A 558,868-nucleotide genomic window follows, 5' to 3' on the forward strand; every position below is an offset into this window, starting at 1 on the left:
ATTCTGAACAGGCCTAGTGAGATACTGCAAAGCTGTTCCATAGACACGAGTCTGCACTGTGGCAGTGAGTTGTACCTTCTTCTATGCACACAAAGAGTACTGAGGACCTCTGTAATGTAAATAGCAAACAGTCTTCTTCTGGGTAGGCTGCTCAGGTAAAGGGCCATAATATCTGTTCTATGAATGGATGGCAATGGAAATTAATCAGTGACTCAAGAGTTTTATTTATTTGCCAGAGCTCTGTTCCACATATAGAAAAACAAATCTTCATTTAACGCTTCAACCAGTTCTCAAAAATTGTAACAATTTTTCTGAGGTTGTTTGTATAAATACATGTGCAAATGAAATAATTATGTCTCCTCTCTTAAAAAAAAAACATTTTATTAAAAAAAACCCAACAACTTGCAACCAGTTTTCACTACCAACAACCCTGAACGTTTCACAAAATCGCTCTTGAAAATAATTCACTACTCCTACAGCACAGGCAATATTACCAGAAGCTCTTATACTTCCAAACCTCAATTAAATCCATAAAATGAGAGGGGGAGGAAATAAATAAATTAACAGAAGATATGGACATGTGGTAGTGAGGAAAAATTCTACATTTCCCAGCTGAGAATGCCTGGGGAAATCATTTCTAGTGTTGGGAAACACAGAAATTACTTTTTAATAAAGTTATAAATAAATAACTTTTTCGGAGAGTTAATCAGAAATGGATTTAGAAATAATCTTTGATGGACTTTGCTTTGTCAAAGAGAAATTCTATCAAATTCAGTACTGCTGTTAGACAGAAAGCTTCAGTGTGATTGTAGCAGTGGCCATCAAGGGTTGGTGCCCTTTCGCCCAGATGGGATTGGAGGCAGAACAGGTTTGGAGTTGGTGAGCTGAGGCACATGGGAAGAACCGATCTTGGCTTTGCTGTATTTTCTCTGAAGATTGTCACTATGAAGTTCAGTCTCTGCAGAAATTATAAATAAATAAGTGAAGAAACTTAAGAGGCATTGATTTTAATGAAAAGTCAGAATTTACCACAAAGTGCACCTACAGCTGAAAATCCTGTGTATAGTAGGGGAGAAAGTCTGCTATATTCAGAGCAATTCTAAGTCATGTAAACAGAGGAGTAACTTTATGCCAAAGCAGCCATTATTTTGAATTTCTCTTTAAGTTCACTGCTGCATTAAGTATGTTGTCTCTGCACCATGGTGATGCTGTCACATCAGAACATTGCTTTTTGTGTCATGATCACAGAGGCACAAAGGCTGCCCTATCACCCAAATAAAGCTAATATAGAATCATAAAATTGTTTGAGATGGAAGAGACCTTTAAAGGCCACCTAGTCCAACTGCTCTGCAATGAACAGGAACATCTACAGCTGCATCAGGTGCTCAGAGCCTGCTCCAGCCTGACCTTGGTTATCTCCAGAGATGGGGCATCTACCACCTCTCTGGGCAACTTGTTCTAGTGCCTCACCACCCTTACTGTAGAAAACTTCTTCCTTATGTCCAATCTAAATCTCCCTTCTTTTAGCTTGAAACCATTTCCCTTTGTTCTGTCAGAACAGACTTTACTAAGAAGTCTGTCCTCTTCTTTCTCAGAGGCCCCTTTTAGATACTGAAAGGCTGCTTTCAGGTCTCCCTGGAGCATTCCCTTCTCCAGGATGAACAGCCCCAGTGCCCTTAGCCTGTCCTCATAGGGGATGTGATCCATCCCTAGGATAATTTTTGTGGCCCTCCTCTGGACACATCCCAACAGATCCATGTCACTGCTGTACTGAGGACTCCTGATACCTGTACTATCTGAAGGATAGTTAGACTAAATGACCTTTAAAGGTCCCTTCCACCTGAAACAAATTCTATGATTCTATGATCATTATAGTAAGCATGAGCAAGACTGTTACTTTGGAATAAGTTTCAAACCTTTCAATCTCTCCGCTCCATTTTCAGCTCCCCTTGGACCTTGATGCTGAGCTTCGACAGCTTCAGGAAGATGAGCAGGGGGAAGAGGGCTCCGAAAGGGCAAAGCTTCAGCAGCAGGTGCACCAGTTGAGTTTAGAAATAGTCTGCTAGCAGGACCAAATCCTCTGCAGCTAAGAAAATGATTTATGTTTTAAAATAGTGATTAAAAAAGCATATACACCAAGTCTGGTACTATTAGTGATGTCACAATCACACAACTCAACCCGAAGTCAGAAATAAATGCCATCAGTTACATAAAGATTTTTCACTCATTATAGTTCTCTTAAAACTTCCAGCGCTTGCAAATACAACTACTCTCTCTCCCCATTTTCATTTATCAATTTAACTAATTAATCACACAAAGAGGTGTTACAAAGAGGTTCATGTCACACAGTGAATCAACTTCAGAGAATCACAGAGTTTAAAGTGGAAAGGACCTCTGGATCTATCTAGTCCAATTCCCCTGCTCAAGCATGGCCAACTAGAGCAGGTTGTCCAAGACCATGGCCAGGTGGCTTTTGAATACCAGATCTGAGATCAGAACTCACAGAATCACAGAATGGCCAGGGTTGGAAGGGACCTCAAGGATCATGAAGCTCCAACCCTCCCTGACACAGGTAGGGCCACCAACTTCCACATTTAATACTAGACCAGGCTGCCCAGGGCCCCATCCAACCTGGCCTTGAACACCTCCAGGGATGGGGCATCCACAACCCCTCTGGGCAGCCTGTTTCAGAACCTCACCACTCTCTCTGTAAAGTATTTCCCCCTGACATCCAAAGAACTCAAGGCTCCTTATTTGGAGTCTGACAGTGATAGGATAGGGGTTATGGTTTTAAACTAAAAGAGGTGATATTTAAGTCAGATGTTAGAAGGAAATGCTTAGAGGGTGGTGAGGAACTGGAGCAGGTTCACTAGGGAAGCTCTAGGCCAGGTTGGATGGAGCCCTGGGCAGCTTGATCTGGTGAGGGGCAGCCAGGATCCTTTCCAACCCAATCATTCTATGAGTCTATGATTACTAAATCTGCAGACAATGGCTTCTTTTGGTAAGTAAAATATTGCCTGGAAAAGAAGCAGTTCTGTAGTACTCCAGTGACAACCTGGATCACAAGCAGCCATTTACCAATGAGCTACACCCAAGGCACCTCTGACCTATTAGGCATCTTATAGAAAAACTAACCCAAAACAAAGTCTGAGGGGTCTGAGACCCTCAGACTAAATGAGTAAATGTGACAAAGATAATGACCAGACTGGAGCTTATTCTGATATAGGCTTTCCATTTCATATCTAGGTTCATATCTATATAATATCAATTTACTTGAAGAAAAGTGAAAGGCCCTGATTGATATAGAGAGATCAATAACTTCTCTTTAATGTAAAACCATAGCATATTTCTGGAGGAATGCCTAAGACATTTGATAATGTCTGTCTTCATATGTTTTCCATACTGCTTTTCTAAGCACTGTTCTGATCTGCAAGGTCAAACTGATGCATAGGTTTAATGAATCTGTGAGGAAGCTCTAAGATTATCCACCCTGACCTTACTGATAGTACAGGCCAAAAGAATTTCACCCTCTAATTCTTGCAAGATGCATTATACCCTGTGAGAATACTGTGATTACAGCATTCCAAGGAATAGAGAGAGAATTTCTGTGGTATTTTAATAAAACTATGCAGTAAGAAGAAGGGATCAAGAATAATGAGATTAAAAAGTGTGTTACTCCCATAAGAAACAGGTAATTATCTTCTAACTAGAGGTAGTGTAGAAGTCTATGTTGTTTTTCTACTGCCTTCAAGGTAAAGGAATATTACATTCTGTAATGAACTGAGTGTTTGTGTCGTCTATTGAGGCCTAATTGAATCCAAGGATGCTCACCAAACACTGAATGCTATGGCCCTGTGCTCAACCCTAGCTGTAATCCCATTTTAGCTGCCCATAATATTCATCAGACGTAACTGTGGGAAGGAAAAGAAATTATAAGCAGTGAATCCAGCTTCACTATAAAAACAGCTTGGACAATTCAACAACATCAAAATCCAGCATACTTAGTGTTGAAGAAACATTGTCACTGCTCTTCTCCCTAGCTGTTCCTTTCTAAAAGAGCATAAGACAAGATAAATCCTGGGAAGTAATTTTTCTACCACTTGGCAGGAGATGAGTTCTGGGTGTAGCAGTAAGGCAGTCAACCCATGTTCCCCTCAAAATAATACAGATAGGTTAATGATAAGAACCCTACCAATGCAGCACTACAGCAGAAATCTCTGTATGTAGCTTGTAAGCAAGCAACTCACAAAAGAAAAACCAAATTACCAATATGATTGTCCTGTATTGGTTGTAATTATGATTTCTCTGTGAGGAAATAGTGTTTTTGATGTAGCATCTTCTTCCACGCAGGGAAGTAGTGTAAATTATAATGACAGCTGCAGTCTTCTTGCAAGTGTAACACATGTTTACTTGTGGCAGCAGACGAGCACATTTGTCTTAGGATACTCAATAATTCTGACTAAGGAGTTATATTATGTTAGCTCTGACAGCAGCTGTAACAAAACTAATACAGGGGAAGACTGGGTGCTTCACTAAATGCCTCACTATTATTTCAGTCTTAGCCAAGCAGTGAAACCCTGGCACGAGGCTTTACTGTAATGCTCATTTCCTTGTTTAGTTGCATAGAGTTTAGCAAAAGGCTTCTCTAGTACAAATATCATGAGAAATGATTAAGGTTTCTTGGAATGCTACTCAGAATAAGAAAGCTATCAAAAAATAAGTGGAGAAATTACAGCTTAAAATATGCTAATAATCTGTGTCTAGACCTTCCCCAGCACAGAAAACTACCACATGTGCAGTAGGAATGTGCCCTAACTTTAAGCTTTTACCTCTAGCTATATTTTCCCATTATTTAAATGGAAAGGAAATGAATTTTTAAAAAAGGACCCGAATACCCCATGGAATAATGAGATAAATGGAGTCTGTGTGCACTAAACACAGATTATATTAGTAATGAGTAGAAGACTAAAACCCTGGACTGCTACACATTCTGTTTAGATTATGCTTGCACTGGACTGCCAAACCCCAACATACATCATTGCATATGTTGGCACAATATTTCAATTGACAGATATTCTTCTTTTGATTGTGTTTTGAGATAGCTCCTTACTAAATACATAGTTCAGTTATAGGTGAGGTTCTGTCTCTTCTCTCAAACTTACAGATTAAGGTATGGTAACAGGTTAAGAAGTTTCCACTCACCAGCTCACTAACTCCACTCTGTATTTCACTCCTCATCTCTTCTCCTCACCTTGCTATGCTGTAACCAGATCATTTAATTGCTGGCTTATACAGTAGCCTCACAAGCACCTCTATTGGTACAGGTGAATACCCCTCTAGAATGAGAAGTAATGGCCTTAAGCAGTGCCAGGGGAGGTTCAGTTGGAAATTAGGAAAAAATTATTCTCAGAAAGAGTGTTGAGGCATTGGAAGGCTGCCCAGGGAGGTGGAGAACTCACTGTCCCTGGAGGTGTTCAAGAAACATGAGATGTGGCACTGAGGGACATGGTTAGTTGGCATGACGGGTTGATGGTTGGACTTGATGATCTTAGAGGTCTTTCCCAACCTTAATGACTCTGTGGTCCTATTTGCAGTCCCAGCACCCTAGGGTTTGTGTTTATGGAGCATCATAAGGGACATCATATAATCCTACTAAGAAAGATCTCAGCATTGAGAAATAAAGCAACAAAATTGGGACCTGGACACAGTTGTCCAACAAGATGTCAGACTAATCTGCAGATCCTGATCCTGGCAAACAATATTTGCTTTATTGCCTGTGCCTGGAAGTCAAAACATTCATGATCTTACCCCTTGCTGTTTTTTTTAATTTTACTCTTTCTTCCATTCCAAATGTGAAAAGCATAACATTGGGAAAAAGCAAAAGAAAAGATTAAACCACCTCAATATTCAGACAAGTAAAATCACTACAGGTTTTACTGCAGTACTTCAGAAGGGGGGGATTATTTCTGTCAGTATTTCAAATGCATCTACACAGAAGCATTTCCATCAACCATTCCTATTAGAAAATTTATTCCAAACTTTCCTTATTTCCCTTGCAAAAGAATTTGACAACATGACTCTGTACAGTTTTGCAGCAGGCCTTGATGCATGCACAGAAAATGAATCAGATTAGCAGTTTGCATTTTCCCTCCTCACAGTTGTTTTTCCACTCCATTATTAACAGTGCTAAATGAAAACACTGTTAAAGTCAAAACACCAAAATGTGGTGGAGTGGAAAGACATATTTATTCCCATATGCGAAGGGTGAGACCTTTACAACTCATCATAGCTTCACACTCATTTGAGTTACAGGTCTTGCCACTTACTGGTAAGGACAGATGATGCATAACCCCTTTGCAACCTATTATGCACTCAGTTTCTCTCATATGCTCACTATGTTCCCCTTCAGCACACTCCACTGTAGCACAAATACTCAGGACAAATGAATCTGCAGAGGCCTATGGTTTCAACCTCTTTACAGCATGCTAATTAACTACTTGTAATTACAGTGGCAGGTAGTACATCACATAGAGGGAACTGGCAACCTCCCTAGGATATAAAAGGAACACAGATCTTTTTTTTTTTTCAACAGTAAGTTTATCTAAGAATTCTGCTTCAGTAGATCAAGAACAAAGTGAATGGGTTGAAATCTTACAGAGATATTAGCATTTCCCATTGCTCTGACATATGTGAAAAGCTGTCTAATGTGTGTTTTGGTTTTGTTATTTAATGCAGTGATTTGTTCACTTAAATAGTTGGAACATACATGGTATGGGTGGTGTTTTAATACATCAGGAAAGGTAGCTTGGTTTGTATGGAGTGAGAATAAGGTATCAGCTATGGGATTCAACCCATGATCTAATTCCAGCTTTCCAACAGCCATACAGCATAGACATCAGCTCACAGTTACAGCTTTTAGATGAGCTTTGTGTAGGTTCATAAGAGTGAGGAGAGCTCATTTTAAAGTGGCCCAGGGCATGGCCACAAGTACACACCCATTTCCATGGGGGTTCTGGCATGTTGCACTGCACTGTGTGGCATCCGGCTGCTTCTGTGTATCCCATCTGGGCATGAGATTACAACAGATGGTCAGGAGAGGGGAAAAAAGGCTTATTCAGAATTCTGCATAGAAAAGCTGCAGTGTCACTCGCTCTGATAGTTGGCAGCCAGAGCTCAGACATTCTTATGGAACAGGACAATGAGAACGAGTCACAGCTGTCTTGGCAGGATGGCAATGCAGACTTGCAGAACCAGTCAGCAAAATATAGCTTCCTTCATAGCAGGATGCCTGAAAGACAATGTAGATGTAGCCTTTTCAAATCTTTTTTCCTGCTCTCTCTCTACAAGCTTTACACGAGATAGGAGTTGTTTCCTTTTCATACCTTGGAGCCTGTTTAGCTGTGGAACATATAAATGAGGATGCTGATCACTCATTGGATGAGATATGCCACATAGCAACAATGACTGAGTAAGGAAAGGCAAAGGTACTACAGAGGACCTTGCAGGGTCTCCTGTCATCATCAATGAGATAAGAATTTGAAGACTGTGCTATTACACAGAGCACACCTCCCAAATGGTGTTCAGTGTTAACTATGATAATCCTCTAAAAAGGATAAGAAATAATTCTGATAGCAATATCTGACAATTTGTCTAAAAAAAATAGTTGTCACTGAAGTTCTTCTTCTCTATACCTGGGCCAAGTTTCATTCAGTATCGTTTCCCCTTCAAATATCCTGTTAATTGAAAGGTCTGGAAATTCTCTCTCTTTTTATGAATTATGGTGTCTAAATGAAACCATTCCTGTGAATGACAAGACTTGTATACTGTACATTTAGTAAGGCTGTTGTAACAGATGAGACAACTGCATTAGCTTGGACAGTAGTTTTACATCTTATGTACTGCAGCATTAACCTTCACTCTACTCAGTGGCAGTCTCAGAAATGGAACTCACCTGCTTTCTGTGTTAATCAGGGGGAAGCTGTGGGCTTGGGTGACACTCTTTCCATCTGAGACCAGAGAACTCCGTGTTGTTGGCTCCAGCAATTGTTGCTGGGAGCTGCCTGGTACAGGAGTGATTCCAAGGTCCCTGGAAAAAAAACACAAAAAGAAAATAGAGGGCTTGTTATAGGCTTTTATATACTGTGACAGAATAGCTAGTGCTTAGCTAGCTCATAAGATGTGTCTGGATAAAGGGCAGTAGAAGAGAAGCAGGAATAAGCAGTTGAGATAGTAGTCCAGGTTCTGCTTAAAGCCAAGGGAGAGGAACAGTCACATTCATGGTGATTGCAGTATTGACATCACTTCGTTTATAGACTTGAACCATAGAATTGTTTGAGTTGGAAGGGACCTTTAAAGATCATTTAGCCCAGCTGCCCTGCATTGCAGAGGGATACCTAGTCAGGGACACTGTAGAACTAAGACCAAGCACAAGCAGCACTGAAGATTGCCAGAAATAAGACATTCTCAATGAAATGCTGAATTTAAAATTACACTTCTTAGGAGATTCCATACATATACTCTACTAGAGCCATCCCACTGACACAGGTTAACAACCCTCAGAAGGAATCAATTTATTTCTAAGGGCTAAGAGCCCATTTAACTTCTGCACATGCTCATTTTCTGCTTTCCCTAGGAAGCTTGTTAAGAGCATTTTTAACTGCAGTAGCAACTGCTGAATGCTTGTTCCATGGGAGGAATGAGGTTTCAGAGAACCAGTGGAAAAGACCACTAAGATCATCTAGTCTGACCATCAGCCAATCCCCACCATGCCCCCTAACCACGTCCCTCAGTGCACCATCTCCATGCTTCTTGAATACCTCCAGGGATGATGACTCATATCTTCACAATTCCAAATTTTAAATTTATTTAAATCTTCCCATGCTTCAAGCTTTTGTTTCATTGTCCATCCATTGCTGGTTAGCAATGGTGCTTGTTCATTATTGGCTCAGATAAAAATCAGAACCAAATTTATGGAAAAAATTTGATTCCTCTAAGTCCCCAGAGCTACTGAGTGCTCTCAGAAATCAATATGTGTACATCAGCATAATGGAAATAAAAATTAAAAAGAAATTAAGAAATTCTTGTAACAAAGAACTCTGGTCAATGGAGGGTAGAAAATTAATGCAGAAGTCTGAAGGCTTCTTAAAATTAAAATTCAAGGCCATGCCTCTAAGGACTGGGTCCCCACAATAATAAGGTCTCTACTACCTGGAGTAATGCTTGGTATTCACAACCTATGATCAACTCTGAGAAGCTACATCTCAGCTGAAAAATAAATTTAAACTAATCTATAAGACAGTTAAGGAACACATGCATTTTTAAAGGTGAAATGGATGTTTTTCCACTACCTACCTGGGTGCCAAATGTCTTCTTCACATTTGGTCTTGAGTTTTGTTCTGTTGTTGGAGGTATTTAAAGACTTAGTGTAGCTCTAATTGCACTAGTATGCTTCAGATCAAATGAAAAAAGGAAAATGAGTGAGATAATTTAAATAGCTCCCATGTAGTTCATACCCATATAGTTCTGCCCTAGTTTTGTCACTAGCATGGGTATAAAAGCAAAACTGAAAAGTGAAATTATATTGAAGAAGCTAGCCAGACAACAGGGTCTGCAAGACATGTATGCTACGTGCATGCAAATCTTATGCTCATAGCAAGCAAATCCAGCCTAAAGAGAGTGCCAACCACAGGTGGACCATGCACTTTTGCTCTTCCAGTTCTGGCAGGGAGCTCTGTTGAGACTGTGAAGTGTATGAATCTCCTCCAACTCAGAAACGTGAGTTCACAGGTTATAAATTTTCCTCTCGGAGATGTCTGCTCTTGCTTACTTCAGTTCTTTCAGCAACATTCCAAGAAAATCAACAAGTTAATCATTAGACAAAGGTCTGATCTGAAAAAGACTTCAACCCAACTCCTTATTTATTACCCTCAGACACAGAGACAGTGAAATTATTCAGATCAAGCCACGAAACATTGCCCTTACATTGTATCAGGCAATGAGACATCAGAATGACTTTAATTACACACAGCCACAGGCAGAAAAAAAGAAGCTAGGTTTTCAGTAATTTAGATTTAAGAATCCAAATTTATGTAGATAACCCTGTGGGGTTGCAATAAATAAAGCAGGATGGATGCTTGTGTGATACCACTTTTAAAATTTTTTAATGCATGCTTCGGAAAATTGAGCAATATATATCAGTCTGGATTAAAATGTGCAATGGAGAGATTAAGCATTAAAGAATCTTTTAATATTTACTGATATATGAGAAATTCAAAACATTTAGTACCTTAAGAACTTTTTTTGCATCTATCGCTCTTGGCACCAGTTTGATATATCTCACAGGATTTAGATTCACTCCTAGCTGAAGTAAGGTTTTCATTCTCTGCAGCAGCACTGCTCAGAAGCAAGCTGAGATGCTTCTGTCCTCCACCACTCTGGGTCCACAGCTACTCACTCACTTTCCCAGTCTGCTGTCAGCATCACACCAGCATAATTAATTCTTCTGCAAGTGAGTGAAATGGATTAGGAGACTGAACAAAAACAAAACAAAAATAACAAAATCCACCAAAACTCACCACCCTTTTTGGCTTTGCAAAACCTATGGCAGCAAGTTTCCTACATCTAGGCTGCCCAGAGAGGTTGTGGATGCTCCGTTCCTGGAGGTGTTCAAGGTCAGGTTGGATGGGGTTCTGGGTAGCCTGATCTAGTATTAAATGTGGAGGCTGGTGGCCCTGTCTGAGGCAGGGGGTTTGGAGATTCATGATCCTTGAGGTCCCTTCCAACCCAGGCCATTCTGTGATTCTGTGATTAAGACTCATCTGCTAAAAGCCTCTGTAAGGTCAGAGATGTTACCAGTGAAAGAAATCATTTTTACACAAACAGCAGATTAGGCAGACAGATATTATGCACTGCTGCTGACAATGGAAATAAAGAAAAGGTGTCTCATATTCTAAAAAAAAAAAATAAAATTATTTAGGACAACGCTGATGAGATTTCAAGCAAAAATAGCAAGAGTTTTTCAAAACCAGATTTCAAACAGCATGACTTCTGTCCTATTTACATAGCCGAGTAAAAAGAGAAAGAAAAACCTCCAAATGAAATAGCTTAAAATAAGTATTTTTCCATTAGAGAGAAAAACCTGATGAGTATTAAAGACAAGGTGGATCATGACATAATAATGAAATGAGATGTCTAACCTGAATGCCCATCACAATTTGACTGCATTAAAGGATTGGTGCCCATTTTTAGTATCCTATGCTGAAACAGTAAAATGGTGTGCCTCAGACATGCTTTTGACTTTTATTTGCCTACACTTCTAAGGACGTTTGACATTCTTTGGTCAATTTTGAGAGTTAATTAACAAATTAGAGAGAACTTAAGTAACATTACTGAATTTACTAAGCGCAGGCTTGCAGAGAAAGGTGAAAGGACATGGATTTGAAGGGTGGACTATCAGGAGAATAAACAATTGGTTGAATGGTTGCAGCCAGAGGGATTTGGTCAATGGTTTGATGTTCAGGTGGAGTCAGTGATGAGTGATGTCCTCCAGGGGTCCATCTTGGGAACAGCGCTCTTCAAGACCCTTATCAATGACATCAGTGATGGAATTGAGTGTACCCTCAGCAAGTTTCTGATGACACCATGTTGAGTGGTGCAGCTGACACAACAGAAGGAAGGGATGGAATCCAGAGTGGCCTGAAGAGGCTTGAAAAGTGGGCCCCATGAGAACATAATGAGCTCTAACTAGGCCATACACACAGCGTTGGGTTGAGGCAATCCCGGATATGTCTACAGATTGGAAAAAGAATTCATTGCAAGCAGCCCTGATGAGAAGGACTGGGAGTTCTAATGGACAAAAAAGCTGGACATGAGCCAGCAGTGTGCTCTAGAAGCCTGGAAGGCCAACTGCATCAAAAGAGGGGAGGCAGCAGGGTGAGGAGGTGATTGGCTCCTTCTACTCTGTCCTTGTGAGGCCCCATCTGGAGTACTGCATCCAGGTCTGGGTCTCTCAGTACAAGAGGAATGCAGACCTTCTGGACTGGGGCCAGAGGAGGGCCATGAAAATGATCAAAGGACTCCACTACCTAATTGTTATGTTCCAGGAATCAGATTCTCTCTCAGAATTTAAATCATTTTATAACATTCATATTAATGGCATTTCTTGACTTCTTGCATGGAATGGTGCGTTGTCTACTCTTGCCTCCAATTCTGCTGAGTGCACCTATCCCTTGAGGCCTGGTAATTGCAAATACTGATTGGGAGTGACAGGATTTTCTCTCACCTGCCTGACAGCTCTGCTGAAACAGCTTCACATTTAACTCCTCAACCAGCTTCCTTGGAATGGCTATTATGGAATAAAGGCTGCAAAGAGCAACAGACACAAGAGAACAGTTCACACTGCCACACTAAGTCAAAACCAAAACATCCAGCATAAGGGAACACTGATTTCCATTTTTCTTCTCAGTACAACATATTTTAAATGAATGAGTGGAAAGAAAAGTCTTCCTTCAGCTACTTAAAAAAACTTTTCTTTAAGATTTAGAAAACGTTTCATAATTATGCATCTCTGGTGTAAGCTTCTGCCATTGTTTTTTTTCTAAAGATAGTTTAACCCAGTGATTTGTTTCTTTCCTTTTTAAAGAATCAATCTTCAGTCTTCATTACTGGAAAGTTTGTATGTATAATTAGTGACTGCATTTGTACAGAACTGAAACACTGTTCTGTTCATTTTGATAGATGCTGATATAGAGGCTCATGTGCTACTTTTAAATGTCAACAATGTGATGAGCCTTTTCACAACAGGTAGGAGAAACAAGCAAAAAAGAATCCAAAATAGGAAGATTTGCAATGGTATTTACCAGGGAAAGGCAGAGATCCCACAAAAGACCAACCTAAGAAAGTAAGTACACTAAGATTTACAGACTTAACACTATTTTGCAGGCTTGTGACTATGAGAAGAAAAGGCAGAAGAGACAGTAAAGTATCCCTCTTCATTAAAAGACCCAGAAAATGGAGTCAGCTTCCAGAAATTCTGCTTTAAACAGAAGTATGCATAGAAATGCACTGCAAAGAACCTTGTGCTGAGCAAGGTCCAGCACTAATCACCAGAAGCACTAAAAACATCTTGGAGACTGTGCACTGCCAGAAGCAGCCTTTCAGTATCTAAATGGAAGCTATGAGAAAGAAGGGGATAGAGTCTTTAGCAGGGTCTGTTGTGACAGAACAAAGGGAAATGGTTTCAAGCTTTAAGAGGGGAGATTTAGGCTAGATATAAGGAAAAAGTCTTTTACAGTGAGGGTGGTGAGGCACTGGAACAGGTTGTCCAGAGTGGTGGTGGATGCCCTTTCTCTGGAGACATCCAAGGAGTAGAGCTGGAGTAGGCTCTGAGCACCTGATCTAGCTGTAGATGTCTCTGTTCATTGCAGGGAAGCTGGACTAGATGAGTTCAAAAGGATCCCTTCCAACTCAAACGATTCTGTGGTTCTACATTACCTTTGAAACAGCTGGACATATGCACTAGGAGCCTTTCCTGACAGAGCCTGACGTGCAGCAGCATGACGTCTTTGGAGAGAAGCTTCTTCCTAATAAAGAAATACAACCAACTTCACACAGGAACTTAGAAGTATATAGAGTAACTTAATTGGTTGTGATATTCTTCTCTTTTGTTAAGTTTCTAAAGTGTATGCATTTATTCTGGGAAAATAGAGTTTCACTATAAGTAACAAGATGCTAAGTATAATTCACCAATCTATACAAAGCAAATTTTGGTCTGAAATCTTGCAGGCATTGAATAATGGAGATATTCATCTCCAGTGAAGCCCTATTTCTTCATATAGCATTCAAAATGTGTGAGGACATAGCAGGAAGGAGTATCTGCAGAGAACTACTTTTGATGCATGTCTACTTCACAGTATAACAGAGCTGGGATAATTCAAGCTATGCTCTTGTTTTAAGCTTATTTTCACCAGCAAGGGGTTGAACACAGAAAAAAACCTGCTTCTGCTACAACTTAAATACACCAGCTTTCTCTCATTGCTCCAACAATAATGAAAACCTGTGTTTCTTTCTATATAGACTAATAACCAATATTTCCCTCTCAGAGCTGGAATTAACCGACTGAAATATGCATAGGTAAAATGATTCCATACAATGAACACATTACTATCTTAGCAGAAAAACATGGTCTCGAGTTTTAAGGGTGTGTTAATTAACATGTGCTGTGCACAAGTGTAATTTCTCAGGCCAGACAAACGCCGAACGACAGCGTGCTTAAAAAATGAAATGTAAATCTCAGAGCAAAGTTATTACATCCTGCTTTGTTATCAACTGATAGCTATCGATAGTTATCAATTTAATAGCTAAATCACGTCTGTAAAGAGGTGTTTTTTATGGTATGAGGAATGAAAAAGAATAGAGTTGATCTGCTAACAGCTCACATGATGACTACTGTGAATTCCTGCACTTTCTTTCACTACTTACGATAAATAAGGGTCTGTTTAAAAGCTCACTGAGTTTGAGTTATGTTTTGCTTTCTTTTGGTAAAGATGCAGCTCCATTCCTGTTTTTGTTGGTGCAGATTACAGGCACAGATTCCTTGATGTTCATCCCTTATATAGTTAATTGCAGCTACATGAAATTGGTGCAGGTTTGGCATGCTCACAAGGGAGAATGCTGTAGGGAATCAGATCTGCTGTCTTTCTCTGAGCAGCAGACTCTGCTTCTTAATTTGCTCATGGACAACTTACATCCATAATTTCTTCGTATTTTTTTATTTTCTCATTCTACATGATGGGAGTGGAATGTAGTTACTGCAGTGACAGCAAATTATTTCAGTGCTTAAAGTTAAAAAAACAAAAAAGCATAGTCTCAAATGTAACAGTTTAGACAAAATTTTACTTTAAAGCCACAGACATATTTATATTCTTCTCATTAAATATAGTCCAAGAGGCACCTGTGTTTCACCTTGAATGTTTTACTACATTCACACTTCAGCTGATGCTATAAAGCTTCCTCTGCACATAAAAATGTATTTGAAACTTAGCATAGTAAATAACTAAAAGTTATTACCAGCATTGAACAAGGAGACTAATAAGAAAGAGAGCCTTGCAGCCACGAAGTAAGTAGAACCCACATTAAATGATAGCCTCCTTCATCATAAACCACTTCTCCCTGACTTGACAAAATGTAAACTTTCAAGATAATATAAAAAAAAAGATGAAATAAAAAGTGAGAGAAATAAATTGCTGGGGCAGGAGAGCTGTCAGAGAGCCACCAAGGTAAGAAAAATTCTGCTTTCTGTCTCACCTTAAACTAGCAAACCTTACGTGAAAGAAACATGAAAACGAACAACACTTGTGACAGTTTTTGAATTCTGCAAGGCTTGAACAGAAGCATTTCATTTCAGAAAATTGGAAGATAGGAGGTTCCTTATTTATTTATGTCAGCCATTTTACCATCGTACCCTTCCCCACACTCAAGAGAGCCTTTTTTAAAGCCTGGGAAGCCCAGGAGGGGGTCTTCTACTTTGCTCCATCTAGAACAGTAATTCTATACATCAGAAGTAGTTATAAATATAGAGATAGTGGCAAAATTGTGCAGCAAGTCATGCCTGCCAAGCCATCATTCATCATAATGACATCATAAACCTGGAATGAAACAAAGTTTAAAGCTTTCATTTTTCTTTTTCTCTTTCTCCTGTCATTGTCATATAAAAAGAGCTTTACACACATCTGCTTCATAGTCCCAGCTCCCCCACTGCCTGCAAGGAGAATGAATGCCTTTAGGGAAAACACTATTGAGAAGAAGGAAAAAAAAAAAAAAGAGATGAAGCCAAAGTTGCAAGAGGTTATTTGAAATCCAAGCACACTGTTGGATCTGTTGATTGAAAAAGTAAAAGCAGGTGAAAAATATGCTTAAATTTGATCTCTGGCAGTCATTACTAGCACTCACTCTGAGACACTTGGCTGAATGAGTTTTTCCACTGCCACAGGATGGCATTCATAAGTAATCTTCATTGTCCTATTAACTGCATCTAACTGTTTGCTCTGAACAGGAAAGTTTCAATGTTGTGTTACAGAACTGAGAGAGATGATACTCAGTTCCCTTACATCAGGGCACAACTGGATGAAACCATTATGATAAATGGTTTTATTTTGGTGTGAAATTGAGCAGATAAGTTAGCCTTACTTGCCTTACTCACCTGCCTCGAACTGTAGGTAACTTGTAAATGGTTGGAATGAAAGATAACCAAAGAACAGAACTTAATTCTTTTCTGGAGACAGAAAAGTCTGATGTACAAATAGGTTTGTTTTTTTTTTTTTCCATATAAGTTATTTCTATCCTAAGACTAGAACAAATGCTACTTACCACAGCGCTCAGTTGTGCAGTAAGTTTGTCCAAAGTGCCTCCTGAATAATTTTTGGCAGAAGAGTCCAAGAATTCATTGATAGTTGAAGACTGAGTACTACCAGTCACTCCTCTGCTGGGTGACAATCTTTGCTCTTGCAAGAAACGTATCCTTGAACCTAATATGGAAAAGACACTTCTCAAACAATAAAATTACGAACTGCACTTTGCTTACAGCAGTCAGAAAGAACCTGGACATTTGTAGCTATGAACTGGCTTTCAGTACCATTTTGGATTTACAAATGATAACTGAGAAGGTTACAAAGGATGTAAACCACTCCAAGCTAACTAAAATCCACTTACTTAGGAATTTTTACTTTCTTAGAGTGGTCGGAATGTGACAGGGAGCTAGAATAGGACATCTTTTCATAGAATCATAGGATGGCTTGGGTTGGAAGTGACCCCAGGGATCATCAGATTCCAACCCTCTGCCACAGGCAGGACCACCAACCTCTAGAGCTGGTACTAGATCAGGCTGCCCAAGGCCCCATCCAACCTGGCCTTGAACACCTCCAGGGATGGGGCATCCACAACCTCTCTGGGCAGCCTGTTCCAGCACCTCACCACTCTCTCTATGAAGAACTTCCCTCTGACATCCAAATTTTCTTCTGTTACTTCTCTAAAGTTTAAAAAACAAGAAATCCAACGACTTGTAATGCCGCTGTACTGCGAGAAATCAAACAAAAATGTAAGTTGAAAATACGGGTATCTCCTTCATTTTCAATTTTTTTTTGAATTTGAGAAATCTGTAAGCTAGAATGGATGGATGGATGGAAGGTAGATGTCCCGTTCCTGAAGACATTCAAGGTCAGGCTGGACAGGGTGCTGAGCAACCTGATCCAGCTGTAGGTGCCCTTGTTCATTGCAGGGGAGCTGGACGAGATTGTCTTTAAGGGTCCCTTCCAATTCAAACAATTCTATGACTTATTCTGTCCATAAAATATCTAAATATTAAACTCAATCATGGAAAAATATCTAATATTGATACATGGCACGTTTTGCAGAAATTCAATCATTTCTTACTGTAAATTCAATCATTTAATCTTACTGTATTGTGTGTCATATCATATATTATCACACACAATTGGGACAGATGAGAGTCAAAGAGATATCCAATCCATCTGCATGTTCATATATTAAATATGGTTACTTTTCTTACTATATGCACCTATTAAAAAAAAGTTTCAACAGTCATCAGATGTCTTTCAGCTCAGCCATTAAATATATACAGCTGGTTTGTAGCTGCCAGGAGTTCTGGTGTTAAGAATAGAGGAGACAAGACCTGAGATTGGTAGGCTCTGTTTCACTCACAGTAAATCACTCATTTTGACACTGAGTAAGTGGTAGAGTCTAACCTTCAGAAGCACAGAGCTTCACAATGCAAAAAATTCTGTGGGCTTGCTGGTGCCCAGCATCACAAATAATCAGTCTTTAACGTAAATGTTCCTTTACTCACTTGTAAAATACAAATAGTAACACATACTCTACAGGACTGCTGTGAGAAATAATTAATAGTTGTATAATACCAAGTTCTGTGGATGAAAGCTGCTAATGCAAGTACAAAACATTACCAGTTCTACACTGTATTAAATTTCTCCTATGAAAAGTTTCTAAAAAGAACTTATCTATTTTCTCCCAGTATTTTCACTTTGCATATGAGCAAAGGATCTTGCACAGCAGTTCATTAAAAAGAGAATTAACAACCTATCATAATCTCACACAACCAATCTTCCCCCTGCTTCTATCTTACTAAAAATGTCCATTTAAAGACAACCTTGAGGCAAGTTTTTAAAAATAAATTATTTCACACAGTCTATAAGAAAAGATGATCGCTAGAAACAGGATAGTTAAATTCATTTAAACACCTATAAATGAAGCTCCAAATGAATTTAATGGTGCATAGTAAATTTAAAAGTTGCTTTATGGACAGTAGAATTACCAAAATGTAGCACTGTTAATGAAGTTTCTGTAACTAGTGACAAGCCACTCACAGAAAGAACTCAGAACCTCTGAGGAATACAGAGACCTTTAAAGAAACCTCAGCTATGTACACATATATCTTCAAAAATACCGTGATTACATACAAATCTTTTGTCTTTATACCTTTTCCTTTTTTTCCTGATAATCTAGTTAGGGCTTGGTGGGTTTTATTGCCTCTCAGGACACATCTCCAGTGGTTTTAAGATAAATAAGTACCAAGACTATAGGCAGTAATGCAAGGAATTCCTCCCTCTGACTTCTTGACAAACAAATATGCAAGCTCTAGAAATAAAAATAAAATCTATATAGATTAAGATTAAATAAGATTCTTCAGAAAATATGCCCACTGTTATAGCACTGGGACACCACAATATGCACAGGAGCTTTTCCTTTCCCCCCTGGGAAATCAGTATTTATTAATTCTTTCAGGATACAAAATTACTTGAAATGATGAACTGATGAATTTTGCACTATCCTTCATTAACATTTTCAAACGTTTTTGCCCTATTTCATCTACTTTTATTTGCAGCCTTCCGAGCTACACAGAAGGTCATGAATATTGGCTCTATGTAACTTCAGAAACTAATTACTCTCTTGTTGCAATGGATCTAACCAAGAGAGCCATAAACCACAGAGGTTCTTAGAGGTAAGGGTTCACATAAATGAGCTTGTTGTTAGCCTCTGTTATCGCAGCAGTAAGATGTTGCACATCTCCTTCTTATTTCTTTTTCTCCCATGCTTTAGAGACTGTATTCTGCTTTTATCTCAGCTGGTAATGTGTCCTGTTTGGAATAAATACACGAGTAGAGCTGGGTTCTCATAAGCTAATCTTAGGACTTCTCTCTGAAAAGAGCAGTCCTTTCTTCTTCTAGAAGCACTCATGAAGCTCTTCTCCCCTACCCTTCTCTCTTGAGCCAACCCTATTGCTACACTATGAGGTAGATCAAGGAATTCATCTGTCTGAAAGTCAGGTGTGTTCTTTTCTGGGTTAGTTTTTGGAGGAATTACATGTGACTGCACTATCAGAGGAATGAGAGCAAGAGAGGACTAGAAATGCACAGGCAGGAGAGATAAATTGAGCAGAACTGCTTTTTGCAGCAGCATGTGTTTGGGTTAGCCTGAAGTGATCAAGAGGCTTCATCTTCAGTTAAACAAGTAGTTAAAGGGTTCTTTTAAACACAGTGCCAATCATCTGGGTTTATGCTGCAGTGGGTAACCCCAAAAGCACTTGGAGTGAATTTTTAAGATGCCTTCACTCATCTTACTATCCTGGTTTTCATATATCTCTTCATGCTTCTGGCTATCCTGAGGGAGAGAGAAAACTAAGCTTTCAATGCCATGCCCTTTTCTTGTTGTTTGAGTTTGATAGGCACAAAGCTCTCAGCCAGGGACACATATCCAGCTTGTGATTCATCTGGAATGAATGGGAGATCCTCAGCCCAAAAGCATCCTCAGAAGAGTCTGGTAACTCTACTTTCTGCATATTATTGCCTCAGGGCACACAGCAGTGTAAAATACCAAGAAAGATCTCCATTAAAGATTTACATCCCAGGGAGGAAACAGCCCAGGAGACCCATTACAGAGAAACACACAAAGCTTTCAGAGGCGAGCGGTCTCACAGGTTGCATCATTCACAGATTTTAATTCTCATAATAAATAAGCAGGAATACTCTACTGATAAAAGCAGAAGTAGCATGTGCCCAGACACAGTACCTGTTCCTGCTTTGCTATTCATGTTTTGACTGCTATCAGAAACTGCAGGTGGCTCCAGACTCAGGTATGCCTTTATCAGGAAACTCAGCTCTGCAAATGCCTCATCCAATTCGTCTGCAGAAAGGGATAAGCATTTGGTGAAAAAACAAGCTTCCATCAGAACGAAGTCACAAAGCACAGAAAATGTAATCTTAACTCATGTGTTCTTAACTCATCCAGCTCATCTCTGAAAAATCTTCCTCTTCATAAGCAGCACATTCAAGCAAATAATCTGGAATTTGCTCTAAGTTTCTACACTCTATTCTACAGTTTCGTTTACTGTATTTTAGGGTTTTTTTTTTTTTTTTTTTTTGATGCTTTATTTTAACTCTAAGCTCCATAAACTCTTGACAATGACTACAGATAGTGTTTTTGTTACCACTATGATATAAATATTTCACCATCACTGTGATGAACTGAAAAGTGACCTCAACAAAAGGGCACACGCTGAATGAATTAGAGAAAGATTCCTCTCCACCTTCTGCTGCCCTCAATCCCTTACTATCAAGTAGCAAACATTGGTTTTAATGAAATATTGACCACTCATGTGTTGCCTGTCTCAGGCTGGAAGACTTGAACAAGTTACTAATTAGAAGAGTCCGACAAGGAAAATCATTGCAGCAGCCTCTCCTTTATAGTAAGATGCATATCAGCCGTCAATTCAACACTTGAAAAAGTCTATCTGGTCCAGAGATAATTAGATCTGTTAGGTCAAAAGCTCCTCTGACCTCTACTCAGAAACTAACAGACAATTAACATAAATCACTGAACATCTGTTTGACATTCTTACGGGAGACAACTCTCAGTATTGCTGAGTTCAATTATTTGGTTTCCTTTCTAGATGGGCTTGAGACAACTTGGACACAGAATAATTCACTCCTGACAAACCTCCAGAGCGTTTGGATTCCCGGGACAAAAATGAACACAGCAAATCAGTGATGGGATCCACCTGTTGTTGTAACAGTCCATTTCCTGCTGTTACATGAGAAGTCAGGTTTAAAGTGTAAAAGAGATTAACTCACCTGTGCTGATTACCGCATCAAAGTATCCTGGAATATCCTCACTTATTCTGATGTACATGTCTACTCTGGATACTGCTTCTTCTATCTCTGGCCTGCTGAATAATCCTGTCCTTCGTAGATGTCCCTCATATTTTACTTTGTTCATGGGTACCAACAGGATATATCTGGGTTTAAAGTAGGTGGTTTTCAAGCTACGCACACCCTTTAGAATGAAACAGAAAAGCACAATGTTTTGTTCCCGAAACTGAGCGTCCATTGAATTTATACCTGAGCTGAGGACAACTCTATTTATCACAAAGCACTGTAAAAGCAGTTCTGGTAACCTGAATCCAAGATCTCAAGATCTGGAATCCAGCTTGACAAAAGAAGTAAGTTCCAGGTGAAGTGCCACGATGTCTACATGTGAAAAGTGTTAAAAAATAGTACTACTTTATTCTAAACACACTTTTAAAGGAATCTCTTCAGTCAAATTCTTACAGCGATTTAAAGCATTATACTTCATCATACTTCTGATTTAGGTACCAATCCTGAACTTTCAACAGCTCTCATTTGCACCAACTCATTAATATTGAATAATCTTTTCTTTCTCCTTCTACATAAATAAAACAGAATACTGTAACCATGGAGCCCTATAATATGGTATAACCACTGCTTGTAACACTGAGTTTGGCTTGTCCTGCTCCCTCTGGACATCTCTTGACTTACCCTTATCTTTGTTTTACTTGGCTCAGCTGTGACAGCAATTTCTTTTGTTGACCAGGTGTGGTATCTATCTGATTTGTTTTCTCTTAGTGTAGTAAAACCATATTTTTATCTAGATAGCAGTAACAAGCAATTGTTCCAGGTACTATGGGATGTTTATGACTGAACAGAATAATGTAGAGTAGATAAATAAAGGCCTAGTACAATAGCAGAGACCTGAAGAAGCTGAGACAGGACACAGTGTAAAGGAGTACAAACACAGGACAATAACAGATGGGGCAAAGGCCTGACAGTACAGATCTCACAGCAATAAACACACCAGTAACAGTCATTAAAAAAAAATGCAGATCTGGAGGTGGACAACACAGGTTAAAAGGGAGACAAGAAAAAATAGTATCTTGCATACATAATAGGAATCCTATATAACCCAGAGCTGCAGACCGATGACAAAAGAGAAAGCTGTAAATGTGTGCTACCAAAAACATAAAGAAGTTCTCAAGAGGATCTCAGGAAGAAAAAGAAACTGCTAACATGAATATTCTCCCAGCAAAGGACTCAAATGTTGACAACTCATTTTAAAAACCCCCTACTAGCAACATCAAAGGCAAAACACCTTTCCCTTTTTAGGGCCAAAATTCTTCAGAGATTACAAAAAAATAGCAAAGGATTGTTTTGAACATTTTGGAAAAACACCAGTATCAAGGACTGCCAACAATCATTCTATTGCATGGTGATGAACAAATTGTCTCGAGAGCATCCACATTACTGCACTATAGAAAGTGCAGGGAAGCTTACTTTTTTTCTTTGAGGCATTCTTCTTTGCTAAAGTGGGCAGGAATAGAGAGAAACTAATATGACAAAACTGAACGCTGTTGTTCCATCAGAACTGAGAGCCACATGCTTAAAGCTGGGGTTTCCCATAATAATTCAATAGTCAAATATAAGCAAAATTATACAACAAGCAATAACTGGCTGAACATTTACTGGTTTTTAATTTGCTCAGCATGTTAGGTACAGAACTGTACTTTGATTCATTCAAAAAAAATTCAGAGAATAATTCTGTGGAAAATCCTGTTAATTTTGGTGAAAAGTGGAAGGGAGAATTTGGGGCACAAATCTCAGCATCTGGCTATGCGGCCACCTACAAACAGCTATGCTATTGTAAATTTTCAGAGATGACAGCAGAAAGCACCCCTACATTCAAGCCTAGGAACATCCTCCACATCTCAAGCTGCACCGTGAGTTATGTCTCTTTCTAATCAGGAAGTAATGTAGCAAACAATTTACATTACCACAAACTTCATTAGAATAGGAAGGTGGCCCATCAGGGATGGACAGGGAAGAGAAATAAAGAAGAGATATAGAAAGTTCCTGGTGTGCCCAATAAGTTTACTACATGGAGACTATAGGTTGAGTGACTGTCTAATGTGAAACAAGAAAAAGTGACCTTAAGATAAAGAATGAGAAAATGCAGAAGTTGAAACTGTTTGAAAGCAAGGAAATACTCAGAAAATTAGAAAAAAATAACTTGAGTTTCCTGAGGTTCTATAGGAGAATCATAGAATCATAGAATGGCCTGGGTTGAAAAGGACCACAATGATCACCCAGTTTCAACCCCCTGCTATGTGCAGGGTTGCCAATCACCAAACCAGGCTGCCCAGAGCTACATCCAGCCTGGCCTTGAATGCCTCCAAGAATGGGGCATCCACAACCTCCTTGGGCAACCTGTTCCAGTGTGTCACCACCCTCTGGGTGAAAAACTTCCTCCTAATATCTAACCTAAATCTCCTCTGTCTCAGTTTAAAACCATTCCCCCTTGTCCTATCACTATCCACCCCCACAAACAGCCATTCCCCCTACTGTTTATATGCTACCTTCCAGTATTGGAAGGCCACAATGACACCTTCCTGGAGCCTTCTCTTCTCCAAGCCAAACAAGCCCAGTTCCCTCAATCTTTCTTCATAGGAGAGGTGCTCCAGCCCTCATCTTAGTGGCCCTCCTCTGGACCATTCTAAGAGCTCCACGTCCTTCCTGTACTGAAGTCAAGAAAGGCCAAAGGGCTACTGAGTTAAAGATGCCCATCCATTTAAAGTTTCTTCAGTTAACAGCATGGGGTTATGGAGAAGACATAACTAAAGTTTACCTCATTTCCTCTGACTCCACATCCTGGATCTATAAAATGCAAAGGAGTATGATCTTAGGGAGGAGACAAGGTATACAAGGTGGAATCACTATCCAGTTCAAGAAAAGGGTAGATGCCACACCAAGGGACACAGCTTATTGGTTGATGGTTGGACTAGATGACCTTTATAGTCCTTTCCAACCTTAATGACCCTGTGATTCTACTTACAGTTCTGGGAGCATAATGAAACATGTGAGCCACTCTGCCACAAAGCCCTCAGCTGGAACATGCAGCTCCTCTGTTACTATCCAGATATTCACGGCTGCACAAGCAAATGAAAAGCACTGCAAATGTGCTTTCTCCAATGCATAGTGTGTGTCAGAATTGCAGCAGCTTCACTAACTGTAAGTGTGGACTCAGCGAGATGTAAATGTTAAAATCTGCGTCAGTCTCCTTTATCAGTAAAAGATATAGTGTAGATTAAAGGGAATGAACAGCTCTAAATTTTTAGTCTCAGCCTATGGACCATAATTAAAATTTCTTTTAATAGTGCTAAATCACTTTTGTTATGAGCCTGGCAGAAGATAATGGAGTTGGATAATTTCTATTCAGGTACATAACTCACCATTATTGTTTCTCATCTGCTAGAAGAGTCCACAGTGATACAAGTGCACATTATAACTATGTGACCTCAAAACTTCAGTGACAAAGGAGTTTCTTAGCTGTCCACAACAACAACTTCAGTAATATCCAGGAGTGCAGTAGTAACTATGAACTTGTAACTATCCCTTAGAGGTAGAGCTAAGCCCTACAAACACAGTGAAACACAGAAACACTCAGTATCATGTTTTGAGCACACTGTAGAGTCTCTTGCTCTGGAAGCTCATGTAGATAGATGCAGCTTTGGATTTTAGAAGGAAATGAAGCCTGCCTTTCCTCTTTGTTTCCTCAACCCTTGCCTAGTATACCACCAAAGGTAATGAAATGTTCTTAATTAGAGAACGAGATAAAATGTTGTTATCTGGGGATTCCAATAGATAGGAAACAAAGTCACAACAATGTGCCAAAACCTAACACAGCAAGACTTTTGAGACTCTGCCATCTGTGCATGTACACCTGACAAATCTCAAAGAAGGTAAAATCCCTTACAGAGATTTCATCTTTTAACAGTTCTGCTCCAAATATTGCCACCTCATCAGGAAAGGAGAAGCATGGCGTTGTTTTAGGGAATGTGCAGCTCTGGACCAGTCCCACTCTAAGCTTGGGAGAGGTGGAAAGAATATGGATGAAAAGTTGAGGATACCATAATGGAAATACCAATAACATGGAGGGGAGATAAGGTGACTGAAGATGGGACAAATTGATTAAGAAATTTCAAGATGACAGCCATGGGATGCACATGACTAAATGTGGGTATCTGTAAAGGAAATGTTAGGTATTGTTTCATGCATAGACAATGGAGAGCTACTTGATGCAAGCAGAGGAATTAAAGATACCATTCATTCAACCCAAAGAGTGCATCTCCAGTGACACTAATGAAGCCCAAAGAAGTCATTGAAATCCATCCACAGCAGGCCTGGCGTAAGGCCTTAGAATGCCTCTAAAGTCACTAAGTTGATAGGTCTAGGCTGCTGAAACAAACCTCAGTCAAAATGCACGAACTCCTCCCTGCAGCAGTTCTCACAAAATTATTTATTCAAAAATGTTTAAGCAAGATCAATTCTTACCTCTAGTTCTAAATGAATACATGTTGCAAGACCCTCTCTGGCAATTGAATCCACAGTGTCTCTTCCAAGTCCATAGCAATAGCCACTGTATTTAAAGGTTACTATAAACTTCCCCTGAAATTCAAAACAGTGAGTACAATGACAAAGGAAGTGTTTTAATGAAAACCACTTTCTTAAAGGAGCATAATTACTGTGAATTTCTTAGCTTGCTTTACCAACAGATTTTCTCCCTGACTAAATCATCAATGATAATAAGGCCAGTGGGAACACAACATTTGCAGAGAAGAGCACATAGCTGGCCTGCAGGGTATGGGCTTGTACATTGTTCATGGATAATAAAACACCAGAGCCTTGAAAACAAGCTGCTGACAGGTTACAGATTTCATTGGTTATTCATTCGCTCTGTAAAAAAGCAGGATCTAAAACAAAGGGGCATCCTTCTTTTTGACAATACATCAAACCATATGGCTATGCCATATAAAATAGAAGATACCAAAGAAAAGAGGACAGAAACAATCCTGCAAGGAGAATGCATAATTGGCCAAGAAATTTCAAAGTCAATACCTAACAACTGAAAATTTGGTTTCCAGCAGTATGTCTAAAGAAATGTAAACAAAACTGCTTGGTTACTGAGAGTTACTATTAAGAACCATTAAAATCAGTCACTTAAGACTTTGTTGGCTCCCTTGCTTGTACATGTACAAATAATGAGCTTTGTTGTGGCTTTTCAAGCCAAAATTTTATTGCAGGCAGCAAAAGACATCAGAAACACTAGCTGGAGGCACAATGCCTTTAGGGGGAATTTGCTAATATTCAAAAGACTGCATTCCTTGCAGGGTTACTGGAAAATTTACAGGGGAAATGACAGATATTTCATGAATTTATGTTTCTTGTACCCGCACTAGATACTTGTACATGCAAATAAGATTATTTCTACTTTATAATGCTATTTAAAGATTCCTACTGACCATCAGGCCTACTGAATAGCTTCTATGTATGCATACAGAAGAAAAGACAACATAAATATACAATGAACTTTTGGTTGTTTTATATGAGCTTTCATATTCATTCGCATAACCGTGAATGATGACTTGGATGGAAAAGTGAACTCTGTAGCAAACAGTCCTGCCAGAATGCTAGTGAGATACTCACCGCTTTCAACATTTTGTCAAATGCTTCTTGAGAAACAAAATGATAATCAAGTCTGTTTTCTTCACCAAAGTAAGCTGCCCTGGTGGTGTGACAGGGACTGGAAGATAAATAGTGTAATAAAGAAATAACCTGTTTTCAATCACAGAAGCAGCCATGGGATAGGAAGGGGGGAAGAAAGGAAGAGTTCTACAAATCATTTTATTTTTAAGAAGAGAAGAAATATGAGAAATATAAAGAGGTGCAAATCATACCACTAATGCAGCATGTTTGAAAGATTAACTCATAAATACACACAAAAAAGTTTAAATGTAACATTACATTTTGGCTATAAATCCCCTCCAACCCAGGATAGCCAGAGCTGAAGCTGTCATAGCACCCTGTAATAGAGAAACGATGAAACCATTTTTTTCCCAGTTATGTCAGCTTGTGAATGATATAAAGTAGAATCCTGAATACAGAAAAAGAGACCAGGAGTTAGGCTGAACTGTGAGGTTAAGAAAGAGATACAAAAACCAATCTTTAAATAGTGCCCTAATATCAAGAGGCGATACAGTCCTGGAACTAGGGAGATAAGTGGGACACAAGGCAAGAAAAGTAATTGCCTGTCACCATGTAAGGATAATGGGATAAGCTTCAGAAATGGGAACTTAACTACCAGAAAAAAAAAACAAACAACAAAACACTAAAACAAAACCAGTCCAAAAAGCCCCAGCTAAGTCAATACAAGTAGCAGTTTTGGATTAAGCTTGGATTAATAGCAGCTTTGCTATTCAGTGGCTCATGTTCTTAGGAAATGATATTTTGCTAATGGTTTCTGGTTTGATTTTGTTTTTAATTTTCACATAGTTGGATAACAGGAATAAAAGCATGACATGGAATTCACACTGACAGCATTTTCCCCTTAACTACTGTTGGACTGTTTTGGAAAGCATGGCAGAAAACATACCATGCTAGTATACCACCTACTGGGTTCACCCACGTTGCCACATTTCTGGAGAAGATTAGATTAAAAGATTTCCAAGAGACAGGGAGAGGTAATTTAGAGATTAGAGCTGGAAATGATAGAAAACAGAACCAGAAGCCACTTCATACCAAGTCAGTATTGTCTGGAGCATGGACCAAGGACTCAACTCTTGCTTTTCTAGCCTAGGATTTGCCCAGAGCATTGCTATTCTGAGTCGTTAATTTTCTTTCTTTCTTTTCTTTTTACATCAGGAAGCAATGGCAAATGAGAACAGTGTGCTACACATGGAGTCTGTAAAATAGCACTTCAAAGGCCTGATTTTTTCTTAAGATACTATGAACGCATCCAGCTTTAAAGGTCAATCCTGAGCACAAGCCAGATGGTTTGAGGGTCTAATTTACTTTATTTTTTGAAACACTTTTAAACATTACAACCCTTTTTAATTGCAAAGCCATGTTTACATTCAAACTGCTAGAGTATCTTGCATGAAATGCATTTTTAATGAGTGGAATGTTTGAAATTTAAAAGAGTAAGCCATAAAATTGCTTAAATCTCCACTGAATAATTAAAATACAACTTTGCTTTATGGTTGCAATTATCTGCTCTGTTAAGATTCTGTCTCTATTCCTCTTTTTTCCCCCCCTCGTGCATAAAACTTTTAGGAAATAAAATAGTATAAACAGTATAAAAACAATGCTCTAAAAAAAAAAACAACAAAACAAAAACCAAAGCAAAACAAACTCAACACACAGCGCTTAGAAAATTTCAATTGACATTCAATTAGTTTGTAATTTCCCATCTCATCTTTCAAAACATAGCAGTTTTTTTAAGGTAAGGAAAATACATTTTTCCAGTTGCATAACCCTCTCAGGTCTTTTCTTAAAATGTCCTTTTGATTTGCCTATTTATAGCCATGTGCTGGATTGGGTCATTAATCTGAGCACAGTGCAGGTATGTAAGGTTCTTCATTGTGGAGTGCTGTGTTAGCCAAGAAAGCCATACCAGATATTGAGGGACATGGTTTAGTGGGCATGGTGGTGATGGGTTGGTGGTTGGACTGGATGACCTGTTTTCCAACCTCAGTGATTTTATATTATCACATCAACATGCAGATTGTGATTCCACAATCCTGTGAAACTGAGAAACATTTCTCAAATATTCACATGCCCATGGTCCCTTTCTTATAACTTATGCTCAGTACCCAGGACAGCATGAATATGGATCCAAGATGTTGTGGCAAATACCATATATACGAAACTATGGCCAAGGTATGATTTAAAAAAATGAACAGATAAAATTGTGTGATTATAAAAACAACAAACAATTGAGAAAGAGTGATAAAATAGAGGAGAGACAGTATAACCCACATACAAGGTTTCAGATCAGTGCCATATAGCACGTGGATCTATAAGAGGATCTCTGGAAATTAGCTACCAAGAATAATGAGGTGAGTAGACAAAAGGAACTGCTTGTACCAGCTAGTTTTAGGTGCCAGACAGTGGTGATTTGACTTAGCCACAATTCCTATCTATGGGCACTGAATATAGGTATGTGATTCACAAAAGCTGAATCGCCCCTGGAAAGAGCTGGTTTCTCTCCACTAAATACACAAGGAGCCCAAGGCAGAAAGGATCCTAATTCAGGCCTTTCAGAGTGGGAGAATTACTCCTCCCAGCAGGTGATGAAGGCTGAAAAGTGCCATTTACTTTGATAGCACTACTTGCAAGATAATAAACTGGTCCAGCAATTGCACTTGCTTCTTGCCTAGCTTCTGGATGCAGCGTGCACATGCATGCTAATGTGTTTACATGCAGGTACGTTATAAAAATTTAAGAGAAATGGATACATATCTAAACAGATGTTTAGACTGAAGGGCATGTGTGAGAGTAGATAGAACAGATCAATAAACAGAGCATAAATGACACTTTTTTGTTTGCTTCCTTGCCGTTCACCTTTGAAAAGAACAAGATAATTTAAATGGCATTTCTTTTAAAGAAAGTATTTGATGACTTCAGGCAATTAAGCACTACGAAGAGATAAAATGCACAGCTACTAACATTTATTGGTTGTATTTAACTTTTAACTTCTTTTGGAAAAAAAAAACCAATAAAAAAACCCAGCAATTTAAGTCTTGATCTCTGTGTTCTTTTAACCTCAAGGAGTGAACTTACCCATATCTGAAGAAATTATTGAACAGTCTGCAGATCCTATGAGTAAGCTCTCTCTTCCCACAGGCGAGAGGACCAACCAATACCAGCATGGGGTAGGGAGCATCGAGACTAGGTAGAGTGCTACAAGAAAGGAAAACAAGGAGGCATTAGGTTACTTAGAAATAAAGTCTTCACAACATTGCATAAAGCCCCTGCAGAGATTTCATCATCATTTCCACTAATTTCCCCTATCTATCACGCTATTCACATTGTTCACAGCATAGATTAAGATCAGGAAAAGTGTGTGCTCAGTTTAATACACTCTAGACATAAAAACAGAACAGAATGCCACAATAAAGACCCCTAGGTCTCTTTTGCTGAGGGTATAATATTATGTGTACAATATCTTTCCTGATTTACAGTCTTTTTGAAGTTGCCTCTGCAGTTATGGCATTGCTGGGTTTTGTTCAAGAGTTTTCCAATTCTATTGCAGGGATGGTAATATTTTAATGATCGGGACAATGGGCATGGAGTGAACCCCAACTCAGTCCTACAAATCTGTATGTACTCCTGCATATATTCTTGCTCACCTTGCCAGATGAAGGTAGTAATTTGTGAAGAGCTCTTCAGTTCAGTACAATGAGAGACACTAAGAAACTTAAACTCCACCGAACACAAATAACACTACAATGAAAGAAATCAAATAGTTGCAAAACACAAAGCCTTTGCTTTGGCTTCATTTTCTCCATGCTGTGCAGATGGTTTGATTCTTGAATTTCCTCTTCCAGCTTTAAATACTGGAATAAATGGCATTTCTGCATTTCTGGAAGTCTAGCAATTTAGGCATATAAAAATAGAATGTAACTTTGAACTCTCATTTTTAAATCTCAGTTGGGCTGTAAGATCATGCCACTTGATAACACGTCAAAAATAGCTGAAATAATGTCAGAAACACACATTTTTAACTAATGAATAGCTTTAAAACAACTTCAATTTTAAAGGAAGAAAACCACCTCTGTGCACTAGGATTACATTTAATGTGATTTACAGCAGGTGAGCATAAATTCCTGAAAACAGATTCCTTTCTTTTAACTCTTCCCTTGCACATGACAAGATCCACAAGAAGTAATGATGCCCATCAAACACAAGCAGGGGGAGAAATATAAATAAATAAATAAGTAAAATCACAGTAATAGCTTTACATCTATTTAGGTTCAACAAAACAACTCCATCTTCTACCAGATTATACGGACGTAATGGGACTGAATGTTTGAGAAGCACTGAGATAATAATGTAATTCAGTCTCCTAATTCTCCAGTGAAGTAGATAAATACTACCCTCATAGAAGACATAGCACACACACACACACCCCTAATAAATTGTCTGGCTTGAGGCTGTATATATGTGGGGTTACTAAATTGTAAAATGAAGCAAGACCCTGGTCCAGTGCTCCATTTACTGGACTATTTTCAAGCAAGAGAGCAGCAGCACCATTTGGAGACCTAAGGTTGTTTTGGTTTTGTTTATAAATGTACTGTGACATTTACAAAAATTAGACAACATTAACACAATAAGCTTATTAGCAGAATCATAGAATAATTTTGAGTTGGAATGGATCTTTAAAGGTCATCTAGCCCAACTTCCCTGCAAGGAGCAGGGATATCTACAGCAAGTTCAGGGTGCTCAGAGCCTATTTACTTGGGATTGTCATTCTCTTTGAATAAATTCCCACTGCTAGAATAGAGGAACATATCTTCACATTCCTTGGATTTATTGTTTCATTGGAAGAACGTGGAGAGCATTTCCAAAATACTATCTGTCATTACATCACCACTTACCTATTCTCAGAAGTTTTGGTTTTGCTAAATTGTAAAAGCAGGATCTGGTAAGGAGTTCTTGGTTTATTTAATGTTCATCTTTCAACTTTCTTTAGCGAGTAGAGCAATACACTGCTGTGAACGATTAATAGATTTCAAGGCCAGAAGGGACTCATGATCATCTAGGCAGGTCCCCTTCATCATACTGGCTCCCCAAGTCAGTTCTTGTTTCAAGCCTGACGCTGAGGGTTCTGTCAGAGCATATTTTAATTAAAACGTTCCAGTTGTGAAGATTTCTTGGTACCCATGGTAAAATGTTCCAATGGTTAATTACATTCATTGTTAAAAATAATCCTGCCCTCTTTTTTCTCTGAATAAATTTATCCTCAAAAGCCAGATAGTAAGTCTCATCATGTGCTCGCCCAATAGACTGAAGAGCCCTCTGTTATTAAATTTCCACTCCCCCCACAGCAGTTATAACTATGTCAAGCCACCTTTTTAAATGTCACATGCATTTAGAGTCAGGGAAAAAAATATACATAATATTGTTCAGTGGTCTGTTACTATGTAATTAAAGATAGCATCAGGAGGCACACAGAGAGGGAATGGCATAAGTAACTTATGCTAATATTTTCTGACTGGAGTAAGTAACAGTATAACCTCTTCCTTTGATTTCAGGCTTTATTTTTAATAGAAATATTACTAAAAACAGAATTAATTATAAACTCATCTAACAAGATAGATGCAAATGAACTACACCAATCTTGTTCCAGTAAGCAGTTTATAGCGTGGAAGACAGCAACGTATCATCATTAGGAAGATTTCATTAATGACTGTGTTGTGTATTTTCCAGCTGAGCATAGGCAAACACTCGAAGCATCATTAACAATTTTGGTCACTACCATAAATATTGCTTTGCTTATTTATGTGTTTGTGTACACGATGCCTCTGACAGAGTTGTTCCTTTCTAACAAGGAAGATACACAGGCACAATCCAATAAACAAATATTTAAATAAGGCCTATGTCTGCATTGGAAGAAATCCATGCCTTTAGGTAAAACTACTCTTTTTGGTTTGGTTGGTTGGCTTTTCTTTATTTTTTTAATAGGCTGATACAAATTCTCAGAGCTATCATCACCACAGGGATAGTTCCTATCTGTCATCATCAAGCCCAGAAATAAAACCAGCTTTGCAATACAGACATCTAAAAATGTAAATTAAGTCACTGAATCATGGATCTTGAATCATGTTACTTAGCTGTGAATTAAGATGCCCATAATGGTGCTGAGACAGGATGTTGGGCACAAACTGATTTCAACACCCACTGTAGCTGATAAAATAACAAACCTCTTATATGTCATTGTATCTTCTACCAGCGTACGTCAAAGCACTTTCCAAACTTATCAAGCAACTATCATAATTCATCTACAGAGCAGCAAAGTAAGCTGATTTCCATTTTCTAAATGAGAAATAAGATAGAGGAGTGAAGTCACCTGGCACGACAATGGCAATGTCAGAAAAAGAACACTGATTTGCTTCTCCCTTCTGTTCTTTAAATGGCAGGCAGCATCATCTCCTCCCACAGGCAGAAGTTGGACTTCCTTAAGTACAAACTTGAAAATTTTGCCTTATAAATATAAAAACATGCCCCAAAGCCACAAAATAAAGCCATTTTGCTCACGCCAGTATGCCAGTAGCGTGAAGAGGAATAAGCAGAACAGGAAGAAATGTTTTACAGCTCTCTTCTCCCTCTAGAGACTTTCAAATTACCTTTTAGAAATAGAAATTTTACATCTCTCATTTATGGTGCAAATGGCCATCTGTTTCAACAGATTGTTTAAAAGAAATGGAGTTGTGGACAATCTGTCTCAGACTTCAGAGGTGAATGACTAACTTCATTTCATAATCCATTTCAACCAAACAAGATCTGCCTAATTTGCAGACTGCTAACAGAATACGATGGAACATGTCCTCTTCATTAGATTAATTTAAAGGTGGGAGAGGGACAGAAAAATGTCCCTCTAAATATGCCAACATATTCTCCTTTACATGAGTGCCACCCTCAGGAGCAGATGTGAAGTGGAGGTAAGCTTACCTGTCAAAGATTCTCTGGGGCTGCAGCATGCTATACATAAGCTGAGTCATATGATCTTTAGCAGCAACAACTTCTGGAGGAGGGTCATATTGATTCACAGCATCAACCTGTCTCCAGAGTTTAGGGACAAAAGAAAGAAGAAGGGCAGTGATGTAATTGTTTCCAACTGCAGTACGTTTCTAAGATCACTATGAATAATGAGGGCTTCATATTTTTGAGGGTCAGTCTTTGCGTTTGGCTTGTCTACAAGCACTCTGCTACATAAATGTTTTGGGGAGATTTAAACACAGTCTGATAGATGGATGGAAGGTAGCCAGAAGTAGCTCACCATCATTAATATATTCAACCTTTTACTGGAAAGAAAACAGGATGCTACATAAGACACAAGGTAATTCTGCTTAGGTTTTAATTATCCATTAATTTGCATCCTCTCAGTGCTGGTGGAAGATGCCAAATTAAAATCCTTGGGGACTGAAGCCATTCATTTATTTGTTAGAAGAGGAACAGAATGGGTATTAACAAAGTAAGCAAACTGCAGTTTTCTCCTGACAAAGCATTTCTGCCTTTTCTGGGAGGAAGAGCATTGAAACTACAAGGACTCTCCCTATTTATTCTACTGAGGGTATTGACCTCTAATGGGCCATATTTACTTTATTTATTTTTTTGTTATTAATGCTTGCTTCTCCTATAATAACCTGAGGAAAGGATTTTTGAAGTAACTTCAACCACACAAAAGTTGCGTGCTAGTCTCAATCAGTCATCTAGGCTTACTTTTACAGTCCATAAAGAAAGAAAGATTTCTTGAATAGATGTGTGTAGAAGGAAAGCAGATTGTCACATGAGACAAAGAATAAGATCAACATTTCTGGTATCATCCATTCATATTCATGATAGCAAGAGGCTGGCATTAAACAAGAGTCTTGATCCCTTATGTTTATGCAGCTGAAGTTAGGAGTGACGAATTTCCTGTAAGGATCCTTTATACATTTTTTTTTAAGAATGCTTCCCTTAAATCCAACACCAATATGCAACTGTTAATCCTAGCAGTTCTAGCTATAGCAGCACTAGAAGAAAAGGTTTATATTACAATAGAAAGTTACTGTAAGCAGTCTGAGGATTTGTCTGAGGGAAGAAGATTTTACAGAGAAAGCTGTATTGAGTAGACCTGGAAACAAGTATCATTATAACATCCAGAACACATTATAAAAGAACACATTATAACCACAGCTGCTAAGAAAATATTTTGCCCAGAAAGGCTGTGGATGCTCCATCCCTGGAGGTGTTCAAGGCCAGGTTGGATGGGGCCCTGGGCAGCCTGGTCTACTATTAGATATGGAGGTTGGTGGCCCTGCCTGCACTGGGGGAGGTTGGAGCTTCATGATCCTTGGGGTCCCTTCCAACCCAAGCCATTTCATGATTCTATGACTCTGTTTCTCCACAAAACAAAGCTTTTAGCTAAGTTTTGCATTTTCATTTACATGCAAGTGCTCCATATCTGGATTTGGAAGCAAAAGTCTCCGAATTTGTAGTCTCTCATGTAGTCTGAAATATGGGAGACCCATCAAACTCAAAAGACAAAAAAAACTATATTTCCATGCACAGTTGCTCAGGTTTTTTGTTTGTTTGTTTGTTTGTTTGTATTTGCATTCTTTATTTAGAAAAAATTCAGAATGATACACTTACATACCTTTTCTTCCGCTGAAATATTCTTGAGATCCAGTTCTGTTAGTTGTTGCAACATGAAAATCACCAAGAGCCAATAATCTGTTTGTTCCTGAAGAAAAAAGTACCTAGATTCATCAATCTAATATTTAATATCTATCAGCTGAAATTAAATTAGTTTTAATACAATGTGATATAAAAAGACAGCTGGAGACCCCAAAGCATTATCTATTCTAGGACTACATAATCATCTATGTCTAATACTTCCAACCTTAGAAGGACTGTAGGAACTTTAAAAGAGAACTTGCATTATATAAGCATTTATAACAATGAATTTAAGTCTGGGACGATAAAAACGAATAATTAAAATTCAAATAAAAAGTTGACACCAATAACCAAAACTCAAATGGCTGTCTTAAGATGACTGTTGTTCATGCAAACTATTAAAATAGGAATTTAAAGGAATAGGATCAGAATCTGCTTAAGAGCAGGTCATACAAACAGAAAAAGGCTTTCAGTACATAGAGGGGGCCTGGGACAGCCTATTTCAAAAGAAGAGTCAAAGAAAAGTTGAGCTGTGTAAGAAGATAGAGAGGATGTGTTTTCAGTCATTTTTTCAGTTTAACTAGCCTACTCTACTTTTAATTGGTAATAAATTAATCTTCCCCCAGTCAAGACTGTTTTGCCTGTGGTCATAATTGGTGAGTTATCTCCCTGTCCTTATTCTGAATCATGAGTGTTTTCATCTTACTTTCTCCCCATCTTGCTGAGAAGGGGAAGTGAGAGCATGGTTTGGTGAGCAACTGGAGGCCAACCAAGGTCAATTCAGCACCAATTCAAGCAATCTAGAAGTCACAAAAGTCAGGAAAGATTCATCTTGGATTACTCAGGACAAGTTACAAATGCAGAGTCAAAGTCAGTATATCTGACATTTTGTGAATCATAAAATCATTAAGGTTGAAAAAGACCTCTAAGATCAGCTAGTCCAACTGTCCACATATTACCACCATGCCCACTAAACCACGTCACCCAGTGCCACATCTACACATTTCTTGAAAACCTGAATAAAACAGATGTTTAATTCATTAGTCGAGGAATATTAAGGGAGTCATAAATGAGAACTGAGTAAATCCTAAAGATGAAAAGATGATAGAAATTCAAGATATTTGAAAAGGGCTACTATTAACTTCCTTGGAGCTTTTCCCATGAACAAGACTGTACATTCAAAGCAAACAAAAGTGGGATCTTCTACCAAAAAAAACTCATTGCATACTATGAATACGAAAGTATTAAAAAATGGAATTGATCAAATTCATGGATTTATTGTGTGGATATGAAACATGATTCATATATAGCTTTGGCTAGGAAGTTCCCAAAGAAAGGTGGGTAAACATGCTGGCAGAACAACTGCTCATCACTACTTTGTTTCTTATCCTCATTCCCTGAGATGACCTGGCTACTCTCAGCAACAGAAAAGGAATCTAAATGGAATCTAGTGTGATGCAAAACAGCAGCTCTAGGTTCATATTTTTGCCCTCATTTTTACTTTCTTCTTACCTGCACAGGATTTTTCAAAAGATTTAAAGCCCTGAGGAGAGGCAGATCTTGAATACATTCGAGTTCACTCAGCTCAGCAATCTAATTAGCAACAAAAACAGAACATAAATTAGCAGCAACAGAGTCAATGATAACTATGGGAAAAAAAAAAAAGTTTTTAATTCCAGTTTCTAAAATCTGGAAATAAAGAAGTCATTATACTCACAAACTGGGTATACATGTTAACTGCATTCAATAAGGCATTTTCAGCCACTAAAGGCAGACAACTTGGATGTTAGCTGGAGAAGCAATATAACACAGTAATTTCGAACCACCTGCGTTTTTCCTGTTCTTTCAAACGTCAAGCCATAACACATTTAACTTTTATGTGGCTGATGTGCTTAAGTGAGGCAATTCTGCAGTTATATTTGCGCTTCACGACTAGCGAAAATAATTCCTTCTAAGGAGATTTTCTTTTCACTGAAGCTCAAGTTAGAACACCCTATCTAACTTGCAGCACTTAACTGAAAAGCATCAGCATACTTATTCTTACCTCTATTTATGTCCAGAGGGTAATGCATCATGCATCCCACTTAGCGTTTCATCTATCCACAAAGAAAACCTTGGTTGGCTGCACTCAGCCATATCCATTAAGCTTTAGAAGTTATATGGGACTGACCAAAGCTTGTGTGCCCAAAGTGAAGTCACGCCAGTGGCACCCAGTGAATAGTTGTAATGCTATCAGTTAAAACAAAGTGGGTAAAAAGGAATTCCTACTGATTCATTTTAGCCATCGGTAAATTAATTAGCTCAGATCACCAACTTCACAATTTCACTTTATAATCAGTGGAAAAAGACAGTTTCAGAGGACATGACCCATGCAAGTCTGGGATGAATGGATTCTAAAGAGACTAATTTTCCTTCAAATGCTGGAAGACTGAACCATCCCCATGTGTTAGTTAGCTTATGTGAGGTTTCTAAAAATATAAATCTCAACCACACCCTATTCAATATTCCTTCTGAGATAACAAGCCCCCTGCAGAACAATTTTTACTAGGTTGCCATTTGAGTGGATTTCCCAGATAGGTCAGAAAACCCAACAGTCTATAACTGAAAACCCCTAAATATATATGAGTTATGTGTGGGTTATATATGGGGGACCCAGCATAAGAAAGACATGGAGCTCTTGGAATGGTCCAGAGGAGGGCCACTAAGATTATCAGAGGGCTGGAGCACTTCTCCTAAGAAAAATGATTGAGAGAACTGGGCTTGTTTAGCTTGGAGAAGAGAAGGCTCCAGGAAGGTATCATTGTGGCCTTCCAATACTGGAAGGGAGCATATAAACAGTAGGGGGAATGGCTGTTTACGAGTGTGGATAGTGATAGGACAAGGGGGAATGGTTTTAAACTGAGACAGAGGAGGTTTAGGTTAGATATTAGGAGGAAGTTTTTCACACAGAGGGTGGTGACACACTGGAACAGGTTGCCCAAGGAGGTTGTGGATGCCCCATCCCTGGAGGCATTCAAGGCCAGGCCGGATGTGGCTCTGGGCAGCCTGGTCTGGTGGTGGGCAACCCTGCACATAGCAGGAGGGTTGAAACTAGATGATCATTGTGGTCCTTTTCAACCCAGGCCATTCTATGACTTTATGATATATGTGAGAGCTACATACTGCAGATAAACCTACTGTCCTCATCGGCCCAACTGAAAGCATGTGGGATTACTCCAGAGGGACAATTCCACCTTGTGGATGCAGAAGAGAAATACAACAATGAGCATTCTGTCCTATGTCCGCTGACTGGCCCTACAGATCTGCAGAATATCATGTCCACCCAGCTCTCCAGAGACACCAAGCAGCTGGCATCCTACTCTCACCACAGATGCAGGCAGACCAACCTAATTTTACCTTGGAACAATGAGTTCCAGCGAGAACCCTTAACACAGCTTTTTTAGACAGATAAAACTTGAGGCTAAAGCAATTGTGCCAATATTCTCTTGAAATTATTCTGCAGAAAGAAATGTTCAAAAATGGTGACTCATTAAACAGCTTCAACAACATCATTAACAGAGGTAGATTTTGATGAGGCAAAATTAATAGCTCCTACGTGCCGTGAAGAACAGTAGAATCTATACGAGGCAATGGAAGTGGTGTTATTAATACTAATAACAACTACACCATTAAATAGTTTCCTGTCTTGTGTAATTTCAAACACTGATGCACCTTGAAATGTCAACCTGAACACATCATGAGAAAAAGAATTCATAGCGTATTGTACTCCTCTACTCTTATAAATGTATCTTGCGTGGGGAAAAATTACAGAAAATGTTCAGTTCCTGGTTTATACTGTTATTTCTCATTTTCTTCATTTTATTTTCCACATGCAGATCTGTCTTTGATGTCAGAATGATTCATGAATTGACAGTCTTTTCAGTTAGAGACTCTGGGAACTCAATATCAAAAGGATTAGGAATATGTAACTTGGGTTTCAAAATTCAAATACAAATGAGTTGGATTGTATCATCGTACTCCCTGTGAAAATCCTGCTGCAGAACAGAACACAATTTACAGCAGAGTACATGCAGTTCTGCCTTACAGAAACTTACCACTTGAGAGCTCAGAAGAATCTGTGGTCATAAAATTGGGCTGATATTAGCAAACCCTCCTGACTGTAGGAAAGCTGTGAGGTAAGTAAAGATCCTCAAGAATAATCAAACTGAAAAAAAAACACCAATACTCACCTCTATCATATCTACTCAAGGGAATTCTGTTAGTTCTTTATGTACACGAGCACTAAATATGACAGAAGTGATCCTTATATAACAATAAGCCTGGAGATGTCAAATAAAGCCTGAGGAATACACTACTAATCAACATGTGAAACAATACTGGAGCTAAACACCAAAGGAAAAATGGCATCTTTTCTAATATTCCTTTCTTGCAGTATTGTAAGATTCATTGTTTGACGTTTCAAGGGACTGGATTTAAAGAGAAACAAAAAAGGATGCATTCTCAGAAAAAGTTGAGATTAATATTAAATATGTTACCTTGTTATCCTCTAGATTGATCACCTCTAGTAGATCATGTCCCTCCAAGCCTTCAAGAGTAGCTATTTTATTGCTAGAAAGATCCAGCTTCCATAGAGTTTTCAAGCTATCCAAGCCGGTTATCTTCTCAAGCAGGTTCGAGCTCTAAGAATACAGGAAAACATATGAAGTCTGATAAAGTTCTACAGATGGGAAACAACATCTCTGAGGAAGAACAGTGTTCACTTTATTATTGAGAATCCTATTACAAACAGGCCTTTCATGCATTGGCCCCATCATGAGATGACATACTGCAGCTTTCCATACTCCTCAAGGAAAAAAGAACTACCTTCTGATTAACTTATCTTCTGCTCACCTTGAATAACAGCAAGAGACAACAACAGTATAAAAAGAGCTCTAGCATTCTTTTCGAGATCATACTGCCTAGAGAATACACTTGCCACTATCAAACTCAAATTTAGAAAATAGATGTACACATAAAAAAATAGAATACATACAATATACATACATAAAATTTCCCTCTATAATTACGTTTATATTTACATTTATGATTAGAGAATAAATAATGAAAGTATTAAGGTAGAACAAAACAGTACTGTCTTCTTTGGTCTACAGGCAATCTATAAAATCTTTTTAGGATACATAAGTTCATTAATACGTATAAAGTGAAGACAGACTATTTGCTGTCAGTGACAGCATACCCAGAAATGTTCCAAAAAATACCCCAAACTACCTCTACTGTAAGTTTACCTGGACAGGAAATTACCCAAGCTTTTGAGAACTCAAGCAATTATCATTGTTTTACATTGCTTCCAAACAAGTTACAAGGTAGAACAACTATATTAATCACGGGACACCAGATGGCTTCATTTCTCAGGACCCCACAAATCATACTCTCATTCCTGCTATGAACTCTAAACAGATACAACATGTAGGATTCTCCACTCATCTCTGTCTCAGTGGTTACATGTACCCAGATGGCCTCTCAACATGATTCTCTCCGTATAACCTTGCAAGTTATATTTTTCCATCAGCATCACCTTGTGCTGAAACCTTAGAAGCCTCATATTCTATTTATAAATATTTAGGAACTGTTGAAATAAATAAGCCAGCTGACTCTAATGTTAATCCAGTTGTCTGTCCTTGACATTTTTCCTGACTTTTAAATCTTTAATTAGGTTATTAATAGCATGGAGGCTCTCTCTTCCTGTACGTTGTTAGACCTCCTTAATAAGATAAAGCTCAGAGTTCTAGTTGCAAAATGCTATGCAAGAGGTACACATAAAATTCTGTGAACAAAAGAGGTTTCTGTAGAGGTCCTTTCTTGCTAAGCATAAAATTCCTAAGAGTCCAGTTCATTAGAGTTGCACTTGTTATTTTTTGCAAGCTTAAGCAGAACAGAGGCTTTTTTGCAATAGTTAGGCAGTATTTACAGTTTCTGAAGTCTTTCTTCCAAACTTCAGACCTTTACTACTCTTTCAACCTGAAAGCTCAATGGAAAAAAGAAAGGGAATCTGAATCAATGGGTAGAGATGGGAAAAAAAAAAAAGAGGAACTGCATCTTATTCTAATTAGTAAAAGAAAACACTATGCTAAAATCTGTTTATTTACATAATTTTCACAACTATCTACTTTGCTAATTAAAAAAGACAAGCAGTTGGATAAATAATTGTATCAGCATGTAAGAACCCAAACTGAAGAACGCGTTCATATTAATAAGCCTTAGCTGTTAACATGATCTCCAAAGCATTTTACAGAACAGATAACCATTACTAACAGAATTATTATTAGGCCTTTTAACAGATGAGGAAATCAAGGTACACAATGGCTAAGCAAGTTAGTATACAGAAGAGTTATTTAGAGAAAAGATTTTCCTGTCAGCTTAGATTTTCATATTCTTATAGATCATTTCAAAACTTCTAGACAAGATTTTGCCAATCTTTTCCACTAAAAATTTGAAAAAAAAAATAGTATTATTGCCACTGAAGGTATTAGATAGAAATATAAATCCATTAAAAATATACTGCTGAATGATTTTTGAATATATTATTCAAAATATACAACTGCCCACTTATGAATGCGAATGCCTGTACCAAAGCAGCAAAAAGTATGAGGGACAATCAAGCAGTGATGGGCACAGATCTTACTTCTGCTCTTCTACATGAATTACTACAGCACACACATAAAAAAATCTTGAAAATTTTAAAAGGATTGAAAAAGAATTCTATACTTGAATAAAGGATTCATTCGCTTTACCTAAAATATTTATGTAGGTGCTTAACACTAATGTAGCAGATATGAACATATTTCTATGTATAGCTTTTTCATACTCAGTTTTAAATTACTATTTTAAAGTACTATTACAAAGTAAAACCTATTAAGATGTAGACTTGTATTTTTATAGCAATTGCATTAAAAGTAGTTTTTGCTTGTACTTTGCAGCTCCTATACTGATAGCCCTCCTTACTATGCATCTTGAAATAGTTTAGAAGAAATGGTTGGTGTTAACATTTTACTGATGTGGAACTGAGGAATACTGGGATAAATACCTTCCCAAGACTCTAAAAAGGGCCAGATGCACTCAAACAAGTGTAGGCATTGACAGATAGAGATCTACAATGGGTTAGTTAATCCTCAGCAATCTTTATAACCAACAGAGAGGAAGAGATGCTTCCAAGGACTGATGCATCTTGCATTAAGAGAGATGTCATCCATTGAGGATGAAGATAATGCAGTAGTTTAGATGTCCATTTCTCTCCACTGATTTTTGAGGCAGCAGAGAACAAACTCTGATGCAGTGATCTACACTGCAGAAATCTGTAACCAGATGAGATAAATCCCACTAAAAATCTAAAATATGCCCTACAAAGGTTGTATTGCAAATATACCCTGGAACAGGTTGCCCAAGGAGGTTGTGGATGTCCCATCCCTGGAGGCATTCAAGGTCAGGCTGGATGTGGCTCTGAGCAGCATGCTCTGGTGGTTGGCGACCCTGCATATAGCAGGGGGGTTGAAACTGGATGATCGTTGTGGTCCTTTTCAACCCAGGCCATTCTATCATTCTATGATGACTCTATGATACCCTGATACCTTCATGCAAAATTAGCAACGTAAGACTTTCAGTCGCATTCCAAAATCCTTAAAAATAAATCCAAGATCCTTTAATAACTGACCATATTTGCATACTAAACTTGTTTTCTAAAGTCCTCCATTTTCTCTTGTGTCCTAGCTCACTGCCATCACAAACACAGCTTTGAGGAAAAGTATCTCTGAAGGTAACCAGTGATAGGACAAGAAGCAATGGTTTAAGTTGTGCCAAGTGAGGTTCAGTTGAATATTAGGAAAAAATTCTCAAAAAGAGTGGTGAAGTATTGGAACAGGCTGCCCAAGGAGGTGATGGAGCCATCATTTCTGGAGGTGTTCAAGAAATGTGAAGATGTGGCACTAAAGGCCACGCTCTAGTGGACATGGTGAGGATGGGCTGACAGTTGGAGTAGTCTTTGAAAATTTGTTTTATAATTACCTTCACTTTCATTATGGCCTTAATATATTGATAAAGATTGACAGCAAAACAATAAGAAATACTTTCTTACCAGATTGAGTATTCTGATAGGTAAGTTCTCAAGGCCACTGATTGCAGTGAGTTTATTGTGTGACAAACTAAGGTGAGTCAGGCTATGACACTTCTCCAGTCCTCTTATCTCCTCTATGCTATTAACTTGGTAAAGGATTTGGAATTCAAGGAAAATAACTGGATGCAAAAATCATGGCAATAGTTGGTGGTCACATTACTCACTGGGATTGAAGTTTGTGGTATGGGGAGCTGGACATCAAATGCTTCATGCTCAAGAGTTTAATATCCTATCTGCTCACGCCCAGGCCTGCTCTGAAGTGTACTGCCTTCTTGTTTGAATGATACAACTTTCTGTGGAACTGCAGAATAAGTGACTTAATTTACCCTCCTCTCCTTTTTTTGTGGGTAAGTGTCCAACGTGGAACTATTTATATGAAAAACAAGTGACATAACCAAGCAAAATAGCCAGAACAAGCAGGACACGGAGAAATGCCTTTAGGCAATCTCAGAAGAAAACATTTTTTAATTGATTCAAGATAATGAACTCTGCCTGCAAAAACAGATGAGTTCTCACTCTTATCAGGCAGTGGACAAGTTATCTGGATTTTTTTCTTCTAACTCTGAATGATATTGTAAATCTAAATGAAATGTAAGCTTAGACAGTGCCAACATAATCCTTTTTAATAACCATAACCTTACACTGTTTCTTTTTCTTAGCCACCATCTTATATGAGGACTTAATTATATCCTATCTCTAAGTTCTGCACTCACAGGCTGAGGTAGGAAAGGAGAAGAAATGAGCTGGTAAGCTGAGAAGTACCTTTTCAAAGGACCTCACTTGGCTGTCTCCTACGCTTAGGAAAGAAATGAGAACCATGCACAAGCACTGATAGCTGACAGATATTCATTGATGCAAATACAGCATGGGACTGCTTCTCTTTCAAGCAAGGAGGAAAAGCTTTAGTGAGCAAAGAATTAAGGTCGATATGAAGGAGAGCAACAAATCATTCACTGCCAGTAAACACAAGCACCAGCCTGTTTTGAGACAAACAGGTTTAAGCCATAAGCATCAATATGAGGCAGCAAATTGCTCAGCACTAAGAACTAATATAATCAGTTTTCTAACAGCCCACTAAAATGCCTTGTCAGCTATTATCGTCCAAGCTGTCTCCTCTCTGGTTTGGGCAGCTTCCTCCTTGAAAACTCATTTATACTCCTGTCAGGTGTGCTTCTATGTGCACCTGTCAGAAAGAAAGTTACAACGACCTTACCAGTTGCATTAGAATTCATTTAAATATGGTAAGAAATGCTTAGTTGCTGTCAAAAAGGAAATGCATGCCAAACATTTCCATGACTGCACGATATTTATTATTATTTTTTTTTCCCATTTATGATTACAAAGAACAGCTTGTTTTGTCTGCCATGTCTTCCGTGAGGAATGCCTGACATGGGTTAGGAACAGTGTCACTTTACTGTTCTAAATTCTGTCCTTATTTGCCACTGTTTCTGAGAGTCCCATTATAATCGTACACATGAAACAGCTTTTCTTTCCATTACATCGGCAATAGTGCAAATGAAGAAACTGAAGACAATATTCTGTAGCATTCCAACCAAATGAAGAAATACTGATTCAGATCCATAATATAAAAATCTGTTCTTTTTCCCTTTTCATTTTTGTCATGTACATATATTTTTTGCGCTATGATGGAAAATTAGAATTGCAAAGGAATAGCATCTCAATGCCTTTTTCTGACAAGAATTATGTCACCTGCACACCTTGTAAAATGTGTGAATAAGGTAACCTGAAAACCCTGCAAATGCTTTATCTGTTCCTACATTAAAAAGACATTGTATTAATACTGTAAGGTAATGGGCTGCTTTAAGGACAAGAGACAGAGAAAAAAAAAAAACTGCAACAGCCTGCTGACTTCTCCTTTTCAGAGAGCAGAACATCAAGATGTAACTTATGAAGCAAAGAGGAAAGGGTTGCAAGGCAAGGCTTCCAGAAGCAACTGGAAATGAGGCTACACTGTGAAGCTCCAGAAGAGTTTTCAGAGAAGCATATATAATCTATACAGAGACTAAGAGCACTATGAACAACCTTAGAAAAGTAAACAGTCGAGAAATTCTATCTGCAGATTTATACTTATCTGATCTCTGCCACAATAGTGTTTTTAGTCATGCAAAATAGGAACCAGTGACACTGTAGCATGTGTGGTTTCTCTGTCCCTGGAGGTGTTCAAGGCCAGGTTGGATGGGGCCCAGGGCAGCCTGGTCTGGTATTAAATGCGGAGGTTAGTGGCCCTGCCTGTGGCAGGGGAGTTGAAGATTCATGATCCTTGAGGTCCCTTCCATGCAATTCTGTGATTCTGTGTAGCAGAATACTCTGCCTCTGTGTGTGTATACAACAATATACTCCAGGAAATTTCCTCACACTTAAAGATTCTCTTCACTAGCACTAAACAGCCTTGTTCTCCATAGAGCCTCCATAGGCCCTCAGTAATAGTAGCTAAGTCTAAGATTAAATAACACACAACTTTTTCACTTAAGGGATCATAGTGTTCCAGGCTGATTTCCTATTAACTTCTCTTATTTAAAAACAGTGGGGTTATTTATTAGCTCTGCTATGTGAAGGCAGCATGACATGTCACGTTTTCAGTATAACAAGATGCAAAGTTGAAGATTTTCTGTGTTCCTCTGGAAGGCTAACTTTACATACATATACAAACACCTTTAACTCATTAAATCAAACTTAGTAAATTCAGATCAGTATCACAATCAGAATTACAATGCTTAAGCTTCCTTCTAAAGAAAAGCATGACATGAAGGAAAAAATACAAAGAACAACTTGAAGCAAGAAGTTGTTCATAAAGCAAACAAACAACATTTCTTCCACTCAGATCTCCATAAAGGATACAGTCCAGCAAGAGTTTAGTTAGTGACTGGTATGCTGACAAATCTTGCATTTTAGGTATTTGATTGTGTGAAAAGTCTACTTCCTAAAGAGAAAGGAAGACAAAATTAGTTTTCTTTTTTCACCATTTATAGATGTCTTGTGAAATTAAATGGCTGTTATATTAAACTTGTGATCAATTATACAGAAGTTAGAAGAACATCAACATTAATACTGGAATCTAAGCAGGAAGGCTCATTTTTACAAGAAGGAATTCAAAACTACTTTTTTTCAAACAAACTTACCATTAGTGGTCCTGCAATTATGCATATGTATTAAAAATACACCTTCCCATGGAATGCTGAGGTTCAGAAGGTGTAAGAAAATAAAAGACTGAAACATACAATGTAAAACACCCAGACATTTGGAAAATATACTAAAATGTCAAATGAAGTATCAGAGAAGAACAAGGAAAGCTTCTTCACACATCCAAATACAATGTCTAAAGATGATTTAAAAACCCATTCTGAATTGAACCTATAAAATGCATCTATTTGCAACTTACCTTGAGATTTTTCGGTGGCTTAAAATCAAAATATGTAGTCAATTTGTTGTTGGAAGCATTCAGTTCTAGTAAATAAGGCATCTGACTGACACAAGAAAGATCTAATAACAAAACAAATGCCAAATGCTTTACATGAATGCATAGGTAAATGCAGATGTCATCATGGCAGAATGTGATAATTATGTTCAATAGCAACTGAAAATCAGCTTGTGATTACACATTCAGAAAGCAGTGTTTGAAATGCAGAAGTCAGATACATTAATGCCTTGTACTAGAAAAAAAAAGATGATTACTAAACATCAAAGAACAAATATTCAAATTCCACATAAAATCTCCATTAGGAAACATATTTGTATGTAAGCCATAATATAGTTCTGTATTCTAATTCCCTTTAAAGTAACAGAGAGACTACTTCTGTCCTAACTTATTAATTATTGGAGAAATGTATTTGAGTCATTACTGATAATTAAATGACGAGTGCTACAAAAAAGTACATGCTCTGCTCAGACCTAGGCTTGCTTTTACTAACAGTCTGTCCGTAAAACAGAGAAGTGCTGCCCTACCAAAGTGCTGCTATGACACAACTCAGCACCTCAACTGAAATGAAGTTGAAAGCGATATTGTAATCGGCTGCTACTACAGCTCATTTGTTTTCATGTTAAATTAAAAAGATGAGTTGGGTGGTATAAGGCAAAGGAAAGGAGCAGAAGATAACGGGTTTTACTTCAGTCTGCATTAGTTATCTCTCTAAATACAGTGTACTATTGTTCTTTGGTCAGCAATGGAAAACCTTGAGGAAGGATAGTCCAAGGCTTGCAAAACTGTACCAGCCATAATTTTACACACTGTGACATTTGTATGTGCAAAGTCTCAACCTTAATCTTGTACTGACATGCTTGCTTGCATTTTAGTTGTGGATAATAAACTGGACAATAATCTCCATGTTCCCACTGATAAGCATATGCTGGTGCAGCAGTCTGAACAGTCCATACATCATCCATGACAAGATCGAGCCATTGCCTCAGTCTGTAGAGCCAGCATAGTTATGCCATTAAAATGTAGACCAAGGTTTGTGATATTAAGCCTACATGGTACGCTGCATTTCTTATCTTAAATGATTTCACAACCCAAGAATTTACTAGTGTATTTAGTACATACCATTAATTTTATTATATGAAAGTTCCAACTTCTGTAGGTGAACGTATCTGGAGAGAATGTTAATGTTGCTCAACTCACGACCCTGGAAAAATAAAGCAAAGAGACTCTAGTAACGAACTGTATAACCTCACCCTTCTCTCTCAACAGATGTGAAGTATCAGAAGACATTGAAGACATCCCCCAAGGTCCCTCTAGCTGGATTTCTGAACAGAACAGCAGAAAGCAAACCATGTTAGACCAGTAGACCAGCCATTAATGGAGACAATGTCAAAAGAATACTTTAGAACACAACCATGACACAGCTGCAGCTAGGAAAAGTGCCACAGAAGCAAGGCTCCACAAAAAGATGCCTACAGCAAGAAATATTCAAGGCAACCATTTTAACTTTCTGTCCAGAAGACACTGAATGTACTTTTCTTAAACACTCAGCATGTTCTTCTGTTTTTTTTTCTCTAGCTGATTAAAGAATGAAGATATATTTCCACACCAGAAAAGGGAGTATGGAAAAACGTTACTACTGCTGCAGCTAAGTGAAAAGAACAGTCCTGATGTGGCAATTGTGAGTAGAAGCTGTGTTGTGTCTTATCAAGTGTCCCAGGTATGGGAAATTGATGGGTATAGACAATTTTATTTCTTAAAATTATTTTACCAGGCCAACTATGTGCTGTTATAAAGAAGAAACCTTTGAGTGGAAAAACACTTTACAATGATGCTCTTCACTTATACTTACTGAAAGTGACAGATTAAGATAAACGTATTCAGTACCAGGTGCTGAGCGCCCCAGCTTGTGGAGACCCTCAGCCACAGTGTCTTCATCCAACATTCCTTCCAAACGCTCCTATAAAACACCAGGAAGGAGGGAAAGGAAGAGGAATGGGTTTAGGAGAGATTTATGAAAGAAAATTCCAATCTACAGAATCTAAGAGCTGCAACTGGGAACAGTTTAATATAAGACCTCAATCAAATGCTGCTTTAAGTGCTCCATCACCTTGTTTAGGCACTACACATTAGGAAGAATGATGAATAGAGCCCTCAAAACTGATAAATAGAAACATGTTACATGCTAACTCCAGACATTGAAAGAGATTCACAGTCAATCTTTCCAATGCTTTTTTTTGTTGTTGTTGTTGAGATTTTTTTTTAACCTTCTGATTTATAGGCTCAGCATTAAGGAGGGCCTGTTTTCAGAGATGTCGAGCCATGAAACTCACATTGATTATGGATGTTAACATCTCAGCAAATCAGCACTAACATAACCCTTGTGTTGTACCCCAATACATGCATTATTGGAGGCCCTTTACATTTGTTCAGCATGAGCAGCTAGTGCTACTCTTCAGAGAACACTCTTTGCCAAAGAGGCTACTTGACAGATGGCACTAATGAACCACTGCGTAGATTTAATGAGAAAATAAGCCAATGGCTTGTGAAATTCCTATGAGCCAAGAAAAGTCACGCAATGATCCCTTATCTACAGACAAGGATAAATAATGTTTCCAATGGCAATCATCTAAATCATAGCACCTATATGTTCTTATCTACAGACAAGGATAAATAATGTTTCCAATGGCAATCATTTAAATTATTACACCTATATGTTATAGCAATGGTGACTGCAGAGATATTTTCTTGACTGTTGTAGCAGTGGACGTGAAAGCCCAGCCAAGAAGGTAGATCCGGGAGCTTATTTAACCTCAGGGCTGGGGGTACATACAAGAAAGGGGCTTAATTTGCTGATTCATATTCATTGGATTAATTAATTAATCCATATTTTAGTTTGTCTTAGTCTTCATAGGAGGAGAGGTGGGGGGCAATACAGAACTCTCCTGGATACAGTAGGGATGGAAGGGACCCTAACAAAAAAAGGGAAGCACCAAAGCATCCTTTTCTCACAGAATCACAGAATCACAGAATGACCTGGGTTGGAGGGGACCTCAAGGATCATGTAGTTCCAACCCCCCTGCCTAGCAGGGCCACCAAACATACACCTTTACTAGTTCAGGTTGCCCAGAGCCTCGTCCAACCTGGTCTTGAACACCTCCAAGGACGGGGCATCCACAACATCCCTGGGCAGCCTGTTCCAGGACCTAACCACCCTCCTAGTAAAAAACTTCCCCCTAACATCCAACCTAAATCTTCCCTCTTTTAACTTAAAACCATTTCCCCGTGTCCTGCTATTATCAGCCCTTATGAAGAGTTTACTCCCCTCCTGGGAGTAAGTTCCCTTCAGATATTGAAAGGCTGCAATGAGGTCGCCCCGCAACCTTCTCTTCTCCAGGCTGAACAAACCCAACTCCCTCAGCCTGTCCTCATAGGGGAGGTGCTCCAGCCCCCTGATCATCTTCGTGGCCCTCCTCTGGACCCTTTCCAAAATCTCCATGTCTTTTTTGTACTGAGGGCCCTCATCACCTCCCTGCTTTCCCCCCCACAACTACCCTGAGAGATGAGGAGGGAAAAGGGACACCCCTATAGGAACACCCTAAAGAGCTGGGGAAGCTCTGAGCTGAACCTCTGTGGGCTGCAAATCCTTGAGCTCATCCTCTTTCTCCTCCTCTTCATCGTCTTGTTGAGGAGGGCTGTGCTGCAGGCCAGGCCCCTGGGAACGCCCCTGGGAGAAGTCGTGCTGGAGGTCAGGAGAAGGAACGGGCAGCTCTTCTCCTTGCTTCTCCTCGATCCCCGCCATGACCTGTGAGAAAGCAGCAGAGAGGCAGAGAAAGCTGCGTTATCGGCGCTTCGCACCAGAGCTCAGCCCTCAGCTCAGGCCGCCGCCATCTTGTTTACTCTCTCGTTGTCATGGAGACGGGAAAAGCACCGCCTTCCCCCCCCATTCGCGCCATCCCGACAGCCAGCCAATCAGAAAGCGGCAGTTGGAGCGGTGCACGCTGGGAGTCGTAGTTCTCTGCGCGCAGCTCGCCCGTAGGGGACAGGCGTGCCGCAGAGCATCCTGGGAGTTGTAGTCTGTCTCAGAAGTGCTCTCCTCAGCCGCCCTCCTCACACAGCTGTTTTCTCACGGTTCCAACTCTTTCTCCGTTTGTGTATTGACCCATGGGGAGAATGCTGCTCCTCATGGTAAAAATATTTAATGTGGGAAACAATGAATTCGTGCTGATTGCAGTGGCTCTTCAACGTGGGCCATGGCAGCCAGCTGACAGTCCTGAAATTCAGCTTTTCATTGCCACATAATTGCCTTCTCCACCTGTGTTCATTAAAGGACACCCATCTTTGATTTCAATTGTTGTTGTTTTTAAAAAAAAAAAAGAGAGAGAGAAAAAAAAAGGATATAAAACCTCCTTCTGGACACCATCCACTGACTTTTATCTCTGTGCTTCAGGGAAACATTATGATAACTGCAATAAAGCTACCCCAAATTGCCTTCCTTCATTATCTCGCTGGCCATAAATGTTAAAACCCTTAATGAGATTTACTCGTTTTCCACTAAGCGCAGTGTGCCTCATCCCAGAGCCCTCTGGGCACAGTGGCTGCCCTGCAAAGGCTCTTCTCCAGATAGGGCATGGCTGGGGCTGTGTTCAGAGGATGGCAGCAAAGGCACAGGATGGACAGCTTGTGGAAAGATGGAAAATCCTGAAGGGGAAGGCTGAGTCCTGTTGGGAGGCTTTTGGAATCATAATGCCATAGAATTGATTGAGTTGGAAGGGACCTTGAAACGTCATCTAGTCCAACTCTCCTGCAATGAGCAGGAGGGTCTGTCACAACAGACCCTGCTAAGGAGTTGGTCCCCTTCTTTTTCCCAGCACCCCCTTTAGATATTGAAAGGTCACTATCAGGTCTCCCCAGAGCCTCCTCTTCTCCAAGCTGATCAGCCACAGCTCTCTCAGCCTGGGGAAGTGTTCTATCCCTTGGATCATTTTTTGTGGCCCTGCTCCAGCAGGTCTATGTCTCTCCTGTACTGAAGATTCCACATCCAGATGCATTACTCCAGGTGAGATCTCACCAGCACAAAGTAGAGGGGCAGGATCACCTCCCTCACCCTGCTGGCCATGCTTCTTTTGATGCCAGAGCTTCAAAGCCAAGCAGGAGCTGCTTGATGAGAGCAGGCTTCCTAGAGAGGTGGTTGATGTGCCATGTCTGTCAGTGTTCAAGAGGTATTTGGGTTATGCCCTTAATAATATGCTTTAACTTTTGGTTAGCCTTGAAGTGGTCAGACAGTTGGACTTGGTGATCTTTTAGGTTGGTTCCAACTATCCCATCCCTATCCCTATCCTATTACTGTACTGTACTGTACTCTACTCTACTCTACTCTAGTCACACCCAGGGCTGCAAACAGTATGGGAGGGCTGACATCATTTGGCCAACCAGTGTTCTCTGGCTTCCCACTGCCTTCCCCATTCAACAAGCACAGGTGAACCATCAGCCAACACACAGTCAGCAAACACTGAGCATGTACAAATATCTGCTCTCTGCAAACCTGAAACATCACTTACATGGAGCTTTACATTGCACAAGGCTTGTGAGCTTTCTGGCTGTAAAATACTGCTGCAGTGAAATAGGACAGTTTTGCTACCTCTTTCAACTGTCATGGAGGTTTTTTTATCGTGCCTCCCATATTTTAAAACAGAGGGCAATTGGGTCACCCCCAAGAGAGGAGGTGCACCCTTTAACCCAATTGAGTTGCAGAAACATTTATCTTTCAGTGGGGCTTGTTCAAAGGACTTTAAAAGGGCTTCAAGCTATCTACAAGCTGGGCAAGCTTTGTGCTATGGAAAATCTATGAAGTTTTAGATAGAGAAACTGCAGAGTACCTCTTTTTCCAGATGACAGCTTTGGCAGTCTGACATCCAACAACCACAAAAAGAGGAGCACGTTGCCAGCTAAGCCGGATCTCTACTGCATCCATAAGCACCTACAGCAGCAGAAACACCCATAGGGATGTGTGCGGGGACTGAGAAAATCACTGCAGCCAATACAAAGCACAGTAACATGAGCTGTGGCTGGGCTTAAATCTGTTTACATGCATGTACATTCAATACCTCACTCCAAATACTTCTTTATTCCTTAGATTGCACAGGCAGGTTAACATTAGAAGAGCGGTGGGCTGATGGGAGGTGAGAAGGCAGCTGAGTTGCTTGGATTAGTGTGCAGTAGGTTTGCAGGAAAGATACTTGCCTGAGCTCCAAGCTCTCCAAGAGGCGAAGGCAACAATGTAATCAAATTCCAACTAGCTGGACAGCTGGTCCATGTAAGATGGGAGTGGAGATTTCATGTGAACAGATTATAAAAAAAGGGCAGGTCCAAACAAAGTTTAGATGGGCTAAGCCATAGAGCTTGGAGCAGTGCCAGCAGGGCTAATGAGTTCTCTGCATGGAAGTCTCCCAGAGTTTATTTCCTACCATCTGGAAAATGCTTGCCCTTCCATTGGGATTTGCGATGATTCAGACAGGAGTAAGGGTTATTAAAACCTCAGAACCATGCTTGTCCTCCCTCCTTGTCCCCTCCCCACCCCATCTGTTTGGCTTGGTGAGGCAGGGACCAGCTGCTGGCTCATGAGCTCCGAGTTGAAACGGCTTCTTTAAGACCCTGCTCCATGGAGGATGGCAATGGGAGTGAAATGAGCCTTATGTATTTTGGGCCAGAGACAGATTGTTCCTGAATGGGGCTATTAAAAAGAAAAAGAAACAGATTTGAAAATGCCTAGGTGGTAAAGGTAGTTTCGGTGGATGCAGAAAATGTGTGGGATGATGGAAAATGTCACCCTTCCTGTGTTGCACCCTGAGTCCAGCACAGCATGTCCAGCCAGGAGATTACCTTAGATATGATGTGTTCTCCTTCCCTAGCACCTAAGACAAAAACTGAGTTTTTCCTACAGAAATTACATTGAACAAACTGCACATGAAAAGCTTATAGTGGCCAAACACTGTCTGCTCATCTTCTGCTGGGAGCAACATCTATTTTTATGCTGTGGATTTGTGCCCAGTTCTGAAGATCTGTGCATTTCCCTCTGCTTCTTCTTCATCCCCCTATGTTTCCAGGTGCTGCCATCACTTTTTAGCTTCAGCTTGCCCATGGTTCTTGGTAGGTACCATTTCTCTGTCGAGGTTTGGTGTCCCCACACCCACAATATTAGCCTGGCCTTCTGGCTTGCTTAGTTATTGCACACCTGGAAGGCTAGGATGGACAGGAACCATTGAAGAAACCATTTGCTGACAGTTAGTTGATACCTCTGTGGGTAGCAGTTCAATCTAAGGGACTCTGCAAGAACGTGTGGGGTTTGATTTGGGGCTGATGCCCTCAAAGTCATCAGGTGAGTTGCCATCTCTGTGTTTCAGCCCTTCTTATTCAGCCTTCCCTTCCTCCATGTTCTGCACACAGCATGGGTGAGCCTTCCATGATAGCTGTGTGCACAAAGATGTCTCAAGGTCCCCACCATCCAACCTGTGCATTCAGTAATTGGGAAGGACTCTCCTGATGGGATGACAAAAAGGACTGTCTCTATTTGCCCAGTGCTTTGGGGGTATCCTACTGATGTTCGAGGAGTCATTAAAAACGAGAGCTGTTCAAAGAATGTCCTTCTATCATCAGCTGGGAAAGAACTAATCATGCAGATGAGAGACTTTACAGTTCCCTTAAATGCCTGGGCTTCTCTTCTGAGTGATTAATGAGCAACAGCTCAGTGCGTAGGCTCAGTTATTCATAGCCTCATCTGACATGATCCTGTTCTTCATGTGAGAAGGGGGATTTCTGGATGCACCAAGGAGAGATAAATCTTCTAGACTGATATTCAACCACGGAATAAGAACAGATGAGGGTAAGACAAAGGGCAACACACATCATGGCCAGCCTGGCCCAGTGAAGATCAACATTTTGAAGTGGCCACAGTACTAAAAACATGTTTAAAGAGCCCTCATTGCATTCAACTTCACAAGCTTAAAACTCAAGGTAGGGATAGTAGTAGTTCAGATAGGTGAGAAGTGCCCCCAGTTCTGCTAATGATGGAGAACTCATTTATTTGCTGATGCCAGTTGGCCTGTTAGTGCCCAAAGGGGCTGATGTGGCAAAAAAGGGTGGGAGATATTCCCTAGACATCCAGTCTTATGTTGCTGCTTTTCAGATGTTGTGTGGCTGCGGCGTGAATTGTTCCCCAAGTTCTCCCAGCTCTGGAACAGCAAACGCTGAACTGAACATGTGAAAAAAATCCAAAATTTAAGCTTTCAATCCACAGTTATTATCCTAATAAAACCTTCCCAGTATCGACAGAGGGAACATTTAATACTCAGAAGTGTTAACTGCAAACGCTGGCCTTAAACACATTGATTTACAATTCAATTATAAAAACAATCAGCTCCCAAATACATGCCACATGCAAAGCAGATTTATAGGGAGCCCTGGCACTCCGATAGCACTTTGCAGTCACAAAAAACCCATGCAAACTCTCTTGGTGATTCACTGTTAAGTACTAGGCAATAAAAGGACCCAGCTGGATGAACGGGGAAAGGGGAAACCTGAAATGCTGCCAAGGTGCTCCTGAGCAGGGAGAGAAGCAAGGTGTAAAGCAGGCACTGTGCATGCCACTGAGATCCAACTTCAGCCAACTTTGCAGGCGCAGCTTTTCATGGTGATGATGGGGCACAGCTTTGGAAGCCCTCAACACCAGTGGGTGCAATTCAGGCTGCTTCTTATTTCTCTTTCCTTTTCCCCAGGCCTGCTTTTGCCTCTCTAGTTTTCAGAGCCATGGCGATAGCCAAGTGCACACTGAATTGTAGCAGCAGAGTGATTTGTCTGCGCCAAATCTATTTCATGCTGCAATTCCATAGAGGAAATAACAAACACTGGAGTCCGAGGCCCTAACAGTCCAATTTTCTCCACTGATTGCCGCTGTGCCTAAGCCTAACAGAGTAAATAATGAACACTGATGCAATGAACTTCCCAATAAATCGCTCCTGATGAATTTCAGACAGGTCACCCAAAAGCAAATTTAATGATTATATGCTGGCTGCAGCCACCTCTTTTTTTTTTTTTTTTTTTTTTTCCTGGCTCAGTTGTTAGCTTCAATCAGCAAATGAAGGAACAGAAAATAAAGTAAAATGCCTCATTTCTGAGCACGCTTCCCATTTGAAGAAAAAAGGTAAAATGTGAACTGCAGGGCACGTACAGCTTGGGTAGACAAGACGGATTTGCCCAGCAATGAGAGCAGGGCTGATACCCTAGGGACTATGGCCTGAAGAGCATCATTTGACTTCCCTGCATCTCAGCTTCCTTTTGAGTTTATCATCCATCACAGCTGTTTTGAGTACAAACTCTTCAGGGCACAACATACCCTGCGATGCACGCATACGCAGCAGTGGACATCCAGCCTTGCCTGAGGCTGAAGTTGCTGCTGTGATATAATTGATATGGGTCACTGGGTATTTAAAGTGCAGTGGGGAAAAAAAAAAATGAAGCCTATGTAATAAATTCCTGAAATGAGAGCACAGTCAGCTTTGGGGCTGAGGTCTGTAGCGATGAATGAGGCTTGGGCAGCACAGTGTGTTCTTGCTATGGGAATTAATCCCCAAGACTAAGGATCAGTATATAAGCAGCCACTGCTCATTTGTGTGGTTTCTCCATAGCCCAGCTCAGGAAAGTGTCTCTCTTTCCCCCTACAAAAAGTTCCCCAGTTGCCTAAGAGCAATAGGACTGACATTACTGCAATGCTAATTTCCTCTTGGCAGCTCTCCCCTGCTCTCTGTCTGAATGCCCTCCCCTTTATTGCCATGTACCACATTGAAAAAGAAATTTGCAATTATGACTCATGCTAATAAAACAAAAGCGCAGCCAATAAAAGGCAAGAAGAGAGACTTCGTAGAACGACTGCTCAGGAAACCTTTCCAGTAGCACCGTCTCTCAGTGCTGCACTCATCACATCTATGGCAGCTTATGAGGTTGAAGGGACCCACACCATAATATCTCTGGCCCCTTTGTAAATGTTTAGTAATATATATGCACAGGAATGTGCATGTGCACATCCATATAGTTGTATATGCACCTGTTGATCAGACACCTTTATATTCTCTTGAATCAAGAGGCTGCCAAGAGGGAGGAGGTACTTGGGAGAGGACGAGCTGGTGACTGGTACACAACCATGGCAGGAACAGGAGCAATTTACTTTACTTTGTATGTCTGGCACAGGCTTCAAAACAGCATGATAATTAAAACCCAGTAAAGATTACGAGGCTGTAAAGGGGAAATTGTGAAACCCTCATGAACTTTTACAGCTCCCATGAAAATATTTCATTTTGTGGTCTGGAGGAGTATTTCCTTGTCTCTTTAAGCACCAAAGGGCCACATTCATATAACAATTACTTTCTAAGGGCTGGTGGAGCTGATAGTGTTTCACACTGCATTACAAACAACATCCCTAGGCATTGTCCATAAAACATTGTGTCTTGCAGGGTTACATGAGGACTGTAAAACCACTGTAGGCAAGAACTGGTGCAGAGAACAGAACAGGAAATGACACCTGTGGTCTGCTCAGAAAGTACAAGACTGACGATGGATCCTTCCTTCAAGCCAGAAGGGTATGTCACCCTATATACTTGTGCACAGAATTACAGAATGATTAAGAATGGAAAAGATCACTAAATAATCAAGTCCAACCACCAAACCATCCCCACCATACTCCAAGGCATGTTGCTAAGATGAAGGGGGTTCCTGTGGTCTTTGCACGGTTTCCAATACCTTCACAGTTTGTTCCCTTTGGGAGCCCATCATTTGCCCTGAATGTGTTACAAATGCCCTCTTCAAATTTGCATGAGTACATTCCACATGTTGAGAGAAATAGTTACCAGAGGACAACGTGCTGAAAGAATGCAGGCAAAGTAATGTGAGAAAGTTTCCCAAGGGCTCAGAGACTTGTGCTTGTCTTGAATTTGCAAGAACTAGTAAATTCATAATCACAGAATGGCCTGGGTTGAAAAGGACCGTAATGATCATCTAGTTTCAACCCCCTTGCTATGTCCAGGGTCACCAACCAGCACCAGACCAGGCTGCCAAGAGACAACCAGAGCCTGCCAAATCTGCACCATACCACAAGCACACATACACTTCATCAAGGAGACTGTACGACTTGGACAGTACCCAAGAATAGAATCATAGACTCATAGAATTGTATGAGTTACAAGGGACCTTTAAAAGCCAACTGGTTCAATTCTCCTGCAATGATCAAGAACATCTACAGCCTGATCACGTCGCTCATAGCCTGCTCCAGCCTGAGCATGAGTATCTTCAGGGAGGGGGCATCCAACCACATCTCTAGGCAACCTGTTCCAGGTATGTGGTGGCTGCTATATGGAAATGATGAGTTATAGAGACATCTGATGAGACAACATGTTCTCAAGAGCCTTTCCAAACACCTATTTAGAAACCAGTGGTGTGTGAGTACCACCCTTGGGTTTGGAGCCCAACTGTGGCTCCAGATGGGCATGAACATGTGTGGACCATGCAAGAAGGTAAGCCAACATGTTGTATGAATAGTTACTTGCTTACTAAACCAGTTTGACTCTACCCACAATAACAGCTTAATGAACACAAGATGTTCCCAAAAGATCTTCCCCCCACTTACTCAATTCTGTATTAGTGAGAGAGACTGCAACAAATGCCAACATGGAACTCAGACCCTGTACAAGGGGACTTCTTTGTTCCAGGCAGGTTTGGTGCCAAAAGAACCCCCCTTATTGCTCATCTTGTTCAGGTGTGTTGTAGCAAGAGGGTTGTTGCTGTGCCATCCCTGCTATCTGGAAACATATGTGGTGTAATTACCTCAATTGCAAAACATTTTTGTTTCTTGATCCCATGATCTAGGTAAGTCTCAGCATGTCACTGCCTCTTCTCTCTTCATAGTCATGCCATGCTGTTCTTGCACCTTGCAGTCCAACAAATTCCTTCTCACACCTCAAGACAGTGAACAGACCTGACCCAGGACTTGGTATTTACTGCTTGTGGTGGTGTGATGGACAGTGTGATGTGTAGTTCAAAGAAAAATCTTTTAAATAATTTACTTTGGAAGAATACAGACTGGTACGTTTGAAATTTTCTTCTTTTCATATGTCATGGCATCTACCAGCACAGCTGCTCAGTGGGTAGAAAATGTGGACTTGAAAGCTTGAGATCAGCCATGTAAAGATGAGGCAGTCTCAGATTATTAAGCAATTAGAGACAAATGGAATCCAAAATAGTTTGACTCTAGGCCACAACAGCCTAGCCTGAATTCAGAGCTCCACACCTACCTCAAAGGGTCTGAAATCTATCTTATATTTACCGTGCAGCTTCTTTTCCATCCTCTCATGTCCGGATGCATAACAGGATCCTTTCTTGCATCCTCTCTGCAGCACATCTTGGATGCCACAGTTAGTGAACACAGAGCCCATGTGTAATCCCAGGAAGATCCCACATCATCATGCATGACCACGGTGGCTGCTCTCCACTCTTACTCATGCAAATTCCTCATGGAAAGGAATGACCTCTGGAATTTAATGGCCAAGACTGACGTGAAAAACTGAGTTTATGAAAAAAATGAGAACAGAAATCAAAGGATTCTTAACAATTGGAACTACTGGGTTCCACTTTTAACACAGAGGTTGTGAAACTTCTTGCCCAGTTAGACTGTGGCAGCTGGGAATTAGATTGATTGATTCAGAAGACCATTTCTTGGAGGACACCGTATGACTTTGGACCTGGAAGAGAATCTTTGCAATAACACAAAAGTTCTTAAAAAAACAAAGCACCAGAGCCTTTGAGGAGTCCTCAAATATCTTTTAATTCTGAAGTTTCAAGACAGATGCATGAGAAGTTACACAGCTCAGAGAGAACCTATCTCAGAATGCGAAACCCAGCTGGGTTTGCCATTCACCTGACAAATACAAGTGCAGTGCATCCTTGGTTTGGAAAGCTGACATAAACTTATCAGCCCCGGTGAATAAGGAATCTTTTATCAGGCAGGTACAAATGGCCAAGGCAGGACAGAATGGTGTTGTGAGCTCTTCTCATTCTGCAGAGCTGGAATGTGCCCTCCTCCTGCCCTTGTTGATCATTCAGTGCTGAGCTACTGTGTGTCCTTCCAGCACATCAAATGGTGATTAGAAAATATCTTCTGAGCTGGGCATACTCTAAAGATATATTCAGAAAAAGAGAATTAAGTTCAGCTATTACCTTTATATTGTCAATTTTCTCCTACATTCACTATCATCCAGTGCAGTATGAGCTGCAGAAACTGATGCCATATGGCTCTGTGATAATGAAAAAGTAGAAGTGGAAACAAATGGTCCCACGTTACCTCCCATTACGAGAATTGGCTTATTACTATCTGTAGGAATAAGCAACTAGATCTCTTTGCAGTGGAAACAGCAGAAAACTAAATGCATCTATGACTGTCACTGCAAAAAGTACTGGCAGAGCTGAAACAGGCTTCCCATGCAGCAACACTGTTGGAACAGCTTCAAAATCATCACGATCCCACATGTTACCAACAAATAATGTCATGGTGCTTTTTACTTCAGTGTGGTCTGAACTTTCACTGACAGCTCTGGCCTCAGCCAGTGTGAAATCTCTTTTTCCATCCTGCCTTATATCCCAATGCAAAGCAGCAGCGACAGAGCAAAGCCAAACACCCCACCTAAATCTCCACCAGAATGCCTGTTCCTCCTGCAGTGCAACCACTACTGAAAGAACACATTAAGGAAGCATTACATATTACACATCAACCCCTACCAAAGAAAACCCCCAAACCAAATTTTAAATTGCATTTCCTTTCTCGCTAGCAGTCACCCAGAAGATACATTCTTTTGCCATAAATTATAACAGAAACATAGAAATCTGAACTTGCAACCTGACAGCCCCTGTTGCTCACTGTGGCTGAGCAGATTAAACAGTAGTGATTTTCTTGTCCTTGGTGGCCTGTTTGATAGCAGCCTGCTCACAAATGATCTCCTTCAGCCTCTGCAACCTCATGTTCTGTGTGGTTTGGTCTCCCACACCCGTCTGGCTCCGGTGCAGTAAGTTCAGGGCATAGATGTATTCCAGCTCTGTGTACTTCACACCTTGATCCACTACCAGGTTTAAGAGCTCATCTGCTGTGTTGTAGAGCATCTCATAGTACTGCCTGGAAAGCAAGCAAACAACCATCTGGTGAGTATTTATATTTGATGCTCCAGACCTTTAATTCTATAGGATATCATCAGTGATTATTTTTTATTCAGCACTGCCATGAGCTGAGAAGGTTGCATCAGGTGCTGGACAAGCAGAACACAAAGGCATTCCTATTTAACACAAAGTTAATACAAAGTGCAGAAGTACATGGGAGCAAACCTCCTACTCTCCCTGCTCCTAACTCTCTTCCATACACAAAACACAAATTAGGGGGAATGAGGGATCTTCTTTGCTAGTTGTTACCTTCAGCTAAGATGCCACACATCCATGCTCTGTGTCTCAGTTTCCCCATCTGTACCAAGGTGAAAGATCTCTTGCAGGTCTGTGGTCTAGATAATACCAATAGAAAAGCATCCTGTCCAGGGGAAGCCATGCAAACATAATGCTTTACAAAGCTCCTTTAGGCAGAGGGGGTCCCAAACCTGGGCAGACCCTTCAAACTCAGGAATAAGGGGAAGGTTCTCCTTTATGACTCCACAGTAGTAAGATCCAGGGAGCAGTGAATCTCAGCTGTGGGTTTTGGTCTGTTTGGGGTATCAAAACAAGAAAAAAAAAAGAAGTGGTGCATGGATAGGTAGTACTCCTTTTTCTAGAGGAACTGGTAAACTGTATAACTTGCACAGATGTAACAGACCCCTATAAAGAAATAAGGATCTGAAAAGCTTAGGGAAGAAGTAAAAATATCCCTTTCTTGCATCATGTTGCAGCAAGGATTGTTTCAACCAAACACTGTAACTTCCAGCACTTGCATGACTCCCCTGTGCTTCTGCAGGAGAAGGCTGCAGTCTAATCCTTATGACTTGGTAGGATCAATTATTTAAAACCCAAGAGAAAGGGCTCCAGGAAAAGTTATCACCTCGTTCCCTCTCTCTGCTCTTTGACTGCATTAAAATAATCGGGGCAAACATGGCAAAAATGCATATTAAATTCCTTGTTCTTTACTTTGCAGGCTCTCAGGTCTGGTTTAGCTGTGCTTTTGCAGAGCATGCAGCTTGCCAGCAGACTGCAAATCACTGCAGCAATGACTGGAACTGGCTGTAACAAAACCCTGTGTTTGCAGCTTCATGCCTGGTTGTGTGGCCAAGGCTCCTGGGCTTCAGAGCTCTGTATTTTCATCCCCTCTGTCTCCTTCTAGACATTGCCTGCTGCTGTGAGATGAGACTTTGCTCCTGTGCCTGGAAGTCTGCAGCAACATCACTGCTATCATAGACCAGGTGGGATGAAGGGCTTGCACCTAGAGGAAAGGGACTTCAAAACCACCAATTCCAAGAACAAGGACTGATAGGATTAGTGTTCTGTGATCAGAGAAGAAGGAAGTGTGCTTGTGCAAGTGGAAGTACACACAGAAAGCACAAGAAGCAAATAAAAAAATTGTTTATTCTGGCGATAAACAATAATCTGAAAAATGAATCAAGCACTTAGGCTCCACACAAATGAGATACAGAGTACAAAATCCTGAAACTGAAGGAGGATGAGTTTTCCAGCATCACCAACAGTTCCAGGGGACACTGAGCTGTGCTCTGATACAAGGACACATGGCTCTCCTTAGAAGCAAGGGAAAATTGGGCAGGCTAACTTTTGATTCTTGAGAACACAAGATATTCCGTGATTCTGTATAAGACATTCTTTGATTTCTCTTGGAAAAGAAAGGGGAACCATGCAAGTTGCTTAAGAATAGCATCAGTAAGAGCTGGTCAGCAGCAATTTTGGTCAAAGGGATTCCTCAAATCCCCCTAACTTGAGAGAAGGATTCCAGACTGTACATCTCTAAAGGCAGGTGGATATGTAAGGACGGGAGATACCTTGAACATCCTTCTATCAGCTGCTATTTGCAGATGGCATTTGGGTAATCCCTACAAGTTACAGACTCATCAGCTCTTGTGATGCTGATAATGGCTAACGAGGCCAGTGCTTCAGAGAATGACTGAAAATACCTGGTTCAGGTAGTTCAGGTAAGAAGCATTCTGCAAGGCTGGTTTCGTCCCTTGGAAAGCCATGGCATCAAATTTTATCTCTTGACAGAACAATAACAAAAGCCACTAAACTCTGGGACTGCACTTCTTAATTCTGGATTCAGAAGGCAGGAGACAAAACCAATCCTCACCTCCAGTCACTGGAACAGATGAAGCATAGTTAAATAGATTTATCTGGGATGCCGTAGAAAGGCCAAAGAGTCCAAATTTGAGCAGCAGTAGCTACCAGCGGGCTCTACAGCATCATTCTGGCATTCTGGTGTGCTCACTCAGTGAAGCAGAGTGCCCAGAAGCTGCTGTGAGCCTCAATGTGTTAAAAAGATTAAGCTATTTATAAAGCTATTTCAATACATAGGGAGAAATCTACTCTTAGGTTAACTCTGAGGGTATTGGCAATATCACAAGTACAGTTATATACACAAAGTATAGGGGAAAAAAAAAACAGTACAGCTGCCAAAGTAAACAGTGAGATTTAGGAAACACTGATCACCTTCAGATATTTTAAGCTGAACAGATGTGAAATGAAATTTTGCTTTTGCCAGTTCTGGTGGGATTTTGGGAAAAACACCAGAGAGCGAATGTTGGCTGGGGCAATCTCTCTGAGATGGAAGGCTCTGCTTAAAGCATGGAACTCTTGGTCTTCCTAAAAGAAGAACCTAAAAGAATAAGACATCCCTCTTACTTCTACCTCCCCGTAGCCATATTCTCAGAGACACATGAACTGTCGCACCTGGAATATTATTTCCCCATCAGGCAAATTTTAAACTCTGAGAATGTCCAACAAGAATGCAATTATACAGAGAAAAAACTGGAGGCTGGAGCTGTGCTACCAGTTTTGCTCTCATGTGCTAAAACAGTTTCCAGTTCCTGCAAGATAAGTCCTTCAGAATGCTTCAGAGCATCCTCTGGTTCTTCAGCGTGGCTCTGTGATGGTGAAGGGTAGGGGAGGTTCAGGTTGGATATTAGGAAAAACTTCTCCGAAAGAATGGTGAGGCAATGGAACAGCTGTCCAGGGAGGGGGTGGAGTCATCATCCTCGGAGGTGTTCAAGAAATGTAGAGATGTGGCACTGAGGGACATGGTTTAGTGGGCCATATTGGTGGTAGGTGGACAGTTGGACTAGATAATCTTAGAGGTCTTTTCCAACCTTATTGATTCTATGATTCTATGACTGGTCAAGGTGTCAGTGGGTATCTGGGTGACCAATACCATTTATAGCCTCTCCTGAGATGCTAAAGCTGCTCTGTCTGCAGCACCATTAGTCAATGCAAACCCTGTCTTTACTCTGTGTCCTTACAACTGCTTTTCTTCTTAGCCTGTCCCAAATCCTGGGTTACTGCAGATGAATTCTATACCTAATAAACACAGGACTCATCTGTCACTCTGTTCAGGATCAGATTATTTTTTAATTAAAAATTTCCTGCAAAATGAAAAAAAAAAAAAAAAGAGTAAGCGAGACAGTACGAGTGAGCAAAAGGTATGCATTTTTAATTGGGAGCAATTAAAAAACTGCCGCTTTGGCATGGCATTGCCTTTGGCCAAACCTTATTTGCATGAGTAATTATTCACTCCATTACGAAGTCTGCTCAACTTTGCCTCCCTTGTCTTTGAAAGTATTAATAAATATTGATCAGACACACTCCTGTTTGCCTTTGCCCAAGCAGCTCTGATGGACTCATCTTCTGATGTTATCAAATAATGAAATATGAAAGAGTGAGTGGGATGAGCCTCTTGTTCTGTGATTTTTTATTTAGGCTCTTCATTTTACTTTCAGAAGTGTATTTGTCCCTGCCATTATAAATGCTCTTTTGATTATCAAGAGGAGGTTGTGAAAAGCAAGTTAGTAAGGGATGGGGGAAATAAATGGATGACAGGTGAGGGAGATCTCTATTCAGTGAAATGCTGGTAGATGGCTCTGGTTTTTAAAGTTGAGATTTAAAGCCAGGAAGAAGAATTAATATTTATCAAAAGTTGATTCTATCATCTGACAAATGGGTTAATAAATAATAATAGCAGATTAAAATACCTAACTGGAAAATGAATTTAGTTTCCCAAGCCTTCTGTTGGCTTCCATGTGAGCACAGCTAAACACGTGTAAGATGATTTATCCTAAACTGCCCATGCATTTGGGCATCAAGATCCACTGAGCAGTCTGATACTTGGGTTAAGAAGAGAACAGAGCTGATATCAGGAATCTTTACCCAGCTCAGTCAGGAACGTGGCTGATGGGAACAAAGTCACCTGGATGACTCAGCTCATCAGGGAAATCTTATTTGTTTGCTTACTTGCATCGTTAGTATTTATTTGCCTTATGCTGAAAAGTGTAGATAGGGCTTGTTGAGTTCATCCCTAAGGCAAATGCATAAATGTAGCACAAACTGTTTCAGAGTGTCTTGTTCTGGATGCCATCTTCAAGCAATTTGAAGGAAAGATTATTAGTAGTCAACATGGACGCACCAAGGGAAAATCATTCCCTACCAACCTGGTAGACTTCTGTGATGTCATCACTGATGGGGGAGAACAGTGGATGTTGTGCACCTTGACTTCAGCAAGGCTTCTGACACTGTTGCCCACAGCATCCTTGTAATGAAGCTTGGTAAATGCAGGCTAGATGAGATAGATGCAAACTAACTCAGCAGCACAGACATAAGCAGCACAGAGTACAGTCAGAGGCCTGTAACTAGTGATGTTACCCAGGGGTTGGATTTTAATCACTGATCTGGATGAAGGGATAGAATCCCACCTCAGCAAGTTTCCTAATCACAGAATCACTAAGGTTGGAAAAGACCTATAAGATCATCCAGTCCAACCATCCACCTATCACCAATGGTTCTCGCTAAACCATATCCCTCAACACAACATCCAAACGTTCCTTGAACACCTCCAGGGAAGGGGATTCCACCACCTCCCTGGGCAGATATGATATAATGATATAAAGCTGGGAGTTGGTCACAGTGGAACCTGATCATGTTCAACAAGAGCAAGTGTAGAGTCCTTCACCTGGGAGAAATAACAGCATGCATCTCTAAAGTTAAGGGGTTGACCTGTTGGAAAGGAGCTCTGCAGGGAAGAACCTAAGAATCCTGGTGGACAACAGATGGGCCATGAGCCAGCAGTGTGCCCTTTTGTCCAAAAAGGCCAATAGCAGTTTGGGGTGCATTCAATAAAGTGTGGCCAGCAGGATGAGGGAGGTTCTCCTTTCCCTCTACTACGCCCTCGTGAGGCCACAACTGGAGTCCTGTATCCAGTTCTGTGCTCCTCAGTTCAAGAATGACAGAGTACTGCCAGAAGAGTCCACTGAAGGTCTACAAAGATTACAAGGGGCCTGGAGGAACATCTCTCTTAGGAGGAAAGGCTGAGAGATCTGGGGCTGAAGTTTGAGAGGGAATCTTGTCAGTGCTTGTAAATATCTAAAGGGCTGAGGTCAAATGGATGGGGCCAAGCTCTTTTTAGTGGTGAGCAGCTACACTTCAAGGAGCAACAGGAAAAAACTGGAATACAGGAAGTTCCATACAAACACGAGGAAGAACTTACTTACTGTGAGTGTGACAACCCAGGCACAAGCTGTCCAGAGAGGTTATGGAGTCTCCTTCTCTGAAGGTATTCAAAACATGCCTGGATGCCTTCCTGTGCGACCTACTTGAGAGAACCTGGTTTGGCAGAGAAGGCTGGACTAGATGATCTCCAGAGGTTCCTTCCAATCCCTACAATTCTTTGATTCTATGATCTCTCCTGATTTCTCCTAATTTCCTCTGGAAGTGCCGACAATTGCTGTTCTACAGAGGGAAGGAGACATCCGTTTGCCTCCAAGACTTCAGTTCTTTAGGATCACAGAATCAGAGAATGGCTTGGGTTGAAAGGGACCTCAAGGATCATCAAGTTCCAACTCCTCTTCCACAAGCAAGGCTTCCTGTGGGCAGGATGGTGAACACTTAGCTAAAGCCTCCTTTATATTCAGCCTCAGGGTTGATGGTTGTGTTTTGAGATGAGGAGTGAAGGACTGTGGAAGGTATCCAAAGATAAAGAGAAAATGCCCTCACTGCCCAATCCAAAGCTCAAAGACTGCTGTACCCTTTCTGCTGACTTAGGAGGCCCAGGTAGATCTAACTTCATATGAACATCTTCGTATTAACAACAAATAAATGAAGACATATCACAGATGGAAATGGTTCCCAGATCAAACAAAAAACATCTCACGGGCAAATCAAAATTGCTATAGAATCAGAGAATCATTAAAGTTAGAAAAGACCTCTAAGATCACCTAGTCCAACTGTTCACCTAGCACCAATATTGCCCTCTAAACCATGCCCTTAAGTACCTCATCTCCACATTTCTTGAATACCTCCAAGAATGGTGACTCCAGCAGCTCCCTGGCCAGCCTATTACAAAATTTTCCTTTTCTTTCTGTTAAATATCAGCTTTAAAACAAAACATCAACTTGCCTAAAAGGAATCCATTTTGCAAAGATGCACTTTTAGTATATTTATCAAATAAGATGGCAGCTTGAACTCTTTTCTTGGAGAAAGGGAAAAAAATAAAGAGGCTCTCTCATTAAGAAAAAACCTCTGAAAAAGCAATCAGGTTGAGACAAGATCCTCTGAGGATTATTAATACCATTCTCCATTTAAATGCTAATGCTAACCTATAACCCAAGGCCTGCACACAAAAAAGTTTTTCAAAAGATGGCCAGGTGAATTCAGAATTAAATTCTGATTTCCCTGAGAACGACTTGATCTCTTCTTAAGAAAAGGACCTTCAGATGAACAGTGTGATGTTTCAGAATAGAGAATCTTACTTTCATTATTCACTCATTATACAGCTGGGTGCCTACTCCGTAATGATGTGGACAGAAACAGATTCAGAAGGGGATAACTTGAATCTGGGTGCTGACTTACCCAAAGGGAACAAGAAAAAGTGTTCTGTGCTTTATCTCTTGCACTTTTGGGGGATTAGGGAGTCACTTTTATAATATTCTAACAAGAAATCTAGTAAGAAAGTAAAAAAGGTTAAGTATGAAGCACTTACAGACTAAATCTATACACACACACACACACAAACCCACCCACAAGACAGAACAATGAGTATGTACTTGAAAAGGAAAAAATGACCAAAGCAGTAATGAAGTCACTTCATTTTGATAAAAGCAGATCTCAATAGAACTATTACATTCACATATATGGAGGAGGTGAGTGAGTGCAAAAAGGGAAGGCGCAGAAAGAAATGAGGTAACTTCGGTTCATGTAATACAGAAGACACAGAGTTTTGGGTCTGAGTTGAATGAGAAGAGATGCCCATGGGGGATGGAGCTGATGGTTACTTGGGCACCAGAGATGGGTCAGGAGGGATAAGCAGCAGCACGTTAGATTTTGCAAAGCGAGTTCTCAAAAGCTACAATACCAGACAATAGAAAATAGACATAAATCTGCAATTACTGTAATTTCTACACCTCATGAAGGCTGCAATGATGTTTGCATAGAATTGTAGAGTCATTAAGGTTGGAAAAAAACACTAAGATCATCTAGTCCAACTGCCCACCCACCTCCATCATGACCACTAACCAAGTCCCTCAGTGCCACATCTGCCCTTCTCTTGAACACCTCCAGGGACGGCGACTCCACCACCCCCCTGGGCAGCCTGTTCCAATGTCCCACCGCTTTTTCTGCGAAGAAAAGTTTCCAAATATGCAACCTGGGCCACCCCTGGCACAACCTGAGACCATTATTTCTTGTCCTATTGCTGTTACCTGGGTAAAGAGGCCAAACCCCACCTTGCTACAACCTCCTTTCAGGGAGTTGCAGAGGTCACCCAGTGATCAGCATTTTAAAACAAGAGGCTGCAAGCATGGATGCTGGGTCTTCAATCATTTTGGGAGCTTATGACAACAAAATAGGAGTTGCTGCTGGAAGGCACCTACTACATATATCCATTCCCTAAACACTGCCTACCTTAAACCATGCTCTTCAGTGCATGTCATAGCCCTAAAACATAGGAGAGAATATCATTACAAACTCAGGACGCTATTCCACAGATGAATGCATATCCTGTTTGTCATTTTTTAAAGATTTCCTTCTTGATTTTTAATTAATCTGGACCAGTTCTGGGCACGACAACAGTAATGTCCATTTTCTGCCTCCTGAAGAACCCAGAGAACTTATGGGGAATTCAGATGGGTTTAATTGTCCACATTGAAGATGTCATTGCTGTGCTAGTCACAGAGTTTGAAAAAGACCACAAAGAACATTTAGTCCAGCCATCTAGTCAACCTCAGCTCATCTGACAGCCATGTAAATACATGGGCATCTCTCACGTCAGCTTAGGGTGAACTATGGCCAAGAAGGACATATTTGTATCATGGGCTGTAGAGGGAACCTAGAATGAGGCTAGACCAGCCAAAAATGTATGTGTGGTGCTGTTACCTGCACCTTATTGAGGAGCACCATGGACAGCCTCATGCACAGCCTCTTGGAAGCCCAAAAGGAGATGTTCCATCGCCATGCACCATGACTTGGGCAGGAGGCCACGAGCTGTGTTCCTACAGCAGCAGAACATTAAGAACATTAAGAGCACTTAAAAAGTCAAAATATGCAAGTGCCCAAGATGTGAAATGGTTTGCAATCGAAAAATAAAACACGAGAGAAAGAAATAAAGGTGAATTGATAGCACAATGGTTCTTCATGTGGTATCTCTGCAAATCGCAGCCCTTAATAAAGGCACAAATCAGGGCTGTGATGTAAAGATATGCATTATCCAACTATTTCTTTTGTTGTTGTTAATATTTGCTTCGCATTTCCTTCTTCCCACAGTTTGTCCCTCATGCCTTGGGGCTCCATGCCCTGTTGGGGACACGTGGCATATGGGGATCTCTGCATCAGATGGCATCATCGTGGATGGGAACGCAAGCCTGGATCATTTACAAACCATTCCCTGAAAGATAGCAGCCACCCTCACACTGTGCAGGAATACACAGTAATTACACGGCTTTTTCAAAGGAAGGATAAATCCATTAAAAGCCATTAAATGATATTTTTCAAAAACAATGTCTAAGACACTCCTTGTAGCTCCATCCTGGCTGCTACAAGGAAGGACGGAATTTCTCACTCTCCAAATGGAACTTTATAGGGTATTAAATAAGCACCCTCAGCACTTATCTAAATCTTTAATTAGTTCTATAATATACTGATGATATCAAGGCTAATTAAATTTATACAGATAAAGAGCAATGAAATTCTAACCAAGTGAGCTGGAAAGTACATATTAAATAGTAAATTTAATGGTTCAAGCAGATAAATGCAATTTTAAATAAAAAAAATTAAATTCAATTTGCATGTTGTATTAAAATTGATTTTGAGTGTGCAAATGATTGGAAAAAATCTTTTTAATATATCAGTAAAGGTGCTAATCCGGCCTGTTCAAATATCAGTTATTAATGCCAGCATTTGCAAATAAGCTACACACATTTGCATTTTTACTGCATATAGTAAAAAGAAAAAAAAAATTATCTATACCATATGCCAGTTTATAAAGAATATTAAACAATTTTTCCCCTTGCCTCATGCATAAATGAGAGGAGATGTGGAAATGAATGTAGCCCTAAAGAAGAGAGTGTCAGCAGTTCGATGGAAACTACTGCAAAGATTGCTCCAGTCAGCAAAAAATAATACAATTTTAGCTACCCTTTGGGAACAACCATTACTGTGAGGAAAAAAAATAACCAACAAAAAAACAACCAAACCCAACAACCAGTTTTATTTAGGATCAAGTGGCTTGGAACCAGATAAAAAAAACCCCAATGTTGTAATGGGGGAGATGTTCAGTGGTGCATGCTTGCTGATTTTTAATATAAAGGGGAATGTTTGGTAGTTACCGATGGGTGAAGGACACATCTGCTTGCTAGGCAGAACAGGATTTAACACGTAAACTGTGAGGTCCACCAAGCCAATATCTGCCTGTAGTAGGCTGAGGTTGACTTCAAAGGAGGTTTGAATCACTTGCTGGGGTGAAGCAAATTGCTAAAAATCCTTGAAAACTCCCGTTTACGTTTTTTTTTCTTGCCATCTTTGTTCATTTGGTTTGAATGCTGTAGAAGCTTCAAGAGTTAGGAAATAGAGCTTTTATGGCTAAGCTGATGTAAAAATCAGTATGTTATCATTTGCTTGTTGAACACGTTGATGCTTCCCATGCAAGAGTCCTTTTTTTCGGATTCACTTGCCCCATAGCACTCCCTTGTTATCTCCTGGTAGCACCATCCATTATCTTGTGCAAGTCTAGAAACCTCTGTGATTGAGGAAGCACAGATGAACAGAATCATAGAAACCTTAAACTCAGAAAAGACTACTCAGATCATCCAGCCCAACCACCAACCCATCCTTACCAGGTCCACTAAACCACGTGTCTCAGTGCCACATCTACCTTTTCATGAACACCTCCAGGGAGGGAGACTCCACCACCTCCCTGGGCAGCCTGTTCCAATGCCTCACCACTCTTTCTAAGCTTTATAAATATCCAGTGTATGGATTGCCACCTGCCCAACACTGGGCAAGATCTATCCAAACAAACAGGATAATAAAACCATGCAGCCTCAAACCCTACCCATGGGATCATCAGCAAGAAGTTACCACCACCATGACCTAAGGGGATTGAGGGCAATGACCTCCCCCCTATGAATGGAACAAAGAATGGCATGAGGCCAGTTCATTCTGCACAAAGTACAGTTATACTGAGTTGAACTGCAATATGGAGGTTAGCTATTATAAAGAAACCAGGCAACCAACGTGGATTTAATGCCAGATTTTTAGATGGTCAAAACCTGTGGACTTTATCTATATGTCTCCTCAGTGAAGGAATTCAAGCTTAAAGGCTTCAGCATTCTTCTCCAAGCCTTGTTTGTTGGCCACTGCCCACATGAACATCTCATCACACTTAATATGCCAGTTCTCAATAATTCTGACGCTTGGAAAGCTTCAGATTTGCAGGTTGGATGTTCTTATGGCAGCTGTTACTCATTTGCTCTAGCAGCAATATTTTTGGTTTAAATTGTTTCTCCTTCTCTAACATGCCTAGGGCAAAAGAGGGGAAAGTCACAGCCTCTCTAAGGCACTGTAGTGGGCAAAGCAAGAAAGTAACTTTCAATTACTACTTTTTAAGTCTGCTGCAACTGAAAGGAAGAACATTTGCTTACCCCAGAGCGAGTATGGATGCTGCTGTGTGGAGCACAACTGTGGCCTCTCCTGCCTGTTCTTGGTGAAATTTTACCTTCAACAATCTCAACAAGATCCACACCAGGATATTTTTTGCTAGGCAGCACAAGCCCCTTAGCATGTATGATGAAGCCATCATCAAGGCAATGCCAGTGCAAAGTAAAACCCATAACCACAGCTGTGGTTTCTCCAGTCTCCAGTGTATGGGAAAAAAAAAACCCAGGTCTGCTTGTCTTTGCTTACCACTCTTTAGGTACAAGCTGCAAAAGTCATGACCTCACTGCAAAAGGATGATGGCTCCATGGAAACAGTTGGTCCCTATAGAGTGAAGAGAGAATCCCAGCACTGTTTCTAAAGTGATGGAGTAGCTCACAGCCATTAAAACTAGAGAAATCACTCTGAATAATTAATTTTATCTCCTTGCTGAAATGCATCTTCTCACTGTGCAAAACCCTGACAGTATCGAAAGAACTCTGCTATGAACACTGGACCTGTAATTTTTTGTATTAATTCATTAATTTTCTCTTTCAATTCAATCTGTGTATCTCAAAGCACTTAAATACCATTTACAGCACATCTCTGTTTTATGAAAAGATTGCTTTACGGTTGAGAAAATGATGGTCTGTTGACATTAAGGGGTCAGGCTGAAGCCCTTCATGCATGCAACGGGCTGGATATCATAGGATAAGAGAATCATTAAAGTTGGAAAAGACCTCTAAGATCATCCAGTCCAACCATCAACCCCTCCCCACCATGCCCACTAACCATGTCCCTCAGTGCCACATCTCCATGTTTCTCGAACACCTCCAAAGATGATAATTCCACCATTTCCCAGGGCAGCCTCTTCTACCACTCTTCCCAACAGTACATTTTTTCTGAATATCCAACCTTGTACAACCCAGTAAAAGCCATCTCCATGCTGGTAACCTCCCAGCAGGGCCAGCTGCACCACGAGTCTCAACCTTTGAATGTCCTCCAAAGACAAAAAGCGCCTTTTCCTGGTGATGCTGAGAATCTGCCCATTTGCATGCTACAAGTGAAGGCAGAACAAATCTCAAGCAGCGTGCCAAGCAGTTAACAGATTGCAAAAAACCACAATCATTTACCAAGTTGCGTTGGGCTTAAGAAAACAACCGAGAACACGAAGACACTGAATCTTATTATAAAATGATGCATTTTACATATTGCTTCTTCATAATACAAGCTGTTCCTCATGAAAGCCTGGAACTTGCTATTATTTGCACCTCTTTTCTTTTTCTCTCCGTTTTTGCACAAAAAAGCAACACAATGTGGAATCCATCTTTAATGTATGGCTTCTGTATGCACTGGAGGGACTCACTTCATCTTTAGAAGTCAATGCACTTATATGACACTTAGTGGGCAATATTGGTGGGTGGTGAACGGTTGGATTAAGTGATCTTAGAGGTCTTTTTCAACCATAATGATTCTAAGAGTCCATGACATGACATGCCATCTGAATTTTATATCCTGTATGTAATATTTGATCTCAAATCTGGAATACAAATTGTAAAATACAAGGCAAGATTTACAGCCTTCAATAAAATCCAAGTAAGAGATGACACACTGCAGATCATTTCCTGAAAGTGATACATATTCATGTATGCTGGCATCATAAGTATAGATTCAAACACAGTGGTCTGGATGTAATTATTTTAATATCTTGCTAAAATACAAGAATTAAGACTTTCAGTCTTCAAGTGAGTGCATGGATTTCTCTTGGTTATCAAGCCCAGGTTCATTACAGGACAGATTTAATTGCTGCATCAGAGTTTGTGTGTTGATACTCTGCATCTGATGTGTGAAAGTTCAGGGATGCCAATCAGGCACAGTGCAGATGCCACTCTGCAAAACGTTCTCAGACAGTCTCCATCTGTCAGATATGGTAATAGTTGCACTCAATCAATAATTCACCTCCTTAACTCTGTGTTTCCTGCATTTGAGTCAGAATTTTTAATGTCAGCCTCACCACAGGACCTTCCTTGGGCATACAAGAACTGCCTGATCTGCATTCCCCTGTGGTTTTCTGTGCCCTGGAGTCAGTCACCTTTTGCAGCTGAAAAACCATCTCTTAGTTTACTCAGTTCTTTCCTGATTTAGCTGTAAAAATCACAGCTTCCCTTTGCAGTCAGCATTTTCGTCTCATAGGTTGGAAGCCAGGGGGTGGTTAGGACAATCAAACTAAAATCCAGCTCACACAGACCACAGCTTATCTGGAAAAGCTCATGATACACACTAAGGTGGCAGAATGCAAAAAAAAGGATGCTACTGTATGAACTTGAAGAGTTCAGAGATGACTGGAGCTGATCTTCCATGATCCAAAGCTTGCAGCAAGGCAACTTGTCCTCATATGAGGCAACTTCAAGCCTGTAAGAATATGATTAGAGCCCAAAGCCAGGAGATGACCTCATTGGTAGTCTCTGTGGCTTCTTTGTGTACTGATCAGTGGTCCCTTGCTCTATAGAAAGGCACTGTAGAACCCATAGGAAATCAACTGGAGGCGAGAATATTCCCTAGCAGGAAGACAAATTACCAACCTAATCATCAGTGCTTTGGTATTGCTGAGAAAGGAAAGTTCCCAATGTAATCAAAGACCTTTGCATCAACCCTAGCTCTCAGCATCTCAAATGTGGAACAGTCTTTGAAATCTTGCTGGCCAACTCAGATTTGGAATGTGACACAGGAAAAGAAACCCCAGTGATACTGTGTGACACTGGCTGTGTAGGAAACATCACCCAGAATGGTCTGCAGATCCCTGGGCCTAAATGATCCTCATCCTTTGGATGGCAACACAAGGAGCATAGACAACCTAAGATCCTTGAGTTTCAGGCTGAGTATTAGGAAAAACTTTTCCAAAAGAGTGGTCAGGCACTGGAACAGGATGCCCAGGGAGGTGGTGAAATCACTGTCTCTTGAGAGGTTCAAGAAATGTGTAGATATGGTACTGGGAACCTGGTTAGGGGGCAATATTGGTGGCAGGTGGACAGTTGGGCTTGATGATCTTAGAGGTCTTTTCCAACCTTTATGATTCTGTGGTTCTATGTGTTCAATCCTAAAGCAGTTGAGTGTGACTGCCATGCCTAGAGCACATGACAAGGTGAGCACATGTACTTGTACAAGCATATTTCATAGAATTATTTCATTTTTCATAGGATCATAGAATGGTCTCAGTTGGATACTGGAACATGTTGGCACAGTGTTGTTGGTCACAGGGATCCTAGGGTCTGCTCATCCCTGCAGGATAAGATAAGCACCCAGGGAGTTGCCACATAATGAGGTTCTACCAAAAGTCCATCTCCTGGTGTCCCAACTCTGTCTGTAGCCAATAGCACCTGCCCAGAGAGGAGCAGGTCAGACAGTGATCAGAGAATCACAGAATCATTAAGGTTGTAAAAGACCTCTAAGATAACAGTCCAACCATCAATCCATCCCTGCCATGCCCACTAACCATGTCCCTCAGTGCCACATCTCCCCTTTTCTTGAACACCTCCATGGATGATGACTCCACCACCTCCCTGGGCAGCCTGTTCCAATGCCTCACCACTCTTTCTAAGGAGAAATATTTTTCTAATAACCAACCTGAATATATAACAGTAATGATTCCCTGGATCACTTTCCCAGTCACTGAGGACTCACTGAGTCAGAGAGATGCCTCCAAGATACTTGGAGAAATGCTCTTACTTCTATAGGCACGAGCTCATTTCTTGGACTTCCTGGTCATGGAGAGATTTCCATACATAACTTAAAGGAGATGGAAACTTGTCTGGGTCTGCAGTGTGACTTCTATACTGCACCCTTCCATTCAGATGTCTTGCTCCTCCCTAACCCCATCAGTATGGCATGACTCGATGCGGCACTTTGCTCATTTTCCCTCTTGCAAGAATTGGCCTTGTGCCACTGCCACCCCCTGCTCCTTTGTCCTCACTCATGCGACTCTGAAAACCACCCTTTCCACAACTGGCCATTTCTGCACCGTTTTCTTCCCCTATCAGCCATGCCCTGCCAACTGGTACAGCTTCCAGGTGAAGCATTTCTGATTCCTGGGTGCCAGCAGGTACACTCTGCTCCCTGGCTCAATCTAAGAGAGAAACCCCTGAAAAAGATATGATTCAGTGCATGGAAAAGTGATGAATGGCAATTCTTAAAAATGTATCACGCTGCACCAATATCTGTGGCTTCTGAGCAGATTACCGGGTATGAAGCACTGCAGTTTCTAATGAGATCTGACTGACAGGGTAAACCAATCTGCTACTTAAAGACTCGCGTGTGTCTTTCTATCTGTGGGGCTTGTGTTAGAAAGAAGCAGCCTACTGTGAAAAAAGCAGGACATTTTTTCTAATTGCTTCCATTTGCAGGCTGGAGGTAGGCAATAGAGATGCATTTCAAGCTGACAATCCAATATTTACCTTTATATCAGCTGCAGACAAATGTCTGGGAAGACTGTTCTTTCCATACTGATGGTCTTCCCTTTCCTTGCCTTTTTTGGAGGGGGGGGGCTCACACAAACTTCTCTTCTTATGATATCTCTCCTTTCTTTAATAGCTGTTTGCTGTGCATTTACGTGGAAAGTCCCCCAAAGGGTAATGATGCCTGCAGCACAAGTGCACACCTGCAGAACCTGCCTTTAAGGATGGCAGTTTCTAAAAGCTAATTTTGGAGCAGTATCTGTGAGGGCTCAGACATGGGGTTCACATTCATGTGTGCTCACAGGGATAAGCACTCCCGTGGGATGACTCTGAAGGTTTCTTCAAATTTGATCTGCAGCCTGGAGCGAAATTTTGACCTCTTTTAAACAGTGTCATAGAATAGAATCATCACTGAATCATAGAATGGCCTCATAAACAGCTGTTCCCCCTCCTGTTTGTATGCTCCCTTCAAGTCCTGGAAGGCCACAATGAGGTTTTCCCAGAGCCTTCTCTTCTCCGAGCTAAGCAAGCCCAGCTTTACAAGCCCACTCCTCCATTTCAGCCATTCTGTTTGTGTCTTGAATTAAAAACCAGCATGTGTTTGCTCTGCAGGGGAGCTGTGCCACTCCACGCAGCACGCACATCGGTGAGAGCCGCACCAGCTGAATGACAGCCATCTGCCACCAACGTGTGAGTCAGGACAAGAGGCATTGCCAGGCAGTATCAGGGATGTGCCACAGAGATGCAGGAATGGAGAAATGCTGCGGTCCTCAACAAGGGATGGAAGAGAAGTTGTGGATGCCTCATCGGCCTTGCAGGTGCTCAAGATCAGGCTGGATGGTGTCCTGGGCAACCAAATCTGGTGTGTGGCAACTAACCTATGGCAAGGGGGATTGGAACTTGATGATCTTTAAGGTCCCTGTCAACCTAAGCCATTTTTTGATTCTATGGCATCGCTTTCTATTTTGGCACCCTTCTATGATCAGCTAGTCCAACTGTTCATCTACCACCAATACTGCCCACTAAAGCATGTCCATAATGTACCACATCTCCACAGTTCTTGAATGCTTCCAGGGATGGTGACTCGGACACTTCCCTGGGCAACCTGTTCCAATGCCCAACCATTCTTTCATAGAATTTTTTCCTAAAATTCAACCTGAATCTCCTCTGATGCAACTTAAGGCCATCACCTCTTGTCCTGTCACTGTTACCTGGGAGAAGCTGACCCCCACCTCGCCACAACCTCCTTTCAGGAGTTGTAGAGGGCAATAAGGTCTCCTCTGATCCTCCTCTTCTCCAGGTTGAGCAATCACAGTTCCCTCAGCTGCTCCTCATAGGACTGTGCTCCAGACACCTCACAGCTTTGCTGTCCTTCTCTTGACGTGTTCCAGGGGCTCGATGTCTTTCTTGTAGTGAGAGGCCCTAAACTTGAAGTACATGAGGTGCAGCCTCACCATTGCTGAGTACAGACGAACGACCTCCTGGTCTGCTGACTGCAATCTTTCTGATACAAGCCAGGATGCCATTGGCCTTCTTGGCCACCTGGGCACACTGCTGGCTCACGTTCAGCTGAGCAACCAACACCCACTGATCCTTTTTCTCTGCACAGTCTTTCAGCCACTCTGTAGCATTGCCTGGGGTTGTTGTGATCAAAGTATAGGACCCAAAGTTGGCCTAGTTGAATTTCAGGCCGCTGATCTCAGCCCACTGAACCAGCTTGTCCAGATCCCTTCTGCAGGGCTTTCCTACCCTCCGACAGATCTACACTTTCCCCAACTTGGTGCCATTTGGAAACTTTCTGAGGGTGCGCTCCATTTCCTCATTCATGTTCATCAATAAAGATATTAAACAGGATGGGACCCAATACCAACCCCTAGGGAACCCCACTCTGGTTGCCAGCTGGGCTTAACTCCATTCACCACCACTCTCTGGGCCTGGCCATCCAGCCAGTTCTTTACCCAGCAAAGGGTGTACATGTCCAAGGCACGAACTGCAGCTTCTCCAAGAGAATACTGTGGGAGACAGTGCCAAAGGCTTTGTACTGCAGGCCTGGGTAAACAAAACGACCCAGTTCCAGTTGGCCAGTCAAAATTTCCTGAACTTACATTAAGTGGCTGCAGTTCTACACGTAACTGGTCAGTATTTCCAGGGAGACCAAAGTCACTAAAGGTAAAAAGTAACAAGAAAAACTTCAACAAAGAAAAATCCTTTCCCTTTAATTACCATTAGCAATGCAGCATGACAGAAAGAGATAAACACACATGCACCTACACAAATAAGGAGCTTGGGAACATAAAGTAATTACTTTGATTTTTTTTTTTTTTCTTTTCCCAGCGACATTCAAAACTTATTAGTCTCAAGAAACCACATATCAGCAAAAGACTGTCACCTCAGGGATAAATGAGGAATTTGTAATTCATTTCCAGGAGAATATATCCTGATGCTGTTAATGCAGAATGGGAACGGGCCGTAGCCAAGCCTAAGAGCCAAAAACACTTCTTAAAAATGTTTATTCTCATCTTCCTGAGCTTGTGTCCCTGGAAATGTGAATGCAGGCTTTGGCTGGCTGAGAAGTTCACCTCCATTGATTGTTTCACTAACACACCAAGAACCAAGTGGAGAAAGTCAATGAAGTCTCTCTGTTTTTTCAGTCCATTTCCAGTGTAGGAAAATTGAATTAATCTCTTTACTTGGAGCAACTCAAACAACCACATGAAAATCATTACGGAGGCCGCTAAAACCTCTATCTTTAAAGGTTACAGCGCGAAGATTAAAAGCACCTCCGGGAAAAAGCGAAATGGCTGATCAAAATTCAATGTTGAGTCAACAGCGGAAACCCTGGCCAGGACAGTTGCCTTCCAGCACGCAATGGGTATTTTAAGATGCTCCTGCTATATGGAGCAATACCAGCAAAGAGAGGATGTGATGTGATTTCGCACATCACGACGTTTGGACATTGGGGATGTAGGAAGTGCCAAACAATTTCAGACCCCTTAATCCCTTTAATAGGGGGCTGCTACCTGGTGTAAATCCTCCCAAGGGTGCTTAGGGATTGATGTGCACATCTGCAAAGTCACCTCCCAGCCCAGGCAGCTGCTGAGGTGGCCCTGCATCTCGTTTCATAGAATCATAGAATCACTAAGGTTGCAAAAGACCTACAGGATCATCCAGTCAAACCATTCAATTGGTTTAAAGCAGTTTAGAGCACCCTAAAGGGGCTCACTTCTCACCACTCACTGTAAGGGACTGAGGGTAACCAGCTCTGTTAGAGACATGACTGTGGTGGATCTTTAGCTAAAGAGCAAGTATTTACCAGCTCAGTGGGTCAATGTCTGTATCTGAAAGTTTAGGCTTGGATGCCTTGCTGGAAAAGAGTGTGTATTCTTTGGATTTCTTGGGCCTCTTTTTCTGCAAAATGCCTGGTGTTTTAATTACAAAGCTAGCAAAATCCCTTCCTTGAGGAATTCATAATCCATGCAGCCACCAAAGGTAGGGGAGGGACATGCTGTCATTAATCGGTGGTTCCAGCCACTTTCTTTCCATCTTCATGTGCTCAAGTGCTCTCATTATGCAAAAATTACTTAAGGACAAGCAGGAGAAATGTCATCCCCCAAGAGTCAGGTCCTTTGCTTCTGAACAGCTGGCAAATCACCATCTTGGACTTTTTTTCTAATGGGAAGAAAGAGCAGCAGGCAAGGCATTTCCCATATAAACACAGTGAATAAGAAATCTGCTGCTCAGCAAACTTGAGAACAAAAGTTGTCCATCCTCAGGCTGGAGTGAGGCCAAAGATGGGGAGGGAAGAGTAATAATGCCTTCTGCACACGGATGTGTGTATTCCACCTGCTGCATCTCTGGTGCTACCTACAGCAATTCTCTTATTCACACCTGATATCTTAACCTAATTTAAGGCAAAGTTCCATTTTCAGGAACATTATCATTTCAGAGCATTACACCTCATTTCTTTGTTTGCTTCCTCTCCTTCAATTGTGCTAGCACAGCTCTTTGCAAGGCCTGCTGTGAACCAGACCGGGGAGCTGATCGTGGTAAAAATGAGGAAAAAATGATGTAAAAGCAAACTATATCCCTTCTCCCCCCAAGCTGGATCATATCCCCTCTCTAATTTACTGTGTTGCATCGGTGCTTGCTATGCTGACATAACTAAAAGAATGGGAAGAGGAAGATGGCATCATGGAGCAATATGCAATCACCACCCACAATGTACGTGTTTTGCAGAGGTAATAAAACTGAATGTTTCTCAGAGGTAGTTTTTGAGATGAGACAGAGAAAGCACCAAGTGCTGTTCTGGAGAGGAATACTCTGAACAAACCAAAGGTGTTTGGATCCAATTTCATCTGGTGTCCATCAGGATGCTATGAGGTGGGAAGACCATAGGATCATTAAGGTTGGAAAAGACCTCATTCAGTCCAACTTCAACCCATCCCCACCACGACCACAAAACCACATCCCTCACTGTCACATCTCCACATTTCTTGAATGCCTCCAGTCTGGTGATTTCACCACCTCCCTGAGCACAGGTCTGCTTTTGAGGCAATATCTGCAGGTGATGGCTGTGAATCTGCAAAATAAGTGCATTTCCTGGCCTTGGCAAGGCTTCCTTTCCCAAAATGATGAACCTGGACAGAAAGAAATGGCTTCTGAGCCCTGCGAGGCTGTGGGATTCAGAGTATGAGTTCACAATGCTGTGGTGAGATGACCTGAAAACTACTGAAATACTTCAAGATGCGCTGCCTTTCCTGGACATCTCAGTATCACGACCCAGTGTTCAAAAGAAAAAATTGTCCAAACTCTTTTCTTAAACACTGATGGATGTAAAGCTTAAACCTGAACTTCATCAAACTCTTCATCTGAGGAAAAGATAGTCATTTGGTTCCTGGCCGTACAAGGAGATGGGGCACAAGATTGAAACACCTGATTTTGACACAGATGTGCCGTGTAGAAATATTTGACTCACAATGAACAGGGACCCATTTGTGATCTCCAGTCTTCTTCCAGTCTTGAGCTGACACTTTATTGCAAATCTATTGTATTGCAGAGTCAGAAACTCCCAAGAAGTACCTCTGTAAAATGTCATGAAGGCATAAATTGATGCCTTTCTAAAACTCATAGCAGCTGCAGATTTAACTGGAAATTAAACTGTGGATGGGTGATTTGTTCCAGCATAGTTTTAATGCACATGTAGTGGGGTGGCTGATTGGGATGCATGGGGCATCACCCAGCAGCACCCATCTGGTGAAGGACCATATGGGGACACAGTCTCTGATCTCCCAAAGCAGGGGAAGAATGGGAGAAAGGGCAGGGAGTCATCAAGCTGAGGGATGTTTTTAATCCTTTTTAGTTGGGATTTTTGGTTAATGCAGTGAAACCACTAATTACAGCTAATTAAACCTGCACTGAGATCAAAGCTCAGTGGAAACTACAGGGGGGAGAAAACAAGGGAGAAAAGAAAGGAAAAGAAAATACAGATTTTGTTGTAAGCAAGTCCTTAATTGAAAACTAAAGCAGCTTTGTTAATTAAAAACAGCAAAACCAAAATGAGGGCATGCTCCACAGATACAAAACATGAGTCCAGCACTGAGATGGAGGTAACACATCTTTCCCACGCTGTCAGTGAAGAAAAGCTTTTCTCCCACAGCCTGTTCTGCTTCTGGCTCCTCCATATGGATGGGTCTTAGGATCCATATTACAAACTGTTGGTGAGCTTTACCTTCCACACCACTGACCACAATGGGCTACAAAGTGAGGAGAGAAGAATTCTTCCAGACTAACACATATATAGCTTTTATGAACAAGAGCTTTTCTCTCTAACACTGAACCAAGAGGGATGGATCAGAGACCAGCCTGTCTATTCCTATGTGCCAGAATATCCCACTGATAGCTGATTAAAAAAAAAAAAAGGGGGGTTCAATCCATACAGCTGTACAGCCCTAATGATACATTATAAGGTAGGTATGTGTGCACTTATCCAGTACTGGGAGCCACACACACTTTCCAGCCATCTGCTGGCACTGCCATGCAGGGAAAGAACATTTCACGTGTGTTGAAATTCCACCCCAAATCTTAAAATCCATCAGTTTGGGAGAATCTCATGGCTCTTTCATGATGGAAGTGGCTCCGCTGTACTTTGGAACCAAAATTCCTTTCTCTGACGTGAAGAAGAGGTGATGACTTAGGTCAACAGGGACCCAAGATTTTAGGCAAAGGCTGCTCCTTGTCCACAGGTGGACCTCAGCTATTTTGCCCACAACCCTGTGCCTGGTACCAAGTCTCATCCCTCTCTCAGTGATTAATAATACAGTGCTTGGCACCCAAGTTTTATAATCAACCAATGTGAAGTTTATTCAAACAAAATAATATTAAATGGCCCACATTTGCTGTTTTGAATGCTGTCCAGTTTTGAACTACAAGTGAAGAGAGGTAGTGGAGGAGTACTGCAGATGGACCTGAGAGCAGAAGAGCAGTTTGCCAATGAATCAAGGGGATCCAAGCTCCAATCTGCTTAACCTGGGGTTCAGTGTGCAGAAGTTCATGTATATATCAAGACAAAAATTAGGAAGAGAAATAATATCTGGCAATGAAAAGGACTTAGAGCACATTGGCTTTCCTTACCCTCTGCAGCACCCAGTAGATGGCAGCATGTTATTGCTTATTCAACTTGCATGGGACAGCATCGAGCAGGAGGCATAAATCTCTCCTAACTCTCTACAATTAAACAAATCCTTTCCCCCTGGTCATTACAGGAAAGGAACCCAAAACACTGAGCACCCCAATCAGAACTGTACTTTGTAATAAAGCTTCCTCCAAAATCCTGCTCCTCAAAGGGTTGGATGGGACAGCCCTGCCACCTCCATGGATGTTTGTGTTGAAAGCATTGTGCCTGTTTGCACTGCGAATTTTAGCACATGGTCATTCTCTACCTTTTGCTACCAGCTGAGCTAGAATGAAATCCAGAGGGTCTATACCCACTCTGCTGCTGTGATTCATACAAACTCACAAGGAAAAATTAAGGTTTTTCTAGGTGCCAAAGCAGAGCTCAGATGGATTTGCTGTTTCCCAGTCCTCACTTACTTTGCAATCAGTCTAAGAACTGGTGCAGCTCTCCCCTGATGTTGGTGGCTGTATGGGTGCAGAGAAGGTGTTTGCCCCAAGGATGTTAGTATCCAAGCATTTACCCCATAGCATCACAGGTCTCACTGGGAGAACGTGGGCATGAAGGAACGGGGTCAGAGCAGCAGCTGCAACTGTATTTTGCTGGGGAGAGGAACCAAAGGTCATTTCTCTTTTGTGAACACTAACAATTCAAGTGGACTCTGTATAGGGACACATTTGATCACAGGTGCCTGAACTACATTTCAAAGCTTTATTCATGCCCAATCTGAGGACAGCTGCCTGACATGCTGATGCCTTCTCCCTGTGCCTTTGCACTGTGGATTTCTCCAGCGTGGCCAGGATCCACCAGCAGGGAAAAGGTGGGTGTCACATCTATTAGAAAGATGTGGCCAGAGCCAATGACCCTGGTAACATCTTCAGCAGCAGGAAAAGATGTTGGTGGTCCTTTGGGATGGATGGTCACTGCAACTGCTAGCTTGAATGGTAGCAGCTGGGAACCAGCTTTTAGGTGTTCAGAACAACTCTGGTTCAGTACGAAGAGATGAAGAATGCTTTCAGACCCAGTAATGAAGAGTAGCACCATTCAAAACCCATTATCTCAGAGGTTAGAATTATATTGCTTTGTATGAAATAGCCACATTTTACCACTAGTCCCCTCCCTTCCTTCAGAATCAACTCCATTAACTTTTGGGAAAAGGGCAATTTTATCATTGCTGTGTGGCTGAAAAAGTGGTGTTTTTTTTTTCTTTTTTTTTTTTCCCAATGGAAAATGAATATCTAAGAATGGAATGATATTTTCTGTAAGGATAAGTCTCAACAGAAGCCTAAGCCTTTTTTGAATGCCTCTGATGAAATCTCTGCATAAACATGTAATTACATTTCAGGTGGATAGAGAGGAGGTAAAGGAGGCAGACAAGAAAAGATCTGAACTGGAGTCTGTATTTGATGCTGAATTCTATCCCTGTAATGGCAGAAATCTAAATCTGGGTCTGAAACTTACAGAATGTGGAGGTATTTAGAATCCATGCTCTATTCTAGACTTTGCAGCATGTGACCAGATGCTATATACAGAAAGAAAATACTACTTTTTCTTTAATATAGCGGTGGATGTCCTAATAATTGTCTGCATTTCTGCTGGCCTAGATACAGAACACACATAAGAGAAAACCTTATTCATATTTGCAGGAAACTTAGTGACTGATACACGTCCTTTTGTGATACCTCAGCAGACAGAACCAGCCTATTTTACCCTTTCTTCTTGAGGTGAAGATATTCCTTCCTACAGCTCACAAAGCTTGGCAGTTTCTTTCTTTCCACTGGAAATTGCTCCAGCTCTGCTTTGTGATGCTCTGCACAGAGTTTCCCTGTTCCACTCCACCCTGAATGGAGAATCTTAAAGCAAAACCCATCTGAAGCAGATTCTTCCCATTCCATGGTACTGTTCCCAAAGCAGCATATGTTCCCAGAGCCTGCTGTCACCTGCAGGTTGTAAATCTTTTGAAGAATGTGGTTTAACCTGCAAGAGTCTCACCGGAACCACCTGTGTTACATGGGCAGGATTTTGCTGTGAACCCTCTACGTGATTTTGGCTTCAGAAGAGAAGGGTCTTCCCTGTCCACCTTCCCTGATTGGGGTTTCTACTGCCTATGAATGAAGAAACATCATCTACTGGGACAGAGATGATAGAGGAATACCAGTGCTCTATGGAGCACATCAATAGTCTTGAAGAATTGTAAAGTCATAAAGGTTGGAAAAGACCACTAAGATGATCCAGTCCTACCACCAACCATCCCCACCAGGCCCACTAACCATGTCCCTCAGTGCCACATCTCCACATTTCTTGAATACCTCCAGGGCTGGTGACTCTACCACTCCTTAGTCAGCCTGTTCCAATGCATCACCACTCTTTCAGAGAAGAAGTTTCTCCTAATATCCAACTGAACATCCCTTGGCGCAACTTGTGGCCATTCCCTCTCATCCTATTTCTTCTGCAACTCTGCCACTGATCCTGCGTGTGAAATAACCACTTGCTCTCAACTTCCCACCTTTAAAAAGGCAAAACTGGTAGTCAGCCACTGCACAAAGCATTTACAGATTGCTATATGAGAGAGATCACAGAAGCACAAATCACTTTCATCCTACATTGATGCTTTTTTATGCTTTTGGGGCGTGAATGGTTATGTTTATTTTATAGTTGGAATAGACCTCAGTAACTGGAGTCCCTGGGGTAATGTGAGGACTTGCTTGGGTAATTGTATATTCAGGTGAGCAGGGCAGGGTTCAGATGCACAAGATGCTTTGTATATGTAAAAGGGTAATCCAGATAATGAGCATTCAGGAGCCATCTGAAGAACAAAAGAATAAAACATTCTCTACATTACAGAAGTCTGCCCCAAAAGAAAGAGGGAAGCAATGCAGTCAAGAAAGCTAAAAAAAAAAAAACAACCCACCAAAAAAACAACCACAGGAACAAGCTGCTGAATTTGTATTATGGGAAGAAATCTGCATGGCAACTCATGTTGCTGTACAGAACAGGTATCTCAGTGAGCTCTCAGTGATGGTACTCAGCATCTCAAATGGTGCAGGACAAAATCTACATGCCACATAGCCCATACAGTATATGTGTGCTTCATATTGTGAAAACTGCTTGCATGATCATCCATCAAGCAAGACCAGAAGGGGGGAATATGTTCCCTCCTCACCCTTCACTTCAAACTCCGTGTCAAATTATGCAGCACAACAAGTCACAGATCTGTCGTTGTTCAACCCAGATTGCAAAGACCCATCGGAAAATGGCCAGCACCAAGCCAGCCTCCAACAGCACTTGGTCAGCATTTCATTAGTTGGGTGCCAGTTTCTGTCAGCATATGATCAAGCCCTGCTCTGCCTGCCAAAAAACTGGGCTAATTTACTTAACATTTCAACAGATCAGGGAAAAAAAAAAAAATTAAAAAGGAAAGATTCAATTTGGGAACTTTATTCCCTAGAGAATTAGTAATGGATCTATTGCTCTCACTCTCTTCTCTCTCCTCCAGGCCTCAGCATTCATAATTTCCCCACGTCAATGTTATTATGAAAAGACTAATTCAATAATGAGATCATTCCCCATATGAGAGCCCAAGTAAATGAGGCACTCAGTCATATCTACTTTCCCTTCTCTAAGGGAGTCACACTTCTCCAGTAATTCAGTCTCCAAAGAGTGATGGCCAAATGGTGACACCAATGTTGGCAGAGGGTCATAGCTGAGTGTCATATGAGCTTACAAGCCTCCAACTGCAAGTTCTAGGCTCTTCTTTTGGCTATTTCTTGGACCCAGCTGCCCACTGTCTTTCACTATGTAAAGAGGATAGAAGAGGACAGCCTCTTTAGCAGGGTTTGTTCTGATAGGTCAAGGAAAAATGGTCTCAAACTAGAACAGGGGAGAGTTAGATTGGATATAAGGAAGAAGTTTTTCACAATAAGGGAGTTGAGGCAGTGACACAGGTTGCCCAGAGAGGTGGTGGATGCCCCATCCTTGGAGATACTCAAGGTCATGTTGGGCAGGACTGTGAGCAACCTGATGGAGCTGTAGATGTCCCTGTTCACTGCAGGGGAGTTGGACTAAAATGGCCTTTAAGGTTCCCTTCCAATTCAAATGATTCTATGATTGCTTCCACAGAGGTTCAGACAACACAATTCTGCTGAGAATGACACCCTGTGATTATGCCTCAAATGACCCCCCTTCAGTGAATAAAGCAGCAAAACAGAAAAGAAACTTGCAGTTGAGCTACCATGTCTGGTTTTGATTTTGGTATTGCTACAATTCTGGGAGCAACAGAACATGAAGGAAGACAACATGCCTTAAGTTTAAGTCTTCAACAAACTGAAGTGTAACTCATTTGGGCCATCAGAGGCCTCACCTTCATCCAGATGAAATTCCATGCATCAGTTGTATCTAGAAACATTTCCTTGCCTGAGTTTAGGTCTTAAGAGAATTACATGGACAGAAATCACCCAGCATGGACACAACGAGCTGATGCTGAGCTCCGAATGGATCTCAGCTGAACCTCCCACACAACAAAGGGGGAAAGTGAATATTACAACTACCACTTCTATACGTTTAACTTCACCGTATCACCCATCCAGTTGCACGGTGGGCATCGAAATAATAACAAACACAATTAGGGCTCTTAGCTCACCTTGCAAAGTCCAGGTCAGCCTCACGTGACATGGTGATGTTTGTCAGGTTTTGCTGGAGGATGAAAATGTTCCTACACATTTTCTTGATGCCAGATTCACTGATGCGCTTGAAGTAGTGGGCTCCGTTGATAAGAATGCAGGAGATGAGGTGGCCCAAACCTGTAAAGGAAGGAAAGAAACAAATAATAAAACGAGAGGAGAAAGACATTTACTGGCATTAATTCATCATAAAACCCAGGAATGGGCATGGAATGGCTGTGTGTGACCTGAAAAGAGAGATACATCAGACTGCATCTGGAAACAGTTCACCATCTTCCATGTGAATTTTCTGACTTTCCTCAAGATTCCCTTTGTTAGCAAAGATAAAAAAAAAAAAGATAAAAACATATAAAAACTCAAAGTTGCACTACTGTAGCCACTGATTTTTACAGGACACTCCCAGATTTATCAGAACATCCCTTTCCATCCCTTTCTCTCTAGCAGATCAATGGACCACTATTGCTCTGAAAAAATGATACTATTCTGATCTATTATCAAGGATGGTATTTTTCCTGGCAAATTCTCAGCCCACAAGAGCAAAAATGAGCTGCATTTCAATGCACTTGATGCACAGCTTCTCTGATAGTTTCTTTTGATTGAGTGATGTCTCCATCTTTCCTCTGCTACTGAAGGACATGGCAGGCTTCTAAAAGTCACAGGAAATCTCAGAATGATGTACCCACACACGAAGCATTGAAAATAGAAAAAAATGTAGCCCAATTCACTCAGTATAGGGGTCTGTAAAAGACTAAACATTGATTAAAAGTCAGAATTATGAAAATATGCTCATGTTCAGGCAACCTAAATGCTGATCAGAAGAAGGCTAACAAGGCTTGCACAGCCTTCATCCCTGCTAGCAATGCAATGAGTGCATCTCCAGTCCCCACTCTTCTGATTTTGACATCCACACACCCTGGCACACAGTAAGACCACTGTGCGTCAGTGCCACAAATAAATACAGGGAGATGAACCAAGATGTGATTTCTATTTTCCAAGGTAATCACAACAGATGAGACATCAGAAGAGCTAATGTTCTCGAAATTTAATTTTAGTATTGGAATGGCTACACTTTGGATAGGGACTGTGCTATAATAGAGCTGTGCTTGCAATATATATGGCTTCCTGATGAACTATCCTGCATGTACATCAGCCTACCCTTTTCATGCTCAGAATGGGTTGATTGGTTCTATCAAAGACACTCAGAAATGGTAAAGAGGCAACAAGTTTTTGACTTATGTATGCATGGATCCCACCAATCAATTTGCTGTAGATGGCAACAGAAGCACACTGTGTGTTCAAGTCATAGAATCACAGAATGAATCGAGTTGGAAGGGACCCTCCCAAAAAGGTCATCTGGTCCAACTCCCCTGCAATGAACAGGGACACCTACAGCTTTATCAGGTTGCTCAGATGACCCTGAATCTCCAGGAATGGGGGAATCCATCACGTCGATAGCAACCTGTTCCAGTGCTTCACCACTCTTCCTGTAAAAAACTTTTTCCTTATATCCAATCAAAATCTCCCCTGTTCTAGTTTGCAGCAATTTTTTCTTGTCTCACCGTGAAAGAGAATACTTCTGAGCTCTGCAATAAAAACAAAAAATCATTTGATAGGAACCAAACTCTTACAAACTTGCTGACAAATGTCTGACCTTCAAAGATGTACTGGAACTTGTGCTGCTGGAGGCTGGCGCTCATGGCTTCCTCGATGGCACTGATGTCCTTATTGAGCCTGACAACAAGGGGGTCATAGTCCATGCTCTCCACATTGGCAACGATGGCATAGTTCCCTTGTTTAGCCAATGGGATCAGGTAGTGGAAGCAATGAACTCTGCAAGACAGAAGAGAGAAACGTTACAGCACAGCTACGCCAACATTAAAATACCAGTGGGTGTTACTCAGAAGTGGTTCTAGGCATAAAAAAAACATCGTAGTAGGATGTTTATTTTCATGGAGAGAAATGCTAGCCATCTGTATGTTCAAGTCCTCTAAAGGCTGTGCAGATCCCAGAGAAGAGAGTGAAAGCCTACCAACAGAAACACAACTCAAGAGCCAAATGATTTGGACAAAGAAGAGTATGCCTGCACTGCTTGTTCTGTTTTTGGTTTCTCAGTTTCTCAGTCAGGACAGGAAAGAAGGAGGATAACTGAAGGGACCATTCTCTTGTGAGCAAAACATCCCTCATGATCTGGATGCCAGCTGCAAAAGTGCCTACTGCCAGCACACCAAGCAGCTCTAGGAAGCTTGGAGGATGTATGGACCTTCCAGTGCCCATTTTCCCTTGCTCTGATGTGAAGACCTAAAAGAATTTTATTTTTTTTTTCTTAATCTCATTACCAGTCCATGGAGGCCTTCAGAGTTTCCAATTTTTAGATAATTATCTCTTTTTTTTTTTTATCATGTGTTAGCCAGCTCCCCAGCAGAATCATAGAACTGTTTGATTTGGAAAGGACCCTTAAAGATCATCTATTCCAATTCCTCTGCAATGAACAGGGATATCTACATCTCAGGCTCTGATGAAGAGTATCTCTGTAACATCTCTGCAGTGGTTAAGGCTGCCAAGGAGGGCAGTTGTTCCTTTTATTTCTCCCTCCTAACACCAGCATATCTGTGGTGACCTTGACATGGCTTTGTGGTTGGGTCTTCTGAAAAGCACTGCCAATTACGCTGTGGAAAAATGACATATATAGGATACTGCAGGGATACAGAGGGGCTAGAGAGCATAGTTAAGCTCTCTTGAACATAAATCTTTTATTTTTGGAATAATAAAAACCAATGAAACAAAAAAGCCCCAAGCGAATTACTTATCATGACAACGTATTAAATACATTAGAGGTAAAAGTGCTTCCTTATAATTTTCCTTCTAAAGTTCAAGCAAGTAAAAAGTAATTTTAAGAAATGAGTGGCTACATTTGCATTAAATGCATCTGTCTCTTGACCTATCTTGAGAGGTGAATACAAAGGACCCTCTATTAACAGATACGACCTACACCATCACTCTGAAATGCCAAGTGCCTTTTAACCAGGTTCTCCATTTTCAAACATGTTGGTTCTGCAGCACTTCAATACTGATGCTCCAATGACGACTCCTTGCATGTACTGTTAGCCCTCAAAGCCCTTATAACTGGAAAAAATGAGTGAGCCAGGGGGCATTCAATGGTAATTTGAAGGCCAAGATTGCATCTTCCCAAACATTTAATATGACTGCAACTTCTTTCCAGTTTGCCAGACATGTTGATCTGCTGGCAACATGCATCACCATCATCTTTTCCATCAAAGGAAAAAGTCCTGTGCACTCACATTTTGTTCTGCAAAAATCTGCAATTAGGTCATTTCTCTTGAACTCATAGTGGAAAATGCTATGATCAGCAAAGTCAATAGCAAAACTCCTATGACTTCTGTAATTCTTGGATTTCACCCACATCACCCAATGGGGACTGGGGTCAGGAGTTTGGTTGGACTCTTCTGAACTTCATCCATCAGGGAATCATAGCTGAATTGCAGCCTGGCTGAAATATCCCTTGCATTCAAAGTGTATCTCAGGTTCAGCACACTGAGACATAAAATTCATGTCAGACTGGCTGGCTCAAACAGCACTGGGTTGGGATGGGGTGGGAGATGTGGTACATGCCCCATTCCTGGAGAAATTCAAGGTCAGGTTGGACTGGCCTCCAACCACCTGACCAAGCTGTAGATGCCCCTGTTCGTTGCAAGGGAATTGGAGTAGATGACTTTTAAAGGTTGCTTCCAACTTGAACAATCCTATGATTCTCTAAGTTGTGATGACTAAGTTCTGGTTTCTGTGTCCCAGTCCTCATGGAAAATGTCCTTGAGATGGCCATCACAAGCAAGTTCAATCTAGGGCAACTTCCAGAGTGAAAATATATCTATCATTTAGCTCCTATATAATGTTGTATAGGTGCTGTTTTAATAGTAAAACATAGTAACAGATTAAGTAATCTGAAATTTCATGGTTATTTGTGACTAAAGAATCGTAGAATCACTTGAGTTGGAAGGTGCTCTTAAAGGTCACCTAGTCCAACTTCCCTGCAAAGGGACACCTACAGCACAATCAGATTGCTCAAAACCTGGTCCAGCCTGTCCTGTAATGCCTCCATGGTTCAGGCACCCACCACCTCATTGGGCAACCCCAAAAGAAATGGTTAATGATCTGGATGTGCCAACAGGTTTCATTTAAGGAAGCAGACCCAAGGTGCAGGGTCTCAGGGACCATAGTCCTCAGGTCATGCTCTGATAGTTGTAGAGGAGAATCTAACCCCAGGCTTCTGCTAATCAGCATCTGGCAAAGCTGTGAACAAATGGGGGGTCCCTAAGGTAGGAGAAAACCAAGCAGATCACTGCAAAGTCTCAACCTCTCTTTTGCTGTCTGCAGCAGTGAAAATTGTCCTGAATTATATTTGCACCTATTTCTGCTTAACCAAAGTGTGATAGAAAACCAGAAACCCATTCAGGCTGGTGCCCAGATCATGAGTCTGGGTTAGCCCTGGCATCACCTTGCATTACACTGTGGCTGGAAAGCTGCTCCATTTCCATATTTTAACAATCTTTTCTTCAAATCCTTCAAGCCCCAGCTCATCTATGATGCCTGCAATCAAGTAGGCAGCAGATGATGGATAGCAGGTCGAAGGGCTGCTGACAATAACTGATGTGTATTTTTTAAAGCTACATACTGACTTCATGAGAGCTCTGTCAACATACATGAAGACAAAAGATGGCTCAGGATATGCCACAGAAGAACAAAACAATGGCCCATCAAGTCTCATTGCCTGTCTATGACATCCACTTATATCTGATGCTTCAGAAAAAAAGGAAGCAGTGAAAATACACCTGGCCAATGCATAAGGGACAAATGCTTTCCCAGCCCCAGAGTGGACAGCTGGCAGCCTGAAGAAAGGGATTTGCTGCTTTTCATCTTTGCATGTGTAGTCAGAGACATCACAAAACTCTCCAGCCCTTTAAAAGTTCCAGCTGGTGCTTACCTTCTATTCCCCAGATTCTCTCACTATTTGAAAAAAAAGCAGTAAGAAAAGCTTTTATTTGCAATCCAAAGCGCAATGGCTAATAAATATGCAGTCACCTGTTAGGCTTTAAAAACATTGTGCAATTATCTATGGACAAAGCTTGCAAAAAAACTTTTTTCTAGTTTCTGACACAAGATACAGACCCTCTTACAAAACCCCAGTATTAATATCTTGCCTCCGCCCCACATTTGGCCACCCATAGTTATGGGACCTGGCATTTCTGGATACATCATAGAATCATAGAATGGCCTGGGTTGAAAAGGACCACAATGATCACCTAGTTTCAACCCTTCTGCTATGTGCAGGGTCACCAACCACCAGCCCAGGCTGCCCAGAGCCACATCCAGCCTGGCCTTGAATGCCTCCAGAGATGGGGCATCCACAACCTACTTGGGCAACCTGTTCCAGTGTGTCACCACCCCCTGGGTGAAAAACTTCCTCCTAATGTCTAACCTAAACCTCCCCTGTCTCAGTTTACAACCATTCCCCTTGTCCTATCACCATCCACCCTCATAAACAGCCGTTCCCCCTCCTGTTTATATGCTCCCTTCAAGTCCTGGAAGGCCACAATGAGGTTTCCCCAGAGCTTTCTCTTCTCCAAGCTAAACAAGCCCAGTTCCCTCAACCTTTCTTCATAGGAAGGCAGGCAAATATACCATTCATATGCCATAATGTGAGCTCTGGACACAGTTTTGACCTGCAGCTTTCTGAGCTCACCACAACCCCCAAATTCTGGGCTATTACCTGACTTCCAAATGTAGAACCAGCAGGCAGCGGTCAGCCATCTCTTGGAAGGACCTGGCCAGCTCACTCAGAGTTTGCAGGATCTGTTCGGATGCAGGAAGGTTTTCCATGCTGGCATGGCTGTCCTGGCCAGGAGACATGGCTAGCAAAAAAAAAAAGGGATAAATCAGTGACATATTTCACTGCAATATTCCTGCAAAATCCAGGAATGTTTATCTTGCTTTGCTTGGAGTGAGGAAGGAACTGCTGTGGGGCCAAACCATGGCACCAATAAGAAAGATGACCCTTTTTGGTCACTATAGACTTCCTTATGTAATCTCAAGTGAACCTCTGCCTTCCCCCATCTTCAAAAGTCATGGAGAGCAGAGATATTTTCATCATTTATTTCTTACCATCCCACTGTGAGCCAGCAAACAACTACTATTTCTGCTTCGTGGGCAACAAACTCAGAAAAGAAGAGTTATGGGTACTGGTCATGGCCACAGTTCTGAGATTGCTGTCCTGTGTATATCATCCTATAATGATGACCTATGAGGTCTAACTCCTTTAATTTCATCTGTATCACTCACGCCAAGAGCTCTTTAAAACACAGTTATCAAATATTCTGCCCTAATTAGAGGAAGCAAATTCCAAATATCTGAGTTTAAGCTCTCATTCAAGCAGCACTTTAGCAATGACTTTGTGCATAGGGTGATTAGCAGTGTTTGAAATTATGCAGACCTGTTTAGGCACCTTGCATCTGAGTTAAATAGTGTGGTGGCAAAGGATGTCTTGGGCCATCAAGTCCAATCCCACAGCCTTGGGTAGATAATAGTATGCCATACTGAAGTCATTCAGATTTCTACCCTCCCTACTTCCCTGAACTACTCCTTCAAAGCCTCACTTCTCCAACACCAATGTTAGAGGTTAGGATCTAATTTCCAGCCTACGCTTATTCACTGATGTTTTATATTTAGTTCTTCATATGCCATCATTATTCTTTGCCTGATGGAGTTTTCCATCATCGGTATTTATCTCCTGCTGCACTACAACAAACTCTTTGAGGAGTGGGAATTTTCATCCCCTCTTCATCCTAGGAGCAACTCTCTGCACCCCTTCCAGGCTCAATTATTTTTTTGAGCACTGCTAACCAGAGCTGTGTGCTGTATTTCAGCTCTCACTGATGCCACAATGGGACCAGAGCTTTCCCATCTCTCCAGGAAATATTCTTTTGCTCTGATATCTGCTTTCTTTTCATGGCTGTTTCACATTTTCAGCTCATATTTGTTCAGTGGTCGACCTGAATAATGAAGGTATGCTATCTGCTGGTGCTAAGAATTGGCTTGTTTTCTTATTTTCTCTTGCCTTCCCTAATGTTTGGTACATGACAAACACTCAGCCAGACACCAACGCAGTGCAGTACAGAAAGGATTTGTACATTGCTAAGGAACAAACTTTAACTGTGATGGAGACTGATCAGATAAATGTCTGTTGGCACTGTTTGTACAGCCAGAGACTTTCTTTGAAAGAAGAACCTATGCAGAGTTTTGGATTTGCTTGTAAAATTCATTACAACTTCAGATCCAGTCTGAAAAGCAAAGACAAAATGAGGAGACAAAAGTCCCAATGTATTTTATCTGAAACAGTGCTATACGTATAAGACAGATCTGTACAATAAAAGGAGTGTGACAAAGCAAAAGGAAAAGACTGCACACAGCAAAGCACAAAATTGTGCATCTTATTTTACAGTGAATGACTACAGAGAAAACCATGCAAGGAAAAAACCACGTTAAATACAGCTCCAGGAAGCAGCCTCCTTCAGCAACTCCTCCAATCACAGCAATATGGATGAAGTTTAATTTTAACAAACCTTTCAGCTATGACATTTGTTTCCCTAGAGGGTGGCGGGGCTTTTGGATCATGCAGATTCAGGTCTGCAGAATGGGGGGGAAAAAAAATCCATTTTTAGTCATAAAATTCTAAATATAGACAAGTTTCTATTGGTGTTGATCATGGAGATGGACTTGCTGTTACAGCACAGGAATGTTGCTGCAGTCTCAGGTTTGATTGTGTCAATTCGCTCCAGCAGTGGAGATGGATGGATCCATCACCTGAAATGCAAGAGTCAGCTCAATTCTGCAGCAGAGAGATATATGCACATTTTTCTGCTCTCTGTAATTCATTTACAGCAATTTAAGTAAAGTGGTAATTGTATTTGTCAGTGGAGATAAGAGGAGGAGAGAGACAGGGGCAATCTGTGCTTTATTTAAAGCCTGAGTGCTTAAATTCCTCTGGGTGTTCACTGTCCCCAAAGTGAGAAATTCAGGATGTTCCACATCCAGAAGGTGGGAAGTTCTTCTGGGTCTTCAATGTCCCCAGGGTGGGAAGTTTTGGGTGTTCCAAATCCCCACGGTGAGAAGCTATGGGTGTTCCATGTCCTGAAATTGGGAAGTTCTGGGTCTTCCATGTCCTCAGGGTGGAAAGTTCTGGGTATTGTGCATCCCCAAGGTGGGAATTCTGAGTGTTCCATGTCCTGAAGGTGAGAAGTTCCAGGTGTTCAATGTTCTGGAGGTGGGGAGTTCTGGGTATTCCAAACCCCCAAGGTAGAAAGTTCTATTGGGTGTTCCATGTCCTGAAATTGGGAAGTTCTGGGTGCTGTGCATCCCCAAGGTGGGAAGATCTGGGTGTTCCATGTCCCCAAGGCAGGGAGTTCCAGGTATTCCATGTCCTCAAGGTGGGGAGTTCTGGGTGTTCCATGTCCTGAAGGTGAGAAGTTCCAGGTGTTCTGTGTTCTCAAGGTGGGAAGTTCTGGGTGTTCTGTGTCCCCAAGGTGGGAAGTTCTTCTGGGTCTTCCATGTCCCCAGGGTGGGAAGTTCTGGGTGCTGTGCATCCCCAAGGTGGGAAGTTCTTCTGGGTGTTCTGTGTCCCCAGGTTGGGAAGGAAGACTGAGTACTCACTTAGAAAGGTATATCCACTTCTCATGTGATACGAAGGCCCTGAAATATACCATCACTTTTTGAGATCAAAAGACTTCTGGGACCCTCCACTTGTCCTTTCTCCTTCCTCAGGCATTCAGAATGGATTGTCTCACTGCTGAGTCAGCCAAGGAGAAAATCCCATTTCTTAAAGCCTTGTTCAGGAGACGTGAACCCACAGAAGCCCAAAGGGGTATTGAACAAAAACATATTTTGGAATTTGTTTTGGAGATGGGCAGTTCTTTGGGCAGACACCAGGGAAGGGTGACCTGCACCCCATAGTCATCCAACCCACCAGAACACTCTCAGCTCCCCACTTAAAGGGCAGAAGGAGGCATCTCAAATTGAAATGCTGGAGAAGCAACACCATAGATCCACAGTCACTCATATCTTCTTCTCCTTCTCCTCCTTTATAAATACCTTGGTGTAAATACCTTTACACCAAGTCAAACAATGAGCCCTTCTAGCCAACAAAACACCCAACGGTTGGGTAAACAGCAGCCAACAACTTGCTCCTTAGTCCCTTATCATCCTGCAGCCTCGACAGATGAATTTCAGTTGTCCTGAGTTGTCTTCCTGTGCTGCTGGATAACAATTACAGCTTTGTTTGGAATTTCTTTTAGCTCGCTTGTAAGCACAGCCAAGATATCTCACTCTGAGGAGAGGGAACATTTCATTCCAACAAACATGAGAAAAATAAACTTAACACGCTAGTTGTCACCCATGATTTCAATCATTTTGCAATTCAATGGGACGCTGGTGTCTCTTGACAGATTGTGCTTTGTAAATCGATGGATGTAAATTACCAGACCTCTGGAATATTAAACAAAACCTGCAGCGTTGCCCATAAACAAACCTCTGTATCCAATCAAGGTCTACAATAGCGCGTCCTGCTTGAGCAGAGAGACTGTTAGCAGATTTGAATGATTTAAGAGTGCAAGGAGAAAAATCAATCTAAGGTTACTGCCTCTGCTTTGGCTCTGGTGCAACCTGAGCCTGAGAAATAAACCTGCAACATGTTCACACTTTACATATAGCACTATATGCCTTTGCCTTGCAGGGGGAAGAGGAAAGCTCCACAGAAAGATTTTACAGCTCTTTTGGAAGAAAAACTCTATTTGGGAAAGAGACATGGTCTGAAACCCTTACTATGTCCCAGAGGTAATATTAGGGACCAGCTTACACCTTTTCAATCTTTAATTTCTTACTCCCTTCCTCTCTGGAAAAGGAAATCCCAAAATAATCATTAGCACACACATGCAAAAGGAAATTATTATTGGTTAAGTGCTGGACCATGCCTTTGGAGACTTGAGGTTAACCCCTACCTCTGCTGGTGGCTTTTTGGAGCTCTGGGCATATCATTTTCTCTCTCTATGCTTTGGTTTGCAGTGGGTAAAGTCTGGGGTAAGTGTTTTTATATATCACTGCCATGCAAGCAAGCTCTAAGGTCTCCTCATCTCCTGTTCTTGCAGCCTTTAGAATCACAGAGACAATAAAGTTGGAAAGACCATTAAGATCATCTAGTCCAACCATCAGCCCATGTCTGTGACCGCTGTAGACCTTGGACATGGTGTAGATTCACCTCTAGACTCACTGCTACATCTGCCTTTCTTCTGAACACCTCTGGGGACAGTGACTCCACCACCTCCCTGGGCAGCCTGTTTCAATGCTTCACCTTTTTCTGAAAAGTTTTTCCTAACATCCAACCTGAACCTCCCCTGGTGCATCTTGAGGCCATTCTCTCTCACCCTATCACTGTTGCTTGGGAGAAGAGACTGACCTCCACCTTGCTACAACCTCCTTTCAGGCAGTTGTAGGGAGCAATAATGTCTCCCCTGGGCCTCCTCTTTTCCAGACTAAAATGCCTCCAGCCAACCAAAAGTAGTGGAAATCACTGGGGCATCACCTCTGCACAGCTGCATGGAGATGAATGCATTCTGCCCTGGCAGCAGGAGATTTGCTGGAGATGAAAAGCCTTAAGTAACTACAGAGAACCAGACAAAGCAAGTCAACTCAAATGTTTTTCTTTCTGTGGGAATAACTACCAGGACCCTGCTCTCAAGCCACTTTTCTTTTTGTGGTTACACATCTTTCCTTCCAATTTGATATCCTATTGCTCTTGAGATGCTGTCTCAATCTAATTTAGAGTATAAGCTCTCCAAGGAGCAAGGGTCTTCTCTTTTTATCCTCTTGCAAAGTGCACTGCACACCTGTGGTGCTCGAGAAATAATGAAAAACAACAACTATACACAACCCATATGGCCACTTGGACTGGTTTCTGGCTTCAGGAGTATTATTTGTAGCTCTAAAGCATAGATCACTCACTGCCTGCCTCTAAACGGGACTGTTTGGGGATCTCAGAGCTGCAGCTCTGCAGGAAAGTAATGGAATGAGCCATAAAATCTGGAACTAAATTTTGATTTTTTTCCCAAGCTCATGAGATTTATTTCAGAGGTACAGGAACCTGTAGATTTATCTGTAAAAAGACAGATTTTGGCTTCAACATCCTTCCCCTTATTTCTCAGAAGTGTGTTTGAACCTCTGGGTCTCTCAGATATGGAATAACTACTTAAGATATTTACGTAGTTATTGATGCACTATTCCTTCTGATATAAATTGTTTTCTATATAAGTTTTAAGTAGAATCATAGAATCATTAATGTTGGAAAGACCACTAAGATCATCCAGTCCAACCATCAACCCATGACTGTGACTGATCTAAACCACGTCCCTCGGTGTCACATCTACCCTTTTCTTGCAAACCACCAGGAACCAACGTTGGGCACCATTAAATCTTGTGCCAAACTCTTGTGCTTACAGATGAGCCAGTGAGCAGAAGTGAGGACAGCCTGAACCTACATAAGATGCACCACTGAGTTTCTCATACATTGGATCCAACTCTTCAAAAAAAACAAGTAACCCTGAGGTGAGAGAAGTTCTGAGATACAGAGAACATCTCTACTACAAGCAGTGGGATGAGTATGCAGCTGAAAATATCGATTGATAGGGAAACACTGGGAAGAACAGGGATTCTTGCTAAAGCAAAGCAAATAGCAAGAAAGGACAAGCTTGAATAGGTGAGGACCTTTCAAACAACAGATGTGAGGGTGGAATTTTCTAAGTACTCAGAACTAGTCTGGCTCACCTTTTACTGCAACCGTCAGAAAATTGCTCATCGATGTTGAAGGAGAAAAGCTATGTCAACACTTTAAGGTGAAGCCAGGAGTTGGACTCAATGATTCTTGTTGGTCCCTTCCAACTTGGGGTATATTATGATTCTATAGTATGACTGCTATATAGTTAAGAGTTTTGCCATGAATGAATCTGGTTCTTTAGCAGAGGCAACTGTGATCATATGCAAAATATCATATGCATTATGGTTCGACTAGATGATCTTTTCAAGCTTAATGATTCTAGGACTCTGTACTGGAAGATCCTTAAGGAACGGATTTTCCCTTGCCAATCTTCTTGAGAATGGAAAAGGAAACAGGACTTAAATGCAAAATCTGAAAAAAAAAAAGACAAAACTTGAGAGTATCCTTCCATGCCTCTGTCCTACACTCCATGTTAAAATTCAAGTGCAGGAGATGGGACAAAGACACTGTGATGGAAAAAAAGCACTGCGACCTCATTTACGATGAGTGCCGATAAGCAGGCTGGGCTGCAGCCCCCATCAGTTCAGTAAACACTAATGATGAGGAGAGCACAGACTGTCACTGGTGATAAAGAACAGACTAAACACTCTATTAGTTTTTCATTTTGTGAATTAATGTTTTTTATGGTGTGTGTACATTCGCTAGTTAATGAATTGTCTCGTTAGAGCTGTCTGCAGAGCTCCTCGTCTGCCTCTGCTGGCAGACATAAATTTCAAGAGGAAATTAGCACTTTAAAAAAGGCAGTAACTCCTCTAAAACTGGTTTGTTTTCCATTAGTTTCTGCAAATATGCAGCTTCAAGAAAGGGATTATCATGGAAAAAAGTCCATGTCCCCTGAGCTAGGGGGGCAAAATTGTGGTGGCAGGGTCTACCTCTGTTGTACAACAACCTGCTGGAAGGTCTGGTTGCTGAACACTTTTCTTTAAATATGTGGCATTCAAGTCTGGAAAGGGCTTAGAAATGAGGTGGGAAGGGAAGGGAAGGGAAGGGAAGGGAAGGGAAGGGAAGGGAAGGGAAGGGAAGGGAAGGGAAGGGAAGGGAAGGGAAGGGAAGGGAAGGGAAGGGAAGGGAAGGGAAGGGAAGGGAAGGGAAGGGAAGGGAAGGGAAGGGAAGGGAAGGGAAGGGAAGGGAAGGGAAGGGAAGGGAAGGGAAGGGAAGGGGAGAGAAAAAAGACTTTTTATCTAAAATACCTAAAAAGGATGGTTTTGTTTGTTTGTTTGGTTGGTTTGTTTTTCCCACTGAAAGAAGCACGATTGTGCAAATGCAGCTTAAAGCAAGAGAGCTATCTCATCTGAAGACTCTGAATATGAAGAGACCTCTTTCAACAGGTCAGGAATTGCTGTTCCAGTGCTATTCAGATATAAAAGCTCTGTGAAATTTTCCTGCTTTCATTACCGTATAATGTAACTTTCCCCTTCCTCTCCCATTCTTTTGGGGCCGAATTCTATTATCAAAGAAGCAACTTGATTTAGAAACTTCTGTCAAGCCATAATGGAGCTAAAAATTCACCCGAAAATGAATTTCTTTCCTAATTAAAGTCAGCAAGAGCACTGCCACTGGCTTCAAGTGGGAGATCTTTTAAAAACTGTCCAAATCTATGAATGAATGAGCAAAAAATGAGCGGAAGGAAAACAGAAAACCTGAAGATCAGCTGCTCAGCAAAAGGCAACAGGTCCTCAGAGCAGCACTCGGAATACACACAATGTACATATCATCAAATTAACAACTTTTCAGCAGTATCTGACTCCAAGCATGTCGGCTCAGCTATCAACTCAATGGTGAGCATGGGGCAGAAAAGCCAAGCATTGTGAAGACCGCAGAAACGTTTGCAGGAACATGTGAAGCGAAGCAGAGGGGAACTTCAGGAATTTATGCACTGACTTAACGTGTGATTCTCCCCAAACCATTATTAGGATATGCCTTGCACGAATCAAAATGTTTGATTTCTGTGACAGCTGAAAGAATAAGACAGATGGGTGATGGCCACTTGGGTTAGTAATAAAAAAAACCAACCAACGAAGAGTTATCAACCTGCACGTAAGGCTATATCAGAACTAGAAAAGAAAAATCAGTGATTTCTGTTAGGACACTTAAATTATAACTAAGCCCTGAAATAAGAACAGAGGGATCAAGATGGCACTGGCACAGGTTGCCCAGAGAGGTGGTGGATGCCCCATCTATGGAGATGTTTAAGGTCAGCCTGGAGTAGGCACTGAGCAACCTGATTGAGCTGTAGGTGTCCCTGTTCACTGCAGAGGAGTTGACTAAATGGAGTTGGCTGAAGGGAGCCTACAAACAGGAGGGGAATCAACTCTTTGAAAGGGTGAGTGACAGCAGGACAAGGGGAAATGGTTTTAAGCTGAGGGAAGGGAGATTTAGGTTGGACGTCAGGGGGAAGTTCTTTACAGAGAGAGTGGTGAGGTACTGGAACAGCTGCCCAGAGAGGCTTGTGGATGCCCCATCCCTAGAGGTGTTCAAGGCCAGATTAGATGGGGTCCTGGGCAGCCTGGTCTAGCATTAGGTGGGATGGTTGGTGGCCCTGCGTGTGGCAGGGGGGTTGGAGATTCATGATCCTTGAGGTCCCTTCCAACCCTGGCAATCTGTGATTCTGTGATTCTGTAAATGGCCTTTTAGGGTCCCTTCGCACTCAAACGATCTTATGGTTCTATTTTTTGCTTCTACCCTTGCTTTGCAAAACAATTTATTATTGATCAGGAACACCTACAGCTTGATCAGGTGCTCAGAGCCCCATCTGGCCCGACCATTACAGTCTGACTTCTTCACCATTCCTGGTTATTTAACTAGTTATATTCTTCAAGACCCATATGAATATAGCCAGAGGTTAGATCAGAGCAATCCTATGACATGCCCACTGTAGCCACTGTGCAAAACAACTCACTGGTGATGTCAACGGTTGACTACGCTTTCGAGTTCAGCCACCTAATTTTGGAAATGATTTTGCCCCAACCCTATAGGAAGCTGTCACCTCTTAACACACCAAGGAGGAACAGGTGGATTTACTGCTATTAATCTTTGACACCAATGAGTCATTTGCTTCAGAAGAGATAAATACATCCTAATGCATCAACCAACTGGTGCGGACAGCAGGCTCTTTGGAGTTATTTCCACAAAAACCTTGATTTCCTGGTATTACTCATGAGGGATCCTCATTTTAAAATGGTTTGAAAGCACTGCTAATTGGGTCACTTATTTACATGACAATCCCCTGCGTTTAAGGCTGGTGGGTGGGAGGAAAGAATGCTGGAAGAAGAGTAATTAGTGTAATCATGAGGGTAAGCTAAGTGCTGACCCCAAGGCACCAGATCAATACTGGGATTGCATCCTGGTGGTGTGCTTATTGTCTGAGATAAAGAACAGTGAATGTTGAGCACTGAGGTCAGAAAAACAACGTCTCATTTTCTAACCATTAAATATTTGATGTAAAGCATGGAGGCTAGAGAAAGGAGTAACCACTAATCCATATAGACAACTTCTCTGCAGACATTCAAAGGAGAAAGGGCAGTGAAAGGCAGTGGGAGATGACTTTGACAAGAAAACAAGAGCTCTTAGTTGGCTGACGACTATGTTATTTTATTCCCTGGTATCCAGCAAAGCACACCCAAATCTGAACTATGAAAATTTATAGTCAAAATGATAAACCAAACCAAAATCATTTCTTAATGCTCAGGCCTTACAAAAACAGCCATTTTGTCTTCAAGAGGCCACCAGTTCCCTACTGGTTTGGAAGATTAAACTTACCACTTTGCTGTCCCAAACAAACTTTCATTGGTTTTGTTCCTCCAGAAGCCAGCTCCACTAAGATAGTACCAGCTGGACTCTTGTCTCCTACCTGAATTGCTCAGCTCAGCTCTTGTTCAGCTTCAGGTGGTGTTAGGAGGCACAACTTTGCTTTTGGATCCAAGACAATTCTGATGAATTGACACTCCGAGGGAAAAAAAAATAAATCCCACTTTCATTTGTTAAGTCAATCCATTGAAGCTTGAGGCTCTGAGTGAGAACACATCTCTGAGCATTGCTGATGGCTACTGGAGTCATCGATACAACAACAAACACAATTCTGCTTTTGGATCCAAGACAATTCTGCTGAATTGGCACTTGGGGAGGAAAAAAAATGTATCATTTTGATATGCTAATTCAATCTATTGAAGCCCAAGGCTCTCTAAGAGAAAACACATTTCTGAGCATTGCCGATGGCTCTTGGAGTCATTGATACAAGGCTCACATATGTAAAATGTCAGGATATAGCCAGACACTTAATATTTACTTTCTGGACATATTCTGAAAGGCCTCTGCACTCTGACCTGTTCCCTCCAATGGCCTTTTACCATTTAGTTTAGAGTGATGGATGCTGAATGTAAGCTCTAAATACTTAGAGTTTTCATCCTGTTTGAAGCATCTTTCCATAAGTTTAACACATTTGTGGCTTCTACTAAAGCTACAAATGGTGATTAATTTGGTGATCAGATATAGTTTGGTTTGAATTTAACAGATCTTCACTCTGTTGTGCTTGAGGATGGTAAAGCTCTCGTGTTCTTCTTGAGTCCCAACTAGGGAAACCCATGACTCAAGACTTGTCTCTTAACTAAATACCAGCCCCAGACATGTTATAGTCAACGATGGGATTTGCAGTAGCAGGAAAATCGCACTGGTCATCACTGCAACATTCAAGAGACATCAGACAAGGACCAGGATGAGCTCTGGGACTGACTAGATATGTAGATGTTATGGCCAAAAAGATCTACTCCTATCAGCTTCCTCAGACTATCCTCTAAACCAAATATATCCAACTAACACCAGTCTGAACCAGCTGTCCCCAGCAATGCTAACACGCTCAGCCCTGAAGCAGGACTTGAAATCTTTAGGATTAGCCATATTTATGAAACTTGAGATCAGCTCATGGTATGGACAGAGTGAACTTGTGTGTAAAATACCCCGTACACACACAAAAAGTTAACTTTATCAAACAGGCTGGATGGCAGAGATGGGGAGAGATGCCACCAGGATGCTGACATCTCCCTTCATCCATCATCTCCTTCTCCATCTTCAGCACAGCTCAGATGGAAAAAAAACCTTCCAAAAAAACAACTTCTCTGTTGTTTTATGGAGGTCCAGAACAACTGAGAAGGGGAATTGATCCCCTTTTCAGCATTTTTAGAGCTGCACTGACTGTCCAGGTAGTGGAACAGGAAAAAATGGAATTGGAAAATGAGACCGCTTAAGAAGCGAAATGGGAAAGCTGTCATTTAGACTAAGTTATATTGCAGCAATTGGAATTCATCAAATGATACAAGCACGCGTGATTTATCTTTTTAAGTTAATGGCAGATGTTTTACATTTGGAAGGAATTTGTGGCTTTTTCTGTTTTAGAAATGCAGTTTCTTTGAAATAATAACGCAGCAGCATTCACTTCTCCTGCGTGGGGTCAGGTATGCACTGATCATCTTTAATCTGGCTTTTAAATAAGCCTCTCTATTAATAGATCTCTACAAAAAAGTTCCCCGTGAGCAATCAATACGGCAAGATGAGTTACAAGCCTGGTGACAGAAAAAAAATAAGCTCCAACTGGAGAGAAATACAGCCACATTTAAGAGCTGAATTCAGTTCATTAGAAACACCAGGGTTAAACACAAAGACCTGCCCGGGTTCACCACTGCGGTGTGGTCTGACTGCAAAATGAAAGACATCAATTTTACCACCACATCGGCCCTGATTTTCATTTGTGCCGAGACCCCTTTACACCACTCTGTCAGTAGAAAGAGGCCTTAAAGTGACTATAAATTACAGCTCTTTTACTCTGGCAGAGTGGTATAAAAGCGCTCCGCCATCCATTTCCAAAGGCATCACTTTCTCAAGTGTTGTGGGCTGCTTTCTATTAGCCATCAAAGCCTATTTCACTATGAGGAGGCCCACAGAGCCAGGCAATGGGGAGGCTGACCCACAGGTGCAAAGTGGTCCAGGATAATCTTGATCCTATAATGGCCTTCACTAACCGTTTCAAAGTATTTCAGGATCTACGGCTGGAAAATGCAATGCAAATGCTTCATGTTATCATTGCTAAGAGCAAGCCAATGACAGAAACATGCAGTATTTGGCAAAAAGCTGTTCTACAAGCCATTCCCCCCGCCCTTCCCCCCCCTTCTTGCTTTTGGATGAAGTGGTAGCTCACCAGAACTGCTGGAGGGTGAAGTGCTGCCCATCCACAGAAGAAATGGCAATGATGTCTTCTCTATATTGCCCTGTGATTTTGGGGTGAAAGCACCCCTGAATGGAAGGAAACAACTGGCTTTTAAAGAGTTGGGGATAAAGAAGTGATAAAGATGAAGGCCTTTGTAGGTACTTCAAAAGTACCAAACTGTCCTTGCCAACCTACCATAATCTGTAAAATGGGGAGGGAGAACCATAGATCCATGTCCTTCTAGTTAGAAGGGTGTGCAAATGCTCCATTTGAAAAGAGGCTGTGATATTTCCATATTTATCATTAAAATCACATGCACTTGTATTAATCAAATGCAGTAATTAGCTCCATGCCTAATGCAAATTGCCCTTAGGTTTTCCATGCTTCTTGCCTAACACTGGGTTCTTCCCTCCCTGATAGGAAGGTCAAAGCACTGAACATCAAGAGCTTTGACAACAAAGTAATCATTGGCTTAGATTTGGTTTTAAAACAGTATGTATTGAGTCCCTCATACTTTTGCTTTCTGCTAAGGGGGAAGCATACATGTATGTGTGTGATTCTCAAAACTAACTTAACATTATAAATCCAGGACCCTGGATACCACAAAAAGCAACAAAAACTATACAATAAAAGCACTCAGGCTTTTGGTTTTGTTTTTGTTTTCCTATTTCTACCTTGATTTCAGCATTCTCCTCATCAAACTTTTCCTCCTGTGCTCCTTGATGGACCTCCCTGCTCTGAACATGGAGTTCCACAATCTGTTACTAAGGAGACTTTCCATTTGCGGACAATGGAGAGATGTCTTTCTTAGGACTACTTCTAGAGTCCTGACAAAACTAAGGTACTTTAAGTACTAAAACTGCATTAAAAATATTCTTCATTAAGGATCAGAAACAGAAAACATACCCAGAAACTGAACATGTTATAATGAACAACCTTTGAGTTGACAACTCTTTGATGCAAGAGTATCTACTTCTCTATAAGCATATGCCAATATATTGTACAAGGGCAACAACTTCCAACCAACCATCGAGAAGAGAAAGGCGATCTTGTTTCATGAGATAAAAGGATAGCTGCAACTCATTCAGCTAATGGCTAATCTTTCATCTTCCTACCTACAAGTACCATGCAACCATCTTAAAGATGGAAAGATAGTCCCGTTTTCTTCATCATGCACAATAATTAATTCTTTGTAAAATATCCAGAGGGCTTCTGAAAGTTGAACCTCTGACAAGAGGATTAGTATGTTTTGTATCTGCCCATGACAAGGCTGAGAAGCAGGAGGGGAAATGGGGAGGAAACCCTGCTTCCATTTTCATATGTAACTCATTCAAAATGTACACAACTTCCTCAATTAATTTATCCACTTCCAGCAACTTTAATCCTTAAATGGTTATTGTTAAAAAAGAAGTTTGTATTCCCTCAAAAGACAAGAGAAAAAGAAAATTACTTTGTCATATCTGACTGGTTCAGAAAATATAAAATCCAATTCTGTAGCACTGTAGATAAGGGAAGAGCTATGGAAGATCCATCAGCTTAGCAAACACTAAATAATGAAGAATGCAGAGACTGCCCAGCATGATAAAACACTCTATTAGTGAGACTGTTTTTAAATGAGTGATAATTGTGGCACATCCACAGGAAAACATTATTGAATTTTTATCTATAGAAAAGGCCTTTTTGACAGCCAAACTGAAAAGCCACCAATGTATATTCTCTTGTTCAGGATTCCCTAAAACAATTCCTATACCCAACCAGCTCTGCCTTGTGGTTTCTGAACATTGACAGCTATGTCCACAAACGACCCTTTTACAGCCAAGGAAGCTTTTCTGGGAAAGCTATCAAGTTTCTGTGAGGAAGGAAAATGGGGCCACTACCACCACTTGTTGGTGGTTATTTTTCTGGTAATGACCCCAAAATTCTGGATGCAGTCACTCACTAAGGCCTTTGGTGATGCTGAGTGGGATTTCATCTCAAATCACTGGGACAGAAAGGTGCCTGCGGAGAACCAAGACCTGAACCTGTGCCCTCTTTCTGATGCTTTGTCACCAGTGAGAAGCAAGGGGAACTCTCCAAATGTTGGGAAAATGAGTTAAACTATAAGGTGAGGCACAGACACTATAGAAAATACCAAGATCAAACCACGACTACAGTTAAGATGCACACTGAGTCATTTTAACATGACAGGGAGTGTCACTTTCACTGTTATACAACAGCAATTGTTGAATTTACTGGTGCTTTTGAATGTTGAGCTGAGGTCAGCTCAGTATTCAAATCAAATTGGTCCCCTGTGCTTTTTCAGCAGTGCTTCTATTGAATCACCACGAGGCCCAACCATTCTATTGGCCCAACATATGGGGAGCATACAAGACAAAACCCCACCACTGCTACCAGCATCATTACTGCTCTTGTTCAAGCATGAACACTTCAACACAACATCTTGTCCAAGGAGAAAAATAAAGGAGAAGGAAGAGTTGCTCCAAGGATTGTAACAACTGCCATCTGTCCAAAGTCAGCCACCAAAAAACAGAGCTGGGCGACTAATGGCCCGTCCACTCAGGAATAATGAGCCATAGATTCCAGTTGCATTGCACTGCAATACTTGGGTTTCATCTGGGCATGTCTTAAAATCAAAGTTACTGATGCCAAAATGATAAAGCTGGCTCCACTTCTGGCAAGCTGAGCTTGAACTGGGTGGGCTCCAGTGCGTGGCAGAAACCCTCTTTATTTAGCTTTACTTTTGGTTAGGTTATTTCCCTTCTTCCCACTCTTCCCTCTCATTCGTATTTATTCACCCCATCTTGCAGCAATCAGATGCTCAGAAATTCAGATGATCAAAACAGCACAGAAGAGACTCGCTCGTGTGACAGCTGAGTGGAATGTTATTAACACTGCATGAACCTTTGAAACAATAGGCAGTTCTCCTTTTTCCTCCTCCCAGCTCAGTCCCACACTTGTGTTGCCCTTCTCCTCCAGACCAGGTGGGATGGAAAGAAAAATCTCATCTCGTTTTAACTCTGTTCTTTATTCTTTGTCTGCTTCCCCAAAAGAATCACAACCCTCTGTATATCACTGCAGCTTGCTGGGTTTGTAAATACATTCTGACTTATCCCACCACCTGTGCCCCATGGCATCACTTTTTACTTCTCCCATACAGATTGCAATCTGTGTTCCATTTATGAGAAATACTCCACCAGGTTTCATTTATAACCATGAGGTCAATAGCCTCTATCATTTTCTAACCTTGCTCCTTCTTCCTCTTGTTTCAGATACTCCTGGCATTTGTGTACAGACATTTCAGCGTGTTGGTATGAAGTTATTACAAAGGAAGATGAATTTTTATTGTCAGGAGGATGCTGCTAAGTAAAATATTACACTTTGTACTTTTATTTTTATTCACTGCTGTGTGCAACATCCTCTTGGAAGCTTGAAAGTCATTCTCATGCCCTTTTATGTTTGGAAACATTGATTTTTTTTTTTTTTTTTAAATTTGAGTTTCTACCAGAACTGAAATTATGAATGATGGTTTTATTTCTAACAGCCTCAACTCCTCAGCCCCAAGAACTCCTCTGGTTATAAATTTCTGGGAAACTTGGCTATTGAATTTTAATAGCATTTGTGACTGTCTTTTTTTTCTTTTCTTTTTCTTTTTAATAATCTTTTAAATACACACTGTGAGAGCACAGCAGTTCTTTGTCTCACTCAGGTATCCAAAACACACAGTATGGCTTATAGAAATAGTAAAACTACCCATTCTATTTTGTTAACTGTCAGCTGATTGTAGAATCTTAATTATCCTTGTGGATCAGGGACAGCTGGAGTAAAGAGTTCAGAGGTCCTGCTTTATGCCAAGTTATAAGCTATAGGAAGCACTGCCACTCAACCAGTGATGCTCTCTTAGAGAATCAAATAAATCCCAATACTGTCACAGAAAAGCAGTGTTGTCAAGGGGCAACTATTTTAACTGAGATATAACACCATCTTTTCCTATCCAGCACTGTCAGGTTTCCCCCATCGCTTCCCCAGAAATGATTTTTCAATGCCCACAGTCCTCAGGAGGCATCCCCCAGTACTCTGCTCTTCTAGAGCTTGTATTTGTACAACAGACTTCATACAAACTTCAGGAATGCCAGGTATCCTCACCACCTCTCCTTGTGTCCTGGTGCCCTAAGAAGCTGTGTGGAATTTGTTATGTAGTGCTTTCATCTTCTCTGGATCATTCCCAAAGAGATGACCAGCGTGGTTGGTGGATGCAGGTGAAGAAGTTTGCAAAACATGATGATTTCATACTGTGTTAAGAATGATTATGGGGTCTCTTCCAAGTAGAGTTGATGTTGGACTGGTAGAAAGCTGCTTTGGACTTTCCAAGCTTTGTTTTGTTACACAAAAGTTTAAGATGGGCAAAAGTCAGCATGTCTGACATATAGACCTATGAAGATACTGTTAACCTAAATGATTAACCTAACCTGTACACTTATGATTAAGTCAATAGCTACAAAAATGTAGATGTATAACCCAGACTATCAATTATTACTGATTCTCTTCAATAATTGTATCTATGACATAGTATTACAATGATAAAGATGCTTCTTTCCACAGCTAAGCTGCACATAGGCAAGTTCAATGGAATGCTTTAGTGGGCATGGTGGTCATGGGCTGATGGTTGGACCAGATGATCTTAGCAGTATTTTCCAACATTAATGATTCTATATTTGTAAAATTCACTGTATTATATTATAGGGATCTAGGGAAATGTGAAATGCTATAAAAAATGCACGACCTCCTCCCCAGGGAGAACATCTAATAGAGGATGACTATTGGGAATGTCTTGATAGGCAGCTGAGATGCAAACCCTTGGTCCTAAGAAGAGCTTAGTTCTGTGTCAGCTCAACTAAAGGTGAATCCTTGCGAGATATGAGAGATATAAGGATATAAGGAGATCTGTTGCTTAACATATAAGCAAAACATTATAAAATTGATAAAAGTGTATGGTATTGATAAAGTCTTTCTCTTATCTAAAAGTCTGTTTTAAGCAACCAGAGGATGACTGGAAGAGTGCACTGCTGGAGGGCTGATGAGCTACTGATTTTAAACAAGGGGGAAGAATAATAATCACACTCAGCTGCATCCCATGGGCTGCCTTGCTGCTGCTGCTATGAAATGTGACAACAGCAGCTCTTAGGTCGAAGACATCACCTTTGGTATGATACTGCATTTTGAACACCATCTATTGACTTTCACTACACTGAGGCACTCAGCGATGTGCAAACAGCAGCTCTGTCATATTGCATACGGAATATTATTCTTAAACAGCTTTTTTTTTGTGTGTGTGTGTGATTAAAACAGCTTAATATGCTTTTGTCAGAGCAGCAGAGCTGTGCTCTGTTTACGTTGAGCTCCACTTCTGGACACAGCCACAACCCTCCTCTGGTGACCCTATGCACACAATGCCAGTGATGGTGATAAGAGAAGAAGCAACACCGATCACGTCTCTGACACTTCCCAGACAGAAAAAAATCCCTATTCTCAGGGGGAAAGAACTGAAAGTTGAAGCAAAGAGAAGTAAAATGATCTCACAAAGGTAACACCAGCAATCCCTGACAGCCAGGAGCAGAAGTGACATCTTCAGGCTCCCCTGGCTCTGCCCTCCCTGCCCCCTGGTTCACCAGGGGCTGCTTTTGCCTTTGCAGACTGAGCAGCAGTGCCCCCGTGACATGCACATTAGGGTATTCCTCGTTAAGAGCTGCTCAGTTTCTCCACTGAATTTGTAATATGTATATTTTTAAATATTCAGTGATCTAGCAACGCTTGAAAGAAATTGAAACCTGTCTCAGCACTGTGGAGTGTCATTAGCAGGGATTGCTGAAAAGCTCAAGCCTTGAAAGACCCATCAGAGCTTCTGCTAGAAGCGATGCTCCTGGCACCCTGGCACCACAGGCTGAGAGATGTCACACCACAGCGTTCACCAAGAAGAAAGAGATGGAGCTGCTTTGCTTTCTGCTTTCCTCTGACATAAGCCACCTTTGAAATCAAGAAGTCAAGATGCTCCCTCCTGCTAAAAAATCACATAATTATGCTGGTTTCCAGCTCTACGACAAAGGAGCTATGAGTGTGCTTGCAGCCCAGAAGGCCAAGCACATCCTGAGCTGCATCAACAGAGGGGTGGCAGCAGGGCAGGGAAGTGGTTGTCCCCCTCTGCTCTGCACTTGTGAAGTCATATCTGGAGTCCTGTGTCCAAGCCTGGGGCCTCCAGCACAAGAAATTCACTGAGCAGGTCCAGGGTAGGCCACTAAGATGATAAGAATCCCATTGCATGGATGGAGCCCTGGGCAACATGGTCTATGGGCCCATGACAGGAGGCTGGAAAGGGATGGGCTTTGATGTCCCTTCCAACCCACTCCATTCTGTGATTCAGTGCTTCTGTACTTACTCTGGGCAGCTGAGAGGTTGGAGAAGGCTGCCTTGGTACGGCCTGCTAACCACTCCAGGCTCTCGTGCATGTTGGCCAAGGCCTTGAGGTCGCTGACGTCCCGCAGGATCTCCTGTTGGGGGATGAGTTTATCTCCCAAGTTGCCAATGAGAACTTCTGACTCTTTGCCGAAAGCAGCCCTGAAATGCAAAGCAAAGCCACCCTCAGACAGACAGCACAGGTCAGCAAGTGGGAGACACTGGTTCCACTGTGGAGGTCAAACTACCCAGTGCCAAACATCCCCAGGGCAGGATCTCAGGAAACTCGTCTTGTGGAAGTTAACAAATCTCATCAAAGTGAATAAAATACATCATATTATGCAGATCCTGACCTCTCTGTCTCGGGGAATGTTTGTCTACCATTCTCCCTTCACCCACAGTCTCCGAATTTCATTTCATTCTCAAGCCTCATCCCAATCAATTCCCACACCCTTTTTCCCCAGCATTTATGCCCTTCTCACACATGCAGGTGATTTCAGAACCTCCTTGAGGTATACAACAAAAAACTCACTCGTGTTTTTCACCCCTCCCTGTAAATCAGCTCTTCTAGTCCCTGAGTCAATCTTTTTCATACGTACATCAAAATACACCTCCTGCAAAGTGTGGTGGCTTATCACGACAGAGAAATGATTCTGGATATTAGTCAGTGCATTGTTTTACCTCCTCAGATAACAGTTGGTGAAAAATGACCGCCAAGACAAACGTGTTCACCGCACAGAAACTGAAAAAGCTCTTTCAAGGTGCGTTGCCACTCACTCCATCTCATGCTCCATCTATTGCACTGAGAGTTAGCTTTATAATACTCGTCATGAAGCACTTCGTCTGGCAAAATACCAAAGCAACTCCATTGCTTTTGCAAGCAGGAGGAGCCCTCTTCTTTCATGACTTTTTGTGTGCCATTAGGATGGAGAAAATCAGGCGACAGCTCCTCCATCTGATTACAGTAGCCCCTGGATGAAACCAAGAGCGTTTTATTGAAAGGCAGCACGCTTACCATGGTCCTCAGTACACTGTTCCCATCATTAGCTGCTCTTTTTAGGCATTTGCATTCCACTTTCGTTCAACACTGCAAAACTTCACTTCCTGTCATTAGCTCCTTTATGAACTTACAATGAGGAATCATGCTGCTGAGCATAATAGCTGCAACGAACTGCAGCAAAATAATCCCATCAGTGACATTTTATGTACTATCTAAGCAGCTTTACTGCCAGCATCTCACTAGATTTGTGGGACTTCATTGTCATTGAGGAAAAAAAAAAAAAAAGAACAACCCTGAAATGGCTTTAAGTTGCTCAATGCAATCCATTAGTGGCAAAAAAATAAATAAAATAAAAGTAGCCTTCATTAAAGTATCTTCGAGGATTTTCTTCTCTTTGACTACAAAAAATAGGTTGCTTTCGGACGCTGGGTCCTGCAGTTTGAGAGGAAACCTTGCCTACTGGTTGTGTTTGAGGACTGAGACACAGTAACATCTTGCTTTATTTGCCCAGGGAAGGGAGGAATCACCATCCCTGGAGGTGTTCAAGAAATGTGGAGCTGTGGCACTGAGGGATGTGGTTTAGTGGCCATGGTGGGGATGGGCTGGTGTTGAACTTGGTCACCTTGGAGGTCTTTTCTAACCTTAATGATTTTGTGATTCTGTGAGTAGGCATACTGGGAGTGGATTGATGGCTAGACTGGATTATCTTATGGGTTTTTTCTAATCTCAGTGATTTTATGAGTTTATCTCCAGCTCCAGTGCAATATGGCAGTGGTAATTCAGCTGGTCTCCCTCTTCGTAAGATGGGCTTAATAAGACTTTCTGGTGACTGGAAATAGATTAAATCCTCAGTGCACTTCTGGGAAGGTCTTAAAAAGCTTCCCTGCCTGGGCATTTCTAAGATACTAGTGAGAGGCAGCAAGGTTTTGGGTAGTGGGGACAGGCTGATTGACTCACCAAAGTTCCAACCCACAGCTGAATGGGGTGGTCAAGCTCATAGCCAGGCTTGACCATTTTTTGCTTTGCAGTGGATGGAGAGGTTCAGGTTGGATAGTAGGAAGAACTTGTACTCCAAAAGAATGGTCAGGCACTGTAACTGGCTGCCCAGAGTGGTGGTGGAGTCACTGGAGGTGTTCAAGAAACATGGAGATGTGATACTTAGGGACATGGTGTAGTGGGCAACACTGATGGTAGGAGGGCAGTTGGACAAGATGGTCTTTGAGATCTTTTCCAACCTTAGTGATTCTATGATTCTGGGATCATTCATTCAAACCAAACCCGTTACTGGCTTTTACAAGAGGCACGAAACACCTCGCTCAGCTCTCCCACCTACATGCATTCAGATGTCCTCTTCTGTCCCTGGGGAGCTGAAGGCATTTCATAGGTGTGCTTTTCCCACCCAAGCTGAACCACTCCTCTTGATTTACACTATCAAATGCATCGATTACTCAGAAAAGTTAAGAAATGAAACATTTGGTGAATTTCTATCTTCATTAGCTTTCCAATACAAAGCACAGTAGAGAAAGCACACGTTTGTGAATCATAATCTGAGAGCTGTCAAATGTGGACTCACCGACATAGCACTGCCCACAACCATGCTTAGAAGTTGGGTTTGCTCACAGGGACAACTCTACTGCCTTCCCACACGCAAAAAGGGTTTGGCACTGCTCTGGATGGATAGCCTGTGCATGAATAATACAGTGCTTCCAAGCAGGCTGGAACAAAAATGGAATCTATGTAATACAAAGCCTGGTGTATTTTCTATTTTTACTCCTGGGAGGAATAGGAATAAAGTTTTCTACAGAAAGCTGTACTCCAAAACGCTGTTGGGATAAATGTAATTCTGACTCTCTTACATAACAACAGAAGTTTGTGCCAAATGTGCAGCAAATATATTTAATTGTTGGGTTGTTTCTTTTTGAAATACGGATCCTCGGCTGCAGAAACCTCAACTCCCTTTCACACAAGCTGAAACCTGTAACAGAGACAGCTTTTAGCAAGCAGCTCCCTTTTAGAAGAGGACTTCAAAGTGTCCTCATGGATTCCGGTAATTTAATTTTCAACCTACTGTTAGCAAGTGCTTCCTTGAAGCAAACTATTTGGGATGCTTCCTTCAGAGAGCTTTTGCTGCATGTGTTTGTCTTCATTAAATTTGCAAAGCTAAATGTTTAATGATAAGGATATATTAAAAAAACCAACTCAAATCAATTGAATATTCAACCTCAACTCTGAAAATTAGAATAGCATCTTCAGACCTTTGATTCCCACTGTTTTTCAGCCAGTATTTTTTCAGACACATTTCAATCTAAAAGCATTTCTCTAATATAGATACAGAATACAAACCAAACTGCAGCCACTTTACACCTGTAACTTACAAGTTTTGGATGGTTCAGTTGGTACCTTTGGTTTGAATTACCATGACTATGAAAACTCAAATCCTGTTCTACCTTATCTACAAATTTTCCTTTGGATTTTGCCAAAGCTTTCCAATAGGAAAAACAAAAAAAGACACTTCAGGTTTTGGTGAGCACTCAGAGATGGAATTTCCAGCAAGAAAATCTCATAACCAAGCAGATCATGATGGAGTGTTTTACAGAACTGGAACAAAAGGCAATGCTCCACTCTCCTGCAGTTAATTCAGGTGTGTATAGACTGATGCTCAAGACAGAGATTAATATTGCATATCAACTATGCAGTAAATAAAGAGAATTCAGGTATATTTCTGCACTGCCCAGCTGTTTCTATATGGGAGCTCTTTAAGAGAATGCAATGCTGGTGCCCACAATGCTTTGTTGTCTTTTTGGTCTTGATTCCTATGTGATTTGTATGTGCCACAAGAGGGTTCACTCTTACATCTCTGCTTTGTCAGAGGACAGCTATGCTAGCTAAATCCTTGGATTAACAAAGCACTTGATTTAGTTTCCCTTTGTTAAGCCATTAATTTCCATGTACTTTTTTTCTCTCTAACACAGTGGCCAGTGACATATCAACACCAGATGCACTCTGTTCTTATGGATGCTGCCCAGAAAGACCAGAGCATCTCAGCTACCAGCAGCAATTGGGAGAAACTGTGGTTTCCTTGAACAGTTTTCTAGACAAATAATCTTCCCTTCTTCTCCTTCAGAAACGAAGAGCAATAGCAGTGCATTTAAGGGATGAGCTGTTAATAAAATCAAACAACCTACTGAGCTGAACTGACTGGAAACACAGGGACTGATGACAGCATGTGAGGCTTTCCCTCCCAGCATACATGGGAGGACGAGAAGTTTGTACACTAGGGAAGAAGGGACAGGGAAGAGCATATGTGATAAATTAAGATGACCCAGGTGACATTTAAGGCACTCTGACAGTGCCAGAGAAGAGCTGAAAAGCAGCCAAGTGTCCACATCAATATGGCAGAACGAGGAAGGAGGTCTCTGATGTACCTTGGCAGCGGCTTTGCATTCGCTTACAGCTCCTCTCTTCTTTTCTCTGCCAAGAAATTAGCTTCAATTATCCCTTCTGCAAATAAGGCCAAGGAAGAAGCTCCCTGGGAGGCGGCATGGAGCTGCAGGAGGTGGGGTGGCAGTAAGAACCTCCCCTTGGGATGACCCCATAAACACACTGACCCGATGAGGACCTCCTGTCCCTTCCCACACCTTCCTGACCTCAGAGAGATGCTCTCCATTGAGCACTGACTGCTTGCAGAGAAGAAACAAAGCAAATTTAAGGCTAAGAGCAGCAGGTAGAGATGTGGCTGTATGGAAATATCCTAAAATTATCTACTGAACCATTAACAGGACGAAGATATTTTGTTTTCTATTCCTGCAACTTAGCCATTGAGTCAGTGCTTTAAAACTGTATATAGAAACTACGCAGGCAGATGGACCTCCCCTGAATCAATTCAAAGAAATTCTTATTCTGTTCTTATTTATAAAGCAAAGGAGAAAAAAAAATAGCTTGTTGCTTCATATTGCACCGGAATTTGTTCAACAATCATAAAGAAATTGTGCAAGCACCAAAACAAACAACCCACGTGGGTTAATTTCTGCCCAAGAAGCCATCCGTAATGATTCGCCGCCACCAGAACAATAAAACCAAGCCCAGCCCTATTTCTACACAAGCTGTGGTTTCACTTGTTTCAAAGATTCAGCACCTCGAGGTATTTTAAAAATTCAGCACAAGAACATTTTTTTGTTGTTGTTGCAGCACATCCAAACAGCATTGTAGTCATGATGAAAAGATGCTGCAGAGAATCCTCGGCGGATATAAATTCACTCTGCCAACCTACGGTATTCAGCTTTAAAGGACTGAAGATCCAGCCCAGCCTAAAGTCAACCCTGATTTGAGGTTCGGTGGGATTTGCAAAGCCCTGACAACAATCTGTGCATCTCTATTAGGGAGCAGGGTGATGGGTGCCAGCTCCTCATTTCTGCTAGGAAGTCGTAACACCATTGAGAAACAGGCACTGCAAATGGACAGTTATAAGCTGTAACATTACATGCCATCGTCTCACATTTATTTGACTATTCTGGTCTTGTTATGTTTGTATCATATAATTTGTCACAGCAGACAAGGATGTGACTTGGAGTATATTGTGTAGTTCTAATGATGGGATTTAATAATACTAAATCTTGTGAATGCAGGAGTTGTTAAACATTTGTGGAGAAGCTGAATCTCCACATTCTTGCTCTGCCTTCCCTTTCTAGGTAGGGGACACACACATCACCCAGAAGGGTACTATGGCAGAAGAGCTGAGCATTGCTGCACTCATTTCAATAGATATTGCAATCTGTGGGATTCATGAATCTGAAGTTAAGACATTCTCCTGGGGTTCAGGTCGAGAACACAGATAATTCTCCAGTGTCCCCAGCCCAAATTAATCAAAACACCCAAATCCAGCACAAATCCCCCCAAATTTCTCTGCCTTCACAAGACAAGCAAAAGCAGAAGGGAACTTCTCAGATAAGGCCATGTGAAGATCACAGAACTGTTGAGTTGGAAGGGACCATTAAAGGCCATTTAGTCCACGTGTTTGCCCTATTTTGTACCTCTCAGATAAGACCCAGCAGCAATAGGATTTCTCATCAGTTCTGTTCATCACGAAGGCATTCAGACACATTTTTCTACAGGATCTAAGAAGAGATCTAGAAACTCATTTCACATAAAGGAGCAGACTGTCATCAAATGGAAATGACTCACACCTACAGTACACCCAGATTCGTAGTCCCAGCAGAGGAAAAAGGAGGTCTATGGAGTCGGCTGCCAATCTTACACAACCATTTTTTTTTTACCCTTTCAAAGTATTATGAACACAATAAACAGAGCCTGAAAAGCTGGAGAGGAAGAGCTTTTATTCTTGAGAGAGAAAAAGACAAGAAAAGAGAGACAGGGAAGCCACTGCTGAAAATAGGAGAGAAAGCTAAGAGGTAAAGAAAGGGAAAAGCCTTCCTTGAAACATCAAGGCCTCAGCATCAAAAGACAATAAGAATAATGGAAAGCTCCAAATCTAATGCAACAAAAAACACCCATCTGACAGCAGATGGATTAACCTAGGACTCAGCTTTTGACAAAGACCTTTGTTAGTGTCTTCTGGCTGCCCAGAGAGAGGTGGAAGAATGGAAGAACACCCAATCCCAGGGCAAAAGAAGAATTCCATACTCTTCTCTTTGCAGCTCTCACCTTGCACACCAATGGAAGAGCTTGTAGCTCCAGTGCAAATTGCCCCAGCTCATTTCTGCTTGGAAAAGACCTCCAAGATCAACAAATCCACTCCCACCATGCCCACTAAACCACGTCCCCCAGTGCCAACTGTCCACCTTTCTTGAACACCTCCAAGGATGATGACTCCACCACTTTCCTCAGCAGTCTGTTTGGCACAGACTATTTATGCAATGGAAAATGTAAAGATGCCAACCCCCTTGGAAGCAGCTGAACCAATTCAAGCTGTGATTAAGAGCAGAAACCCAACTTGCACAACACCAATTTCATGAACTTGCACGAATTTCAGCCCGAAAACTGGAGGATATACTTTTTGCCATGCATTCTCACCAGACTTCCTTTAGTCCATTCCCACTCTCATCCAACTTGTCCAGCTTATCCAACTTGTCCAAGCCATCTGTCTTATCCAGCAGTTTAACATTTCCAGTGTACTCTCAAATTTTCATGCAGGCTCCAGTTTTACATTGGAAATACTGTTAGAGGACTGCATTGCCTGAATCAAGGGAGGAGGGGTGATCCTATTAAGCAGCTGGGATAAAATAACCATCCTGACCAATGCCATTTGGGATCATTTGGTGAAGGACCTGCTGTTGTACAGGCATTCTTTCATACTGTTTGAATATAACCCTTCCTTTTGGTGCAGAGCAAGTGAGTTTGACTGTCTGCAGGTGAACTGGAGAGGCAGCAAGCAGATGTTGTACTCTGGCCCTGCAGTCAGGGTTATTAACAGAATCACAGAACCATTCAGGTTGGAAAAGACCACTGAGATCATCTTGTCCAATGGCCTATCCAACCATGCCTACTAAACCACATCCCTCAGTGCCACATCCACTCCTTTCTTGAAAACTTCCAGGGATGGTGATTCCACTCCCTCCCTGGGCAGCTTGTTCTGATGATCTACCACTCTTTCTGAGAAAGAATTTTTCTAATTCTCATTAGAAAATTCTCACTGTTTTCCTAATTCTCAACAGAAAAACAAATGGAGTGAGAAGAAAATGCATGTGGTAAAAGGAGACAATGAGAACTGTGTTGGTTTTTTTTTTATTGCTACACCAGCTCTGCTGGTGATTCTGGGAAAATCTGCTCCCAAGTTTGGTGTTCAGCAAACTTGAAAGATGAGAAGTGAAATCATTCCATCCTCCTCCTAACACAGACTGAGTGTCTCAGATCTGCAACCACAATAATCTGTGCTGTGGAGTGATCTTGAAATCAACTTGGGGTTTCCAGGCAAACACAAATTGCAATCCTGCCTCCCTCAGCTCCCCAAACCCACTGTTTCTCTTGGCTGCAACATGTCCTTGCTACTTGCCATCCTTTCTGCTGCAGAGCTGCACTGAAAACCAGGAATTTCTGCTGTAACTCGAGTGTGACCAAATCTGAAGCTCTTTTTACATTGCTTTTCCTCGTCAAAGGCAAACCTGGAAATCGTACATCTCTGGGTTTTATCACCAACATATCTGATTCAGTAATGAACTGAAGGGTAACCTTTATCAAGCGATAAGGGCAGCATATTTCACACTCTCCCCACTGCCAAATAGCCTTCAGAGCTTTAAAAACTAATTATATGAATAGAGGCACGACTTTTCTTTCCTTTCTCCCCTTGCCAAGTTCCGAGCTGCTATAATATGCTCAATCAGGTCCCTTTGTCTGGCCAACCATGCCAGAATATTAATGGGGAGATTCTGCTAGTATCCAACCCTGCCTTTTGACATGCATTCGCAAAAGTGGCAGGTTAAGACAACAGAATCAATCACTGTCAACACAGATAAGCACGAGGATTTTTTTTTTTTTTTTTTTGCAAAGGCACTGCATTTGGATTCTTCCTTTTAATTAAACAAATAAGTTACAGGAAAGCTGAGGAGGCAGAGGGAGAGAAAATAGTGCACTGATAACTCTTCCTGCCACAGTCTAAAAACCAGTTGTAAACTTTCAGGACATGTTTAATTCAGTAACACTCCTCAGACTGAGTGGGTGAACACAGGTGGGTTTCTATGTATTAACTTTTAAATATCTTGGGTGGGCTCTGTCATCACAGAGATGACCCTAACCAAGATGTCTGCAATACCCATTTCCCTTTGGCTCTGCAGCTGCCCTCAGGCAATTATAGCTATGGCAGAATTATTCCCATTTCATCAGCAATGCTGAGAGGGAAAGAAAGAAGCAACAGCAGCAAAGAATTCACGTTCCTCTGTATTAGGAGAAAGTCTGAAAAAAAAAAAAAAGTGTGTTTAAATGGAAAGAAGATGACAAAAACTGGACAAGCAATTAATTTTATTTTGAAGCTTTCAGGAGAAACCTGTTCAACCATGCAGAGATTCTTGAAGAAGTTTATAAGCCACGTCGCTTACCATCAATGGCTAAAACTGGCCCAGACCAATTATTATCATTTAAATTAGTGCTACAGGAGCATTCTAACAGCACTCTGAGGAACTGAGGCTTAATACACGATGCTCTGTGCAAACAGATACTGAGAAAAGATCTTTGTCCTAGTGTCTAGGCTAAAAAATAGGCAGAGTATGGGAGCTTTTCTCAGTGAATTCAATGTAGATGACCTAACAGGGCTTTCTATTTTAATCTCTCTGCTACAATTTCACAAAATGCTTCAACTGATGGTTAGTAAAGTGACAATATTGGAATAAAATGGATGCTAGGATCAAAATGCTGGCACTGCTATCATCAGACTGAGCTTGGCCAGTCCAGGAATGTGTGTTAGCAGGTTATACTCAGTAGTATCCAGCACTGAGTCATTGTGGGTTGTGGTGCCTGAGGCTGATGGTTCATAAATCACAAAAAGAGCCAGTGGGGCATCCCAGCATCCCTTCATGTCAAGAAACAAAGGAATAATATGAAGACAAAAATGGAGACCAGGACCAACCCACCTTAAGGGCACTGCATCCTTTTGGTATCATCAGACTTATAAAAACACTGGCAGTGCTGATTACACCCACTGCAGTACAAGCAAATGTTTCTGTGACTAGACGTATTTTATACTTCTTGTCATTTCCCCCTCTAGAGTGCCTCATTTTTATGTTATTGTGCTTGCATTCACTGAACAAGGAAAATGACAATCTGGGCAAATTAGACTTTAATTTTCAACAGCTTCACTTACTCCTACAGTTTTATAGCCAAATGCCAATCATGGATGTGATGAATAGTAATGGGAACGTGCAGACAAGATTTTTGACTCGCCGGAATGACAAAGAGGACCTGGTTTTTCAAGATGGGCCAATGATTCAAACAAGCAATTTACAGTGTGCAAGGAAATGCAATCTGCCCACATAGAGGCTAAAAAGAAAAGGTAGGAACCATTTTTTTGGATACAGAAAATTGTCTCTGAGTGAATCCTCACTGGAGGTACCACTGTTTTTTGAGATCAGTAACATTTTGGGTGTCCTTAGTAAATGCTGGGCTCTGGATGGAGATGAAAAACTGCTCTGGTGCACAGAGCAGCTTTGGTGGCAATTCTTGATGTGGGAATTCCTCTCCAGTACAATCAGCTGTCCCCACCGTTAGGTTGAAGGACAGTACTCTGTCCATTGCATGGGTCATCAAGCAGAACAAGGAACTTGCACTAAACAGGAATCTTACAGAATGGAAAGAAGCTTGATTCCTCTAGAGACAGAAATAAGCCTACAGGTTCAAGACTGGAAAGAAAGAAGTCATTAAAAGATCTGAGGAAGGTGTTCCACAATACAAATAAGTGATTCTGGCTTAATTTCAAACGTGTTAGGACACAGTGTTCACTGCAGTGTTGACAAGACCAAGTGGTGTTCACAATGTTGAGTCCTAATTGGTTTTCTTAATGGTCTTAAGCTGTGCCAGAGAAGGTTTAGAATGGATAATAGGAAGAATTTATTCATGGAAAGGGTGGTTGAGCACTGGAAAAGGCTGCCCACTACAGTGGTGGAGTCCTCAGCCCTAGAGATATTGAAGGACATGGTTCAGTGATGAGATTCAGTAGGTCAGGTTGATGGTTGGATTTGATGATCTTGAAGGTCCTTTCTAACTTGGATAATTCTATGATTCTGTTCTATTCTGTGAATTAAAAACAACCCTTTCTCTTCTTCCTTTGTGCCAGTCACTTCCCTGATTTGTTTTACATGCAAATTCCTGTGGATGAGCAGGTATAGTAAAAAAATGCAGGAATGTAGTGAACTGATGGCTGGTATTGAAGCCTCTTTATTGACTTGTGGTCTTTCTCTCTTCTTTCTTGCTGCACCTGAGGAGCTGCACTTTCTTCTTGATCTTGAAGAATAAAGAGCTTCAGAATGGTTTGGAATCATGGAATCATAAACTATCCTGAATGGTAAGGGGCACATAAGGATCACTGAATCCAACTCCTGGCTACACACAGGACGATCCCAAAATCCAACCCTGTATCTGAGAGTGTTGTTTGAACCCAGGCAATGCACAGGAAGTTCTCAGTTCAACAAAGATGGTACCTTCATGTAAGGGCATATGAACTCATGTTTTATTACTCCACTCAAGGAAAGATCACTTCTGAAACTCCCCTTATACCCGGAGACACAACACTGTAATTACTTTGCTTCCAGCTGTTTTTACCATTGTTTCTTCTATTTTAAAACCTTTTGCAATTTCAGCTATAAAATATTTTACCTTATAAAATCTTCCTCTTCCTCTCTCTTGGGTCTCAGTTGCTTGGGCTGAGCCATGTTGCTCCAGTTGGGCAGAGATTTCAGGAGCCTGCTGATGTCATCATCCTTAGCCCAGGATGCACTGATCACCAGCTTTTCATCTGACTGCACGATGCTCCTGTGGGAAACCAGCAACAATCACATTACTGCAAAGTAAATTCAGTGTTTCACAGGATTCCACACATATTAATTAAAATCTCCGCCATGTACTGACCTGCAAAACAGAGTGTTAATGAATGGGTCCAAAGAGGAGTTCAACAAAGAACTTGTGGGGAAGGCATAAGAGCACAAGCAGATGTGATATAAATTCCTCATGACTCAAGATGTATGTTAATGACCACATTCTCCCACCCTTGAAATCATTCAACTTACAATCATTTTACACAACTGGAGGAGGTCATAAGAGAATGAGAAGGCAGTTTCTCTACAGCTCATCTGCTCTCTACCATCTCAACTGAGGCCACCATTGGCCCTGAGTGCCATGTGGAAACCTGCCCAGGAAGACCTGGGTGGGAGGTATCAGCTCACTGCACACCAGCTGGCCCTACATGGGGAGCAGGTCTGAAGCAATGAAAGGAAATGAAGGGGCCTGAATCTTCCCTCCAGACATCCAAAACAACTAATAACACAGTTTGCAGCTGAATTGTATATATGTGTGACATTGAATCAAAGATCACAGTGTATTCCGGTTATGAAGACTTTCCCTGTTTAATCAGAAATCCTCACTGTCAACTGCAGGAGATAAAAGGGATACTGTACCCAGAGGAGTCAATTAGCTGTCTAATTTTTGTGTTGGGATTGCTCAATACCAGGGTGCAGTGCTCTTCCATGCTTGCTATTTCTGTGGCACTGAGGGACATGATTTAGTGGGCATGGTAGTGATGGGTCAACACTTAGACTAGATAACCTTAGTGCTCTTTTCCAACCTAAATGATTTTATGATTTACTGGCACACCCGTGAGCTGAGAGTCGTCTCCCATTCTTGACTTGTTCGTTATGTTGCAAAGATCTAGGAGGCATTTTTTACCTTCTTAGAAAAAGCAAGGGGGAATTAGGGGTACCGGTGTTTCCTTCTACATCCTACCACCAATTTCCTTCACTGACAAACCTCTAAAAGGTTCTTCTAGGAGGTCTTTGCATAGTAACAAGCTGGACTGCATTCTCAGCTCAAGAAGAAGAAGAGGTGTCATCCATCCACACCACTCAAAGCAAGAACATGGCGGTACTGCCCTCTTTCTGGTGTACATGAAAAAGATGCAGGAATTCAATGCCAACTGAGAACTGGAGTTGCTGGGTGCTGCACTATGGACAGATGGGTGCTGGCTCAACCCATGTCAGCTGAATCTGGACCTCACAGTGACATTCACTGGGCTGCACACTTCAGGATGTCATTTGGAATGTTGCATGGGGCACTGCCATTCCAGTGGTGGTTTTGGGAAGGGTTGTGCAGGATCACAATAAGGATCCTGCAGGTTTCTAAGGGGTTATGCGAGTTAAAACCAGTCTCATATTAATTAGGCTTTGTCAATAAACAGGCTTATGCATCTTGAAAAAGAGTGAAAATGGCACTGAGGTAGGAACCAACACTGATTTATCTTGAAAGAGAGCAGATTACTTCTTTTTCCATCAGCAACCAATCGCTCCTTTCACCTACCACCAAGGAAACAACCTCTGCTTGGTAAGTACACACGATTTGTGAGAATGAATTTGTCACATGTGCTTACACACAAATATTCCTTATCTTTAAATTTCATGTTCAATTTGCCACAGACAAAAAAAAAGAAAAAAAAAGAATGAATTCTATTTCCAGTCACAGAAGACCTCAGCTTGAAAATATTAATTTGGCCTTCTGCTGCTGTTTAGGAACTTGGTATTTTTCTGTTTATGAAAAAAAGCACTGCTCAACACACTGGGAAAAAAAAAACACTCCACTAGAATCTCTGACATGCAAGCTAGAAAAACTGAATTTGATGATATTTGGTCATTTCTCTGCCAAGGCAGGACAACTGTTCTATGGAATACATCAGCCATCGCTTTCTCCTTTCCAGATTTAAATGACTGAAGTAATAGACTCCTTCCCTTGGGAGTCTATTTCACAGATGAACAAATCTAACTCTTGAACAAAGAAAAGAATCCTAATACTTTGCTTATGTTTTACTTTACTCAGTTGCATTCCACTGCTCCCTGACATTTTCCCTTACAGTCGACTCAGTACTCAGCCTCAGTACTCAGTTATTTACAGCATTATCATAGTCCCTTGGATGTATACAATTGAAAGCCATCTTTGGGAGCCTTCTATGGAGTCAGATAGAGGACAGAGATCCCTCTGTGTTTTATGATCCTTATCTGCTGTCCAAAAACGCTATTGCTTTTTGAAGTGGATGTCAAGGGAAAAGAGAATGATGGCCATCTGGCTGCCATAGTGAGTTCCAAACTGAGATAGGTCTCCTTGCTTTTTTAGGGTCAGCTTTTTCCAAGAGCCTAACGCACACAATTCTGTTTTTTTCTTAACTTTTGGAGATATTTTACTCATGGCACCATGAGCCATTGGAGTCTTGGCAGATTTCTCCATTGCAATCAGCAGGATGCCTCAATGCTGGGACACTGCCACTGCTACATGAATCCCTTTGAATTATTTCCTTACTCTTTCCCATGGTTGCAACACCTCTTAATTTTTATTGACAGGCTGGTTTTATGTAATCACCTCCTCATTATGGAAGGTGTTAAATAAGGTGGAACGTGCCCTAATTTCTATTGGAAGCCCAGCTTTCCCCATCAATTAAAGACACCTTTTTCCCTTCCTTTTCTTTCTAACATCTCAGTTAGTTTTCAGCCTCCGTACCTTCTTCTCAATGTCAACCTAATTCAAGTCCTTGAGTAAATTATCACAAGACAGGATGACATGTTTTAGTGCAAAGTGCTTCTTTCCAAACACCCCCATTCTCCCAATGTCCTATGCAATTATTCCCGCTGCTGTAATAGGATTACTTGCCACCACAAGAGCCATAATCAACTAATTAATTCACAGCTCAATGGGCCCAGAAAAACGCCATCTGTTTGTACCCAGCTCTCAGGAGTGGATAGGGAATAGGTGTTAAGTCTTGCACAGGTGACAGCACATGTGCAAGAGGGTTTGCTCTTCCACAGCTCAGTGAGTTTTAGCCAGAAAACATCTGCTGGTGGTCGTGGTCCCAGGTTGGCATCAGGCTACCCCCAGGCTGAGAGTAGAGTGATGGGGAACATCTCTGGACACAGCTGGGGATCAAAGATTTTCATTAGGTAAACATCTGTGCGCCATAGGGACTAACTGGGCTCTGCTGAGTTGTGTCAGTAGTATTTGGGAATGATTTTTTTTCTCTTCCCATGGCCAAGGGGATGTTGCCACGTTGAGCTCTGCTTGAATTGCTAAGAGTTTGAAAGAAGTATGCTCAGCACATGCCAGGCACCTGGTGGCCTGAGGGACACAGAATCTGCCTGCAAAGTTTTTAGATCCAAAGACAACTTACAAATAAAGAAAACTTAATGCAAGAAGGGGAAGATACCAGTAAAGAGTATTAAACTGAGTGGTAAAAGCACTTCTTGGGGACCTCCCATCCCTCAGACTGGATGAATTCATCTTCTCATTTCCTTATCTACAAAAGGGGGGCTTAGTTTTATTTGGGTTTGCTCACAATGTTTGCAGAGGGCTACAACCAGATTTACCCCACCTAATTTTACAAACACAGCAGGCAGTTCAACCAGGAGACTGATTACCATAAACTTGCTTCATAGCTGATGGTGAGAACTGGGCACCTCCAGACAGTACAGCCATGTTTTAAGATAAATCTCTCTTTGGAAATGTCCATCTCTTTTCACAGAGAGTCATTTGTGTAACTGAATTCAGATTCTTCAAGCAGGTTGAAAAAAGCACAAGAAAATAGTTGTTCAGTGGAGACGGGGTGAGAAAAGATGGAGATGGGGTGAAAAACAGAGCTCAACATTTGTAAACAGTCTGTATTGAACTTCTCACAAACAGAAGACATCTCATTTAGCTTGGATTCAATAGACTTCCAAAATTTGTCACCAATTAAAGCAAGAAGATCTGTAGTTGCTGCTTATATAAAGGACCGACCCATTCACAATCAGCCCTGTTAGTTTTTGTATTCGTTAGAAAATCAGAGCCTAGTGGAAATCCAACTTGAAAAATCTCAGCTTGGCATTTTTTCATGCTGATGTCCTGACGGAGCTATCTGTACTGCGAAGACTCCAAATGAAAGCATCTTCCTTTGAAGAGCCTGTATTTGAATACATTTAATCCATGTTTCTTCCTATCCCCCTGCAGAAAACACATGCACATGGGAAGGGAACAAATGCCACGTGCACATCTTACGCAAACCATCTCTCTGCCTTCCCAAATTCTTACTATTTTGCCATCTCAAGAACAGATACACACTCCCTTCCTCCAATAGCTCTGTATTAGGATACAGCTCTAAGGGGCTGATTCTGATTTTAAGTAGAATTCTAACTAACATTGTGAAGATTCATCCTTCTCAAACCCTGAAGGAAAACCACGGTCAATGCTGAGCCGTAGAGATGCAATGTCCCTGCAGAGGGCATGCCGACCCCGTGCATTGAACTGCTCACAGGGATAGCTGCTGTATTCCTCTGAATCATTTGAAATGTATATAGATTTCTATTTCAGTCAGTCATTTGCTAGCAGCAAAACTAGAACATTTCCTGTTTTTCCTCCTGCTGTAATCAGGATATTGCCAAATGAGGGCTGTCCTAATTACGCCTCAGCAGGTGCCAAAGCCAGGAATGGTATCAGGAAAGGAAGGAAGGAAGGACCTTTAAGTTCAAGCCAAAGAAATTACATCTATTGTCTGGCTCCAGTCAATGAAGTTTCATATAAAATATGAGCATTTTGGACAATGGCACAAGCATAGCTACCAATTTACACGCGCGCTCGGACGCCGTTTAGCCCCCATATGTTCTCACTGCTATTGTTGGTGCTATTAATAATAATAATGAGCCCGTACGCAGCCGCTCGCCAGATGAAGCTTCTTCTGAATGAAATCAGGCAATAGGAAATAATTTCTTAATGCTTTTGGTCAGAAAACACAAGGGGCTTTTTCAGCTTCCCCTGCTATCGCCAGCCTCAATTAGCTATTAAAGGAGATTATGTATAGCAGCTATTATAGCCCACATTGCCGCAGCATCTTTAGTGTCTTTCAATGCAAGTATTTATCCCCGCGGCGTGGGGCACATGCTCCTGGCCCCTCTCCCCAGGGAGAGCCATTTTACAGATGGGCAGCTGAGATGTACATAGAATATGTTACTTATTAATGGTTACCAAGGAAATCTATGAGAAAGTACCCAAAGGACTCAAACTCTGCATCCCAACCCTGAGCCCAGTGGGACCCCACGGAGTCTAGCTTCCACACCATAGTTTGGGAAGCAGTTCATTTCCTTCCCCCCAAAAACCAATGAACAGCACAGAACAGAGCATATAATGACCCCTTAAAAGAGTAAATTTACATGAAGGTTTTGGGCAAGTGCCACAAAACCCAGCGTGTGCATATTTACATGGAGAGCTGTGGTTATGAATTTCTACACTGGCATGATATTTGAATACTCAAATCTCTATATAACTAAAATACAGCTATTCTTTAAAAAAAAAAATTGGAGAAACAAAGAATGGAATGGTCCAAATGGAAAGATTTGACTTGTTTTACAACCAAGCAATAGCTTTAGAGAATCACAGAATGATTAAGGTTGGAAAAGGCCTCCAAGATTGTCAGGTCCAACTGTCAGCCCTCTATACATCCATTTATGTTAGAGACGATGCTTTATGCTCTCCATCTCGAGGCCAACTTTTACCTGATTAAGAACAAAGCCATGCTGTTTCTAAGCTCTGCTGTCACCTACCAGGCACTGGAATGGGCTGCCCAGGGAGGTGGTTGAGACATTGTCCCTGGAAATGTTGAAGAAATGTTTAGATGTTGCTCTAAGGGACCTAGTTTAGTGGGGAAATATTGGTAGTAGGTGGACAGTTGAACTGGATGATCTTAGAGATCCTTTCTAATTTTGGCAATTCTATGATGTAAAAAGCTTAAACCATAGGGTGATGTGTACAAAGTCATTGGGAAGCCAAAACTCTGCATATGGCAATGACCACTATTTCACATTTCTAGAAGTAACTCCTTCCTACTCGTGTCATGAAGCAAAAGAAGATGAACAGTATCTCCAGCACTCGTGGGTTTCTGATCCTGTTCATACCTGTAGGCAAGGGTGCAGGTGTCCTTGTACTCCTGGAGCTTCACACACACCATGTTGAGGAACTGATCCGAATAAGCACTCAAGTCATGCATCAGGTTCATCAGGTCTTGAACAGTCTTCTCCACAATTACTGTGCTCTGGAAAAGAAAGAAAGCAGAAGCATGAATAGCGGATATATCTTAATATCAGCCTTCTCATGTTTTGCTAATTAATGTGACAGATGCAACCATACAGCTGATCCTCTCTGACACTGACCAGATGCTGGAAGAGTCCATGCCACCAAGTGACATAAAACAGAACAAAAGAGGAAAAAGTAGAAACCATGTGAGAGGGGAAGAGGGATGGCTAAAGGGCTTGAATATCAGGTTGGGAAAAATCTGGCCCGGGACCAACGAAGCTCAATGGGTTTGTTGTTCATGAGATGAAACCTCAACATTCAAATGTTTGATCATAGCATCAAAGAATCACAGAATTGTTTGAATTGGAAGGGACCCACAAAGGTCATCTACTCCAACTCCCATGCACTGAACAGGGACACCTACAGCTCCATCAGGTTGCTCAGAGCACCATCCAGCCTGACCTTGAGTGTTTCCAGGGATGGGACATCCAACACCTCTCTAGGCAACCTGTGCCAGTGCTTCACTACCCTACACCCACTGCTCACATCTGTACAAACTACATGTGTTGGGGACAAGCATTCTGCCAGAGGCTGAGGGTTAAGCAGCACCTTGCAATCCTTTTGTTACTACAAACAATTTTAATAGAATCACAGGGCAAATCTGAAAATCAAAAACATTGCTTCACAGCCTACAGATGAGCGAGATGAGACAGCCTGCAGGAGGAAGGAGGTACTGTGCATCTGATAACATCCAAGATTTATAGAGCCCCACGTGAATTTTGGGATTTCTGAGGCACCCCAAGGTGACTTGTCTGCTGTATTGAATTTTGTTGCTATAAACAATACAGAAAGAAGATTATCAAAGTCCCAAGCTGATACAAATTGAATTAATATTAGGCTCGGTAGAATGAAGGGCTCCTCCTGAGTGAAGCACAAAGGCAAAGAAGGAGACTGAGGCATTGGGAGTTGTGCTTAAATTTGAGAAATGTTGGACTCCAGTTACACCGGGGACGTGCTGGCTTGGAGCTCAATGATATTTAAGGTCTCTTCAAATCCATGATTCTGTGACTCCAAAGGACTTCCAGGAAACATGAGCAGAAGGAAAATTGACTCTTTATACAGACTAATAGGGATAGGTCAAGGGGAGATGGCTTTAAACTATAAGAAGGGGACATTTAAGTTAGATGTTAGGAAGAAATTCTTTGCTCAGAGACACTGAAACAGGTTGTCTAAAGAAGCTGTAAATGCCCCATCCCCAGAGGTGTTCAAGGCCAGGCTGGATGGTGCCCTGGGTAGCCTCATCTGGTGGGTAGCAACCTTGTTAACAGTAATTGGTTGGAACTAGATGATCTTTAAGATTATAAAATCATTAAGGTTGGAAAAGACCACTAAGATCATCTAGTCCAACCATCAAGCCGTCCCCACCATGCACACTAGTCCTGGTCCCCAAGTGCCACCTCTCCATGTTTCCTGAACACCTCCTAGGATGATTACTCCACCACCTCCTTGGACAGTCTGTCCAATTCCTCATCACTCCTTCTGAGAATTTTTTCATACAATCATAGAATTACAGAATGGCCTGGGTTGAAAAGGACCACAGTGATCATCTAGTTTCAACCCTCCTGCTATGTGCAGGGTTGCCCACCACCAGACCAGGCTGCCCAGAGCCACATCCAGCCTGGCCTTGAATGCCTCCAGGGATGGGGCATCCACAATCTCTCTGGGTCATTTTTTCCTAATATCCAACCTGAACCTCCTTGGCACAACTTAAAGCCATTATCCCATGTCCTATCAAGATGTTCTAGTTGATGCTGCTGCTCCTGTTACTACAAGCAGCCTGCCTACATCGCATTTGAGCTGATAAAGGAGCTGCTGTCCCTCAATCCTCAGCTTCAGAGCTAAGCCAGCCTAAAAGCAATGGAAAGGGGTTGAGCAAAGGTCCCTCACTTTGCACCAAGATGGCTAAATGTGCCACAAAGGCCAATGTCTGGCCCTAAGCAGAAGACAAGGCGACTTCCCAACCTGCTGATGAGATTCAGAAGAATATCTATGACTGCACACATGGAAAATACAGAATTTGCCTTGTCGTCTCAGTTCGAATCCAACTGTTTCCTTTTGGGGCTGGTTCTAACAGTGAGGCATTAAAGTTAACATTTATACATGGGGAAAAAGAATACCACACTTACTAGCTCACATAAGAGAAACAAAAGCAATGACTTGCCTTTTTGCATGGATAATCACGTTTCTCCTTGTCCAATGACAGTTCACTGTGAGACATGAGTGGGATTTCCAGACCCACGATATTCACTGATATCTCTTAAGTCTACAAGGGAAAGACTCTGTCCTTCAATATGTCCTGGTATAGCAGAGAACTTCATGCCTTGGACATGCAACCATGCTAAGAGGTTCCAATACTTGAAGGGAGCATAGAAACAGGAGTATGCCTGTCTACAAGGGTGGACAGTGATAGAACAAGGGGGTATGGTTTTAAACTGAGACAGAGGAGGTTTAGGTTAGATATTAGGAGGAAGTTTTTCACCCAGAGGGTGGCAACACACTGGAACAGGTTGCCCAAGGCTGTTGTGGATGCTCCATCCCTGGAGGCATTCAAGGCCAGGCTGGATGTGGCTGTGGGCAGCCTGGTCTGGTGGTTGGCGACCCTGCACATAGCAGGGGGTTGAAAACAGATGATCATTGTGGTCCTTTTCAACCCAGGCCATTCTATGATTTTATGAATGAGAGCTGGTTTCAATCCACCACATCAATATTTCATTGTGTAACTCAATATTTGAGAAAACAACAACTTAAAAAACCAAACACTGGATGTTAAAAAGGAGGGCATCGCTGGTTTCTTTGTCGTTTCTCCCATTTCCCCCCGTCTACAACAACATTAAAACCAGAGCTGAGCTCCTGCCAATATCTTGATTTTAGAATAAGGTCTTTTGATTTAATGAGAATATTAAGCTAGTTGTATGACTTTAAAAAAAAAAAAAAAAGAAAAAAGAGAAAAAGAAGAAAGAAAAGAGAATTACCATATGAAAGAAGACAGCACCAGATATGTAATGGCTATTTTTCTGAACCATTCTAACCTTTTCCAAAGCAATCCTGACACATCTGCATGTGTCTCTGGGGATGCTATGTATTAGGATGCATTAGGCCATGTTAATACAGCTGGATTCGTTAGCTGGGCCGGCACAGGATCTTCCAAAACTCCGTGTGAGAAAATGAAAGGCAGCGCATGTATTATCAGAGAGTTACAATCCAGTTGCTGCTAACCCATCTGGATTCATTAACAGCAAATGGATATGATCAAAGCATAATTTTATGGCAAGGCACTTCAATGAACCCTTTTAAAAAAAAAAAAAACCACGCTAACAAGGAAACTCATCCGCAGAACAATATCCATCGCCTCGCACCTGAAAACACTGCGTGGTGCTGAATCCTAACATCACGCCGAGGGGATGATTCATTACTCTTACAGCACATCGGGGTGAAGGTTTTAAAAGGGTCTCACCGCTACTAAAAATAAAGAGAGATTCCTTCGTACGACCTCCCGTCCGTTAGCTACTGCCAACGTGATACGATGAAACAGAATAGAGCCAGTCGTTATTGACACCGTGGGTTTTATCTTTCATGTATTTTGCAAACATTTATCACTGCTCCTTGATACGGCCCTTATTCTCAGTCGGACTGAAGCTTCAGATAATGTAAAGCAGCTTCAGGGCACGTATAATTTACGTGCTGACCGTAGTGCTTTCATCGGCCCAAAATGATGGAGAGGAATAAGCAGCCCCAGAGGTATTAACCCCCATTTGACAGATGGGGCAGAAAAACAACAACAACAACAAAAACCACATGATGGGATTTCCTTTTCTGTACTCGCAACCTCCTCCTCTTGAAAATCCTTAATTCCCCAAGCCAAGGTTGCTCGCTGCTGAAACTCTTCCTCTTTGACTTGTGCATCCCACCTAAGGTTTAAAGTGCCTGAATTCCTCCACCCTGTGAGTCTAAAACTTCTGGCTTGCCTGGGTTGTGATGAGTGAAGAGGAATTGTCTAAGGCTGCATCCAGGACGGCTGCTCCGAAAGTAATGCCTCCCAATTATTTCCACGGATATGACAACAGATACAAGGAGCACAATAACGCAGTTAAATAGTGCACATTCTTGCCTACAAAACACTTTTTTTTTCCACACAGTCACCACTATCAGCTATGCATTCTCACCAGCCTGCATGCCACGCTCATAAGAATCTGCAACAGCAGAGGGGACCCAATGTCACTGTCAGCATTGTTGAAATGCACCCCTCACCACCTCACTGCGCTCACATCCACTGTTTGGTCTCCATAAACATTCAGCAAGCATCAATGAGTATCAATGGGTGCAATTTTTTCTGCATAGAGGAATTCAGTAACACTCCTTTGCTCCATACACGTTTCCATGTCAGATGCCATTCTGTCTGCTGCCATCTTGTGTAAGGGGATATTGGTGGGAAGGTTCAACCTCTACTGCCATACCACCACCATCTACTTCTGATGCTGTGGGCCAACATTATGCAACAGGAGGCACTATTTTTGGAGCAGCCCTCATAAAATATATAATGTAGTTAACAAATGTAAGTAACAAAACATGCTAATTTCTAATGCTTTTTATTAAAATATGTGAAAAAGAGGGCAACAAAACCATAAAACTAGTGGGACGTTCGACTTTGCTTTTGTGAAACTGATGCATCAGTCTGGTTTGATGGATGTGGCTGCAATTCTCAGTGAGCTCTCAAGGTGTTCATCAGAGATTTTTGATGAAATTTTACTCTTCCTGTGCTTCATCCTTGAAAACTGTTGTTCACAAATGGGTGTGCTGCCAAAAGGCGATGATAGGAATACATGAATAAGGTGTGACTGTGAAGCGAGGGATGTTTTCCTCTGGAAAAAGAGGGCTTACAGAAGTCTGGTAGAGAGACACGACTGGGGTGCTTGATGGGGAAATGTGTGATGGGGAGCACAGCTGCCATGTGTGCTGGGTTGGGCTGCATGCATCCCATGGGGCTTTGGGTTGGACATGCCTGTTCTACAGAAAGACATCACTCCATGTACAGTGATGCAAATGGGGTTTCCAATGGTCCCCATAGCAAATGCAAAGGTGTATGGCACAACAAAGCAGAGACCAGTGAGCTGCCAACACACAGAAAGTTAGAAGCAACAGGTGAACCCCACACAAACCTCCAGCTTTCAATCTGTTGCTCAGTTTTCTCTGACTTCCCCGCAAAGAGGAACAGATTACAAGAAAAATCTCCACCCTGAATAATTTTTTTCTGCATAAATCAAAGCTTCTTCCAGGCCCATTCACTTGCAAAACTCTTCACTGTCCTGGGGAAAGAATGGTGAGGATGGGAATTTCCCTGTGCAGGGATGTCTTGAGCATATGATGGACTCTTGAAAAGGCAGCAGATGGAGGAAGAGACCTTGGCACTGTAGAGGTTGTTGATTATTAGTTTATTATTGCCCATCACTTAAATCTCCTTGAGATGTCTTGGCAGAGGAAGGCACCAGATGAGTGCAGGATGTGGCTGTCTCAAAGGAGAAAATAAATAAAGCCTAATCTAATTTTTGAGCTGGAGTGTAGCTGGCACCCCACAATTTAAAAACTGCTACACAGAGCACAGCTGTAATTAAAGGCAGAACTGGAGGGACAAAAGCTGTGCAAGCCTCAGTGCTGATCCACAGCTCTGGGTTTGGGACCACTTCCAAAGCACACTGGTGGTTAAACCTCACACTGACACCTTGACATGAAACATTTACTTCTTCAATTTTTATTTTTTTATTTTTATTTTTTTTAATAACAGCTTCTTAGCTGCCCCCTGAGGACTTTTAATTCCTTTTTCCAATCATTATTCATCTTTCTTTCCTGGCACTGAGAAGGTATGTTCAGCAGGGGGCTCCAATGACCCACGCTGGGGCACGACTCATCAGGAAAGAGCTAAAAACATATAAATCAACACATTGAGGGAGGAAACCCACGCCTGTCCCAGCAGGAATCCGTCATCCATACGGATTTGTTCTGCTCGAAGCTACTCTCACCTGTCTTGGGTGCTGTATGCAGTGTAATCACCCACTGTGGTAACAAACTCCCCTATGGGTCTCTATGGCTTCCTCATGTGTCCTCCAGCATCCTACAAAGCCCTGACACAAAATCATGGTTTGGTTTGGAAGGGACCCTTAAGGATCATCTAGTTCCAGCCTCACGCTGTGGGGATGCCTTCCACTGGATTAAGGCACCTGGTACATGGACTGATTTTTTTCTGCTGTCTTTCTGCTCTGTGTGATCTGCTTCCAGGCTTGAAGCTTGAATTGGAGTCATAAACTGCCCTGTATTTCTCTTAGTACAGAAAAAAACCACAGGATAGCAAAGTGGATGGCAAGTTTTGAAGCCTGGCTCATCATCACTACTATGCTCATGTATCACAGGATCATAGAACTGTTGGGGTCAGAGGTACCATCTGTTCATCCTCTGCTCCAACAAGGCCACTGGAACTGTGCCCCACATCCAGGTGGGTCTGGAGATCTGCAGGGGATTGAGTGCACCCTCAATTCACACCAAGTATGGAGGAAATGTCGATCTGTCTGAGGGTAGGAAGGCCCTACAGAGGGATCTGGATAGGTTGGATTGATGAGTTGAGGCTGATGGGATGAAGTTCAACAAGACCAAGTGCTGGGTCACAACACTGGGGCAGAGTGGCTGGAAAGCTGGGTGGAGAAAAAGGATCTGTGGGTGTTGGTTGATGCTCAGCTGAACATGAGCCAGCAGTTCACCCAGGTGGCCAGGAAAGCCAACAGCATCCTGGCTTGTATCAGAAATTGTGTAGTCAGCAGGAGCAGAGAAGTGATCGTCCTCCTGGACTCAGCTCTGCTGAGGCCTCACCTTGAGTACTGTGTTCAGTTTTGGGCCCCTCACTACAAGGAAGACATCAAGGCCAAATTGTCACCGTCCCTGGAGATGTTCAAGAAACATGGAGATGTAGCATGGAGGGACGTGGTTAGTGGGGCTGAGCTGGGGTTGGATGATCTGGGAGTTTTTTTCCAACTTTAAAGATTCTATGACTCTACCTGAGCTGCAGGGTTTAGGATCTTGGATTAATTTTATGATGACATTAATGATTATTAATATTATTTCAACTCCTATTGCTATTATAAATTTTATTGTGACATTTATAGAGACTGACGGGATTTCAGCAGCCGTGAGAGCTTCTCCACATTCACACCCAAGGCAAACAACTCTGAAATGGGAACCTCCTGCCTGAGCTGCCTCCCAGCCCACGTCCCCCACCTGCAATTCCATCTCCTCCAGGCTGTGACCCGTGATGCTCCGCACTGTTACGCTGCCAGTTGCAATTTAGTTACCCTGCTGTCAATTCATAACGCTTTATTACCCAGCAGGCGTGTGAAACAGAACCCTGAGGCAATCTCCCAGCATGTGCTGTGCTTTACTGGTGTGGGTAGGAAAGGGAGGGAGCTGCTTAAATACCTGGACAGCACAACGAATGGCAATGGAGAGGAAATGGATGGAGGTACGAACACAAATGCATTCACTTCTTTCCTCCAAATTCTGGCAGTTGAAAAAACATCCTGCGAGGCCAATGACATAACTATTCTCTCACCTCATTAGATGATGCTGATGTTGGATGATTAGATGATGTTGGTGGAGTGAAGAGATGGAAACCACTAAAAGCTGAGCTTGATGTGAATACTGCCACAGGTTGCTTGTTTAAGCCTACTTATGCCTGAAAACGAACCCAGATAAACTCCTGTGGGCAGGGGAACAGTTATGGACAAGGCAAGAGAGCAGGGTGCTCCCCAAGCACCCACAGAGACAACCTGCACCCCTACTTCTACACAGCAACGCCCTCACTAAAACAGAAAAAAAACCCAACACCACCAAAACCCTGAACCAACATATATATGTTTTTAGCTATCAGAGGGAAGATGACAGTCCAAATTGCCTGTTTTACTGATTAGTGGTTATTTCACGCTGAGCGATAAGGGGGCTTTTCAATTTGTTTTCTTCTGTGGCACATCCAGGCTTTACAAAGGGCAGGAGTTTTTAGTATGTATCAATTCAAATACGTGTTTAAATGCAGAACTCTTTTTACGGTCTCAAAATCTGATAGCTTGCTTTTCTCATACGGTATATATATATATATATATATATTTTTTTTTTTTTCCCAGCAAAATTCATTATTCCAGTATCAGTTCTACAGAATCCTGCTCGTTACTATGGTTATCCTACATCCTACTATAACTTTGCTTCCCAAATGCTCCTAACTCTGGGGGATGTTTTTAAAATGATAGCTCTGCATGTTTCTCTGTAGGTGATATTTGTCACCTCATGGGCAATGGGACTCTGAGGGATCCCAAGTACTTAAACACACAAGTCTCTATTGTACACAAGGTTAACATGAACTGCAGCCAGCCCTGCCAAAGTGCTGCAAATACCAAATCAATCACAACCATTTGAAGCACCAAAAGAAGAATCTGCCAATAATACTTCCAAACTATGCTCTTCATCAGTTTTAAAAAAGGAAAATGATACTCAGACACTGCAATTTCAACAAAAGCCTCTGAAAGCACACGTGCTATTTCTGCGCTACCTGAGATCACATCACAAAGCTGGAGAAAAATGGAAGAGGAAGCACAGAGATTGTGGGTATTTCTGGATGAGGTTTATAGAACAACAGCCTTTGTCCAAATTTGAGACAGGCTTTTCAGAGAATCATAAAGGTCAGAAAAAGACCACAAAGATAATCTAGTCTGACCCACAACACCATGCTCACCCAGAGTCAAAAGAATCGTTCAGATTGGAAAAGACCACCACGATCACCAAGTGCAACCATCAGCCCATCACCACTATGTCCAATAAGCCATGTCCCCAGGCACCACATCTGCCCTTCTCTTGAACACCTCCAGGGTTGATGACTCCACAACCTCCTTGAGCAGCCTGTTCCAATGCCTCATCACTCTTCCTGAGAATCATTTTTTCCCAATATCCAACCTTTGCTCCGGATTGCAAGGAGATGCTGCCTTAGAAAGATTTCCCCAATTTTTTGTTGAAATGAAGTCAGTCCTTACAGCATCACAGGTCAGACTCAGCCAGCACCAGCCTGTCTCTACTTTCACACTGTGTAGGACATGCAATTAACAGTTGGGTTCTAATTCAGCTCTTCTTCCCACTAATTAGTGACCAATGCACACTGACATGCATACTCTGCAAAGCCCAGAAGAACTAGACTTGTTTATCACGACATTTCTGTTCAGACCTTTGCACAGAAGGAAGACAAAGGGCCTTTTTTTTACCTCCTCTCTGGCTGTGACATCAGGATATTTTTCGAGCTCCTTGTTTATTTTATTTAAGCCCTTTAAATCAGTATAAAAAGCCATAATGAGATCCAGCGGGATATGATCTGAAGCGAGCTACTCCTTTTTAACATTGTAGGTAATTAACCACTTAAACAGCTTGCAACTGTGTGTGCTGGATTCTTCAGCTCTAAAAGTCTCTAAATCAAGCACAGGAGCTTTTCTATAAGATAAGCTACTCTAAACAGGAGTTATGGACTTGATGTAGAAATTTCTGTGTGAACTTCTGTGGCTGATTATACAGGATGCATTTAGTCTGATTTTGAGCTCAAATCCCATTGGAATCAAATCCCATTGAGCTCAAATTCCATTGGAAAAGATGGCTGTGTTCTCCTGTTTAACAAGAGAACAAAACCACCCTGACAGTCCAGAAGCTCTGAAACAAGCATCTAAGAGTGGTGATGTTTTCTTCTCCAGTACTGGTAATGCGAATTTGCCCCCAAAAAATGGGACTATAATCATTCAGATCTCTGAAATTCCCCATAAAACACAAATCTCTGGCACGTTAACTCTTAGACAATGCCCAGGTGCTTGGCAGCACGGCAACAAAATTCAGCAGGTCCACACTGCTGGAGATGGACCTTTGGCAGAAGGTGCCGAGCTCCTGTGCCACCAAAAATCAGAGTGCTGGAAGTATCTGCTTGGGAAGACATCTTTCCATAGACTTCAGACAAACATACATCTCCAACACCAACCAGTTTGGTATCACAGTATTGTTATGAGCAGGAGAAATTAAAGTTAGCGGTTCAATAAGGATTTCCTTCCATTTATTCCCACCACACATCAATTGGTGCAGCACAGGAAGCAAGAGGAGAAGGAAACGTGAGGTTGCACGAAGGGGAAAGTTTGTGAAAGTCCATCTCCCAGCCTTTAGATTGCTCTCCCATCAGTGGCACCGGCACTTGAGACGTTTAAATCTTCACCAAATGCTACAGGAGTAATTGCATAATAAGGAATACTGCTGCCTTGGCAGGGAGATGGACTGGATAACTTAATAGGTCTTTTGTATCTCTCACTTCTCTGATCCCGCTGAGTTCTGTAGCTATTATTAAAGGCATTTTTTAAGGTATTTTAATTTACTTCTCTAAATGGATTTCTATTCATTCACTCCCACCAAGTGAATGTTGTCAGGGACATTAGCAGCATGATAAAATAGCTGTAGCTTCATGCTGGTTTTAATGTGTTACATACATAAGGAAAGTCATTAGCTCTTACCCTTTAATATACCCTCTTTACTGCTGCGTAACTGTTTATCACTCAAAAGTGCCAGGCACAGACCATGCCCCTTCCTTTATTAATCAATATACATTTGTGCAAGGCTGCAATGAAAAGGAATAACATTCAGTTATCTCGAGTACAGATTGTACTGCAGGAGCTCAAAGGCTGGTCCCTGACATTTTCATCCACCCTGAATATTCCCAGAAGTGGCTCTTCGTATTTTGCACAACTCTTCCAATTACAAGTAAACTCGTGGCAAGGTGGAGATTTATTTCCCAAGCACTGAGTGGCAGCTTTCCTTCTCCTTTGTAATATCTGTTCTAGAACATCATTAGCAGCCTGCAACGCGATACAAATTGAACCCAGACCAGCAAATTAATGATGCTCAGAAGTAGGGCATCAGTTCTGGAAGCGGAGCAAAACTCATTTTTAAATAAATGTTTTCATATGGTTAACCCAGTTTGGAGAAGAGCCATCTGTATTATTTTTATGAATACTCTATCTGCTCGGAGGTCTATTCTCTTCAATCTGGGAACCCCAAGATTAAAAGAGCTTTTGTGTGAAAAAAACTTTACAGCTGGAGAGGAAGAGCATATGTGAAGGGGAGATGCTCCTGGGCAGACCATGATGCAAAACAACCTGAAAAAACAGAAGGGAATAGAACAGGATCGAGCCCCAAAAAGAAGATACTGTGCCTTTTTATGTTGCACATGTGGACACCAATGCGAAGACATATTCAGATACAGCATAAATGTGGTATAAATTCAGCAAGTGATGAAAACAGAAGGAGCGTGAGACTGTAAGAAACAAAATGGTCAACCAATATATAAACCACAAATATCGGCTTTAACAGGTAACCAAGGCTAAGCTTGAGAGGCCATTTCACCAAAATTACACAACCATTTGTCAGACTTTGGAAGAGGTGTCAAAAAGCCTCATTTGCAGGACTAAATTACACCACAGAGCATCACGACCAACGTCACCAGAGGGTTTCTAGAAGGTAACATCTGATACAGGGTGAGTACCAGAAATGGATCAAACATCACCTAAGAGCACTGCATTTCATGTTTCTGTTCACTGAGCCTCTTATTCTTCATTAACCAACGACAATCAGTAAGATAACTGGGAATAATAACTGGGAACTCTATACTTTTGAATACGTTCCCAAATACTTTCACAGGCCACCTACCAGCAATGAAGTTGAGATGCATTTCTGCAACTCAGCAGCTACATTTTTGTTAAAACCCTTACTATGCTTGTTTCAGAGAGAACTTGTTGCCTCGTGCAACGCAGCCTGAGCATGCAGGTCTGGGCATTACCACTGACAGCTGTGATTGATGGGCTGCATCAACAGCCACTGGCTCCCGGAGAGCTACCCTCAAGTTGGAGCTATTGGATTCTGCTAAGGTTGAATTTCATTTTAAAGAGGAAAAAAAAAAAAAAGTCTTTCTAAGGGGAATTTATACCCTGGTGCACTCAAACAAAGAGTGTCACAGAGGACTGGAGGTTGACAATTTGGTTTCATGGCAAATTTTCTCATTTAGAGAGGGTGAAATCATAACCTTTTCCATATTCTCTCTAGAACTGACCAGTGCTGAAGCACATTTATGTACAAAAATGATCTCTGCCTGGTTAGGAAACCAAAAGGAAGGAGTAAAATGTTTCTCCTATATCATTCAATCAGCAGAAGGACTCAGATGGATGTCCTACTGTGCAGGTCAATGGTTTAACCGATGGACTATCTCGACCAAGAGAGACATTGGACTCTTCAGACCCTATTTCCTTTGCTTTTTTTGTACTTCAACCAAATATAACGATGGTATGGGATGAGTAAATCAGAAATCAGCAAAAAAGAATGCTTTCCAAACACCTCCAGACATAACCATAGTGGAGCTGACATCTTCACTGCAGAGCTTCCCACGCTTACCATTTCAGGTACATTTTACTAACTATTCCACGTACAACTTAGCAACTGAAAAGCAGAGCTATTATGAATTGAGTTGCATTATACTCAAGGTAGAAACACACACACTTATATATATACACAGAAAAGAAAATCGAAATATCCTCAGCCTTGTGAAATCTTGATTTTGTAAAGCTTCAACGTTTGTGAATAGCTTAAGTAGTTGGAAACTACAACAGGATCAGTTTTATCTTCCCGTGCAAAAACTTCATCCATTCATTTATTCTCCTTGTTTATGTTTCTGGATCTTACTCTTGGAGCATGAGCATGCTTTGATTTGACCACTTAAGGGTGGCTCAGGGTGCGCTGGGTGCCCTTCAGTCCAATGTGGGCCCAAAAGGGGAAATAAAGCATGAAGCATTCTGCCAGAAGAGCATGGAGAGGAGAAAACTCTTACATTGCACTTGACAGCATCACTTGTGATTTATTCAATAAATTAAGTCTTGTGTTCTTCGCCTCAAAGACTAAGGAGATCACAGTTCTGTCCCTGGATGCCTCCAAAGGATTATTTTGAAATTCCTCATGCATGGAGATTGAGAGCAGATCGCTCACAGTATCTGACAGTTTGTATTAACATCACATTAATCACATTAAAAAGTGAGTGACCACACAAAAAACCCTGGTGATTCAGGTCTGACAAACCCTTCTGCTCAAGAGATGGGAAAAAAAACCAACGTTAGCCTTTGATTCACGCAAACAGAAGCAATGAGGCTTGGTGTAAAATTTGGGCAGGGTGAAAAATTTAACCATTATTGAAACACACTTTTCTTCTGCTTGAATACAGCAATTTACCTTTTCTTAATTCAGACTCCAGGTTCACAAGTGGGATCATTGAAAGGATGCTTTCAACGCTGATGTCAGGATGGAAACTGAGACAGTCATACACACATGCCATACTTTCTAGGAAACAGCAAGGTATTAGGGAAATGTTGTGAGTCTGCAGAGCACTTCCCCTTCTTGACCATCTTCAGTGGGAGCTGGACTGGATGACCTTCATGGATTCCTTCCAACTCAAAATGATTGTATGAAAGGTTGGCTGCACCAGGATAAGACAGCACAAAGAAATGGAATCACTCAAATGTCTGCAGAGAATCTCATATAGAAGGAGCACAGCCACAGCCACAGAAAATCTCACCATTCTGTCCTCGTGGAGAGTGATGGAAAAGGAAAAGCTTTGGTAGGGCTCCACTTAACACCTTCCAACATAAAACAAGGTCTGGATGGGGGCCAAGCTCTGCAATAAATATTTGTGCTAGGAACCAGATGCTTGCTCACACTGTAAAGTCAAACATCGTGCTTTGAGAAATGCTCCAACAGATAAACCCTGAATTACATGTGTCAAGGGAAGTCTTATTTCCTTCACCTTTGTCCTCTTCCTTTCGCAACCACAATACACACGGTGACAACACCTCAGCTATGCTGCTGTGGTATTTTATCATGATCTTTCTAGAGATCTGTGTTTAAATCTAAAACAACAAATACAACTCAGAGAAGCAAAGAAGTGTTCCACTGTAGCTCACAATTTTCCACAGTATGCAATGAATATTTCTGCTCCTTTGAGCTCCCTGCAAGAAGCAAAATCCACTAAATGAACTATTTAGCAGTTCAGTAAGTCACAGAATCATTTGAGTTGGAAGGGACCCCTTAAAAGTCATCTAGTCCAACTGCCTTGCAATGAACAGGGACATCTACGGCTCGGTCATGTTGAATGTCTCCAAAGATGGGAAGTCCACTACCTCCCTGGGCAACACGTTCCAATACCTTATCACCCTTATTGTAAAAAAGCCCTCTGCTTATAACTCAGGATTTCCATCATAGTAAAGATACACAAAACTCCTCGTGACCACAAAATCCTGCTTCCAAAACCCAATTAAAAGGGCAGCAAAAAAGTCTTCATCCTTTCCTTCAAATTCCACTCCAAAAGGGGGAAAAAAAAAACCAAACAACAAATGGGGAAATGAAAGACCCACTGGGTCAACTCATTACAAGAGATGTCTAATAACAGTGGAGATACCATTGTTCAATTGCCAGCCAGGGCAGGCAGAGCAGTAATGAGCAGTCCCACTCAGCAAATGGTCTAGATGATACTATAGATCTTCTCTTCCCATCTCTAACTTGTGTATCATTTCCTGACAGTCCCATCTCCCCTTCTGAGCAGATGGCTCCCTACAGTACATCTTTAAGAGACCTCCCAGGCATTTATGGATGGCAGAGAATGAGCATTTTGTTTTATCACTTGCTCATACATTACTTTCCCCATGCTAATGACAGGCAAGTTATTGTCCTGTGAATAAATCCATTTAGGCCTCGCAATGTTGGCTGGAAGTGAGAAGGCGAGGGAGCAGAGGAAGCCAAACTTGGCACCAACAGAGCACAGATACAGTCATCCACAAAACATTCATCTATTAACCAAACAGCAGCATTTCCAAACTCAGCAGGGTCACAGCAGAGCCCTGCTGGGAAACAGAAATTAGCTCCGAATGGAGATAATTTGTCTCTCGAATGTTGTCATATTTGCAAGATCTCTCTGGCAATGCCATGCTGCTGCGAGGAGCGATATCCCTGACAAGTGAACCAGAGGAAATGCAGGCTCTATCAGGAAGCCAGGTGGCACTCATGATCACTCGTGTACCGTCCTTTTTGCCTCTGGGAGCGGTGTTTGGAATGCAGAAAGAGTGGGGAAGAAATCTGTCTGTGACATCAAGATGTTGTAGCAATTAATGGCCGCAGATCCGCCTCACATCCCCATAGGATGAGCAAATTAAAGCACTCCAGTTAGCTGCTGGCTTGTTTTTTTCTTCCAGTCCAACACAGGAGAAAGATTTTTCTTCTTATCTGGTCAAAGCCATTGAGGCCTTGTGTGATAGGGAGCGCAGCATCGGTGGAGCTGAAGTACTTGTTGTAGTTTAGAAAAGGAATGGCTTCTGCTTTGATGTAAAACCAGTAGGACCCTGAAGTACAATAGTAAGGAGTTCCTATGAGGCAGGAATCACTGGGCCTGTGACCAGGCAAAAAAGATGACAAATTCTGGAGGTAGAGGTGTAATCTTTAGTGCTTAAACATGATCCGAGGGCTGGTGCACCTCTGCTGTGAGGAAAGGTTGAGGTTGTCAGGCTTGTTTAGCTTGGAGAAGAGAAGGCTCTGGAGAGATGCCATTGCAGCCTTCCAGTGCTTGAAGGAAGGGGAGCAACTTTTTACGTGGTCTAATAGTGATACGATAAAGGGGAATGTCTTTAAACTAAAAGAGGGTAAACTTAGGTTAGATGCTAGGAAGAAATTCTTTACTCAGATGGTGGTGATACACTGGAACAGGTTATCCAGAGAGCTGTGAATGTCTCATCCCTGGAGGTATTCAAGGCCAGGCTGAATGCAGCTCTGGGCAGCCTGAGCTTGTGGGGAGCAACCCTGTCCATGGTGGGGGGTTGGAACTGGATGTGGGCTTTAGGTCCCTTCCAACCCAAACCATTCTATGATAATATGAAATGTGGAAATGTGTTTCTGCAACATCACGTCATTCTGCTTTTATGCATCCTCCATTCAAGAAGCATAAAGCAAGCTGATGAATGTGGCTATGGAATCTTTCTGAATGGAATTTCCTTACTTTATAGATGAGAAAACAGAGCACAGAAATGTTAAAGAGTTTGAAGGCCCCTTGGAAGAGAAAGCAGTAATTATCATGACAGTGCCTGTACTAAAGAATATAATGCCCTGTGTTCCTTCCTTGACAGCACATCCAGTGGATCCTACCAGGTATCAGTCACTCCTCAACATGTGGAGGATGCAGAAGGCTGAAGCAGAGTGGCAGTGTTACAAAATCCAAGGATTTTCCCTTTACACAAACAACAGACCACGTACCCTTGAGAAAATGTAGCTTACTGGCCCAACTGTTCACAAGTTTTCTTCTCTAAATAGAATCATTGCCTGTTGCTGCAGAGCACCGTATCTGGAAGAGGCAGGATTTTTTTCATAAAATATGCAATTGTTTTTCAACAAAACAGTCCCATATGTATTGGTAAATTCTGAACTTCCATGTCAAGAGAAACCACCATCTGGAGGATTATTCATGAATGGCAGCGGGAATGAAACCTTGCACTGTAAGACTTGTGCTCTTAAATCACCAACGTGGCCTTTTTGGGCTGCAAAGATGCTTTCCTTTTTGCCTTCCTACAGTGAAAGGTGCTCCAATGCTGGATCACACAGTAACACATAGGAAAAATATTATCCTATCAGTACATTTCAGACAGTCTGAGAATGCCTATGTCCTGTGCTAATTCAGCATCATGATGGACAACTCTGAATAGAATCAAGTAGCACTGGTGACAAAGCAGAGATTTTTGTGGTCCTGCCCATACAGTCTTACTGTACTTGATCAAAGGGTGTCACATCTAAAATAGATGCCCTTTCTCACTCTCTTGTTTGTTTCTAAGCTGTGAACAAGGAGAGTGAAGAGCTGGTTCAGTGCAGATAGCCAAGACTATGAAGTCAACTCCACCTGGGAGCCAGAGCAGAAAGAGAATGTGCATGGCATGTTTGTCACCCAATGTCACATGAATCTCTTCCTCTCTCCTGTGTCCCCTTCTCCCACGAGTCATCACACTCACTGACACACCTGAGGAATCTGAGGTGGGAAAGTGTTTTCTGATGGACGCTGAGGAATAGAATCACAGAATCATAGAATGGCCTGGGTTGGAAAGGGCCATAATGATCATCAATTTCAACCTCCCTGCTATGTGCAGGGTCACCAACCACCAGACCAGGCTGCCCAGAGCCACATCCAGTCTGGTCCTGAATGCCTGCAGGGATGGGGCATCCACAACATCCTTGGGCAGCCAGTTAGAGAAGTGCTTTAAGCAATCTTGAGTAGTTCAGCTATTGGGAAAACCAAGCACTCCTTACCACTGAAAGTCCTACCAATTTATTGTTGCTAAGACCATGTTTTTGAGAAAGAAGATGGAAATTATTTATAATAAGCCTGACTCCTTTTAAAAAACTTTCCACTTTCCAGCAGAAAAGCTGAGTGCCTCTGATTAGACCCATCTATAGATTCCTCCAAACAACCTACACCAGTGGGGCGCAAAGTGAAATACAGCAAAGCTCAGGTGGACCAAATTCAGTAGCCTGTATGAACCCTGGCTATCAGTTATGCTAGAAATCAGAAGGATGGTATAGCACTAAAGAAACACTACTTTGAAGACAGACATAGAATGTTTCTGAGAAGTGATTACACGATGCTGTGCATCTGATGGCAAAGACCAGGACTTCATGACCCTTCTAAATCTGGCCTGCAGGAAAAAATATCAGACCTATTTGCACAACTTGCTGAACCCTAACAGCTGGCAATTCAAAACTGAAACAAGCAAATAGTTTTTATTCTATGTGTAATGAGAGTGTGATTAGATTCGACGACAGGAGGTATCAGCAAGGCACATGTTTCAATGGGGCCGACCGTTTACACATCTATCAAGGCAATCCAGAGCTGTCAGGCTTAATGTGATTTGGAAAGAATATTGCACGCAGCATGTAGGGACTGAGCTGAACTATCAGAAACCATGAAGAAACGTAATGAACAGGGAAGATTCTCCTTTATATATATATATTTTTTTTTTCCAGCAGACTCAATAACACTTCTTGTTGACCATTTTAAGATGGAAAAGAAGAATAGTTAAGTCTCCTTCCCAAATTTCTACCTCTAGGAGAGACTAATCAGATGGCAAGCCCCAAGATTATTACACTACCACTTTTGCCATGCAACCATACCTATTCAACAACTGATAGAGGATAGAATTGGAAAACAATCTCTTAGAAGTTCTGAAGCTGAAGATGAGCGAGGAGGAGGACACCAATCTGACCACCTCCAAAATGGGATATACAACCCTGATTTCTGAGGTCCTGTGTCCTGCTCCCATCAGAACACATGGCAGCATGGATCTTACAAAAAATCTTCATGGGCTGAGAGAGAGGAAGTCACAGACTAAAATCACTCCACTAAAGAGCACAACCTAGGGGCATCTCACCTACCTGTGAATCTGTACCTAAAACCTTCACAGAATTCAGATGAACTGATATCTAGGTTACTCCTGCTTAAAAATATCACGTGAAAACTAGAGCTTTTCAGCAACTGATTCACAGGCAGTTCTGATATCCTCACCTTTCCAGCAACAGCCATCAAACTGAGGGGGCAGATGGCTGGGGGCAGGAACTTGTTCAGCCATATAATTTTAATTTGCTGCCACATGTTTAGTAGGGCTCTCAGAAGATGCTGGCCCAATCTGCACTGTCATAACCAACCGTGAATGTTAACATTCATGGCATGTAATATAGGAGGGTATAAAGACTTTTTTTTTTTCTTAATAAAGTTAGAATGGTGGAAAATGTGAGAAGCTCTGCTGCCTGTGAGATTATATTGGGCAGAAAACCACTGTTGCAGGAAATACACTTGAGTCAACTACGCTTTCTAAACGAGTAAGAAAAAAAGGAGAAAAAATACAGAGGTATCAATATAATAGACTTACAGCTTGCTTTAACCTTTCTCATTACCCCACTTCAGCAGGGGACACCAGGCCAGTCAGACAGGTGGGTGATTTCATACTAGGGCAAAGTGATGGCTCATCTGCTCCAACCAGCCAGAACGTGCTTTTGTGTCCCCTGGAGTCCTTCTGAATACATTTCCTTCACCTCTGGAGACTCCTTGGGTGATACTGGGGCTCCCTTGAAGATATGAGGTTGCCCTACTCCCATTGGGACCCCCTGGCTGTTCCTTCTGTCATGTTAATTGAGCTGTGAGGCACAGTAACAAACCTACTTGGCAAATGCAAAGAAAATCCACATCAAATGCCTTTTTTTTTGTTGTTTGTTTGTAACAAAATCAGAAGCACGGAAACCAAAACATTACCTCATCTCACACAGTGTTACCAGTTTCATAGAATGTTTTCAAACAGCTGCGCAGAAATTTCATCAGCATGTTAATAAATACATTAAAAATAATCACTCGGAACAACACAATTCTGAAAACCCAGCTCTGTAATTCTGTGGTTACACGAAACGTAGCCACATTAACTACAATGCATTCAATCTTCCTTTTCTGACATGGTTGACTTAAATGTGAAGGATGTATAAGAAGACACGGAAATCTCATTTTCCCTACGTTAAATGAATACAGATGCAAGCACTCACAAAAATAATACTTATGGACATGTTTTGGGCAAATGTTTGCTTGGCATGTACTGCTTGACTCATTCACCTTCATCTGTCAATGCACCTTACCCTTGAGCTACAGATCTTCAATCACTCGAATCTTGAGCTATGAGTTCCAATAGACACTGACTTACGTCTCGAAGCTCTGCATCTTCCCTAGCTCCCTCTTTGCAATGCACAAGCACCAATGAGCCATGAGCCACCATATTCTGCTGATGGATTTTTAGAATTGCTATTTTATGACTCCTCAAAGTACATGTCATGGTATTAGAAAGTTTCTTATTGCTTGAAATCTCTCTCTCTCTTTTTTTTTTTTTTGGCAAGCCCTCAATATTCAGGCTTTTGAGCCATTCCTGGAATTTCCTTATCGTAGAGAAGACTCAAATGAACAATTAGAAACTGGGCTGCAATCCATCATTTACAGAGATACATAATCCCTTCTATTCTCTCCCTTAACCTCAAATCTCACTCTTCAACTCTTTCATCTCCATTCCAGGAACTGTGTATACGCATGGCATCACCAGAGCATATGTACTCTACTATTTCTTCACGCTGGTGATACATAAAGCTGCTCATGAATGCTGGACGCTTGGACAAATCCAAATGTTTGCCTCCACAGACTCCCTCAGCTCAGTAAAATCCTAGAATAAACTGAATAAAGAAAGTGAGGATTTCACCCTGTGCTGTGACCCTGCGTATATTGCACACAACCAATTTATAACAGTCAACCAAGGAAAATGCTGCCAATCCATTTCCAGCAAAGGACGCAAAAGGTTTAGGAGAAAGTATGCTTTTACTGACCAATTTCCATTGGCCTTCCCTAAATACTACCCCCATCCATTAAATAATATGCTGTGCCAAGGATATCTACTTCAGAAGACAGCAGAAAAGGTGTCTGAGCATTTTTTTCTGCAATGAACTGGAAACATAAACATATTTTAAATGTTTATGCATTTTGTTCTTACAGCAATTCACTAGAATTGGTTGAGCAGCAATTACAGTATTCAAGCTTCCCTGCTCTTTCTGTTTTCATTTTTCTTTCATAAGAGAGCGGTACACAACAATAAATGAGGAGGGATGCTGGAGGCTTCATGTGATCCCAAACTGCAGACATAGAATCATACAGTTCTGATTGAAGATCGGATCATAAATGTGAAAAATACTTTTAATTGTGACCCGACTGCTATTTTTATCATAATAAAGATGCTTCAAACAGGCAACTCTTAAACGCAAATGCCTTTTTATGTGATTAAATGAAAAGTAATTCGGGGGCACGAACTAATGCTCATTATAAATGATCTTTATGTTTAATTATTGCAATGATATGGCTGCAGCAAGCAGCTGTGGATTTAATTGTTGTCTGACACGAGGTGGGAGGAGAGTCAGAGAAAAGATCTTGGACGGCTTAAGTTATGTTCTGGAGCAGATGTTCTCATCAAAAGTCAACCAGCATAAGGCTGTCAGCTGCCAAATAGTGTCCTTCTGCATTCATATCCATCTCTGGAAATTTTCCTCTGTTATTCCCCATGGCCTCTTCACCTGTGGATATGAAATCTCCAAAAGCAAAGACTTAAGAGCAGCTGTCCAACATTCTGCCACAATTTTTTTCCCACATTAGATTTCATCTACACGGTGTAACTCCATGAAACCACAAGGGGCCATCAGAATATCAAACAAAAGAAAATCAGCTCCTTTTTTTTCCCAGCAACGGATGCAACTCAAAGTCAGCCCCTTGAGTTGGATGTTAAAAAAAATAAATAAAAGCATACAAGTTGATTTTGACCCAAGCTTGTATGACAAACAGAGCTGTCAAGCTGCTCTGTAAATACCTGCTCTCTGCCTCTGCTGACATGAACTTTTCAACTGGCTGTTTCTGAGTCTCCTTTCGTTTCCCTCTCCAGTCCACTGAATGCTATCTCACAACGTGGACCCAAAGCTGAGTTTTAGAAGTCTCTTAAAAGTGCTGAATATGCGAAACACATCAATGGTGGGGATGGGAATGGAGCAGCTTCCTATGCCAGAGATGCTTTGCTCCTTGCCAACCACTACATCGCTGCCTTCTCACCTATTGTCCTCTACTCTGCTAAAAATACTCATCTTAAATATATCATTTATCTCCCAACAGAATGGTTTCAGGACTTTGGAGACTTCCTATGCATGGAAAATCCTTCCATTGGCTAACCAAGCCATCCTCACCTTCAGTTCTATTTCTTGAAGCAAGAAATGATGCAACTAAAAGAAGCCGAGTGAGGAATGATTTATAAATAACCTTTAATTATTGCACTGCTACAAGTTATAACCAGTCACTGGGGCTTTAGAGCAAGAAAAGAGGAAGGGAAGAGGCAATGATATGTACCACCACCTGCAAAAGCAAGCTGTAGAATACTGAACTGGTGTTGGTGGTTGAGGTTGGTGTAGATCTACTGGCTGGTGGAGACAGACTGGACTTATTTCCTTGTGGCCACTCTATGCCTTCAAGAGCTGTTTGATTATTAAGAGCAAAGCAAAAGTGCAAAGGGAATAAAGCTGGAAGCAAAATGCAAAGTGTGCCGAGGAGCTTGTTTTTCACCGCTGCTCACAAGGAGATGTCATTATTTCATTACATCAATTTCAACACTTGCTCATCTATTAGGAGAAAAACATTTAAAATAATTTTCCTCATCAGAGGGAAAACAACCTCTCTTATTACCTAAAGATGGATCAGAGCAAAATGATACAAGGTGGAAACATACTTTGACAGAGAAAAGCCAAACTGGTAGCCCTGCAAAAACACCAAAAAGGGATTTTGGGGAAAAGCCTGGAAGAAAGGCACGTGGCATGGAGTCAACTCAAAGATTAAGCTCAACCTCCCATAAACACTGTATGTATAAAAATCAGAAAATACATAAATGAACACGTGTACAAGCATCAAACCTGCTGGAGTTGAAGAAGTGTCTGGACGATGCCATCAGACATCGGGTTTAATGTTTAGGTGGCCCTGTGTGAAGCTGGGAGTTGGACTTGATGATCCTTGTGTTCCTTCCAACTTGGAATATACTCTGATTTGACGTGCATTTTAAACCATTTTTGGAGAGTTTTGTGCTACTGCAGATCTGCCATCACTGTGTAAGCTGTGTCAAACACTTTTCCTTTCTAATGCAAGTATAAAAGAGTAAGAGCACTAACTTACGGAGCTGCACATCAGCCATGAATTTGTGCTTTCTTGGCTCCATTAAGGCTATTTCTTTCTATTTCTTTTCTTTTTAATGCTGATGCAAACATATTAGCCTGAGACCAACATTGAGTAAAAAAAGAATTGAAGGTGCTGATAAATGCCTTCCCCCTTTTAAGGCTGTGTTGTTTAATGCTCGAGAGCTCTCATTCCCATTATATAAAAAATTGAGTTTATTTGCAAAGCTCACATCTTTCCAGACACCCAAACAGATGTCCTTGAGCATATCAACTCCCATGTTAAGCTCCTTGCATTAGCTCACTATCAAATCAACACTTCGATTTGAAAAGTCTTTCCCTTCTGTTCAAAACTTTCTGACTCTTCTTTATATCTCCAGAGCTATGGTTGTGAATTATTAATGTAAAAATTAGCAGGAGTACTTATTCTTCTTCACTTGATACCTGACTTGATAGATAGCAGCTTTTCTGGCCACTTTTCAGCCCAGCTGTGAAAAGCAATGCCGAATACAATTAAGAGATGCTCATGCTGTATTACCAGTTTGAGGCCACGATACAGGAACTTCAATATGCATTTTTATGTACAGGCAGGCGATTCGTTTCAATTAAACAACATTTTGTTGGCTTGACAAGCCATGCAAGTGTTGCCAAATTACTTCTAAGAACCTAGAAGACCAAGTAAGCCCTGACATCCTCCAGCTATTTATTGATTTACATTCAGCAGTGGGTAGATCCTGCTTGCCTGAGCCCATTTGTCACAGATATTCTTCCCTCATCTAACATTGTGTTCTCGCTTTCAAAGCATAGGGTCACAGAATCATAGAATGGTTTGGGTTGGAAGAGACTTTAAAGATCAGCGAGCTCCAACCCCTGCTGTGGGCTGGTTGCCTCCCACCAGGTCTGGTTGCCCATAGTCCCATCCAACCTCACCTTGAATGCCTCCAGTTGGGGTATTAGCTATTCATCTTAACCTCCGCAGTTATGCAGATGATTCAGAGGAAAGCCTAAAAATCTTTATAATTACGGGCCCGAAGCATTTGTTGCTGCTCAGAGCAGGGACACATCAGAAATGTAACGTGGTCCACTCTTTGAAGGTGCTGTGATTAACTAGGAAGCCATGGGCATGCTTACAGCTCTGCTGGTCACTATGGTGACCTTGTGGTTATTCAGAAAATCAAAGAATAGACGGGAAGGTTGGAAGGAATCCCCAAGGATCAGTGAGTCCAACTCTCGACTCCATACAGGACCACTCCAAATCCAAACCCTATGTCTGAGAGCTGTGTTTAAATGCTCCTTAGACTCCATAAGGCTGGAAGACATCTCACAGAATCACAGAATGGCCCGGGTTGGAAGGGACCTCAAGGATCATGAATCTCCAACATCCCTGCCATAGGCAGGGCCACTGACCTCCCCATTTAATACTAGACCAGGTTAGGACTAACCTAAGTAACCCTAACATCTCAAAGGCCATCTAGTTCCAACTCCCAGAGAAACACTACTTGAAGTGACTTTGAGACAAATGAGTAGAAAGCAGGTAGTTCCATTTAAGCAATGAAGCAGGCAAACCAAAATGACACTGTTAGTTAAGGGTGAATAGGTTTCCTGTGTCATGGGTGGAAATATCACAGTGGCTGGAAAGAGAATAGGAAGCTACTATGGAAATTTGAGATTGTGTTGTTTCCAGCAAAGTGCAGTGGAAAACAACAGAACAGGAATTTAATACGACACGCTGCGTTAATACAAAAAAAGGGTGTTAAACCTGTCACCAACCTGCCCTTAAAATAGTTTCTGACGCAACTCTTCAAGGAGAAATTAGACAGTCAAGCAGAGAAATCTCAGCTTTTTTTGCTAGAAGCCTTTTGCAACAAGAAGAGCTCCCCTGGTGGCTTGAATGTTTGGTTTGCTTCACGTTCAAGCCTGTTTTTCTTTTAATTGTACGCAACCCAAGAGGTTATCGAGGCTGATGCTATTCATGCAAACAGGAGTTGGATGCAGCTGAACGGACGTATCTTTTCCTGCCCTTTTATGTTTAAAATGAGTGACTACAGAAATCATTTAGAGTTAATGGGATAGATCTCATCTCACTCGTGCTGGAAGAAATCCCGTGTAACTCCATTGACTTCAAGGTCAGTTGAGATCAGAATTTGGGATACCATCTTCACCAATTCAATGTTTCCAATTTTCTCTTGTCTTTACCTTTTCCAGCAGCTATAATTAGCACTTAATTAATTAAAATAGAACACAGACCCTGGTAGGGCTCTCCCATAGCGTTGTATCATTCTGCTCTACTCTCACTCCGTCTATCGGTTTTCTTAACAGACACATGAGGTCTCTGAATGCTTTAATTAGAAAAGTCAAGCCTAATGTTTCCAGCTCTCCATCAAGGCCCAGAATATTCACAACTGGGGCTGCAGAACATGGCAGCACCCAAGAACTTTACAGAGCTCCCAAATGGGTCCATCCCACTTGCAATGCAAGGGAAGAGCTTTCACCTTCTGTAGGGTGAAGTTGATGCAAGTAAACACGCTAAATTAATTAATTATATAATAATATTAATTATATAATACACAGCGCTAAAGAGATCATTAGCAAGAAATAAAAATATTACTATTCCCCTTTGAGAATGTGTGCAAAACTGATTTTTTTTACAACAGAAAGGCACTACTTACAGATTACTGTCTTCTCTCAGTTCTTTCAGATGCGAGTTAGAGTGCTATTAACCTTTGAACTGCTGGTGAAGTTTACACACTCTTGCAAGATCCCTTCTCCCTGCCAGTGGAGGGGAGAGAGGAAACCCACGTGCAAGAAAGCAAGCTCTGATCACAGCATCCATGCATCTGTTTTTTGGTTTTCAGTTCTTCTGTTGACAAGTCCCTTCCTTCAAAAATCACAGCTCCTTCTCTGCAGTCCTCCCATTGAAAGGGACTTGTCAGGGAGGGGTGGCCCTGACAAAGAAAAATAGCTTCTTTACCTTCCCTTTTAACAATGGATTAATCTCTCTTTTGTTCTCCATGAGAACTAGGTGTCACATTTCAAAATGCACTTTTAAAACAGGTATAATTAAAGCTCGGCAAAAGGAGGGAGGCAGAGAAATTAGCAATAAAAATGGTAATAAAGGCATTTTAGAGCCGGCATGAGCTGGAAGGTACTTCATCCCACCCCAATGCCACACAGCTACAATTACACTCCATTGCAAAAGAAAAAAAAAAAAAAGAAAGAAAAAAAAAGTAATTATAAAAATGAACTTTTCTTCAAAAAATAAGCACTTTGGAAAAAGATTACTCCTTTGAACATCCAAGCACTTCAAAAAAAGGATGAATTAGCACTGACAACTTAATAAAGTAGCCATCAATTATTTAAAACTCATACAGCACTTCTGATTAGGAAAACATTTCAGAAACGAGAAATTAAGAGTTATTCTTCCGAAGTGAAATGGACTCAGGCTTCAAATACAGGAAGAAAAAAAAAAAAAAGAAAAAGAATGTGACTTTCAAAGAGCCCAGCAAGAATGCAGGAAAATTCTTTCTCTGGACGTCAACTATAAACTGCATTGCCTGGGACTGCATTACAGCACGTTTTGGGATGCACAAGGCAAACCAAGCAAAGAGAAGGGAGAAAATACGCACTGTTGTGATGAAGAGACACAACCCTGAGCTAATAGGTATGGAGACAGTCAAGAAAACCACCCCAAATTCCAGCACTGCCAAGTTTAGAAAATCAACCAATGAAACTTCCCTAGTGAAAAGACAGTTAAGAATGAGAATCACAGAATCTTATAATGGCCTGGGTTGAAAAGGACCACAATGATCATCCAGTTCCAACCCCCCTGCTATGTGCAGGGTCACCAACCACCAGACCAGGCTGCTCAAGGCCCCATCCAGCCTGGCCTTGAATGCCTCCAGGGATGGGGCATCCACAACTTCCTTGGGCAACCTGTTCCAGTGCATCACCACCACCTGGGTGAAAAACTTCCTCCTAATATCTAACCTAAACCTCCCCTGTCTCATTTTACTACCATTCCCCCTTGTCCTATCACTATCCACCCTCGTAAACAGCCGTTCCCCCTCCTGTTTATGTGCTCCCTTCAAGTACTGGAAGGCCACAATGAGGTTTTCCCAGAGCCTTCTCTTCTCCAAGGCAAACAAGTCCAATTCCCTCAACCTTTTTTCTTAGAAGAGGTGCTCCAGCCACCTGAATCTTAGAGGGCTGTTGGTTTCAGAGTGATACATTTCTTATTTAAGTGCAATTCACCAGACTTTGCCTTATATACTTACAAGTGGATACTAGGAGCCTTCTGGACATTGCAGATACGGTCATCAATCAGTGAAACAACCCTAGCAACATCCAAATGCTGATTTAAGGTGAAGAAATACGGTAGAAGAAAGGTAGCTGGAGAGAGAAATGGAAAGCTGGGTGAAGCAGAGCTTTTGTGGTTGTTGTATCTGAGCTTCAACACCTAATTTTGGAAGCACCCCTAGGTCAATGAGGTCAACTCTACCTCTGCATCCCAGGGATATGCTCTCCTGCTATGGATGCTATAGGCTTAATGAGGTTACAAACAAGAAATGAGCAGTTTAAGGTCTAAACAAACAGAAGTGCAGCCAAGCCAAACGGCATCTCCTCTGGACATAAAGATAAGGGGTTCTTTCTGACACCAGCAATGTGAGCTCAGCCATGTGAGGGAAAATGAGGATGTATGGGAGCTACAGGTGAAGGAGTCTAGCCTGTTTTGCTAATTCAAATAATCAATCCAAGTCTGTGGCTGAGGCTGGGGTAGGTACATTTGTTTTACTCCCAACTTTTGAGAGAGCTGATAGAAAAGAAAAGAAAAGAAAAGAAAAGAAAAGAAAAGAAAAGAAAAGAAAAGAAAAGAAAAGAAAAGAAAAGAAAAGAAAAGAAAAGAAAAGAAAAGAAAAGAAAAGAAAAGGGAGGGGAGGGGAGGGGAGGGGAGGGGAGGGGAGGGGAGGGGAGGGGAGGGGAGGGGAGGGGAGGGGAGGGGAGGGGAGGGGAGGGGAGGGGAGGAGAGGAGAGGAGAGGAGAGGAGAGGAGAGGAGAGGAGAGGAGAGGAGAGGAGAGGAGAGGAGAGGAGAGGAGAGGAGAGGAGAGGAGAGGAGAGGAGAGGAGAGGAGAGGAGAGGAGAGGAGAGGAGAGGAGAGGAGAGGAGAGGAGAGGAGAGGAGAGGAGAGGAGAGGAGAGGAGAGGAGAGGAGAGGAGAGGAGGAGGAGAGGAGTTGCAGTGGTTTTACCAATCCAGCAATTATTCAATGAACTGCCACGTGGTCCTGGGTGAAGACAAACCTAGCACAATAGAGTTCCCTCAAAGGGGTTAATTCTGATGTAGAAGCTTCCCTGCATCCCACTGATGGCAGCAAATCTGATGCACTTGGTATTTTGCAGGCATTCCTAGTACTTTGCTGGTACATATCCCATAATCTTCAATTACTGCATACTCCTGTTGACTTCTGGCCAAGCAGAAACAGTTGAATGTGTGATGAGTGCAGCATTTAAAATTAAAATCCTATCAAAAGCAATTGAAAAAGGGAAGGCAGACAATGCACAGAGTTCCTCCCATCACCCTAGGAAGAACAAGGAGCAAAAGAAATATAATAAAAACACTTCCAGCTCAATATAGTGCATCTATGGAGACAGGATTAATCCAGAAGGTGTACAGGGAATTGCAATGACACAGGATATGCAAGTGAGATGTCAGTCTTTGAGGCCAAGAAGATAATGCCACCTGTCTCTTTTTTTAACTCTCTTTTTGTTTTCCGTCGTCTCCAGTGTGCAAGAATTGGAGTGCACCTTTCCTTTCCACTTTGGTTGCAGCCCCATTTATCAGACTAATGTCCAGAAAAAAAAAACAGAAGGATATAGAAAATTCACAGTGGCAAATTCAACCTCTCTTTGCATCCATTCCAGTTCCCAGGGTAACCTTGAGGGCCCACAGCCCTTTCTGCTCCCTACGAGAAGTTGATCTCCATGGAGTCACATTGGCCATGCAGCAATCTATCTCTCCCTTGGCTGCCTCTCCTCTTTCTCTTCCTCAACTGAGGATGCCTTTGATGGCTGGTAAAGTCAAATATATCTCAAAAAAAAAAAAAAAAAGGCAGCTCTTGGAAGATCAGATTGACAGAGTGCTAATGCGGTTCTGTCCCTGTCAGCACATTTGTCAGAAACCATTACTTCTCTCCTGCTTGTCCACCAAAAAATCCTGCTGCAGAAAGATCAAAAGAGACAGCAGTCGCTCTATCCCCTCCAACCCTCCCTGAAAACACAAAGTTTGACCCTGTTCCAGACGGGTTTCTCACCACCAGCAGCTCAGGAGGTTGTGCTTTTCTGACCTGATGCTGCCCATTTCAAAGATGTTCAGAGCAATGGTTATTGCTTTTGCTCAAACCCAGAGCTTAAGGCTGGAAATACAGCTTTCCCAGCCTGGGCCATCATCTAAAATAACCCAGCAGAAACAACCCTAAGCAAGGGAAGCTAATGAGATGAATTCAATCACCTTCAAGTATTGGGCTATAGGAATGATGTTGGCTGATGCCCTACAAAGACAGAGATTTAGAAAGAAAGTCACATTAGCCAGACAACCTCTGAATAGCAAACTTTACCAATTAAATTTTTGAAAAAACATTTAAGATTTACTGATGAAAAGCACATTGTAATTGCTGAGAGACAAGACTGGATGATCTCTTTTTATTAACCGGTCTGTTTTTCCCATAACATCTTTTGATTAGCCTCATTGATACAACTGCTATACAGATGCTTTTATCTCTAGTACTGACAAGATCATAGCAGCTAAACTGATCCTACTAGCACAAACGGAGAGGTACACTTCAATAACACTGCAGTAATTTAAACCAGACATCATACATACCAATATACAACCACAGGCACTGGTTGTGTGAAGGATGTAATGTGGACATTGGATTATCTTATCTGTTTCATATTTAATGCAGCTCTGAGACACAGAATCACAGAGAGGAGTTACAAGTCCAACTCCTGGTTCCATGCAGGACATCCAGAACCCAAGTCCTATGTCTGAGAGCAGTGTCCAAATGCTCCTTAAGCTCCACCAGCTCGGGGCTGTGCCCACTGCCCTGGGGAGCCTGCTCCATGCCCATCACCTTCAGGTGAAGAATTTTTCCTCACAGCCAACCTGACTCTCTCCTGATTCAGGTCTACTCCACATATCATACATATGACATGATAAGGGACTGCAGCCAAAAACTGAAGCTTGGGAAGTTCAGATTAGAGCTGGAAAAAGCTTTCCAGTAGGGAAGCAATGCTGAACCAGTGTCTGGACACTCTCCACCTCTGGAAGTTAATAAGACTTACTGAGAGTCTTCTTGGGCAAGTGGCTCTGGTGGTCCTGGTTGAACACAGGAGTTGAACTGAGCACTGGAGGTCCCTCCCAATCCAAACAACCTGTGATTCTGACAAAAAAAACACCATGATTGACCTTACATGTTGTTGACCAGTCTCTGGTTTCGGGCTGGAGGTCCAAACAAATGAGACCAACTTTCAGAGGACCCTCTTCTACTAACAGAGCTACGATCCTAGGATACTACATATGTACACATTGAAAAAATAGTTATTAAATACCTGGAAATACTGGTAACACATCATCTGTGAAGTTCAAAACCAATCTGAGCAGGGCAAAAAACTGTAGTCATATGGTTGACACTTAGCAAGGTGAACAAGAGCAAGTTGGTAGTTTCAGGAAGGACCATCATCATTTTCACCCAGTTCTCACAGCTTGCCATCAGGACTCAGGCTTTTCACATTTCTCTGTAGTGTTACTTTCTAACAGGTAGATAAGGTGTGATTTTACTTGTTTCCAAATGCTTGTTCAAACTGGAAAGCCATTCTCATGCATTTTAGACAACACCATATAGAACCACAGAATCACCAAGGTTAGAAAAGACCTCCAAAATCACCCAGTCCAACCATCCACTTAACACCAATATTTCCCACTAAACCATGCCCCTCAGTACAACATCACATTTCTTGAACACCTCCAGGGTTGATGACTCCACCACCTCCCTGGGCAGTCCGTTCCAGCTCCTGATCACTCTTTCAGAGAAGCTGTTCTTCCTAACATCCAACCTGAATCTCCCCTGGTGCAATTTGAAGCCATTCTCTCCTAGTCCTATCACTAGTTATATGGCCAAGATTGGCTTCGTGTGGAGTCTTGTGAACCATGAGAGATACAGTATGCTAGCCCACATTCAGTAATGAATAAACAGGCATTACATGGATTCTGGCCAACTCCTATGCAACACTGCACCTGCCAATGGAAGAGACACCCAGAGATTGCTGGGATTAATGACAGGCCATAGATATCTCAAATCACAGAATCACAAAATGGCATGGGTTGGAAGGGACCTCAAGGATGATGAAGCTCCGACCCCCCTGCCACATGCAGGGTCACCAACCTCCACATTTCATACCAGCCCAGGCTGCCCAGGGCCCCATCCAACCTGGCCTTGAACACCTCCAGGGATGGACGGGGCATCCACAGCCTCTCTGGGCAGCTGTTCCAGCACCTCACCACTCTCTCTGTAAAGAACTTCCCCCCAAAACCCAACCTAAATCTTCCCTCCTTCAACTTAAAATCATTCTCCTTGTCCTGCTGTTATCTACCTTTACAAAGAGTTGACTCCCCTCCTGTTTGTAGGCTCCCTTTAGGTCCTGGAAGGCTGCAATGAGGACACCCCACAGCCTTCTTTTCTCCAGGCTGAACAAGCCCAGCTTCCTCAGCCTGTCTTCGTAGGGGAGGTGCTCCAGCCTTCTGATCATCCTTTGGCCCTCCTCTGGACCCTCTCCAACAGCTCCCAAACATGCAACTGCTTTCTTTGGGTCCAATATGACACAGCCATAGAATGCTTTGTGCAAGATGACTTTGCTCGTCCAGTTCTGGAGAGGAAGAAAATAATTCTGCCTGCAAGCTGCTCCAATATGTCTACGTGCAACTTAAAGCCATCTCCTGCCTAGGCTTTACATTCAGTAAATGTTAAGCTTGATTTTTAAAATAAATTGAAGCACTGCCATAACGGTTTGCCTAAAGCTAGCAATTGCTTTTATATATCTTACAGCTTCAGATCAGCCTCAGTGGAGAACTTACACATCTGCATATGACTTACAAGGGAGCCTCATAAAGCCTTCCCCAAAAGGCAGTAACTACTCTAAACGTTTCCCCCGGAGGAAGAATTATCTAAAGAAATATTTAAAGGAACAGGGAGATTCAGACTCCCATAGAGAGATAATTTTGTCTATCTATTCAAAGAAGATTCGTGACATGGGTTCAGCTGGCAATGCTGCTGCTGACTTGGTCAGTCTTCACAGAGATGAAGACACCTGCAAAGCACTTTTTCAGACCCCATGTTGCTGAAAACCAATTGAAACACAAGGACCAGAGCCACAGTTGGTGTCTCTAAAGCCACGCTTGTCCTCAAGTGGGAAAAATCCAATTGATCAGCCAGGCCTACTCCTTAATGGCTTTTGATCGCTGGAAGCCAGACTGAAAAGACAGCTAATTTGTTTACACTAATAAATAATAACACCCACTTGCTATCAAAGCATGCGCTCATCTCGACTGGTGAGCCATTGAAATGCCACTCACTGCGACCATCCTTCTTCTTAACACCCAGTAATCTGACAGGGAGAAAACATGCCAAAGCCACCAGCAACGCTTCCTTAGAAAGTCACTAGCAATGACTTTGTGCGTGGGGGTAAGCAGTGCTAACAGTGGAGTAATTAGCTCCAGCAAGCAATTATCCTGCAAACAGCTGCATGCTCTGACTTCTGAAGGAGTTTTTTACTTGATTTTCAGCCACTGGAGCTTTGCCAGAAAACCATCAGGCCCGTCATCGACATAATTCTTCTATAAGAAAACAGCAGTCACACTGATACTTTAAGGGAAAATCCTGCCCTGCTGGTGGAAAGATGGAAGCCACGTGCATTTCACGTTGGATGGAAATGGGGTGATGCATCTTCAAGGCCACCATTCGTAGCCATCACCTGGCTGGAAAGATTGATCACGCTGACATGAAACATACAAGAACAGGCTATAGGAAGCTGTCGAGCTGTTTGCAGCCTAATTTAGTATTGATTTAAGCAATTACAGCATAAAGTTTAACGTGGAATAATTCTGAAACAAATTAGTTTCACGGTTATTCAGTCACTCTGACTAAAAGGAGATGAATTTACAATATTTCACATTTACGGCTGGAAGAATGGAAACAAGACCATCCTCCTCGTTAAATGCACTATTTACTATGGGCAGCTGCAATCTTTTCTTAGTATAATCTTTAAAGAATTGGATTTGTCTGAGGATATGGTGGCATAAGATACTAGAAAACCTCTCATCTGAAAGCTAATTCAGGTCAAACACGTAGTGATAGTTATCACCAAGAAGTTATTATCACTCTGTGTGGTGGGAGCTGATAAATGCTTGAGTCGTGTTCACATCACAGCAGTGGCTCCTGCTGCAGGAGCTTCAGAAAGATCTTCAGGATAGAAAGGAGTGGTTGAACCATGGATGACACAAGGGAGAAAAAGGTAACACAGCTTAAGGAGAGAGGTGCAAGGATGATTCACACCGCACACCCTGTTTTCTTTACATCTGTGATTTGGGCATCCATAATCTCTGGGCAGCCTGGTCTGGTGGTTGGCAACCTTGCCTGTGGCAGGGGGGTTGAAATTAGATGATCTTTGAGGTCCTTTTCAACCCAGGCCATTCTATGATTCTATGATGTGATGAGGGCAAAGATTCCAGGCTCCAGCACTGTCAGTGTAAGAACAGCCCTTCTCCTTTTAATGCAAAATCAATACAATTATTTTAGGGAGCTATTTGGATGACTTGGTTCAAAGAGGCAGCCATTTTTCTTCTCTTGCACAGAATTACCCTTCTGTAATGCTGGGAACAGGCAGACCTTCTGACCGTGTAAACTCTGACCAAGAATAATTCCAGTTCATAATGATTTCCATCCATCATGCGAAATAAATTACAGGGGCTAGACAAGAAAATTCCAAGCCATTCTGTCTCTTCAAACCCAAATGAACTTTACGAAAATGCTTTGCTATTATATAACGCATTTTCATGGCTACCAACAAGTCACAACACACAGAAATACATTACTGCATTAAGAATCCAAAACAAATTGGAAAGGTTAACAACCTCCGTGGTCCTGCTCCAAAGCTTGTGTGTTAATGCTACTGTAAAACATTTTCAGCTCTCAGTAAGGTCAGCTGCCTGTGCAGGCTGAGTTCAGGCTCTCACTCACTTTAATTCCCAGAAGAGAAAACAAAAGGAAAGCAAACAATACACAATGCAACACAATATACCTAATTATCTCCAGATCTCTCAACGTGAACCTTAACCAACATCCTCAATGGAGCCCTTGAACCGTGGAAGAGTAGAGTTCTGATTTTAATTGTAACAAAGAGTTTCAATCTTCAGACACTTCTGCTGTGAAAGCCAGAACGACTCTAAAACATACTTTTTTTCTTACCCTTTTCCAAAAAATCAAAGTTTGGCAGATTTCTGCATGTGTTGCAGATTTGGCCTATTTCTCTTCTCTAAGGTACTCACAATGTTGAGGAATTACTGGCAAATAACTGCAAAACAAGGGCACATTTTGTAGTTTCTTCCCCACTCTCTGCTGTTATCGCTCAACTGATGCACTCAAGTTCATCTATAAAACTCCTTCTGTTCTCATTAAAGTTGCTTTCAATACTCAGCTGTTTTTTCATAACCACCCCTGCTGTGGTTCTGCTATAACATCTCATACCTGATTGGCAATACTTCAGCAGTGCCAAGGGAGGAGAAAAAAACAAATGCCATCAACTCCATCTTCTTAAGCTTAAAAGAGGGCTCAATGTGAGATACCCAGCCATAAAGTGCTCTTGGGGCCATGCCCTGTTCTCAACTTGTGCTCAGTGAAACCATTTTTATGTTGGTAATTATTTACAAAGAGCTTTATTCCTCCGCTCCTCAGTTTTGATATCGGAGTTTCAGAGGAGGCTGTTAAAGCTCTGTCTTGGCAAGAATGAAGTCCAGGGATGCTGTGCTTCTCCAAAACTTCATTTTAACTCATGGAGATTTTCTAAACCACGTATAGAACCCCTTCTAAGGAGCCTGATCCCTTTTAAAGGCTTGGAATCTAATTTTGCTTTGCCACTGTAAAAAACATCCCATACCCAAACCCAAAGCACCCAGACAGGTGCAGCTTTAGTAACCATTAAAACATGCAGAAAACCCAGCGACTTCACCCAAATAACGATGAGAACAGGAAATGCTACTAGTATGCATCATTAAAACAGACATGCATTTTTAGAGATATAAACTAACGTTGAAATAAGCCATAAAAACCTTGGGAGATACACATTACTGCCTAAGAACTTTGCAAATATTATTCATTCCCAAAGAGACGATTTTATAGATAAGAGGGAATTATTGAAAAGGATTAAAAGATCTTGACCCTAATCACAGCAAGAGTCTGTTAATTCATTCTTTTCAGTCCCATGCAACAAGTATAATATCAGGATGTTTTTCTGAGGCTTCTGAACTGTCCCATTACCCATGTAGTTAGGATGAGATGTGTGTTTATTGCTATTATCACTGCTTCACATCAGAGCTTTAAAAAGCTGTTTCATAAGAGACTTCTCATAGAAATACTCTTAACTTCAAAGCCAAATCTCTCAAATCTCTCTTATCTGGCTGAGGTAGCAGTACAGCTGCCTTGCTGCGACAGCACCATAGAATCACAAACACACTGCACTAGGGAGGCAAAACATCTCATATCTGCTCCTCCTTTGGAGTTTGGCACACGTGTGTAGTTTAACTGCACCACCCTATGATTTGCAAGCACTCCCAGAACTCCCAGACAAGCATCATCAAATCCCTTGAAAATCAGCTTTTACAGTAGGGCTTTAATTTGTCATCACAGTGGCTACTGGGTGCTTTAATAATTGGTATGGTCCTGAATGCTTCCAGGGAGGGGGCATCCACAACCTCACTGGGCAACCTGTTCCAGTGTCTCACCACCCTCACAGTAAAGAACTTCTTCCTGATATCTAGTCTAGATCTATACTCTTCCAGTTTAAAGCCATTTCCCCTGGTCCTGTTGCTACCCACTCTTCTAAAAAGTCCCTCCCCAGCTTCCCTGTAGGCCCCCTTCAGGTATGACCCAGGACTTGATATCATCATTAGGTGGGCAGTAAGGGAAGCTGCTGGCAGCTCACCCAATTCCTACCTGCAGAAGAGGCCGCTGCACACCCAGGACCTTCATGGTATCTGCATTAGCCAATAACTTCAAGGGGTCAGATGCCTTCGTGACTCCTTCGATTTCTTTATTGATCTCAGCCAGGACCTGATTGAGGAAGATGTTCTTGATGTACATGGTGAGGAACTCACGGAGAGGACACTGTTTGGTTGGGCCAAGCTCCATGGCGTGCTCTATCTCCTTGATGAATCTGGAAAACAAGAAACAAAGCATTCAGTGGAGTTAAACCATGCAGTTAAATGCGTGACGGTTGCATTTGAGATTCCTACACCCAAAAACCAAGCACCAGTAGTGGGGAAGACGAGACAGTCTATGACGTGAAGTGTGAAGAGTAGAAAAGATTTATAGGGTGGCCTTCCAAAAAACATAAAATGCCAACAGATGGTGAGACAGACTTGATGGCTGGAGAAGGAGAACAGACAACATGGGGAACTGGTGAGAATCTACAACCCAGGCACGATTTTTGTTTTTCAGCCCCCAAAATGACTGATTTTCCTCTACTTGAGACATACTGGAAAGGCCTTTTCTTTTAAACAAAATCAGGATGTCAGAAATCACTTTGAGAAGGCAAACTTCTGGGGTTGGTCACTTGATTCATACAGGTTAATTCCCCACCTCTAAAACGAACAGACGTATTTAATAGCTCCAAGACTAGAGATACCATAAAATAATAATAAAAAAAAGCAATGGAATAAATGCCGATATCATACTGCATTATGCATGTCTGTATTATGCTATATTTTTATTATGTGTTATTGTGTCATTCTAGGATCCCATTCCCATCTACGCAGAATGACATACCAATTCTGGGAATATTTTAGCACAGAATGTTTGCCATCTCCTCCTGCAAAATATCTTCATCTCAATGATGCCATCTGTTTACCAGATAGGAGTTTCTTCTAGAAACTACCTCGTCATTTCTTTCATTTACATTCGAGGCAACAAAATTAGTCTTCCTTTCAAATTCGTATATATTTACATAATTAGGTGTTGAATAGCAGGGTCATAATGGACTAAGATGTTCTATCCTAAAGACAGAAATATGGATGGTATTTGCATTGCCCTTCCCATCACTTCGTGCAGGCGCCTCACAGACTTTTGAATCTCAATTCTACTCCTGGATGAGCTGGAATTGTTTTTTTCTTTGTTTAATAGATCAGGAATAGAACAAGTGTTTGAACTTGGATCCCCCAACACACACAGCAACCCAGCACACCACCATTTCTTCACTAAGAAAGATCTTTTTTTGTCAATGTGTATTTCAACAGTTCCATACTGGTCAGCATTTACAAAGGATGAATTTGCACTAACCATTTTTTTCCCCACACACTTCAGTGAGGTCTGTTTCTGCACACCCAAAACTTCCCACCTCCTCGTTCAGCTCTCCAAGAGGAGGCAGCTTCCCTTCAGAACTCCTGTCAATTTCAGTAGCATGATTTCCTTCAAACCCAAACAATTTCCTCCCTAATGCCCCTGCAGCGTTGACTCCATCAGAGCACAGTGACACATTTGGGATGATGCAGCTGTTGCTTCTGCGGAGGGAACCATTTGCACTAAGTTTGAAAAGTGCTTCTCTAAAGAGACATACTGCACAGGGAGAAGTGCAAAGGATGGCAGCTTTACTCCCCAGCTTTCACGGATCGATAGAGTGAATAGGCTTTATCAAAGAGGGAAACTGGAGAATCATCTGGGAAGAGAGCACAGGGACCACCGCCGAGCTTATCTCTGAAATAATAGATTTAATGTCACCAGTTCCAAGTGACAACCACCAATGCCCTTAAGAGAATGCTGTCAAGTTGATGGAACCTCATTCAACTGACTGACGTACTGCGTTTTTCCACGTCTGCCAACAAACCTGCAATGTTCTCCTATTTTTTTTAAAGCCTTATTTACACAGTGCTCGTGATGGACAGCATCACACACACACAAAAAAGTGAATTAGCTCTTATAATACCTGCACCCTACAACTACATACCATTATCTCTCTTTCAGATGGGAAAGGGGAGACAAAGCAACTCGATCCTTTCAGTATATGAGGAAGGATGCTGCGAGAAAGAGTGGGACAGATTCTTCAGCAGAGTCTATTGTGACAGGACAAGGGGAAATGGTTTCAAACTAAAAGAAGGGAGATTTAGACTGGGCATAAGGAAAAAAGTTCTTTACAATAATGATGGAGAGGCACTGGAACAGGCTGCTCAGAGATGTGGTGGATGCCCCATCCTTGGAGACACACAAGGTCAGGATGGATGGGGCTCTGAGCAACCTGATCTGACTGTATGTAGGTGCCCCTGTTCACTGCAAGGAGTTGGACTACGTGATCTTTAAGGTCTTTTCCAACTCAAATGATTCTATGAATTTCAGCTTTCAGTGAAATGAAGGGAACAGCTCTCAATTCTGTAACCCAGCACGTGTTTAAACATGGCTGAACTAACAGAAACACAAGAAAACTTTCGGAAGAACGGCCCCATACTAACTAGAAGAGCTCAGATTTGCTGATCTACACTCAACTTCTTATCAGGCAGTGGTGTGAAGCTGTTTCTAAGTGTTTCCCACAGCAGAGACTAAATTGCTTGTATGAGGCCACAGGAAAGGTCAGTGCTAGCAAAAGGTGTAATCAAGAATGTTGGTCTCCTTGTACCCAGCATTAATCACCATCTCAGGCCTCCCCTAAAGACCCACGGTTCAATCTCCAGCAAATTTCATCTTCATTAGAGAACTGAATTCTGGTGGTTCACGTGTTCTAAAAGGCTTTAATTTCTTGGCATAAACAAGACAACAGCAGTTACTTAATACCAGCAAGGATTCAAAAGATACCCTTATTTTACTTGATACAAACCATCAAGTAATCACAGATTAGGAGAAAGCTGCTAGATAGCAATGACTCTGTGAGAGGGATTTTATGAGTGCTCAGCAACACTTGTGATAAAGAACAAATGGTCAACAGCTTAAGAAAGCAGATTCAAACTTGATAGCAGGGAAAAGTTATTAAGAATGAAACTGTGCGTGGTGTGGAGGACAAGAGGATGTGGATGAGTGACCTTAGGCTTGAGTGTTTAAAGATAGCTTGATTAAATGATAATGGTAATGAAAAACAGATAATTTCTGAAGTCTTCATTTAATCGAAGGATCTCTACTGAAGGAAATGGAAAATGAGAGAAAAATGTAGTATGGATGTCAGAGCTACCCTTACATAGGGAGCACAGGCTGAATGCTATATGCTAAAGAATAAGGCTGACCTGTCCTCATCATGTCTTCACCAGGCAGAAGTCCTAACTGCTGGAGGTCCCAGCATCTGCTCAGCAATTGCAGAACTCCAGGTAGCAGTTGTGCAGCTCAGCCTTCATCCCAGAAAGGGGAAAAGCCCTTTGAACACACCACCATGGTGGCTGAGCAAGCATCACAAGGCTTCAAATGAAAACGCACCAAGAATCCTCTGACCACATTACACTGCAGCACTGATAGATAGTACAGGCTCTGTATCAGCAGGAATACTCAGAATGCCATTAGAAATAAATGAAACTGATAGAAACATAAATAATAAAACATTCATTTCATGCATGCCTTAGGAGAATTAAGAATGCAAAGTCAAAAACTGAAGAGTTTGGGAAAGAAAGGATTGAAGTCGCTTGTGTCACCTTTATTTGCCTGCTGTGCACAATGCCATGGAACAATTATTAAATACATAATAGCACTGTTGCTCTTTTCAGCAGATCCTGATCTTGTCTGAGGACAAAGACTTGGTTCAAAACACACTGCAAGGGAAGGAAGTCCTTAGCTCAGGAGCAGGCACATTTCCAAGATCCTTGTCCTTAGCTTAGTCCCCTTTATAGGCAGAACTGTGCCTATAAGGGGCTTCACCCATTACAAACCAGAAGCCTTTTACAAAGCTGTGAGCACTGCAGTTCTTCAGAGCTGTGTGACTGAGCCAAATTTTTGGTGTATTTTCAGAGAAATGGCAAAAAGGCACAACCTCAACACAACAGTTCTTATTGAGAACTGTGAAGATGCAAATTCTCAGCCTGAATATCTTCCAAAGAAGAGGTCACCAGAATTTGCTAACACGTGCAATGTATTTCTTCTTCTCCTCCTCAAAAAGAGTATTTTAGATAATTTTCTATAAATAAATCTAGCCTCAGTTGGCAATTAAGTTTCATAAATGAGAAGCATTGGGTGGCATGAAAGACCTAACAGATATTCTCTATTTTCTGCTTTGAGGACACATTCGCAGTCACACACTGTACTTTTGATTTAATTTCTGGTTAACTTATTCTAACAAAAGTCAGTCTTTGTACACAATAAATATGTTTAACAGTCATCTAAGAGAAATATTCTAAAAGTACCCTCCAAAAATGTTCCCATTTTACTATACCCACATAACTATTAAGATGTCAGAAAAGCCATTTGACCCATGGCTATCCCAGAGATCAACATTTATGTCTGTGTGTGAACCAGCATGCATGAACAGAAATTGCATTTTGGCCAATGATAGAGTATGTAAAAATAAGGGCAATGAAAACTTGTAGGTAGATCTGGACGTTTTATGCACGCACGGTTCTTCAAATGGGTTTTGGACATGGCTTTGTGTGCATAACCCCAAGAATCCAAATTTCCACTGCTATGGTGAAAGGCTGCATCATGTTGGCCTTTTATCCTGTACTATTTTTTTTTTTTTTACCCTCTAAAGAAAGAAACCTGAGATACAGCTCACTGTAAAAACAGGCCATAAAGAAGGCCTTGGAGCTTTGATTCACATCCCATTTGCTTTGATTATTCTACTAGAAGAAGAATCATTCAGTTGTAATTTAGTAGGGTTTCTGAAACAGTATCAACAACTGCATTTAAAATCATCACTCACTGACTTAAGAAAAAGCCTATAAAGGTTAACATACTGTGGGGTACAAGCTCTAAATGTGTGAGAATGAGCCCCAAATGGCACGTTTGGAATAGAAAATTCCCCTAATGCTGAGCAATTACATGTATTTATCGTAACTATAGCAGATTTCAAACCTACAAAATGGGAAGATGCTTTCTCTGGACAAAAACACAGCCTGAGGTGTGTCACCACAGTTTGGATAACGAGCACTATGAAGATGGCCATGATAACTATTTTGGTTCCTAACAAAGGTTGTTGGGATGTCCCAAAGGATGCTTTTGCAAGATGTCTTGCTAGGATGGAGCACACAAGGAAAAAAAAATAGAAATCTGCATCTCATACTGAATTCAGAACCTGCATTTTCAAAATGATGCACAATTTTTAACTTGTTTTATCTTCGTATGGAAGCATTTGAGGTGATTTGTGGCTGCAATTAAGCATTCCCCTTAGACAGAAAAGCACTTTGGGTAAAATGAAGTATCTTTTTGTAAATGACAGTCATTTGGATTAAAAAAGGAAAAAAAAAAAAAAAAAGGCAAAGCATTTCAGAAAATTTAATTCATTCTAACTCACAACTTAATTGCCTATGAGGTCTGTCTTACCTGGGCTGAAAGTGCGTAATAAAAAACATAAAGCCTAAAAATGCTATATGGATTGATTTAGAAGCCAACAACTTCCACCTTCCTTAGGCTTTCTTCTCTCTCCATGGCATCAGATCTCTTCTAAAATATCATTAAAAGAAACTGAAGACGTGTCATTGAAAGTGCATAACATCAACTTCTCACTTTTTAAATGATGATAACGCTGTCTGAAATTTCCTCCTCAAACAAATGAATGACAGCAGAAAGAAAAAACTTCCAAACCTTATTAAGAAATTCTTTCATTCAGCCCAAATTTACATTTCCATTTGTTTAATTTTCATATGACACTAAACTGTTGTTTTCTCTCTCAGTAATTGAATAAGAATAAATGTTTCGGTGAGCTTCCACAAAGTAAGGAAATAGTAAGGAAAAATCAGAAATTTTTGGAAGGAGATGATGGTTATTGGTAAAAAGGCAAATCCCAAGCTGGTTGTTCAGACTTAAGGCAATCAGGTCTTCATAGAATCATAAAATGGCATGAGTTGGAAGGGACCTCAAGGATCATGAAGCTCCAACCGCCCTGCCACATGCAGGGCCACCAACCTCCTCATTTCATACCAGACCAGGTTGCCCAGGGCCCCATCCAACCTGGCCTTGAACACCTCCAGGGATGGACGGGGCATCCATAGCCTCTCTGGGCAGCTGTTCCAGCACCTCACCACTCTTAGAGCAAAGAACTTCCCCCTGAAACACAACCTAAATCTTCCCTCCTTCAACTTCAAACCATTTCTCCTTGTCCTGCTATTATCTACTCTTTCTTGAAGGTCTGAAGGCATATTCAAACTGAGGACACCTGGAAGTCCCTGGGTTGACCATTCCTTGTCCAGAAATCTGCTGGCATTTCAGGAGAGGGTCAGCCTGATGATGTTCTCTTGACATTCTCTTTGACAACCCTCAAGGCACAGCTTTAATTCCCAATTTATTGCCTTTGTGATAACGTGGTCAGACAAGGATATCATTTCAAAAACTGCGCAAATCAAACTGGTACTACTGATTTGAAGCTATTATTTCACTATACCACTGGTTTACATAACGTTCTAGTTGGAATAAAACCAGTTTCTCATCCATCCCACAGTTTGGCTCATCCTCTGAATTCCCTCTTCTCTACCAAAGAGAGAAAACTGGTAGTCCTAAACCAAAAGGTACTGACCACTGCATGCCTACGGAATACAATGAATACAATTAAGTTAAAACACTGTAGCACGTAGACCAAAGATCATTTCCAAGTGAAGATCACTCAACTAGGAACTAAAGTAATAAAAAGCACATTACTTTGTGTAAAAACTTGACTACAGGGAATTATTCCTGTTACATTATCAGTTATCCCAAGATTGATATTTCTCTGAGGAACACGCTGCTGATAAATACTGTGGCTGTAAACAAGATAACAGAGTGGAAAGTTAGTACAAAGGGAGCTGTATGCAGGGGACAACAGCAGGAATAAAGGCTTAAGCACTTCTCCAGACAGCACAAGATGTGATTAAAATTACAATAAAAAGTATAATCAATGGTGGGACACTCAATGGTGATTTAAATCATAGAATCATAAAGGTTGGAAAAGATTGATAAGATCATTTAGTCCAGCCATGTAACTATGTTAAGTGCACTTAAAGTCTTAGCAAAAACAAACCAAAGGATATTAGATATTTTAAAAATATTATACTGTGTAGAAAATACCCAGGAAAGCAATAGCCAGGAGAAATCACCAGTGGTTGAGTTGGATTCAATGATTTTTATGGGTCCGTTCCAACTTGGGATATTCTGTGCATCTACTTCATAATATACAGAAATATATATCCATTGCCTGAGCCAGAACCACTGAGCACTGTTCTTTGTGGATTCTTGTGGAGAGATCAAACCCTGAAGGCAAATTTTGATGGGTCAATTACAACCTTCCCAACTGCATCATTTGAACAGCATTCCGCACTTCCACACTCTTCTCACGGCATCAAAGCTGGTTTTATTTGCCTTCTGGTAGGAAAGAAAAAGAGCCAGGTGAAGAAGAGACTGAATCTCCAAGCTTTGCTGCTGCACTTAGCATTTGGCTTGCTAATGGCAGTGTGATGGCAGTGGTGTAATGGCAACGTGTAGATGCAATGCTGTAAAAGCCTCTTTCTTCCTTTACATTCTCATCTTGTCAGAGGAAAATCTCATCTGCAGGAGCGATGATCCTCTCAACAGAGCCAGCACAATGCAATTCATGCATGACCAACGTCAGCAAGAGCCCACTTGATAGAAAGTTCTGGTGCAACGGGTTGGGCGATGCTCACATCTCATGTTCTCCATCCTCTCATCACTTGTGAGGGCACGAGCAAGCTTCAGGACATGGCTGCATTTCCATTCCAGGTGGGAGCTGCCAAACCTCTGCTAAGATCCGGACGTGATTTCTCCAAAAGTAGTAAATCTAAGCAAGGAACAGCCTCGAGCTTGGCGATCCTTGCTGAGAAATTGAGTTTGTATTGAAATAAAATGGCATAACTCAGAGCTGTTACCGTGAAATTCAAGCTATGAAATGCATTGCTATATCACAGTCCTGGGCAAAACATGGGAAAATATACTGTACAGACCACTGGAACAGTGCTATGTTACATGGCTTTGAAATAGAAGCTGGGTAGATGTTGAGCCTTGTTATAAATTTGTAAAGGCATTAGATCCAGTGGCACTCGCTTCTGCAGAGTTAAAAAGCAGTCTATTCGTCTATGAATTTACAGCAGTGAAAATCTATCTTTATACCCCTTCTATCTCTAGACACTATTCTTGCAAAGATGTTATTTCCCCTCGTGCAGATGAAACAGAGCAATAACCAGTGTCACAGATCTGAATTTATACATCTGGGAGACCCAAGAGCAGCTCATCCTGAAGCAAACGCAGCACAGCTGCTATTGAGGGCAGGAAAAGGGGAGTAACTCAACAACAGATCACAGCAGCTCGTTCTGTTAAGGTAGATTTACCCAGAAAAAAAAAAAAAAGATCATCAGCTGGTGGAGATTTTGGGGATTTATTCCCCTTCCCGTGAGTGCAAGGCAATGGTTCACACACAATGCAACTTATCAGTTATAGATTAGGGTGGCATCTCCATGTCTGCAAAATCATTTCTGCCTACTTGGTACCAAGAGATGATCTCCACCATTATGACCAATCAACCAAGACAGGCTAAGCAGTTGGATGTGTTCTTATCCCTGTTGCAAAACATGGCTTTTGGTTTACCTGGCATGCAGAAGAACTGGGAACATGTGGCTGGTAGGCAAGAACTCACCACAACTTGGCTGTAATGCAGAACGAGGCCGAATGGCTGCTGGACATTTTCGTTATTCACAATAACAAGCAAGCAAGAATCGTGACTACTGATGAAAATGTTGGATGGGACATGGGCTGAGACAGCTGGGGCTGAGAGAAGGCTTTAGAGAAACCTGATAGCAGCCTTTCAGTATCTAAAGAGAGCTATGAGAAAGAAGGGGACGGACAGACAGACTCTATAGCAGGGTTGGTTGTGACTGGACAAGGGAATATGGCTTCAAAACTAAAAAAGGGGAGATTTAGACTGGATATAATGAAGACTTTTTTTAAGTAAGGGAGGTGAGGCATTGAGGCAGGTTACTCAGAGAAGTGGTGGATGCCCCCATTCCTGGAGACATTCAAGGTGCATGCTCAGAGCACCTTATCGGGTGTCCCTGTTCACTGCAGTGGATTTGAGCCTTTAATGGTCCCTTCCAACTCAACCAATTCTATGGCTGAATGCTGACGTTGACTCTTGGCACCAAATTAAGAAACCAAGCGTCACACGTTAAGCAACAAGCATTAGAAGGCTATTCTTATTAACAATCACTGAACAATAAGAAACTTGTTTCACGCTTTCATGGAGTTCTTTCAGATCAAACCTAAAAAACTAGAGCTCTGTTCACACTCTATAAAGACTCTCCACAACATATTTGGTAAAAGATGGGTTCTTGCCCTGCAGCACCAAGATAAAAAATCTCTTTGGATGTCACTGTTAAGTGGTGCTATGATTGCTCCCCTCTACAGGGCTGCATTTTGATGGAGGTGTGTGTGCATCCACCCATGCACAGCTACATGTAGTAGCATGAAATGCAGCCTTGTATCAGAACAACCTATGTGGATGCCTTTGTGTTGTCTTCCACTTTGATTTCATGTACCCCATAGACTCCTAACCACATTATGTGGCCTCGTTTTGAGAGCAAATACAATGTAGCTTTATTCCTTATATGCTGATAACCTTCTTTTAATCCTTTTGAGCAGGTACCAGTTGTTTGTAATGTGAGGCTAGAAGAAGGAGACTTGTGGTCAAAAGCCTTTGTCTCTTCCTAATTTGCTGAGGAGTGCTGTGGGGTTGTTTCAGTACTAAGGGCCTCAGTTTCCCCCTTAATGAAACACTGCTATGAACTTGTAGGGCTGCATTAAGAAGAGATGAAGTCTGCAAAAGACAAGACTCTAAAACTGCAGAAGGGTATGGTATCATACCCATAGGAGGAGTTGGACTAGATCACCTATAAGGGTCCCTTCCAACTCAAATAACTCTATGACTCTATCATTAGGACGCCAGAAAACCACAGCTGTGAACAGATAAGTAAGAGGAAAACATAAAGTGCTGCACCTCCAGTTAATGGGGACAGCAAGAGCTGTGATGTACAGCTCAGGAACCAGATCACAGGCTTTACCTTCAGCCCCAAAACACAGCTTTGATAGGTTACTGCTTTAACATTTCTCACTCAAACAAAAAAAGATGAGACCAAGATTAATTTAGGTGCTTTAAGTTCACATCAAAATGGATAATGACCACTTCTACGTCCAGCCACCTTCCTTCTCTCACAGAAATACAGTCAAATCTCTTCACTCCAGTCCCCAAAACCGAAAATGAGACTGACACTGAGCAAAGCTGCCAGCTGCCTCTGTGATACACGACTGCTTCATGATGGAGATGATAATCTAAATGACCACTGAACTAAATTACCCACTGCTGATTCATTTGTAATTTAAATTCAATCCTGCAGAAGCCAGAAGATAAATGTACTAACCATGGTCAATCAGTGTCTCTACACAGAAGTTCTGCTATGCATTTCTTTCATGTGAATCCAGGGCATGTGTATGCCTAGATCTCCTTTCTGCCCAGCACTGACCAGAAGGCTGTTCAATCCACAGGATCCCATTGCCTTGACAGGTTGTAACTTACTGGATGAGCGCATACAGCACTTTACTTCCCATGGCACTATGAGAAGTAATGCAGCTTCACTTCTACTGATGTGTCTGGTCCTCTGCAAGGTAGAAAATGCACACAGCCTTGCCTAAAAAGCATTATAACCAATCTTGAAATGAAATCCTATTGCATAGAAATATCATGAGGTTTCATTAAACGTGTATAAACCACTTTAACATCATGCATCAATAAAGATGTTAACAGAACCATCATAAAATGTCTTCCTATTACACAAAGTGACCTGAATTATGGAGTTCACTTACTTCAGCTTCTCATATTATTACATCCTATTTCCTTTAGTGCCATATTGCATTCAGTTTGTTGACCATCACAGAAATACAGTGGTACCCCCTGCCTGAGCTTCACATTCTCTTCTGAATACAACTGCTTTGTGAAAATTAACTTATTATTCATATTATTTTCAAATGTGATCTGGTGGCACTTTCTACGTGCTCAAACCACACCGCTCTCAATCTGGCCTCTGTAAAAAGTAACATATGCTGACTATAAATCTTTAAAATGGCTCTATTAATAGAATAGCTGCGGTGACAGCTTTATAAATGGGCACCATCTTTATGCAAACTGTTTTTTATTAGATTGCACTATAATGATTTGTAATACGAATGCAAGGATGGATTTGGAACGGATGGAAACCAGCAACAGCTCTGATGAGCTGGCTGTTCCCAAGCCCATGAATTTGGTGTGGCAGATTGGGTGCACTTGCAACAACAGACACCATCAGATTAGCTTTGCTACATCGCTCTGCTCCTCTGCTTTTCCCAATCAGATAGCAAACAGTCTAATAACTGGCTCCGTGTCTGTCAATCCAATTACTTCCTATTTGCTATGTGCTGACATTCCATTACATAAGCAGACAGATGGTGAGATCTTTCATTATCATCCGGCTGACCGATGAGCCTTCAGTCTGCAGTCAATTGAACCAGGGGTTACTTCCAAAAAAAAACAACCACTGGGACAAATTAAAAGCACAGTCCAGGAGACCCTAAGCTCAGAACTCATGCTGGGATGCCCCAAAATAGAGGGGCTTGATGCTTCCCTCAGGTCCCAAGGTTCTACGTGCAACATTGCTTTCTTCACGTGGCACCACTTCCATTTTACAGTAAGAACTGAGACAGCATGGCCCAAGAAATCTAAGATAGAGAAATACACCCCGTCCCTGGAGGTGTTCAAGGCCAGATTGGATGGGGCCCTGGGCAGCCTGGTCTAGCATTAGGTGGGATGGTTGGTGGCCCTGCGTGTGGCAGGGGGGTTGGAGATTCATGATCCTTGAGGTCCCTTCCAACCCTGGCAATTCTGTGATTCTGTGATCCCTCCATCCCAGTCAACATCCCACCCAGTGGTTCATCCCTTAACCTTCCTTGCCATATTTTGATTCTGAAACCTATATTTCTTCTAAATTATTCTCTTCCTTACTAATGAGAGAGGCTCACTGTACTCTGTGGTAAACCCTTCTTTACCTGTTCTTTCCTCCTTCTGAGGACTGTAAGCCTAAGGCCGTGTCATAATTAGGAGCAACAAGTAAAGAAACACAAAGCCTCCTCTGTAGATTCTCATTCCTTATCAGCCTGTTGTAATGAATACTTGTTGCACTGCAAACAGAAATTGAGAAATGGGTAAAACTGTTGGTTTGACAGCCCCAGGGAGAGAATTAATCTATCGATCCCCAAGAAAAAGATGTGCATCTTCCACTTGACTCAGAAGGACCTCTGAGGGGCTTTCAGTTAATACAGCCAATTCAGCTCCTGACATTTGTAAATTAAGAGATCAAATAATGCCAAGCAATGATATTTTTTTCTGCCATGCATGCAAGTAACCTATAGGAAATAGAATGGGATCTCTACTGATTTTCACAGAGAGCTCGCAGTTGACTTGAGATGCTATTGTGCTGGGCTGGGTTTTAACTGTACTCTGTCACCCCAATCACAATGAAATCATGAAACTGTAAGCAAGTACACAAATATCAGAGTGCAGTTTGAGTACAACTGCTTTACTTGCTTGCTGACCTCAGGCATGCAGCACCGTGGGAGAAATCTCACTGCCATTCATGCCATGAATCTGGCACCAACACAGCCATGTTCACACTGCTGTATTACAGCCATGTGCATGGGAATATGAAGATCCTACACATAAATAGCTGCCAGTGTAAACACATTGCACTTTTGAGATCTAGATCACCGATCAAGGCAGGCAAGGGTAAGCTACACACAGCTGCAACCTAATTACATTCATCATTAAGTTGGTAAAAGAACTTAACCCAACTGGGGCACTCTAATATTGCTATTTAGCAAGAAAAAGTGATCAAAGAAGAAGCTGTGATCCAGGCTTAAGTCATTAACAAGAGCACACCTTGCCTTCAGAGCCACAGCTGAAGGAAAAGGAAGACAGGAAAGTTTATCACATGCCCTTGAAGGTATTTACAGCAGGGATATTGCACCACAATTTCAGTACTCGCTCTGAAGGGCTGAGATGAGGCTCAGTGGGTTTGTTTTACAAGGAGAGATGCTTGCAGAAAGTGCTGGTGAAAAACAGTTTCCACAGTAAATATAGAGTAAATACAGATGAAAAGCAGATATCTGAATTGCTTCCCATCATCCACCCCATTTGGCCATCAGGGTCTGGCCCAAGCTAAACAATGACTAGCAGAGAAATGGATTTGTATCACAGCAGACCTGAGCAACAACACCGTGCTGCTGGAGGCAGCAAATTTGGACAGATTGGATGCTGTACTTCCATTAAGGATCTTACTCCTATTCTCAGAAGAGAGAGAGCATTTATTTCAATGTCCTCAACCATTTCCGACACCAGGAATTACACTCTCCCAAACAATCTAAATCCCCATCTAGTTCCATTTTTGTACTTTTTTCTTCTTAACTCCTAATATTTACAGTTGAAATGAGGAATTACAGACAGGTGATGTCTTCTGTCCCAGACAGCTGTTTTCTGTCCATAGAGTGATCCTTATAGAAAACACGTAATGCAATAACCTACTAAAGTGAGTGAAGTTGCTGTAAAACATTGCATAAATGCACAAGGGCAGTACTGCTATAGCTAAAACTATTTTCTGACCCTGGTACATGTCATTTGATGTCCATATGGTTTATTATGCTATAATTATCATGCACAGATAATACGTAGTGCGTTTGGAGGCGCAGTCAGTTCTGTAAACATATAATTGTGTAAAAAACAGGGCAGACAGAACAGTCTAAAAGCACACTGCGACTCTTGATTACAGACTATCAGACTAAAAGACCCATGTTTTAGAGTGAGACATAATTATCTTCAGAGCAAGAGAAGGCAGCGCATCACCTAGAAACTCTCCTTTCTGAGCTCACAAATCGGAGCTGGAAGAGGCCAGTAGGATGCTATGAGATGCTGTCCTGTAGCACAGGACCAGCTGCTGTGCTAACAGTGACCTCCCACTACCATAAATCAACCACAGAATAAGACCATAGTATCCTTAAGGTTGGAAAACACCACTCAAATCATCGAGTCCAACCATCAACCCATCACCACCATACCTACTCACAGAATCATCAAGGTTGGAAAAGACCACTAAGATCACCACGTCCAATCATCAACCCATCATCACCTTGCCAATTAAACCATGGCTCTGTGCCACATCTACTCTCTTCCTGACCACCTCCAGGGACAGTGACTCCAACACCCCCTTTGGCAGCTTCTTTTAACACCTCACCACTCTTTTTGGGACTGATTTTTTCCTAACATCCAACTTGAGCCTCCCCTGGTGCAACTTAAGGACATCACCTCTCATCCTATCACTGTTATCTGAAAGAAGAGGTTGACTCCCTCCTCGTCATAACCTCTTTTCAGTCAGTTGTAGCCTTATGGAGTTCAAGGAGTGTTTGGCCAATGCTCTCTGTCATGGTCTGAATTCTGGGAGGTCCTATGCAGAGCCAGCAGTTGGACTCAATGGTCCTAATGGGTGTCTTTCAACCCAGGATATTCTATGACTCTGAATTGCACTAATGTGACAGATGGGCTGCTATAACAGGCTTTCAGCCTTGGTGATCCCACTCTGCCCTGCACCAGCTCAGATGGGACAGCAGCATTGTGGTGTCACCTCCCAGCCACGAAGTGCATTGGGATGGGCTGTGGTGTCACACTGCAAACCTTGCTGTGGGCAAAAGGACACAGCGTTTGCAGGAGGTTGCCAGGCTAATTAACTCTTAACTATCCATCAAAATAATCCACGGAGTCTGGATTAATCACAGAATAGTTCAGCTACAATAACACTAACACAGGGTTAGCACAAAGCTTTGGTCTTTTTGGCTACAAAGACATTTCTTGCAGCAATAGGCAGCAAGCATTCTCTGAATGAGAATCCTAAAGGCATCACATAAACAAAGTTTCATGTTTGTGTTCTATATTCCTCCATGGCAAGAGATATCTTGAAGTACGTCCAGTGAGCTTGGGGAGATGAAATAGGTGGAAATAAATGCTGAGAACAGCAAAGATATCATTCAGGAGAAATCTTTCAAAATACAACTATGCTTTCCTGATATAAAATGCTATTTTTGTGGCTACCTGCACTGTAAATTGTGCTCAGTTTCTTCACATTTTCTTCTTGCGATTCTCTCACATTAACAAAAATAGGTAAAAATATGAGTGCAACTATAGGAAATGTAGCAATGCAAGCACTGCAGTAGGATGGATGTTGCAGCATTTTGACTTTTTTTTCCTATAAATGTTCTTTTCCTGCATTGTAAAACCTGGACCAGGAAGCAGGATCCTAATGATGGCTGTAACTCAGCCAGCCTGCGTGAATCATTTCAGCCCTCTGAATTTTATCTTTTTCTCTACAAAATAGTGTGAACAGAGCTTGAAAGTTGTGCATTATAACTCGAGGCGGGGCTGCCAAATTCATTCTTGTGTTCTTGCAAGGAAATATGCTTTCAGAGGATGCTGATTGTAAGGTGTCACATACAGGGCACCTCAAAGTATTTTTTTAAATTTGCTTTTAGAGAATGAAGGTTTCTCAGCAAAGCATTATAAACTAAAATGCCCTAAATCACAGAATCACAGAATCACAGAATGACCTGGGTTGGAGGGGACCTCAAGGATCATGTAGTTCCAACCCCCCTGCCTAGCAGGGCCACCAAACATACACCTTTACTAGATCAGGTTGCCCAGAGCCTCGTCCAACCTGGTCTTGAACACCTCCAAGGACGGGGCATCCACAACATCCCTGGGCAGCCTGTTCCAGGACCTAACCACCCTCCTAGTAAAAAACTTCCCCCTAACATCCAACCTAAATCTTCCCTCTTTTAACTTAAAACCATTTCCCCGTGTCCTGCTATTATCAGCCCTTATGAAGAGTTTACTCCCCTCCTGGGAGTAAGTTCCCTTCAGATATTGAAAGGCTGCAATGAGGTCGCCCCGCAACCTTCTCTTCTCCAGGCTGAACAAACCCAACTCCCTCAGCCTGTCCTCATAGGGGAGGTGCTCCAGCCCCCTGATCATCTTCGTGGCCCTCCTCTGGACCCTTTCCAAAATCTCCATGTCTTTTTTGTACTGAGGGCTCCACACCTGAACACAGTACTCCAGATGGGGCCTCACAAGAGCAGAGTAGAGAGGGACAATCACCTCCCTATCCCTGCTGACCACCCCTCTCCTGATGGAGCCCAGGATCCCATTTGCTTTCCGGGCTGCCAGAGCGCACTGCTGGCTCATGTTAAGTTTCTCATCTATCAGGACCCCTAGGTCTTTCTCTGCCGAGCTGCTCTCAAGGACAACTCCCCCCAGCCTGTACAGGTGCCTGGGGTTCTTCCGGCCCAAGTGCAAAACCTTGCACTTTGCCTTATTGAACCTCATTAGGTTCACCCGAGCCCAGCTTTCCAGCCTGTCAAGGTCCCTCTGAATGGCCTCCATTCCCTCCACCGTATCGACTGCACCACTCAGCTTGGTGTCGTCAGCAAACTTGCTGAGGGTGCACTCCATTCCCTCATCGATGTCATTAATAAAGATGTTAAAGAGCACCGGTCCCAAGACAGACCCTTGAGGGACACCGCTCGTTACCGGCCTCCACCTGGACATAGAGCCATTGACCACCACCCTCTGTCTGCGGCCTTTCAACCAATTGCTTATCCATCTAGTTGTCCACCCGTCAAATCCACTTCCCTCCAGTTTGGAGATGAGGATGTGATGGGGGACCATGTCAAAGGCCTTGCTCAGGTCCAGGTAAATGACATCAGTTGCCTTCCCTTCGTCCATCTACATTTCAAAATACATATATATGTACTTTGATGGTCGGTTGCTGCTTCTCAGCATTTAAAGTGGGCTTATAAAATGATGGAGAACAACTTTTTACACAGTCTGACAGAGACAGGACAAGGAAGAATGGTCTGGAACTAAAAAAGGGGAAATTTAGGTTAGATGTCAGGAGAAGACACTTTACCTGGAGCGTGGTGAGGTCCTGGAACAGTTGCCCAGGGAAGTGTGACTGCCCCATCCATGCAGGTGCTCAAGGCCAGGCTGGAAGGGGCCCTGGGCAGCCTGAACTGCTGGGTGCCACTCAGCCCAGACAGGGGGGTTGGACCTTGATGATCCTTGAGGTCCTTTCCACTCCAAGCCATTCTATAATAACAAAACTCTACCAGTTTCATCACGCTGAAAAAAATATCCGTGAATTTATCCTTCTTCCCAAAAGAGACAAATTAGCAGAACTGACAATTACACTCCTCTCTGTTCCAAAACAGAAACTTTCTCTACATTCCCGTGCCAGCACTTATCACCAGTGACCTGAACAGGACATTCTGGGGTGAACACAAAGTTCACTCTCCACGACCAGCTGTAGATCTATCTGTTAACACCCTCACCTGTGAGTAGCTGTAATCTCAGAGATGCCTTTCCCTAAGTCATTGTGCTTTTCCAATCTGCCTTGATTGGATTTCTTATGGCTGTACTAGAAGACGTATTTCTCCTGCCTGCAAGTTTTCCTTTCCGTCCCAGCAGCAATAACCACACACACATGCCTTCTGTGGTTTGATTTAGCACAATAAAGCAGCACACGTGGGATTGCTCTCACTGCAGCAGAGCAATATCAGATTTAAGAGCCACATTAGTGAGACACTTGCTCTTTAGACAGACGGCCAAAATGCCTCTTAATGTGTGAAGCCTGTTAGGATGCTCAGTGTCAGTACCATTTTTTATTTTTCTCTTAGTGACATGAGTTAATCTAGACTACGGTGTGTGGAGGGGTCAATTATAGAGATGCTCTTTCTTATCATTTCATTTCAGTTTAGTGGAACCACTTCAGATCTGGGGAGGGGACGTGTCCATGCACTAAGTTAATCTTTTCCATCTAAAAGCTTGAATTACGTCTCTCAAGCTGGACACCTAGATGATGTTGTTCTGTGCTACTATTGCTACTGTGCACAAACAAGATAGTGAGTTGCTGGTCCAAACTAAAGGCTACCAGCAGAGAACAACCATGACCAATTAACATCTCATATGGCTACCAGTCCTCCTATTTCCACAGGCAAAACAAACCAAATCATAGAATCATAGAATGGCTTGGGTTGGAAGGGACCTCAAGGATCATCAAGCTCCAACAATGAAGAAGGAGAGCACAATTCTCCTCTCTGACATGTTTGTCTCCTTTGGACATTGAATACTGATGACCGTGGAAGAAGCCAAACAAAATCATTCATTGCCTCCAGCCATTGAAAAGAAGTTTCAGATCAGCCATGGACAAAGGGGGGAAAAAAAAGGCCTGGGATATCATGATTTGTTCCTTTAATATTTACCCTAAAATAAATATTGCTGTTAGGTTTATGTGCACAGCAGCATATTTGGACTCGATAGCTCCACAGATGTGCAACATGGTCTGCCATAAATGTGAATGAATGGGTCAGACTCAAATGAAATCAATTGACAAATAGTCAGAATTAGAAAATAGGCTTTTCATTTTTTCATTTCTCTTCCAATTTATGAGCCTTTAGGCTTCATCTCAGTCCCAGTTTCAAGCTGACTTTCTCAGGAATAAAAATTAAAAGCAACTATGGAGACACAAATATCCCACTACTGCCATCGTGGGTGGCAAGCAGCCTTGGCCACAGCAGGGGGATTGGAACTAGGCTGTCTTTAAGATCTCATCCAACCTAAGCCATTCTGTTGGCTCTCTCTCACAAATTCCTAGATGCTGAGTTGTTACTGTAATGAAAATCCACAAAACAACACCAGTAAGCAGAAGATATCACTTGATCCCTATTGCTGAAAAAGGAGGACTGTGTATCTCTTGGAGACCAACACCAAACAATCACATCCTAACAGGACTTTGACTTTCCCTCTTTTTGAATGGACCTCGTATTGACTTTTGGTTGCTGCTTTTGAATCATACACTCCTTTTCATATTCATCATTATTTCCAATCTGGCAATGAACCTGGACTTCAATGTACACACAATCCTTTCCAGGCTGGCACTGCTCAGATACAAGTGCTGGATGGCATTCATAGAATCATTCAGGTTGGAAAAACCACTAGGAAAATCAAGTCCAACTACCAACCCATCACCACCCATTAAACTATGACCCTCAGTGCCACATCTCCACATTTCTTGGAGACCTCCAGGGACAGTGACTCCACCACCTCCCTGGGCAGACTATTTCAACACATCATCACTCTTTTGGAGAATAAATTTTGCCTAATATCCAACCTGAAAGTTCTCTTAGGAACTTCACTTATCTGAAGTTCCAAAAGTTTTCTCAGATTGTATCTTTTTAAGTGAGTCCTTCCCACAAGCACACAGAATACACAGACATCCAGAATGCAAATCTTAATAAGCTTAATAAGCTTTCTGCTGAAAATAAGGATGACCTTATCTATTCACATCTTTGCAATTCCAGGGGTTGTTTAGCTTTTGGATTCTGTTCTTTTGTTAGATTAGTTTTATGGGGTAATTTCCCCAATGAATCAACATCGAACATCTGATCTGTTTTGGGGGTAAAAAATAGATGCAGCACACACTAAAGCTTAACTTAAATCTTTCCTTAAATTAATACGGTATGAATAAGATTAAGATATCTTTCGATTTTCTGTCTCCTTCCCTACAATTGCAGATTACCATTGCTTATCTGTACATAAACTGCAGTCATCCTGCCTAAAGTCACCTCTTTCTGCAGATGGGCAGCGTGGCACATCCTATTCTCACAACATGCACGTGGACAAGCTCACAAATCTCTCCTTCTCCAATGACCCAGGCAGGACAGAAACTGTTTAGAAAGAGGAGCAGCTTGGGATCTGATTGGAACTGGAGAGAAAAAAATGTATGATTGAATATGTCAGAATAGCATAGCAGTCCATTGAACTACTGAACATACCTCTGATGTACCTGAAGGGGGGATACAAGAAGAGGACAGACTCTTCAGCACGGTGTGAGTGATAGGACATGGGAAAATGGTTTCCATCTAAAAGAGGGGAATTTTAGACTGGATATAAAGAAAAAATTTTTTACAGTAAGGGTGATGAAGCACTGGCACAGGTTGCCTGGAGATGTGGTGGATGCCACATCCTTGAAGACAATCAAGGTCAGGCTGGATTGGGCTCTGAGCAACCTGATGTAGCTGTAGGTGTCCCTGTTCACTGCAGGAGAATCAGGCCAGATGATCTTTAAGGGTCCCTTACACCTCAAAGAGTTCTATGATTCTATGTCCTCACCATGAATTTACAACAGTGTCCCTACAACCCCAAGTAAAATGGACAAAAATGAAGAAAATAAGCAAAAAGTGCTGGCCCAGGTTAAGATCAAGTATGCAGTGCTTGAAATTTGAAGTGCAGTTACAGTCAGAAATCCTCCTGCACGATAAAGCAGCACCCTCCCACTCTGCAGATCTGCTCTTTGCAAGTACACAAACCCATCTGAGCTCTGAACACAAACTTCCATCTCTATCTGCCCAACAGGTCCTGAAAATGTGTTAAGTATCTTTCCACTTGGAGCAGCTGAGAAATTCCAACTTTCCAATCAATATTCCTAATGATTAAAAAGTTAAAGAGAGAGACAGAGAGGGAGAAAGAATGAATACAAACTTTAATATCTCAAAGAACTTTTGAAGCACCAGAAGTTACACAAATTGTCCCTTTTTTTTTGACATGGAAACTGGGGTACTTTGATAGGGAATCCTTTGAATGAGACAGCTGGGTTTGATAGTTGTGTTGTCACTTTTTGCACACATTTTTTTTTTCCTTTACCTGCTTAGGAAGCACTGTCATACTGAAAGCGATCAACTTTAGAAATACATTTCCCAGTTTTACTTCTGATGTCAACAAAAACGTTTCAAGTTGAGAAGCAGAGAGAAAATAGCTAATTACTTATCACTACTTATTTTGGCTTCTCAGGCTTTTTAAGGAAAATAAATTTATGAGTTTCGATTTTTATTTTTCTTCACTTAGCATTCATGCATGAGCAATTATTTTTGTTGGATCCAAGCCCAAATTATATATACAGAATGCTTAGCACCTCCCACCCCCTCATACATACTGCTGAAAATAAGCATGCAGAGATTGCAAGCAAAGCAATGCCTACATATCCGTACACAACATCCCTCCAACCAACTACAAAAGCCTGATTTTAAAACTACATCTGGAGTCAAATCTGACTGTATCACCCTAAGAACTTGAACCAGTAACACACTTACCAGGACACAACTCTTCTACAATGAACCATGCTCAAGTAGGTCTCAAACAGCTTTCCTGGAGCAGTTCCACACTTGTGCTTCTCCAATACTCAGTACCACTCTCCTCCCCTTAATGGGATGTTTTAGCCTTCTGACTTTTACAGCAGATGCATTTAAGGCTCAGTGATGTCATTTAATTACAGACTTAGGGAAGAAGGCTGGGAGCTTTATTATAACCAGGCTGTGCTGTCAGCTCTCCAGATGGAGCCACAAACTATGCCATACTGCTCAGGCATAAATGCCGATGAGGGGAAAGTGGGGACTGGGAAGAGGAATCCAATAACTCACTTGTGTTTTTTTTTTTTTTCCCCGTAAACATTAACACACAGCAGTCAGCCCTGATAAAATAATAGTTTCAGATTAGTCTCTTCTCAGTTCCTGACTCCCTCTATATTTACACACACATACAGTTATTGATATAATCATAATTGCACAGATAGCAAAGCAGAAGTATACATGCAACAGCAGACAGTCCTATGGAAAGTTTAAATAAATGCATGATTCTGCCAATTCAATGTATTCACTGATTTATATACCTAGATTTTTTTGTATCACAGACCCACGTTATTTGAGATAGGCTCTAAGTACCTGCAGATCAGCTTATCTTAAAAAGCCCAGCGTGATTCTGAAGACATGCAACTTTCCAGAAAGGTATTAAATGGAAGGAAAAGTGAAAAGGAACAGAAAATGATAAGGAAGGAGAAATGAGAATAAATGACAATATAAAGTTAACTTGTTGGTCAATGATTATGGAGAAAAAAAAAACAAGTAAAAGAGGGCTTGGTGAAGACAAGTAGGAATTCAGTCCTTCCATATGTAGCCATCCTTCCCAGGTATCCCCTGATTTGTCTCTAGGAACCCTGAACAATAATATGAATGGGAAGAAAACAACCTAATGATCATCAAAAGCCTCAAACCTACAACGAGCACAAAATCCAGTGCTCCTGCACAGTAGGTCATCAACCTGACATGAACCTTCATGGACATGAAGCTGGACCTATGAGGAGACAGAATACAAAATACTGGCTATATCAAAGTAATAGAAAAACATTGGTGTAAGAAGCAGATTCTCAGCTCCTACTCCATCCAGTAGTATTTAGGAGCTACCTGGAAACTGAAGACAGGTGTGGGTAGGGATGCTGTGATTAAAACTAGCTGCAGAAGTTGATGAGCCAGACAAAGGAATCAGCCCAAACTGTACATCTTGGAGCTTCAGTGGAGCTCTCAGCTCTTGAAGAAAATCATTTGGATTTGATCTGAGTTTTGGATAAAAGTAACAGAAAATAAAAGCTTTTGCATTTCTTTACCCATTCTGTTCAACCCCACCTTAGGATCCCAGTATGGCATATTGGAAGGTAATGTATTTATAGCTCAATAGATGCATTCAGCATTACAGAGGCATTGACACTTCATCTCAATCCAGTAAAATCCTCATCACTCTTCAGATTTACAAACCCTTGTGTTGACAGTAGTGTCTGAATGAAGTCAAGAAAAGTTAATTAAAAAATAATAAGGTCCCTTATGTGTTACCCCTCTTGCTGTTCTTCCTCCTTTTCCAATGACCTTGAAGAACTGAGGACCCCAAAATCAAGTTAATAAGAAAAAAAATAGGATGATTGAAGTTATACAAGCAAAGGCATGCTCAGAATTTTTTTTTTTTTTTTTTCCTCAATACTTCACAAAATTTCCTGCCTGGTTTGAAAAGCTGTTGGGTAAAGATGGAAGGCGACTGCTTGCAGCACGTGCCTACTTCTGTAAACCTGAATCCCACTCCTACTCCAGGGCTCCCACACACAACTCAACGTGAGAACAAGTCATCCCTTCCCACTGAGGCTCTGGAAATCAATGCATGAACTCACACCAATCTTCCCACATTTTATCTCCTGGAGTCTACACTTGTGATTGAACTCACGTACCTCGAGCACGTTCAATGCTGGTACAAGGAATTGCAATTCTAAGCCAGCTAATTAGCAAATTCCTACTAATGTGGTGACAATACAGTTCATAGGAAAAAAAAAACAAGCCAGAATGAGAGGATGGAAAAGAATGACATTCCTTTGATTTTGGAAATGAAATCTAGGCAGAGTTCACATGAGGCAGGAGGAGAAAACCCTGCTGTGCACACAGCAGCACCATTTCCATACCAGTTCTTGACAACAAAAAAGGGCTAAGATTTTTTGCACTGTTTTGCATGGTTTTTTTGTTCCAATAAAGCCTCAAATGGATGGTGCTGACAGAGTACACAGGGATGAGAGGATACTGAACAGTCCCTAGGAGATCAATTTCCAGCTGTGGCTTACAGTTTAGATTTAAGAAAAGCCCACGCACATACAGGGATGCAAGTTTGAACTACTGAAAAATGAAAGACAATATGTAAAAATTGGCAGCATTGAGTAAACTATTAAAAATATCGATTTATAGACAGGGACATTAAATATTTGTACTTAAGCTTTTTACTCGTACAGCGAAAATGGCAACTGGATATAAATTTCATGGTCACGGAAAAGCAGAAGCTTGTAGCCTACAAAAACAAAAATTATAATGCAACTTTGGAATGGAAATTTAAACTCCAAAGGTAATTTTCCATTGACGGTGCTCACCGATGCATGAATTATACTCACAGGGATGAGTAAATAGGATTTGTTTGATTGCTTTATCATTCCTCCATTATAGCAAATCTTTTAAAGCAGTGGGAGACATCATAGGGCTGTTTGTAGATTCTTGTTTGAAGACGCTGTGGGGGCAAAATTATATCACTCCTATTGAGGAACAGGACCTGACCATGAAATCATAATTAACGCCACAACAATCTACTTATAAGTCTCTGAAGCAGCCAGGATGAGGGATAAATTAGAAACAAAATATTGTTAGCAATTTATTTAAATTTAATTTTAAAAAGCCTGACATGACAGGAACCATATTACAGGCTAATAAGGGATTAGACGAAACAATTACAGCAAAGGATTTTTTCCAACGATGCTAAGACACAAGCTTCATTGACATCTGTGCTTTGAAGCCACAGTTCCAAATTTTACTGAGTGAGATGACACCTGGCAACAGCTGTGGCTTTCAAAAGAGTGTCTCAAGTGTCAAAATCCAACAGGTGAATTATCCCACTCCAAGGCTGAAAATTCAGCATCTTACAGATCCAGACAGATTTCCACGTCCCTGCTGAATCACGGTAATAAATGGTCAATATGGGAAAGAAGCGTTGGTAGAACAACCAGGAGAAGACTGGAAAAGCTGTCTGTGTACTATGGTAACAGAGAGAAAAACCTCTGTTGATTTAGGCAAGGGTAAAGTCAGAGAAGGCAGCCAAAGAGCACTGCTCTCAGCTGGAAAACAGGGATTAGAAACCTGGCTTCAGAGGAAAAGTCTTCATTCAGTAATGACTGCAGGAAAGAACCAAGCAACCAACAAAAGAAAAACACACAGACATCCAAAACCAACCAACCAACCAACCCCACTGTAAGGTTCCTGCACTTCTGCTGTGCAAAGCAATTGAGGATGAAGTCAACTCTGAGTCTCACGGAAAGAACCCTCTGAAGGCCACGATGGTACCGTCTGAACACAAAGTGAAGTTGACTTTCACCCCTTTGAACCTTTATTACCACTGCTAGCATACAAACAGCCGAAGAACTCTTAGCCTTCAACTCAAGAAGACAAGAAGATAAGAAGTATATTATCTTCTATATTATATTATATTATCACCTAAATCCAAGGCAACATCTTTAATGATGGCTTTTAAACAACAGATCGTATTTTAAGGCCAAGACTTCTAAATACAATGGGTAGCAAGTGGCTGATACACGAACAGTTAGGAGATCAATCTGAAAACCATAAAGGTGATGACCTTCAGCATCTGGGATACTTCTTCTTGATTTGTCAGTTAATAAGCTGTTCTGGTACACAGGTTCTTGGGCTCATACGTGTGACCAGCTAATGGGCAGAATAATGGTCCAAAATCATGACTTCCAAATCATGGCATGGCATATGCTGTGTTTTGCTCTGCTGGCAAAGAGGACTCACGCAACGTTTTACTAAGATGCTTTCTAAGCTCCTGAATGTCAATATGGATGGCTCATGGCTCTTGAATATTGTAACCTACTAACTTTGAACTCCAGCCAGCACAGATGAGGTTTCTCCAAAATATTGTGCTACATGGGCATGTCAATATAGAGATCATGATGTGGTACAACCGGTGCAACCTGAAGCTCTAGACCAGATGCAAACACTCCTCTTCAAGACTGTTACACCTAACTGTCCAACAGGAAAAGAGAAATAGTTAGCTAATCCTGCCTGGATCAGTTATGTTTGCTTCAGTTTTTTACCCTTGAGTCCTACCAGTACTTAAATACAGTATTTAACCTCAAGCCAGCCTGTGAACTGTGGAAACTAACACAGGCTGGGGATGGAACTCAGAAATGTTCCTCTGGAGTACCAGGAAATCACATCCCTTTCACTTTGCTACAATACCCCCCCACACACACAACACACCAAGCACAGCAGGAATTACAGTCCTGCCTCATGGCACGTGGGGAAAGGCTACGTTAGCTGTCAAACTACCATTTCGTATCTTCGTAGTTAATTCTGGCAACTGATTTCAATTACAGCAAGGAGGGGGGAGGAAGTTCTTCCGTCCTTCACGTTACTAGACATGTATTAGAAATGACAGCCTATGATTGCTGCAGACAGCATCTAATTAACTGTCATTATAAAACACATGTCAAAGCCTGGGGCCTATGCTGGATCCGCTGTCTAATTTAGCTCTAGAATATTAAAAATCCCCTTGAAACAAGCTAGTGAATGAATTTGTTGTCTTATTAAACATTCCCCACTCCCCATTCCTAAACCCTCCTTTCTCTTCCGTACCCAGCATTTGGAACAAATGATGGATTAAAACTGTTTCTTTTCTTCCTCCTTACTGAAGTCAGCCTTAAAGAGAAGGATTAGAACACAAATACGACATGAAAGTGGAAGCTGTCTGCAGGACTATTAGATGACTAATGAAACAATTATATCTAAACAACAATGACAATTACTTGTGGAGCTTATTTCTTCTATAGCACGCTGCACAGGCAGACCTGAGGTCTTTCTCTTTTTTTTTATTATTAATTAGAGCAAGCATAAATTAATCCATCTCCATTTCTGCAGCCATTACTTGCATGGAGAAGCACAGTGGAGGAGCTGGATGGAAACCTCTGTTTAATTTCTGGTGGCATCTATCCCTTTGCTGCACAGTCTCACCTAGTGTAAGAACACAGCTGTCAGAATGGAGGCAGACAGGAATTCAGTGGGGTAAAAGAGAGGGAACATACACCAGCTAATGGGATTTTAATCCTTCTTCCAGTTAAACTTGATGAAAGCAGCTCACTGTGGACTGATGTGCAAACAATCTGAAATTCCCATTCAATTTTGGGAATGAGTGAAGAGAGTACGTAATCCAGTCCTTCTCATGCTTTAAGAGCTGTGAGACTTCCTTCTTTTTTGGCTAAACCTCTGGGAAGAGTATTTTGATGGTGGAGTCCATCTCTGTGGTAAAGACAGAACCTGCTTGGAGAAGTGCAGATACTTCTGGAGTGCAGGGGATATTACTCCTAGAATCCCACAAAAATTACGCTTGAATTCTGTTCTACTCTTTTAGAGAAACCACTCACTTTCTTTCAGTGCTGCCAAATGCAAACCTTCCTCTTCCATCACAACCATCAGAAGAAAAAGAAGAGCAAAATATTATCTATAACAATATGGAAAAGGTTAGGAAATGACCTTTTCTGTGAGGACAGCCCAAATTTGGAATGCAGTGCTTCAAAATCCACTAATATTTCTCAATTTAGCCTTCCTTCTCTTTCCCAGAGGTAAAAATTGACCAACGGGAATGGTGTCATTAGAGGATGTTGTGATAATGCAACAAAAAGTGAGAAAATAGCTCTTAGTATTACAGTCTTATTACCGTAATCTAAAGGTCCTATGTGATCATTGCCTGAAATAACCAGATTTTCCCTATCTCTGCTTAAGTAGCTATAGCATGCATCAGCTGGGACAAAATAGGATAACAAACCCAATAAATCAGCTATTTTAAAGTCGTGCATTTCCCTTGAGGAGAAACTGAGCCTTATGGAAATGCACAAAGCCTCTCCAAAATGAGCTTTCTTTACAGAACTATTCAGTGCTCTCCCTGATCTGCAGGATGGTGCAATGTGCCTTAGGACAGCAGCAAGTTTCAGGTGTTTGCAGTCCGATTTCAGAAACAGAATGAAATTCAGTCACAGCCTCCAGGCAAAAAGAAAGATTTAATCTCTGAGAAATACCAACTCAGGGGATATCAGAGAGTCCATTAATCTTTAAAGCATGAATTTCCCTTGCTCCCCATCTTTGTTTGGTGTTTGTAAATACAGCACCTTTCTATAGTTAAAGCTCGATATAAAACACAGCTATAGTGCCCCGTGGGCTGATACTGAAGAGCATGATTTCCTAGACTCAACCCACCAGAATTCTCTCAAGCTCAGAACTTGCTCCTGAGAGTGTTAAGGTAGACACGACTGTTTTGCATCTGGCTTTCCAGCAGAGCCTTGCAGACTCCCTGTGCTTGAGACAGGAGCCCACAGTTATCTCACAGCTTCCAGCATCGTGATGTAAATGTACCACCATTTTGTTCAGCTTGCTGAAGATGCTGTTTAAAGGCTGATCTTGTGATGGCACCAACACAACACGTCAAAACCCTAGGTTCAAATTTCTATATCTATGCAGATATGAGTATATCAGACATCTTAGAACAGAGTGCACAGTGGAACAGAATACAATAGAATATGTCAATTGGATGAGACCTTCAAAGACCAACTCATCCAATGGCCTGTCTTTAAAATTTGAGTTCTTTCAACAATGTTTGTGCCATGTCAAATAAAAGTAATATACAGACAAAGCATGAAAACTAAAAAACGACATTTGCAAAAATGTTATTGCTGGAAAAAGGTTTTAGGCCTGGAAAATATTTCCAGGAGGTCTTCTCCAAATAACAAGGAGAGAATTTACAGTCTCCTTGGGGTTTCTGAATTCCTGGAAACTTATAGCTAATATGGCTTTTATCTGCCTTTTTAGTTTCTGCTCTCAGAAAGAAAATGTATCTTTGTGCTTCCAATTCACTAAAGCAAAACCTGACTCACAATGCCTCACTCACATATTTCATATTCTATTCCAGTCATGTATTTTTTTTCCACTTTGTTCCTGTCTTATCTACTGCACTAAATTAGCAAAAGTCAGAGTCTAAAACATTTCCACTCCTTTGCTAAGTACATCAGAGCCAAACTCACACCCACACATATGAAAGACTCCACACAAAGCCATGGGTCCTGCTAAAGTTGACTGACGTTCTGCAGTAGGCTTGAGAGAAAGACAGACATCAATCTGTAAAATTTGGTTTTTCACCCCAGTTTCACTGCCATGCACAGCCTCTAGTAGCCGTGATTTTTGTCTTGACATAAAAAAGGAAACAAAATCACAGAATCATGGAAATTGGAAAGGGACCTCTGGAGTCCAACCCTATGCAACAGCAGGTCATGCAGTCAAATGTCCCCTCTGCTCTGCTCTTGTGAGGCCCCATCTGCAGCACTGCGTCCAAGTCTGGAGCCCCCAGTACAAGAAAGACAGGGAGCTGTTGGAGAGGGTCCAGAGGAGCCACAAAGATGATCAGGGACCTGGAGCACCTCCCCTATGAGGACAGGCTGAGGGAGCTGGGCTTGTTCAGCCTGGAGAAAAGAAGGCTGCGGGGTGACCTCATTGCAGCCTTTCAGTACCTAAAAGGGAGCCTACAAACAGGAGGGGAATCAACTCTTTGAAAGGGTGAGTGACAGCAGGACAAGGGGAAATGGTTTTAAGCTGAGGGAAGGGAGATTTAGGTTGGACGTCAGGGGGAAGTTCTTTACAGAGAGAGTGGTGAGATACTGGAACAGGCTGCCCAGAGAAGCTGTGGATGCCCCGTCCCTGGAGGTGTTCAAGGCCAGATTGGATGGGGCCCTGGGCAGCCTGGTCTAGCATTAGGTGGGATGGTTGGTGGCCCTGCGTGTGGCAGGGGGGTTGGAGATTCATGATCCTTGAGGTCCCTTCCAACCCTGGCAATTCTGTGATTCTGTCATGTCCAGATGGGTCCTGTATATCACCAGAGAAGGAGACTCCGCAGCCCCTCTGGGCTGCCTGTTCCAATGTTGTCACTCTCAGAATAAAGAAATTCTTCCTCACGTTTGTATGGAACCTTCTATGTTGCCATCTTCATATGTTGTCCTTTGCTCCACTGCTGAAGCCACTGAAACGAGCCTGGTCCCATCCACTTGACTCCTGCACTTACATATTTATAAACAGTGAGGAGATCTTCTCCAGGACCCAAGGTTCTCAGCCTTTCACTGTACAGGAGATGCTCCTCCAGGCCCCTCATCTTCTTGAGAGCTTTACAAAGCGCCACCAGAAGGAGGGAGGCCTATTTTAGCAATTTTCTCCACTTGTGTGTAGACTGGTGATGACTATGAGGTTTTAGAGCTGGCTACAACACTCTCTGGGTCTTGTTTGCAGTCACTGCCATTTGAGGGTAACTTCGGCAGCACCAAAGAAGTCTTTCCCATCTTTATTTAGTTTTCCCTTCACAAAATCATGCAATAGTTGGAAGGGACCTACAAGGATCCTCAAGGCCAACCCCTGGCTCCACACAGCATCATCCAAACCCAAACCTTAGGCCTGAGAGCTCTGTGAACTCTGGCACCGCAGGGCCATGCTCACTGCTCCTTAATTTAGGACCTTTCCCTGAATTCCTGATTGAGCTGTTTGTGCCCCAGTTCATTGCAGGGGAGTTGGACTAGATAACCTTCAGGGATCCCTTCCAACTTAAAAGCAGTTCTATGATTCTATGAACAGGGCTCTAAGCGCCCCTCTAAGCTTCTCTCCCCATATGGGATGGCAGTGTCCATGATTGGAAATGATTCTTGAAACACTGGTGCCCAGGGCTATTAGCATGCATTTCCAGCACTTCTCATTAATGCTGCTACCCGTTCTTAAATTTTTCTATTTTTTTTTTTCTCCTATGATTCTTCAATTACTATACCTAACAGTGGAATTTTCCCCTGAATGAAGGAAGAAGTCACTCATTTCTTTAAAATGCTGATTTCCCAGTAGATCAAGGACGGTGATTATTAACACAAAAGATGCACTTTAAGAAATTTAACTCTGGTTTGGAAAAATGTACTGCTGTTGAGAAAAGCATTTAAACACATGGCACTGAAACACTCTTAAATTCTGGTTTTATGACTCTATTCCCATGGTATCTCAGTCACAGGCCAGCATTCAAATGAAAGATTAAGATGACAACTGCATGGACGTAACAGCGTGCCAAGTTCTATGGCTGTGTTTTTAAAAATTCTTTCTGTTGATTTTGTGGCATACTTAAAAGTGACTAACTACAATTAGTGAATATAGAAGAACAGATACTGCTTCTGTGTAATCTGAGGGAAGACCTCAGTGTCTGCATTATCTGCCCAGCTTCATTTCAGTGATTACAGAGACACTGAAACGTCTCCATTGTAGCCTCGCCATCTCATTAATATTCTGCTCTCCTCTCAATAAAGTTCTCATTCACTGGCACGTTCTAACTCGAAAAATGCAAAGAAACATTCCTAACCCTTGTCGGGATGAGAAAAAAATCCCTTCTATCTTGCTACATAATCCTGGCCGTGTTTGTAGTTTGCTTTAGAAGAATTATTTCTTCCATCTGCTCCTAATGCACTGGTCTATGAAGTTGCATCCTTCTTACTGCTTTGCCAAGTTCCTCAGCTTAAATACATTAATATACTGTGCTTCACCAATGCCCTCAGTACTAAACACATTTTGCAGTATTGATCAGCAGGTCACTGCTCAAATGAGAAACCACCTATAGAAATCAGTGCTATAAAACCAGAGCAGTACATCTGCTGGATACGTATGTGTGTGGGTGCCTGCAGACACACAAGCTCTACCCATGTCATATAGCACTCAGTCTCAGAAACAATTAGAAACATGGTTATTAGTTTCCTTATTGAACATGATGAAAAAATATTTACCCTATCACGGTCCTTTTAATCTTAGGGACTAAATATAAATTCACAGATAAAAATTGGACCTAGCGGGCATGGAGTTAAGAAACAAAAAGATATCCATCTGGATAATACTGTTTATAGTACTGTATGCTTTAAAAAGTAATTAAAGGCTTGGTAAAAGGTCAGTGGTTCCAATGGGTTACATTTTTCAAGGATGAGAAAGTAGTTTCCTTCCAAAGTCTCATGACAAACAAGACAAATGTACTTTTTCTTTGTCAGATGGTAAAAGGTCTTGGTGGGTGATAAATTGCAGACCCATCCATTTTTGTAATCCAGTAAGAAAAAATATACATCTTTGTGCTGAGGTACAAATCAAACTAGGTTTCCCTCTCTATGTTTAATCACCAATTAAAAATATATTATGTTAAGTTTTACTTAGTCTAAATTGAATTTCTTTCACATTAAAGAATGCAACCTATCATTTGACAAAAATGGAGCAACCATTCTTTCAGAAAGCACACCAAATCAGTAATTTCATTTAACTAGAAAGTGTGCGGCTTTTCTGAAAAGAATTACACTGTTGATTGTGCTAAGCAAATAATAATTAACGCAAGTACATACAGCTCTAATTAGCAAGGAATTTAATTAAACAAATGTGCCAACATAACAAGATGCATAACAAAGTAATTGTACTATGTCTTGTCAACATAGTCTTTACTATTTCAAAGTTTTTACACAGTGATTACAAAACAATTTTGAAAGACTGGGTACAAAAGAGCAGCAAACCAGACTCTATGTAGCCCTGCCAAAATGCACAGACTCTCATAAAGCCAAAACATGTCAGAAAGGATTTCATTGTCTGCTGAATTCCCTGCGCTGCTCCATCACTATGCATATTTTCTATGACCTGAAATCATAGAATCACAAAATGGCTTGCGTTGGAAGGATCCCCAAGGATCATGAAGTTCCAACCCCCCTGCCACAGGCAGGGCCACCAACTTCCATATCTAATACTAGGCCAGGCTGCCCAGGGCTCCATCCAACCTGGCCTTGAACACCTCCAGGGATGGGGCATCCACAGCCTCTTTGGGCAGCCTGTTCCAGCACCTCACCACTCTCTTGGTAAAGAACTATCCCCTGACATCTAATCTAAACCTTCCCTCCTTGAGTTTAAAGTTACATCCATGAACATCCATGGAAGTTACATCCATGAACACTCTCAGCAGTTCTTGCATAAAGAATTACAAAGTAGAATTCCTGCTACCCTAAATTAACAAAATACGAAAGACAAAACTATAATAGTTGACCTTTTCACCAGAAAAAATGTGAAGTGATGTAAGGCCACAGAATCAGAGAAGACTTGAGGTTGGAGGACCATCCAGCCCAACCAGGGGCAGGCAGACTGTATCTCCCAAGACCAAGTCTGGATGCGCTTTGGTATCTCCAAAGATGAAGACTCCATAACCTCCCAGAGCAATTCACTCCCACATTTGACACCCACACAGAAAAAGTGTTTCCTGATGTTTAAGTGTAAACTTAAACTTGTTCTTCATTCACGGAACCCTCCACACTTCCATGTACAAAATCTGTATTACCATGCTCAAAGCAATTCAGCTTTACCCATCATTCTTCCTCTGGCATTCAAGTAACTCTCCAAAGTCTGGATGAGAAAGGATTCTACAGTCCTTCTAATACAGGTCACTGCTCAAATGAGAAACCACCTATAGGAATCAGTGCTATAAAACCAGAGCAGTACATCTGCTGGATATGTAGAGACAACACATGTGTGTGGGTGTCTGCACACACTATAGAGCACTGCAGGCTCTACCCACATCATATAGCACTCAGTCTCAGAAACTGAAAAGCCTCCCTACCCACCCAAAATTCTTGTGGGAATTCCCCCACAAAGACAAACCATCATAATTAACTGAAAGTGGTTTATTTCACAAGAAAAACTAAAATCTCTTTCAAAACTTACTTCTAATTTTGCTAGATGTTGTGTCCACAAATCCCTGGAGTGAAGAAGTGGTTTTTCACTGATTTCAATATCCTTTAGATCACGGTTTGCAAGTGCCTACAACTGCCCTGTTATCCAGCTCACTCGGTGCTCTCACCAAGATGAAAATCTTCAGTATAGCAACTGCTTCTTTTGTGAAGGGCAAGATGATGGCCAAAGATTGATCAACACACTCGGAAACAAAGTTACTGTGCTTAGTAACAAATTTAAATGTGTTTAATCATCTTTACCAAGAGAGTGGTAAGGTGTTGGACCACGCTACCCAGAAAGGTTGTGGATGCCCCATTCCTGGAGGTGTTCAAGGCCAGGTTGGATGGGGAGCCTGGGCTGGTATTAAATGGGGAGGTTGGTGGCCCTGCATGTGGCAGGGGGGTTGGAACTTCATGATCCTTGAGGTCCCTTCTAACCCAAGCCATTCTATAATTCTGTGATCACCATGAGATGAAGAAAGATGCTTTAGTCTCTAAATGTTCATTAATATTTTGGTGGACACCTCGACCATCTATATAGGCACTGCTCCTCCATGAATGGTAAAAAGTCCTTGGGTAGTAAACTCCCATTTTCTCCACAAGTTTGACTTTCTATGCTTGCTATATAGTTACAGGGCTGAAATTTTGTTCAAAATCATTTCTGAAAGCCATATTGTAGCAAAAAAGATTCTTGCCTCCGTCCCCCATTACGTATTTCCAGTCACAGTACAGATATTTTTAATCACTAAAGACAGAATATGAAGGGAAAAAGAATACAAGGAAGCTATATGCTTTGCAAAGCTCTTTACGACCTAGGAAGCATGGAAGAGTCACGGGCATCTTTGAAACAAATATACAATACCCAGACTGCATCAGTTAATATCTTTTATGAGCCTGTTTCAAAAGCCACAGCAGAAGTGGTATTATACAGACTAATTAAATCAATTCATCTGTGCAACTTTGCAATGGTTGGACTTTTTCCAGAAGGGCTCCTTAGAGCATTTTTTGTTCATTTGCTGTCTCTTCCTAAATTTCTGAGGTAAACAACAACAACAAAAATGCTAATTTCCATCCTGACACCGTAATCAGTGAAGGCTGAAGCCTCGAAGGATTTCTTCTTAATGTTAAACTCCCTGCTTATCAGCCCCATTTTCAGCCTAAAGCTGAACACCGCTATTCTGCACTTTATTATTTCTTAATTTATTATTTGTATTACCATAGAGCCTGGAGGCTTTGGAGTGAACTGATTTAGTGGTTTGTTGTTGTTTCGCTTTTTTTTTTTTTCCTCCCCCTAATGATAAACAGAAAGATCAGGCTTCCTATTGGCATGAAATTTACTGAACAAGGACTCCAGAAACTCAGTGTGTAATCTGGTATCTCAGGCATCGTGCTTTTCTCAAGGTGCTAGTGCTGTTTTACAACAGGATGTTTTCTATTACCATGTGTCACAATGCAAGCACTTGCTTGTCAAAGATATTGACATCTGCAGCAAGAAAGCTGCTGCTACTTACTTTTTCACTTGTTTTTCATGTTTTGATTGCCACATATATCATGTCAGCATCTTCTTTTGTGATTAAAGGAACTGGAGAATCTGTAGGCAATTTAATGAAATGTAAAAACCTGCTGACATTAAGGGCTACTGTACATGAATGTAAGCACACTGTGAGTTACAACACACTGGAGAACTGAAGCAAGAGATAGACACACTTATCTGAAAGCCAAAGACTTTGGAAAGTGCTGTTTTAGATGGGTTGCGTGTTGCATTTACAGAATCCCAATAAGGTTGGGTTTTAAAGCAATTCAACACCAGGAAACTATACTGGTCCAAAAGACTTTGGCCTTGGAATATCAAATCCAGAAAACCTAATGTGAAGCAAATGGAGGAATTAATTTAGAAGAAAACTGCTGCTTGGTTATTAGCAATGGGCATTTAGAGCTGTGTGAATTTACTTCTCCTTGGCCAAGAGGTCAGTTGTCACACATACATTAATGGGTACAAGCAGAAGGGCCAGTGTATATACCAAACTACTGCTAAGTAGCTCACACTTGTACAACCAGGGAAAAGAAAAATGATATCATTTGCTGGATTTAAGCTGGTAAAAGAAACTTACGGTAGGCAATAAAACAATCAAAAGTCAACTAACCAACCAACCTTACAAGTCCCATCTCACAACGAGTCCCATCCTCGCCATGTCATATTCTCATATTTTACAGCTAGACCCTCTCACTGAGCAAGGATATCTCACCATCCATGCGCTCAAGTCACTCCTTTCTTTTCACCTCCCTTTTATTTCACTGCAAAGTATTCTCAGAATTTGATAGTGATGCATGTTTCAAAACTAAAAGAAAATATAAAGCATGAGTTTACAATAAAGAAAAGCTTAAAGGAATCTGGTCTGGGGGAAAAAAAAGAAGGCAATCTTAGAAACAAGTCTCTTAAAGAAATGAGATATTAAAAAAAGAGAAAAAGAGATTTGATTTTGTACAAGGTATGCAGACCTCCATAACAGTAGAAATTAGTTTGATAATATAAATGCAGGTGCAGGTATTCAATCAGTGCTTCCTTACAGAGGACCTTCTCAGGTTAAACTAAAACAGCAACAGAAATATAATATAAAGCTTGTTTATCCTTTTTCAGCTCCACTGGGGACGATATTAGAAAGTCCAAGTGGGTTACTTAGCATTAACATTTCCAAGTGCAAGCCAAGATGCAAACTCTATCCAATCTGATAGCAATATAACCTTTGGAAGGCGTTTTCTTTCTCCTACCTTATTCCTTATCTTGTAAAGCTTAAAAGGCTAAGCAGAATTTAGGATCGTTATAAAAACAAGATTTACCCAGAAACACACACTGGGTCAATGTTCAAAATAAAAAGAGTTTGGCTTGGGAACGGGTTCAGATGGCCTTTAACTTCCATTTTGACAACAGTGTTGAAAAATTCACACATATACACCTAATTCTACGTGTTCTGGGCCCTACATACAGCAGTGACAACCTGCGTGCAGTAGAGTCCCTCCAGTTCTTGGCTAGGATTGGTCGTATCCATTTTTGAATGGCTTGAGATTGTGGCTGGTTCACAAAAGCCTTTTGTGAAAGGTGAGAAAACAGAATGGGAAGGAGGGGATTAAACCCTGCCTAGGAAGAAAACTGTGTAGGTGAAAGAAGTAGCTGTCACACGTAGCAGCCTCCAACCCATGCATTTACACCCTACTTACAGACAGCAAGCAGCTCCGTGCCAGCCCTCATTCTGTTAACAGAAACAAGCTGACCTTGTTAATCTGCTCCTGCCAAAGAGGTTCCTGCTCCTGCTAATGGCTTTTTCTTCACACCTTTTTTGAAGATGACTAATCAGAATTTGTCACAGTTATCATAGGGAAGGTTTTAGCTGTGTCCAGTCTAACAGTATTAACACTTTGCATTAATACCTCATTAATACCCTAATGAAAATGTTTTTTAGATCATGCTTGCCACTTTCCCAGCTGCACTACACAGTGTCACCTTCTGACGGTCACACACCACATCTCTCTCCTCCTCTATGGTTTCCACCTGATCAGCCCTCAGCCACATCTTTTATAACACCGATTTCTTCTCGCTTTTCCTTCCTTCAAAGCCGCCACGAGAAACTCTGAGCTGCTTAAGCGGAGCAATAAAATTTTATTACGTTCAATAACTCACAGCAAAATCAAATCCTTTCTCTGAAAGGATCTAATTCTGAAGCCAAGATCCACTGCCTTTCTTGCAAAAGCTGGATATATTGGAGGAGAGACCAAAATTAATGCAGGTTGTTAACTCTTGCTTGTCCTCTCTACCAGGCAATACATAGAATCACAAAATGGCTTGGGTTGAAAGGGACCTCAAGGATCATGAAGCTCCAACCCCCCCTCCACAGGCAGGGCCACCAACCTCCACATTTAATACCAGACCAGGCTGCCCAGGGCCCCATCCAACCTGGCCTTGAACACCTCCAGGTGTTTCTGGGAATTCCTGGGAATGTATTTAACTTTTTATTTTACCTATTGTGAGTAGATGATCGGAGCATAGGCTAAATGGCTTTTTGGATACAGCACACTTTCTGGAGTGATGCAATAGATGTGATCAGATGAAATCCAGCTACATCAATGCAAAAGCTTTCACATAAGAGATTAGTTAAAAAGCTTAATGCTTTTACAAACACTCAGCAATGCAGCTTACTATTCAGCAGGATTTAATGGAAGCATAAAGAGAAACATTATCAAGAAAATGCAATAGTGGCGTGATGGATAAAATACAAATACCTTAACTTTTGTATAACATTTACTTCATTACTCACCATCTAGCTAAACAAGGTCTGACTGGAATACAATAAGAACAACGGAAATCTGCAGGGAGTTTTGCTTAACGAGCTTGCTGACACCTAAATTCTAAGCTAATGCACACAATTACCCTAACAAATATTTTCAGTGATCCCTGTGGGACAGAGCCCATCTGTAATCTCTCCTACAATATTCTTCACATTTAGGAGATGACTACTCAAGCACCTTTGAAAGGTACGATGGACTGCAGCACATTCAGATTGTAATGTGTGTTAAAGAATGGTGAGTGGATTATGCAGTGCCAGAATTATCTTCCTTTTCATGCCCTTTCCCAGCTGCTCCCCCCAACCTCCTCCTTTGGCCTGTTATGTCCAGGAATAATAACATGATTGACACCACTGCCCTGCTAAGTACTACAACTATGAACCAATCATCCTACCCCATAGTGAGCAGCCCAAGAGCCCCTTCAGCTCTCATTCTCTTAAGAAGAACGCATCCAATCTCCCCAGTTTAGGACAAGAGGTAATGAATGACCTCACCTTGCACCATGGGAGGTTCAGGTTGGATATTAGGAAAGTTTTCTTCTCTAAAAGAGTAGTGAAGTATTGGAATGGACTGTTCAGGGAGGTGGAGGAGTCAATGCTCCTGGAGGTGTTCAATAAGAGACAGATGTGGAACTGAGGGATGTGGTTTACTGGGCATGGTGGGAATGGGTTGACAGCTGGACTTGGTGACCTTAGTGGTCTTTTCAAACCTAAATGATTCTATCATAGAATCACAGAATCACCAACATTGGAAAAGACCTACAAGATCATCCATTCTAACACTCTACGTATCACCAATAGATCTCACTAAAACATGTCCCTCAACACAACCTCTAAACCTTTCTTGAACACCTCCAGGGTCAGTGACTATGATTCAGTTCCTTCTACATAATGAAAAGCTTTTGAATGACCGTAGTCATGGGGTGGATTGTGAGGAGTAATGATTGGAAATAACATATTAGGATATTCTCTAAAAAGAAGAAGAGCACTGAAGCATTGAAGAAACCTCCAGGGTGGAATACAGTAAATACGCAGGGATTCTGTTCCATAATACTTCACTAAACAACATAAGACCTGCAAAACTTAGACTGTTAGTAGCAAGAAAGGAGCTTGGTATGCTGACTCTAAGAGATACAGCACTTAGGGTGGAGAGAGGTGTAAAACTCCATGGCCAGGTTCTGTGATAAGACCACGTGGATGGAGACTTGGTGGCACTATGGAACTATTAAACTGCATAGCGGTCATCCTGAGTCAGCAGTGTTTCAATTTTATATTGCACCACTAACAGAGATAGGTATGATTACAGTCAGCTGTGCACCACCTGAAAATAGAGTAAAAATGACTTGAGAGACAAGGAATTTTGGGGAAGATACCATCACAGATGAGTCAGGAGGACACTGCTGGCTTCCTGGAGCAATCAGTAGATTGAGCTTCTCTTCCCTCCTCATAGTTTAACGTGTTTCTGGTCAGCTGTATTCTTCACATTATTGGTATTTGCACATGCTCTGCAGTGTATTTTTCACCAATCACACCACAATGATGTGAACAGAAACAGCACTTGGCCATTGAATCCAACTCAGCATTGGAACTGCCTTAACCCGACAGACCTAGACGTAACTGCTTCTGGTATTACCAGCTTAAAATATTTCACAGAATCACTTACATTGGAAAAGGTCTTCAAGATCATCAAGTCCAACTGTCAGCAAGACCTACCGAGTCCCATCACCAAAGCACGTCCCTAAATGAGACATGTTTCTTAAATACCTCCAGGTATGGGGACTCCATCAGCTCTCTGCGCAGCATGTTTCAGTGCTTGAGCACCTGCTTCATGAAGAAATTCTTACTAATATGTAATCTAAACCACTCCTGCAGAATCTTGAGATTGTTTCCTTGTGTCTGATTGCTTGCCACTGGAGAAAAGAGGCAGAGACCCTCCTCACTGCAGTCTCCTTTCAAGAAGTTGTGGAGATTGATGAGGTCTTCCCTCAGCTCCTTCTTCACCACACTTAACAACCCCAATTCCCTTCAGTTCTTGCCTATGGTTCCCATACAGGGTGTCAAGAAGAAGGCAGCCCAAATCATAGAAACACAGAATATCCTGGGTGGGGAGGGATCCCCGTGGATCAACTCCTGGCTCCATACAAGACCACCCAAAATTTAAAACCTATGTATAAGAGTACTGTCCTCGAGCTCCAGCTGCTTGGGGCAGTGATCACTGCCCTGGTCAGCTTGTTGTCCACCCAACCATTCTCTTTTGGACAGATACACATAAGATGCTTTGACCAAGGGCTCAGGATCTGCTCCACGTCATATGGCCATCACTTCTGCATCGGGTAAAGGAACCAAGACTAAAAAGAACATAAACATCAGTGTTAGGGCATGTAATGCAAGATATCAGGACATGTCCCTCATCATGCAACTAATAAGGGTTGAGAATGGCATCCAGACAGATCAGAGGCAGAAGTCTACAGCATTTTCAGGCCTCCTGTTTGCTTGGACCTTTCACCCTCACTGCATTTCTGACACTTAACTAATTGGAGCTGCGTATTTCCAGCATATGTTTTCAACTGTAATTTGGTGCAGCTGTTTCACACTGTAACTACAATCTGAAATGATTTAATTATAACATGCAAGCAACAGGAACAGCAACGAAATTACAAATAAGGACCATACAAATGGTAATAAATGCCACTCTGCTGGGATGGAGAAGAGCAAAAAAAAAGGTGGTGAGGCATTGGAAAAGGTTGCTCAGAGAGGAAGTGGATCCCCCATTCTTGGTAATATTTAAGGTCAGGCTGGATGGAGCTCTGAGCATCTGATAGAACTGCAGATGCCCCTGTTTACTGCAGGGGAATTAGACCAGATGACCCTTAAAAGGTCCCTTCCAAGTTTAATGATTCTATGAACAATTGATAGAGGCAACATACCACGTGGCAAAGTTCCAACAAGACATTCACATTTGGAAGAAATGCAAACAAAGAAACAGAAATAAAGCCTTGTGGCACAGCAGTATCAGGTTCAGCACATTTTTAACAGCTTCAAATGCCCACAGGGCCCTTTAAAAAGCAAACAGTTGAAGGAGCTCAGCTCAGAATTTCCTGCAAGCAGCAAGTACATATTTGCAATAGACTGTGAAGCCCTTTGGTCAACTGAGACGGGGAAGGCTTAAGTTAGATATTAGGAGGAAGTCTTTCACTCATAGGGAGGTGACACACTGGAACTGGATGCCCAAGGAGGTTGTGGATGCCCCATCCCTGGAGGCATTCAAGGCCAGGCTGGATGTGGCTCTGGGCAGCCTGGTCTGGTGGTTGACTCTGCACACAGCAAGGGGATTGAAACTTGATGATTATTATCCTTCTCAACCCAGGCCATTCTATGATTCTATGATCTCAGGCCTGGTTCTGCTCTTGTTCCCATCCAGTGTTGGTTCTGTGACTGCCCTTCAGTTATTCATAGTCCATGTATCTGGATATGTTATTCTGATTTCCCATCCGACTTCTACAGCCTCAAGTGGAATAAAAATCTGAAGTGTTTCAAATCCATAGTTTAGTAGGCATGGTAGTGATGGGTTGATGGTTGGGCTAGATGATTGTTGTGGACTTTTCCACCCTTCATGATTCCATGATTCCGTGAAATCCTGTGGGACTTTTGCAGACAAGAAGCAGCCTGTACAAACCTGGAGGTAACTGCAGTTTGTAGGATGATTATTACCCCTGCTGTTTCAAGGCAGTACAACAGCCTTCAACATCTGCCCCAGGCAGTTCAGATGATGGTTTGAACAGGGAGATGATGCCACCTGAAAGAAATTATAGTCTACCTACATAACTATACCTTTTCAGACTGTTTTTGCTCATTTATTTTCCAAAGCACTGTTTGAACCTCCAGCAAGGCAAGCAATCTATAAAATGCATTACAGCATTTATCATTGGACAGATTATACGATGGATTGGGTTGACATTTAATCACAGTATTATCCACGACTTAAAAAGCCGATGCTAAGGATCTCCTTTAGCTTTTCTGATAGCATCACTCCTTCTTTGCCTCTGTGGAGGAAAGGTATGACTCCCTGCCTACATGTGACAGAGTTTAAGTGTGGAGAGGGGAAGATTGCTCCAACAAATGGATTTCTAAACCCCACTTTTGGTTGTTGTCTTGTGCAACTCCACTAAAAGCCTTCACTGTTTGTGATTTGCAAAACATCCTAATGCAAGTTTCCCAGATGTGATTCAGTTGTCTTTCTAAGCTGGAAAGGGAAATGTGACAAGGAAACAATGCTTGCAAGAGCCTCTTTACACATCAAAGGAGAAACGCTGGAGGTGAGCTTAAAAGGGCTCATCTATGTCCTCACTAATGCAAAAAGCACAACAAAGCCACAATGCAACATGTCCACTAAATTAAAAGGGAAACTTGGGGATCTCAAGGTGGGCTTTGAAAGCTGATATCATCAAATATCCATTCCAAAGGAAAGTAAGTGTTGAAAGGCAATCATAAAGACAAAATGTCTACATTAGCATTACACTGTTTTGAAGTGAATCCCCCCATCCTCATTTGGATCCTTCTTGCTCAGCTGTTTGGGTTTGCACAAACAAAATTCCTTTTGGAGAAGACTAATCTGTAAGATTTGCTACTGATTCAGACACCTTAATCTAGGTGTCTACATATAAACTAAAAGCTCAGCCTAGCTGCCAAGACCTGGGCAACTAATGCTACTTGAGATGTCCTCAGATATCTTTGTCTCAGATTCCAGATCCCACAACTCTTCTGTAGGTCCTGCATCATATCTGCTGGTCCATGCGGATGTGTAATTACTAGGACTGGCATAACAAAATAAAGTAGGGTATTTCCCAGAGAAATGAGACCACCACCTGCAATGTAAGTTCTGATTCATCTTTTAGCTTAATGTAATAAACTTGTGTTTATAGGAAATGTTATAGGAAGTGTTATAGGAAATACTACTTCTCTGAAAGGGTGGTCAGGTGCTGGAATGGGCTGCCCAGGGAGGTGGTGGAATCCCCTTCCCTGGAGGTGTTCAAGGAACGTTTGGATGTTGTGTTGAGGGATATGGTTTAGCGAGAACCATTGGTGATGGGTGGATGGTTGGACTGGATGATCTTATAGGTCTTTTCCAACCTTAGTGATTCTGTGATTCTGTGTCATCTCACTACTTCTTAAAAAACTATCATACCTGTTCCCAAAAACACACGCATATACATAAGGGAAATGGACAGCACTCCTGAACCTCTGGAAGTCACAATTTCAAACAGGGTGAGACTCAAGAAAACCCCATAAAGCCCTTTATACCAACTATATAAAACTAACTAGTGATTACCAGAAAGGAGATCATTTCCTAATTAGCAGTGTTAATCAGTTAAACCACTTGTAAAACAAGGTCCTGGAAATAAGTTTGCTTCCAAAACAAACAGCAGACAAAAAACAAAAAGCAGATGGCTCATCAGCTTTTGGTACCTGTGAATCTTCACCATCACCAACTGAAATATTTTCCTACTACTGACATATGATTTTTCCATCTAAGGCCGAGATAACTAAACACCATTACGACAGAGAACTACTGCTGAAAGTAATGGCTGACTTGCTTTGTCATCTTAAAAATAGCAGTGCTCCCCCACTGCAAGGAATCCAAGCTTAATCCTACTTGGCTACGGTCCATCTCCAAGGAAAGAAACGAAGCTCTTTTCTTCAATGCTCGTCCCTTTACATATATTCACAGGCTGAGGCCCTTAGCGACCACTAAAACCATTTAACATGACCTCCCATGTACTCAGGCCATCGTATTTTTCCCTGAAGCTGAATTAAAAGCCTTCCTTTTCAAAAGATAGCTGTAACTAATCTCCATTACCTGACAACTTTTATCTTCCCCATGGTTCACCCAATACAGGGCAGTGTGATTATACACAGCTGAGACACTGTAGAGAACCAGGTTTCATGGTCAGTGCGAAAGCTACTGACTTAACAGCAAAAACTGTGAGCCTTTTTGAGTTTAATATAGGTGAAAAGATTGCCTTTAGATTGGCTCCACCTCACAAACGGCTTAAAACCTGAACAAGTCTCATCCCTGCTTTGTCTGGGTCAAATTTTACTCTGGCACGACTTCCACCATTCTGCTCCATTCTTTGTGCACTGACTATCCGAATGGAAGTAACACAAAGCCAATTGAAATGAGCAGAATTCATCTTGAAGTTAGGAGTAATTCGATTCTGATAATATCCTTTGCAATCAATGGCATAATATTATGCGTCCAATACACAAATGCTGCTCCAAAAGTAATGCCTCCTGTTTTATTATGTTGGCCTATGACATCATAGGCAAATGGTGGTATGGCAGTAGAGGTCGAACATTCTCACCAATATTCTGCAACATGAAAGACAAACCATGTTCCAGACAGCCATGTACAGCTCTACACATCACTAAATGAAGAGTGTCTTGATCACTTCACCTTTGCAAACTGATGGATTATGACCACAGAGCTGTGTACAGAACTGAATATCAGCTTCCGTCTGTTGAAAACGATGGTGGAAATGTTGGAATACAACAAAGTTTGCTGTAGGTGGGTGCCCCAAATCCCCACACAGAAACAGAAAGAACACTGTATGCAAGTTTGTCATGACTCACTGAACCAATATGAGTCTCAAGGTGACAGTGTCCTGTATCACATCATTACTGGTGATGAGCTGAGGTGTGACCACTATGAGCTGGAGTCAAAACGGCAGTCCAAGGAGTGGCAACGTCAGTTCACCATGGAAGAGAAATTTCAGCACTCAGCCTTCAGTGGGTAAAGCAATATGTGCTGTCTTTTGGGAAAGGAAAAGGGTGATCCTTCTGGATTTCCTGGAAACTGAACAAACCATCAGCTCTGACCACCACATTCTAACACTGACAAAGCTGAAAGCTCCGGTTCCCAGAATCAGGCCAGAGAAGAAGACAGTCTCTTGCAAAATGTTAACACCAGGCCTCATACAATTTGAAGACTGTGAGGCAAACTGCAAATCTTGGCTGGACTGTTCTACAACACCCACCCTACAGTCTAGATTTGGCACCTTCTGACTTATTGTGGATGCCCCATCCCTGGAGGTGTTCAAGGCCAGATTGGATGGGGCCCTGGGCAACCTGATCTAGTACCTGATCTGCAGGCTGTGGCAGGGGGGATGGAGCTTGATGATCCTTCCAACCCAAGCCATTCTATGATTCTATGACTTCCATCTGTTTGGGCCAATGAAAGACAGACTGCACGGGCAATATTTTCCTAGCAATGAAGCCATCATAGCAGCTGTCAAATAGTGGTTTAACTCCACTGGTGCGGATTTTTATGAGCACAGCATGCAGGCTCTTGTTCATCTCTGATGCAACTGCATAGCAAATAGTGGTGACTTCATTGAAAAATAGTGTTATGTAGCAGATAATTTGCTCTATTAAGTAGTGTTACAGTGCTCCTTGTATCTGCTGTGGTATCCATGAAAATAAATAGAAAGCACTAATTTTGGAGCAACCAACATATGTCAACTGATTAAATTCATCAAGGTTACCTGCAAGACTGACAGAGAAACCAGAAAATAAACACATCAGAGCAGAACATTTCTAAATGCTAACAGATGGAAGGGATTGGACAAGCCAATTCTGTATTTAAACAAGATATACTTTGAGGGCTTCTTTCAGCTTTAGTTCCAGTATTCTAGTTTGAGATTAACTCCTTTCTCTAGATTTAACTTAGCTTGATTTTTGGCAAAGTTCTTCTTGCTATGTGTCTTGGTATCTTTCTTTTCTCATAAAGCCTTCGCCTTGTGCCACACAATCTCTTCCGTCTTGTTAAATCATTTTTGGGATTCATCCATGTAGATTTGGTGCCATCCCTACACCTGGTCACTAAATCAGTAGGGAAAATACTTTATGAGTAGTTTTTCCATTTCAGCTCTGTTGCACATTTAACTCTCTTACCTGAAATCCAGCTTTTCAGCGGAGCTAAGGGGAGCTTTCTGTTCTTTGCACAAAATGCGATGCTGACACTTTTTGTGCAGTTCTAAAATGGATCCTTGCCAACTGGCCTCGGTGATAACACTGGGAAGCAAGTAAATTTAACATCGGAGCAAGTAAATTTAACTTCGATCTCATGCTTTTTGGTCAACAGCAGAGGAAGACAATCTCAAAGTCACCTGGAAGAAGCTTTTATGATCTTGAGACTAGTGGCCACACTATTGATCCAATTCTTCTTTGTATGGCTCATCAGGGCTATCAGTATCTGAGTATTTGTCAAACTTTGTCTTAAACTTTATATCCCCAACTATGAGGCTGGGAGAAGGACCATCTGTTTTCCCTCACTAGAAAGCATTTACATACACTATAGCTTGATTGATTATGAAGGTTTCCAGATTCCAAAATAAATTAACAAATTGAAGAATGCAGTTATGTGAAAATCTTACAGATCACGCTGAGCAATTCTAACACCTTAAATGCCACCTCTGAAGCGTTCAGTCTGTTAGTGGTCTATGCCTTGGCTAGTGCATGAGGAGGGTGAAAGGATGCTGCTCCCCAGATACACAATCATTGTGATTCAGAGATTTCACCTTCTTTTAAACAAATCTGCAGTGTAAGAAGACTGACAGAAAGCAGGGAAGCCTGGGTCATCACCATATGGCAGCACAGCAAGAACAGACCACCACAACATAGAAAAATCAAGATTTCTAAAAGCTGCTTCAAATCTTGAAGAATGACAAAAAGCTTCTGTACATTTTGGGGGAAAAAAAATTATAAAAAACATCTTTCATTTCTCCACAAAGAGCCAAGCTCTGACAGCTCTTTGGGGGATTTTGCAGGTCCTAAGTGCTTTTACAGCTGTGTCTACCAGTAATCCTCACTAACACTTTCAAATTAATTCCAACACTTCCCACATGAAAAGAAGAACTTTTGGAAATGAGAGTAAAAGAGTGTGCAATAAATTCAGTTATTATAAAAAAAAAAAAAAAAAAAAAAAAAAAAAAAGCTGCTCCTTTCTGCCTTTTTTAATGACTGCTTTGAGCTCTGGCTAAATTGGCCAAACCAAAATTGCGTGGGATCCAGTCCAGTCCCTCAGGATGCTGGAATAAGGCAGAGAAGACAGGCTCCATTTTCCGTGACTTTAAAATGATGGAGAGAAAGGATGAAAAGGGTTCCTTGTGTCGTATGAATTAGTTCAGGTATCAGCCTGCTCCTCTCTGACACAGCGTTGCTCGTACAGAGCAGCCTGTTTGGAAAATGAGATTCGTGGACATGAGGCCCTTTTTCGGATCCTGAAGTAACAAGTCGATTTGTGGAGAAGCAGAGGCAGCATGAGATAATGAAACCTTTTTTTCCTCCACACAACTACGGATGTGTGTGTTCCAAGAAGAAAGCCTTAACCAATCTCACCGGGGAAGGACCACTAAGTGCCTTTCACACGCTGAAGCCAAGAAACGATAATGCAGTCTCTAGACAGAGAATGGAGAAAATGCCCAGCAGACATTGAGGATCCCAGGTTTCACCCCACGTGAAGGTGCTCATTATTTGGCTACCTATAGCACAGGCAAGTCAGTGTGGATACAAAGACCCTCCAGCGCTTCGCCGAAGATGAAATGAATCTTTCTCAGGAGAGATCAGCATGATGCTCTGAGATGCCTTTCATTTGCATGAAAGGACTTTCTCTTGTGCAAACTCATTTGTACATACATGCATGTATGGTTAATTCACGCCATTTTTACTGTAAGTTGCCATCAGTTCTAAACACAATCACAGTAGGACTTGGGGGAATTTTTTCTCCCTTAATAATGAGGCTAACTTGAGCATGATCTTCAAGCCATCCACTCTTTTCTTCCCTATCAGTTCAGTGTTTTTGCTCCAATCACAGAATCATAGGATGGCCTGGGTTGAAAAGGACCACAATGATCATCCAGTTTCAATCCCCCTGCTATGTGCAGGGTCACCAACCACCAGAGCAGGCTGCCCAGAGCCACATCCAGCCTGGCCTTGAATGCCTCCAGGGATGGGGCATCCACAACCTCCGTGGGCAACCTGTTCCAGTGTGTCACCACCCTCTGGGTGAAAAACGTCCCCCTAATATCTAGCCTAAACCTCCCCAGTCTTAGTTTAAAACCATTCCCCCTTGTCCTATCACTATCAACCCATGTAATCAGTCATTTCCCCCTCCTGTTTATAGGCTCCCTTCAAGTACTGGAAAGCCACAATGAGGTCTCCCCAGAGCCTTCTCTTTTCCAAGCTAAACAATCCCAGTTCCCTCAACCTTTCTTCATAGGAGAGGTGCTCCAGCCCTCTGATCATCATCCACGTGAGGCAACACATGGTTGTGACAAAGCCAGTGAGAAACAAGCAGTGCATTCCTCCCAACTCTGTTCCTCTGGATGGGACCTCTACCCAGAATGCTTCAAAGGATGTGAGCCCCTGGGTTACTGCCAGGAGAAGAGATGTTGCAAGGCAGGAAAATGAGGATAAACAGGTAAAAGAGAATAGCACAGCTGCTAGCTGGCACCATTTGAAAATCAAGGCTATTCTTCCCCTGCCTCCCCGTGAAGCCCCTTCATGTACTAAAACAAAGAGCACTAATTTGACTTCCCGCTTGGCTTTGCTGAATTCTGACATGTCCTCAGTCAAGCAAGATCTCCTCCTTCAATCAGGCACCATTTTCTTGAGACGTTAGAAAAGAAGGAAACTGAAGTAATTATTGAAAACTCATAAGCAGCAGCTTTAGCCTAATTACCATGACTCCTTTTTAATTTTTTTTATTGATCGCCTCCCATGAATACACAAGCATTGACTAAACATGCAGAGCCTTGCGCTGCTGTGATAAGAACAGCAGCCAGCAAAAACCAAAATGCAATTAGTTGACCCAATATCCTGCTGAACACTGGGGATTAGAAAAAAAAAAAAGAAAAGGAAGGAAAAATAAAACCTGGAAAAAAAAACAACACATTTGTGCCCGCCACGGACAAGCAGTGGCAGCAGAGGGGTAATGTGCTTTATTTCTTATGTTACCCATGTGGCAGCTTTAATTCCACATTGCCAGGGCAAGACCCAAAGTTCAAGTCCAGATGACCTACTGGCTTCAAGGATCTGGATGGATGTGATGATCAGGCTGGATGTGGCTCTGGGCAGCCTGGTCTGGTGGTTGGTGACCTGCACATAGAATGGGGGTTGAAACTAGATAATCATTGTGGTCCTTTTCAACCCAGGCCATTCTATGATTCTATGATCTGCAGACAGGGGGTTGGTCCAACTCTCACTTCCATACATGCAAAAGTTTGCCCTGAGAGGTCATAATCCCCAAACTGCCTTGCTGCACAGAGTCCTCAAACACAGCCAACCAACTAAAATACAAACAAAAACCTCAGCCAGTTATCTGGCAAAACCACAGCTTAGAACTCAGGAGTTTTCTGTGTGCAATACATCACACTGTATCACAGCACTGCACCATGTTCTGATTTGTTGTCCTCTTTAACCTCTTCGCTGGCCTTTTTGGCACTACTGATTACTATATAAACCCAGATCCATTCAAAACATATCGTGGGCAAGTGAATTTTTGTTGGTTTGTTGCTGGATCTAATAAGCTATGCTGATTCTTTGCTCTGCTTCCTTCCCTCGCTAAAATATAATGAAAACATCCTTATTTCCAGCTGCTGAAAAGAAACGAACTGCATTCTATCAATTTCAGTTGGGTTCATGAAATCACAGAATCACTAAGGTTGGAAAGATCACTAAGATCATTCAATCCAACCATCAACCCACCACCACCATGCCCACTAACCATGTGCCTCAGTGCCACATCTCCATATTTCTTGAACACCTCCAGGGATGGTGACCCCACCACCTCCGTGGGCAGCATTCAACTTGAATCTCCCCTGGTGAAACTTAGAGCCATTACCTCTCATCCTATCAGTTCTGTCCAGAGCATCAAATAATTTTTAAAAAGATGCTTTGATTGGAACAATTAAATGAATAATTTTTAATCACATTCATTCATTAGATAAACCTCTTTATTCCAAAGCAGCATCTGTGAATGTAACAGAAGAAAGAAATTACATTCTGACTCCTAAGAATCATATGCTTTCAAACAGACAAGGCAACTTCTATTAGGCTCACACAGATAAGCACTCTTTTTACGTGGCTAGGGATTGCTGGAATTGATTTCTTATTTTTTCCTCTAGATATGATAAGTGTAAGTAATGGAGAACTACTGAGTTAGCAGATACAGCTCTCTTCATCACTGTCCCATACCAGGGCAGAGTTAGTAATGATTTTTCTTACGAAAATAAACCGTACATGAATTTTAATAGCATTTAAACTATATTTTCTATACAGACCACCACTAGAGCTACTGTGGCTTCTGAACCACAGTGAGCTTTGCTTCTATGTTGTTAAATACAAAAGACAGGTGAAAGAGAAAGAAGATATTTTTATATTTTCTAAGCCCTTCAGTTATAGCGAATTCTAAATTCCAAAATCACATTATAAGCAAAATCGTAGAATGGCTTGGGTTGGAAGAGACCTCAAGGACCATCAAGCTCCAACCCCCCTGCCTCCGTATCTACTACTAGATACGGATATCATGGAAATAATGCTTCTCTGTAACTAATTCTGAATGCCACATACAATGACATTATGAACAAATCACTGACACTTACAAATAAGCAGAGCTCCCATTTTCGGGTACTTATATCCCTCCTCTTTTCTGATTGTCTATAGAACAGCATGGCATGAACAGCACATGCATAATGTGTCTGCTCGACTGCAGTCAGAAAATGATGAAAAACAAAGGAAATTCTGTGGCTTCATTGACGTGGGACAAAAACTGCACACTGCCACCAAGTAGGCAGCTGGCAGAGTGGTCCAGGTCCTAAGCAAATTCCAAGGGCTGATGTATACCAAGGAATGATCCCAGCAACGTTAGATGAATGAGATATAGGTGAGGTTCCAAACTCTCAAGAATGACTTCAGAGCAATTAAAAAGAATTCCCCGTGTGCTTCAAGAAGACTTTCATGCTCTCATCCTGGGTCAGGATTCTGTTAATCAGTTTTGGAGTATGACCAGAAAAGAGAAAGGAAGCATAAATAGCCTTTTATTGACTTTATGTCTCATCTTCCCTCCCTCTGCAGTCAAAATGAAGAAATCTGTATCCTTGCATAAAGCCAGAAGATGAAGCCAGAATTGTGAAAGGAGAACACCAACTGCAAGCATAGGCAGAAAGGCCCGTTAATTATTATCAAGCACAGTCCATTCAAAAATCTCACTTCAAATGTGATAGTTCTTGCTTAATCCTACTGGAAGATTCAATCTATAAAATGCCCTCCTTTCACTTAACAACCACAGAAGATGAAAGTTGTTTCAGCCTCCACTCTCTTTAGTAACCTATAAGAGACCTGTAAGGATGGATGGAGAGCTGGAAAGAGTTTCAAGCACTGTCATAGCAGATGATGGGAGTCATCCTGGAGCCACAGTACAGTTCAAAAAATATGAAAGTGAATAAATAAAAACACCATCCTTCTTTCCCCTCCCTCCTCACATGCTTGTCTTCAATCAGGGAGAGAGTCACCAGTGCTGGAAAATGGTTTGGATAAAAATCCATATATTGAATTCAGTGAAACGAAATAAAAACTCAAGATCTGACAGAATGCCAATTATGGGGTTTGCAAAATGGCCCTTTCTTCTCTTCAGGTTTTGAAAGTTGTTAACTTTGGCAATTTGCAAGATCAAATGCAACTAGATTTCAACACCTCATTTTCCAGCATTTCGGGGTCGTACTCAGCAAATGTGCACAACACCACCTTGGTGAAAGGAGGATAAACCTCGTTTATCCTCAACCAGTGTCACAAATCCAATCACTTTACATCCTCCTAGATCACAGTCACCAGCACGTATCACAGGTATAACGAAGTATTTAAAGAGTTTATGTAGGGGTAATTAATAGCTGCAATGAGCTATGCAGGGTTATTCAGAGATGTTAAATACACAGGATGGGGTGGGATGGGAGGGCTGGTCAGATCTTATATCTTTTCCCTAGATTCAGCTCTAACTCATTTGGTTTTGCAATAAAATACATTTTTAAGATGGAAAAATTCTTCCAAAGGGATTTTTTCCCTCTGTTTCAAAAAATATTTAACTGTGCTTCCAGGTTATAAAAACAAGCTAGAATTAAATTTAACTCAATTATTATCAAGGCCAGGCTGGATGGAGCTGTGAGCAGCCTGTTCTGATGGGAGGTGACCCTGTCTATAACAGTTGGGTTGGAATTAGATGATCTGAAATGTCCCTTCCAAACCAAACCATCCTATGATTCTATGATTTTTTTTTAGGTGAAACTAGACAAGGAAAGTAGACAGTCAATTTAAGATGTTTTGCCTGCAAAAAAAAAACATGTTGTAAAATGAGGAACTATGGTCGTCTCACAACCCACCACAAGAGATTATAATTTCTGTTAGCTGAGCAAACACAAATGCACAGCATTGAAACTACAGGCAAAACCGACACAAAGAGCACGCCAGCACTGGAGTTCAAGCAAAGTGTTCACACATTGCTCTTGCTTCAAGTATAATGACTGAACCCTAACACTGGAGTATTTCCAAATGCCAAATAGCAGCAAGAACTCAGCACAGGTTCAGAGGGATTTGCCATTTGCATCCTAGCAGGTATTTTTGTTGAGCCATTTCCATCCTGGCTGCTGAGCAGATCCAGCACGGCCTCAGAAAAGACCCCAGCAGTTGTGCACGCGATAGAGAAACCATCCTGCTGCAGCACCTCAGGCTACAACAATGCTTACATCTCCTCCACGTTGCTTTTTCTAACAACAAAACAGCTGTGGGATGGGTTTTTAGTCATGACAGCTACAGATATTCCCTTGTTTGGTGATGGTTTGACATTAAAGGATTATTTCTGTTATCCTTGCAAGCTGCCTTCAGAATTGTGCTCTGTCTTCACCTCCTCGAATTGCTTGTGGCACAAGTGGGTGGCAAAAACCTACTCTATTCTCATCTTGTCAGAGCGAAATCTCACCTGCAAGGAGCAATGATTTCCTCAGCAAAGCCTGCATAGTGTAACTTATACATGGCCAACATCAGCAAGAGCCCACCTGATAGAAAGTCCTGGAGCAATGGTGCCAACTGGTGCTCACATCTCATGTTCTCCATTCTCTCAGCTGTTCCGAAGGCAAGAGGAAGCTTCACAGAGTCATAAAGGTTGGAAAGACCTCTAAGATCATCAAGTCCAACTGTCCACCTACCACCAATATTGTCCCCTAACCATGTCTCCAGTTAGCACATCTACACATTTCTTGAATGCCTCCAGGGACAGTGATTCTACCAACTCCCTGGGCAGCCTGTTTGAGGACACAGCTGCATTTCCATCCCACATGGGAGCTGCCAAACCTCTGCTAATATCTGGAGAAACTGCATCTCAAAGTGGTAAATCTATGCGAGGAACAACCTGGAGTTTGGTGACTGAGAAACTGAGTTTGTAAAGGAACAAACCAGCATAATTTGTAGCCATTACTATGAGATGAAATACACTGGTCTTGGCTTTCAGCTCCCAGGAGCAAAGTTTAGATATCAGGAATACAGACAATTGTTGCAGAATAAAAATGGGATTTCTCCTGTGCTTCCTTTCTTTTTATGTTAATGTGAAAGGTGAAGTGCACGTTAAGAGCATCACAGGTACTTCACATGTCCCTTGGTTGAAACTGAGTTGGAAGAAATCCTCTAAGTTCAACAAAAGATAAAGGAAAAGAATATTTAAAGCTTGTATCCCACATCCACACGTACTGGATTCCCATAGGAACAAACCTGGGACTGATAACTGTTATGCAGAATTGAATGAATTGCTTCTCTTTGTGGTGAGGTTTGAAAAACTGTTATCTACAGATGTGCTGAAGCCTTGCACTCCCCTCCTCAAACCTGAAACAACACATTCTTAATGAAATATTTAAAGGTTTGATGAAAAAAGTCGTAAGTATTGAGTTTTACTCCAGCTCTTTCCTGCTCAGTGTTGCTTTTGCTAATGAACAAGACAAGCAGTATTTCAGAGTACATTCAGAATGGGCTACATGGGGACTCAATAATCAAGGGAACGAGAAATAGAACATCTTAATAAGTGGTCCACGGTATGCAGGACCACTTCTAGGAGCTTTGATTTCCAGATTCCAGTTGCATTTGTGTGCTGTTTTCTTTTTTTCCATAATCCTACAGCAAGAAGCTCAGGAGGACAGTGATTCTGGGGCAGAAAAATCACTAGTTTGCAAATGTAAAATCCATTTATGATTTGCCCCTTTAAACCACTAAGACAGGTTGCCTTGAGCTCTAGGACTCTTCAGTTCTAGATGGATGGCTGCACTGGATGATCTTGTAGGTCTTTTCCAGCCTTGGTATTTCTGTGATGCTGTGTGCACTGGACATCTTTCAGGTGGTGACATGGCAACGCTTCCATTCATAAGTACCTTCATTTTTTAATTACTGTTGATGTCATTGCTAAAATAACATTTGCTTTAAATCTGCCGCCAGGGAAGAAAGTAACCTTGGTCTCAGAGAAAGCAATCTGCAAGTAGATGGTGATTGACAGTGGGAGAAGAAAAGAGCAATGCTTAAATAATACATGTAAACCTGTAATTCAGTCTGACACAAATTCATTTTCCTTGCTATGGCATACAGATGTAATCCAATCAATGAGACAGCTTGCACGGCAAAACCATTATTTAAGGAAAGCTAGCTTGGCTTAAAAACGCAACAATTTGGGGCACAATTTGAGACAATTTAGGACTGTGATATTATGCACCATTTTGCATTGTGAAGTGCTGAGATATTTGACGATCTGACAAAAAAAAAAAAAGAAAAAAAGGTAGCAACAGTTTGATAGTTCACAGATTTCCCCCTCCCTCTGACTCCAGCATCCCAAATTGCGTTATGCAGTCCAGCATCCCTCACCTCTGCTTACCGTCCTGGTTTTATTATCAATAAAAGCAGAGCTGGAAAGACTGCTTAAAAGGCAATAAGAACACATAACTACTTAAATGCTGCTTTAACAATAGTGCTCTCTCCCTTCTGAAATAAGCATCGCTTTGACAAAAATGTATTTGAATGCTGCCTCCAAACACATTACCAAAGATACACAAAATGGCAGAGAACATAGAATAAGCACTATTCCTTGGGTCAGGGGATGGGTTTATGCTTAAAGTGAAGAACTGGGACTTGAGAAACTTCAGCTCAACTCCTGCTTCCATCCTAAAGCACCAGGGCTGTTCATGTAATTAAAGATCAAGAGATGCTCAGGCCATTTCCTCCACCAAGGGCAGAGGAGTCCAGAGCTTTAAGCAATCTCTCCCTTCATTTTCCCAAGCCTTCTTTCACCATTTGTAAAATGGGAGTCATTATCCCTCTCTTCTCCCATCCCATGTTTGCCCTATTTAGTTGCATTATGCCCTCTCTCATTCCATCTACTGCTGTTGGGTCTCGGCTGAAGTACCAACTCATTGCCATAATGCACAGAACAAACAGCAATTTGGTGCTGGCTGGATGATCCAATCTACTTTCTTCACCTCTGGCTTTTGAAGTTTCCCTCAGCAGAGGAAGCACCGAATTATCACAGCTTAACAGATGCTGCTGTGCCATCTACCACTGTTTACAACAACTGCCTAAAAACTGTGGTGATTATGAAGGAGACAGACAAGACTAGAGGCTAAAAATGCAATCTGATGTAACATCTCCAACAAAAGCAAAAGGACTAACTTTTCTTTTATTGATTTACAATGGAATTTCAGCGCAGTTTCAATGGGAAAAGGAAGATGAATTGTCTCCATGGATGCAGCTTGACTCTGAACATCTCCAGGAAGATAATATGAGTTTGCAAAGAGCTAATCATGGCAAGGTGAGACCCATTTCTCATACATCACTTTGTTTTCAGAGATTAAAATCAAAGTCCTGGGGGTTTATTGCTCTGCAAGAAACAGCAATCACAAATGCACTGCAAAACAATGCCAACCCAAAACATTACACCACTGAAGCTGCTCTAATCCAAACAGGCTTTGGGAATTAACCCTGTAAGGCACTGAAAGAGTGAAAAGGAGTTTTTGAGGACTTCTGTTTTCCAGTAACTCTTCTAAATCGGAAATGTCAGTGCTGACTCGTGGCAAATAATCACACTTAGCAGCTCAAATTGTGGTTTTTACTGCCGTGATGTGACCGACAACAGCCTCCCCATGCTGTTTCTGTTCAGCACATGGTTCACAGAACAGATCCTTCAGCAGCTCAGCAGGAGGTACATCCTCACTGCTACTGGCAACTGCGTGCGATGGCTTTGGCAGTGCTCAAAGCTGAATCAAAGCTATTTGGTAAAGCTGGGGCACTGCTTCCTTAGGAGGCAGCTTTGTGCTTCCTCGGGACTCGAAGAAATCTGCTGCTGCAGACTAATAAATGAAAATGTTTCCAACCTCTCCACGTCCTTTCCACTGTTCCATTTGCACAGCTACCTCTGAGCCTTCGAAACACGTGGTCTGTCTGGTCAAGAGGAGAATTAAGGCATGAGAAAAAGCTATATTAGGTCCTTATGGTGCCAGCAGAAAGGCACCCACATGGGCTGTCAGTGTCTGTTGTGCTGTAGGTGGGCAGGATCTTCTGCTGGGTAAGTCAGGAAGCAACAAACCTTGGCCATAGACAGAAATGAGAAACAAGAAACAAGTTTGGCAATTAATACAAAACCTAAAGCTTACTTACAGAAATGTATCAGTAGAAGAGTTTGTACACACACATAATGTCATGTATTAAAATCAGGATGCATCAGCTGAGAAGAAAGCCTTAAATTCATTTGGTTAGTCCTGGCAGACACAGCCTTCTGTCACGTCCCTTTCTCAAGAACAGGTGATAAAGTTGAGATAATTAATAAAAAGTGTTTCTACCAAATTGCTTTGACAGTAATGTGCAACCAGGATGAGATTCTTCCCTTAAGTCTAGGTCCTGTTGTGGGTTGAGTTATTTAGAAATGGTTGTTCACAGTGACCCCAATGCAGAGATAAATCTGAGCACATCCCTGGGAGATGCTGGGATGAAATGAGCCCAAAGCAAAGACCTGTAGTAGGAATTAACAGTGATAGGGATCTTCATCGAGACTGGATTTCAATACAATTCCACTCCTCTCCTGAGGGAAGCTGACAACTTTTCATGATCAGGAAGAGAGTTAATAGACAAGCACAGTTATTATAAAGCTAGATTAAATTTGGAAGCACCACCCTTGACAGTGGCCCTTTAAGGTGCAATTTGAGAATCACAGCAGGCAAAAATAAAAAATAAAAAGCCTGGCCTTGGTCATATTGTAAAGCTGAGTTATAATAAGCTCCTGAGAGCTGAGGGAAACAGCAAATTGCAAAATGATACAACAAACAATAAAGGCACCAAGTGAGGATATCTCTCCTAATCAGGACGCCAGAAGGCAGCCAGGAGCTGTGCAACCTGCCTGCTTCCCATCACAGGGCTATGCTGAGAATTCTGTGATGGGGAGAAGGGGCCTCCTCTACACCCTCTGTTTTCCTTTAATTAGACCCACTTGCAAGACAAAGCCTGCAGAAAGCCTGGGAAAAAGTGATAGCAAAGCACTGAGTCCTGATCAGGTTTGCTCTTCTGCTGGTTTATTTACCTTGAAAATAGACTCACCCTCCTCTTTCACTCACTGTATTTAAAGTAAAGGCTGATTTTCAGAGAAGAAATGGCTGTTATCCAAAATCTCAAACATTACTTTGGATCTGGGACTTTTTCAACTCTTGAAGAAGAAGATGACTTCAAAATTCCTAACACACCTGAACTCTCCCAGAAAGTCCTTACCCCATATTTCCCCACCTCTGAATGTAACACAGCTTAGCAGGGTAACCTCTGTACTTTCTTGAGGTCTACTCAGTCTGGCACTGAAACAATCTTTAGAATCAAAGCATCTAAGTTCTGAATGTAATACTAATTTTAATCGTAACCAGAACGGCAAAGTTGATACTTGGAAAACTCTGCATGTAGATCCTGATCTAAATTACAGAAGTTGTGAGAGCAGCTCACGCCCCAAAATCCACCTCTAAGGAGTCACCGGTTGCTGCTGTTGAGTAGAGTTGGTAGAGTTGCTGCTTCTGCAGGTATCTTTTTTATTGAATCTGAAGCACTTACGCAGAAAAGAACAATGAGAATCATAGAATAGTTTGAGATGGACCCTTAAAGGCCATCTTGTCCAACTCCCCTGCAATGAACAGGGACACCTACAGCTAGACCTGGTGCTCAGAGCCCCATCCAGCCTGACCTTGAGTCTCCAGGGATGGGGCTTCTACCACATCTCTGGGCAATCTCATGCAATCACATAAAAAAGAACACAAAGACTTCGCAAACAGCACGAATACACAATGAGATTGGAACATTCAGACAGTTTTCTCTCTGAAGCTTGAATTCAGTCCTCATGGGAAGCTGTCACCAAAATTCACACCCCTCAAAACCAGAAGAAACAGGTTTTGTGGTCCTAGAATGAGATTATTTAATATAAAGAAGCTCAGCTTGCTACTTATAGAAATCACTATACTAACAAAAAACAGCCACCTCTTCCTTTAACAGGCTTCTTTTTTTTTTCCTCCATCACATAACTTTCACAGTGATGCAGTGTGTGTGGGTTTGGGTTTTTTTTTTTTTCTTTTAATAAAAAAAGATAAGTTCTGTCATCTAAAAATAACAAAATGTTCAGCGTTCAGAGCAATCATCGTCTAATAATTACTGATCATCACCTTGAAATTGCAGCTATAGCTGCAAACTGAGCTGCCTTAACAATATGGTACAAGCAGCTATGGGCAAGCATACATGATTTGAAGCACTAGCTGGTCCAGTTCTGATTTTCAGATTGTAGAATCATAGAACCAGAGAATTACTTAGGTTGGAAAAGACCTTAAAGATCATCGAGTCCAACCACAACATAACCAAACTACCTTAACTCTAACAATCCTCTGCTAAATCATGTCCCTGAGCACAACATCCAAACGTTTTCTGAACACATTCAGATAATTAATCATTGCCTCAGATATTGTTTTCACCCCAAAACGAAGAATCTGGGATTGAACAACACACCACGTGGAGCTACTCACTTAACAAGATAAATAGATGTTATTGACTTCAACAAGGAGAGTAACAACTCAATATCTCATTTCTTCATCGCTGCCAAAAACAAACTCTGGGGGCACGAGGAGAAGTAGTAAAACAGAGTCTATGAATTATGAAAGTTTATTAAAGAAATGCCAACTGAAACAACTTCAAAATTAAATGCCCATGCTCTGCATGGCTTCCAAGCAAGTGGGCCAAATATCAGCTGTTAACAAATGAGGCAAGCAATCAACACATAACAGAAGGAAAGTCCATCGTTTTTCTCCTTCGAGTGATCAGATTATCTTAGTGTACTTCCCCAATTAGCTGAGCATGCTGTGGAAGGAGCAAATCAAGCTCCAGGTTGGGCACTAATGGCAATTGTGATGGTATTTAGGATGCAGCAAGCTGCTGAGGGAGCTGGTGGTGTCACTGTGCCTGGAGGTGTTCAAGAGACACAGAGATGTGGCACTGATGATTTATAGGGCATGGTGTGATGGGTTGATGGTTGGACTAGGTGATCTTAGTAACATTTCCAGCCTTATTAACTGTATGATTCAGATGGAGGAATGAGTTGAAGTGGGCAAAGAGAGAGAATAAGGCCCTGATGCTTACTTTCAATAGAAGGGAGCATAAGTTTTCCTAGGAAATATCTGCTGTCAATGATTCCTGGCAAGAGAAGAAGACAAAAACAGCCCCCTGGCCAACTTAATGACCTTAAGTTGCAGTGAGGGAGGTTCAGGTTGGATATTAGGAAACATTTCTTCTCAGAAAGAGTGGTGATGCATTGGAACAGGGTGCCCAGGGAGGTGGTGGGGTCACTGACCCTGGAAGAGTTCATGAAATGTGGAGATGTGCCAACGAGGGACATAATTTAGAACAGTCAGCCATGGTGATGGTTGCACTGGATAATCTTAGTGGTCTTTTCAACCTCAACGATTCTATGATTGAATGCTCAGAGGTTACTGGATGAGTGAAATGTTGGGCAATAACCTTTATGCACAAAGGCCCAGGGAGGACATACTGAGAAAGATCAGAAAAGCAAGTAAGTGCTGCACCAGTTAATATTAGCACCAAGTCTACAGAATACCCAAACTGAAGCAGCTCCTTCAAGATAACTTAATGCCTGCATTCAAAGCTAAACATTTAAAAGCAGAATCAAATAGCTATTAAATTGATTTGTACACAGTGAGCCACAGGAATACAAAATATAAATGAGAACAAGAAGAAAAAAAGAAGAGACAACGTTTATAATAATCTGAAATATTCCTCTCAGGGGTCCGTGGTGATCAAGACAGAAGAAACTTCAGTTCCAAGAGTTTTGCTCTTATTTCCTGACAAATACAAGCAAGCATCCTTTGTTTGTTAAGCTAGCTGACAACACTTCTAAATGAAAACAAATCCTAAAGAGGCCTGTACATGCTAACTTTAATATTTACTGATCCTAAGGGGCCAAAATACACTGCTGATGGTTAAGACTCAAGCCTTGAAGGCTGTGTCTCAGCTTGACAATGAATGGGCTTCTAATGCATCAGGCCCTTGATCTCAAGAATCCTGGACTGGATCCACGCTGATGGAGAGTTTATTCTATATCTACTGATCATCTGCAGTGATTTTTAGGCCATTTTAGGATAGAATGGGCTAAAGCCTGGACATGCCATACCTGGCAGTGTGGCACTTCCACTGCTGCCACTGCACAGATTTGGATTTCTGCTTTCTAGAGGTTTTTCTGAAGGCAGTTGGAGGTTCTGAATAATCAGAGAAGAAAAACAGCCACATAAGTACTGTCCCAGCAGTTTGGGAAAAGATGGTATTAAGGCTATATTTCATCTCTCCTATTTGCCTTTTGTCTGTTGCTGCTGCCCTTAGAGCCACACACTGCCTCGAGGACTTACAACAACATTGCATGGACAACAGCCAAAGAAGCTTCCAACTCACCCCATCCTCCATGTTAAACACTCTCAATTTTAACTTGCTTCTGTGTTCTGCTTCCTAGAAGTGCATGAGAAATTAAGAAGCAGAGCCCAGAGCAAATACAGCAGAGAAAATGATCTTATTATTAATACCATTACATTCAAAGCTAAATATAAAGGTCATCGCTTGGATAAAGAATTGGGCAATGGACTGTATTCCCTCTCACATATTTGACAAACTAACATATTACTGCTTTCATTGCTGTGATTGTTTTCAGTCTTGGGAAGCCTTCAGACATACAGTCACAGAGCAGGTCTGCAGAGGTCAGATGCAGGGAGCACGCACCAGGAGATGAGGGTTCAACTTCTTGCTGTGCCAGGTTATTTAGTGCTTCTCCTCCCATCTGTTGTTTGTTGTGTTTTTCTATCAAAAAAACTTGGGACAATGAATCTTTCAGAACACGACTTGCCACAGTCTTCAGACTGAAGCCCCCTTGCTCCCAGGTAGCAGTGATAGGATGAGAGGTAATGGCCTTAAGTTGCACCAGCGGAGGTGCAGGTTGGGTATTAGGAAAAAATTCTTTCTTAGAGTCATGAGGCATTGGAACAGGCTGCCCAGGGAGGTGGGGGAGTCACCATTCCCTGGAGGCATTCAGGGAAGGTGGAGATGTGGCACTGAGGGCCGTGCTTAGTGGGCATGGTGGGGATGGGTTGGCAGTTGGACTTGATAATCTTTTTCAATCTTTATGATTCTATGAAATGTCAGACTAACCAGCAGAGATGTAAATGCACAGAACTATTAGCGTGTGTTTAAGAACGTAACTACTGTATTTCCAACTTTAGGATAGACTTAGAGATTTTGCAAAATAGATGCTGAATCAGTAACTTCCTCTAAGCTCTTTCAAGCATACCAAGTCCAAAGACAAACTTCTGCCAAGCACAAGGACTGTGAAATCCAATTCTACAGTTTAAAGGGAACTTCAGGTTAACAAGGATTCAGATATTCACATGATGCAAAAGTACTTATCCTATGACAACCTCACCATGCCCACTAACCACATACCTCAGTGCCACGGTACCCTTTCCTTGCATACTTCCAGGCACACTGACTCCACCACTGCCCTGGGCAGCCTATTCTAATCCCTCACAACATCCCCTGAGAATATTTTACTGACAAACACCATCCACCTGCTTTGGATCATAGACAGTCAGGAGACATACTAGTGAATGCAGTTCCTGCTGGAGGATTTGTGTGTGTAACGCCTTCCACAAAGCCTCTGCTTTCTGCCTTACCCAAAATCATCTCTTGTGCTTTAGCCTGAGCATTTCAATACGACTCTACAGGTAGCAAATTGAAATGTTCAGTCCTGCATTGCAGGGGGATTGAATCAGAAAAGAGAGTGGCAATAAGAATGCAGCAAGGCATCAATAGCACACGTGAAGCTCTCACCGACGACAGCAATGATGTCGGATGAATGACTGAGCATTTGTTAAACTTCTACCATTGTGAAAGCACCCTATTATTTTCCTGGTTCCGCTCTGAAATGCCTCAATCACCGGTAGAACAAGTGAGTGAGAAATAATACAGTTCATTTTCGATTGCTTTTGTTCAATAGATACATTGCTGTATACCTTATCATTCATTGTTTCAGCAACAACATGGCTAATACTTTTTCCCTCATCCCCTTTTCTGATATCACGTTGTTCGAATGATGACTCCGCTGTTCAAGAACTGTGTGCATCTTTAAAACTCACCCATAACATCCCATAACACGATGAAGTGTTCAGTTCAGGCCTGTTTTTGTAAAGCAAAACACGATGCCATAGAACTCATCTGAAGGCTATATAAACCTGCTTATGCAAGAAAGCAGTTTCCAAATGCTGTGCTTTGCCACAGGAGAAACTCTGATGTCAAAACTGCTGTTGTAGCAGCTTAACAGAGTAAAGCTTTGCTTTTGTAGCCATGGATTCAAATTCCTCCTGGTGGTCACACACTGCTAGCGTGGCCTTCCATGCCAGTTTTCAAACAGGATTTTGATCCCTGTCTGTAAAACAGGTGTTTCTTCAATATGTGGTAGTGACAGCACTGCCATGAATACACACATCATAAAGTCATGGAATGGCTGGAGTTGGAAGGGATCTCAGGTTCCAAACCTCCTGCTGTGGGATGGTTACCCCCACCAGATCAGGCTGCCCAGGACCTCATCCAAACTCTCTGGGCAGCCAGTTCCAGCACTTCTAGACATGGAGACTGGCAAACAAAACCCTTCAGTGCGTGGTGTTATGTGAGAAAAGTAACACAACAACCTCAGAATTCTGTTGTAATTAGTAATAAAATGCAATGAGAACTGGTGCAGGATGCTGCAAAACACGGTGGAATGGAGAAGGCCCTCTGTGTTCTCCTGCAGTTCAGACATCTCTCATTGTGAAGACTAGCTTGGAAATTAGGGTGGTTGCTAGAATGAGAAACTTAAACACATGGTGATCATCTCAGCTAGCGAATGAGAGATGCTATGCAGCTAAGGCACAGTGTGGGTTTTCACCACAGCTACATTGCATAAAACTGCAAAAAGGAAAGCTAACAGACTGCCACAGCTACAGATACTTGTGGCTCTAGAGATGGAATTTCAGTTCTCCTTAGGAAGGCAATGAGTCATCACAAATGATGCAACAACTGCTTGAGAGCAGTTAAGGCATCCCTGGAAGTTCACGAGTCCATCGTACAAACCACAAAGAGCAACGACTTCTTAGCTGTAAAGGGTTGTTTGCAGAGTCTGAAAGGCACCGACCCGTGGACGATACACCCAAAGTGAGCTGAAGATGAGTAGGCAGCTGGTAAGGGAAGCAAACAGAAATATAAATTCTGTTTTGTGTCATTTCACTGACAGAAGAGTAAATTGCTATTTTCTCTCTGCAAAGATACATTCTCTCTTCCTGGGGGCTTACATAAGATTTGGCCTGAGTATGTAGTAGTGGGCCTTGAATTGCTGCCTGCAGGAAGCCACCAGCCCGTGGTCCAAGCACAGCAGAGCGATCTGTGTGTCCTGCTGTGGCTGCCTTTGCATGTTGTGGCCCCATCCACACTCTAAGCTTCCCCTGTAGAAATGCAGTTTCCTTAAAAAAAAGGCAAAGGGCTGCCTTTCTAAGAATAAAAACACACGTTGAAATGTTAAAATGTAGTTCTCAAGTCTTTGCGCCGCAGCGAGCAAAATCAGTCTAAATACAGACTGACAACAGAAGCCAGCCCTCAGCTATAAGGTTTGCAAGAGCAAAGCAGTATGTTTAGCAATTCAAAATCACTGCTAATGCAGAGGAATAGTTGGAACAAACTGGGGATTTCTGTCACTCTAGAAGAAAAAAGCCATAAGCTGGAGTACATTAGAAAAATAAGTGCTGCACCAGTCTTATCCTTTTTTACTTTTAACAGTGTATTTCCTCTCCATCAGCAAAGAACTGCTCTAAAGTAATTGCTCTAAATGACTTTTTGAAGACACACGTCTATTTGCAAACCTCATCAAGTTACATGTTAGACAAGTCCCTAATCTTCGTTTCTTAATTTACAGTAAGAACGAACAAATACAAGGAACTCAATGCAGCAATTACTGCTAGCATGCCTCCCAGAGGGGTGAGCTGCTTTTCCCAGCATTTGGAAGGAGATGCTATTCTCACTCTGTTATTTTTGCAGGATTTCAGGATTCCAAATAGGGGTTTTGTGTTAGCAGTTCCAGTTCTGCAACTAGTAATCATAGAATCACTAAGGTTGGAAAAGACCATTAAGATCATCCATCCAACCATCTGAGCATGCCCACTAACCATGTCTCTCACTGCAATGTCTATCTTCTGTATCCAAGTGCAACCAATGCATCCAAGTGCATCTCTTAGCAAACAGCATCAATCCAATAGACCCATAACCTCTCTGCTCCTTCTCAACATTCCCCAGTGGTTATTAAAGCCAATTTCAGCCCAATTGTACCAACGCTCAGATCAAGCCCTGTGGATGAGGACATGTTAGGTGAACATTAAAACAAAATCCCTGTTTGTTTTGTTGGCTAAACACAAGTCAGCAGTGTGGCCAGGTGGCCAAAGAAAGCCAAGGGCATCATGGCTTGTATCAAAATTAGTGCAGCCAGCAGAAGGGATGTGATCATTCCATGTATTTGTGTTTAAGAAACATGAAAATGTGGCACAAAAGACATGGTTTAGTGGGCATAATAGGGGAGGGTTGATAGTTGACCTGGATGGTCTTTTCCAACCGTAATGATTCTATGATTCTAGGCACCAATGTAAGCCAGTATAAATTCTGAACATGCTCTCAATCTGGTAATTCATACAGCACAGGCTGAATCATCCCGGGACATGAATAAAGATGAGAGCATTTAACACCAGAACAGACTTCTTACCATGTAAACTGCGCCATGGATAAGAGTTAGATCAAAAGTGTTTATTTCTTGCTGATGGAGCTTGGCATACTGTAGATTATAAAAGCCAAGATAAAGATTTTAAGTGCAACAATATATTCCATTACCTGCAGCAGGCAAAGAATAAAGTTTAAAAGATTTAATACAGTAATAATTCCCTTTAAGTACACGCTAGAACAGAAATCAAAATATAGAGCACTCACTCTAACCTCAGTCACTGTCTAATGCATTTCACTTTCATATACTTACATGCTGCAGGGTATTACTTTAGAAACAGGGGACAGAATTTGCAAGCTTTTCCTGTTCTATCTTTTAATGCCTACTCCTCAACTCTATGAAAGTTTGTAAATAAAGACAGGCTGCCTTCCAGGGTGCCAACCCCAGTGACACTACCGAAAAACAACAGGATTGAAGCGTATTTGAAGAACTGCATTACTTGAGTCTTGACAAATACACATGTCTCTAGGTTGGGTATTCTGTAAAAACGTCAACTCCAGTTTGGCTGTTCTGAAACACACCCACACTCCAGAGTTTGCAAAGTGACCCTACAGTGAGTTCTGATGCTCCACAGACATGGCCTTAAAAATACAACTTCTGATGAAAACAACAACCTGCACTTCGAGCATGAGCACTGCCTGGATATGCCCACATACACCCAGAGCATTCTCAATGACATCATCTACAAATCTGCATTTTTATCAAGCTGGCATGCCTGGAGTTTCCCTGCAAGGTTTTGGCAGCTTGCCTTGCAGTTTGGGGCAAAAGAAACTGGCACCACTACAACAGGAGCCTCTGCATCTTCTTGATTGACGGATATTGCCAGCAACCCGAAGAGAGTTAGAAAAACAATCAAAGCCAGCCCTTGCATTAGGCTTTGCTGATAGGTGTGGGAATATGGCTGTAGACTTTGCAGTTGATGGTAGATCACGTAAGCAAAGAGGTTGAGAGCTTTTGCAAAGAACAGAGCTCTAGATACTGCGTAACTATTGAGCAAACGTTCACTAATTAATAAGTACAGAGCTTCAATAATTTCCTTCCAATTCAGAGGGACAAGAGAGCACAACGTTCAGAATCTAGACCAATTGGGGGGCATCTCACAGGATGGGAACAAAACACAACAATGTTAAATCAGTTTATATATTATCCAAGATGATTCTTAAAATTGTGAATAAAATTTCTCTTACCTACTCTCTTTTTTTCCCACCAGGTACGGTGCATATGAAACATAACAGTTTCATACATCAAAAGCTGAAATTCTAGAGCCTTGACTGTATGAGAATTTTAGCTCCTATTAATGATGTCCCATTCTTAGAAATGAACAAGGCCAGGTTGCACGGGGACCTGGGCAGCCTGAGCTGGTGGTGGGCAACCAGCCCATGGCAGGAGGGTTGGAACAAGATCATCTCTGAGGTTTCTCCAACCCAAGCCATTTTATGATAATTACAGTGAAAAGGGTTTAATTCTTACAATTTAGAAGTGATGCTCAATGCGGCCCAAGAGTAAGCAGCACTGGGAAATCTGCTCTGTCTTCAGAGAGCTCAACAAATGCCTGCTGCTTTCTGGGATGAAGATAATGAGTAGCATTCCTCCCAGCAAGACCACTTTGGAAATAAGGTCATACAGCTTGATGGGAAACCATGCTATAAATGAGAGGAGGAAAGAGAAGATGGGATGCAAACTGTGATCCATTGAGAAAAATCAGGTGCCTTTGGAAGAAGATGCTTCAATCAAGAATGAAGGCGTCAATCTGCACTGAGAGGAAAACATTCTCTAGCACAATGCAATTAAGAGTTTGTTATGCAAAATTTCAATAAAGCTAACAGAAGAGAAAGTCAGTATTTTTCAAACTGAGTACAGTCAACACACACACACACAAAAAAACAACCACATTTTCAGCTTAGTAAGAATTAAAAATGTACCTTCAGACACCTTGGAACAAAGCTTTCATTTTAACAATCCCATCTCCTGCTTTGTACAACTTTATTAGCTTAAAAACACTGCTCAGCTCTGCCCTTTGGCTCCCCATCACTGTGCCACTTAGCATGGAGAATAATAATAAGTAATATAATGGAGCACCATTTCCATCCCTGCCAGTCTCTGGGGAAGGGTAATCATATCTATACTGTCATTGCTAATGCAAACTACTATCACTAATCCACTGGGACTCCGGGTAAAATACATAGGGAGATTGTTTTGCTATTGCCTACTCTTTCTTCCTTCCCTTTTCAAAATACAAACATCTCTCTCCTGCAAGAGACTGAGACGTTATTAAGCCCACTGACACCGAAACATGAAATGAATGAGGCAGATGGATAAACATTGCTCGATTTCTCTGCAAAACCTCATGTGAAGGTCAACCATGGCACAGACTTAATGCAAGCCTACTTTGTTGAGGGCTGCTATTAAATTGCACAGTTGCCTGAAGACGCCACTATTGTATTATATGGCTTGATTCATGGACTGAATTCCAAGCCATGAATGTGTGAATAGAGCATGAATGGTTATAACCAGTTCATACAGCCCACAAACATTCATTAATACAGCAAAATGAACGATATTCTGAAGCAACCTCATTTTTCATTCTGCTGTAAATAAAATGATAAAGCAAACAAGATCTAATTCTTTATTTTTGTAAATAAGCAGAGCTCCAGTAATGACACAAATATACGCACCCACAGCACAGATTATTTTGCTGCCAACAGTCAAGACCTATGCAGTAGTATCTTTGTTTGATGCTGAAATTTTAGGCACAAATTTTATGATGCGTGTTCTGCCACAGAAGCTGGTTTCAACTTACATGAAAAAGTTTCATTCCAAAAATTAAATTTAGCAAGATTATGGCCTTTAGCATAAGATCAAGGGACGTTCATTCCAATACCTGCAGTAAAGACACACAGACAACCACTGGGAAAGTGTCAGAAGAGAAGAAAGCAGTAGGCTTATGGAATAAGATGGCAGGAACAATCTCATAGCATCTCCCATCCATGATTCACAGTCCCTTGATGGACTGGCAGTTATTTAGAAGACTTAGAATGAGTGAAAGGCCAAGCTAATGGACTTCTGCCAGAATTTCACGCATCTGATTTGACTCTTATAATGATTTTTTGCCCCATATTGCCCAGAAAGTCCACCGAAAACCCAGGATATACAACATTTGGGTCCACCAACAAAATACAAACAAACAAACAAACAACAAAACAATGCCAACCTCTCTTCCTTTCATTTTCCACACACCCATTTCAATCTGGATCAGTACTCAGCTAGTTAAGCCCACATTAAGTCAACTTTGCACTCAGCCACAAAGTTGATATCAATCAATCATCACTAAATGAGCAATCAGAGGTCGCTACCACTGAGAACAAACTGGCTGACCCAGAAGAATTTGCACCAGTATCCCCACAAGTTTTAGTCCTCTCATCTACCTGATAAGACTAACAAAAGGTGTCAGCCCCACCGAGCCAGGCAGAGGAGGAGGGAAGGCTCACAAAGGAGGAAAGGACAGCTCAGAAGAGATGAGATCCACAACGGAAAGGAGCAGAAAGAGAAAAGCTTTACAACTGGAAAAGAGCAAATGACATTCAAGAGGGAAATGAACCAGGAGACTGAAAGGTTCACAGAATCACAGAATGGCCAGGGTTGGAAGGCACCTCAAGGATCATGAATCTCCAACTCCCCTGCCACATCCAGGGCCACCAATCTCCTCATTTAATGCTAGAGCAGGCTGCCCAGGGCCCCATCCAATCTGGCCTTGAACTCCTCCAAGGACAGGGCATCCACAGCCTCTCTGGGCAGCTGTTCCAGCACCTCACCACTCTCTCTGTGAAGAACTTTCCCCTGACATCCAACCTAAACCTCCTCTCCCTCAACTTCAAACCATTTACTCTTGTCCTGCTGTTATCTACCCTTTCAAAGAGTTGATTTCCCTTCTCTCTGTAGGTCCCTTTAGGCACTGAAATGCTGCATTGAGGTCACCCCACTGTGAAAATACCTTGATCTATTTTCCTTCATTGTAGTGTTTTCTTCACAAGGCCCAAACACCAAACAGATCAAGGACAAGGAATGTACATTTGAAATTTGTATCTATGACTTTTTCTCTTACCAGCCTTCAGTTTGCTGGTAGTTAAATTTGTTTCTTATCTGTTACATGTTAGGAAAAGTAGGTATGAGGCACCAAGCCGGCCAGCCTGGTATGAACTTTTTGTCTGAAATACAACCACATTACACATTTCTTCCTCATCTCTCTGGGAAAACCACCCATGGATTTAAATTTAATAGCATGGAAGTACACTTATTTTAACTGCATGAGGATCTGACTCCAAGTTCATTCTACTGTGAGTTACTAAAGCCAGGACAATACTGTAATCCTAATTCATTCGAACAGTAGCCCATGGCAACTCTGGATATGAACACTCATTTTAAGTTAGGAAGAAAAGACCCTGAGTTAGTTACCAGCTTAGAAGGAGCTTTACCATTGTGTGGACAGTGCCACCAAAGATGTGTCAGGTTATGTTCCTGGAGTGTCATGCAGTTCTCCCTTCTTGAGACAGAAAGGCACAGACGGAAGATGATGATTTCAGAGGCTATGGAGCAGCACTGTCACCATTAAAACAGCTAAGAGTGGTTAGAAAGAGCTATTTTCCTACTGGACCCAAAATTTCAATTTCTTCTAAGCACAGCATGCACGCCTTCAGTTCAGGCTTGCATTCCGCTCTTCGTTATTCCTCCCATCCCCCTCTGGTTTTTGACTGCATAGGAAAAGCAAGGCCACACTCAATTCCCAAACATGAACATCTCCAAAGACTTCATCATTACTATTTTGAGTTCCTCTTTGTAGAGTCTTCCATTTTAGAAACTACATCTGAGCAGACACAGCACCTCAGATACAATCCCTACCTCAGTCTGTTTTCAGTTTCCCCATGTCAATGTGCACCAAACCATTTCTCAATGTACCCCACAAAGTATCATGGCTATTATACGTTTTCTCCTCGGTCTGTTTCCAATTGGGTTTCATTGGAGGGTCTTGATATAGACTTCATCCCCTTCTTCATCCACTGAAGCCTCCTTTTATTTTATTTATAAGGAAGGTTTCATTCATTTGCCCAGGGAGGTGGTGGAGTCACCGACCCTGGGGGTGTTCAAGGAAAGACTGGATGTGGTGTTGAGGGACATGGTTTAGTAGGAGCTATTGGTAATAGGTGAACGGTTGGACTGGATGACCTTTTAGGTCTTTTCCAACCTTGGTGATTCCATGATTCTATTCTATGATTCTGCTTTTTGCTTCAGGAACAAAGAATTTGGCACAGTTCAAGAAATAAAGCTCCTCGTTTTCTTTCTTTCATGACTATTACAACAAACTAAAAGGGAAGATAACATCTAGGAGCAACTGGAACCTCAAATGAGTCAAAACACCAGCATCAGCATTTAAATGTCTTGCGCTGGCAAAGTATCTTCTTGATTCATATAATGGGGCTGACTCTCATTTATATTGTGGCAGTTTCACTGTGTTCTAATTACTTTGACACTGAAGTGAACCAATCAAAGATGGGAAAAGACAAAGTTGAAATATGGGCCCGTACAATCATTTTATAGTCCTTAAAATCTGATCCTCTTAACACATACTGGGAAATGCTGCTGGCAGCTGCACTCATGCAGACCCATGAGCATCGAAGGACCGGAGTCATGTTCCCTGTTCACTCACATGTTGGGAAGAGTTTTCTATAAGACGAGAAGAAATGGGCTTTGACATTACAATTTCTCCCACCGAGTGAAATATTTCAAAAATAAAGTCACATGAAATCAATATCATTCAATGATTTTCTCTATAGATGGTGCCTTACTACGTTAACATCAATCATCACAAGGTGAAGGTGTAAGCAAGAAGCATGTGATTGACTTCAAAACTGGGAAGTCCCATGGCTTATTATAAATAATAACATTACCCAAGAAGGCATCACCCTTGGAATGATTAAAGTTTAAAAAAGGCTAAAAAGGGTGAAAACGTTATATTCATGAAGACATTCGAAGACGCAGTAATGGTTGGTTTAGTGAAAATCTGCATAAATAAAGAAGAGCAGCTGTCTTTGTATAAAGGGCCTTATTAATTCAGCTGCTCCTTTCCGTTGTCTTTCCTTATCTATGCCACATGGATTGAACACAGCTCGGGGCCATGTCTCTATTGTAAGAAGCACTAAACTTGGTAATCTGTACATGTTCTAACACATGTACAAGTACAAAATGTGCAGACGCCTCACTGATCACCAAATTAAAAGAGACTTCATGGTAAATACCAGAAGGTTTTAAGGATTATTTATTTTAATGACAGAAATACTCATCAAAATCTATGCAAAGCCAATAGAAGGTTTGCATAAAAAAGCTGTACAAGATGACAATTGCCAGACCAAATACTTCTCTTCCAATGCTTCAAATTCTGCAGACCACAGTATGTTTTTCCCTCCAAGTACTTTGTTTTCTACTCTGCATGTTACATCCTGCATATATACATTCCACAGTGTGATGCTCACATAGAGATTAACAGGATGGTTTCCTCACAACTCTAGACAGGCACTTTTCTATCTAGCAGTGTAAAGGTGATCCCAGAGAGTTCTGGAATATTATTCTTCTAAAACCAATGGCTACCCTAGAAAACAGGTTATTAAACAGCATGATTAAAAATCATGATTGTACAACGCGAGACACCACAAAGCCCGCTCCACTTGGAGGGCTCAAGGAATTTAATGGAAAAATTATTTGCTGATTTAGACAAGTTTTAAGTCAAATCCTTAAATATTCTCCTCGAATCAAACCAAGTACATCACTAGCATCTACAGAGGTGTTTAGGGTTCACATAGAACCCAACATCTCTCCAGAATGTTATGTTTCTCATCCATGGAAGCACAAAATAGGAGATGAACTTGATCCTTCTGCGTCCCTTTCAACTTGGGATTTTCTACGTTCCTATGAAAATACTTTGGAAACCAAGCATTAAAGCCTGTTTTTCCACTCTGGTTCATTGGTCAAAGATTTTCCAGTGTATTTATTGCTGGAATCAAAGCCAAAAAGATTCAGCTCAGCCAAGTTGTTAAAAGGAAGGTTGTCATTTGCTTCATAGCGTTATTTCTAAGAAGCCTATAACCAATCTCTTGTAATAAACAACATTAATGAAGAACTGAGAAACTAACTTCCACGAGCAGGTGAAAGCAGAAAATCACGTACAGGCCAAAATTGCTTCCACTTTCTGACATCAATTTTCCAACTTTGATGTATTTCCAGTTAGTGTAGATCTGAGCAGGAAAAGGTGGGAAATTAAACCAATTTCTCCCCCATGAGAGCTGCATAGCTCTCACTGTTTGGTTTATATATATATATATATTTTAAGTCTGCAGAGCCTGGTGCACAACTTCTAGCTTGCAGTTCCAATTAAAGCAGAAAGTACTAACAAAGAGCTAACGTTATAGTGGTACAAACACCAAACCAGACATCCCCTTTAGCATGCAATTAAAAATAGCTAGAATAAAGTCTCTTATTTATCTTTTTTTTAACTAGAATTTAATCTCTTGAGCCCCTGGAGGCATCCAAAGCCACGCTGGATGGGGCCCTGGGCAGCCTGATCCAGTGGTTGGCAACTCTGTCCATGGTAGGAGGGCTAGAACTGGGTGATCTATAAGGTCCCTTGCAACCTAAGCCATCCTATGATTAAGAGAAACATAAATGACATGGACTTCAGAGTACTATCAGAGATACTTAGCAAAGGACTGGAAGAAGAAGGGCAGGAAAAACGGGCCTGTTCCCCACAGAATTCATCCTATATTTCCAAGAAACAAACAATCAGACAAGTCAAGGTTGATTTAACACAGTATTAGGCACTGATGTATGGTCCTCTAAGGAGGATCCTGCAAACCCAAGGCTTCGCAGACACCTAAAAATGGACCATTTTCAACAGCACCCCTCACTCAATCCATTTCCAGACCAACTCCTTCCAGCCTTGTTTGCAGATTCATTCCACATTTCGTAGGAAGTAAACCTCTTCCAACCTTCTGCTTCCCAAACAGAAAGACATTAAGAAATCTCACTCCAACCTAAGTCTGCTGTAAATACATGCATTTCCTTTGACAGACTCTAGATCAGCCTTTTGGTGTCATTACAAGTTACCTATATTAGACTGATGCCCACAAAATTGCTGCAGAGAGCACAGATGCAGAGACACAAACACAAAGAAATAACTCTTGCTCTCAAACACCAATTAGTTTGCTTATTCCCATTCCTCCCAAAACATCCAGCATCTACAAACATGCTATTAGGGAAGCCCACAACACCCCTGACCTGATTTGCTCAGTCCAGCAGTTGATTCCTCCAAAATCCCCTACAAATAATTCTTATAATAGAGGTTTTCTGCAAGGAAAAGAGAACATATTTTGCCCGGGAAGGTGGAAATTCTTGGTGTGATTGTAATCAGACTGCACGGGGTTTCCAATTTCTCTTTTCATTAGGCAGCAACTGGCTTCTTTTATGCAGAGATGTGCACACAGTTGCAGAAGAGATCTCTCTAGTGGGTTTGCTGATGCCATCCTCCCCCTCCTAAAAATAACCAATTGAGGCTATTCTTGCAAGATACCTTTCATATACTGCTTGAATAGATGATGTGAAACCTGCATATCGAAGCACACAGACAGCTTTATTCTCCTGCGCAGGAAAGGATTTATTTAACCAAAATGAAAAAGAAACCCAACAGAAGACAGATATCCACCCGTACAACTGGGATTTCCAACCATCTGAATCATATGTAAATTATATTCATTTTTCAAACGTGTGCCTCGCTGGAAGAGAGCCAAGTCAAAAACAGCCCCTTCATGCACGTGAAGTCAACAAGAACTGATGACTAAGAGTGGTCACAAATTAATTTTCAAAGTTCTTTTTAGTCCAGGATTAATTTTCTACTAAATGTTTTTGTTCTCCCTAGCAGAATCCATTTTTTTTTCTCCACAAAAAGCTGATGGTTTGCTGAAAACAGATGCACATACATGAAACGGGAGACTTTTCATTTAACTGGAAAGAACACGACTCATTTTCCATTTTCTTTCTTTCTAAACTACTCCCCGTTTCCAGACACACTGTGTCTCCCATTGCATGATAAGATCTCATCCCAGCAGATCCTCCAAAGGATGCTCCATGTTGGCTCAGACACAGGGCACAAACTCCAAGCATCTTACTGACTCTACTTTCAATGTTTGTAGGACACCTGCAGTCCTTCCCATGTCCTTGTAGCCCTACAGAGTGAAACCAGCCAAGAAACAAAGCTCATCTCTATTTTCTCTCTTTTTTTTTTTTTTTTTTTTTTCTGCATACAATCAGAATCATTATGATTGGAAAGACCTCTAAGATCTTCTAGTCTAACCACTGACGCATCCCCTCCTTGCCCACTAAACCATGTCCCTCAGTGCCACATTTGCCCTTTTATTGAACACTTCCAGTGACAGTAATTCCACCAACTCCCTGGGCTGGCTGCACCACTCCTTCAGAGAAGAAATCTTCCTAATATCCAACCTGAACCTCTCCCAGCACAACTTAAAGCCATTACCTCTTGTCCTATTGCTCACAGGATTATTTCACCATCTGATGAGGCTGAAAAACATTGCTGAGAAACTACAGGAGAAGCCAAGTAACTCAAACAGGAACAATAATAGTTTGTTCCTGGAGAAGATCAAAAGCAGCAAAGAGATTCAGGAGTTAATTTACAAGACCCATGATTACAGAAACATCACATTTTATTTTTAAAACAGGAAATGTACCGGATTATTGACAGCTTAAAGAGCATGTTAAAATTGAAGTACAAATGACTCCATTATAATTTCATCATTTTGTTCTGCCATTTGTATTTCTAATGCTTCTACTTTTCAAATGCTTGATAAAGAAACAGACAGAAGAGTTCTAAGATAGGTTGTTATTACCAAAGTATAGCTTGTTATGTCCAAAGTATGACAGCATGTACTGTACCAAAAGTATCTGAATAGTGATTTCTTACATTTATTTTTGAAGTGCATTTATTTCATCTTCCTGTGTCCAAAACCTAAACAGAGTGCAAAATTTCCCTCCGAGTAGAAATCTGCTTAGAAAACAAAGTGCAAAACCACATGAGATGCAAACGCTACCGTGGTGATATTAACATATGCCACTGTTGCTAACATCATGCACGTAGAGAGCAATATTTCAACCTTTACACTGAAACAGGAAACAGAGTTTCTAACTATGTTGTCTTTTGCCCCTCCTAAAAATCCTAACAAGTTTCATTCCAGAAGACAAAAGAGCTATTATTTGCCAGGCTTGTGCGATTTTGTTATTAAGTGTTGACCAAGTCTACAGACTTCTCATACACTCATAAAAGCTATCATGGATGGAAAGTCCAAATGCATTTTGAGAGGTGAAAGTGCCAAATCATAAAATAGATTCCAGCAGAATACTTTAAATAAAGAAAAGAATAGTCAACTTGGAAAACAAACCTACACAGATCATTTGAGTCTAACTCTCAGACTACTTTGGGGCTAGCCCAATGTTAAAACACAGCATTTAAGAGCAAATGCCTGCTAAACACAGGCATGAGTCGTCAACCATCTCTCTAGGAACCCCATCCCTGTGCTGACTGCCCTCTTGGTAAAGGCATCCCTCAAATCTAGCTTGAACCTCCCCCTAGAGCAGCTGAAGCTATTACCCCTCCAAAAAAAATCCAGTGTCATAGCACCACCCAGGTTGGAAACGACCTCCAAGATCATCTAGTCCAATTGTCTACCTACCACCAATATTTCTTCAGGCAGCCCATTCCAGTGCCTGACCACTCTTGTGGAGAAGAAATTTTTCCTAATATCCAACCTGAACCTCCCCTGGTGCAACCTGAGGCCATTCCCTCTAGTCCTATTGCTAGTTTATGTGGAAAAAGAGGTTGACCCTCACCTCACCACAATCTCCCTTCAGGTGTGTCCTCAGCTTCTCCTCATAGAACCTTCCAGCTCCATTACCAGCTTCGTTCCTTCTTTTTTAGACACTTACAGGTATCTTAATATGCTTTTTGTATTGTGGAGACCAGAACTGCATACAGAGCTCATGATGAGGCGCATCAATGCTAAATATAATGAGAAAATTCCCTCTTTTGACCAGCTCAATGCTGGTCATCTATACCTCTGTATTGTTCCATCCCAGCTGCAGCACCTCGTATTTTCCCTTGCTGAACTCCATGCTGTTGATGAACACCCAGTACTCCAAAGGATCTAGAAGCAAGGCCTCTTCACCCTCCAAGGAGCCAACAGCATCTCTCCATCAGCAAATTTACTATGGATGCATTAAAGTCTTCCATCCACATCACTGAAAGAAGTGTTGGACCGGCCATAAGACTGAGTCCAGTGCAACCCCATTAGGGACCATCCACCTGCCAGTTGGAGCCCTGTTCACTATGACCCTTATAGCCCAACCTCTCAGCCCGTTCTTCACCCAACGTACCCCATAACCTTTCGTCTCACAGTTGTCCAGAAGGATACTGTGAGGGACAGTGCCAAAAGTCTCACTAAAATTCAGCAGAACTATCATCACCTTCCCACCATCCGCTGTGCAAGTGGACTTAGCACTGAAGGAAATCAAGTTAGACAAACAGGATTTCATGGGCCCATGTCGACCAGCAAGATGAAAGATTGCCTTAGAGTAGATTTTACTAGGCAGTGAAGAAGAAAGTGGAGGTAACCCAAGAGCCAGCACATTACTCACATCTCTTGCTACCTATACGACGCTTCAGGTTCAGCTAATATGGATATACATTCCTCACTGTCGGTCTCATTACATTCAGATCCCGGTGCTAAGCACGTTGTTAAGCACTGTAATTCTTTCTTTATTAGATTCAGGTATATAAATGGCATCCCAGGGAACACTGTGAATTTTGATCATTATTTCTCTACTCGAGCTGTGTTCATCTGCCTGCTGAGAAGATGATCACCAACTTACCCCACGCCCCTGTGGGACCCATTATTTATCTTATTACATTTTATAGTGTGGAGTAAATAAATAGCATTAAAGTGCTAAATTTATTCATCAAAATGTGTTGCATTTGCAGATTGGAGCCATTTCTTAAATGAAGAAAATGCTGCTAATAGACATTCTATGAAGATGTGGAAAACATTCATTCTAATATGGCAGTAATAAAGCAAGACTGCAAGGAACTGCTGATGACATTTCACATGTGCAGAGCAGGACAGAGACACTTTAATATCTCCACTTCCACATATCACTTCTATCACATGTGGCCCAAGAGGGCTGTATTAATTATTTTGGTGTCATTTCTCAGAAATTAATTTCAGTCATTATTAGAGCTTGCATATTAAGCAATAACTGTATGGCTGCTTGAAAAATGAGCTTCAAAAATCCTACATGGGATTTTCTGGGAGGAAACAGAAGAATGGTGACAGCCAGGCAGCCATACAGCCAATTTCATCTCAAATTTTCACACTATTTATGCAATTAAGGCACCATGGAACCAAAGCAGAAGCAGGTAGGAAGCAACACAACCTCAACAGGGCAGTGAGGCACAAAGCAGTTGAAGGCATGCCATTTGTGCTGAAGGTGGGCATGACAACAGTGGGAGACTTGGGACAAAGACTAGGGGTCCTATTTCCTCAATTAAAGCAACTGATTGACATCAAGTGTTTGCCTTCTTTTAAAACTTGTTCTTGCAAAGAAAAAAACTTGGTTTTCCCACAAACTCAACTGTACTAAGGCAAAAATGCATACTGCAAAGAGAAGTTAATCTCTCCTTTAATTCTTAACTTACACAAGTCACCAGAGTAAAATATACATCTTCAGAACAGACTATTTAAAGCTCTGCCCACCATGCACAAAGACATTATGCAACTTGTTCACCTTTAAAGCAAATAAAATACTTCAATAAATGTCGCTGCTCATGCGAGAACTGGGATGATTATTCCCTTCTCCACTCCCTCTGGGAATACAGCATACTCAGCCCATACAAATGATGTCACATTTTTCATTCTAATTTTATTGCCGACCTCTAAGAGCCAAGCACCCAAACCAAAGGATGGGTTACTCCACACAGTCAACCTCTTGCTGTAGATTAAGGTGAGCTGCTGATTAGAGATAGCAGCATGATGTCACTTTGTCTCGTACACCATTTTTATTCATTTCTACCATTAAATCAAAAAGACTCTTAAACCAAACATCTTACGATAAATAAGTGCCAAGACTGTCACCAGCAGATATCTGAATGAACAGCAAGGATAAAAAAGTAAGATAACAAATTGCATCTTGCTAAGTGATGGAAGAGAACATCTATATCCACTAATTTCTCAGCCAACATTGCCCAAGTGGCTGTTTGCCCTTCTCAGCATTTATGTATGTGGTATGCTTAGAGATAACAAATGCATCCTCAGACCTAATTACATTCAGAAGAGGAGGCAAGAAGTGGAATTTTGAGTTTTTCACCAGTACAGAGTGGGCTCTTACTCCACATTTTTCTTCTAAAGATGTTTGATTATTCCTGCAAAAACCACTGATGCTGACAGATGGGTGCCAAAAGTACATACAACGCTGCTCCAGCAAAACCCAGTGATTAAAGTGGTCCCAAATACACCAAAATTGACTGAACATCATAGTTGTGTATTAGGTAATGCACACAGAAAGCAGCAAGCACTATAAAAAAGCAGTTTCTTCATGCTAACCTACAAGAAGAACAAGTATTCACAAAATAAAAGTGAAAGAGGAGATGAGATGAGGTCAGTTGGTTCAGGACTGAAAAGGGAGGTGGCTTCAGTATGTTGTTATACAAATGAATGAAGCAATGCCATCAAAGGAAGCATTCCTTCTGTCTAGCTGAAACAATTTCTTCAAACATGACACAGTAGAATAGAATTTACAAATGTTAATAAAATTTTTTAAAGGTCAAGTCAGTATTTTCTGTAATGCGTGTCAGAGGGAAACAAATACATCTCAGCATCAGGTCACTGTGGGACAGCACTGACATTAAGGGGAAGAGGAACTGCAACTCTTCTGGTAGTGAATTAGTTACTGAAATAAGATTTGCTTCCCAGTCCCTTTCACTGTGGTCACTCTGATGTGGCAGCAAAGTAATCGAAAGTTTAGTGAAACGAATCCCCATGTTATCAATCTGTACCAGAACAGTCAGAAAAGCAGAACAGCTCTTAAAAAATAAAGAGCAAGCAATCACTGCAAGCGCCGTGAAGTTTCAGTGGTCTATGCACGATGCGCAGTGGCAGAGAAGTGGAGGAAAGGCCTTGTTACAAGGATCAGACTGCCCTGCTCTTTCAAGCTCAGCTATGAAAAAGGACGAGGAGAAAAGATTTTGAGATTTGTCACAACACTTGCACACCACGGGCTGAAAGGTTATGCTTGTTACATTCACCCTTCAATGGCTTTGATTCATCTTTAGTGAAGAAGTTATTTGTTGTTGATCATTTAGTGATGGTCACAGGGCGAAGATGACACTTGCTGTCAACAGAGGATGTGCAATTGGTTAAATGCAAGGATCAACATAAGGCAAAAAAACAAATACGGTGCACTGATACCTCAAAAAGCTTGAGACACTCAAATTCACTGGGGGAGAGGGAGACACCGAAGGTGATGCTCATTTTAGCTGAAATGACAATAGCTTAATCTTAAAGCACCCTATCGGTCTTTAAAAGGTCCATACAATTTGATGTCCGACCTCAAACACTTTGCAACCCTCCATCCCTTCAGAGGGCTTTCAGTGGAAGATTCAAACGCAGGGAAAGCAGCAATATAAGGATGTAGTTTATCCTGACTTAAATTAAGGGAAGATTCATTTATGTCTCGGCCCTACAGTACTTGACAGCACCTTCTTCCCAGAAGCAGCCTTGTTTTAATTAACTGTTGTGAAATTCAGCCCAGAGAAATAAAAATGACTTGCCCTCACCTTAATATGTCACTTAAAACATACTTAAGCATAAAATAATTGGAGTAATTACTGTAATAATAAATTGTCCCAATAATTCAAATAAATATTCTGTATTTTTAAATATTTTAACGCTTTGACTACAAGAGTCTAAGAGATAGCCATGAAATTGCCATGAGAATTGTCACATTTTCCTCACTTAACACAGATTTTAAAAGCTTACTGGAGATTTCTTTTTACCTTTCCCTTTACTGGTTTCAATCTCCTCTCTACCAAAGATACATACAATTTCACTGTTGTCCTAAGAAAAAATTAATTGGCAGTGACCGTAAGAAGAATCTCCAATGTGACTTCAAAGAAGACCATAAGTTCTGTCTAAACTAGACAAAACAGCAGAGTGTGGTAAAATACGTATTGAAAATGCTATGATTTAATAAAATTAATGGCAAACGTCCACGTCCTCTCATGATGTCTTCTGCACTAACCCTCTGATGAGCTTCCAAACAGCAAATCATCACCCAAGAAGTATCACGCCTGTGTAAGTGCTATAAACTCATGATTCACACAGACACATGCAAATAATACTAACCAATCACAATGCAATATCAAAAAAATGCACACAATCTTACAGTGGTGTAAATGCTTGTAGATTCATTAAGCTTCACGCCTCCCCCCAATTCTCAGACCTTTCTGAAGTTCCTTTGAATACAATTAACATTTCAGTCTATTATGTCCAACCCTATGCAGCCGTGCTCATCAAAATGCTCTACGCCTTGCCCTTGAACTGCAGGCATCAACTTGGTGTTCAGGCAACAAAGGAAGCAATGGGATGAGAAGCAGAATGAATTAGTTTGAGGTAAAAGATAAGTATCTATTAACGTTTCAGAAGTTACCATGGGACTTTACCCATGGTAACTCATTATCCTGGAACTGGCAAGGTCTGAGCTAAACCAAAGGTTTAGTTTTGTTTCATAAGGCTTATCAATATCAGAATAGATCTTTGAATCTTTACCTAGGAGACGTTATTTGCATGTCATCACATAATTATAAGATACACTTACTTCTTTGCTCTCTTTGGTGAATACTGAAATTATGGAAATTCTAGGATCAATGACAAAAATCAGCGGTTTTAAAAAATACCCAGAAAGCTGAAAGACTTCACGTAGATGGAAAATGGGAGGCAAGATAATTAGGTCATGTCCTTCCTGACATTTATTCTAGCAAGCAGAGAATCAGACGGTGTTCTTTCCTTTGTACGTAATTCAGAAGGTGAAAACATATATTCACACTGCACTTAGCGTGGATGGAATTTAACTGTTGAAACAGATATTCCCATCTATTTGACATTCAGTGCAAGAGCAAATTTCTCAACGCATTTATTAACATACCAACTGAAAATGTGAAGATGTCATTATCAGTAGAGACGTGTTCTTGTACAGAAGGACAAGTGTCCAGCAAACAGGTTGCTGAGCCCAGCTTAAAGCTCAGACCTAGAAATGTGTGGGTGGTGGTCAGCCCCTTTTCTCATGTAACTGGGGATGGGATGAGAGGTAATGTACTTCTGTTGCACCGTGGGAGGTTCAGATTGGGTATAAAGAAAATGTCTTCCAAGAATGGTAATGTATTGGAACAGCCTGCCCAGACAGGTGGTACAGCCACTGTCCTTGGAGGTGTTCAAGAAACGTGGAGCATTGAGGGACATGATTAGTGGGCATGGTGGGGATGGGCTTTTCCAATCTTAATGATTTTATGATACAAAAAGATTTGTTCAGTTTTTTCCTGCTGCTGTGCCATGGAATTGAAAGGCAAGGCTCCGTGGCACTGAAAATTGATGGTCTTTGAGGAACAAACTCCCTAAGCGTAGATGCTCAAGTCTTATAAACCATCTCAGCCTTCTAAGAACGTCTCAAGCATTCCTTGAGGACTGACACCTGCTGTGGTGTGTATACATCGTGGTATTGCTGTTTTAAGACTTTAGAGAAAGCTGACCTGCCTCACACACCAGCACAGCTCAGCACCTCCCAGTAATCCATGAACACGCATTTGTTAATTCATCTCTCCCTGTATTTCAGAAAAACAGATACTGCAGAAACTTGTACAACAGAGTCTGATAGCACTTACATTTTGTTTCATAGCTGTAACTGTGTCCTGTTTTTCTACAGAAATAGGAAGAACGAAATAAATGGGACACTAACATAAGAGAAGAGAGGATACCTTTTTTTTGGTTGCTGTTCTATATATCATTGTGCTATTTCTTACACACCAAATGGCTAAACAAAGGGGAAAAAAAAAAAAAAAGCAAAGAAGCCTGATTTGAAGTATAGTGGGTTGTGAGAGGCAATGATTTTTCCAGCTGACCATCCCTGCTGGCACCACAGGGGAGCTGTGATAATGCAAAGGCCTGAGGATACCATCTGAACACACTGTTCCTCGTGTGCACTGCGCACAGTCTGGCATCAGCCAACCCCAACTCCAGCCCTAGGAAGTGTCCCTTAGAGCACACAGGCTTCGTCTATTTCCATAAACCAACATTTCCCATTAAAACCAAAGTGACACTGAAGTCATGTGCTCCCTGCCAACAATTCAGTATGAACGCCTTCTGGGCTAATAGGGATTTCGAGATGCTACACTTGAGAGACAGCCCTTGAGCTTGAAACTTTACTTCTTGCCTTCCAGACAAACCTCGATCGAGCTCAACAAAGGGAAAAACCACAATATCCATTGCAATGATGAACATCAATGGCGTGTGACACAGCTGGTCTCTCTGGGGCGGCCTGTCATTCAAGGTGGGAACTTCACCCTAACTTTGTAGTAACACGGATATCAAAAAACATCAACAGATGCACCTCAAAGCCAAGTTTAAGGTGATTTTCGTGCTGTTTTGCTTCTTTCTTTTTTGAGAAAATTACTCTGCATTTCTTACTGTGCAATTATTTTTGAAGTTCCGCATCGATTCTAAAAAAAAAAAAAAAAGACCAACGCAATGACAAGACACAGGAGATGGAAGAATTCAAACATATGCTTTAAATTTCACACACGGCAAAGACTGCTACAGTAAAAGCTATCATAAACCATCAAAAAAGTGTAAAAAGAAGAAGAAAAAAAGAAAGCTGTATATAATTAGGCACTTAATTAGAGCACCAACCCATTACTAATATATCCTTTAAAACTTAGGAATTCATAGCATGTAAACTAAATCGAAGCCTTTCTATTTTGACTACGTGCAAAAAAAAAAAATCATCTACAAAAATAACTCCCTATGAACCACAGGATCAACACCCTTGGGTAGCAGCAGCACTTTGTATCTGAGAATTTGGAGGAAAAAAGCTTCTAAATGAGGCTCCCAAAATTCACCACTTAAAGGAACAGAAAGGGAATATGTTTCACATATCCCCTAATATCAGACTTTGGCTTCAGTGGTTATGCTGGAGCAGCAAATATCCCAGGGGAGACCACAACATGGACCTTGAGGAGAAAAAAACAAAGAAGAAGGAAACTTTTGCCAGTAGTTGTGGCTCTAGATGGATTCTGCAACAATGGCTAAATCAGGGAGAGAAAGAAAATTCACGTGCTGAAAAAGCCTGTAAGGGTAGACCAAATTCTAATGTGCTTTGAGACAACAAGTGATGAAGGATTCCTACCTGCTGATTGAAAGACCTCATGGCAAATCCTGCACTACAGCACATCAGCTTCCTCACAGCCCAGCTAATCAGCCTTCTCTTTCCTTCATCAAACTGCCCTAATTGGCAATCAAAAGGTAGCCAATTAGAAGCTAAGGAATAAAGCTGTGGGAAGGGCACTCATTGATAAACAGAAGCAAATAGCATCATTTACTACTGACCTTGTTTGTTTTATGCAGAACCATGGAAACAGAGCAACTACGTTTATTTACAATGCTAGCTCACTAAAATAAGAGTATTTTAGTAGAAGGTTGGAGTAGATGATCTTAGCAGCCTTTCCAGCCTTGATGGTTCTATGAATGGGTTAAATCTCATCCGTTTATGTAAAACATCTGATTGTCCTACTTAAAGAATAACAACAAAAAGAAAATCATTCCACTGCAATTCCAAATGGGGAATTCCAGTCTGAAGGTCTACGAAGTGACAACCCCTAATGGCTTTTGACAATTTGGCTTTTTTCTGTGTTGAGCTGCTGGGACTTGCCACCAAACACAAGGAAGTCACAGAAAATGCCCGTTGGCGACACTGACATCGTTTTCTCATGCCTGATGCTAATTCCATCCAGAGAGGTTTTTTGCCTTTTAAGCTCTGCAAGAATCTACTGTCAGCTCCAGTTAGCCCAGTTTGATTTTGTATAAAAAGGAGAGGAAAATGCTGTATTTTATATTGCCTTTAAAATTGGGTAGGTCAACTGAACGTGGACACGTCTGTAACAACATGTAATTGAGGTTCAAGAATTCAAAAGAACCATAAGAAAGATTTTACTGAACCGTATTTTTTTTTGGAAGCAGAAAAGCATCACTGTTGTCACACCATTAATTTCTCCTATTTTTTTTTTTTTTTTCTGTCAACATCTATTAAATTAGAGGAACAATTACTAAATGCCATAGGCTAGGGGAAACATTGGGTCTTGATTTTAGAAGGTTTGCAATATGAATCCCATCATGAAAACACACGTGGAACCACGCACCTCCCTGCTGAAAAAATGATGCTCACTTTTGTGTCAATTTAAATCTCTTAATAAAAGGTCTAGGTTAACATATATGTACATCTGGCATTTTAATTCATTTTCCACTTGCTGCTTTGTTACACAAATAAATACACAAACAAATGTGAATAGGTGTGGAGCTTAACCAGCTAGATAGGAATGCTTCTATCTTATGGATGGTTTGTGGTACTGAGGATGAATGTGAAAAGGTGACAGTTCACCAGTGTTAATTCTTAATTCTTACAAATCAGCAGTATTGCCATGAATTATAATTAATTTCTGCAGTGGTAATAGGACCATAATGTGTGGTTTCATCAAAATTCAACTTGGCTGATTAAATATCTTCAGGAATTTGGGTTCTACATCAGAGTTACAGCAGTAGGTAAAGGTCATTGGGAGCCACACTGCTGTTCATTAGGCTCTAGACCTTTTCCATCCCTCCTCCTCCTTTCTAGGCACATCACTGAACCAACAGTGCATACAAATGTGGTAGTTCAATCTCCCACATTGTTTTTTTTTTGTTTTTTTTTTTGCATCTGTTGACTCATTTGTGCATATACGCAAAGTGCAAATTGAAACCTCTGCCTTTTTAAAAGCTTTACACCATCTACCATTTATCACAATCATTTCTCCTGCAGATTTGGGGCAGCCCTACCGTCAGAGTTTTTCTCTCCTGGCTGGTACTATAGCAAAGGCAAAATGAGCAGTAATCCCTTTGGGTTTAAACACAAAGAGGCTTCCTGGATAGTGCTTTATGCACAACACACAATACTTCCCAGACTGGATGTGTGTGCAGAGAGCTCTGAAATAGCTTTTTTTATTTATCAGCCCTCCAGGCATGTTGCTACTTCTGCCAACCTTTTGGGAAGGTTTAAGGGCACTGGAAGAATATATGAAATAAAAAAAAAACCAACCATGCAACCATCATTTTGTTTACCTAACTGACTTGATTGACATTTTAAAATGATATTGTACTCGCAATAACCATTGCCTTCAATTCAAAGAACTTAGCTACATTACTTCAAAGATCATGTTTTTAACATTACAAAGCACTTGATGGTAGGTAATTACAATGCATTATCACAATAACTCAAATACTGCATATACTACATTACAAATGACAACCAGCAATTAATTCCATTATTGTCTTTCATCAAACTAACCAGAGAAAAACACTTAACTATTGGCCTGGGTGTACCTAAAACTGATAATAAGCACCCATTCTGCTTACAATAACGATAGTTCTCCATCCTTGACAACTCCTATTTATTTTTTTTTTAATATAGAAGAGATGCCAAACACTTTCTTCAGGGGGCTCTGGGGGATGCACATGACTGATCTCCCATCGTACAAGGGAAAATGTGCACTTAAAACACGTGAAGAGCCATTCAGAAGCACCCATGCTCAGTTCTGGGGAAGCAGCAGAGGGGACATAGGGGAAAAAAACCTCAGAGTGAAGGGTGGTGAATTGTTTTATCAGTGGATCAGATAGGCAACAATTTTGGCATCTCTTATACGAAAGAAAGATGGGCCCTTATGAACGGGCAGCAAAAAATACTCCCAGCTACTCAAATGTCATAAACAACTGGGAAGAATTCTGTCTGCGGCAGAGGTAAAACAGTAATTCAGGAAACAAGCAAAGGAGAGGGAAAGAAATACCGACGTTAACAAAATACAGCAACTAGCAATCTAGAAACTCCTTGCAATTAATTAACTTTTATTACTTTTTGAACAACAATTTGCTTTCAGTGCAGGTTACTGATTTACCCGATCTGACTTTGTGAGCAAACTGCATAGCCTGTTTTCACTACTGTCATTTGTGTGCTATGTACCAAGAGGGATGATGGTCACAGTGAGGAATGACTTGCAGTGATAAACTGCACAGCCCCGTAAAACAAAATGAAGAATGGCTCCAGCCTGAAGACTTGTCTGCACCTTTTGTGAAGATGAAGGAAAAGAAACAGATTTTACTTCCCTCCTGTAGTACTATAATATTTTAGACCAACTTTCCTACTGCATGTAGCAGTTCTGAGTTTCAGCACTGTGATCTATGCACTGCCTGGCCATCAATCATACCATGACTGTCCATGGCAGTCATCTTCATCACAGTGCAGCAGAATGGTGATTTTTCCCCCTCTCGAGAGTCCTGGAGATCTATTAGAAAAGAAGCAAATGAGACATTTTGCCATCCTTCTTCCTTCTTGTTGTATATAGTCTTATTTTTGGAAGGTCTTAATCTTTCCTTTATACTCCCAACAATTATGTTGATGTAACATCTTGTGTCCATTAAACTACATACCTGTCTCAACTTGGGTATCCCAAAACCAAGTAACATTTTCCAAGGAATCTGTTCTTATTCAGCAATGTTATTTGACCTGATGGAGGGTAAACATTTGGCTGCTTTCAACTTTGCAAACAGTCGCTCTCTCACTGCAAAGAAAATGGACTTAGTGAAAAAAGTCACTAAAAATGATCAAAGCTACAAGGATCCTCAGCCAGTGTCCAATCATTGCATTTTACAGAGTACACAGCACTGCTGGAACGTGCCTCCTCCAGAGTCTCTTTCTCCTAGGATAAATCAGCCAGGGCTGCTAAAAGAAAACCTAAATCCAAAGAACAGCTTTTCTGTTCAGTGGACGCTCATTGAGGACATCACTGAGTGTCCTTTGTATCACTATTCCATTCGTTCTAATTATTATTATAGAGACTGGTTCTTCAGTCACAATGAAGACTCAAAAAGAGTTGGCTCTAGTTTCCATTATTTTGTAACATTTGTTTTAGCATTCCCACAGCAAAAAAAAAAAGCAAAACCAGAAACCCAAGAACTTGATAACCTTAAACAGTCCTATTGGGCTCACAAAATTTCCATGTTGCTGATAACTTCAGCATCATCTGAATGTAAAAGTCCATTTCAAAAATACAATTCATGGTCATATTTCACTGTCTGGATGTTCTCTAGAAATGTAACTACTGCCTCGTGTCCATATACTCAGATAAACACTTGTACCACCCAGACAAGCTGTGATTCATTGAAGTCTACCTCCACAGAAACTCAGCCCCATACACTTCTATTAGTGCCTGTCCACGATTGCAGAATCACTTAACTGGCCTCAATATCGCACAAAACCAGCACAGAGAACCACAGTTAGTTGTCTGATAGGGCTATTCATATACAGATAACAAAGTACTCAATGGACATATGGAATAAACACTGTGTTCAATTCGCTGATGAGAAAGCAGAGGCAGAAGTAATTAAGCAGTGTCAGTCCATGGTATGAGAGCACTCTGCTGTTTTAATTATCTGTAGAGAATGCAGCACAACCAAAGACAAGTCTGATCAAGGAAAATGTGGATGGGGTTACAGTGATGAGAAGAAAACTGCTGAAAGCTTGCACGGGGCATTCATACAACACTGTGCCAGACGTGGTTCTCAAATGGAAAAGCTGAGGAGATCACCCACATATGATCTGAGTGAGATCTGCCCAGAGAGGTGGTGGATGCTCCATTCCTGGAGACACTTAAGGTCAGGCTGGATGGGGCTCTGAGCACCTGATGGAGCTGTAGGTGTCCCTGTTCAGTGCAGGGGCGTTGGACCAGATAACCTTTAAAGGTCACTTCCAGCTCAACCATTTCTATAACTCTGATTCCATATAAACTGCCTGCACAGCCTTCTGCTCCAGGAGGACTCCACCAGATGAACGGAGCTGTCACAAAACTGCTGCACCCTCCAGAGCAAAATCCATTTATAAAAATGTAACCTGGAGAGACAAAGCCAGAACAAAACGGAACGTCTGGACCTTGATTAATAACAGTGGGGATTTATGACTTTCAGTTACGTTCCAACCACTCCAAACCTGCACAGAATTTATGACTGTTTAACTCTCTGCTTCAACCACAATGGTTTCACTCCTGGCCGTCACACAGCCAGAATTTCCATGCAATACACTTCATGCTGAGGTGTTAATGAACTGATGTCTATAAAGAACTTGGAAGTTATCAGATGAAAGGAGCTACAGCAGTGCTTCATAGTGGTGTTACACAATGTGCAATTACTGGTAATCTAGCTGGTATTCAAGATGCCTGGGACTCAAAATAACCAAAATAAAGACCCACTTCTTTCCTGCAATTTTTTTTTTCATGACTATTCTGGAGATTGATAAAAATTAGCAGAAGTTTAGATGAAATTCCAGAGGAACATTCCACAAAAAAGTGATTCTGTGTGTGACTCAATGTCTGAAGAACATGCTCTCCAATGGGCTGACTCCCCTTCAAGGCAATGACTTTCCTTCTGTTGCCCCAGGGCACATGGCTCACAGTCATAAACTGAAAGAAAACAAAATACTCTGAAAAACTCCTTTTAATATCTTTGGAGATGTATGAAATTCAACTCTGTGCTCTACATAACTTCTGTACTTTCTCCAAAGTTTACAATTTTATATTTTACAGGAGAATGCTGAGGAGACCAGCTTCAGAGCAGGTAAGACTGCGCTGGGGAAGGGATCTATAGCAAAGAAGCCGACGAAAAAGCTCTTTTTAGGGCTGGTTTTGAAGGCAGCAAAAAGCACGTGGTCGGCGCCGGGAGCTGGCAGCTTGTGGGCGGGCTGCTGAGGCAGCAGGGGTGGAGCTGGCCCAAATCGCGGTATAATTTAAACAGCTGGCCCTTATCTCTTGTACCTGACCTTGACTGCTCATTGGGAATTTAAAAGCAGCTCTTGGGAGGGCAGGAGCCGGCTCCTGCCCACATATCGCTCCAGGTGAGAACGAGGTGTTACCCGCCTTTGACACCGGAGAGGGTGGTCAGAGTGTGAACGCAGCCCACACTGCTCATACATTACTGCAGTAGCTGGTGTGGGAGTTGTGACTTGTGGCAGGACACATCAGTGCTTTGTCCTTGTCTTTGTTCAGGTGATCAGCTCTCCTACTGACAGACCTCGAGACCGCAGGTTCAAACATGGTCTCTACCAGGCGGCGGGCTTCCCCCAAGAGGACTGTGGCGACCCAGACAGAGGGCCTGCCAAGAAATGTAGCAGTTCAGGTCTCTGGCTGTAGGGAGTGCCTGAGCCTGCTGCTGCCAGGGGAGAATGGGAAGGATGCCACTTGTGCAAGGTGCGAGCAGGTGGACGAGCTTCTCAGCCTGGTGGTGGAGCTTAGGGAGGAGGTAGGGAGATTAAGAGCCATCAGAGAGTGCGAGCGGGAGATAGACTGGTGGTGTGACTCTCTGCGTGAAAGACAGAGAGATTGCACCCCCCAAACAGCAGTGGACCCTCTCCCTTGCCATGATCGAAATGAGAGAGCTAATTTGAGGGCAGAGGAGGAATGGCATCAGGTCCCAGCTCGGCGATGCGGGCGACCCCCATCCCGACCTACCTCGGTTCCCCAGGTGCCTCTATGTAATAGGTTTGAAGCCCTGAAACTGGAGGGTGCGGTGGTTGAGGGTGAAGTGGGAGAACTGCCTCCAAGTGTTCCCAAGAAGAGGCATCCAGCTCCACGCTTAATGACTGCCTCCTCCAGAAAAGAAAGGAGGGTAATAGTCATAGGAGACTCCCTTCTAGAAGGAACAGAAGGCCCAATATGTCGGCCTGCCCCCACCCGCAGGGAAGTGTGCTGCCTCCCTGGGGCCCGAGTCAGGGATATTTCCAGGAAACTTCCTAGTTTGATTCGCAACTCCGATTATTATCCCTTATTGATAGTCCAGGCTGGCAGTGATGAGGTCACTGACGGAAGCCTGAGAACTATGAAAAATGACTTCAGGAGACTGGGGAGGTTAGTTGAAGGAACAGGCGTACAGGTAGTATTTGCCTGTATTCCTACAGTGGCAGGGAAGGACGCTGAGACGACCAGAAGAACACACCTTATAAACACATGGCTGAAAGGATGGTGCAAAAGTAAGAATTTTGGGTTCTTTGATCATGGGGCGGTCTACTCGGCTCCTGGCCTGGGGTCTGCTGATGGGTCTCACCTGTCTCGAAGGGGGAAACGGATCCTTGCCCAAGAGCTGGCAGGACTTGTAGAGAGGGCTTTAAACTAGATATGAAGGGGGTAGGGGATAAAACCAGGCCTGCTAGAGATGAGCCTGGGGGAGCGGCAATGGGATTAGGGATGAGGCGAGGGGCTCGGCTGAAGTGCATCTACACCAATGCACGCAGCATGGGCAACAAACAAGAAGAGTTGGAAGCCATGGTGCGGCAGGCAAACTATGACCTAGTCGCCATTACGGAAACATGGTGGGACTGCTCCCATGACTGGAGTGCTGCAATGGATGGCTACAAGCTCTTCAGGAAGGATAGGCAAGAAAGAAGGGGTGGTGGTGTGGCTCTGTATGTTAGGGAGTGTTTTGATGTTACTGAGCTTGTGGCTGGGGATGATAAGGTTGAATCCCTATGGGTAAAGATCAGGGGAAGGGCTGACAAGGCAGATGTATTGGTGGGTGTCTGCTATAGACCGCCGAACCAGGATGAGGAGACAGATGAGGTGTTCTATGAGCAGCTGGCAGAAGCTGCGAGGTCGCCAGCCCTTGTCCTCATGGGGGACTTCAACTTCCCTGACATATGCTGGGAATTCAACGCAGCGCAGAAGAAGCAGTCTAGGAGGTTTCTGGAGTGTATAGAGGATAACTTTCTGATGCAGCTGGTGAGAGAGCCTACGAGAGGAGCTGCCCCGCTAGACCTGCTGTTCACAAACAGAGAAGGTCTGGTGGAAGATGTGGAGGTTGGGGGCTGTCTTGGACAGAGTGACCATGAGATGGTAGAGTTCTCGATTCTTGGTGGAGCCAGGAGGAAGAACAGCAAAACTGTTACCTTGGACTTCCGGAGGGCGGACTTTGAACTGTTTAGAAGACTAGTAGGGGGAGTCCCCTGGGATTCAGTCTTAGAGGGTAAAGGGGTCCAAGACAACTGGTTGCTCTTCAAGAAGGTAGTCTTACAGGCGCAGGAGCGGGCTGTCCCCCTGAGCTGCAAAATGAGCCGGCGGGGAAGGAGACCGGCGTGGATGAATAAGCAACTATTCTTGAAGCTCCGGGAGAAAAAGAGAATCTACCTCCTGTGGAAGAAGGGACGGGCAACTCAGAAAGAATACAGAGAAGTTGTTAAGATATGCAGGGAGAAAATCAGAAAGGCGAAAGCCCAGCTCGAGCTCGACCTGGCCACTGGAATAAAAAGAAACAAGAAATCCTTTTACAAATATATCAACAGTAAGAGGAGGACTAAGGAGAATCTCCATTCTTTACTGGATGAAGCCGGGAATGTGACTACTGAGGATAAAGAAAAGGCAGAGGTCCTGAATGCCTTCTTTACGTCTGTCTTTAAAGGTCAGACCAGTTATCCTCAGGATATTCCACTTTTCGACCAGGTGGTCTCGGCTGGAGACCAGACTAAACCACCCATGATTCAGAAGGAAACAGTCAGAGACCTTCTACTCCAACTGGACTGTCACAAGTCCATGGGGCCGGATGAGATTCACCCGAGAGTGCTGAGGGAACTGGCGGAGGTGATAGCCGAGCCGCTTTCCATCATCTATCAGTGCTCCTTGTTGACTGGTGAGGTACCAGAAGACTGGAGGCTTGCCAATGTGACTCCCATCTACAAGAAGGGCTGTAAGGAGGACCCGGGGAACTACAGGCCTGTTAGCCTGACCTCGGTGCCAGGGAAGGTTATGGAGCAGATTGTCTTGAGGGAGATCACGCGGCAAGTGCGGGACAACTGGAGCATCAGGTCTAGCCAGCATGGGTTCACGAAGGGTAGGTCCTGCTTGACCAACCTGATCTCCTTCTATGATCTAGTGACCCGCCTGGTGGATGAGGGAAAGGCTGTTGATGTAGTCTACCTAGACTTCAGCAAGGCCTTTGACACTGTCTCCCACAGTATTCTCCTGCAGAAGCTGGCAGCCCGTGGCTTGGACAGGTACACTCTTGGCTGGGTAAGGAACTGGCTGGAGGGCCGAGCCCAGAGAGTGGTGGTCAATGGAGCTAAATCCAGCTGGCGACCGGTCACGAGTGGTGTTCCCCAGGGGTCGGTGCTGGGGCCTGTCCTTTTCAATATTTTTATTGATGACCTGGATGAGGGCATTGAGTGCACCCTCAGTAAGTTTGCAGATGACACCAAGTTGGCTGGAAGTGTCGATCTGCCTGGGGGTAGCGAGGCCCTACAGAGAGATCTGGACAGGCTGGAGAGCTGGGCTGAAGCCAATGGGATGAGGTTTAATAAGACCAAATGCCGGGTCCTACACTTTGGCCACAGCAACCCCAAGCAACGCTACAGGCTTGGGGTGGAATGGCTTGAAGACTGTGTAGAGGAAATGGACCTGGGGGTGTTGGTTGACGCTCGGCTAAACATGAGCCAGCAGTGTGCCCGGGTGGCCAAGAAGGCCAATGGCATTCTGGCTTGTATCAGAAGCAGTGTGACCAGCAGGAGTAGGGAAGTAATTGTTCCCCTGTACTCAGCTCTGGTGAGGCCGCACCTTGAGTATTGTGTCCAGTTCTGGGCCCCTCACTGCAAGAAAGACATTGAGGCCCTGGAGCGTGTTCAAAGAAGGGCAACAAAGCTGGTGAGGGGTCTGGAGCACAGGCCTTATGAGGAGCGGCTGAGGGAGCTGGGATTGTTCAGTCTGGAGAAGAGGAGGCTCAGGGGAGACCTTATTGCTCTCTATAACTACCTGAAGGGAGGTTGTAGCGAGCTGGGGGTCGGCCTCTTCTCTCGTGTAACTGGTGATAGGACTAGAGGGAATGGTTTCAAGCTTCGCCAGGGAAGATTCAGGCTGGATATTAGGAAATACTACTTCTCTGAAAGGGTGGTCAGGCACTGGAATGGGCTGCCCAGGGAGGTGGTGGAGTCACCGACCCTGGAGGTGTTCAAAGAACGTTTGGATGTTGTGTTGAGGGATATGGTTTAATGAGAACCATTGGTGACAGGTGGATGGTTGGACTGGATGATCTTATAGGTCGTTTCCAACCTTAGTGATTCTGTGATTCTGTGATTCTGTGATTCTGTGAATGCCAGTTCACTATCAAAGTTTTTTCCCCATGTCATATACGTAAAATAAATTCAAATAAAATAATACATTTAAAAACCTTTCCCTTCAGCTGTGTGGTCCTCTAATTGCTCTATAGGGGAAATGGAGCCCCAAAAGCTCTGTTATCCTGGGTTCTATATCTTTGCTGCTACAACCAAGTACAAAATGCAGTAATCACCATTTCAGTTTTCACCACAAAACGGTTCTACTCTATTTCAATAGAAAAAGTCATCAAGATTTATGAACATAAACACACGGACTCAACTAAGTTTCTCAGGATCACAATATCATAACTCGGATCTAAACCACAGTATGCTTTCATCCTTGGATTCCTTCTATTACACCCAGGGAAAGGCCAGACTAATGTCTTACCTGAACAACTTCCGTCAGTAGATTGCAAACGTACAATTTGTCAAGTTTCTTTTTTTACTCTTAAGAAACAGAAGGATTAGTTCCTAATTTTGCCAGCTATGCCACATTTTTGTGTTGTCTTGCAGGCTTTTCTTTTTCCTGAGTAATACACAGTCCATTTGAAATGAAAACCACAGCAAGCGTCAGCTCCTGCCAAAGTTCATTCCCCAGCACCAGGGGAGCTGCCAGAAAAGCCCAGCCTCCTGAATGGGGGACCCTCACCTCGGGCTTGAAGAGTTTCATAGATGCTCAAATTCAATAAATGGACCCAAAGTTCCCTTCCAACTTTGCTAAATGCTTTTCTGACCAGCAGGTTTTTAAGAACAGCAATGCTTGTGCTTCTGCTTGGGGAGAAAGGAAGAAAAGGAAAATAAACAGAATAAAAATGTTAACTTCAGTACAGGTAAGATTTCATTTCTGTATTTAACCTCTCATTTCACGGACATACATCTACAAACTTCTGCAGAATGCTGCTTTTAACGGTCCAACATGTAAGCAGTCATAAAAATAACAATTCCAGATCCATGCTTCCATGCTGCTAGCTCCTTCCCTTCACTCTCAGCTGCAACCTGAAAAGATGACCTTCTCATAACAAAGGAAGGTTACTCCCCATCTCTAATCAAATTCTTGCACCTGTCCTGCTAACAAGGTGCCATTGGGTGATAATAATTTACAGCCAGCATGAACTCACATAAGATTCAAGATTCTCTTGAAAGCTAGCAATGCATTTTACATGTCTCACCTCACGGTCCCCACTACAATGATCTGCACCAATTCATTTGTCTGCCTGGGTGAAGCACCAGCAGCACGTCAGTCAGTCACTGCTGGTACGTCTATGTTGGAGAAGGGTGGATTAATGGGGGGAAAAAAAAAAAGAACTTTTTTTCCTAGATGGTAGCTAAGAGACAAAACTGTACATGGAAAGAGAACTTTAAAAAGCCAAAGAATTTCAGGTATGTTAGATTCTTTTAAGGGAAAATACACTTGTATTTTGTACACTCTGTAAGGAAAAATACACTGGAAAGCGTGTGTTAATAGGGTTGTCTTTCAAAGGTCTTGACTGACAAGCAAGGAATGTTCTGATATAGAATTATTTGGTCTAGTGATGTGTTGTGAGAAACATAAAAGGAATCCCTGGACTACTTACCAGGTTTGGCATTGAACATGAACCACTAAATGCATTTTCACATATCTATCTCTTCCTTTATAGAACTCCAAGGAATTGCCAGCAAGAAGACCACACCTTGGAAGAGCTTCTGGCGGTGGGCTGATCGTGGCTGACTTTGCTCAGACCACATCCACCTACTGCAGTGCGGGTTCCTCCATGGGTTCCATCTGTGCCAACACTGTCTTCCATGGGCTCAGCTGTGGGGAAAGCCTCCTTCACCATGGGCTCAGCTGTGCCCCAAGGTGGGGCCATTTTGGAGTTGTTTGGGAAAGGACTTGTCTGCCACGGGCAGTTCTGGCCTCTCCTCACAGAGCTCACCTCTGCAGCCTCCCTGCAGCCAACTCACATCATTGTAACTCCTATCACCTACAAAAAATCATCATGCTTATAGAAGTGATTCCATGTTGCCAGTGGGTGCTTGGAAGATTCTGAGTTTGTAACTGTGAATATGGGATTTTTAACATCAGCTGTTAGCAAGGACTCAAAAGGAAAGTTATGAATTGTATTAATGGGAGCTAGAAAAAAGTTGGGAGTTTCAGCATCACATCTAAGAACAACTTATGGAAAGAGCAAAAACAAAAGCCAAACACTATCAGCTCTGGCCTATGTATTCACATCAGGAATTTTGGACAACTAGAACTAGATAATGATAATAAAACCCGCCAGCAGAGAGAAATTGTTATATGGTACTTAGCAATAATGTAAATCAATTGCAGATGATTCACAGCTACGATTCGCCTGCACAATGCATTGGAAAGCTTAGCTAACACCAAAGAAAGCTGTAGACACTACAGAGTTTATGGAGATAATTTCTAATTAAATTATTTAGCAGAATCAGTACGAATTGGATTGTCTGGTTTATACATCCACACTTTCATAATTATTGATCTCACAATTAGTGGCAAAACAGTAGTTACAGCAACATTATGTTCATAGGTCCATATATAAGACATGCTGGTTTTGCCTACCTTCTATTTTTGTATTACACTAGAATAAGCTTGAAAAGTCAGAAATATCCCATAATATCCCTTTTCCAGTCCAACATCAACTCTATTTAGAGAAAGCCCCAGAAGTATTCTTAATATAGTATGAAATCAGCATTTTTTTGCTAAATTTTTAGCCAATATCCACCAGCCACACTCATAATCTCTTTGGGAGTGAACCTGAGGAGCAGATCTCATAAGGTTTGCTGGTGTACCTCGAGACTGGCTGTCAAGGCATGACTCAGGTCTTGTCAAGCACTATTCAAAAGGAATAAGTAAGTCACTGAAAATTCCTATGACTAAATCTCTGCTTACACTGCAATGAAAATAATAAGTGTTCAGCAATACAGGGAACTTTAATCATACTGCGTGAAAACAAGTTAAGAGCTAGAACTAAACCTAAACAGTGCTTCTAGTAAGAAATGAGCCAAAAAAACTTTGTTGGCTTGATGAACATAATACGTGTTAGCAGTAATTATTTATCACAGAAATGAATGAACGCTGCTCTCAGCTATTCAGTGCAAGTTCTTGCAAATGTCAAATTCCTACGCTGCTTCAGGTTATATTTCATCTGACAGAAAGGAGGAGCTGCAGAGATGTGAAATTTCTGACAGGCTGTTGATTTTCTGTACGGATGAAGCATGTTTGAAAACTCAAAACTTGACTGATCTGCTGAAGCACATTCTCTGACAGACAATATAAAATCAATGCATCACATATTAAGAGGTTGGGGTTTTTTTTTTGGCATGTAAGAGTTTTTGTTTGCGTGGGAGGTGGGGGGAGATTGCTTTATTTTCTGTCATCGAAAATGAACAGCCTTTACCTTAAGGTTTTTATAAACTGTCATCTTTAATCAGACACACACAGTAGGACTGTCAGTTCTCATAAGGCATCGGGGAAAGGAAAAAAAAAAAAGGCACAAAACGTGAAGCTGTTCCCCATCCTCTTCCTGTGCACACGCCCTGTTTTTGAGATGGCCTCAGTCAGAACGAAACCTTTTCTTAGCAGTGTCACAACAACAAGCTTTGCTGAAATGTGTCTATAATTCAGCGATGCAGACTTTATGAGAGCTTGTCAAAGGGAAAAGAGTTAGGATTCGCCTGCAAGAAACATTCATTCTTGCTGTTGACAGATATAAAGTACTAAATGTCAACAGCAAGGGACTTGTCAACTAAATGTCTGCTAAACACTCATTAAACCAGGGGGAGAAAAAGCTGCAGTAGGGGGTGTCGAATTGCTCCCTTAAGATTTTGTTGCTTGCAATTGAGGTCAATTGAAGTAAACAGAGAATGTATGGGAAGTTGCATCAAGGACCTGCCACACTCAAGGATGAGCATTAATGACACCAAAATAAAGATGGGAATGCTAAGCAGCATGGCAACTACAGGTACCATAATCACAGAATCATGGAATCATAGAATTGCTCAGGCTGGAAAAGACCTTCAAGACCATAGAATCATAGAATGGCCTGGGTTGAAAAGGACCACAATGATCATCTAGTTTCAACCCCCTGCTATGTGCAGGGTCACCAACCACCAGCCCAGGCTGCCCAGAGCCACATCCAGCCTGGCCTTGAATGCCTCCAGGGATGGGGCATCCACAACCTCCTTGGGCAACCTGTTCCAGTGTGTCACCACCCTCTGGGTGAAAAACTTCCTCCAAATATCTAACCTAAATCTCCCCTGTCTCAGTTTGACACCATTCCCTCTTGTCCTATCACCATCCACCCCTGTAAACAGACATTCCCCCTCCTGTTTACATGCTCCCTTCGAGTACTGGAAGGCCACAATGAGGTCTCCCCAGAACCTTCTCTTCTCCAAGCTAAACAAGCCCAGTTCACTCATCCTTTCTTCACAGGAGAGGTGCTCCAGCCCTCTGACCATCTTAGCAGCCCTCCCCTGGACCTCTTCCAAGATCATCAAGCCCAACCAGAATAAGAAGCAGCAGTTGAGATCTACTGATCTGAATCCCATTTGCCTTGTTGCATTGCAGAACACTCTCCCTGAGTCAGCAGGAGGACCCGGCCTCTCTTGCAGAAGCAAGATTCAGATGAGCTACGTGCTATTTTCCCCTCTCTTTGAAAATAAGGGGTATGTTCGACTCTGAGACTTAAGAAAAATGGTATTCATGACCATCTGGACAGTTTCATTTTGAAGAGGTCACTGGCACTAAAAGTTTGCGAATAATGTGTACGTAACCGATTTACATCTGATTGTCCCTTCTCTGAACATTATTCATTTGGAAATACAGACTTTAATCAGTCGGTATTACAAGTTTCATCTTCTAGCTTGAGTCACTATTGATTTCTCGAAAATTGAGTACTCTGGGGTTGATTTCAAAGCGCTAAAAACATCAGCTCTCATTATTTACCATTATCTGCGCCCTAAGATTATTTTCCACCTACTTCAATAACAATATATTACTCTTAGGCTGATAAAATGCCACGCATTTTTCTTACCAACCCTGGTGCTATTTAACATACTCCCAACATACTCCAAGCAACGAATGAGCTAATCCAATTCACACACTCCTTCTGCTTACAAAAGAACACATTCTGCACAGTATCAGACATTAGTACACCACTAGGAGGTATTACAGCAGATTTTAAAAGCACATGAGTTGTTTGTTACTACAGCTGTAAAAATGTGACAGTAATAAAAGGGATTATCGATGACATAACTACGTTCTTAATTATATGCACAGATTCATTTCAATTACAGGTATGAGGATATGAACACTGCTCAACAACCTCTGATGTTCACAAAGACCAAAGGATTCAGATGCCCCACAGGAATTGATGGTGGCTTTGCCACCCCGTCCCAACATTGTGAGAACAGAGAACTTACATCCTAAATATGGCACCTTCGATTTTGACATATCCTGAATTAAACAGTAGCTTGACACGATTTTTCTGAAGCATGGAAAGCTACAACATCACTGCTAACACACACACACACATAGCTGGGTGTATGTATATATGCTGTACACTGAGCACCTCCCTCCCAAGGACAGGTTATCAGTGGAGTCTGAAATGTGACCTTCCACATTATCGAGCAGATTGCCACCAGTTGGTGAGTAGCACACTGGAATCAACAAGCAGCAAAAGAAAATTACTCTTCTCCATCACTACTCCCTACAGCATTCATTTTACTTATTAAAAGAGCAATCACTCTCTTTTCACCATTACCACAAATGAAAGAAAAAAAAAAACACCTCATCCTAATACGCTACCACTGGAAAAGCCACTGCTTTAAATAATGGGGAAATTAAAGTGAGGAAATCCATGCAATTGTTAAACTGAACTGTCTGCCTATATACTGTTCTATTTCCCCTACCTCTGAGCAGTCCAAACCACCAGGAAATAACAAACCCTGCACTGCCTCAGCATTAAGCATCTCAAACAACACCAGCAGGAGTCCAATTGGTTGTTCTCCCCTTTTCTTCTTTTTCTTTTGTTTAAGTTTGCAAATAAATCAACATTTTGTTTCTCACTTTCTGACTGTCCAAGCTTGGAAGCCAAAAGCAGTGATGAGAACATTGCTGGCACGGTGCAGTTGTTCCCACTTGGTAAAGAATGCGATGCTGCACTGCTCAGTTCAGCCCTTCCAGAGCACTTCTTCACAAGGATATAGTTTTGCTCAGAAGCGACTGCTTCTTCCGAATCAATGAACACTGAGCTTTCTCTGCTGTCCTACAATCATTTTAATTGCTGCTTGATCTTAATGAAGTGTGGCTGGTATTAATAAACGGATCCCCTCGCGGCTTTAATACCCAACATCCAAACAATGTTCAACTGCATGAGCACCAGCAGTGCTTTCATGATTCAAAACGCCATCATCTCCTCCATCTCCAACCCCTCCCCCTTAAGCCTCAAGACTGCAGACATCTGTTCTTCAATTGTCTGGTAATAAACATACTCTATAAAGCATATGTAAAATGATTATTACCCTGAAGAGCCAAGTGCCTTTCAAATGCCAGCTGAAACAAATAAACAACGGGAAAAAAACCCTCCACCAGACAAATGTTACAACAGACATCGCTCAGGCTGTTCCATATTCCACGACGTAAGGGCTTCAGCATTGGTCCCACGTGCATCCATCCTCCAATGGGAGATGTTCATCCACACACCAATAACGCCAACGCTGCCACGATCCAAGCAGATGCTGGTTAGCAATGAAGGATGAAAAAAGCAACTGGACTTCCTGGGTAACTTTTATACTTTGACACCTCCCGCAACATGTAATTAAGGAAAATCAGATGTGCTCTTCTCTTCAATTTATAAACGCAATTAGTTTTCATATGTAGTTAGTAAAATCTATTCCCAGGAATCATCCGTGCTAGAATACCCACTTGTCTTGCAAAAACTCGCTATTCATCTATTATGTGTGTGGTGGTATCATTAAATCCTGGTAATTAATCTGGGGCTTAGTGAGCCTCAATTGTCCTAGTGGAAATAAGGGACACACATCCCAACCTGCATGACAACTCATTTCCCAATGCTGGCTCACTGCTCTAAGTGGATCTGGGGAAAGGCAGACTTCGAAACCTACTTGTGTGTATTTGCCCTTTGACTCTCCATGGCTCTAAGAGTTTCTCTGAAAGAAGTTTCGTTATTGGAGACATGGGGGCAACGTACAGCCCTTGGAGTGCCTGCTGACTCCTGCATCCTTCAAACAGGTCTGAAGCCAAGCTCAGTTTCATCTTGCAAACAAAAAAGGATCCAAAAAAGGCTATTATAATCAAAAAAAGCTTAACTCTGTGACTGTGCAACTCTGATGCAATAGAAGATGACACTTTTCATATTAGTAGTGCAAAAACTATAAATTCAAATGGATGAATATGAATGCTTTGGTTACTCTCCATCCAAACTTACTGTACTGTGCAGAATTATACTGCCCAGGCCCCATCCAACCTGGCCTTGAACACCTCCAGGGATGGACAGGGCATCCACAACCTCTCTGGGCAGCCTATTCAAGCACCTCACCACTCTCATAGTAAAGAACTTCCCCTTGACATCCAACCTAATTCTTCCCTCCTTCAACTTAAAAGTTCCCCTTGTCTTTCTATTATCTACCCTTCCAAAGAGTTGGCTCCCTTTAGGTACTGGAAGGCTGCAATGAAGTCACCCCGCAGCCTTCTTTTCTGCAGGCTGAACAAGCCCAGCTCCCTCAGCCTGTCTTTGTAGGGGAGGTGCTCCAGCCCCCTTATCACCTTTGTGGCCTTCCTCTGGACCCTTTCCAACACTAGAAGCTCTTGAGTTCCTAACAGATCAGCTGGGCTGTACGGTGTTAAAACTTCTCTGCCAACACACTTATGTGAACTTGACAGAAATAAGGAAAAAAGACTTTGAAATAAAACATTGATCTTTCTGAATTCAAAACAGATTCATTTCATGCCTATGACACTGATGGAAGCTGATTGAGACAAGCCGTAAGAAGTCTTGAAAACAAATGGAAAATAAAACAAGTGAAAACTTCACACCTCTGCAGCAATTAGCTCCTGGAGACCTTCACACTGAACATGATAACATCTAGAAAAGGGTGACACAGATCTAACCAACAAGCAATGGATAGAAATAATTGCACATATCAATATTTTTGCAAATCCCTCCATACTCAGCATTTCCAAGTGACAAGCAGCATCTTACAGGCAGTTTTAACAGGAAGCAATGAGTAAGCCAGTTTGCTGGTAGGACAGTCACTGCTTTGACTCCCATCAGAATCACAGAATCAAAGGATGGCCTGGGTTGAAAAGGACCTCAAAGATCATCCAGTTTCAACCCCTCTGCCACAGGAAGGGTCACCAACTATTAGACCAGGCTGCCCAGAGCCACATCCATCCTGGCCTTCAATACCTTCAGGATGGGGTATCCATAATCTCTCTGGGCAAGAAAGGAAGAGAATTCCATGAAGGGAATTATGAAAGAAAGAAATGCAGTGCTATGCTCATCCCAAATACGCTGCCAAAGTTGAAGATCACAAGTTAAAACTAAGACTTGCAAGGACACCCATAAGATATTTATTCTGTTGATGATTAAGGCAAGTAAAATTTGTGAAGTTTCTACATTGTTGACCTGCACCCAAACTCACCCCATTCAACAGTGAGAAAAAGGTAAGCTAGGTGACGGAGTGGTATCTTTTGCTTCACTCAGTTGTTGATGCTCCACTCAGGATGTTAAGATGTTGCAGATGGTTGGTGAAAAAAAATAAATATATTGCAGGCAGATAACTTAATGTTGATGTAATTATTTTTTATGAAGCACATTAATTAATTCTACTGCGTATCTTGCAAGCTGGTATCGAAGGTGAAGTGTTTGTGAGAAGTGTTTTTTAAAGCACTCGTGTTTGACTTGTATGGCAAAAAAAAACCAAACCAAAACAGAAAAAGAAATGAAGCAGGGAGGAAAATGGAAAGGAAGTATTTCACCAGTTTCTAAATCAATATGGAACAACTCATCAATAAAAAGAAGAGCATTCCCACCCCGCTCTGTGCTTGAAAGAAGATTGCAAATTTGTTAGAAATGAAGAGACTGAAGTCTGTGTCCTAGTGGTTGTCTTGAATAGCTCATTGCGTCAACCACTCCTCCTTTTCTCACAACAAAATAGCTGAAAAATAAACATTATGTTCTGGTAAAGTAATTTTTAGCACGTTTCTTTCAATTTAAAAGAGATTGGTGTTGAAATAATACGTGCTTATGAAATTATCATTATAGGCATCTTGCAATAAATAGAGAGCACACAGATTTCCTTTTGTAAAGGAAAGATCTGAAACAGCCAACAAATTGTAATATGTCCTCAAAACTGGTGCTGTTCTAAAGATCATTCCAATATCTGATGTCATGACATCAGAAATATACATTTGGAGGGATTAATGCACTTTCCCTCCACATTTTTAAGTCCAAAGAAGTCACAACTGTTTTCAGCTGCCAAGATGACATTTAGGATACTCTTGCTCTCAGGATCAGATTCCACTTTTTTGTCTTTATTACTATTTTATTATTGCTTGGTTTTAGTGCTGAAGAAGAATGCCCTGTTTCTTAAGTGAATCGTGATAGTGAGTAATACAAACAGCAAAGGAAGGAAATGCACCCTGAAGGTGCAAGCAGTGAACAGGAAAGGATGTGTGTGACATGCAAGGAACATGCAGAGGTGGAAGACTGACATCAATTGAGAAAAATTTAATATTATTTAACTCTGGTAAAAGTAAGAAAATGTACTGTTAAATTGCAAAGTTAAAAAGAGCAAAATTAAAGCATCAGAAGTGAATGACTTGGTGAGAGGAGACTTGTTTGAAGTTCCAGCCATCCTTGATAAGCTCTGAATTTCTATGATCTTAGCAACTGGCACAGCTCTTTAGATCACACATTTAATTTTCAGTCTATAGAGCATACTTGTTTATCAAGGAACGAACTCACCTTGCAGTTTATAAAGTACCCTTCTGACTTTTTAAGCATATGAGCGATAAACAATTTGTGACAGGCTGAAACTGAACTCTTCCCAGCTTGGGTCAATAATAAATGACACTGTTCAATGGAAAGGGGTCACCTAGGCAAGCATTTCCACCTGAAGTGTTAGTTAATCTTGACAGTGATGAAACAAGTGTTGGCAACTGGTAAAAAGTAAACACCCAACTGGTGTTTACTTTTTACACGTGCATACAAAAACTTCTCCACAAGCCATAAATACACACACTTTGCTGGAGCATGTTATCTCAGAAATCACAACATGCCCATAAATAAAATGGGTTAATTCTACTTATCCTAATTATTTTCATAGCAGAACTAGATAGAAAGCTTCACTTACCTGAGGAGTGGGTGAAAGATGATGGTGATGTTTCTGGCTCCCGGTTTGCAGACAAACTTGGATCCTCCACCTTCGATTAAATTATCATCTGGTCCTCCTGGAAAACAATACAGAAGTTGTTCAACAGAATCTGAACATCCCTTGATTTTCAGATAGTAACTGATAATTAGAGATTTAGCTTTGTCTGTAAGTGTCATTACACTTAACACTAGTCTCAAGAGTCCATTTGGGGCTCTTGAGAGTCCATTTCCTACTCTGAGTTTTGTAATTTCCCAGCAGAAGTCTCCATTGCCCAAACAAAAGCTGCATACAAACAGGCTCTCAGCTTTGGGAAAAATAGATGTGTTGAGCTTGGTATGCTTTTGGGAAGTAAAATAAGCTCAGAGAGTAATTTATACACATTGAGCACAGACTGCAGAGTTTCAAGTGGCATGAAGCACCCATCTCCGTGTCATTGCAGCTGAAGCAAAGCTTCTTCCACCAGCAGCTCCCAACAGTGAGAAACATTAAATCAGGATATTGAAATAGGAAAAAGGAGGAAGACAAATACTTAGCCTACATCTCCTAGAACTCCTGCATTTCCTGAGTGCAACAAAGACCACTCCTTACTCTCCCAGAAGAACACATTTTAAAAGAACAGGGCAGATGCTTCTCACATTAGCATAAAAAAAATTACCTGATTCTGAAATTAGCAGAAATTCACCATATAATGCCCCCACGCTTCAGTCAAACTCACTTATTACAAAGCTCAGACAGTATTCTTGCCCATATCATCTGACAAATAACCCTATTAACTCTGTTTTTGGACTTGGGCAAAGTCACTATCCCAAATGTCATTAAGCCATTTTTATGTTGCATGTGAACTCTCCTTTAATGATTGAATAATAATAAATACAGAACCTAATCACATTATTATGATAACTTTACAGGCAGGAAAATGACAAAGTACTTGAAATCATAACAACACCAACAGATTATTGAATTTTTTTGACCCTGACATCCTTCTGCCTTAAAATGAGAAAAAGAATGTCTTCAAATTGGAAAGTGTGAGAGGAGGAGGAACAAAACCAACTACTAAGTGCCTCCAATTCTCTTTTCAAAGTGAAGTTTATGTGCTTTAGGTCATTACCTGCAAACAATCTATAAAAAATAATACAAACAAAAAACCAAACACCAGCAACAACAACAAAAAAAAAAACACCTTAATGAGCTGATTTAATTGGCTCTCCTGTTAGCAACTTCACAGCAATGCCCAAGGACTGAGCCGGTCACTGACACCGATTCTTTCATACCCTGGAGCGGTCCTTCCAGGTCAGGATTGTTCTGTACAAGAACTCACAGTGCAGATGCAAACTCAAAGGTGCTGTTTCTGTGCCCTGGTGAGGGTGAAGATATTAAACTCCCTGTGGATTGGGCAAGGAAAACAGGAAACGACGAATCAACTGGCTGAGGTCAAGAAGAGGAAACAAAAGCAAAGAAAAGAAGCTCCCTGTTCTTATTAACTACATGACCGTGGGAAGTTTACCTATACAGACATCACCCAATGCATTTTGGATACTGTTCTGTCTTGTTACAAGATCACTAATGTGTTTGGATCTGGGGGTTGGTTATAGATGAATCACAGAATCATTAAGGTTGGAAAGATCAGTAAGATCATCCAGCCCAACCATCAATCCATCATCACCATGCACACTAAATCACATCCCTCAGTGCCACATCTGCCCTCTTCTTGAACACGTCCAGGGATGGTGACTCCACCAGTTCCCTGGGAAGCTGTTCCAATACCTCACCACTCTTTCTGAGAAGATTTTTTTCCTAATATCCAACCTAAAACTCCCCATACAAACACTGCAGCTAGGACACGGTGCTTCTTGATGCTCTCCACACTGACATAAGGATTCATGAAATGCAAAGGAACAGTAGTCTATAAAACTTCACTGACTGCAATTGGAGAGAGCTAAAAAAAAAAAAAAAAAAGTTCAGGAATTCAACAGTCAGAAAAGTTAGGCACAAGTTGCAGGAAAAGAAAATTACTCATTTCCCCTATTAATGTCAGACCCTGCGATTCCAGGGGTGGGAAGGCCTGTGTCTAAGTTGACATATTGAGGAATTCATCCAAGCATGAACTACTGAGGCAGGAAGCGAGAAATCCAGGCTCAAATTAAGGAAGGGGTGTTATTCTCGTTACACCAAGTCACCCTGTGCTAATCAATATTATTGACTGGGATGAACTCCATAGCAAGGAATAAAGCCATCTGTCTTATCTATTTGGTCACGTTATGTAAGATTTGAGAAGAACAGAACACCAGCACTGACTGAAAAATATGCTTTTTTTGCCTTCTCTGCTCTTAGCTTTCAATTAATAATAATGAATGTTCCATATGTAGGTGTATGCCACAAGGAAAAGTAATTTTGTTTGCAGTAAAATATTTTACATCCAAACAACCACAGAGATGTAAATGTTATCCCCAGTGATACCCTGTAAATACCAACAACACTGCAAGAGTTCTTACTAACATCAGCAACCTTACATCCCTCAATGCTGCTGTTGTAACCCTAAGGATCCTTCACTATACCTATGCAGCCCAACATGAGCACAGCCCCATTGGTGAAGATCATGTCCCAGACCAACTCTTGAGCTGCAGAGCTAACAGGTACTTTCACAGAAATATAATCTTATATATCTTAATATCCTTCCATCCTTCCTGGTTTGCTCCATTTCTTGCATGGAGGTGAACTGCCATTCATCCAACCTGAGAAGAAACCGATGGCAATGCCTGGTTCTGCACCAGGCAACACCTCTGTACCAGGCTGCAAAGAATCATAAGCAATCAAATAGCTTAGGCTGAAGGGGACCTTAAAGATCTTCTAGTTCCAGTCCCTCCATCATGGGAAGGGCTGCCAACCATCAGATCAGTCTGCTCAGGGCCCTGTCCAGCTGGCCTTGAATGGCTCCAGGAATGGGGCATCCACAGCTTCTCTGAGCAACCTGTTCCAATGAAAAACAGGTAGGAAATGATGGAAGAGGGGAAAAATACCCCTTCTTCGGTTCCTTACCAAAGTGATTATCAGACAGACAGTTTGCACAGTGCCTGGATCAAACTTGAGCTAAGCAAGCAAACAGTGTATTGCTGGGCTGTCCCACATAAATGCCATATCCCCATGAGCAGACTACAAGAGAAGAAAACTTTCCACTGCACGAAGGAAAAGGAGCTGTAAAGCCCACTTCCCAGTTAGCACTGAAGATTTTAAGCTGTAAGTGCCCAACTTTACAGTCATGACAGCTCAGTATAAGCACTGACTGCAGGACTAACCATCCATGCTCACCTGATGTACAACATCACGATGCACACAGCACTCCAGCAACCACTGGGACTGAGTATACATCATTGCTTCAGCAACACATTACACAACTCCATCATTTGGACTGCAGGGTTTTTCTTTAGTTTGAGGCAAGAAATTATAACAGCCGTGTGTCACAGGCGCTAGAACAAAACCTAAATGTTTCACAGCTGTCACAAAGTACTATTGTTGTAGCTGTTCTTTGTTAAGAGCACCAGCTTGCTGATTTCATCTGCCTGGTAATAAATTACAAGAGTGAAAAAAGAGAAGAAAAACTTTGAGGTGAAGAGAAATTTGTCATACGGTTAATGGCATCCTCATGCTGTGCTAGCAATGAAGTGTGCCCACCTGAATACCACTGTGAGTGGGAGTCAGAGATTGGTCCATTAGGAACACAGTGGAACGCTTCTGAAATGGAGCCAAAAACTTCATGCTTCAGCAGGAACAAATGTAAGATTACCAAGAAAGCTAGAATCCCTGTACGCACATAAAGTCTGATCAAACATGAATGCTGTTTCCAGTTCTCCATTCTGTTTGGTATTTTACTGGGAGAAACATTGGCCATGGTACCTCTAAGGGACAATGCCACCTATGCACACTGGAGGTCTCAAAGTGATGATGGCAAGTGTTCTTATCACAGAAAAATGCAAGGAACCTTCTCAGGACAGAGAGGAGAGACAACACCCAGCATTCTGTTCTCTCCAGCAAAAGAGGCAGAAGAAGGAAGGTGTTTTTATTAATGAGCACCAAAGGAAGTCAATAAAATGCATTGGAAATTTGTGACAACACTGAGAAATACATAGAATTTTCCAGGAAAATCATGCTTTGCTGATCCATTAAGTCAACACAAACACTGAAACCAGTCTTCAGCATTAAGATCGATCTATCTATCTATCTATCTATCTATCTATCTATCTATCTATCTATCTATCTATTTATTTATTTTTAATTGATCAGTCTTCTGCGTGGTCAATTCCTTTTGCCATTAAGTTACTCAAAGCTGCCTACCACCATTTGAAGTACGTGTGCACTTACCCAGTTCACTCTTTTCAGAAAACATACTGAAAACACATGGTAACAACGGAAAGGATTAGCAGGATTCCTCAGAAAGCATCTCAGTGTGCTTCATAAATGCATTAAGCTTCTTTAGTATTCCTGTATCTATTTCGTACACTGAAGCAGCAATGATGACATTCAGTTAGATGCAGCACATCACACAAATTATGTCTCCTCATTTAAAGATGAAGCCCTGGAACACACTGCATGGAGCTTCCTTGCACTGACCCACAACTCTGCAATTGATGCAATTAACGCAGTGATGGTTACCTCCTATAACCATGGATTTCACATGATGGGAGAAGACTGAACCAGGGAGAGGGGTTGGGATTACACAGACATCCTGTAATTTCCACGTCTATCAGGTTAACTTCCCTACCATCAAATTAAAATAAAAGAAAAATTAAAAGAAGAAAGTATTATCAATTTATAAAACAGTAACAGCAAACAACGAAAACAAAAACAAAAACAATGGAAAACTCTGTTTGTCTCTCACAAGCATACTTTTAGAAGGTGAGATTTCATATATTTTCTATATTCTACATCACTGCAGAGCACCATAACACCTTATCTAACTGTTTTGAAGATAGGTCTGTCTTAAAGCACTTTACCCTCAGCCCCAATACACAGAATCATAGAATCACAGAATGTCCTGAGTTGAAAAGGACCACAATGATCATCCAGTTTCAACCCCCTGCTGTGTGCAGGGTCATCAACCAGCAGACCAGGCTGCCCAGAGCCACATCCAGCCTGGCCTTGAATGCCTGCAGGGATGGGGCATCCACAACCCCCTTGGGCAACCTGTTCCAGTGCATCACCACCCTCTGTGTGAAAACCCTTAAAATGCACTTTAAATCCTATCACCAACAAAGATTTTCACTGCATTTAGTGAATAAGTAATTTCCTTCCTGAAACATCCAGTAAATATCAACCAAGATTCAATGGAAACTACAGCCACCCAAAAGCCATGAGTGCCGTCAGCTAATGCAGTCAGATCTTCCCCAGTTATTCTCTTCCCCTTCCACTGCATTGGCACAGGACAACCTCATTTACTTCTCTGTGACTGCAAACTTTTCAGCTAAACATGTTCCAGACACGTAGTGAACAATTCTTCTGCACCTCTCTGTGATCAAAGTGCCTTTCTTAGCGAGCCACTTCACGTTAATCTATGCAGCCATAAAAAGAATCAAAAAACAGGCTTTGAAGCCACAACAATCAAGCAATCAACACAGCTTGCTAATCAATGCCATCTCCTCCATCCTAAGCATCAGAGCAAATTTTGATAAGAGAAAAGGACTGGGTGTTACGGTCCTTCCCAAAAGTTCTTGATTATGGGGAGATCAACAGAATAGCTATTACCTGCATATCATCTTCAGGGTATGGAAATAAAAATGTTCATTTAGCATCAAAGGAAAGAAAGCCTGAAGACAGCGAAGCAGGTTATTAGAAAACAGAGCTCAACAGAAAAGAACAATTGATCTGCGCTGCTGTGGAACAATACGTATGAGGTTACATAAACCAATTCTCTTGCTTTTTCATTTTTGTACATTAGGACTCAATTGTCTCCCAACTACACCTCCTCAAAAAGCCACACATGAACACCAAGTTCTGTTTTCACTACACTGATTCACAGCGGTGAGTCAATGGATTTAGTATTTATCTTCAAGTTCTTTATATAAAGAAACGGTCACGATTATCTTCTCTACAGTTCTTTCACATGCCTTGAGTCATCAAACCTACCTGCATTCAGGTCCTTTTCCAAACTACTCTAGGATACTTGCTTTTGGAGAGCCAAAGGTTACTCTTGTCTATTTTGATAATACATAGAAATAGTTTTTCCAGGTGTTCTGCACATTAAGAAACAAGACATAACTTTCCTACAGGGATGAGGAAAGGGATGGCACAGGATCAGGTCTGCTCTCCAGGCCCAACTTCTCATCCTTCCACTTAAGAATCCAGCATCCCTAAATAAGTCTTTGGGTGTGCTTCAAGCACCCAGACCAGCAGTCCTGTAAGTGATGATGGAATCTAGGCAAGTTCTCCTCAAAGCCAAAAACTATTCAAAGGAAAAAATATTCAGCGTCTACTAGTAGGCCCAGAAGTGCCCAGTTGCCTCTGTGCTTCCATGCCAGCCCTACAGAAAATAACCATGAAACTTCCAAATCCAAAGACCCTTCCCTTTGAGCAAACACGAATTTTGAAGCCCTATACCTTTTATTTAAAATTCTGACTGACAGACAGCCTTGAAACACAACAATTCTCCATTAGTGTAGGTCAGTGTGAGGTTAATGCTTTCTGTTTCTGAGCCATGTTCTCTTCCCTCCTTGTCGGACTAGTGTGAACCAGCAGTTATGGGGCCAGCAATGCATCTGCAGCTGAAACTCAACATTACAAATAATACAATAAAGGTCATTTATAAGTAACTGATACAAAATTCTTCTGGAAAGTCCTTCAAATGCCAGCCAATCCAGGATGGCAGAGAAAAAAAATGAGAGGTTTCATTTCTAGTGGCACCTAGTGGATTATTTTAAGCAGACTGCTCTGTCTACTCCTATTTATGTTCTCTCTGTCCTCTTCATCACAAATTGCTATGGAGACAGCACTACACAACTAGGGTAGGTTGGCACTGGGTGACATGGTTTAGTGGTGGGATGGGTTGATGGTTGGACTAGATGAACTTACTGATCTTCCTATGATTCTATGATTCTAACTACTGCTGCTGATAGCAAAGTACCTGCCCACAGTCACCACACACGGTGACACACTATTCCCTCTTGCAAGAGGAGAGAGGGAGGTGAAATGCACCTGGAAAAACTATTTCTATGTATTATCAAAATAGACAAGAGTAACCTTCGGCCAAGATCAGTTTGAGGGTAGAAGCAATTGAAGAAAACAAAGAAAAGATTGTATTATGTTTGCTTAATTGCATATTCTTTTCTAATCATGGCAGCTGGGAATTTCTAGACTAGGCCATCAAGAGTAGGGAACTCATGTTTATAAACACAAAGGCACCTTCTACCCAAACCAACAGAGATCAGCAAGATGATGACACTGGCACTAGAAGAGATCCAAAATGAGTGGGAATTAGGTGGCTTGAAAAACAATGGTTGTCAGTCCTTGGGCAAGGACTCTGCAGTGGTAGGAAAGGAGGTCCCAGCTCCCAGTCTGTACATCACTTTTGACCAGCAATAACACTGTGCAGGAGATAGCAGCACCAGTGCACATCCACCCCAAATCACACAGTCCACATGCTTACATCTGGTCAGTTAGTCTGCCAATATTTTCTCTTCTTTGACAGAAAGGTGAGCTGAGGAAAAAAAGAAAGAAACGTGAAGTAAGGGGAAAAAAAAACAAAACAAAACAGGAAAACTGACCTTTAAGGTTATGAAATACATCACATTTCATTTCTGTACTATTTCCTTAACTGAAAAAGATCTCAACAGTTCTCCCAGAAGCAGAGTATGGGGTGATGCTCTCTGATTTGGCTGCAGAGCAGCTTCCAAACTAAGAAGCTTTCACTAGAGAGAGACAAATGTTCTGCAGAAATCCAAGCAGGATCAAGAGCAGATCTAGATTCAGATCATGAGACCAGAGGCCTCTGTGACCATGCTTCCAGGTTTCGGTGTCCCAAGGATGGAACAGACATAGCGACTCCAGCATTCTTTTGATAAACTTATTTTGAAAAACGCTGTGGACAGAATAGCAAAGGTTTCATTCCCTGTTTTGAAATTTAAGCTTTCCATTTAACAGAAAATGGCCTCAGCTGACCAAATGGACTGCCAGTAGTTTGTGACTGCACCACCAGTCACTGCCTACATCTCTCCCCGGCACAACTGCTTTGCTTGTCTTTGACTAAATGCCATCACCCTTCACTGCTACGTACCAGGCTTCAGTACAAGAAGCTGATTTGGATGCAGTCACATAGCTGATGCACAGACATATTGTTCTGCTGATGTTCCCATGCCCAATCCTTTTACTCTCCCCTATACTCTCTTGTCTGAGATCCAACACCATATGCATTTAAATAAGTTGTTCTTTAATGTTTCAAAACCTGATTTATTAGTTGCTCACACTCCATCTGCCTTGAAAAACTGCTGCATGCCTTCAGTTCCACAGGCCGTACAAAAGGTTGAGGTACAATTTGACTCTACTTTATCATTTGATCAGTGTGTCAGCCACATATGTGAAGTCTTCTTTTGGGTAGTGAATCTGTTTCAAATGCAAACCTTTCTTTCTCCTCTTCTTTCCTTCCCAAGCCAAGCAACACAGCAGCAGCCACTTTGATTAATGTATTTGTCAGCTTACATATTTACTATTTGGTTGCTTTCCTTGAAACTACTGTGTGCAGACACAAGCTCTTCCAAAGAATGGCTGCAGCACAAACCCCAGTTCAAAGCCAGTAAGCATGCTAGAGCTAATGAACTGCGATTACTTACACGCTACGCACACTTTTCAACTACTTCCTTCTGAAAGATTTCTTTATTTTAACTCCGATAGTGGAAATCGCCTCAGATGTACATTTTTCTTATTCTCCTGACATGTTTTCTTACAGTTTTAATGTCAGAAGAAGAAAAAAAAAAAAAGAGCAAGCAAGTAGAAAGCAAGCGAAGTAAGACAAAGACATGTCTTGACATACAGTCATTTACGGTTTTATATTCCAATAAACTGTTTAATGCCAACACCACCCACATTTCAACTTCTTTTTTCCAACTGAAAAACCCATGGCAGTAGTAGACAATGGGAGTTCTAAGAGATGCATTTGGCAAAAATGAAGCTCATTGTGCACTACTGCAGACTGCTGCATCTCAACTCATCCTCTCCTGAGATGGAAAACATATGCCAGCCCCACTTACAGGCATCTTAAAAGAAATAATGAAATAAAAAATAGCGTAAAACATTCTACAACCCAAAAGAATTACAGGAACACAAATATACAGAGAAACAGGTATATTTTTAACAGAAAAAAGAAAAAAAAAGACTGAGAGAAGTTAATGGCTTAGGAGGGAGGGCCTGGAAAAGAAGGATATGGGAGTGCCATCTCCAGACAACTGGAAGAAAAGGAGGTTATCAGGAGTAGTCAGCATGGGTTCACCAGGTGGAAGTCATGCTTGACTAACCTGGTAGCCTTCTACGATGTTGTCACTGGCTGGGTGGATGGGGGGAGAGCAGTGGATGTAGTCTACCTTGATTTCAGCAAGGCATTTGACACTGTCTCCCACGACATCCTTATAACAAAGCTGAAGAAGTGTGGGATAGATGAGTGGACAGTGAGGTGAGTTGAGAACTGGCTGACCGGCAGAGCACAATGACCTTGATGAGAGGATAGTGGCCACCCTCAGCAAGTTTGCTGATGATACAAAGTTGGGAGGATTGGCTGACACACCCGAAGGCTGTGCTGCCATTCAGCGAGACCTGGACAGGCTGGAGAGCTGGGCAGAAAGAAACCAGATGAGGTTTAACAGAAGCAAGTGTAGAGTCTTGCACCTAGGGAGGAATAATTGCATGCACCAGTACAGGTTGGGGGATGAGCTGCTGGAGAGGAGAGGGACCTGGGTGTCCTGGTGGATGGCAGGTTGGCCATGAGCCAGCAGTGTGCCCTTGTGGCCAAAAAGGCCAATGGCATTCTGGGGTGCATTAAAAAGAGCGTGGCCAGCAGGTTGAGGGAGGTCATCCTCCCCTTCTACTCTGCCCTGGTAGTGCCTCATATGGAGTACTGTGTCCAGTTCTGGGCAAAACAGACAGGGATCTCTTGGAAAGAGTCCAGCAGAGGGCCACAAAGATGGTAAAGATGATCTCTGGAGGTCCCTTCCAACCCCTACGATTCTGTGATTCTGTGAATGGCAGCTGATGAAAGAATCAATGTGAGTTGGTATAATGTGCATGCAGCCCGAAAGACCAACTGTATCCTGGGTTGCATCAAGAGAAGTGGGGAAAAAAAGGTTGAGGGGGATGATTCTGCCCCTCTACTCTCTTCTCAGAGGACTTAAACCTTAACTACTTAAACTACTGTATCCAGTTCTGGAGCCCCGAAAACGAGGACATGGAGCTGTTGAAGCACAGCCAGAAGAAGGCAATGAAGATGATGAGAGGGCTGGAACACCTCCCCTATAGGAGGACAGGCTGAGTGAGCTGGGGGTCATCAGCCTGGGTAAGAGAAGGCTCTGAGGAGACCTAACGGCAGCCTTCCAGTACCTGAAAGGGAACCTACAGGAAAGCTGGGGAGGGTCTTCTTTCAAGGACATGTACCAAAAGGACAAAGGGAATCGGCTTTAAACTGGAAGAGGGCAGATTTAGACTAGATACTAAAAAGAAATTCTCAACTGTGAGGGTGGTGACACACTGGAACAGGCTGGTTGAGGTTGTAGATACTCCCACCATGGAAGCATTCAAGGCCAGGCTGGATGGGGCTATGAGCAGCCTGGACTGGTTGGAGATGTCTATGACAGTGAGAGGGGGTCTGCCATCACATGTGCAGAGAGCGGCTGTGCATGCAGCTTCCATCTGCCCTGCACTGCTGAAGGGGAATGCATCACCCAGTACTTTGCAGAACACAGGTAAGGGCTGTCAGCAGCAGACAAGCCAGGGAGGAACCCACAAGATCAACTCCCAGCAGCCTGCCAGAGACAGGGCCTGGGGCGCCTTCCTGCTCCTCCGCCGTACTCATGGCACTTCTCACTGTGCCCATCCCTTCCAACTTCCTGCAGGTCCTTCTGTTGGGAGCACTGCCCTTGACAGACAGCAGTGACAGCTCCAGCAGAAGACACAACCTGCGTCATCTGCCATGGGGCCGTGGGGAACATCGCATCCTACCACACCCTGGCGTGCCCGGTTTGCAAAGATGCCTGGTTCCACCGGGGCTGCATCCAGGTAGGAGTCCTCCCCTCACCCTGCAGGCAAGCTTGGTGCTCAGCAGCACCAGGCTCTGCTCACGCTCACCCTGCTTATGCTTCTCCTGCAGAAACAGGCATGGAATGCTGGCAATACGTGCTTCCGTTGCCCCAGTTGCAGATACAATACAATATTCTGAACTGAAATGTCCACCGTGGGGATCCAAATGCCTGCCAGGTTGGTGTCCTTCTGCCAAACCATGCAGATGAGAAGGTGCAAGCGCTGGGCCTGCCCAGGCACTGTCTCGGCAGGCCTGGCCCTTTACTGTCTCATGAGCACACGCTTGAGCTTCATGGAAAAACTAAAAATGGTTTTGGGGTGGATGAAATGGGATAACCTTGAATCTGATGCTGGGGACACGGGGGGCTCATCACTTTCCCTCCCTTCTCTTGTAGACCATTATGGGACAACTACAGTGCATACGCATTACTCCTCCAGAGGCACCAGCACTGTGACGCCATCGAGTGCCTTTACCATACGACAGGCAAATATAAGGGGGTGAGTTACCACAGCAGCTCTCTGAGGCTCCGTGGGGGATCTCAGCATCAGCACAGGCTGGGGGATCAAGGACAGAGCACCAGAGATGTGCTGTGCCGAGCACTCCCTGGCTTGGCTCACTTGGTTCTCACAGTCACAACCCCTTTGCTTCCCCAGGCCCTGGCAGCTGATTCTGTGCAGCTCCTGTGCTGCTGGGGGCAGTCACCAATGGTGCTCCCACCCTGAGCAACATAACAGCCACGTGGGAGTGCAACAGCTGTGCTGGCCTGGGTAGTGGTAAGAGGCAGTCAGCAAGTGCTCAGGACAGCTTTGCCAAAGTCTTTTTGCCCCAGGAGGGATGGCAGCCTGTCCCTACCCAGGGCTACAGCTTCATCCCGCTGACCTTCCCACCTCCCCTTACAGCCTCCAACACCATCTTGGAGCTTGCTGAGCCCAGCACTGCCAGCCAGTAGGGCCCGCAACCATTCCACAGCCCCCAGGAACCAGAGGAGAGCAGGTCCAGCCCCGCCAGCCAGGAAGCATCGGGGCCATCACACAGTTCCCAGCTGCCAGTGCTCAGCAGTCAGACCAGTGAGCCGGAGACAGAACACAGGACAATCTGCTCACATTTTCCTGACCATCAGGATGTGCCTGAGCTGCACCAAGCACACCATAGCAGAAGTACAGCAGCCCCAAGAGCTGAAAGCAGCTCACACCCATCCACCAGACGGGGCAGATCGGGATCCTCCAGAGCAGCCACAGCAGCTGCTGTGGGAAGGCATACCAGGCAGCAGGGAACAAGCTGCACATGAAGCTCCTCCCTGCTGCAAGGTCGGGCCCCACCATCCCAGAGCCGGACCAGAAGACCTCAAGGCGGCAGGCGAACACCATCTCCAGCTGCTCAGAACAGAACCCAAAGCATCACCAGATTGGTGACACGGAGGTTCTGGGGGCTCCCCTGCGCTCACACACTGCGGAATGGCCCAGGGGAGGCCCACATGTGAAGCCATTCCTCAGTGGCACAACGAGCCCCAAATGTCCACAGGCGGCTCAGAGGAGGCTGCAGGAAACAATCCAACAGCAGGGGCTATTCCAGGCATGAAGTGACTCCTGGGTCCAACATCAAAGCCAACACCCCCCCACAATCAGTCAGCAAAATGATGACACGGATAGCCGTTCCAACAGGGGGGTATCCCAGGCATGAAGTCACTTCTGAGTCCAATGTCGAAGACAGTACCCCAACCCCACACTCAGCCCCCAAAAATATGGCATGGAAACAGCCGTGTGCCAACACCATGTGCTGGCTCTAGTCCCAAGTGTCCAACACAATAAACCCGACCATCCCACACACATTTCTTTGTCCACTTCTTCTTCTCTGCTTGTCCTGAGGCGGGCAAACTTAGGCACTGGGATCACAGGGTTTTCTCCTCCTCAGCACCTTCCCAGCGAACAGGACGGGCAAAACCAGTGTGGCACGTCAGAAGAGTGTGACACAGCAGTCAGTGCAAGCAGATAATTAGCACAGCCTGTGGCACCTGGCCATCTTGGAGAAGAGCAATCACTTGACAGGCTGTTGCTCCTCTATAGCACCAAGGCGCAGCCACAGTCCCCACGCTGCAGGGAGCTGCTGTAAAAAGGAACGTGGTGACTCAGAACCTAAGTCCATGCAGCAGTTCAGGTCTCAGGCTGCGAAGAGTGCCTGGCACTGTCACTGCTACACAAGGGCAACAGAGATACCGCCTGTGTGCCATGTGAGCAAGTGGATGATCTGCTCAGAATGGTGGCGGAGCTAAAGGTGGAGAGGTTGGGGAGCATCTGGGATTGTGAGAGGGACATGGATTGGTGGAGTCACACTCTGCCATCCTTGCAGGAAAGGCACCAGGAGACGCTCGACGTGTAGCAGTGGATCATCTACCCTCTAGCAGTCAGACGTGAGGAGGGCACCTCAGGGATTGCAAGGGATGGAAACGAGTGCCTGCTCAGGGCAGCAAGCAGATTGCCTCGCAGTCCATCCCTCCTTCCCAGGTACCCTTTGCTCTCCTGGGGAGATTTAATTGTGGCCTTCCAATATTTAAAAGGAATGTAAAAACAGGAGGGAGTAGGACTGTTTCACAGAATCCCAGAATGGCCCACGTTGGAAGGGACCTCAAGGATCATGAAGCTCCAAACGCCCCAACACAAGCAGGGCCACAAATCTCCACATTTAATACCAGACCAGGCTGCCCAGAGCCCCATCCAACCTGGCCCTGAACACCTCCAGGGATGGATGGGGAATCCACAGCCTCTCGGGGCATCCTGTTCCAGCACCTCACCACTCCCATAGTAAAGAACTTCCTTCTCACATCCAACCTAAATCTTCCCTCCTTCAACTTCAAACCATTTCCCCTTGTCCTGCTGTTATCTGGAGGGCTTCCCTGCATTCACACAATGGGAAATGGCCCAGGCAGCCAGGGGAGCCCTGCATGCGAAGCCATTCCTCAGTGGCACATCAAGTCCCAGATGTCCACAGCCAGCCCTGAGGAGGCTGCTGGAGAAAGTTCCAACAGCAGGGCTGTGTCATTTTGGCCAACAAGACCAATGGAGGCCTGGGGTGTACTCAAAATAGAGTGGACATCAGGGCAAAAGAAGTTCTACCTAGACTGTTAGAGGAAACCTGCTGTAGCAGGGGGAGCTGGACTAGATAATCTCCTGAACTCCCTTCCAACCGCTACTATTTTTGTGACTGATCAACTGTATGCAGCTGATTTGTCTTCCAAAATGTTTTCCAGTATAGCTGTCATGGACTTGTTTTCCACTTATTATTTATTATTTTAATAAATATAATTTTACCAATCTTTTGAGAAGTCTTGAAAACGTTACAAATCTTGTATGTGGAGACAAGGCAGAACATATCCCACTTAATTATTCAACACTGTTCTGCCTCTATGTACTTACAACAATAAAATAGCCTTATTCCTCATCTGTGCATACACTAGTGTGAATTAATTCATTTTCCAGCAATATGCGGAATGATCCCCACTAATAACATGGCTTTTCCCCAAGCGAACTGAAATGGATTGTCCATGCCAGTGCACAAAATGCACAAAACAACTTCCAGCTCCAGCAGGGATTATCAGATTGCTCAGAGTATGACCTGTCAGGCAGCATTTTTCAACCTGTTCATCCATAATCTCTTTTAGATGGGTTTCCCCACCTCCTTATCCTTCCTGCTTTGTTTTGCCTGAAATTCAATCAAAGATGAATTAGGTTTTAGAAAACAACCAACACTGTGGCTATTAAGTTGCACTGGAAATTGTAGACCTCTGTGTTAATTTTGCTATAGCTTTTACTTCTTGCATTTTAATGCAAAATTGCTTCCCTCTGGAGACTGCCACTGATATTGGCATGAAATCGCAAGGGGCTCAAAGTGAACTCCAGCACCAACAAAAAGGAGCTAACTGAACCCGAGCACACATTAAGAATTGCAGGAAAACAGCTGGAACTTTAATCACAATTCTCTCAAATGCAGCCTGGGATTTAGAAATGCTGTTATTCTAGGATATGACCCTAATATAGTGCTTAATCAAAGCCACTGCTAGCACAAGAAATAACCCGGTGACTTTAATAAAAAACAATTTCATAGGAGTCAGTGTGTCAGGATCACACCATATCTAATACAACAAACTCTGGAAAGGAGAATGACCAGACTTTGCTGTATGTTTCCATACGTTTCTAAAGACACGACACTAAGATTTCTCCTTAATTTTGACCAAAGAACTCTGTTACAGAACTCCATTAAGAGCTCTCTACATTACCATTTTTATTTGCTGTTGTGTGGTAGCAGTAGGAAAATCATAGAAGGTACACATTTAAAAAAGCCATTCAAGCAGCAGTCATTTTCCTATTTTAAAAGACCTTCATCAGCAACAACAGCCTTTCCTGTATTGATAGCATCCTACCCACTGAGTGCCAAGCCAAGTCCAATGGCTGCAATTTGGCATCAAGGTGGGAGAGAAATGGACACAAACCCAAGTTATTCCCATGTCAAGGTGTACACTTCCTAAGAGTGGAAGCTTCTTCTTGCAGCAACGCTGAGAAGCCTGGACAACAGTATTTCCAAGATGTATTCTATCAACTGTAACTGCAGTCCGGAAATCCAACATTCTCTCTTTAAAAATAGATATAAGACGTTCTGCATCTGAAAGGAGTAAAGGAGTACTGAGTTCAGAGGTCCCCCTCTGCTGTGGTCCTAACCTTTCAGCTTCAAACAGCCACAAAACTTACTTTGAAAACTACTGTTCATCAAGAAAAATCAGAGGCAGAAGAATCCTCATCTGATGGGGAACTGCTCAGACAGCACTTTCCCCCCTATTTTTCCCCTACAAGGGCTACTTACAAGTGAGGAAAGCAGCCAAGCTCCAACACAGGAAGGGAGCTGTGTTACTCCAAGTGACACTCAGTAATACAAAGGGTCCCACAGCACAGGAGAAACTGCAGAACTAAAAGGTTTCCCACCTCCCCCAGAATTTTAAGATCTATATTACACTGCTACAGCAAGGTGCTGTGCCGCAGGGTGCAGAGAAAGAAGTTATCTGTTGGCACCAAGGAGTGGGCAAGCACGGGTCCTCTGTGGGTTCTGCACTCCAAAAGCTGATGGCAAGCCCAGGTGTCCAACAGAACACTGCTGGGCAATCGCAGTGACACTCCACACTCCACCCATGGCTTTTGATGTAAATCAATGTATTGACATCAGCCAAAAATTACCTGTTCTTCAAGGAGGAACTTCCACCCTTTTCAAAAAATCACAGCATCATTAAGGTTGGAAAAGAACTCTCAGATCACCCAGTCCATCTACCTACCACCAATACTGCCCACTAAATCATGTCCCTAAGAACCACATCTCTACTTTTCTTGAATGCCACTCGGGATGCTGACTCCACCACTTCCCTGGGCAACCTGGCCTGAGAAGAAATTCTTGCTAATACCCAACCATTTAATAATAATGGGATTTTTAGGTATGGCTGATGCTTGACTCGGCTGTCCAAGAGCGGAGAAAATCAATGGGTGAGGCAGGGAAAGTGACAATGTGCCTCTCACCACCAGCCAGCTGATGGAGTGAAGATTTCCCCCATTTACACACACACACAAAACTCAGTCATACTTGAGCAGAAGAAGAGTCTGGAAGAACTAAGGCTGGAAACAATCAGTCTCTGATGACCACCTCTGCCACTGAGGCTACAAGGCCTGCCAACAATTACCCCTGAATCAGACCTAATGTTAAACACTTTAATAGCACGAAAACAAAGCTATGCTCTCCAAGCACACCGTGCACTAACTGGTTAAACCAATGGCTTTGCCTGTAGAGTAGAATTACAATGGGGACTTTGGTTGTAGAGGTTAATACCTGCTAAGATCCCTCACTGGCAGAAATGTGCAAATAGCTGTAATGCTGTAAACTCTGCCAGAAGACTGGTGCCCATTACTAGAATGCAACGTGACATGCCTCTCACGGGATCACTGCAGATGAAGGTGTAAAAGTACTTGCTCTCTTCCGCTGCCAAAAAATGACAAAGCCCTTCAGTGCTAGGCTGCTATGCTACCACTTAACTCAAAGACTGCAGAGGAGAATGGTGGAGAGAAGCAGCTGAAGTCAGAAAAATATCATACAAACATCCATTATTCTAAAAATAATAGGTTTCTGAACAAGATTGTCATGGCTGCTACTTTTGTTGTATGCACCACACCCCTAAGCCAGACCTCCAAGTAACCCATTGCTATTTTTACACTTTCCTTTGCCATGTAACATCCTTTCCTAATGACAGTTTTAAATGCACCCATGCTCAATGGACTACGGCTTTACACTACACATTTAAGCACTGCAGTGTACCCTCCTTTTCCAGCCATCCTGTTGAACTAATTCAAACTATTACCAGCTTTACCTACAAGAAAAGATGCTCCAAGCTTCAAGGAGATAGCTACAGTTTCACCAGGGGAGGAAATGAAAAAAAAAAAAAAAGAAAAAAGAAAAAAAAAGGCAGCACAAAGAAGCTAGTCTAACAATGAGAGAAATGTCAAGAAATAGAAATGTCAAATCCCTTAGGGTGGATTAAAAAAACCAACTCCAGTTCATCTCCAAGCAGTGTATTTTGTAATGAAATTACACTCCATAGTCTTCCCCTGGGGGAAACCTGCTCCAACTAATCAGACTGTTGTTTTTTAAAGTTCAAAACAAATGCAAGAAGGGCTACACAGCATTCATGCCCTGGATGCCAAGAGCTCCATTTAACTCTTCACATGCAAATGATTCTTTCACCACCAGGAAGCACAAAAAGCTTCTGCGTGTCAATACTAAAACAGACCAAGATACTGAATGCTTTCCTTGAAGCTCACTACTTACTGCATCTTCACTCTGTCTTTTAAATCAACCTTCCAGAGCTCCCCAACAGCAAATGAAAGGCTCTTCTACCCTTCTTCAATCCTCCAAAAGCCTTTATAATGCTGTCATTTCACATGATGTCCCTCATATTCTTGGCAGGGTCACCTTATGATTCTGCCAATTTTTTTTTTTTTTAATCATTATTTTTAAAAAGATACTTATCCTAGAATCACAGAATGGCTTGGGTTGGAAGGGACCTTAAAGCTCATCTAATCTCAACTCCCTGCTATGGGCAGGGTTGCCACCTAGCAGATGAGACTGCCAGGGCCCATCCAACCCAGCCTCCAACATTTCCAGGGACAGGGCACCATAGGCAAAATGGTCACTGATTTACAACAGCAGAACTGAGGTTGCTTCCTGTCCTTTGTAATGCTTCACTTCAATATCAACAGCGATCATCTTTGTTGAGGATACAAATCAAGTAGACGGCATTATAATCCATTATAATTTCATTATAATTGGTTCAACTTAATGATCTTGAAGATCTTTTCCAGCTCAAATAACACTATGCTTCATTTCAAGCTCAGTTACATGCCTTCAGCACAGCTACAAAGCAAATGACTGAAGCACTCGTGGCTTCTTCTGCAGCTTCAGAGCCACAGGATAACAACAGCAATTTTTACACTGATGGAATTTCGGCTCTTCCCAATATGCACCAAATGGGTAGAACAAAATAGATCCACTAAATGCCATCTGGTCCAAAATCTCTGGGTATCACTGTTTCACACCATCCAGATTTACATCATAAGCCCAGATGCTGCAAAAAGTCAAAACTGTCTTAAGAACAGTAAGCACTTGGAACTTTTCCCTAACCAGGTTCTTTGTACAAAATGTCATCGTCTTCAGTCACCTCATGTAACAAATCAAAGGGAGAGCTATTGTAGAACTGATTTAACTGGAGTGTATTTTGGTGTGGGCACATCTGTAAGCATGCAGTTTATGCAGATGTTACTGAAGGATGAATTTGGTAGCTCAGGCACAGAAATGTTGGACAGCACTGATGTATCCAAGCCAAAAAAACAGGCAGAGCAAACACCAATATCCACCTGCATCAACGAACACTTCTGTGTTTTCCACCTATACCCCTGAGAAATGGAAGTTTAACAGAAGTTAGAAAAGTTTAAAACTTCAGTCTCAAAAAGAGAAGTCTACCACATCAAGCTTTTGGAGTTCAATGTCTCTCATTTACAACCAGGTGATAAAACTAATCTCATCTGTTAGCCACAGGACCTTGCTCACTTTCTGCTAGGCAGAACCAGCAAACTGTCAAATTCCAGCACAAAAACAACTTCTCTTACATTGCCAGTTTGGACAGCACTGTCATACACAGGGTCTGAATTTTGGGTGGTGCTGCGTAGAGTAAAAAGATGGACCCAATGATCCTTGTGGGTCTCTTCCAACTCAGGCTATTTGAAGATTTACTGATTTATAATAGATAATTCCTTTAGGACGTTATGGTGATCATGTGTCTAACTCCAAGTTGAGTTACCATGAGATAACTCCAAGCTGTTCCAACCCATAGAAGATGCACTTGGAGCAAGCAGGGCGTTTCTCCTGCCTCCCAACCAACCCTCACATGTCTCTTTTTACCTGAAAAAGAGCCACAGCCTCTCAGAATCATAGCATCATTAAGGTAGGAAAACACCTCCAAGATCATCCAGTCCAACAACTGACCCATCCCCACCATACCACTAAGCCATGGCCCTCAGTGCCACATCTCCCCTTTTCCTGAACACCTCCAGGGATGGTGACTCCACCACCTCCCCAGGCAGCCTGATCCAATACCATTCTTTCTGAGAATAAATTATTCCTAATATCCAACATGAACCTTCCCTACCATTGCCTCTCATCCTACCACTGTTACCTGGAGAAAAGGCCGACCCCCACCTCACTACAAGCTCTTTTCAGAGAGTTGGAGAGAGTGATGAGGTCTCCCCTGAGCCTCTTCTTCTGCAGACTGAACAATCCCAGCTCCCTCAGACATTCCCCATAACATTTGTGCTCCAGACCCTTCTCTGGATGTGCTCCAGAGCTCAATGCCTTTCTTGTAGTGAGGGACCTAAGATTGAACATAGTGAGCCATTTTCTTAAAACAGAGCACACCATCACTTTTTTCTGTTATGTTTAGCTCCACAGAAAGTAATAGCCAAAAGGCTTGTATCTGTTCAGTTAATTGTTTACCCTGAACACTTTCATTACTTGTGTTCATATAAATGAAATGTATGCTCTTCTCCTTACTGATAATTAAAAAACACTACCGGATTTCTTCTGCTTAGTTATCCTTGTAGAATTCCCCTCTATTAGCAAAACCAGTTGTAAGGGCTGGATGAATAATTCTGGAGCAACCATTCATAATGTTTTACTGCCTTGAAGATTTGCACACTCCTCTTCAGAACTATTCACTAACTGGAGATATTTACTAGCTGCCTGCAACCCAACTATTTATGTACCACTTAAACCTTCACCTTCCTTAATTTAAAGCCAGCAGAAAGCTGTAGTCTAAGTCAGCAACACCAAAGCGTGCTCTCTGCAACAAAGCTGATGAAGTGAAATGAGTACAGTTGAAGAAATAGCTGGGATGGAGCAAATGTAGTTCCAATGATGTCTTCTCCTTCAAGGAGAACACCGGAGCCTCTGCACCCTGAAAACCAAAAAGCAATTCCTTCTTGACATCCACTCCCCCTCCACTCCTCCCTGCATTTAAATAAAACTGTTTGTGGGTGTTTGGAGACCTAAAAACCCAAGTACCACTCCATCATTAATATTTTAATTGAAGACATGAATATTCATGACTCTTTTGCTTCTTTAGAGGACAAGATACGATAATTAAATAATTCTAATATGTAAATGTGTTCCTGTCATGACACCTTGCCTTCATCTACATTACAAAACCAAGGCATTTTTAGCTCTTTCATTATTTATGTAATCCGGATTCTTTTCTTTTTTTTCTCCCCTCCTTCCAGACTGACAGGAGTTACTGAATGCAGACCACACTTTCTGAGTTACAGCAGTAATTATGGACTATTTCTTGACTTTGCCCATTTGGGGGGATTTTCATGTTGTTGTTTTTTTTTGTCTGACATCTCCTGTTTCCAAGTTAATTTCAACAGTATCTCTAAAACCTGATATCTGCCACAAGCCCAGGAGAACAGAGGCAAGCACAGAGTTATTAAAGATTTCATCATTTCTCAGACTTCAAGAATGCTCCAGTAACAACAAAAATGTATTGGTTTCCAGAAGAGACAACAGAAGCCTCTTCCTATCGTAAATATCACATTTCTTTCATTTGCAGCTATAATTGACAACAGCAAACTCGGGCTGATTCTGGAAAACATTCCCTGTAACTGCTTTGAAAGTTCCCCATTTAAATACAAACTTAAAATTAAAAACCCGAAGTGTGCCAAATGAGGACAAAAAACTGGAAAGGATTTCCAAGGTCATTAAGTTTCCCCTTCAACAACTGAGCCCCATCTCCCACATCTGCCCCTCTGTAACCATCATAAGCTCAAACACCAGAAGTTTCTTGCTTTCACTGCTCAGAGCTCACTTCTCTACTTCTTAGAAACCTTTTTCCAATCCCTGGATTCGATTTTTTTTTTGGCTGGTTTACTCCCATCTGTAGCAACACCATTTTCTGCTTTTTAGCAAAAAGCTCTCCACCCTCATTTGAGGAATCTGATGCCTTTGATAAAAAAAAACTGCATCACCTTTCTGACTACTTTGTCCCAATATGAAATGGTCTTTTATTTCCCCCCTCAACAGTAGCAGCCAGAAACTGCACCCAGTGTTTCAGATGCAATCTCAGGGACTTGTACAGTGACATTAATGCCTTCCAATCTCTGCCTGGGTTGCATTTGCCTTTTTTTTTTTTTCCTTCAGCATCTCAGAGTCATTCTGTAATCAACTAGTGGTATAATCACCACTTCTTATCTTCTGTCATTTCCAATTGATTAGCTCCTAGTTTATGGCTGAAATTTCTGTTCTCAAACCCCACGTGTGTGTACCCTGCATTTCATCCTACTGACTTCATCCCCTTTCTAATATTCTGATTCCTAAGGTCACCCAACTTCTGCTGGGTATTTCATCATCATCGCCATGGTGGACACTCCTGTAAGAATGCAAGTCATTAAAATACTTCCTCAGACAAACATAATGAGAAAGCTGAGTCCTCAAGACCTCTGCAGACATCAGGTAACAGATTGCCAATTAAATACAAATAGTATTTGAGAACTAACTTCAGTGCAACTTCTACTGGGTACTTCTACTTATTTTGGGTAATGTGCTCTTGTACAGAACTGGAGACTCCAAATGAGTGAGCAAGAAAAGGACAATTTGGTAGGTCAGGTAGGAGCAGGCAACTGCTTGCAGATGGAAACCATTCCCATAATCACACTACCTTTGCTAAAAGCTTGAGCAACACTTGAAATGTACTTCTCCTTCTTTGATAAATAAGTCTCGTAACAACAGATAATGCAGTGAAGGCTGGGGCTGCTGTAAGAGCATCTCCTCCCCAACTCCAAGTTGCAGTCTGAGAACAGCAGATGTTTAAAAGCACCTCTGTTTACACTGCCCTTGGCTCACCCAAACACAGAATCACAGAATCACAAAAGCTGGGAAAGACCTGCAAGATCATCCAAGTCTAACTGCCCACCTATCACCAATAGTCCCCTCTAAACCACGTCCCTCAATATTACCTTCATGTGTAGAATTTGTTCTACGCAAAACCATTTGACAGCCAATGAGATGGAACAGGGACTGCCAGAAATTCAAAGCACTCAACTTCTAACTTCAGTTTGGACCAACTTCAGTTGGACTTTTCTGAGCCGGGTTGAGCAACACTGGCATCCTGCAAAGCAAGGCAGATGGGTACATTCTTTCCTTTTACACAGTTCTGTTTCATTTCAACAGAGATGAAAAAAATAATAATTTTCAAGAGTAATTAATCTATCCAATTATATTAGAAAACAGAGCAAAGTGCTGAAATAGAGCAATCTTTGCTCGAAGTCTGACTTTATTGCGGAGCCATCAATCCCAGGACTGACTGTCCACAATAGTAGATCAAGTAATCTGGAGCAGCTACAGCGGGGGAAAAAAAGAGCATCACAAGCACTTGAGGCACTCAAACCACAGAGGGTTTCCCAGTGGTGTTCGCAGAGCTTTCAAATCTCCTGCAAAACAAAGATGCTTAACATGGATACCATGGAAAGAGGCCAACAGCTGCTGTGTATCTGGTTGTCCTGCCAATGGCTGTGTGTTCTGTTGATGCTGGCATGCTTAGATGTTTCCTGGTGAGCTTCATCGTGTCTGGTTTGGCATTTCTAATCAGTACTATAATAACAACTCCCTCCCAGAGTGTGTCAAACAAGCACTGCTTTCCCCACCTGTACAGGGTTGGTGGGGTGTAATTTTTTAATTCCAAAGTGAGGATTTTTATATATCGTTTTTCTCCCTGAAGGTTAATACCATCTTTTGATAATCCCACTGTATACAGAAGACTTGGAGAAAGTGATGAAAACAGAGTAATTCAGCCTTCTAAGAAAGGAACTTGCACAAAAGTGGGTTATGGTGTGGCTATGCTATGGTTAGATGTAGAGATGTCCAACAAAGTGCTGTGCAAGCTGGAGCCATAGGAAAGCAGCAGGATGGCTACAACCAAGCCCTGCTATTATCCAGATCATGCAGGAGCCAAGCAAGGGTCTGCCTGTCCACCCCATCCCATGCCAACAAGGAGATCCTCAACAGTAATCTTCATCCCCTAACAACAGAAAGCATTCATACTTTTGACAATTCTGATCAAAAAAGCTGTGAAACACAAGGAAAAAGGATTCTCCAAGTCCCAGCTGAGGACTTATTTTAGCGTGTTTAATTCCAGGCTGTTATCAGCCAGATTTCAATTGTTGCTGATTTCAGTATCCAGGTCAGGACTGGGACAGTCATTTGAGAGCCTCCTTTGAGATCTTGAGATCCTCACTTCCAAAACTGAGCTTCAGGGCAAAAAAAACAAAAGAAAGCAGCTGAGAGGAGAGAAGATGACATCCATCTGCACCAATATCTTCCCACTAAAACAAAATCAAGGTCTGAAAATTCCAAGCAAAGGAGAGGGAGCGGTGGCACTGATAAATTCATCAAGGAAATTAAGTGAGGAACAGAAAAAAACAGCTGTATGACTCTTAAAAAACCAGCAAAACACCAGAGCACACACACAGACCCTGAGTCAGAGGAAAGCAGTGCACACTGACGAAGATGATGAGGCATCCCGAGCTCCAAATCCATCCACATCTCCCACTGAAAGGTGGTGGCAGACTTACCCATCCTCTGGCCTGCTCCCCTCGTGCATCTCAGTCCAACCATACTGAACCATTCCTCCAGATACATATATATATACGCATACATACCTCAGTTACCATTTTTCTGTAATTAAGCCTAGCACACCATGCAACCACAACAAGATGTTGATTAATTTACTGATTTGATTTAAACGCATCCTAGTTGCGTCAATCTCCTCCCTCCAGATCTTCTGAACAACCGTCACTCCTTTAAATAAGACTGGAGATGTAATCATTTCCTTTTCCTTTTCACATATGCAGATAGGACAATTATTCAGAACGGCTTGCAACAGCAAGAAATTCACTGTAAGCCTGTTTGCTGCATGCACTGCCTGAATGTACAAATCTGATCGCACGTGGTAAGTTTGCTAAAGATATTACAGTGCTCCCTAGGTCACTACAGAGAGAGTCAAAAGGAAATTCTTGACTCAGTGTGTTGAAGCATTGTCACAGCTGCCTGGATAAGCTGGGGATGGCCCATCCCTGGAGGTGCCCAGGGGCTCACACACCTTGAAGTATTCTGGGTAGAGGTGCCATCCAGAGGAACAGAGTTTGGAGGAATGCATTGCTTGTGTCTTATTGGCTTTGTCATAAACATGTGTAGCCTCATGTGGATGATGATCAGAGGGCTGGAGTACCTCTCCTATGAAGAAAAGTTGAGGGAACTGGCTTGTTTAGCCTGGAAAAGAGAAGGCTCTGGGGAGACCTCATAGTGGCCTTCCAGTACATGAAGGGACTGTATGAGCAGGAGGGAGAATGACTGATTACATAGGTCAGTAGTGATAGAACAAGGGGGAATGGTTTCAAAATAAGACAGGGGAGGTTTAGGTTAGACATTAGGAGGAAGTTTTTCACACAGAGGGTGGTGACACACAGGAACGGGTTGCCCAAGGAGGTTGTGGATGCCCCATCCCTGCAGGCATTCAAGGCCAGGCTGGATGTGGCTCTGGGCAGCCTGGTCTGGTGGTTGGAGACCCTGCACATAGCAGGGGGTTGGAACTGGATGATCATTGTGGTCCTTTTCAACCCAGGCCATTCTATGACTCTATGATATGATTCTGTTGAAACACAAAGCACTGTGCAGTAGAACAGAACCAAACTCGCACACAGCAGTTCAGCCAAGCCACCCTCAACCAAGGTCTGCAGGCAATTTGTGGTCCGTGAAATCCACTCACATAAGCTGACTTACCCTGTCTGCAACTATTAAACTGAAATAAAGGGATACCATAAACTGGCTGCTTTCCTGACTTCTGGGTTGTTTTTTTTTTTTTGTCCCAGAGCTGTCACAGGGTTCTTAAATGATTGAAGGCCATCACTTTAAAAAAAAAAAAAAACAAACCCTGAAATTTAACTGACCTAAATGCTATTTCTTTAAAGACAATATCTGCCAGCCCTCACAAAGACTACAGACCCTAATATTTCCGTTCTGGGCCATATGTGCCATTCTCAGGCAAAAATAAATTTGTTAACAAGTCTGCAAGAGCAGTTGGCACTTACTTATGCCAGTCTGTACTAACATCTTGAGACTTTCTTTAATAAGAAAAAAAAAAAAGAAGGAAAAAAACCAAGAATGGTTCGGGAAAGTACAAACCCAGCAGAACATGCCTAGGATGCATAGGGAAAAAATAGTAATTTAAGGAAATATTTTAAATTCTTCTGCTAATAGATAACAGAAACGTTGGCAAAGTTTGTTGTTCGTAAACGTGGGGATCATCCAGAGGTCCTGAACATTTTAAACATTCAGTGTGACCATCTGTCATTGACACAGTCACTGAACAGAACGAGCAATTACTGAAGCCCTTCTCAGACATAATCTGTCAACCACATCCAGTTTGGCTGCCAAGAGAAATCACACCGAGGACTAGCAAAGCAGATTGCCCTTATGGGAAATGGAATGGATCCACCTGAGCAGGTGAACGGTGGCTGTGAAAGGTGGTGGGATCCAAAAACCTCACAGCAGTCCCCAGTCACCCATCAGGTTGTGCACCAGGTTTTTATGTATAATGGTGTCTGGATGCTCCATCCCCTTGTTCTGTACAGGGTGGGGAGAGGAAGCAAAGGATGCAGAATCAAAGCGATGGGGATGGGGGCAATAAGGGTTTGGTCAGAGCTCACAGAGGTGTTTGCAGGTCAGCAGGACTAGTGAAAGCAGCTCAGTACTGTGAGGTACTGCACAAGTTTGGTGCAGTTTTAGTGGCATGGAGGTGATGGGTTGGTGGTTGGACTAGATGTTCCATTCTAGTAAGGCCTTTTGCAGATAAGAATCTATTGAGTTTTACTTCTCACTTGATCCTAACGATGTGGACGTAGCACCCAGAGATGATTCAGCCAGCCAGAAATCTGCCTCTGCCTTTACCACTTTGTGCTCGTTGTTCAAGTCTGCATCTAGTTTGAGCATATCTCAATTCAGCTTTGAGCTACTGTTTTTTCTTACATCTTTGTGCACCAATACAGCATTTCAATACTCAGTACTTTCTCCCTTTGAATGAACTTAATCTTTTTCCCCCTCACCCCCATCATTGGAGACAGTAGAGAGACTGTGACTTTAAAACCTCTCATAAATGGCATTTTTTTCTATATCCCTCAACCATAATTAGCTCTCCTATGTCTGTCCAATGTTAACCATTTACATTAAAAAGTGCAGGCTGTAGCCTAGGCATGGGATCAGTATGAACACTTTGTCTGTTCAGGAACATTTAGGTTGGACGTCAGGGGGAAGTTCTTCACAGAGAGAGTGGTGAGATGCTGGGACAGCTGTCCAGAGAGGTTGTGGATGCCCCGTCCATCCCTGGAGGTGTTCAAGGCCAGGTTGGATGGGGCCCTGGCAGCCTGGTCTGGTATTAAATGGGGAGCCTTGTGGCCCTGCCTGCGGCATGGGGATTGAAGCTTCATGATCCTTGAGGTCCGTTCCAACCAAAGCCATTCTATGATTCTATGATTTCAGAAAGGAGTGGTTTATTCTCAGTCCTCACATGATTAAAACTTTGATTCTGGATGCAAAACCCATTTCAAACAGAACACAGCTCACCAAAGAACCTGACCAATCTGCACAATGCTGGAGTCATTTCTCTGTAAATCTTAATATCAAAAGCATTTCTTTTTCTTTTTAATTAGCATCTGCTTTATACATTATAAGGACATAAGTAAATGCAAGATTGCCTAAGGAAACCTGCTAAATGCTGTGTTAGTATATAGAAGCTTTAATTATTCCTCTGTAATCCTAAAATATTCCAAGTTGGAAGGAACCCATATTGATCATCGAGTCCAACTCCTGGTTCTAAACAGCACCACCCAAAAATGAAGCCATAATATCCATCAATACAGTCAGATTAAAGACAGGTAGGACATGGAAGAAATAATGATTCCATAGTTAGAAGTGATTTCTGCCCACACCATGCTTTCCTCAGCAGAAAATATTTCCATTTTGGAAATGCAGATTTGCATACAGCAGGAATTAGGAAAACATCCATTATTTTGGATTATGTTCTTACTGACATTGCTAATTGTCCATGTTAAAAGAAACAGATGAATGAATGTATGAATGAATGACTGAACAAACAAACAAAACCCTTTGCAAACTCTATTATGATCATAGCTTTAAACGTACAAAAAAAGGAGAGAAAGATTCATCCCTTTTTTCATGAGGCAAGAAACAAGAAATTATTTTCAAAGCTTTTGGAAGCCAAGCTAAAGCTCTCACCAGAAAACCCAGCAGGGTAGGCTAGCACACACTGCCCACCCACCCAAAAAAGTTTTCCCTGATGATCACCTGAATCCACCCCTAGCTTTTATTGAGGAATTTATGAAGAATCTTCAGAAACATTACAATTCTCTTCAGAAAAGCTGCATAAAATTTAGCTAGAAAGACCTTCAAAGACCAAAGATATGCCCTATCATACAGGCAGGATAATTTAGAATTACCACAAGATCCAGACAGAAGCTATAGACCAGCTGCTTCCATCTGGCTCAACTGCCAGTGCAGCAGTTTTGGAAAGGCATTGTTGCCCACTGCTGCCCAGCAGTGACCAGATGTGACATGGCAGCAATGTATGAGAACACGCTACGCTGATGTGGGGTGAGGATGACTCCACTGCACAAACAGTGAGCAGGACTTTAAGAATATCAGGCTCTTTCAGAATATCAACTCTAGCACGGTTACTGGACTAGTCATCTGGGAGCTTCATTTAATAAATGACTTTAAAACTAGGCACAATATACCTTTAGTATCATCATTGGATAGGTAGAACCAACTCCAAAGAACCACTGGAGTTAGAAGGGACCCTTAAAGGCCACCTAGTCCAACCCTCCTGCAATGAACAGGGATGCCTACAGCTCCATCAGGTGCTCAGAGCCCCATCCAGCCTGACCATGAATGACCATCCACCATCAGCCCAAGCATCCACCACATCTCCAGGCAGCCTGTTCCAGTACTTCACTAAAATTATTAGTCTTGATTTCTTACAATCCCATATCAATTCCAAATAAAGGTCTTGCCAAAGATCTGTGCCTCATCAATCACTATTTTGTGTGATACCACATCCTGCCCTGAGCGAACCGTCTGCACTGCAGTAAGAAGATGATGTTACTGTAAGGTCTCAGAAATCAAGTTCTGGGGAACAAACTGAAAATGAAAGAAGCCAAGTCACTCAAGTAACCAAGTTCCTTTAAAAATAATAATAAAAATATATATTTGATGGACCTGACAGATATAATGAAGTATATAGTAATTAAGGAAATCACCAGGGTGGAGATAATAGAAAATAGTAATGTGTATGCGCAGTGGTTAATGAACTACAGAAGAAAAATAATTACTTATGCAGGAAGAACTTCTGGTCTGCAAGTAGGTTAGTAATAAAATTCCGTAAGGCTGAGCTCCTGGACTCCTCTTACCTATTCTTTAACTTTTGTGAAGCTTGATTAATGTGCAAAAATAGCTGCTGAGGAAACCAGAATGGAAGCTATTACCAACGCAGAGGAGAATGTCATAATGCACACCTTGAGCACGAGAGAAACATAATTTGATGCTACATATTTTAACGCGGGAGGGAACACTGTTGGTATTTAAGGAACATTATCTGGAATATCAATCAGAAACAAAGGGCTAACAGAACAGAAATAGAAAAACTGTTTGCATGACAGGAGGATGATCAGCCCATCTTAAAAATCATAGAATGGCCTGGGTTGAAAAGGAACGACAATGATCATCCAGTTTCAACCCCCTGCTATGTGCAGGGTTGCCAACCACCAGACCAGGCTGCCCAGAGCCACATCCAGCCTGGCCCTGAATGCCTCCAGGGATGGGGCATCCACAACATCCTTGGGCAACCTGTTCCAGTGTGTCACCACCCTCTGTGTGATCTTACAAGAAAAAATGGGGTTTGGATAATTAAATAAAAACATCAGGAAGTGATAATGGATAACTCAACAGCCCATGCCCCAACGCTGCATTCTTCTATTTGGAGATGTTCAACAGATACACTGTGTAGGCTCTACTCACTCCCATTTCTGCAGAACTTCCCTACCACATTCCAAGCTATTATTCTTTGACAACTATTATGATACGCCAGTTATGAATATCAGTTATCAAAATATTGTCAGCAGCTTGGCTAATACTAAATGGAAGAAAAATGCTTTCTAATTAAGTCATTAAAAACAACCGTTTTCTGCAGTAGCTCTGTCTAGGAGTCTAGATGTTGATCAGAACGTCAGTGTGCTCATCACCACATAATGACAAAAACACACATGATCCCTATGGAGTTGATAACAGAAGTATAATTTAAGACAAGAACAGATGGGTATAGAGGAGAAAGGACAACTCAGCTGCAGAGCATGATAGCTGGGGGTCTTAGAAAACACAGATCTACTCACTTCCAATGACTTCTTTGGAGCACCTGAGACATCTTCTAAATTGGCCCATTTATTACAGAATCGACTTTAAAACAACTTTCAAATTCTTTTTTGTTTCCAAAGAGACTTGCATTTTCTCACTGCTAATCTGCCTTATGGAACTTGGATTCTAACTGAAAAGTACATCAGTAAATTGGCATCCCCCACTGAGAGAGATAAGAGCTTCAGTCACTAAATAAAGATGCTGAAACACTGACAGGTATTTCTGAAAGCTCTTTTGAAAATTCTTTTATAAACAGTATTTATTTGGCTAAACTATCTGATCAGAGCAGCACTTCTGCAATATGAGTGTTTGCAAAGTGCTTCAGTTCTTCAGATAAAAGTCACTGCGGAGCTATTAGTATCATTTGGAGAACTACCTTCCACGAACGTGTCAAAGTCATTTGTCCCCAGTGAGGTCTAATTTCATGGCAAGTTGGGCTTATTTTGAAATCTTTATTCTCGAGTTATCCAAGTACACAAAGCCCATGTGAAAAAAAAAACACATCAGGTTGGGAGTGTGTCTCTAAAGCACCGGGAAATCTTTGCAATGTCTTTGCAACAGAGAAGAGGATGCCATTAAGTGCCTTTGTGCGACCTGCTGACAGCCAGGCTAATAGTTTATTGGTAGCACACATGGCACAGTTACACAAACAATTCCCATCCCCTTGGTGTGCAATCCGCCTGCTCTTTGTTACCCCAGTATTTACAGCTTTGCAAACAGCTTCCAGCAGGTTGTGTTTCTCCCACTGTTCAGCTCAGCATTTCAACTCTTAAAGAGTTAACACGTCTTCACCAAATAATATCTCTGCAGGTGTCAGCTCCTTGGAAGCAGATAGGTCCAAAGGGCAGACACATCCTTATAATGAGAGAAAGATTACGAGGGGGAAAGAAAAGGAGCCAGCATGAGGCATAAGGAGTGCTTTGATGAATGATATAGCCCAGCATTAATGAGATCTGGTAATTTTACATTTCCAGAAAGCTGTGGTCGTTAGGACTACAAGGATCATCATTTTATTCCGCGGGAACAGAAGAAAGTTTGGGACAAAAGGCGGCTTATCAAGAAATCAGTCTCCTTTGAATTAACTCAGCTGTGATTTGCAATGTTTCCCATCCCCTCCAGTACCCACATTTGTTTAGCTGCGGTTACTGCTGTCCTCAGCACATCAAATACACAGTACCTAATTCACATCCAAACAGACTGCGCCTCTTTTAACACAAATAAAGTGCCTTGGCTGGAGAACTGTCTCCCACCGTGCTTATTGCCATGAGCCCACCATCTCTTTCCCAAAACAGAAGCCTATCATTCCACTCAATCATTCCTTTCAAGGCACAAGAGGCAACATCTCCATCTTCCCCCCCCTCAAATCTTAGCGTAATTCCATTTGCAGTTCTGCAACCTACTCCCATGCAAATCATAGAAAAAAAAACACAGCGACAAACCCTAAGGATCAAATCATGCAAATCCACTTCAGTACAAATTTAAAGCCATGTCACAGAATCATAGAATGGCCAGGGTTGAAAAGGACCACAATGATCATCTAATTTCAACCCCCCTGCTGTGTGCAGGGTGGCCAACCAGCAGACCAGGCTGCTCAGAGCCACATCCAGCCTGGCCTTGAATGCATCCAGGGATGGGGCATCCACAACCTCCTTGGGCAACCTGTTCCATGTATAAGTTCTGATGATGCTTTCACTACTATTCAGTAGTAAGCCTAGTCCATGGTTACAAAGTGGTGCGATAAACCATCACCAAACAACCTGAACAAACCTGAACCACTTTTAAGCTGTTTTTCTTTTTTTCTTTTTAAAAAAGGACAAATAATCCAAACCTGTGTAAGTTCAGTAGTATCCAAAGTGGTTAACCAAGGCCCTTTCCCCTTATGGCTGTGCTGGTGTGCTGAAACCTAATTCTCTCCATAAATGCCAGTGAACGAAGATAGGAAAAAACATAGGACAAACATCGAGATAAAATCTAGTTCACCAAGCTGTGCCCCATGAACAGCACAGCGTCCCAGGGCAAAGCAGGTCCTTGGGATACAGAATCATTAAGGCTGGAAAAGACCACTAAGAATGGTGTAGTTCAACCCCAGGCCATCCCCACCAAGCCCAATGACCATATCCTTCAGTGCCGCATCTCCACAGCTCCTGAACACCTCCAGAGCAGTGACTCCACCACCTGCATGGGCAGCCTGTTCCAATGCCTCACCACTCTTTCCAAGAACTTTTTCCTCATAGCCAACCTAACCTCTCCTGGGGAAACACTGGGGTATCCCTGGAGGGTTTATTCCAGGCAGCATAAGCCACCAGCGAAAGGTCTCACGTTCAAGCTGCTGAATTCCCTTCTATGCCTAACCTCAGTGAGATTAGCCATAGCAGTATGTAACAAACCTGTCCGATCATTTTCCACTTCCAGAGCCACCCCCTCCCCAAATATGCACTTTCTCTCCATTCAAGAAATCACAGTGCAGCTCACACTGTTTGCCACCTTCACACATCATCCCCAAAGCGACGCTACAACACGGTCATTGAATTAAATCATAAGTGATCACAGAAAAACCCAATGCCATACCAAACCCTGATGCTTTTTTCCTGCCCTTGTTTGCTTCCAGTGTAAGATTCATTCTGAAAGATCCACCTTTTTATGAATTTAAATCAGCTTGAATAAATCTGAGTGTTTTGATTGACACAAAGCCTTCTGAGATGGCTCTGCTTCCTCACCAGTGCTATTCCTACTCATAAATATTTATACAGAGTTTTTAGCTTTTAAAAAAAAAACTAATTCCAAATATTCATACCTACTTTACTTGATGCTTCCTTGCATCTTTATAAATATGTCTTTCAACTAGCTTTTGCTTAACGTGTTTGCTTTCTACTGCAAACAGATAATGTGCTCACATGGAACAAGAATCCTCCCCATCTCCAGGCATCTCCTGACTCTTAAAAGGGATCTGCTCTGCTCACAGGTCTTAGACTCCCAGACTGCGTAGCTAAGAAACCAACAATACATTAAAAACACTCAAATAAAACACAGCACAAGCAGATGCTATCAAGAACTAAATCAGTTGATTCTTTTATTTTTTTTTCCTCCCCCCCTCCTCTCTCACCATATTTGAAATTTCACTTTGGCACAACTACTGCTCCACTACCAACCCCCCCCCCCTCCAAAACCTGGTTACTTCAGAAGGATTGAGGCAGTATGGTTTCCACCTCTTGCTGGCTGGCACAGCTCCTATCCCCTCTTTCACACCTCTCAATTTGGTACTTTCGGAGTTCAGCCAGACTTCAGGAAGCTGCAACATCTGATCACCTGCTCTGGTGCACCATTCCTTTTCTCTATGTTCTTCTCCCTCCCCTTTTTTTCCTTTCTGACATCTGTTCCACCATCCTCCTTAAAAAAGGTTAAACCAAATAACTTGATTTTGTACATATTCTGATATTTTACCATTTTTGCTAAAAGCTTCCATCTTCTTCTAATGGTGGGAACATTTACAGTTGTAAACATCTATATATTTCAGTAGACATTCACACTCTCCTTCTCTTCAGGCTGCTCTTCTACATCATTTTTATTCTCTTGACTTTATCTCATCATGTCTCCTCTCTTCCGTTTCACACCTATTCCACAATCCTGTGCCTCATCACCACAACTGCCATATCCCACCTTTTCCTTACTTCACTTTCCCATTAAAAGTAATCCTTAAGAAAAAAAACCAATAATTCTCTTTCCCCCTTTTTATTATTTTTTCTTTGTTTTCATCCAACTACTCTGCCACATTTCAAAATCTTCTGGTTTTGAAGCTGGGAGGAGTCACATTAACCTGCCAGCTGCCCTACTACTACTGCTGACTGTGGATAATCCAAACACCCCAAAATGAAGCACGAGCACAGAGCAGTTTCTTTGGAGATCACAGCAGTCACAGTGACCCAGTGGCTGAAGAGGTCACTCTTCAGTCCCACCTCATCTACCACTTACATCAGGCATCTCCCAGCACTTTGGACTTACTAATCCAATGCCTTCGAATCACATTCTCCACTGAAGTAGTGCCAACTTCCCCTCGCGTGAGGTTTATCTGCTCCAGCCCATATCATCACCTGCCGTTTCCAAAGAAAAAGCACCAGCTGTTCTTCATCCCTCCTACACACAGCTTAATCCTTCCTGGCAGAAGAACAAGCTGGTAGTAAAACGGGTCATTAGCAGGTTTCAACTGGAAACGAGAGAGCAGCTTCTGCCCATTGGGAGCAGTGAGAACCTGCATTTCCCTTCCAGTTGCATTGTGAGGCCAAATGTCCTTTTACTCGAGCCAGGGTGGAGCTGGACAAGTTTCCTGCCTCCTTAATTGGAAACATCCATCTCTAAGAAAGAAACCAGTTAACAATAATATACACAGCAATACGCTACATTATATTTATGTTATAATATGTCATACAATTAGTTTGCAGTCCCTGAAATGCACAGGAGTGTGTTTTAATTTTAAGAGAGTAAATATTTTGGCATAAGAATGCCACTCACTTTACCAGATGTTCCATCAGACGTTATTAAGATTTTTTGTTTTTTGTTCTGTTTTTTTTTTGTTTTAAATATATAAATATTTTGCATGCTCACCATACAGCTTTTCCTCTCAACCCATCCTTTCTAAAACCATTACTGCTAATAATTACAAATGCATCTTGCTAAATTTTCCAATTCAAGCTTTGCAGAATTCAGGACAGATTATGTGATGTTAAATATGTTAACATATCTAGAACTTATCAAATATAAATTACAGAATCATAGAATGGCCTGGGTTGAAAAGGACCACAATGATCATCTAGTTCCAACCCCCTGCTATGTGCAGGGTTGCCAACCAGCAGACCAGGCTGCCCAGAGCCACATCCAGCCTGGCCTTGAATGCCTCCAAGGATGGGGCATCCACAGCCTCTTAGCAGGCAGCAATGGATGGTTTGTAGAGTAGAACTTTCAGGAGTGAAAAGGGAAGGGACAAAATTCTTTCAGCTGTTTTTTCTTTTGTCTGACATGTGAATGTAAGTGTGGTTTTAGTGCTTCTTCACTCCTTGTAGACTCATGAAAATAATCTGAAGAATGACTTCAACTGTGGTCCCAGCACTATCCATTGGTAGAGATAGCAGTTAGCTGAAAACAAGAAGCTACAGGGTATGAACGAGGCCTTAAACTGACCTGAAGCCTCAGGATTTTAGAATATACTATCTGCTGAATGTATTGATTGTATTCTTATTATATCCCTCCACAAAACCACTGGTGATTCTTCCTCTCTACCAGTTAACCAACCGTTCAGTTTCACCATTTCTTGGAATTAGAAGATTAAAACTGGCTCTGTCAGCTTAGATGTTGTTGTATATTTATTTTCAATTTTAAGATGTGCTTTGTAACTATTGTTGACATGGGTGGATAGTGATAGGACAAGGGGGAATGGTGTCAAACTGAAACAGGGGAGGTTTAGGTTTAGGAGGAAGTTTTTCACACAGGGGGTGGTGACACACTGGAACAGGTTGCCCAAGGAGGTTGTGGATGCCCCATCCCTGCAGGCATTCAAAACCAGGCTGGATGTGGCTCTGAGCAGCCTGGTCTGGTAGTTGGTGACCCTGCACATTGCAGGGAGGTTGAAACTGGATGATCATTGTGGTCCTTTTCAACTCAGGCCACTCTATGAGTCTTTGATTCTAACATTAAAAAAAAAAGAAGAAGAAGAAGAAAAAAACAGAAATGTAAGTACATTCAATAAACCAAGTTCTCAAACACCTTTCCACCCCCACTCCATCCCTACAACCAGCTGGAACCCATTGATGCTCAACGGTAAGAGGTGCCTACAAAAGGATGCTCTATCAGATAAGCCCACTTCTCTTTAGGAGGGCTCCTTGAAAGGGATGTCTATGTGCATGTGTGTGTTATTATTTACTTTTTAACATGCCAAGAAGGAAAAAAAAAAAAAAAATCCAAAACAAATGACACCAGGAAACCATAGGAAAAAGGAAATGAGATACTAAGTAAAAGAAAGAAAAAAATCCCCCAACCCTACAATCAGAGCCAGCTGTAGGCCAATTAAACTCAACAGTTTACAGATGTTCACGGGAGAATACTCATTCACAATTTAGCTAAATTAATCCACTTTCTTCAAAACTCTTGGGACCTAGTGCACAAAGCTTACTTCTCTTTAGGGCTCTCAAAATAAAGTTTACAGCCCTTTTTGCTCTAATAGATGCCAGGAAACTCTCCCTGGAAAAGAGATCAAACCGAATGCTTAACCCCTTCCACACCAACACCTTTGGGAGAACCTCTTCCACTGCTCCAGACAGAGTTTTGAGAAGTTCAGCTGAAACTCCAGAAATCATTTCTGCCGTTCACATCCCTCCCAACCACTCTTTCTTTCAGAAGAACAACATACCTCGCTAATGACTCCTTCTATGATTAAATTTAATTAGGAAGGTACTTGGTTAGGGCACAAGGGGCTAGCAAACAAGAAAAAAAAAGGAAGAAAAAAAAGAAAAAAAGAAAGAAAAAAAAAGATTTTAGCAACTAATGCTAAAAATCCCTACTAAGGGGTGTAAGAATTAATAACAAGACACTCCTTTCAGTCTGGACTCCTTAACCAGTTAGGCCTGTATGAGAATAAGGATGCCCCGTGACTTGCACTATTCCAATAACACTGCCACTCTTTTCCAGGGATTCCTCCTGATGTAACTGCCTGTGTTTCAGTTCTTTTCCCCCTCCCTCTTATGGGAGCTCTATGGAGATATGACAAGTGAGACCAATGTTCTTTCACACATAAGAGATGGAATGCTATTAACAAATATTACACTACAAATCATTTTTTCCTGTGATTTCTCGGTATTAACTAATCAGTCTTCACAATCAGTGAGGTCTTAAAAGTCAGTAGTGTCATTATGTCCTTCTCACAGACAAGGAAATTAAGGCTCAGGATACTCCAGCAGTTCCTCCCACAGGACAGACAAGGCAGATGCAAAAGGTCAGCCACTGCCATCCCCATGCCTATTCCAGCAAACATCATCAGGACTTAAATACCAAAGTAGTCTACATTCAACTTGCTTTACCCTGTGCTGTCTAATCAGGGGTGACTACTCAAAGCTGATGTTCCTTAGACCTCAGAATATTCCTCACGCAGCAGGTTTTGTTTGCCTGATGTTTTATGTGGCCAGAGCTTTTTGCTTTCCCTATAAATCCATGACATTTGCAAAAGACTTGCTTGAAAAAAAAAAAACCCACCAACATTGGACCTGTGAGCATCCAATGCAGCACAAACAACACATGCAGCTTGTAGAAAACACTGACACAGAGACAACATGAAGATTGAACTCCTAGGGGGGTCCTGGCTCATGCAATATCCTGAACAGGATCACAGAATAATCCAAATTGGGGCAGGGACCCACAAGGATCAGAGTACAACTCCTGGCTCCACACAGGATCACCCAAAACACAAACCCTGTGTCTCAGAGAGGTGACTAAATGCTCCTCGTGCTCTGGCAGCTTGGGGCTCTGCCCACTGCCTTGGTGAGCCTGCTGCATGCCCACCACCCTCTGGAGAAAAACCTCCTCACATGCGAGTTAGCTGCAGTGTTAAGAGTCCCCAGGATGCTCCATCCTTCAAAGAACACCAGCATGAAGTCTCAGTAACCTCAGGGATATTCACAATATGTCTTTGGAAGTCAAGAGGTGATCACGTGGCTGGAACATCTTTCCTATCAAGAGTGGTCAGGTGCTGGAATGGGCTGCTCAGGGAGGTGGTGATCATCCTGGAGGTGTTCAAGAAACGTTTAGACGTGGTACTAAGGGACATGGTTTAGTGGAGAAACATTGGTGGTAGGTGGACGGTTGGACTGGATGATCTTGGAGGTCTTTTCCAATCTTGGTGATTCTATGCTATTCTATTCTCAAGAAGCAAAGGTTAATTACTGTATAATAGAATCAGAGAATCGTTTCAGCTGGGACTCTTAAAGGTCAGCTGGTCCAACTTTACTGCAGTGAGCAGGGACACCTACAGCTAGATTGGGTTGCTCAGAGCCTGGTCCAGCCTGACCCTGAATGTTTCCAGGGACATCTCTGTGCAATCTGTTCCAGTGCTTCACCACTTTGTATAGGATAGTGAGAAATCGTGGTTCTAGACTGGGAAAAAGAAGCCTGTATGAGGGAATCATGTCAGATTTGAGAAAAATGAAGTTAACACCGTTTTCAAACACACTGAACATTTCAACTGTTTACTCTCAGTACAGCAGGTAATCTTGAATATAAGAAAGATCCAACCTTAATTCTATAATGAAGATACCTTGTAATAGCTAAATTTCCACCTCCAGTTACAAAAATCTTTCAAGAATCAACACTGAAGAACATATCCTCTGTCTCTTAAGTTCTTCCCACACTCCATGCAGCAATAATACATGAATCCCCGTGTGTTTTTTACCCAGAAGGTACGACCAAATGTGGGTTGTATGAAACTCTGTGTCTCATCCCTAGACAGTGGCTTCTAACCACTGCACAGAATGGCCAAATTTTGCCTCTTTTTCCCTCTTCCCTTTTTTCCCTTTCTTCTCTGCATAGCTGCTGATGCACATTTTTTTCCCCATGAATTGCATTAGTCTTTGCACCTACCATTTACTTCTCCCAAATTTGGCTGATATCAATCACGTTAACGGAAGGAGCAGACAGCACAATCAAAGAACTCATTTCCTTCATGATAGGACTCATTTCCTATAAAATCAAGCTAAAACCATAATAGAGCTGCTATCAATTGAATTTTAAATCTATTTTCATCTCTTGGTAAGATAGCATTCGTTCCACTCTCTTCTAAAAAGACAGGGTTATTTTTTTCCCAAATCAAGAGGATATTGAAGAAATTATCATTGATATACTGGTGATCAAACACCTGAAAGCACAACCATGATCAAGATATCATTTCCTTCCTTCCATCAGACTCCATGCAGCAGAAAATCATCAGTCCAGCAATGCTCTGAGGGGGATGTGCATCTCAGTAAGGTATACACTAAAAAATGTATTGATGACAGGAGAGCATTCGAGAACACAAACTAACAAAAGGGAAAGAACCTGTATTTGCATTCCCTCAACTCCCATTATATGAGAGCATTCCTCTGGTTGCTGGCATGACAGATTCAAGTTGCATCACTTCATGCTTTTCTGGATCTCTCTGCGGAGATGAGGATTATTTGGGAAAAAAGTGTCACGGAAAAAAGGAAACAAATCACACAAACACTACTTTTCTTGCTGCTGGAACGTTTTCCTTTAATAACCACTACTTCTTAATTTCATAAATATTGAAGATGTGCAAAAATCAGCATCAATATAAAACAGACTGAAAGCAACAAAAACTACCCTGTACTAAAATTTATGTGATGTCTCCTCTTCAGACCCCCTGTAAGAATATATGGCACTGTACTACACAGAAAACATACAAACTAGCAAATCAATTAGTTTTGCTTACCTCCTCCCAAATCCTCAGGGAACTAAAATTCATGTAAGATGCTTAAGTCACCCATAAAATCTCAACAAACCTTCCCCATCTTTTTTATGGCAACAGGAGGGTGAGGAGGCACCTGTTATTTGATACCTGTGTTGATGGCTAAGGGCCATACAAATGATAAAAATCCATTAAAAATACCTCAAAGACAATAACTTGACTTGTTGGTGCAATGAGTCTCTTAGAGATTTCAAGTTTTAACTTGCTTGGCTTTTATTCCCTTTGTTTCTTCCCCCCCTCCTCATCAGTCACGTTGATGTAAAGCCCAAATTCCACATGTGAGAGACCTTAAAGGGGCTCGTAAGGATGGACAGAGTTAAAGATGTTGCTCACCATGCCCATAACACTTATTTAATGGTGAAACACCACAACAAATAGAACAACGGGAAAATGAGCAGGTCTCACACAAGGTGTGGTGACCAAATTACGACTATAGAGACGTTCCCTGTGTCCCCAAAGATTGCATATGCATTGTACATAGGAAGGCTCCAAGCAACTGGGCTGCATGAAATCCATGGAGGTTTGCAGGAGTTTAATTCAAAATGGAGGAAACTTTGAGTGTTGAATTACTGTGGACAACTACAGCAGGAGACTGTCTTCATGTCTGTAGCACATGCTTGCAAATGCACGCTGAGCTTCAATATCTGCATGTGAGTATCTCAGACGTGTCAGATTGCAGAAGTTCCATTAGGACTAATATGGGAACAACGCATATAGAGTGGGTCCTTTTCTCTGCAAGCTGTTTAAATTACTTGCTGTAAACATCAAGAATTATGAAAAATAAAAAACCTAAATTATTTCTATGTTAATCCTCACGGGCCTTGATCCCACCAATAATTAGGCATACGGACCTGTGATTAGTCACAACGACTTCCATACATTCAGCGACACTTACGTTTTTACAGTATGTGGACATATGGCAATATTAAGAGATGAAAATCTGTCAATATTTTTGATATGCATGCTTGTCTCCGAGAAAAGAAAGCAGAAAAAAACCTGAAGGTTTCGATTACCACATAGAAACAGTAGTGGAAACTAAAAGAGTCATCAGTCCTCATGAAACCCAACTCCATTTTCTTCAGCCTTGGTCTATTGTGCTCCCTTGTACTTTCAAGCCCCAAATCAACATACTCAGGATTTTCTAATTATGACAGCTTCGTGTTATACCCCCAGATAAAAGTTGAATTTTTTTTTAACCTTTCTATCATCTCTTTATATTAAAAAAAAAAAAAAAAGAAGAAGAAGAAAAAAAAGCAAGCGATTTATTTCCTAGCCTGTGTGACTTCAATACCCAGGCAGAATGGTCACCGTATGTAAAACATCTCTTCTCTATTGTTGCAAAAAACGCAGACAGTAAAAGAAAGCTCAGAGTATAAGTCACACTGTGCAGAGAAAAGGCCGAGCAGATGATTGCTTTTGAGGAAAATGCCATTGCAGCAACTGCATAATACATAACACATCCTCCTCTTTAGAAAGAGGGAGCCGAAGCTGGAGAAAGCTCCTTTGGATGTCAGAAGAATTAGCTCCACACACGTATGGAAATTCCATTTAGGATAAGAATCAGTGACAGGAAACAGCCAGGAGGGACTATTTGTTCTGAAATACAAGCCATTAACTTGAGCCAAGCTAACAGCAAATGACTACACCGGCAACTGCCGGCTGCAGATAATTAGTTTAGAACCTATTTTAACATGAATATTTTATCATGCAGCACAAAACTCGTTATGGAGAAGAATTAGAGAGCCAGGACGTCTGGAAGCACTGGAGAGGTGATCTGTCAGGTCCCTCTAAGAGCTTTCCAGGAGAAAGCAAGTTTAGTGATTCACTGAGACTGGATTTCATTAAGGCTACAACAATCCATTAAGAACATATCTGGTGGCAAGCTCAGAGTGCAGGTAACTGTATTTTAATGACTTAACTATGTCCTGTCACACATTTACCAACTCAGCTGGTACCTTCCTTTGAGATGCAGGGCTTGTTCTCACCACGAGCAGGTGAAACATTCTGCAAATTCTTCCTGGGAAATTCAACAACTTCACAGAGTCACTGAACGCCTTAGGTTGGAAGGGATCTTAAAGATCTTTGAGATCCCTTCCAATCCAAGCCATTCTGTGATTCTATGACATCTAGTTCTAGCCCTCTGCCATGGGCTGGTTGCCCTTCACCAGATCAGGCTGCCCAGGGCCCCATCCAACCTGGCCTTGAATGCTTCCAGGGATGGAGCATCCACAACCTCTCTGGGCAGCTGTGCCTCACCACCCTATGAGTAAAAATCTTCCTCCCAATATCTAACCTAAATATTCCCTCTTATATTTTAAAGCCATTCCTCCTTGTCCTGTCACTTTCAGACCACGAAAAAAATTGTTCTCTCTTCAGCTTATGAGCTCTGTTCATGTACTGGAAGGCTGCAATAAGGTCCCCTTGGAGCCTCCCCCCAAGTCCTTCTTCCACAGGGCTGCTCTCAATGAGTTCTATTCCCACTCCACAGACACATCTGGGATTGCCTTGACCTATGTGCAATGCTTTGCACTTGGCCTTGTTGAACCTCATGTGGTTCATGTGGGTCTACTTGCTCTGTCCCTACATCCTGGTGCATTAAAACCTGCCTTATACATACATGAGGATACTAACCTCTGGGTGAGAGAACATTATAAAGGTGGTTCAGATGCGTATTTGCAACCCTGGTTAGAAAGAAAACACAAAAAGTTAATTTCATGGGATTTCTCCTTTTTTCCAGCCAGGAAGAAATTAAGCACAGATCCCAAAGGTTTTGAGGAGGTTCAGTTCCAAAGAATGTCTACATTAATTAAAAAAAAATGAAAATAAAAAAAAAAAACGCTGCATCTTCAGTAATATCTTCTAGCTGGAACTGAACAGAAAAGCTGGGGCTTTAAAATAAAATAAAAAGAAATAAAGTAAACGTCTGTTTTCCATTTTACAAGCACTTATTTGAGAAGAAAGACTCTCACAAAATAATTGTGTAGGCATAGCAAACTCAAATCTCTTCTGATTTGTCCTAAGTTGTTATCTATTACATTCAACCCCTTAAACTGCCTTCATCATTTAGAACACCATCTAATATACATTAAAAACCATCTTATCTAGACAAGTATCTGCCGTACACAGTTAGCATCTGTGACATGATTTAAACACCAGCTGCAAGCACTCTTGGAAAGCATGGGCTAGAACTTCAGATCTCTGCTGCTTCTTCCTTTATAACCCAAAATGCTGCACATCTCTCTGACTGCAATCCAGACACCAGAACAAAACTCAAGACATGTAACAGAGCACCCAAACTAGAGATCATTGCAAACTCATATCTGACTTTACTAAAAAAAAAATGTTTAAAATGAAATATGGGATATATTTTAAAAACCTCTGTTAGGACAGGAACCAGCTCACATCCCCCTGTTCAACTTCTTGTACCAGTGCAACATGTACAGCACTGCGTTACAACAGCACTGGTGTAGAGAACTTCACTGCCAGGGTTAGCAAATGATGGCACAAACTGGACTACATTGACTGTATTTCATCTCTGCTTGTTTCGAAGCATTTTCAAATCCAGCTTCATTTCGGTTCAAAAAGCAAGGACTTGCACAGGGTCTTGTCCTAGTGAAGGAATCCTGCCCATCTCAACTCTGAAGTTGCTTCCATAATGGAAAATCCAATTGAACAAGAAACAGAGGAGGTCTGATAAAAGAACTGGGATTCTAAAAAAAGGGTTTTGGTGCTACTGATTTCAGCAGCAGATGACAGAAATGCATCTCAACCATACTGACCCATGACAGCTATGCACAGCTATGCTTAGCTCCCTATTACTCTCTATGTTGTATTTCATCTAACAAAAACAGTTTCTTCCATCTGCTGTATTTAAGGCGATGCACAAAATAAGTAACCTTCGTTGAGGAAAGACATGAAATAAAAACAAAATAAGAGGGTAACAAAAGCACCATCATAGGAGACTACAGGATCTCCAAGAGATTTTTTAGTTGCTACTACAAGCAGCTGTGATTATGCAGATGGAGCAACTCCTCTGGGGAGAAAAAGAAGCTCAGAGCCTACTCAAAAGGTCCTCACTATTCTCTGAAGGCTTAAGTACGTTGCTGGAACAAGTGATTATGATGCACATGCAAGGTTTTGAACCCACAGGGTCCTACATCATAGCCCAAATGTTCACTTTCTCTATAAGGGAAACGGAAAGAAGATGGCATCATGCCACAGCAGTGTAGACGAGTTCTACCAAGATTCATTTAATTTGGCCACATCAAGCTCAGCACCACACAAGATGCCAGTTCCTGGTTTGCACCTACCCTGCTGAATTGTAGACTCTTGCCTCGAAGAAACCTCAGCTGCATGGATCAAGGAAAGCTCCCAGACAAAATTGCCTACAGAATCAAAGCTTTAGGGTTGCCACAGCTGTCCTTGGGAGAACTCTCCTCAGTCCTGCTCTCTGTGAGCCTTGGAGCACCGTGCAAAAGAATGAAGATCATCCAACTACAACCAAGATCACCCAACTGAATAATTATTTTAGAAGAACCAAACGGAATTCTCTTTAGCTATATGAAAGTGGATATGATGAGAACCTAAATCTTCTTCGTAAATGAAAAACGTCGCTTATCTTAAATGTGCAGGTAAGACCATAACCAACTTTGGGAAGGTTCTAACGTCCAGTGAATAGGCGTATAACAAGTGACAAGGAATGTCCACAAATCTGGGCAATACCATTTTCACCAGGCAGCTATCAACGGGACCCTAATCTCAGAAGACAGCCCTAAAAACCTAAAGCAGCCACATCATGCCCGTATTATTACAGGAACAACTTATATACGTGAGAAAAGTACTCTCTGGCAAGCAGCAGGAGACAGAGCATTAATAGAACAAAGAAGAGACAGCATGCCTACAGATCTAACCTTAAAGCAATGAGCAGTAGAAAACAGTGAATTGAAGTCGCCCAAAACAGAATCTCTGGAGAATGGCTTTTTAGCATTAGAGGTGGGGAATCATGCTAGCTGTGCACACTTCATCACCGAGACATTGAGTTAAATAGTTCTGCAATTACCTGTGATGTGACTACATGGCTTTACACCACCAAACCAGCAACACAACTGTTTAAAAACAAGATACAAAGAAGCTAGAGGGATGTACATACAAAATAATTTAATACTGAAATCACAGAATGGCTTGGGTTGGAAGGGACCTCAAGGATCATCAAGCTCCAGCCCCCCTGTCACAGCCAGGGCTGCCAACCTCCAGATGTAACAAAATATATACATATATATATATATATATATATATATAATTTCAAATAAACTAGACTTAACAGCATAGAAATACTGCAAATCATTCAAGGAGGTATTTGCCTTGCCTTATCATTCAAAACTTTAAAAGTTACTTGTTACATCACTACTTCTGAACCACAAAAGCATATTTAAACCTGTTAGCAGCATTATTTTTAAAGACACTCGAACTCCTTTAATTCCATTTTGTCACAGAAGCTGAATCAAATAAAAAATTATTCCTTTTGGAAACAAGAAAGCGTTTGGAGCCCCCCTTATTCCCCACTAATGAGGTGTTAGAAACACTCGTTCCTGTGTTACTGACACGCTCATTAAATCCATTTGTTTATTTTTTTCTTTTTCTGCTAGTAATTACTGTAACAACAGTAAGTCACATAAAACTTCAGTCTTTGCTACTGCCATAAAGCTACAGTTATTTTGCTTTATCTCTTGGGCAAATTCAGAGACTGAAAATCAGCTCAACTACAGGTGGTGGAGACCCAGAGTCACCATATGGAGATCCATATGCTTTGGCACTGCATCAGCATGTGACAGAATACTGGGATAAGACCACAGAACAACCAAGGAATGCTGCATTACTTTTCTCTCCAAGTGACCTCAAGTATTTCGATTTTAATCCCATGCTACAGAAGGCATTCAAACCACTCGAAGACACCAAGTGTAGAGAAGCCATTTTTTTTTTACCCTTTCATGTAATGTGAGTTGGGCAGGCAGTGATAGAGCCAAATCTTCAACGAATTTAATATACTGTTAGCAGGAAGTACAGGATTGGTCCCTTTGCAACAATCCTGTGTCAGTGCCAGCACCTAGCTGTTGGGTTTGCTGCTATCAACAGCCACTATAAGGTCACCACAACTCTATATATGTCCAACTTCGTAAGCACTGCAAGCTCCCACCTCCCTCTTACATTCAGCTCACATAAGAATATGACTTTATCTAAGACTTGGCATAGTACTTCTATAAAGGTCCTGTGCAAAGATTTGTGTCTAACTGCAACCCAACACACTGAAATTCAAAATATGAACCAAATTCGCTTGCTTGGGCTCAACACATCAATGGTTTGCATGCATCTCACTTTAATCTCAAATAGGCATTTAACAGGAACCCCTCTCACAGCAAAAAAAACTTTCAGACAAAGCTCAGCTTCGGATCCCCTCGCTTTTATCACTGGTACAAGGCAGAATAAGAAAGCACAGAATGAAGCACAAGATCTATCCCCCTAATAACCTAAATCTGATCTCCGTGTTCTTTCATATCGCTCAGTGCAAAGATAACTAAAACATGCTCCTCCAGAAAAATAAACTGGGAAGATAATAGAGCATTTTTTTTATTATTATTTAAAGACTTCAACCCAGCGGATCAATATCCTGTTGCTTAAGAAAAGGAATGTAAAAAAGACGGGCCTTTAATTTCCATTTCAAGAACTGGGTTCAGCATCACCTACCATTCAGTAACAGCTACAGTGCTTTTTAATTTTGTCCTCGTGCCAAAGCATTCAGGGAACAACAACCAAAAGGACAAAGCCAAAGTTCAAAGATTCAAGACACAAAGCAGAACTGAAGCTCTTGTACAGATGGGACACCAAGCTGTAACCTCATTTAATTTGTTGCAAGGAGATGTATTCAGAAATCCCTGTTAATGGCAATGAAAAAGAAAAAAAGAAAAGAAAAGAAAAATGAAACAGGCACTCAAAAATCGTGATGTTGGAATGAGAGAATTTAGGGAAATAGCCATCACACAAAGGGGCAATGAGCATTTGGTGGAAATCTGCAACACAGGTCAGTGCACCAAATAGCACTGTGCAGGAAATCCATTCGTGCTCGTGTTGAAAGGACTGCAGAGACCAAGCTGGAAAAAGAACACACAGTGTCTATTTTCAGGTCACTCTAGATTTAAGAAACGGCCACTGGTCCTGAAATGAACTGAATACTCAGTGATACCCTATGCTCTTACCTGGATGCAGATATGAGCTGGAAGTCAACTCTTCTCTGAGGAGCATATTTAGTGCAAGAGAACAAAAATGAGGCAAAAAAAAAGCACGTCATTGCTGCTGACTTTTCCTACAGATAAAACACCTCCCAGACTAATGATGGGTAGCAACATTTGGTACTTTCAGGACAGCAATGTCAAAAACACATCACAACTTCCAGTACCTGAAACGGACCTACAGGAAAGCTGGGGACAGACTTCTTATAAGGGCACGTAGAGACAGGATGAGAGGAGACAGCTTTAAACTGGAAGAGGGTAGGTTTAGACCAGATATTAGGAAGAAGTTCTATACTGTGGGGGTGGTGAGGCACTGGAACAGGCTGCCCAAGGAGGCTGTGGATGCCCCCCCTCCCTGGAAGCATTCAAGGCCAGGTTGGATGGGACTTTCTGCAACCTGGTCTGGTGGGAGGTGTCCCTGCCTATAGCAGGAGGTTGGAACTAGACAATCTGAAAGGTCCCTTCCAGCCCAAACCATTCTATGATTCTATGACACCACTGAATCCTTTAGGAAAGGCTCCAGAGAGAATTCAAGAAATTGTGTGTTAAGTCAGGGGAGTCTGTCCTTTTGTTTCCATTCTCTATGTGATGGACATGAAGGGATCTTCCTCCAATACTGGAAGCTGTATTACAAGGTGGCAGTGAGTCCTCCTCCTCCTCCTCCTCTGCTGCTAACCTGGGATACAGATTAATCCTTGCATGGGAAACTTGGAGATGGATGAATGTCCAAATATTGGAGCAAAAGAGGGGAAGGCTGCTGGCAGCAAGGTAGAAGGAAGAAAACAAAGTCTCCTTTCAGTTCAGTTCTCTTCCACTGTTCAAAAAATCTACCAAAAAAAAAAAAAAAAAGTGAAGGCAAGAAATTTTACAAAGAAAAATGAAGCAAGAGACAGAGAAACAGAACTGTCTGCAGATGCACTGTAATCCAACGCAAAATGAAGGATACTCCATCCAACAAAGCATGGAAGCAGTTTAACACACGCAGAGAAGCTGTGGGTTTTGAAGATTCGTCATGAATTGTGGACCAGCATGTAACCAAGACAGCTGGAAGAGTCAGGTTATACACACAGCCTCTGGTCCTGCACTTAAATGTAGGAAAAAATCCTCCTTGCTTTTCTTTTAAATTTTGTAAAATGGACTTAACATTCTAAGATTCACACTGACTAATTAGCAACACTTGCAAAATATTTCAAGAGCCCTTATGAGATGAGAATAAATAAGAGAAAGGTGTTTTTTATAACTTATAAAGCTGTCAAAGAAGGGACAGTTAGCATTGTGTATGGGAATTCAAACTCAATGAATCTGAAAAGAGAAACAATATAACCAGGAGGAGGAAAACACAACTAAATGGTGCTGTGTTAAGGAGATCGAACTGTGAACAGGAAAAGCCTTGGGAATTTTTGGTAATAAACACAACTTCAACTTAGCAATTAAAAAAAAAAAAAAAAAGGCATTGATAAAAATAAAGCTGTTCCTAAACTCACAATGTTCCTCCAACAGCTTCTTTTGGGAGCAGAGATGTAATTGTGTATAAACAGCTGAAATTACTCTTGTTTGTAAATTGTGCCGGGGTTTTTTCATTTCCCTTGCGTGGCAGTTCTAGGAAAGTTTCAGCAACAATTTGTTGAGAAATAATACACCCCGAAACCCAATACTACTTATACCATATGTGGATGTAATAAGAAAACAGTTATAGTTGTTGGCTGCTTTCTAAGTGAAATACAGCTTGCAAAAATCTGGTGCACCAAAATGCTACTCCTGTACAACTAAGACAGCAGAGAATTTGTATGGGGACTGTGGGTTCAATTAAAGCCTCAGACAAACAGCTGTCAATATATTATTTATCCATAAATACATAAAAGCAGCATTACTTCGGTACTACTAATTTCCATACAGCTACACCTCCCTCCGTAACACCTCACAACATGGAAGATATAAAATACATCTGTCCTCAGGTGATCCTTCTGGGCTAGGACAGACTTGCATTCATTTTTATGCTTTTCAGGCTCCACTGCAGCCTTAAAACTTCAGGGCAGTAGCTAATAAAACCAAATTTAAACTGATTTTTCAACCTGCCTTGTAGCTGCTGAGCTCCAGTATGAAGTTTTCACCTGCAGATGCTGCTACAGCCATATGGAAGTTCTGGCTGAGTTATAAACATGGAATCATCAAGGCCAGAGAAGACCAATGCGATCACCTTGTCCAACCATCAACCCATCACCACAGTGCCCACAAAAACACAACCATTTGAACGTCATTTTGAATATATGTTACAAACAAATAAAAAAAAAGAAAAAGAAACGCAAAGAAGGAAACAGTGGACTGAGCTTATTCCCAAAGAATGTTTCTTTGAGGACTAAGTCAGCACTATTGCTTATCCCCCCCCTACTACCAGGGGACAGAAGCCACCAGGGCATTTGGTTTAAAGACTCCAATTTAATCCAGGTCTCACTAATGAAGAACACCCAAAGGGACTGGTCATTTCCAACACATGCAAGCTCTTACACTTTGTTGGTTTTTTGTTAAGAAAAAGCCTGCATTTTCCTTCTACTTTTTTTTTTTTTTCTTTTAAGCTTTTCTGTTTTTATTATTACTTTCATGTAGTCTTTTGAGGGGCTGGCTAAGAAATCAGCTCTGGAGTCAGTTGGGCTCTTGGGAAGACTATGCTGAAACAGTGGAGTCTTGGCAGGAATCTGGTGCCAGAAGCAAGACATTAACCTTTAACCAGGCAGCCAAAGAGGACGGAAGCACCTTTTAGCCGCCATCACAACTGGTTAAAGGTTAACTATAACTCTCAACAACAGGGCAGATCTGCCACTGACAAATATCGTATGGCAGTCTTTTTTCTTCACTAAAGTGAAGAAAACAAGGCTTGCATGCTCCATGACTAATTAAGCCTAATGCCAGTGAAGTCTATGGCAGTCCTGACTCCATCATAACACTAACAGCTGAACAAAAGCCTTTGAGAAAGCACTATGCTGACGGAGGAAAAACGCCTTACCAAATCAAATCCTTTGGGTGTCCTCTCCTGCATGAAACTGCAAAGCAGTTTGGCAGGGCCTAGCTCATACTGCATCACCAAGAAAGAGCTCGGTCTCTGGTACAGAAAATGCATTACAAACCTCTTAGCGTGATGCTTGTTCCAGCACTGAGTGTTAAATGCACACACATGGATGGATGGATGGATATAATTTGAGCATGAATATATTTTTTTAGTGTGGCAACACTGAGATTTACATAGGCAGTTAAATTAGTGCCTGACCAGCTTCGTTCTGTCACTCCAGACTCCTGCAACGCCACTGGGCTCCAATGCTGGTTAACTTGCAATTCCAGCTAATTGCTAATAAATTACTCCTAGCACTGGACCGGAACCTTTTGTGCTCACAGTTAAACAAGTAAAACGTCAATCTGGGAAAAGCAAATTATTTTTTAAAGGACACGTGGTCAGCCCACAGGAAGGCAACGTGCCTCCTTCAAATTCAGCAGTGCACTGACAGACTTGAATAACAGCAGTAACAATATTTAATGCTTTCTACTTATGCTTGTAATCCACAAGAAAAACAACCACACCAACCAAGAAATGTTTGGCTTCACATTCTACACAGTATTGTGTCCGAGGACATTTCACTGGCTCTTGTGGGAAAGGGCAACGTTTGGTGTATTTATAATCACAGAATCATTAAAGCTGGAAAAGACCTCTAAGATCATCCAGTCCAACCATCAACCTATCACCAATACCACCCACTAACCATGCCCCTCAGTGCCACATCCACCCTTTTCTTGAACGCCTCCAGGGACAGTGACTCCACCACCTCCCTGGGCAGCCTGTGCCAATGCCTCACCACTTTTTCTGAGAAGTTTCCCTAATATCCAATATGAACCTCCCCTGGTACAACTTGAGCTCATTCCCTCTTGTCCTCTCGCTGTGATCTGGGAGAATAGGCCAACCCCACCTCACCACAACATGTCAGAGAGTTGGAGAGAGTGATGAGGTCTCCCCTGAGCCTCCCCTTCTCCAGACTGAAAACCCCAGTTCCCTCAGTCACTCTCCATAAGACTTGTGCTCCAGACTCTTCATAGCTTCATCAGCCTTCTCTGGACATGCTTCAGGGCTTCAATGTCTTTTTTACAGTGAGGGGCCCAAAACTGAACACTTGTGGTACTCTTGATTCTCTGCACTCACCACCAGTTCTTGTCCCCTCCCGTTAAATGATTTCCCACCTTCCCAATCTTCAGTCTTACACAGCAATTCTTAAATACTTCCACTCTCACGGAGGGCCTAAGTGTTAATATGAACAATTTGTCAACCTAAACCAGGTTTCTACTCAAGCTGTGATACAGTGTAAAAAATGAGGAATGAATGCATCAACGCAATCCAAAAGCATGAAGATAACAACCAGCAAACAGTTACAAGCTCATGACAAGGCCTGCATTAAACTATCAGGGCCCCATAAAAAATCCAGCTGATGAGATGCTATTTGGCCACACACAGAGCAGTGATTTCCATCCACTTTAATAATCAGAGAACTCGGATTTACTGTTAATGCGACACTGATGAACAGGAATGACGTTAATGTGACATTGATGAACCAGAATGACAGTCCAGGCTTGATTAAAATTAGCCACAGCTCTTTGGCACAGGGCAGGAAAAAATAGAAGGGCTTAACATAGCACTTGCAACTGAAATACTTTCAAAGCAAGAAGAGCATGAGGCAAAGGATGACAATGGGGGAAAGCAGTGAAGATGATCAACAAAGGGGGTTCTCAGACAAAATCCTGGGGCACCTACACACAGTACCTCATACTCACAATTATAGCTACTAGATTATAGCTCCTATAGCTCCTACTTGGCTTTAGCACCCCAGGACAGAAAGCACAAGGCAGGAAGACTTATCAGAAGCTCCAAAGCAACTCAGCACTATATGTGGAAGCAGGGCAGAACAGTTCTGGCTGAGAATTAGAAAAATAAACTTCTAAAGTTAGATGAGCTGATCCCAACCTTAAAAATCAGACTCCTAAAAGCAGTGGAACAGGTTGTCTAGAGAAGCTGTGGATTCCCCATCCCGGAAGGTGCTGAAGGTTGGACTGGATCCCAGAAAGACTGATCTGGTCCTTGGCAACATTGTCCATAGCAGGGGGTTGGAACTAGATGGTCTTTAATGTCCCTTCCAACCTAAGCCATTCTATGATTCTATGAATCTGTTTTGAATGGGTAATGCATACTAGCTCATCAAAACTGCCTTAAGGATATTTGGAAATATGCTAAAGAAAAGATTAGAACACAGATGAGCTCAGGACTGCATTCTGCTCACCGCCATAAACTTGGGGAAGTGCAGAGTGCTGCCCCTGCAGAGGAACAACCCCAGCACCAAAAAGGCTGCAGCATCCAGCTGGAAGCAGCTCTGCAAGAAAGGCCTGGGGGTACTGAGCTCAGCATGAGCCAGCAGTGGGTTCTGCTGCTAAGAAGGCTGGTGGTGGTCTTGGCTTCATTACACAAAGTATTGCCAGCAGGAAAAGAGAAGTGATCCTGCCCCTCTGTCCAGCACTGGTGGGGCTGCATGTGGAGAACTGGAGCCAGTGCCAGGCCCCCAGTACCAGAGATGCCATGGCACACTGTGTATATAATGGATAGTAAAATCCCTAAGAGTGTGCACAGATTAATGTATGTGGATCACAGAGGATGGGCAAGTTCACAATCTGGGAAAAAAAGCAATCAGAAGACTGGGAACAGAGGAAAACTGTGGGTAGGTGGGTAGGCACCTGGAATAGTGTCCAGTTCTGGGCCTTAAGATGGGACAGACTGACCCAAAGTTCCTCCAACCCGAACCTTTCTGTGATAAGGCTTACATTTAATAAGGCTGCTCATGTACTTTCATCAACAAGTTCGGCTCCATAAACACCAACCCCATCCACAACAAAGTTCTGGGAGCACTGGAATTACGTACTTGCAGGATAATAGCCTTGTTAACAACCCAGTGCTAATATCTCAGAATGTACAGCATTTACACTGCAGTTAAAAGCAATCTCCCAGATTTCGTTTCCAGCTGTGAATTAGTTGAAATAGCCCTAACCTTCTGTAGTTACATTACTTGTCCCTTTTATATACAAAATATTCTTTCATTCATGATATAATTTCCCAGATTATCCATTATTAAAATTCCCCTCTCAAAAATGAATTTACATCTGAATTATCTCATTACTTCTGAACAAGCCAATTATTGCCTCTAGTGAACAAAATAATTAGACTTGTGCTCACTGCATTCGAGATCTTCTGCAGTAGTCCCAGTGAAGTCACAGCCCCAGAACACAGAAGTACATAATGCAAAAAGACACAAACATATACATCTGTATAAAAAAAAGCAAAAGGAGCAGCCTTTTCCTCCTGAATACTGTTCTTGACATGAATAGGATGGTTTTTAGTGTCTATATACACTCAGGTATTAAGAGTGCGCAATGGAAAACAAAAATTTAAACTCCACTCATCAGTCAGCAAAGAACCTGATCAGATTTGGTTCTCCATAACCAAGGTCAGAATGTCTCTGTCCACTGACGTTCTGTCGACTCTATACCATGGAATCACAAATATAAAACACTGCTTGAAGATAGGAAATTATACAATCACCAAAATTGGAAAAGACCTCCAAGATCATCCAGACCAACCATCCAACTATCACCAATACTTCCCCACTAAACCACTTTCCTCAGTACAACATCAAAATGGTTCTTCAACACCTCCACCATTGGTGACTCCACCACCTCCCTGGGCAGCCCCTTCCAATGCCTCATCACTCTTTCAGAGAAAGAGTTCATTTCTAGGGGTTGGGGACAAGAAAGGCTTCTTAGTGCATCAGATTTTAAGCTACATTCATAGTAGAGATGTAGAATTAGAAGCATTTAAAACTTTCCTCCATAACCCTGATGCCTTCTATGAATGGTGGTTTTTGTCAGTAAGCCCCCAGGTTTCTATTTTCACTACAGTATTCATAAGAATGCTTCAGTACAGAACTGCTATTTTCAGGCTTCACACACCACAATGAAATACAACTAATGCTTTTCTGTGCTAAAATATCCTTTACAAAATCAGAACTATATCTTAAGCTTACAGGAGGTTGTTAAATAGAGCAACTGCCTGGACGGGTATTCCTGAAGCTCCAAGCTCCAGCATTCAACATCCTTACAACCCCAGCCAACAGTGAGGGGTGCAGTACTTACCCTGAAGCCATACATGGCATTGGCATCATGTGGAAACAGAATTAATCCAGCGTTTCACCCCAGCAACCAACTTTCCCACCTCACCAACACTTAGAATTTCTTTTTCAAATGTTTGGATGTGTAGTAGATACAACAGGTGATTCAGAATTGTGATACAATACTTGGGATTCCTTTGCTCTCTTGGTCTCTTTGAAAATTGGACGTGGAACTCTCACCCAAATACACACCATTATACATATCACTTATCCCTTCCCATTTATTTGATTATTATTAGCTTTGAAAATCTCTCAGTAATCCACTGAACTTAGCTGTTTGGAAATCACTTCATACCCCATGTATGAAATATGATCATTCTATCACTCTGGTTACCTTCCTACATTCCTTCCCATACACATGTCAGCCCTAGCATGCTTTTAGCAGCTAATACATCCCAAATCTGTAGGGTCAGAGGCTAATGCTTTATAATATGTGAAAACAGGGCTTCCCAGCTGCTTTCAGGTGATATAAATCACTGATCCCAAGCTCTAGTGGTCCTTGCAATAGCAGTTACTAAAAGCAGACCAGAATGGATGTGGGGTGAATGGAGTCAAAATGGCAATCTGTGATGCAGATGTTTATGGACCCAGCCCACCTCAACATGCCTGGGGCAGAAATTAATCCATTTTAAAATCTGTGGTATGTGCAACACAGTTGTTTCTCTGCAATGAACAGTATCAACGAATAAAACAGAACTTACCAGCGAGGTTCCTTATGCATTCACTGCCCTAAGAGCATGCATTTCCAAGCATACCTTCTGATTAGCTTGAAGCTATGTAGAAAACACATCTCTTAATACCAAAGTGACTCAAACACTGGACTCCATGAGTCGCGTTTTGACAAATGAGATGAAGTGGAACTAAATAACATCTTTGTTATTCTTCTTACAGAAACTGACAGAAAGATAAAATAGAGAGGCACCTCACCATCATTGGAGGTTCGGTATCTAAGAGGAATTATGCCCTACAACCCACATCAACACTACAAAAAGGTATACAAGGAGAAACAAAAAGTAAATGGGCCTTTGGGTAGATGAAACATGACTTCAGCAATGGACAGGTCAATATCCTTTTCATTTACTGCTAGATAAAATAAAGCATTATTTGTCTTTCCCCATCCTCCCCCCTAAATAAAAGAATAGCAAATTAGAAGGACAGAGACAGTTATTTCTTGACCTACCAAATTCTTCTTGTTTAAAACCAATGCCTACACTGCTGCAGTAACAACAGTGGTAATGATTTAGAAATTGAACTTTCAACCAACCATCAGTGGAAGATCAGCTAGAAGCAGAGAACTTCCCAGGTTACAAAACTCAGCTGGAAGAAACCTTGCTATGGCTCACATTATCAGCACTTTGACATCAGTCAAACTATCAGTGCTTTGACTGAATGAATATTAGCACTTAGTTTATACTAAAATTCCTTAAATTATGACTACTCAATTATGTCCTCTTTGATTCTATGACAGAGGATCTCCTTTGATTTTATGATTATGGAGGTTGGTGGCCCTACCTGTATCAGGGAGGGTTGGAGCTTGATGATCCTTGAGGTCCCTTCCAACCCAAGCCATTCTGTGATTCTATGCTAAGATACTCATTTTTTCCATCTGTAAAGCAGGACAGATGTCACCTTGGCTTTGCAAATCTTTATCGTAGAATCAGCAGGGTTGGAAAAGACCTCCAAGGTCATCCAGTCCAACCATCCACTTATCACCAATATTTCCCCACTAAACCATGTTCTTCAGTACAACATCTAACCTCTTCCTGAACACCTCAAGGGGTGGCTGCTCCTCGTAAGACTTGTGCACCAGACTCCTCACCAACTTCGTTGCCCTTCTCTGGACACAATGCAGGGCCTCGATGTCTTTCTTGTAGCGGAGGGCCCACTTTATGACGAACTTTTCTGAAAATCATCACATATCATAATTCATAGAAGACAAATGAATACCAAGAGCAAAATGAAAGATGGCAGTGGAAAGGTATTGGTTTACATGAATCACACTGAACCCTAAGATTCTCATAATGAGCTGTTCTCTTGAAGGAAATGAAGACAAGTGTAGAGAAATGCGTGACTTGGGCCTTGCCAGGAAAATGTGTCTCTGCTGCTCATCTAAATACTGACAGAAAAGTATAAAACATCTCTCTGCTCTGATGAAGTGTCTTTTTCCCAGAGGAGGAAAAGAGCAACCAACTTTCATGCTTAGTTCCTTACCAGTGACCCTGAAGGTGCACGATGAGTGACGCCAGAGGAGCCTGGCTCACAATTCCATTAATGATTTGCAAAGCCTTTCTGCCAGCTGTCAGAACAAATACTCAGCTTTACCCTCAGAAATTTCTGAAGCAAAAAGATTCATTTTTCTATTTCATAGATAAGTTAACAAGCAGAGAAAATCAGATACCTCATATCTGCTTCTGGGGCCTCTTGGATCCTTCAGTGATTCCCTGGATTAGATACAGCAGGAATTTCTCCTGCCACTAACCATTAACAGCACAGTACACAACATATTGGAGTATAATAAAAACAATGCAACCCTCATTTATCAGCTGGATGAAAAGCTGTCAAGGCAATCGGCTGAGTAAGATGACCCATCAAGAAAGCCTGAGAAACAGAAGATGAAGAGGTTTGGGTTTCTTTCCCCTCAGCTAGAAATGATGCACTGCTCAAGTTGCACTACAGACAATTCTAAGTGCAGGGAATTGGAAGGAAAGCTTTTCCTCTCCTTCCTTCCCCTCTTGCCAGCACTATTTATGTGAAATGTCTGACAGGCCTTTATAGTCTGAGTAAGGTTTGAACTTCTCTCATTCATTTCTCCACATGGCCCTCCCCTCCTCTATACGAGAAATGCTGCGTATGCAATCTAACCCATTACATTTATTTCTTGTCTTTAAATTAATGAGCTGTTTCAAATGGAAGATGAAAACCTAAGTTTCCCCTTTCTTTTGGGAAGGGCAATACAAGACACTGACAGTACCAGATGGCTTTCTTCTTAGAAAGTCAGACAGAGCAAATGCATCCTTTAGTGTCCAAAACGTCAGATGCAGCATCAAACAGAAAAGGTCCAAGCAAATGCATATGGTTGTTGCTTCTCAGAAATCATGAATGTTTGCTGGTCCTGCCAAGCAACTGATCTTTTTCCTCTCTCCGATACCCAGAAATTGTTGAGAAATGCTGAGAACACCGAGGTGTCCTGGTCTCACCAGGGAAATTATTTTCTACAACTGATTTCATCTGTGCCAACATTAACCCAACAGCAGCAGCTGTGCTCAGAAAGCAGAGGATTTCTGTGAAATAGCACTGCACCGACTGTCTCACCGACAAGTTCTGTTAGCTATAAAACCCAAACCACCGCTAATTTGATGCGTGGAGAAAAGCTAAGCTCACAGCCAAGCAGTGAATCGAAGTCAGCTCAGGGGTATCGACTGGGAACAGAAAACAGCGTGGCCAAAACACACACAGCTTCCCAACCACCAGCTATGCGGATCAGGTTATTTTTAAATGCCTCAGTTAAGGTGCTCCTGACAGCTGTGTGCAGAGTCCAGCACTAGCTGAAATAATTATAGGCAATGGTTGTAGCCTGCACTGCTGCTACCTAAGCTGGTTTTGCTCTTTGGTATGAAGATTTATTTTTCCCTCAACAAGCCCTAACGGCAGTATCTGATCAATTTAACTCAAAGCCACTTTGTTGCAAGAAATCTGTCTCTGCCTCTGTTGATGTTATTTCCTTGAGAAGAGCAGAATAGATCCTGGGAGGTGTGTAAAGGTTTCCCAGTGCTCACACTGCACGACCAACCTGCTCTGTAGGCAGCCTGGTTCAGCATCCAGCCCAGTTCCAGCAGCCACCTATTTTCCTTTGCACTTCAGATACCTATTTCCACTTCTAGGAGTGCTAAAGAAAATCAAATGGATGTTCACGTATAAAACTTCTTAAACAAGTAAGAAAATCACATCATTAGCCTGTAACTGTAGCTAAATTTCTAAGGGAAGTAAGGCCAATGCTTCTGTTTTTCTTGACTCTCCAGACTCTTAATCCTAAATCGGTAAATCCCAATCTTTTCAGGTATCTAAAGGGGGGCTATGAGAAAAAAATAGGACAGATTCTTTACCAGTCAGTTGTGACAGGACAAGGGGAAATGGTTTCAAACTGAAAGAGGAGAGATTTAGACTGGATACAAGGAAAAAGTGTTTCACAATAAGGGTGATGAAGCACGTTCCAGCACCCAGAGAGATGGTGGATGCTCCATCCCTGGAGACATTCAGGGTCAGGCTGGAGTAGGCTGTGAGCACCTGATGGAGCTGTAGGTCCCTGTTCATTACAGGGGAGTTGGACCAGATGACTTTTAAGGGTCCCTTCCAACTCAAACAATTCTATGATTCTATACTCTTCAATGAATCTCACGTGGTTTTTGTTTGTTTGTTTGTTTTCTTTTTAATACAAATATATAAGATTCGTTTTTGCTGTTACATTAAATAGGAAAAGAATCTTGTAGGTTTTTTTTTTTCCCCTCTAACTTCCCCTCATCGCAGCTTGAGGAGTGCTGCTGTGGTGGGGTTATAGGATATTTATTACTACTGTTGGCAGAGGAGGATCAGAGGATGGTCAGGCTCTGGAACAGGCTCCCCAGGGCAGTGATCATGGCACCAAGCTTGCCAGAGCTCAGTAAATGTCTGGACAATGCTCTCAGTCACACGGTCTGATTTTTGGGTGGTGCTGCAAGGAGCCAGCAGTTGGATTTGAAAACCCTTATGGGCCCCTTCCAACTTAGGATATGCTATGATTCTATGACTTTTGGGACCTCAAGAAATTAAGCAGAGATGTAGAGACCTCCAGGATACAACACTGCTGAAAGGTTCATTAAAGACTGGGAGGTGGAGGCAACAAACCCCAGAAGAACATCCCACCTGAAGGAAAAACTCAACTCATTCCCTTCTTTCCATGAGGCAAGACAGAGTATTATGGCTGACCACTCTTCTAAGACCTTTGCTTTAAGCCAATGTTCCCATGTTGTTGAAAAGCAGTAGTTTCGCCAGCATCACATATCCTCCAAATAATCAAACTCTTATTTAGATCCCATGTATTTCTTAAGAAGGAATCTTTCTGCAGCATCCTAGGGAAGTACACAGTTTCCCCTCCTCCTCATGTATTTGAATTACATATGAACACGAGAAATTCAGATGAAAATTATTCAACTCTGCTTTTCCTCTACCACTCACTGAATTCACTCAATGAAATTCAGAAGCTGTACATGGATTTCTTAAAAGGTCAGGCACCACAACTAGAGGAAAGTTATTTTCTATTCATCTCTACAGCAACCAAGGGCTCAGCCTTGCCAGAACACAAACATTATGGTGTGTTTTGTGACATTTCTGATACTCCGAGGAAGAGTGGAAGTATTTTAAAGCAAAATAGGTCGATTATGTGACTTTGAAAGTCAAGTTCTACTTTTTCTTTTAAATAAAATAAAATACAAAAACTATGCATCCAAACTTTCAGGGCTCACTCGTTTTCTTCAAGTGATGCTTTTCAGAGCCTTGAAAAGAAGCTCTCAACTAGGGAGTGGATGATCAAAAGAGGGAGAAAAAAAGTGGTGACAGAAAATATCTGTGCCAGCATTACTATTAAAGGAAAGTTGCATTTTGTCCTAATGCCTGATGCTCTTTGAAGACATTTTCCTTTTCTCTCAATACGCTGTCTGTTGTATTGCTTTATATTCCTCCCATGTCTGTCCATCTGTGCTGCTGCTCAACCCCAAGACATGAACGCTGCTGGCCCACACACAGCCATGGTACAAACACCCAGCCAAGGAGCCACTGGGATAAGTGGTGATAATGGGAGCCCTCAGCTCCAGCTCTGCTTCTTGTTGGCATCTGGCGAATCTAAAACACAAAGGACTATAAACCAGACATACAAAAACCAGACATCAGGCTCTGTGCCCCAACCTCCCACCCACAAATCCACACCTACTATTCTTAATAATGGTGTTTGTCAAAAAGACCTTTTTCCACACAGTGTCAGAGTAATGGAAAACAGCTCTATACCTAGTTATGAGACACCTATTTTTGGTATCTTTAAGCCTCGACACTCAAGCAGCCTGCCTTACTATTACAATGGGTATTTATTCTTTCCACGGGAATGCCATTGCAGCCAGTCATTAGGAAAGGGTTCCTTGTACGGCACTGTAATCATGTTAAAACAGATTATTCCCATCTGCTTATTTAACTTGCCTTTGCAGAATTAATGTTTTCTACCTGCGTTCAATGCTAGTTATGTTTTCATTGCACATTATAATTTCAGCACACAAAGGTTACAGCTTAACATAGGTGAAAATACAGTTTCTCTCACGTGAAGCCCAACTCTACTGAGATCACTCTTGAACCTCTTGGCCTTCCAGGCACTCAAAACAATGCACTCAGAGGCACTCACTCTATTTTTGATCACAGCAAGAGAAACTGCATAATAGAAGGAACAGTACACAGAAACTAATGAACGTCTGTATCAGTATTAAGAAAATGGAGAATTACCAACAGCTATTTGCAAATTCTTTATGCTATGGATAGCTATCACATACTCTGAAGAACATTTCAGAATCTTTCTTGGTAGTGACTCAAGTGAGGAAATGAAGGAAACCAGAGCCCAGTGAGGTGTTGTAACAGTTAAAATTAACATGCAACATAGCAGGAGGTTAGCATCAAGCCTACTTAGGGTTAGGAGCAATGCAACCGTCTTTTAAGACACGAAATGGACTGCGATTTAGTCCTGCCAACTTCCCAAATAAGGTAAGAGAAACAGATAATGAGAAGATGACTTCTCATTTATCCAGATTTCCAGAGAAATTGCCTATTTTCTGCTGTGCTGTTGCTCCATGTAGTATGACTGATGCTACCTAAAACGTGAAAAGCTATTTGCAGTATTGAAGCCTACACTGAGAAGTACTTGCACGAAAACCGACAAAGCTCTCCAGTTCTGTTCTCTGCTAAATCCAATTTCTGCTTACGCTGCCTAAGAATACAAATGTACCTTCAGTGGTGTTGTCACTTGGTCACACTGAGCCGGTGCAACTAAGAGAAAATGAGGCTATTTCTACTCCTTCTGAACAGCAGCACGATCCCCTGCTAACTGCCAACCTTTTTTACGTGGGCAAATCTGCCAAGAGCAATGGTGCTGAGCACGTATACCTGACAGCACAGAAAAGAACGGCCTTCCAGTTGTTTGGTTAACAGCAGAACTCATGCGTGTTTCCCAAGTACTTACTAAATTATCACAGAATAGATTTTTGGATATCGTGAAATGGGTTGGAAGGGACCTTAAAGACGATCCAGTTCCAACCCAAATGTCATTGGCAGGGTTGCCTCCCACCAGATCAGGCTGCCCAGGGCCCCATCCAACATGGCCTTCAGCACCTCCAGGGATAGGGCATCCACAACCACTCTGGACAACCTGTTCCAGTGCCTCACCACCCTCTGAGTGCCAAATCTCTTCCTAACATCCAAACTAAATTTTCCCTCTCTTAGTTTACAGCCTTCCCCCTTCTCCTGTCACCATTAGATCATGTAAAAAGTCACACCCCATCCTGCTCATAAGCTCCCTTCGAGTACTGGAAGGCCACAATGAGGTCTCCTCAGAGCCTTCTCTTCTCTTCTCCACGCTCAACACCAACCGTTCCACGTACAAAAAGAGCTCCAGCTTTCCAAGTATCTTCATGGCCTCCTCTGGACCTGCTCCAACAGCTCTGTCTCTTTCTTGTGACTGGGGCCACAGACCCATGTATTCCAGTACTCCAGACGGGGTCTCATGAGGGCACAGTAGAGGGGACAATCACCTCCCCCCCTGCTGCCACATCTCTGTTGATGCAGCTCAGGATATAGTTGGCCTTCCAGGCTGCAAGATCACACTGCTGGCTCATATTAAGCTTTTCATCTACCAGGACCTCCTTGCAGGTCTCTCCTTGCAGGACTGCTTTCAATGAGTCCTTCTCCCCATCTCTAGATGTATCTGGGATTGCCCTGACCCAAGTGCAATACCCTGCACTTGGCCTTGTAGAAATTATGAAACAGTTTTTGTACAGAGTTGCATGCCATCCTAGAAAATAACAACACTGCTTCACTATCAGTATCAGATCCTGCAGCAGAATAAACTTTACCTGCAACTAATTGAAGGTCTGGACAAGATCAATATGGCCTCATTCTTTCTCACTGTCACTTTTCAGGATGTAGAAGACCTAAAGCTATCTGGCTGGTATTAATCAAAGAGAGTGTGCACAGAGGGGCTAAAATCTAGAAGGCAAGACAGACATCCTTCCTCTTACTTTATATACATAGGTTACTCCAAAAGTAGTGCCTCCTATTGATTTTCATGGAAGCAACAAGAGATACAAAGAGCAAAATGACGCTACTTGATCAGGTCTATCCTCAGCCACAAAACACTATTTTTCAACAGTCACCACCATTAGTGATGCAATTTCACCAGCAATCAATGAGAACCTGCTTTCCACGCTCACAAAAATGTGAACCAGTGGAGTTGTCCCACTGTTTCACAGCTGTTGTTATGAAATCTTTTCTAGGAAAATTTTGTCCATACAGTCTATCTTTCAACAGCCCAGAGGGTAGGAGGCACCAAATCTGAACTGTACAGTGGGTGTAATAGGACAGTCCAGCCAACGTTGGCAATGTACTCCATTGACTTCAAACTGCTTTGGGGCCTGGCAGTATTACACTGCAAAAGAAAGGTTGTCTTCTTCTCTGGCCTGACTCAGGGGAAGTTTGAGCTTTTAAGCTTACCCAGCACCACAGTGTAGAGGTCAGAGTTGACAGTTTGTCTAGGTTCCACAAAATCCAGAAGGATCAGCCCTTTTTTACCAGAAAAAAAAACAGTGCCCATCACTTTACCCACTGAAGGCTGCATCTTGAGCTTATTCTTCCCTGTGGAGTTCACATGCCACCACTCCACAGACCGCCATTTTGACCCCAACTGATAGTGGTGACACAGTATCTCATCACCAGTAATGATGTGATCCAGGCAGCTGTCACCTTCAGCCTCATATTAGTTCAATAGCTCCTGACAAATTTGCATATATTTTTCTTTTTATTTCTGTGTGAGGGTTCATGGGACCCACCCGATGCAAACTTTGTGATACTCCAACATTGCCACCACTGTTTCCAACGCACTGAAGCTGATATTCAGCACAGTACACAGTTCCCTAGTTGTAATCTGCCAGCCTGTGAGGATGAGGTGATGAAGACACACTACATTTAGTAGTGCAACAGCTGAACATGGCCTTTTGGAATGTGGCTTGTCTTACAAGTTGCTGTTACCACTGCTGAAACACCACTCACCACCTCATTGTGCTCACATCCACTGTTTGGTCTCCATAAATGTCCAGCATGCATCAATGAATGCCAATGCATGCCATTTTTTCTGCACAGAAGAATTCAGTGACACACCTTTGCTTCATACACACTTCCATGTCAAGGCACAATTTTGTCAGATCGCCCATCTGTTATGTGGGAACAAAATGTAATGAAGTATTGGTGCAAAGGTTTAACTTTTACTTCCATACCACCAACATCCACCTCTGACTTCACAGATGACATAATAAGAGGCACCACTTTCAGAGCAGTCATTGTAGATGTTCCTCCAATAGACTACTAGGAAAAAAAAAAAAACAGAAAGAAAAAAAGGAAAAAGAACAGTAAAAAAATGATATAAGGAAAATAGATTGGAAGTCAAGCACAGCAGTTTTTTCTAGATAAATCTTATAGGTCAAATCCCTGCTGTGTTGCTCCCTAGGAATACCAGCAACTGGACACGAAATGCACAATTTCTGGTTATTTTCCAATATTTTTCTATGTTTCTGAGAAAAAAGGAAAAAAAATGAAGTCAAAATCCTACCATCCTTTGGTCTTCAGCATACGCACTATCAGAAAGCATTAAGTGAGTTAAATACATTAGGTAACTGTAATAATCTGCACTCAGGCTGCAGAGTAATGGAGTCTTACATCAAGGCCTGGAATTAACCTGCTTAATTTCACTGGTATTTCATCCACCACATCCATCCCCTCACTCTGCTTCCTAACTGCGTCATTAACTTCTTATATAGACAATCAAACCTATCATTCCTGCTTGACACTTTTTCATCAAAAATGTATTATAATTTGCTTATCCAATGCCATTTGCATCAACTTCCTATTAAAATGGAGAGAAGGGGGTTTTAATCTTCTTCCCCTACATTTAATTCAATTGTATGGCATTACTTAGTTGTAATGACTCTTCTCAGTGCATAGGACGTGCTTTATGCTTGTTATAGACAAACCTGAAAGGTTCAACATCCAGTAAAGAAGAAAAGGTATGGAAAAAAACAAAACAGGATTAAATACAGCATATTTGGTATCGTGAATAAGGTTTGTACTGTTGTACACTCCCCAACCCCCCAGACAACTGATTTCCTGCAATCCAAGACATAACTGGCAGGTGTATCACTCAATACCTAAAAACCAACATTACTTTGCTCAGAACATTTCCAACATAATCTACCAGAACAGACAAGAAAAAGAAACCAGCTGGGACTAATGTGGATTTCATCTACTTTAGTGGGTAAGGAGGAAAATTCATTTGTATGCTCCTTTTGTGATTCAATAATACATGATTTACCGGATTTGTTATTAAATACAGAGTCAACATTAAAAACAGAAAAGACTCACTGCATTCAGTCATGTTTTTCGCCTAAAGACTGGCTCTGTATAGCCACGAAGGTCAGCTTTGCTTTACTAAACCAAATAGCAAAGATGTAAAAAGCAATGCTTTCTGCACTCTTCCAATGATGAAACTATAAAGCTTTCCATTAATGCAGCTGTTATTTTATCAAAACAGGTCTGAAATAGACACATACATGTAAAAGGCAGCACACAGTGGCAAACAGCACAGATCTTAGAGGTATTGCTGCCATCTGTCACAGCAACAAAACGTAATGGAATGTTGGTGGGAAAGTTCAACCTCTACTGTCATATCATCAACATCTGACTCTGACATTGTGGGCCAACACCATAAAAGAGGAAGCATCACTTTTGGAGCATCCATCACATATATAACAGCAGCCATTACCTAACCCACTAACTTAGATGTTGGGAGTACTTAATATCTTATTTCAACACTCTACCAAGGTTTCTGTGCGTAGTTTTCCAAAGGAGTAAGAAGAATGGGATTCAGGAATGCTGAAGCCTTATGAAGACCAGCTGAGGGAAAAGGGGTTGTTTAGTTTGGAGGAGCAGAAGCTCAAGGGTGATCTTACAGCTCCTTACAACTGCCTGAAGGGAGGTTATGGTGAGCTGGGGGTCAGCCTCTTCTCCCATGTAACTAGTGATAGGATGAGAGGGAATGGCCTGAAGTTGTACCAGGGGAGGTTCAGGTTGGACGTTAGGAAATACTTCTTGTAGAGAGTGGTCAGGTGCTGCCCAGGGAGGTGGTGGAGTCACCGACCCTGGAGGTGTCCAAGAAACATTTAGATGTCGTACTGAAGGACATGGTTTAATGGGAAGTAGTGGTGATAGATGGACAGTTGGACTGGATGATCTTGGTGGTCTTTTCCAACCTTGGTGACTCTACAATTCTTTTAGTTTCTAGCCAAGAGATGATGTATTTTTCTCCTATTTCAGGCAGATTTGTTCTCTATATTCCAGATCTCCATCCCCACTCAATAGGAGAAAATAACATTTATTCTCCCTTTTTTTTCCTTGTAGTTTTAGCACCTGTAATGGGGTAAAACGCTTTTTGTCATACAAAGGTGAAGGCCAAGCTACAATGGGCGATTTTTTGTTACATTCCTAAATTGGATCCTCCAGTTATAAAAGTAGTCTTTAAAAGAGAGCTTTTAGCTAGACAAATTTCTCCTACCTGCAGGACACCAGGTGAAATTAAGGTGTGCAGTGGCACAGTGCCATTCCCACGCAGCCCGATGGCTCAGGTTACCCTGCCCAACTCTGCATGCTCGTAGGAACACAAAGCAGCCTTGGTCTGAATCTGAACGGTTCAGACACACGAATGCATGAACCAGTCATTATCTCTGGATGAAAAATGTAGGCTCCAAAAAAGGATCAAGTAACCAATGATTATTAATAAGGAAAATAGAGCACTTAACTATAACACAAACCAAGATAAGCCCGAAAAGCAATTATATAAAGTTTTATAAATGAAATGAATACCTAAAACAACAAGAGGAAAAAAGAGCTATAAATAATGTCAGTAAAAACCATCCTTGGCTTTTATCTTTAATACACTATTCTACATTCCAAACAGGCTCTAAGAGAATACACCGGTAGGAAGACATTGTATAATTACAAACACAATATAAAAGCAGAGATAAGTGCTCAGTCTGGTATGGTTAATGTAATAATGCTAAACTGGTCTATTGAAACTAAAAATTATAGGCTGACATTTGTGTTTGTAAGAGTAATGCAGCTGGGTATTCAGGCAGAGCACACCTCCTTATCGCACCTCTAAATAAACATTTGACTTCCTCCAGTTATCAAGCACGCTGACAGAGGAAGGAAAAGTCTTTTGTGGAGTCTTTTTTCCCCCAGATATGTGGAATACTCAGCACAGCACTGAACTCAACAATTAGGGATAAGAGACAGGTATTAGCACCACCAGGAGTGTCAGATACATACGTGGAAACACCCCTTGCATACATCCTCCCCTCTGTATATATACACAGCACCAGCTATTAGCACTAATGGAGTCCTAAACACTTCTCATCCAGGGAACTAATTAGAAAGCAAAAGGTTTCAAAAAAAATACTAGCATCCAGATTGCGAGGTGAAGGTGGCATTTCAGGATACCAAGGGCTGATTAGGTCAGACAGGGGACTCGCATAAAGACATCACCATTGGTGATTTATTTATTTTTTGCTTTCTGTATCACCCTCTTAACCTACAAACTAATTCAAATGACAAAAAAAGGAAAAAAATAGAATAAAATTGAGATAGAAACAATGCTTGGAATGATACAGCTTGTTGTTCTGGCAACAGAAGGCTGCTTCCTATGCAATGTACCACAGTGGTACCTCGCCAGCTAATTCAGACATCAGAGCATTTTTCCTCACTCCCCTTCCCTCCAAAGCAATACATCTCACAACTAAGAAAGACCTCTTTTGCATATAAGCCCCGATTCTCAAAAAATCTTGTTTTAGGTCACTTGAGTTGGAAGGGACCCTTAAAGGCTACCTAATCCAACCCCCCTGCAATGAGCAGGGACACCCACAGCTCCATAAAGGTGCACAGAACCCTGTCTAATGACCTTCAGTGTGTCCAGGAATTCCTGCCTGGGACATTTAAAGTATGAGACTGAGCACAATCCCTCCTAACTCAGTCTACATACTCATTTTCCCAGCTGTAAAATTCCTCATTGAGCTCCGTCCCATCTTCCAACAACATGGACACTAAGATGGTCAGAGGGCTGGAGCACCTCTCCTATGAAGAAAGGTTGAGGGAACTGGGCTTGTTTAGCTTGGAGAAGGCTCCGGGAGACCTCATTGTGGCCCTACAATATTTGAAAGGAGCATATAGGAGGTGGAACTGTATAGGAGCTGTTTATAAGGGTGGATAGTGATAGGACAAGGAATGGTTTTAAACTGAGACACGGAAGGTTTAGGTTAGATATTAGGAGGAAGTTTTTCACCCAGAGGGTGATGACACACTGGAACAGGTTGCCCAAGGAGGTTGTGGATGCCCCATCTCTGGAGGCATTAAGGCCAGGCTGGATGTGGCTCTGGGCAGCCTGGTCTGGTGGTTGGTGACCCTGCACATAGCAGGGGGTTGAAACCAGATGGTCATTGTGGTCCTTTTCAACCCAGGCCATTCTATGATTCCTCAAATTCTTCTCTATTTTATGATTCTGCAAGGTCACTGAGAAACTGCCTGCTTCTCTTAAGCTGAAATAACTAACAACAACAACAACAAAAAACCTGGCACATTTTCAGATGAAGTGGGATTTGATTGCTTTTTGCATAATAATTATCTTTAAAACATAGTAACGCCCTTCTGGCTGCGTGCACCACAAAAACCATTCAACGCTTTGGCCCCTGAACTCTCACAGGCTTTAGAATTTGCCTGCTCAGTGCAAATAACTTTTAGTCAACTATAATGAAATGCTCACAGTCCAACAGTAGCTAAAAAGGCATTATTTCCCATGGCTGGCAACTGACCCCGAGCATCATAAGATCCTACAAGCACACGGCGGTCACACGCTGCTTCCTTACTTAACCTGGTCATGCCAAATTGGTGTCTTACCTTGCTGAGAGAAAAGCACTCAGTGCACTATAAACCAATTATTACGGGAATTATAGCTTTTCTGCAGAATATCAACATATCTCCTATTATAAAAAAAATGCACAGTTATAATCTAGGGAAGAGGCCATTTGAAATCACTTACATATTCATTAAGCAGACAAAGAAAGTGCCATTTGCTACATTTGCTCACACATTTCTAGATGCCATCGAGGTGCAGTGAATACAGTGCTCATGCGAGGGATCTCATCCAATAACTACTGATGACAATTAAGTCAAACACAGCCACATGATCAGTGCAATTAAAATTCCCAAAGAGGAGCACAGATGCACTCCAAGCCCCCAGTCACTTGAATATTTTTGATATTATGTAAAAAAAATCCAACTACTGAGCATTATTATACTATTAAGTAATTACAATGAAATTTGAAAACACTAATGAGATCTTCAGAGAGTATTTGCTGTACCCACTATTTAGAGGAAAAAGAAACAATCTGGGTTTCTCTGGCAAACTTGGAACAATCTCCCTCTAGCAGCTGCAATAGTTTTTCTTAATGAAGAAAACAAACAGAAAAATCTGGTTTTAACAACTTCTCTGCATTTGGGGTGACCACATGGCAATAGATACGTGACAATTTGGGTAATGTACATAGAGAGCAGGAATTTAAATGCAGAGCATGGTGTGCCTGGGCATGAAAGGATCTGCAAAATCCACTTTGAATGTGGGGATTGGTTACCTTCCCTCTTCTCTTTTTTTTTCCTCTTCTTTGTAAATGACATTAGATACAGATGTGGCATATTAAAAAAGGATAAAGTGTTGCCAATTGTGTTTGGTGTCCATTCAAATGGCTGCTTCCAGGAAAAACAAAGCTTCAAGCACACATTCCTCCTGAAACAAGCCAACAGATCCAATGCTGACAGCATCAGTCACTTGCTGAAAACTGTGAAACCACTGACAAAGAAGGATCAATTGTCATCAGTAGACAGAAGTATCACCATTTTAAAACGAGACTGGATGGGAACTGAAGGCAAAGTATCTGCAGAAGAGAATCCGCAACAAGAAATGACAATCAGAGGGCTCTGAAAAGTTTCTCTCCTGACACTCCAAAATGCTCCAGAATGAAGGAAATGTCTTTCACTTTATCTTAAACTCTTTTTTGCTTTTTGACAGTTGAAATAGGAAGAGTTGACTTTGAACCCTTCCTAGACATCCCTCACTTCAACTACCCCATAACAAACCTAGGTTCAACTTATCCAGAGAAGTCTAAGCCTAGACTTATCTACAACTCCAGCAAAAGGACAAGCAAGGCTGCCAGCAAATCAGAAGACATACCTCTGACCTCACCGTCCTGCTTTTGCCTTTGTGGAAGACGACAGCCTTGCCCAGGACATGTTCCAAACAGCATCTGGCCACAAAGGTCACTACTATGGATCCTGTGCAAATCACGCTGCTGTTAGCTGGCCAGAGATGGTTAGGTACGGTTTGAGATGAAGAGGCTCATTCTCAGAACTATGTTATTCATTAAATCATTTTTGCATTCATGCGTCCAATTTCAGACTTCTAAGGCCAAGTCAAATTGGACTAATAACCAAACAAGCTATTGGAGATATAGCTAGCATGCACATCATTGTCCTTTTATTACCTCCTCAATCTTGTGGCCCACGTAACATAATCAAAATGATAGTGTGACTCTTTTCTACTGCAGAGTACAATTCTGATGGCATTCAGGCTCCTTGAGCACCAACAAAAAGCCATAAAATTAGAGACCTAGTAGCCTATTGGCATAAAGCTTCAAAGCTTCTGATGCTTCTCATGAGCGTTCTTTCACCATCTCCAATCTCCACAAAAGTAGCAGCTGACCATTCATATTCTACCATTCTAAACTGATAAAAAGCATTCTTCTATTATATTCTCCTTGTCTGAAAAATATTTCTATCTTCTGACTATAAAATATTCTATACTGTGCATGTTATATAAAGAGAAAAAAGATGTTAACAAGAAGTTATGCACATAGTCCCAAAAGCTCTCCAATCACAGCCTTTGTATCTTCAAAACTCTACATCACATCACCTCATGGATAAACATCAACATCTTATTCTATAAAAGGGAATCCCCTACTCAACACACAACTATCTATCTCTCCAAAAAACGTAGAACATAATGTATATACAAAAGCTGTTGCCATTTTTTGTCATAATTTCAGAACTATTGCACAAAACAGGATGGCAGTGCTGCACCTTAAATTCGTATGTTGGATAGAAAGAATAGCAATTATCATAAAAGCAAGTATGTAATATCTTAATCCTCTAATTAGGTAAGAATCAGTTTCTTCACAACAATTTCTGCCTTATTAAGAAGGAATTCAAGACGTCTACAGATCCTCCAACTGTTATTCTAACTCTAAGCCACAAAAGTCTTTCAAGCATCTGGCGTGTTTTATGCTCCGTGGCAGCTTCTTTAGCTTCGAATTGAATGATTTATTACCGTATAACCTGAGCCTCTGATGAGATTATGCTGCCAATTTGTGCCTTCTTCGCGTAGAGAGGTCTCCTGGATCCCAGGCTTTGGACTGAACGTGGTGAATCTCAATTAAAGGGCGACCTTTACCAGACAAGGGAAATGTTAATTCATGCTCACCTAAATGGTTTTAACCCTACTTGAAAGCAGGGCTCTCTAAAGCTGCCCACCACTTTGTCACTGTAAAGTTTCATTTCCATATTATCAAGATAAAAATCTCTTCAGCATAAAAAATAATAATAATAATAATACATCCATCAGTCAAAGCCAAAGGCAAAAATCCTAATGCTAATACAGCTGTCCCTGGTGCATTTTTTATACCACTTGAAAAACAAGTTTCACATTTTTCAGGGACTTCAAACACAGATTAGAAGCATTAGAATGACAAGGCCAGAGATTAAACACTTCTTTACACTGAACAGGTACAAGACAAGGCAAGAGCAACAGCTTCTGCTTCCACACTCACCCTTAAGGCACATGTTGTAATTTGCCATAGCCTGTGATACCTAACTGCTTTCTTTAGCTGTCTCAGCTTGCAGGATACACAACTGGCAGAAAAGGCAGTTTGGCCTGCACATATAACTCTCACACCTATTTTTTTAATTAGGATTAGCTACTCTATCAAGCAAGAGAAATGAAAGCAATGTTTCAGCAATGTACTTAGTGTCTTCCAAATTAAGTTGGGGAAAACAAAATAGTTCCCCAAATGACAGAAAGGCAACCAAGAATTTGACCTACATAAAGAAATGGATCAGGGCAAACTTCAGTAAAAGAAAAAAAGAAATTACTTAAAAAACCAAATGTCACTAAGATTTCATCATGGAATAGAATCATAAATGGCCTGGATTGAAAAGGACCACAATGATCATCCAGTTTCAACCCCCCCTGCTATGTGCAGGGTCACCAACCACCAGACCAGGCTGCCCAGAGCCACATCCAGCCTGGCCCTGAATGCCTCCAGGGATGGGGCATCCACAGCCTCCTTGGGCAACCTGTTCCAGTGTGTCACCACCCTCTGGGTGAAAAACTTCCTCCTAATATCTAACCTAAACCTCCCCTGTTTCAGTTTAAAACCATTCCTTTTTGTCCTATTCATTCTGATTCAAATGAAAGTATGTTATTAGCATCAACAATAACTGAATCATAGAATCATTAAGGTTGCAGAAGACCATTAAGACCATCCAGTCAAACCAACAACCCATCCCTAACATGCCCACCAAACCATGTCCCCAAAGTCCAACATCTAACAGAAGACAGGAAGATATCTAACCTAGGGGACTAAAGGTGCACTGTAATACCCTGGTAACAAACGAAAAAGGAAACATATATATATATATCTGCATTCCTTAAACAAGTCAAGGAATAACAGAATCACTGAATCACAGAATGGCCTGGGTTGGAAGGGACCTCAAGGATCACGAAGCTCCAAACGCCCCAACACAGGCAGGGCCACAAACCTCCACATTTAATACCAGACCAGAGTGCCCAGGGCCCCATCCAATCTGGCCCTGAACACCTCCAGGGATGGATGGGGAATCCACACCTCTCTGGGCAGCTGTTCCAGCACCTCACTACTCCCATAGTAAAGAACTTCCCCCTGATATCCAACCAAAGTCTTCCCTCCTTCAACTTCAAACCATTTACCCTTGCCCTGCTATTATCTATTATTTCAAAGTGCTGACTCCTCTCCTGTTTATAGGCTCCCTTTAGATCCTAAAAGGCTGCAATGAGGTCACCCCACAGCCTTCTGTTCTCTAGGCTGAACAAGCCCAGCTCCCTCAGCCTGTCCTTGTAGCTGAGGTGCTCCAGCCCTAAAATGATCTTAGCGACCCTCCTCTGCACCCACTCCAAAGGAAGCTTTCCCAAGGAAATTACTCTTCAGTAAATAACGTCCAGTGGATAGCCGGAGCTCAAAACTAGGATCTTGGTTTCAGATAGTTACAATTTTAGAAGAGAAAATGGCAGTACCAACCACTTAAACTATGGAAACCCTTTCATCCTTTCAGTTTGTTGCAGTCCACCTCCACCAGAGCAGCAATGACTGTTGTTCAAAGACGAGTACATGATCAGAAACCAGACCTCCTCAGACCAAACTGAGAGAACACTGATCCTAAACAGCAAGATAGAACCGTTTTAAATATATGGTTTACTACTGAACTCTACACAAAGGCACAAATTCCAGGAGAGTACGAAGCTCTCATATGGAGAGAAAAGAAGCAAGTATTACTTCAGATCACAGTAAGAAGAGTACCTGTTGAACTGTATCATGGTTATTTTATTGCTAGCTGTAGTGATGAAATGCTTCCACCGTCCTTCTGAAAAGCAAAGCATGATTTCTGTTTCACACTGGAACACATCTCACCCACTGAACCAGCACGGCCTGCTGCATGGCACAGAGCAGCTCTGGCTGATGATGGAGGGGAAGGAGGAGAGCAGACACCAATTCAGACAAAGTCACATTATTGAGCTATGCTTCTCCTGTTACTTCCCCCTGTGTTCACTCCTAAATTCAGACCATCTGACAGTCTCTTTGTTGAAGTTATATCCAATTAGAAATTAAACATATGAAAATGTGTGCCTCCAAATTCTATAGTCACCCAGAACTCAAAGCTGAAAAGAAGCTGTAAATAAGTACCCTAAAAATCAATAATTGCTTTCCAAACAAGGGATGCTGTTACAGAGTGAGTCCCAGAAAACCTGAAAGGTTTCCTTCTCTGAACTGGCACAATAAACACAACGCATACCTGGCCAGAGCAGCCTCCCAGCAATACTGAAGCAGTCAGCTGTGGGAATATTATTTTTAAACACTACTTTTTTTGTTCTATGTCCTTCCTCATATCAAGATTGGACAGAAGTTTAGTGCTGGTAATTGACATAAAGAGAATGGAAAAATCAAAGCTCGTGAAGGAATTTGTAATTGATTCTATCACCTCTGATTTTCAGTGTTTATCTGACAAAATCCTCTACTGACACTACACTTCGATGCCCTCGTATTATTGTTTTTCATATTAAGAAAGGACAATGTGGTATCTGGTAAGCTCCAAAGAATAGTTACAAGAGGTTCTTTAGCTCTGAAATGACAGAAGCCAAAGACTAAAGCTTGCCAAGGGCTTCAAACCAAGAATGAGAATTTATTGGGGTGTCCCTAAATGGAGAGCAATAGCCAAATTCTGAAGACTGCCAGAGCTGGACATGGAGGTGCACTGCCCAGGGAGAAAGTAAGGGAGCAAAGGGCAATTGGGGTGCACTGCCAGACTTGTGCAAGGCCTCGGACTTGGTGGGCATGGTGGTGACATGTTGATGCTTGGACTAGGTGATCGCTGGTCTTTTCCAACCTTAATGATTCTATGATTCCAAGGTGTGACCTGTGACATAAATTGACAGTGAAAACTAGGATTGGGCATCCTTAAAAACCTGACTGCTGCAAAAAGGGATGCAACAGCTGTGGGCACTGCTAGGTAAGATGCAGGACGAAAAACATGGCTAACATGGCTTCTAGCAACAGTTAACTTCATAACATTTGCTTTCACAAACACTTTCACTCAAAAATAATACATTAAGTAATGTAAATCATAGTAAATGATTTACAAATCATTTTTGTAAATCAGGCCCTGGTGGTTAGTGAGAAGGTCTGGGGAATGGAAGACTTCCCTTTAGTCAGGGAAGAGGCGGTCCGAGAGCACCTAGGCAACACCAATGTTCATAAATCCATGGGACCCGATGGGGTGCATCCACGGGTGCTGAGGGAGCTGGCAGAGGTGATTGCTGAACCGCTCTCTATCATCTTTGAGAGGTCTTGGAGAATGGGGGAGGTGCCTGAAGACTGGAGGATAGCCAATGTCACTCCGGTCTTCAAAGGGGGCAAGAAGGAAGATCCAGGTAATTACAGGCCAGTCAGCCTCACCTCTGTCCCTGGAAAGGTGATGGAACAGATTGTGCTGGATGCCATCTCCAGACAACTGGAAGAAAAGGAGGTTATCAGGAGTAGTCAGCACGGGTTCACCAGGGGGAGGTCGTGCTTGACCAACCTGGTAGCCTTCTATGATGTTGTCACTGGCTGGGTGGATGGGGGGAGAGCAGTGGATGTAGTCTACCTTGATTTCAGCAAGGCATTTGATACTGTCTCCCACGACATCCTTATAACGAAGCTGAGGAAGTGCGGGATAGATGAGTGGACAGTGAGGTGGGTTGAGAACTGGCTGACTGGCAGAGCACAGAGGGTTGTCGTTGGCGGTGCAGAGTCTGGTTGGAGACCTGTAACCAGCGGTGTTCCCCAGGGGTCGGTGCTGGGTCCGGTCCTGTTCAACATCTTCATCAATGACCTTGATGAGGGGGTAGTGGCCACCCTCAGCAAGTTTGCTGATGATATGAAGTTGGGAGGATTGGCTGACACACCCGAAGGCTGTGCTGCCATTCAGCGAGACCTGGACAGGCTGGAGAGCTGGGCAGTAAGAAACCAGATGAGGTTTAACAAAAGCAAGTGTAGAGTCTTGCACCTAGGGAGGAATAATTGCATGCACCGGTACAGGTTGGGGGATGAGCTGCTGGAGAGGAGCTCTGCGGAGAGGGACCTGGGTGTCCTGGTGGACGACAGGTTGGCCATGAGCCAGCAGTGTGCACTTGTGGCCAAAAAGGCCAATGGCATTCTGGGGTGCATTAAAAAGAGCGTGGCCAGCAGGTCGAGGGAGGTCATCCTACCCCTCTACTCTGCCCTGGTAAGGCCTCATCTGGAGTACTGTGTCCAGTTCTGGGCTCCTCAGTACAAAAAAGACAGGGATCTCTTGGAAAGAGTCCAGCGGAGAGCCACAAAGATGGTGAAGGGCCTGGAGCATCTCCCCTATGAAGAAAGGCTAAGTGATCTGGGTCTGTTTAGCCTTGAGAAGAGAAGACTGAGAGGGGACCTGATCCAGGTCTATAAGTATCTAAGGTGTGGGGGGCAAAGTGGCGAGGCCAGACTCTTTTCAGCAGTGTGCGGAGACAGGACAAGGGGAAATGGCCAGAAGCTGGAGCATAGGAAGTTCCGCACCAATGTGCGCAAGAACTTCTTTACGGTGAGGTGACGGAGCACTGGAACAGGCTGCACAGGGAGGTTGTGGAGTCTCCTTCTCTGGAGATATTCAAAACCCACCTGGACGCCTACCTGTGTGACCTGGTGTAGGGATCCTGCTTTGGCAGGGGGGTTGGACTCGATGATCTCTGGAGGTCCCTTCCAACCCCTATGATTCTGTGATTCTGTGTAATTGAACTTTATGGTCACACTAAAAGCAGAAGCAGGAGGATAGGCAGCATTTAAGTTTGATTTGAAGTTGACGGAAGGAAGATTTAGGTTGGATGTCAGGGGGAAGTTCTTTACAGAGAGAGTGGTGAGGTGCTGGAACAGCTGCCCAGAGAGGCTGTGGATGCCCCGTCCATCCCTGGAGGTGTTCAAGGCCAGGTTGGATGGGGCTCTGGGCAGCCTGGTCTGGTATTAAACGTGGAGGTTGGTGGCCCTGCCTGCAGCAGGGCAGGGTGGACCTCCATGATCCTTGAGGCTCCCTCCAACCCAAGTGATTCTATCATTCTATGACAAGCCTTCAGATACCTGCAACGGATCAGAAAATAGCTTAAAAATGCACAAACCACACACTCAGAAAAGAAAGCAGCCTGTCTATTAAAATGAACACACACTGCCTCCTTTCCCAGGATGCAAATATTTTGAATATTTAAAAACCACCGCAGAACTCTCAAAACACATCAGTTAGGGATGCAGCCTAACCCCAAGGAAGCAATGGAAACCTGTTGCTGTCACTGAAATGCAAAGTGAGCATACTTGCTAACACTGGGATGAGGACAGCTCTCGACACAGCAAGGAGGACACCAGCAGCACAGCCAAGGCTTTCTCCTGCTTCCGTTTTTTGGAATCTTCTCCCTCCACTCTTTGCCTCCCTCTGAATTCACCATAACTTTAATAACAATCTCAGAGGCAAAATCAAGAAACAAATTATTTTCTTACACATAATCCCCCTTCTGCTGTCAAGTGCCTGACCCCAGTTTGATAATCTCATTTCCTGAGAATCAAAATGCTGGAAATTTAAGCTTCCTAGAGTGTTAATTGCGGCCCTGCTCCATTGCTAATCAAAAAATTGGATGTTTTGCATGAAAATGCTGCTCTAATTAATTCTCAGTCATAAAGCGCCCCGGTTTTAATAACCCCTTCTTGATTGGATAGCCTTTGAAGAGACAGTGCAGCTAATCCGCTAAACCAGAAAAAACACACGCAGAGGAAATAATAAGTGGGCTTACAAGGTCTGAACGAGATGATTGCATTAATACTGTCAAACCACAAAAAAGCGATTCTCTCCCCTCTCCTCCCTCCCCCAGCTCAAAGAGAACTGTGATCCTCTGCACCATGGGGAGACCAAAGCAGCTGCGTGGCAGGAAGAGCCTGACATCAAACCACCTCCCCCTCCCCCCCATCACCAACTTTGGGTTCTTCAATGGGTTATCCCTCTATTTTTTTTTTCCTAAAGGGGATTTTTAACTAGGACTGTCCACTTGTCACAACATCTCCTTTAAGCAGACAAGAGTGATATCGTTTCCCCCCTCCTCACCGCCTCCGACTGACAACGTATTATCATATACATCTCTAAAAGGTGCTGAACCAAATTTTCATTATCCAAAGTGTCAAGATTCGTTTTTGTCAGCAGCACACACAGCTGGCTCCCTCCGGCAGCCTTTTGGTGAATTCAAATGGAACAAGGCACCTACAAATAACTGCATTTTCCTTGGACCTGGCCTTACACTGTGCCCTTGTCATACTAGATAGCATTTGCCTCCACTGCTATTTCTTAGCATCCAAGTCTTAATTAGCTGGGTTTCTCTTTGATTTCCTTAATTACTTAAAACCTTCTGCTAAGAAATGTTCAGCCTTCGATCAAGAATACTTAAAAACAGCATAGCAGTAAGTAACCCAGCCCCATTCCCCATCTCCAATTCATAGCATGGGGATGTTCAATGCTTTCCATTTTTCTCTTGGCCAACAAGAAGAAAAAAAAATCTTCAGAGGTTCTACTAACAAGAAATAAGCTTAAATAAACAAATAAAGAAATAAATCAGTACCTACAGTCTCACTGCAAGAGACCTGTGTTTCCCAGAACAATTTGCCATCCTTAGGGCATAACAAACCCTCAGTTCTGTAGTCTTCCTACTGATTCACTTGGAGCATGCTTGAGACTTTCAACGTGGAGAAAGCAGGTAATGTTAGTTATGCCTGAACCAAACCATTCACCCGCAGTCCAAACTTCCAGCAGGATCCAACGGAAACTGAACAAAACTTTTAGAAAACAGAAAGAACGATGTTGCATCACAGGGATCCTAGACAGAAACTGCTAAATAGCTTCAAAAGAAGCAGAATTTTTCCTGTTTCAGTTCAGCACACAAAGTCTGTCTGGTAGTTGGGGGAATACAGCTTGGGAGCATGAATTTCATTCTGTGCTCTATTAAATGCTTTCTCTGTGAAGTCAACTTCTTTCTGGCTGCCTTGTACAGCCAGCACTGCCCTACCTTCAGAGACAGTGAGAGCACAAACCATAGAACCATTGAATAACTTAGGTTGGAGGAAACCATAAAGACGATCCAGTTCCAACCCAAATGTCATTGGCAGGGTTGCCTCCCACCAGATCAGGCTGCCCAGGGCCCCATCCAACATGGCCTTCAGCACCTCCAGGGATAGGGCATCCACAACCACTCTGGACAACCTGTTCCAGTGCCTCACCACCCTCTGACTGCCAAATCTCTTCCTAACATCCAAACTAAATTTTCCCACTCTTAGTTAACAGCCTTCCCCCTTTTCCTGTCATCATTAGATCATGTAAAAAGTCACACCCCATTCTGCTCATAAGCTCCCTTCGAGTACTGGAAGGCCACAATGAGGTCTCCTCAGAGCCTTCTCTTCTCCACGCTCAACACCAACAACTCCCTCAGCCTTTCTTCATACAAAAAGAGCTCCAGCTTTCCAAGTATCTTCATGGCCTCCTCTGGACCTGCTCCAACAGCTCTGTGTCCTTCTTGTGACTGGGGCCACAGACCCATGTGCAGTACTCCAGATGGGGTCTCATGAGGGCAGAGTAGAGGAGACAATCACCTCCCTCCCTGCTGCCACGTCTCTGTTGATGCAGCTCAGGATATAGTTGGCCTTCCAGGCTGCAAGATCACACTGCTGGCTCATATTAAGTTTTTCATCTACCAGGACCAAGTCTCTCCTTGCAGGACTGCTTTCAATGAGTCCTTCTCCCTGTCTCTAGACGTATCTGGGATTGCCCTGACCCAAGGGCAATACCCTGCACTTGGCCTTGTAGAAATTATGAAACAGTTCTTGTACAGAGTTGTATACCATCCTGGAAACAAAAGTACATGCAGGCAGTGATTTCTCATGGGGCACTGCAAGGGATCATAGAATCACAAGTTGGAGGGGGTCCATAAGGATCACAGAGAATAACTCCTGGCTCATACATAATGCCCTCCAGACCCTTCCCCATCTTTGTAGCCTCCTTCGGATGCCATAATGTATTCAGACTTCAATCAGTGCTATCTAATAGAAGACTGGGACTGGAATTAGGACTAATTCTGCTCTACCACCCCTCCCAGGATGATTCGATTCATCACTCAGCTTGCACAGCTACATTCAAAGTAAAATCCTACTTCACAAAGGCCTGGAGAGGTTTAATTAATTTTGAATTGTGCTGATCTTCTGGGGTGAAAGCATTAAGAAGCCCAAATTTTAAGAGGTGATGAGCAGCTGTGGAGTCCATTAACATCCATAGGAACAACAGCTGCTCAGGAGCACTTCACGTTTCATTCTTAAAAATGTCCCAGATGTATAACACAGGCAAAACTGACCTCAATAGGAATTACCAGGGCCTGCACTCGTAGAGATAACAGAAGCCGGATGCTATTTCCATGCTGATCAGCACCCTCAAAGCTGTACAGATTTTCACAGAGTATAAAAACATCTTTTACCATTTCTGCTGATAAATTCAACTGAGGCCACAGTGAACATAGCTGTGTTAATTCCCTATGGCCACAAGACTCTGAAACAATACCTGACACATCTAGAAAAAAGTGCTCCTGTCACAGCTCCGGCCACAGCTTTGCAAAATTTAGACATTTAAATAACTGGAAGACAGATTTCCAGATCCTTGTACAGTGGAGCTGTGCTGGTGAAGGCTGCTGGACCACATGAAAGCCTTTTAGGTACGCACAACACATGTGTATCATGCTCAGTACAATGTAATTAAAAGTAGGGTTGGTGCCTTTAAACATTGCCAGAATACCAATCCAGAAATCCAGACATGCAGAGATGTTATCCAGACTACAAGTGGGTTTTCCTCTTAATTTTTTCTTGAAGCCACATTTTCCTGACACCAATCACACCCAACTTAATGAGAAAAAAAACAAGGCCCTTGCAGACCATCTCCAGCCATCTACTGCCTTCTTGCAGTCCCTGACTCCCCCCATCCACACGAAGAGACCACACTTTCCTTCTGTTCCCAAGGATTTGTTGGTAATTGAAGGCAATAGTGGAATGAAATAAGAGGCACACACGGGATTCATTCCAACAGTCACTGACAAGCAGCCACCTCTGCAATGAAATACAGCAATGTTTTAGCCAAGTTTCCTACAAAAAGAAGAGTTATCTGATCTTCTGTCTGTTCCACCCTCACAACAACTGAGCTGGAGAGCCAATTTCAGCCAAACGTGACAGGGAATAGATCTTAAAAGTAATAAATTCTTAGAGGTTTTGTGGAAACAGACAGCCCTGCACCTGACAGTGGGATAAATGTGTGCCTCCAGAGAAGAAAGAGCTTCAGTGAGTATTCATTAGCCCTCCATGCTGCTGGACCTACCAGCACAGGGCTTCCATGGCACAGGGCTGCTTGCATGGTGTATACTTTGCTGGATCCAGCCATGGCACTGGCTGCTTTTTGCTTAGCAGGTAGTTTGGGGACACAAGCGTGTGCTGGGAGCAAAGAAGTGAGGGGGATGAATCTGCTGGTCAGACACGGTGAGAGGTGTAGCTAATGAAGAAGAACTATTAAGGGAGAAAAGAACACATCTGCAATGAACCGAGCAGTAGTCATTCAGCTGCTCCTGCAATAAATGTATTTGCTTTTGAAATATACCCCCATTCTTTAAGACTTCACATAAATAAGAGAGAATGGTTTTAAACTAAGATAGGGGAGGTTTAGGTTAGATATCAGGAGGAAGTTTTTCACACAGAGGGTGGTGACACACTGGAACAGGTTGCCCAAGGAGGCTGTGGATGCCCCATCCCTGGAGGCATTCAAGCCCAGGCTGGATGTGGCTCTGGGCAGCCTGGTCTGCTGGTTGACAACCCTGCACATAGCAGAGGGGTTGAAACTAGATGATCATTGTGGTCCTTTTCAACCCAGGCCATTCTATACTTTTATGATAAAAAGAACATCATATTTGACAATGGGCAGAAGGACTCAAAGAAGGAAAATGTAAATTGCCTTGCTAGCACATGGGCAAGGCATACTCTTGGAAAAAAAAAAAAGCAAGAAAAAAAAATGAGAAACTTTATAATGATCATTTTTCATTTGTAATTTTTTTTTAATGACATTGTACTTCTGACAGCATCCCAGGGCAGCACATCTGTGTCAGTCTATAAGGAGACACTGCAGTTAAGTACTTGCTTCTGTTTTTTTCTGTTAATGACAGCTGTCAAATGACTTGTGTGTCCAACTTAAAGGGAAAAATACATGGCCTAAGTCATCCTCTTACTGTTCCAGGGGAATAAGGTGCCAGAACTATTTCTTCCATCTCCAAACCACTTACAGAAGTTCCCTTTCTCCCACTGAGGGATAATGTCTGCTTTACGCACTGCGTTATTTCAGTCCAAAAGGAAGAGGTTAATGACAAAGCATTGCTCAGATCTTGGCACATTTTAAGGCCATTTAAACTGAATTCTTACTTCAAAAAGTTGGCACGGACCAAACTTTTATAAGTTTTTCTTTATTTTATTTTATGCACATGTTTCTTTGAAGATCTTTTCAGGAAAAAGATGTCCTAACAAGCCACCCTCCTCCTGCTGCCACTGATACATCATCCCTGTGGATAAGGCTGTCAAGGAAGAGAAACTGCATGGCATTCACAGAAGAGAGAGTGTCACACGCCTGCCTTCCAGTAACCTGACTGAACAATTAAATTGTATTCCTCTTTAAAAGGGATAAAAATCAAAATGCAGATCTTGCTGAGGTCTGGGATTCAGGAAGATTAATGAGCTACCTAAAAGGGAACAGCAGCTTATAATAGAAAGAGAAGATAGTACATTTTTAACATAAAGTTCAAAGGGAAACTTTTCTTGATGGTTAAACAGCAAAGATTTCTTAGCAAAGTCATCTCATCCATTGTCCCAGTTGACTCCCTACATTGACTTTTTGTCACCTACTGCATCACGTTCCAGCTCTTCCAATTCATCCATAAAGGGCAATACCATCTTATCCCTATCCATGCTAATTCCTGTATTTTGTCCTTTCCTCTTTTGTCAGCTCATAAGCTTTATTCTTCCCAACCCCACACTAGCTCCAAGGCTGGAAGTCTGCATACATCTCCTTCACACTCTTCTCTTGAAAACTCTCACAATATTCAGCTCATGGCAAATGCTGCCTCAACAACTGTCTTCTATCAATGAGGAGTTGCTCTCTTAAGAAACACGGCTATGCCCTACAGCAGTAGCAAGTTCCAAACCTAAAGGAACGGTTTAAAAACGCATCCTCAGTTTGGTGTGACAGTAATGGCCACTGCACCATGAGAAGATTCAGCATCTGTGCCAAACAATAGCTCACACTTAGGACCCTGCTGAACTGGATCACTTCGTTCAGATGACCTCAAGTTCAAGTACAGGTGACAGACTTCGAAGATGAGAATCTGAGTCTTGAAAGATCATCATAACATGATAATTTGAAAGACAAGTATCTTCACTTTATTTTTATATGCTGTCAGATTATCGTGTCCTGAAGTTGACAGTTGCTGCCCACGTCTTTTTATCTCAGATTCTTCCTTCCAGTAAATGGAAAAGTGTCTGAACATTAGCCAGAGTGTCATTACGTACTTGAGCATTGATATGAAGATCCCCTTTGTAAAGGCACCTAAGTCAAAGCAACTGGTCCACAAAAACACTGTACACCTCTGAGTGCTTCTTACTCCACTCCTTCGGGTGGAGTTGAGCATAACTAAATTACCAAAGGAAGAAGGGAACACAAAGGCATCCAGTATTACAACTGTAAGTTACCAATCATCCTCAAATAGAAGCCATCTGAGAATTACCACGTGCAAGATTTCAGGGAGAAATTCTACCCTTGTCCATCTCTTCAGAGACTACAGTATATTCTTTTTTTGATTAGTCCAATAGGAAACTCCAATGAATGATGCAGAAAAAAATTAATCCTGCTATACAATGCACGGCAGTCTTAAGATATTTCCCCGCTGTTGCTCTCAAAACTAAGACCTCACAGTGAATTAAGACATCCAGGAAAAAATACATGAAATGACACCATGCTCAGAGAACATTTTTCTGTGTACAAAGAACATCTGTCACAAGTAATATAAACCAACACGAGTAGTCCAGTGCCTCACATTCACCATTTTCAAACACTTTAACTCTTCATCTTTAAGTGCTGTATAAAAGAAGAATCGGTCACTTCAGTCCATCCAATGGAAATTCATGTTTCAAATGTGAGGCGATTGAGTTTCGCTCCCACAGTAATCCAGGAGAAGTATAACATTCAGTGCATGACACAGGGAAATAAATTGCAGATAAAGAAGCAAACATTAACTCCAAGTACCCAAACGCAATGCTCACAGAAAGACTGTTCATATTTCACCTATTGTTTTATGACAAGAACCTTTAGCTGGAAGTGCAAAGGGCATAAATAGAAGCCCAGGTGCTTCGTAGAGCAAGAATAAACCAAACTGGAGTGATTTAGACAAGCTGCGTGGCAAACTAAAGAGGTATTAAGTCTGTGACGTAGCACAGATGAGATGCTCAGTTACTACATAACAGAATTATTCAAACTTTCACAGTATCTATTTTCATACCTTGAAGTTCTCCACTTCTGCTGTACAGCTCCCTCCTCTGCTCACGCAAATAGGCACTCATGCTAATAGCATGGGAGGAGGACTCAAACCTGTAATTTAAAAAATATATAAATCCAGTCAGCCTTCTTGTAAGCACCAGTCAGCTCTAAACAAAATGCACTTCCCTGCATATCTGAGCAAAATGATCAATGCGGACAAAACCACTCTTTCCCTATAAAATCTGATCGCCATTGCAACCAAATTCTGGCACTTCCAATCAGTGCAACTCTGCTGGAAAATGACACAGAGCTGCCTGCATGGCATGGAGGTGGCTCCTCCGAGCCATCAGCTGGAAACACTCAATCATTTTACATAGGAATGGCCTCAAAACATTGGTAAAATCCAAACCAAAGTGATGTTAGTATCATATAAATTGTTAACAGGCATATATGTAAAGCCACAAATTATTAACTAATACTTTCATTGAAACTAAAAATTAATTATTATTCATCATATGGCTCCAATACTTTACAAGGATCAATCTGAGAAGAGACACTTTTCAACCAATGGAGCCCCATTAACACACTGTTTGTCACTGAGAGTAGAAATGACACTGCAGCATTTCAGGACAGCTCTGGGCTTGCCATGATTTGAGCTGGATGTTCCTGTGGTCTAATGTCCCATGACCAAGGAACCCAAGGAGCCTGAGGTCAGCAGCAGCACTCTGTATCCAGCTTGGGCAGTTCTGCCACTGTCAGTGGGAACAAAGCATTTTCAAACTGTCAAAGCGAACTCAAGAACTCATGGTGAAGACCACAAGATGTTGAGGTGCTTCTGCCAAGGATAAATGAATCAGCCTCAGTATCAAGCAGGACGACACTCAAAAGGTATCATGCCCCATAGACAGTGTGATGCTTACATTTTCAAATGCTCACATAAGGTGAGCATTTATAAGCTCTCTTTCCTTGATCCATTCTTTTCCACGCTCCTCTTTCCACTCAAGGTTTCTGCTCTCATAATCCTTTCCTATCCTCATGCTGGTCCTCCAGTGGCAAAACTTGCACGTATTGTTCTTTAAAACGTAGAATCATAGAATGGCTTGGGTTGGAAGGGATCCCAAGGATCATCAAGTTCCAACCCTCTGCCACAGGCAGGGCCACCAACCTCCAGAGTTACACACACTTATAGTCAAGCATAAGACTAACTTGTTGGGTATTCAACAACTGCTTCTACAATCCATTCCTTTCCCAAGAATGCCCAATCTCGGTTTTGTCAATCTGATCTGCAAGGGAGATGGCAACTCAAATATGAGGCTAGTGGGCTATAAGAAAGAAGGAGATAGACTCTTCAGCAGTGCCAGTTGTGACAGGGCAAGGGGAAATGGTTTCAAACTATCAGAGAGGAGATTTAGACTGGATATATGGAAAAAGTATTTTTGTTTTTTGTTTTTTACAATAAGGGTGGTGAGGCAGCAGAAAGCACTGCCCAGAAAGCAGGTGGATGCCCCATCCCTGGAGACTCTCAAGGTCAGGATGGTGCAGACTGAGCAACTTGACCAAGCTGTAGGTGCCCCTGATTGCAAGAGTATTGGATGAAATGACCTTTAAATGTCCGTTCCACAATTGTATGCACATGTTTCTTCTATGCACGTGGCACCTTTTTGGAAAAGAAAGCCAGGCTTACAATGACTCTACCTATCTGGTCTGCCGAAGAACTCTGCACCTGAAGTTCTACTTTCTCAATCAACATTAAACAACTAAACCCATCAAGATTTCCCCTCCACCCTGAAAATTGTACCTATTTTAGGGATAAGGAATGATTCAAAGTCTATTCCAAATGCCAGCTACTGATTTCCAGACTGCGAGACCCAATTCAAGAGTCCTCACTCTTTCTACTACTGCTACATCACACACACACACATAAGCACACAACTAGCCAAAGTACTCAGTATTTAGAAAATTAGCTTTTAACAAGCTATCACAGGGCACAGCACAAATACCTGCATCAAGCTGCGAGGAAAACACAAGGTGGAGCTCTGCCCTAAGAGACTTCTGAAGGGAGGAATTAAACGCAGATATTCTGATGACAAGTGGATGGCTCATCTGATTTGGACAGAGCTAATGGAAAGGCACAAAAAGAACCTTGCAGCCGATGTGAAAAGCACTGAAGATGAGAGAGAAGACAAGAATAACACTCCATCAAACATGTACATCCCTCAGTGGACTGAGAAATTCCATTTCAACTGAGATTTCCATAGATATGGTGACAGCTGACAGAAGACAGATAACCAAATAAGAGATCCCAATAAACGCTGCTGTCACCACAGTGCCAGCAATGACTTGGTGACAGGACCATGAGTGGTAAGAGACATGCTGTTCCTATGAGGTTAGTCACCTTCACTTTAAACAATTACACCTACCTTCACTCTCTGCTGACAAACTAATATACAGGCTTAAATTGCCGTAGGTGAAACAGAGCATCCGTATTCCACAAGCCTAAACGCCCAAGTACACCCAAGAACAGATACAAAATGAAAAGGTGAACAGCCCTATTTTGCTCCAGCAGAGATCTGTAAGACAGGGTAAATTCAAAGAGCATAATTTTGACCCAAATAACAATGGGAGTGTTAAAAAACAGGTGGGGAGGAATAACCATGGGTTGACAGGGTGGCAGGAGATACCCCTGACATCCTACAGACAATGTTTAACCTCCTAATAACAAGAGATTATATAGACAGCTAAACCTGTGAGAGGGAAGTGCAAAAGACTAGTTTATAACTGAAGCCTGGAGGTACTACGAGAATAAAGCTGCTATATCCATGCACATAGGGCAAAGAAAGCAGAGTTCCAGCAAGTTCTGGATAACCAAGATAGATGCAAGTTTTAGTTGGAAAAAAAAAAACCAATGAACAATCTGTAAATAGGTCACAGAGTTGAAAGTTTCCAATTACTACTATTTCCAATCACTCAGCCTTTCCCATTACTGAAGTTCCTCTAGGAACTTCATGATGGAGCATTAACTCTCCATCATGTTAATGATCTACTCCAACTTACAAATGGGATTTTGTATATTCAAGTCACCCAGTTGCCCATCTCCAGAAAACTAAATGGGGAAACCACAAGCTCTTACTTCCAATTCCTCCTCCTTCATGCAAACATCTCAGTAGACATATATATTTTTTTTTAATTTATACTTGAACTCTCTCTACGTGGCAGAGCAAAGCCTTGTAATGCTCACTACTGAACTAATGAGCAGTGAAAGGCAGCTCACAGCCCTGCAAGCAGCTTGTAGTCCAGACTACCCACCAGATAAGCTGTTTCTGCTGCAGTTGAGCATGGGGGAAAGATTGCTGCCCCAAGCTACTGATACTCCCTAACACCACTCCCTTTGCTGCCTTTCCCTCAGATCGACCATTAAACTTGTATGCTCCCTTAGCAACTGCTTTAGAACAGTGTCGTCGTGAAAAAAGAAAAGTCATTAAAAAGATTATTCTGGCAGTGCTGAGTTCAGGAAGCCACACGCATAGTTACGCCAGCAGAGCTGCAGCATCAGATCAAAACCATGATCTTTCAGCACAGAGCCCCTGCTGTCAAAACAACGCATTTTGGTAATTCCTCAAAACCCTCAAGAGGCCAAAGAAAACTGGATGTCAGTAAATGAGATGAAAATTCAGCAAAGCTCACCTGAATCTCAGTGTATTAACAAGGTGGTTTCTCCTCTGCTCACCAACAATTCCTCCTCACTCCTCATCCGTGCACATCAAATTCAGAACCCTAAATCCCTCCCTTGTCCACCTACCCTTTCATCCTCTTATGGTCTCCCCTCAATCACTTCTTTCTTTCCACTTTGAACTCTGAATTAAAGAAGCTAGTGATAGGATTAACCACTTAGTCCATCAAGTAATTATACAGTTATCTTAATTTCTCTTTGTCCAGTCCCTTTTATCACTGTCTTTAACACAGGTCTTGAACATGCTGTGCACAAAGATAGGCAGAACACAGTGCCACATGCTTTGCAGCAGCTTGGGTAAAGGGATCCCAACACTGTGATGTGTCTGAAAGAGCTAAGCTCTAAAAATCAGCAATAAATCCATAACAGTGACCTTACTGAGGCTTCAGCATTGAGTATCAAATCTCCATTGCTAAAGTTACACCCTACTTACACTGTGAAACTGCAATTATCAGCCAGCTCATACAATATTCAAGGCAATGAAGGAAGATTACACAGCTTCAACATCATCCCAGCACTTACTTGAACAAAGGGTTTTTAGGCCTTTGTGGCTTCTTCTTTGCAAAGAATGCTGCAAATTCTCTCCCAGAGCTGGCATAGCTGAGCTGGGTGGATGGCTCCGAGGCAGTGCGGGTGTTCTTCATATCCAGGTATTCTGTCAGGAGCATCTGCAAACAGAAGGGAGAGGACCACATCAATCGAGATAAAGCAACGTTATTATGTAATGTGAACAGCCAATATCTATAAGTACTCTACAGGACTGGAAAAATCATGAAAAATCTCAAAAATTCTAGTTAACAGAAAGCCAGCTGTATTTTCAGACATGAGACCCTAGTGACCTGTATGTCAGTGTTTTGATAAAAGCCCACCTTGCATTACTTGATCAACTGAATTTGCTACAAAACCCTGACCAACCTGAGATGATAGCCTCTTTTCTAATGTGACAAGTGATGGCACATGAGGAAACTGTGCACCAGGGGAGTTTATTGGGTATCAGGAAAAATTTCTTCACAGAGAGTGGTCAAGCATGATTCTATTTGTTCTATTTAGGGGAAGTTCTTTACAGAGAGAGTGGTGAGGTACTGGAACAGGCTGCTCAGAGAGGTTGTGGATGCCCCATCCATCCCTGGAAGTGTTCAAGGTCAGGTGGGATGGAGCCCTGGGCAGCCTGGTCTGGTATTAAATGGGGAGGTTGGTCGCCCTGCCTGCAGCAGAGGGGTTGGAATTTGATGATCCTTGAGATCCCTTCCAACTCAAGCCATTCTGTGATTCTATGAAGCATTGCAATGGGTTGCCCAAGGAATTGGGGGAGTCCTAATTGCTGGAGTTAGTTAAGAGATAAGTGGATATGGCACTAAGGGACACAGTTTGCAGTGGGATGGGGTAGGTCAGGTTGATAGTTGGATTTGATATTCTTGAAGGTCTTTCCAAAGTAGATGATTCTGTGAATTCCCCACCCCTCCCCCATACTGATTCCCAGCAGTAGCAGCAGCAGGGAGATGGTGGGTGGGCTGTTGGCTGGCCTTTATAGACTGATTACATGCCACAGCTCTTACAAACATAAAGGTCAGCAATACTGATATGTTCTGTTACAAAGACTCCTTTTATATTTGTAGAAAATTTATAGCCATACATATGCACATTTGTACATCTTAATATACAACATGCATGTGTGGGTTTGTGTGGATGTATGGGTCATGTATGCTGTTGGAAAAAAATCTGGAAATGCTGCAAAAATTGCCCTTTATTAGTTCCTAAATGAACCATACGTCTTTTTTAAGTCATTGAAAATATAAATACCCCAGCCATTAGTTCTGATAACTTAATTTAAAACTGACTTTCTTCTAACTCAATAGATCCAGTATGGGGGTGTGGGGTCTGTTTGTGAACAGGGTCCTTTTGTGAAGCCTCTGCAGCCTTAAATCAAGGTCTGATATTTGGTGCTGTTTAGGCAACTCCATGGGGCAGAAGCAGAAATAGATTCCAAGTCATTCACTTTTAATTTCTGGGTCTTAAGACAGATAGAAATGCCTTATAATTAACTTTTGACACTGTGTGAAGAAATTCACTACTTGTATTGAGAAAACTCTTACCTACGTGGAGGCTATTAGTAAAGCGATCCATTTTAATAACTAGCAAGTCAGAACCCTTCAAAGAGACTTGTTTATAATGAAAGGAATGCATCAGTGCAGTGCTACGTCTATACAAATTGCCTGGTAATAAATATCTAGGCAAATGGTATCATTCCCCTAATTAGAAATTATTCAGAATTGCTTAAAAAAGAAAAAAATACCAATGCAAAGAAAGTTCAACTCCTAAAACATCTCAATTAAAACTTTACTTGAGCACAAGCTTTTAAAATGTATGCTCATTGTTAGGAGGAAAAATAATCACCGTGCTAATTTTTAACAGTAATTTACCAAATCCGTTTGTACTCGCATATTTGCATTTCATCTCCTCTACTTGAATTAACAACCTTAAAATCACCACAAAAATGTAATTAAACCCTCAAACTTAATCAAGTTAAAAAAAAAAAAAGAAAAACACTTAGCAATTTGTTCTCACGTTATGGATGAAACTTATTTAGCAACGTGGTCTGGTGGGAGGTGTCCCTGCCTATAGCAGAGGGTTGGAACTAGATTATTTATAAGGTCCCTTCGAACTCAAACCATTCTATGATAATGGGTTCCATGATTCTGATGTTGCTTTATAACCAGGATTAGGAGGCGTGAAATGTGCAATACAGTACTTAAAAGTTACAACACACTGAGAGAAGTTGGAGCTAGGAGCGTAAAGTTAAAAGGGAAACAGAGAAACAAAAGATCAGTTGTGGTGAGATGCTCAGAACAGTTCTGGCAACACCACACTTTAGGAAAAAGAGAAAATTATGGCATTGCTAGGCAGGCAGAGCAAGACATCGTCAGTCCCTAAAAAGCTAAAAGCTGTAAGAGCAGCAAAAACCGCTGGTTTTGGTAACTATTCTCGAAGTTCATCTTTAAGTTATAAAATCCAACTGCAGCAAAACCACGCTAGACAGATCAAAGCTCTTTCTGCTCCAGTGCCCCGTGTTCAACAGTTACATAAATTCTTCAGAACGAAGTCATTAAGTGTAAGCATGGCTGAGCGGTTACAATGCACAGCCAAGCAGGAGAGAAGTTAAGACAGGAGACATCTACAGCATACAGTGCATTTGGCTCATAACTCCAGCACGAAGATTAAAACCCTTATAATTTAAGCAATCCTATTTGTATGTGGGACAGTCTTAAAATCTTGCCTCAAAAACAGCCTGAAGACTTACTTTCTCATTTCTCTGTACCCTACATGGCCTTGGCCCAACATCCTCAGCCTCACTTTTACTCCTTCCATGTAGGCAGTCCAAGTTATCCAAGTTAGTGCTTACAGATGAATTTATTAAGTATCATGTTCCAATGGCAGCTGTAGCACAGCCATGTACTTATTAAAAATTATTTAAAAATCCACTTAAAAAAAAAAATCTTTGTCTATCCAAGTGAACCAGAGCCTTCCCTAACAATGAAATAAGGGATTTCAGCATTTTGTCCCATAACACCTGGTTAGCAGTTGCTAAGCCATCAATCAAAAACCTTGTTAGGCATTAATCACATGGACATACAGCAAGATGTATGAGTGACCGTAAAGCTTGCAACATCCCATTCATCTGTAACAAGGACTTTTGACTTTCTGTTCAGTGGTCGAATTCTGTCATCCTTGTACTGTATTTATATTGATGTCAAACAAATAAAGCTGTACATAAAGCAAGAGAACAAAGCATTCTTCATCCAGCTGCTCTTTGGAAAAGAAAATTAATATAAATGTTGTATTAAAAAGGCAATATTTATGGATTTGGAGGCGTAATTAAATTCTCCAATTTTGAAAGGTCATATCAGTACACGTGGCCTGTCTATCACATCGATCTGGCAGCAGCCTGCAGTACACTGTCTGTCTGAACTACAATGGAGGAAGAGTTTGCTTCTATGTCTGATCACTGACTGCACATGCTGTACCTCTCCAGATCCACAACTTCAACTTTTGGTTGAGCCTCGTGAGAAGCTGAACAAGACTATGAACAAAACACAGGCAAGAAAACATGGCTGGCCACAGAGTGACAGAAGAAATGGCCACAAGTTGTGCCAGGGGAGATTACATTAGATATAAAGAAAAACTTTCTCTCTCACAGGGCGGTCAGACATTGGAAAGGCCTGCCCAGGGATGTGGTGTGGTCACCATTCTTGATGGTGTTCAAGAAGCATCTGGATGAGGTGCTATGAGATATGGTTTTGTAGCTTAGTGGGTAGTAATGGTGATGGGTAGATGGTTAGACTAGATGATCTCGTAGGTCCTTTCCAACCTTGTGATTCTATGATTCATTTGTGCTTCTTCTGAGGATTTACATAGGAGGCTTCAGCTCATAGTAAGTTCTATCACATTAATTAAAAGCTGTACATAGATATTAACTATCCTCACCAACTCTGAATTAAGGTGAATGATGAAGGATGAACAGTTGAAAATCATGCTTCAAAACAGGATCCCTAAAACATCACCGTTCTCTCACAGGTTACCTTTGGAAATGATTCCATCTCAAGCAGCTCTGGTTGGCACAGCAGCATTGGGACCTCCAGAAAACAGATATTTTAGGCAACCAAATGCCAAGACACTTACACTAACAACAACCCTTCTGTATTTTGATAAATTTTGGAAGAAAACATAACACTCAAAGCTCTGTTTCACTATGTTCCTTGTAGGTAATTACCATGAGATAGCAATTCATTATAATAACATTGATGCATGAAGTCATTGAAGAGTAGCTACCAAATCACAGAACATACCAAGTTGAAGGGGATCCATAAGGATCACAGAGTCCAACTCCTGGCTCAGCTGCCCCTCACACACATTGCCCTCCAGACCCTTCCCCATCTTTGCAGCCCTCCTTTGGATGCCATAATGTACTCAGACTTCAATCAGCAAGATCTAACAGAAGACCGGGACTGGAATTCTGATATACTGAAATAACCTTTAAACCTGCCTGAAAAGCTCTCTACACTATGAGCACAGTTTACGCCTTCACGTATTTGGTGGATCTTGAAGATCTAATGAAAACTAACACCATACCATGAATTTTACAAGGGTAAACTGAATGAACAGGTAATTACTGGCCTCTCCACCTCATATTGATCAGGGACATAATTAAAGAAGGGATGACAGAAGACTCTATTAAAAAAGAATTAAGAAAGAATAGCAGAATTCATGTCCAGCAAAAAGGACTTGCAGAAAACAGACTGGCTAACCAGCATTCCTTAGGGATGACTAATTTGGTTTGAAATAAACCCAGACAGATGAAGTTATTTTCACTGAGGACACAACAAAACAATGGAAGAAAACACAGCATCCACTACAGTAGAAACCAGCAGCTTAGTGAAGCAACTTAATATCTTAGCAAAAATTGGAGGAAGCCATCAAAAGTGGATTTTGCAAAGTACCAGAAATCTTAATTCCTCGTTTCTTTTTTGTCTTCTGTATTCCAAGCAAAATATAACGGTTCCAGAACCTCTTTCGAATGGTTAGAAATCTTCTAACTTACAGACTAAGCTTGGAATGTTTTCATTTTTAAAACAGAAACAATTAGAAGCTCTGCACCTACAGAAAAAGAACGAAAGCCTTGACCTACAGGACTACTGCATAAAGCAATGACTAGAAAACTTGGTAATGAAGATATACAGCAGCAGAGATGTTCCCATTGTGACAATGGAAACTAATTAGCAAATTGGAAGTGGATGTACAGAGCACGGAGCTTTGTCAGAAGTAAAAGTTGACACTCTCTCCATATCAGGTCACACATTTGGAAGGCCAAACAAAACCAAGGCACTCCTACAAAGGAAGAACAGGCAAAAATGGGGCAGGGGTGCACAAAAGAAGCCTGGAAGTTATTAAACGGCTGCAAGGCACAACTCCCAGGAACACACCAAGAAATCACAACCTCAGCCTTGTTAGCTTCGCAAAGGGAAGGCTGAGAGGTTACTAGATCAGCCTGCAACACGTACCATAGAGCACAGAACTGATGAGAAAAATCTTCACTAATGAATTTCTTACAAAAAATTGAAAGGTTGGAAAGTTGAAGCTGGACAGACTTCCACTAGCAGTTCGGCATACGCTTCCAAAGCATAATTAACCACTTACATCAAAGGTTACATTGTATTCTCTGTCATTGATTTTTTAATTTTACTTTTTTTTGAGCTCTCCCCCAGTCTAACTGGACAGCTTTCTAAAGGACGTGCCCTCTTTCAAGCAGGAATTAACTCAAGAAAGTACCACGGCTTGTTTTACGCAGAGGTCAGACAAGAGGATCACAGCAGCTCCATTTGGCCTTATAGCCTGGGAATCTTAATAAAGGTATGGGAGCACTTAGTGCCAGCTCTCCAGCTCCTCCATGACGGAGCCATTGATGTTCAAAGCGTTGTTCTTACACGGCACCTTTAATTACTATCTCCATTGATACAGGATATTAAAGCAGCCACTGCTAATGTTTGTGTTTGTGAGCAGGTTTGCACTGGAGGAAGTTTCTGCCCACGTCTTTCTTGGGCAAGAAACTGCAAACATCACTTCTGCTCCAAGGAAGCTGTAAAAAAATCAAAACAAAATAAATCCCACTCTCAGAATAGAGGCTGTGTCTCCTGTTTGCAACTGCCAGCACCACACAGCAGAATGAGATCTATTTTCAGCTCCTTGCTCTGTCACAGTGAGCACCTGCAGAAACTCTGCCATTTCAGCTGTACTGACACACTGCACTCCTCCTGCACCACATCAGCCTCTGAGAATGCTCTGGAGTTAGATTAAAGTTGGAGCTAGCAGAAAGAACAGGAAGCTGAGATTATAAAGTGGAAGACAGATTTCCTAACGGGAATCCAACAAGAAAAGTTGGTTACAAACAGAACAGAGGAGAGCGTTCAAATTATAACACACACCCCCAGATCAGTGGGGAAGCAAAGAGATGCCTGGTGACAGCAAACCACAGTGCAGACATCCCTGAGATGATGATATGGAGTTGTAGACAACTTCAGGGGTAGTAAAAGTAGAACCATGCAGTGCTGTGAAGTGCACTTACTGTGGGTTGGAGCTTGATGACCTTTGACGTCCCCTTTCCCAAAAAGGGGATTATAATAAGGAGGGGAAACAACTTTTTACAAGGATAGATAGTGATAGGACAAGGGGGAATGGTTTTAAGCTCAAGGAGGGAAGTTGTAAATTGGATGTCAGGGGGAAGTTCTTCACAGAGAGAGTGGTGAGGTGCTGGAACAGCTGCCCAGAGAGGCTGTGGATGCCCCATCCGTCCCTGGAGGTGTTCAAGGCCAGGTTGGATGGGGCTCTGGGCACTCTGGTCTGGTATTAAACGTGGAGGTTGGTGGCCCTGCCTGTGGTTGGGGGGTTGGAACTTCGTGATACTTGAGTTCCCTTCCAACCTGGGCCATTCTGTGATTCTGATTCTTCTTTTCCTCCAGATCATTTTTCACCAATTCTGATTTTATGCCTCCAGCTCAGGCTTTTTAATCAACTATAAGAAAAACCCAAGCCATTCTATGATTCTATGACTCTAAGCCATTCTGTGACTCTGCTTCTTTGTAAACACAAAAAAAATGGTATCATTACTGAAGCTGTGGAGACTGGATGTAACTACTAGCAAAGTGCCAGAAAAAGGCAAGAAAAGCTGTGGTGCTCAGTGTGAGCAGTCTATAGCTAATTACACAGTAATTTGCAGAAAGAAAATTTTTAATAATTAAAATGCTGCAGTAATTGTGGAATTTAACCAAGAAAACCCACCAAACAATAGGTTGACTGAATTCTAAGAGCACTGAGCTTTTTGCTTAAGTTGTACCATGCTGAGAACAGGAGCAACATATGGCAAACACAACAAAGGGCAAAGCAGGAAGGCAAGTCAGAAAGAATAAAACGACTTTTCAGGTGCCATGAATACCACCTAATGCTGTGCAAACTGATTTATCTAATCCTCTTGTTGCCCATGAAATTAATTTAGCTGAAACATAATAATAAAAATCCTTCAAGAATTAATTCTCTCAAGGCATTGCCCAAATTCCACTACTGAACAAGAAGCAAAAATTCTTACTGTTTTTCATTTTTGGGAAAAAAAAAGTAAAAAATAACCCCAGAACTATTTAGATAATACTATCACTGCCAGTGCTACTAGAGTCATTATCAATGCTAATTGTCAATTAGCACAGCTATTGCTGTAGACCTGTGAACGTGCATCTACCTCCAGGGAGCAGGCGAACAAACCTCATAACTACTCTAAACGCAGAACTTCTTAAAAGCTGTTTTAATTGGCAACGGATTGTACACCTTCCCGGATTGCTGTGGGTTGTTTAAAGCCAGAACCTTTGCATTTCGTACACTTCTGACAATGTCTGAGGACTTCACACCCAGCCCAGGAGCAGCACAGGCTCTGGCTGCACTTGGTGCGTAGATAAGTTGAAGTCACTTGAGATATAATATACTGATGTACGTTTCAGAGCAACCACCATCATCGGGCTGTAGGTCATTTGAATGAACCAGTGCTGACCAGCATTCATTTTATCTTCCCACTCCATATAAAGCTGCCGTAACAGCTTATGCAGCTAGCAGGAAAGTGAGTTGGGTTCAGCAGCAAACACACAGCATAACGATTCAAACTGCAGTGTTTTCTACTAATTAACCCTCCGATGCATCAACAGCACTATGACATATCATTATCCAATCAAAAAGATTTCAAGTGAAACCCTGTTCCTACTACAAGCACCAAGAAAAATGTCACTAAGTTGCACAGGGTTTGCAGATCTTACCTCCATCCCTACTCACCTACTGCACCAATAGTAGGAGGTTCATCCTACACTTGTGGCTCTGAAAATAAGCAGCTAAAAGAAAAAGCTGATGAGAAACATGTTACAGAAGGAAAATTATTTTCTACAAGGTGCAGCAGGCACATGATGCTGAAACAGAGCTCCTGTTTCCATGTCCTCAAAGGTGGTTTTGCAATTACTTCCCAACTTCAGTTGTTTTAATATCCATATAACCACCAATCTGCTACCAGCTCATACAAAGGTACGCGGTGAAGGTCATCTTCAGTTTCCTGATGCATGAAGTTTTAAGATGTTTGCTTTGAAATGCAGTCGTTTGGCCTACACAAAAGGAACAGCAGCTGGACGGTCATTTTTTACAGCTCTCCCAGTAGTTTTGCTCATTTATTTATTTAAATAAAAGAGAAATAAATTTGCCATTGGTATTTGTTCTAGCGACCAACAGTCAACTTGAATAGCTGGGTCATAAGACAAATGGGCAGCACTTAGTTTTCTCCATGCACATCAGCTGCTCTGCAAACACAGACTGAGCTTACAGAAACGACCCAAGGAATGAGGCTGCTTCCTCACTTCGATGTCAAGACCTCCACACCAAAGCAAAACACACACAAAGAAACAAAACAAAAGAATGAAGGTGGGTGGCACAAGAAATCAGATTATTCATTTTCTCAAAAGAAAAGCAATGCTGACGTATGTTTCCATAGTAAAGCAGATGTATCATCTGCCAAGACTATGACTGGAATCAGTGAGACCTACACATTTACACAGCTTGGGTAGAGACTGAAAAATGCTTGGAAACCAGGGGAATCCAACTGTAAATTCTGAGAAGTAAACCCCATTGGCCTCTAGGCAGTAATTTGGAATTCTTAGGATTGTTTAACGACTACATAAAAATACATAGGCAGGTATATGTGTATAAAGGTATACTATATATATATAGATGCACACGTGTAGCTTTAGTGCATGGTCCTTCTGATATGACTGATGAGAAGTTGTAAAATTCATAAGGTTCAGTGTGATGTAGAGCATGGGTAAGTAACCAACTGTATTCTAAAATGGTCCAAAAAGCAATAAAGTTAATCCAAATGGCATAATTACCACCTGCCTCATAGACTGTACAAAATGAAGTATTTCCCTGCATGTTTAAAACCCTGTCTTTCAGTTTGACTGGATTCTATTTTGTTCATGTAGCATGTAAAAAGGTCAAGGAGGAGTGTAATAGTTGAACAGGTAATTGAGTGCAGATTACCACTGTGCAATTATAATTTAGTGAAACTTCACTGCTTCTGCACATTTTGCAGAGGAGGAAGTTACAGATGGAAACTTCTGTTTGTAATTGAAACAAGGCTAAGCATCTTTAAATCACAAAGGTTCAAGAAAAGGGCTGACGTGGCACTGAGGGACATGGTTAGAGGGCATGGTAGGGTTGATGGTTGGACTGCATGATCTTAGCGGCCTTTTCCATCCTTAATGATTCTATGAAAGAGGACACATTCACTCATGTTTAGTGCCTGCTGCACATTCACCTTTCAGAGCATCCTCCTTCCCATGGAAGAGATGTGCAGTTGTAATGCATGTGAGAAACAGTGCGACATTTAACCCACCTCACACGAGCTTCTGCTACTCAAACTGGCACATACAACACAGCAGCAGCAAAGAGAGGAAAAGGCAACATGCTGTTTAAATACCATCCGTGTTAACTCACGGATAATACAGCACACTTCGTGTATTTCATGCTTCCAACTAATTGCTTAAGACATCCTGCTACAGTGTAGATGGTAACAGTAGTGTGCCCTCAGTCTTCATTAAATGCCAGCTCCTAATAACAGACTCCAAAAGGGCTTTAATTGCATTTACTTGGAGCTCCTGAACTTTAAAAGTTGTTAATCAGACTTCTATGTAAATGGAATGACGATTAAAGGTTAAGTACAGGTTTCTGAAATTTCAGCAGTTGAAGACGTATTGCCCTTAACAGGGAAGAGAAACTACCAGGCTTGACAGGAACTAAACATCTTAATTAAATACTCAGAAGTACAGTACTTATTTCTGCGTGAAGTTCTATTTTCAAATGTCAAACTTAATCAGGCACTTGACAAAAACGTGCAATATCCCCACAGCACAGAACAAAAATGCTTTGGGATCCTTTCCTGACAAAACACCTGCACATCTCCCAACCCTCAGCTCCTTAGCAAATTCCAGCTCTCCAAGCCACTCGTCCCAAACAATGAGACAGAAAGTTTTACGGCCCTAAAGCTGCAGGAGTCCAGTTCAGAAATAGGAGACAACATTTTTCAACCTGTCAGCTTTTCTTCTGCTTGCTTGGTTTATCCCTGTAACAACAGTGTCATGCTGACAAATAAACATAAGGGCTCTCTATAAATTTGACTTTGCATAGATTTATTTCCCTCCAGGGTACAGTCCATCAATTATCACCGGCAAAGAGTATAAAAACTTCTTTGGTGGGAGTAAATTTAGTATGTCTGCTCTGTGAGTGCTGTTTGCTCTAGGTTTTGGTGCTGAATACTCACACTGACCTGAGATGTATTTCAATTAAGTATGATTCCAGCCTCCGATTTCCACTCATTTGCAAAGACATCAGCTCTGTTAGCAGTACGTGTCCTGCAGTTTACGTACAGGGTCGTACAGAAGAGACAAATCAACCTAAATGGGATCCATGAACAGAGACTTTATGGCAAAGTATTACAAAATAAGAACTTCGTACAGCTTGGGATTCAAATTGTAATCCTAGTGAAGAGTAACTGCACCCAAGGTTATCCCAGGGACTGAGCAAAGGACTTCAAGACCTCTGCCTTAAGTCCAGCACACACTGAGACTTGGTCACAGACTGACCCACGTGTTCCACATATGCAATGATTTGACTAAACTGCAAACTACCACATATTTTCATAATGAACTACAAGCCTGCATCTTTTTTTTATTATTATTCATTACAAACTGCACCTAATCCTAGGAGAATATATTTATATCAAGGCTGGATGTGGTTCTGGGCAGCCTGGTCTGGCAATTGGTGATCCTGCACATGGCAGGAGGAGTGAAACCGGATGATCTTTGAGGTCCTTTTCAACCCAGACCACTTTATGATTCTATGACTTTTCCAGTAAGCTACACAGCAGCTGCAGCGGCTGCTGGTCTGCAACAACAGTGCTGTATGGGGTAGAAAAATAAGTCCAGGAAAACTTGCACAATGGAGGTTACTATTCAACTTGCAACCAAAAGCATGAAAGAAATTTAGCAATGGAAGACTCTGCCTTCAAACAATGCAACATAGTGGAGAAGAACTAACACAAGCACCAATGAAATTCAATAGAAGTGAGTGAAAGATCTGCGCTGATCAATGGAGATAATTAAAAACTTCATGAGAGTGACTTGAAAAAAGGAGGAAGAGTAGGGAAACTTCCACCCATAGCACACCACTGTAGTAGGGGCATCATGCACAAGTGATTCACCAATGAGCATCAGGCACGTGAACTGAAAGAGGCTTAAAAATATCTGCTGCAGTTAAACCCAGTATTGTTAATTTATCATACATAAAAGGCTTTTAAACAGACCTAGGAGGAACAGCCATGATGTTGCACTTAGAAAAGCCTATCGAGAAACTTACCAAGTGTAATTTCCTGCATTTGTCAAAATTAACTGAAAGAATTTTAGATCTCACTCCTTTCTCAAAGTGCCTTAACAATAAGGTCATTCCAAGCAGCTCTGTATAGCCAGCACCACACTTCATAAAAAACATTTCCCAGACTGTTTAAATACATGATAGCATTTTCTAATTGCCCAAATCCTTGAAGATCCAACCACATCTGAATCTACAACCGTGACCCAGAGGCAAAGCACCTAACAGAGAGAAACGGCCCATGAAATTAGACACATGAAGGGTTTATACAAAGGAACAGCAAAATGCTACAGCAGCAAATGCAGGATTCTGTATGAACAAGCCTAGAGACTCCAAGACATTGACAAAAGGGCACCGTCCCCTTTGACACCAACCCAGCAGCCACCATTTCAAGGCCAGCTTATAAGGCCACTGACATCTTTGAAATGACATCAGAACTGGAGACCCGCTTTGTCAAACTTACAATAAGTAGAGTCTGATTTTCCTCCCATCCCCAAACGGATGGAGGTGTGCACCAGTGCGGTGCTCTCTGCAGTCTGGGTATGGAGGCTGAGTATCACACTTTCATAAGAAATTACCACTGACCTTATTCCAGAAATATATGCTTCCCTAATGCTTCAGGGTCTTTGATGTTATCACAAATATCCTGATGCCAGAGGGGGGAGCTCATAGCATAGGCAAGATTCTTGCTTTCAGACTCTGGGGGTAAAACAATAACAATTTGAAGCAGCTCAAAGCTCTCCTGTATGAGCCATTCCTTCTTTTTGAAGTACTCATCAGGACCACTACACGCCTTTGCCTTTTATGTTGCTCTACAAAAGGTACTGCACCAGGCCACCAAAACGCCGGCATTAAGCAGATTATACCATTTCTGATCGTGTACCATTACAGTAGACACTTGAATGTCTTTCTGCATCAGGGAGCCTTTTCCTCCCCCTTTCATCAGCTTATCAAATGAAGCTTAAACAGTAACGCTTGCGTCTAATGATACTAGGGACCTTGTAATGGGATTAGGAAAAAAACCATCAATAGTTTTGAGGAGGAATGTGACCTTGAAGAGATTTCTTACTTCACATTTTAAGCTCACGCAGCAGGAACGGTGAAATAGATTCCTAAAGAGAGATAAAGAATGGACAGGGAGAAGCAAGGGACCCTCTCTTCCCAAGTAGATCCTGTACTGCTCTTGTACTAATACCATGTACAGAAAGAAACTGATAACCACATCACGTCCTGGGCCATAGAAAGGAAAGACAGACCCTTTCCAAAGCCAGTTTGAAAGGCTATTTACCTATCAAAAGTGTTTTTTAAGCATCAAGCTACAGACAAGCAAAGGCCAGCACTCATGTCATGGCTTCTTCCCTGGCACTCACAGCACGATTCTCCTTTCATATGCAACACCAAAATCCTTGTGGGACTCAGCTCACAACACCAACATTTCCTGAGCTCTCTTCTTCCACTACTCCACCAGTAAGCATCCTTCAGCTGCTCCTAAGGGATCTGTTGACAAGCACACGTGGGGACAATTCCCTGCAATTCATCCATGGTCTCCGGTGGCAAAGTACAGACCCCCAAGCTCATTTCCAAAGTGCTTCTCCACACTGAGAATGCTCTGCACCCCACTGAAACATATCTGATTTGGAAAGCGTTCATGGGAGAGAAATTATTTTAGATAAAATTTCTCCAGCATGACCTGCAACCGTTGCTTTTGTTTACTCAGAACAGTCTAAGTGCTTCTGGAATAACTGTGGTTTCCAATATCCAAACCAATCATGCATGTCATTGTTTCCCTCAGTAAAAACATTTCTTTAGATTGCCAAAAGGAAGTGTAAATGCAATAGCAACAGGAATCCATTTTACAGCAAAAAGCCTAAGAGAAAAAAAAACCCACCATCAATAAAAACAACACTTTCTATTTTTACCATTTATACATAAAAGCTCTAAAGCAAACAACATTACTGCTCAGAAAGGACCTCCTCCTACACACACCATGGCATCTCTATCCAGCTCTTTACTACCCTACTGCAAAACACTTCCCTTGCTCTTTGAGATGCAGGGGTGTGAATCCAACTCTATTTTCCTCAGCAGGGAGCCCGTATGAGCCTGGTCCCTCCCAGTGGAATTCCAGCTTGCAGAAACATCATCAGGCTGTGGCCATACAGTGAATTTTTAATACTTGTCATTTGCACTGCAATTGAATGATGCAGGTAGAGATTTATTCAGAACACTGAAAACAGTGCAGTGTGTCAGGTCAGTGAGTACGCTGCTCTAGAGGGCTGGGTCTCTGCAAACAGGTTCCAGCTTTGGCTGCACTGTCTCCATATAAACAGGAGGGGGTACGACTGTTTACAAGGGTGGATAGTGATAGGACAAGGGGAAATGTCCGTTTTAAATGGAGACAGGGAAGGTTTAGGTTAGATATTAGGAGAAAGTTTTTCACAAAGAGGATGGGGGAACAGGTTGCCCAAGGATGCCCCATCCCTGGAGGCATTCAAGGCCAGGCTGGATGTGGCTCTGACACAGCCTGGACTGGTGGTGGGCAACCCTGCACATAGCAGGGGGTTGAAACTGGATGATCATTGTGGTCCTTTTCAACCCAGGCCATTCTATGATTCAAATACACATTTCAGTGATGAATGGTTCATTTTAGGAGTGAATGATTCATTTTAATCTGAACAACATCAAGTACAGGGACCAGGACAACTGAAGGACAAACTCCACTGTCCAGGTCAGGACCATGAAGGCAGAATGCATCTGAACAACACCTTAATTCTTACAGCAGCCAACGCTCACCCATCCCAGGTTTATGCAGAAGTTGCAGTGCGTGAAACTGGCAGGCTCGTGCCACTGGGTGGAGCCAAGGTAAAGCAGATGATTGTAACATAAATTTCAGATCTCAAGCAGTATTGCTACCACTGAAGTGCCAGCTTCCTCAAAAGAAAAGCTGCCACTGCCATGGCAAACTCTGTCCTCTGAGGTATAACCAGACCCATCCCATCAGCACACTCCTGCTCCTCGATTTTGACAACTAAGAATGAATTTATTGCATCAGCACATTGCACAGACAGACCATCACTTTGTGCTACTGAAATAATTACAACAGCCTTTTTGCATCCCCTGTAATGCCATAAAAAAAAAAAAAAAAGACAGAGGATCATCAAATTCATCTCAGCTGCTGAAGGCACTATTTACCATTTCCAGCTTCTGTGCAATCACTTTAAAATGTGTCATGTTGCAATCTGCAAAGCTCACCCTTCACAGCACACGACTGCAGTTGGACACGCAAACCTGACTTAGTAATGTTATCACAGAGAAGGATGTCCACGGGTCTGGTTACGCTATGGTACATTTAACATTTATACATGTAACTGTAAAAATTAAAGCACTGAATGGCTTCTAACCACGACCAAGGGCTGGAAGAAATGAGTATACAAAACCTGCATTAACTTGTCTCAATTTCAGATAATTACTTGTGAGGTTTTTTAAGACATTGTGACTCACAAGGGAGTCTGCAAATTTACCATCTTTTGCAATCTAATAATGTTGGCAGCTCTGAGAATTACCTATTTATTGATGTGTGACACCAATCTATCATCAATGGATAAAAAAGCTGTTACTTAAGGGTTCTTCGTCCCCTTTATAGAATGCACAATTTCTGGCCAACAGAATTTTTCAAGTGTAAAACAAACCAAGCAGATACAAATGAGAGGAGATGGAAGAGGTTATGCAACTGAACTGGACAACGCTGTAGGGAGATTTGTCACTTTTATTTACCACTGATGCAACAGGGAGTCCCAGAAGAGATCACACACATGGAACAAAGCTACAGGACCAGGAATCAGAGAGATACAGAGCATATTTTCAGTGCATGTAGCATTTGCAGCACTACCTGAGTTTTTTCTCTTTCACAACCAACAGCCTTTGTCTTCAGCAACATTCAGCAGAGAAAATCCACTCTGTTCAGCACCAAGTATACGAGGGTCTGATCTGTGCTGCAGTCTTTGATATGACACAGACACAATTAACAAAAATTGCACTGAGAACAGATGCAACTCTGACAGCCCCAAGGAAAGGCAAAAAAAAATAATCCAGGACCACTGCTAGCCCTAAAGCCCTTTCAAGTAGATGTGAGCAGTCTACAGTCATACAAAGAAAAGGCAACAGGCACAGTTTTACAATACACTGTGCACTTCAATAACCTACAGACATACAAATCACTGTCAAGCGAGAGCCAGCAGCTCCCAAGTGCTTCCTCATTCCCTTCCATTAGACTGTTGCTTTCCCCTGATTCTATCACTCACAAATGGAACCCTAATATATACCTTTATTTTCAAAAAGTTTGAACGCATCACAGTCCAAGTGTAAATAATGTATAAATCAAGAGGCAAGTAGGATTCTGGTGTGTGGCTGAAGCAAAGATAAAGCTTTTAAGGAGAGGAAGATGGAGACGTCTGCACATCCATATAAACAAACACACACAGTTTGCTACTGCCAATAAAGATTTCACAAGGAAACCACCACTCCCCCTCCCTCCTCCTTCAGATTCCCTTGATTTTAATATTGGTTCTTCAGCCAAAAGCTCATTACTAATCCAATTCTAATGTCACTTGAATTCTTATAAATAAGGGGACCACACAGAGAGCTGATGATTTTAATTCTGGCACTTAAATCAGAAGTGTGAAGTTAAATGCAGTACATATCATCCCTCTTTTGTTAGTTCTACATTTAATTGCAACGTCTTCTTCCAAATCCCAACTTGCAAGGCAGAATTTAGAACTAAATCAACCAAGTGATGTTTCAAAGCTTTGCCAACCAATGAGTTGGTGGATTGGTTCTCCAGCATTTCATCCATCATTAAGGATGGCAGGACTATAATCCCTGGAATCACAGAAAATTGGAAGAGACCTCAGGAGATCACCCAAGTCCATCTTCATGCCCTAAAGAACCCGTTCAGTTGTCATGCCTGACAGATGCTTGGAAGACTTTAAGGATGCTACACAACAATATAACACCCCTAAATCATTCACTGCTTACATACACTGGCCATTAGACATAAAGCCAAGAAATGTTTGTCTCCCTGGCCAGTCTTCAAGCTCAGTACTTCCTCTCCTATCACACCCTGGAAAACACACAAGACCCCTCTTCTTTTCAACTCTTGATATATTTGAAAGCAAAAGACTCCCTCTGCCCCTTAAGCTTTCTCATCTCTAAGCAGATCATTCCTTTCTTAAGTCAATTTTCCCTAGACATCTGATCATTCCAGCTGATCTCCTTTGAATTCCCTCTGATTGTTTGGCTTCCTCCCTCACAGATAAAAGCCTAAGAGGATACAGGACTGCAGCTGAAATCTTTTCAACAGTGACTAGAACAGGATTATTTCCCTATATCCTGCAAGCCATGTTCCCCTGGTACTCAGCAGGGGTAAGTTTTTAGTTGTTTCTTTCAGTTATTTGCTTGGTGTTTATGACATGCTCACAGTCCATTTATGATCCTCTGTACCATACAAGTCCTTGTTTGAATGTGAGAGGTACCCAGCTACTCCCCTCATACCTACACAGAAACACCACCACACATATTTCTCTTTTAAAATTCAGTTTATTACCTCCCTCTAAATACAAATACGTCTTTCAAAGTGCTTCCAAAGCCCTCCTTCCAGTATGGTATTTGCAAGCTAAACGATTCTCTACTGCACTATTCAAGCCATTAACAGAAACATTGGATAGCACCAAGCCCCACACAAAACACTCAAAAGAGCCACTAGATAATTCCCTTAATAGTGAACCCTTCCTAACTTCTCCTTTTCCAGCCAGTTGTTTACCCCACCTCATTACAGTTTTATCTACATCACAGTTCCCCAACTCAGTTAGGAGAAAAAGTGCATGACCTGCTTAGAGACTGCTCACAGTCAGCAGAACATGGGCCACCCACTGCTCCTCCCTGCTCCACAATCCCTGCCATCACCTCTTGGAAGGAAACTAAACCAAGTGTATGCTTGACAGTACCTAAGAAAAAAAGGAGTTAAAATGAATAAGAAACACACTTGGATGTTGAAAAAAGCAGGTGAGTGAATTTTGGAGGCACTGTTCATTTTCACGCTGTAACGTGTAACCCACCTTTAAGCTGCTGAATTGCAGAAAGAAGTTATCCCATAATTGCTATGCATTTTACCTGGGATTCTGCATTTCATATCTGGGGTTTCTCGTATTTTTGTTCATTAACAACAGAATGAATTCTAACGTTTGTCTACAATACAGAATTCATTTCTTTTCCAGCTGCTTAGCAGATGGCATGTGAGAAGCCTGGTTTTTTTTCTGTGGCACTGGTTAACACAGTTGATTCATCTCATGTATATCACAGAGCATAAGCTGTGGTGGAAGCTCTTCCCACTGCAAGGTCATTCACAGTATCACTCTCCTCTGAAGATTTCTATACATTTATTATCACACAGTCTTTCACTCAGAGGCAGCTCTAACCAGGTCATGCATCTCCACCAAACCTGTAAAAATGTCCAAAGTTAATTTTTTTACCTATCAGTCAAATGTAACTGATCAAGGGGTTCAAGGAATTTCAGACAACAAAAAAGCAAATCTCTCACTTGGACTACCAGGCAAAAAAAATGACACCACATCTTAATTACTACTTTTCCTATTTTCAGCTCTCACTGGAATTTATTGCATTTTTATTTTCTTTAAAATTTGGTCTTTGTTTTCTCTGCACTGTCCAGGTTTACTCTGACAATTTCTCCAACACTTATTATTAGTATTAACCTCATAAAATCACAGAATCAGAGAACTGAGTTGGACGGGACCCTTAAAAGTCTTCGAGTCCAACTCCCCTGTAATGAACAGCAACATCCACAGCTTCATCAGGTTGCTCAGAACAACCTGATTATAAAGAGGACAGTATTCTCTTTGCCTCCATCAAACCATCTTCATTCATTCTGGGAAATCAAGTAGCGCTTAAGAAAGTATATACAAAATAATATATACAAAATAAATATTAAAAACATTTTGTCATTAAATTACATGGGTCTTCCACCACTGGGTTTCATAGTATTTTCCTGATTTGTCCTGTTCTTCAATCCACTACTGATTTTGTCAGACCAATTGATGGAAATAAGAAAGAAAGACAATAGGCCACCACATACCCTGCTGAAATCCTCTGCAGATGGTACTTAGGAAATTGAATCCATGGAGAAAAACACCTAGAAATATAGATTTCATTTCTCCATTTAAATTTCATCTTTGTCAAGTTGAGCAGACAAGGAGTTTATTTATATTTCCTTCATGTGCAAATCTACACATTTATGGGAAAGATGGAACACTGTAATATTCATGGCCAAAGACCTATCCACAAAGTACCCACATTTCTTAGGTCCGTTCTCGTTTTTAAACCGAAACCCCTACAAAGAAAGTAAACCAAAGTGATCAAAATGTTAGCAAAGCAAGTTTGAGATTAACCACAGTCGCATGACAAACCTATTACTTTGCATTCATTCTGAATTTTCTGAGTCTTTGCTGAGCTGAAGAATATTCTTACATGTTTTTAGAGCAGGAATACAACAGGAACTACCATCCACATTTCCTATCCCATTCATCATTTTAGCATATTCCTTGAAGACAAGTCCAACTTTTTCTACATTTCATCAGACCTTTCATCAGTTTCCATGGACACTATGACTTCCCCAGCCTCTCCCCTAATCCCTTCTAGATCCATAAAACATTTCAAGATGAGCACAGTATTCAAGGCAGACACAAAGCCAAGGCCTTTCAATACTCCTTTCTATACAGCCAATATCAAACGCAGTCTGAGTCCAATTCTTTATACATCCAGCATCTTCTTAGCTTGAGCCACAGTTTGCACACACATAGGTGCCACTGAGCTTTCTAAATATGACACCCACTTTTCTGTCTTTTGCTAATTTAGTCACTGGAATCCAATAATTTTATTTTCCTCTTCAAACATTCATTTGCCAACTTGTTTAAACATCCAACAGGTTGATTACTCCCTGCTTGTACCACATAATCCTGAAGATTTTAAAGCAGGTGTCAAAGTCTGCTGTCCTCCTGCACAGTCCTTTCAGAAGACCACTAATAGGCCTCATAACCATCATGCATGTTCTCAGAAAGAGAGTTAGCTTTTCTTTAAGTTATTTACTATGAGAGTGGTGAGGTGCTGGAACAGCTGCCCAGAGAGGCTGTGGATGCCCCGTCCATCCCTGGAGGTGTTCAGGGCCAGATTGGATGGGGCTCTGGTATACCTGATCTGGTATTAAATGGGAAGGTTGGTGGCCCTGCCTACGGTAGAGGGGGTCAGAGCTTCATGATACTTGAGGTCCCTTTCAACCCAAGCCATTCTGTGATTCTGATTCTTCTTTTCCTTCTGATCATTTTTCACCAATTCTCGTTTTATGCCTCCAGCTCAGGCTTTTTAATCAACTATAAGAAAAACAAAACACACAAAAATAAAAAACACCAAATCCAAAGCCTACTTCGAGTTGTTGGAAAGTTCCTTATCCCTTACAAGTGCACTATGTAAACTCTAGAAAACTCATAAGAGCCTTTTTTTCCCCCCAAGAGAAGCCTTTTGTACATGTAAATAAGACTGTGACACTTTTTCCCCTATCCTCAACTGTAGGCTTTGTCAGAAAGTTACTGACCTTAAGACATCTCAGTTACTTCATACTTTTTTTCCCTAAAAAGTCTCTTCTGACGCTGCTTTTGAGTTTAATTTAATTTCAATTTCAGAGACCTGAGCTCTGCCTGTACATGTTTATCATCAGAAGAACTTCAGGATAGCTTCTTCATCTACAATTTCAAAACCAAGACTGGTTTCAGGTAAGTCATTTAGATTCCCATATTAGATGTTAATACAATCATGGACAATTAAACAAAATTACATCTTCTGCAGGCAGCTTGCCTTTAATCGCCTCAAGATATATCAAATATATTTTATCCCCCAGAACCACAGTGGTCACCTTCCTTTCCACTGCCTAATCTAAAAACGTTTCAGAATATTAGCTCTCCTAAGCTTTGATTTCTAAACTTACTGTAACAAACAAACCCATCTCCAATCTTGGCTACCATACTGTTCATCTATCTACTGCTTTTCTTACTTTCTGAAGAGACTTACTTACTGTTTGAATAGACAGTTCCACAACTGGACAACTGGAAAAGCAGTAAACTAAGAATTCTGCTTCCTTTCCTTATATAGAACTTAGCAATTTAACCATTATTCACCTCCTTTGTTGTCAATTTTATTCTTCATTTTATTCTATTCACAGCTTGCTTCTCTGGATGCTTCACATAATGACACTCTAGGAACAACTACCAGGTGACTCAATTTACTCATTTTGAACCATTCAGCATCCCAAGATTCGGCCTTAAAATCCCTTCTCACCTATGGTGGGCTCTTAAAGCAGCCATTATGAGAACCACTGAAGAACCGCATCAGTTAGATCCAACTCTTCCACTTACTCAACTACATCATCAATAACGGAGATAGCAGCCACCATTATTTTGTGCTGGTCTCAGAACACTCTCAAAAAAACACACCCCATTCCCATTTCTCAATCCAGATTTAAAAAACTGCTAATACACTTCAATTTTTACAGCATAATATTTTCATCCCTATATGTGATCCTCCCCGTACTCTGAATTTTTATGTCACTAGACAGAGGAATTCTTTAAATAAAGCCATGTTCCTCCACCTCCTACAAAAAGTCTGTCTTCCATACACAGTCTGCAAACAGCCTTACAGATTTCCACTGACATTTGTCATTCTCACCACCTTTGCATAATACACTCCATATCTTGGTTTTCTCGATCACTAGGGAATCCAACCACCTGATTTTTATTTAACTTGGTTTTTAATTCTATCTGCTATCTGCTTTTCATTCAGTTGCCTCATCTTTAATTTTTATGTAATTTCATGCATTCTCCTTCTTGCAATATGTCGCTGTTTGTAAGTGATTTGTTCACTGATGGGGATGCTTAGACAGCAAATATTTACCTTACTACCGCAGACAAATTTTTTTGACATCTATCATCACCCAATTTTCATACAGATAAGAAAACAGTCCCTACTGAATTATCATGACAACTAGATGCATCCAACATAGTATTCATTCATCCACCTCTGACTGAAGAGTCATCATGCATTTTAGACACTTGTAAAGATAAAAAAAATAAAAAGAAAATGTTTGAGTTCAATGTTTTCTTCATCATTATTAAGATCGTATACTTAAATTTGATGAAAGGGATTACTATTCATTTTTCCCTTTTAAAAAAAAAACCACTGGTTCTCTCTAAAAAACAAGCACAAAATACTTTTTATTGTGTCCTTAATGTCTGATCACTGAGTCATTTTGTCTCAGATATTACTAGACAGATTTCGTACATTTTCTTTAATTGCTACTTGCATTCCATCAGAAGCTTTCTGCAAAGTGTTCCATTTCAATCTAATTGTCTCAACCCATAGGACGCTCCAAGTCAGCTTTTACAGACAAGTATTTCTGAAGTGCGTTTGAAATGACTGTCATCAGCCAAATAACCTTTGGGCTGAGAAAGTCTTCTCTTGCTTGGGGAAGAGCCCGCTAGCTTAGAGAATCAGACAAAAAAAAATAAAAAAGAACAAAAAACACTTTTCTACTTTTTTCCTGACAATATTCTTTATCTTGAGTTCTTGTTAAATATCAACTGAGATGTCTCCCTTCTAAGTCTTCTTCCTGGTCTTTGTTACAAGTGTACACAGTGACAAGGGAAACAATTTTAATTTATAAGAGGAGATCTAGATTGGTTTCAGTGGAAATTTTTCACTGAGAATGCGGGGAGGTGCTGGAACAGGCTGTCCTGAAAAGCTGTAGATGCCCCATCCCGGGAGGTGATCAAGGCCACGTTGGCTGGGCTCCGGAAAACCTGATGTAGACCTGGTGTAATGGTTGGCAACCTCGTCCATGGCAGTGCTTTGGAACCAGATGATCTTTGAAGGCCATTCCAACCCAAGCCATTCTACAACACCGTGATATCAGGTAGATTTGTGGTCTCTTGGGCCTGTCCAGCAGGATAGGAACGTGGTGCATCTATACAGTCTGCTTTTGATGAGGACATGAACACTCAAATTCTTGAAACAATTATATACTCGTGTTTTACCAATCAGTTTCCCCCTATTTACTACATACTAATAATGCTACAGCTGAAAGTGCAGGAAAAAGTGTTTTTACCCATTTATACATGGAAACGATATCACATTGACGCAGGTGTTATGTTTATAATTGTTAGTATATCAAAGCCTTCACTTTTTGAGAAATATTGTTTTTAATCCCCAGCACGACAGATTTTGTTAAGTGGATAATGAACTGGCAGCCACAGATCACCTCACACATTGACAAAATGAGTGAAAACGGCCACTTGGTTCTCATAACCTGCAAGTCCCACAAGTGACATTCAGGAAACACAAAAAAAACTCCCCACAGCTGCTCTGAGCCTTGGAGATTCAAGCTGGGTTACTTCCCAGTAACAATATGGAAATAAGCTTCCATCACCTTCTGACAAGAGGTTCTACCTTAGCTCATTACAGAAATATCTTCACCCTGCCAGGTGCTGGGCAGCCTGGCCGTTAGCCAGCAAAGCACTTAAGCATGCACACAACTTACAACATATGAACGGTCCCAATCAAACCATACACCTAATTGCTTTTCTGGATGAGGGCCAACGCACTCAACACATTGTAGATCAAGACCTCACTGACAACACCGATATCCCCATACATGCAAATCTCAGGCAAAAAAAAAAAATGAAAGATCCAGTAGCATCCTTAAAACCTGCTCCGAACTGCTCCTCTATCCATCTGAACACCAGATAATAACAGATAATTTCCATCCTGTTAGTTCTAGTGTATGAATGAATCGTTTAACAAGAACGCATTCAAACTTTGACAGATTATGTGACAGATTAATCACTTATCTCTGCAATTCAGAACCTGCAGATCAATATTCGCTAACAAATATCCCTCCACCTCAAAGAGCTCAATTCTCCTTAAATTCTGCACAAGAAGGGTTTCACTGACAATGATGAAATTATAAACAATTTGTTCTGTGAAAGTGAATCTCCTGCTGTTTTGCTTTCAGCATATGGCTTGGAGAGGAACCCCGAAAAGGAATATTACACTTATTTCATATTTAAGAACTTTTCTAAGCAAAAAAATACAAAAAAATAAAAAATAAAAATAAACACCAGCTTTTCAAGCTGTGCTGAAAACAAAGCTTTCCAAAGAGAAAGGAATGCACAAAGTTACCTCAATGAAATAACAACTCAATTAACAAGAATATCAAACGTGTTCAAATCGGGTTACAGAGAAGGTTTTAAATAATCCTCTGGATCTCAGGAAGCACAGAACCTTCTCAGACCAAATTACTTTCAATTCTTCACAACTGTTCAGAGAGGAAATAGTCAGCAGCAACACAGAAAATCGATAGGAAATGTTCCAGACAATAAGGCAGCAGTAAGATGGACCAAACCAGTAAATTCAGGGCAGATAGAAGGTTGGAGAATGAAAAAAGTCAAGTGAGCTAAATAGCAGAACAGCTACTGAACAGCCTCTGCATCCACCTCCAACTCAAAAACAACCTGGCCACTTGTTTAATCAATCAGATCACAAGAAAATAAAGATATGAAAGGTTATTAGCAGAATAATTTCCCAAAACAAAGCAAAGGGTCTCTGTGAATCATGTACTGGAGAGCTCAAACATCAAACCACACAAGCCACTATATTGGTGTGGCACTGGCACGTTACCCTTTACAGCCTTTGGTTCAGCACACAACGTCATCAGGAAAAGTTTACTTTGAATAAACAACAGTCCAAGGTTGCACAGAAAACCAAATGCAGAAGCAGGACGAACTCATGCCCACTGTTCTCCAAGCTGATACTCCATCTGCTGCAGTAAATCCCACTTCAAACAAGAGGGCTCTAAGAATATCAATTACTGCCATGGAAATTGAGGTCATTTACGGACTTTACATATAGATGTATCTTGCATATGCATACACAATCTTCTCCTTGTACGTAAGAAGGCAACGACAAAGTTGCTTACTATGCAATTTGTGTATACAGCATGAATGAATTTTGAGAGTATAACCATACCCTCTGGTAATATACAATCAATACTGAATAGTTGTGCTTAAGAGAAATCAGAATTTTGGGCATAACTTCCTTTATGCAAGTGGATGGTCAGTCTTTCATCAACTAATGGGCTGTTTTCAAGATTGCAGAAATAAACTGAGGCTTAGCAAAGACTTGACAGAAACCTTTTTAGACTCATTAAGAACACCGAGTCAGCTTTATTCTGCTAAGCCAGCACATATTTTAAGTTCAGTCTCACATGCAGTTCTGCTGGCTGGATTACTTGCACAAGTCAAATTAGCGGGTGGACAAATGCCAGCATCTTCCTGAGGTGCTGGGACTTGATATCACAGAACCATAAAGTTTGGAAAAGAACTCCAAGATCACCAAGTCCAACTGCCATTTTAATGTAACCACAAGTTTAGTACAGCAAAACACAACAACTATGAACTCAGTTACAGTCTAGAGCATCTAAAAAAGTCCATATTCACCCCCAAATGCCCAATTTCCCTCCTTGGACAGACTAGCCAATGTGTTACCTTCTGTTGTTTCATTGTTGCTTTGTGGTTGTTGGGTTTTTGTTCTTGTTGTTTTGCTTTTGTTTGGTTTTATTTAACTTTTTACCTTCCTTAACACTACACAGATACAATCCCCTCAACCTTGCCCTCTCCCCCACAGTTTGGCACTGTGAAGCTCTAAAAGAGCAATAGCCTTTGCAACCACTATCAGTGCAACTGAAGCATTTTCACTGGGCCACTGCAGCTCCTTCAACAGCACACAGTCTTTTCAGACATGATGACATAAAATAAGCCACGTTCCAGAAGTTTCGATTCTGTACTCATAAAGGTATTTCAAGTACACTGGACACGTTCAAGAAATCTTGTCTTTCCAGTATTTTAGCCTGGACTACTTACAAGAAAAATTTTAGCAAGTGGAATGCACAGATGCGAGGTAACAGGAGAGCTGGGGGAGTGAGAGAGCCCTGTTAAACTCAGAAAAGAATGGGAACATGGAGAAGAAGAGCTCTTCAAAAGATCTTTCAAGCACACGACAGCAAAGACTGTACAACATTCTTCAAAAAGTTTGTTTCTCCACTCCCAATTCTAGTAGGGAAAATTACACTGAAGGAGGATTACAATTGTACTTCTACTAAATTACCTCTGCATTGAGTCAGAAGACTTGCAAACTGCACCATACATGAGCTGTTAAGCCATTCAGCACTAGATATTCTAAGAATAAAAGCATCAAAATAAATTAAAAAAAAAAACAAAAAACAACAAAAAAAAAAAAACGAAACCAACAACAAAACCAACTACCACTTAAATACCACCTGCTCCTTGGTTCTTCCCTGACCCAACACAGACACGATTACACGTAACTACCCAAAGTCTGCATTGCAGATTGGTTAGCAGATATGAGTTATTTAGGTATTGATAAACTGGGACTGTGTTGAATATAAGGACAACTGATACTTGAAACTGCTCATCTCAAGCTGGATATGAACTTGTGTCCTGCAATGCAGCTGGTGTTACAGTGGTCATTAAATGCAGCTAGTGGAGCTCCTCTACTTTTTCTCATTAAAGCTACTGTTTTGCCTTTATTTCAGGCTGCAATAGCTACAAATTAATCTGTTTCCCAGCAAAAAAAAAAAAAAAAATCAAAATTCAGTTCCCTCAAGATTACAATATTGCTCCACCCTGACTGCATCTGCGAGCTGCGCTGCTCTATTTCTCAGCACTCACCCCTGCAGCAGACACTGACTTACAGTGCTGAGGATGCTGCTCCTGAGCAAAGTTGAAGAGATTCACACTCATTCTGGGCCACGTTTCAGAACAAAGCAAAAATCTCATGATCATTAACACAGTATTATGCATCCAGGTGAACACAATCCTAATAGATCATGTAATAATCTTACACAGACCATGAAGGACTATTACAGCTTATGCAAGAGACTGTGTTTCTATACCACCAATTATTATGCAAACCTTGAACTCGATCTTTAAAGAAATTGTTAATTATAAAGCTCACAGCAAAACTAAATGCAAAAGAAAAGAATGTTTAACCAAACCTTCAACCTGAACCCTTGACATTAAAAAAGTGCTAACAGAAAGTGCAAGGCTAGCACTTCCTGCTGATCATTGGAGGTTGAACTGCTGGGAAAACTTAACACCAGGTACAGCACAACCATCCACTCAACATTACAATACACACTTCTCAAAAGGCAGAACACACTTTTTGTGACCTTGGAGATAAACCTCATAATCTCATTCTCATCTGCACCTGCATTCCTTCGTTTGGGTATTTGATGTTCGGATTTTCATTCAAATGACTTTGCAGGGAATGTCAACACATGTTTAGGTGGTCTGTAAGAAACAGGAAATCATTTTGGTTTTTCTCATGTTTGACTACAGAATACAGTAAAGCCCCCCAAAAATTCAGATTAATATCTAGCTAGTTTTTCAGAAAATGCTATATATACACACAAAAATCATAAGGTACAGAGAATACAAATGCAACAGTAGATAAACAGAATAAGAAACAATACTTTTCAGACTGCCTCAGAAGAACATTACATCAGAGCGCCTCTTTCCTTCAATACTTCTTCCCACAAAGCTGAATCAGAAGGCTGTTCAAATTTGGACTGCAACATGAAGCTTTCCACTTAGCAGCAGTAGAAACAAAGCCTAACCACACACTTAAAATTATTTTCACAATTTAACTGCAGCTACAAGTGTCTCATCCCCCTGGAATACTTATTTCTTAGTATTCTTCCAGGCATGAAGGCAAAAGCGAAGATCTGAAGCATATTTGTGAACTCATCTCCTAATTGCCTGAGCCATGGACATTAAGCACTGAAGAGCCATCAAATGTGTTGGCTTTGTTGAGATGAATGCCTCAAAAAAAAAAAAAAAAGACATGGCACCTGTCCTATTGGAAATAAGTGTCCTTTACAGCACGTTACTCGACTACATTTGCCTTGCAACACAGAAGGAAAATGACGTTTTCGGAGTGAAAATATGGCAAATATAAAAAGAAAATAATATATAAACACACGTTTATATATAGCTGCTTGTCTTACACAACACCAAGGAGCTCCAAGCCATGCAGCTTTAATAACAGCACACCAGTAGAAACATAAGCTCTACTGCTCATCGTCAGGTACCACGCTGAAGGACATTGTCAGCTTTGTCAAATGCAAGGAATCTGTAGAGATTAGCAGCACTTTCACTGCTACATCACAAAACTTTTAGGAACAGTCTCCACCACAGTCACCACATCCAAAGATCTTTGGTAATGTCTTAATTTTTCCAGCATTAGAAGCTAGACAGGCTCTAAAGAAAAGACATCACCATGAATTAAAGCAAATTATCAAGAGAGGTTAGCATGAGAGAACAATTCAAAAGCACCATCATTTATCACTCTGGCAGGTAACGTGGTTGGAAAATGCAGTTTTTCTAACAGGGCATCAGGCATGTGACACACTGATTAAACTGCAAGGGAACATAGCACCAAATCACTGTAATAAAGTGAGATCATCCTTTTACTGCATCCTAGCTAATCATGAGCAAGTCTGCTTGTTTTATTTCATTGTCCTTTGTGAATAAAAAGGGAATGATTTTTGATATTATGCTTAAGGAACCATTCTGATTTACTGACCTGCTGGGAGGTCTAACTGATTTGGGCTGTTCTCCTGATCACATGCAAGAACTTCAGACTGCTTAAGCCTGAGAGGGAAAATTAATGACATGATTAACCTTCCTGCAGTTGAAACGAATCTGCCATGCAGACATGAGTCCTGTTTCTTGCTTTCATCTGAGGTGTTGTACAAGGCTGCAGGACAGCCCTTGGACAGGACAACAACCAGCTCCCCACTCTCTATCTCTTACCACGAGTCATTGGGATAGGAGGCTTGACATAAGAAACTTAGCCATCAACATGCCTTCTTTATAAGAAAGAAAAAGATCACACAAATTGTTTTTTTTTTTTAGTGGTTATTACAATGCAAAATTAGATGTGGGATTTTCAGATGAATCTAAAGCAATTAGTTGCCGAAGTCTCACTGGATCACCAAGGGAGTTAGATCCTACATGCCTTTGGCTCTTTTGGAAAACCCCATCCATCAAAGAAATTCATAGGGTGGCTCAATAACAACTATAGAGAAAACAAGTAACGATTTGAGTAGAGTTTCAGAGCTATTTTTGAATAACTTTACAGGGCTTCTCAGTCACTACAACTCTGTGAATAATAGCATCACCACCAAGTGATCAGTGACACTAAGTCGCATCGTATTACTAAAAATAAAAAGCAATGCTCCAGTAAATAAAAGCACCAGATCCACATCACTCAAACCACAGCATCTAAGCTAAGCACACATGTATTTTTCATTCTCCTCTTTTAATACTGCTCTTTGATGTTTTTTCAAGCCTATGCTATAAATGTAAAGCAGGAGGAGTCCAGCTTTTATTACTGGAAAGAATGAATTAACAATGCAACACATTTTATTATTATTTTAATCAGTTTCGAGCTCACAGCTTCACTCAGGGTACACCAACAATCACACATTTCTTAGTTTCTTTCCAGCAAACGAGGACCCCAAACAGCTCTGCAAGACATTTAATTACATTCTACATGTAGAACGACTGCATACAGGTCACATTTAATTAACCAGTTCCCTCATCTCCCCCTTTTCTCAGGTGAAAATAGGTTTCCATGGTTCCTAGCATGGACATGGTTACTGTCTTTTACATTTATTTAAGAACAACAATTAACATGAAGATTCTTGAATTAATAATCCTATTATTTTTGCATATGTAACCTATATTGTGATAAATGTGAGCCATATTCAAAGAAAACGGAAGAGAAAAATAGCGGGTTTGCCAACACATAACCAATAAGCCCTACAGAAAGAGCCCTACAGAAAGCTACCACCACTTGTATTTGTTGCATGAAGTCATAGAATCACAGAATGGCCTGGGTTGAAAAGGACCACAATGATCATCCAGTTTCAATCCCCCTGCTACGTGCAGGGTCACCAACCAGCAGACCAGGCTGCCCAGAGCCACATCCAGCCTGGCCTTGAATGCCTCCAGGGATGGGGCATCCACAACCTCCCTGGGCAACCTGTTCCAGTGCATCACCACCCTCTGTGTGAAAAACTGCCTCCTAATATCGAACCTAAACCTACCCTGTTTCCGTTTAAAACCATTTCTTTCCTGCTTCCACAAGTTCAGGATATGGGCTCTTCTGTTACCATTAAGCTCATTTTCTCCTCATCTCTGTAAACCCTGTTTTGGTGGCTGTGTTTGCTGAAGGAATATGGGTTGGGAGTTCCACAAAGTACAGCTTGACAGGAAAGAAGAAATTCCAGAAACACTGCAGAGTTATTCAGAATTTATGTAAATCCCCCCATGAACTTCCATTAGCTACTGTTGGCTCTTGGCCAATCAAAATACAGAGATTGGCACACTGTATGGCTAGAGGAATACTCATTAAATTATGCAAATTGGTATGCTGTTTTGTAAGGTAAAAGGAAGTGCACACTTCACCTTTAAAACTTGCTTTCTGGTGTCACCAATCACACGAGTCCAGTCAGCAGGCACACTGGATTTTAGTACCAAGAGTTAAAACTGGATCTACAGATTTGCAAACTCATCACCTGCAAAGAGTCTAAAAGCATGTAAAACCAAGAAGAAATAAAGGCAGATTGTTAACGACATGAAACAATGTTAAATTTTGATTTTAGTTCATAGTTCTAAAACAGCCTCCCTGTCCGATTTGCTAAAAATCAGAAATGTTTATAACAGAGAAATACATATCAGCCCATTTCAGAGCCTGTGTCACATCAGCATCTCCCACGTTGATTTGTTCCAATCAATCTTGAGTTGTTCTTTTTTTTTTTTTTTTTTAACTCGTGGTTAGATGTCAACAGCTGCCATTATCAGAACTCTGAGAAGAACAACAGAAGGATTTGGAGGTGGAGGAGAGTTGTTTGTTCTCTGTGAAAGTTGGGAGTTCGTCATTCCCAGCAAAGCACGCAGGATTTGAGCTCTTCAGACACTGTCAGTCCAGAAATCACTGGTGAATCATCAGCCACTTGCTGCTGGTTTGTACATACACTGTTACACAATATATATAGAAGCAGAGACTACGTTCTCTGAGCACTTGGGATAAAAGATGGTGAAAACCTGGTACAGAAGAAGTTACTCAAGCCAAAGAATGTATGTGAACTAATTATGAGAAAATAACAAGGTTGATTCTGTGTTTTAATACTTTCTCACCACGACTCCCACTCATGTACTTACCCACACTCTACCCACTTCAGACTCAGGTCTTCAGTTTCCATAACCAGAGTCCACACTATCCATTGAAAAAAGAATGCATACGTAAACCCAGTGACACATTACTCAAAATCACTGAGAACGAACTACTTGCAGACTTGCTAAATAAAGCCACTTGAAAAGGCAGCTGGTCAGCGAGACCATGAAAGAAAGCACAAAATAAGCAGAACATTGAAGCCTGTGGATTGTCATCAAAGCATTAATTGAAACACCAAATTTTAAGTATTAGGTGTTATGCATATTCATGTCCTGATTCTCAGCAGTGCAGAACATCCACAATGTCAAGAGGAACGAGAAGCTCAAAAGCTCTTAATAAAACCAACCAAAAAGCCCACACAATAGACTCCCTCCTTCTGCAGTATCAAAATGCACACCAAAACTAATAAGTATTTCCAAACCTTTCAATTTTTTATTTTTTTTTTTTTCACTCATTCAAACACTGGCTTCCCCATGTGCAAAACACAGAATGGCATCACCCTGGTGAGATCAGATGACTTAAGTCACTTTGATGATGAGAAGCATGCTGTGAAATAGATGCTCCTAAAACATTTTATGCATACTACTAGTGATCCACAGCACATTTCAAAGTGGTGCATACATGCCTGGAGCTGCAGCAGCAGCACCTTCCCAAGTGTATATGCACAGACTCACAGCTGCCTTCACAAATGAAAAGAAGCTGTTGTTTTCCCAGCCATAGTGTTAGGTCTTTGCATATGTATCCCCATAAATGCTGGACTTTCTTTTCTGCCCAGCAAGTTTGCCCTCTCCCTGGAAGCAATCAAGGCTGGATGGGGCTGTGAGCAAGCTGGTCTAGAGGGAGGTGTCCCTGCCTACAGCAGGGGGGTTGGAACTAAATGATCTGCAAGGTCCCTTCCCACGCAAACCATTCTGTGATTCTGGCTTGAGACCTGAAGCAAAGCTGAGAAGGAGTGTGATACTGGTGAAAGAAGGAGAAAGGATCTGGGGAGAGGTAGAAGAAAGGCGCGCACATGTGTGCATGAAGCAGCAGTGGGTGTGCAGAATGAAGGAGAAAGAGAAGAAATTAATATTCTTGCAGGCCTTTTCTGAATATGATGTATTTAAGCGTGGCGATTTCCAAATGAGGAGGACTGAGCATCATCACTCACTTTGCTCTCATTCTTAGGAGTCAATTGCTAAGGGCTCACCTGCCAACACTCCTATCTATGAGCAAAAAAACAAAGAAAAGTTAACAGAAGAAGAAACTTAAGAAAACTTTACCTAACACAATTCCACAGCTTCCTATGTCACCAAATTACTGAAGAGAATCACACAGGCCTCCAGAAAAATAAAGTTGAGACTTCATATCAGGAAAGAAATAGCAGGAGCTGGTAAACTTCAGGAAAAAAAAAAGATTCTACCTTAGCATTTTGTAAATGTCATGCATGTTAAACACAACAAGTGCACAGTGCAGGAGTGGAAAAGCTTTTAAGCACAACAGTTTCCAAACATTTCCCTAGGATCTCAGCTAGTCTGCAACATTAACAGGAATTTGCCTGCATGAATCCCTCATGCACTGCTGTCAGATTAGACGCCTTGCAGAGAGGACATGATGAGCATTTGGCCTTTTCCCGTTCACAGCATTTTTATGATGCTAGTAAGAGTATGTCTCACTGCCTTTAAAGCTAGTCACACAGGGACCAAGTGTGAATAACGTCAGCACATCAAAAGTAGCGTGGTTTTATAGTCCTATAAAACATGTCTACAAATGCTGATGAATTACTTGTAGTGTCTCCTAATTCTAGCTGACAGCAGAAATAAAGTGCAGCGGACACTGATAGTAACTGGGAAAAAAAAGCACATCAGATCTAACAAAACTGTTTGAGAATCTAGGGAAATGGTTACAACCAAAGACACTGTGTGCATCTACAGCCACGTTACTATTTCTTCTATGTAAGAGAATCATTGAATGGTTTGGGTTGGAAGGGACCTCAAGGATCATCAAGCTCCAAACCCCTGCCACAGGCAGGGCTGCCAATCTCCCCATTTAATACCAGACCAGGCTGCCAGGGTCCCATCCAACCTGGCCTCGAACACCTCCAGGGATGGACGGGGCATCCACAGCCTCTCTGGGAAGCCTGTTCCTGCACCTCACTGTTCTGTGAGGAGCTTCCCCCTGATATCCAACCTAAATCTTCCCTCCTTCAACTTCAGACCATTTTCCTATTGTCCTGCTATTACCTACCCTTTCAAAGAGTTGTTTCCCCTTCTGTTTATAGGCTCCCCCTTTAGGAACTGGAAGGCTGCAATGAGGTCACTCCACAGCCTTCTCTTCCCCAGATTTCTTCTGTATCTCCTGTCTTCTATATCATCCCATAAATTAACAGCTGCAGAACATGAAAGCTAAGGAGCAATTTACAGGCTGGGAATTTTGTACATTTTTGTACAGAGTACCCATATTGTTGCTGGTAATTTGAATCACAGCCTTCACACCAGGTGTGGTGACCACTCAACAACCTTCATATTCATCTTCTGAGATCTTCCAACTTGCTAAAGAAAGACTTTTAAGAGACAACGATGGAATAAAGCTAAAAAAAAAAAAAAAAAAAACGGTTTCTGTGCTCTCAAATTGTACACATTAGAGAGTATTTGACAGCGGACAAGGATTCAAAATGCACAGTTTCCATTCAAACTGCCAAAAATCAAATTAGGAAACAATGCTACTCTCCCTCATTCTGTATTCCTGATCTTTTCATAGAATCGTTTGAGTTGGAAGGGCCATTAAAGGCCATCTACTCCAATTACCCTGCAATGAACAGGGACACCTACAGCTGGCCCAGATGCTTGGAGCCTCACCAACCTGACCTTGAGCAGGGACCGGGCAGCCACCACCTCTCTGGGCAAACTGTGCAGTGCCTCACTACCTTTACCTTAAAGAACTTCTTCCTTATATTGAGTCTAAATCTTCCTTCTTTTAGTATGAAACCATTTTCCCTTGTCCTCAGAGCACACTTTCTTACAACCTAGCAGAACTAATTTCTGCTTTAACAACTACATAAAACAGTCTTCTGAAATCGTTTACTGATGGGGCTCTTTGCAAGAAGTTTTGCACCTTTCTCCTCCTGTAAAATACAGTCTTTAAGGGGGAAGAAAAGATGTATATGCTTGTAACTGACTTATATGCATTTCATTATTTAAATATTCATAAATTCCTGGCAAGACTTTATAACTTCATAGCCATGATCAACTATTAGAAGGGAAATCCACCCAAACTGAAGAGCCCTTCAAGTTCACTGCAGTTTGAGATTCGACAGTGTGACCAGAAGAGGGTTATTTTTTTCCTTGCTCACATACCAGCAAGCATTTCATTACATGAGCTCATCTTTTTAAATCTCCCAAACCATAAGCTCAGTGACCCTTCTGCAATAAAATGCACAAGTGTTTGTACACTGTTCAAGTATCTCATTCTTATGCAGGGCTTTATCTTTTTGAACTTTAAAGTAAACGTTAGTGTTTATCAAATAAATTGGATCAACAGCTCTGGGATACATATGACTGCTGAAATAAAAGCTGGAGCATAGAATTATTCACACCTATTTCTGCTGTGTCACCATGCTAATACAGCACAGTTCAATTAACGAGGACCATTCCTGGGAAAAACAATAACCCAGCATGAATAGTTCAGCTCTGGACCTCATCCAGGTATCTGTTACCAAAGCCATTCTAGTTTTAAACACACTTCAGCAAGAATCATTCAGTGAAAAGGAAAACAGATCGATGTGCATTTCTGCTTCACATTCTTTGCTTCTGACAGCAAAGTGTGCCATTGCTGCCTTGTTCTTTGCCCTTCCAATTGCATAATACACCCTACACTGTGACATTTTGCACTTGACAACTTTGTCACCTTTACCTGAGCAATTTTAGCCACCCTGAATTCACAACACATCTCCTGGGGAGCTGAAGTACCCAATTACTTCCTGTTTGAAAGCATAAGGAGATAACTTGAACCATTAGATAAGTTAGAACAAGTCTGTCAAATGCTTTAGCTCAAAAGACATCTCATATCCTCCTAAAGTATACTTAGTGTGACCAAAGTTTAAGGAAACACCTTCCTGCAATGTTATCTTGTCCCTTCTTAGATTCAAACAGATGACATACATCCTGGCCCACACATTTTCACTGAAAGTTTTTCATGCTCCTAGCAAATATTAACAGAGAAAAAAAAAAAGTCATGTAACACTCACTGTGCTATATTTCTTACTAAATAATGCATGCTATGACTTCACTTCCAATAAGAGATGGGGAAAAAAAAACATGCCAAGTTGCCTGCTCTGTAATTATTTAAATTCCAATTTTCAGTATCAGCATCCTGGAGAGCATAATGCTCTCCCTCCCTCCTTTGTGCACCCGAGATTGAAACAGTATTTTTCAAAAGCTGCACAAAAATCACTTTCACAGCCATCATCCTCTCAGCTAAATGAGAGACGAGCATTAATGAGACAAACCAGGCAGGAGTCCGAGGGCATCAGTTCCACACATTTAAGACCATTTAAAGGGAACCAGAAAAACTGTCAGGCACATTATTTCGAGGACAACCATGAAGCCATTAATTTCTCCAAGACAACATTCTGAAAATTAATTCTACTGTATGTCCAAGATATTACCTGGTAAACTTCCCAGATGTGATGGCTATTTCATACATTGCTCTGACATTTCAACTAGTATTTATGACACATTGACACTAACACTTCTCATACAAGAGTCTTACTTTATTAGTATTAACCATGCCATAAATAGTTAAATCATCCTTTAAATGCAAAGCTTCAGCAAAGAGAGATTTGATTTCTTATTCCAGAGCACACGCTTCTTAACTGAATGAAATCACTACAGCAGAGATTCAGGGCTCACGACAGGCTGCAGTCCTGAACTCCTGCTTTTAGCATCACCATCCATTTCAGTAAGCTTTTTACACTGCTGCCAGGACTGTGCTGATCCACCTAGGTTGAGCAATAAGCCACTGGTTTTTGCCTAAGTGCTCTGAGGCGCTGCTCCACATTGCAGCTTTGGCTGAGGGAAAGATGCAGATGCCAGGATCAACCCTTTGCTTCCCTTCTTTGCTTCTCTCTCCTCCCCTATGCCAACACTGACATAGTTCAGGGACCTGAGCAAGCAGAATATGCAGCCAGCAGAAAACATCTAACCAAACCAACTCCCTCAAATTAGATACCTGCTAAGAAAATGAGCAGCAATGCCAGAGGAAGAGAAGCATCCTCAGATGTGGAGGTGGAAGAAATGGCATTGCAGCACAGCTGACAGATCTGCATGGCCTACCATGGAGTTGAACCCCCTCTACACCTCTTCCAGGAGGATGCAACGGGGTAAATCAGGTGACTGCTGAACCTCACCACCTTACCCTGCTTAAAGGAACAATATCTTTTTCTGTTAACATATCCCCATGCAGCACTATTCCCTCAGAAGCACAGCATGGCAACTACAAGTGAAGCCCAGCTTTTCAGCAAGACGTCACATTGCTGGTCACCAGACTTAGCTGCACGCTGCACAACTGCTCCATCTCCCCCTGCTTGAACCTTGCAAATGTGTTGTTCCCCTTTACAGGGAGGAAAATGCCACGCATCTTCTGGGCAGAGGAGCATAATATGTAAAGGAAAAGGGCGTATCATTCAAGAGTAAAACTCTGCAGTAACAGAACAGCAGCACGTTGGCAGAGGACAGGCTTCAGCCTCTCCTGTCACAGTTTTCTTATGGTTTCAGCAATGCTTAGGCTGCTACATAACACTGTTTTTGGAAAACACCTGACAGCACCAAACAGAAGACCACAAAACAGGGACAGCAGTAGCCTGTTTGTGTTCTATCCCCCTGGTGCTGCTGAAGATGTGACGTGCACCCCACAGCACCAATGTGAATTTCCCTGTTTTCTACAGCAGAGAGAAATCAGAGATTGGCCACCTCCTTAAAAGGCTGAGAACTGTCAACTACAAACACCACTACTACAAAAGAAAAGATCTCCTCCTTGGAGGCAGACAGCATTGGCATAAGCTAATAACAGGATACTGAGGATGCATGGAGATGTCACGTTTTGTGGGCATTTTCTCCAGCAGCAGGGTACTGTACTCATACAAAAGCTGACAGGATGATCACCCTGTCACCAGGAAGGTGACATTTCTGAAGAAGCTGAATGAACGCTGGTATTATTTAGCAGGGACAGATGCTGCTTTCTCATCTTGGTATCAAAAGACAGTGACAAAAAAATAAAAAGGTGAATGAGCTGTTAAGTGTTCTCTACAACGGATAACAGTAAGAAAAAAACAGCACACCAAGTACCAGTTGCTGCTGTAGCACGTCCTCTGTCAGCCCCCTGACTCTAACACAACAGGACAGAAGGCACACCTGCCTTTAAGCCAACGATGTACAAGGGCTTCTCCAAAAGTAACACCTCCCATTTTATTATGTTGGCCCACAGCATCACAGGTGATGTTGGTGGTATGCAAGTAGAGGTTGAATCTTCCCACCAATATTTCCATTACATTCTGTTGCTGTGTTCCAAATGGCAGCAGAGGGGCAGCCTGACAAAATCATGTCTGCCATGGAGAACAAAGAGTGGATGCTGCTCAGTGAGGCAGTAGGTGGTGAATTTCAGCAGTGGTGACAGTGGGACACCTCCACTGGTGCAGATTTCTACAAGTGTGGCATGCAGGTTCTTGTTCTTCACTGTTGAAAATATACAACTAATAGTGGTGGACTTCATTGTAAGATAGTGTTTTGCAGCTGAGAATTTGCTCTTTCAAACAGTATTACAGAGCTATTTGTGTCCATTTTACTTTTTGTGGAAATAAATAAGAGGCATTACTTTCAGAGCGACTTAGGTGTATCGCTGTGCCTCTCACGCAACACAACACTTCATAATTTGGGATGGGAGGATACCAAATACACACACTGAATTGTGGCAGAACACTCAGAATTCCTTCACTGCACAGTCTTGGAGGAACTATTCAGACCAGTACAATTGTGAGGGCTGCTCTAACAGCTCACAGCTCTCCCTCCAACCAAGTACTCAGTCCTACAACAATTATACTCCTCAGAAGGATATCTTTAGGAGGAAGTTTTTTTTTAAACTGAGACAGGGGAGGTTTAGGTTAGATATTAGGGTGGTGATGCACTGGAACAGGTTGCCCAAGGATGTTGTGGATGTCTCATCCCTGGAGGCATTCCAGGCCAGGCTGGATGTGGCTCTGGGCAACTTGGTCTGGTGGCTGATGACCCTGCACATAGCAGGGGGTTGAAACTAGACGATCATTGTGGTCCTTTTCAACCCAGGCCATTCTATCATTCTATAATCCCACCCATTTCCACACTGAAGAGCTAAATTAACTCCATACATAAAATAGCACATTAAAACAGAAACAACTTCCACAGCTCTCTCTTGTTGGTATGGCAATACAACTACAAGCAAGGCTGGCTCTGGTACAAATAACTTCAAGCTATGCTCTACCAAACAAGGCTGCTCTAATATTTTGACAAACTGATTTTTCTGTTTGTTTATTTTCTGGCAGCTAGCTCTAAAAGGTCATTCTGTCTTTCTCCCAATGACTTCAGTATTATTCCTCTATTATTTGCAGAGAAGGTCAAAAATATATCCACATGCTCAGTATCTGAACACTGCATGACTTTGAACCACCTCGCTAATATTATACCACAGTGATTTGTGCTGTTATTAGGCAGCACTCAGAAATCCAACTAAACAAAAAAAAAAAAAGACAATTTCCAGCCCACTGTGAGTGCACATTATGACTTTGGTACAGAGCTATAAAGAGATAACCTTGCTGTAACATATTTCACATGCAGAGATGCACAATGTGCACGTGGAAGAGATTATCTGTGTGAATTACAGAGCCATGTAATACTGTTCCAACACTATGAATAAGTTTCATTCATTATGATCTACAGGAATTGCATCGTTTCCCCAGTGCACCCCACCACTAACCTACTTCCTCCATGTTTTCACCTTCCACGAAAAGCATTTAAAATGAATACTTGTACAAGTGTTTTCTTACATTTGTGGCAAGGGGGAGCAGGTCTCCCCTCACAAAATTACCCCTAATTGGAAACACGGCAAGGAAATAACTTTGTGTTGGGCTCAGATTTTTTTTTAAATTGCAAAGGAAAAAAAAAGATCCATTCCTATGAACATACACCCTCACATACACAAAAAACAACAACCCACAAGGTTCTGAATAGAGAAACAGAAGATTTCCCCCTTACCAAGTCATTCAATGCTCATCTCTTACCCTAAAACTGCAAGAGATTATGGAGTTTTAAGTGCACCTTTTCCGCATTGGCAAAGCTATCTGTGGCTCCTGTAGAAGCTTTTCAGGCACCCTCTGACACTTGTGCTGTCACACCAACAGCAATGAGATCTTTACAGTTGTGCTGCTGCATTTTCCTTGGCATCTTTTTCTTTGTAGAAAGCTTTGTTACATATTTACTCCCTAATAAAGAAAGCTCACTCACTCTCTGTATGTGCACACCTACATATGCTTCTACATAAAAGTTTTATCAATGTTATTTTGTAATAGCCAGCGTAACTCAGTCCTGACTTAACCACTCATGAGGAATGAAACCATCACAAGACCTCACTGATAAGAGGATATTACCAGCCTTGTTATTCTGCTTCACTGAAGATAAAATCTTGGAGGATTTTTAGTCCCAGGTCTTGCCCCACTACAGCAAAGTTTGAGAATTCAAAGCTCTTAAAGGATTTCTTGACCTCGTGTACGACAATAAGATGGCTGGAGATACTCACTGCCAAACCCCTCCTTTATGTCCTGAAGCCTAATTCTTTGCTTTGATGGGGCCAGACAGCTTCAACCTTGACACTCTTTTGTTTAGAAAATCTATCATTAACCTCTGTCTGGATATTCCCAAACTTTTCCAAGAATACTGAAGGAAGGTGAAAATCCTTTACAAAGACATGTAAGTGGATAAGAAGAAAGTGGGTGTGATCAAAAAGACCAAGAAGTGCCTCAATTCACAACATCCACACAGGTGGCTCTATCTGTGTAAGTAAAAATCCTACGTGCATCATTTCACAGCATAGCAATCAGATCAATACAATGGGAAAGGCAATGGGAAGGGAAGAAGATTGCTCACCCACATCAGAAGATTCTATGTTTGCAGGGGAAAGCTTCACCAAGGAGGGATCTCCAGAAAGAGAACCTTCCCCAGTGGCAGTCAGCCCTTAAATGAGGTCTAACAGAGGTGCAGCCAGGCTCCACCCCTTCCAGTTGCACAGGTGAATTGCCTTCAGCTGTGCTCCCAGAGCTGAAAGGGTCCTTCCCCCAGGTACTCAATCAGTGGTTCAGGCCATTACTCAGCAGTTCCCACAAACACAGTCAAATAAGTCTTTAGACAAACAGGAATAGATCTGTGCCCTACAATTAAGATGTGCGTTAAGTGTTGGAGACAGTATTTTTTAGGAACAGGACAGAGGTGAAGTGACCAACATAAATCTTGTAAACAATGTCTGGTTAATTTCTTTGACCTCCTCTAGCAATCAGTGGGTGAGCTGGACACTCCTATATGTGAAGACAATTCAAAATTTAAAAAGTAGGGGAAAAAAATAAAAATCTACTGAGCATGTGTTAACCTCACATCAAGAATGAGAGAAAAGATGTGTGACAGACAGCTCTGCTGCTCAGATGCTACAGTGATAGGCGTGGTACCAAAATAAAGTCTAAGCAAGGTTCAGCTTTAGCACACTATGGTTTAGAATATGAATCAAATAAGGCTTCCCTGAAAACATGCTGGCAGCTACTGTCTCAGCTGACTATATCCAAGGCATAATGACAAGGGAAGACAAGCGATTAGAGCAGTGACACTTTATAAGGCAGGCATGGCATGGGAACATGGAACAAAAGTGTCACTATTTGAAAGCTTCTGCTAAATCACTCAGTAGACAAAAGGAATCAACTTCTCCCACTACAAGGGAGAATCCATAGTTTTTGTTTCGCTGGTATTTAAGCTCTTTGGAATCTAGATGTCTACTAGAAATGTGTCCATTCACCAAAGTCAAGACAGCTTCCAGTGAGGCTGTTCTTTGAGCATAATATAACTGTTTTCTGTGGTATTCTGGTTTAAAGAACTGCTACAAGCTGAAACTGTACCCATCTGTAGGACTCTTACCTGCAAAACATCTTGGATCTTCACCCACACATCAACCATGTCATAGAGCTTGATATCACCATCATACTGGCTGCAAGGAGAGGCCACTGTTTGCTGAAGATGTCCAAGGACTATGGAGTGTGCAGCAGCCACAGCGTTGAATTTGTCAAAGAGAAGCTCCAGCAGCTCCAGCAGCAACCTGCAAAGGACCACGACAACCTCCACTCAGTTTTCAGAATACACTGTAACCATACTGTAAAGCAGCACATCAGGGCAATGATCAGGAATCAGAAGATTTTGACTTCAGACCCAGTTTTGTGACAACCAGGCAATCCACAACTGAGCATCGATTTCTGTGGCCTCTATGGGATCAGATCAAGTTTCATTCCTCCTTGCTTCTGACCAATTTCCTTTCTGCACTCTCCAAGCTGCTCATCTTTAACGTGCTCTGCCTGGGGTGCAGGAAAGACAAATGCATTCCTAACTTCAGAACACTTCAATGCTGTGACATTGTAGATCATTTTAAGGTTCCAGATAGACTACCTGCTTTTTCTCCAGAAGAGAGGAAAAGTGTCAATTCAAGAAGCGTTCACTTACACACACAAACAGAATGTAAGATATTCATTTTAAATTATGAAATGAGCAGCACTGAATGTTTTAAACATGAAAGATCAAGAACAGATTAAACAACATGAAACGTGAAACATGACAGCTCCTCAGCTGCTTAAGTTATAAAGATTTTATTACTAAGTGTAAGGAGCTACAGCTATAACCTCAACACATGACCTGCTCCTATAGCTTCTTTACAGCCCAATTACTATAATTAATGCACATCTGCAAAGTCCTAAATATTCTATGACAAAGCATCACCTCTGATCATATTATCTGGAAAAAGGAAAATGTGGATAATTTCACTGCTTTTTAATGAGCAATTCAAGTCCACACGTAACCCCAACAAAATGTGAGGTTAACACTTCCCAAATCCATATGTTAGGTGCTAGTGATCTCTGACAGACAGACTCCATCCCATTTAACTAAAGTAGTTAGGAATTAACACACTTGCTGTGTCTCCCCATCAGAAGGACAGAAGGGCTGAGGAGAAGCGGAGCTGCCTCTGCTCATTAACCATCACATTGCAGCATTCTGTTAACAGCCACTTCCAAGGCGTGCGTTCATGCCTTGGCCTCTTCGGTTCAAGGGTGCACACCTCCTGTTACATCAGCTATTTTAAGCCAGAAGCTAGATAGTTAACTGGAGAAATAGAAAAGCTGTTGTACATTTGCAAGAATAGCCCAGCATGATGTTGTGGCTAAAACCATTCATCTCAGCTCATATTTCGATTTTGCCAAGGACAGAGGCTAGCTATTACTTAAAATAACAATAATTAAAATAAATAAACAAATTAATAGATGCAGAAAGCACATAAGCTCATCATGTGCCATGCATCCGTGATCATTTGACATAAATGTGTATAGTATTATACAGCAGTCTATCAAGGGTCTCACATGGGCCATCCCCATCTGCACACACAGCCAATGGTTAAGCAGAAAACACCTTGATTCAACTGCAAGAGCTATTGGATAAGTCCAGGAGGGTGCAGCAAGGAACAGCAGAACATTTCAAGTGATCCAGAATGCGTTCATGTTAATCATTAGTTACCATTGTACATAAAAGATACACAGGGAGATTAATTAACAGTGCCATACCCTAAGTGACTGTAGAACTAAGACACACGTTGAAGCAATCCAAAAGAAACTGGTGTGAATGTCTATTTCCTTCTTTTAAGAAAAGTAAGAAATCCCTGAAGAGAAAGCACTGAGAGAGAACACACTACTATTTTTATTATTTTTAATAACTCCTTACATATTTACATAAGACACCATCAGGGAATACAGAGAAGCATAAAAGATGTACACAAATGATAAAGGAAAATCTAGCATGGAAGTCATTCTCTTCCATTTAGGCTTCGTTTAAATCACAATAACTATCCTTTCGAAGCTAAACAGAGAAGTTGCTCCTGTGGAATGACCTACACAGCTCCAGCCTTCTCTGACTGCTCTATCACCAATGTTATCAGTGAAGAAGACAGGGGGACGTGCAGGCAAGGCTGCCTGAAAATCATCCTGCATGATTTAAGCAACTACCTGGTCCAGCGTATTACAGGACATGGGAGGAGTAACTATTGCTACAGAAGCCCCTACAAGATGTGCACAACTTCATAGCAAGTAAGAGACAGCTAAAGGGGCAGATAGGGCAGGTGGCTGCTCAGCTAGAAGAACTGCAGGAGAGTTTGGAAAGAAAAGGAATTTCTTTCTCGAGGATCCGACGTGTCGTTGACTGACATGCCAACAAAATGGCCTTATGGGATCACATTAATTCTTTGCCACTAAGAAAATTTAGCAATGCAAGCCCAAGCTCTGTTAACATCCCACTGCTAATGAAAATTTAATTATCCACATACCTCACTGTTGCCCCAGGAAAGAACGATTTTGCAGAATGAAACTAGCTGGATTTTTTGACAAATTCATTTCCTCTTGATTCTAAGTGAGCTTGATCTCACATTATCAACTTGTTTACAAAGCCAGTACTAAAACAGGATTATAATGAACAGTTGTTTGGTCTTCCTATGTTCCAGTTCTCCTGGTACAGACCAGCAGAAATCAAAGCTTCCCCACCCATGTTATTCAGTGTCACAAACACAACGTTACATTCTCCATTCTCAACCAAAAATCATTTTTCCACTTCTCCCTGTTTTCAAATTAGCCAGCACCTCTTATCTTAATTTTCCTTTCTCTGAAAGTCTTCTAAAACTGTCAGGTCATTTTTGAAACAAGGTGACCTAAAGGAGACAGACACAAGCCGTGTCAGACAGCCAGTAAGACAAAACAGCATAAAATGATATGGCCTAGATTTTATGCACATGGGGTTGCAGCACCGAGTGACCTAAGCAGAACACATACAGACAATGACAGAAGAGTGGCTTAGGCAATTTGTCAAAGCAATCTCATAACCCCTTCACTGAGAAATATGGTAAGTATGTTGAGAGACGGTGACACAGACCCGGAAGCAACTCCTATTGTCTGGGCAATAACGGAGAACAAATTGATGCAAAGTGACTGCTGGCACCTGAGTGAGGTCACTAATGACAATTCAGGCATTTTAGCAGCAACAATGATCTCTGCCAGGTCAGAGCGTTGGCATGTATATAATTTCTATACTCATTTGAGAGTCTGAAGATAAAATAAAAGGCCAGAAATATATTACAAACGTAGGGAAAAACGCACTGAGTCCAGTCGATGGGATTTAAGGACAAAATTGGCAATACACCTCCTCCTTCCTTCTGGGCTGGATCTTCAAGTATAAATAAAGCTAAAGCAATGTGTCCCTACCAAAATCCTGTCCCAGATATCTGGCCACGTGTGTCCAGATTATTTCTCTTCTCAAGTCAGCAGCCTTCAGTAGCTGAGACCCATAAGTCCATGAAGACACAGCAGTACTAAATGGACTCCACTCCGTTTCATCCTCCACAATCAATACATGTTTCTAAGCATGGAGGCACTGTGCTCTAATGAGCAATTAGATAAATCAGTGGCAAATCTAAGCATTTTTTCATAAACTCATTCCAAGTGCAGATATCTATAAATTCTATAGAACTTACCTAGACAAAAATGTAAGTTTATAACTTTCAAGATGATCTTCTACCAGAGACAAGAAACTTCTAGGAATCTGCTAATGCCCTTTACCACATTTTAATGTATTCACATCATTCACATTTTGTGGGGCAAATACACATGAGTAAAGAGTTAATGTTCATAGAAAAGTAGAGCCAAACGTGTTGTCTAGTTAGGTCCATACTAAATCAGGTATACACCATCACTGCATCCAGAAAATCTAAACATCAGCTGTGTCACAGAGCCATGCAAGCCTTCCTTTCATGAGCACATTGGTAAAAAAAAAAAAAATCCTGCTACCACTGTACAAAGGTCCTTCCAATTTCACACCAACTCTCCATGCAGCCAGACTGCTTACCATGGAGATAAGTGCTCAGTGCAAGAGACAATGATAGGATATCCATGACAGAATGGGTTGCACTGTATAAATACTAGAACTGCTGCTTACACTTGTGTGTATATTCATTAACAAGCCCAGTGCCAACACCTTTTATAGCAAGGCCAAGGCTTGCTCCTAGGAAGCAGACAGGGACTGCCCTGTCTGAAACAGAATTCAAAAAATTCAGAAGATCTGAGCCAAGAGCCCAATGTGTGCTGGCTCCACGAAGAGCACGCTGAGAGATGTGTAAGAGATGGCACTGTTTGGGCTCTAGTTGCTTTAACAAAAATAACAGTCTTGATCTCAAAAAAAACAAATTGTGTGTAATTCGTAATGGTCTTCATATACGAATGTAAAAGTTGGCCACACAAAAGGTAGTCAAAAAAAAAGAAAAAGAAAGAATGCAAGAACACTGTCTGATGTCTTTGGACACTCATAGCCTTTTCCAGAGATTATTTCTCTCTTGTATAATGAGGGGGCTTTATATTATTTTTCTGGTGATTCCCTAAAAGAATTACACCAGAATCTCCACAGGCACATTCATCAAGTGGCATCCAATGTCATCTTTTTCATAAGGAAAAGAAATGAGCCAACCTCAGAGAGTCAATACAATGATAAAGAGATGCATAGAGTTTGGTCCGCACGTACCTAACAAGCAGAAAGGAACTGTCCAGCAGAACACTCAACATAAAGCCTCAGCCCCTGCTCTGCTCTTACCTCCTCTCTGCCATCTCATTAGTCATTTTATTTGCCAGAATTGAGAGTTTTGTATGGATATCATACACAGTGCAGTACCTGAATACAGGCATTGAGCTCTGAAAGGCATTCGTGTGTGACTTGTGCTAAGGTGAATTGAAAAATATTTTATTCACCAAATCAAATAATCAAATAATCATTGATCAATTATTAAATACAATAAAATAATCAAATAATCATTGAGGCTGACTGGCTAATGAATAATTAAGCAGTTTCAGGCTCTGCATCATGCTCAAATTTGGAGTCTTACAGAGCTCTCTTGAAATAGGAGGACCTTGTTGTTCTGGCTTTGTTTTTTCTTGATACAAGGAAATAGTCACTTCATTTTGATTTGAAAATGTAGCTAATTCATGCGACGGTATACCTTTCCATACTATAATTTATTCTTTTCAATATAAATGAATTTACCTACTTGCTGTAAACTTCCCATGTAATTTTGGTTTAGAATCAGTTCTATTTATCTCCTTACTCAACAGGAATTCAAGACACTTTCCAAAGCTTTACAATATAGGCATCCTAAGGGATCACAAACTGCTATTAATCAAATGCCAAAATCCACTGAAGTTTTTGGTACCTCACCCAGGCCTCTGGGCTCATTAACATCATTGAAGCATGATCCAACCCAACTTTATCAATTTCAAAGGGTATCCAAGAGCCATGTAACCTCTCAAGACCAAGTCATAAAACAAGAATTGAGAATATGTTAAGCTCCATCTTGGCATCAACAACAAAACACTGCTTTTCAACCCGCCCAAAAAACTTGCTATAATTCAATCGAGATATCAATATCACAACTCTAGTTCTTCACAGCATAATTGTTCCCACAGCAATGGCATTTGGAACAGGCTGCCCAGGGAAGTGGTGGAATCACCATCCACCATTAAAAAAGAGTTAGATGTATGTGGCACCGTGGAACATGGTAAGTGGGCACAGTGGTGATGGGTCAATGGTTGCTAGATGATCTTAGTGGTCTTTTCCAACTGTAGTGATTCTATGATTCTACTCTAAAATAATGAGAGGAATTGGAAAAGAATTCTTTACCAAATTTTTCCTCAAGAGTGATTTTTACTATAAATATTATGTACAATGAAGACAAATTTTTTGTTTTCAGATTTCTTCTCCGATATTAATTTCTTCTGGTGGCGATCATTGCAATGAGCAGTAGCACAAATTAAGAATTCAGCTATAAGCAATAGTTAGTCCTAAAGACGTTCTGTTCTAGCTAATCATGAAGAACAGCAGAAATGTATTTCTCAGTGTGCTTTCACACTTTGCAACTAATGGAGCTGCAAAACAAATAGATTTTTGGCCATATATTTATTGATATAATTAGTTCCATATATGATTACAAAGCTTTGCACCTGCATCATCTTAATTAGAATCTACTGCACTTGAAATAAGTAACTGAGTCGAATCTTCTCTTTCCGAGTGCAACACAAGAACATAACACTTGTTTCAGCACCAAGTGTTCTTTACACCATACTTACCAGCAATCTGAGACAGCATTACAATTCAATCTACTGTAAAATAGATTAATAGCTTAAAACAAAAGGTTTAGGTTAAAAAAAATAACCAAGTGTTTAACATTACGTACCTTTTACTACGTAAATAATTCTGGCTATTACAGAGCTTCTTCCTTCAAATCTGGATTTCAAACATGTTTATAGAATCACAGAATGGCTTAGGTTGGAAAGAACCTGAAAGATGATTGAGTTCCAGTCCCCTGTCATGGGCGAATTATCTACTGCCTCATCAGTTTGCCCAGGGTCCCATCCAACCTGGCCTTGAATGCCTTCAGGGATATGGCATCCACAGCTTCTCGCAGCAGCCTGTTTCAGTGCCTCATCACCCTCTGAACAAGGAATTTCTTCCTAACACCTATTCTAAATTTTCACTGTTTAAGTTTAAAGCCATTCCTCCTTGTCCTATCAGTGTTAGGCAGTGTAAAATCTTACCCCTTTCCTGCTTATAAGCTCCCTGCAAGTCCTGGAAATTTAGCCAGAAGACTCTTCTATGACCAAGCACAGAAGGAATCATCTCCCTTTCCCACAAAATTAACTGAAAAGCAACAATATTTCCCCCTTTCTGAATACATTTCCTGAATTCCCAAGCCTTTTAGGTGTTCAGGGTACATCAGTCCTTCAAAGAGACAAAGACATTTCTCAAAAAATTACTATTTAATGTCTTTGCTACTGCAAGAAAAAAAATCCAACAAACACTGGCATTCCTTCTCCAGACATCTTTTTGCAGCCATCACATTTCAGTGCTTGAAATATCCTTACCTAGGCTGATTTTCCTGGGAAATATTTTCCCCTCTCTGGTAATCATTGTCTGCCACCTGTGTTGTGGACCGCTTAACAATCTGCTTGAGTTCTTGTTCTAGGCGATCCTGGATGGCTTTCACTGTTTCAGGGATTTTTTTCAGCTTGGCCAGCCCTTTGATGAGTATGCCCATGAAGACGGTGCTGTTCTCCTCTGGATCCAGTTCCATATCTTCTTTAATTTCCAGGAGGCTTGTTTCACGCACTGGAATATATTTAAAAAGGCATAATCCAAGATTTAAACTATTGGAAACAACACTTGGCAAGTTGTTTAAATGCTTTTTCTGCATGGTGCCTTCAGAGAACTGTCAAGGAATAAACAAGGAAACATCAGCACTCAGATTTTGGTTGGGTGGGAGAGGGCAATGGAAGCTTTAGTTCGCTTGGAGGAAACATTATGTATCTATACATAAACACACCATTGCACGTTTAACTGATTTAGAAATAAAGCTTATGGTGTTATGTATTAGTTATGAAGCAGAAGAAGCCTCGTGCAATTAACATATGCATAAACGAGGAGGTGTTCCATCACTATGAATCCCCTGAATGAGTTTCAAGGAGCTAAAAACTACATTTCTAACCCAGCTGCTTTTCTACATGATATTTTTCACAAGAGAGGAGTTTTCATTATAAACACTATCAAGCTTAGCAGACTCCTGATAAATTCAGCAAAGTTTACACTGTCAGTGTATTATGTATGAAGTGAATTATTGTTTGATGTTATCCCATTCTGCTTTATTATGTCTGTCAAGGGGTTGACGAACTTCCTCAAATCTTTTAGCAAGGCTTCCTGAAAGGAAAAACTAAAAGAATTAGAGAGAATATTGTAGATATGGTCCTCCTGAAGTGACAGGGACAGCACTGGGAGAAAATCTGTTGCTAAGCGACAAAAGGAGAAAAGCAAGAGGTACTGTGCTTGTTCTAAGAATGTTCATTAATCAACATTTCTTAATTTACAGATAATGCCCAGGAACAACAAAGGGATGTCTCTGCTGAAGACTGAGTGAAGCACTTAATAAACATATTGAGACGATCCATGGCAAATAAGTGTCTGAAAGGCAAACTGAACAAACTCCTTGTTAACAGGGATAGTTAACTCCTTGTTAACAGGACAAATGCCACGTGAGCAGTGCCATCCACCATACTGGCTCCTCACAAAGAGTAGAAATTAAGCCAGAATGGCAGTTTCACCTTACTGTTGCTGAACTCTTATCAGAGAGCTGTTGGGTGACAGATGACTCCCACGGCATCTACTGCTCAACTGCTTATCCAAGAACCTGAATAAATATCAAAAGATCCACCGGTACAACTGAAATGACACGACAGAAATGCAAAGTGGCATGTCACAAGCAGTGTGCAGCCCTTCACTGGCCAAAGCTACAACACTCGGCCTTCCAGGACTTGAAGGAAGGACATAAACAGGAGGGAGAATCGCTGTTTATAAGGGTGGATAGTGATAGGACAAGAGGGAATGGTTTTAAACTGAGACAGGGGAGGTTTAGGTTAGATATTAGGAGGAAGTTTTTCACCCAGAGGGTGGTGACACACTGGAACATCTTGCCCAAGGAGGCTGTGGATGCCCCATCCCTGGAGGCATTCAAGGCCAGGCTGGATGTGGCTCTGGGCAGCCTGGTCTGCTGGTTGGCGACCCTGCATATATCAGGGGGGTTGAAACTGGATGATCATTGTGGTCCTTTTCAACCCAGGCCATTCTATGATTCTATGAACACTCCCAGGAGAGCAGAAGCTCTGTCCAAGTTAGCGGAAAAGCAAAAAAAAAAAAAAAAAAAACAAAAAAAAAACCAATGTCCTAAAGAGCCTGTATGTGGTGCTGCTTTATAAATAGCACCACGATAAATGGATAATGCTTATTTCAGTGCCAGCTGACACCAACATCCACAGCAGAGGTTGTGTCCTGTAATCCCAACACCACCACCTTGAGCTCAAATCAGACTTGCTGCTTGATCCTGTATTTCAACTTGGGCACTAGCAATGCAGCCCAGTAAGAGTAGGGTAAGAAGGGATCCTATAAGATCATCATCTGCAATAGAGAATGACATCAAGTTTTGAATAATCAACATAGGAGGCAGAGTGTCTGAGAGATCACAGAGTGCTTTCTTCTCCTCATGTGTATGCTTCTTGCAATTAAAGTCTAATTAAACTTGTAATTTTGCAATTTAAGGGGGTAGATTCAACAAACCCATAAGCACTGAGAATAAGCTTATTAAATAAAAAAGCAGTGATAATAGAGGAGACACTCTGAATGCACATAAGCCGTAATACTAATTATAAGGTATCACAGAAACATAACTTAAGTTGGAGGGGACCTTGAGGATCAGCTAATTTCAACCCCCTGGCAATGGGGGCAGGGTTGCCAACCACTGAATCAGGCTGCTCAGGACCCCATCCAGCCTGGCCTTGAACACCTTCAGGGATAGATCATCCACAACTTCCCTGGGCAGCCTGTTACAGTGCCACACTACTCTGAGTAAAAAATTTCCTCCTAACATCTAACCTAAATCTACCCTCTTATACTTTAAAGCTATTCCCCCTTGTTCTATTGCTATTAGGCCATGTAAAAATTCAGTCCCTCCCCTGCATATAAGCTCCCTTAAGTTACTGGAAGGCCACAAAGAGGTCTCCCCTCAGCCTTCTCTTCTCCAAGCTGAACAAGCCCAACTCCCTCAGCCTTTCTTCATAGGAGAGGTGCTCCAGGCCTCTGATCATCATCACAGTCCTTCTCTGGACCTGCACCAGCAGTTCTATATTCCTCTTGTACTGGGTGTGCCAGATCTGGATGCAGTACGACAGGTGGGGCCTTACAAGGGCAGAGTAGAGGGAGACAATCACCTGCCTCATACCTGCTGCTACCTCTCTGCTGATGGAGCCCAGGATACAGTTGGCCTTCTGGGCTGCAAGAGCACTCTGCTGGTTCCTGTCCAGTTTTTTTGTTTTTTTTTTTTTATCCCTCAGGACACCCAAATCCTTCTCCACAGGGCTGCTCTCAAGGACTTCTTCTCCCTGTCTCATATCTGGGACTGTCCCAACCCAAGTGCAACACCTTCTTAAACCTCATTAGATTCTCACGTGCATACTTTTTGAGCATGTCCAGGTCCCTCTGGCTGGCATCGCTCTCTTCTATTGTGTCAATTGCACCACTCACCTTGGTGACATCAGCAAACTTGCTGAGGATGCTCAATCCCACTAGCTACATCACTGATTAAAATGTTGAAGAGTACTACTCCCAGAACAGACCCTCTCATGACCAGCCTCCATCTGGACACTGAGCTGTTGACAAACAACCCTCTGGCTGTCTCAGATCACACGCTCATCTCTCATGTGCCTTACCATCTCTTCCAGGAGGATCTGCTCCATGATCCTCCCAAGGACTGGAAGTGAGGCTCACCAGCCTATAGTTCCCCAGATCTTCCTTTCTCCCTTACTTGAATACAGGAGTGATATTTCTCTTTTTCCAGTCACCAGGGACTTTGCCTGACAGCCATGATTTTTCAAATACAATAGAGAGCAGCTCAGCAACCACATCAGTCATTTCTTTCAGAACCCTGGGATACATATCATCTGGCCCTATAGACTTGAAAGCATTCAGCTTCATGAGATGGTCGGGGACTTGCTCCACTCTTACACTGGGAGGGATTTTCTTCCCTGCTTAGAAGTTCTAGAACAGAAGAGGCATGAGAAGGCTGACTAGTTGTGAACACCGAGGCAAAGAATTAAGTACTAATTAGGTACTAATTAAGTACCTCAGCCTTCCCCATGTCTAAGGATGTTAGCTCTCCATTTTCATTCATCAGAGGAAGTACACTCTCCTTTGACTGCTTTGTCCAATGTATCCAAAGAATCCCATCTTGGTTTTTTTCCACCTCCCTTGCCAAGTTCAGTTCCAACTGTGCCTTGGCTTTCCTGACTCCATCTCTGCACATCTGGACAGCAGCCCTATATTCTTCCCAGGCCATCCATCCCATTTTCACTGCTTCTGCTTTTTCTTTTCTCCCCCCTCAGCCTGACCAGCAAGTCCTTGCTTAGCTATGATGGTTTCCTACCTTGTCTGCCTGATTTCTTACTCTGAGGGACAGAGAACTCTTGGGCTCTCAGAAAAGCACCCTTAAAGTGCTGCCAGCTCTTTTCTGTTCCTTTATCCAACTATTTCTTCAGCAGCCTGAAGTTGCATTTCCTGAAAATCAGGGTTCTGACTCCACACTTTGCCAGGCCTGTGTTCCTCAAGATCATGAACGTCACCAGGGAGGGCATGGCTGTTGCAGCCCAGGCTGCCTCCAATCTTAGCCTCTTTTATGATCCCTTCTGCACTGCTGAACATCGGGTCCAGCAATGCGTCATCTCTGGTGGATGTGTCCAAGAATTGAACCAGAAAGCTGCCATCCATGGACACCAGGAGTCTCCTGGACTTCTTGCAGCTCACAATGCTGTTTTCCCAGCAGATATCCAGGTGATTGAAATACCCCACCAGGATGAGACCCTACAGAAAGGACGCCTCTTGCAGATGATGCAAGAAGGCCTACTCAGCAGTTTCCCCTTTATCAGTTGGCCTGTAGTAGACCCCAACCACCTGATACCTCTGGTCTCCAGTTTTAACCCACAAACTCTTGACCTTATCATGAGTTGCTCAGGCATAGCTCCTCACAGATTATTCACTTTTTAATACAGAGGACAACTTCCCCACCCCTCCTACCTCACCTATTCCTTCCATAAAGCTGAGAGTCCCCTATCATGGTATTCCAGTTACGTGAGTCATCCCACCGTGTTTCTGTGACAGCAGTAAGACTGTAGATTTCCAACTGCACCACTGTTTTCAGTTCCTCCTTATTTCCCATACTGTGTGCATTGGTATTGAGACATTTCAGTTGGGCTTTTGGCTGTGTTGTTTTCTTGGAGGAGCTCTTTCAAAAACCTCTGGGAAAAAGGCATGCATCTCCACTCAAAGCTCTCATCTCTCACACCTTTCAACCCATGAGGCTGCAAAGCGCTTTGTGCACTGTGTATGTGGTCCACTCGTTTTATTTGCTACTTGTTATTCTTTAAAAACCACAGCATGCCAGACACAAACAAAGAAAATGAGCTCCTTGGAACAATAGCTGTGGAAAAGACAACTGTGGAAATGCTAGAGGAGAAATGGTTTTAACATACTGTTTTAAAGTAAAAATGAAAATCTTGTTGCTCCGAGTTCAATGCACAGCATTCAGAGCCTAAACAACCTTTCAGACAGGTCCTCATCATTAACCCACAGCACCTTTGTAAGGGGGGCTGTAAATTACTCTTAATATCACACAATGAAAATGAGAGAGAGAGGAAGCACTGCTATATCCAGTTGTTGTTGCGAGGACAACATTTAAGAGGAATGAAGGCAGCAATCTTGCTGAGAATTCTGCCATCACATGAAGATGAACACTCTTCCATTTTCAAAAAGAGCAAACCAATTTTGAAGCACCCTTTTATAGTCAGGACAACGATTTACATCTCTTATAAAAAACAGCACACTTCAATAGCTAGTAGCAACGCACCAGTATATACATTCTGTTAGATATTATCTTTTGATAAAACAGTAGAAATTTTGTTTCCTGCATGTTCTGCCTATTAAAGAGATATTCTGGGTAGCCTGGGGGGCCCATTTATCTACAAGATCTGACAAGACCCCAACCCTGGGATACTGAAGATGTCCCCTTCTTGTGTCTTCCCTACTTCAAACATCCCCTTCTACAATTTCATGTCATCAAGGGGTTATTCGACCACAAAGCTCTGGGCCACAAATCAGTCCCTCACCTCTTCAAAAAAGGCATGAAAGCAGACCAACATTTACATAGTTCACCTTTAAAACACATATTACTTCCTGGGGGCTGAGGAGCTCCACAGGTGAAAGATGATATCCATACAGATAGCCTCTGCAAGCTTCATCTATATTTATTCTTAAACTGTGATTATGAATAATTCTGTCATTTACTGGGATGTGGATAAAAGCATAAGACTTCCTTGGTTTCAACATGCACCAGTTTCTACCTAAACTGCACCTGCATAATGCATGCTCTCTCTTTACAGAGCAAACACTGTAGGTCGTGCCATAAGCACCAGCTTTATGCAGAGAACCATGAAAGATTCAATTATTCCTTCAATGTTTGTCCTTATTAATTACTCTGTATTGTGAGGCTGCTGTTTATATTTGGTTACCATCTTTTTTTTATATATAAAAAGAAGGAAAAAAAGTAATTTTAATTAAACACAACTTTGAATCAGAGTCTCATTAAGGTTGGAAAAGATCACTAAGATCATCTAGTCCAATCATGCACCTACCAGCATTACTGCACACTAAAGCACATCTCTAAGTACTAAATCCACCCCTTTCTTGAACACCTACAGGGACTCCACCACCTCCCTGGGCAGCCTGTGCCAATGCTTCACCACTCCTGAGAAGAAATTCTTCCTAATAACCAGCCTGAACCTTTCCTTCATTCACAAAATAATACAGGCAGAAGACACAGAAGAAAAACCCCACAGGATGTTTTCAGTAACAACAAGAACTAAATTTCAGAGTTCCAGCCTGGATGAGGCTGGAGGCACCTTGGGTCATCTGTAAATTTACTGATGGTGCAAACAATTCCTAATGAAGATGTTAAACAGGACTGGACCCAGACCCTGGGTGACTCTGCTCATTGAGAGGGTGGGAAGGCTGGCAGAGTGTAATAATGAATAAAATATAACGTGAACAAAACAATATTCCTCCAGACTCAGTTGCCTTTATCATCTCCACCATAAGGATGCCTTTAAACTTCAATTTATAATTTTAAACAGAGCTTCATCATATTAGTTTATTGTATGAGCCTAATGATCAACTTTTGTATATAGGCCCATATAAACCAACTTAAAGAGCACAACAACTTCAAAAAGCAATGTCTTTGCCACAACCTCTCTAATGAAGCACTGAGACATTTTCAGATGCTTTACAACATGAGAGTTGGGTATTGGAAAAAAACACTCAACTCCATGCCTAAGCCAAAATCCATATCCAGTTCAAATCACCAGAAAGTTTAATCATCTGCATCATTGATTTATCACCTCCACAGACAGAAAGGGAGAGAAGTTTTCCTGGTTTGACAATACCCTATAAAAACATCTGCTCCAACTGATGATACTCTAATTTGTGCTGTTCTGCCATTTCACAAGAAATCTGCTGCAAGAGACATTTCAATACCACTGATCCCCAGAAAAGCTTATGTTGATAACTCATTTAAGTGTAACAGGCCTAAGAAAAGATCCTTGGGTCTTCTTTTTCATTCCAATGAATCTTCAAAATTTGCTGCTACTTATTACAGACGATTTCATTAGCTGTGTGCATTTATGGACAACCAGTAAAATTTAACATACTATTTTCCATGACTCATGTCCTTCTAGATGATAAATTCCACGTCTTCAATACTTTTGAAGAAAATAATGCAAATTCACAGCCTCCCAAAGGCATGCGATATCTGAAGAAATTTAACCTAGTAATCGTGGTGCTGAATCCTTTTTTTGATTTGTAAGTGGAGACAACAGGCAGCAAATGGGCAGTTACTTCAGAAATGGTCCCTTAAAGATTTTGATCATTTCCTGACCTACCTTAGTGCCAAATCCAAAGGAAAAAAGACCTAAGAGATCAATAACCTCAAAGCCTGAAGGCAAATCTCTAACTGTGATTGGTACAGGTCTATATACAGTTTTTAGGACAGCAGTCTTTCAAAAGCAGACTTGTTGGAATTTGACAAGGCCACTCTCTCAAACCTACTGTATCCTCATTTAAAAAAACTGTACCAAGCAACTCTGTGAGCTACTCTGAAAATCCACCCCATGCACTCCAGCATACCAGTGCATAGCAGTCAAATTACTTTATGACTGCACATAGAAACAACTAATCAAATTCTTCAAGAAGGGAGACAAAGCATTCCTCTTGGATTTCACCACATGAATCTAAAACTCCCTGTTTTCCCTTTCCTCCTCCAAACTCACATGCATTACGTGTCAGTGCTCAGCATCAAGCCATAATGTGAACCATTGGTGAATATCAGTGAGAAAGCAACAGCCCTGCAAAACAGCACATTAAAAGTTACACAGGCTTTCATGTTTGTTGTGCAGTGGCAAAACAGTCAAACTGCAAGAACAGGCTTCCTCCTTAAATAACGTAGGCAGAAAAATTTACCCTGAGACAATCAAGACAAAATGTGCTTTTCACACAGCACTATAATGACAACAGGAAAAAAATACAGATTCACTGCTGGGTTCCCACCACCTTCTGATTAAGTCCTCGGTTGGACTTGTGCAAATGCAAAACAGCTCACAGGACAAGTAAGATTTAGCAAGAGGATTTAACTTTAAGTGTGAATGCTTGAGAAAAATCACCCTGCTGGTGCCAGATCCCCAGGTGATGTTAATAAGAAAAAAAACATCTTTTATTTGTTTATTGAGCATGCTTAAAGTGGAAGCAACTGTGACAAAAAACAGAGAATGCCAGAATGGTATTTTTAGAGCACCTTTAAAACTGGACCTTAAAGCTCCAGGATTCCTCAGGGTATTTCACAGGTCTCCCCGTGCTTCCACCTACACAGAGGAACTTGCATTCTTGAGCAGTAACTACACATTTAATCTTTGAAGCCACCATACTGACTGGATCTAGAAGCAAAGTTTTTTCTCTTGCAGCTGAGGAATATCGATCACAGAAGAATATCATCTGCATAAAATTTACAAATCCCATCTATAAGAACATGTTACCAACACTGTTTCCACTTCAGGTTGCCTTCTGTTGGCCTTCTAAGATGCAGTTTCATGAGGTTTTCAGGAAAGAAAGCTCCTAGGTTTTCTGTGTACTGAGTGAAAACATTTTATTGTTCCAGGAAGAATCTGGCAAGGCAGAAACTGCCATAAATACACTTCAGAATAGAGAAAGCTCATGCAGAGAAATAAAATTTAGAAGTGAATTTATTTCTCTGAACTGGCATGAAGGGAAAGTGTTACCAGTGTGCTGCCATTTCTACAATCCTCAGGTGAATGTTATCGAAGATTCTGTTTATTTTAAGTGCAGGAGGAACTGCTTTAATTTCCTCATAAAGATTCTACGGCACAAGGTAACATCTCCTTTGGGAAGCAAATGCAGGAAGGACTCAAAATCTTGGCATCTTCTTTGCTGAGATAGGTTGAATGAGTCAGTGCTTCATAGTGGTGTACATTAATATGCATGGCCATTTTGTTTCATCAATAAAAAGCTAAAAGAACCTAAATGACTAAAGACAGAAACAGCTTTCATTATGCATACACATAAGTTTTAAATTTCTAATAGTTTTGCAGCCCTGGAAAAGGCTACTTTTAAATAAAATTGTCTGGAAAAAGAAAGTACATAAGTACATTGTGCGCTTGAAGGAAAACCATATGCATACTTCATGCTGACCAAACGTTTGCTATTATATCCTCTATCTTTCCCAGTCTGAAGGACACTTGCCCACATAACTCTACATAATAGAGTGAAACAAGAAGCCAGGTGAAAGATCTTCTGGTACAATGAGCATGAACAGCAAAAGTTCTGAACAAATGAGAGGTTTGATGGCAGATCCTCAACTGATGTATAACAACTTACAACAGTTGAGAATGAAGCCATTAAAGCCTTCTTTTCAAGTGTCTGGAGTCAAAGAAGCCATGTTGTTTTATGCCCACAACCAACCTATTTCTTAGAAACCTCTTTGTATTTTTACTTGTTGCTTGTATCTTTGCACATCCACTCAAACACTGCATGAAATAACTTTATCAGAGAATCTTAGAACAAGAGATGTCATCAACACTGCATCAGGCAAAGAACTTATCTGAGATGCCTAAAATACATAAATCAAAAAACAATCTTTCTCATCCTTATTAACTCTTTTGTTCTTATTTTTGTCTGCTTAATTCCATTTTTCCTCGCCAGTTCTAGATATTAATGAACCCTTTCTCAGTCTCAGCAGATGAGATGAGAAATGGTCTTCAAAGATGAAAATGTCAAAAAAATAATTTCAAAGCAGATTTAAGATTGTTGTTACACTAGCAATAAAAAAAAAAAACAACAGAAGATGAAAGGGATTCCATTCTTCAACAGGTGCATCTCCTGCTGTCTTTTCCCCATCAATAAAGCACAATAGGAGATTCCTATCAGCTCTGCAACTTCAGACTTTTTTCTTCATTATTATCATTATCATTATTTTGCTAGGAGGATTCGTGATTTAGGTGGAAAACTAACAGCAATGTCGAATGTTACACAACTGACTTACAACAAAAGTAGTAGGCCTGGGACCTCCAGCACAAGATGGATGTGGAGCAGGTCCAGAGGAGGGCCACGAAGATGATCAGAGGGCTGGAGCACCTCTCCTATGAGGAAAGGTTGAGGGAACTGTACTTGTTTAGCTTGGAGAAGAGAAGGCTGTGGGGAGACCTCACTGTGACCTTCCAGTATTTGAAGGGAGCATATAAACAGGAGGGGTACAACTGTTTACAAGGATGGATAGTGATAGGACAAGGAGGAATGGTTTTAAACTAAGATGGAGAGGTTTAGGTTAGATATTAGGAAGAAGTTCTTCACACAGAGGGTGGTGACACACTGGAACAGGTTGCCCAAGGAGGTTGTAGATGCCCCATCTCTGGAGGCATTAAGGCCAGGCTGGATGTGGCTTCGGGCAGCCTGGTCTGGTGGTTGGCAACCCTGCACACAGCAGGGGGGTTGAAACTAGATGATCACTGTGGTCCTCTTACCCCAGGCTATTCTGTGATTCTATGAAAAGCAGGTTAACATTCACAGTGGTGGGAACAGCATTCAGCTCTGCATGGTTTATTCCCTTATCTCCCCAAACCATGTGATTTTGGAAAGAACTGAGCTTCACTGATTACATGGGTTAAGTACAAGAATTCTGATAAAGCTCAGAATTTTTGCATGCTTTCTATCCTAGGTTTCCATGATGAACAAGCCTCCACTAGGAAGAACTACAGCTTCAGACTGAGACAAGCCACCTCAAGAGGAATACAGCTACGTAACAAAAACAAGCAAAAGAGAAGAATGATCACACAGGAGAGGCTAGGAGGCAAGTATGGCATGAAACAACAAACTCAAGCTGACAAAAATAAGGAAAAAACTGGTTAAGGGTGAGGAGATTAAAAAGTATTATCTCAATTTGAGGAAGACTGACAAGGAGGCAAGTGGGAAAGAGATGTAGGTTACTTTTGTATTCTTCATTTTATTCATTTGTTGAACAAGGACATCCACACGTTAATCCACTGAAACAATATAAGGATTAATTCCCCATCTGTGCAGTACTTTCAAAGCTTCATACAAAATAATAATAAATAAATATATCTGAGTATTTTGCTTAGTATCTGTTGTATCAGGTATATAAAGACAACTAGATTAATCCTGTGTCTAGGGACTTTTCTAGTCAAACTTACAAAGTTGCCACAAGGAAAAGCTTTGACCTTTGGGCTCCAACACAACAAAATACTTTGTGATATCTACATATACTTGCTTGCCTACATAAAATATAGAGGAGACTTCTATGGAAACTGAACTGACTGCACATCTCTTGTCCTAGATATCACAGATATGATCAACACAAGAACAGACAAAGAAAACAAAGTGTATCTAATTTAAGAAGATGAATAAGGATTACTTGCAAAAAAACCCTGCAGATATAACTGAATTCTGCCCCTGGATTTACCACTCTCTCATTTCACAGTATTTTACAAATTTTCTTTGTATCTTTTTATCTCAGGACTCCCATTAGCAGACATCTAAGAAGAGGGGAAGATATACCCTCTACTACTCCTGAAAAAACCAGCTGAAGTACTACAAAATAAGCCAGGTAGGAACACAAGCGACTGAAATACTCACTGCTGGAGCTTCCAGGAGTACTGAACTGGGAAGTTTCAAGGAACTTTCGAGGTGTAGACAAGTTAGTAACATCCATGAGGGGTACAGAAGAAGCATCTTTCACAAGCGAACTGTATGAGGGAAAAAATTAAAGCAAACTCTTTACTGTCACGTAGAATCTTCATTGACGAAATATGATTATTTCTTAAATGTGCATGCAAACGAGATAAATGTAACAGTTCTGATAAAGAGGTTTATGACACCTAAATTAAAGCACAAGTCCATAGATGGGTACAAGTGACAATGTGTAAATATACTTGAAAAACAACAAAAGCCAAAAAGCAATGATGAGGGAACACTGTTGAATCAGCAACAAAAACCTGCTAACCCAAAGCCACCCTGAATTTATTACAGCTTTAGATTTCTCTGACTGGTGGCCACAGCAACATTCACCTCCAGTACAATTAACTCCTGATAAAAATATTGACATAGAATTGTTATGATCTTCCTAGAAAACCACATATGGAATAGAGATGCCCCAGTTCCACAGCCTTTGTAAACTATTTACTCCTTCAAGCTTTTCTAGCACCCTCTAGCAATATTCACTTTCTCCTCCCCTCCAAATTCCTGTTCTGTGTACATCTACATAAACCCTTCTCCAAAGCAACCTTCTTACTCTGAAAGCAGAAAGACTTGGTCATTTCCATAGTTCATATAGTATAATTTGCCAAGAATACATTGTATTGCTTCAGCTGCATAATGAAAGCCATAAAGGTGGATATGGCAGGGGAGCAAATGCAAGAAATCATTTCTAAGATAAAGAAACAGAGAAGGCTCCCTCTAATGAGTTTTGTGTATTCCCACAGAGGTCAAATTACTTACAGAAATATGCAGAAACAAGGGCTAACCTTACTATCCACCTACACTCTACATATCCACAATGCCACACTTAAAGGAATTGGCTTCGCATTCCAGATTAGCATTGTTAGATCTAGCACACTTGTTGTGTTGATTTTAAGTAACTATAATTGCATCCTAATTGACAGCAGTCTAGGGCCGTGCACCAAAATGAAGCTACAAGATTGTCCTTGATCCAAGTGTTCATATTAATATCGTATCAGTGATGTATAACAAGGAATATGGAAAAAGACAAAGCAAGAAAAAGATAAGTGCCCCTGTAGCAGTCATACAAAAACGCAGTTAATTAGTAGTTGCATAGTCTGGGTACACGAAAGCTTTTTGTCTGTTTTTAATTAACAAGATGAGTAAGGAAGAGAGAGAGGCCTTGCTAACAACTCCCTTTCCTCGAAACTTCAACTTCAAACAATTCTTAGTTTCACAAATTTATTTAATGAAACTTACTATCTCTCCTCTTGTTTTTGGTTAGCGTTTTTTAATTCCTCCTTCCACATAATAAAATGCTAATTTATCTTTTCTATGCATCTTAATTATATGCTGACTCCTCTGTTGCTCCCCATCATTGTTTATTATCTCTCCTGCTCTACAAAAAATGACAATCACTCACTCTTTTTTCTAGCCAGTATCTTCCTTTCTTCCCTCCCAAAAAAGTTACTGCCATCAAATTTAGAATTCACAAAATTAGGAAAAAGTACCAGTTGAGCTGAATTCCCACTGATCAGAAACATCAACCAAGTAAAGTGTTTCAACATACTTAAAACATCTTTGGAACACTACAAAGCTAAGACATTGCTCGGGCGCTTCAATGTTGTGGCTTCTGGCTAGTAACCTTATGATCACTTGGAAGTTTTTTAAACCCTGGCAGCAAGATAAAAAAGATGAACTTCTCCTCTGTGATATTCCCTCTGCCTGACCTGAGAGCCTCACTATCATGGCATTTGTGGGAAGGGTATATGTATCAAGGAAGGGAAAGAATGCTAAAAGGAACTGACCTCATCATAATTCTGTGAGAAGCAGCAAAAAAACATTAGAATCACTAAGCGAAAGAACAGACTGCTCGAAGGCTCCAAAGAGCATCAGAATACATGGAGGTCTCAGGATCTTCACAGCCACGAGCAAGAGAAAGTTGCTTACAAATCTACTCTAAGAATGAAAATTCCAATTGATGTTACTGTCCCAAGAAAGTTTCTGCTGATGACAGGGAGAAGGTTGTCCTCTTCCCTCCTAGACCCATTGCCCTTGGTTAGCATCACATCAAACCAACCTTATTCTCCCCTTCTCCTTGTTGCGTTGTCCCACTTTGTTAGTTGATTTGATGTAAAGATGACGGTGTAACTCGTCTATCAGGACTAAGTGCATGTTCATCTTCTTGCTGTGGAGCTCCAGTCTCAGATCACTCAATCCCTCCACCTGAAGAAGGGGACCCTCCAAGGAGTCCACTGCTGATACCTGGAATGAAAACACACGACAACTTCCCAAGGTCATTTCATGCACCTCTCAGAACCTTTCCCTTAAGTTGGAGGAATATCTGAATACCAGGACAATTCTATCCACAAATTCTTTTAAAGTAGAAAAGTCGTTGTTTCATTGTTGTTTCACTATATGTACTCTTAAGAGAAAACTCAATATACAGAGAGGATTCAGTATGCAAATAATTGAAATCTAATGAGCAGTCTTCAAAACTCATGAACATACATTTAAGACAAGCTACTTGAAATATCATTTGTTGAATAAATTAAAGCAAAAGGTATCAAACTAAAAGGATTATAGTGTGGAAAAGTGTTAAGATACTAACAATGTTGTTTCAACATCTTTTTTCTTTTCATTACATGAACACCCAGGAAACATTACTCCAGTTTCTAGTGTATTTGTGGTGTGTTTTGGTTTGGGTTGGTTTTACAATGTTTGCTTATCAAGTTTCAAATAAAGGACAATAATTCTACACAAGCACCAGACTGGGATCATGGCATTATATGTAAGTAGCAAGGAGTTTACAATTGGTTTGGGATGGGGTAGTTTGGGTTGAAAGGGACTCCTCCCACTAGTTCATGTTGATGTTGACCAAAGCTCCATCCAAGCCTGCCTTGAACACTTCCAGGGATGAAAATGCAGACATGCAACATCGTGTACAAGCCATAAGCAACACTGCCCTGCTCTTTACAGGGCACTTCAACAGACTGGCATCCAGTGGGCGCTAGAATGAGAAACTTAATTAATCTTTGTCCCCTAAAAAAAAGCCATGAACAAAACGTACCAGGAAGGACAAATTAAGGTATTAAAGCAGCACTATCAGTTTGGATCTCTCCCAGATTACTATTGCTAAACACTTCACAAATCTTCTACAATTGCTTAGAAAGATCCAGCGCTCCCCAGCAGCATCCCTTACTTCAAGGTTGATGTTGAAATGAATTAGAAATAACAGCAAGCATAGCTTATTTTACTGTGCATCACCTTTTACAGAGAAAAGCAGGTATTTAAATTTTTTGAAGAAAATCAAGTATCTAATAATTTAAGATACTACTGGTGAAATATGGCATTTGCTTGCTTTCCAGGATTTAAGTTTGTAGCAAACCCGTCAGCTAAACATTAAAAATGAGAAGCAAGGAATACAGTAAGCAGACATCCAAGCTAAGGTCTGGTCCCTTAATACCAGTAAATATTAACTATACTGAAAGAACATACATCAACAGTATATTACTGTGCTTGCCTCCAAATCAAGAATGACCCTGAAATAGCTTTGGGGCACTCCAACTTTTAAAATTGAGAGCAGTTTCTAAGAGAAAACTGCATTCCTTCCTTCCTTGCTCCTGAAAAGTGTTGCTAAACATGAAATTCTCTTTTTTTCCATGGAATGAGAGCATCCATTTGCTGCTCTGCCACATGCACCTGCATCTAGATTACACAACATCACTTAATATAAGTCACAGAACAATCAAACAATGATATATTGGCAGTCCACAGGGGAGAACTTCATCATGATTTCCTTGAAGACCTCTTGAAAGCCTAAATTTTGTCAATGCTGAAAAAGAATTTGTCTGTCAATCAGAGGACTGAACAGGATTCCTCCTAATCCCAGCTATACTGAAGTCAAACAGCACTTACATGGCTCCTACCATTTCACACATAATGAGCTATCCATCCTCTTCTTCCCAAAATCTATTTTTGAACAGTTATTTGAATATGAGCATAAAACCATACTGCAGATGAAACAAAAAACCAAATTCACGCCTCCCCAAAGAGCCAACATGTCAGAGTGCATACAAATAGAGAAGGGTCAACAAGCAGTGCAGACACAGCTTAGAAACTTTGGGTAGAAGTAAACATAAGTGCTAATTTTATCTCCTTCCTTTGGCAGGTGGGAATGTATCCCAAATTTCCCAATCACAAAGGTGCTTTAACCCCCAGTCACTCTGGGGGGGATGTGCAGGCATTCATCACTGCCCTGCAAGCTGTCAGCAATTTCAACAAAGCAGGAACAAAATCAGGAACAACATTTGTCAAACTGAGAAGCTGAGAGATGAAAATGCAGCAAGGAAAGCAAAGAGGAAAATGTCATTAGGAAAAGCTACGACACCCGGTGAAAGTATCAACTAAAACACACACAACAAAATCTAAAGCTTTGCACTCAAATCTTTCAGCTCAATTTTTACCTTTCCAGTTACTAAAAAGCTATTCTCAAAGCTAATCATTAAAACCAAACATCCAGCTCTCAAATGTGTTAAGAAACAAATGGAACAATCAATCATTTACTGTACTTAAAAAACAAAAACCTCACACTGTCATGCACTGAACTTTCTTTTTCTGGAAAAAAAGTAGCTTTTTGGTTTTTTTTGCAGGGTCTGCTACTGGACTTTAAGTTATCTTTTCTGACAGTCCATATTTGCAGTCAGACAAGCTTGAAGTTATGTCCTTGATAAATGCCACTTTCCCAGTGATTGAACTGCACAGACAAGTTTCAATGTTATGCACACCTGGAGCCTTTTAACTTGATGCAGCCCCACTCCAATGAAGCCTCAAATAAATGCTCTTTTCTTTTCAGGCATTTCATTTCCCATTACCACCAATTATCAAGACAGAGCTCAAGACAAAAAGACTTTTTTTTTTTTATGTTCAGAACAGTTCAAGCCTGGAAAGTAACCAGAAGCTCAGTCCAAGTTCATGGAGGTCAACGGAAGATCTCCACTCAGTTTAGGAGTGGAGACACTATGTACAAAAAGAAATCCTCTTCAGTAGTTTCACCTACGTAGAACTTCTTTAAACTGTGGCAACAAGCAAGCTGTAGAGCAGCACCCTAGATCATATTTCAGAATACAAAATATAAGATTAAATCATTTTGTTAATTTGTATGGTGGATATGGAGATCGGTGGCCCTGCACGTGGCAGGGGGGTTGGAAGTGACACGAGTGAGATTTGGAAAAAGAAATGCATTACTCAGCAAGTTGGTGAGGGACCTGAACCTTGTCTTCCCCATACTGCTGCCAGCTCAGACACATCCTGAACTGAGGGCACAATTAATATACAGCACTTTCTTTTTTCTTCTTATCCTTGGTTGGACAAAGAAGACTGAAGATGTTATAAAACAAAGAACAGTATGATATGCAATTGGATTTTCTCCTCTTTAATTTATCCTTTCAGCTTAGACTAGATTTTCAAAGTAGTTGCCTGTTCTTTTCAATATTCCTATTACATATTGCACTCATACTAATAAAAGGGCTAATAGATGTACAACTGCATACAGAGGGGAGGAGTTCTTTAAATAGATATTCTACCACATGTAAATGTTACCAAAAGAAAAAGGGAGGTAATCTTTATTACCACTTTTCTCATATTTATATATATTTTTTTAAATCTCTGAAAGTAGCCTGGCTCTCTCAATGAAAGACATACTTAAATACAAAATTACTCTATTTGTTGGAAGGTAATAAAAACACTGGTTCGTCCAACAACAGAATTTGAGTTGCATAAACTCAGTCACCTCTGACGTTAAAATCTACTTATGTATAAAGTACAATAATATGCAGTGACCCTTTATAAAATAAGGATCAATGAAATAAGGCTGGAAAAAAAGCTCTGTTCCATATGCACTAAAAATCCTAAGTTCATAAAAAAAATAACTGTGGCACCAGAGATATTATGCAGCTGGTTTAAAGGTCACCATCAGTTTATAGTAGAGCTTTATCATCTGAAAAAGAAGATATGGTCAAACATTTGCTTATCATAACAACCAATTTGGGAGGTTTTAATTTATTATGTACACTATAACCTAAGCATGAGAAAGATATGTCTTAAAAAAAAAAAGTATTCTCAACTGTGTCCAAAGTTTTCCAATCTGCTTTCAGTTAGATCCCTTAAGGGGGTTTTCAACAGTATTTAAGTTTTCCAAAAAGTATTGTAAAACAGAGAAATTTTTTAATTCTAGACCTCCAATATTGTGGAAGTCTATAAGCAGAGATAAAAATGAAAGCCTTGAAGTTCTCCTTCAGGGTGGAAAAAGAGAATAATGGTTGTTCAGACCAGGAAACAAAATGCTTTCCATCTGGGATACCAGTCTACTCTCAATTCAGATGACAGATACAAAAAGACAAAGAGCAAACAACTGAGAAAGGTTAAAAGAAAACAATGTGGTAGGTCACAATTTGAAGGGAAAAAAAGTCAAGTCATACACAAACACAGTACGACAAATGGAGAAAAGCTGAACCCTTTGAATAAAACAGCAAATAAACAGCAGCAGCCTAGAAGGCTTCAGCTGCTTTGCTGGATGAATAAAGACAATGCTGACATTTAAAAGGGAGAGAATTGATCTACTACTTTTACAAGTAACTTGCTTTCAAAAGGTACAGGAAATGTACCTGACTTTAAAAAAAGAAAGGTCTAAATTGCAGGTAGCCTGATCTAAACAAGCAGTTTGCTAAATTCTGTCTACATCTGGCTTGTGTGTGAATCACAGAATCACCAAGCTTGGAAAAGACCTCCAAAACCATCCAGTCCAACTGTCCACCTAGCACCAATGTCCCCACTAAACCACATCCCTCAGTACAACATCTAAAGAGTACTTGGAATCATCAGTGCTAGGGTAACACAATGAACAACAAAATAAGCCTGTTTTTAAACTCCATTAATATTGTTCTAATTAGAAGCATGACATAAGTCTTATCAAGTGAACTAGTTTATCAACTGCAAAATTTGTTCAGTATTTTGGTATCAAGGGCATGTAGGATGAAGCTACTGTGTTTCTGTCCTTAAGAATGTCACAGCCAAATGAAGGAATGTAAGGAAAACTTGCACCCAAGCTACATTAACAAATCCAAGGACAGGGAATCATCCCCCACCAAATCACCCTAGGCCAGTGTACAGCATGGTGTGAAATGGTATCAGGACAAGGCAAGCTAAGATGACCCTGGACTTGAAAGAACACCAACACAGTGTCAAAGCAAGGAGCCTGTGGCAAAAAAAGCATGGAGAACATGAAAAGCACACAGATCAGAGAGCTATTCCTGACTACCACTGCCTGTTTTCCCTTATAAAAAAAAAAAAAAAAGGAGAAAAGGCACACAGGATGTGAGGATTAATGAATGCCTATAAAGCACTCATAATGAACAGTACTGAGTGTTGATTAGCACACTGGATATTAAGATGATGGAAAAAATTACGAGTAATTTTGTTCGCCTTTAAACCATCTTGGAAGAATTAGCAAGCTAAAATAGCATTCCAAAACTGTTCCAAAAGACAGAGAAGTAAAGAAGGCAAGCCCTGTAGTGTTTTGGAAAATAACTGAGGTCTCTTCTCTTTTATAAATAAAGGGATTTGCTGATCATTGAGGAAGACAGTTGGGAGAAAAGTAGGAGATACTGACTTACACAAAACAATGCACAGGTTGCAAAAGAACAGCTCACCCTGAGAAGCCAACAGGGTAAGCTTATTTAGTAGTGTAAGGACAGGGAAAACATAGACATAAAAAGAGTAAAAAGGGTTACTTTTTGTTTGTGGGGTTTGCTTTCTCTTAAATATAGTGCTTTATATTAGATTGCCCACTTGCACATTCATGTAACACAACTGAAATGCAGCCACTTCCACAAAAATAGGCAGCAAGCAGCCATCATGCAGTACAACACCTAACAGTAAGAAGGTGTATGTGAAGGCAGAAGAATAACACACTTCTTCAATGCTTCAAAAGAGCAGAAGGGTATCGTCCACACAAGTTCCAACAAGTTTAATTCCATGATCCTACATTCCAGATCAACCATCCCAGCTAGTCTTGTTTTCTTTAAGGAAAAAATAATAATAATCAGTAATGTCAGATACAAGCACAGAGGTCAATTAGATGACAAAGCCATTTACCCACAACTATTTTACCACCTTAATTCTACCTTACAATATTGGTTTTACATCTTTTGCTGATAAGATACTGCTACTATGAAAACATCAAAGCAAATCTGTTATAAACATAGTAATACAAAGTGCAGCCGTCCTTATTGTTCTTAAATCTTTATGCAAATGGTGGTGGCCCAACCTAACTTACTACTTTCCCCTACAAACTTTAAAATATTTACAGAATTCTGTCCCTCACCTGCTGTCCTTTACTCCACCTACATAAATTTAATTCTTGCCATTTTCTCTTAGTCCTGCCAGCCATCAATCACTCTCCTTCCTCCTCCACTCTCTCTAATTCATCAATGTCTTTCTAGTAATGAAGTGCTGAAACCACAAGCAGTGCTCAAGGAACAGACCAGCTAAAAGCCATGAAAGGATCAGCCAACTGCTCAGTTGAACTTCAATACAAAATATGAGCTATCCCAGCAACACTATGGCCAAATGACTTCCTCGAAACAAGGAATTCTGTGTACCTATCTGCATCTAGACTATCAGATGACGACACAATGGAAAAAAGACACACATGGACTTGGTACATGTGACAGCTGCATGCCTTGAATTCTTGGCAGCTCCTTGGAAATCGGATGAAATTAGCAAATTAAAAGCTAGGTATCACATTTGAGAGGCTCACACAGCCCAGGCACACACTCAATTCCCATGGGACACTGCTGAGGCCAAAAGTTTAAACTGGTTCCAAAAGTAAAAGGGACAGATTCAAGGAAGAAACCTACCGAGCTCTGTTCAACACAAAACACAGCAGTTTCTCAGTGAAAGGCTGCCTGCTGCTGGAAGCTCACAATGTTTTGGAAAAGGCCTGCTATTGCTTGCTCCATCTTCATCTTCTTTCTGAGCATCTCCTCCATCAGACATCAGTGGCCTCAGCACACCTTTGGTCTGACTTTGTGCTGCCATCTACATTAAATCTCACTGGAGCACTATCATGGAATAGAGATACCATTGTAGGTATTGTGAAATCAAAAAAAAAATTTTCAAGGCTCTTTCATCTATTTTTCCTTTCCACACTAGACCTCTGATTTCATGCATCCTCATTCATCCTTAACTGCCATTAAGAAAAGCGGGGTTTTTCAGGACCATCCATCCCAAACATCCTCTGCCAACATAAATGATGTCTACAACAATGAGGGCCTAATGCACAACAGGAAAACATTGGGACTTTTTTTTTTTTTTTAATGCAAACCTACAGTTTCCAAAATTGATCTCCTTCTGTCTTTGAGACAGCATCTCAAATCTTTCACACTCCCCAGCCCATTACTCTGTTGTTAAAGGAATTCAGCTCTTTCCAACTAGCTCTTTACCTACTAATTTTCACCCAGAGGGTGGTGACACACTGGAACAGGTTGCCCAAGGAGGTTGTGGATGCCCCATCCCTGGAGGCATTCAAGGCCAGGCTGGATGTGGCTCTGGGCAGCCTGGTCTGGTGGTTGGCGACCCTGCACACAGCAGGGGGGTTGAAACTAGATGATCATTGTGATCCTTTTCAACCCAGGCCATCCTATGATTCTATAATTATTAACTTGGTTATTACAGAATTCATACAGATGTCACAATAGGTAACACTGAACTGTATGACAACCAATGCCTCCTCAAACAGGCATGCTACCTATAGATCTTCATTTACAAGCTGATCAGTGCAAGCCTTCCTCTGGGTCTACATGACAACATTTCATCTTTCATGCTATTCTGAAGGTTACTTGGTAGCATTACACCAACTTCACCAGCCATAAATCAGTTTGAAAATTTGAAATTTGAAAATTTCAGGGATAACTCTTTTCAAACACCCCAGTGAAAATTAAATGACTCTTCTTCACCCATCATTCCCTGCCTTTTGAGCTGCATTAAAAAATACAATCAATTTTATCTAGATTATATTTTACATTGTCCCATAACCCACTACAACTCCCAACAAATTCTGCTGGTGTTTGTTGCCATGTTTCACGAAGGGCAGAATTACACCTGTACAAATCAGAGCTTAAAAAAGAAATCATGGAAAGACCAATGATTACTGGAAGTGTTAAAAAGTCTCACAGAATTAAGTCCATAAAATACCTCAATAATAAGAATTACCAACAATATTAATGGCAAAAGAAATACTAATCTCAAGGTACTTACTACTCCTAGCTTCATGAGTTTAAAAGTCAACCAATACAAATTAAAAACCAGAGCCCTCAAGCTGCTACTCCAAAGAAAAGATGCATCATTAAATGGTGGAGACAATGCCTTCAGCAAAGAACTTCTCATTGCTACATCTACACTATGATCAGGAAAGATTAAGCTTAACGTTGAGAAATGTCAATTTCCAAAAGCATAGATCAAAACTTTATCAACATCTCCCCTTTCATCATGACCAGTGGCTGTTGTACAGCTGAATCTTACCATAGTAAAATACTAGACGCATCCATTCCACCTTCATTATAGCATGTTTTCTTATTTAATAAACTTTCATCAGCTTAAATGAATGGATGTTATTAGTTGAGCTAACAGCCACATGATAATACTCCAGAGAGATATCAATGCTTGTTGGTGCATTAACCAAGAGCAGAGGGGTTGAGGTCAAGTGCGTGCCAACGCAAATGAAGCAGTATTAGGCAGTAACAGCTTAATATACTAGACTGTCTCAGATAATGAAAATTACAGGATAAAAAGAATGAGATAAAGTTATCTGTAAGTGTAGTAACAACAACAAAAAAAAATAAGATGTTTCAAAGAGAACGAAGCCTTCTGTTCTCTGATGTCTTCAACTGTACTCTAGCAAGGTGAGGGTTTTTTTTCTAAATTTGAAAAGAACAGAAAAAGAAAGAATAGAAGTGAAATATATTCTAACGATACACAGCACCAATGCTTCTCATATAAAGAACTTATAAGTACTCTTCCAAACTTAATTATTTCAGCTTTACAATGCTCCTCTGGGGCAAACAAATAATGCTAATAAGCTCTGTCATCTGAGTAAAGGTACAGCATTCAAAATGAATCTTCAGGAAAGACTCAAGAAAGCTCATAATTTCCTTGTTTACCTGTGAACAACTAGCACATATCACATTCATGCAGCAAGCTTAATAAAAACAAAGCTGCCTTCTTTGTCTTCCAAGCCTCAAGAATGCAACTATCAGAAATAATAAAATCTGCCAATCATTAAAAACTAGGACAAAATAGTTCTTTTAAGTATAAATGCTTTGCACACAGCAAACCTAAAATGAGACACAACCCTGGAGATGTCATCTTCTCAATTCTGCTTTCTAAAGGGCTTCTTCGAAAGCTACTGAGCCTACAATGAGAAGACACTGTGGTAACTGGGGAAAGACTTCAAGGCAAGAAGTAATGAAAAGTATTACTATTTTTGTAATTCAAAAGAAAGAATCTGAAGCAGAGCCAAAACTTAAATTCTGTAATAAAAAAAATTCTGTAGAAATCCAAATGAACAAAAGTCTCTTATTTTCACTGAAGGCATTAATTACAAAATTACAACACTCTTCCACCGCAGTGTTTGAATTCCAGAATTGAAGAAACAAAAGGAAAGACTTCCTTTATTAACGTCCTTTGTTTTGCCTGAAAGGAATGCAGGCAGTAAATAAAATCCTGTTACTTTTTAAAATTATTTATTTCAGACATTTAGTATGAGAAGAGATGTCACCACACATTACGTTTAACTGAAAGCCTCTCCTCATCCTACACTAAGGAAAGCAGTCACAGTCAGACAATGAGATCAAACCCTATGCCCAGAGTTACAAACATCCAACATTTTCTGGAAAGATGTAATGACTCTAAATGCCACATATACTCTAGGGGAAACTGTTTTCAGAAAGGACACTTCCCATGGAAGCAGTGGACTCATCGACGCTGAAGGTGTTTGAGAAAAGGGCAGATGTGGCACTGAGCAACCATAGAATGGCCTGGGTTGAAAAGGACCACAATGATCATCCAGTTCCAACCCCCTGCTGTGTGCAGGGTCGCCAACCAGCAGACCAGGCTGCCCAGAGCCACATCCAGCCTGGCCTTGAATGCCTCCAGGGATGGGGCATCCACAGCCTCCTTGGGCAACCTGTTCCAGTGTGTCACCACCCTAATATCTAACCTAAACCTCCCCTGTCTCAATTTAAAACCATCCCCTCTCGTCCTATCATTATCCACCCTTGTCAACAGTCATAAGGATGTGGGAGTGGGCATGGCAATGATGACTGCTGAATTAGATGATCTAAGAGATCTTTTCCAACCTTAATGATTCTATGATTCTTTGATAATGAGATGGGAAAGAAGAGGCCAAATAGGTGAGCAGCTTTCCTTCCTTGGTCTTGAGAAAATATCAGAATCATACCATCAGCAAGGTTGGAAAAGACCTCCAGGATCATCCAGTCCACTGTACTGGAAAATATTTTCATATTTAAGCTTCTTGTTTGACTCCCCCTTTCCAGAGAAAGCTAAATCCTTTCTCATCATGCACTATTCTCCAAATATCTTACTCATGGTTTGTCTGTCCTCCTTCCTTTCTTTATGCCACCTCTCCATTTTCACTGCCTCAGTAGCTTTACAATCATTTCTGCATAGCATGTCTTCATATTAGAATGTGTTCTGACTGTATTCCCACCTCCCAGAGCCCACTTGAAAAAAAAAAAAAGGAACTTTTGTAAAATGCTTTTGTATGCAGACATCGGGGCTGACCAGTGTTTCTAATTTAGACAAGAAAGATCCTGACAGAAGGATTAGGTTTCATAACAAACCATTACAAAAAAATAAATTCATTAATCCTACCAATCTTAACAAAGGAGTCTCTAAAGCTGTGTAGAAATTCATTTAATACACCATAAGGATGCAGTGGTGAACTCTATGCTCTGAGTGGGCAGTATCAACACAAATGAAAATGACCACATTTACCTGCAAACAGATATCCCTCATCTGTGCAACTGGATGTTATGTTAAGTACACTTAATTGAATGCAACAACAAAACAGTCACTCAGGTCTAGAAACTCAACCAACTGGCAACAATGCAAATTGGCACTAAGACAGCAGTCAGCTCTGAGAAAAGCCCAATGCTATTATTCACTTCAGAAAGGAACAGGAGACATTATTCTTCCCCTGACAGAAGGAAACTAAAATTGTCCTTAACACTGAAAAAGGAAAAAAGTCTGTGTTGGAGTGTTCCCTGGCCTACTTCTTGAGAAACAAATTACTCCCCCTCTCCAACTTTCTACTAATTTAGACAATTTCAGACAGACTCAAGGAAAAGGCTGTGCTCCTGAGTAAAACAGACACATCGGTTCCTAGCTCTGCAACAAAACCAGGTGTCACATCAAACCAAAGTGAACAACAGTCAGAGGGCTCCTTACTTCCTCCTTCTCATCTATTCTTTGCTTTCTGTCATCCTCTTAATAAAAAAAGAACTCATCTGGTATGGCAGTAATCCTTACTTTTATCCTATGGATCTATTTGTGCAGTTTCACACTGTTTTGCTACGTGCTACAATCCTGCATTCAAAGGAACTGTATTCTTACAATAAGAAATCAAGTTCAGAGTAAGCATACCATGGTCTATTGGATTTAAAAGTTGTTTTTAAAAGTCTATACACTTTGTCAAAGTGATATTAGCTCATTAAAATTGCAAAGCTGGACAGTTAAAAGCCAGGCAATGCAAAGAAAATAGCCTAACACAATTAAATGAAAATTGCTTATGATATGACCTTTAATTACTTGATTCAACAACATTTCTTCCTCCAACTGTTTTCAGCATTTCATCTCTTGGACTATTTAAACAAATGAAAATATAAATTCCTCCCGATGGGTACCTCATGGGTCAAAAGTAGAGTCAGAACAATTAGATCAACACCACGGACCTCTATGCTATTTGAGTTAATTAAGAAACTGTAGTCTCAGCATACTGCCCTTCAAAACCCACTGCTGAAGGAAACTAGCCATGAACCTCTAAACAAGAGCCCTTCTGTCCTCAACCACTGACTATCCCTGCTGTGCCCTCTTCTTCAAGATTTGACTTGACTATAGTGCTCTGTAGCCCAGATTTTCTCTTCCAGCCTCAGATAAGAATAATTCAGATTCCTGCCTTCCAGCAATTACAGGAATGCCTCCAGGCCAGGTGCTATATAAGTCAGCCCCATCTTGTCTCCATCACCAGCTCTGCTGCTCTTCCATTGAGAGTGTGCACTGCCTTTTCATGAAGCTCCTTCCATGTTAGAATTCCTCTCTCAGCACTGATTGTGCTTTACAGTAAGGACAAAATACACATACATGTGTGCACCCGCACTCAACTGCCAAATCAAAGTGAATGTCACTTTTAGTAGTGATGTGAGTCACAAAACAGATCCTTTACAGATAGACATACAAACTCATACTTCAAAAAAGCAAATACAAAAGTTGAAGATAACTGAAATGTTCTGTCTTAATCAGGAGTTTGGGGTGCTCTGGACCCTCTTAATTTCTCCAGAGCTTTACAGTTCAACAGAAGTTGGAACTGGAATTTCAAGACAAAGTGTGCAACCTGCAGCTATAGTACAGCAAACCCTGACACCAGAACACACAATGTGAACAAATGATGATCGAAGCTCACCTGCGACTACTTTAGACAAATATAAAATGAGAAACAACACCAGCCTCTTAAAATTGTTAACTTCATACCGTCAAAAGATATTCTTTGCATCTTGTTCATGCGGCTGGGAAAAGCTGCCACTCTTATATTAATAATTCTTCCCAGCATTACTCAGTCATTGCACATTAGAACCAGCAGCTGGAGAGTTCTGACTGATAATGAAACCTGTAACAAGCCATCTTCAGCCGTCTTTTCCAAACAATAAGGGAATTAAAATTTCAATTTAAATGCAGAGGTTTGAAACACGCTTCAGTGGCAAAATTACTTCAATTAATGTGAGTGGAATACAAAGAACAGACTGCAGAAACGCGTTGCAGCAACCAGAAATTATGCTATTAGCGTGCTTGCATCTACCTAACACAGCAACTGCAAAGGTCTAATTTAGACTGTACATATCACAAAGCTACAGGCAACAATATTAATCGGTGCTCCAATTTCAATGTGAGGGATACAAGCTCCTTGTCAGATCACTCTGGGCTTTTCGTAAGCCAGGAGCATCTGTTTACCTTGAGGAACAATACAGAAGACAAAGAGACCCATAAACATTCTGCATTTCTGACAGGTTAGTCATTATTTTACATAATATTCTTATCATAAAAAAGGAGAAAGAAATTATCCTGCAGCCAGAGAGCAATTACAACATCACAGTCTTGCAGAGGCATCGTTAAGAGAAGATGGCAAAAGCCAATGAGCCCACAGCAATTTTTTGTATATAAAAAGGCTCCAAATGCAGGTTGGTTACCATTTCTCTGTTTCAGGTGAAATTTGTCTTCAAATGAAAATGTAAAGAGTAAATGAGCAGCTGAAAGCATTTCATTTTCACTCAAGTTTTCACTGCATTCCTTGATTTAATAAAAATCTAAACAGTAGCTTCTTCTATCATTATCATTTGACTTCTTTAGAACAGATACTCCATCGTGGGGCAAAAGTAATGTGATGTACTACAGAAGTTTGTACTTCTAATATTGTCTGTATTGTATGGGCCTGGGCAAGCTTAGCTACACATGCACAACACATTTACACACATGCATGTATGTGTACATAGATATACCAAAGACACTGCACACAATGTATTGCAAACTGCTCATGGTTTTTCACCCAGAGGGTGGTGACACACTGGAACAGGTTGCCCAAGGAGGTTGTGGATGTCCCTGGATCCCTGCAGGCATTCAAGGCCAGGCTGGATGTGGCTCTGTGCAGCCTGGTCTGCTGGTTGGCGATCCTGCACATAGCAGGGTGGTTGAAACTAGATAATCATTGTGGTCCTTTTCAACCCAGGCCATTCTATGATTCTATGAATACAACAAAAGCTTGTATTCCAAAACATTTCTAAAACATATGAGCATTACAAGTTATGTCATTTCTCTTTTTACACTTTTTATCTTTTATTTCTGATAGAAAATGATTTTTTTTTCTGCAATTTCCCACTGAAAAGAATTTTTCAACAAAAAGAAACCCACAAGCAAACTAGCCCAAGTCTATCAATAAAATAAATTATCAACACTGGTTGACACTTCAACCAATAACAGTATTAGCACTGAATAGAAATGGATACATTAACCAACCCAGATGACTTACAGACTGGTAGGAAAGATACAAGACAATAGTTCATATTTGAAGGAAAGTGAGAATCTAAGGAGAATGAGTTTGAGAGTGTCCCTGGAAGATGGTTTTGAAAAAGAAAAAAGGGAAAATTGTGACCAGGTTACAGAAAGATGATTGCACCGGATGTGGCATGAAAACAGAACATGTGCAACAGAAAAGATCAGGAAGGTGACAATAGGGTGAAATCAGGCAAGAAAACGTGACAATACCAACAAAAATCAAGATACACTTACATGAGCCATCAGAGTCAATTAGGAGACTTCCTAATACAGTTTAGAAGTACAGAAAAAGTCACATTTAAGGTAAAGTAAGAGAAAACAAAATTAAGTAACAGTTAGGCTCTAGGAGTATAGGATGACAACGCTGAGATTTTCAGCTCTTCATCCCGTTGATGAATGAATGGCTTATTAAAAAAAGTGAAGCGAGACCCTGGACAGCCTGGTTTAGTATTAAATGTGGAGGTTGGTGACCCTGCATGTGGCAGGGAGGATTGGAGATTTATGATTCTTGAGGTCCCTTCCAACCCTCGTTATTCTGTGATTCTGTGAAGAGGCACAGCTAAGATTGAAGTTGCGAGAAATGCAAATGACAGTGAAGTTAATAAAGGAAACAAAAAAGAAAGCAATGAAAAAACTTCTTTGAAGCATTATTGGCTAAAAAGTGTGAACATTTTTGTCTTCACTTCTGGATTACGGAATAGTTGAGGTTGCAAGGACATCTAGAGATCTTCTAATCCAACTCCACTGCTGATGCAAGGCCAGCTACAGCAGGCTGCCCAAGACCATGCCCAATCTGGTTCTGAAAATTATCAACAGAGACTCCATAATCTCTCTGGGAACCTGTCACACTGTTCAGCTGTCCTTGCAGTGAAGTGTTCTCTTACATTCAATAGAATTTCCTTATTTCAGTCTGTGCCCAGTGCCTCTTGTCCTGGTACTGCTGAGAAAAGGTTGGCTGTGTTTTCTCTGCAGCCTCTTATCAGATCAGATCTCCTCCAGGTTTCTTTTCCCAAAGCTAAGCAGTCCCGGTGCTCTCAGTTTCTCCTAATAGGAAAGATGCTCCTGCTCCTAAACCATCCTTCTGGCCTTTCATCAGCCTTGCTCCAGAAAGTTCTTCCCTCCTGTACTGAGGATCTCAGAACTGGACATGTGTCAGGAATGGATATAATCTCTCTCAAACTTTTTGGTTACTGTAGAAGATAGTTTCAAGAAATAAAGGACTGGAGTCTGTTTAGGAAATCTGCTTGTTAAGTTTAGAAATGAAAGAGAGAAATTTAAACAAGTTAAGGAAAATTGTCTTCACCACAGGACAGGAAATGAAAGGTGTGCTTGTAAAAGAGGTGGAAACAGATACTTGAAGGGATGGAAGAAAGAAAAATAAGCTACAGATAAGGAACAAGGATTCAGAGTCCTGGTAAAAGACATAGAGGAAGACAAAAGTAGTAATCACACCTGAATAGCGAAAGATGGTTTCCTGAGTAATGACTGATGTTGTGAGTGCATTATGGGAGATGAACTTGGATAGAAATTGCATAATTCTTCCACAACAAAAATAGTGTTGAAATAATTTACAAGATATAAAGAATGATGACAACACAGGCACCTGGGAAATTCACTTAAACAATATTTAGAATATAGGAAAGCATGAAGAGATCATGTTAGCATACAGAACAGCTCAGGAGAAGACTAAGAAATTTGGAGAGCTACATGAGAACGCTGAATGAAAAAAAAAATTGCATAGAGAAATATAAAGTTCCAAAAGCAGCAGGAAATTCTATGTGCAGATCAAATGGGTGAAGAAGTAACTGGTTATAAAAAAGATCAGGACAAGTAAGCAGGTAAAGACAGCTCTGAAAGTACAAAATAAAAACATGAGATAACCAAACAAGATCAGAGGCTGTGACCCAAAGTCCAGTCAGAGAAGATCAAAACAAAAAACAAACAGAAACTTCAGTTAGAGAAAAAGCAGCAACTGACAAAACAAGTAAGAAAATAAAAAGCAAATAACATAAAAACACAAACGGCAGATCTGCCTGCAGATGATCAGACAGCTGACCAGGATATTTACACTGAATATCTACCCAGGACAAGGTATGACATCTTACCAGCATGTCCGTTGCATTGAGGTAGTGCTTGCTGGCCATGCACTGCTCCAGCTTCTGGGGCACTTGTTTGATGTTCTCTATCTCATCCAGCAAATTCAGGACATGTTTGTGTTCAATTCCTTCAATCCACAACTTGCGCAACTCATCCCTCTTGCAATGCAGCAGCATCTTGCATGACAACAGGTTCTCCTTCACCTACAAGCAATGTGTCAAAAGACTAATTAAATCTGTCCCTGTAACTTGCACTTCTAACACAAATCAGCCCTTTCCCACACCGACTTCATTAAGAATTCCAAAAATATCATGAGACAATAATAAAATTCAAGTTCTTTAAAATTGCTTGGTATTCCTCTAGCTAAAAGAAACTGGAATTGTTTATTGAAAATGAAATGCTTTTAGTATAAGTTTTGTACTATTAGTGAGAAGTTAACTGAAGTATGATAACACAAATAAATGCAGGATCCTATTAACCGTGACCAAGGACTTATTTGCAGTTCTGCAAAAATCATTTCAGTATTTTGGCATATAACAACAATCTAATTTGCAGTGAAAGCAAATAAACCACTACTAAATTTTCTGCTGTAAACATTTTCCATCTGTCTATTGAATCTTCTGGCACATCCCCTCCCTTCCTTCAAGTTGCGTGTCAATTTCTTGAAGCCTAATTGCCTGATGGTACAATCACTTTTCCAATACAGCAATATTAGGTTTGTTTCTATGAGATCTGGTTTCAATGAAACAAATAGCTGTTGGGATACAACACAACTCAGCATTTCTATTACTTATCAAGGCTATTTTATGACCTAGAGAACCACCCTAGCATTTACCATTCTCAGTTTGAGCTTCACACCATCGTATGTCAGACATTTGTTCAGCTGGCAAAGTCTCTTCTTATTCTATCCCACTCTTAACAAGAACCAGCAAGAGCTTTTCTTATCCATACTCCTTGGTCATATCCATAGCCTATATTCCCTGCTTTAAGGTTCTTCTAGTATCCTCTAATAAGGTCAGTACAAGCTAATTTTTCTTACATAATATAAATAAATCAGATATTAAAACATGGAAGCAATTAACAACACAGCTTCACACATTGCTTTCACACTACTCTCGTTTTCGAGATAAGTTCTGAATACTCAGGCTCCAGTCTTCTCTCAGGAACTCTCACTGAATTACACATGAAGAGAGACTCTGAAAAGTAGGCCCTTCCACTTATTTTTTAAATAGCCAGACTTCAAAATACTCCAGAAATCCCACTTCGATGCACCTTGTCCACATAAAGGCAGTTAGCCTTTAGAAGATGCCAAACACACGGACAGAGCAAAATACAGACATTTGGTAATTAGATATATAGGGCAACCTCTAGGCAGGAAGAGACTGACTTCAAGACAATAACATTATTCTTTTCAGAAAGACATTACAAAGTTTAATGCTGAAAAACCCACAGACCAACAGAAAAGCTAATGTAAGAGTGTTATAACTTGCCACAAAAGCAAAGGGAAACTAGAACGCACAGAGATTTCGTTTTGGACATAATCCCTGTTCAATACCTTAATTAAAAATGTTTCACTGACCTAGCATACCATCAGCAGTGGATTGCTGTTACACAGAGCAAAACTGGGTCAAGTACAACAACTGTGGGGTTAGAAGGAATCTCACAAGACATTCATACATCTGCCCTTGCATGAAAGATGATGAACTATATCTACATTTGGGAGCACAGACAGGAATGAACAGCAAGTCTTTAAGAACCTACCTCCTTGTAGCAGGTCTAAGCACTTCTCCTTTATAACTCAGTTTTACAGGTAATAACTGTAAAGCTACATCCCAAACCAAGCCAAAAGCAAGCTGTTCCCAACAGGTATTCATGCAAGAACTAATTACAGAAGGCAGATACACAGAAGGATCTGGACTACCCATGATTTCCACAGTTCCTAACATAAGTAAATGCCTGTGCAATCAAAATCCAAAGGAAGTCTGATAGCGTAATACAGATTGATGACAAATCAGATCTGGGGCTTCCCATGAGGTTAGGACAAAGCTACTGCAATACGTGTTGACCAAAAGAAAATAATAATAGAAAAAATAATAATAGTTTTCTAATAAGAAAACTTAAATATCAAAAGGTCCCCCACCTTTACAGTCTTTCTTCCAGGCAGGACCAAAAGGTCTCCCTCTGTATGTTTGTTTTGACCTCTGCAAAGCTTAGTATACTATGTGAAAACAAGCCACCTATATAGTTTACTTCAACTTTAGTGCAATTGATCTCTGCTTTCAAAGCGCTGAGCTTTGTACATAAATCCTGGAATGAACTCTTACCCTTGGAAAGCATCAAGATGTCTCATTCTCTTTGAAAATGCTAAATGAAGTTTAAAAGGCAGAAGGGTCAGTACGTAGCCCCAGAAGGGTCACAGCCTGCTGTTCCTAAGGCAATACTGTGAAAGGTTCTGAGACCTCCTCAGAGCCAGGAAAAATAAATAAATAAATGAAACAATTCTGGTGCTTAGTTTGCAGAGTTTAGGTGAGGCAAACCACATAGCAAATAGAAGACAGGACAGGAGACCAACGAATTTATCTATTGCTACAGTAATCAGAGCTGGAAGGAGAGAGCAGATGGAACAAGTCCACAACAAAGAGCACCAGAGTTATTTATTGACACACTACTGAAGTGTGAGCACTCAAAACGCAGAAATACATGGGGGCACAGAGTTCATGTACATTCACACAACAGAACTGAGTTTGGAAATAGCACCAAAATTCATATTCTCTGAGGAAAAAAAACAAGCTGATGATTCACTCAGACTACTCAGGAGGTTGTTGGAGGCCAACATATAAAGACATGAACAGATCAGATTGAAAAGTGTTAGCTTAGCAGCCCTTAAACTTCAAAAACCTGATAGTAACTTGCCCAGACAGTAAGTGAATAGAGGGCACTGCAAAGCTTTGCTCTTCTTATCCTCCTCTTATTTTTCTCTTTAATTACTTGTGTTCTCAAAAGACAATTGGAGATCCTATGGAAAACACTGGCAGAAGACATAGCCAGGGACTGCTGCATTGAGACTGGCTGCTCTGCTCCCAGCCACATCACAGTTCCATCAGCAGTCAGCATTGCTTTCTCAATTCAATTTTTAGTTCACTTAAAGATGATGACAAGTAGCTGGGAAAAAAGGTGAGAAATGAGAGGTTAAAACATGAGCTGGTGTTCCACCACAAATAAGGAAACAAAAGTCAGGAAAAGAAGTCGCATGCATTTGTACCAAGACTAGAGGCTACCAAGGGGATGCAAGCAGAGCAACACATGTAAAGTCAGCCTTCACCTGTTTGATTTTGTTCCGGGAGTTGGTGATGCGCTCCGTGATGCTCTGGTAGGTGCGAATCGCAGTGGTGAGCTCAGTGTAGTGCTGGACAATGAGCTCATCCAAATCCCGGTCACACTTCTCATAAGCTTCTTCCAGGCGGCCCTTCTCATTCTCCCGGTCCTCAACATCATCACTGGTAGACAGAGTCCTAAGGATAACAATTCGGATGTTTTTAAGTTACTGATCAGGACAAGAAGCTTCTTCTTAAAATACTCACTACATATCAGAAACCAGTCACTGCTTTCAGTCTAACATCACTAAGTTGTTTTTTCTCCTGCTAAACGTTTGTTTGATGATTTGCAAAGAGCAATGTACTTTAAGAAAGTAAAAAACAGAACGATTGTTTTATTCATTCCCTGACTTTCAGATACTTGGGAACATTGTTAATTTTTTTTTTTTAAAACAAGATTACTGGATTTATGAAAAGTGTTTCCCAATTGTCATGACCATGGCACAGTTTAACATCTGAAATATATCCCCATTTATAGCTTACAAAGAGTTACGAAGAAGAATTCTATTTTAGTTGAGAGAGAAATCCACCAAAAGCCTTCCCATGCCTTCCAACAGTCAACGTGTTTTCAAACATAGAATCACAGAATCACAGAATTGTAGGGGTTGGAAGGGACCTCCAGAGATCATTGAGTCCAACCAACATGATATCACTACAGTGAAAAAGAGTAACAATACCCTTATTTCTGCCACACACACCTCTTTGACCTTTGAGTAGCATCATCCAGCAAGAGTATTTCATTTACTTAAATCAATGATATCCGAGATTCCAACAAAGATGATGAAAATGTAATCAAACCAGCAAGAGAAGGACAAAATTTCACAGAATCATAGAATGGCCTGGGTTGAAAAGGACCACAATGATCATCTAGTTTCAACCCCCTGCTATGTGCAGGGTCACCAACCACCAGTGCAGGCTGCCCAGAGCCACATCCAGCCTGGCCTTGAATGCCTCCAGGAATGGGGCATCCACAACATCCTTGGGCAACCTGTTCCAGTGTGTCACCACCTTCTGGGTGAAAAACTTCCTCCTAATATCTAACCTGAAGTTTCATGGCATCACTCTAAAATCCCCAGCTTTACAGTAGGATTAAGAAGTTCTGAACATCTACTTGCTGGAAGTGAGATGCCTTCAAAAATAGACCCAGCAGAGCATGAACATAGAGGCCATTATCTCATAAAAATTACCCAAGTACAGACTCCTACTGAGCACTGGCACCATTTTAAGATGGTATAGTATAAGATGGAAGAGTAGACAGACAGAAAAGCAGTAGAAGAGCCATAGTATGCAATCCCGTAGGCATAGGAAGAAGTACACAGCCCAGGAGATAATTTTTTTTTTCCTAGATTTTTTAAGCTATTTCAGTGAAGAAGATGAAATAGGTTGAAGGAAACAAACAAACAAACAAACAAAAAAACACCACTGGTGAGCACTGTTGCTCTCTCTACTGAAATGCTTTTATTTTGGATTTGTTGAAGCAATGAGGTTCAGGTAAACTCTAACCACCATCTCCTGCTGGCAGTAAGAAAATACCAACTTGCCTTCCAGTAATTGCCACTTGTTGTCTGCAGTTTAGTCAGAAGGTACAAGGGAAGTACTGAACACTGATGAAAAATATAACACTGAATGAGAGAAACCTATTTTCTTAAGGGGCATCTAAGAGTATCTTTAGTGACAAACCAAGGAGTTACTACTTGATAGATTTTTCTGCATTCTTGACTAACATTAATAGCCAGAACTCAAGTGCAAAATCTTGTTTCATTGTTTACTTCTATCTGGGACAAAACACCACAAACAAATGCTCCCTTTCTCTCAAAGTCAAAGGAAACTGCACCCAGAACTTCCAGTTCACTACTCGTGCTTCCCTACAAAGAAAAACAACAGGCTGTGCCACCCACTCAAAGGCATCATCTTTAAAAGAAGAGGGGAAAAAAAGAAAAACAAGCCATTTCACAAGAGATCACGATCCCAGAAAGAGCAGCTAAGAAAACTCAAATGAACAAACAAATCTGTACTACCAGATGGAATGTGGCACAACAGGAGGATGAGTGCACTTGTCCAAGTCAACTATCAAGGAGGAAAGAAGAATTAAAGCCACAATGCCTCCCACAACGCCCTGAATAACAATGCACCCAAGTGGCGTTGTATTTTATTTGACACAATTCTAACACCTTTACCCTTTCAGATGGCAGTGGCAGAAGACCTAAATCGATATGGAAATGAGGAACCAAGTCCTTCTCCTTTGTTAAGGCTCAAACTATCAGTATAGGCTCTTCACACTTCCTTCTCCTCCCAAATACAGAGAGCTGCCATAGTTACAGGTGATGAGGGAGCATCTCTGCTTTTGTACAAGCAACACCTAGAAATGAGGCCCCCCAGTCCACCAAGCATTCATCCTCCTCATTCCAGAGAACCTAACTTCTTCCAATGCATAAGATTTACTTGTAGTATTTAAAGTACCACGTTTCATAGTAGCTACAGAAATGCTTTCTCGTGTTACTACACCAAGATTCCATTCTTAGTTATGCCTTACTGTTTTCTCAAAGAATCTATTTCAATTAGTTTCTACTGCACACAAAGCATTTTCATATAATGCAAAAAGGACCTGGAAAGAAAGAAAGAACAGTGATAGAGTGGTTAGAAAACAAAGCAGGAATTAAGAAAATTAGCTTACAGCCACTGCTCTACTGCTGACATCTGGCTTAGCACGCAGAGCACCCCCCACTGCAGTTTTACACAGCTCTTTCCTGCTACAGAATCCATGTGGAAATGGGAAACCCCTGCCCTGCAATGAGCTAAGCAGGCAGATCCATGTCCCCGTGGCCATTTTTCTTCCCTAGCTGGTGAACACACAGCTCTGGTTCATCAAACAATGGAGCTGCAACTACACGCACTGAGTTCTAGTGAAACACTGCAACACTGTTAGCAGAGGTCATGTAATCAATTCCAACAAATTAATGTAGGAAGATGTGCTAGAAAACAAAGCTAAGCATACAGCTAAAGCAACAGAATACACAGTACCTGTGAGTTTGGGTTCACACTGTAATAAATGAAAAGAAAGCAAGTAAAAGAACGTGTTCAGCTTTCAAAGACCTCATCTTTTAAACCACAACACAGCCAGCAGCAGTATGTAATATTAGTAGTATGAAAAACACTAGTAATCCATGCTAAAAAAAAAAAAAAAGGGTAATGTGAACACTGTGGTCTCGATGCCTCAGTCCATTCATTCTCAGCTCAGGAACCTCAGCAGCACATATCGGGAAAGTAGCTGCCAAGGTCTTTTTCTACACTTCTAGTTCTCTGGAAGCACAAGTTTAAACACAGAAGTCACCCAGAATTCAGCAAGATGAGAGCAAGGTAAAGGACTTGCTCTGCTGCTGTGCAAAACCTTGCTCCGTCAACAGCTTGAGCAATGGGTGCAGTTCTGGTCTGTTTTCAGTTGGCCTTGAAAACACAACTGAAACAGTGGAAGTGATGAAGCAATTGTTTTCCCTGCTAAGGCAAAGACTCTTCAGTTTGGAAAAGACTGAAAGGAGATGTGTCTTATGGATGCAGAACTCAGAAGTCATAGATTAGATTGGAAGGGACCTTAAAGATCATCAAAATGAGGCATATAATGGAAACATATCACTAAGTTGTATACTGATAGCACTATGGCAGTACTCACTGAAACTCAGAGAGACCTGTTTCAGCCTCACCTTGAGCACTGGGTGCAGGTTTGGATGCCACAATTTAAGGACATAAAACCATCAGTGTCTCCAAAGGAGAGCTATGAAGATGGGGGAAGGCCTGGAAGGGAAAGCATGTGGGGAGAAGTTGAAGTCCCTTGGTTTGCTCAGTCCAGAGAAGGCTGGGAGGGTCTCATGTTGTCCTACAACCTCCCTAATCCACCAACCACAGACACTAGAGATGTATGAGGCACCAGGCAGCTCTAAGTGGCCAGATCTGACTCTCCTAACACTGTGTATTGCCACTGTTTGAGAACAACTACTGAGCTACGTTAACCACTAATCTGTCTTCTTATCCCTCGAAGATTCTCACAAGTTAGATCACCTAAAGCTGGGTGACATTTTGGAGGAGCTGGAGGTGAAGTTATCCCACTCCTGTGCATGTACACAAAAACATGAATGCACCACAGGCCAACACAGGGCCTGCCATCCTTACCAGGGTATTTCAGCTCCCAGATGTGAAGACAAGACAGCAGTGATCCATTCTGACAAAGTTCCAGGTAAAACCAAGGTGCTATTTTACGACGGGACAGGGATCCCATCCACATGAATTTGCCTTAAATACCTGCAAATCCTTACAGATAAGCCAGAAGTTAAGATCACAACCCAAGATCCAAGTGAGAAGAGCAACAGCAGAGACTCGTTTTTCATTTACTTTACCAATGAAGTTTCAGAAGTTTAAGGTTTTTATTTCAGAAACTGTCACTACAGATATCTGGATGGACAGCTGGAGAAACAGAGCATGTGTGATCCATCCCACAATCACACACTGAAGAACCATCAAAGAGGACTTACAGAAAAGCAAACTCAACTTAAAAATACAAATTGCAATATATAAAGAAGCTGAAATGAAGCTCTTTTGAGCCACATCAGAAATTACTGTGCTATAAAACTGAGAATGCCTCTTCTTGAGTTTTCAAAAATCCATATTAAATTTTTTCCCCACAAAAGAACTTACATTTTTCTGCACTCTGGTTCTAAGGTACAAATTTCTGCAACATATTTGAAAGAACGTTTTCAATTGCTCATAGCCAGCAGCAAGACCTTTCTTCTCTTCTTCTCCAGTTACAGTGCCAATATGCTGAGCCTTAATTTCACCTACTTCAACCAAAATGAACCACTTTCTCTCTACTCAAGCAATTTGTTACCATTTATTCTTCTCCTTTAAAAAAAATAAATCCACAATGTTAAATCCTTGAAGTCTAGTGACACCTGAAACTACAAAAAGGAGCCCTGTCACTCTGAATCTCAAACATTACTCTGTACACCTGAATTTCATAAGCCCCTCGGTACAGGAGCCACTTTTTCTTGTTCTGCACAGCAAAGAGCAAAGCAAGGAATACTTAATATTCTTGAGATTATACATGTTCCTGCTAACACTGCAGAAAAGTAAGCCAAGGGCATTCTTTGCTTCAGTTCTATTAAAATGTGTGGCAAGGAAGAAGAAAAGTCAACACACTGTTTGCCAAATAGAAATGATCAGAACTGTTTGGGAAAGGAACTTTGCAGCAAGAACTTTGAAGGGGAGAATTACAAAACAGGACAGGATTACCAAACAATAAATCTACATCAGCTTCTCAGAACTCCCTGAAAAGCAGAAGCATTGAAAACACACGACAAACAGAAAAAATGTCAGTCTGCATACCAAGTATATATATGTTATGAACTCGGTGGGGATTTCCAGAAGGGTTCCCTGATCAGCTCAGTTGTTTTTTCGATTTCATTTTACTAAATGAGAATCCGCCTCTCCTGTAAAATACCTGTAATTTGTACTTGGCAGCTGGATGGCTGCATATGCCTGTCTCATTAGCAAGAGCTCAATTGGATTAGAATAATTCCAACTGGATGTTAGTCTGAAAAGAGACGTTTTATGCTACAGTAAAACAGAAATCCATTCAGCCAAATCTCATTGCCCCTTTTGAATTTACATAGTTAAAAATACAGATTGTACAAATGCTTAATTTAGTGAAGCTGCTTTCACTGAAGAAGGATGGGGAAGATAATCAGGCAAAATCCCGGCTATGTTTTTAATCATGCGATGCACAACATATTTCCTGCAAGAATGAAACAAACCTTGCTACTTCCCCAGTGTGAGTGAATACACAATGCCATTAGGTTAATTTCAAAAGTCCATTGGGACTATTCATTCCAGTAGAATCACAGAATAGCCTGGGTTGAAAAGAACCACAATGATCATCCAGTTTCAGTGTGCAGGGTCACCAACCACCAAACCAGGCTGCCCAGAGCCACATCCAGCCTGGCCTTGAATGCCTCCAGGGATGGAGGCATCCACAGCCTCCTTGGGCAACCTGTTCCAGTGTGTCACCACCCCAAGTGAAAAACTTGCTCATAAAAAAGACGACAAGTAGAATTTGATCTTTAGGTCAGAAGCATTTTTCACCTCTGCTTTCCAGCACCCAATTCAAACGACCAAGACAGGGAGTAAGTGAAAAGACTTCTGCAGGAGCCCTGAAGCACCGTCATCCAGCAAGATGCCTCGACTGAGACAGGAATCACTTATTTCTAAAGGTAAATACAAAAGAAAATGCATCCACTTTGACAAAATGTAATTACCAGCTCTACCATTTCTGCAAGAGACAAGACTGCATCATTCTAGAAAACAGAACGACCCCTGCAGCTCTGATCCTCCTTCCTCAGCACTGCGGATGAAGGAACAAAGCACAATGGGACAAATGAGAACCTCAAGTATCACAGAATGGCTTGGATTGGAAGGGACCTCAAGGATCTGGAAGCTCCAACCCCCCTGCTGCATGCAAGGCCACCAACCTCCATATCTAATGCTAGATCAGGCTGCCCTGGTATATTTGAATCCACCTTCACCTATTGCTTTCCAGCAGTTCAACAGATTGTAGTCATCAAAAACTAAACAGCAATTCCGAACGCTGGGATACCAGATTTCTGACACCATCCCATCTATAAATTTACCCCTAGAGTGTAATGGATTCATTTGAGGAGGAAGATAAGGAAAACAGGAGCTGTAAACTCTCTTCAAACCATGCCCAGAACTCAACGCAGCCTTCTGATCTAAAAAGCACAGAAAACAAGCCATTGTTATTTCACAAGCTAATAAATTTCTTCCATTGTTGTGAACTGAAAGAACACAATTTTCACTAAGCTATTCAACAGCAAAAGAAAACAAACACCATTGTGGTACACGTCATGTGGCACAAGAGATAACTACAGTGGTACAGAAATGCTGCACAGAACTGAGCAGCTGCAAAACTATGGAGAGATTCACCTCCCTTCGTAACGCTGTACTTCTGAGCTCCAAATGAACTCCAGCCCCAAAGCAGGGTTTCACATCATAGCTCCCAGCACCACAGAAAGCATGCTGCACATGATTTAGTGTTCATGTAACACCCATGTTCCTTATCTGTGCCAAATCACTTCAAAATAAGATCTGATGTGAATGAAATGCACAACAGATGACTTTACTCTGTCGCTCTGTGATGAGGATGAGTGCCAACTGAGAATACCCACCAGGGCAGCTAAAAAAAAGTGCTTATTCTGAGGTATCCTGCTGCACTCAGTAAAAAAAACACCACTGCAAAGCAACAGCAGAACTGTACATCTTTATGTGCTGCCACTTCAGCTGGTGATGCTTACTACCAGGCACAAAGCTTTATGGCCACTAAGTGTTTGGTTTGCTCACAGAAATACATACAGCAAAGGCTCAAATACTGTGGTGCCTTAAGAAAATTTAAGAAAGAAGTTTGCCTTCCTCCCAAAGGGATCCATGAACAATTAGGATGCTCAATCAGCGTTTTCAACTTCAGAATTTTTCTTAACACTGAAGATTTGGTTTTAGCATCCATCACCACAATAGCAAACCTCATACTGAAGCATCAGACAAGCAACTGTGCTTTGTGATACCCCCCATTTTATTCTACACAGGACAATAAACAGGAGAGTTCCTGGACAGAGAAATCCCTGGATTCCTCAGCTCTGAATGCTCAGGCCAACCTCCTTGCTTTGCAAAGCTCTGCATGCCCTTACAGTACACACAAGCTCTTGGTCTTCTGAACGTGGGTTCAAGATGCACTCCATATCGTTCTTACTTCATCTCAAAACCCCACTGCTTCATTCACTGCAGTGTATTTTGCCTTTAAATCCTGTACTTAGTTAGCCCCCCACTCCTGTATCTGACATCTCTGCAAAAAAAGAATTTAGCATTAACCTTTAAGACCATTCATTTACAGGCACAGGCAGCAATCTCAAAGTTACAGGGCCAGCAGCAATTAGATTTCAGACTCAACAAGAATTTCTACTTGCACCAATCAGTCCTGTAAGCCCCGTGTTACCAAAGGCTTTATTCTGTCCCATAGGGCAGATGGGTAAGTTTTTTTGCTCGCCCACATTAAGTGCCAATTTTAAGAGGAAATGATAATGAATAATAGATGTTTCATTTCTGCAAATTTGCTTTCCCTGATGCCTCTAGTGAAGCTGGGTGGATTAACTGCCTGCCTATTTTACCTACCCTAAAGCCAGCCCTGCTAATGATGATTACTGCTAAGCTATGGATTGTAAACAGTTTTAAATACCTGTTTCTTGACTAGCAAATTTCTTTTGCACAGAGAACCTCATAGTAACACTATGTAGGCATTATGTTACTGTAGAATTTTTTATTGCATCAAAGTGAAAGGACACATATTCTGTGCCCAAGTGTGCACCCCAGAAAATTAATGTTAAGCGAGCACCTGCAACACGCAGTCCTTGTGGGGAGGTACAAAGCTTATTTGGTAGGAAAGGACTGGTCAGCCCCCTTGTGAACACTGTTGTGGGTTTACAGCATCTGGGCATCCCTGCAAAGTCCCTTCTTCCTCTGTTCCCCAACAGAGAAGCAGCCTGGTCTGGTATGAAATGAGGAGGTTGGTGACCCTGCCTGCAGCATAGGGGTTAGAACTTGATGACTCTTGAGGTCCCTTCCAACCCAAGCCGCGTGCGATTCCGTGATCAGATCAGGTACACAAGAGCTCAAGACAGAAAAGAGTAGCATGATGCACAGGTGAGGTTTGGAAATCCAGGAGGGAGACTCCATCACGCCTGCACCAAGTTTCTTCACAAGTGCAATTCACTTGCCTTCAGTCAGCATCGCTTGTTCACATGAAAACACTCATTAAAGACAGTGGGAAGCACCAACAAAAAAAAAGGCAAGCTGATCAAACTGAAATATTTCTCACTTGATTGAGAAAATGAACATTTGACAAAACATAATTGCGAGTGCTACATCAGCAGGGGAGCAAACAAAGCTCCACTTTTAACAGCAATCCCCAGCAAACTTTCTGCCACCTGTTTCACTATTGCTCAGTACCATATCCTATGCTTTGTTAAGCCTAACAGTTCCTTGCTTTCAAACACTCTTAAAGCCACAATAATACAGACAGCTTGTGGTATCAACTGCACACAACACAGCTAGGCTTAAAACTTGTCATGGTGAAAGCGGAGGCTATGCTTAAAGCGTGTCCAACTTACATGACTCCCTTATGTTAGTACCTTTTCCTCCAGGAAAAACAATGCCAGGAATCATTCTATAGAAGAAGGCCCTGATGTGCCCACTACAGGATGGGGGAAAATCCAACCTTTTGGAGGGATTTGTTTTTTACGTTACACCAAGTCCTTAATAAACAGAACACAACAAATCTATATAGGATGCAGGAAAATCTCTCTCTCTCTCAAAGCATAGCCTTGGCCTCCACAGAATTTTTGACCAAAGGATGCCTGGGGTTAAATGAAGAAAGCAGTTGCTAGAAGCAGCAAATAATCATTTTAACAGAGCAAAGTGGATGTCTAGAAAGACCACACTCCTCTCTGCAGGAATTGGCTGCAGTGTGCCAAGGAGAATTCACTGTGAAAGAAAAAAATGAGAGTAAAAAGAAACTCATTACAATCTTGTTACTCCTCATAGTGTCTCTCGCTGATGACTGTGGCCACGCATCCATTACAGCATTTGCTTTACTACTTTGGTTTGAACCCTTGTGATCATTGCCAGACATCGATGGCTGCACTAACACCTGGAGGCAGCCACACCACTGGCTACACAGATCAACAGCCCAGGCTTTTTGTGGGAGGAAATCCAGCAGACAAGAAACAACTGCAGGTGAATGAGAGAGAAAGGATCAGGATGCATGGGAAAGGGAAAAGAAAAAAAACAAGCTGAGAGCGTCTGCCCACATCTCATCTGTCCAGCAGAAACAACCCTAATTAGCCACTTACTCAGAGGCTGCCAAGTTATAAATAATCCAAGTGTAGGTTGTTGGGAGGATAAAGCATTGGTCTGACATGCATGGAAGATACATCCAAGTGCCGTTCAAGAAGCTTCAGAGGAAAATGCATTCACTCATTAATGCTTTTTCCTCCTCCAGAAGATAATATCACACAGGGCTCGGATCTGCTCATTTCAAAGATCAGGTTTCATCCTGACAACACTGAGCATTTAAGATCAAACATGTTTTATGAGGATGCTACCAGAGGTATGACATTATTTATTACGGGGCTTTGAGCAATCTGGTCTAGAGAGAGGAATCCCTGCCTGTAGCAGTGGGGTTGGAACTACATGATCTGAAAGGTCCATTCCAACACAAACCATTCTAAGATTTAACTAGAATAAAACACAACTTAAACCACATATGGAGCAAAAAAACACACTGGAGCTCACCAGGTTTTCCCCCCCCTCTGCTGTGCCAGCCTGAGACCTCAGGAGGCTGCATTTCAACACAGCACAATGAGAAGAAAGTTGTTGAGCACCGTGGGACAAGAACAGCCCACTGCCTACATTGCTCGATAAATTTCCAGAGATTCATTAAACCAAATAGACTTATTTGAATTTTATAATTGAAAATTGCAGTCTTAAAGACAAGTCCCAAATGGAGTGATCTACAGCTTCCAGCACTATTTAACCTCGAAACGTAGAATCTGAGAATACATGTTTTAATACCTCTGCAGAATCCCATTGAAACCACCATAAAAAGTTTCTTCAGAAGGAAATAAAAAGGCTGCTTGAAACAGTCTGGAAAGAAGAAAAGAATCCAAAAGGTATTTAACAATTTAACTCAGTAGCAACACACAATGCCTTCTCATCACTTTCACAGGTTGCTCAATTTTTCCCAATAAATTTTGAAGACATGAGTTAAAATGCTCATGGTGCCAGAAAGAAAGCAGTCAGAAGCTGCACCGTACAAGTCAATAGTTGCAGAAAACAGGTTATTACTGTAAAATGGCTACAAAAATGTAAGGGATTTTATCCTATTAAAAAATAAAATAAAAATAGTGAAATGTGGGACCAGCATGCTCCTTCCTCAGCAAGAGGAACACAGGGTATCCAGCCTCCAGACTAACAGATCTCTGTTGTGAAAACAGAGCAATAACTCACTCCTTTGCTATGGGAAACAGCAGAACTGAGTCTCTTCAAAATGCTGTTAAACACAGAAAGTAAACAGAGCATTATAAAACATTTTCCTTCTCTGCTTACATTTTATTAATCTTTCATGCTGCTTACACAGTTGGTTAGAGCACTTTCAACAGAAATTAATGATCTTTTATCATTGAGGACTTGCACATTCATGCACGGCAGCTGTAGTGAAAAGGCTGAGTCTACAACCATCTAAATAAATATCATAAAATCACAGAATGGCCTGGGTTGAGAAGGACCACAATGACCATCTAGTTTCAACCCCCCTACTATGTGCAGGGTCACCAACCACCAGACCAGGCTGCCCAGAGCCACATCCAGCCCGGTCTTGAATGCCTGCAGGGATGGGGCATCCACAACCTCCTTGGGCAACCTGCTCCAGTGTGTCACCACCCCCTGTGTGAAAAACTTCCTCCTAATATCTAACCTAAACCCCCCTCCCTGTCTCAGTTTAAAACCACTCCCCTTTGTCCTATAACTATCCACCCTCATAGACAACCGTTCCCCCTCCTGTTTATATGCTCCCTTCAAATATTGGAAGGTACAGTGAGGTCTCTCAGGAGCCAAGGTAAACAAGCCCAGTTCCCTCAACCTTTCCTCATAGGAGAGGTGCTCCAGCCCTCTGATCATCTTAGTGGCCCTCCTCTGGACCTGCTCCAAGAGCTCCACATCCTTCCTGTACTGGGGACCCCTGGCCTGGACACAGTACTCCAGATGGGGCCTCACAAGAGCTGAGTAGAGGGGGACAATTTACCTCCCTCTCCCTGCTGGTCCCTTCTCTTTTAATGCAGCCCGAAACACAGTTGGCCTTCTGGGCTGCAAACGTACACTGTTGGCTCACATCCAGCTTCTCGTCCACTAGGACCCCCCCAAGTCCCTCTCTGCAGAGCTACTCTCAAGGAGATTTTCCCCCAGTCTGTATAAATACCTGAGATTGCCCCAATCCAAGTGCAATACTTTGCATTTGGCCTTGCTGAACCTTATTAGGCTCTCATGGGCCCACTTCTGCAGCCTGTCCAGGTCCCCCTGGATGCCTTCCCTTCCCTCCAGCGTGTCTATCCGCTGCACCGCTCAGCTTGGTGTCGTCTGCAAACTCACTGGGAATGCGCTGAATGCCATCATGTGTGTCATTGATGAAGATGCTGAAGAGCACATATCATCAGAACTTTTTATTCTTATTTTATTATTATTTATTTATTATTATTTATTATAATATATTACATTAACCACCCTTTAATCCAACTTCTCCAGGCCAGTACAAGCTACACAGGTATGGTCAGCAATGGGTTCATTCCTGGAAGAAAAAGAAGGATTGAACTGCACACATTTAAGATGACCACTTTGATAAAAGAATCTTGCTATCATTGAGGATGGAAAAGACCACTAAAACCATCCAGCCCGTGCAAATACTGCACAGGCAAGCACGTCATACATGTCCAGGTGCCCACGGGCACTCATTTCCTTTCAGTGCAATTCCTCTGAGAACCACACATTCAGCACAGCGATTACATGAATCACTGTGCACCCAGGAGAAAAATGAAGTCCTAAGCATCAATACTTTCAAATCTGCATGAGTACAAGCTGTGCAGCATGACCAGGACCTGGTGGCTGGATGATAAAAAGAGGAATGCTTGAGGGCTGCTGGTCACCCTGCGTTGTGAATCCATCCCTGCAGCACCGCATCCAGAAGCGAGAGGCTTTGCAAATTTTGTTATTAACTTAAATGTTTCAATCTTGCGCTGAAAGTGAGAGCTGGTAGAGGGGATGTAATTGCAAAAGTTGAAAGCACAGAACTAATAATCATTTATTAACAAAACCGCCTCTTTCTGCTTCCTTGTTTTGTGAAAACACCAGTGCTGTGCTGTGTGTTGCTTACAGTTGAAATAAAAGCTGCAAGGCTCTATGCCTCGAGATTTAACAAAGTGTGGTCACACACATCGTGCTCTTCTATATTGTTGTCTATTCACACCTGTACCCTAACCTATCTGCTGCTCTTTAACCCAAGTGTCTGTGCCAAGCTGCAATTCAATGCTTAGCACACGTTTTATACAACTGTCCTAAGATCACTTCAGGCAAATTGATAGTTTAGAACCATATTCTGTCATACGCAAGTTCTTTTCAATGCATTTCCAAGCTACTTATATTTTAGAACTGCTGCTTCTATAATGTTGAAAAACACCATTTGCAATAAAAGTGGTTTTAAGAGACCATTACAGTACATACAGATCAGAGTAACTCAGCTTTATTTCTTGTAGCAGCTATTTCCCAAATGTAACAGCTATACATCCATCTCACTCACCCCACATCACAAACTGGGATCTCACTTCTATTGCTTCAGACAGAAAGAAACGATCAAATGCCAGGTCATTAGTAAGAAACCATTTAACCAAGTTCACTGTAAATGTAATGAAAATAATGGTCAAAACCTATTAAAAGGGAAAAGGAGAATTTCAGTTGTGAAAAATAAAATATGTTCAAGGTTTTTGCCCATAATTTCAACCCCCTCAGACATAAAAGTAGGAAGCGCACTGCATCTTGTCTCACTTTTAGTTCTCCTTGACATCTGTCATACACGTTTGCCTGTGTGAAAACTTAGCTAAAACATTTCAGTAAGGTCTTATGGAGTCAGTGCTAAAGTTTGTTTTCTCCCAATTAAAGCAGCTATTAAAGGCCAGTTTTAAAAAAACAGAAACCTTTAATTGGAAAGAAAAACACCCAACAATAAACAAAAGGCAGACATGCACCAATTAAAAATCTGACAAGGTCTTTCAAAAAAAAAATAGCATTTGCTAAATGCCAGGTTGCTTGTTTCAGACTACAAAAGCTGCTTCAACCAGCTACCAACAAAACAAAAGGTTAAGAAAATCAATATACATACACATTTGTCCTCTGAAAGATTAATATAAATATATATTCCCTAAGTGGTTCCCCAGCAAATGAACAGAACGTCCTCCGTTCTCTGCACTGCTTTTCAGAGGAGTGTGACAGCCCACATGATGAGTATTGGACTTCTCTAAAAGAAGCTCCTGGTCTCCGTTTTAACCCTAGAATCATAGAATCATTTGGGTTGGAAGGGATCTTTAAAGCTCATCTGGTCCAACTCCCATTCAATGAACATGGGCATCCACAGCTGATACCTAGACTCTATTCCAAAAGCCACAATCCCCCAAGCTATGTCTTACCAAAACCATCACCACATCTCAGCAATGTGAGGACAACGGCAAACTGAAGATACTCTCATATCCCCCAAAGACTCAGGATAAAGAAAAAAGGCACCCCACGCTGCAGCCAAGTTGGGGATTTTATTAGTGCACTGTGCAAACAATCGTATTCCCAAACACTCCCTACTTTTAGGAGACTTATTACAATGAATATACATACACTGTGCCCAAGAACGCATCACTCACTCCTGGGAGCACTCCTATAGAAGGAACACATGGCATCATCCTGATGCTCCCATAGTTTTGGGCTTGAAACACAATCACAGCATAACACCATAAAACAACTCACTTCTGGGCTGTAAGATGTGATTTGCCATGGTTAAGTGATTTGAACTGCAGTTGATGGACATTAGGTTTTGCAGCCAATGAGAAACTATGAGGATCACAGAGGAAGTTTCAGCACGGTGGCTTGCTACGTTGACTCAGCCAGACTGCTTGAGCATCAGTCATGTGCACCACACGACTTGGGAGCCATAAATCACCTCTCCAAGATGTCCTTCGCAGGATATCATCACCCCACAGGATTTTTTCTTCAGTTCTGTGCTCTGGCTACCAAGCAACATGAGTCCTTGCACTCAGGAAACAGCTTCTTCCTATTTGGTCCATACTGGAGCCTGGCAACGGCTGGAGAACCAAGGAGAACTCGCTCAGCACATGGCTCCTACTGCAGGAAACAACTCCCAGAAAACAACTGTGTTCCTCAACGCAACAGGAAAAGCTGACACTTCACAGGGACAGATAAGGGACTAAAAGCAAGATGGTCATGCCTGCTGCTTTCTCCTTCAGCTCAATTACCTGCACAGAAAATAGCTGGAAGGCAACACTGAAAAGATGAGCAATGGGTCCACATTTCCATTTACAGAGACACAGTTTAGGAGTGTTACTGTGGGTTCAGAGGACCTCAGAAACACTCTGACACTCCTTTTTAAAACTGAATGACCAACTTGTCTGACAAAGCAAACTCTTAACACTGAGCTGGGACATATATACTGGCTTTTATGTAGTTAATTTCCCTGCAGCAACAGCACTATTATTTTCAAACAGAGCCCAGCTTACAAGAAATGCCATTTCTCAATTTCTCTGCTACTATAATACATCACAGCTTTGACAGAGATTTGGCCCCAAATACTCTCACTAAAAGTGATACCAGTTCTGCTCCTTCCGAGTCCAGGGATGTAAGTACTGAGTCCCAAAACCTACATCAGAGCAAAGTAAATTAGTCTCTTGCAATAGAAAGCTACTTAGCTTGAGTAAATATAAGGAATTGTCCCTTCATTAATAAAATCATTTATATTTATAAAACACTTATCTCCACATTTCAAAGTGTTCTGCAAATTAAACACGTTTGCTGATCTAAACAACACTGTCTTTCACCGTCTTTGCTGTTAAAAGAGTAAAATGCTGGAATGCATGAAGAGTGACAGAATCACAGGGGTTGGGAAGGACCTCTGGAGATCATAAAATCACAGAATGGCCTGGGTTGAAAAGAACCACAATGATCGCCTACTTTCAACCCCCCTGCTATGTGCAGGGTCACCAACCACCAGACCAGGCTGCCCAGAGCCACATCCAGCCTAGCCTTGAATGCCTCCAGGGATGGAGCATCCACAACCTCCTTGGGCAACCTGTTCCAGTGTGTCACCACCTTCTGGGTGAAAAACTTCCTCCTAATATCTAACCTAAACCTCTGCTATCTTAGTTTAAAACCACTCCCGTTTGTCCTATCACTATCCACATTTATAAACAGCCATTCCCATTCCTGGTTTATACGCTCCCTTCAAATACTGGAAGGTCACAATGAGGACCCCCAAGTCCTTCTCCGCAGGACTGCTCTCAAGGGGTTCTTCCCCCAGTTTGTATAAATACCTGGGATTGCCCGGGCCCAAAAGCACTTGGCCTTGCTGAACCTCATCGGGTTCATATGAGCTCACTTATCCAGTTCATCCAGGTCCCTCTGGATGGCTCTCCTTCCCCCCAATGTATTCACTGCACTGCTCAGCTTGTTGTTGTCTGCATTCACTTGGTGTCATTGAGTCCAACTCAATGTCCAACTCCCCTGCCACTCTGCTTTTGTTTATTTATAGCAGAAGAACACAAAGTTTTCCTGCTTTTCATACATCGTTTCCTCTCAAGGGTATTTTGCAGAGCAATAACAGAAGTAAACAGCCTTCTAAATAAAGACCTTCTAAATAAAGAGGGAAACGAATGCATAAGGACCAGCAGGAGAAACTCCACTTAAGTGGTTTGGAAATAAAAGGCATCAAGAAAAGAAAACTTTGTTGCATTTCAAACCAACAACAGACTGTTAAGGTTTTTGATATCTTTCTGAAGTTGAGTGAAGTCGTAAGAAAGACAAATTCAACTCACCCAGGTCTGAAGTTGTTTGCCAGTGGTATTTTATGAACACACAAAACAGCAAGTAATGTCACCTGTTGCTTAAAAGGCTCATGTTCACCCAAGCTGCCATACCAAAACAACACACAGAGAAAACTGATTGAAATTCCTTCACGTCCCATTTGCTTTTTGTACTTGGCTAACTGTAAGAAACGTGAATATTAACACAACACTTCTTCCTTCCTTTGCAGTCAATTCTACCTTCAGCTTTTCATGGTCTGGCTCAACGCTACTCAGCAAGCACTGCAGAGAACATCCACATTCACACTAAGGTCTAATTACATTTTGGAGGTTCAGCTATCAGGCTGTTCTATTGAATAATTCTAATTTAATAAAGTCAATATCCTCAGTGTTGCATCTAAATGCTGGACGTCAGCTGACTAAGGTATCAGTGCATGTAAGCCAAAGATAATTAGACAAATATGATTTCTTACTCAGTAAGAACTTAACACTCATTCTCATTTTATATTATTAAAAGAAACAAGAAGTTTAAATGTATTGAAGTAGAAATCTGGAAATCCCTTACAATTCTTCTTAAATTTCTGTTGGAAATTATAGAAAATATGCCAAAAAAAAAAAAAAAAAGGAAGGTTATTAGAGAAAATGCAGCAGCAATTAATTTATACTATTCATTCTTCCACTACTCACAATTTACTGTATTTTCTGTAAGTGAAAATTACCCAGCTAGGACCTACCGCACTGCCTCTCCCACTTATTCAAACTCGAGGCTGACAAAGAAATAATAAGCATAACACACTTGAAATTCACACTATCTACCTTTGGCCAAATGCAAGGCACAAGTACACAGGAAAAAAAAAAAAAAAAAAAAAAAAAAAAATCAGGATCCAGGTAAGACGCCTGATTTTTGTGATGCTTTTTTCACAACTACCCATGTTATATATTATACAAGCATTCCACGTAAACTCAAACAATTGCACCCATGAGAGTACATAGGGCTGGATATAAAATTTTCATAGACACATACTTGGCTATTCACCACTTGTTATACACGAACTAAAAAGCTGTCAACATACACTACACTACACTACTACCATCAGTGTATATAGACTTATCTCCAAAATAGTTTGCATTACATATACATGTAACTCCAATTTAAATACATATATATATATATATTTTTTTTTTTTACAGCTGTTTTTCCACATAAAACTAACAAGCAAAACAGTTGTAAGCCTGTGTTAGCATCACCTTTTATTCATTTTTCAGCACGATGTTTTGTTACCTATTAGCACACACTTCCAAGACCGCAGTCATGATCGTGAGAAGGCCAAGCAGAGCAGTGAAGCAGATGCTTTGTTTGGTTGCCATCTACCTCGAGTTTGCAAGATCTGAAAGACCAGCTTCCAGAAATAATGAAAAGGAATAGAATTCAGCCCTAAACACTATGATTCATACAGTACTTCAATACTACATCATTACACGTGCTGGATACTGAATCATTACTAATATAACTTCTCCAAAGTAGAATAACTACAGTTTCTAGCAATGTAGTTTCTTGCAAAGTAGGAACTGAAGTTCGTAAGTTCATTACAAGGCACAGTATCACTGTAGTAGGACCGCCTGCTGCCTACACCCACCTTGGAAAGTGTATATAAAACCAGTATTTCAAAGCTTAAGTGTGGGAAATCAGCTGCCAACTCACTGAGTGGAAGCTACCCAAAAAAGACTTACAAGCACTTAGAAAAGGCATCGAGGGAAATAGCAAAATGCCAGGTCTTGCTTGGCTCCAAGATAATCACAGAATCAGATTTCAGGAGAGGAAAGCGTAGGAACAAGGGCAGACAAAAATCAATAATCAGAACATGACTAGACAACTGCTTTCTTGTCACTCCTGCGAGGCAGTGAGACAAGCTGAGGTGGCACTTTTTCCACTCACACATCCTAAAATAGGATGGAGTCATAGAACAACAGAACCATTAAGGCTGGAAAAGACCACTAAGATCATTTAGTCCAACCACCAACCTATCCCCACCATGCCCACTAAACAATGTCCCCCGGTGCCAAACCTCCATGTTTCCTGAACACCTCCAGGAACTCCACCACCTTCCTGAGCAGCCTGTTCCAGTGCTTCCTAATATCCAACCTGAACACATACTGGACTTCCTAGTCAAGCCTTATTTTCAACCAGCCTTATTTTATACTCAGTACTGCTGTGTGTTGGCAGATGAGAGTAAACTACAGATTCTACAGCAGTAGGGAGACTGTGACTTGACTCTCCCAGTATGGCACAAGGCTGGTGCTCACTGCAGGCATCACTCCTCCGACCTCTGGATGCTGAAAACAGTGGAATCACAGAATGTCTTGGGTTGGAAAACACTTCAAAAATTTCCTACTTCCAACTTCCTGCCATGGGTATGGACAATTAGAGCAGGATCAGAATGCTCAAAGTGAGCACTACCCAAACTGGCCCTAAACACCTCCAAGGATGGGGCACCCATGGGTTCTACGGGCAGCTGTACTGTGGCCTCACCACCTTCATTGTAAAGAATTTCTTCCAGATCCCTAATCTATACCCACCTCTTTTCTGTGTGAACCCATTACCCCTTGCACTGTCACTACATTTCCTAACAGAGGGACTATTCCCAATTTCCTGCAGGCTGCATTTAGGTGCTGGAAGGAAGGACACTATTTGGTCTCCCTGGAGTTTTCTCTTCCCCGGGCTGAACAGCCCCATCTCTCTCAGCATTTACTCATAGGAGAAGTGCTCCATCCTCTGAGTACCTTCATAGCTTCCTCTGTATTCCCTCCTTACGCCGGGGGGGCCCTGAGCTGAACGCAGCACAGCAGATGAGGGCTCATGAGGGCACAAGCAGAGGAGGCCCCACTCCAGCCCAGAGCCCTCCTCACAGCTGTCTGGGCCCTGCAACGACCCCGAGCTCTGCAGGCCCTCACAGCACCACAAGGCCCGCATACAGCCCGAGCTCGGTCCTGAGAGCGGGCCGGGAGGCTGCGGGGCAGAGCCGCGCCGCCCATACCTGATCACAGAGATGAGCAGCCCCGAAGGGTCCTTGCTCCTGCTCATGCTGCTCCGGTAGCGTCCCACCGCCTCGCCCGCCGCCATCTTGCGCCCCCTTCAAACACAGAGCAACCGCCCCTGCTGGCACTGCAACCAATCAGAAGAAAGGGAAGCGGGCTTCCACCCAATAGAAGGCTGGGGAAGGCAGGGCGGGAGGTATCAAGCTTCTATGCATCGTGCGGGGGCGCCGCGGTGCCTTCTGGGAGCTGTAGTTTTTGTGGCGCTGCTTCAGCCTCAGGCTGACTCAGGGTTGTGGCTCTTCCCAGTTCCTCCCCGCTGCTCTCAGCTTGACTTACCTTTCTAAAACCCCGCTGAATAAGAAGAGTCACCTCTTTTTAACAGCTGTTTTCACCGGGGAATGCATTTTTTGTTCTGGATATTAATGTGATTGGGTTAAAGCTTAAAGGGCCACGTCTGCCCACTCCCCTGACAGGAGCCCAGAATGGAGGCACTAGGTGGGCTCAGCCAAGTGGGGCAGCTGTGGTTGCACATAGGATTTTAAACACACAAAACATGTCATCACTAAGAGTACAGTGTTATACAATCCGGAGTGAGCAGCAAAAACATTAAACTAGGGGACATTTGGCCTTTTTGTGTGTGAAAGTAACGCGTCGCTCTGGTTTGATGCAGGTGTTGGTCATAGATTTCTGATGAAATTTTATTCTTCTAAGCAGTTGTTCATAAATGTACATCCTGACGTACATCAAAAAGGGAGGATGTCATTAAGGTATGATTGAAGAGAGGGATGTTTTCCTCTGGTAAGAGAGGGCTGATAGAAGTCTGGGACAGAGACATGATAAGATTTTTGAGCTGAATATCTGACTGCAGCCCTATACAGCATGGTGAGGCCTTGGACCGACAGACTGCAATTACATCTGTAAGGAGTTACCAGAACATCAGTGCCTCTATGTTTGAATTTCATGCCCACCCATTTGCGCAGGTAGGAATTGGAACTAAATGTTCCTTAAGGTCCTTTCCACTTCAAGCCATTCCATGATAAGCCAGATTCAGGTGGGAGCTTTCTGGATCTTTGATGCTTACTGAAGGCCAAACTCCTTGTCAAGTCTGTTTGTTTTACTATCCATAAGCTGCATGTCCTGCCACAGTACCATCTCCCTTAAAAAATAGAAAAAGGGAAGTGTATGCTATGTATTCAGAGGTTAGAAAATAAAAGGTCATTTTTCTGGGCAGCATCAAAAATGTTATCTTACCACTGTTACCTGCCTTTCCCTATTTGCAAACGAAGAGTAAAGATATCTCCCCTAACTACTCTTAGATCTCACATTGAAAGCACCACTCAGGACTCAGGTTTGTTGTCACAAGAGTAGAAATTATCTACCAAGTGTAGTAATAGATATCCAGATACTAATAGCCACTAGGAATTCTCTAAACCAAGTTCACTCCATCATGTCAAAGACGCTATTCCTGGCTGCTATTCTGGACCTGTTTCTTCAGCCCAAAGCCACGCATTAATTATTTTTAATTGCAGGAAAACTGCTGAAATTTCCATGTGAGTTAACTGTACCCATTTATGCACGCTGTATTTGAAATATAAGGTAATTGAAAACATGGTATTTCCAGGTCTTATTTTCAAGGCGAAGATTTCCACAGTAGCTATTGTGGAAGCATCTTTATATTATCAATGGCTGTATCTATTTTCATTAGAAAAATGGCAGAATATGTTAAAGTGTAGGCACTTTGATTCTGAAATAAAAGACATTCCTGAATAACTGCTGTGTTTTCACAGCAGAAAAAAATTATTCCAAAGCAGAATGATTTTTATCTTGAGATAGGTTGTGCACATGAAGTGTATTCCTTTATAGCAGTTCTGCTCCATTTCCCCTGTGCAGACAGGCTCTCAGTGCTACAATTTGCTATCTAGCTTCGCCAAAAAAAAGCTTATCTTTGTCAATTTTCTGGGCAGGTTTGCTAATGCTTTTGCTTGAGGATGGTGATTTGAATGGCAGGAGTGTTATGCACTGGCTGGAGGGAGTTTTTTCCTCAAACTTGCCAATATTGTTTTTTTCTTAATTGGCAATTCACATTGACTGCTCTGTACCGGCACGTCCTGGAGATTGCAGTGGGGATAAAATCAATGTGTCCTACCTTTTAATTCCTGACAGCTACAATAATCACCTCATTTAGGAGGAACTTCATCAGAACAAACAATGGCAAATCTCCCCCAGAACTGTAACCTCAGTGACTTTGAGTCCTGAGCCCTAATTGCTAAACCACAGCCTTGTTCCTTTTACAATCCATTCACTCCCGGATGAAGCAGAGGCATAGATGTGAATTTGTTTTCTTTAAATGAAAGAAGAAAAAAAATCAACATAGTAGAGGCTGATGCAGCACATGAACAGCAAGGTCTTTCTTCATTAATAATATATGACACAGTGAGGATAAAGGGCTAAAAGAACAGCACTTTCTCTTGTGAGAAAGATCTCAGACTGAAAAATAAATGGATTGGAGGTAGGAAAACAGAAATGTACATTTTCTTTTCACTTTTTTTTTTTTTTAATAACATTTTAGTAATTTGAGGTATATCTGGTAAAATGCATGCTTCCTTGAGTACTCAAATAAAATATAGTCCAAAGTGGCCAAATCATTTTCACAATGATGAACTAATCAGTATCATAATGTGTCTGTAGATTTCAGAGGGACTTAGTAGAGTATTGCTCCAAACTAGAAAGAATAGGGAAGCACAGATGGTTTCACTCCTCCTCCCTATCCTCCCATTGTAAGGAAAGGAAGCAAAAAATTGCAGAGATAAACATATACTCTGCTGCTTCTCATCCACTGCACCAGTCACCTATGGGACCACTGCAGAGACAGAGAGCTATGCCAAAAGGAAACTCAAATAGGCACATACAGGCCAATTCTTTTGCAAATGTGTACCTTTAAAATCACTTTTACCCACATTACATGTATGACATTAGGAGATTTCTTTACCCCTTTCTCAAGATAATTTTACCTAGAATCGCATTCCTCAATTTATCCATTGGTGTTTTCTAGGTGTTACTAAGTCCAATTTACCAATGCTCAGCATCATTGTGCACATGAGCCTCTCATCTACAGGTTTAACATTTTAAAAATATCACATTTTACATCATTATTTCATTTCAGACATTAGCAGAAATGTCAGAGAGAGGGGTTCAGCTCACACCAATATCTTACAGATGTAATTGCCTTGTCTGTAATGTGTTTATATTAGTTATAATGAAATTACCTTTGACTTGCATCAGTGTAAATGGGAGCAGAGTGAAGGCCAGAGTTTTCATCTAAGACTGTAGGAGCAATTTTACTTGTATAAAGCAAGCATAATTCAGTTGGCATATATCAGTTGGTTTAATAAAATATATTACCTCTTCTTGCAGATTGTCACCTTGACATCAGCTGCATTACACTGAAATTGGTCCATGGTCAAAGAATTAGGTTCCAGACACCTTAATTCTGTTTTCCTTCTGAAGCTTTAGCAGTCTTTACCAATTGCCTGAATAAGAACTGGAAAAAGTGTTCAGAAACAACAGAATTTGATCTTATAGTTACTAACTTGTCTGAGTGACGTTGCTATTCCTGTTTACCATTATATAAATCAGAGCTAAAAGTGTTTGGGTTTAGGGTTCTGTTGTGCTTGGTGGTGGTGGTGGTGGTTTTGGATTTTTTTTTTGGTACGACAACAATCAGTATCTTTTCTTAGCACATAGCTGCCATCAATTCCTTCTGTTTCAGCTTGTGAATAAAAAGTAAGCAACCCGTGGGGCTGAGACAGTAAAGTGGGAAAGATGAAAAGGGGTCTGTAACATTGCTTGGTTTTACTAACTCAAAGAAATTAGCATCACGTAATTTAACCCTTCTTGCTAACTCAGGAGGAATTTATTGCTTAGCTTAGGGAATTCGTTTCTTAGTTTAACCTCTTGTTAGCTCAAGGGGAACTTACTGCTTAACCTTTGCTAGCCCAAAATACGCTCCCAACAGACAGCCGTCTCTAGTCAGCAGAAAGGGCCCCTGAGAACGTGAGGGGGAGGCAAGGATAGGCAGAATCACAGATTGCTGAGGTATGCAGGACGGGAGAAGAGCCCAAAACTGGGACAAAGGTCGAAAGGACATGGCGAGGAAGACGTCTGACTTCATCCCGGAACGACCACCAGAGGGGGAGGAAGACATCGGGCCTTCATCCAATGGATGCTGCTGCGCATGCACTGGGGAGGGGGACAGTATGTAAATGAACTCCCAGAAAGGTGATGAATATGTTAGTGAGTCTTGGGTAACACTCCTGAATATGTATGGATTGACTTATAAATGTAACAGGATCTCACTTTCCGGCGTGCAAGTTAGGAGGAGCGATCCCCCTTGCACCCGGCGTGTGGCGCAGCGCTGAAATAAAGACGTACCTGCTCTTATAACCTTACGTGGGTTAGAGAGTTTGATTCCGCAAATCACAACAAGTGGTGCCAAAACCCGGGATTGTCGCCTGGACGGGTGAACAGAGGCCAGAGCGGCAGGACCAGCCCGGCGGGGAGGATGCTCCCGGACCAACAAGGAAGATGGAAGTCCTTGTGAAGGTCATATCGCAGTTAGATAAGCAGTGGGGTATCGATTGTAAGCCCAAAGATTTTACTCTCGCTATTGCAAGGCTTTTGCGAATTGGGGTCATTGACCAGCCGGTGGATATTCTCCACCTCAAAGTGTGGGATAAGTGTACTAAAGCGTTAACTGAGGAGAAGATGTCCTCGGGTTGTGGGAGAAGCCTAGAGTCGTGGGCGAGAGTCGTGCGGGTCCTGCGCAGGGCCATGCAGGAGCGGGAGACCTGGAGGGCGACAGAGAGCCATTTGTTGGCCACCCCGGGACTGGGAGTCGGGGCGGCCATGCGGACTTTGCACCCCTCTGACGATGACGTGTCCTCTCAATCGAACCCCGACCCGCCCACGGAGGGACAGAAATGTGCTAAATCCTTCTGGGGTGGGTTAATCGAGGAGGCCAGGGCTGCCGCGGGGAAATCAGAGCCTGAGGAAGTTTGGGCTCGACCGCCCCCCTATGCGCCCCAAGATGGCGCCGAGCCAGCAAAGGGAGGGCGGAGGGAAGACGCCCTCGGAGGGAACATCGAGGAGGTGTTAGATAAAGGCGGTGGGAGCGACCGGGAAGGTGAGGGGAGCGTGAGTGAAGGGTGGAAAGCCAATCAGAGCGGCCGTCTGAAGAAATGCCGCTGTGGGGCGAACATCCCGCTGGGCAGAGGGCGGGACGAACCAAGAGGGAGGGAACGGCCTGCCCGCAAGGGAGGCGGGCGGGGCCGGAGCCTAACAAAAAGGTACGGGAAACCGGAAGTGGCCGCTCAGTCGGGCTCTGACTCCGGATCAGACAGTAGCTGCGACGAGTGGTTCGCAATTGACTTAAACTCGGAGGAGGAGGGAATGAATACGAACAGAGTTAAGAGCCGAAATGTTCCCATCCAAATTAAAGAGAAACCGCGAGGGGGAGAAATCCCCCTTACAGACTGGAGGAAAATAAAGATCGCATGCGCCGACTGGGCCCCATCGGCCACACTAGCGTTCCCGGTCCGGGTGATGGATGGGGGACAGAGGGTCCACTCGCCGATAAACCCTAGGGATATACAAGCAATTGTTAAGGCAGTTGCAGATAAAGGGCTTAACTCAGCTATGGTCTCCACCCTTATAGATGGTGTTTTTGGGGGAGACGATATGCTCCCATTTGACCTAAAACAAACCTGTAGACTAATTTTTGACGGAGCAGGGATGATTGTTTTTAAACAAGAATGGGAAGATAACTGTGCAAGACAACTAGCTCAACTAACTGGGGCGGATCACCCACTACATGGTTCCAGCCTGCAGCGGCTGATGGGTACAGACCCAACAATGATTACCTCCCAAGCACAGGCCCTGGGCCTCCATCCCCATGAAGTTATGACAACTACTTGTGTGGCCAGGGATGCTATTCGCACAGCCTCTAAAGTTATTGTTAAGCCATCGCCATGGTCCACCATAAGACAAAATGAAAGTGAGAGCTTTACACAATTTGTAAATTGCCTCCAGGCAGCAGTCGACTCCTCGACCCTGCCTGCGGAAGCGAAAGGCCCGGTTGCAACCAAGGCGGCCCACAAGAGTGTGCCGGCCACAGGCGGCGTGACCAGCCTGGCACGGTGGTGCTGCACAAGATCCGCCGCTACCGGAAGTCCACGGAGCTGCTGATCCACAAGCTGCCCTTCCAGCGCCTGGTGTGTGAGATCACGCAGGACTTCAAGACCGACCTGCGCTTCCAGAGCCCAGCCATAGGCAAGCGAGGCCTACCTGGTGGGGCTCTTCGAGGACATCCAGCTCACCCGGCGCATCTGTGGGGAGCGTGCCTGAGGCCACAGCCCATCCCCCTTTCTCTTCCAATTAACATCATGTTGGTAGAGCACCAACAACTGTTATAAGAATGTTCTTGTTCAGAGCACCTTGTTTTCTATTTGAGTTTTCTATTGAAGATTGTTCTATTCAAGTTTTCTATTGAAGACTGTTATATATTGTTATATTTTACCTAATTTAATTGTGCATAGGGAGGGGGGAAATGTGGTAGTGAGGGTCTGGCGCCCGGAAGATATCGCGTTGTACAGGAAGACAGGGTCCCCCTCCCGATAGCCAATAGCGTTCAGTGCCCAGGTTATATAAGGCCGTTTTTCCCGCCAATAAACGCCATTTGCCGTCCACCACATTGGTGTCAGCGAGCCGATGGACTGAGCAACCTGGGATTGGTCGCCGTGCCGTTCCCGAACCAGGTCGCCACGCCTACGATAGGCAACACACAGGGAGAGCAGGGCATGTGGGACTGGCATGGAAGCATGGGGAAAGAGTAAAGTTAAACAAGTGAAAAAGCCTCTGGATTTTGTTTCCATTCTGCAGCATGCTGATTTATATTTCAAGTTTTGGTGGATTTAAGATGTTCATAGATGCTGTAGCCCACAGTCACCATGAGGCTGTGACCGTGATGTCACAGTGGGTGTCATAGAACGGCCATTGTGACGTGTGAAGCTTGGAGCAGAGCAAAGGCTGCCAGGCTTAGGCTGACCGTCATTGTGGTCTAGTGAGACACAGAGAGAGCAGGGACTCTTGCAGTGTTCACTATCAACGCACAATGATGTCCAACAGGAAGAGGAAAGCCTCCAGCTTGGAGGAGCCAGGTAAGACCACAGCATCCCTGAGCACAGATTCTGCCAACAGCCAGAGGAGTGCTGGGGTGTGCCTGCAGATGAGGGGCAAGGAAGGAGCAGTTAGGGGATCCCAGCCACCGTGTAGCAGTCCCTCCACTACTTGGCAATGGGGTCCAACTTGGGCTGCAGCTGCCCGCTGGAACTTCTGAGGCTTCATTGGGAACTTTTCCACCACCACCACCACCAGTCCTGCCCCTCAGCCAACATGGAAAGCACAGAGCAGGACCCTGGGGACAACCCACAGGGATACCTGGCCCCAAGGTGCTCACTCCTGCTCATATTTGCTCTCTTCTTTTCAGCATGCATGCTTTGTGGCCAGGCAGATAATGACCCAAACATCTTTGGGCGCACATTTGGCCAGGGTTGGATTCGTGCCCATGAGTTCTGCTTGGTGAGTTCCCTCAAGGGCTCCTTCCAGATTACTGCCAGGGATGCTCCCCTTCCTGTCCTAATGAGATCCTGCTTTATTGCCTTCTACAGATTTTTGCCAACATCTTCTATGCAGAAACACTCTCAAGAGATGGAACTGTGGGCATCCCCCTTGATGACATTACACGCAAGGTCAAGCAGGCAAACCAGAAGGTGAGGACTTGAACGGAGCAGGCAGATTTGTGCCCCGAGAGCCTCACACCGGCTTAGCCTGGACACAAAGAAAGCAATTGCAGCCTTTCCAACCGCCTCCAGGACAAAGTCCTGTGACTGGAGTTGCACCCTGTCTGCCAGGCGGCTTTGTAGAGTGTGACCAAGCAGTTCCCACATCCTGTGCTCTGCCCAGAGGTGTGGGGCCGGCTGTGGAGGGCCTGAGCCTGCTGCTGATGGGACTGTTCTGCTCTTTCCAGCAATGCTGTGTTTGTGGAGAGAGGGGTGCTGCCATCAACTGTGCTGAGAGCAGCTGTGAACGAAGCTTCCACCTGCCGTGTGCCAAGGACGGGCAATGCGTCACCCAGTTCTTTGGGCAGCACAGGTAAGGGCTGTCAGCAGCAGCCAAGCCAGGGAGGATCCCAGCAGCCTGCCAGAGCCAGAGCCAGGGCCTGGGGCTCCTTCGTGGTCCTCTGCCCTCCACCCATGGCTTCTCAGCGTGCCCATCCCTTCCATCTTCCCGCAGGTCCTTCTGCTTTGAGCACTGCCCTCGACAGACAGCAGTGACAGCTCCATCAAAAGGCACCACCTGTGTCATCTGCCTTGGGCCTGTGGGGGACAGCTTGTCCTACCACACCCTGGTGTGTCCAGCATGCAAACATGCCTGGTTCCACCGGGGCTGCATCCAGGTAGGAGCCCTCCCCTAACCCTGCAGACATGCTTGGTGCTCAGCAGCACCAGGCTCTGCTCACGCTCACCCTGCTTGTTCTTCTCCTGCAGCAACAGGCCTTAACTGGCAATTCATGCTTCCGGTGCCCTGGATGTCGAGACAGTCTTCTGTTCTTAGTGGAAATGTCCATCATTGGGATCCAAATCCCTGACAGGTTGGTGTCCTGCTAAACCATGCAGATGAGAAGGTACGAGTGCTAGGCCTGCCCAGGAAGTGACTTGGCAGGCCTGGACCTTTGCTGTCTCAATAGCACGTGCCTCAGCTTCATGGAGAAGCTGGAAATGGAGCTGGGGAGGAGGAAATGGGATAACCTTGGATCTGATGCTGGGGATGCTGGGGCCTCATCACTTTCCCTCCCTTCTTTTGTAGAAAACCAGAACAGGAGGACAATGATGCATATGCATCACTTCTACAGAGGCACAGGCGCTGCAATGCCATCAGGTGCCGTCACCCTGAAGGCAGAGATCAGGCAGACATAAGGGGGTGAGTTACCACAGCAGCTCTCTGGAGCTTCGTGGGGGATCTCAGCCTCAGCAGAGGCTGGGGTAGCAAAGACTGAGCAGCAGAGATGTGCTGTGCTGGGCTCTCCCTGGCATGGCTCACTTGGTCATCACACCCCTTTGCTTCCCCAGGCCCTGGCAGCTGATCGTGTGCAGCTCCTGTGCTGCTGAAGGCACTCACCGAGAGTGCTCCTACCTGAGCAACACAACAGCCACGTGGGAGTGTGACAGCTGTGCTGGCCTGGGTACCGGTAAGAGGCAGTCAGCCGTGTAGCACTTTGCTGGAGCCAGGCAAGGCCTGGCAGCAAGTGCTCGGGGCAGCTTTGCCAGAGTCTCTCTGCCCCAGGAGGGATGGCAGCCCGTCCCTACCTGGGGCTACAGGTTCCTCCTGCTGACCTTCCGCCTCCCCTTACAGCCTCCAGCACCATCTCGGAGCTCGCGGCACTCCGCACTGCCAGCCACGAGAGCCTGGAGCCATCCCACAGCCCCCAGGCACCTCAGAACAGCTGCTCCAGCCCCGACAGCCAGGCAGCTGTCTCCGGGCCATCACACAGGCCCCAGCTGCCGGAGCTCAGCTGCCACACCAGTGAGCTGGGGACAATCTGCTCACATATTCCTGACCATCAGGATACAGAGGAGCAGCACCAAGCACGGCATGGGAGCAGCCAAACACCCCCCCCAGCCATTGAAAGCGGCTCCCGCATCTCCACCAGACGGGGCAGATCGGGATCCTCCAGAGCAGCCACAGCAGCTGCACGCAGGAGGCGTCCCAGGCAGCGGAGAACAAGCCCCACACGAAGCCGCTCCCCGCTGCAAGGTCGGGCCCCACCATCCCAGAGCCGGACCAGAAGACCTCAAGGCAGCAGGCGAACACCATCTCCAGCTGCTCAGAACAGGACCCGCAGCACCACCAGAGCGGCAACGCGGAGGTCCTTGAGGGCTCCCCTGCGCTCACACACTGCGGAATGGCCCAGGCAGCCAGGGGAGGCCCGCACGCGGAGCCGTTCCTCAGTGGCACAACGAGCCCCAAATGTCCACAGCCGGCTCAGAGGAGGCTCCAGGAAAAAGTCCCGGCAGCGGAGGCTATCCTGGCCATGAAGCCACTCCCGGGTCTAACATCGAAGCCAACATCCCCCCCCGCCAGAAGCCCCAGAACGATGGCGTGTTCCACCAGCGGGGGCTCTCCCGGGCATGAAGTCCTTCCTGGATCCAACATCAATGTCAGCATCCCCGCCCCTGTCCCTGCCCCTCCCCCCCCAAACAGCCAGTCCCCAAAATTATGTCATGGCAGCTGTTCCAACAGTGCGGTCTATCCAGGCATGTTGTCACTCCTGGCTCCAACATCGACCCAACATCTGCCGCTCCCCCTACAATCAGCCCCAAAATTAGATGACGTGGAGGCGGTTCCAACAGGGGGGTATCCCAGGCATGAAGTCACTCCTGGGTCTCAGATCAGAGCCAACATCTGCCCCCCTGCGCAACTAGCCTGAAAATAGATGGCATGGAAACAGCTGCGGGCCAGTACCATGTGCTGGCTCTAGTCCCAAGTGTCCAACACAATAAACCCAACCAACCCCCACACATTTCTTTGTCTGCTTCTTTTTCTTCACGCGTCCTGATGCGGGCAGACTAGGGCGCTGGGATCACAGGCTTTTCTCCTCCTCAGCACCTTCCAGCCCTTGCACCGCCTGGAGAACTGGGCGCAGAGGAACCTGGAGAGGTTCAAGAAGGCTGAGTGAATGCAGGGCCCAACACCTCGGGAGGAACAAGGGCACGCTTCTGTAAACTTAGGAGCTGAGCTGCTGGAGAGAAGCTCTGCGGAGAAGGACCCGGGGTCCCCGGTGGCCGGTGGGGGTGGTCGGGAGCCATCAGAGTGCCACCTTGTGGCCAAGAAGACCAATGGCAGCCTGGGGTGCATTCAAAAGAGCCTGGCCAGCCGGGCAAAAGAAGTTCACCTCTCCCTCTATTCTGCCCCGCTGAGGCCACACCTGGAGTCGGGTGTCCAGTTCTGGGCTCAAGAAAGACAGGGAACATTGCTGGAGAGCCCAGCAATGGACTGCAAAGACGATGAGGGGCCCGGGGGAGCATCTTCCTCAGCAGGAAAGGCTGACGCACCTACTGCTGTTTAGCTTGGAGTAGTCTGAGAGGGGATCTCATCAATGCTTATCAATACTGAAATGGTGGCTGTCAAGAGGATGAGGCCAGTCTCAGTAGAGGGCATCAAAAATTGCTTTTATTGGGGTCTACAACGGGCCACCTGATCAGGGGGAGCCTGTTGACGAGGCCTTCTTGCTTCAGCTGCAGCAAGTGTCACGCTTGCGGGCTCTCGTCCTGATGGGGGATTTCAACCACCCGGGTGTATATCCGCTGGGATAGCGGCACGGCGGGTGGCAGACAATCCAGGAGATTCCTGGAGCCTGTTGAGGATAACTTCCTGGTCCAGGTGTGAGATGGACCGAGCGGAGGTGACGCCTTACAAGAGCCGCTCTCCATCATATTTGAGAAACCATGGCAGTTGGGTGAAATCCCCGGTGACTGGAGAAAAGGAAACACGACTCCAATTCTAAGGAGGGGAGAAAGGACGACCCAGGGACCTAGAGGCTGGCGAGCCTCACCCACCACCTGGGACCACCTTAGGCATAAAGCTACTCCTAGAACCAACATCAGAGTCAAAGTCTGTGCAGCCAGCCCCCAAGCCTGCACAGGAGTAGCCATGTACCAGTCCTACCTGCCTTCTCTGGTCCCGAGTCCAACTGCATGGGAACTGCTGAATCACAGCCCAAACCACTGATTGACCAGCTTGGAAAAGGACCTGGTCAGCCCTGGAAGCACAGCTGAAGACAGTTCAGCTGTGCAACCAGAAGGGGTGAAGCCTGGCTACACCTCTCTTAGACCCCATGTAAGGGCTGACTGCCACTGGGGAAAGTTCTCTTTCTGGAGATTTCTCCTTGGTGAAGCTTTTTCCTATAAATCTGCAATTTTCTGATACAGGCAAGCAATCTTCTTCCCTTCCTTTATAGTACCTCTCTATCATGCCAGTCCTTTTGTTATCACACCTTTGTTATAACACCTTTCCCAGTGTATCAATCTGTCAAAGTGCTACACCAACACAATAAAGATCAGAGATTCCCCCACATGCATTTGTCAGCTTAATCCTTCCCTGCTTCTGCTGAGATGAGCAGAAGTAGGGACACTGACAACAGAGTTGTCTCCTTCCCAGACCTCACTTCACCTGGCACAGTTTTGGCCAGATCCCAGTGCGGCACAGTGTCCAAATTCCTCAAGAACCCAAGCTGAAATGATTGCTGAACCACTCTCTGTCCCCTCTGAAAAGTCAGTGTTCTGGTTTCAGCTGGAACAGTTGACTTCCTAGTGTCCGGTACAATGCTAAGTTTCAGCCTTAGGAGAAAAAAAGCATTGATCAAACACCAGTATTTTAGTTGTTGCTGAGCAGTTCTGCACAGATCCAAGGACATTCCTCTTTCTCTTTCTGTCCTCCCAGCAAGGAGGACAAGCTGAGCTCAAGATGCTGGGAGGGGACAGAACCAGGACGGCTGACTTGAACTGTCTGAAAGGATATTTCATACAATGTGAAGTAGGTTGTAAAACAATGAAACCATGAGGAGTTGGTTGAGGGAGACAGGCAACAATGGGGGACAAGCCAAACACCAATGGGAGGCAGTGAGCAATTGCATCGTGTTGCTGAAGCAATTGCTGGAGCTGACTACAACTTGAAAGATTTTTTCTTCTCCAAATCTGCAAAATTTGAACAAAAATTTATCATACTGCTGGTAAGTCTTCCCTATCCCAAAAAGGGAAGGAAAACCAAAAGAAAACAAAATAAAATATCATCGTTTCCACCAGTGCCACCTTCAAAATAGGGTCGATAAAGTATTTTTGTTAATTGTATTATATTGCATTTCATTTTATTGTTCTACAATATATTACACTTCATTTTACAGCTGAGCATCATATTCTGCCATACCAGTCTTTAAATGGGAATTGCAAAACCCTTGCTGCATCATTTGTAAAGCACTTAGTTACACCACCATCTCTAGGATCTTCTATGATGCACTGATAGCATAAATTCCTGCAACATCATCAAGAAAATCTGCAAGGGACCTATCATTCTCATTTTCTCGAAGGCCACCTGGACCATGCTTTTGTAAGGTTATGGACTGGCTCTACTATACAGACATCTGGTGATCAACTGCACAAAATGCTGAAAATGGAGTGATCTTCTATCCTAACCCGTGTGTTTCAAAGCCTGCATTAGTGGTGATGGTGTTATGGAGTTCATCTGCAAATATCTCTATTGGTGATTTTGTCTTTGCTGACAACAGAGGCAAAAAGTCTATCTTCAACCTTATTCAGCGCCTACATAACACTGCTGTACAGTGAAGTTGATTTAAGTCTGCTCCTGTAGATTTGGTTCCACCATGGGCTCTTTATCACAGTGTTTTTAAAGCTACAGTGGCTATAGATGTAAGTATCCTCAGTCTGATTATCCACCAACACCTCACAATAATATTCTGGAATTACCACCATTGCTATCTTAGAGACTAGTTACTATTGAACAGTTTCCAATCTGAATCTCAAAGTGGCTTGATAGCTATATCCAAAGATTTCATCTTTGTCCAGCCTGAGATTTATCTTGGTGACCATTTCTGCTGGGCTCATCTTGCCCACCAAGCTGGAATAGTTCAGAGGGGATGGGTGGTAGCTTTCTCGGACAATGGGAAAATCAGACTTTCTCCATCACCAAAGTTATGATGCTGAGCCTGACCGAATCATGCTGTCCTAGACCTGAAGCAGGGGCACAACAGATCAGAGTGGCAATACCAAATGGAGCTGGTTGGCTCCATTGAAGGCAGCATAGAGTGTACATGACTAAAAACCACTGCAGCACATTTGGAACATGCTGCCACTTTGGCATTGTGGTATTGCATTGCAAAAAGCTGTCAGGTTTTTTCCATGTAAGAAGAATCCCAAAAGCAAATTCTTTGCTGAAATTTTGTCTCAGGATAAGAAGTTGCCAGTCAAATACTCAGATTTTGACCATGCACTGCAGTGTGGAAAGCCCTTTCAGGGATACTGACTCCATGAAATGTCCTTCAACATGGCAGTCCTCCAACTGTATTGAGCTGTATACTGTCTAGATCACTCCAGTTCTTCTTGGCAGCAAAACTTTAAGACTGTAAGGTAAATGGGGCTTCTTGTTTGTTAGATTTTAGTACCACTGGGTCAGAGTTTCTTCTGTAGAATGGGGATTATGATGTTTGCTAGTGATACATTTACTTTGTCAAAAGTGCTATAGAAATACAACAACTGTCATGTTATCTTTCTCTTATATAACTTGATAGTAAATTAAATTTAAGGCCAAAAGGACTATTCGGCTGCTGAAAGTTATGCCCCATTTTCTGCTAGGGAAGAGTTGAAATTTGTTGTCTGATGTCTCATTTTGGATGGATTGGTTGCACTTTTGTTTACCTTGAAAATACAAAAGTGTGCTGTTGATACTGGGAGTTTTACTTCAGTTCAATTTTTTCATTGTTTCTCTTGCCTGAAGCTTCTAGTACACAAAGCAGAAAATTTCCAAAGCTAGAATGAAATACTTCTGCGAGTAGTGGAATTTATGAAATCTTATCTCCAGTGGGTTTGTATGCTTGTCTGTCTACAGATTAATAAGGTGGATCTCTGATCTATTTTTCTTTTTTTTTCTGGGGTTAAGGGATTTGTTACCTCTCTCCCACATGAATTTTCTGGAATAGAATGGCCAAGCTTGCAGTTCTGGATCAGTGCAGACAAGAATTTTGGAATTTCTCTTCTATCTGGCCCTATATTTGCATCCAAATCATATCAGGTATCAGCTGGGGCAAATACTGACATCCAACAGATCCACAAATCTTTATGAAGAGAATCAGGGTCATAGAGTCATAGAATCATAGAATGGCCACAATGAAAGGGACCACAATGACCATCTAGTTTCAACCCCCCTGCTATGTGCAGGGTCGCCAACCAGCAGACCAGGCTGCCCAGAGCCACATCCAGCCTGGCCTTGAATGCCTCCAGGGATGGGGCATCCACAACCTCCTTGGGCAACCTGTTCCAGTGTGTCACCACCTTCTGGGTGAAAAACTTCCTCCTAATATCTAACCTAAACCCCCCGTCTCAGTTTAAAACCATTCCCATTTATCCTATCACTATCCACCCTTGTAAAGGGACGTAAAAGGGGTCAGAAAGATATGGTGAATTTATGCAGTTGAGTCAAAATGAGCAGCATATGATAAGGCTCTAAGAGTTGGAGAAAAAAAAACAACAACCTAATCAGGAATGTGAGCGAGTGAGAGGATGTGAATGTGTTGCTTTTTGTATTTCATACACACCTAACGTTTTCCATGGTTCTCAATGACGATAATTATTAAAGATTTGAATTTCAACGAGCTGTCTTGCAGCTTGAAGTTGTTTACAAGATGAAGAGGGGCCGGTTGAAGATTTTTAGTTTGGAAGGTGTTGCCTATTGTAGGCGTGGCGACCTGGTTCGGGAACAGCACGGCGACCAATCCCAGGTCGCTCAGTCCATCGGCTCGCTGACACCAATGTGGTGGACGGCAAATGGCGTTTATTGGCGGGAAAAACGGCCTTATATAACCTGGGCACTGAACGCTATTGGCTATCGGGAGGGGGACCCTGTCTTCCCGTACAACGCGATATCTTCCGGGCGCCAGACCCTCACTACCACATTTCCCTCCTCCCTATGCACAATTAAATTAGGTAAAATATAACAATATATAACAATCTTCAATAGAAAACTTGAATAGAACAATCTTCAATAGAAAACTCAAATAGAAAACAAGGTGCTCTGAACAAGAACATTCTTATAACAGTTGTTGGTGCTCTACCAACATGATGTTAATTGGAAGAGAAAGGGGGATGGGCTGTGGCCTCAGGCACGCTCCCCACAGATGCGCCGGGTGAGCTGGATGTCCTCGAAGAGCCCCACCAGGTAGGCCTCGCTCGCCTATGGCTGGGCTCTGGAAGCGCAGGTCGGTCTTGAAGTCCTGCGTGATCTCACACACCAGGCGCTGGAAGGGCAGCTTGTGGATCAGCAGCTCCGTGGACTTCCGGTAGCGGCGGATCTTGTGCAGCACCACCGTGCCGGGCTGGTCACGCCGCCTGTGGCCGGCACACTCTTGTGGGCCGCCTTGGTTGCAACCGGGCCTTTCGCTTCCGCAGGCAGGGTCGAGGAGTCGACTGCTGCCTGGAGGCAATTTACAAATTGTGTAAAGCTCTCACTTTCATTTTGTCTTATGGTGGACCATGGCGATGGCTTAACAATAACTTTAGAGGCTGTGCGAATAGTATCCCTGGCCGCACAAGTAGTTGTCATAACTTCATGGGGATGGAGGCCCAGGGCCTGTGCTTGGGAGGTAATCATTGTTGGGTCTGTACCCATCAGCCGCTGCAGGCTGGAACCATGTAGCGGGTGATCTGCCCCAGTTAGTTGAGCTAGTTGTCTTGCACAGTTATCTTCCCATTCTTGTTTAAAAACAATCATCCCTGCTCCGTCAAAAATTAGTCTACAGGTTTGTTTTAGGTCAAATGGGAGCATATCGTCTCCCCCAAAAACACCATCTATAAGGGTGGAGACCATAGCTGAGTTAAGCCCTTTATCTGCAACTGCCTTAACAATTGCTTGTATATCCCTAGGGTTTATCGGCGAGTGGACCCTCTGTCCCCCATCCATCACCCGGACCGGGAACGCTAGTGTGGCCGATGGGGCCCAGTCGGCGCATGCGATCTTTATTTTCCTCCAGTCTGTAAGAGGGATTTCTCCCCCTCGCGGTTTCTCTTTAATTTGGATGGGAACATTTCGGCTCTTAACTCTGTTCGTATTCATTCCCTCCTCCTCCGAGTTTAAGTCAATTGCGAACCACTCGTCGCAGCTACTGTCTGATCCGGAGTCAGAGCCCGACTGAGCGGCCACTTCCGGTTTCCCGTACCTTTTTGTTAGGCTCCGGCCCCGCCCGCCTCCCTTGCGGGCAGGCCGTTCCCTCCCTCTTGGTTCGTCCCGCCCTCTGCCCAGCGGGATGTTCGCCCCACAGCGGCATTTCTTCAGACGGCCGCTCTGATTGGCTTTCCACCCTTCACTCACGCTCCCCTCACCTTCCCGGTCGCTCCCACCGCCTTTATCTAACACCTCCTCGATGTTCCCTCCGAGGGCGTCTTCCCTCCGCCCTCCCTTTGCTGGCTCGGCGCCATCTTGGGGCGCATAGGGGGGCGGTCGAGCCCAAACTTCCTCAGGCTCTGATTTCCCCGCGGCAGCCCTGGCCTCCTCGATTAACCCACCCCAGAAGGATTTAGCACGTTTCTGTCCCTCCGTGGGCGGGTCGGGGTTCGATTGAGAGGACACGTCATCGTCAGAGGGGTGCAAAGTCCGCGTGGCCGCCCCGACTCCCAGTCCCGGGGTGGCCAACAAACGGCTCTCTGCCGCCCTCCAGGTCTCCCGCTCCTGCATGGCCCTGCGCAGGGCCCGCACGGCTCTCCCCCACGACTCTAGAGCACTGAATATAGAAAGCAGTTTGGAATCAGCTAGGATCATGAAACCAACAACATGGTAGACACCTGAAAACTCTGATGATGCAGGGCTGGCTCTCTCTTCTATATGCTACACTCATCTGACTTCAGGAACTTTGGTTCACTTTGGGCTGAGCTGCTGTCAGCAGCTGGGATAACTGACTACAAACCACCCAAAAATGGGATGCCTGGGACGCACTCAGCAGCTGCTCTGATGTTGGGATTTGGGAAAGGATTAATGTAATCTGCACTATTAAAGAACAACAAGGAAGGAACACAAACATGCCTGTTACGTACCCAAACTTTTCTTTACAACAGCTCTTTTCTATTTAACTTTGCTATATTTTGAAAATATATACATCATTGTCTCTGCAGTGAAATATGCCAAGTGGGCATCCCTGGTGGTAAAGGTGCCACCCTGCCTGTGTTATCTGGGAGAACAGTAAGACAGTAGAATGTACAATCGCAAGGGTCCTCTGTCAAAACAAGCAAGACAAATCAACCAAAAATATTTGACCTGGAATGTAAAATTCCAGTGCTCCCAACTCATGCAAGTATTAAAGGAAAAGAGAGGAGGTTCAGACTGAGAAGGAGGGAAGAGGAAAGATTTGATTAGGAAAGTTGCAATGGGGGCATAATGGAGGAATGGGAACATTACAATGCACCAGAGAGTCTTGAGTTGAATACTGGGAAATGACTATCAAAATACAGACAGATGAAATTATAAAATGATGAAACCAGAGCACTGAATAATATTCTGCTGGGGATTGTTTTACTGTGCTGCAAATAGCAAATTTCAGCTTGTCTCCGCTTCAAAATCCTTTATGCAAAGAAGACCTTTGGCAACTTATACCTGAATTTGGCATTACAAAGTAACTTTAATCCTCAGTGACTGCAAAGCACTTTCTAGACAAACCTCATTCCGCATTGGAACAGGGAGGAGGAGGGGACAAATTTTGTAATTTGTCTCCAAGGACTGAGTTATAATGGAAATATTTATGCAGCAATCAGAGAGTGGCTGTACACCATGCAGATATGCCTCTGAGAACTTTCAATAGCTAAATAGCTGTCTTGGGGACAGAGACCAGGGCAGCATCCATAAAATGAACACTCATTTCTTGCTTCAGACCCTGCCTGAGGCACGGGTTATGCAGGAGCTGGGCATTCTTTTTTTGCTGTTGTTGTAGGTCTTGACCCAGATGACTCCAAAAATCAGCTGATAGAAAACAGTGGCATCCTTAGCTGGAAATACTGCTGTGTGGGTGCACTCTGGAGGACAAATTAGCCCATATGGATCCCTGGAGCTATAGTGAGTAGCCAGCAAAGTGAAAGCCTATGGAGAAGAGATGTTTCCCCCACGAAAGAGCCTTAATCAGGAAGGAAGGATAATTACCTAGCTAATCTTACAAGGAGGAAGAAATATTGCAATTTGCAGGATAAAACCTTAACTAGATTCTGGAAGTGGTCTATGGATCACTTCTATGGTGTTAAGGGAAGGAGGCAGTAGCACACCAGGGCTAATCCTTTACAATTTTAGGCATGTGGCTCAGCTTTCCTCCCAGAGAGTGGCCAAGTATAAATGGAGATGGGAAAGGGACTCCCTGGGAAGGAAGCAATACTGCAAAGTAAGATTTTGAAGGATAGATTGAGTCACTTGGGAGAATCCCCTGATGTTGATGGAGTGGTTAAGGTCCTCTTTCACCTTCATCCCACTCCTTTCAAGGCTGTTTTCCAACAATTGAAAAAAATCCCATTTTCCTTACTGAATCTGCATTAGACTGCTGAAACAGTAGAACAGAATGATAAAGTTCCTTAGAGCATTTTGCCCGTTTTTTTTTCACAGCATGTGATTCCCAAAATGAAGGGTAGCCAGAAGATCGAGTCTAAGATTATAAATAAAAATTAGATCCTGAATCCTAAGAGGCTGTAAACAACCCAACCATCTGTAAATCCTACATTCCATGGGGTAGGTCCTGCTCAAGGAGGATGAAAACTCAGTACAGACATGCTTCTCTTTTCTGCTGTAGAAGTATTTTCCTGCTAAGAATAATGAATGGGCAGAGCCAAATTGCTGCCAGATGATCCCAATCAGCTGTTGTTTATATCAAGACCCTGGAAGGCAGGTCAGTCAGGCTGCTCTGACCCTAATATTGTCTGTTGAAAAATAATCAATTTACAAGGCTGGGATGAGTGACCTGTTAGCCCTGTTTGTTGATCCAAAACATAATGGCTCAATAGCTTTAATTATTAAAGCCAGGAAGATACAACCATTGATCCTCCCATTTAGTGCCATCTCTCTAGCCTGGATATCAGAATTTTTATCAAGGACATTTGGAAGGAAAAAGGGAGAAATAAAACACCTTCAATGACTGATCCACTGGCATCACCTCAATTTTGGACCCTGATATTGATAGTACGTCTCCTTCAGCCTGTGCATTACATCTTCTCGGAGCAGTCAAAGGATGGCACTTCCCTGAGAATACAAGTCCTGACTTTTGGCTAATAAAACATTGAAAAGACCATTTATGAGTTGACCCAGATCATCTTTTCTCTCCAACAGTTCAAAAAGCAGTTGGTATAAAGGACATAAATTGAGTTGGCACCAAGAGGTAATTGAAGATTGTAATTACTCAGTTTTTATAAAGCTGGAAATGTAATAAGGATCTTAAGAAAATAATAACTGAAGCTTTCTGCAGAGAGGTCCCCTGGTGCATACACTTTAGCTAAGGGCCTAGCTTTTTGGAAATACATTTTCTTGTAGTTATTACATCACTGTCTTGCTGGGACATCTCTCCTGAGCCTTTCTAGCTATAATGGGCTTTGCTAAATCTGAATATACTTTCTCTCTGCATTCTGACTTACTGTGTTGCATTGACACATTCAATACAGCAATAATTCAGAGAACAGAAAACATCCCCATTCATATGCTTTACCTTCTCTGAGCTCCTGGCTTCCCTTTTCAAAGCTGGCAGATTTCTGTCAGTCTCCCAGTTTTTCTTTCTCCTTTGGAAGTCATGAGAGAAAAGGATCTGATTCAGTATCTCAGAGGCATATGCACCTTACATGGTAGCTCCTAGGCTTTGTGGACAAAAATTGATGCAGATTTTCCCAGTGGGCTCAGAGAACATTTCATCTTGCTGTGAGTTTAGTTGCTTAAATCACAAGACTGCAACTGAAAGATGAACACGAATGAAATGGCAGATTCAGCTTCACTTAAACCTGGTGAAATTTGGTAGAAGTTCCCCCTCTGTTAACTTCTGTCTAAATTATCTACTCAGTTCTTGGGAACTGGACTTCACACTACTGCCTGTGCCATCCCAGGATTTGGACTGAGAACTGTTCATCTATTTCACTGTTAAAGGAACAAACAAAGCAATCTGGCTCCCTTCACAGCAAGCCAGTCTGTGACTTTTTTTAGGATAGGATCTCCACTTCCACTTCCAAAGACAGGTCAGATAGACAGATGAACCTCAAGAGGAGCACTTCTCTTTGTAGTTCCTTCTCACCTAGCATATACTGTGCTTTGAATTCCCATTTCCTGCTATGCAATGGCCTCATCTTTCTTCTGCTCTTTATGTGTCATAAACTGAATATTTACTCTTTTCTTTCCTTCCCTCTATGCAGAACCACATGCAAGTTGAGTATCACACCATATAAATACCTTTAAGTAGTCCTGAGCTGTCTCTTGATAGAGACCGTAAATTTTTTAAGGCGAGCAGCAAACATGTTCTGAATTTGTACTGTGTTTTGCACAACAATGCTGGCAGAATCAGATATGCCTGTACTGAGAAGAAACATTGATCTTGGATGAATAGTCTGCAGCTCATGTGTATAAGTATAGTGAAGTGAAGAATCATAGAATCATAGAATCGCTCAGGTGCTAAAAGACCTTAAAGATTATTGAGTCCAACCACAGTATAACCAAACTACCCTACCTCTAACAAACCTCTGCTAAATCATGTCCCTGAACACCAATGGTTTTTAAACACATTCAGGGATGGTGACTCAATCTAAATTCACCCTGGCACAACTTAAGGCCATTTCCCCTCATCCTGTCACCTGTCACCAGTGAGAAGGGACCAACCCTGCTCTCGCTGTAAGCACCTTTCAGACATTGGAAGAGAGCAATAAGGTCTCCCTTATGGTCTGGTCCATGTGCTCAAACTCATCATTTGTAATATCCTTGTCTTATGCTCAGTTGCTGTGAATGTTTTGTGGAAGAGCTGATGTCTGCACAAACGACAATCACAACAACCACTTTTCATGAACCCTTATAGTGTGTGAACGGTTGCACTCACAGTTTTGCCACATATCTCAGCTTGCTCAGATCTGAGGGATATGAATTGTATCAGGCTCCTAGGATCGTTGGGGAGGCCGTTGGAAAATAGAAAAGCACTGGGCAAACACTGAGCAGTGCTCCCTTGCCTGAGTCCCGAGGATGCAATAGAAGATATTCCTGCTTGTTGCCTTCACTCATCCCTGTACGCACAGACAGGATCCAATTCCTCCTTCACATGGTGGCATAGTAAGTTTTTCTACATTTGATATTGTGTCAATTTTTACAAACATTTTAATACATATTCCAGCTACAGCTGCATTCAAACGTCTCTGGGTGGGGAGGACACATTCATACTGGGAGGTGTGAAGAGAAAGCCAAAGCCTGACACCCACATTTGGGTTATGTCTTGTGCTGGCTCTCACTCAAGTGCAGACAGCTCATTAGTAGCAGGGTGCTTCTGTCCTGCAGGATGTAGTAGCTTGATGGCTCAAAGCTTCATTTCATGACAGGAGTCTCCTCAGTGCCTTCTGCTTAACTAGGACCGTTCCCTCCAGAGAAAAAAAAACACTTTCTTGTCCTTTGCTGGTATGTGTCCATCTGGACTGCTTCTTAAATGGCTCTGTTTCCATTCCTTCCCTGCTACACAACCAAATAAAGATTTCTGGAGCTCTGGGAAGAGAAAATTGTATTTAAATTAATTGCTTGTGGTTCTAGATGTAGAACTTCTCTGCATTTTCTGCATCATGTCATTCATCTCTGCATTCATTTATTCATCCCATTAGTTTTGATGAAAATTTGGTGGGGGTTTCTAAGACCTTCTACTGACTCATCCTGATACATGCTGGCAATGTATTCAGGTCAATTAGACATCTGCCAGTTTCATATTCATAGGCCATGACATATGTTTGCTCAACAGGGTATGGCAACAAGGAGGAACTGAATTTGCATCCTGAACAAGGTGGCACAACGGTGTATCGATATCGTTTTTTAATGAGATTTGCTGGCTTTTGCAGACTTGAGAAAGTGTAAATTTATGCTAAAATGTCAACAAATGCCAGTCAAATAAAGTTCTGTATCATGCCTGAATGCAAAAGACACAGAGAGTTATGGTGAATCATTTTCATCAACATGTTAACTCCAGGAATCACATCGATTTACATTTAGCTACACTTGCCTAAGCCAAAAACTCAATTCTGCTGCTCCATGAGTACTTTTTGCCTGTTCAGAGGCAGTTGTTTTAGTTTTAGGAGACCTATTTCTTTCATATACATCATATTAATAGAATCATAGAATGGTTTAGTTTGGAAGGGCCCTTTACAATCATCTAGTTCCAATACCCAGCCCACATTTTTAGAAACTGTGAGCTTAAAGTGGATGACCTAAAATCTACAAGACATCAACATAAATCTGAGAGAGTGCAGAATACGCCATTGTTTTTCCAATAGGAGTGCATTTGGGAAAGGTGAAGATATTGGTGCTGTTTGGTGAGAGGCAGATAAGCATAACTTAATTCCAACTGACTTTTCTCTGCAAAGCTAATGAGGTCTGGGGTTGTCCCTGTTGAACTGATGCAGCTCTTCTTGCACTGTTTTCCAGTTTACCAAAGGTCTGTTTTATCGTCTTTGTATTTGTGCTGATGTCCTCTAAAGAGAGGTGCATACTCAGCCCTGGGCAACTGACAGCACAAATAGAAGGCACTGACTCCAGGCACAGCAGGAGCACAAAACAACATGATGACTTTCCCCAAGTTGGGCCACAGAGTGGTGGCAGACTTACAGAGAGAATCCATATGTCACAGATGGAGGGGATTTAACAGGGACTCTGCATTTTACTTACATGTACGTATGTGATGGCTGCTCCAAAAGCAATGCTTCCCATTTTATTATGTTGGACCACGATGTCTGAAGCAGATGTTGGTGGTATGGCAGTAGAGGTTGAATCTTCCCACCACTATTTCACCACATTCTGTCACCATGTGATAGGTGGCAGAAGAGGAGCAGTCTGACAAAACAGCATCTGACATGGAAATGTGTGTGAACAAGAGTGTAATGAAATCAATGTGAAAAAAATGGAATTCAATGACATTGACTGATGCCTGCTGAACTTTTCTGGACGCCAAACAGTGTATGTGAACAGAGTGAGGTGGAACATGGTACCTTTCAGGAGTGGCAAAAGTGTGAGAAGATACCTCTGCTAGTGCAGATCTTCATTAGCATGGAATACAGGCTCTTCTTCACTGCTAGAGAGGTTGCATATGCTAATGCTGGTGGCTATGTTAAAACACAGTGCTTGGTAGCTAAGAATTTGCTCAATAAAATGTTGTTATTGTGCTCTCTGTCCCTCTTGCACTTATAATTGCAATCTCAAAATATTATTTGAGAGCAGGCCTACGGAGAACGCATGGTGGATGAGAAGCTGACCGTGAGGTAGCAGTGTGTGCTTGCAGCCCAAAAGACCAGCTGTATCCTGGGCATCATGAAACAAGGGGTTGCTTGCCGGGAGAGGGAGTGATGTTCAGAGGGCCGCAGCACCTCTCCTTTGAAGAAATATTGAGGGAACTGGGCTTCTTTAGCATGGAGAAGAGAAGGCTCTGGGGAGACCTCATTGTGGCCTTCCAGTACTCAAAGGGAAGGAGGGGGAACGGCTTTTTAACGTGGGTTGATAGTGATAGGGCAAGGGAGAATGGCTTTCAGCTAAGACAGGGGAGGTTTAGGTTAGATTTCTGGAGGAAGTTTTTCACTCGGAGGGTGGTGAGGCACTGGAACAGGCTGCCCAAGGAGGCTGTGGATGCCCCGTCCCTGGAAGCATTCAAGGCCAGGCTGGATGGGGCCTTGAGCAACCTGGTCGGGTGGGAGGTGTCCCTGTCTATAGCAGGGGGCTTGGAACTAGATGATCTGAAAGGTCCCTTCCAACTCAAACCGTTGCTATGATTCAACGAAAAATGAAACAACGCTCCGCTGTGTTTTCCACATACGCCACCTTCCACAGCTTGGATGGGATGGGTTATTCAGGACCTACCCTGCCAATCTGGGAGGACATTAACATCTTCAGCAAGGACCTGGATGAAGGGACAAAGTGTACCCCTGGCCTGTGTCTAGATGTGGCGGACACGCCGGAAGGCAGTGCTGCCATTTAGAGACAGTTAGCCACGATGAGAGCTGGCCAAAGAGGAACCTGGTGGGGTTTTACAAGTGCGAGTGCAGGGTGGTACACCTGGGGGGGAATATCCGCACACGTCAGTCCAGGCGAGGGGCTGACCCGCTGGAGAAGAGCTCTGCACAGAAGGACCTGGGTGTCCTGGTGGACACCCGGCTGGCCATTTTCACCTTCTGGAGGTGATCCTTGTCAGCCGTGACGGAGAGGTAGCCTTCCAAGGCAGATCTGGTGTGTTAGCCAGGCAAGTGGATGGACAACCTTGGAGAAAGGCGTTGAGCAATCGAGGGAATCAGCTGTGCTGGATAAAGTGTTTGAAGAGAAATAGAAACATCAGCCTTGATCTTGATTGCTTTTATTGTTTGTTTTATTGTTTGTTTTTCGGTGGGAGCTAGGTTCTTTATTGAGTGGTACGTCCATGAGTGAGCATAATGTGAAATAACACTGGCCCGTTTTACTGACAAAAAGGGGGGCGATGGACATTGTGTGTTGGGAGGAAATTGTTTCAAAGGCAGGTCGTGCTTGATCAACTTCATCTCCTTCTACGACTGGGTGACCAGACTGCTAGACGAGGGAAGGGCTGTTGATGTAGTCTCCGTAGAGTACATCAGCAAAGCCTTTGACACGGTCTCTCACAGTACCCTCCTGGGGAAACTGGCTGCCCGTGGCCTGGACAGGTATACCCTTCTTAGGGTAAGGAACCGGTTAGAGGGCCGTGCCCTCTAGCAGGTAGTGGTTAATGGAGTTAAGTCCGGCTGGTGACCCGTCGCAAGTGGTGTCCCCCAGGGGTCGGTACTGGGGCCCATCTTGTTTAATATCTTTACTGATGAGCTAGATGAAGGGATTGCGTGCGCCCTCAGGAGGTTTGCAGATGACACCAAGTTGGGAGGTAGCGTCGACCTGCCTGAGGCTGGGGAGGCCCTTCAGGGGGATCTAGATAAGCTGGATCGCTTATGTGGCTGAGGTGAATGGGATGAGGTTCAACAAGGCCAAGTGCCGGGTCCTGCACTTTGGCCACAGTAACCCCATGCAGCGCTATAGGCTTGGAGACGAGTGGCAGGATGACTGTGAAGAGGCAAGGGACCTGGGGGTGGTGGTTGGTTGATGCTTGGCTGAACATGAGCCGACAGCATGCCCAGGTGTCCAAGAGGGCCAACGGCACCCTGGCCTGCATTAGAAATAGCGTGGCCAGCAGGAGCAGAGAGGTAATCATCCCCCTGTAGTCAGCACTGGTGAGGCCGCCCCTCGAGTATTGTGTTCAGTTTGGGGCCCCTCACCACAAGAAAGACGGTGAGGCCCTGGAACGAGTCCAGAAAAGGGCAACAAAAATGGTGAGGGGTCTGGAGCACAAGTCTTACGAGGAGCGGCAGAGGGAGCTGGGATTGTTTAGTCTGGAGAAGAGGAGGCTCGGGGGAGACCTCATTGCACTCTACAGCTTCCTGAAGGGAGGCTGTGATGAGGAGGGGTTTGGCCTCTTCTCCCAGGCAACAAACAGGACCCACGGAAATGGCCACAATTGTACCAGAGGAGGTTTAGATTAGACATGAGGAAAAACTTTCTCCCCCAGAGAGTGGTCAGGCACTGGAATGGCCTGCCCAGGGAGGCGGTGGAGTCGCCGTCCCTGGCAGCGTTCAGGAGGCGCCTGGATGAGGAGCTACGAGATATGGTTTAGTGGCTCGTGGTAGTAATGGTGATGGTGATGGGGGGACGGTTGGACTAGATGGTCTTGTATGTCCTGTCCAACCTTGTGATTCTATGATTCTGTTGCCCGGAGAAACCGTGGAGCTGCCACCCTCCTGCTTGGAAGCCAAGGGCCCGCGCCCATGAGGCGGTGACCGTGATGTCACAATGGGTGTCACGGAGCGGCCATTGTGACGCGCGAGGCTTGGAGCAGAGCAAAGGCTGCCGGGCTCAGGCGGAGCGTCAGTGCGGCCTGGTGAGGCGCAGAGAGAGGAGGGACTCTCGCAGTGCTCACCGTCGACGCAAATGATGTATGCTAGGAAGCGGAAGGTCTCCGACTCGCAAGAGCCAGGTGAGAGCACAGCATCCCTGAGCCCAGCTCCCGACGCTGGGCAGAGGGGTGCTGGGGCTCTGCCTGCGGCTGAGAGCTGAGAGGGGAGGAAGGGGCAGGCAGGAGCTCCCAGACAGGCATGGGGCAGGGCCCCTCTGCTCCTTGGCAAGGGGGCCCAGCTTGGGCTGTGGCTGCCTTGGGCCTGCCGTGGCCCCTTCCCCTCCACCGCCTCCAGCCAGCACGGCAGGACCTCCAGCCAGAGCAGGACCCTGGGGACGGCCCTCAGGGACACCTGGCCCCGCCAGCTGCTCACCGCTGCTCACATTTGCTCTCTCCTCTGCAGTGTGTGTGCTGTGTGGCCGGGCAGATGTCGACCCGGACACCTTTGGGCGCATATTTAACCAGATCTGGTTTTGGGTCCATGAGTTCTGCTTGGTGAGTTCCCTTGAGCGGTCCTGACTGCTTCCTGCCGGGATGCTCCCCTCCTTCCCTTCCTCATGTGATCCTGCTCTTTTCTCTCCTACAGATTTTTGCCAACATCTCCTTTGACGAAACACCAACCGAGGAGGGAACTGTGGCCATTGACCTTGCTGCCCTGTCATGCAAGGTCAAGCAGGCAAAGCAGAAGGTGAGGACCTGAACGGAGCAGGCAGATTTGTGCCCCGAGAGCCTCACACCGGCTTAGCCTGGACACAAAGAAAGCAATTGCAGCCTTTCCAACCGCCTCCAGGACAAAGTCCTGCGACTGGAGTTGCGCCCTGTCCGCCAGGCGGCTTTGTAGAGTGTGACCAAGCAGTTCCCACATCCTGTGCCCTGCCCAGACGTGTGGGGCCGGCTGTGGAGGCCCTGAGCCTGCTGCTGATGGGGCTGTTCTGCTCTTTCCAGCAATGCTGTGTTTGTGGAGAGAGGGGCACTGCCATCACGTGCGCAGAGAGCGGCTGTGGACGAAGCTTCCACCTGCCGTGTGCCAAGGACGGGCAATGCGTCACCCAGTTCTTTGGGCAGCACAGGTAAGGGCTGTCAGCAGCAGCCGAGCCAGGGAGGATCCCACAGCGACAGCTCCCAGCAGCCTGCCGGAGCCAGAGACAGGGCCTGGGGCTCCTTCGTGGTCCTCTGCCCTCCACCCATGGCTTCTCAGCGTGCCCATCCCTTCCATCTTCCCGCAGGTCCTTCTGCTTTGAGCACCGCCTTCGACAGACAGCAGTGACAGCTCCAGCAAAAGGCACCGCCTGCGTCATCTGCCATGGGGCCGTGGGGAACATCGCTTCCTACCACACCCTGGCGTGCCCGGTTTGCAAAGATGCCTGGTTCCACCGGGGCTGCATCCAGGTAGGAGTCCTCCCCTCACCCTGCAGGCACGCTTACTGCTAAGCAGCACCAGGCTCTGCTCACGCTCACCCTGCTTGTTCTTGTCCTGCAGCAACAGGCCCTGAATGATGGCATGGCGTGCTTCCGCTGCCCTGTCTGTCAAGACAACGCTCTGTTCCGTATTGAGATGTCCATCATTGGGATCCAAATCCCGGACAGGTTGGTGTCCTTCTGCCAAGCCGTGCAGATGAGAAGGCGCGAGCACCGGGCCTGCCCAGGGAGTGTCTCGGCAGGCCTGGCCCTTGGCCGTCATAGGAGCTCGTGCCTCAGCTTCATGGAGAAGCTGGAAATGGGGTTGGGCTGGGTGAGATGGGATAACCTTGGATCTGATGCTGGGGACGCTGGGGCCTCATCACTTTCCCTCCCTTCTCTTGTAGGAGACCAGTACGGAAGGACAATCGTGCATTCGCTGCACTTCTACAGAGGCACAGGCGCTGTGATGCCATCGTGTGCTTTTACCATGGAGGCAGGGAGCTGGCAGAAGAAGAGGGGTGAGTTACCGCGGCAGCTCTCTGCGGCTCCGTGGGGGATCTCGGCCTCAGCACAGGCTGGGGGAGCAAAGACTGAGCAGCAGAGATGTGTCGGGGACTCCCTGGCATGGCTCACTTGGTCCTCACAGCCACAACCCCTTTACTTCCCAGGCCCTGGCAGCTGATCGTGTGCAGCTCCTGTGGAGCAGAGAGCACCCACCGACAGTGCTCCTCCTCAAGCATCCGCATGAACATGTGGGACTGTGACAGATGTGCTGGCCTGGGTACCGGTAAGAGACGATGAGTCGCGTGGCACGGGGCTGGGGCCAGGCAAGGCCTGGCAGCAAGTGCTCGGGGCAGCTTTGCCAGAGTCTCTCTGCCCCAGGAGGGATGGCAGCCCGTCCCTACCCGGGGCTACAGGTTCCTCCTGCTGACCTTCCGCCTCCCCTTACAGCCTCCAGCACCATCTCGGAGCTCGCGGCACTCCGCACTGCCAGCCACGAGAGCCTGGAGCCATCCCACAGCCCCCAGGCACCTCAGAACAGCTGCTCCAGCCCCGACAGCCAGGCAGCTGTCTCCGGGCCATCACACAGGCCCCAGCTGCCGGAGCTCAGCTGCCACACCAGTGGGCTGGGGACAATCTGCTCACATATTCCTGACCATCAGGATACAGAGGAGCAGCACCAAGCACGGCATGGGAGCAGCCAAACACCCCCCCCAGCCATTGAAAGCGGCTCCCGCATCTCCACCAGACAGGGCAGATCGGGATCCTCCAGAGCAGCCACAGCAGCTGCACGCAGGAGGCGTCCCAGGCAGCGGAGAACAAGCCCCACACGAAGCCGCTCCCCGCTGCAAGGTCGGGCCCCACCATCCCAGAGCCGGACCAGAAGACCTCAAGGCAGCAGGCGAACACCATCTCCAGCTGCTCAGAACAGGACCCGCAGCACCACCAGAGCGGCAACGCGGAGGTCCTTGGGGGCTCCCCTGCGCTCACACACTGCGGAATGGCCCATGCAGCCAGGGGAGGCCCGCACGCAAAGCCATTCCTCAGTGGCACAACGAGCCCCAAATGTCCACAGCCGGCTCAGAGGAGGCTCCAGGAAAAAGTCCCGGCAGCGGAGGCTATCCTGGCCATGAAGCCACTCCCGGGTCTAACATCGAAGCCAACATCCCCCCCCGCCAGAAGCCCCAAAACGATGGATGGCATGTTCCACCAGCGGGGGCTCTCCCGGGCATGAAGTCACTCCTGGATCCAACATCAATGTCAGCATCCCCGCCCCTGTCCCTGCCTCTCCCCCCCAAACAGCCAGTCCCCAAAATTATGTCATGGCAGCTGTTCCAACAGTGTGGTCTATCCAGGCATGTTGTCACTCCTGGCTCCAACATCGACCCAACATCTGCCGCCCCCCCTACAATCAGCCCCGAAAGTAGATGACGTGGAGGCGGTTCCAACAGGGGGGTATCCCAGGCACGAAGTCACTCCTGGGTCTCAGATCAGAGCCAACATCTGCCCCCCTGCGCAACTAGCCTGAAAATAGATGGCATGGAAACAGCTGCGGGCCAGTACCATGTGCTGGCTCTAGTCCCAAGTGTCCAACACAATAAACCCAACCAACCCCCACACATTTCTTTGTCTGCTTCTTTTTCTTCACGCGTCCTGATGCGGGCAGACTAGGGCGCTGGGATCACAGGCTTTTCTCCTCCTCAGCACCTTCCCAGTGGCTGAGCAAAGGCTGCTCTGCAGCCCTTGCACAGCCTGGAGAACTGGGCGCAGAGGAACCTGGAGAGGTTCAAGAAGGCTGAGTGAATGCAGGGCCCAACACCTCGGGAGGAACAAGGGCACGCTTCTGTAAACTTAGGAGCTGAGCTGCTGGAGAGAAGCTCTGCCGAGAAGGACCCGGGGTCCCCGGTGGCCGGTGGGGGTGGTCGGGAGCCATCAGAGTGCCACCTTGTGGCCAAGAAGACCAATGGCAGCCTGGGGTGCATTCAAAAGAGCCTGGCCAGCCGGGCAAAAGAAGTTCACCTCTCCCTCTATTCTGCCCCGCTGAGGCCACACCTGGAGTCGGGTGTCCAGTTCTGGGCTCAAGAAAGACAGGGAACATTGCTGGAGAGCCCAGCAATGGACTGCAAAGACGATGAGGGGCCTGGGGGAGCATCTTCCTCAGCAGGAAAGGCTGACACACCTACTGCTGTTTAGCTTGGAGTAGTCTGAGAGGGGATCTCATCAATGCTTATCAATACTGAAATGGTGGCTGTCAAGAGGATGAGGCCAGTCTCAGTAGAGGGCATCAAAAATTGCTTTTATTGGGGTCTACAACGGGCCACCTGATCAGGGGGAGCCTGTTGACGAGGCCTTCTTGCTTCAGCTGCAGCAAGTGTCACGCTTGCGGGCTCTCGTCCTGATGGGGATTTCAACCACCCGGGTGTATATCCGCTGGGATAGCGGCACGGCGGGTGGCAGACAATCCAGGAGATTCCTGGAGCCTGTTGAGGATAACTTCCTGGTCCAGGTGTGAGATGGACCGAGCGGAGGTGACGCCTTACAAGAGCCGCTCTCCATCATATTTGAGAAACCATGGCGGTTGGGTGAAATCCCCGGTGACTGGAGAAAAGGAAACACGACTCCAATTCTAAGGAGGGGAGAAAGGACGACCCAGGGACCTAGAGGCTGGCGAGCCTCACCTCTGTGCCTGGGATGATCATGGAGCCGGTCCTCCTGCTTACCACGGTAAGGCACACACGAGCCCAAGAGGCGATCCGAGACAGCCAGCGTGGCTTCACCAAGGGCAGATCTTGCCTGACCAATCAATCTGGTGGCCCTCTGTGATGGAGTGGTGGCATCGGTGGACGGGGAAAAGGCGAGGGATGTCATCTCCCTGGCCTTCCGCAAAGCCTTTGACATGGTCCCTCACCACATCCTTCTCTCGAAATGGGAATGGTATGGATTTGAAGCATGGACTGATGGATTAAGGAGTGGTTGGCTGATTGCAGCCAAAGGGCTGTGATCAACGGTTCCATGTCTGGGTGGAGGCCGGTCACGAGAGGTGTCCCGTAGGGGTCAGCCTTGGGATCGGTGCTCTTCAACGCCTTTCTCAAGGACACAGATGATGGCATTGAGCGCATCCTCAGCGAGTTTGCAGACGACACCAAGCTGAGCGGTGCAGAGGATAGACACACTGGAGGGAAGGGAAGGCATCCAGAGGGACCTGGACAGGCTGCAGAAGTGGGCCCATGTGAACGAACATGACGAGGTTCAACAAGGCCACGTGCAAGGTGTTGTGCTTGGGCTGGAGCAATCCCAGGTACTTACAGTGACCGGGGGAAGAACTTTTTGAGAGCAGGCCAGCTGTATCCTGGGCATCATGAAACAAGGGGTTGCTTGCCGGGAGAGGGAGTGATGTTCAGAGGGCCGCAGCACCTCTCCTTTGAAGAAATATTGAGGGAACTGGGCTTCTTTAGCATGGAGAAGAGAAGGCTCTGGGGAGACCTCATTGTGGCCTTCCAGTACTCAAAGGGAAGGAGGGGGAACGGCTTTTTAACGTGGGTTGATAGTGATAGGGCAAGGGAGAATGGCTTTCAGCTAAGACAGGGGAGGTTTAGGTTAGATTTCTGGAGGAAGTTTTTCACTCGGAGGGTGGTGAGGCACTGGAACAGGCTGCCCAAGGAGGCTGTGGATGCCCCGTCCCTGGAAGCATTCAAGGCCAGGCTGGATGGGGCCTTGAGCAACCTGGTCGGGTGGGAGGTGTCCCTGTCTATAGCAGGGGGCTTGGAACTAGATGATCTGAAAGGTCCCTTCCAACTCAAACCGTTGCTATGATTCAACGAAAAATGAAACAACGCTCCGCTGTGTTTTCCACATACGCCACCTTCCACAGCTTGGATGGGATGGGTTATTCAGGACCTACCCTGCCAATCTGGGAGGACATTAACATCTTCAGCAAGGACCTGGATGAAGGGACAAAGTGTACCCCTGGCCTGTGTCTAGATGTGGCGGACACGCCGGAAGGCAGTGCTGCCATTTAGAGACAGTTAGCCACGATGAGAGCTGGCCAAAGAGGAACCTGGTGGGGTTTTACAAGTGCGAGTGCAGGGTGGTACACCTGGGGGGGAATATCCGCACACGTCAGTCCAGGCGAGGGGCTGACCCGCTGGAGAAGAGCTCTGCACAGAAGGACCTGGGTGTCCTGGTGGACACCCGGCTGGCCATTTTCACCTTCTGGAGGTGATCCTTGTCAGCCGTGACGGAGAGGTAGCCTTCCAAGGCAGATCTGGTGTGTTAGCCAGGCAAGTGGATGGACAACCTTGGAGAAAGGCGTTGAGCAATCGAGGGAATCAGCTGTGCTGGATAAAGTGTTTGAAGAGAAATAGAAACATCAGCCTTGATCTTGATTGCTTTTATTGTTTGTTTTATTGTTTGTTTTTCGGTGGGAGCTAGGTTCTTTATTGAGTGGTACGTCCATGAGTGAGCATAATGTAAAATAACACTGGCCCCAGTTTTACTGACAAAAAGGGGGGCGATGGACATTGTGTGTTGGGAGGAAATTGTTTCAAAGGCAGGTCGTGCTTGATCAACTTCATCTCCTTCTACGACTGGGTGACCAGACTGCTAGACGAGGGAAGGGCTGTTGATGTAGTCTCCGTAGAGTACATCAGCAAAGCCTTTGACACGGTCTCTCACAGTACCCTCCTGGGGAAACTGGCTGCCCGTGGCCTGGACAGGTATACCCTTCTTAGGGTAAGGAACCGGTTAGAGGGCCGTGCCCTCTAGCAGGTAGTGGTTAATGGAGTTAAGTCCGGCTGGTGACCCGTCGCAAGTGGTGTCCCCCAGGGGTCGGTACTGGGGCCCATCTTGTTTAATATCTTTACTGATGAGCTAGATGAAGGGATTGCGTGCGCCCTCAGGAGGTTTGCAGATGACACCAAGTTGGGAGGTAGCGTCGACCTGCCTGAGGCTGGGGAGGCCCTTCAGGGGGATCTAGATAAGCTGGATCGCTTATGTGGCTGAGGTGAATGGGATGAGGTTCAACAAGGCCAAGTGCCGGGTCCTGCACTTTGGCCACAGTAACCCCATGCAGCGCTATAGGCTTGGAGACGAGTGGCAGGATGACTGTGAAGAGGCAAGGGACCTGGGGGTGGTGGTTGGTTGATGCTTGGCTGAACATGAGCCGACAGCGTGCCCAGGTGTCCAAGAGGGCCAACGGCACCCTGGCCTGCATTAGAAATAGCGTGGCCAGCAGGAGCAGAGAGGTAATCATCCCCCTGTAGTCAGCACTGGTGAGGCCGCCCCTCGAGTATTGTGTTCAGTTTGGGACCCCTCACCACAAGAAAGACGGTGAGACCCTGGAACGAATCCAGAAAAGGGCAACAAAAATGGTGAGGGGTCTGGAGCACAAGTCTTACGAGGAGCGGCAGAGGGAGCTGGGATTGTTTAGTCTGGAGAAGAGGAGGCTCGGGGGAGACCTCATTGCACTCTACAACTTCCTAAAGGGAGGCTGTGATGAGGAGGGGTTTGGCCTCTTCTCCCAGGCAACAAACAGGACCCACGGAAATGGCCACAATTGTACCAGAGGAGGTTTAGATTAGACATGAGGAAAAACTTTCTCCCCCAGAGAGGTCAGGCACTGGAATGGCCTGCCCAGGGAGACGGTGGAGTCGCCGTCCCTGGCAGCGTTCAGGAGGCGCCTGGATGAGGAGCTACGAGATATGGTTTAGTGGCTCGTGGTAGTAATGGTGATGGTGATGGGGGGACGGTTGGACTAGATGGTCTTGTATGTCCTGTCCAACCTTGTGATTCTATGATTCTGTTGCCCGGAGAAACCGTGGAGCTGCCACCCTCCTGCTTGGAAGCCAAGGGCCCGCGCCCATGAGGCGGTGACCGTGATGTCACAATGGGTGTCACGGAGCGGCCATTGTGACGCGCGAGGCTTGGAGCAGAGCAAAGGCTGCCGGGCTCAGGTGGAGCGTCAGTGCGGCCTGGTGAGGCGCAGAGAGAGGAGGGACTCTCGCAGTGCTCACCGTCGACGCAAATGATGTATGCTAGGAAGCGGAAGGTCTCCGACTCGCAAGAGCCAGGTGAGAGCACAGCATCCCTGAGCCCAGTTCCCGACGCTGGGCAGAGGGGTGCTGGGGCTCTGCCTGCGGCTGAGAGCTGAGAGGGGAGGAAGGGGCAGGCAGGAGCTCCCAGACAGGCATGGGGCAGGGCCCCTCTGCTCCTTGGCAAGGGGGCCCAGCTTGGGCTGTGGCTGCCTTGGGCCTGCCGTGGCCCCTTCCCCTCCACCGCCTCCAGCCAGCACGGCAGGACCTCCAGCCAGAGCAGGACCCTGGGGACGGCCCTCAGGGACACCTGGCCCCGCCAGCTGCTCACCGCTGCTCCCATTTGCTCTCTCCTCTGCAGTGTGTGTGCTGTGTGGCCGGGCAGATGTCGACCCGGACACCTTTGGGCGCATATTTAACCAGATCTGGTTTTGGGTCCATGAGTTCTGCTTGGTGAGTTCCCTTGAGCGGTCCTGACTGCTTCCTGCCGGGATGCTCCCCTCCTTCCCTTCCTCATGTGATCCTGCTCTTTTCTCTCCTACAGATTTTTGCCAACATCTCCTTTGACGAAACACCAACCGAGGAGGGAACTGTGGCCATTGACCTTGCTGCCCTGTCATGCAAGGTCAAGCAGGCAAAGCAGAAGGTGAGGACCTGAACGGAGCAGGCAGATTTGTGCCCCGAGAGCCTCACACCGGCTTAGCCTGGACACAAAGAAAGCAATTGCAGCCTTTCCAACCGCCTCCAGGACAAAGTCCTGCGACTGGAGTTGCGCCCTGTCCGCCAGGCGGCTTTGTAGAGTGTGACCAAGCAGTTCCCACATCCTGTGCCCTGCCCAGACGTGTGGGGCCGGCTGTGGAGGCCCTGAGCCTGCTGCTGATGGGGCTGTTCTGCTCTTTCCAGCAATGCTGTGTTTGTGGAGAGAGGGGCACTGCCATCACGTGCGCAGAGAGCGGCTGTGGACGAAGCTTCCACCTGCCGTGTGCCAAGGACGGGCAATGCGTCACCCAGTTCTTTGGGCAGCACAGGTAAGGGCTGTCAGCAGCAGCCGAGCCAGGGAGGATCCCACAGCGACAGCTCCCAGCAGCCTGCCGGAGCCAGAGACAGGGCCTGGGGCTCCTTCGTGGTCCTCTGCCCTCCACCCATGGCTTCTCAGCGTGCCCATCCCTTCCATCTTCCCGCAGGTCCTTCTGCTTTGAGCACCGCCTTCGACAGACAGCAGTGACAGCTCCAGCAAAAGGCACCGCCTGCGTCATCTGCCATGGGGCCGTGGGGAACATCGCTTCCTACCACACCCTGGCGTGCCCGGTTTGCAAAGATGCCTGGTTCCACCGGGGCTGCATCCAGGTAGGAGTCCTCCCCTCACCCTGCAGGCACGCTTACTGCTAAGCAGCACCAGGCTCTGCTCACGCTCACCCTGCTTGTTCTTGTCCTGCAGCAACAGGCCCTGAATGATGGCATGGCGTGCTTCCGCTGCCCTGTCTGTCAAGACAACGCTCTGTTCCGTATTGAGATGTCCATCATTGGGATCCAAATCCCGGACAGGTTGGTGTCCTTCTGCCAAGCCGTGCAGATGAGAAGGCGCGAGCACCGGGCCTGCCCAGGGAGTGTCTCGGCAGGCCTGGCCCTTGGCCGTCATAGGAGCTCGTGCCTCAGCTTCATGGAGAAGCTGGAAATGGGGTTGGGCTGGGTGAGATGGGATAACCTTGGATCTGATGCTGGGGACGCTGGGGCCTCATCACTTTCCCTCCCTTCTCTTGTAGGAGACCAGTACGGAAGGACAATCGTGCATTCGCTGCACTTCTACAGAGGCACAGGCGCTGTGATGCCATCGTGTGCTTTTACCATGGAGGCAGGGAGCTGGCAGAAGAAGAGGGGTGAGTTACCGCGGCAGCTCTCTGCGGCTCCGTGGGGGATCTCGGCCTCAGCACAGGCTGGGGGAGCAAAGACTGAGCAGCAGAGATGTGTCGGGGACTCCCTGGCATGGCTCACTTGGTCCTCACAGCCACAACCCCTTTACTTCCCAGGCCCTGGCAGCTGATCGTGTGCAGCTCCTGTGGAGCAGAGAGCACCCACCGACAGTGCTCCTCCTCAAGCATCCGCATGAACATGTGGGACTGTGACAGATGTGCTGGCCTGGGTACCGGTAAGAGACGATGAGTCGCGTGGCACGGGGCTGGGGCCAGGCAAGGCCTGGCAGCAAGTGCTCGGGGCAGCTTTGCCAGAGTCTCTCTGCCCCAGGAGGGATGGCAGCCCGTCCCTACCCGGGGCTACAGGTTCCTCCTGCTGACCTTCCGCCTCCCCTTACAGCCTCCAGCACCATCTCGGAGCTCGCGGCACTCCGCACTGCCAGCCACGAGAGCCTGGAGCCATCCCACAGCCCCCAGGCACCTCAGAACAGCTGCTCCAGCCCCGACAGCCAGGCAGCTGTCTCCGGGCCATCACACAGGCCCCAGCTGCCGGAGCTCAGCTGCCACACCAGTGGGCTGGGGACAATCTGCTCACATATTCCTGACCATCAGGATACAGAGGAGCAGCACCAAGCACGGCATGGGAGCAGCCAAACACCCCCCCCAGCCATTGAAAGCGGCTCCCGCATCTCCACCAGACGGGGCAGATCGGGATCCTCCAGAGCAGCCACAGCAGCTGCACGCAGGAGGCGTCCCAGGCAGCGGAGAACAAGCCCCACACGAAGCCGCTCCCCGCTGCAAGGTCGGGCCCCACCATCCCAGAGCCGGACCAGAAGACCTCAAGGCAGCAGGCGAACACCATCTCCAGCTGCTCAGAACAGGACCCGCAGCACCACCAGAGCGGCAACGCGGAGGTCCTTGGGGGCTCCCCTGCGCTCACACACTGCGGAATGGCCCAGGCAGCCAGGGGAGGCCCGCACGCAAAGCCATTCCTCAGTGGCACAACGAGCCCCAAATGTCCACAGCCGGCTCAGAGGAGGCTCCAGGAAAAAGTCCCGGCAGCGGAGGCTATCCTGGCCATGAAGCCACTCCCGGGTCTAACATCGAAGCCAACATCCCCCCCCGCCAGAAGCCCCAAAACGATGGATGGCGTGTTCCACCAGCGGGGGCTCTCCCGGGCATGAAGTCACTCCTGGATCCAACATCAATGTCAGCATCCCCGCCCCTGTCCCTGCCCCTCCCCCCCCAAACAGCCAGTCCCCAAAATTATGTCATGGCAGCTGTTCCAACAGTGTGGTCTATCCAGGCATGTTGTCACTCCTGGCTCCAACATCGACCCAACATCTGCCGCCCCCCCTACAATCAGCCCCGAAAGTAGATGACGTGGAGGCGGTTCCAACAGGGGGGTATCCCAGGCACGAAGTCACTCCTGGGTCTCAGATCAGAGCCAACATCTGCCCCCCTGCGCAACTAGCCTGAAAATAGATGGCATGGAAACAGCTGCGGGCCAGTACCATGTGCTGGCTCTAGTCCCAAGTGTCCAACACAATAAACCCAACCAACCCCCACACATTTCTTTGTCTGCTTCTTTTTCTTCACGCGTCCTGATGCGGGCAGACTAGGGCGCTGGGATCACAGGCTTTTCTCCTCCTCAGCACCTTCCCAGTGGCTGAGCAAAGGCTGCTCTGCAGCCCTTGCACAGCCTGGAGAACTGGGCGCAGAGGAACCTGGAGAGGTTCAAGAAGGCTGAGTGAATGCAGGGCCCAACACCTCGGGAGGAACAAGGGCACGCTTCTGTAAACTTAGGAGCTGAGCTGCTGGAGAGAAGCTCTGCGGAGAAGGACCCGGGGTCCCCGGTGGCCGGTGGGGGTGGTCGGGAGCCATCAGAGTGCCACCTTGTGGCCAAGAAGACCAATGGCAGCCTGGGGTGCATTCAAAAGAGCCTGGCCAGCCGGGCAAAAGAAGTTCACCTCTCCCTCTATTCTGCCCCGCTGAGGCCACACCTGGAGTCGGGTGTCCAGTTCTGGGCTCAAGAAAGACAGGGAACATTGCTGGAGAGCCCAGCAATGGACTGCAAAGACGATGAGGGGCCTGGGGGAGCATCTTCCTCAGCAGGAAAGGCTGACGCACCTACTGCTGTTTAGCTTGGAGTAGTCTGAGAGGGGATCTCATCAATGCTTATCAATACTGAAATGGTGGCTGTCAAGAGGATGAGGCCAGTCTCAGTAGAGGGCATCAAAAATTGCTTTTATTGGGGTCTACAACGGGCCACCTGATCAGGGGGAGCCTGTTGACGAGGCCTTCTTGCTTCAGCTGCAGCAAGTGTCACGCTTGCGGGCTCTCGTCCTGATGGGGGATTTCAACCACCCGGGTGTATATCCGCTGGGATAGCGGCACGGCGGGTGGCAGACAATCCAGGAGATTCCTGGAGCCTGTTGAGGATAACTTCCTGGTCCAGGTGTGAGATGGACCGAGCGGAGGTGACGCCTTACAAGAGCCGCTCTCCATCATATTTGAGAAACCATGGCGGTTGGGTGAAATCCCCGGTGACTGGAGAAAAGGAAACACGACTCCAATTCTAAGGAGGGGAGAAAGGACGACCCAGGGACCTAGAGGCTGGCGAGCCTCACCTCTGTGCCTGGGATGATCATGGAGCCGGTCCTCCTGCTTACCACGGTAAGGCACACACGAGCCCAAGAGGCGATCCGAGACAGCCAGCGTGGCTTCACCAAGGGCAGATCTTGCCTGACCAATCAATCTGGTGGCCCTCTGTGATGGAGTGGTGGCATCGGTGGACGGGGAAAAGGCGAGGGATGTCATCTCCCTGGCCTTCCGCAAAGCCTTTGACATGGTCCCTCACCACATCCTTCTCTCGAAATGGGAATGGTATGGATTTGAAGCATGGACTGATGGATTAAGGAGTGGTTGGCTGATTGCAGCCAAAGGGCTGTGATCAACGGTTCCATGTCTGGGTGGAGGCCGGTCACGAGAGGTGTCCCGTAGGGGTCAGCCTTGGGATCGGTGCTCTTCAACGCCTTTCTCAAGGACACAGATGATGGCATTGAGCGCATCCTCAGCGAGTTTGCAGACGACACCAAGCTGAGCGGTGCAGAGGATAGACACACTGGAGGGAAGGGAAGGCATCCAGAGGGACCTGGACAGGCTGCAGAAGTGGGCCCATGTGAACGAACATGACGAGGTTCAACAAGGCCACGTGCAAGGTGTTGTGCTTGGGCTGGAGCAATCCCAGGTACTTACAGTGACTGGGGGAAGAACTTTTTGAGAGCAGGCCAGCTGTATCCTGGGCATCATGAAACAAGGGGTTGCTTGCCGGGAGAGGGAGTGATGTTCAGAGGGCCGCAGCACCTCTCCTTTGAAGAAATATTGAGGGAACTGGGCTTCTTTAGCATGGAGAAGAGAAGGCTCTGGGGAGACCTCATTGTGGCCTTCCAGTACTCAAAGGGAAGGAGGGGGAACGGCTTTTTAACGTGGGTTGATAGTGATAGGGCAAGGGAGAATGGCTTTCAGCTAAGACAGGGGAGGTTTAGGTTAGATTTCTGGAGGAAGTTTTTCACTCGGAGGGTGGTGAGGCACTGGAACAGGCTGCCCAAGGAGGCTGTGGATGCCCCGTCCCTGGAAGCATTCAAGGCCAGGCTGGATGGGGCCTTGAGCAACCTGGTCGGGTGGGAGGTGTCCCTGTCTATAGCAGGGGGCTTGGAACTAGATGATCTGAAAGGTCCCTTCCAACTCAAACCGTTGCTATGATTCAACGAAAAATGAAACAACGCTCCGCTGTGTTTTCCACATACGCCACCTTCCACAGCTTGGATGGGATGGGTTATTCAGGACCTACCCTGCCAATCTGGGAGGACATTAACATCTTCAGCAAGGACCTGGATGAAGGGACAAAGTGTACCCCTGGCCTGTGTCTAGATGTGGCGGACACGCCGGAAGGCAGTGCTGCCATTTAGAGACAGTTAGCCACGATGAGAGCTGGCCAAAGAGGAACCTGGTGGGGTTTTACAAGTGCGAGTGCAGGGTGGTACACCTGGGGGGGAATATCCGCACACGTCAGTCCAGGCGAGGGGCTGACCCGCTGGAGAAGAGCTCTGCACAGAAGGACCTGGGTGTCCTGGTGGACACCCGGCTGGCCATTTTCACCTTCTGGAGGTGATCCTTGTCAGCCGTGACGGAGAGGTAGCCTTCCAAGGCAGATCTGGTGTGTTAGCCAGGCAAGTGGATGGACAACCTTGGAGAAAGGCGTTGAGCAATCGAGGGAATCAGCTGTGCTGGATAAAGTGTTTGAAGAGAAATAGAAACATCAGCCTTGATCTTGATTGCTTTTATTGTTTGTTTTATTGTTTGTTTTTCGGTGGGAGCTAGGTTCTTTATTGAGTGGTACGTCCATGAGTGAGCATAATGTAAAATAACACTGGCCCCAGTTTTACTGACAAAAAGGGGGGCGATGGACATTGTGTGTTGGGAGGAAATTGTTTCAAAGGCAGGTCGTGCTTGATCAACTTCATCTCCTTCTACGACTGGGTGACCAGACTGCTAGACGAGGGAAGGGCTGTTGATGTAGTCTCCGTAGAGTACATCAGCAAAGCCTTTGACACGGTCTCTCACAGTACCCTCCTGGGGAAACTGGCTGCCCGTGGCCTGGACAGGTATACCCTTCTTAGGGTAAGGAACCGGTTAGAGGGCCGTGCCCTCTAGCAGGTAGTGGTTAATGGAGTTAAGTCCGGCTGGTGACCCGTCGCAAGTGGTGTCCCCCAGGGGTCGGTACTGGGGCCCATCTTGTTTAATATCTTTACTGATGAGCTAGATGAAGGGATTGCGTGCGCCCTCAGGAGGTTTGCAGATGACACCAAGTTGGGAGGTAGCGTCGACCTGCCTGAGGCTGGGGAGGCCCTTCAGGGGGATCTAGATAAGCTGGATCGCTTATGTGGCTGAGGTGAATGGGATGAGGTTCAACAAGGCCAAGTGCCGGGTCCTGCACTTTGGCCACAGTAACCCCATGCAGCGCTATAGGCTTGGAGACGAGTGGCAGGATGACTGTGAAGAGGCAAGGGACCTGGGGGTGGTGGTTGGTTGATGCTTGGCTGAACATGAGCCGACAGCGTGCCCAGGTGTCCAAGAGGGCCAACGGCACCCTGGCCTGCATTGGAAATAGCGTGGCCAGCAGGAGCAGAGAGGTAATCATCCCCCTGTAGTCAGCACTGGTGAGGCCGCCCCTCGAGTATTGTGTTCAGTTTGGGACCCCTCACCACAAGAAAGACGGTGAGACCCTGGAACAAGTCCAGAAAAGGGCAACAAAAATGGTGAGGGGTCTGGAGCACAAGTCTTACGAGGAGCGGCAGAGGGAGCTGGGATTGTTTAGTCTGGAGAAGAGGAGGCTCGGGGGAGACCTCATTGCACTCTACAACTTCCTAAAGGGAGGCTGTGATGAGGAGGGGTTTGGCCTCTTCTCCCAGGCAACAAACAGGACCCACGGAAATGGCCACAATTGTACCAGAGGAGGTTTAGATTAGACATGAGGAAAAACTTTCTCCCCCAGAGAGGTCAGGCACTGGAATGGCCTGCCCAGGGAGACGGTGGAGTCGCCGTCCCTGGCAGCGTTCAGGAGGCGCCTGGATGAGGAGCTACGAGATATGGTTTAGTGGCTCGTGGTAGTAATGGTGATGGTGATGGGGGGACGGTTGGACTAGATGGTCTTGTATGTCCTGTCCAACCTTGTGATTCTATGATTCTGTTGCCCGGAGAAACCGTGGAGCTGCCACCCTCCTGCTTGGAAGCCAAGGGCCCGCGCCCATGAGGCGGTGACCGTGATGTCACAATGGGTGTCACGGAGCGGCCATTGTGACGCGCGAGGCTTGGAGCAGAGCAAAGGCTGCCGGGCTCAGGTGGAGCGTCAGTGCGGCCTGGTGAGGCGCAGAGAGAGGAGGGACTCTCGCAGTGCTCACCGTCGACGCAAATGATGTATGCTAGGAAGCGGAAGGTCTCCGACTCGCAAGAGCCAGGTGAGAGCACAGCATCCCTGAGCCCAGCTCCCGACGCTGGGCAGAGGGGTGCTGGGGCTCTGCCTGCGGCTGAGAGCTGAGAGGGGAGGAAGGGGCAGGCAGGAGCTCCCAGACAGGCATGGGGCAGGGCCCCTCTGCTCCTTGGCAAGGGGGCCCAGCTTGGGCTGTGGCTGCCTTGGGCCTGCCGTGGCCCCTTCCCCTCCACCGCCTCCAGCCAGCACGGCAGGACCTCCAGCCAGAGCAGGACCCTGGGGACGGCCCTCAGGGACACCTGGCCCCGCCAGCTGCTCACCGCTGCTCCCATTTGCTCTCTCCTCTGCAGTGTGTGTGCTGTGTGGCCGGGCAGATGTCGACCCGGACACCTTTGGGCGCATATTTAACCAGATCTGGTTTTGGGTCCATGAGTTCTGCTTGGTGAGTTCCCTTGAGCGGTCCTGACTGCTTCCTGCCGGGATGCTCCCCTCCTTCCCTTCCTCATGTGATCCTGCTCTTTTCTCTCCTACAGATTTTTGCCAACATCTCCTTTGACGAAACACCAACCGAGGAGGGAACTGTGGCCATTGACCTTGCTGCCCTGTCATGCAAGGTCAAGCAGGCAAAGCAGAAGGTGAGGACCTGAACGGAGCAGGCAGATTTGTGCCCCGAGAGCCTCACACCGGCTTAGCCTGGACACAAAGAAAGCAATTGCAGCCTTTCCAACCGCCTCCAGGACAAAGTCCTGCGACTGGAGTTGCGCCCTGTCCGCCAGGCGGCTTTGTAGAGTGTGACCAAGCAGTTCCCACATCCTGTGCCCTGCCCAGACGTGTGGGGCCGGCTGTGGAGGCCCTGAGCCTGCTGCTGATGGGGCTGTTCTGCTCTTTCCAGCAATGCTGTGTTTGTGGAGAGAGGGGCACTGCCATCACGTGCGCAGAGAGCGGCTGTGGACGAAGCTTCCACCTGCCGTGTGCCAAGGACGGGCAATGCGTCACCCAGTTCTTTGGGCAGCACAGGTAAGGGCTGTCAGCAGCAGCCGAGCCAGGGAGGATCCCACAGCGACAGCTCCCAGCAGCCTGCCGGAGCCAGAGACAGGGCCTGGGGCTCCTTCGTGGTCCTCTGCCCTCCACCCATGGCTTCTCAGCGTGCCCATCCCTTCCATCTTCCCGCAGGTCCTTCTGCTTTGAGCACCGCCTTCGACAGACAGCAGTGACAGCTCCAGCAAAAGGCACCGCCTGCGTCATCTGCCATGGGGCCGTGGGGAACATCGCTTCCTACCACACCCTGGCGTGCCCGGTTTGCAAAGATGCCTGGTTCCACCGGGGCTGCATCCAGGTAGGAGTCCTCCCCTCACCCTGCAGGCACGCTTACTGCTAAGCAGCACCAGGCTCTGCTCACGCTCACCCTGCTTGTTCTTGTCCTGCAGCAACAGGCCCTGAATGATGGCATGGCGTGCTTCCGCTGCCCTGTCTGTCAAGACAACGCTCTGTTCCGTATTGAGATGTCCATCATTGGGATCCAAATCCCGGACAGGTTGGTGTCCTTCTGCCAAGCCGTGCAGATGAGAAGGCGCGAGCACCGGGCCTGCCCAGGGAGTGTCTCGGCAGGCCTGGCCCTTGGCCGTCATAGGAGCTCGTGCCTCAGCTTCATGGAGAAGCTGGAAATGGGGTTGGGCTGGGTGAGATGGGATAACCTTGGATCTGATGCTGGGGACGCTGGGGCCTCATCACTTTCCCTCCCTTCTCTTGTAGGAGACCAGTACGGAAGGACAATCGTGCATTCGCTGCACTTCTACAGAGGCACAGGCGCTGTGATGCCATCGTGTGCTTTTACCATGGAGGCAGGGAGCTGGCAGAAGAAGAGGGGTGAGTTACCGCGGCAGCTCTCTGCGGCTCCGTGGGGGATCTCGGCCTCAGCACAGGCTGGGGGAGCAAAGACTGAGCAGCAGAGATGTGTCGGGGACTCCCTGGCATGGCTCACTTGGTCCTCACAGCCACAACCCCTTTACTTCCCAGGCCCTGGCAGCTGATCGTGTGCAGCTCCTGTGGAGCAGAGAGCACCCACCGACAGTGCTCCTCCTCAAGCATCCGCATGAACATGTGGGACTGTGACAGATGTGCTGGCCTGGGTACCGGTAAGAGACGATGAGTCGCGTGGCACGGGGCTGGGGCCAGGCAAGGCCTGGCAGCAAGTGCTCAGGGCAGCTTTGCCAGAGTCTCTCTGCCCCAGGAGGGATGGCAGCCCGTCCCTACCCGGGGCTACAGGTTCCTCCTGCTGACCTTCCGCCTCCCCTTACAGCCTCCAGCACCATCTCGGAGCTCGCGGCACTCCGCACTGCCAGCCACGAGAGCCTGGAGCCATCCCACAGCCCCCAGGCACCTCAGAACAGCTGCTCCAGCCCCGACAGCCAGGCAGCTGTCTCCGGGCCATCACACAGGCCCCAGCTGCCGGAGCTCAGCTGCCACACCAGTGGGCTGGGGACAATCTGCTCACATATTCCTGACCATCAGGATACAGAGGAGCAGCACCAAGCACGGCATGGGAGCAGCCAAACACCCCCCCCAGCCATTGAAAGCGGCTCCCGCATCTCCACCAGACAGGGCAGATCGGGATCCTCCAGAGCAGCCACAGCAGCTGCACGCAGGAGGCGTCCCAGGCAGCAGAGAACAAGCCCCACACGAAGCCGCTCCCCGCTGCAAGGTCGGGCCCCACCATCCCAGAGCCGGACCAGAAGACCTCAAGGCAGCAGGCGAACACCATCTCCAGCTGCTCAGAACAGGACCCGCAGCACCACCAGAGCGGCAACGCGGAGGTCCTTGGGGGCTCCCCTGCGCTCACACACTGCGGAATGGCCCAGGCAGCCAGGGGAGGCCCGCACGCAAAGCCATTCCTCAGTGGCACAACGAGCCCCAAATGTCCACAGCCGGCTCAGAGGAGGCTCCAGGAAAAAGTCCCGGCAGCGGAGGCTATCCTGGCCATGAAGCCACTCCCAGGTCTAACATCGAAGCCAACATCCCCCCCCGCCAGAAGCCCCAAAACGATGGATGGCGTGTTCCACCAGCGGGGGCTCTCCCGGGCATGAAGTCACTCCTGGATCCAACATCAATGTCAGCATCCCCGCCCCTGTCCCTGCCCCTCCCCCCCCAAACAGCCAGTCCCCAAAATTATGTCATGGCAGCTGTTCCAACAGTGCAGTCTATCCAGGCATGTTGTCACTCCTGGCTCCAACATCGACCCAACATCTGCCGCCCCCCCTACAATCAGCCCCAAAAGTAGATGACGTGGAGGCGGTTCCAACAGGGGGGTATCCCAGGCACGAAGTCACTCCTGGGTCTCAGATCAGAGCCAACATCTGCCCCCCTGCGCAACTAGCCTGAAAATAGATGGCATGGAAACAGCTGCGGGCCAGTACCATGTGCTGGCTCTAGTCCCAAGTGTCCAACACAATAAACCCAACCAACCCCCACACATTTCTTTGTCTGCTTCTTTTTCTCCACGCGTCCTGATGCGGGCAGACTAGGGCGCTGGGATCACAGGCTTTTCTCCTCCTCAGCACCTTCCCAGTGGCTGAGCAAAGGCTGCTCTGCAGCCCTTGCACAGCCTGGAGAACTGGGCGCAGAGGAACCTGGAGAGGTTCAAGAAGGCTGAGTGAGTGCAGGGCCCAACATCTCGGGAGGAACAAGGGCACGCTTCTGTAAACTTAGGAGCTGAGCTGCTGGAGAGAAGCTCTGTGGAGAAGGACCCGGGGTCCCCGGTGGCCGGTGGGGGTGGTCGGGAGCCATCAGAGTGCCACCTTGTGGCCAAGAAGACCAATGGCAGCCTGGGGTGCATTCAAAAGAGCCTGGCCAGCCGGGCAAAAGAAGTTCACCTCTCCCTCTATTCTGCCCCGCTGAGGCCACACCTGGAGTCGGGTGTCCAGTTCTGGGCTCAAGAAAGACAGGGAACATTGCTGGAGAGCCCAGCAATGGACTGCAAAGACGATGAGGGGCCTGGGGGAGCATCTTCCTCAGCAGGAAAGGCTGACGCACCTACTGCTGTTTAGCTTGGAGTAGTCTGAGAGCGGATCTCATCAATGCTTATCAATACTGAAATGGTGGCTGTCAAGAGGATGAGGCCAGTCTCAGTAGAGGGCATCAAAAATTGCTTTTATTGGGGTCTACAACGGGCCACCTGATCAGGGGGAGCCTGTTGACGAGGCCTTCTTGCTTCAGCTGCAGCAAGTGTCACGCTTGCGGGCTCTCGTCCTGATGGGGGATTTCAACCACCCGGGTGTATATCCGCTGGGATAGCGGCACGGCGGGTGGCAGACAATCCAGGAGATTCCTGGAGCCTGTTGAGGATAACTTCCTGGTCCAGGTGTGAGATGGACCGAGCGGAGGTGACGCCTTACAAGAGCCGCTCTCCATCATATTTGAGAAACCATGGCAGTTGGGTGAAATCCCCGGTGACTGGAGAAAAGGAAACACGACTCCAATTCTAAGGAGGGGAGAAAGGACGACCCAGGGACCTAGAGGCTGGCGAGCCTCACCTCTGTGCCTGGGATGATCATGGAGCCGGTCCTCCTGCTTACCACGGTAAGGCACACACGAGCCCAAGAGGCGATCCGAGACAGCCAGCGTGGCTTCACCAAGGGCAGATCTTGCCTGACCAATCAATCTGGTGGCCCTCTGTGATGGAGTGGTGGCATCGGTGGACGGGGAAAAGGCGAGGGATGTCATCTCCCTGGCCTTCCGCAAAGCCTTTGACATGGTCCCTCACCACATCCTTCTCTCGAAATGGGAATGGTATGGATTTGAAGCATGGACTGATGGATTAAGGAGTGGTTGGCTGATTGCAGCCAAAGGGCTGTGATCAACGGTTCCATGTCTGGGTGGAGGCCGGTCACGAGAGGTGTCCCGTAGGGGTCAGCCTTGGGATCGGTGCTCTTCAACGCCTTTCTCAAGGACACAGATGATGGCATTGAGCGCATCCTCAGCGAGTTTGCAGACGACACCAAGCTGAGCGGTGCAGAGGATAGACACACTGGAGGGAAGGGAAGGCATCCAGAGGGACCTGGACAGGCTGCAGAAGTGGGCCCATGTGAACGAACATGACGAGGTTCAACAAGGCCACGTGCAAGGTGTTGTGCTTGGGCTGGGGCAATCCCAGGTACTTACAGTGACCAGGGGAAGAACTTTTTGAGAGCAGGCCAGCTGTATCCTGGGCATCATGAAACAAGGGGTTGCTTGCCGGGAGAGGGAGTGATGTTCAGAGGGCCGCAGCACCTCTCCTTTGAAGAAATATTGAGGGAACTGGGCTTCTTTAGCATGGAGAAGAGAAGGCTCTGGGGAGACCTCATTGTGGCCTTCCAGTACTCAAAGGGAAGGAGGGGGAACGGCTTTTTAACGTGGGTTGATAGTGATAGGGCAAGGGAGAATGGCTTTCAGCTAAGACAGGGGAGGTTTAGGTTAGATTTCTGGAGGAAGTTTTTCACTCGGAGGGTGGTGAGGCACTGGAACAGGCTGCCCAAGGAGGCTGTGGATGCCCCGTCCCTGGAAGCATTCAAGGCCAGGCTGGATGGGGCCTTGAGCAACCTGGTCGGGTGGGAGGTGTCCCTGTCTATAGCAGGGGGCTTGGAACTAGATGATCTGAAAGGTCCCTTCCAACTCAAACCGTTGCTATGATTCAACGAAAAATGAAACAACGCTCCGCTGTGTTTTCCACATACGCCACCTTCCACAGCTTGGATGGGATGGGTTATTCAGGACCTACCCTGCCAATCTGGGAGGACATTAACATCTTCAGCAAGGACCTGGATGAAGGGACAAAGTGTACCCCTGGCCTGTGTCTAGATGTGGCGGACACGCCGGAAGGCAGTGCTGCCATTTAGAGACAGTTAGCCACGATGAGAGCTGGCCAAAGAGGAACCTGGTGGGGTTTTACAAGTGCGAGTGCAGGGTGGTACACCTGGGGGGGAATATCCGCACACGTCAGTCCAGGCGAGGGGCTGACCCGCTGGAGAAGAGCTCTGCACAGAAGGACCTGGGTGTCCTGGTGGACACCCGGCTGGCCATTTTCACCTTCTGGAGGTGATCCTTGTCAGCCGTGACGGAGAGGTAGCCTTCCAAGGCAGATCTGGTGTGTTAGCCAGGCAAGTGGATGGACAACCTTGGAGAAAGGCGTTGAGCAATCGAGGGAATCAGCTGTGCTGGATAAAGTGTTTGAAGAGAAATAGAAACATCAGCCTTGATCTTGATTGCTTTTATTGTTTGTTTTATTGTTTGTTTTTCGGTGGGAGCTAGGTTCTTTATTGAGTGGTACGTCCATGAGTGAGCATAATGTGAAATAACACTGGCCCGTTTTACTGACAAAAAGGGGGGCGATGGACATTGTGTGTTGGGAGGAAATTGTTTCAAAGGCAGGTCGTGCTTGATCAACTTCATCTCCTTCTACGACTGGGTGACCAGACTGCTAGACGAGGGAAGGGCTGTTGATGTAGTCTCCGTAGAGTACATCAGCAAAGCCTTTGACACGGTCTCTCACAGTACCCTCCTGGGGAAACTGGCTGCCCGTGGCCTGGACAGGTATACCCTTCTTAGGGTAAGGAACCGGTTAGAGGGCCGTGCCCTCTAGCAGGTAGTGGTTAATGGAGTTAAGTCCGGCTGGTGACCCGTCGCAAGTGGTGTCCCCCAGGGGTCGGTACTGGGGCCCATCTTGTTTAATATCTTTACTGATGAGCTAGATGAAGGGATTGCGTGCGCCCTCAGGAGGTTTGCAGATGACACCAAGTTGGGAGGTAGCGTCGACCTGCCTGAGGCTGGGGAGGCCCTTCAGGGGGATCTAGATAAGCTGGATCGCTTATGTGGCTGAGGTGAATGGGATGAGGTTCAACAAGGCCAAGTGCCGGGTCCTGCACTTTGGCCACAGTAACCCCATGCAGCGCTATAGGCTTGGAGACGAGTGGCAGGATGACTGTGAAGAGGCAAGGGACCTGGGGGTGGTGGTTGGTTGATGCTTGGCTGAACATGAGCCGACAGCGTGCCCAGGTGTCCAAGAGGGCCAACGGCACCCTGGCCTGCATTGGAAATAGCGTGGCCAGCAGGAGCAGAGAGGTAATCATCCCCCTGTAGTCAGCACTGGTGAGGCCGCCCCTCGAGTATTGTGTTCAGTTTGGGACCCCTCACCACAAGAAAGACGGTGAGACCCTGGAACGAGTCCAGAAAAGGGCAACAAAAATGGTGAGGGGTCTGGAGCACAAGTCTTACGAGGAGCGGCAGAGGGAGCTGGGATTGTTTAGTCTGGAGAAGAGGAGGCTCGGGGGAGACCTCATTGCACTCTACAACTTCCTAAAGGGAGGCTGTGATGAGGAGGGGTTTGGCCTCTTCTCCCAGGCAACAAACAGGACCCACGGAAATGGCCACAATTGTACCAGAGGAGGTTTAGATTAGACATGAGGAAAAACTTTCTCCCCCAGAGAGTGGTCAGGCACTGGAATGGCCTGCCCAGGGAGGCGGTGGAGTCGCCGTCCCTGGCAGCGTTCAGGAGGCGCCTGGATGAGGAGCTACGAGATATGGTTTAGTGGCTCGTGGTAGTAATGGTGATGGTGATGGGGGGACGGTTGGACTAGATGGTCTTGTATGTCCTGTCCAACCTTGTGATTCTATGATTCTGTTGCCCGGAGAAACCGTGGAGCTGCCACCCTCCTGCTTGGAAGCCAAGGGCCCGCGCCCATGAGGCGGTGACCGTGATGTCACAATGGGTGTCACGGAGCGGCCATTGTGACGCGCGAGGCTTGGAGCAGAGCAAAGGCTGCCGGGCTCAGGCGGAGCGTCAGTGCGGCCTGGTGAGGCGCAGAGAGAGGAGGGACTCTCGCAGTGCTCACCGTCGACGCAAATGATGTATGCTAGGAAGCGGAAGGTCTCCGACTCGCAAGAGCCAGGTGAGAGCACAGCATCCCTGAGCCCAGCTCCCGACGCTGGGCAGAGGGGTGCTGGGGCTCTGCCTGCGGCTGAGAGCTGAGAGGGGAGGAAGGGGCAGGCAGGAGCTCCCAGACAGGCATGGGGCAGGGCCCCTCTGCTCCTTGGCAAGGGGGCCCAGCTTGGGCTGTGGCTGCCTTGGGCCTGCCGTGGCCCCTTCCCCTCCACCGCCTCCAGCCAGCACGGCAGGACCTCCAGCCAGAGCAGGACCCTGGGGACGGCCCTCAGGGACACCTGGCCCCGCCAGCTGCTCACCGCTGCTCCCATTTGCTCTCTCCTCTGCAGTGTGTGTGCTGTGTGGCCGGGCAGATGTCGACCCGGACACCTTTGGGCGCATATTTAACCAGATCTGGTTTTGGGTCCATGAGTTCTGCTTGGTGAGTTCCCTTGAGCGGTCCTGACTGCTTCCTGCCGGGATGCTCCCCTCCTTCCCTTCCTCATGTGATCCTGCTCTTTTCTCTCCTACAGATTTTTGCCAACATCTCCTTTGACGAAACACCAACCGAGGAGGGAACTGTGGCCATTGACCTTGCTGCCCTGTCATGCAAGGTCAAGCAGGCAAAGCAGAAGGTGAGGACCTGAACGGAGCAGGCAGATTTGTGCCCCGAGAGCCTCACACCGGCTTAGCCTGGACACAAAGAAAGCAATTGCAGCCTTTCCAACCGCCTCCAGGACAAAGTCCTGCGACTGGAGTTGCGCCCTGTCCGCCAGGCGGCTTTGTAGAGTGTGACCAAGCAGTTCCCACATCCTGTGCCCTGCCCAGACGTGTGGGGCCGGCTGTGGAGGCCCTGAGCCTGCTGCTGATGGGGCTGTTCTGCTCTTTCCAGCAATGCTGTGTTTGTGGAGAGAGGGGCACTGCCATCACGTGCGCAGAGAGCGGCTGTGGACGAAGCTTCCACCTGCCGTGTGCCAAGGACGGGCAATGCGTCACCCAGTTCTTTGGGCAGCACAGGTAAGGGCTGTCAGCAGCAGCCGAGCCAGGGAGGATCCCACAGCGACAGCTCCCAGCAGCCTGCCGGAGCCAGAGACAGGGCCTGGGGCTCCTTCGTGGTCCTCTGCCCTCCACCCATGGCTTCTCAGCGTGCCCATCCCTTCCATCTTCCCGCAGGTCCTTCTGCTTTGAGCACCGCCTTCGACAGACAGCAGTGACAGCTCCAGCAAAAGGCACCGCCTGCGTCATCTGCCATGGGGCCGTGGGGAACATCGCTTCCTACCACACCCTGGCGTGCCCGGTTTGCAAAGATGCCTGGTTCCACCGGGGCTGCATCCAGGTAGGAGTCCTCCCCTCACCCTGCAGGCACGCTTACTGCTAAGCAGCACCAGGCTCTGCTCACGCTCACCCTGCTTGTTCTTGTCCTGCAGCAACAGGCCCTGAATGATGGCATGGCGTGCTTCCGCTGCCCTGTCTGTCAAGACAACGCTCTGTTCCGTATTGAGATGTCCATCATTGGGATCCAAATCCCGGACAGGTTGGTGTCCTTCTGCCAAGCCGTGCAGATGAGAAGGCGCGAGCACCGGGCCTGCCCAGGGAGTGTCTCGGCAGGCCTGGCCCTTGGCCGTCATAGGAGCTCGTGCCTCAGCTTCATGGAGAAGCTGGAAATGGGGTTGGGCTGGGTGAGATGGGATAACCTTGGATCTGATGCTGGGGACGCTGGGGCCTCATCACTTTCCCTCCCTTCTCTTGTAGGAGACCAGTACGGAAGGACAATCGTGCATTCGCTGCACTTCTACAGAGGCACAGGCGCTGTGATGCCATCGTGTGCTTTTACCATGGAGGCAGGGAGCTGGCAGAAGAAGAGGGGTGAGTTACCGCGGCAGCTCTCTGCGGCTCCGTGGGGGATCTCGGCCTCAGCACAGGCTGGGGGAGCAAAGACTGAGCAGCAGAGATGTGTCGGGGACTCCCTGGCATGGCTCACTTGGTCCTCACAGCCACAACCCCTTTACTTCCCAGGCCCTGGCAGCTGATCGTGTGCAGCTCCTGTGGAGCAGAGAGCACCCACCGACAGTGCTCCTCCTCAAGCATCCGCATGAACATGTGGGACTGTGACAGATGTGCTGGCCTGGGTACCGGTAAGAGACGATGAGTCGCGTGGCACGGGGCTGGGGCCAGGCAAGGCCTGGCAGCAAGTGCTCGGGGCAGCTTTGCCAGAGTCCCTCTGCCCCAGGAGGGATGGCAGCCCGTCCCTACCCGGGGCTACAGGTTCCTCCTGCTGACCTTCCGCCTCCCCTTACAGCCTCCAGCACCATCTCGGAGCTCGCGGCACTCCGCACTGCCAGCCACGAGAGCCTGGAGCCATCCCACAGCCCCCAGGCACCTCAGAACAGCTGCTCCAGCCCCGACAGCCAGGCAGCTGTCTCCGGGCCATCACACAGGCCCCAGCTGCCGGAGCTCAGCTGCCACACCAGTGGGCTGGGGACAATCTGCTCACATATTCCTGACCATCAGGATACAGAGGAGCAGCACCAAGCACGGCATGGGAGCAGCCAAACACCCCCCCCAGCCATTGAAAGCGGCTCCCGCATCTCCACCAGACGGGGCAGATCGGGATCCTCCAGAGCAGCCACAGCAGCTGCACGCAGGAGGCGTCCCAGGCAGCGGAGAACAAGCCCCACACGAAGCCGCTCCCCGCTGCAAGGTCGGGCCCCACCATCCCAGAGCCGGACCAGAAGACCTCAAGGCAGCAGGCGAACACCATCTCCAGCTGCTCAGAACAGGACCCGCAGCACCACCAGAGCGGCAACGCGGAGGTCCTTGGGGGCTCCCCTGCGCTCACACACTGCGGAATGGCCCAGGCAGCCAGGGGAGGCCCGCACGCAAAGCCATTCCTCAGTGGCACAACGAGCCCCAAATGTCCACAGCCGGCTCAGAGGAGGCTCCAGGAAAAAGTCCCGGCAGCGGAGGCTATCCTGGCCATAAAGCCACTCCCGGGTCTAACATCGAAGCCAACATCCCCCCCCGCCAGAAGCCCCAGAACGATGGCGTGTTCCACCAGCGGGGGCTCTCCCGGGCATGAAGTCACTCCTGGATCCAACATCAATGTCAGCATCCCCGCCCCTGTCCCTGCCCCTCCCCCCCCAAACAGCCAGTCCCCAAAATTATGTCATGGCAGCTGTTCCAACAGTGCAGTCTATCCAGGCATGTTGTCACTCCTGGCTCCAACATCGACCCAACATCTGCCGCCCCCCCTACAATCAGCCCCAAAAGTAGATGACGTGGAGGCGGTTCCAACAGGGGGGTATCCCAGGCATGAAGTCACTCCTGGGTCTCAGATCAGAGCCAACATCTGCCCCCCTGCGCAACTAGCCTGAAAATAGATGGCATGGAAACAGCTGCGGGCCAGTACCATGTGCTGGCTCTAGTCCCAAGTGTCCAACACAATAAACCCAACCAACCCCCACACATTTCTTTGTCTGCTTCTTTTTCTTCACGCGTCCTGATGCGGGCAGACTAGGGCGCTGGGATCACAGGCTTTTCTCCTCCTCAGCACCTTCCCAGTGGCTGAGCAAAGGCTGCTCTGCAGCCCTTGCACAGCCTGGAGAACTGGGCGCAGAGGAACCTGGAGAGGTTCAAGAAGGCTGAGTGAGTGCAGGGCCCAACATCTCGGGAGGAACAAGGGCACGCTTCTGTAAACTTAGGAGCTGAGCTGCTGGAGAGAAGCTCTGCGGAGAAGGACCCGGGGTCCCCGGTGGCCGGTGGGGGTGGTCGGGAGCCATCAGAGTGCCACCTTGTGGCCAAGAAGACCAATGGCAGCCTGGGGTGCATTCAAAAGAGCCTGGCCAGCCGGGCAAAAGAAGTTCACCTCTCCCTCTATTCTGCCCCGCTGAGGCCACACCTGGAGTCGGGTGTCCAGTTCTGGGCTCAAGAAAGACAGGGAACATTGCTGGAGAGCCCAGCAATGGACTGCAAAGACGATGAGGGGCCTGGGGGAGCATCTTCCTCAGCAGGAAAGGCTGACGCACCTACTGCTGTTTAGCTTGGAGTAGTCTGAGAGCGGATCTCATCAATGCTTATCAATACTGAAATGGTGGCTGTCAAGAGGATGAGGCCAGTCTCAGTAGAGGGCATCAAAAATTGCTTTTATTGGGGTCTACAACGGGCCACCTGATCAGGGGGAGCCTGTTGACGAGGCCTTCTTGCTTCAGCTGCAGCAAGTGTCACGCTTGCGGGCTCTCGTCCTGATGGGGGATTTCAACCACCCGGGTGTATATCCGCTGGGATAGCGGCACGGCGGGTGGCAGACAATCCAGGAGATTCCTGGAGCCTGTTGAGGATAACTTCCTGGTCCAGGTGTGAGATGGACCGAGCGGAGGTGACGCCTTACAAGAGCCGCTCTCCATCATATTTGAGAAACCATGGCAGTTGGGTGAAATCCCCGGTGACTGGAGAAAAGGAAACACGACTCCAATTCTAAGGAGGGGAGAAAGGACGACCCAGGGACCTAGAGGCTGGCGAGCCTCACCTCTGTGCCTGGGATGATCATGGAGCCGGTCCTCCTGCTTACCACGGTAAGGCACACACGAGCCCAAGAGGCGATCCGAGACAGCCAGCGTGGCTTCACCAAGGGCAGATCTTGCCTGACCAATCAATCTGGTGGCCCTCTGTGATGGAGTGGTGGCATCGGTGGACGGGGAAAAGGCGAGGGATGTCATCTCCCTGGCCTTCCGCAAAGCCTTTGACATGGTCCCTCACCACATCCTTCTCTCGAAATGGGAATGGTATGGATTTGAAGCATGGACTGATGGATTAAGGAGTGGTTGGCTGATTGCAGCCAAAGGGCTGTGATCAACGGTTCCATGTCTGGGTGGAGGCCGGTCACGAGAGGTGTCCCGTAGGGGTCAGCCTTGGGATCGGTGCTCTTCAACGCCTTTCTCAAGGACACAGATGATGGCATTGAGCGCATCCTCAGCGAGTTTGCAGACAACACCAAGCTGAGCGGTGCAGAGGATAGACACACTGGAGGGAAGGGAAGGCATCCAGAGGGACCTGGACAGGCTGCAGAAGTGGGCCCATGTGAACGAACATGACGAGGTTCAACAAGGCCACGTGCAAGGTGTTGTGCTTGGGCTGGGGCAATCCCAGGTACTTACAGTGACCAGGGGAAGAACTTTTTGAGAGCAGGCCAGCTGTATCCTGGGCATCATGAAACAAGGGGTTGCTTGCCGGGAGAGGGAGTGATGTTCAGAGGGCCGCAGCACCTCTCCTTTGAAGAAATATTGAGGGAACTGGGCTTCTTTAGCATGGAGAAGAGAAGGCTCTGGGGAGACCTCATTGTGGCCTTCCAGTACTCAAAGGGAAGGAGGGGGAACGGCTTTTTAACGTGGGTTGATAGTGATAGGGCAAGGGAGAATGGCTTTCAGCTAAGACAGGGGAGGTTTAGGTTAGATTTCTGGAGGAAGTTTTTCACTCGGAGGGTGGTGAGGCACTGGAACAGGCTGCCCAAGGAGGCTGTGGATGCCCCGTCCCTGGAAGCATTCAAGGCCAGGCTGGATGGGGCCTTGAGCAACCTGGTCGGGTGGGAGGTGTCCCTGTCTATAGCAGGGGGCTTGGAACTAGATGATCTGAAAGGTCCCTTCCAACTCAAACCGTTGCTATGATTCAACGAAAAATGAAACAACGCTCCGCTGTGTTTTCCACATACGCCACCTTCCACAGCTTGGATGGGATGGGTTATTCAGGACCTACCCTGCCAATCTGGGAGGACATTAACATCTTCAGCAAGGACCTGGATGAAGGGACAAAGTGTACCCCTGGCCTGTGTCTAGATGTGGCGGACACGCCGGAAGGCAGTGCTGCCATTTAGAGACAGTTAGCCACGATGAGAGCTGGCCAAAGAGGAACCTGGTGGGGTTTTACAAGTGCGAGTGCAGGGTGGTACACCTGGGGGGGAATATCCGCACACGTCAGTCCAGGCGAGGGGCTGACCCGCTGGAGAAGAGCTCTGCACAGAAGGACCTGGGTGTCCTGGTGGACACCCGGCTGGCCATTTTCACCTTCTGGAGGTGATCCTTGTCAGCCGTGACGGAGAGGTAGCCTTCCAAGGCAGATCTGGTGTGTTAGCCAGGCAAGTGGATGGACAACCTTGGAGAAAGGCGTTGAGCAATCGAGGGAATCAGCTGTGCTGGATAAAGTGTTTGAAGAGAAATAGAAACATCAGCCTTGATCTTGATTGCTTTTATTGTTTGTTTTATTGTTTGTTTTTCGGTGGGAGCTAGGTTCTTTATTGAGTGGTACGTCCATGAGTGAGCATAATGTGGAATAACACTGGCCCGTTTTACTGACAAAAAGGGGGGCGATGGACATTGTGTGTTGGGAGGAAATTGTTTCAAAGGCAGGTCGTGCTTGATCAACTTCATCTCCTTCTACGACTGGGTGACCAGACTGCTAGACGAGGGAAGGGCTGTTGATGTAGTCTCCGTAGAGTACATCAGCAAAGCCTTTGACACGGTCTCTCACAGTACCCTCCTGGGGAAACTGGCTGCCCGTGGCCTGGACAGGTATACCCTTCTTAGGGTAAGGAACCGGTTAGAGGGCCGTGCCCTCTAGCAGGTAGTGGTTAATGGAGTTAAGTCCGGCTGGTGACCCGTCGCAAGTGGTGTCCCCCAGGGGTCGGTACTGGGGCCCATCTTGTTTAATATCTTTACTGATGAGCTAGATGAAGGGATTGCGTGCGCCCTCAGGAGGTTTGCAGATGACACCAAGTTGGGAGGTAGCGTCGACCTGCCTGAGGCTGGGGAGGCCCTTCAGGGGGATCTAGATAAGCTGGATCGCTTATGTGGCTGAGGTGAATGGGATGAGGTTCAACAAGGCCAAGTGCCGGGTCCTGCACTTTGGCCACAGTAACCCCATGCAGCGCTATAGGCTTGGAGACGAGTGGCAGGATGACTGTGAAGAGGCAAGGGACCTGGGGGTGGTGGTTGGTTGATGCTTGGCTGAACATGAGCCGACAGCGTGCCCAGGTGTCCAAGAGGGCCAACGGCACCCTGGCCTGCATTGGAAATAGCGTGGCCAGCAGGAGCAGAGAGGTAATCATCCCCCTGTAGTCAGCACTGGTGAGGCCGCCCCTCGAGTATTGTGTTCAGTTTGGGACCCCTCACCACAAGAAAGACGGTGAGACCCTGGAACGAGTCCAGAAAAGGGCAACAAAAATGGTGAGGGGTCTGGAGCACAAGTCTTACGAGGAGCGGCAGAGGGAGCTGGGATTGTTTAGTCTGGAGAAGAGGAGGCTCGGGGGAGACCTCATTGCACTCTACAACTTCCTAAAGGGAGGCTGTGATGAGGAGGGGTTTGGCCTCTTCTCCCAGGCAACAAACAGGACCCACGGAAATGGCCACAATTGTACCAGAGGAGGTTTAGATTAGACATGAGGAAAAACTTTCTCCCCCAGAGAGTGGTCAGGCACTGGAATGGCCTGCCCAGGGAGGCGGTGGAGTCGCCGTCCCTGGCAGCGTTCAGGAGGCGCCTGGATGAGGAGCTACGAGATATGGTTTAGTGGCTCGTGGTAGTAATGGTGATGGTGATGGGGGGACGGTTGGACTAGATGGTCTTGTATGTCCTGTCCAACCTTGTGATTCTATGATTCTGTTGCCCGGAGAAACCGTGGAGCTGCCACCCTCCTGCTTGGAAGCCAAGGGCCCGCGCCCATGAGGCGGTGACCGTGATGTCACAATGGGTGTCACGGAGCGGCCATTGTGACGCGCGAGGCTTGGAGCAGAGCAAAGGCTGCCGGGCTCAGGCGGAGCGTCAGTGCGGCCTGGTGAGGCGCAGAGAGAGGAGGGACTCTCGCAGTGCTCACCGTCGACGCAAATGATGTATGCTAGGAAGCGGAAGGTCTCCGACTCGCAAGAGCCAGGTGAGAGCACAGCATCCCTGAGCCCAGCTCCCGACGCTGGGCAGAGGGGTGCTGGGGCTCTGCCTGCGGCTGAGAGCTGAGAGGGGAGGAAGGGGCAGGCAGGAGCTCCCAGACAGGCATGGGGCAGGGCCCCTCTGCTCCTTGGCAAGGGGGCCCAGCTTGGGCTGTGGCTGCCTTGGGCCTGCCGTGGCCCCTTCCCCTCCACCGCCTCCAGCCAGCACGGCAGGACCTCCAGCCAGAGCAGGACCCTGGGGACGGCCCTCAGGGACACCTGGCCCCGCCAGCTGCTCACCGCTGCTCCCATTTGCTCTCTCCTCTGCAGTGTGTGTGCTGTGTGGCCGGGCAGATGTCGACCCGGACACCTTTGGGCGCATATTTAACCAGATCTGGTTTTGGGTCCATGAGTTCTGCTTGGTGAGTTCCCTTGAGCGGTCCTGACTGCTTCCTGCCGGGATGCTCCCCTCCTTCCCTTCCTCATGTGATCCTGCTCTTTTCTCTCCTACAGATTTTTGCCAACATCTCCTTTGACGAAACACCAACCGAGGAGGGAACTGTGGCCATTGACCTTGCTGCCCTGTCATGCAAGGTCAAGCAGGCAAAGCAGAAGGTGAGGACCTGAACGGAGCAGGCAGATTTGTGCCCCGAGAGCCTCACACCGGCTTAGCCTGGACACAAAGAAAGCAATTGCAGCCTTTCCAACCGCCTCCAGGACAAAGTCCTGCGACTGGAGTTGCGCCCTGTCCGCCAGGCGGCTTTGTAGAGTGTGACCAAGCAGTTCCCACATCCTGTGCCCTGCCCAGACGTGTGGGGCCGGCTGTGGAGGCCCTGAGCCTGCTGCTGATGGGGCTGTTCTGCTCTTTCCAGCAATGCTGTGTTTGTGGAGAGAGGGGCACTGCCATCACGTGCGCAGAGAGCGGCTGTGGACGAAGCTTCCACCTGCCGTGTGCCAAGGACGGGCAATGCGTCACCCAGTTCTTTGGGCAGCACAGGTAAGGGCTGTCAGCAGCAGCCGAGCCAGGGAGGATCCCACAGCGACAGCTCCCAGCAGCCTGCCGGAGCCAGAGACAGGGCCTGGGGCTCCTTCGTGGTCCTCTGCCCTCCACCCATGGCTTCTCAGCGTGCCCATCCCTTCCATCTTCCCGCAGGTCCTTCTGCTTTGAGCACCGCCTTCGACAGACAGCAGTGACAGCTCCAGCAAAAGGCACCGCCTGCGTCATCTGCCATGGGGCCGTGGGGAACATCGCTTCCTACCACACCCTGGCATGCCCGGTTTGCAAAGATGCCTGGTTCCACCGGGGCTGCATCCAGGTAGGAGTCCTCCCCTCACCCTGCAGGCACGCTTACTGCTAAGCAGCACCAGGCTCTGCTCACGCTCACCCTGCTTGTTCTTGTCCTGCAGCAACAGGCCCTGAATGATGGCATGGCGTGCTTCCGCTGCCCTGTCTGTCAAGACAACGCTCTGTTCCGTATTGAGATGTCCATCATTGGGATCCAAATCCCGGACAGGTTGGTGTCCTTCTGCCAAGCCGTGCAGATGAGAAGGCGCGAGCACCGGGCCTGCCCAGGGAGTGTCTCGGCAGGCCTGGCCCTTGGCCGTCATAGGAGCTCGTGCCTCAGCTTCATGGAGAAGCTGGAAATGGGGTTGGGCTGGGTGAGATGGGATAACCTTGGATCTGATGCTGGGGACGCTGGGGCCTCATCACTTTCCCTCCCTTCTCTTGTAGGAGACCAGTACGGAAGGACAATCGTGCATTCGCTGCACTTCTACAGAGGCACAGGCGCTGTGATGCCATCGTGTGCTTTTACCATGGAGGCAGGGAGCTGGCAGAAGAAGAGGGGTGAGTTACCGCGGCAGCTCTCTGTGGCTCCGTGGGGGATCTCGGCCTCAGCACAGGCTGGGGGAGCAAAGACTGAGCAGCAGAGATGTGTCGGGGACTCCCTGGCATGGCTCACTTGGTCCTCACAGCCACAACCCCTTTACTTCCCAGGCCCTGGCAGCTGATCGTGTGCAGCTCCTGTGGAGCAGAGAGCACCCACCGACAGTGCTCCTCCTCAAGCATCCGCATGAACATGTGGGACTGTGACAGATGTGCTGGCCTGGGTACCGGTAAGAGACGATGAGTCGCGTGGCACGGGGCTGGGGCCAGGCAAGGCCTGGCAGCAAGTGCTCAGGGCAGCTTTGCCAGAGTCTCTCTGCCCCAGGAGGGATGGCAGCCCGTCCCTACCCGGGGCTACAGGTTCCTCCTGCTGACCTTCCGCCTCCCCTTACAGCCTCCAGCACCATCTCGGAGCTCGCGGCACTCCGCACTGCCAGCCACGAGAGCCTGGAGCCATCCCACAGCCCCCAGGCACCTCAGAACAGCTGCTCCAGCCCCGACAGCCAGGCAGCTGTCTCCGGGCCATCACACAGGCCCCAGCTGCCGGAGCTCAGCTGCCACACCAGTGGGCTGGGGACAATCTGCTCACATATTCCTGACCATCAGGATACAGAGGAGCAGCACCAAGCACGGCATGGGAGCAGCCAAACACCCCCCCCAGCCATTGAAAGCGGCTCCCGCATCTCCACCAGACGGGGCAGATCGGGATCCTCCAGAGCAGCCACAGCAGCTGCACGCAGGAGGCGTCCCAGGCAGCGGAGAACAAGCCCCACACGAAGCCGCTCCCCGCTGCAAGGTCGGGCCCCACCATCCCAGAGCCGGACCAGAAGACCTCAAGGCAGCAGGCGAACACCATCTCCAGCTGCTCAGAACAGGACCCGCAGCACCACCAGAGCGGCAACGCGGAGGTCCTTGGGGGCTCCCCTGCGCTCACACACTGCGGAATGGCCCAGGCAGCCAGGGGAGGCCCGCACGCAAAGCCATTCCTCAGTGGCACAACGAGCCCCAAATGTCCACAGCCGGCTCAGAGGAGGCTCCAGGAAAAAGTCCCGGCAGCGGAGGCTATCCTGGCCATAAAGCCACTCCCGGGTCTAACATCGAAGCCAACATCCCCCCCCGCCAGAAGCCCCAGAACGATGGCGTGTTCCACCAGCGGGGGCTCTCCCGGGCATGAAGTCACTCCTGGATCCAACATCAATGTCAGCATCCCCGCCCCTGTCCCTGCCCCTCCCCCCCCAAACAGCCAGTCCCCAAAATTATGTCATGGCAGCTGTTCCAACAGTGCAGTCTATCCAGGCATGTTGTCACTCCTGGCTCCAACATCGACCCAACATCTGCCGCCCCCCCTACAATCAGCCCCAAAAGTAGATGACGTGGAGGCGGTTCCAACAGGGGGGTATCCCAGGCATGAAGTCACTCCTGGGTCTCAGATCAGAGCCAACATCTGCCCCCCTGCGCAACTAGCCTGAAAATAGATGGCATGGAAACAGCTGCGGGCCAGTACCATGTGCTGGCTCTAGTCCCAAGTGTCCAACACAATAAACCCAACCAACCCCCACACATTTCTTTGTCTGCTTCTTTTTCTTCACGCGTCCTGATGCGGGCAGACTAGGGCGCTGGGATCACAGGCTTTTCTCCTCCTCAGCACCTTCCCAGTGGCTGAGCAAAGGCTGCTCTGCAGCCCTTGCACAGCCTGGAGAACTGGGCGCAGAGGAACCTGGAGAGGTTCAAGAAGGCTGAGTGAGTGCAGGGCCCAACATCTCGGGAGGAACAAGGGCACGCTTCTGTAAACTTAGGAGCTGAGCTGCTGGAGAGAAGCTCTGCGGAGAAGGACCCGGGGTCCCCGGTGGCCGGTGGGGGTGGTCGGGAGCCATCAGAGTGCCACCTTGTGGCCAAGAAGACCAATGGCAGCCTGGGGTGCATTCAAAAGAGCCTGGCCAGCCGGGCAAAAGAAGTTCACCTCTCCCTCTATTCTGCCCCGCTGAGGCCACACCTGGAGTCGGGTGTCCAGTTCTGGGCTCAAGAAAGACAGGGAACATTGCTGGAGAGCCCAGCAATGGACTGCAAAGACGATGAGGGGCCTGGGGGAGCATCTTCCTCAGCAGGAAAGGCTGACGCACCTACTGCTGTTTAGCTTGGAGTAGTCTGAGAGCGGATCTCATCAATGCTTATCAATACTGAAATGGTGGCTGTCAAGAGGATGAGGCCAGTCTCAGTAGAGGGCATCAAAAATTGCTTTTATTGGGGTCTACAACGGGCCACCTGATCAGGGGGAGCCTGTTGACGAGGCCTTCTTGCTTCAGCTGCAGCAAGTGTCACGCTTGCGGGCTCTCGTCCTGATGGGGGATTTCAACCACCCGGGTGTATATCCGCTGGGATAGCGGCACGGCGGGTGGCAGACAATCCAGGAGATTCCTGGAGCCTGTTGAGGATAACTTCCTGGTCCAGGTGTGAGATGGACCGAGCGGAGGTGACGCCTTACAAGAGCCGCTCTCCATCATATTTGAGAAACCATGGCAGTTGGGTGAAATCCCCGGTGACTGGAGAAAAGGAAACACGACTCCAATTCTAAGGAGGGGAGAAAGGACGACCCAGGGACCTAGAGGCTGGCGAGCCTCACCTCTGTGCCTGGGATGATCATGGAGCCGGTCCTCCTGCTTACCACGGTAAGGCACACACGAGCCCAAGAGGCGATCCGAGACAGCCAGCGTGGCTTCACCAAGGGCAGATCTTGCCTGACCAATCAATCTGGTGGCCCTCTGTGATGGAGTGGTGGCATCGGTGGACGGGGAAAAGGCGAGGGATGTCATCTCCCTGGCCTTCCGCAAAGCCTTTGACATGGTCCCTCACCACATCCTTCTCTCGAAATGGGAATGGTATGGATTTGAAGCATGGACTGATGGATTAAGGAGTGGTTGGCTGATTGCAGCCAAAGGGCTGTGATCAACGGTTCCATGTCTGGGTGGAGGCCGGTCACGAGAGGTGTCCCGTAGGGGTCAGCCTTGGGATCGGTGCTCTTCAACGCCTTTCTCAAGGACACAGATGATGGCATTGAGCGCATCCTCAGCGAGTTTGCAGACAACACCAAGCTGAGCGGTGCAGAGGATAGACACACTGGAGGGAAGGGAAGGCATCCAGAGGGACCTGGACAGGCTGCAGAAGTGGGCCCATGTGAACGAACATGACGAGGTTCAACAAGGCCACGTGCAAGGTGTTGTGCTTGGGCTGGGGCAATCCCAGGTACTTACAGTGACCAGGGGAAGAACTTTTTGAGAGCAGGCCAGCTGTATCCTGGGCATCATGAAACAAGGGGTTGCTTGCCGGGAGAGGGAGTGATGTTCAGAGGGCCGCAGCACCTCTCCTTTGAAGAAATATTGAGGGAACTGGGCTTCTTTAGCATGGAGAAGAGAAGGCTCTGGGGAGACCTCATTGTGGCCTTCCAGTACTCAAAGGGAAGGAGGGGGAACGGCTTTTTAACGTGGGTTGATAGTGATAGGGCAAGGGAGAATGGCTTTCAGCTAAGACAGGGGAGGTTTAGGTTAGATTTCTGGAGGAAGTTTTTCACTCGGAGGGTGGTGAGGCACTGGAACAGGCTGCCCAAGGAGGCTGTGGATGCCCCGTCCCTGGAAGCATTCAAGGCCAGGCTGGATGGGGCCTTGAGCAACCTGGTCGGGTGGGAGGTGTCCCTGTCTATAGCAGGGGGCTTGGAACTAGATGATCTGAAAGGTCCCTTCCAACTCAAACCGTTGCTATGATTCAACGAAAAATGAAACAACGCTCCGCTGTGTTTTCCACATACGCCACCTTCCACAGCTTGGATGGGATGGGTTATTCAGGACCTACCCTGCCAATCTGGGAGGACATTAACATCTTCAGCAAGGACCTGGATGAAGGGACAAAGTGTACCCCTGGCCTGTGTCTAGATGTGGCGGACACGCCGGAAGGCAGTGCTGCCATTTAGAGACAGTTAGCCACGATGAGAGCTGGCCAAAGAGGAACCTGGTGGGGTTTTACAAGTGCGAGTGCAGGGTGGTACACCTGGGGGGGAATATCCGCACACGTCAGTCCAGGCGAGGGGCTGACCCGCTGGAGAAGAGCTCTGCACAGAAGGACCTGGGTGTCCTGGTGGACACCCGGCTGGCCATTTTCACCTTCTGGAGGTGATCCTTGTCAGCCGTGACGGAGAGGTAGCCTTCCAAGGCAGATCTGGTGTGTTAGCCAGGCAAGTGGATGGACAACCTTGGAGAAAGGCGTTGAGCAATCGAGGGAATCAGCTGTGCTGGATAAAGTGTTTGAAGAGAAATAGAAACATCAGCCTTGATCTTGATTGCTTTTATTGTTTGTTTTATTGTTTGTTTTTCGGTGGGAGCTAGGTTCTTTATTGAGTGGTACGTCCATGAGTGAGCATAATGTGGAATAACACTGGCCCGTTTTACTGACAAAAAGGGGGGCGATGGACATTGTGTGTTGGGAGGAAATTGTTTCAAAGGCAGGTCGTGCTTGATCAACTTCATCTCCTTCTACGACTGGGTGACCAGACTGCTAGACGAGGGAAGGGCTGTTGATGTAGTCTCCGTAGAGTACATCAGCAAAGCCTTTGACACGGTCTCTCACAGTACCCTCCTGGGGAAACTGGCTGCCCGTGGCCTGGACAGGTATACCCTTCTTAGGGTAAGGAACCGGTTAGAGGGCCGTGCCCTCTAGCAGGTAGTGGTTAATGGAGTTAAGTCCGGCTGGTGACCCGTCGCAAGTGGTGTCCCCCAGGGGTCGGTACTGGGGCCCATCTTGTTTAATATCTTTACTGATGAGCTAGATGAAGGGATTGCGTGCGCCCTCAGGAGGTTTGCAGATGACACCAAGTTGGGAGGTAGCGTCGACCTGCCTGAGGCTGGGGAGGCCCTTCAGGGGGATCTAGATAAGCTGGATCGCTTATGTGGCTGAGGTGAATGGGATGAGGTTCAACAAGGCCAAGTGCCGGGTCCTGCACTTTGGCCACAGTAACCCCATGCAGCGCTATAGGCTTGGAGACGAGTGGCAGGATGACTGTGAAGAGGCAAGGGACCTGGGGGTGGTGGTTGGTTGATGCTTGGCTGAACATGAGCCGACAGCATGCCCAGGTGTCCAAGAGGGCCAACGGCACCCTGGCCTGCATTAGAAATAGCGTGGCCAGCAGGAGCAGAGAGGTAATCATCCCCCTGTAGTCAGCACTGGTGAGGCCGCCCCTCGAGTATTGTGTTCAGTTTGGGGCCCCTCACCACAAGAAAGACGGTGAGGCCCTGGAACGAGTCCAGAAAAGGGCAACAAAAATGGTGAGGGGTCTGGAGCACAAGTCTTACGAGGAGCGGCAGAGGGAGCTGGGATTGTTTAGTCTGGAGAAGAGGAGGCTCGGGGGAGACCTCATTGCACTCTACAACTTCCTGAAGGGAGGCTGTGATGAGGAGGGGTTTGGCCTCTTCTCCCAGGCAACAAACAGGACCCACGGAAATGGCCACAATTGTACCAGAGGAGGTTTAGATTAGACATGAGGAAAAACTTTCTCCCCCAGAGAGTGGTCAGGCACTGGAATGGCCTGCCCAGGGAGGCGGTGGAGTCGCCGTCCCTGGCAGCGTTCAGGAGGCGCCTGGATGAGGAGCTACGAGATATGGTTTAGTGGCTCGTGGTAGTAATGGTGATGGTGATGGGGGGACGGTTGGACTAGATGGTCTTGTATGTCCTGTCCAACCTTGTGATTCTATGATTCTGTTGCCCGGAGAAACCGTGGAGCTGCCACCCTCCTGCTTGGAAGCCAAGGGCCCGCGCCCATGAGGCGGTGACCGTGATGTCACAATGGGTGTCACGGAGCGGCCATTGTGACGCGCGAGGCTTGGAGCAGAGCAAAGGCTGCCGGGCTCAGGCGGAGCGTCAGTGCGGCCTGGTGAGGCGCAGAGAGAGGAGGGACTCTCGCAGTGCTCACCGTCGACGCAAATGATGTATGCTAGGAAGCGGAAGGTCTCCGACTCGCAAGAGCCAGGTGAGAGCACAGCATCCCTGAGCCCAGCTCCCGACGCTGGGCAGAGGGGTGCTGGGGCTCTGCCTGCGGCTGAGAGCTGAGAGGGGAGGAAGGGGCAGGCAGGAGCTCCCAGACAGGCATGGGGCAGGGCCCCTCTGCTCCTTGGCAAGGGGGCCCAGCTTGGGCTGTGGCTGCCTTGGGCCTGCCGTGGCCCCTTCCCCTCCACCGCCTCCAGCCAGCACGGCAGGACCTCCAGCCAGAGCAGGACCCTGGGGACGGCCCTCAGGGACACCTGGCCCCGCCAGCTGCTCACCGCTGCTCACATTTGCTCTCTCCTCTGCAGTGTGTGTGCTGTGTGGCCGGGCAGATGTCGACCCGGACACCTTTGGGCGCATATTTAACCAGATCTGGTTTTGGGTCCATGAGTTCTGCTTGGTGAGTTCCCTTGAGCGGTCCTGACTGCTTCCTGCCGGGATGCTCCCCTCCTTCCCTTCCTCATGTGATCCTGCTCTTTTCTCTCCTACAGATTTTTGCCAACATCTCCTTTGACGAAACACCAACCGAGGAGGGAACTGTGGCCATTGACCTTGCTGCCCTGTCATGCAAGGTCAAGCAGGCAAAGCAGAAGGTGAGGACCTGAACGGAGCAGGCAGATTTGTGCCCCGAGAGCCTCACACCGGCTTAGCCTGGACACAAAGAAAGCAATTGCAGCCTTTCCAACCGCCTCCAGGACAAAGTCCTGCGACTGGAGTTGCGCCCTGTCCGCCAGGCGGCTTTGTAGAGTGTGACCAAGCAGTTCCCACATCCTGTGCCCTGCCCAGACGTGTGGGGCCGGCTGTGGAGGCCCTGAGCCTGCTGCTGATGGGGCTGTTCTGCTCTTTCCAGCAATGCTGTGTTTGTGGAGAGAGGGGCACTGCCATCACGTGCGCAGAGAGCGGCTGTGGACGAAGCTTCCACCTGCCGTGTGCCAAGGACGGGCAATGCGTCACCCAGTTCTTTGGGCAGCACAGGTAAGGGCTGTCAGCAGCAGCCGAGCCAGGGAGGATCCCACAGCGACAGCTCCCAGCAGCCTGCCGGAGCCAGAGACAGGGCCTGGGGCTCCTTCGTGGTCCTCTGCCCTCCACCCATGGCTTCTCAGCGTGCCCATCCCTTCCATCTTCCCGCAGGTCCTTCTGCTTTGAGCACCGCCTTCGACAGACAGCAGTGACAGCTCCAGCAAAAGGCACCGCCTGCGTCATCTGCCATGGGGCCGTGGGGAACATCGCTTCCTACCACACCCTGGCGTGCCCGGTTTGCAAAGATGCCTGGTTCCACCGGGGCTGCATCCAGGTAGGAGTCCTCCCCTCACCCTGCAGGCACGCTTACTGCTAAGCAGCACCAGGCTCTGCTCACGCTCACCCTGCTTGTTCTTGTCCTGCAGCAACAGGCCCTGAATGATGGCATGGCGTGCTTCCGCTGCCCTGTCTGTCAAGACAACGCTCTGTTCCGTATTGAGATGTCCATCATTGGGATCCAAATCCCGGACAGGTTGGTGTCCTTCTGCCAAGCCGTGCAGATGAGAAGGCGCGAGCACCGGGCCTGCCCAGGGAGTGTCTCGGCAGGCCTGGCCCTTGGCCGTCATAGGAGCTCGTGCCTCAGCTTCATGGAGAAGCTGGAAATGGGGTTGGGCTGGGTGAGATGGGATAACCTTGGATCTGATGCTGGGGACGCTGGGGCCTCATCACTTTCCCTCCCTTCTCTTGTAGGAGACCAGTACGGAAGGACAATCGTGCATTCGCTGCACTTCTACAGAGGCACAGGCGCTGTGATGCCATCGTGTGCTTTTACCATGGAGGCAGGGAGCTGGCAGAAGAAGAGGGGTGAGTTACCGCGGCAGCTCTCTGTGGCTCCGTGGGGGATCTCGGCCTCAGCACAGGCTGGGGGAGCAAAGACTGAGCAGCAGAGATGTGTCGGGGACTCCCTGGCATGGCTCACTTGGTCCTCACAGCCACAACCCCTTTACTTCCCAGGCCCTGGCAGCTGATCGTGTGCAGCTCCTGTGGAGCAGAGAGCACCCACCGACAGTGCTCCTCCTCAAGCATCCGCATGAACATGTGGGACTGTGACAGATGTGCTGGCCTGGGTACCGGTAAGAGACGATGAGTCGCGTGGCACGGGGCTGGGGCCAGGCAAGGCCTGGCAGCAAGTGCTCGGGGCAGCTTTGCCAGAGTCCCTCTGCCCCAGGAGGGATGGCAGCCCGTCCCTACCCGGGGCTACAGGTTCCTCCTGCTGACCTTCCGCCTCCCCTTACAGCCTCCAGCACCATCTCGGAGCTCGCGGCACTCCGCACTGCCAGCCACGAGAGCCTGGAGCCATCCCACAGCCCCCAGGCACCTCAGAACAGCTGCTCCAGCCCCGACAGCCAGGCAGCTGTCTCCGGGCCATCACACAGGCCCCAGCTGCCGGAGCTCAGCTGCCACACCAGTGGGCTGGGGACAATCTGCTCACATATTCCTGACCATCAGGATACAGAGGAGCAGCACCAAGCACGGCATGGGAGCAGCCAAACACCCCCCCCAGCCATTGAAAGCGGCTCCCGCATCTCCACCAGACGGGGCAGATCGGGATCCTCCAGAGCAGCCACAGCAGCTGCACGCAGGAGGCGTCCCAGGCAGCGGAGAACAAGCCCCACACGAAGCCGCTCCCCGCTGCAAGGTCGGGCCCCACCATCCCAGAGCCGGACCAGAAGACCTCAAGGCAGCAGGCGAACACCATCTCCAGCTGCTCAGAACAGGACCCGCAGCACCACCAGAGCGGCAACGCGGAGGTCCTTGGGGGCTCCCCTGCGCTCACACACTGCGGAATGGCCCAGGCAGCCAGGGGAGGCCCGCACGCAAAGCCATTCCTCAGTGGCACAACGAGCCCCAAATGTCCACAGCCGGCTCAGAGGAGGCTCCAGGAAAAAGTCCCGGCAGCGGAGGCTATCCTGGCCATAAAGCCACTCCCGGGTCTAACATCGAAGCCAACATCCCCCCCCGCCAGAAGCCCCAGAACGATGGCGTGTTCCACCAGCGGGGGCTCTCCCGGGCATGAAGTCACTCCTGGATCCAACATCAATGTCAGCATCCCCGCCCCTGTCCCTGCCCCTCCCCCCCCAAACAGCCAGTCCCCAAAATTATGTCATGGCAGCTGTTCCAACAGTGCAGTCTATCCAGGCATGTTGTCACTCCTGGCTCCAACATCGACCCAACATCTGCCGCCCCCCCTACAATCAGCCCCAAAAGTAGATGACGTGGAGGCGGTTCCAACAGGGGGGTATCCCAGGCATGAAGTCACTCCTGGGTCTCAGATCAGAGCCAACATCTGCCCCCCTGCGCAACTAGCCTGAAAATAGATGGCATGGAAACAGCTGCGGGCCAGTACCATGTGCTGGCTCTAGTCCCAAGTGTCCAACACAATAAACCCAACCAACCCCCACACATTTCTTTGTCTGCTTCTTTTTCTTCACGCGTCCTGATGCGGGCAGACTAGGGCGCTGGGATCACAGGCTTTTCTCCTCCTCAGCACCTTCCCAGTGGCTGAGCAAAGGCTGCTCTGCAGCCCTTGCACAGCCTGGAGAACTGGGCGCAGAGGAACCTGGAGAGGTTCAAGAAGGCTGAGTGAGTGCAGGGCCCAACATCTCGGGAGGAACAAGGGCACGCTTCTGTAAACTTAGGAGCTGAGCTGCTGGAGAGAAGCTCTGCGGAGAAGGACCCGGGGTCCCCGGTGGCCGGTGGGGGTGGTCGGGAGCCATCAGAGTGCCACCTTGTGGCCAAGAAGACCAATGGCAGCCTGGGGTGCATTCAAAAGAGCCTGGCCAGCCGGGCAAAAGAAGTTCACCTCTCCCTCTATTCTGCCCCGCTGAGGCCACACCTGGAGTCGGGTGTCCAGTTCTGGGCTCAAGAAAGACAGGGAACATTGCTGGAGAGCCCAGCAATGGACTGCAAAGACGATGAGGGGCCTGGGGGAGCATCTTCCTCAGCAGGAAAGGCTGACGCACCTACTGCTGTTTAGCTTGGAGTAGTCTGAGAGCGGATCTCATCAATGCTTATCAATACTGAAATGGTGGCTGTCAAGAGGATGAGGCCAGTCTCAGTAGAGGGCATCAAAAATTGCTTTTATTGGGGTCTACAACGGGCCACCTGATCAGGGGGAGCCTGTTGACGAGGCCTTCTTGCTTCAGCTGCAGCAAGTGTCACGCTTGCGGGCTCTCGTCCTGATGGGGGATTTCAACCACCCGGGTGTATATCCGCTGGGATAGCGGCACGGCGGGTGGCAGACAATCCAGGAGATTCCTGGAGCCTGTTGAGGATAACTTCCTGGTCCAGGTGTGAGATGGACCGAGCGGAGGTGACGCCTTACAAGAGCCGCTCTCCATCATATTTGAGAAACCATGGCAGTTGGGTGAAATCCCCGGTGACTGGAGAAAAGGAAACACGACTCCAATTCTAAGGAGGGGAGAAAGGACGACCCAGGGACCTAGAGGCTGGCGAGCCTCACCTCTGTGCCTGGGATGATCATGGAGCCGGTCCTCCTGCTTACCACGGTAAGGCACACACGAGCCCAAGAGGCGATCCGAGACAGCCAGCGTGGCTTCACCAAGGGCAGATCTTGCCTGACCAATCAATCTGGTGGCCCTCTGTGATGGAGTGGTGGCATCGGTGGACGGGGAAAAGGCGAGGGATGTCATCTCCCTGGCCTTCCGCAAAGCCTTTGACATGGTCCCTCACCACATCCTTCTCTCGAAATGGGAATGGTATGGATTTGAAGCATGGACTGATGGATTAAGGAGTGGTTGGCTGATTGCAGCCAAAGGGCTGTGATCAACGGTTCCATGTCTGGGTGGAGGCCGGTCACGAGAGGTGTCCCGTAGGGGTCAGCCTTGGGATCGGTGCTCTTCAACGCCTTTCTCAAGGACACAGATGATGGCATTGAGCGCATCCTCAGCGAGTTTGCAGACAACACCAAGCTGAGCGGTGCAGAGGATAGACACACTGGAGGGAAGGGAAGGCATCCAGAGGGACCTGGACAGGCTGCAGAAGTGGGCCCATGTGAACGAACATGACGAGGTTCAACAAGGCCACGTGCAAGGTGTTGTGCTTGGGCTGGGGCAATCCCAGGTACTTACAGTGACCAGGGGAAGAACTTTTTGAGAGCAGGCCAGCTGTATCCTGGGCATCATGAAACAAGGGGTTGCTTGCCGGGAGAGGGAGTGATGTTCAGAGGGCCGCAGCACCTCTCCTTTGAAGAAATATTGAGGGAACTGGGCTTCTTTAGCATGGAGAAGAGAAGGCTCTGGGGAGACCTCATTGTGGCCTTCCAGTACTCAAAGGGAAGGAGGGGGAACGGCTTTTTAACGTGGGTTGATAGTGATAGGGCAAGGGAGAATGGCTTTCAGCTAAGACAGGGGAGGTTTAGGTTAGATTTCTGGAGGAAGTTTTTCACTCGGAGGGTGGTGAGGCACTGGAACAGGCTGCCCAAGGAGGCTGTGGATGCCCCGTCCCTGGAAGCATTCAAGGCCAGGCTGGATGGGGCCTTGAGCAACCTGGTCGGGTGGGAGGTGTCCCTGTCTATAGCAGGGGGCTTGGAACTAGATGATCTGAAAGGTCCCTTCCAACTCAAACCGTTGCTATGATTCAACGAAAAATGAAACAACGCTCCGCTGTGTTTTCCACATACGCCACCTTCCACAGCTTGGATGGGATGGGTTATTCAGGACCTACCCTGCCAATCTGGGAGGACATTAACATCTTCAGCAAGGACCTGGATGAAGGGACAAAGTGTACCCCTGGCCTGTGTCTAGATGTGGCGGACACGCCGGAAGGCAGTGCTGCCATTTAGAGACAGTTAGCCACGATGAGAGCTGGCCAAAGAGGAACCTGGTGGGGTTTTACAAGTGCGAGTGCAGGGTGGTACACCTGGGGGGGAATATCCGCACACGTCAGTCCAGGCGAGGGGCTGACCCGCTGGAGAAGAGCTCTGCACAGAAGGACCTGGGTGTCCTGGTGGACACCCGGCTGGCCATTTTCACCTTCTGGAGGTGATCCTTGTCAGCCGTGACGGAGAGGTAGCCTTCCAAGGCAGATCTGGTGTGTTAGCCAGGCAAGTGGATGGACAACCTTGGAGAAAGGCGTTGAGCAATCGAGGGAATCAGCTGTGCTGGATAAAGTGTTTGAAGAGAAATAGAAACATCAGCCTTGATCTTGATTGCTTTTATTGTTTGTTTTATTGTTTGTTTTTCGGTGGGAGCTAGGTTCTTTATTGAGTGGTACGTCCATGAGTGAGCATAATGTGAAATAACACTGGCCCGTTTTACTGACAAAAAGGGGGGCGATGGACATTGTGTGTTGGGAGGAAATTGTTTCAAAGGCAGGTCGTGCTTGATCAACTTCATCTCCTTCTACGACTGGGTGACCAGACTGCTAGACGAGGGAAGGGCTGTTGATGTAGTCTCCGTAGAGTACATCAGCAAAGCCTTTGACACGGTCTCTCACAGTACCCTCCTGGGGAAACTGGCTGCCCGTGGCCTGGACAGGTATACCCTTCTTAGGGTAAGGAACCGGTTAGAGGGCCGTGCCCTCTAGCAGGTAGTGGTTAATGGAGTTAAGTCCGGCTGGTGACCCGTCGCAAGTGGTGTCCCCCAGGGGTCGGTACTGGGGCCCATCTTGTTTAATATCTTTACTGATGAGCTAGATGAAGGGATTGCGTGCGCCCTCAGGAGGTTTGCAGATGACACCAAGTTGGGAGGTAGCGTCGACCTGCCTGAGGCTGGGGAGGCCCTTCAGGGGGATCTAGATAAGCTGGATCGCTTATGTGGCTGAGGTGAATGGGATGAGGTTCAACAAGGCCAAGTGCCGGGTCCTGCACTTTGGCCACAGTAACCCCATGCAGCGCTATAGGCTTGGAGACGAGTGGCAGGATGACTGTGAAGAGGCAAGGGACCTGGGGGTGGTGGTTGGTTGATGCTTGGCTGAACATGAGCCGACAGCATGCCCAGGTGTCCAAGAGGGCCAACGGCACCCTGGCCTGCATTAGAAATAGCGTGGCCAGCAGGAGCAGAGAGGTAATCATCCCCCTGTAGTCAGCACTGGTGAGGCCGCCCCTCGAGTATTGTGTTCAGTTTGGGGCCCCTCACCACAAGAAAGACGGTGAGGCCCTGGAACGAGTCCAGAAAAGGGCAACAAAAATGGTGAGGGGTCTGGAGCACAAGTCTTACGAGGAGCGGCAGAGGGAGCTGGGATTGTTTAGTCTGGAGAAGAGGAGGCTCGGGGGAGACCTCATTGCACTCTACAACTTCCTGAAGGGAGGCTGTGATGAGGAGGGGTTTGGCCTCTTCTCCCAGGCAACAAACAGGACCCACGGAAATGGCCACAATTGTACCAGAGGAGGTTTAGATTAGACATGAGGAAAAACTTTCTCCCCCAGAGAGTGGTCAGGCACTGGAATGGCCTGCCCAGGGAGGCGGTGGAGTCGCCGTCCCTGGCAGCGTTCAGGAGGCGCCTGGATGAGGAGCTACGAGATATGGTTTAGTGGCTCGTGGTAGTAATGGTGATGGTGATGGGGGGACGGTTGGACTAGATGGTCTTGTATGTCCTGTCCAACCTTGTGATTCTATGATTCTGTTGCCCGGAGAAACCGTGGAGCTGCCACCCTCCTGCTTGGAAGCCAAGGGCCCGCGCCCATGAGGCGGTGACCGTGATGTCACAATGGGTGTCACGGAGCGGCCATTGTGACGCGCGAGGCTTGGAGCAGAGCAAAGGCTGCCGGGCTCAGGCGGAGCGTCAGTGCGGCCTGGTGAGGCGCAGAGAGAGGAGGGACTCTCGCAGTGCTCACCGTCGACGCAAATGATGTATGCTAGGAAGCGGAAGGTCTCCGACTCGCAAGAGCCAGGTGAGAGCACAGCATCCCTGAGCCCAGCTCCCGACGCTGGGCAGAGGGGTGCTGGGGCTCTGCCTGCGGCTGAGAGCTGAGAGGGGAGGAAGGGGCAGGCAGGAGCTCCCAGACAGGCATGGGGCAGGGCCCCTCTGCTCCTTGGCAAGGGGGCCCAGCTTGGGCTGTGGCTGCCTTGGGCCTGCCGTGGCCCCTTCCCCTCCACCGCCTCCAGCCAGCACGGCAGGACCTCCAGCCAGAGCAGGACCCTGGGGACGGCCCTCAGGGACACCTGGCCCCGCCAGCTGCTCACCGCTGCTCCCATTTGCTCTCTCCTCTGCAGTGTGTGTGCTGTGTGGCCGGGCAGATGTCGACCCGGACACCTTTGGGCGCATATTTAACCAGATCTGGTTTTGGGTCCATGAGTTCTGCTTGGTGAGTTCCCTTGAGCGGTCCTGACTGCTTCCTGCCGGGATGCTCCCCTCCTTCCCTTCCTCATGAGATCCTGCTCTTTTCTCTCCTACAGATTTTTGCCAACATCTCCTTTGACGAAACACCAACCGAGGAGGGAACTGTGGCCATTGACCTTGCTGCCCTGTCATGCAAGGTCAAGCAGGCAAAGCAGAAGGTGAGGACCTGAACGGAGCAGGCAGATTTGTGCCCCGAGAGCCTCACACCGGCTTAGCCTGGACACAAAGAAAGCAATTGCAGCCTTTCCAACCGCCTCCAGGACAAAGTCCTGCGACTGGAGTTGCGCCCTGTCCGCCAGGCGGCTTTGTAGAGTGTGACCAAGCAGTTCCCACATCCTGTGCCCTGCCCAGACGTGTGGGGCCGGCTGTGGAGGCCCTGAGCCTGCTGCTGATGGGGCTGTTCTGCTCTTTCCAGCAATGCTGTGTTTGTGGAGAGAGGGGCACTGCCATCACGTGCGCAGAGAGCGGCTGTGGACGAAGCTTCCACCTGCCGTGTGCCAAGGACGGGCAATGCGTCACCCAGTTCTTTGGGCAGCACAGGTAAGGGCTGTCAGCAGCAGCCGAGCCAGGGAGGATCCCACAGCGACAGCTCCCAGCAGCCTGCCGGAGCCAGAGACAGGGCCTGGGGCTCCTTCGTGGTCCTCTGCCCTCCACCCATGGCTTCTCAGCGTGCCCATCCCTTCCATCTTCCCGCAGGTCCTTCTGCTTTGAGCACCGCCTTCGACAGACAGCAGTGACAGCTCCAGCAAAAGGCACCACCTGCGTCATCTGCCATGGGGCCGTGGGGAACATCGCTTCCTACCACACCCTGGCGTGCCCGGTTTGCAAAGATGCCTGGTTCCACCGGGGCTGCATCCAGGTAGGAGTCCTCCCCTCACCCTGCAGGCACGCTTACTGCTAAGCAGCACCAGGCTCTGCTCACGCTCACCCTGCTTGTTCTTGTCCTGCAGCAACAGGCCCTGAATGATGGCATGGCGTGCTTCCGCTGCCCTGTCTGTCAAGACAACGCTCTGTTCCGTATTGAGATGTCCATCATTGGGATCCAAATCCCGGACAGGTTGGTGTCCTTCTGCCAAGCCGTGCAGATGAGAAGGCGCGAGCACCGGGCCTGCCCAGGGAGTGTCTCGGCAGGCCTGGCCCTTGGCCGTCATAGGAGCTCGTGCCTCAGCTTCATGGAGAAGCTGGAAATGGGGTTGGGCTGGGTGAGATGGGATAACCTTGGATCTGATGCTGGGGACGCTGGGGCCTCATCACTTTCCCTCCCTTCTCTTGTAGGAGACCAGTACGGAAGGACAATCGTGCATTCGCTGCACTTCTACAGAGGCACAGGCGCTGTGATGCCATCGTGTGCTTTTACCATGGAGGCAGGGAGCTGGCAGAAGAAGAGGGGTGAGTTACCGCGGCAGCTCTCTGCGGCTCCGTGGGGGATCTCGGCCTCAGCACAGGCTGGGGGAGCAAAGACTGAGCAGCAGAGATGTGTCGGGGACTCCCTGGCATGGCTCACTTGGTCCTCACAGCCACAACCCCTTTACTTCCCAGGCCCTGGCAGCTGATCGTGTGCAGCTCCTGTGGAGCAGAGAGCACCCACCGACAGTGCTCCTCCTCAAGCATCCGCATGAACATGTGGGACTGTGACAGATGTGCTGGCCTGGGTACCGGTAAGAGACGATGAGTCGCGTGGCACGGGGCTGGGGCCAGGCAAGGCCTGGCAGCAAGTGCTCGGGGCAGCTTTGCCAGAGTCTCTCTGCCCCAGGAGGGATGGCAGCCCGTCCCTACCCGGGGCTACAGGTTCCTCCTGCTGACCTTCCGCCTCCCCTTACAGCCTCCAGCACCATCTCGGAGCTCGCGGCACTCCGCACTGCCAGCCACGAGAGCCTGGAGCCATCCCACAGCCCCCAGGCACCTCAGAACAGCTGCTCCAGCCCCGACAGCCAGGCAGCTGTCTCCGGGCCATCACACAGGCCCCAGCTGCCGGAGCTCAGCTGCCACACCAGTGGGCTGGGGACAATCTGCTCACATATTCCTGACCATCAGGATACAGAGGAGCAGCACCAAGCACGGCATGGGAGCAGCCAAACACCCCCCCCAGCCATTGAAAGCGGCTCCCGCATCTCCACCAGACGGGGCAGATCGGGATCCTCCAGAGCAGCCACAGCAGCTGCACGCAGGAGGCGTCCCAGGCAGCGGAGAACAAGCCCCACACGAAGCCGCTCCCCGCTGCAAGGTCGGGCCCCACCATCCCAGAGCCGGACCAGAAGACCTCAAGGCAGCAGGCGAACACCATCTCCAGCTGCTCAGAACAGGACCCGCAGCACCACCAGAGCGGCAACGCGGAGGTCCTTGGGGGCTCCCCTGCGCTCACACACTGCGGAATGGCCCAGGCAGCCAGGGGAGGCCCGCACGCAAAGCCATTCCTCAGTGGCACAACGAGCCCCAAATGTCCACAGCCGGCTCAGAGGAGGCTCCAGGAAAAAGTCCCGGCAGCGGAGGCTATCCTGGCCATGAAGCCACTCCCGGGTCTAACATCGAAGCCAACATCCCCCCCCGCCAGAAGCCCCAAAACGATGGATGGCGTGTTCCACCAGCGGGGGCTCTCCCGGGCATGAAGTCACTCCATCACACACACATCAATGTCAGCATCCCCGCCCCTGTCCCTGCCCCTCCCCCCCCAAACAGCCAGTCCCCAAAATTATGTCATGGCAGCTGTTCCAACAGTGCAGTCTATCCAGGCATGTTGTCACTCCTGGCTCCAACATCGACCCAACATCTGCCGCCCCCCCTACAATCAGCCCCAAAAGTAGATGACGTGGAGGCGGTTCCAACAGGGGGGTATCCCAGGCATGAAGTCACTCCTGGGTCTCAGATCAGAGCCAACATCTGCCCCCCTGCGCAACTAGCCTGAAAATAGATGGCATGGAAACAGCTGCGGGCCAGTACCATGTGCTGGCTCTAGTCCCAAGTGTCCAACACAATAAACCCAACCAACCCCCACACATTTCTTTGTCTGCTTCTTTTTCTCCACGCGTCCTGATGCGGGCAGACTAGGGCGCTGGGATCACAGGCTTTTCTCCTCCTCAGCACCTTCCCAGTGGCTGAGCAAAGGCTGCTCTGCAGCCCTTGCACAGCCTGGAGAACTGGGCGCAGAGGAACCTGGAGAGGTTCAAGAAGGCTGAGTGAGTGCAGGGCCCAACATCTCGGGAGGAACAAGGGCACGCTTCTGTAAACTTAGGAGCTGAGCTGCTGGAGAGAAGCTCTGCGGAGAAGGACCCGGGGTCCCCGGTGGCCGGTGGGGGTGGTCGGGAGCCATCAGAGTGCCACCTTGTGGCCAAGAAGACCAATGGCAGCCTGGGGTGCATTCAAAAGAGCCTGGCCAGCCGGGCAAAAGAAGTTCACCTCTCCCTCTATTCTGCCCCGCTGAGGCCACACCTGGAGTCGGGTGTCCAGTTCTGGGCTCAAGAAAGACAGGGAACATTGCTGGAGAGCCCAGCAATGGACTGCAAAGACGATGAGGGGCCTGGGGGAGCATCTTCCTCAGCAGGAAAGGCTGACGCACCTACTGCTGTTTAGCTTGGAGTAGTCTGAGAGCGGATCTCATCAATGCTTATCAATACTGAAATGGTGGCTGTCAAGAGGATGAGGCCAGTCTCAGTAGAGGGCATCAAAAATTGCTTTTATTGGGGTCTACAACGGGCCACCTGATCAGGGGGAGCCTGTTGACGAGGCCTTCTTGCTTCAGCTGCAGCAAGTGTCACGCTTGCGGGCTCTCGTCCTGATGGGGGATTTCAACCACCCGGGTGTATATCCGCTGGGATAGCGGCACGGCGGGTGGCAGACAATCCAGGAGATTCCTGGAGCCTGTTGAGGATAACTTCCTGGTCCAGGTGTGAGATGGACCGAGCGGAGGTGACGCCTTACAAGAGCCGCTCTCCATCATATTTGAGAAACCATGGCAGTTGGGTGAAATCCCCGGTGACTGGAGAAAAGGAAACACGACTCCAATTCTAAGGAGGGGAGAAAGGACGACCCAGGGACCTAGAGGCTGGCGAGCCTCACCTCTGTGCCTGGGATGATCATGGAGCCGGTCCTCCTGCTTACCACGGTAAGGCACACACGAGCCCAAGAGGCGATCCGAGACAGCCAGCGTGGCTTCACCAAGGGCAGATCTTGCCTGACCAATCAATCTGGTGGCCCTCTGTGATGGAGTGGTGGCATCGGTGGACGGGGAAAAGGCGAGGGATGTCATCTCCCTGGCCTTCCGCAAAGCCTTTGACATGGTCCCTCACCACATCCTTCTCTCTAAATGGGAATGGTATGGATTTGAAGCATGGACTGATGGATTAAGGAGTGGTTGGCTGATTGCAGCCAAAGGGCTGTGATCAACGGTTCCATGTCTGGGTGGAGGCCGGTCACGAGAGGTGTCCCGTAGGGGTCAGCCTTGGGATCGGTGCTCTTCAACGCCTTTCTCAAGGACACACATGATGGCATTGAGCGCATCCTCAGCGAGTTTGCAGACAACACCAAGCTGAGCGGTGCAGAGGATAGACACACTGGAGGGAAGGGAAGGCATCCAGAGGGACCTGGACAGGCTGCAGAAGTGGGCCCATGTGAACGAACATGACGAGGTTCAACAAGGCCACGTGCAAGGTGTTGTGCTTGGGCTGGGGCAATCCCAGGTACTTACAGTGACCGGGGGAAGAACTTTTTGAGAGCAGGCCAGCTGTATCCTGGGCATCATGAAACAAGGGGTTGCTTGCCGGGAGAGGGAGTGATGTTCAGAGGGCCGCAGCACCTCTCCTTTGAAGAAATATTGAGGGAACTGGGCTTCTTTAGCATGGAGAAGAGAAGGCTCTGGGGAGACCTCATTGTGGCCTTCCAGTACTCAAAGGGAAGGAGGGGGAACGGCTTTTTAACGTGGGTTGATAGTGATAGGGCAAGGGGGAATGGCTTTCAGCTAAGACAGGGGAGGTTTAGGTTAGATTTCTGGAGGAAGTTTTTCACTCGGAGGGTGGTGAGGCACTGGAACAGGCTGCCCAAGGAGGCTGTGGATGCCCCGTCCCTGGAAGCATTCAAGGCCAGGCTGGATGGGGCCTTGAGCAACCTGGTCGGGTGGGAGGTGTCCCTGTCTATAGCAGGGGGCTTGGAACTAGATGATCTGAAAGGTCCCTTCCAACTCAAACCGTTGCTATGATTCAACGAAAAATGAAACAACGCTCCGCTGTGTTTTCCACATACGCCACCTTCCACAGCTTGGATGGGATGGGTTATTCAGGACCTACCCTGCCAATCTGGGAGGACATTAACATCTTCAGCAAGGACCTGGATGAAGGGACAAAGTGTACCCCTGGCCTGTGTCTAGATGTGGCGGACACGCCGGAAGGCAGTGCTGCCATTTAGAGACAGTTAGCCACGATGAGAGCTGGCCAAAGAGGAACCTGGTGGGGTTTTACAAGTGCGAGTGCAGGGTGGTACACCTGGGGGGGAATATCCGCACACGTCAGTCCAGGTGAGGGGCTGACCCGCTGGAGAAGAGCTCTGCACAGAAGGACCTGGGTGTCCTGGTGGACACCCGGCTGGCCATTTTCACCTTCTGGAGGTGATCCTTGTCAGCCGTGACGGAGAGGTAGCCTTCCAAGGCAGATCTGGTGTGTTAGCCAGGCAAGTGGATGGACAACCTTGGAGAAAGGCGTTGAGCAATCGAGGGAATCAGCTGTGCTGGATAAAGTGTTTGAAGAGAAATAGAAACATCAGCCTTGATCTTGATTGCTTTTATTGTTTGTTTTATTGTTTGTTTTTCGGTGGGAGCTAGGTTCTTTATTGAGTGGTACGTCCATGAGTGAGCATAATGTGGAATAACACTGGCCCGTTTTACTGACAAAAAGGGGGGCGATGGACATTGTGTGTTGGGAGGAAATTGTTTCAAAGGCAGGTCGTGCTTGATCAACTTCATCTCCTTCTACGATTGGGTGACCAGACTGCTAGACGAGGGAAGGGCTGTTGATGTAGTCTCCGTAGAGTACATCAGCAAAGCCTTTGACACGGTCTCTCACAGTACCCTCCTGGGGAAACTGGCTGCCCGTGGCCTGGACAGGTATACCCTTCTTAGGGTAAGGAACCGGTTAGAGGGCCGTGCCCTCTAGCAGGTAGTGGTTAATGGAGTTAAGTCCGGCTGGTGACCCGTCGCAAGTGGTGTCCCCCAGGGGTCGGTACTGGGGCCCATCTTGTTTAATATCTTTACTGATGAGCTAGATGAAGGGATTGCGTGCGCCCTCAGGAGGTTTGCAGATGACACCAAGTTGGGAGGTAGCGTCGACCTGCCTGAGGCTGGGGAGGCCCTTCAGGGGGATCTAGATAAGCTGGATCGCTTATGTGGCTGAGGTGAATGGGATGAGGTTCAACAAGGCCAAGTGCCGGGTCCCGCACTTTGGCCACAGTAACCCCATGCAGCGCTATAGGCTTGGAGACGAGTGGCAGGATGACTGTGAAGAGGCAAGGGACCTGGGGGTGGTGGTTGGTTGATGCTTGGCTGAACATGAGCCGACAGCATGCCCAGGTGTCCAAGAGGGCCAACGGCACCCTGGCCTGCATTAGAAATAGCGTGGCCAGCAGGAGCAGAGAGGTAATCATCCCCCTGTAGTCAGCACTGGTGAGGCCGCCCCTCGAGTATTGTGTTCAGTTTGGGGCCCCTCACCACAAGAAAGACGGTGAGGCCCTGGAACGAGTCCAGAAAAGGGCAACAAAAATGGTGAGGGGTCTTACGAGGAGCGGCAGAGGGAGCTGGGATTGTTTAGTCTGGAGAAGAGGAGGCTCGGGGGAGACCTCATTGCACTCTACAACTTCCTGAAGGGAGGCTGTGATGAGGAGGGGTTTGGCCTCTTCTCCCAGGCAACAAACAGGACCCACGGAAATGGCCACAATTGTACCAGAGGAGGTTTAGATTAGACATGAGGAAAAACTTTCTCCCCCAGAGAGTGGTCAGGCACTGGAATGGCCTGCCCAGGGAGGCGGTGGAGTCGCCGTCCCTGGCAGCGTTCAGGAGGCGCCTGGATGAGGAGCTACGAGATATGGTTTAGTGGCTCGTGGTAGTAATGGTGATGGTGATGGGGGGACGGTTGGACTAGATGGTCTTGTATGTCCTGTCCAACCTTGTGATTCTATGATTCTGTTGCCCGGAGAAACCGTGGAGCTGCCACCCTCCTGCTTGGAAGCCAAGGGCCCGCGCCCATGAGGCGGTGACCGTGATGTCACAATGGGTGTCACGGAGCGGCCATTGTGACGCGCGAGGCTTGGAGCAGAGCAAAGGCTGCCGGGCTCAGGCGGAGCGTCAGTGCGGCCTGGTGAGGCGCAGAGAGAGGAGGGACTCTCGCAGTGCTCACCGTCGACGCAAATGATGTATGCTAGGAAGCGGAAGGTCTCCGACTCGCAAGAGCCAGGTGAGAGCACAGCATCCCTGAGCCCAGCTCCCGACGCTGGGCAGAGGGGTGCTGGGGCTCTGCCTGCGGCTGAGAGCTGAGAGGGGAGGAAGGGGCAGGCAGGAGCTCCCAGACAGGCATGGGGCAGGGCCCCTCTGCTCCTTGGCAAGGGGGCCCAGCTTGGGCTGTGGCTGCCTTGGGCCTGCCGTGGCCCCTTCCCCTCCACCGCCTCCAGCCAGCACGGCAGGACCTCCAGCCAGAGCAGGACCCTGGGGACGGCCCTCAGGGACACCTGGCCCCGCCAGCTGCTCACCGCTGCTCCCATTTGCTCTCTCCTCTGCAGTGTGTGTGCTGTGTGGCCGGGCAGATGTCGACCCGGACACCTTTGGGCGCATATTTAACCAGATCTGGTTTTGGGTCCATGAGTTCTGCTTGGTGAGTTCCCTTGAGCGGTCCTGACTGCTTCCTGCCGGGATGCTCCCCTCCTTCCCTTCCTCATGAGATCCTGCTCTTTTCTCTCCTACAGATTTTTGCCAACATCTCCTTTGACGAAACACCAACCGAGGAGGGAACTGTGGCCATTGACCTTGCTGCCCTGTCATGCAAGGTCAAGCAGGCAAAGCAGAAGGTGAGGACCTGAACGGAGCAGGCAGATTTGTGCCCCGAGAGCCTCACACCGGCTTAGCCTGGACACAAAGAAAGCAATTGCAGCCTTTCCAACCGCCTCCAGGACAAAGTCCTGCGACTGGAGTTGCGCCCTGTCCGCCAGGCGGCTTTGTAGAGTGTGACCAAGCAGTTCCCACATCCTGTGCCCTGCCCAGACGTGTGGGGCCGGCTGTGGAGGCCCTGAGCCTGCTGCTGATGGGGCTGTTCTGCTCTTTCCAGCAATGCTGTGTTTGTGGAGAGAGGGGCACTGCCATCACGTGCGCAGAGAGCGGCTGTGGACGAAGCTTCCACCTGCCGTGTGCCAAGGACGGGCAATGCGTCACCCAGTTCTTTGGGCAGCACAGGTAAGGGCTGTCAGCAGCAGCCGAGCCAGGGAGGATCCCACAGCGACAGCTCCCAGCAGCCTGCCGGAGCCAGAGACAGGGCCTGGGGCTCCTTCGTGGTCCTCTGCCCTCCACCCATGGCTTCTCAGCGTGCCCATCCCTTCCATCTTCCCGCAGGTCCTTCTGCTTTGAGCACCGCCTTCGACAGACAGCAGTGACAGCTCCAGCAAAAGGCACCACCTGCGTCATCTGCCATGGGGCCGTGGGGAACATCGCTTCCTACCACACCCTGGCGTGCCCGGTTTGCAAAGATGCCTGGTTCCACCGGGGCTGCATCCAGGTAGGAGTCCTCCCCTCACCCTGCAGGCACGCTTACTGCTAAGCAGCACCAGGCTCTGCTCACGCTCACCCTGCTTGTTCTTGTCCTGCAGCAACAGGCCCTGAATGATGGCATGGCGTGCTTCCGCTGCCCTGTCTGTCAAGACAACGCTCTGTTCCGTATTGAGATGTCCATCATTGGGATCCAAATCCCGGACAGGTTGGTGTCCTTCTGCCAAGCCGTGCAGATGAGAAGGCGCGAGCACCGGGCCTGCCCAGGGAGTGTCTCGGCAGGCCTGGCCCTTGGCCGTCATAGGAGCTCGTGCCTCAGCTTCATGGAGAAGCTGGAAATGGGGTTGGGCTGGGTGAGATGGGATAACCTTGGATCTGATGCTGGGGACGCTGGGGCCTCATCACTTTCCCTCCCTTCTCTTGTAGGAGACCAGTACGGAAGGACAATCGTGCATTCGCTGCACTTCTACAGAGGCACAGGCGCTGTGATGCCATCGTGTGCTTTTACCATGGAGGCAGGGAGCTGGCAGAAGAAGAGGGGTGAGTTACCGCGGCAGCTCTCTGCGGCTCCGTGGGGGATCTCGGCCTCAGCACAGGCTGGGGGAGCAAAGACTGAGCAGCAGAGATGTGTCGGGGACTCCCTGGCATGGCTCACTTGGTCCTCACAGCCACAACCCCTTTACTTCCCAGGCCCTGGCAGCTGATCGTGTGCAGCTCCTGTGGAGCAGAGAGCACCCACCGACAGTGCTCCTCCTCAAGCATCCGCATGAACATGTGGGACTGTGACAGATGTGCTGGCCTGGGTACCGGTAAGAGACGATGAGTCGCGTGGCACGGGGCTGGGGCCAGGCAAGGCCTGGCAGCAAGTGCTCGGGGCAGCTTTGCCAGAGTCTCTCTGCCCCAGGAGGGATGGCAGCCCGTCCCTACCCGGGGCTACAGGTTCCTCCTGCTGACCTTCCGCCTCCCCTTACAGCCTCCAGCACCATCTCGGAGCTCGCGGCACTCCGCACTGCCAGCCACGAGAGCCTGGAGCCATCCCACAGCCCCCAGGCACCTCAGAACAGCTGCTCCAGCCCCGACAGCCAGGCAGCTGTCTCCGGGCCATCACACAGGCCCCAGCTGCCGGAGCTCAGCTGCCACACCAGTGGGCTGGGGACAATCTGCTCACATATTCCTGACCATCAGGATACAGAGGAGCAGCACCAAGCACGGCATGGGAGCAGCCAAACACCCCCCCCAGCCATTGAAAGCGGCTCCCGCATCTCCACCAGACGGGGCAGATCGGGATCCTCCAGAGCAGCCACAGCAGCTGCACGCAGGAGGCGTCCCAGGCAGCGGAGAACAAGCCCCACACGAAGCCGCTCCCCGCTGCAAGGTCGGGCCCCACCATCCCAGAGCCGGACCAGAAGACCTCAAGGCAGCAGGCGAACACCATCTCCAGCTGCTCAGAACAGGACCCGCAGCACCACCAGAGCGGCAACGCGGAGGTCCTTGGGGGCTCCCCTGCGCTCACACACTGCGGAATGGCCCAGGCAGCCAGGGGAGGCCCGCACGCAAAGCCATTCCTCAGTGGCACAACGAGCCCCAAATGTCCACAGCCGGCTCAGAGGAGGCTCCAGGAAAAAGTCCCGGCAGCGGAGGCTATCCTGGCCATGAAGCCACTCCCGGGTCTAACATCGAAGCCAACATCCCCCCCCGCCAGAAGCCCCAAAACGATGGCGTGTTCCACCAGCGGGGGCTCTCCCGGGCATGAAGTCACTCCATCACACACACATCAATGTCAGCATCCCCGCCCCTGTCCCTGCCCCTCCCCCCCCAAACAGCCAGTCCCCAAAATTATGTCATGGCAGCTGTTCCAACAGTGCAGTCTATCCAGGCATGTTGTCACTCCTGGCTCCAACATCGACCCAACATCTGCCGCCCCCCCTACAATCAGCCCCAAAAGTAGATGACGTGGAGGCGGTTCCAACAGGGGGGTATCCCAGGCATGAAGTCACTCCTGGGTCTCAGATCAGAGCCAACATCTGCCCCCCTGCGCAACTAGCCTGAAAATAGATGGCATGGAAACAGCTGCGGGCCAGTACCATGTGCTGGCTCTAGTCCCAAGTGTCCAACACAATAAACCCAACCAACCCCCACACATTTCTTTGTCTGCTTCTTTTTCTCCACGCGTCCTGATGCGGGCAGACTAGGGCGCTGGGATCACAGGCTTTTCTCCTCCTCAGCACCTTCCCAGTGGCTGAGCAAAGGCTGCTCTGCAGCCCTTGCACAGCCTGGAGAACTGGGCGCAGAGGAACCTGGAGAGGTTCAAGAAGGCTGAGTGAGTGCAGGGCCCAACATCTCGGGAGGAACAAGGGCACGCTTCTGTAAACTTAGGAGCTGAGCTGCTGGAGAGAAGCTCTGCGGAGAAGGACCCGGGGTCCCCGGTGGCCGGTGGGGGTGGTCGGGAGCCATCAGAGTGCCACCTTGTGGCCAAGAAGACCAATGGCAGCCTGGGGTGCATTCAAAAGAGCCTGGCCAGCCGGGCAAAAGAAGTTCACCTCTCCCTCTATTCTGCCCCGCTGAGGCCACACCTGGAGTCGGGTGTCCAGTTCTGGGCTCAAGAAAGACAGGGAACATTGCTGGAGAGCCCAGCAATGGACTGCAAAGACGATGAGGGGCCTGGGGGAGCATCTTCCTCAGCAGGAAAGGCTGACGCACCTACTGCTGTTTAGCTTGGAGTAGTCTGAGAGCGGATCTCATCAATGCTTATCAATACTGAAATGGTGGCTGTCAAGAGGATGAGGCCAGTCTCAGTAGAGGGCATCAAAAATTGCTTTTATTGGGGTCTACAACGGGCCACCTGATCAGGGGGAGCCTGTTGACGAGGCCTTCTTGCTTCAGCTGCAGCAAGTGTCACGCTTGCGGGCTCTCGTCCTGATGGGGGATTTCAACCACCCGGGTGTATATCCGCTGGGATAGCGGCACGGCGGGTGGCAGACAATCCAGGAGATTCCTGGAGCCTGTTGAGGATAACTTCCTGGTCCAGGTGTGAGATGGACCGAGCGGAGGTGACGCCTTACAAGAGCCGCTCTCCATCATATTTGAGAAACCATGGCAGTTGGGTGAAATCCCCGGTGACTGGAGAAAAGGAAACACGACTCCAATTCTAAGGAGGGGAGAAAGGACGACCCAGGGACCTAGAGGCTGGCGAGCCTCACCTCTGTGCCTGGGATGATCATGGAGCCGGTCCTCCTGCTTACCACGGTAAGGCACACACGAGCCCAAGAGGCGATCCGAGACAGCCAGCGTGGCTTCACCAAGGGCAGATCTTGCCTGACCAATCAATCTGGTGGCCCTCTGTGATGGAGTGGTGGCATCGGTGGACGGGGAAAAGGCGAGGGATGTCATCTCCCTGGCCTTCCGCAAAGCCTTTGACATGGTCCCTCACCACATCCTTCTCTCTAAATGGGAATGGTATGGATTTGAAGCATGGACTGATGGATTAAGGAGTGGTTGGCTGATTGCAGCCAAAGGGCTGTGATCAACGGTTCCATGTCTGGGTGGAGGCCGGTCACGAGAGGTGTCCCGTAGGGGTCAGCCTTGGGATCGGTGCTCTTCAACGCCTTTCTCAAGGACACAGATGATGGCATTGAGCGCATCCTCAGCGAGTTTGCAGACAACACCAAGCTGAGCGGTGCAGAGGATAGACACACTGGAGGGAAGGGAAGGCATCCAGAGGGACCTGGACAGGCTGCAGAAGTGGGCCCATGTGAACGAACATGACGAGGTTCAACAAGGCCACGTGCAAGGTGTTGTGCTTGGGCTGGGGCAATCCCAGGTACTTACAGTGACCGGGGGAAGAACTTTTTGAGAGCAGGCCAGCTGTATCCTGGGCATCATGAAACAAGGGGTTGCTTGCCGGGAGAGGGAGTGATGTTCAGAGGGCCGCAGCACCTCTCCTTTGAAGAAATATTGAGGGAACTGGGCTTCTTTAGCATGGAGAAGAGAAGGCTCTGGGGAGACCTCATTGTGGCCTTCCAGTACTCAAAGGGAAGGAGGGGGAACGGCTTTTTAACGTGGGTTGATAGTGATAGGGCAAGGGGGAATGGCTTTCAGCTAAGACAGGGGAGGTTTAGGTTAGATTTCTGGAGGAAGTTTTTCACTCGGAGGGTGGTGAGGCACTGGAACAGGCTGCCCAAGGAGGCTGTGGATGCCCCGTCCCTGGAAGCATTCAAGGCCAGGCTGGATGGGGCCTTGAGCAACCTGGTCGGGTGGGAGGTGTCCCTGTCTATAGCAGGGGGCTTGGAACTAGATGATCTGAAAGGTCCCTTCCAACTCAAACTGTTGCTATGATTCAACGAAAAATGAAACAACGCTCCGCTGTGTTTTCCACATACGCCACCTTCCACAGCTTGGATGGGATGGGTTATTCAGGACCTACCCTGCCAATCTGGGAGGACATTAACATCTTCAGCAAGGACCTGGATGAAGGGACAAAGTGTACCCCTGGCCTGTGTCTAGATGTGGCGGACACGCCGGAAGGCAGTGCTGCCATTTAGAGACAGTTAGCCACGATGAGAGCTGGCCAAAGAGGAACCTGGTGGGGTTTTACAAGTGCGAGTGCAGGGTGGTACACCTGGGGGGGAATATCCGCACACGTCAGTCCAGGTGAGGGGCTGACCCGCTGGAGAAGAGCTCTGCACAGAAGGACCTGGGTGTCCTGGTGGACACCCGGCTGGCCATTTTCACCTTCTGGAGGTGATCCTTGTCAGCCGTGACGGAGAGGTAGCCTTCCAAGGCAGATCTGGTGTGTTAGCCAGGCAAGTGGATGGACAACCTTGGAGAAAGGCGTTGAGCAATCGAGGGAATCAGCTGTGCTGGATAAAGTGTTTGAAGAGAAATAGAAACATCAGCCTTGATCTTGATTGCTTTTATTGTTTGTTTTATTGTTTGTTTTTCGGTGGGAGCTAGGTTCTTTATTGAGTGGTACGTCCATGAGTGAGCATAATGTGGAATAACACTGGCCCGTTTTACTGACAAAAAGGGGGGCGATGGACATTGTGTGTTGGGAGGAAATTGTTTCAAAGGCAGGTCGTGCTTGATCAACTTCATCTCCTTCTACGATTGGGTGACCAGACTGCTAGACGAGGGAAGGGCTGTTGATGTAGTCTCCGTAGAGTACATCAGCAAAGCCTTTGACACGGTCTCTCACAGTACCCTCCTGGGGAAACTGGCTGCCCGTGGCCTGGACAGGTATACCCTTCTTAGGGTAAGGAACCGGTTAGAGGGCCGTGCCCTCTAGCAGGTAGTGGTTAATGGAGTTAAGTCCGGCTGGTGACCCGTCGCAAGTGGTGTCCCCCAGGGGTCGGTACTGGGGCCCATCTTGTTTAATATCTTTACTGATGAGCTAGATGAAGGGATTGCGTGCGCCCTCAGGAGGTTTGCAGATGACACCAAGTTGGGAGGTAGCGTCGACCTGCCTGAGGCTGGGGAGGCCCTTCAGGGGGATCTAGATAAGCTGGATCGCTTATGTGGCTGAGGTGAATGGGATGAGGTTCAACAAGGCCAAGTGCCGGGTCCCGCACTTTGGCCACAGTAACCCCATGCAGCGCTATAGGCTTGGAGACGAGTGGCAGGATGACTGTGAAGAGGCAAGGGACCTGGGGGTGGTGGTTGGTTGATGCTTGGCTGAACATGAGCCGACAGCATGCCCAGGTGTCCAAGAGGGCCAACGGCACCCTGGCCTGCATTAGAAATAGCGTGGCCAGCAGGAGCAGAGAGGTAATCATCCCCCTGTAGTCAGCACTGGTGAGGCCGCCCCTCGAGTATTGTGTTCAGTTTGGGGCCCCTCACCACAAGAAAGACGGTGAGGCCCTGGAACGAGTCCAGAAAAGGGCAACAAAAATGGTGAGGGGTCTTACGAGGAGCGGCAGAGGGAGCTGGGATTGTTTAGTCTGGAGAAGAGGAGGCTCGGGGGAGACCTCATTGCACTCTACAACTTCCTGAAGGGAGGCTGTGATGAGGAGGGGTTTGGCCTCTTCTCCCAGGCAACAAACAGGACCCACGGAAATGGCCACAATTGTACCAGAGGAGGTTTAGATTAGACATGAGGAAAAACTTTCTCCCCCAGAGAGTGGTCAGGCACTGGAATGGCCTGCCCAGGGAGGCGGTGGAGTCGCCGTCCCTGGCAGCGTTCAGGAGGCGCCTGGATGAGGAGCTACGAGATATGGTTTAGTGGCTCGTGGTAGTAATGGTGATGGTGATGGGGGGACGGTTGGACTAGATGGTCTTGTATGTCCTGTCCAACCTTGTGATTCTATGATTCTGTTGCCCGGAGAAACCGTGGAGCTGCCACCCTCCTGCTTGGAAGCCAAGGGCCCGCGCCCATGAGGCGGTGACCGTGATGTCACAATGGGTGTCACGGAGCGGCCATTGTGACGCGCGAGGCTTGGAGCAGAGCAAAGGCTGCCGGGCTCAGGCGGAGCGTCAGTGCGGCCTGGTGAGGCGCAGAGAGAGGAGGGACTCTCGCAGTGCTCACCGTCGACGCAAATGATGTATGCTAGGAAGCGGAAGGTCTCCGACTCGCAAGAGCCAGGTGAGAGCACAGCATCCCTGAGCCCAGCTCCCGACGCTGGGCAGAGGGGTGCTGGGGCTCTGCCTGCGGCTGAGAGCTGAGAGGGGAGGAAGGGGCAGGCAGGAGCTCCCAGACAGGCATGGGGCAGGGCCCCTCTGCTCCTTGGCAAGGGGGCCCAGCTTGGGCTGTGGCTGCCTTGGGCCTGCCGTGGCCCCTTCCCCTCCACCGCCTCCAGCCAGCACGGCAGGACCTCCAGCCAGAGCAGGACCCTGGGGACGGCCCTCAGGGACACCTGGCCCCGCCAGCTGCTCACCGCTGCTCACATTTGCTCTCTCCTCTGCAGTGTGTGTGCTGTGTGGCCGGGCAGATGTCGACCCGGACACCTTTGGGCGCATATTTAACCAGATCTGGTTTGGGGTCCATGAGTTCTGCTTGGTGAGTTCCCTTGAGCGGTCCTGACTGCTTCCTGCCGGGATGCTCCCCTCCTTCCCTTCCTCATGAGATCCTGCTCTTTTCTCTCCTACAGATTTTTGCCAACATCTCCTTTGACGAAACACCAACCGAGGAGGGAACTGTGGCCATTGACCTTGCTGCCCTGTCATGCAAGGTCAAGCAGGCAAAGCAGAAGGTGAGGACCTGAACGGAGCAGGCAGATTTGTGCCCCGAGAGCCTCACACCGGCTTAGCCTGGACACAAAGAAAGCAATTGCAGCCTTTCCAACCGCCTCCAGGACAAAGTCCTGCGACTGGAGTTGCGCCCTGTCCGCCAGGCGGCTTTGTAGAGTGTGACCAAGCAGTTCCCACATCCTGTGCCCTGCCCAGACGTGTGGGGCCGGCTGTGGAGGCCCTGAGCCTGCTGCTGATGGGGCTGTTCTGCTCTTTCCAGCAATGCTGTGTTTGTGGAGAGAGGGGCACTGCCATCACGTGCGCAGAGAGCGGCTGTGGACGAAGCTTCCACCTGCCGTGTGCCAAGGACGGGCAATGCGTCACCCAGTTCTTTGGGCAGCACAGGTAAGGGCTGTCAGCAGCAGCCGAGCCAGGGAGGATCCCACAGCGACAGCTCCCAGCAGCCTGCCGGAGCCAGAGACAGGGCCTGGGGCTCCTTCGTGGTCCTCTGCCCTCCACCCATGGCTTCTCAGCGTGCCCATCCCTTCCATCTTCCCGCAGGTCCTTCTGCTTTGAGCACCGCCTTCGACAGACAGCAGTGACAGCTCCAGCAAAAGGCACCGCCTGCGTCATCTGCCATGGGGCCGTGGGGAACATCGCTTCCTACCACACCCTGGCGTGCCCGGTTTGCAAAGATGCCTGGTTCCACCGGGGCTGCATCCAGGTAGGAGTCCTCCCCTCACCCTGCAGGCACGCTTACTGCTAAGCAGCACCAGGCTCTGCTCACGCTCACCCTGCTTGTTCTTGTCCTGCAGCAACAGGCCCTGAATGATGGCATGGCGTGCTTCCGCTGCCCTGTCTGTCAAGACAACGCTCTGTTCCCTATTGAGATGTCCATCATTGGGATCCAAATCCCGGACAGGTTGGTGTCCTTCTGCCAAGCCGTGCAGATGAGAAGGCGCGAGCACCGGGCCTGCCCAGGGAGTGTCTCGGCAGGCCTGGCCCTTGGCCGTCATAGGAGCTCGTGCCTCAGCTTCATGGAGAAGCTGGAAATGGGGTTGGGCTGGGTGAGATGGGATAACCTTGGATCTGATGCTGGGGACGCTGGGGCCTCATCACTTTCCCTCCCTTCTCTTGTAGGAGACCAGTACGGAAGGACAATCGTGCATTCGCTGCACTTCTACAGAGGCACAGGCGCTGTGATGCCATCGTGTGCTTTTACCATGGAGGCAGGGAGCTGGCAGAAGAAGAGGGGTGAGTTACCGCGGCAGCTCTCTGCAGCTCCGTGGGGGATCTCGGCCTCAGCACAGGCTGGGGAAGCAAAGACTGAGCAGCAGAGATGTGTCGGGGACTCCCTGGCATGGCTCACTTGGTCCTCACAGCCACAACCCCTTTACTTCCCAGGCCCTGGCAGCTGATCGTGTGCAGCTCCTGTGGAGCAGAGAGCACCCACCGACAGTGCTCCTCCTCAAGCATCCGCATGAACATGTGGGACTGTGACAGATGTGCTGGCCTGGGTACCGGTAAGAGACGATGAGTCGCGTGGCACGGGGCTGGGGCCAGGCAAGGCCTGGCAGCAAGTGCTCGGGGCAGCTTTGCCAGAGTCTCTCTGCCCCAGGAGGGATGGCAGCCCGTCCCTACCCGGGGCTACAGGTTCCTCCTGCTGACCTTCCGCCTCCCCTTACAGCCTCCAGCACCATCTCGGAGCTCGCGGCACTCCGCACTGCCAGCCACGAGAGCCTGGAGCCATCCCACAGCCCCCAGGCACCTCAGAACAGCTGCTCCAGCCCCGACAGCCAGGCAGCTGTCTCCGGGCCATCACACAGGCCCCAGCTGCCGGAGCTCAGCTGCCACACCAGTGGGCTGGGGACAATCTGCTCACATATTCCTGACCATCAGGATACAGAGGAGCAGCACCAAGCACGGCATGGGAGCAGCCAAACACCCCCCCCAGCCATTGAAAGCGGCTCCCGCATCTCCACCAGACGGGGCAGATCGGGATCCTCCAGAGCAGCCACAGCAGCTGCACGCAGGAGGCGTCCCAGGCAGCGGAGAACAAGCCCCACACGAAGCCGCTCCCCGCTGCAAGGTCGGGCCCCACCATCCCAGAGCCGGACCAGAAGACCTCAAGGCAGCAGGCGAACACCATCTCCAGCTGCTCAGAACAGGACCCGCAGCACCACCAGAGCGGCAACGCGGAGGTCCTTGGGGGCTCCCCTGCGCTCACACACTGCGGAATGGCCCAGGCAGCCAGGGGAGGCCCGCACGCAAAGCCATTCCTCAGTGGCACAACGAGCCCCAAATGTCCACAGCCGGCTCAGAGGAGGCTCCAGGAAAAAGTCCCGGCAGCGGAGGCTATCCTGGCCATGAAGCCACTCCCGGGTCTAACATCGAAGCCAACATCCCCCCCCGCCAGAAGCCCCAAAACGATGGATGGCGTGTTCCACCAGCGGGGGCTCTCCCGGGCATGAAGTCACTCCATCACACACACATCAATGTCAGCATCCCCGCCCCTGTCCCTGCCCCTCCCCCCCCAAACAGCCAGTCCCCAAAATTATGTCATGGCAGCTGTTCCAACAGTGCAGTCTATCCAGGCATGTTGTCACTCCTGGCTCCAACATCGACCCAACATCTGCCGCCCCCCCTACAATCAGCCCCAAAAGTAGATGACGTGGAGGCGGTTCCAACAGGGGGGTATCCCAGGCATGAAGTCACTCCTGGGTCTCAGATCAGAGCCAACATCTGCCCCCCTGCGCAACTAGCCTGAAAATAGATGGCATGGAAACAGCTGCGGGCCAGTACCATGTGCTGGCTCTAGTCCCAAGTGTCCAACACAATAAACCCAACCAACCCCCACACATTTCTTTGTCTGCTTCTTTTTCTCCACGCGTCCTGATGCGGGCAGACTAGGGCGCTGGGATCACAGGCTTTTCTCCTCCTCAGCACCTTCCCAGTGGCTGAGCAAAGGCTGCTCTGCAGCCCTTGCACAGCCTGGAGAACTGGGCGCAGAGGAACCTGGAGAGGTTCAAGAAGGCTGAGTGAGTGCAGGGCCCAACATCTCGGGAGGAACAAGGGCACGCTTCTGTAAACTTAGGAGCTGAGCTGCTGGAGAGAAGCTCTGCGGAGAAGGACCCGGGGTCCCCGGTGGCCGGTGGGGGTGGTCGGGAGCCATCAGAGTGCCACCTTGTGGCCAAGAAGACCAATGGCAGCCTGGGGTGCATTCAAAAGAGCCTGGCCAGCCGGGCAAAAGAAGTTCACCTCTCCCTCTATTCTGCCCCGCTGAGGCCACACCTGGAGTCGGGTGTCCAGTTCTGGGCTCAAGAAAGACAGGGAACATTGCTGGAGAGCCCAGCAATGGACTGCAAAGACGATGAGGGGCCTGGGGGAGCATCTTCCTCAGCAGGAAAGGCTGACGCACCTACTGCTGTTTAGCTTGGAGTAGTCTGAGAGGGGATCTCATCAATGCTTATCAATACTGAAATGGTGGCTGTCAAGAGGATGAGGCCAGTCTCAGTAGAGGGCATCAAAAATTGCTTTTATTGGGGTCTACAACGGGCCACCTGATCAGGGGGAGCCTGTTGACGAGGCCTTCTTGCTTCAGCTGCAGCAAGTGTCACGCTTGCGGGCTCTCGTCCTGATGGGGGATTTCAACCACCCGGGTGTATATCCGCTGGGATAGCGGCACGGCGGGTGGCAGACAATCCAGGAGATTCCTGGAGCCTGTTGAGGATAACTTCCTGGTCCAGGTGTGAGATGGACCGAGCGGAGGTTGACGCCTTACAGGAGCCAGTGCTCACCAGTGCACAGGAGAGCATTGGAAAAGTTAAGTTGTGAAACAGCCTGGGCTGTAGCGATTGTGCCTTGTTGGAGTTTGTGATCTTTATTTCTGGCCTAGCAATATCGTTATCAGGATCCTGAACTTCAGGACAGCAGTGAAGCAGCTGCTCCAGTAATTTCTCGCTGTGATCTTTTGGGATTCTCTCCTGAAGTGCACAGGTACAGAACAAAGCCATAGCTTGTGAAGGACAGCCTTCTGTGATAGCAAGGTCTTTCCATCTACCAGCAGCAGAAATCATGCTAAGGTTGATGGCAAGTGCCATGGCTGAGCAAGGATCTGCAGCTTAAAGTGAGGGAAAAGAGAGAAACGTACAGATTGTTGAAGCAGGGTTATTCTGGGAAGAATATAGGGACATTGTCTTCATGTGTAGAGATGAGATCGGGAAAGCCAAGCCGTAGAAGGAGCTGAATTTGGCAAGTTATGTGAAAAATAACAAGAAGGGTTTCTACAGGTACATAGGCAGATAGAGACAGACCATGGTAAGTGTTCCCCCTCTGATTAATGAAAACAGAGAACTTGAGATCTGTGCTCTTCAACTCCTTGATCGAGGACATAGACAATGGAGTTGGGTGCACTCTCAGCAAGTTTGCAGACGACACCAAGCTGAGTGGTGCAGTTGATCCACTGGAGGGAAGGAAAGCCATCCAGAGGAACCTGGACAGGCTACAGAAGTGGGCCCATGAGAACCTAAGGTGTTGCTCTGTGGCTGGGGTAATCCCAGATATTTATACAGACTGGAGGAAGAACCCCTTGAGAGCAGGCCTGCAGAAAAGGACTTGCATGTCCTGGTGGGTGAGAAGGTGGCCATGAGGCAGTGGTGTGGCTTGCAGGCCAACAAGCCAGCTCTCTCCTGGGTAGCATTAAACAAGGGGTGGCCAGCAGGGAGATCTAGGGGATTGTCCCCCTCTACTCAGCTCCTGTGAGGCTCCATCCGGAGTACTGCATCAAGGCCTGGGCCCCCAGCACAGGAAGGATGTGGAGCTCTTGGAGCAGGTCCAGAGAAGAGCACTAAGATGATCAGAGGGCTGGAGCATCTCTCCTGTGAGGAAAGGTTGAAGGAATTGGCTTGTTTTGCCTGGGGAAGAGAAGGATCCAGGAGACCTCATTGTGGCCCTCCAGTGCTTGTATTGAGCGTAGAAACGGAAAGGAGCCCCTCTTCATCTTTTTAACAACTTGAAGCTGCAAGACGGCTGGTTGAAATTCAAATCTTTAAGAGTTATTTTCATTGGGAACCATGGAAAAAGTTAGGTGCGTATGAAAAACAAAAAGCGACACATTCACATCCTCTCACTCACTCGCATTCTTAATTAGGTTTTTTTTTTCTTAGTTTTTTTTTCTTTTTTTTTTCCTCCCAGCTCTTCTTTAAGGAGTTCTTAGAGCCTTACCATAAGCTGCTCATTTTGACCCTGGTACATAAGTTCATCGTATCTTTCTGACCCCCTTTACAACTGCTTACAGGGGGGATAGTGATCGGAGACAAGGGGAAATGATTTTAAACTGAGACAGGGAGCTTTAGGTTAGATATTAGGAGGAAGTTTTTTCGCACAGAGGGTGGTGACACACTGGAACAGGTTGCCCAAGGAGGTTGTGGATGCCTTATCCCTGGAGGCATTCAAGGCCAGGCTGGATGTGGCTCTGGGCAGCCTGGTCTAGTGGCTGGCAAATCCTGCCCATGGCAGGAGGGTTGAAACCAGAAGATTTTTGAGACACTTTTCAACCCAGGCCATTCTCTGATTCCATGAAATGTACTCATTAAAGAGAAAAATCTGCACTTTCTCCCCTTTTTCCTGTGTTTTTAATCTTAGCAAGATGCACTGGGGAAATCAGGACTTGAGGGAAATTCAGATGATTAAATAAATGAGGATATATTGCTGGACAAAAATGGATGTATCAGAACGTCAAAAACCTTTTACAGAAATACAGCAGTCTCATCAGACCTGTTTAGGAACCACTCCATGCTCCTGCTCAATTGTTCCTCCTGAATTTTTCCCATCTCTATGTGCCACACTTCTCATCCAGAGGGCTTTTCGGGATAGAATCTTTTCAGGCAGTGCTACAGGTCTCCTTCTCTCACACACCCTTCTTCTCTAATGTCCTGGCTCACTTTTTCTCATCTCTATGTGCCACAGTTTCCATTGTTCAAACAGGGTAAGTCAACAAGGTGTATATGCAAAGTTGTATGATTTGAGACTTGCTACTTAGGGATACTGCAGAAGGAAAAGGATGGAGAGCTAGAGTTCTGGGATATAAGAAAACAGGAACACTCCTTGAAGAGCAACAGAACAGGATGATGGTAACTACCTTCAT

At 44.0% G+C, this 558,868-nt stretch overlaps 13 protein-coding genes and 1 pseudogene across 24 annotated transcripts; 11 read left to right on the plus strand and 3 right to left on the minus strand.

The window, feature by feature from the left end:
- Positions 1 to 213: 213 nt before the first annotated feature.
- LRGUK (leucine rich repeats and guanylate kinase domain containing) lies at positions 214 to 52,116 on the minus strand. 10 transcript variants are annotated; one of them, XR_016463392.1, is made up of 21 exons: positions 50,826 to 52,114; positions 49,050 to 49,157; positions 48,320 to 48,401; positions 47,162 to 47,262; positions 46,621 to 46,702; positions 43,723 to 43,847; positions 40,130 to 40,273; positions 37,107 to 37,187; positions 35,575 to 35,661; positions 33,888 to 33,994; positions 29,997 to 30,116; positions 26,862 to 26,958; positions 25,710 to 25,823; positions 21,159 to 21,360; positions 20,098 to 20,211; positions 16,366 to 16,523; positions 13,492 to 13,580; positions 12,281 to 12,360; positions 10,286 to 10,501; positions 9,352 to 9,447; positions 7,953 to 8,086 (listed from the first exon to the last, which is right to left on the minus strand). XR_016463392.1 is itself a non-coding variant. In XM_031605111.2 (20 exons), exons 1-20 carry the CDS (start codon positions 50,997 to 50,999, stop codon positions 822 to 824), a joined length of 2,427 nt encoding a protein of 808 aa, XP_031460971.2. In that variant the 5' UTR covers positions 51,000 to 52,108; the 3' UTR covers positions 214 to 821. The 10 variants fall into 10 exon arrangements, 8 of the variants coding, with proteins under 8 accessions (XP_031460971.2, XP_031460972.2, XP_089990000.1 ...); XM_031605111.2 differs by lacking the exons at positions 9,352 to 9,447; positions 10,286 to 10,501; positions 12,281 to 12,360 and adding exons at positions 214 to 958; positions 1,917 to 2,086 and having other exon boundaries at positions 7,952 to 8,086; positions 50,826 to 52,108; XM_031605112.2 differs by lacking the exons at positions 9,352 to 9,447; positions 10,286 to 10,501; positions 12,281 to 12,360 and adding exons at positions 214 to 958; positions 1,917 to 2,086 and having other exon boundaries at positions 7,952 to 8,086; positions 49,085 to 49,157; positions 50,826 to 50,998.
- Positions 52,117 to 60,029: 7,913 nt separating this feature from the next.
- EXOC4 (exocyst complex component 4) lies at positions 60,030 to 462,349 on the minus strand. Of its 2 annotated transcripts, XM_031605116.2 has the most exons (19): positions 461,959 to 462,349; positions 442,139 to 442,328; positions 438,825 to 439,019; positions 422,399 to 422,583; positions 420,238 to 420,347; positions 408,300 to 408,543; positions 401,233 to 401,410; positions 359,648 to 359,793; positions 355,418 to 355,506; positions 271,105 to 271,201; positions 166,868 to 167,087; positions 130,545 to 130,681; positions 124,249 to 124,404; positions 112,915 to 113,093; positions 94,181 to 94,322; positions 90,047 to 90,225; positions 88,356 to 88,515; positions 61,134 to 61,406; positions 60,031 to 60,414 (listed from the first exon to the last, which is right to left on the minus strand). In XM_031605116.2, exons 1-18 carry the CDS (start codon positions 462,042 to 462,044, stop codon positions 61,169 to 61,171), a joined length of 2,931 nt encoding a protein of 976 aa, XP_031460976.1. In that variant the 5' UTR covers positions 462,045 to 462,349; the 3' UTR covers positions 60,031 to 60,414; positions 61,134 to 61,168. The 2 variants fall into 2 exon arrangements, with proteins under 2 accessions (XP_031460975.1, XP_031460976.1); XM_031605115.2 differs by having other exon boundaries at positions 60,030 to 61,406.
- LOC149919321 (uncharacterized) lies at positions 256,201 to 257,780 on the plus strand. Its single transcript, XM_090133901.1, has one exon. It carries the CDS (start codon positions 256,686 to 256,688, stop codon positions 257,760 to 257,762), a length of 1,077 nt encoding a protein of 358 aa, XP_089990027.1. The 5' UTR covers positions 256,201 to 256,685; the 3' UTR covers positions 257,763 to 257,780.
- Positions 462,350 to 468,350: 6,001 nt separating the features above from the next.
- On the plus strand, positions 468,351 to 472,622 carry LOC116241514 (E3 ubiquitin-protein ligase PHF7-like). Of its 2 annotated transcripts, XM_090134394.1 has the most exons (9): positions 468,351 to 469,173; positions 469,503 to 469,594; positions 469,684 to 469,785; positions 470,043 to 470,167; positions 470,309 to 470,471; positions 470,563 to 470,666; positions 470,882 to 470,995; positions 471,145 to 471,263; positions 471,428 to 472,622. In XM_090134394.1, exons 1-9 carry the CDS (start codon positions 469,128 to 469,130, stop codon positions 472,108 to 472,110), a joined length of 1,548 nt encoding a protein of 515 aa, XP_089990520.1. In that variant the 5' UTR covers positions 468,351 to 469,127; the 3' UTR covers positions 472,111 to 472,622. The 2 variants fall into 2 exon arrangements, with proteins under 2 accessions (XP_089990520.1, XP_089990519.1); XM_090134393.1 differs by having other exon boundaries at positions 468,351 to 469,594.
- A 5,336-nt stretch (positions 472,623 to 477,958) lies between these two features.
- LOC149919322 (uncharacterized) lies at positions 477,959 to 487,452 on the minus strand (annotated as a pseudogene).
- Positions 487,453 to 488,293: 841 nt separating this feature from the next.
- On the plus strand, positions 488,294 to 492,054 carry LOC149919323 (E3 ubiquitin-protein ligase PHF7-like). The gene is made up of 9 exons (XM_090133911.1): positions 488,294 to 489,053; positions 489,376 to 489,467; positions 489,559 to 489,660; positions 489,918 to 490,042; positions 490,199 to 490,361; positions 490,453 to 490,559; positions 490,778 to 490,891; positions 491,042 to 491,160; positions 491,325 to 492,054. The coding sequence occupies exons 1-9, from the start codon at positions 489,008 to 489,010 to the stop codon at positions 492,005 to 492,007; spliced, it is 1,551 nt and encodes a 516-aa protein (XP_089990037.1). The 5' UTR covers positions 488,294 to 489,007; the 3' UTR covers positions 492,008 to 492,054.
- A 4,721-nt stretch (positions 492,055 to 496,775) lies between these two features.
- On the plus strand, positions 496,776 to 501,662 carry LOC149919324 (E3 ubiquitin-protein ligase PHF7-like). Its single transcript, XM_090133917.1, has 9 exons — positions 496,776 to 496,942; positions 497,265 to 497,356; positions 497,448 to 497,549; positions 497,807 to 497,931; positions 498,088 to 498,250; positions 498,342 to 498,448; positions 498,667 to 498,780; positions 498,931 to 499,049; positions 499,214 to 501,662. Exons 1-9 carry the CDS (start codon positions 496,897 to 496,899, stop codon positions 499,894 to 499,896), a joined length of 1,551 nt encoding a protein of 516 aa, XP_089990043.1. The 5' UTR covers positions 496,776 to 496,896; the 3' UTR covers positions 499,897 to 501,662.
- Positions 501,663 to 504,663: 3,001 nt separating this feature from the next.
- LOC149919325 (E3 ubiquitin-protein ligase PHF7-like) lies at positions 504,664 to 508,084 on the plus strand. Its single transcript, XM_090133932.1, has 9 exons — positions 504,664 to 504,833; positions 505,156 to 505,247; positions 505,339 to 505,440; positions 505,698 to 505,822; positions 505,979 to 506,141; positions 506,233 to 506,339; positions 506,558 to 506,671; positions 506,822 to 506,940; positions 507,105 to 508,084. The coding sequence occupies exons 1-9, from the start codon at positions 504,788 to 504,790 to the stop codon at positions 507,785 to 507,787; spliced, it is 1,551 nt and encodes a 516-aa protein (XP_089990058.1). The 5' UTR covers positions 504,664 to 504,787; the 3' UTR covers positions 507,788 to 508,084.
- A 3,628-nt stretch (positions 508,085 to 511,712) lies between these two features.
- LOC149919326 (E3 ubiquitin-protein ligase PHF7-like) lies at positions 511,713 to 515,678 on the plus strand. The gene is made up of 9 exons (XM_090134373.1): positions 511,713 to 512,724; positions 513,047 to 513,138; positions 513,230 to 513,331; positions 513,589 to 513,713; positions 513,870 to 514,032; positions 514,124 to 514,230; positions 514,449 to 514,562; positions 514,713 to 514,831; positions 514,996 to 515,678. The coding sequence occupies exons 1-9, from the start codon at positions 512,679 to 512,681 to the stop codon at positions 515,676 to 515,678; spliced, it is 1,551 nt and encodes a 516-aa protein (XP_089990499.1). The 5' UTR covers positions 511,713 to 512,678.
- Positions 515,679 to 519,599: 3,921 nt separating this feature from the next.
- Positions 519,600 to 523,565, plus strand: LOC149919327 (E3 ubiquitin-protein ligase PHF7-like). Its single transcript, XM_090134374.1, has 9 exons — positions 519,600 to 520,611; positions 520,934 to 521,025; positions 521,117 to 521,218; positions 521,476 to 521,600; positions 521,757 to 521,919; positions 522,011 to 522,117; positions 522,336 to 522,449; positions 522,600 to 522,718; positions 522,883 to 523,565. Exons 1-9 carry the CDS (start codon positions 520,566 to 520,568, stop codon positions 523,563 to 523,565), a joined length of 1,551 nt encoding a protein of 516 aa, XP_089990500.1. The 5' UTR covers positions 519,600 to 520,565.
- A 4,478-nt stretch (positions 523,566 to 528,043) lies between these two features.
- Positions 528,044 to 531,452, plus strand: LOC149919328 (E3 ubiquitin-protein ligase PHF7-like). The gene is made up of 9 exons (XM_090134375.1): positions 528,044 to 528,498; positions 528,821 to 528,912; positions 529,004 to 529,105; positions 529,363 to 529,487; positions 529,644 to 529,806; positions 529,898 to 530,004; positions 530,223 to 530,336; positions 530,487 to 530,605; positions 530,770 to 531,452. Exons 1-9 carry the CDS (start codon positions 528,453 to 528,455, stop codon positions 531,450 to 531,452), a joined length of 1,551 nt encoding a protein of 516 aa, XP_089990501.1. The 5' UTR covers positions 528,044 to 528,452.
- A 4,478-nt stretch (positions 531,453 to 535,930) lies between these two features.
- LOC149919329 (E3 ubiquitin-protein ligase PHF7-like) lies at positions 535,931 to 539,440 on the plus strand. The gene is made up of 9 exons (XM_090133941.1): positions 535,931 to 536,385; positions 536,708 to 536,799; positions 536,891 to 536,992; positions 537,250 to 537,374; positions 537,531 to 537,693; positions 537,785 to 537,891; positions 538,110 to 538,223; positions 538,374 to 538,492; positions 538,657 to 539,440. Exons 1-9 carry the CDS (start codon positions 536,340 to 536,342, stop codon positions 539,337 to 539,339), a joined length of 1,551 nt encoding a protein of 516 aa, XP_089990067.1. The 5' UTR covers positions 535,931 to 536,339; the 3' UTR covers positions 539,340 to 539,440.
- A 4,369-nt stretch (positions 539,441 to 543,809) lies between these two features.
- LOC149919330 (E3 ubiquitin-protein ligase PHF7-like) lies at positions 543,810 to 547,270 on the plus strand. Its single transcript, XM_090133944.1, has 9 exons — positions 543,810 to 544,264; positions 544,587 to 544,678; positions 544,770 to 544,871; positions 545,129 to 545,253; positions 545,410 to 545,572; positions 545,664 to 545,770; positions 545,989 to 546,102; positions 546,253 to 546,371; positions 546,536 to 547,270. The coding sequence occupies exons 1-9, from the start codon at positions 544,219 to 544,221 to the stop codon at positions 547,216 to 547,218; spliced, it is 1,551 nt and encodes a 516-aa protein (XP_089990070.1). The 5' UTR covers positions 543,810 to 544,218; the 3' UTR covers positions 547,219 to 547,270.
- A 4,414-nt stretch (positions 547,271 to 551,684) lies between these two features.
- On the plus strand, positions 551,685 to 555,194 carry LOC149919331 (E3 ubiquitin-protein ligase PHF7-like). The gene is made up of 9 exons (XM_090133952.1): positions 551,685 to 552,139; positions 552,462 to 552,553; positions 552,645 to 552,746; positions 553,004 to 553,128; positions 553,285 to 553,447; positions 553,539 to 553,645; positions 553,864 to 553,977; positions 554,128 to 554,246; positions 554,411 to 555,194. The coding sequence occupies exons 1-9, from the start codon at positions 552,094 to 552,096 to the stop codon at positions 555,091 to 555,093; spliced, it is 1,551 nt and encodes a 516-aa protein (XP_089990078.1). The 5' UTR covers positions 551,685 to 552,093; the 3' UTR covers positions 555,094 to 555,194.
- Positions 555,195 to 558,868: the final 3,674 nt, after the last annotated feature.

This window comes from Phasianus colchicus, chromosome 1 (assembly GCF_987193195.1).
Source record: "Phasianus colchicus chromosome 1, bPhaCol1.hap1.1, whole genome shotgun sequence".
Classification (NCBI taxonomy): Eukaryota; Metazoa; Chordata; class Aves; order Galliformes; family Phasianidae; genus Phasianus; species Phasianus colchicus.

Coding starts and splice junctions, on each gene's coding strand:
- LOC149919324 (XM_090133917.1), top strand. CDS start 496,897: ATGATGTATGCTAGGAAGCGGAAGGTCTCCGACTCGCAAGAGCCAG. Junction 497,357..497,447: donor GGGTCCATGAGTTCTGCTTG/GTGAGTTCCCTT, acceptor TCTCTCCTACAG/ATTTTTGCCAACATCTCCTT. Junction 498,449..498,666: donor GGGATCCAAATCCCGGACAG/GTTGGTGTCCTT, acceptor CTTCTCTTGTAG/GAGACCAGTACGGAAGGACA.
- LOC149919323 (XM_090133911.1), top strand. CDS start 489,008: ATGATGTATGCTAGGAAGCGGAAGGTCTCCGACTCGCAAGAGCCAG. Junction 489,661..489,917: donor TCAAGCAGGCAAAGCAGAAG/GTGAGGACCTGA, acceptor TGCTCTTTCCAG/CAATGCTGTGTTTGTGGAGA. Junction 490,043..490,198: donor CAGTTCTTTGGGCAGCACAG/GTAAGGGCTGTC, acceptor ATCTTCCCGCAG/GTCCTTCTGCTTTGAGCACC.
- EXOC4 (XM_031605115.2), bottom strand. CDS start 462,044: ATGGCGGCGGGCGAGGCGGTGGGACGCTACCGGAGCAGCATGAGCAGG. Junction 408,544..420,237: donor TACTCCTGGAAGCTCCAGCA/GTGAGTATTTCA, acceptor AATATATTCCAG/TGCGTGAAACAAGCCTCCTG. Junction 130,682..166,867: donor TGCAGCGGCCTCTTCTGCAG/GTAGGAATTGGG, acceptor TTTCTTTTCCAG/AGCACAGTAATTGTGGAGAA.
- LOC149919327 (XM_090134374.1), top strand. CDS start 520,566: ATGATGTATGCTAGGAAGCGGAAGGTCTCCGACTCGCAAGAGCCAG. Junction 521,920..522,010: donor TCCACCGGGGCTGCATCCAG/GTAGGAGTCCTC, acceptor CTTGTCCTGCAG/CAACAGGCCCTGAATGATGG. Junction 522,719..522,882: donor ATGTGCTGGCCTGGGTACCG/GTAAGAGACGAT, acceptor CTCCCCTTACAG/CCTCCAGCACCATCTCGGAG.
- LOC149919329 (XM_090133941.1), top strand. CDS start 536,340: ATGATGTATGCTAGGAAGCGGAAGGTCTCCGACTCGCAAGAGCCAG. Junction 537,375..537,530: donor CAGTTCTTTGGGCAGCACAG/GTAAGGGCTGTC, acceptor ATCTTCCCGCAG/GTCCTTCTGCTTTGAGCACC. Junction 537,694..537,784: donor TCCACCGGGGCTGCATCCAG/GTAGGAGTCCTC, acceptor CTTGTCCTGCAG/CAACAGGCCCTGAATGATGG.
- LOC149919326 (XM_090134373.1), top strand. CDS start 512,679: ATGATGTATGCTAGGAAGCGGAAGGTCTCCGACTCGCAAGAGCCAG. Junction 513,332..513,588: donor TCAAGCAGGCAAAGCAGAAG/GTGAGGACCTGA, acceptor TGCTCTTTCCAG/CAATGCTGTGTTTGTGGAGA. Junction 514,033..514,123: donor TCCACCGGGGCTGCATCCAG/GTAGGAGTCCTC, acceptor CTTGTCCTGCAG/CAACAGGCCCTGAATGATGG.
- LOC149919325 (XM_090133932.1), top strand. CDS start 504,788: ATGATGTATGCTAGGAAGCGGAAGGTCTCCGACTCGCAAGAGCCAG. Junction 505,248..505,338: donor GGGTCCATGAGTTCTGCTTG/GTGAGTTCCCTT, acceptor TCTCTCCTACAG/ATTTTTGCCAACATCTCCTT. Junction 505,441..505,697: donor TCAAGCAGGCAAAGCAGAAG/GTGAGGACCTGA, acceptor TGCTCTTTCCAG/CAATGCTGTGTTTGTGGAGA.
- LRGUK (XM_031605111.2), bottom strand. CDS start 50,999: ATGGCGGGGATCGAGGAGAAGCAAGGAGAAGAGCTGCCCGTTCCTTCT. Junction 30,117..33,887: donor CCCCAGAGAATCTTTGACAG/GTAAGCTTACCT, acceptor CCTTTCTTGTAG/CACTCTACCTAGTCTCGATG. Junction 25,824..26,861: donor TTGACAAAATGTTGAAAGCG/GTGAGTATCTCA, acceptor TTTGAATTTCAG/GGGAAGTTTATAGTAACCTT.
- LOC149919330 (XM_090133944.1), top strand. CDS start 544,219: ATGATGTATGCTAGGAAGCGGAAGGTCTCCGACTCGCAAGAGCCAG. Junction 544,265..544,586: donor CTCCGACTCGCAAGAGCCAG/GTGAGAGCACAG, acceptor TCTCCTCTGCAG/TGTGTGTGCTGTGTGGCCGG. Junction 545,573..545,663: donor TCCACCGGGGCTGCATCCAG/GTAGGAGTCCTC, acceptor CTTGTCCTGCAG/CAACAGGCCCTGAATGATGG.
- LOC116241514 (XM_090134393.1), top strand. CDS start 469,310: ATGGGGTCCAACTTGGGCTGCAGCTGCCCGCTGGAACTTCTGAGGCTT. Junction 470,472..470,562: donor TCCACCGGGGCTGCATCCAG/GTAGGAGCCCTC, acceptor CTTCTCCTGCAG/CAACAGGCCTTAACTGGCAA. Junction 471,264..471,427: donor CTGTGCTGGCCTGGGTACCG/GTAAGAGGCAGT, acceptor CTCCCCTTACAG/CCTCCAGCACCATCTCGGAG.
- LOC149919331 (XM_090133952.1), top strand. CDS start 552,094: ATGATGTATGCTAGGAAGCGGAAGGTCTCCGACTCGCAAGAGCCAG. Junction 553,448..553,538: donor TCCACCGGGGCTGCATCCAG/GTAGGAGTCCTC, acceptor CTTGTCCTGCAG/CAACAGGCCCTGAATGATGG. Junction 553,978..554,127: donor GAGCTGGCAGAAGAAGAGGG/GTGAGTTACCGC, acceptor TTTACTTCCCAG/GCCCTGGCAGCTGATCGTGT.
- LOC149919321 (XM_090133901.1), top strand. CDS start 256,686: ATGGTCTCTACCAGGCGGCGGGCTTCCCCCAAGAGGACTGTGGCGACC.
- LOC149919328 (XM_090134375.1), top strand. CDS start 528,453: ATGATGTATGCTAGGAAGCGGAAGGTCTCCGACTCGCAAGAGCCAG. Junction 529,488..529,643: donor CAGTTCTTTGGGCAGCACAG/GTAAGGGCTGTC, acceptor ATCTTCCCGCAG/GTCCTTCTGCTTTGAGCACC. Junction 530,337..530,486: donor GAGCTGGCAGAAGAAGAGGG/GTGAGTTACCGC, acceptor TTTACTTCCCAG/GCCCTGGCAGCTGATCGTGT.